At 45.4% G+C, this 574556-nt stretch overlaps 8 protein-coding genes, 3 long non-coding RNA genes, 1 other non-coding gene and 2 pseudogenes across 59 annotated transcripts; 7 read left to right on the top strand and 7 right to left on the bottom strand.

The window, feature by feature from the left end:
• Window positions 1-27639: 27639 nt before the first annotated feature.
• LOC121832721 (uncharacterized) lies at window positions 27640-35718 on the bottom strand. The gene is made up of 4 exons (XR_006076412.2): window positions 32974-35718; window positions 31548-32043; window positions 30979-31086; window positions 27640-28489 (listed from the first exon to the last, which is right to left on the bottom strand). It is a non-coding gene; the product is annotated as an uncharacterized LOC121832721 (long non-coding RNA).
• Window positions 35719-48973: 13255 nt separating this feature from the next.
• Ywhah (tyrosine 3-monooxygenase/tryptophan 5-monooxygenase activation protein eta) lies at window positions 48974-57737 on the bottom strand. The gene is made up of 2 exons (XM_006972900.4): window positions 57450-57737; window positions 48974-50399 (listed from the first exon to the last, which is right to left on the bottom strand). Exons 1-2 carry the CDS (start codon window positions 57534-57536, stop codon window positions 49746-49748), a joined length of 741 nt encoding a protein of 246 aa, XP_006972962.3. The 5' UTR covers window positions 57537-57737; the 3' UTR covers window positions 48974-49745.
• A 2898-nt stretch (window positions 57738-60635) lies between these two features.
• Window positions 60636-68574, bottom strand: LOC143267547 (uncharacterized). Its single transcript, XR_013042729.1, has 3 exons — window positions 68326-68574; window positions 63234-64790; window positions 60636-60887 (listed from the first exon to the last, which is right to left on the bottom strand). It is a non-coding gene; the product is annotated as an uncharacterized LOC143267547 (long non-coding RNA).
• Window positions 68575-74530: 5956 nt separating this feature from the next.
• LOC107400705 (uncharacterized) lies at window positions 74531-79784 on the top strand. The gene is made up of 5 exons (XR_006076411.2): window positions 74531-75687; window positions 77132-77248; window positions 77672-77749; window positions 78229-78386; window positions 79376-79784. It is a non-coding gene; the product is annotated as an uncharacterized LOC107400705 (long non-coding RNA).
• Window positions 79785-88295: 8511 nt separating this feature from the next.
• Window positions 88296-225825, bottom strand: Depdc5 (DEP domain containing 5, GATOR1 subcomplex subunit). Of its 29 annotated transcripts, none has more exons than XM_076545768.1 (43): window positions 225722-225825; window positions 224787-224903; window positions 223643-223730; window positions 222447-222493; window positions 216964-217049; window positions 215447-215530; window positions 213821-213870; window positions 212996-213065; window positions 206249-206327; window positions 204296-204357; window positions 199841-199910; window positions 198891-198963; window positions 197404-197507; window positions 196869-196943; window positions 195037-195171; window positions 194602-194663; window positions 194405-194478; window positions 187647-187716; window positions 187151-187187; window positions 186342-186462; window positions 181803-182023; window positions 174933-175136; window positions 171988-172123; window positions 170971-171065; window positions 158549-158614; window positions 155139-155295; window positions 154376-154536; window positions 137101-137218; window positions 136524-136691; window positions 135235-135454; window positions 133509-133642; window positions 126033-126138; window positions 122627-122692; window positions 115805-115956; window positions 112345-112422; window positions 110620-110752; window positions 107362-107470; window positions 104904-105131; window positions 101441-101610; window positions 95962-96133; window positions 92879-92939; window positions 89277-89359; window positions 88296-89019 (listed from the first exon to the last, which is right to left on the bottom strand). In XM_076545768.1, exons 2-43 carry the CDS (start codon window positions 224842-224844, stop codon window positions 88727-88729), a joined length of 4776 nt encoding a protein of 1591 aa, XP_076401883.1. In that variant the 5' UTR covers window positions 224845-224903; window positions 225722-225825; the 3' UTR covers window positions 88296-88726. The 29 variants fall into 29 exon arrangements, with proteins under 29 accessions (XP_076401883.1, XP_076401880.1, XP_076401882.1 ...); XM_076545765.1 differs by having other exon boundaries at window positions 155139-155322; XM_076545767.1 differs by having other exon boundaries at window positions 174933-175139.
• LOC121821020 (U6 spliceosomal RNA) lies at window positions 186074-186170 on the bottom strand (annotated as a pseudogene).
• Window positions 225826-234601: 8776 nt separating the features above from the next.
• On the top strand, window positions 234602-310938 carry Prr14l (proline rich 14 like). Of its 3 annotated transcripts, XM_076545785.1 has the most exons (10): window positions 234602-234883; window positions 246813-247338; window positions 255382-255454; window positions 262850-262903; window positions 263151-267930; window positions 271111-271182; window positions 272255-272426; window positions 273093-273199; window positions 308498-308569; window positions 310526-310938. In XM_076545785.1, exons 2-10 carry the CDS (start codon window positions 246862-246864, stop codon window positions 310800-310802), a joined length of 6084 nt encoding a protein of 2027 aa, XP_076401900.1. In that variant the 5' UTR covers window positions 234602-234883; window positions 246813-246861; the 3' UTR covers window positions 310803-310938. The 3 variants fall into 3 exon arrangements, with proteins under 3 accessions (XP_076401900.1, XP_076401901.1, XP_042141696.1); XM_076545786.1 differs by lacking the exons at window positions 308498-308569; window positions 310526-310938 and adding an exon at window positions 283470-283632; XM_042285762.2 differs by lacking the exons at window positions 234602-234883; window positions 246813-247338 and adding an exon at window positions 253257-253329.
• Window positions 310939-328405: 17467 nt separating this feature from the next.
• On the top strand, window positions 328406-376589 carry Pisd (phosphatidylserine decarboxylase). Of its 6 annotated transcripts, none has more exons than XM_042285747.2 (9): window positions 328406-328528; window positions 340952-341031; window positions 351387-351562; window positions 371626-371791; window positions 373346-373582; window positions 373830-373968; window positions 374200-374346; window positions 374608-374768; window positions 375353-376589. In XM_042285747.2, exons 2-9 carry the CDS (start codon window positions 340963-340965, stop codon window positions 375575-375577), a joined length of 1320 nt encoding a protein of 439 aa, XP_042141681.1. In that variant the 5' UTR covers window positions 328406-328528; window positions 340952-340962; the 3' UTR covers window positions 375578-376589. The 6 variants fall into 6 exon arrangements, with proteins under 6 accessions (XP_042141681.1, XP_006972969.2, XP_042141682.1 ...); XM_076547020.1 differs by lacking the exon at window positions 328406-328528 and adding an exon at window positions 328683-328703; XM_006972907.4 differs by lacking the exon at window positions 371626-371791.
• Window positions 376526-436895, bottom strand: Sfi1 (SFI1 centrin binding protein). 9 transcript variants are annotated; one of them, XM_015991571.3, is made up of 33 exons: window positions 436635-436895; window positions 432966-433086; window positions 431123-431296; window positions 428373-428444; window positions 422907-423017; window positions 421031-421125; window positions 415867-415984; window positions 413715-413817; window positions 407419-407575; window positions 402963-403124; window positions 400965-401035; window positions 399833-399925; window positions 397514-397611; window positions 395518-395584; window positions 390212-390342; window positions 389372-389453; window positions 388934-389112; window positions 388346-388421; window positions 387797-387892; window positions 387350-387426; window positions 385876-385978; window positions 384172-384268; window positions 382054-382214; window positions 381550-381624; window positions 380885-380959; window positions 380598-380774; window positions 380273-380532; window positions 379354-379455; window positions 379035-379221; window positions 377656-377794; window positions 377469-377547; window positions 376830-376941; window positions 376526-376734 (listed from the first exon to the last, which is right to left on the bottom strand). In XM_015991571.3, the coding sequence occupies exons 2-33, from the start codon at window positions 432986-432988 to the stop codon at window positions 376630-376632; spliced, it is 3657 nt and encodes a 1218-aa protein (XP_015847057.1). In that variant the 5' UTR covers window positions 432989-433086; window positions 436635-436895; the 3' UTR covers window positions 376526-376629. The 9 variants fall into 9 exon arrangements, with proteins under 9 accessions (XP_015847057.1, XP_076403130.1, XP_006972968.1 ...); XM_076547015.1 differs by having other exon boundaries at window positions 379053-379221; window positions 379354-379458; window positions 436635-436774; XM_006972906.4 differs by having other exon boundaries at window positions 379354-379458; window positions 436635-436774.
• A 5453-nt stretch (window positions 436896-442348) lies between these two features.
• Window positions 442349-442649, top strand: LOC121832569 (translation machinery-associated protein 7 pseudogene; annotated as a pseudogene).
• Window positions 442650-444835: 2186 nt separating this feature from the next.
• On the top strand, window positions 444836-486670 carry Eif4enif1 (eukaryotic translation initiation factor 4E nuclear import factor 1). Of its 2 annotated transcripts, none has more exons than XM_006972909.3 (19): window positions 444836-445062; window positions 445697-445820; window positions 457587-457660; window positions 460668-460795; window positions 463891-464171; window positions 464495-464696; window positions 467474-467649; window positions 471151-471286; window positions 471490-471669; window positions 473167-473399; window positions 476708-476779; window positions 477148-477331; window positions 478395-478474; window positions 479031-479170; window positions 481043-481127; window positions 482425-482557; window positions 484394-484738; window positions 485204-485368; window positions 485914-486670. In XM_006972909.3, exons 2-19 carry the CDS (start codon window positions 445725-445727, stop codon window positions 486150-486152), a joined length of 2949 nt encoding a protein of 982 aa, XP_006972971.1. In that variant the 5' UTR covers window positions 444836-445062; window positions 445697-445724; the 3' UTR covers window positions 486153-486670. The 2 variants fall into 2 exon arrangements, with proteins under 2 accessions (XP_006972971.1, XP_042141680.1); XM_042285746.2 differs by having other exon boundaries at window positions 444972-445460.
• Window positions 486671-492810: 6140 nt separating this feature from the next.
• On the bottom strand, window positions 492811-516585 carry Drg1 (developmentally regulated GTP binding protein 1). The gene is made up of 9 exons (XM_006972910.4): window positions 516428-516585; window positions 514992-515115; window positions 511239-511414; window positions 503757-503826; window positions 501192-501361; window positions 497089-497219; window positions 495018-495185; window positions 494716-494838; window positions 492811-493255 (listed from the first exon to the last, which is right to left on the bottom strand). The coding sequence occupies exons 1-9, from the start codon at window positions 516467-516469 to the stop codon at window positions 493156-493158; spliced, it is 1104 nt and encodes a 367-aa protein (XP_006972972.1). The 5' UTR covers window positions 516470-516585; the 3' UTR covers window positions 492811-493155.
• Window positions 516586-535447: 18862 nt separating this feature from the next.
• Window positions 535448-554871, top strand: Patz1 (POZ/BTB and AT hook containing zinc finger 1). Of its 4 annotated transcripts, none has more exons than XM_015991638.3 (5): window positions 535666-537661; window positions 539074-539137; window positions 544808-544979; window positions 551977-552049; window positions 553426-554871. In XM_015991638.3, the coding sequence occupies exons 1-5, from the start codon at window positions 536391-536393 to the stop codon at window positions 553457-553459; spliced, it is 1614 nt and encodes a 537-aa protein (XP_015847124.1). In that variant the 5' UTR covers window positions 535666-536390; the 3' UTR covers window positions 553460-554871. The 4 variants fall into 4 exon arrangements, with proteins under 4 accessions (XP_006972973.1, XP_015847124.1, XP_006972975.1 ...); XM_006972913.4 differs by having other exon boundaries at window positions 536048-537661; window positions 551912-552049; XM_006972911.4 differs by lacking the exon at window positions 551977-552049 and having other exon boundaries at window positions 535448-537661.
• On the top strand, window positions 547606-547681 carry Trnav-aac (transfer RNA valine (anticodon AAC)). The gene has a single exon. It is a non-coding gene; the product is annotated as a tRNA-Val (tRNA).
• Window positions 554872-574556: the final 19685 nt, after the last annotated feature.

The raw sequence follows: 574556 nt of genomic DNA on the forward strand, positions 1-574556 counted from the left end.
AAAATTATCTCATACAGTCCCCACAGCACCCCTGAGTCAGAGGGGTAAGCCTTATTACATAATGACTTTGAACAAAGGCCCAGAAAGCACGTGCTCACCCATCGGAAGGCTCATAATTTAGGAGATAACCTAAGTCACTCCATGATACTCCAGTTCTTAGATAAGGAAACCAAGTATTGGCCCAGGTCAGGCAGCTAACATTGAACCATTGCTCTTAACAGCATATTGGAAATGCTACAGGGCAAAGAAGGAGAGCAGAAACTGTCCCCTGGGAAGAAATTCCAAACCTTAGTTTCCAATCCCAGCTCTACCGTGACTTAGTGTCACCTGAGAAGTCCTCACCCCTCTCTGCTCTTCTTGAACCACGTGCTTCTCAGGACTCCTCTCTACCATTATCATCCTTATCCCTTGGCCCGTGAGCCCCTTTCATCCCCCAGGGTCCTGTACCAGATTTAAGAGTTGCCTGGAGCCCGAAGTCTTGATGGTTGCAGGTAGAGTGGCCAATGGAAGATTCTAGAGAACTCTGCTCAGGCCTCTTGGCCCATAGTATGAGCCTTACTACATAACTGCCAGGAGCCATCCCCAGCAGTGGATGGATCCTGCAGAGGATGTAAGGAATTGGAGGGGGAAGGAAGTGAGCCAGGCCATGGTGGTCAGGAGAATCTTGCAGCCTGACTGACTAGCAGCCAGAGTGTTTCTTTATTAATGCAGAATTTATTAAGTAGGGATACATCCATGATGTTCCAAAACATAGATCAAACAAAACATAGATTTTGCTTTTGGACATATGTTTCACTTCCTTTTGCTCATCTTTTTGTCATCATTAATAAACTATGACAGAAGAGAGTTATCATTTCCAGTCATTTTCCCTCAAGTTTTGACATCATTAATAAACAGAGTTAGCATTGTTACTCATTAACCCCAAAACCCAATTTTTAAGAATCTAGAGGTATATGACAGCCTGTTCTCAGGCTGGTAGCTTTGGTTGCTTCAAGGATGTTAGACCAAAACAAAATCTTCAAGGCACCCCGGGCCTTGTTTTTTGCCATGTCCCAAGCAGTGTATTATTAACTCTTAATGGTTGGAGTGCCCAGGAAAAATCCTTAGGCCAAAGCTGCTGCAGTTATTATTCAAATTCTGGCATAATACAATGTTCATATTTATATTTTTATAGAATTTGTCTATATGTCTAATCCTGGCATTCTGTTGTTCCTTGGGCATCATAGTGGCTCTGCATGAGCTAACATTTTTAAGAGAGGAAGATCCTGACATCTCATTCTTTTATCATCTTTCCACTCCATACTTTGCTCATCAATATGTCTCTGTAGAGCAGAGTTGGATGCCACATAAGTGTCTGAGTGTACTGTGGGAAGAGGCTTGTAATCTGAACTGTGGCAACTCCTCTAGCCCACCAAATCTTGTTGAATTATTTGAATTTACGTTGTTTTGAATATCTTGTTCCTGTGTAAGTACAGGGACAGATGTTTCAAGAATGTCTCATAGCCTCATGAGGAGACCTCTGGCTTCTTTATGTGTCACAACCTCCAAGGTGTAAGGAAGACCTTCAAGTAGATAAGGATATCCCCCTAAAAGCAGGGAGAATAGGATGTTCAGGACTGTCCTAGGGAAGCTTAGAAGCAACATTCCTGGGGGAAGGCGTAAATGATTCATAAGGAATTTTCCATCAAGCCAACATCCTCAAATTGTACAAATATTAAAAGTGCCCCAAGTATGTAACAGGTGGAGATGAAAACCAAAGGTGACATGGCAGCCATCATGTGGCTCAGCTTTGCTGGATCTTTGTCAAGCAGCTGTGCTGGCTTTATGACTTCTGCCATTCCATTCAGATATGGCTGTGCCACATGACTACTTTGGTACTATCAGAGGCCAAGAAACCACGCACTCACTCCTCTGAAGGCTCATAATTTAGGAGATAGCCCGAGTCACTCCAGGACACTTCCACTAGGGAAAAAAACTGTTTAAGGAAGCAGAGTGTATGACCTGTTATCTGAGTCCCAGATCATCGTGATACAGTAATCACAGCTCCCTGGCTACTTCAGTGGATCCCAGAGCTGAGGCCCTGCCCAGTTCAGCTTCTACCCAGAGGAAACAACTGGTCTCTCTTTCCGGGTCTGCTCAACTAGAAATTTAAGAGTTGCTTGAGATACAGGCCCGGCAGTAGCCCACAAAGACATACAGGTCCGGCAGTGGCGGCTGACAGGGACATACAGGCCAGGCGGTGGCCCGCAGAGGTAGACAGGCACAGCAGTGGAGACAAGCGGACACAGGTAGGCCCACGGCAGCGGCTGGCAGAGGTAGATTGACCCGGCAGAAGCAGGCAGGCCGGTAGTGGAGGCAGGCACAGCAGGCAGCGGCCGAAACACAGTCACAATAAAGACCAGAAACAGAGCTATTCACCCTCTGAAGAGCTAGTGAAAACAAACTCTTAATCAAAAGCTTGGAACAGGGACGCCTCTAACTCCAACACCCGGAGAAGAAGCTATCTCCGTGGGACGGAACCAGAATGAATCTGGACACTCTGTCAGAGGCCAACCAGGGCCCAGCGGCTGATCCTGCAAAACCCAACAACTTGGAAGTGTTGGTGAGACTACCCCACTCAGCTGAAATCCATCCGGGAGAGGATTCAGAACCCTATAGTTTGAAGTCTGAAGAAACAAGATCAGCTGAGGAGTTGACGAATGAACAAAACGTGACCTGGGAACACAGAAGAAGGCGCTGCCCAGCCACCAAAACAGATCACCAGAATCATAAGCATATACTTCACCGACTGAGATCAGCTGCCCCTGAAGAAACAGCCCAATAGCACCAATTTAACCAAGAACTCCTACTAAACCAAGACTAAAAATTAGAACAAGAGAGGCACTCTCAGACACAGACACCACCTGCACCAAGCAGAGGAAGAGATGAGTAGACGCCAGTGCAAAACTACAGGCAACAACATAAAGGACTATATGGCAACATCACAACCTAGTGATTCTACACCTGCAAGACCTGAACATACCAAGACAGAAGAAATCAACCCTAAAAATGACTTTAAGAAGATGATAGAGGCCCTTAAAGAAGAAATAAAACATTCCCTTAAAGAGGAAATAAAAACTTTCCTTAAAGAGGAAATGAAAAACTCCATTAAAGAGGAAATAAAAACTTCCCTTAAAGAGGAAATGAAAAACTCCATTAAAGAGGAAATAAAAACTTCCCTTAAAGAGGAAATGAAAAACTCCATTAAAGAGGAAATAAAAACTTCCCTTAAAGAGGAAATGAAAAACTCCATTAAAGAAGAAATAAAAACTTCCCTTAAAGAGGAAATGAAAAACTCCCTTAAAGAGGAAATAAAAACTTCCCTTAAAGAGAAAATGAAAAACTCCATTAAAGAGGAAATAAAAAACTCCCTTAAAGAAATGGAAGAAAAAACGAACAAAAAATGGGAAGGAATCAAAGAAAGCCAAGAAAAAGCAATTAAACAGATGAAAGAAACATTCCTAGATCTGAAAAATGAATTTGAGACAAAGAAAACACATGCTGAGGGAATGCTGGAAATAGAAATCCTGACTAAACAAACAGGAACTACAGAAACAAGCATAACCAACCGATTGCAAGAGATGGAACAGAGAATCTCTGACACTGAAGACACAATAGAGAAAATAGATTCATCAGTCAAAGAAAACACTAAAGACAAAAAAGTCGTAACACAAAACGTCCAGGAAATTTGGAACATCATGAAAAGACCAAACCTAAGAATAATAGGGATAGAAGAAGGAGAAGAATATCAACTCAAAGGCACAGAAAATATATTCAACAAAATCATAGAAGAAAACTTTCCTAACCTAAAGAAAGAAATACCTATGAAGATACAAGAAGTTTACAGAACACCAAATAGGCTGGATCCAAAAAAAAAGTCCCCTCGCCACATAATAATCAAAACACTAAACACACAGAACAAAGAAAAAATATTAAGAGCCGCAAAGGAAAAAGACCAAGTAACATATAAAGGCAAACCCATCAGAATAACACCAGACTTCTCAATAGAGACTATGAAAGTTTGAAGATCATGGACAAATCTTATGCAGACACTAAGAGACCACGGATGCCAACCCAGACTATTATACCCAGCAAAACTCTCAATCACCATAGGCAGAGTAAACAAAATATTCCAGGATAAAACCAGATTTAATCAATACCTGTCCACAAACCCAGCCCTACAGAAAGCACTAGAAGGGAAAATCCAACCCAAAGAAGCTAAACACATCCATGAAAAATCAAGCAATAGATAATCCCACACCAACATACACCACAGAAGGACAACACAACACAACCACAAAAATAACAAGAATTAACAATCACTGGTCATTAATATCCATCAATATCAATGGTCTCAACTCACCTATAAAAAGACACAGGCTAACAGAATGGATAAGAAAACAGGACCCATCCATCTGCTGCATACAAGAAACACACCTTAACTTCAAAGACAGACACTACCTCCGAGTAAAGGGCTGGGAAAAGGCTTTCCAAGCAAATGGACCTAAGAAACAAGCTGGTGTAGCTATCCTAATATCTAATAAAATAGACTTCAAACTAAAATCAATCAAAAGAGATCAGGATGGGCATTACATATTTATCACGGGAAAAATCCACCAAGATGAAGTCTCGATTCTAAACATTTATGCTCCAAATACAAAAGCACCCACATTCATAAAAGAAACACTACTAAAATTTAAAACGCACATCAAACCCCACACATTAGTAGTGGGAGATTTTAACACACCACTCTCACCAAAAGACAGATCTACCAGACTGAAACTTAACAAAGAAATAAAGGACCTAACAGATGTTATGACTCAAATGGACTTAATAGATATCTACAGAACATCCCATCCTAACACAAAAGAATATACCTTCTTCTCAGCACCCCATGGAACCTTCTCAAAAATTGACCCCATGCTTGGCCACAAAACAAATCTCAACAGATACAAAAAAAAATTGGAATAACCTCCTGTATCTTATCAGACCACCATGCCTTAAAGTTAGACCTCAACAAAAACAAAAATTATAGAAAACCCACAAACTCATAGAAACTGAATAATGCCCATCTGAAACATCAATGGGTCAAGGAAGAAATAAAGAAAGAAATTAAAGATTTCCTAGAATTCAATGAAAATGAAAGTACAACATACCCAAACTTATGGGACACTATGAAAGCAGTGCTAAGAGGAAAATTCATAGCTCTAAATGCACACATAAAGAAGATGGAGCAATCCCATACCAATGAATTAACAGCACACCTGAAAGCTCTAGAACAAAAAGAAACAAACTCACCCAGGAGAAATAGACGCCAGAAAATAATCAAATTGAGGGCTGAAATCAAAGAAATAGAAAACAAGAGAACAATACAAAAAATCAATGAAACAAAGAGTTGGTTCTTTGAAAAAAATCAACAAGATAGACAAACCCCTAGCCAAATTAACCAAAAGGCAAAGAGAGAGCACCCAAATTAACAAAATCAGAAATGAAAAGGGAGACATAACAACAGACAACAAGGAAATTTAGAGAATCATCAGATCATACTTCAAAAACCTGTACTCCACAAAAATGGAAAACCAGGAAGAAATGGACAATTTTCTGGATAAATACCACATACCAAAATTAAATCAAGACCAGATAAACCATTTAAATAGACCAATAACCCCTAAAGAAATAGAAACAGTCATTAAAAGTCTCCCAACCAAAAAAAGCCCAGGACCAGATGGTTTCAGTGCAGAATTCTACCAAACTTTCAAAGAAGAATGAATACCAATACTCTTCAAAGTGTTCCACACAATAGAAACAGAAGGAACACTACCAAACTCTTTTTATGAGGCTACAATTACCCTGATACCCAAACCACACAAAGATGCAACAAAGAAAGAGAACTACAGACCAATTTCCCTCATGAACATTGATGCAAAAATACTCAACAAAATATTGGCAAACTGAATCCAAGAATACATCAAAACTATCCATCACGACCAAGTAGGATTCATCCCAGGGATGCAAGGATGGTTCAACATACGAAAATCAGTCAATGTAATACACCATATAAACAAACTGAAAGAAAAAAACCACATGATCATCTCATTAGATGCTGAAAAAGCCTTTGACAAAATCCAACACCCCTTCATGATAAAGGTCTTAGAAAGATCAGGAATACAAGGAACATTTCTAAACATAATAAAAGCAATTTATAGCAAGCTAACAGCAAACATCAAATTAAACGGAGAGAAACTCAAAGCGATACCACTAAATTCAGGAACAAGACAAGGCTGTCCACTCTCCCCATATTTATTCAATATAGTACTAGAAGTTCTAGCTAGAGCAATAAGACAACAAAAGGAGATCAAAGGGATACAAATTGGCAAGGAAGAAGTCAAACTTTCACTATTTGCAGATGATATGATAGTATACATAAGTGACCCCAAAAACTCTACCAGGGAACTCCTACAGCTGATAAACTCCTTCAATAAAGTGGCAGGATACAAGATCAACTCAAAAAAATCAGTAGCCCTCCTATACATAAATGATAAAAGGGCTGAGAAAGAAGTCAGAGAAACATCACCCTTTACAATAGCCACAAATAATATAAAATACCTTGGGATAACACTAACTAAACAAGTGAAGAACCTTTTTGATAAGAACTTTAAATCTCTAAAGAAAGAAATTGAAGAAGATATCAGAAAATGGAAGGATCTCCCATGCTCATGGATAGGTAGGATTAACATAGTAAAAATGGCAATCTTACCAAAAGCAATCTACAGATTCAATGCAATCCCCATCAAAATCCCAACACAATTCTTCACAGACTTGGAAAGAAAAATACTCAACTTCATATGGAAAAACAAAAGACCCAGGATAGCTAAAAGAATCCTATACGATAAAGCAACCTTTGGAGGCATCACCATCCCTGACCTCAAGCTCTACTATAGCGCTATAGTAATAAAAACAGCTTGGTACTGGTATAAAAACGACATACGGACCAATGGAATCGAATTGAAGAACCTGACATTAATCCATGCACATATGAACACCTGGTTTTTGACAAAGGAGCCAAAACTATACAATGGAACAAAGAAAGTATCTTCAACAAATGGTGCTGGCATAACTGGATCTCAATATGTAAAAGACTACAAATAGATCCATATCTGTCACCATGCACAAAACTCAAGTCCAAGTGGATCAAAGACCTGAACATAAATCCAGTTACACTAAACTTAATAGAAAAGAAAGTAGGAAGCACTCTTGAACGAATTGGCACCGGAGACCTTTTCCTAAATAAAACACCAACAGTACAGACCCTGAGCACAACAATTAATAAATGGGACCTCTCGAAATTGAGAAGCTTTTGCAGGGCAAAAGACACAGTCAATAAGACAAAAAGACAGCCAACAGAATGGGAAAAGATTTTCACCAACCCCACATCTGACAGAGGATTGATCTCCACAGTATATAAAGAACTCAAGAAACTAGACATCAAAATACTGAACAGTCCAATTAAAAAATGGGCTAAAGAGCTAAACAGAGAATTCACAAAACAAGAATCACAAATGGCTGAAAGACATTTAAAGAAATGCTCAACATCCTTAATCATCAGAGAAATGCAAATCAAAACGACTCTGAGATACACCTTACACCTGTCAGAATGGCTACGATCAAAAACACCAATGACAACCAATGTTGGAGAGGATGTGGAGCAAAGGGAACACTCCTCCACTGTTGGTGGGAATGTAAACTTGTACAACTACTGTGGAAATCAGTATGGCGGTTTCTCAGAAAATTAGGAATCGAACTACCTCAAGACCCAGCCATCCCACTCTTGGGCATACACCCAAGGAATGTTGATTCCTTCATAAAGATACATGCTCAGCTATGTTCATAGCAGCACTATTTGTAATAGCCAGAACCTGGAAACAACCTAGATGCCCGTCAATGGAGGAATGGATGAAAAAAATGTGGTACATATACACAATGGAGTACTACTCAGCAGAGAAAAACAATGAAAGCATGAAATTGGCAGGCAAATGGATGGAACTAGAAAAAATCATCCTGAGTGAGGTAACCCAAACACAGAAAGACAGTCATGGTATGTACTCACTCATAAGTGGATTCTAGATATAAAATAAAGAACAATCAGACCACAACCCATAGAACCATGAAGGCTATATATATAGCATGGAGGTCCCTAGGACGACTGTGGCTTATAATAAATTTCGGTTTTACTCAATTATTGAAAAAAAATAGCCAAATGAATGGAAACACATGAACTATGAACCAAAGGCTGAGGGGCCCCCAGCTGTATCAGGCCCTCTGAATAGGTGAGACAGTTGATTGGCTTGATCAGTTTGGGAGGCAACTAGGCAGTGGGACCGAGTCCTGTGCTCATTGCATGAGTTGGCTGTTTGAAACCTGGAGCTTATGCAGGGACATTTGGCTCAGTCTGGGAGGAAGGGACTGGACCTGCCTGGACAGAGTCTACCAGGTTGATCGCAGTCCTCGGGGGAGGCTTTGCCCTGGAGGAGGTGGGAATGGGGAGTGGGCTGGGGGTAAGGGAAGGGAGTGGGAGGGGGGAGAACAGGGGAACCCGTGGCTGATATGTAGAACTAAATGGTATTGTAAAATAAAATAAAAGGAAAAAAAAAGAGTTGTTTGAGTGAACCCTGAAAAGGCCACTAGAGACAGCACAACTCACTCCCTACATTTTGTAAACGAAATGCTGAGGCCAAGTAGGGCCATGTAACTCATCTGGAGCCAGAACTTGAGGCTCTGACCTTAATCCACGTCTCGATACTTGCTCCTGCCTCACCCGGTGAATTTTCTTTTGAAAGGCCTCTTCTAGGTCTCCCTCGTTGCACCTCCCACCTTAGATGCTCCATACCCTGCACCAGCCACCACATCTCTCCCTGAACTATTGCAACAGGCCTGTGGCCCTCCTCTTCTTCGTCTTTCCTTTCTCAACTCCATCTTGCATACTGCGCCATATCGCTCTCTGACCCAAATCTGCCAGGTGCTCTCCATATACCAGAGAAAGCGCAAAGACTCCAACCAAATCTCCCCGTCACCTGCTAACCCGTTCCTGGCCTGGCATTGCCCTCTGCCTGTGGTTTTATTGTCGGCACAGCAGTTGCTCCTGAATCGACTGCTGTTTCAGCTACGGACGCAACTCCGCCATCACTGCCCTGCTACTCAGGCCCAGGCGTGGACGTCAGCATCCCACCGGAACTGCTTCTGCCTCTCAGCCAAACGTAGTTTTTAACCACGTCTCTATCGTTCTATTGTACGACACGGGAGTCAATACCGGGGTGAAAACCTGCTAGCTCAGAGAGGCCGAGGAGCAAGCAGGTGACCTTCCTCCTTAGCTGGCAATCCAGCAAGAGAGAATCTCTTTCAAGATCCCAAACCAAAAAAGATGACCAAACTCCAAGTCCCTCCCCACTCCTTCCTGTGTGTGTCTCTGTTTGCTGGACTCCCTCTAACTCTCTATGGCTACTTTTGTCAACTAGTTGCTGGCTCCACCTCTTGACCCAAGGTTTTATTTAATTAATGCAAACTCGGGGTTCACAGTGTAATCAAATATCTCACAACATCTGCCTCCTCCACATCCTCATGTACTTTTAAGTCTAGGCCAACAGGCCTGGCATCTCCCTTTGCTTATGCAGCTGCTGAGAGCTATTTCCTTAGTTCCTTTAGAGGTCCCACTCTGCCTACTGCTGCACCTGCCAGTTCTACCCGCCTGAATTCTACTATCCTCTCTTCACCTGGGAAACTTCCTTATGCCCCATTCACAACCCTGGAACCTCCCCTTCCCACCATTTCCCTGTGAGCCCACCATGGGCAGACCTACGTTGAGCCTAGGTATCTTTCTTTCTGCTTTCTTTGCTGTGGAATATACACCTTCTCAAAACATACATGATAGACTGGTGTTTATTTCCTGCATGTCTTTCTCACTGATGCTTTCATTCATTAGTGAGTTACTGAACATAGCTTCAGAGTCCAACAGACCTAAGTCTGTATCTGAGCTGTCTCACTTGCCTTAAGCAAATCATTAATCATTCTAAGATTTAGTTTTTCTCCTCTGCAAAATAGGAATCACAATGCCTATCTTACCACCACACCACTGTGGCTAAAGATACCGTGGTGCACATAGAGCACAATGCCTGATGTTTGGGGAATGCAATTAGGAGGGCAATGTTAATAAACAAAACTCATACTACATGCCTGGACCTGTGAAGAATATTTGGGATATAAAAAATAAATAAAAATTGGCTCATGCCTCTAAGGACTCGGAGATCAGCAGGAGACAGTCAGAAGGGAAGCAGTTGAAAAGGCATCCACCCAGCATCCTGGAGCCCTCACACCTTGCATCAGATGGAGGCTCTGTGGGAGAACAGAGAAGGTGCTCTGTATGTATGATGTGAGCAGCATTTGAAAAGACCAGTGATAATGACCTAAGAGAAAGAAAAAATGGGAAAGACAGACAGACAGAAGGCACAACACTAGATGGCCAGAGAAGCAGGTTGGAACACCATTACACCCCACAAACAGTGGGTGCTCAGTAAGCATTCTTCAGGAGAGAGGCAGCCAGGGTGGGTGGAGAGCAGAGCCATGGCTGTGAACTGGAATAGATCTAAGCCCCGTCCAGGCTACGTCATCACATAATCCATGAGCTGGGTTCCAGGTCTAGGACTCTGAGACATGGACAACAATACCGAGCCTTTGGATTGTTCTTCATTCCTCCAGTTCAGTCAAACAGACATGTTTGGGCCTGCTCAATTCAGGAGTTTGGCCTCACCCTCTTCAGGTCACACCTGCCTGTGAGGCAAGAAACACTAATTGACATTACCAGCACTGTCACACCCTCTCCCTGGGAACTTAAGACGTGGTTCCGTTTTCATAACTTTGTGTGGGATTGGTCCAGAGGATTCCGATAACTACCTGGCCTTGAATTCTACCCACAGAGCACCTTGCTTAGAACAGAGAAAACCACTGAACTCAAACAAGACATAAGCCATGTCAATGAATGCACTTTTTTCCCTCAGTGAGTGTAAACTTAAATTGTTTGATAAGAAGCAAATTACACCTGGAAAGAATCATTTGGGGGCAGAGACTGGGGGCTGGAAAGATACAGCTCAATCAGTGAAGTGTTTTGCCACACAAGCATGAGGAACTGGGTTCTGCACCCAGGAAAAACCCAAATAAAAACCTGGTGATACTTGTAATCCCAGCACTGGGGAGGTGGAGACAAGCTGGCCCCAAGGCCTTGCTGACCAGCCAGTTTAGCCTAATCACAATAGCACTGTCCCCAAAAAGTCTCCTCTGTTGTGCTTATTCAGCTTGTCACCTCCAACCCTTGGCAGTCACTGACCTTTTCACTGTCAATGACGACAGCAGAGTGTTTTCTCTTTTTTAAAAAACTGGAATCAGAGTAGGTAGCTTTTAGACATATTTTTTCCACATAATATGTGTTTAGCCTTCCACTATGACATTTTGTAAAGGTCTTAAGAGATTTGTTTATTTGTTGTGTAATCAAAAATGCACACACATGTCACAACTCACGTGTGGAAGTCAAAGAACAGGTTTCAGGAGTTGGCTCTTTCCTTCTGCCGTGTGGGGCCTGGGGATTGAACTCAGGTCATCAGGCTTGCCAGCAGGCACCTTACCCCACTGAGCCTCCTCTGTGAAGTCCCTTGAATAACATATTAAGATTATAACAACATTATGGGGCTGGAGAGATGGCTCAGAGGTTAAGAGCAGTAGCCGCTCTTCCAGAGGTCCTGAGTTCAATTCCCAGCAACCACATGGTGGCTCACAACCATCTGTAATGAGATCTGGTGCCCTCTTCTGGCCTGCAGGCATACATGCAGACAAAACACTATACATAATAAATAAATAAATCTTTAAAAAAAAAAGATTATAACAACATTATAACTGTAACATTATAATAACTTAATAAGATACTTAATAAAGTATCTTAATAACTATGTCCTTGCTGCTTCATAAAAGAGAAACTCCGAGGGGTTGGGAATTTAGCTCAGTGGTAGAGCACTTGCCTAGCAAGCACAAGGCCCTGGGTTCAATCCTCAGCTTAAAAAAAAAAGAGAGAGAAACTCTGAAGTTCAGCATGAAATCAAGGTGAAGCACCACAATCAAGGGATTTAGAGTCTCCCATGCAGAGAAAGAGAGCTGGATAGAGATGAATAGATTGATAACTGTATGGAGGGATAATGATGGATGGATAGATAATAGGTAGGTAGGTAGGTAGGTAGGTAGGTAGGTAGGTAGGTAGGTAGATAAATAGACAGACAGACAGATAGACAGACCTAGGGTAGAGGATAGGATCTTCCAAAGAAGGAGAACTAGAGCATAGTGTTATAAACAGATAAAAGAGAAACTGGACTAGGAATATTAAGTGAGGAGGTGAAGGGGGGGCAGCATAAAGGAGGAAGTATGGGGAAAGGCAGCTAACACTAAAAGCCTTTGTAGAGAAACCTACGACTATAGAAGTGTCCTAAAATACATGCATATATGAAAGGAATTTAAATGGAGTCACCATGTACTGGGGAAGACAATGCCCCAACTAGACATCTTATGACATCAAGTAAAACCTTCAGAGCCAGAAATGGGTTACAACTTGTTGAGCTGTTGCCAAAAGAGTCCCACAGACCACCTCTCCCAGACATCACAGGCTATTGGCAAAGCTATTGGTTATTCTCCACAGCCTGGTAGTAAGGCTCCATTGCTGAAAATACCACTTTGCTTTTGCCATCAAACATGGGGAAATTGATCTGGTACCCATCTAGAAGCTTCACCCCTATTGACCAAGCATCATGGTGTTGGAAGGTTCTCTGCATCATACTGGAGGAGAAAGATAATAATCAGTGTCATCCTGTAACCTGCAACAGCTACCTGCCTTCAAGATATACCGTCACAATAGTGGCACAAGTGTTATGGAGTAACCAACCACTTTTTTAAAAATTGGATTTAAGGCCCAGTCCATGAGATTGAACACATACCTGGCACTGATAAAGTGGCCAAGAACCTGAGAATCAACAGGCCATGAGTCCTAGGAGAAAACTTAATGCTATTATTCTGCTAAAATAAAATGGCAAAATAGCAATAAAATGACTCCTAGTAATATATTGTTGTATCCATAGACCCTCACCAGAGAAGCTGATTCTTGTAGTATATGGGAATTAACACAGAGACCCACAACTGGACAGCGTGCAGAGAATGAGAGACTTTGGAGCTCTTGACCTTAAATGGACTGCCTCTATCAAGCCCCTCCCCTCAAGGCTCAGGGGTCTATGCAGAAAATATGACAGAAAGACTGTAAGAGCCAGAGGAGGCGAACAGAGTCATCCAGACACAACAAGGGTGATACATATATGAACTCACAGAGACTGCAAAGCACACACAGGTTCTGCACAGGTTCAAACCAGACCAAGTCTCAGTACTGAGAAGGGGAGGTGGACACAATGTCCCACCCCTCACCAAAAGCTGTTACCAACTGACGCCTGCTGGGAAAGGAAAGAATCAGCTTTCTCTCATGGAGTATCACTGGCCCCAGGTCCAGGAGGAATCAGACAACACAACACAGATTCCGTGTACGGGGAATCTTTGGTTCATTCAGTTCTGTTTGGGCATCTCGTGAGCATAGTTGATGCATGAAAGGTAAAATTCTTGGTTTGGTTGTAATTTCTGTTCTTCCAAATTTAGGTCATCAGAGGATGATCAATGGATTTTTTTTTTCACTTTTGGTTCTGTTTTTGTGTATGTGTGGTTGTTAAGGTTTTGGGAGGTTTGGTTTTGTTTGGGGTTTTTTTTGGCTGTGTGTGTGTGTGTGTGTGTGTGTGTGTGTGTGTGTGTGTGTGTGTGTTCAAGGTGAAAACAAGTGCCCAAGAGTGCAGAGGTCAGTATAGATAGATAGGTGCTCCAGGAGGCACGTGTTTGCAGCTGCGTGAATGTTTGCACGTGCATCTGTGTATATATAAAATGCTTTTCCTCAGAACACTGTTGTCAATGAATGACTCAAAGGTCATTCCTTATTATTTATCACAGTATCAAACAAGTTAATAAGTGGTTAGCTAATTGAGTGTTCAAAGAGAAAAAAAATTGCTTTAGTTGAAGTCTCTTATCTGACACAAAGGTTGTAGATACTGAAATGCAATGTGATGACTGGCCAGAAATGCACAGTTTATGGGTTTGGTGAGGATCAACAGACTGTAACCATCAAAAGGTCTCCCAACGCTCACAGTCTTCCCAGCAGAGGGGAAACACTCATCTCTAGGTGACCTTTGTCGCCAGACAGGCTTCCTACTGCCCTTCCAGAGAGAACCTGTACAGCTTCTGAGGAGAATAACCTGGGCTCTGAGAGGTGGGACCCCAGAGTTAGAACCAATATCCGCAGCTAGTTCCCCTCATCACACTAGGATTTATTCCGGGCATGGCCCAGGATGCAGTGTGGTGAGTTAAGAGTTACTGTGAAAATAACTTAGAGACTTACACTGACTGAAAGCCAGCTGTAGTGATATTTGCCTATAATGCTACTGAGGCAACAGGATCACAAGTTTGAGGCGATCCTGAGAGATCATTAAACGGCCTCAAAAGAAAACATGGAGGGCTGGAGATGTGGCTCACTTGGCAGAGTGACTGATTGCTTGGCATGCACAACGCCCTGGGTTCAGGCCCTGCACTGTGCAAACCAGGTGTGGTCTTGCACACCTCTAGTCCTGTCATTTTGATGTGGGAGGGTAAAAACAGGAGGCCCCAAAGCTCAAGGGTATCCTTGACTACACAAGAAGTTCGAGGCCAGCATACATAAGACCCTGCCCCCACCAAAAAAAAATGCACATTGGTTTTATATAGCCTGCCAGGACAGTACATGCCTGTAATCTCAGCAATCAGAAGGAGGCAGAGGCAGATTTGAGAGCCAGGCCGGCCAGGGGTATATAATGAGACTCTGACAGAAAGAGGAAATGGAGGGAGGGAGGAAGGGAAGAAGGAAGACTCTGCATATTTCTTGGCATAAAATCATATTTAATAAATAATAATAGCTAATATTTATTGAATACTTGCCTATGCCTGCCTGTACAGGTATCATCTCATTTAAACATTCACAACATAGACTTGGAGACACAATTATTAGTCGCTATACAGATAAGAAACTTACCCAAGGTTGCACAGTAAGGAAGAAGGGAATTTGTGCCCAGGCATTTCCTCGGTCACTGTTAATACTTTTATTATCAACAAAAGTCATCACAAAGAAAGGATTCTAGAGCCTCAACTGTGGAGGGAGTTTTTCTGCCTCTGAGTCCCCTCCGATCACTGAAATAAATGTGACCGTGTCTCCTCTCCCCCAGCCTTGCTGCTGGGTTTCAGCCACCTCTTGCTTATTTATTTGATGTGCACTGAACATCCCCATGTGCCAAGCACTGTCGCTGGCCTGGATTATACAGCCCTGAACAAAACAGCCAAGGTCTCCGTCTTCACATTGCTGAGATATGAGAAGGGGAGGAACCAGGCACACAGAAACCACAGGGAAAAGGACAAAAGTGGCCCTGCAGGGGGAGTGAACTTGGCTGACACAGTCTGAGAAGGGGCAGAGAGTGGCTGGAACAAAGAACAGGAAAACAGATGGCATGACACGGCCCCCTGGAACTCAAACCTGCACCTCACATGCTACACACACACACACACCTCCCTGCATGGCATGCAGATGCTGTGAAGGCATTATATCCCCCCCCAAAAAAACAAGCCCCCTCTTCTTCCACTGCACAACCAAACACCCAGTTGCCCAAACTAAAGGCTTAAAAACATCTTTTCTTTACTTTCGTGAGTTTGAACCCAATGCCTCATCTACGCTGAGAAAGCACAGAACTACACATGCCCACCCACCTACCCTAGTTTAGAAGCAGGGTCATGCTAAATGCCCAATTGACTTCAAAACCACTACATAGTCTAAGATAATCTTGAACTTGAGATCCTCTGCCTCCCAGGGAGTTGGGATTGTAACCTGACCACATCAGCGAGGCATCTTCTTGACTTTATGTTCTGGGAAGCCGTGGTGCTGGCCTCTGCTTGAAACCTATAGCCAGCCATCAGTCGGTGTCCTAACTGTTCTCCCTGCCTCCAGCTGCTTCACCTGCTGCCCAGGAGATTCGCTCACAGCCACATGTACACACTACAACGTTGGTGCACACCTCTAATCCCAGAACTCAGGAAGCCAAGACAGGAAGATCAAAAGCTCAAAGTCTACAGCTGTAGCACCCTGAATTCTTCAGATTTCACCATAATTCCACCTTGTCTCAAAAGAGAAAAAGAAAAAAGAAAAGAACACCTCCAAAGTAAAAACCCTCATAGCTTCTTGTCAATCTCTGAATAAGGCCCCGCATGTGGCATCCTTCGTCATGCGGTGAGCAGCCATTTTTCAACCTCTCTCTAATAGTCAAACGTGACTCAGAGCACCAGCCATGCCTAATTATTCCTTCATCCCCATCAGAAAGAGCACGAGATCTTCCCACTGAGAAGTCATCTAAAGCCTTGTAGAGGCTTCTGCCTGCCTGGTTATCACAGTCCCCGACGTCTGCAAGTCAGTGTTCACTGACAAACTTCAGCACGGTAAGTTTTTAAATAGTTCTTTTGAGTGGGTAAGGATTTATGAATGGGGCAACGTCAGATCCAGGAATTCCACTGACAGGACAGGTGAGCAAAGCTTTTCAGGGCACCATTGGAAGCAGGACAGGCAGTGTGCTGACTGGGGTTCAAATCTCTACTCAGACGTTAAGTGCTATTATTTATGTCTTTCTTTTGAGATACAATTTCACGTATCTCAAGCTGGCTTCAAACTTGCTATGCAGCCAAGCATTAGTTTAAACTTCTGATCCCTCTCCTCCACCTCCCCAGTGCTGTGTCAGACTGGGGCGGGGGCGGGCGGGGGAGCACTTCTACATGCTGAATGACTCTCACCAACTGGCTGCCTCTCCAGCCCTCTCATAGTGTTTTCTATTCTCACACTGAGGGTTAGTCTGCTCTGTTGTCGTTGTTCGTCAATGTGATACGAGCTTGCATTATCTGAGAAGGGGGAGCTACATTGAGAAATGCCTCCCTAAGATGGGCCTGGGGCTGGAGAGATGGCTCAGTGGTTAACAGCACTGGTGCCTCTTGCCAAAGACCTGAGTCCATTTCTCAGAGCCTATGTGGTGGTTCACACCCATGTCTAACTCCAGTTTCCGGGGGCCACCACCCTTTTCTGAATCCCATGGGCATGTGGCACACACACACTCACACACACACACACACACACACACACACACACAATTATAAAAATAAAAAAGAAAGAAATCTTTAAAAAGAAAAAAAGATTGGCCTGTAAGTAAGCCTGTGGGGCATTTTGTTAATTAACGATTGATGCATGTGGGCCTCTCTCTTGGAGGATGATACCATGCTTGGGCAGGTGGCCCTGGGTTGTATAAGAAAGCTGAGCCGGGCGGTGATAGTGCACACCTTTAGTCCCAGCACTCAGGAGGCAGAGGCAAGTAGATCTCTGTGAGTTTGAGGCCAGTCTGGTCTAAAGAATGAGTTCCAGGACTGCCAGGGCTACACAGAGAAACCTTGTCTTGAAAAAGCAAAAAGAGAAAAGAAAGGAAGGGAGGAAGGAAGGAAGGAAGGAAGGAAGGAAGGAAGGAAGGAAGGAAGGAAGGAAGGAAGGAAGGAAGGAAGGAAGGAAGGAAAAGAAAAGAAAGAAAAAGAAGAGAAAGCAGGCTGAGGAGCAAGCCAGTAAGCAGCATTCTTCCACGGCCTCTGCTTCAGTCCCTTGCCCCCATGTTCCTGCCTTAGTTCCTGCCCTGACTTCCCTCAGAGATGGATGGAATGTGACCTCTGATTTATCAGCTGAAATAAACCCTTTCCTCCCTAAGTTGCTTTTGGTCATGGCGTTTTGTCACAGCTGTAAAATCCCAGCTAAGGCAAGTGTCCACTGCTGACATGGGAACCTGAAATGTTAACGTTGTTTCTGCCTTATGGTCAGCCAGTTAAAAATATTTAAGCCATAGATGTAGATTCTTTAAATGTCTTTCTGCTTATTTGGTTATATGTCTGACTCCCTGCAAGACCAGGCTCTGAATAGCCAAGCTCTGTCCTGTTGAGAGCAATACTTATTACACAAGAGATGTTCAGTGTCTAGTGAGTGGACTGGTGGATGGATGGATACATGCATGCATGGAGGGATGCAAGAATGGGTGGATGGATGGAAAGTTAGTAAAGAAAACTCAAGAGAGAAATCAATGAACTCGACAAGGACCAAATTCCTAGCCTTAGTCTCCTTAACGTACATTTAGAGTTCACAAAACAACATGGAGGCCAAGAACTAACCAAAAACTTGTCTAACTTACCATCTAGGCATGACAGAATGTCAGCGTTCAACAAAGTCCAGGGAGATATTAAGACCTCAAGACAAGTGTTCTTATGCAAGCACCTCCCCCCCCCCCCGTGCCCCCCTCCCCCCCCCCCGCATTCTGTCTCTTAGTCCTGGAAACTCATCCAGACCAGCAGCCACCCAAAGTTCAAAGATAAGGGCAGTAAGGCCATGGCCCATGAGACGGTATTCTGCTGTACGGCTTTTTCTGGGAAATATGAACAAAGCATATTCACTCCAGATAGGTCCTAAGGACATACCAAAGAAATTGCTCCACCCAAGCCTATCTTAGTAAACTAGAGAGTTTATCAAGGCTACTCACAGGACCAGGGTGGAAGGTACTTACAGGAGCATGGATGACTCAAAGCCACCTGAGTCACCCAGCAGCCCCCCTCAGCATGAGTGACAGCTCACAAAAGCTGCGTCCCCCAAGTTCCCAGCCCACCTTGCAGACAGGTTGTTGAAGTGTTTTTACTGGTAGTATCATCTTGGGGAGGGGCCTGTGGATCTCATTCATTTCAGGAGCTTCCTGAGCCTTGTAAATTTTGCTTACATCCTAGACCTTGTATGGTTCCATTTCTTCCTGAATTTTATGTGAGCTTCCCTTCTCCTCCTCCTCCTCCTCCTCCTCCTCCTCCTCCTCCTCCTCCTCCTCCTCCTCCTCCTTCCAGGAGAGAATAATTCAACTAAGAGGAAATAGCTGGGGAACTAGAGAGATGGCTCAGTGGTTAAAAGCACTTACTGTTTTTACAGAAGACCTCTAACTCCAGTTCTGCGGGATCTTATGCCTGCTTCTGACATCTTCTGGTAGTTCATGCATGTGGTGCACACGCATGCACTCAGACACACACATACACATAATATTAAATAAAAAGAGTTGGTTTTTTTTTTTTAGACAGGGTTTCTCTATGTAGCCCTGTCTGTCCTGGAATTCACTCTGTATTCCAGACTGGCCTCAAACTCACAGAGATGCACCTACCTCTGCCTCCCAAGTACTGGAATTAAAGGCATGCACAACCACTGTCCAGCAAACAAATATTTTCTTTTAAAAAAATAAAAATAGTCAAATGGAAAGTCAAAGTCTATTATAAGTTGGATTGTGCTCTCCACACCAAAAAAAAAGTATATATTAAAACACTAAACCCCTCAGTTACTTAGAATGTAACATTTGGGGATAGAATCTTCACAGGCATGAACAAGTTTTTAAAAGGTTATAATAATAGGAGCTAATCCAAGATGAACAGTGTCCTTATCAAAGCAGGAAATCTGGACAAACACCAAGAGAAGAACATATGAACATGAAGACATACATCAATAAGCCAAGGATAAAGGCCTGGAGAACAGACCCTTCCCTCCAAGTCCTCCAGCACACCTTGACTTCAGACTTCGTGTTTCCAGAACTGTGGGATAGCTCCTTTCTATTTATTGCTCCTCCCACTGGGTATTAGCTTTTCATGGCAGCCCCACCAAACTAACTCCAGCTCATCTGGAGAAGTCATTCTCAAGTAGTCACAGGACCAGCAGTGGCAGCATCGCCTGGGATTTAGTCTACGGACAAGACACACAGGTGAGAAAGTCGAGGGATGGGGCCCAGCAGCCTGCATTCCGACAAGCCGTGCGGATGGTTCAGATGCATAGTAAGAGGCAAGAGTCTCTGTGGTAAAGCTGCTTGGGCCTGGGTTAATGACTGTCCTTCCCAAAGCCCGTGTCTACCCAGAACCACAGAATGCAACTTTATTTGGAGTTTTCAGGTGTAATTAGAAACAAGATCATTCAGGATTGCAGCTACTCAGTATAAGCAGAGAAATCAGACACAGAATGCCATGGGATGGCAATGGCAAAAGTCAGCACGCTTAAACACGGGCCAAAAGTGCTAAGGATCTCCAAGAGCCACCAGAACCAGGAAAGAGTCTACACAAGAAGGAATAGGAGTCTGCACAAGATCCCCAGACACAGAATGGCCAATTCATCCTCCATTGAGACTTGTAGCTCCCGAACCATGAGTGAATGAATTTCTGTTGTTTGAGAACTGGCCGCATAGCTCATTGGAAAAAAGAACAATATTTCTATAGTTTTAAACCACTCCATTTTTGGCAATCTGTTACAGCAGCCCTCAGAAAATGATCTATCCAATATTAAGAGTCACAGACACATTAATTGTTGAATCATTGATTGTTGAATTAATTAAAATGAAATAAAATTGAAAATTCACTTCCTCGCTCAAGCCAGCCACATTTCTAGTGCTCAGGGGTCAGCGTGGATGTTGGTGACTGTGTTAATGACCCAAACACAGGACATCTCCATGAGAGCACAAAGCTCTACAGGACACACTGTTCCAGAACACCATGTTCACCCCAGCATAGCATCATCGTCCTCTTTTGGACCACAAACTAAGATGTTTTAAGTATGAATGGTTGAAAACTTAAAAGAGCCACCAGACACGAAAGCAGAAGGGTTTGTCTGTCGTTTGTTTGTTTTGCTTTGATTTTTAGACAAAGCTTTTTCTGTTGCCCAGGTTGGCCTCAAACTTCTGGGTTCAGATAACCTTTCTGCTGTAGCCTCCCAAGGGTTAGGGTTCCAAGCATGGACCCAGCAAGAGTGGAGGATTTTAACCTTAAATGGGTGTCCTGGTTTTTTAGTGTAAAGAGTTGATTCAATTAAAATCTAAAGCTGTGGGCTGGAGAGTTGGCTCAGGGCTTAAGAGCACTGGCTGCTCTTCTAGAGGTCCTGAGTTCAATTCCCAGCACCCACATGATGGCTCACAACCATCAATAATGAGATCTGGTGCCTTCTTCTGGTGTACAGGCATACTATATACATGGTAAATAGATAAATCTTTAAAAAAAAATCTAAAGCTGTGATTCTGTTTAGGATAAAATGCTAGGGTAACAGAAAAAAAAGCTAATTTTAGTAATATTCAAGTTATGCTTTTAAGAAGGAAAATACTTTGTTTCTCATTTGCTTTCAATGGAAGATAGATATTCTATATCTGTTTGGAAAAGAAAGAAAAAAAACCTACAGTATTTCACCACACAACTCAAAATGGCTGGAAGTGATTATGCATGCCTTTAACACTCAGGAGGCAGAGGCAGGCAGATCTCTGAGTTTGAGGTCAGTCTGGTCTACAGAGCAAGTTCTAGGACAGTTAAGGCTACACAAAGAAACCCTGTCTCAAAAAACTGAAAAAAAAAATTTCTAGAAGAGAGAATTTTTCATCACAAAAAAATAATAAATACTTGAGATGACGGATGGTCTAAATATCCAGAGTTGATTATTAAATAGCACACTCTTTCCCATAAAGATGTATAATTATTGTTAATTAAAAAGCTAAATTTTGCTAGGTGGCTGTGGCACACTCCTTTAATCCTAGCATTCAAGAGGCAGAGCCAGGAGGATCTCTGTGAGTTCGAAGCCAGCCTGGTCTACAGAGCAAGATCCAGGACAGGCACCAAAACTACACAGAGAAACCTTGTCTTGAAAAACAAAAACAAACAAACAAACAAAAACTAAAACAAAACAAAAAAAAATTAACTTTTCTTGAGCACCTGACAGTATCCAGGAGGCAGAGACCGGTGAATCTCTGTAAGTTTGAGGCCATCTTCATCTATGTAGTGAATTCCAGGCCAGCCAAGGCTACAAAATGATACCCAGTCTCAAAAAAAAAAGAAAAATGTAAGGCAGTTACGAGGTGGCCCGAGGGCGTTGCTCTTGTAGAGGACCTGAGTTCAGGCCCCAGCATTCACTTCACACAACTCATAACTACCTGGAATTCCAGATCTACGGAATCCAACACCTTCTTCCAGACTCCAAGGTCACTACACTCATGTGGTGTACATAGACACATATACATAATTTAAAATGAGATTAAAAATGAAAATCTTAATATAATAATGAATAATGTGAAAGTCACATAAAAATTAATTACAGTATATGTAAGGAAATCTTGCCAGGACATGCCCAGCCCCATTTATTTACACGCTACCTATGCATTCTGCTAAACAGCAGGCTTGAGTCTATGATAGAGAGCATTGGAAACAGAATACATACTAACTGGCCTACTACAGGAAAAAAAAGTCAATGGTTGCCCTCAGTGGTAATGAAAATGACATGGAGAAGACATTAAACTCACCAAGGGGAACCACATGCTATCCAGTGGATCCAATGTATTTCCAACACCACAGTGAAATCAAAGAGATTACATTTTGTTTGTTTGTTTGTTTTTCAAGACAGGGTTTCTCTGTGTAGCTTTGTGCCTTTCCTGGATCTCGCTCTGTAGACCAGGCTGGCCTCGAACTCACAGAGATCTGCCTGCCTCTGCCTCTCGAGTGCTGGGATTAAAGGCGTGGGCCGCCACCGCCGCCGCCGCCGCCGCCGCCGCCGCCGCCGCCGCCGCCGCCGCCGCCGCCGCCGCCACCACCACCACCACCACCACCACCGCAGGGCTAAGATTACATTTTTATGTGTATGCCTACATATGTAGGGGAGCGAAAGAGCTCTAATGCCTCCCTTTCATTCTGAAGGGGGCTCTTTAGATGGACCTGGGAACCCAATTAACCCAAGGCGCATTAACCCATAGAAGTTTTATCAGTTTGTTCTTTTTAATTTTTTTAAGTGTGTGGGTGTTTTGCCTGCATATATGTCTGTGCACCGCTTGTGTGAATGGTCCCCCCATACGCCAGAAGAAGGTATCGGGTCTCTTGGAATTGGAGTTACAAATGGTTGTGAGCCACCATGAAGGTGCTAGGAATCAAATCCAGGACCTCTGGAAGAGCAGCCAGTGCTCTTAACCACTGAGCCATCTCTCCAGCGACAAGTTTTGTTCATTTTTTGTGTATACAAGGCTCTCCACAAGACAGTCTAGCTAAGTATGATGGCACAGACTTTGTAATCCCAGGATTCAGGACACAGAGGCAGGAGAATTGTATTTGAGGCCCGGCTGAGATACATAAGAAGTCCCTGCTCACTGCCGCCCCCACATAGCCAGCACAGTGGTGCAGGCTTTTAATCCCAGTACTCAGGAAGCAGAGACAGCAGATCTCTGTGAGTTCTAGACCTGCATGCCAAGTTCCCTTCTCCAGAGCAGATGTTCTCAAAAGAAACAAACAAATAAACAAACAAAAAATACAGCGGAGGAGGGCTGAGGTGTAGCTCGGTTGGCAGAGTGCTTGCTAACCACCACAAAGGCCTGCATTCAGTCCCCAGCAGCACATAACACCAGGGCATAGTGGCAGATGCTTGCAATCCCAGCTCTCAGGTGGGGGTGGAGGATCAGGAGTTCACTCATCTCCTGCTACATGGTAGCTGGAGGGCTGCGGTGGAGTCCAGAAACAGCAGAGTCCGTAGAAATGGCCAAGAAAGATACTTTGAGAGTTTCTAGATGAATAATGACCCTTTTTAAAGATTTACTTATTTATTACGTATACAGTGTTTTGCCTGCATGCATGCCTGCACGCCAGAAGAGGACACCAGATCTCATTGTAGATGGTTGTGAGCCACCGTGTGGTTGCTGGGAATTGAACTCAGGACCTCTGGAAAAACAACCAGTGCTCCCAACCTCTGAGTCATACTCCAGCCTGATACATTTTTTTTTTTTTTTAAAGAAATGACAGGCTGGAGAGATGGCTCAGCAGTTAAGCACTAGCTATTCTTCCGGAGGGCCTCGGTTCAGCTCCCAGCATCCACACGGCAGCTCACAACTGTCTGTAATTCCAGTTCCAGAGTATCACCAATGCAAATAAATAAAAATTTTAAAAAGAGAGAAAGAAATGACAACAGGGCTGGAGAGGCTGCTCAGCAGTCAAGAACACATATTGGTCTTTTCTTAATAATTTCTTTAATTTATTTTTTGTGTGTGTATATGGGTGTTTTGCCTGTGTGTGTGTCTGTGTTCCGTGTGCTGCCTTGTTGCCCACAGAGGCCAGGAAAGGGCACACTGGAGTTTCAGATGGTTGTGAGCCCCCATGTGGGTGCTGGGAATACAGTCCTTGTCTTCTGAAAGCAGCAAATGTTCTTAACTGCTGGGCTACCTCACCCACACATACTGCTGTTGCAGAAGACCCAAGTTAGATTTCCAGCACCCATACAACAATTCCAAGTTGCCATCACTCCAGACCCATGGATCCAATGCCCTCTTCTGGCCTCCGTGGGCACCTGCACACAGGTACAGACACACAGACACGCACACAGAGACACACACACAAATACACACGTACATAATTTTAAAAGAATTTATCTTCAGCTGATTCAGTTTCTTTCAGAGCAGAACAAAAATTAGGGGAAAAAAAATCAAAGCCAAAGCCTACAGCTGTGGGCTCAAAGTCCTTCTGGTGCAATAGCAACTTTCAACCAGCCTGGCAGAAGCTGCAAGGACTTCTGGTCATTGTTAAAGTCCCCGGGCCCAGAAACTGCTGGTCTTGGTTACTCACAGGGAACTCTGCTGGCTCTACACCCAGAAACAATCAACCAGTTATGCAGCTGCGTAGACAAGGCTGGACAGTTCCGCAGCTGCATAGACAAGGTTGCACTTCGACTTTCAACCTTGCCCAACACTGGATAAAAGCCTCTGAGGACAAGTTCACATCTCACTCGGGTGACAGTCTAGGAAAGCACCTAGAACTCACCCCAGAGACCTGAGTTCTGGTCCCTGTTTTGCCCATTAACTCCCTGTGAAACCTCAGCCCCTCATTTTCTCTTTCCTGTCCTCATTTTGCCTCTAGAAAAGATTCAAGGCTTTGACAGTGTGACCTCCAAGGTCCCCTCTCCGCTCGGCTCTGGGTTGCTCCAGATCCTCGCTTGCGTTAGGTATGCCTGGGACAGGGTCCAAGCAATTCCTAAAGGGGTCAAACAGATTAACCATTGGCCTGGGTCAGTTCCAGTTAATTCAAAAATTAACCTAGTTCCATGTTTTCTCTTTTAATCTTTACCAGGCATAACTCCGGTGGAGAGGTCCTGCCTGCATGGCTCAGGTGCCATTCTCTGTCCCTCCGAGTCATAGTACTCCATCCCCTGCAACTTTTATTATCCCCATTAAATCTACCAGTCCTTACTTCCTCCATCAACCCTCTTCTGACTCCTCCATGCCCTATGACATAGCCCCTCCAGCCACCTCGCCACACTCCACTGTATATCAGTGCAGAGCTGACTGTCTGGGGTCATGGTGACAATGCCCTATGGCTTTCTTCTTGCTTGGCTACTGTCCTTGGAAGTAGAAACCATACTGTGTTTGATCCTTTATCCTATGAACCTGTGCCTGACACAAACTCATTGTTGAGATGCCCAAACATTTAAGATTTGTTTTGTTTGTTTCTAAAAATTTTTCAACCCCTAGCCACTAGGAAATATGTTCTTAACCACTTCAGAGCAGCTACAGCTCTCTTAGATCCTTGGATCTTCCTAGAAACCCCATGAGACAAGCTGATCATGACAAATAAATCCCAGGTCACATGAAAGTGGAGCCAGAGAGCAGGTTGGTGGTAGAACCCAAAGGAGATACCAGGGTTCTTGACTCCAGCCACGGCTTTGGAGAATGTAGCTATTGCCTGGTGAGGAAACGTAGCTTGGAGACTAGGAGATAGTTCAGCTGGCAGAGTGCTAGTCTTCGTGGCATAGATAAAGGCCCAGTGTTCAGTCCTCAGCACCACATGAACTGAGCGTGGTGGTGCACACCTGAATCCCAACACTTGGAAAGTGGAGGCAGGAGATAGGAGGTTCCGTCATCTTTGGATACAAAGCAGGTTAAAGCCAGTGCCTGGGCTCCATGAAACAAGGAGGAGGGGGGAGGGGAGAAGAGGAGGAGAAGACCAGAGGAGGAGGAAGGAGGAAGGACGTGGGGAGGAAGGAGAAGAGGAGGAGGGAGGGGGAAAGAAGGAAAAGGAGTGAGGAAGGAATGAAGGGGAGGAAGGAGGAGGAGGAAGAGGAGGAGGATGGAAGAGGGAAGAAGGGAATGAAGGAGGAGGGAAGGAGGGGAGGAAGGAGGAGGAGGAAGAGGAGGAAGAAGGAGGAGCAAAGAAACCATAGCCTGAAGCTGCCCCCGTCCAACATGTAAAGACACGCTCAGAAATATCTTCACGCTGCAGCCTGCTGGAGGCTTCATCCTGTAGACTCTAAGACTGTCTCCTCTTGCTGTTACGTCATCATCATCATCATCATCATCATCATCATCATCATCATCATCATTGTTCTTGAAAGAAATAATAATCCAGGGCAGTTCCTGGGCAACCCACAATGCATTTCCTCCAAGGGCCCAGGAGACTCTGAACTGGAGACCCTACTTAAACGGCATAGGTAGTGTTTGTGATGAGAGAACATGGCTCCATGCATGATGGACAGATTGACAGCTTCTAGAAAGACCACCACCGTCTTTACGGTTTTTGAGACAGGGTTTCTCTTTGTAGCTCTGGCTATCCTGGAACTCCCTCTGTAGACCAGGCTGGCCTCCAACTCACAGAGCATGGTCTTCTTAACAAGACACTGAATTTAAACTGGTGGTGGTGGTGGTGGTGGTGGTGCACACCTTTAATCCCAGCACTTAGGAGGCAGAGGCGGGCAGATCTCTGTGAGTTCGAGGCCAGCCTGGGCTACAGAGCAAGTTCCAGGACAGCCAGGGCTACCCAGAGAAACCCTGTCTTGTAAAACAAAAACAAACAAAATGCTACAGGTGAGATGGTTTAGACAACACATACATTTTTCTCTCACAGTTCTAGAGGCTGGAAGCCAGAGATGAAGGCTTCTTCAGGTTCAGTTTCCCCCTCAGCCTCCTTCTTGGCCTTGCAGTGACCAGCTTTTCACTCACCCTCATATCTGCCCACACAAAATCTAGCTGCCTTTGTGTGTGCCAAGTTTCCACTGTTTTATAAGGACCTCTTCGAGGGACTGGAGAGATGGCTCAATAGTTAAGAGCACTGGCTGCTCTTCCAAAGGATCTGGGTTCAATTCCCAGCACCCATATGGCAGCTCACAACCACCCATAACTCCAGTTCCAGGGGATCTGATGTTCTCTTCTGACCTCCTCTGGCAACAGGCAAGCACATGGTAAGTAACATGCATGCAGGCAGAACCCTCATACATGTAAAATACAATAAGTCTAACAAAAAAGAACATCGTGAATGAAACACAATCAGTCCATAACTGAAAATGTATACAGCACCCCAGGATACAAATGAAAGGTGGTCTCTCTGGGAAGCTGTCAGCCTGTCCATCATGCATGGAACCACATTCACTCATCACAGTCACATTCATGTGCTTACTCATATGCACATGACTATGAGGTGCAAGTATAGACAGACAGATGTGTGTGTGTGTGTGTGTGTGTGTGCTGTTGTGTTTTATCTGCATGTGAGTGTGGTATAGAAATGATACACAGAGTCATGTGTGTCTGCAGGTACCCCCACCCTGAAAATGTGCATGTGTGAAGATCACTATTCCAGTGGGCATAAATGTTTCTTATTCAGTATTCATTCAGTTCAACAAAGATGTGCTCCTATTGTAGGCACTGTACAAGGCTCTAAGAACAAAAAGAGACACAACAGATCGATGGACATACACCAGGGTACTTGGAAGGCAGGCATGGTTTTCAACACAATGCAGGTATCTAGAAGCTCTAAAAATTAGATGCACATTAGAGCCCACAGCAAGCTCACATACATCAGAAAGTATCTCTTTCAACACAAAAAGCATTGCTCTGGACTCTTCAAACCCTCCACATCAGATAACAGTGGCATCCTCGGGCAGCTCTTCGGGTGGCCGTCTAGAGGCTGAAGTGCTGGGTGGCCTGTCGTCACAGCCGCTCCACCCATGGGGAGGCGAGGACATTTTTCCGATAACAGGGCACAGAGAGTCCAGACCACTGGAAGCCATCTGAGCTTCACGTGCTTTTATGATTTCACTGTTAATGTTTGGCCTTGGGTTATTTCTGCTGTGGGAGGTAAGCCAGGAAGGGCAGGAAGGAGCCGAGGGTAGGGGAGATAAGGTGCCAGGTCACCTGCAGGAGGCACCTGCCCTGGCACCACCGTACTTGCAGAGTTCCAGGTCCTGCCAAAGGAAGGAAATTCCCAGTCAGGAAGAGAGCAATGACCTCTCTGGGAACATAAGAGAAAAAGACAGACTTTCATTAATGATCCCCAGTAACTCAGCTGCCCCTCTGCAAACTCTTAGAGTCCCAAGAAACAGCTACACCCATATTTGTCAGCATGCGCTTAGTTTCCTCCCAGAATACAAGCAGCTCTCTACCACCAAAATGCCTTCTTAATAGTGTCTCCTTTAGGCCAGGCGTGGTGGCCCACATCTTTAATCCCAGCACTCAGGAGGCAGAGGCAGGAGGACCTCTGAGTTCCAGGTCAGTCTAGCCTACATAGTGGGTTCCAGACCAGCCAAGGTTTCACAGAAAAACTCTGTCTCCAAATAATTAATTTTTTTAAAGATTTATTTATTATGTATACAGCATGTATGACCAGAAGAGGGCACCAGATCTCATTACAGATGGTTGTGAGCCACCATGTGGTTACTGGGAATTGAACTCAGGACCTCTGGAAGAGCAGTCGGTGCTCTTAACCTCTAAGCCATTTCTCCAGCCCCTAATTAATTTTTTTTTTTTTTTTTTTTTTTTTTTTTTTTTGGTTTTTTCGAGACAGGGTTTCTCTGTGTAGCTTTGCGCCTTTCCTGGGACTCACTTGGTAGCCCAGGCTGGCCTCGAACTCACAGAGATCCACCTGGCTCTGCCTCCCGAGTGCTGGGATTAAAGGCGTGCGCCACCACCGCCCGGCCAGCGCCACCACCGCCCGGCCTAATTAATTTTTAAAAAGGAGGGGGTTGTCTCTTTTCCCTGGATGCAGTGGTGTGCACTTGTACTCCCATCAGCTGGAAGGCTGAGGCAGGAACATCACTTAGGTTCAGACTGGACAACACAGAGTCTTAGAAGAAAAAATTAAAAAATTTCTCCATCACCCTACATCCTTCCCTTTACTGGTTCTATTCCCCTAAGAAAATTATTTTTAATAATAAATAAATAAATGAAGCACCCTGGAGGCAGAGGCAGGAGGATCTCTGTGAGTTTGAGGCCAGCCTGGTCTACAAAAAGAGTTTCAGAACAGCCAAGGCTACACAGAGAAACCCTATCGAAGAAGAAGAAGAAGAAGAAGGAGAAGGAGAAGGAGAAGGAGAAGAAAAGGAAGGAAGGAAGGAAGGAAGGAAGGAAGGAAGGAAGGAAGGAAGGAAGGAAGGAAGGAGGAAGGAAGGAAGGAGGACTGTCTGTTAATTCATTCACCAACTTGCTGATTAGATGATTTGGGGGGTCCTTTTATAGTTTGTACATATTCTAGGTATTAATCCTGTCATAATAATTACTGTAGCTTCTCTTGCTATTGATTTCTTATTTTATTCCACTCTGATCTATCATTAGAAATTCTTTTTACTTTCTTACATTCGTTAAAACTTGCTTTATGTAAATCTATCTTCACAAGCCCTGCTCTGAAGTCTTTCTTACAACATGCATATTGTAAGCCTAAATGATTGCAGAAGCCAAGCATGGTAGTGCACACCTGTAACGTCTGAGTTCAGGAGACTGAGGCAGTAGGATCTCGAGTTCATGGCCAACCTGGGCTGCATAGTGAGTTCAGGGTCAGCTTGGGCTACCGTAGCAAGACCTGGCTCACAACGAAATTCTGAGTGGTTTATTGTCAGTAATTGACGTGTTCGTTTCCAATAACACACAACAGGGGCAATTCCTCACGTCTACTAGCTGTAAGTGGAGCAGGTGGGACACAGAGAAGTCGAATTACACGGGAGACCAGAAAGAGGCTGGGGCCTGGACCAGTGCCCTGAAAAAATAAGGTCCTTGAACTTGGAGGCACTCTCAGCCTAGCTGGGGGCAGGGAGACAAACAGGAGGAAATGTAATGGGCTTCTGAGCTCCCCCAGACCACTCTCTTTGGAGACTTAGCTGTTTTTATGTATATGGGTGTTTTCTCTGAATGTGTGTCCGTGCATCGTGTGCACACAGTGCTCACAGAGGCCAGAAGAAGATGTCAGATCCCCTGGGTATGGAGTCATAGAGTGGTAAGCTGTCACGTGGGTACCAAGAATTGAACCTGAGTCCTCTCGAAGAGCAATCAATGCTCTAAACTGCTGAGCCATCTCTCCAGCCCCTAAAAACTATGCTTGACTTGAGTGAAGAAGCCATGTCCTTCACCATTCACACAGGGGATCTGCTCAGATGTCTCCCAGTCCCTGCCGTTCAAGTTCTCAGTCTTTCTCTCCAGGAAAAAAATTGTTTCCCCTTCACCTGGCTTCCCATTCCCCTTCACTGAGCCTTGACGAAGGCACCCAGGCCAACACATAGCATTTGCACGTTTGTCTAGCTCCCTGTGCCGTGCTGGCCACCGGTGCAGGGCTTTCTGGTCTTGGGCGGAGATGAGCGCCTTGCAGAGTCATACTCTTATCCATACGCTGTGAGGGGCTAGGTGAGTGAGGAAGAGGCTGGAGGAAAGAGGACCCCCACGCACAAACCAGAGCAAAGGTTGGTACCTCATAAGTAATGTGCGGGCTGTTATCACTGTTACAACCCTCCACACAGGCTGGCAGAGCAAACCTCTTCTCCGGTTGCAGGGTCCTCTGGAGACTTTCCCACCATTCCTGGTGAGAATCGAAATAGAAGTCATCTGCCACCCTACCATCCACAGCCAAGCAGAAACCAGACAACATGTCTCCTGCCCATCTCTCCAGTGGTGCCAGTCAGGGGACACACGTGCTGGAGAGTCCGCTAGCCCCATCAACAAGGGACCACGAGGGAGTTTAGAAACCTTGAAAGCCAAGGAAACTAAAATAATTGGAACTGAGTAGGGGGCAGAGAGAATCCAGTGTTGCCGGTGTAGACAGGGCCTGCAAAGGCTAAGCTCTAGAGAAGCAGACAGGAGAGACTGTTCCAGAGAAGCCTGGTCTTCATGGGGAGCACTCCCACTTGCTGCCCCTTGGGAACAGTGTGTCTAGTAGGGCATCCCACCACCCGCTCCACTCAGAATGAAGCCAAGTAGAAAGGGGTCCCTGGGACACAGGCATATAGGACACTTAGACTGCATATTTAACTCAAAGTCTACCTGCTCCCCGGAGTCTCTGGAGAAGTCCCTCAGAAAGCAAGGTTGTCATACAGAAGCTGTGGGCGTAGATCCAAAGACCCAGCCTGCTGATATAGTGAGTTCCAGGCCAGCCGGAGATACACAGTGAGGCCCTGTCGGAAGGAGAAGAAGGGCCCAGAGTGTCTCTTGCTCTCCAGCCGTCTTAGGGGCCATTCATGGTTGAAGACCATCCTTTATCTCAGGCAGGAACATGATGACCATAAAGGAAAGAGCAAGTCACTGTAGCTAATCAGCCCCAGGCTCCAACTTGTGGAGCCTACACGCTGAAGCACAAGCAGGTTCCACAATCAGACGAGGCAAGGTGAAGTCAGCCATCCTCGCTGTCACTGTCCAGCTCTGAAGTCTGAAACAGCTGGATGTGGTGGCGTGCATCTGGAACTCCAGAACTTCGGGATTTGAGGAAAGTACGATACTTGACTTGTGTTTGAAGACAGCTTGGGCTACACAGTGAGACTCTCTAAAAAGGGTGGAGGGATCGAGAAAAAGGAACATTTTTTTTTCTCTTTTTTTCTTTGCTACAGCTGCAGGTGAGAGCAGAACAAAGAGAAAAAGGAACATTTTTAACAGATTATTCCCTCAGGTGGGCTGAAACTAATGTCCAGCTCCACAGTGACTGCACTGGCTGGTTTTATGTCAGCTTGACACAAGCTAAGGTCATTTTGGAAGCGAGAACCTCAATTGAGAAAATGCCCCCACCAGATCGACCTGTGGGCAAGGCTGTGGGGCATTTTCTTGGTCCATGATTGATGTGAGAGGACCCAGTTCACTGTGAGCGGCACCGCCGCTGGGCTGGTGTAGAATAAGAAGTAAGCTGACCAAATCTGTAAGTAGTGCTAACCCCCATTGCCTCTGCATCAGCTCCTGTCTCCAGGCTACTGCCCTGTCTGAGTTCCTGTCCTGACTTCCCTCAGCAAGGGACTGTGACCTGAGAACTGTAAGGGAAAATGAATCCCTTCTTCCCCAAGTTACTCGGGGCCTTGGTGTTTTATCCCAGCAGTCCAATCCAACTAAGGCCGTGGCTGTAAGATTCAATTAGACACAAGGCGAAGGAAGCACATGCCGGGCTCACTGGTGTAGATGATTTGGATATCCCAGAAGCATGGCGTGAAAAATAAACCGTAAGAGGGCTGGAGCCATGGCTCCGCAGTTAAGAGCACTTTTACTCCAGTTCCAGGGACCCGACGTCTTCTTCTGACTTCCTCAAGTACTTCAGTACACATGGCATCCATAAACCCATGCAGACACACACAGACACATGAAAATGATACATAGATAGATAGATAGATAGATAGATAGATAGATAGATAGATAGATAGATAGATTTAAAGAAATTTGTTTATTTAAAGAAATAGATAAATAGTCTAAAATCATACTGCCCTGAACATACCCAATCTCTTCTCATCTCAGAAGCTAAGCAGGGCCGGGACTGGTTAGTATTTGAATGGGAGACCGCCTAGGATTACCAGGTGCTGTAGGCTTTAAAAGAAGGGAAAAAAGAAACAGGTAAGTAAACCACACAGAATTCTTCTTCAAATAAAACTTGCCAGAGTTTGATTTAAAACCCATTTTTAAAGGGCCAGCTTCAGCAGCTCAAGGGCACTTGCCATGGAGCCTAGTGATGAGCTGAATCCCCAAAATCCACACCGTGAAGAGAAAGAACCAACGCCTGAAAGTTGTCCTCTGACCCCACACATGCTCTGTGGTACAGGCTCACCCACATAAACAAAAGAAATAAATGTAAAAAAATGTTTTCAAAAGGAGAGCACTGCCGGGCGGTAGTGGCACATGCCTTTAATGCCAGCACTCGGGAGGCAGAGGCAGGTGGATCTCTGAGTTCGAAGTCAGCCTAGTGTACAAGAGTGAGTTCCAGGACAGCCAAGGATACAGAAAAACCCTGTCTCGAAAACAAACAAACAAAAAGGAGAAACCTAAAGATGTGGTTCAGTGGTAGAGCACTTGTCTAGGATAGGGAAGGGAAGGCCTTAGATTCTCTTTCTTTCTTTCTTTCTTTCTTTCTTTCTTTCTTTCTTTCTTTCTTTCTTTCTTTCTTTCTTTCTTTCTTTCTTTCTTTCTTGGAGCTGAGGATCGAACCCAGGACCTTGTGCTTGCTGGGCAAGCGCTCTACCACTGAGCTAAATCCCCAACCCTGATTCAGTTTCTAGTATGAGAAAAACGTCCCATGTCAGGCCAGAGGGAGGACTGAACATCAAGAGCACTGCCACTCTTACAGACGACTTGGGTTAGATTCCCAGCACCCACGTGGTGGCTCACAACCATCTGTGACTCCATAGTACTGCAAACACATGGTACACACACATACAGGTACTCACACATACACACAAAATAAAAATGAATGCATAAAAATTTCTAGCCCTACACGCAAACATAGCTTGATTCTGCTCCAGGAAGTGAAAAACTAATCAGAAGGAATATATGAAAAGAAACTGAAGGCCAGGTGAGGCAGGGCTCATCCACAGTCCCAGCTGCAGGAATTGAGGTGGGGAAGAGAAGAAGCTCGGGCGGGTGGAGGGAGGAGGGAATCTGTGGTCAGCATGTAAAATGAATAGAAAATACCTTAATAATAAAAAAAAAAAGAAAGAAAAAGAAGTTCAACATCCTTTAGTCACCAGGAAGAAAAAAACAGATAGCACTTCCAATGACTGTAATCAAAAAAGAAAAATATGCACTGGTAAGAAAAATAGGGAATATTAGAACCTTCGCAAATTGTTGGTGAGAACAGTACATGTTGGCCCTCAAAAGGTTAACGAGCATTACAAGATAGATGTTGAAACAAAATGTTGCAGCACTGTGCACAATCGCCAACAAACCACCTGAATACACAGTAACTGAGGAACAGACAGACAAGTGGACTGCTCCAGCTGATAGCTGAATGAAGAGCTGACCACCATGAATGAACTTGGAAAGCTGACAAGTAAAGGGACCACCACACATGGTCAGGGATTGTGTGATCTCATTGTAGGAAATGTCCAGAAAAAGGAAACCCGTTCCGACAGAGCCAATTGCTGGTTACTGCTGGTTAGCAGATCCAGGAAGCAATCTGGGAGCGGGGTGTGACTGTTTACTAAGCATGGGGCTTCTGGGGGAGTGGTCCAAGTGTTTTGGAATAAGATGGGTGTGATGGTCACACAATGGGACAAATACAGTAAATTCTACAGAATTCTGTGCTTCAAAATGGTTAACTTTGTGTTGTGTGAATCTTACCTCAATTTTTAAAAAGAAAGAAAGCATAAAATAAGGCCATGGCTACCAGGGCCATGTAAGTCATGCTACACAGCCATTGCCTTCTCCACGAACCTCAAGTCCTTTCCTAACAAAGTCAAAGTCACAGCCACTGAGTAGATGCAGGCCTTCACCACAGCCCTCTGCTCCACCTCTCTCTGTCTCTGTCTCTCTCTGCCTCTGACTCTCTCTGTATCTGTCTCTCTGTATCTCTGTCTTTCTCTCTCTCTCTCTCTCTCTCTCTCTCTCTCTCTCTCTCTCTCTCTCTCTCTCTCTCTCTGTCTGTCTCTCTGTCTCTCTCTCTCTCTAGGGAATCCACAAGCTTCAGAGGTGTCAGAGCAGGAAATGGGCCCCGAGCAGTAGCACCTTAGCCCTGACCTCCCCCTGACCTCACTAAATGGTTCCTTTGTGAGTTTGTGAAGTCAATTATTCACCAGCTGACCAAGGCATTGGTGCAGCAGAAAAGGCCTCTGACTGATGTCCCCTAAACACTGCTGGTCTACTGTGAGCCAGCACAGCACACGGTACTTAGTATGACCAGCTACACATCTGTCACACACATGCAGAGGGCCTAGGTCGGTCCATGCAGGCTCCCCAGCTGTTGGTCCAGAGTCCATGAGCTACCACAAGCCCAGGTCAACTATCTCTATGGGTTCCCCATCATGACCTTGACCCCCCTGACTCATACAATCCCTCCTCCCTCTCTTCAACAGGACTCCCGGAGCTCGGCCTAGTGCTTGGCTGTGGATCTCTGCATCTGCTTCCAACAGTTACTGGATGAAGGCTCTGTGATGACAGTTAGGGTGGTCACCAATCTCCTCATCTCCTCCCAGATCCCCCCCTACCTTCCTACCCATCCAACACCATGCCTTCCCTCTCTCTAACTTTAGAAAACAAATAGGCACCGGGCGGCGGCGGCGGCGGCGGCGGCGGCGGCGGCGGCGGCGGCGGCGGTGGTGGTGGTGGTGGCACACACCTTTAATCCCAGCACTTGGGAGGCAGAGGTAGGTGTTGGGTGTTGCTGGAGGGCTTCTCTCCAGGCTCCACCAAGCCCCGCAGTCCCACAATCCATGTATAAAATAATCACTCAGACACTTACATCACTTATAAACTGTACGGCCGTGGCAGGCTTCTTGCTAACTGTTTTTTTATCTTAAATTAACTCATTTTTATAAATCTATACCTTGCCACGTGGCTGGTGGCTTACCGGCATCTTACATGCTGCTTGTCCTGGCGGTGGCTGCAGTGTCTCTCCCCCTTCTTCCTGTTTCCCCAATTCTCCTCTCTCCTTGTCCCGCCTATACTTCCTGCCTGGTCACTGGCCATCAGTGTTCCATTTATATAGAGTGATATCCACAGCACTTCCCCCTTTCTTCTCTTTCCAAAAAGGAAGGTTTTAACTTTAACATAGTAAAATTACATATAACAAAACAATTATCAAGCAAGAATTACAGTTACAATATTAAAGAAGATGTGATATCCACAGCAGGTAAGCGGATCTCTGTGGCTCCAAAGCTACACAAAGAAACTCTGTCTCAAAAAAAAAGGAAACAAACAAACAAATAGGGGAATTAAAAATACAACAACAAATAAACCAGGATAGAACAAGAACAAAAGGAAAAAACAGTATGAAAAGCACATGCACAGGCATGTAAGTGCGCAGAGAGAGAAGCCATAAATCACAAAATCAGACACCATAATATATAAGCAAAAGAACCATAAGGTAAACGCCCAGACAGAGCATTATTAGACAAAAACCCTACCAAAACACCATTGAGTTCATTAGAGTTGGCCATCTACTGCTGGGCATGGGGGTCTGCCTTTAAACGTGGTTTGTATACCCAGTGAGACTCCAACTTTTCCTTTGTGAGCGGTTGCCAATTGGAGATAGCTTCTGAGTTAGAGGTGGGGGCTGATGTCCACTTCCCTCTCATGGGACCCCACGTGGCTTAGACCTGTGCGGGCCCTGCGCATGCTGCCACGGTCTCTGTGAGTTCATGTCCGCATCAGTCCTGTTGTGTCCGGAAGACACTGTTTCCTTGGAGTCCTCCGTCCCTGCTGATCCTCTTACAAAAGTTCCCGGGGCCCCAGAGGAGGGGTTTGACGGAGACATCCCATTTAGGATCGAGTGTTCCACGGTCTCTCACTCCCTGCACACTGTCTGATTGTGGGTCCCTGTGTTTGTTCTCATCTGCTACAGGAAGCTTCTCTGATGACTGATCAGAGAATAGCAGACTGTGAGAATAGCAGAATCGAGTCAGGAGTCATCATATGGCTAAACATCTTTGTCGCTAATAGATTTTAAACAAGGATTCCGAGACAACTCAACAGTATTGGGCAGCCAGATAGCCCCACACAAAAGAATGCAGCTAGACCACTACCTGATATCTTTTGCAAAAATTAACTAAAAGTAGATCAAAGATCTAAATGTAAGAGGTAAAACTAGCTCAGACATGGTAGTACACACCTTTAATCCCAGGACTAGCAAGGAAGAAGCAGGTAGATCTCTGGAAGTCTGAGGCTGATCTGGTCTACATAGAGAGTTCCAAGCCAGGACAGTGAGATCCTGTCTCAGAGAGAGAGAGGTGGAGGGCGGGGCGCTAAAACTACCGCTTTTAGAAGAAAACATAGATGTAAATCTTGTTACCAAACTGTTTCTTAGATATAGCATCTGGCTCACAAGAAACCAGTGATAGTTGGAATGAGAAATGTCCCCATAGCATTTGAATACTTGATTCCTGATTAATGTTGCTGTTTGGGAGGCTTTATAATATGTGGAGGAAATGTGTCACTGAGGTGGCCTTTGAGAGGTGTTTTTGTTTTTTGTTTTGTTTTTTAGCTAAACTTTTATGGGATGGGGTATAGCACTTGTCTGGAATGCACAAAGCCCTGGGCTCAATCTCCAGCACCACAAAAATAAATAATTTAGTTGATTAAACAAACAATAAAGCTTCCCACTTCAAAAGACACAATCATTGAAAGTGAAAAGCAATGTTGTGGCACAGTTCCACGGTAGATTGTGTGTTTGCTGTATTCAGCCTCTCTGCTTTGACGTCACCTGTGTCTAAAGTTTAAGTCACACATACCCACACATGCTCACCTGGGCTCTCATACCCAATGAATAGCTTCTTACATAAAAGTCTTTGATATCTTCATATTACTTGAAGATAGCACCACAAGCCACCCAACAGAACGAGCAGGACTCTCTCTCTCTCTCTCTCTCTCTCTCTCTCTCTCTCTCTCCCCCCCCCCCCCGTTTTTTTGTTTGTTTGGTTGTTTGGTTGGTTTTTGGTTTTTCAAGAAAGGGTTTCTCTGTGTAGCCCTGGCTGTCCTGAAACTCATTCTGTAGACCAGGCTGACCTAGAACTCACAAAGATCTGCCTGCCTCTGCCTCCCAGGTGCTGGAATTAAAAGTGTGTGCCGCCGGGCGGTGGTGGCGCACGCCTTTAATCCCAGCACTCGGGAGGCAGAGCCAGGTGGATCTCTGTGAGTTCGAGGCCAGCCTGGGCTACCAAGTGAGTTCCAGGAAAAGGCGCAAAGCTACACAGAGAAACCCTGTCTCGAAAAAACCAAAAAAAAAAAAAAAAAAAAAAAAAAAAAAAAAAAAAAAGTGTGTGCCACCATGCCAAGGTTAGGCTGAATTCACTTTATCATCAGTGCCCCATTGAGAACCCTGTTCTCTGGGCGTTGGGGGCACACGTCTTTAATCCCAGACTCGGGAGGCAGAGGCAGGCAGATGTTTGTGAGTTTGAGGCCAGCCTGGTCTCCAAAGAGAGTTCTGGGACAGCTAAGGCTACACAGAGAAACCGGGTCTCAATATATATACTAAATTTAGTCATACCCCAAGTCATCACGCTGCTCTTTCTCCCTAATGACAGCTTTCCAGGCAGCTAGAAACATAGGAACACTTCAGGGCATTTTGAACAAGGTGTTTAGAATGTTAATGGGTGAAAATGGGGTACAGCCGCATTTATTTCACATAAATTAATCTTGATGAGCTTTATTGCCTTGGTTCCCTTGGCTACCACCTGTTGTTTGGTACCTGCTCAGCCCAGGGGGTGGAATTGTTCCCCTGGCAGGAGGAGGTCAGCCCGAGTGATAAGAAAGAGAGTGAGAAGGTTCAGCAGCTCAACACCCAGCCGCTTCCTGGGTCACTCCACGCTATCAGCTCATTGGAACCTTTCCTACGTTCTCAGTTTCACCCGTGTCAGCCAAAAGTTGGAGAATCCAGACAGTGTGTCACACAGCGCTCTGACAAGGTCAGGGGAGGGGTGGACGGGGAGCCAGGAAGAGCCTGGCCAGTAACACTCTACCCTGGCGTCCTCCTCTGAGATGGTCTTCAGTTTCCTGATCACTGCTGCCCTCTGGTGCTCTGACGCTTACACTGCACCATCCCGACGGCCAACATGGCAGAAATCTAAAGGCAGCCACAGTCGTCATTTTTAATTCTCTAATAATCACATTTTCTTTGTGGCGCTGCAAATAGAACCCAGTACACTGTGTGTGCTAGGAGCCCCAGTATCTCATTCAAAACAGTCCCTCTGTTATGAATCCATGGGCATTTTTGATAAATAACTTTGTTCTTAATTTCTAGAGGATTCACCAGTCTCTGAAATAGTCTGATTCTACTAGAATATAGACCCCTGGAGAGGAAGGGTTTCCCTGGAACTGCTGCTCTCTGGGTTCTAGAAGCTAAAACTTTATCTAGCAGGCTCATAGTAACATGAATGAATGAATGAATGAATGAATGAATCTGGAAACGTTCCTTCTATCCCAGGACTGGCTCCATCTCCTGGAGCTCTTAGGTTGTGTTACCTTCTGGATGAACCTTCCCAGTCCTGCTTTATTCTCGGCCATCTCCGCAACCTCTCTGCTACCCTCACAGCACACACCACAGTCCCGGGTCAAACTTCTAGACGCTGCACTCCACACACTCACACACACACACACACACACACACACACACACACACACTCACACACTCACACACACACACTCACACACACACAAGTCACTACTGTAGACTCTGCGCTACACACACACACACACACACACACACACACACACACGTCATTACTGTAGACTCTGCACTCCACACACTCACACACTCACACACACACACACTCACTCACACACAGGTCACTACTGTAGACTCTGCACTCCACACACTCACACACTCACACACAGGTCACTACTGTACACTCTGCACTCCACACACTCACACACACACACTCACACACACACAGGTCACTACTGTAAACTCTGCACTCCACACACACACAGGTCACTACTGTAGACTCTGCACTCCACACACTCACACACTCACACACACACACTCACACACAGGTCACTACTGTAGACTGCACTACACACACAGGGTCATCAACAACTATACACCGCAAAACCTGGCGTTGGAAGCCAGTCAATAAAGACTTGTGAATGAGTACCTAACTATTCCCAGTACTTCCTAGCCCTACCCAAGGAACGTGATCCATCCCTGCCCTAGTCGCCTCTGATTTCCAACAGCTTTATCCTCACTAGACCACTGAGATGGCCTATGCATAGTGTGAGTTGGGTGCCTGGCTTTAAAAGGAAAAAAAGAAGAGGCAGGACTAGGGTAGGAAGGGGAAGTGTCCCAGCATATACCTGAACTTGTCCATTCCCCTACCTCTTTCCTTGGGCCATCAGGACCCTCTTCCCCACAAAAAGTACCAAGAGCGGACCAGGCTAAGGCTAAGCCGATGGAGGGTCCCCAGACCCTAGGATACATTGACGCACCTTCCTGGTGCCCAGTCCAGCCCCACGAGGCTGTGCATACACAGCTAGGCTCTCCAAGCCTCCCACTCACCAGCCCACAGTTAGGTTTCTCAGCTAAGCAGGGCACATACCGGCTCACAGAGACTGAAGCAGCAAGCACGGGGCCGGCGTGGGTCTGCACCAGGTCCTCTGGTGTTTTGAGATGCTTGGTGTTTCTGTGGGACTCCTAACCGCGGGAGCGGGTCTGTCTCTGACTCTTTTGCCCGCTCTTGGGACTCTTCTCCTCCTTGTTGGGTTTCCTTGTTCAGCTTCCGTGTGAGGGTTTTTGCCTGGTCCTACCGTATTTTGTTTTGTCGTGTTTGATTGCTGTCTCTTGAAGGTTTGCTCTTTTTGATGGGAGACAGAGAGAGGAGAGGGGAGGTGGTGGGGGAGCTGGGAGGAATGGAGGGAGGGGAAACTGTGATCAGAATGTATTGTATGACACAAACATATTGTGTTGGTGTTTTGATCTTGGAGTTACAGTGTTAGCTGCCATGTGGGTGCTGGGAATTGAACCCGGGTCCTCTGGAAGAGCAGTCAATGCTCCTAACCACTGCGCCATCTCCCAAATATAAGGGTTTTTAATAACCAGTTTAGGAGGTTCTCAAGAGTAAATTTTGTGGATAACAAGTGGTGTCGAGGGTCAAAAGGTTGGACACGCCTTAAACGAGCCTCCTGGGCACCAAGGACCCTTTGGGCTCCAAGGAATGTCAAAACTTCGCTACCTTCGAGGTTCTCAGAAATCTTCTAGGTCCTCGCTCCCAGGATTCTACAAAAATCTGGAGTCCGGGTAGACCCATTGCTCTCCTGCAAACTCGGGAATCTGCCTTCTAGGGGGATCGTGGTGAAAACCAGTGAGCCCGCTAGGTGGCAGCAAATGCCTGGGAAAGTGGCACCAGGTGGGAGCAGCTACTTCCTAAAGCCAGGAGGGCCAGACAGAGGAATCAACGCTCAGGGAGCTCAAGGAGAAGGAGATCCGGAGTGGCAGAATGTCCTCACATCAGAAGAGGGGACAACGCAGAGACCGGAGAAGCTGACTGGGAGGGGCCGTAGAATGAGAATGTTCGCAGCCCGGTACCCGCCCCCGCCCCCGCCCCCGCCCCGACCACGTGACCTCCTGAGGCTGCCTCTTAACTGCAAAGGTAGAGACAAGAAGGCAATCTACTGCAGAGAACGTTTTGAGTGTTACCGGGGATTGTGCGTGGAACTCTCTGAGCATGTAGTAAGGAATCAGTAGTCACATTATAAATCCCACAAGTCGCCAAGACCATGCCTGGCTTAGCCCAAATTATTCTTCGAAGGTATTTTGTAGACGCAGATAGTGTCCATCATCAGTTGATGATAAGGGAGGCTATCTACATAATCAGAATGGGCTTGAAGTAATTAGTTGATTTTTTTTTTTTTTTTTTTTTGGTTTTTCAAGACAGGGTTTCTCTGTGTAGCTTTGCGCCTTTCCTGGAACTCACTTGGTAGCCCAGGCTGGCCTCGAACTCACAGAGATCTGCCTGCCTCTGCCTCCCGAGTGCTAGGATTAAAGGCGTGTGCCACCACCGCCCGGCTGAAGTAATTAGTTGAAAGGCCTTAAAATCATAACTGAGTATTCCCTTTAGAAGAAAAAAAATCTGCCTGTGGATAACATCTTCAGTTCTTCGAGAGTTCCATCCTCCACTTAATGATTTCCGACTCTTCCAGCCAGCCCCACAAGCATTTCCTTAGGTATTCCATGCTGACACCGTTTTCTCTGGTTGAACCCTGACTCCTCGAGGTGGTGAGGTCACAGAGTCTAATAGTCATGTTTATTCACTCCTTTGAAGTCCCTGGCGGTTAGCAGCTTTTAAGGTGCCATCATTGAAGACTACAGTAAACCACCGTTGTTTATTGGTATAGCTAGGCACAGGACCACGAGTAGGCAGAGGAACCATGCTCCCCGCTCCCAAGAGAGGCCAGGCTAAGTCCTCTTTCTCCAGTAACCAGTGTAGAAATGAGAATGAAGGTTCCAAATCACGCTGCCTCCCTGGGAGCCAGCTGGTGAGGAGGAGTCCTCTCTCTCGGCAACGAGCTGGGCCACATGTCCTGGTACCACGCCTCTCCCACCTCCATCCCACAAGCCTGTTGTGCACAATCCACACCTCCTGCCCTCCAGCCCTAATTCTGCTAATCACGCATACATCTCGGTTTCTGTTCTACAGTTTGGAAGGCCAGGCCAAGTCCTTAACTCATCACATCGCCTCACCACCAACTGTGGGGCGGGTGCCATTGTGCCGTTCACAGACAAGGAAGCCAAGATAGCAGGCAGGCTCTTCGCCTTCCGCACCTGCTCCTCCTCCTGGGGAAAGTTGCTCCTTCAAGGCAGGCTAAGAACACCTGCCATGGAGACAGATTGGCTCTGATGGTGACATGCCCAGCTGAGAGAATCCCTCCACTTCTCAGCCCCTCTGCTTGCTCTTCAACCCACATAATTATAGAGAATAATGGTGGCTAGTCCAAGAACCCCTGGGGCTTAGCGGGCCTTGGCTTTCCTTCCTTTTCTACCGGGGAACTAAGGACTCTGGGAAAATACCATCTAGAGCAATGGTTCTCAACTTGTGGGTCCTGACCCCCGAGGGGGGTCAAATGACCTTTTCTCAGGGGTCTCCTATCAGATATCTCACATATCCGATATTTACATTACAATTCATAAAGGTAGCAAAATTAGTTTTGAAGTAGCTACTGAAATAATCTTATGGTTGGGGGTCACCACAACATGAACTGTATTAAAGGGTGGCAGCATTAGGAAGGTTGAGAACCACTGCTCTAGAGAGAAAATGGTGAGCTCAGTACCAGTAAAACCAAGGATAAGGACTAGCGTTGCACCCGGCAAGACTCAGCAAGTTCTAGAACCTCTGTGCTTGGTTCTGCCACCTATGACATGGGTCAGTAAAGAGCTCACAACCAAACAAAAAAAGCTCAGCTCACAGGGCTGTGAGGGCGCTCAGTAGTTGACGGGAATCAGCACATGCTGCTGTCTCCTCCTTTCTGAGAGCATTGGTTAAAGTGGAGGTTCCGCTACAAACACCAGAGATCAGAGATCGCTGTTCCTGCTGAAGGAACATCTGTCACCACCTCCAACCCCAAAACAAACAAACAAAAGCACTCCAAGGGCACGGCATCTTGGGAGCCACTCCTTCTCAAGGCTGCTCTTGAGGGTGTAAATCTCCTTAAACGCTGCCTCCAGGCACCCCTCTTGCTTCCGCTTTACCCGAGCCCTGCCCACATACCTTCCTCATCTGAAAAGCTGGCCATCACGGCCCACATCTTTACTAACACCGGAAACTGAAGTCTCAGCCCGAGTCCTTCCTTGCCTTCACCCTTACCCAGCCCTTCAGGAAGTCCTGTCCTAACTGTCTATGGTGTTTCTCCATTGCAGTCCCATCACCCAAGTTCACAATCTTTCCAGGGGCTTCGCAGTGCTAGAGAAATTGAGGAAACCTGTAGCCCAGACTGGCCTCAGACTCACGGCTCCGAGTACCGGAATTACATGAGCTGCCCGGATGCATTCCTCCTGATTCTGTGTGCTCCCTTTGTCCCTGCTAATTCCTCTGCCAGTCTTCCTCTCTCACACACACCCTCTTCCCCAAGCTGCTCCCAATACCTGTCGATAGGCTTTCCCAAAGCTGGCTATCTTCCCTTTCTGGCACTGACCTCAATGCATACCATAGCATGTTTTGGAGTAACTGTGGGACTTCCCTTTCTTCATCACATGACTGTGAGCCCCATCATAAGAGATCTGGGCTGCTTTTGTTTACTGCAGTATTCCAAATCACGACACACAGAAATAGCTGAGTCAGTGCTTGTTAGATTAAACCATAGGTGAGGACGATGCCCAGACACCTGCCTAATTATGGGCAGGGGATCATATACTCTGATTATTTGGGGAAACCAGGCGTTCATCTGTCACTCCTGCATAGTAATAACGGTGTCCCTGGTCACTCTCAAACATCCCAGCTTAGTCACATGTCATATGATCAGCTCAGCTGTTAGGAAGGAGAAAGGGTTGACCCCAAAGATTCCACTTTTCCCATTCATTCCCATTTTTCTCCAACGCAGCCAAAGCATTCTCTTGCTTCTGAAACCTTTCTTCTTCTTACATATTCTCCCTGCATCCCCCCTCCCACCAATACATGACCATTCTGCTTTCCCACTTCACTGCAGAAGTATACTCCTAGAGGGTTGCCATGGCGAGCTAATGATTCACTACCCTAGAAACAGTTGCCTAGGAAATGAGTGATGTCACTTCCAGGAGCTGGTTTCCATAGTAACCATCTTGGTGGAATTCAGGGGGTGGCCATGGAAGTGAAGTGGGAGGAAGGCAGTTGCAGAAAAGACAAATGTAAGGAACAGAAGGAAATGGGGAGGGGGAAGCATGGGAGGAAAAGGCCAGGAAGAAGATGGGGACCATCCCAGAGCAGCTGACAATAATAAGATGTCAGGAATGGAAAAGCCTCCAGAGACCACCAAAGGCAACAAGCTACGAGGCTAGACTTAGAACCACACCACTGGTTTAGAAGAGATGCCAACTCTGAGACTTCCATATGGTAGATGGGTGGCAAACAGAATTCTCTTCAGTCACTTTTAAAAGTATTTATCTATTTGAGGGAGACTCGTGCCACGGTCCACATGTGGTCAGAGGACAACCTGTAGGAGTCAGTTCTCTTTCCTATCATGTGGGTTCCGGGAATCAGGTCGTCAGTGCCTTTACCTGCTGAGCCATTTCAATGGTCCAGCGCCACCTTCCTAAAATCCCAACCTCATGCATAAATACAATAAATTGTGAATTGTGTTACAGCAGGCGGAGGAACCGAAAGACATTTTCATCTTCTTTTTATTGTATCTACATATACACACGATTGCGCATTAGCCCTGTAAGAACAAGGCTCATGTCTGTCAATTGACAGAGGCATCTCAAGGCACCCACCCAATGTTTACCACGTAGTAGCAATTCAATGGGATCACTGAGTAGAGAAGGACTGATAAATGTCATTGTGTGCTACAGAGCCATAGCCCTAGACCCCCCAAGATGGGTTCACAGCAGCTGTCAGGGAGAAGGGAGGAGATCATAGATAGAATTTGGATAGTCATTCCAGGAGCAGTAAAGACGTGTAGAAGTAAGGGAGCAGGGTTAGGGAGGTGACTCAGTCATCAAAGTGACTGTCCCACAAGCACTAGGGCCTGTTTGGTCCCTCAAAACCCATGTAAGAAAGCCAGGAGTGACAGCCCATGCCTTTAATCCCAGAGCTGGGGGAGGCAGAGACAAAAAGAACCCGAGGTATACTAGTCAGTGACTCTAGCTGAATCAACAGACTCCGGTAAGATACTATCCAAAAAATATGGTGGAGGGTGATAGAGGAAAGCACCTGATATCAACATGCACACACATGCACACCCCATACATGAACATGAACATGTTAGACACACACACACACACACACAAAAAAAAAAAAAAAAAAAAAAAACAACTAAGCGAGCGGGTTGAACAAGGTTGGTGTAGCTGGGCTTCATCTGATGCTGCTGTTCCCACCTGTCACAGTGTTGCCTACAGCATAACCTTTCTCAGTGGAAATCAGCAAAGCTTGAAAGAAAAAGCACAAAGGTCCTGATGTCAGGACATGCCCAGGATGTTGGCAGGACTCTAAGAAGCCAACAGGTTGAAAGGGCAAATGTAACTGAGAGGGACAGAAGACTGGCAAGCAAAGGGGTCTTATCAAAGATGCCTCCTCTTCAACAACTCTGGGTCCTTTGGAATTTTAAAATTGTTTCCATGCACACATAAAGGCAACATAATGTTATGAGAAAGCAAGGGCCTTGAAGTCTTGCAAAGCAGCATGCTAGGCTGCCTCTGGCTGTTTATTTAACCTTAGGAAAGTCACTTTTCTTGAGTCTCAGACTTCTAGCCACTTTTCTTTTCTGCAGTTCTAGGGATAGAACCCGGAACCTTGTTAATGTTAGGCCACTAAGTTACATTCTCAGCCCTCAAACTCTTTGTTGTTTTGGGTTTTTGTTTTCCGAGCACGGTTTCTCTGTGTAGCCCTGGCTGTCCTGCAACTTGCTCTGTAGACCAGGCTGGCCTGAAACTCAGGAGATCTGCCTGCCTCTGCTTCCTGAGTGCTGGAGTTGAAAGCAACTGTGAAGAGCCCAACATGGGTCCTGGGAATCAAACTATTAATTATCTCAGAAGCTGTACCTACTTATAACCAAACCCTCTCGCCAGCCTGAACTAAAGCCTCACTTACCAAGGTGGCTAGCTCACAGAAGGTAGTCAGCAAGTGTGATTTCCCCTTTCGGTCCTGACAGCTTCGGTCCTCCACAATAGCACTTCCAGCTTGGGAGATGAACTTGACACGACTTCATCTTCAGCTCACTCAACCTTGTGGACCTCCTGCTGTTCTAGACACCATCAAGGTCTAGTCCAGTGGGAGTGGAGAAACGACTCAGGACCACTAAGACTAACCCAAAGTTACCTAGCAGTTCAAAGCCAAGGGCATGCTTCCAGCCAGGTCAGAGGATTCCAGAGTATTTTGTGAGACCTTGAGGGAAAATATTCATGTGTGCATAGGATGTCAGCTTGGAGGAGGGAAGCAGCAGAGGCTGACCACCAGTGTCATCTTTCTGGGGTCTACTCTCACATAAGGGATCAAAATTGCCATGGCTTAGGAGCCATGATGTAAGGCAGCTCCATATTTAAAATGTCAGCCCCTGACACCTGAACTTGAGTGACCTTTCTGTGGTTCCCCAACTAGCTGGACTGTAGGCACGTTGCCATAGCCATCTTTTTTTTTTTTTTTTTTTTTTTTGGTTTTTTCGAGACAGGGTTTCTCTGTGTAGCTTTGCGCCTTTCCTGGAGCTCACTTGGTAGCCCAGGCTGGCCTCGAACTCACAAAGATCCGCCTGGCTCTGCCTCCCGAGTGCTGGGATTAAAGGCGTGCGCCACCACGCCCGGCGTCGCCATAGCCATCTTAACAGCCCACCTTGGGCTTTTTGTTTTGAGGAAGCTCTCGTGTATTCCAGACTGGCCTGGAGCTCTGTAGCCGAGAATGACCTTGAATTTCCAATCCTCCACCTCAGTCCTAGGAATAACAGGTATTTATGCGGTGTTGGGGATCCTACCTGAGGTTCACTCAGATGAATCAAGCGCTCTACCACCGAGCTGCATCCTTGCCCCAAGTCTGTTTTGACCTCAGCTTTACCTCTTTGAAGACAGGGGCTGTTTCTCATGTCAAAAATATTAACATGCCTATCTTTCAGGATCACTGCAGATTGGGTGACTATACACATAAACTCCCAGAACATACAGGTTTTTAGAAATGGTTTTTACCAAACAGCCCAATGCCTGAAATCTATTTAAAAAATAGTAAAAATCACTTAAGTTCCTCTTGTGTAAAAGAAATAGTAGACCTTCAACAGGCAGTGAAGCAGTCTACCAGACAGGCAGTGAAGCAGGCTGCAGCAGCTTAGAGCCCCTTAGCTCCTCAAAAAGCCTCATTTAAGCAGGTGGATCTTCTGAGTTTGAGGCCAGCCCCAGTCTACATAGTGAGCTCAAGAGCTATACAACAGAGACCCTGTCTCAAAAAGATAAATAATAAAAGTTTTGAGTAAAACAAATCAAGGAAAGTTTTAAGTATTTTTTAAAATAAAATTGCTTGTGAGATATCTGCCAGGCTTCGTGCTCCCGAATTCAGTTCCTGGAACCCACAGGGAAGAAAAGAATCAACTCCCACAAGCTGTCGCTTCTATCACTGCACATTAATCCACATACAAATCCCTATTTAATTCTTTTTTAAGGGTCTCATTCTGTAGTTCTGTCTGGCCTGGCAGTGCTGTATGGACCAGGCTGGCCTAAAACTGAGGGAGATCTGACTGCTTCTGCCTCTCAAGTGCTGGGATTAAAGGTGTGCACATAACACTTGGCAAAAACTTTTTCATCACTAAAACCTACTTCAAGGGTACAACTAATTAGCATTCTATATTTAATTTGGAAAATGAGCCACATACAAGCTCAGGGTTTCCTGTCACTACTAAACACTGGTCAATCCTCAAGAGGACCAACCACAACCCTCCCAACACAGACTAAGCCCTACAGAGGTACCTGCCATACAAGGCAGCACTTTGCTTGGCTCGTTTATAAGCATCAGTTAGCAAGGAGTGGATAGTGTTACTTCACAGAACACTATTGTGTGCTACAAAATATTTAATGGAATCAAAGGACAGGAAAGTCTGAATACATACTACCAATGCTACAATTTTTGAGAAACTCAAACCAGCTTTGTAGGAAGTAGAAAGGCAGAGGGGAGAAAAAAATCAAGGCCAGGCACAGATAATATCCCCAAAGCAGCATTTATTTACTCTTTTAAGTCCAAAACATTTATTTTAGCAGTCTGGCATTTCATAACCACCCATCATGATTGACACAGGTTGACACACATGATGCTGTCAGGATACACAAGAACAATAGCCAAAGAGTTACAAAAAATAAATCCATGATTCTTAATCACAACCAAAAAAAAAAAAGTTACACATATCCAAACTTCTGATGCACTGCATTGAAAAGAAAGTGTGCGCACGTCATCATTTCAGAGGCACAGCAAGGGCTGCTGAAAGCTCACGTTAAACAGTCTATAAAGCTGATGATGAGGGAACAAGGTGTCGCTGTGTCAGTTTCCATTAGCGGAAGGAAGGGGTGAGAGGGTCGAATTCATTTTTGCATGCACAAGATGTACTGCTTAACAGAACACTATCAGCTTGTTTTAAATAGCAGCCATAGCCTGTGTTGGCTAATTCTCCTTTCTACACTCAATTACCATCACCTAGATTTGCCAGAGATCAACAGACATAATAAAATGCTTCATTCAGAACACACTTCTCTGCACAATTCAAAAGGGAATGCCCTGTGGCTCAAAGCAACCATCAGTCCAGCAAATGCCCATGAAGGTTTATCTGAAACTGCTTCCCAAGGGACAGGAGGGCAGATCTGAATAGCTGTGCTGCCAATACAGATAGGTTTAGCACTAGATATAGTGATTGTGGCAAGGAAGAATCAGTAATGATGGGGGGAGTGGGTGAAGGAAGGGCCAGGGACCTGAAGGGTCTTCAGTTGCCTTCTCCTGCTTCTTCATCCTGCTGGTCGCTCGTCCAGAGGGTGAGGTTGTCTCGCAGCAACTGCATGATGAGAGTGGAGTCCTTATAGGAATCCTCATTTAATGTGTCCAGCTCAGCAATGGCATCATCGAAGGCTTGTTTGGCTAAGAGGCAGGCCTGCTCTGGTGCATTCTGGATCTCATAGTAGAACACAGAAAAATTGAGGGCCAGGCCAAGCCGGATGGGGTGTGTTGGCTGCATGTGCTCTTTGCTGATTTCGAAGGCTTCTTTGTATGCGGCCTCAGAAGCTTCAACCACACTGTTTTTCTTCTCCCCAGAAGCCACCTCTGCCAAGTAGCGGTAGTAATCGCCCTTCATTTTCAGGTAGAACACCTTGCTCTCATACTGGAAATCATTGCAGTTCTTGATGAGGAACTTGTCAAGCAGAGCCAAGACATCATTGCAAACTGTCTCCAGCTCCTTCTCAATCTTCTCCCGGTAAGCTTTAACTTTCTCCAACTTCTTTTCATTTCCATCTGCCATGGTTTTTTGCTCAATGCTACTAATGACCCTCCAAGAAGATCGCCTGGCACCAACTACATTCTTGTAGGCCACAGAGAGAAGATTTCGATCTTCATTAGATAGAGGTTCATTCAGCTCTGTCACCTGCAAAACACCAGAGGTAAACTTAAGAGGGCAAAGCCTGAGTATCTTGAAAATCATCCCTTCCTTCAATGTAATTCCTTCAATGTAATGAGCAATCCTTTTCATAAAGGAGCCAGGTATAATGCCATATGCCTATGATCTCAGCACTTCGTCATTAACAATCCTGTTCATAATGGAGACAGGCACAGTGGCCTATGCCTGTGACCTCAGTACTCAGGACATGATAGGGCCTAGGGTAATTCATAATTCAAGTCTGAGATGGCTCCGTGGTTGAGAGAGCTTGTTGCTCTTGCAGAGGACCAGTGTTTAGTTGCCAGTACTCACACCAGATGGTTCACAATTGCCTATAACTCCAGTGCCAGGAAGATCTGACTCCCCCTTTCCCCCACATACATAAATACTACTTCTTTTTTTTTTTTTTTTTTTTTTTTTTAAAGACAGGGTTTCTCTGTATAGCCCTGGCTGTCCTGGAGCTCACTCTGTAGAACAGGCTGGCCTCAAACTCAAGAGATCCACCTGCCTCTGCCTCCCAGGGGCTGGGATTAAATACATGTATCACTACCACTCAGCAAGAGAAAAAAATTTTTAAATGATGTTCTCATTTTGGTAGAGGAATGACTGGGTATCATGTAAAGCATTATTACAGTGGTATACAATGTTTTATAAAGACTTTGCTCTGTGGTACTCTCCACAGATACTTCCAGGCTTCACAAACCAAAATGAAAAGTACACTAGCAAACGCCCACTTCTGCTGAAAGAAAGCAATGCTACTTACAGCCATCTTTTTTTTCCAAATACATGACTAGAATCCAGGTGGCCATAAAACTTGGAAACACTAATTACTTTAATGGAAAAGTTCAATTTCGCCAGCTACAACTTTTCTTGATTTTCTATTTTATTTTTTGAGACAGGGTTTCTCTGTGTAGCCCTGGTTGTTCTGGAACTCACTTTGTAGACGACCAGGCTGGCCTCGAATTCACTGAGATCCACCTGCCTCTGCCTCTGCCTCCCAAGTACTGGGATTAAAGGTGTGTGCCACCACTGCCTGGCTGCTTTTCTTGGTTTTCTATGATGCCAACTCCAAGTGAACCAGCTATACTGTTAGCAGAAAGAGCATCAGATTTTGTTATGGGCTGAACTGTGTCCCCTGAAAACTTAATCTCTAGTACTTGCTAATGTGACCTTATATGGAAGAAAAAAAATTTTTTTTTTCTCCTCGACTGGATTTCCCTATGTAGCCCTGGCTGTCCTAGAATTTGCTCTATAGAGCAGGCTGGCCTTGAACTACAGTGATCCATCTGCCTCTGCTTCCTGAGGGCTGGGATTAAAGGCATCTCTTCATTTCTTAAAAACAAGATAAATCCACAAACAGTCTCAATGTCAGCAATTTAAGTGTCGTCTTTACCACACAGCCTTTGGCTGTACCGACTCAGCCCAATGGCACTCTTCCACCCATTCTCTGCTCTAAGATTACACACAGCATTATTAAAAGTCACAAATAACACAGTTTGCTGCTAATTCATTTATCTTCCTATGACACCATTTGCTTACTCAGAAATCTCGAGGGGCCTCCTCCCACTACTCATAAGGCAATAAACTGTGGGTAAAAATAGACCTAATGCCAAAAACAGAACAATGACTAAAATACTTAGAAGTTCATCTGGGAGATACCCATTATCAACGACAATACTGAGCCAACAAAACTGACAAAGGAGCCAAGCATGGTAATACAGGCCCATAATCATAGCTACTCAGGAAGCTGAGGCAGGAGGATTGGTGAGCTCACCTGCTTCGGCTATGTCACAGGCTCAAGACCAGCAGAGATAACTAACATTATTCTAAGCTTAATGTTGGCCAAATGAAAAGAGTGACTCTCATATCATTAGAGACTGACTTGTCTTTGCCTTGGTTTCTTTTTTTTTTTTGGAGACAGGGTTTCTCTGTGTAGTTTTGGTGCCTGTCCTGGAACTCACTCTGTAGACCAGGCTGGCCTCGAACTCACAGAGATCTACCTGTCTCTGCATCTGGAGTACTGGAGGCTCTTTGCCTTGCTTTTGACATACAACTCAAATGACTGGCATTACTGCACACTACTGTCTCTAAAGGCACAGAGACTGGCGGCTTCAGAAATCCTGCCTATTTCTGATCATCAAAGTGTCAACATCCACAGCAGAACAGAACATCAGTGAAAGGAAGCATGAAGAACACTAAAATGCTAGCATCAGGCTGCCTCCACAGGGACACCAGGGGAATCAGTTGACTAGTGTGCATGTGCGTAGAGGCCAGAGGACAACTTCAGGAGCCATTCCTCAGGCATCACCATCTTTGAGACCCTTTGAGGCAAGGTCTCTCTCAACGGTTTAGAACTAACATGTAGTCTAGGTTAGATGACCAGTGAGCCTATCTCAGCCTCCCCAGCTCTGGGATTACAAGCCATTTGTCCACCATCTGTTTTGTGCTGTTTTTAATTTGTGGGTTCTGGGATCCATCTCAGGCCCTCGTGTTTGTAAAACAGCACTTTACTAACTAAACCTTCCCCCCAGCCCTGACAAGTAAAATGTAACACTCAACTAACAGCTGTAACTGAAATTCAACCAATCCTTAATTATTATACTGAAAAACACTCCTGGCTTTCAGGACAGGTAGAGTTCAGCTAAGCCACAAGTGGTAGATTTTATTTTTAATCAAATTTGCAGATACACCCAGTAAGTGTAACTGCTTAGTAAGTCCACTTGCATAAAGTAATTGGAACAATGGTTACTATAGCAGAACATCTATCAGAAACTATCCTGTAACTTCATGGGACATTGTGGGGTTTGATTCCTAGCACCAAGCAATTAGTATAAATAAAAACAATAGGTACATGGACTAACAGCTACTATCTATGAGTACCTACTAAGTAAAACAATAAATTCCTCAAACTCAATGAATATGAAATGAAAAACAGAGGTAACACTCTAAAACTTTCTTTTTTTAAGACAGGGTCTTACTGTGTAGCTAAGGTTGGTCTTGAACTCACAATTATCGTCCAACCTCAACTTCTCAAGTGCTGGGATTACAGATATAAGCTATCAAACTTAGCCCACACCACATTTCTAAAGGAAAAGTGTAACCTTTACACTTAACCTCTAATATATAAAAACCAAAGAGCACATTTTCCCCCCAATGGCTCCTACGAAAGCTTTTCAGGAGATAATTCCAGACCCACTGCAGACAGAACTCCTGCTTTCAGGGCAGGAGGGTTATGTATCTGATTGGCACCTGAAATCTCTCTTTCCGGTACAGGGACTAAACCAGAGTCCTGAGTGTGCTAAGCGCTCTCCCACCCAACCCCAGCCCTGGAGCAGCCTTTACCTGCAGCTATTACGTGAATAACTAAATGTCTTCTTCCTTCCTCGGTTTAGAGATTGTTAAGAAATTACATTTCAATGGCCAGTTGGTGGAAAACGGGGCTCTCCTAGTTTTCATTTATTTCATTATTTCAAACAGCACTAAAGTGGCTTTCACAGGAGACCCACATTCATGGTGGCTCAATCCCAGCACTCAGGAGGCAGAGGCCAGCGTGGTTCACTTAGGGAGTTCCAAGCCAGATGGAGGGGTGTGTGCACAGGGTTATGGGGAGGGACTATGGGAGGCAAAGGGGGATGACAGAGTGAGAACTTGTCTTGAAAATTTTCCGTATTGATGCATCCTGAAAGTCCACAAGACCATGTCTCCCCCAGTCATTCAGTGGGACTCTCCTTTTACACACTACCTGCTTCTTTCCCCCTTCTCACCATCTCAGCCATTAGGAGCGCAGGCCTTTGGCCTCTTCCTGTCCAACTCATGTTTCCTAAAATGCGGTTTGTCTCCTGTACTTGACAGTCATTAAATCCAACATTTCGCTATCTTCTGCCAACACTGTCCAAGACTGTAGCAGCTGGGTGTGGTGGCCCAAGCCTGTAATGCAAGCATTCAGGAGGCACAAGCAAGAGGATCCTGGGTTTGAAGTCAGTGAGACCCTAGCAAGATTGGACAGCACTGTATGTTTGCATTTTATAATTTCACAGTTACCATCTCTATCGTGATATAAATGACTCGGGGAATAAAACGAAGTGACAGAATTATGTCTACCTCTCTACCTATCAATACAGAAGTCTATAGTTTCTTTTTCCTGATATCTCAGTCCTTCTACAGTAACATTTTAACCGCACTTAATAAGCTTACTTCCGAGTCCACACTCCATGGAAGTGACTAGGTGAGATCAGGAAGGGCTTGAAGATCCATTTTTTATTAAGCTTCTGTTCAGAAACATGTGCTGACTCTTCATGAGTTGAGGCAGGAGTTATGATCTTCAACTGATTTGAAGCAACATGACTATTCCTAACCTATGGGGTGGGGGAGGGGGGTGCTGGGGCATCAAAATTGGGGCCCTCAGCATGCTAGCCTACGGCTGTATCACCCGGGCTCCACCTTCAGCCTAAATTCTTAAAGTTTACCACTACTGTCCTCCAGGTGACGCTGCTGGATTAAGAAACATTGTTATAGGCAATATGACTAAACCATTTAAATTAAAAAATAAAAACAACCTTGAAGATTAAAGACAAAAACTGACTTGTTACTAACACCAATATTTCCAATTTTATACTTGAGTTCCTGCAGCCAGAAGATTTAAGTTTCAAGGTCAGAGTAAAGGCACCTGCTCACTCCATCAGCCAATGCCCTGGTCCACGCAGAACAGAACACTTACCTGCCTTTAAATTGCCTGAAAGAAAGCCTACATAAAGCCAGAGGGAAGCCAGGCAGGGTGGTGCACACCAGTGATCCCAGCATTTGACAGGTAAAAGCAGGATCATCTGGAGTTCAAGGCCAGCCTCAGCTACTTAATGTGTTTGAGGACAGCCTGAGATACATGAAAACCTATCTAAGAGAAGGAAAAAAACCAACATAAGTATCCTAGTATTCACTCTTCCCAAAAGCTTCAAAGTTTATAAATAGATGGCCTATTAACATTAAGAATTTCATCTACAAACTACACCAACAGGCAAAATAAGATTGTTCTCCACCTACCTAAAAATACATCCCACTAATACAGGTGACAAACATTTTCCTACATTATTCTGGTAGGAAACAACTCCCCTTATTTTTTAATAGTTAATTTGAGGGAATGTTTTATCACAAATTTGATGGTGCAAATATTAAATTATCAGTTCTTAGTGTCTTTTCCAACCCACGAATCATTTCAGACATGGATTATAAATTTCTAACACACTCAAAGGTCCATTAGCTTGTAAAATGTTACCTTAATGCCCCAGAGAACATCTGTGTAGGAATAACAAGTAGGAAATTGCTAGACATTTTTCAAGCCAACTCAGAAAGAGCAGAGGACCTTACCCGCCCCCTACTGAAACCATATATTTTGTTCTGGTAACATCTCTCTAGTTTTTCCTTATTTCCCACGTCAGGCTAGTCGATAGCTTCAGATACATGATAGCCACTTTCCCTCAGCTTTAATTCCTCTTCATTTAAGCCCCATCCTTGTCTCTTCAACACCTTTATCTCCCAAAACTGCAACCTTCAAATCCCACTCACAGTGAGCAAAGGCCTCACTCAGGTGTCCAGGGAGAGGCCTCAACTTGCACAACCCCAGAACCATTTGGTGACTTGGTGTGTGGCTAGGGGTGGCTTTCAAGATGTACAATAGTGATTACAGTCTTGTTTCAAAAAATTTGCAAAATTGCATTTTAAATTAGTTTTCTTAAAGGAAGAATCTGCAATTTCTAGTAAGTCCAGACCCCAAACCTAGAACATCCCCTGGGATACATGAAGAGCTTCTATCTCCTCAGAAGAGCACAGCCTAATGCTGAAGTCAGTATCACCAATGAATCAACAAATGGGCTGTGATGTGGCTGGCTTCCAGAGACATTGTGCTGAAATGTGTAACAGGACACTAGAGGAAAGATAACTTGATTATCGTTCTTACCTGGGAAATCCTAAACGTTGTCCTCAATTTCATATTTCATGTATCAAAATAAAATTTCCAAATTATATTTGTAGGGAGTATCTCCGCTTCTATTTTTTTTTTTATTTAAAAATCCTTTCAAAGGCCAGCTATAGGACATATGAGCTACAATCTAGGGCAGTTAATACTCACTTAAGTCAGCTAAAAACTGCCCCAAGGTCTGCTTAAAAGGCCGATTTCTGAGTCTCACTCCCAAAATGCTTGTGTATTTAGAATGTGGAGTCCAAGGGAATTCTCCCCAGGCTTAGGAGGTTTGCCCAAGACCAACAGAACATAGTAGCCACGCTTGTATTTCTCCCACTGCGTGACCTTGACAAGAAATACTCATCTAGACAAAACCCAGGACAATGTGCGGAGTCGTCTACGGTGAGGTGGTAACCAGAATTCGAACACTGGGTTAGGCAGGTAGGCTCTGATCTACTGTACTTGCTAGGGTGTGGCTGGGCATGTCTCCTTTACCGGAAATCAAGCTCCAGAATCCATCTATGAGGGTCTCAGGAATGCAAGGGCCCAGGTCCGCTTCATTTTCATTTGTCTCCAGGCAGACACGCTGCTTTGAACGTTGGGATAGTATGCAGGAACCCACGCCCTCCCTCACGCCCATGACTCCTGGAAAGGGGTCTTGGCACAACAAAGCCAGCCCCGAGGTGTGGAAAACGGGAAAGAACCAACTTCAGGCAAGCAAAGCAAACAGGTCGTGGCAGAGAAGACCAGGAGACGGGTCTCCACTCGCTGATGATTCTTTATTACAAGTGGGTGCATGGTGGACGGGAAGCACGTTTCGCCTCAGGTCGGGGCAGAAGGGTCTAGAAGCAGGAATGCGATCTTCCTCGTGTGCCCCCTCCCCCACCGGGGCTCCGAGCTCGGATACCGCGACCCCCGCCCGCCAGCCTCCCAGGGGGAGACCCCGCCCCGGCCGGGCCTCAGGAAATGGAGAGCCCGGCGGCCGCCGCGCCCAAAAGGTGGCCGTGCGCGCGGGGAGAGGGAGCCGCCGCCCAGGCCCGGGCCCGCCCCGCAGCCCCCCGCCGCCCGCCGCCCGGTGCGCTCACCGCCTTCATGGCGGAGGCCATGTCGTCGTAGCGCTCCGCCTGCTCCGCCAGTCGCGCCCGCTGCAGCAGCTGCTCTCGGTCCCCCATGTCGCTCGCGACTCGGCCTCGCCTCGCGCGCCCGCACCGCCTGCTTGCTTGCTCGCTCGCTCGGCCCGCTCGCCCGTCCGCTCGCTTCCCGGTCGCCGCCGAGGCCGCCGCCGCGCACGCGCACTGGCTCGCCGGCTGGCGGGAGGCTGCAGGCTGCGCCGCCGCTCGCGCCCTCTCGCTGGCTGGCTGCACGCGCAGTGGCGAGGGCCGCCGAGCTGCCGAGAGAGGACAGGGGGTGCCGCGGGCGGGCGGGGAGAACGCCACCACGCCTGCGCACTCCGGAGCGGCCCGCCGGGAGCCGCGGGAGGGGAGGGGGGAGGAGGCGGGGCGGCCCAGCCCTAACGGTCTTTTTTAAGGTGACGTCATCTGCTATAAATAGCCGCGGCTAGGGCCGCGCTGGAGAGCCGCGCAGGCGCCCTAGCAGTGCTGCATTTTACCGCCGCAGTGGCGGAGGGTGGGGAGCGGCAGGGGCGCGGCGGTGGGGGGTTCCTCGGGCGGGCGTTGTCGCAGCCCAGGCCGGCGCAGCGCCGCCACAGAACCCATGTTGGAGCTCAGGCTGGAGGAGGGTCCGACCAGCCAACAACCGTGTGTGCAGAAGCCGCGGCCCCCGCTGGGGGACGGCTCTGCCCGGCGGCGCCACACCCAGCGCCTGGGTCAGCCCGCGTGGATGCAGCCCTTGGGGACAGCCCCTCGGAGACCGACTAGAACCCACCATTCCGCACCCTGAGAAGGGGCTTTCCTAGGCCTGGGCAGCCTGGCCGAGTTTAACGTTCACGGCGGACCTAGGAGGAGCTGGTCCAGGGCTGAGCCTTAGCTGGCGCTAAGCTATTCCATACCACTCACTCCAGGAAGGGCACAGCAGGCCCCCCGTTTTTCAGGGCGGAAGTGCAAGCCACGACCCTGGACTTACCCTGTTTCAAATCTTTGAAAGGGAGTTGGGGGTTCTAACACAGAGGTACCGTGTCTGCCTGGCGTGAGTGAGGGTCTGTGATGGACCCTGCAGTGGAAGAAGGAGCAAAAATGCAAAGCAAGGGCACACATCCTGTGTGGGAGGGACCAAAATCTGACTTCAGGATCTTCTTGGACTTCTGTGGCCATGGACCGACTGGTCACTAAGCCCCTCCCAGCCCTGTTCTAAGGGATCCTGGGTTGGGCCTTAAGACAACCTAGAAAAAAAACAAAAACAAGCACGCTAGCCAGGGCGTGGTAGCCCCCGCCTTTAATCCTGGCAGTCAGGAAACAGAGGCAGGCGGCTCTCTGTAAGTTCGAGGCCAGCCTGGTCTACAGAGCGAGCTCCAGGAGAGCCAGGACGACACAGAGAAACCCTGTCTCGAAAAAGCAAAAACCAAACCAAACATCCCCGGGTACCACAGGAGAAGGGCCTTCGGTTCCCTGGGGACTGTGTGCACTGCTCTTCAGAAGCCATCGTTCTTATTTTTAAATATAGAGAGAGAACGGTTTAAACATTCCGTTTATTTGTGTGGGAGGCAGGTGGAGTGAGGGATGCATGTGTGGAGGTCAGAGGACAACTTGTAAGAGTCAGCTGTCTCTACCCTGTGGGTTCTTGGGAGGAATTCAGGTCATCTGGCTTAACTGCCAGTGCCTCCACTATAGAGGCTGAGCCCTCTCTCTCACTGGCCACTCATTTTTGTGGGTTTTTCTTTTGTTTTATACAGGTCTCTCTTTCGGCCTGGAACTCACTAGTTGGGCTATGCCGCCTGGCCTTAGAGCCCCAGCTTCCACCAGCCTTCACCTCCTCTGCACTGGCTGGGCTTCAAGGCCCTTTTCCTACCCGGAGCTCTGTCTCCAGTTCACCAAGATTTTCACTGAGCACTGGCTGCATGCTCAGTACTGCAGTAGCCCCGGACAAGATGCAGCTCTGGCTCTGAGAAGATGAGATGGGAACACAAAAGAGCAAGTTAGCTGGGCCTTGAAGAAGAATAGAAAAATAGCAGGCTATATGGTAGAGTGTGCACAGGCTTAGTAAGAATAAAAGGAAAATCAGGGTGAGACGATAGATCCAGAAGTGGGAAGTGAGGCTAGTTGAAAGGGGATTGTGGAGTGTCTCAAAAGCTAGGCTTTGAAACGACTGTTTTATTTTAATTTTGAGACAGGGTTTCCTCTATGTAGCCCTGGCTGTCCTGGAACTCACTCTGTAGACCAGGCTGGCCTCCTGCTCACAGTGGTCTGCCTGCCTCTGTTCAAAAAGCTAAGGCAAAAGGTTAAAGGTGTGCGCTACCACGCCTGAGCTGTCACACTCATTTAAGACACTCGGGGTGGGGGAGGCTGGAAAGATGGCTCAGTGGTTAAGAGCATTGGCTGTTCTTCCAGAGGACCTGGGTTCAATTCCCAGCACCCACATGGCAACTCACAACACCCTCACACAGACATATATGCAGGCGAAACACCAGTACCATAAAGGAAGAAGAAAAAACCCACAATTTTTTTAAAAAAAGATTCTTATTAGAGGAAATATTGCCTGGTTTATTAGCCTCAATTTTTATCAGCAAAGGTGACTCTTCAAATATGGTGGAACTTCACAGACAAATATGGTGGAACTTCATCTTCCAGGTGCTCACTCAAATCCCCCCTCATGGCTGCCAGGTCCTCATTTCATTGAAAGTTTGCTTTTGTTGTTGTTGTGTTATGTGGATCCAGGGTCTCACATGTAGCCCAGGCTGGCCTCAAACTTGTGATTCTCCTGCCATACCCCCACCTTGAGTGCTGGGGTCTGGGCATATGCCAGCAGGGCCAGCAAGCCTGGTTGTTGAGCCTGGCAAGAGCCTTTTCTGGAGCTACTGCAGTACCGAGCATGTATGTAGCAGGTGCTCTGAAAATTTCGGTGAACTGGAGACAGAGCTCCTATAGGGAAAGGGCGTCGGCACAAGCCTGAGTCTGACTCCATCACCCAGTGGGGAGAAGCCAGGCGTGGTGGAACATGCTTGCATCCCAGAGCTGGGAGGTAGAGGCAAATGGATTCCTGGAGCTTTGTGGCCAGCTAATGTAGTGTAATTGGTGGCCAGTGAGCCTTCCGTGAAGGTGGATGCAGCACTGCCCTGTGGGTGGCTTCTTCCTGTCAGAGCCTACAGCTCCCCCCCCCCCCCCCCCCCCCCCGCCCCCAGCGTTTCTGACCTTCTCAGCTTCAGATTGACAGTGGAAATGAAGCCGAGTCCTGTGTTCCGGATAATTGAAGTTGACAGCACTACGGTTTGAAGAAATTCTCCTGAAGGGCCTGTGTCCACAGTGCTTCGGAGGAAGAGCCTGATGGGCAGTGTTGAGGTCATGAGGGCTCCTCCTCCATAAATGGATTAGCATCAGCTCGAAAAGGACTGGAGAGAAGGATTCCCAGCCCTTAAAAAAAAAAAAGTGTTCTTCCATCTTCTGCCAAGGGGTGACACAGCAAAAAGGCACTCACCAGAGACCAAGGAGAGACCTGCTGGTGTCCTAAAGTTTCTGAGCCCCCCAAACCTGGGACAGTGTGGGTGGGCAAACTGAAAATTTTCTAAGTTGCCCAGGCTATGACTTTCTGCTATACAGTACACAATGGTAAGGAAAGGCCAGAGGCGACACCTTGATTCTCCCTCAGAGCTCTTCTTGCCTTCTCTGTCTGCCTCACTTCATCTAGACTCCTCGTGGCCACCAGAGGGGCCTCAGTCTTCCTCCTCGGCCCTCAGGTGCCCTGGGCTCAGCTGCTGCTTGTCCCTCCGTGAGGGTTCTCCTCTTACCTTCTTTGGCCCTGCACTCTCTGGGCGCCCGTCTGTCTGCAGTGCGGGCTCCTCCTCTCGCCTGCCCTGAAGTATTGGTGCTCCCCAGGACCACCCCAGCCCCTCTTCTCACTTAGCCCTCTCCATGCTCACCTTGAGGGAAAACGACTCAATAGCATGTTCCCAGCACTGGGTGATGTGCTTTATAACTTTTTGTGTATTTATTTTGCGATACTCCTGAAAGGTCTGTACAGTTCCAATTTCCGTGTTATAGTGGAAGAGACTGGCCCAGAAGTGTTTGTGGCCTGAAGAAAGTCACACAGCTAGAAGCTACTGAAGCCAATGCTCGAACTCGGTTCCGCCAGATGGAAGCACACTGCCCCGTGACATAGACTAAGAGAGGGTGAAGGAATGACTCTGGTCAAACCGTAAGAAGTCCACACAAGTCCCCCGACTGCACGCTGTAAACTCCTACCAGGACCTTTTCTCTCTACCCCTAAGGACAGCTACCGACTCTTCGGCAACCCCAGGACACATAACCTACTTCACAGATGTAAGCCTTATCCATAGGTAGGTTGGCTCCAGAACCACTCCAGAGAGATCCTCTGAGCAAGATGAAGAGAGCCATGATTGGTGATTAACACTTGGTGTTGCTAGGGCTCACAACTGCCCCCAGCACAGGAGCCAAATCTGCTTTTTACCTGGTCCAAGGTCTCACTCGGGAAACAGCAAAGGCTCCACCTGACTTCTGCAGAATTTGCATGGTGCAGTGTGGGGGCCGAACATGATTCTAGACTTGGGTTCAAATCCTGATCTACCCGTTTATCGCTGAGTTCTCTTGAGTAAGCCACATGAAAAATGGGCCAAATAACCTTTTTTTGTTTTGTCTTTTGAAACAGTGTTTCTCTGTGTAACAGTCCTGGCCATCCTGGAACTTGCTCTATAGACCAAATTGGCCTCAAATTTACAGAGATCCATCTGCCTCTGCCTCCAAAGTGCTGGGATTAAAGGCATGTGACGCTGACGCCACCACCCGGCTTTCCCATTTTCTTTAAAGGTGGTCTTACCCTGTAGCCCTGGCTGGCCTGGAACTTGCTATGTAGACCAGGCTGGCCTTGAACTCAGAGGTCCTTCACTTCTGCCCCTCAGTGCTGGGTTTAAAGGTAAGCACCACCACACTCCAGCTTAAAAAAAAAAAAAAAAAAAAAAACCACCGAAACAGGTGGTGGTGATGCATGCCTTTAGTTCCAGCACTTCAGAGGCAGAGGCAGGCGGATCTCTGTGAGTTTGAGCCTAGCCTGGTCTACACAGCAAGTTCCAGGACAGCCAGGGCTACCCAGAGAAACCCTATCTCTAAAAACAAAATAAAAATAAAAATAAGCTAAGCAATTCTCAAGCTCTTGACAATCATCATGTCTCACCCTCCCAAGTCCTGGGATTATAGGCATACGCCACCGTATAAGGCTCCACAGTGTTTTTAGGGCCATCCCAGAGATCACCAGGCACTTGTGTAGTATCTCTATGGCAACGCCATAGAATAAGCACCAGCCATCTGAGCTCTGTGGTTGGTTCCCTGCTGTGCTCCATTCTGAGCACAGTGCTAGTGACTGCTCCTCAGCATGGCTGGATTCCCAAAGCATCACCAGAACCTTCCACCCTGAATCCCGTGAAGAGTGACCAGAAGGTAGGGCCTGGTTTGTTCGGTCCTCTCCTCCCCATATCAGATACTCTGGTACACACTGAACTGCTTGAGATATCTGAACACCAAGGGACATACTACAGAAAAGGCCTGCTATTGTTCCAGAGAGGTGGCAGCCACACTGTTGGTGTGGTTACCATCTTGAGCTGAGTGTCACCAAGATAGGACTCCCTGCCACACCCTGATGCAGTCAGCTCGATGCCAAAGTGACTTTGCCATTCCTCAGCCAATGATGTGATTACCACTGTCTGTAGCAGCCGCAACGGCAGCTCCTCATGCTTATCAATCCCTTACCCTCTTCTGGGCTTCAGAGGAGTGACGTCATCCCAGATATTGTCCCACAGTCTCTGCGTAGAGAAACCTTGTCACCCTCAGAAGGAAGCTGAGATGTAGAAGGGTCAGATATCTGTCATCTAAGCCTCCCCCACCAGCTTTCTGCCACCAACCTGGGGTTGAGCTACAGGTTTCACAGCCTTTCAGAGCCTGCCCCTTTCAGAGCCTGCCCCTTTCAGAGCCTGCCCCTTTCAGAGCCTGCCCCTTTCAGAAGCCTGACCCTTTCCACTGACTTGGAAGCAGTGCAGCACCCACGGGAGCTTTTGGCATTTAGAAGTGCTGAAATGTCCTGGGAGCCACAGCTCCGAACTGCTGGCATTCAGACACAGTTCCCTGCCTCCATCTCCCTCAGGCTCATACTGGGAGCTGGGCTCTGGTCATGGAAGGAGGGGAAAGGCCTTTTGCTTCAGTTCTTCGTGAGTTCAGGAGACTTGTCTTCTGTTTTGAGATAGGGTCTTGCTATGCAGCAACCTAGCCTAGCCTCAAACTCACTATGTAGCCTAGGCTGGCCTCAAATTCCTGATTCTCCTAGCTCAGCCTCCCATATGCTGGCTGAGATTACAGATAGGTGCAATCTTATCCACCTTGAATTTGTGTTGATTTTATTTTAATCTTTTAAAACAGGTTCCTGACAGCTTTAAACATCTGATCCTCCTGTCTCCACCCAAGTATTAGAATTATAGGCAGGTGTTACTACAACCATCAAACTTTGGTTTCTTGGTCAGAATTTTCTAGATCTTTTCATTTGAAACTCCTGTATAATTGCGTCCAGCTTCTGTATGGTTCCTATGGGTTTGGCCCAGGTAGGAGAGGCTGTCTCGGGCTAGGAAAAGAGCTAGGGACAGCCGGGCCTGGGGAGGCTGTTGCTTTGCCTTTTACCCTAGGATTTCTTGGCTGTGACACCAAGACCTTGCTAGTGGATGACATTTTTCTTTGGTTTCCTAGCTCTGAAGGTCCAGGGCATTGGAAAATGAAACAGCATGATAATTCAACTGGGCTGCTCCTAAAGACAGGCGTGGGGCTGACACCTGCCAAGCATGTACAAGACTCTCCCAACACTCCAAATAAGTAAATAATAATTAAAGCTGGGACATGGTGGCGTACACTTTGAATCCCAGAGCTCTTGAGGAAGAGGCAGGTGGATCTCTTTCCAGTACAGCCTGGTCTACATATTGAGTTCCAGGACAGACAGGGCTATAAATAATAAGGGAGAGCCTATCTCAAACAAACAAACAAATGGTTGAGACCATATCGATGAGACAAGGAAACAAATCCCTTAGCAGGCCATGGGGCATCAGCTTGCCAGTACCCTCCTGTTTAGTTTAGCTAAGGTGAGGTAAGTATTCTTCCCATTCTAACCTATGGGAAAGGAGGCCAAGCAAGCAAGACGTCGGCTTGCCAGCGTCAGCACAGTGCAGGAGCCTGGCTCAGGACTTCACCGCTGCTGCCCCTGACCGGCGACAGTCTTCAGAGCATCGAGCTGATCTTGTAACCGTCGAGTGCTCCTTAAATGGCTCCCTGGGGAGTAAAGGAGAGGGTCACTGAGTTTTTGCCAAGGTTCCCTGCCAGGCAACTGTGCTAAAAAAGCATGTCTTCCTTCCCAGGATGTTAGTAGGAGGCAAACAGATTGTTATAGCCTTCTGGCTTCTTCCAGACCGGGGCAGTGGACTGGCCCTGACTCAGGAAACAAAGCAATCTGGGAGGGCCAAGGCCACGGGAGAAGGCTGAGTCCTGGGTGGGGGTGGGAGGTTGCTCTGCAGTGCAGGGCTTATGGGAAGGCTGCTTCCCTACGAAGACACCAGTGTTTCCACCTAGCTCTTTACAACATGAGCCCGGAGCCGCTTTTAAAACTCATTACTCACTCCCTGGACATCTTGGGCACACCATGTTCCCAGACTCTGCCCACAAATTTCTACCCACTAAAATGTCCTTATCTATCCCTCCAAGCTTTTCTGTTTCTTTAGCACCTCTCTCCCCCACCCCCTTTTAGACAAGTTCTCTGTACACAGCCCAGGCTGACCTCAAACTTTCAAACTTGTGATCTGCCTGCCTTTGCCTCCCTGATATAAGGGTTTTTTTTTTTTTTAATGATTTATTTTCATTTTGTGTACGTTGGTGTTTTGCTCCCATATGTCTGTGTGAGGGTGTCAGACACCCTGGAACTGGAGCTGTGTACAGCTGTGAGCTGCTATGTGGTTGCTGGGAATTGAACTCAGAACCTCTGGAAGAGCTGCTGCCAATGCTCTTAACTTCTGAGCCATCCTTCCTGCCCTCCAGATGTAAGGTTTAAAGGCATGCCCTGTGAGGCAAATCCTACCTCCTTCAAAAACCTGCCCTGTTTCTCCAACAAGAGATAATCTGCAGAAAGCCGGAGAGATCGCTCAGTGGTTGAGAGCACTTGGAGAGGACCTGACATCGGGTAGCTCCTAATCCTCTGTAACTCCAGGTCCAGGGCATCTGATGCCTTCCCTTCTCGGGCATCTGAACTCAAGTGCACATATCCACATTCAGACATAAACACCCACACATAATTTAAAATAATCAAAATAATTTTAAAACCCTCTCATAACAGGCATGGTGTGATTACATAGACCATAATCTGCTGTAACCACAGCACTTGAGATAGATTTGAGGCCAACCTGTGCTACATTGTGAGACCTGACCCCGCCCCCTTTTAACTTCTCCTCTGCCTCTTTTCTTTCAATTACATGTGTGTGTATGTGGAAGTTACAGAACAACTTTCATAAATAAATTCTCTGTTTTTACTGTCCCAGGATCAAACTCAGGTCATCACGCTTGTGTGGCAGGTACTTTTACAAAAGTAATTCTTTCAATTTCCGCCCATTTCCAGCCTGACTCTAGTATCCGCTCTTTGCATAAAGCAGATCATAAGGTTGATATTTACTGGCCAATTAGCAGGCACCAGGCATTGTGTTACAGTGCTTAATGTAGCATGTGATCTATTCCTTATCACATCTATTTCTCTTATACCCATTGGCCAGATAGAGAAACAGGAGCGTTACCGGACCTGGCTTCCAATCCCAGCTCTTCCCCAGCAGCTGTGGAAACCGAGACAAGTTCCTACGCTTCTCTCTGCTTCGGTCTCCTCTCATGGGAAACGGGCATGTTGTGGGGTGGATGGTACTGCCCTTGATTGACCTTGGGCTGTTGTGGGAGGAAGGGACTCTGACTGAGGGGAGGAGTGGGTGACTCCTCCAGGACACTGTGACGGTGCTATCAGTACCTGACATGCTATGAAATGACTGGGCAGAAAAGTTAGGGGAGCAGGGAATTCACAACATCATGGCCACGGAAAAAGATACTGAAGACACTTGCTGTCTTACTCCAAGATATGGAGGAATGACGGCCACTTCTGCAGTCGGTCTTGCCGCTGTACCCTGACACCACCACCACCCACTCCCGGTGACTTTATAGCATTGTAGCATTATTCCTATCCCATTTTGTCCCTTTCAAACTTGTTCCTCATCTCTCTCTCTTATTTTCGGTATTTGTTGTGGGATTATTATTATTATTATTATTTTGTTTTTTGGTCTCATTGTGTTGTCTAATATGCTCCCTAGCTGGCTTAGGACTTGCTATATAAACCAGGTGGGCATCAAACTCATAGAGATCCACATGCCTCTACCTCCCAAGTGCTGAGGTTAAAAGTGTATGCCACCATACCCAACTCAGATGCAAAAATAAGAGATGAGCTTTACTTTTAATACACACTCAGGAGTATGGGTGCCCCAAGAGGCCAGAGGCGTTCGATCTCCTGGAGCTGGAGGTGCAGGGAGTCTTGAGCTTCCCAATGTGGGTGCAGGAACAGCAGCCCTCTTAGCCACTGAGCCATCTCCAGCCTCAACGTTAAGATGTTCTAAAGAGAGACACTGGTCGCTTCTCCCTCGGACCATCAGACTACTGAAAACATGGTCTCCGAGAAATGAGATGTTCCCCAGGGTTCTCGGGAAAAGGAAAATGTGGAAGCCTGGTACGACTGCCTGGTGCCAGCAAGAGGAAGAGTTTGTCTCCAAGAAGCAAATCTCACAGCATTCTCAACTCCTCAGACCCCCATCCAGAAGAGACTGGAGCGCAGACAAGAATGGCAGGACCACACCCTGCCCAGGACTGCTTAGTTACGTGTACCTTTGGCATCTATTTAAACCTAAACCTCAATCAGGGCCCAAGGACTTGACTGGGGGTGGGGGGTGGGGGGGTTGCTAGATCTCATTATGTGTTCTTCTGTGGCCACACTGAATAACTAACTCTGTTTTCTCTGCCTTTCACTGTTACTAGCTGTTGGGGCTGTAGGTCTGGCACTAATAACTCTTTCTCAGGATTGCCTGTGATGAACTGTGGGTAAAAAGATACAACCCGAAATGGTGTCCAGTGAATCCCCAGCCTGGCTCGGTCCGTCAGGGCTCCTCTTTGAACCTGTTTGTCTGCTCAGAAAAGAATTCCTGGGAAGGTGAGGAGATTAGACCAAGGCCGGGAGCTGTTTTCTTTTAGGTGTGGGGGCTGTTATTTTGAGATAGGATCTCACTATGTAGCAGAAGTTGATCCTCCTGCCTCAGCCTCTGGAGTGCTAGTGTGACAGATGTGCCTAAGCAGGTCAGGCCTGGGAGCTATCTCCAGCAGTGCCCTCTGCTCTCGCGTTGTCTGGCCTTTCGTGCCTGTGGCCTGTGTTATCACTAGCAGGGCTTCTATTATCCTTCACAGCAATCCTGAGGTGAAATCCAATTTACAGATAAATGGCTAGAAAGGCTTGGAGCCGGGCTCTGTACTCCAGTCAGGTTCCCTCTGCCTTACCCCTCCTCTTTTCCTACCTAGCTGGGATCCTTTCCTTCATCCGGTTTCAGCACAAACTAGCTCTCTGGAAGGATCCTTTGGGGTCGGGCCAGGGTGGGTATCTGTCCTGTCCTGCAGCGGGGCTTTCTCTCTCTTCTCTGCCACAAGGGTAGCCCCCTGATGCAAAGCCACTGCCACGCTACAGATGCATCCCTGGAGCATAGTGCCCTGTTGGGTGGAGAGCAGGTGCTCAGCAGATATTTGCCAGATGATGGAATCCATCATGCCGGGAGCAGAATGCTATGGGAGGAGCAGCGGAGACAGCTTTGGACTCCTGCCACGCCTTACATTAGCAGTATCTTCTCCAAGTCCCGACAGCCGGGCCCCTGGGACACCACTGAAGCTATCTGAATTCCGGTCACTGCTTCACCTTGGGAAGGCAACCGCAGCCCTCACCAAGCAGTAATTGACGTCACGGTGGTGCCAGGAGCGGCCCCGTTAATATTTAATGTGGCCTCACTGCCGCAGGGCTGCAGGCGAGAAGGGCTGGGAGGGGCCGTGTCTGGGCTCTGTGGAGCCACGGGGAGGGCGCAGATGGGAAAGAAAGGGCTTCCTGAGCCGTCGAGCCTGGCAGATGAGCACTGAGCCAGCTTAACTCTGAAAGAGCCAGGGCAGCATGTGGGCCGGCAGTGGGACAACAAGACTGCTGACTGAGCCCAAGTCCTAAATAATGGGGGATTAGGGCTTCCTGGGGGAAGCTTCCTGGAGACAGTGGGGGGTGGGGGGAGTGCCGGCACCAGCCAGCCCCTGCACAGCTGTGTGACCAAGAGCCTCGGTTTGCTTTCTGAGGAATGGAGCAAACCCATTCAGGGCTGCTGCGCTAGGTGAGGCAAGGAATGCCGAGGATTTGCTAGCACGTAGCAGGCCCTCCACAAATGTGCAGCCTCTTTTTCCAAGTAAGATGGGAAGGGTCAGTCATGGATCCGGTGGCCAGGGAAAGAGCAGCATGAGACAGGAGGAAAAGGAGCGGGGAGCCAAATGTCTTCATCATCATGTCCCACACCAGGAGAGGTACAGGAGATGGAAGAGCCCATAATGGACGTACCCCCATCTTCTCTTTAACAGATGAGGATGCTGAGGGACAAGGGAGCCGCGTGGTCCAGATGTTCACATGCAGATCTGGGGCTGACCAGATCAGCAGTCCCCTAGGACTTGGCCAGCTGAGAGGTTTATTCAGGGCCACCTGCCTGGTGGGAAAGGCAGATGACTTCAGAGGCACAACGACATTCCTTTTGGGGTCCAGGACAATCGCAGAAGCCTCACCTGCCCCCCCCCACCTCTTCCTGGTCTCCTTCGGGTGCATTTCCCCGCAGATCTAGGCAGCTTCCCTAGCTAAAGTCTGACCACATCATCTCGATACCTAAAGCCATTCTGTGACCCTACACAGGGACAGAGGGACAGCAAAGAGAATGCGGGAGGTGCAGGTCAGCTGATTTCAGATAGAGGGGCCTTCAGTAAGGGGTGACCCAAATATGTGTGTACACACCTACTAAACACACATTGCTATTCGTCTGAAAATTGAACAATATAGCCTCAGTTTGCTAAACCCGGCAGCCCTGTGTCTAGTGCGTCAGAGAAAGACTGGCGTCTCGAGCTGGCGCCAAGCTGATCCCACCCATTACTTGAACTCTCTGCTTTAGACAGCTTGAAAACCCCCAACTTTTCTTCCCCTCTGGCCTCTTGAAGACATTGTCCCTTCCATAGTGACCCCCTTGCTATTTCCGACTTCTCCCTCTGCCTCTGGGCCTTCACCTGACTCATCCTTTAGGCCTCTGAAGCATCATCCTTGTTTCCTCCTGGAAGCTTCTCCAGCCCTGGCACCTCCTTTGGGTCCCCTGGTGCCCTAAGAGGTTTCCCATGTCCGTCTTGTTTACTCCGATAAAAAGTAGGAAGTCGACAAACAGCTCCTGGCATTTTGCCTGCCAACAGCTTCCCTTGCTTGAGCTAAATCTGTGTGTCTACAAAGCCCCTCCCTGGCCCACTTGGAATCTCAACTCCTTCAGGCCTTCCCTGGGCCCCAGAATTTTCCCAGCTTTTTTCTCCTCAGCCACCGTCCAGAGCAGCAAGCCATGGTTTCATGTCCTAAGCTTAGTAAGGCTTTCCTCCCCCAGACTCTCCTGTGACCCCAGGCACTGAGCATTGCTGCCCTGTCCCCTGGTGGTCCCCAACAAACACCAGTAAGTGTGGAGGACGCCCACCAAGAGCCAGCAACCAGCAACCAAAATCCTGAGCCTTCCCAAGGCATTCTATATATAGGCCAGAAAGGAGTCAGGGAGCCCCTCCCCTTTTAAAACCCTGTGTGCTTTGGGGGCCCCTTGCCCTCTGTATACCTACAAGGGAAGCGGGGAGGCATCTGTTGTTCCCACTCCACAAACTAGGAAACTGGGAAAGTGGAGAAAGGTGTTACTCAAGGCTCAGATCAGCAGATTCCGTCCTACTTCAGAGTCTTTGCACTTGGGATATCTCTGATTGGAATATTTCCAATGGAGTTTCATGTGGGGTGCGGACCCTTACCCAGCACCAAGAACAGGCATCTCAGGGCTGGAGATTCTCAGCGGTTAAGAGTGTTTTTGCAGAAGACTGGAGTTCAGTTCCCAGCACTCATGTCTGGCCATCTTGTACCACCCCAATCCTCCCTCCAACCCATCTACCACTACTCTGTGACTGTCCCATCACCCTGTTCCATCCAATTCAAGTCTTCCATTACCATCTGAGAGCCTGATGGAGTCACTTTGGGACAGTCCCTCAAGAGAAGACTGCTAGGCTGCAGTTTTCATAAAAGCAGAGCCACTCCAGGCTGTTCCCCACATTCCCCCAGTGCCTTGGTGCTTGGGGCAGGAGAGATGCCTCTCACTGTTGTTGCAGAGAAACTGTGTCTGCTCCTTGCTGGTGTGGCATTTAGGAGAGTGGAGCGGCAGGTGTGGACTTTTTACAAGGTCATCTTCAAAAGCAGTGCTCCGGGAAGGGCAGGAGGGTGGGCCTGGTGACGGGGCTGTTTCCAAGGCAAGAACTTCAGGAAGCCCAAGCTGAACAGGAAAGAAAGAGAACTTCCAGACTATTTTTAGCTTAGATTTGAACTACTAAAGCCACTGGGGGTTTCTTTCCTCTCTTTCTACTGCCCATACCCTCCAGCTAGGCATGCTGAGTCACTCTTTGGGGAACAACTATTTCAGATTCCTTCACACAAATACAGTCCTCAGAGTCTACCAAGAAATTGATCCACGACTGCAGCTTCAGTTAAAGGAAAAGTATACACCCAAGAACAGGAGAGTCAGCTCCCAGAGCAGGCATAGGCCACCATCTGCTCCCTGTGGGAGCAGGAAGAGCGCCCCACGGCCCAAGTCTAGTGGCCTTGTTTTTGGAATCCTGATTTAAGACTGTGAGAGGACTGGACTCAGCAGTTAAGAGCACTTATGGCTCTTGCAGAAGACCCGGGGCTCAGTTCCCAGCACACACATGGCGGCTCGGAGCCGAAAATAATTCCTTTTCCTGGAGCACTCGAGTGGAGAAGGCAATGATTTGGCTATGTGGCCTTGACAAGGGCTCAGAAGGGTGGGCATTCCAACTCTGGGACACAAAACAAATTACGGGACTTCTCTGAGCTCTGGTGACTTTATGTGTAGGTGAGCCATTCAATCCTGACCTAAACAACTCCTCGGTCTGTTGAGATGATTGGATATTTTAGATGGAAGAGTATTTTGAAAAGCATTTGGTGTTTGACAAATAAAAAGAGGGTTAGTCATTTGCTTTTTTTTTTTTTTTAAATGAAAAGACCCCTGGATTCTCTCACAATAGCCCTTTGAAGCCTTTAAGTCAGGCGATACAACATAAACTCAAATCCTGGCTTGCCATTGATATGAATTTGGGCAAACGAGTTAACTTCTGGTGCTGCCAGAGGTTTGTTTTCCTTCTGGGGGACATAGAAGTCTCAGAGAAAAGAGGGGACTAAGAGGATGCTTCGAGATAAAAAAAAAAAATAGACATGAGCAGAAGCCACGCCCCCTCCTCCAGCCCCACAAAACTCCGAGTGACCAGTGTGGGAAGTCCAACGCTTGCCTATAAACCGGCTCAGGAGTTACCTGTCTCTCCTCCCACCCCGTACAAGCAGCCCCATGGATCGTAGCCCACCCCAGGTAGATGGTGACTCAATTTCCGGCAGTGACTGGTCCCCCTGTCTCTGTTGCCATGGCGCTGCAGCACAAGCTGGCCAATCAGGAAAGAGACCCGTATCTGAGCCTCTGTTAAAACCAGAGCAGGACGTCTTAGCCAATGGGAAGGGCGGCAGAGTGGAGCCACCATGGAAACCTCAGCAGCGGGTTCAAACCATGTTTTCATATCTCGTTTGCAGGGGCGGGGAAGGCGCACAGGCTGGGTTTTCAGCATCCACTTTCCCCCCAAAGTTCACCTTGTATTTCCAGGAAGACATTCAGGAGCATTGCAGGGGTACACGATATCTTCCAAGAGTTAGAAAAAGACCCCGGCTTAGCAGGACAATGCTGTAGATACCCCCTTGTCGCTTCCCCTCACCCCAGATGCTCAGCGCCACCTGTGTCTATGACCTTAGCCTGTCCCCACAGTTCTGCCCAGCTCCATCTGTCCTAGGAAGAGGCTGTGTAGGCTGCAGAAAGATGTCCAGCCCCAAGTAAGAAAAGGAACATTGGACTCCCTCCAAAAGGGTGCTCTTCTGTCCTCCAGCCTTGAGGCTTTGAACAAACTGCTTAGCCCCTCCTCCTACGGGCAGGGGGTGCAGGAGGGCAGAGACAAGGGTCGGATCCAGATATCATCTCACTCTGTGAAATTAGCAGAGAGAGCAAATGGGCTCCTGGGGTCACATTCTTAGACTTAAGGCTTTTTCACCTTTATGTGCTAGTCGAACGGAATCTATAGGAAACAGCTTCCCAAGGAACAGTCCCATAAATAGTGACCTTGAACACAAACAAAGCTGGAGAGGCTATGCCTGTTAAGTTTCTAGGCTAAGTGGGCCACTCGTTCTAGAGCTCATGCCCAGAGTGGTGAAGCTGCCTCTTAAGGTCACACAGCTGACCTGAATGACCTAAGTCATGACCTAAGCCTTAGGCCTGTTTACCTGCATCACGCAATCTTCGTAAGGTGTCCTTTCTCCCTCGGCAAGCAACCAGGGAGCCACACATCCTAACACCTTTCATTTTGCAAACATGGACTTGATCACAACTGCAGGGGAAATCATGTCCCAGGCTTTCCCCCACTCCCTTCTGGCTTTCACTCTGTTGCCTGGCAACAGTTCTATCCGGAAATCTGGGTATCATCCTCGGCAACCGTCTCACCCTCATCCTTCCTGGAATACTTTGCTCAGTCACGACCACTTCGTCTCCTAAGTGGTCCTTAAGACCTGCACTCATCTTCTCCCCCACTGCCTCCCTCGCCCAGGGTTCCATTATGTATTTCCTGAACCGCTACACATTGACTTCCCTCAGGCTTCGGCCTTTTATGCTCGCCCATCCCACCTCCAACTACCACCACCCATCACCATAGAAAAATCTTAAAACTGCAGATCTGATCATGCCGTCTGCTGCTTACTGCTGAGGACAAAAGTGAAAATCCTCAGCATCTCTGGGATACATTTCTCCTCTAGTCCCCCCAACTTCATCCTGCCCTTGTGTGTCTTTCTTCTCTGCCTAGAATGTTCTCCACCACATCTCCTGTTACCCCAGCTAGCCCTCCTTAGCCTTCAGCCATCGCTGCAATGGTTAGTCACTTCCTTAAGGAGTTTTCCTGCCCTCCACGACCACATTAATTTTCCCTAGGATAGGTTCACCTAGTACCACATCTCCCTTTCATCTCCTTTTTTTTTTTTTTTAAGATTTATTTATTTATTATGCATACAGTATTCTGCCTGCACACATCCCCGCAGGTCAGAAATGGACACCAGATCTCATTACAGATGGTAGTGAGCCACCATGTGGTTGCTGAGAATTGAACTCAGGACCTTTGGAAGAACAACCAGTGCTCTTAACCTCTGAGCCATCTCTCCAGCCCCTCGTCTCCTTTTTAAAAATAAGGTTGTTTTTTTGTTTGTTTTTTTTCTAATGTGCGTGGGTATTTTGTCTGCATGTATATCTGTGCACAGTGTGAATGCCTGGTTCCTGAGGAGCCCAGAAAAGGGCTTCAGATCCCTGGGACTGGAGTAACAAGACAGTTGTGAGGTGCATGTGGGGGCTGGGAATCAACCCAGGTCCTCTGGAAGAGCAGCCACTGCTCTTAATTTCTGAGCCATTTCTCTAGTCTCTACCTCCCATTTTATTATTATTGTTGTTGTTGTTGTTTGAGACATGGTTTCTCTGTGTAGCCTTGGTGGTCCTGGAACTAGCTCTATAGACCAGGCTGTCCTTGAACTCATAAGAGGTCCGCCTGCCTCTCCCTCCAGAGTGCTGGAATTAAAGGTGTGTGCCACCACTGCCTGGCTTTTCTACTTTCCATTTTAAGGAGCAGGAAATTTATTTGCTCTAGATCACACATGTAATAAGTGGTGAAACTGGTGTTAAAATATAGATCTGTTTGACTCCATGACCAAGATCCTTCATCAGTCCCCACACGTTTGAGTAGTGTCTAGGCACTGGTAGCCCAGGGATAGCCCGGGACAGCCCATTCACCCGTCAAAAACTTACTATAAATCAGTTGATTTGTTTTTTGTAAGTTTTGTTTCGGTTTGCTTTTGTTTGTCTGTTTTGAGACAAAGTCTCGCTCTGTAGACCAGGCTGGCCTGGAACTCAGAGATCCACCTACTTCAGCCTCACCAGGGCAGGGATTGGAACCACCGTTTGATTGATATCCGCTGAACTGTTCCTGTCTGAGACTGCCTCGCTGGTTATAACAAGAGCGTGGCTCTCTTCTTCACGGTAGTCCGTCAACAGTTTACAGCAGTTCTCGAATCTCCCTCGTGTAGGATTCTCTCCCGGGACCTGTAGAGCACAGGGAGTTAGGTATCTGGCAAACTAGCAAACATGTATTCTCATCCCAGCTCGGCCACTCTCCACAGCCAGCAAATTTCAAAAGAGAATTAAGTAGGTGATTTTGACAAGCAAGGACACAACATCGTCAATTCCTGTCACCCTGGTTTCATAAAAGAAAGGGCAGGCTGACACAGAAAAATGTAGGACAGACAATCTCAGAATTAATTTAGCTTTGTGAAAAGTCCCCATGCTGTCCCCGTTGTTCTCATTTCTCCGTGTCCCAGTGTGGACTCTGTCGGAGACTGGCCCAGGTCTGAAGAACCTCTGCTCTAACCCAGTAAAGGATGTGTCATCAGCCAGAAAAACCAGAGCACAGAGCTCCAGTGTCGGGTGGGTTCCTCCTCACCCTGATTCAAGAAGGAAGGCACAGCAAATGTGTCTGGCCCACAGACAGGAGGCCAGACAGACTTCATCACACTGCAGCTTCGTGTCCATCTCTGAGCTCTGCTCAATGGGTCAAAGCCTTTCTGTCCTTTTTTAAGGCCATGGATGCCCTGTGAGCACCCAATTTCAGCACGTGGAGCCTACTGGAGGTCAGCTGGCTCTTCCAGCCTCATGACCTGATGTCAATGAGAAAGGTGAGTTACTTTTGCAAGGACAACAAATTATTCCCTGCAAGGATTTTTGTCTTTGAGTTTCCTCACCATTCTACTCATTCACGAATTCATTCATTATTTACCATCTAGCATAGTGCAAAATACCATGTCAGCATAGGGAAAGAAGGATTTGGCCTCTGTTCTCATGGAGTTAGGTCCATCACAGAGGCAGTCAATTCAAACGGAGGGAAGCATATAATCTGGGTAAGTGCTACAGCAGAGCACAGAGCACATCTAGTGTGATGGTTAATATGGACTGCCAGGCTACAGAATTCAGAATCATTTCAAGAGAGGCCTCTGGGCATATGGATGAGGGATCATCTAATTTAGGTTAATTGAGGTAGGAAGACCTACGCTATATATGGGCAGCCTCATTTCATGGGCTGGGATCTCAGTCTAGATAGACAAGAGAAAACTAGCCGAGCACCAGCCTTCTCTGCTCTCTGCTTCCTGACTGTGGCTGCAATGTGACCAGCTGCCCCAAGTCTCTGCTGCCAGGACTTCCCTGCCACAAGAGACTACACCCTCAGACCAGGAGACTTCCCTCCATAAGCTGCTTCTGTCGGGTATTCTGTTACAGCGACAAGAGTAGAAATGTATACTCTCGGAGTATAAAATGAGGGGACGTCCCTAGTCACCGGATTGGAAGGTTGAGACGATAATGATCAAGTTGAGATGGAAGGAAGAATGGGCGTTAGGTAGATAGAGAAGGAAAAGCACCTTCCAGGCGGGCAAGTGTTTAGGGAGACACAGCCCGAATCACACAGAGCCTCGATGAGCAATGTGACTGCAGAGGGATGAGCCCCAGGGAACGACACTTACTCTGAGGCTAAGGAGGAGACCCAAAGTTTACTTGCTAGTTAAAGAGTTTGGTCCTCTTGTTAAGTGGATTAGGGTCTGGACCACGAAAAATGGTAAAATGTACATGCTATTATTACACAAAGACAGAGAAAAAATAGTTGCCTCTTTAAGAAAAACCGAGTGCTGGAGAGATGGCTCAGTGATTAAGAGCACTTGCTGCCACACTTGTAGAGGACCTGGATTTGATGCCCAGCACCCATCTGGTGGCTCACAACCATCTGTAACTCTAGTACCAGAGGATCTGATGCCCTCTTCCCACCTCCAGTGTACAGACATACCTGCAGGCAAAACATTCATATGCATAAATAAGTCTAAAAAAAGTTTGAAAAGAAAGCTAAAACAGATGGTGATGGTCATGATAATAACAATTTAAAGATGATAATAGAGTTGGGTGTGATGGCTCATGCCTGTGGTCCCCCCAAAAAGCCAGCCCGGGCTACACAGCAGGATGCTGCCTCACAACAACAGACAATAATAATCACAATAGAGTTAACCCTACACACACCCCAGTGTACTGTGGTAAGCAGTCTCCTCATTTTCTCTTTGATCTCCATGTCTCCTCCAGGAGGTGGGCGCTGCTATTTTCCCCACGTTGTAGCCAACAAACCCGAAGCACCAAGAAGTTAAACTTGCCCAAACGGAAGACGAAGGACATGTGTTCTTAGAAGAGTCCTACTCTCCGGTTTGTTTGTTTGTTTGTTCTTGGCTCTGGTGTGAGAGATCGAGTGAGCGCAGGTCCTCACACAAGCGAGGCCAGTGCTCTCTACTGCCAAGCTGCAGTCCCAGTCCAAGAGAGTGCCCCCATAAGGAATTTACAGGACAGGACAAGTCTGTCTTTTCAGAGACACTGGCCTAGGGTGGACTTAACTTGTAATTGAGGCTCTCCTCAAAAATATTTCTTTGTTGTTGTCTGTGTGTGAGAGAAAGTCAGTCCTGGCATGCATGTGGAGGTCTGAGGACCACTATTAGGAATTGGCGTTCGCCTTCTGCCTTGTTGAGGGAAGATCTCTTGTAGTTTCTGCTGCACTGTGTAATTAATCTAGATCAACAGCCGACAAGCTTCCAGGTAGTTCTCCAGCCTTCATCTCCTCTCATCTCGCTGTAGGAATGCTGGGATTCCAGGTGCATGCCTTTGCATCCAGCAATGTGGAAGGACCAGTTTGGTTGGGTTGGGTGGATGAAGGTAAGGATGCTGAAGAAAGGTCGATTACAATATGTTTTTGCTGATGGATCAGATGAGGGGGTTGAGGGGAAGGGAAATGTAGGATAATTCCAAGGCTTTCTGCCTGAATAACTGGGTAGATGATGGTACGGATACTAAATCAGGGAAGACCGTGGGAGGAGCAGGCTTCAGGGGAGCTGGGGGCGGGGTGCACAGCTAAATCAAGAGTTGTGCTGTAACACATACCGAGCTTGCCATTCCTCCAAGATCTCCCTATAGTGAAGAGCCAGGGAAGCAACAGAGCCCAGGAGGTAGGTGGGAAAGGCATCCATGGTTCCCAGGGGATGGAAGTTTGGGCCCTGCAGTGTGCTGACTGTGCAGATGTGGAGCAGAGTCAGGGCGTGAGAAAGGAGGAGGAAGACCTGGCTCAGCTCCACTGACCAACCCCAACCCCAGACAAGCTGGCTACCCACTCAGGACCCCAAGTTTCCCCTCTACAGACAAAGCAACGGCCAGCGAGGTCATTCTGCGATGTTTCTAAGGACTGACAGCCAACCCCACAGCCACTTGCCAGAGGAAGAGACCAAACGTCAGGGCCACTGCCAACGAGTGAAACCCCAAATACAACAGAACACAGCCCCAGAGCCCTCCTTCCAAGGTAAAGGGCTGTGTGGGCAAGGTCATGGGGACCTGGACTAGAATCCAAACCCTTAACCCTTGCTGGTAAGGTGCCCATAATTCTTGGTTACTTACCTGTAGAGGGCAGCTGGTAATACCCACTGTGACCCAGGCATGGTGTTGCACACCTGTAATCCAGCAATGGGAGGCTGAGCCAGGAGGATTGTAAGGTAGAGGTTATTCTTAGCTAGAGAACGATGTTGTCTCAAAGCATGACAAAACAATTAAACAACCAAACACCACCACTACTACTACACACACACACACACACACACACACACACACACACACACACACGCACGCACGCACATGCACACGTGCACGCGCACACGCATAGATCCACACACACTGTGAGGGATTGCTAACAGAGTTAAATACGCCAGCAAGCAGTGTCCTGCAGAGCCCCTCTCCAGGAGTGTCTGTGATCCAGGCATGTGAGCTCTTTGCTTTATGGGGATAACTTCCCTGAGTCAGGAGAGGAAGGCCAAGGTGGCTCTACCCTTACAGAGAAACATGGTCTTGCTGCTGGTCAGACCTCAGGGCCCCGGGACTGTGCCATCTGCACAGCACATGGCTGCCCCTGAGTGAGGAGTCAGCGCAGACTGACTAGGTCATGAATTAAAGCCTGGGGCACGGTAAAGGAAGCGGTGTCCCGAGAGAAGGGAAGGGTCCACCTGTTACCTTCTAAGGTGGACCATGGCTATAGTCTCGAGCCCTTTTCCAGGCTGCACTGACTTGGCTGGGGCAGCGATAGGACAGCAGAGATATGCTTCCGCACAGCAAGCTGGACCAAAGTGTCCAAACCCATGGTAGCCCTTGTCTCTGTGTCTTCTAGAATCTACCTCGGGAGAAAGGCAGGACATCAGCCAGTGCCCCCGCCCACCATCAAACTAAAGGTTCTGCCGTTAGGTCCCTTTTAACACGGCAGTCCCAGGCTAGGTACTCCCCCTCTGTCTTTACCCACCACAGGTTCTCAGTAGCCCAGCAAGGAGGGGGGACACATTCCTACTGAAAAGAGGACAAAACAGAGGCCAGAGGCGCCTTGCTGGAGTCCACCCGGCTTCCTTCTCTTGAAGATGGACAGCTGTGTGTCCCTGATGATCCTGGGTGATGGAAGCCCTCACCCCTTCCTCTCATTTGGACCCACGAAGCCTCTTTCCACCCCAGGGTCTCAAGAGTCTTCACAACCAGAACATCTCTGCCCTCACCCTCTCTGCCTCTGGCCAGCTCTGCCAGCCACCAGGTTCCCAGGGAAATGCCCAGAAGGCACCCCTCAGCCCCAGCATAGCTTGAGGTTCCCATCCAACCTCACAGTCTCTCTGGCCTTTGGGACACTTTCCCCAACTGTACTTGACAACTACAACAATAGTTACTGTGTATTTCGTTGTGTCTCGTGTTCTTCTTGCTCCTGTATCTACATAACGCTGTGCACAGGTGCGTTTTGTGTACATATACACATATACACACATTAGAAAATGGTGGTTATGCCAGGCGGTGGTGGTGCACGCCTTTAATCCCAGCACTCAGGAGGCAGCGGCAGGTGGATCTCTGTGAGTTCGAGGCCAGCCTGGTCTACAGAGAAAGTTCTAGGACAGCCAGGACTGTTTCACGAGAAACCCTGTCTGGAAAAAACAAAACAAAAAGATGAAAAAAGAAAGAAAATGGTGGCTCTTGTTTTGTTTTGTTTTAACCAATCTTCCCATTTTGCCTGTGTGTGCAGAAGAACACCTTAAGATCGCCAATGGTCGCTCCTATCCATGCAGTGGCCTTTCTGAGGGAGCCATAGTTCAGCAGCTGGGTGAATGTCCCAGACTTCAGCAGGGAACTCCTGGGTCAGCACAGAGAAGGCCTGCTCACCTGCAGACCCTCAGCTGCTCAGAGTGAGCAGCAATGAACTAGGGAGCCAGAGAGTCCTATCGAGTAGTGGTCCTGTAGAGGCCCTGAAATCCTTTCTTTCTCACACCCTTTTCAGTACTGGGCTGTTCTTCCCTTCCATTCCCTTCGGCTCCTCTGTAAACTAGAGGTCAGGCATCACCTCCCTGAGATGCTTTACAAATGGTGCTTTTCTGGGAGCCACTGATGAGCTCTGTGTCTCCTTGCTGTTGTAGAGAGCAATGGGAGGCAGGGTGACATTAGATACCCTCAAGGAGGCTAGTGGTCAGCCCTAGGATCAGTCACCACTGGGAGACAGGGCTCCCAGGAAGCTGCCCGGATCTGGTTGGTGAAGGTCTCAGGAGAGAAACAGCCTATAGGAGAGGCTCCCACAGCAGGGGGACACTTGTGCAGAGTCACAGCAGGATTCCTGCAGGACAGAACACATACCCACAGGGGTCTCGGTGGCATCAGTGGCCCAAGCTGCCTGCAGAATCTTGTCCCAGGTCCTCTTCTGACTCACAGTGCTCTCTCACCACCTTATCCTTCCATCTGAAAGCTAAGGGTGGGGCCCCCTGGAAGCGGCTGCGAGGAATATGAAGCTGCCTTCCTCTTTCAATTGAAGATGTCAGTGACTAGACACTGTGGCAGCTCCTCTGTCAGTCACGCTAGCGATCAAGACCTATGGCACATGGATCCCTCTGTGTGTGTGTCACAGAAGGCTGTTGGGATGCATGTATTCATGAGAGGATGGCCATCAAATGTGCGGACAGTGAGTGAGCCAAGAAACCATGTACAGCTCTCTGCAGAGAGAGGTTGGCTTTGAATCCGTTAGGAAGACAGGGGCTTGTAGTAAGAGCCATTTCTCTCAGAGTCTAAATCATAAAAACTGATTTAAAAAGTCAGTTATTGGGGTGCTTCAAAAGGATGCAGACTCAGAGAGATCCCAAGATATGTCTGGAGGAGGCACATACCCAGCCTCCAGCAGCCACGGTCCCCCAAACCAGGCTGGCTCCTTGTCTCGGCAGGCTGGCTCCCGGGGTGGCAACCACCCTCCTGGTTCCTGCAGAAGGCAGAGATGGAGGAGGTGAACAGACTTGCCTCTTGTCTCCTAAGAATGGTTCCCTCTTTCACTTCTGCTTTGAGGAGAGACACATCCTGCATGCCAAGCCACGCAGGGGTCCCCGGTCCTCTCAGCGCCAACCACCCACAACAGTCTGTGTGGTACCCCAGAATAGGAAGGACTGGAGACGTGGCTCTGACCACAGGGCCAAAGGCCCAGGCCCCAGCTCTGTCCTTCCCTCCTCCCCAGGAGGCTGCTGGCCATGGCCGCTCCCCCAGGGCTGCTGTTTCTCGAAGCCTGGCTCTCCCCCTTCCTAGTGAGGGGAACCCTGGGGCTGAAGACTGCTTTTTTCTGCCATGCGTGTGCTCAGTTGCCCCAGAAAATTCCTCTCATTGCTGGAGACTCAGTTTCCCCTGAGGGGTGAGGCTCCTCTCACCCTGCCGCCTCGTCCCACAGTGCTGTCCTCTGGCTCTAGCAGGACTCAGACCTCCACTTCTCTAGCGTTCAACACCCAGGCAGCTCTCTCTCTTCTTTTCCTTCTGTCCTTTCCCAAGCTTCAGGCTGGTTGGTGGCATTTGAGGTTCTTTGTCACCTTGCCAGGCACATTAAAAATGGAACATTTGGCTTCCACGCAGGGCATATGCACAGCACCTCCTTAAATATTAAATTTCTGGACTTAGGTCAGGGGTGCAACTCAGGGGTAGGGTATTTGCTTAACATGTGTGAGGCCCCGGGTTCGAATATCACCCCTATAAAAAATAATATTCCCTGAGCACTCTGCACCACCCAGACAACCATACAAGGCTAACTTCAAGGATCCTCACTATGGCCTCCACGGCCTCTTTGAAGGAGGCCTGAGACACAGGATCCCATTCCAGATTTGACCCATCCCCCCATGAACAGACTGCCCAGGATGGCACAGGTTGCTGGCAGAAAAATTAGGGAGAACAGCATTGATGTGAGCAGGGTGTGGTGCCACACATCTGGAATGTCAGCACTCTAGAGACAGAGGCAAGAGGACTATGGAGTTGAGGCAATCCTAGGCTATAGAAGGACCCTGAATCAATAAACAAACCACAACAAAAACAGCCTGTGCAGTGGTTTAGTTCTCATGGCTCTTGTCTCCTAGGTTCTCCCACCAGTTATCCCTGAGTGATACCGTGAAGATTTGATTATTCCCATTTTGTCACCATGGAAACAGATGCAGCAGATCAGATGGATGGAGTGGGGGAGGGGGACCGACACAGGATCACACTGTGAGGAAGCAGAACACTGAACCTGGGAGCAGGGATTCTGGCTGCCTGAGAAGAAACGGGGAAGGCTCAGGAAGGAAGGCGATTCCCCTGACGGTCCAAGGCTGACATCGTCCAATCGGGATGGGATCCCATCTGAGGCTAGGAACAGCAAAGCCTGAGAGAGGAGGCATGACGAAGCCCCACCTGCTGTAACCCCAGAGACAGGTTGGCTCAGGGTTCCCAGACAATGGGCCACTTGTCATTCCAGGTTGTAGCCTGGCACTTGAAAACTACTGCCCCCCCCCCGCCCCCCCCACACACACAAAATCAATCATTGAAAGTACAGGCTGGGTAGGGCAGCCTAGGAACCCCCACATACCTTTTCTGATTTCAGGTTTTTAGTTCACTAATCTGGTACCAGAACATTCTATCCCGCTTCCCTTTGCCTTCCCGTTTTCCTACTAAAAGAGGTCCTTTTTGAAAACTCTTGTATCGCCCAAATGCCTGTTTCTCCTTTCCTCTCGTGTTCCTGTGGCACTTTACCCAGTGCAGACAGACTCTTCCACGGTGGCCGCTGTGTCTCTGTACTCCTTCCCAGTGTGAGTCCGGCCAACCGTGAAAGCTCCTAATTCATGAAGTCCTTCCAGTGGAGGACACAAGGATGAACAAGGTGTGCTCTTTGCCTTCCAGTAGCTCCGGAGAGACCAGGAATATGCAAGAAAAACACAAAGAACTTGCAAGAAAAGCATGTGAGCAACGAACACCAGCAGGAATCTACACTGGCCCTGCCTGCAACTTGCTTTGTGGCTTGGATGGGCTCAGTCACTCTGGCCTTGCAAGCTGGCAGAGAGTGTCACTACAGGAGGTGGGGGTTAGGATTGCCATCACGGGAGCACTCAGGTCTTCACCTCCAGAGGCCAGTAGCGGGTTTCCCTTCTTCTCCGGGGGAAGGCCCACTTGTGTGGACCTTTTCTTTTTTCAAATCAGATCAAGATGCTTGATTCTTCCTCCTCCTCCTCCTCTATCCCCCAAACCCACTCTCCTCTCTGACAAGACCCCCGGGATGTAGCCCAGGCTGGCCTTGAATTTTGGGCTCAAAGTCACCCTCCTGCTTTAACCTCCTAAGTAGCTGGGATTGTAGCCTCACTCCACTGTGCCCAGCTTGCTCATGTCTATCTGGACCTTTGCCACTTTGTTACTCTGTCCAGATTGGGACAGGACATTTTGTCTTGAAAAAAGACTGTTTTTCAAGACAGCACCCGCCCCACCATCCAATTCTAGACTGCAGGGAGGGAAAGGGTGTAGACCAAGAACCAGTAGGGTTGGACACGCATCAAAAGGTGTTAGGAAATTTCTCTCTCAGGATGCCATGGATTTAAAAATAAATTGTTTTGTCTCACTGAAGACATTTGAGGAATATTGGACAGGAGGAACTGAGTTTGGGTCAGCAATTTGGTATTGTTCAGGAAGCACAGTGCTGAGTCTAGGTTCCAGTGGCAACCGCTTCAGGTTCCTGGGGAGCCAAAGGGGTTAACTCTACAGACAGCCTAGTCAGAAGGGAGAGGTCTGCAGTCTCATGGTCCTGAGATTTCTCCAATTCACAGCCAGGTGAGGTCCCAGGAGAATTCTAGAGCTCAGAGGAAAAAGAGTTTGCAGGGAATCACACAGACCCTCCCCATGGCCTGCTCTCACGGGTTGAGATTTTCTTCTTGGAAGAAATGTGAGCTGATTCACCGGTAACAGATGATTAGCCGCCACCAGATTAGTAGATGGAGAGCAAATCTGAAGGCTGTAGTACCTGGCTCTTGGCACATGCTCTTCAACAAGCAAAAGCCACACTTGGAGAGCACTCCTGGGCGAAGAGCTGCCTGAAGCACATGCAGAGTCCTGGGGGACAGGGCAGTCACTGTCCACTCCCTGTCAGATCCTGCGTGGGAAGCTAGGCCCTGCAACAAGATGCCTGTGTGTCTGCAGGGCTGCCCTGCAGACATGAAATACAGTCACCTGTGGAGGGACTGACTCCAGCCTGATCCCAGGACACAGCAGCAGGTGGCATGTTGCATGTACTGCCCCTGCAGTACAAGGTGAAAGGGACAGCACAGTGCAGGATCAGTCACACTATCCCCAAAGCAGCCCACCCTGGATTCCTTTCAGCTGTGTGGCCTGGGCTCCACGTCCAGAGGCCTTTCACCTCTCCTCAGGCACGTGGCAAGCACTCAGGAAGTGCGTGAGTTGGGAACTGAAGAGAGCTGTAAACTAGTTTGTATTCCGCTTCTCTTGCTACTTTCTATCCACTTTAGCAAACCCTCACAGATTTCAATATATTTTATTTCAAAATTTTTTAATATAGAATACTTCATGAATTTGCACATCATCCTTGCACAGGGGTTATTTTAAAAATTTTAATTAAATTTATTTGCGCATGTATGTATATATGTGGATACATAAGTACTGCAACGTGTGTGTGGAGGTCAGGGAACTTTCTGGGGCTGGTTCTTTCCTTCAACCATATGGGTCTGGGGAACTGAACTTAAATTGTCATATTTAAAGGCAAGCAACTTTAGCTACTGAGCTGTCTTGCTGGCCCCTTATTCCTTTTAATGCCGAGTTTATTTTCAAATGTATCAGAGCTGGGGATGGAATCCAGGAATGTACACACATTTGGTATGTGCTCTTCTACTGTCCTGGAACTCACTCTGTAGACCAGGCAGGCCTTGAACTCACAGAGATCCACCTGTCTCTATGCTGGGATTAAAAGTCATGTGCCAGCTGGGCACGGTGGCACATGCCTTTGACCCCAGCACTCAGGAGGCAGAGCCAGGTGGATCTCTGTGAGTTCGAGGCCAGCCTGATCTACAAAGTGAATTCCAGGACAGCCAGAGCTGTAACGCAGAGAAACTCTGTCCGGAAAAACAAAAACACAACAACAAAAAGTCATGTGCCACCACACCTGACTCGGGGTTAAGTTTCAAATACATGAAATTTTAGTGGGGACACATTCCAGACTGTCACTCCTGAGGCAAAGCTCTGCAGTTGGGCACCAGCGATGGAGGGAGATGGCCAGATCTCAGGGAGACTGGCTGGCTCACTAGATGCTGATAGAGGAGAACACTGCAGTAGAATCTGGGAAGCTGGAGGCTGCAGGGGCTGAGGTTCAAAGGCAGGGGTGTCTCAGGACCAGCTGACAGGCAAGTGACCCGGTGTCCTAACTCATCAGTTGCCCTTCTGCCACTTCGTTCTCGGGGCCTTCCGAGTCATCTTTGGAATATTACAAAAACTGAATGTGTGTGAGGGGAAAGTGGTGATTTCACATGACGGCTAACAGGACCACACAAGATCACGCAGTCTGACCAGGTCGACAGCTGCCGTGACCAGCACTGACACTGAGGAGGCTGGCATGGAACTCAGTAAAGATGCTCACCTAGGAAACGTGAGAACCCGAGAGATGTGCTATCTTTTCAGTAAGTTCTCCCACATAAAGCCGCCTTTTTTGCTCGTGTGTTTGCGTGCATGTGTGTGTGCACGTGTGTGTGTGTGTGTGTGTGTGTGTGTGTGTGTGTGTGCGTGTGTGTGTGCGTGACTGTTTTACTATGTATCCTGGAGTGGCCTCAAACTCCTAACCATCTTCCTACCTCTCCCTCCGTCTATCAAGTGCTGGGATTACAGGTACACTCCACGAAGTCCAGCTACACCTGCCACACTCCTCCAACTACTCTAGGACAGCTCCCACAGACAGGAAGACTGAAAAAGTGGCGGGGGTGGGGGGGTGGGGGGTGGGGGTGGGGTGGGGGGGTGGGGTACTTTTTTTAGGCTTGCTCCATGACAGGGATGAATCACTACACTTTCACATAATAGCCTACTCTTTCAAAAGCTTCACATGCAGTGGCTGGAGAAGTGGCTCAGCCATTAAGAGCACTTGCTGCTCTTCCAGAGGACCCAGGTTCAGTGCCCAGCACCCACACGACAGCTCACAACCATCTGAACTCTAGTTCCAGGGAATCTGATGCTCTCTTTTGACTGGGGCACCAAGCATACATTATGCAAACGCACGCGCACATGCACACTCATACACACACACACACACACACACACAGGCAAAACACTCATACACAAAAAATAAATCTTAAAAAACAGAAGCTGTACATGTAGGATTAATAGCTGTGATTAGAGGTTCCAGATGAGGCAGTTTGGAAGAGCGTTGTGCAGAAGACTTGAGTTGGTTAAGAGCCTGGTTCTAGGGACTGTACCACTACCAAGGTAGCTGTGTAAACAACCCACCGGGCTATGAACCTAGAGCCTGGTGCCTACTACGTTAGCTCTCTGAGCTACATCTCCAACACCACACCTAAGGTTTCTGGAGTCCAGGACATAAAGAGAATTCTAAGTGGCAAGTACAATTGGAGTGGAGTTTCCTGTTTGTTTTTAAGACTTATTTATTTTTATTCTATGTGTATGAGTGTTTGCTTGTATGTACATACATGTGTAAATGTTATGGCTGAGGGGAAAGGTATCCTGGCAGTTAGGAGCCAAGGAATTCTACAAAGTCACACAGCACAACAAACCTCACAGGAGATTTATTGGGAGGACAGACCCCAGGAGGGTGGCTACCTTCGGGTGAGAAGCAGCAGAGAACTGAGCAGAAGGCAGGGTTTATATAGTGTTTCTTTGGGGGTCGGGGTGGGGAGCTTTCCGGGGTGGAGATTTTCAGGGTGGGGATTGGTGGGATTTCAAGTCCTGGGCTTTTTACTCCGCAGGGTGGGGGCTGGGTCCAGCCGTTAGGGCAGTTAGTGTTCTGTGGGTGGAACCTGGCAGCTGGAGGTCCTGAGGGGCAGGGCCTGGTCACTTGAGTGCCTCCAGGTGCCTGTGTGTACCAATGTGTACCTGGTGCCAAAAGAGGTCAGAAGAGGATGTGGCATCCCCTGGAACTCAAACTATAGATGGTTATGAGTGGCCACATGGCTGCCGGGCACAGAACTCAGGTCCTTTGTAAGATCAGTTAAGTGCTCTTAACTGCACCATCTTTTCAGCCCCATTTGACTTTTGAGACAGTCTCACCACACAGCTCAGCTTTGCTCAGTACACACTGCAGAGGCCAACTTGGCCCGGAACTCCATGATCCTTCTGCCTCGGTCTCTGAAATATCTGCTTGGAGTAGTTTTAAAAAACAAATAACAAAACCCCACCCAGCTTCTCGGTAGAGAACAGTAGGATGGACCAAGACAAGTTAGGTTTCCTAGGGATGTAAGTAAGAAAGACGAGGAGGGCTGGACCCGGAGCTGGAGCACAGGGCCCAGGAGAGGTGAAGGGTTCGAAAGCTGATAAGAAGGGAAGTCAACAGGGTGTGTGATTAACGTGGAAGAAGTAGCAGTCATGGCTACCAGATCCTCCCCTTGCTCTGCAGTCTTTGCCCTCCCCGAGGCTAAGCTCTCCTCTGCATGTCAGAGACGCCATGATGGCTGCCAGCGCAACCACTCACAAGGCATGTTTCTGACAGCACCAGCCCAGAGCTTTAGTATACTTACCGCCTGCTCACCAGTCCTGTCCGGAAGGATACTCACTCCTGCCCATGGGATTTTGGAAAGAAACCTATCAAGTCGACTCATAGCCAGACTCGAGACCAGTGTGTTCTGAAGCCCTCTTCCACCTGAGGTGACCTCACTGGCCTGGCTGTCCAGCCAGGGTGAGGGTGAGACTGCTAGAAACAAGGCTGGGAACGGGGGACACTGTATGGGGGGCTTTATTTACTTCTGTTATGTACACATATGTACACCTGGTGCGAGCCAATGGTACACTATGTCACAGAATTATGCTATACACGCACGTTCCTGGGCAGGAATCGGGAGGTTCTGTTCTGAATATCCCACTGCTGGTGAAAGAAGAGGACCCTAATGGAAGCTGCCTACCCTATTCCCAGACACTGACTCCCTCCCACGGACAATCTGTGCCTCCCCCTGCCATGGGCACATGATGGCAAGCTCTGGGTGGTGGTAGTGGCAGCAGCAGCTTCCAGTCTTTCTCCTCGCTCAAACTTGTACAAAGGCCAAGAGCGGCAGTGGCCCTGCTCACTGACAGTGGCAGCCTGACGCCCAGAGCCTAACAGGAAGGCCAGCCCCAGAATGCCCACAACCTCTTAGGTCGAGCGGCCTGGCTTCATGGGGCGCTGGCATGCATCTTCTCCAGGCAGTTTGTCCAGAACACGACCAGTCGGTTGTCACGGTTGATGCAGAAGTCTGTGAAGTCCTTCAGCAGCCGGTCAGCAAACTTCTCGTCCCCTGTAGCACTGGAGCGCCATGTCTTGGTCAGCATGGTGTTGTAGGCCCAGTTGTAGCCAACTCGCTCCTCACAGAACATGTTCTGGTTGGTGGAGCTGGTGGAGTTCCGCCGCCGGCGCTGCTGCCCAGAAAACTTGCGTTTGGAGTAAGGCAGCTGAAGAAACACTGTTCCTGGAGGGAGAGGGCGGCCCCGAGTGAACACCACCGGGGAGCACCCGCAGGCTCGGCTCCGGTGGTCCTGCCACAGCAGGCTCGGGCAGGGCTCGGGCAGGGCTCGGGCAGGCTCGGGCAGGGCTCGGGCAGGCTCGGGCAGGGCTCGGGCAGGGCTCGGGCAGGGCTCGGGCAGGCTCGGGCAGGGCTCGGGCAGGATCCGTGTGCCTGTGGCAGGTGCTCGGGGAACCACCCAATTTTTGCCCGCAATTCCTCACCTGTAACATGGATATACTGTGGCTTGTTCTCAGCAGGGAAGTTAAAAGCAGAGGCAGAATACTTATCTTGTACAAATCCAAACCTATAGTAACGACAGAAACACACGCACGTGGTCTCATTAGCCAGAGCAACGGGGCAGTGTGTGGCTAAGATTCTGACAGCCCAAGAGGCTGGGATATGGAAAGGCCCCCTGTGTGGAACATGCGGGCCCCTTATTTTTTTCCTCGGCCCTTCTCAACACCTGCCTCCCAACTCTGAGGCTCCGAGGCTCTCCTGCTCACATCCACTATGCTACTGCAGCACTCTACCCAGGCTCCACCCCGCTGAGCACCTTCCTTCTCCACATCCCCTCCCTGCATGCGCCCCCACTCCACACCTTCACTTTCCGGTCCTGCCATCTGCCCCTTTGTCCTGCTTCCTTAGCCACATCTGTCTCCACTGCTGTCATGCTAAGCATTAAGAAGGTTCTCAATAAAGGCCTTCACTGAAATGGAATGAAGCACCTTAATTAAAACTCTTTCCTTAGAGGTGAGGGTCAGCAATCCAAGGCTCTCTGCCTTGCTGTGCTCTAGAAATGGGAAATGAGCAGACGCCATTTCTCATCTGTGACTTGTCCTGTTCCACTTCTTATCTATAGCTTGTTCTATTCCTGGTTTTTCTATTTCCATAAAGCACATTTATTCTAGCCCCACCTGCTAAGAGCTGTAAAGGACGTGCTAACAGATGTGCCCAGATTCTGCCCTCTGTGTCTGAGGGGTTTATGTAATGAAGGCAGTGATGTAGGAGGTAAAATGTGTCTTCTTTCCTGGACCGAGCTCTCTGGGGAAGTGCTGTGCTGGATCCTCCAAGCTGCCAGCTCTGTGCTAGCATCCCCTACACACACACCACGTATGCAAACTCAAGGGACGGTGTCTACAGGACACTTCTGGGTTCCCTCCTGACTCTCCAACCAAGCCAACTGCTTTCCTTAGCACGATCATCTGGACCAGAGGCTTCTTGCCTCATTTCTTCCTTAGGACACCAGTCAAGACCCTTTTTATTCTATAGTATTTACTTTTGGGACAAGGTCTCCGGTATCTCAGGCTGGCCTCAAAATCATAATTTAGCTGAGGATAACTTTCCACCACTGATCTTCCTGTCGCTACCTCTTGAGTGCTAGAGTACAGTTGTGCACCACTGTGCCTAGTTTCACGTGGTGACTGGTGTGCACTAGGTAAGCGTTCTACCAACCGATCCACAGGCTCAGCCCAAAACAGTTTTTTTAATTTAAAAATTGTTATTATCTGTGTGTGTGTGGTTGCTTGTCTGTATGTGCACATGAGTACAAGTGCCTTTGGAGGCCAGAAGAGGGTGTTGGGTCCTCTGGAGCGGGAGTGATAGGCAGCTGTGAGCGGCCCAATGTGGGTGCTGGAAACCAAATCTGAGTCCTCTACAAGGAGAGCAATCGCTCTCCGCTGCTGAGCCATTTCTCCATCTTCAAGATATTTGATTTTAATACACAATTTAGCCAGGCATGGTGGGTCATGCCTTTACCCCCAGCACTTAGAAGACAGGCAGGCAGATCTCAAGGCCAGTGCGGTTTACAAAATGAGTTCCAGGCCAGCCAGGACTACACAGTGAGATCCTGTCCCCTCAAAACCTAAAACAAACAATAAAAAACTCAATCAAACAAACCCGAACCCCTTAAAAATCCTCAGAAAACCTGTAATTCAGACCAACGATTTTCCACTTGGGGCAAGCTGAGAGTGCAGTGAAGGCACTGGGCATCCACCCCCAAGATGCTGTGCTATCTCACCCCCACTATCCAGAATACGTAGAAGGAAGAACTAGGAGTCCCCACAAAGGAAAATGGGGGGGGGGGATGAGGGCATTTCCAGCTGTTTTAAAGACAGACCTTTGGGGGGACTATCATTTCAGAGCCACATTTCCACCTGGAATTCCACTCCATGCACAAGCACAGTAGGACCAGGGATGCGGCTTAGTGGATGACTGCTGGCCTCGCACCCACAAGGCTCTGGGCTCAGTCCACACTGCACCAGAAGCCATGGGCAGCACAACTACTCAGGGAAAGGCACTCTGCTGGCACTCTGATGGGAACAAGGATGGGAAAATTACACTCTGCCCTCCAAGGGCCTACAAGCAGTCTAGTCTATAGTTTTACAAAGAAGGAGAGAGGAATTTAAACCTGTTGTACTGGTATAGCCTGTAATCTCAACACTCCAGGGGTAGAGACAGGAGATTGTGAGTTCAAGGCCAGCCTAGGATATACAATAAAGCCCTACTAAAGAAAAAAAGTGAGAAAGAGAGAGAGGAATTCAAAATAGAGGGACCTGAGAGTCCCTGGTGGAGAGAGACACTGAGAGGCAGAGGAGGCGGGGCTTAGGCAAAGGGTCACCCACTGGACAGCTTTGAAGACATGTAAGGAAGTCAGAGGTTAGAAAAGAGGCTGAAGAGGACAGGGCAGCAGGTTAGAGAAAATACAACCAGGTCCTGGGTTGAAGAGGATTAGGAGAACAGGATACTGTGAAGACAAAGTAGATTTGGCAACTAAAGGTCATATCCAGGAGACACCTAGTCAAGAAGTGTAGTGACTAGGCAAGGAGCTGCTCACCAGCTGTGGTTAGCTGGGGCATCCTAAAACTACTGTCTCTTGCAGATTTACCAGCTGAACCCAGAAACCCCTAGAGGGGTGAGAAAAGCAAGACTAAGCTCTAAGACTTGCCATGGGACGTCTACAGTTCCACCGCTGTGAGTAGAGGTGGGGGTGGACCAGACCTGTCTACTTCCTACAGTGAGGCCTTTTCCAGGGACTACTGGGCTCCCTCCTTCCCTTCTCTCTGCTCAAATCTACACCATTTTCGGAGTAGGAGGAAGTGAGTCACCACCTCATTCATACTGTACCCTTTACTGAGCACATACATAGGGTCCAGATCTTAGGGTAGGGTCTAAGGTGGGAGAGGTCAGAGATGTTGTGAATAAATGGTGGGTGTTGGGGGTATATTCGGGTGCAGGTGGTAGCAGTTAAAATGTATGAGCAACAGCAAAGAAGGCCATCAAGCAGAGGGTCACTGAAACAACAACAGGGCCTTTTTTCACGTGAGGAACATGAAGTAGCAAGTGGACAGCAGCTGAGAGATGCTTGGAAACAATGTGGTTTGTTGCGCTGGTAGAGGAGACAGCTAATCAGACAACCCGGGAAAGACTTCTGGTGTCCAGATCCAATGCCAAGTAATATCTACTCATTCATTGCTTTTAAACAATCCACTGTCTTTCTAACATAGGGGGAAGGTTTACTGCAAATTTTACAATGTTTCGCTTCACCTGTCTCCTCCAGAGCATAACTGGGCTCTTGTAGGCTACTTACAAAGCTCTGCACTCTCCCTTCACAGAGTAACAAAGCAATGAGGTCTGAAAGGCAACAGCCACAGGACTGGCAGGGCAGCATTTATCTCTGAGTCTGAGTGGAGGTAGGCAGGGAGTCTGTCACTAGAAAGACAGATCCTTTTCCTCAGGAACAGAATGAACTGGGTTTCATTTTGGTAACTGCTATTGGAAAAAAGATAGTGATTTGGTCACTGTTCCTTCTTGCTAATGGACAAACCTGTGTGCAATGGCTTCCTGGAAAAGGTGCATTCGGTCCCAGTATGTTTCTGGTTCAAAGCCTGAAAGGAATAAGGAATAAATACTGAGCTGTGATCACAAGGTCTGTAATAAACTCACACCGTTCTCTTCATTGCTCTTGACAATTCTTGTCTCTTGTATCTGAACTTTTAATTCCCACCCAAAGTTAGAAGGAAGGACAGCTGTGTATCCCATAATCCCTCCCCAAGTTCCACCACAGTCAAGAAAGGTGTAGTCCTCAGGAGCTAGTGTGAGCATCAGAACGAGGCTTATATAATGTCTTATTCTAAAGCTGAAAAGAAGCTGGGCAGTGGTGGCACAGGTCTTTAATCCCAGCACTTGGGAGCACAGGCAGGCGGATCTCTGTGAGTTTAAGTCCAGCCTGGTCTACAAAGTGAGTTCTAGGACTGCTAGAGCTGTAACACAAAAAAAATCCTTGTCTCAAAAAACAAACAAACCTAAAACTGAAAAGAGTCCATTAATTTTTATTTGTTTCTGAGACAGAGTCTCACATAGCCCAGGCTGGTCTCAAACTCTAGGTAGCCAGATGACTCTGAACTCTAGATCCTCCTACCTCCACTTACACATAGACCTGGTTTTGAAAGTATATTAAAACATAAACCTGAAGTGTACATTAGCTACTTCTGAAAACAACACCCACCCACCTTTCTATTATCACTAATCTTCCATTTCCCTGTACAGAAAGACAATATTACAAGCTCCATTTTAGGGGTAAGGAAATTGAAGCAAGGAAATAAAAAAGGAATTCTTGAGAAGTCATTAGCTGCAGAGGGAGGAGAACAGAGCAGAATTTGCTCCTCCATCACTGACTGAATGGCTCCAGCCTCCCTCTTCCACAAGGCAGCTGCTGAGGACCAACAGCAGAAAGGAGGTGGGAAGGTCAAGCACGCTGTCACATGGCAATAAGAAGCAGAGCTGGAATGCTCTCTGGATGGAGGTTTTGAGGGTCCCAACAACAGGATAGACAACCCAAAGACTAGGGATGCAGTGGCTTTGTTACTCTGTCCATAATTAGAACTTTCTTTAAAATAAATTGGAGACATATAGACACACACAACTACAGACGCACACAGGCATACACACCCACCCACATACAGACACACACACCCAGATACACCCACACCTACACACACAAACACAGAAACATATCCATATACACAATCAGACACACACACACACACACACACACACACACACACACACACACCACATCTGTGCCAGTTTTAAGATTCAGATTCACTGTTAGAAGAAGTGGAGGTAAGAAGAAAAGAGACACAGAATCTAGAAAATTGAATTTTAGATTTGTGTCCTTATTCCTTTAAACTAGGACTTTTCTCTGTAACCATGGCGACCAACTGAAGATGGTTTAGAAGAGCAGGTCAGAACTGGCAGGGAAACCATCAGCTCTATGCCAGCCCTGCAAGCAATCCTCTCACCATGAGTAGAGCATCTCTAGACCTTTTAAGGTAGCTGTACCCCTAAAGATACTGACAATACTACAGTGAGCTGCTGGCTTAAAACTCGCGAAGGAGCATAATCATTCACATTTTGGGACTACATAAATGGTCCTCCCTTGGCCATGTTGTGAGGTAAACAGGAATGTGTATGTGTGCAAAGGGACTTTGTAAGCTCTGTGCAGCTCAGAATCTCCGGCCGCTGATGCAGAAGGACTCTGACTCTGCAGGGCTCAGGTACAAAAATGCCTTCTCCGTTGAAAGCAGAGAGTACAGACTATTGGAACTAGCAGGGCAGCCTGTCGTAAAACCACAGGATCACTACGTTTAGCCTGCCCTACCTGACAAGCCCTCCTCAGCCTCTGCCGTTTGGCGTAACAAAAACTTACAAGGGAGTGGGAAGAACATTTCTCTTCCACCAAAGCTGTGTCTTTCGCATTTATAATCTTTCTATCAAATAGCTCCTGACACATTAGCATCAACTCCAGCCTTTGGCTTTTGAAAATGTCATCTTGAACTCACTCACTGAAAGCTCTTTGGGAGCTATTTATCCATTCATCTGCAGTGAGTGCTCTGTGACAGCAATGGGAGGTGTGGATAGGGATAGAGCTCAACATCCCAGTGGGTCAAGGGCATGTCAGGGTGGTCCCCTGTGCTCCCTTTCTGACAGAAGGAAGGGTCTTCAAGACGCAGCACTGGAGAACACTCAGGAAGCCGGTCCCAGCTTTGCACAGCAGGACAATACTTCCTGTTTTGCTTTTGATGGCCTCTGTGGGGCCTTTTTGCATGGACTAGCATTCAAAAGGCTCTCCTCAAATTCAGACAATCATCGCAGGTGATCGGGTGGCTGAGAGCACACAGCACATGGCAGAACACGGTGCAGACATGGGCCGTGCACGGAGCCCTCTCCCACTGCTTGCTTCACTCTGGCCTTCCAGAGCTGGCAAATCGGCTCTAGCCATCCCACACAAGGAGGACTCAAAGCTCAGGAGCACTAAGTGATGTGTCCCAGATGACCCGGTCACTGATCAAATATCCTGCACAGAGGCTGGAGAGACAGCTCAGTGGTTAAGAGTCTTGGCTGCTCTTGCACAAGACTTAAGTTTGGTTCCCAGAACCCTCGGGGTGGCTCACAACTATCCAGAACTCCAGTTCTAGGAGATTCGACTCCCTCTTCTGGCCTCTGTGGGCACGTGCGGGGCACAGACATAAATACAGGCAAAACATTCACACACATGAAATAAAATAAAATTGAAAAATTAAAAAAAAAAAAAACCCAGGGCAAAACCCAGATTATTTTGTCCTGGTAGACTGGCTCTCTTGACTAGCCTGCAGCTGTAGTGGCTTGTTTCTTTAGGCCTATGTTCACTGGACATCTCACACAAGTGTCCTCATTCCCCTCCATCCCACTTCCCACTTGCCCCCTTTCTCTCTCTGAATGGTCAGGCTCCTCCTGCTGTCGGTTTCACTGATGGCTTCATCTTCCACCCAGAGTCTACTTATGAGAGAGCACGGGCTGGTCTAGGAAGGGCGTCTGACTGGGTGAGACGGACGGACAGACCGACCCTTAGGAGGGAGCAGCTCTTACTGTCGAACAGGTGCTCGCTGCCGTCCTTGAGCAGGCAGCTGAGGTTGAGTGGGATGAAGAGCTGGGCCCGCAGAGGGTCGCCATACAGGTAACTGGGCAGTGCAAAAGGACCCTCCAAAACCGGGACGAGTAAGAAGCCACAGGAGGTAGCTTTTCGATGCCAACCTTGGACCTGGAAGAAAGCACAGAAACCGCATCATCTCCAGGTCTTTTAGATCAGAGAAAATAGCTCTGCCTCCAAAAAGCAGACCTGCCAGAGTGGCGGCACACACATCGAAAGGCAAGTTCAATTATCCATGTTCTCTGGCTCTAATCAGTCCTGTTCAGGAACAAGAGCAATTTTGCTTCCTGACGAATGCTAGAAAAACTGTGATTTGAGCATACAGCTCCTCTTTATAGCCCGAGCTTCTGACCTTCCGTTTCTTTTGCAAGGAACTAACTTGTCCGAGCTGAGCCCCTTGTTATTCTGTGGAATGTCAGAAGCAAGGTCACAGGACAAAGGCTGAACCTTTCTAGTTTTGTTGTGTAGCAAGTCCAGTGTATCAAATAAGAAAACCACCCACTGTTACTTGATGTAGGGTGGGAGATGACTGCAGCGGCTTCTTGCCAAAGTGACCAGCTCTTGCACACAAGACAGTACACTCTGGGGAAACTCCAAAACTACCTTCCTGAAAGCCAGAGTTCCTATTAAGTAACTCCAACAACCGATGCTCCCTCAGGGGACTATGTAAGATTTTTTTGAAATACACTTTTAAAAACATGAAATGGATATTCAAAACAAACAAAAAACCAAACTGGTGGGCTGGTTGAGATGGCTCAGTGTTTGGTAAAGGCACTTGCCATCAGTGCTGGTGACCTAAGTTTTATTTCCCTGGGACCCACACAGTGGAAGGTGAGAACCAACTCCCTTGACTTATCCCCTGACTTCCACATCCAGACCTTGGTCCACACACATACAGGTAAAGTAAAAACAAACAAACAAAACAGGCCGGGCCGTGGTGGTGCACGCCTTTAATCTCAGCATTCTCTCGAAGATTAGCCTGGTCTACAAAGTGAGTTCCAAAAGCTACAGAGAAACCCTGTCTCAAAAAAACAAACAAACAAACCAAAACCAAAACCAAACCCAAACAACTCTCCCTACCCCAAGTCTGAAGACAGAAACCCCAGGCTAAAGTTCTATGCTAGTGATGGATAGCTTGTCCAGGGGGAAGTCCTGATTTCCATTCAGAGAACACTCACCCCACCCTATAAACAAAAGAAATAAGAAGCTCATGGATGGGGCTTTGTCATAGAGGTGAGATCTGATGAGAATCACATCCATTTTTTCTTTTTTTTCCAGATAGGGTGTCAGAATGTTGCCCAGGCTTGTCTGAACTCTGGGCTCCTCTGCTTCAGTCAAGCATTAAAAGATACAGGCTGAGGATGGTGGCACATATTCATAGTCCCAATTACTTGACTTGGGTGACTAAGGCAGGATGACCACTTGTGCCAGGGTTTCTAAACTGGGTGGGGTAGTGTATCAAGACTCCCATCTTTTAAAAACTTGAAGGTGCTGTGTTGATGGCTCAGTAGGTAAAGTATTTGATATAGAAGCATGAGGATCTGATTTCAAATACCCTGAGCACACATCAAAGATTATTTCTTTTTATTTTTATGTGTATGTGTGGAACTGGAGTTACAGGCAGTTCTGATCTGCCACGTGGGTGCTAGGAATGAAGCCCAGATCTTCTTGAAGAGCAGCCAGTGCTAACCTCTGAGCCATCTCTCCAGGCCCTGGAACCCACTTTTACAAAGGCTGGCATGGAAGCATGGGTCTGTAAGCCTGTGCTCCTGCATGAGGTTGTTGCACAGGCATGCGTGCACCTGAAAACACCCAGACATACACCGTACACAAATGTTACATACATACAAAAACAAAAACAGAGGACAACTACTCTTAGTTCCTTCAGAGACACAAATACAGACACAAGAGTGGGAGCTGGAGAGATGGCTCAGCGGCTAAAAGCACTAGCTGCTCCTGCAGAGGACCTGCACTCCATTTCAGGGAATCCAACATCCTCTTCTGGCCTCTGGGAGCACTACATGGTGCAGAGACAGACATGCAGGCAAAACACTCACACACACAAAATAACAAAGTAAAATTTAAAAAATTAAAGGCAAAACAAAACACAAACGAAAAGCCAGAATCTCTAGTTTGACTTATGTAATTTCTAGAGCTTTGTTAATAATTTTTTTATTTGAGGTAATATTTATCCTCAAATAAAATCTGATTTGTAAGCCAGGAGGTGGCAGTACACTCCTTTAATCTTGACCCTCAGGACACAGAGGCAGGTGGATCTCTGTGAGTTTGAGGCTAACCTGGTCTACAGGGTGAGTTCCAAGACAGCAAGGGCTACACAAAGAGACCCTGTCTCGGGGTGGGATGAGGGATAGGGGGAGGGGGAGATCTGCTTTGTAGCAAACATGGGCACTGCCTTAAAAGAAGTCATCTACATTACAGCTCAATAAACATAAAACTTGCTGGGCAGTGGTGTGGTGCACACCTTTGATCCTAGTACTAGGGAGGCAGAGGCAGGTGGATCTCTGAGTTCCAAGCTAGCCTGGTCTACAGACAGCCAGAAGTTCAAAGACAGCCAGGGCTACAGAGTACAGAGAGAAACCCTGTCTTGAAGAACCAAAAACAAACCAACACACACACACACACACACACACACACACTATGATAAATGTATTAGCTGATTTCAGAGGGGCCTAAATGAATAGGTGTGAAAACTGAACTTTTTAAAGAGAGTTGCTAAATTCTTTGTCAGAAATATTACTTCTTTTCTTGCTTGCCTGTAACTCCATAGGTGTATGTGAGTGTTACGGACATGCTGCATGTTGTTTTGAGACACAGTCATCCCACAGTCAGTCTGTTGGAGAAGAGTTGATATCCTCCACAAGGTGAACCGAGCTGGCTGAGCACCTGAAACAGTCTTTCTTTCCTGCTTGTGTTTTGTTTTGTGTTTTTGAGCCACAGTCTTGCTTTGTAGCCCACGCTGGTCTAGAATTTGGAACCTTTTACTTTCGCCTCACATCTGGGATTACAGATGCATGCCTCCATGTCTGGTGGCTGGTATCCTTTTTGACTTGGATCTTTGGTGTGTGCATGTGAGACAAGGCAAGGCTGGGTGTTTTCCTCTACCACTCTCCACCTTATTTTGTGTGTACATGATACAAGTGTGTTTGCATGTGTGCACACACACCACAATGCATGTGTGGAGGTCAGGGCACAACACTGGATGTTGCTCTTCACCTTCCACCCTGCTTGAGACAGGGTCTCTTTTCACAGCTCTGTGTGCCAGGCTACCTTCTAGGGATTCTGTCCCTACACTGGGATACAGACAGGTGCTTCCATCCTGACTTTACATGGGTTCAGGGGATCCAACTCAGGTCCTTATGGTTGTGCCTTATCCACTGAGCCATCTTCCCAGTTCCTCCACTTTATTTACTTGTGAAAGAAAGAGAGGTAGAGTGTGCGTAGGATTAAGAGAGTCAGTGGATTCTCTCTTCACCATGGAGGGCCCAGGTTGCCAAGCTTGGCAGCAAGCCAATATTCTGAGATAGGGTCTCTCGCTGAATTTGAAGTCTGTCATTTTGGCTAAGCTGGCTTGGCCACTGAGCCCGAGTTCTACCTGTCTGTGCTGTTCCCGCGCCCCCCCCCCCAGCCCTAGTGTTAGAGACACTTACTGTTGTATTTGGCTTTTATGGGAGTGCTGAGATCTGAACATAGGTCCTCAATCTTGCACAATTAAGGACTTTACCCAGTGAGCCATCTCCCTGGATACCGCCTTCCCTTAACTCAGATCTTACAGATGCTCCTTGGATAAGTACCTTCCCAGGGGAGGAGTCCTTGAAGATACCAATGCCAAACAGAAACAGACCTAGAGAAATAGCCCCAATGTTCCATGTTTTGGAAGACCGAATCAGGCTTACCAATCTTGAAAATTACCTTGCTATCCTGTACTGCACTTATTTCTCTCAAGACATCTCCCACCATTCACTAAATAATTGTTTTCACTTTCCAGCTGTTCTCAGCTACGTGATGCAGTTTGGACTGGCGTTAGAGGGGAGTGGGGCTCAAGTGATACATGAAAACATTTTGGGGGGCTGAACTTGTGAGCATAAAAGAAGAAGCAGAGGCTGGAGAGATGACTCAGGTTAAGAGCACTGGCTGTTCTTCCAGAGGTCCTGAGTTCAATTCCCAGCAACTACATGGTGGCTCACAACCATCTGTAATGAGATCTGGTGCCCTCTTCTGGCCTGCAAGCATGCATGTAGACAGAATGCTGTACACATAATAAATAAATCTTAAAAAAAAAAAAAAAAAAAAAAAAAAAAGAGAGAAGCAGACTGTAAGGAGTGCTTTAGTGCCTTGGCTGGGGATGGGCAGTGGTCTGGGGGTTGGCTTCACAGCACAGGACACACAGGGAGGCCAGATAGACTAGCAGAAAGAAAGTCAGGCAAGGCCAGCTAACACGTGTGAAACTGAGGGCCAGTTACTTCTTTGAGGGACCTGATCATTAACACTGAGAACTCTGGTTGCTGTCCGTTGAACGCTAATAATACATCCAACCCTCCTCCTGTTTGGGGTGACAAAGATACCTGTAGATACTGCCAAAAGTATACTGCCCCCCGAAGACAAACTCACTCTTGTTTGAGGAGCCACAAGTTAAAAGCAGTGACATTCACCAACTGGGAATTGGTGAGGTAAACTATGGAATAAATAAATACTAGAATATTCTGTAGCCATTGGAAACAATGAGGGAAAAAAAAAAAAGAAAGCCAACAAGTAAAAAACAAAGCAGACTTATTCATGTTGGTATAGAAGATACACAGGAAACAGAAAAACACAATGTAAATAATATGTATCCAGCATGTGTGCTTAAGCGCATTCTCACTCTGAATTCTAGGCTGACCTGGAATGTGTGTATGTAGCTAAGTGGCCTTGAACTTGTGGTAATTTTCACCCAGCATTCCCCGTGCTGAGACTTTTGTTTTTAGGTGTGAGCCACCATGGCCGGCCCACAAGCCCTGTTTTGTACATACACAGAAGCCTGTGTTCCACACATGGTGATAGTGATGGCTGCTTTTAGACGGAAGTCCCGGGACACAAGGGAGAGGTGGACATTTGCTTTTCACTCTGGACCAGTGGCTCCAAGTTTTGGGAGACGTTTGGTTAGCACAGCTAGTGTGTGCTGCCGGTATTCAATAGGCAGAGGCCAGAATGTTGTTCAACAACCTACAAACGGGCACGACAGTCACTCACAACGGATAATCGTCTGGCCCCAATCAGTAATGCCGAGGCGGAGAAGCACGGACACTCTGAACTCCCTCTGTGTCTAATGTGCTGAGGCTATCCTAACAGGTCAAAGGTTATGTGGAAGTGACAGGAACCACAAAGCACCCCCCTTGCCATAAAGTGAGGTGATGGTCTCACCATCTCAAAGAGTACTGTGGCAGTCACCGCCATCCAGTGTAGCTTGATCTCAAAGGCTGCATTGAGAGAGAAGTTTCCATGGTAGTAACAGCTGCACCACTCCAGCCGGTCCGTTCGGTTGTTCACATCAACATCCAGGGTCACAGTCCTCTGCTCTGGGACAGTGGCAGCTGTGTCAGCACACAGCGGGGGTGAGGACAGAGAGAGAGAGGCACAGGAGTGGGATAATGTAGAAGAACGAACAGCTAAGCACCATAAATGTGAAATTGCAGAAGTGCCCACAGAGGTTCCTATCTCTGAAAATCACCAGTCAACAGCTCAGGGGTCTACAAAACACTTGTTCTGCTTGCCACTAGGTAATAAATATTGTATGCTTTATGAGCTGTCTGTGAGCAGCTGTGCTACTGTAGGGCAAAAGCTGCACAGACATTACATCAAAGAATGGGTTCAGCTATGTTTCAATAAAACTTTATAAAAACAGATGAAATTTTTGGGTAATAAGCTCCTCTGTATGTTACACCACTGTAAATTTATTCAAGCCCACAGAATGTTCAAAACCAAGAGGAAAGCCCTAATATAAATTGTGGATTTTGGGTGATGATAGTGCATTCATGTGGGTTTGTGATCAGAACAAATGTCATTCTGGTGAGGGGTGACAGTGAAGGAGGCTGGGTGTGAGAGGAGCAGGGGATCTATGAGAAGTCTTTGCTCAACTGGGTTGAAAAGTTAAAATTCCTTTTAAGAAAATTAGTGATTATAGCCACACATGGTAGCTTAAACCTATAATATTAGCATTCAGAAGGCTGAGGCAGGAGATATATAAGTTAGAGGACATCTTTGCTATATAGTCAGACCCTGTCTCAAAAAACAAAATCTGGGGGCTGGAGAAATGGCTTATCACTTAAGAGTAATTGTTGCACAATCAATGGAGTCCAGAGTTCTGACCCCAGTACCTACATAACCAGCCAGGTATCCCTACACACTTGCAACCAGCTCCAAAGGAGACAGAGACAGGAGGATGACTGGGGCTTGCTAGCTTCCAGCTGAGCAGAGAAAACACAAAGCCCCAGGGAAAGATCCTGCCTCACAGACTGAAGAGTCAAAGAGTGATACAGATACAATATTTTCCCAGGAAATGAAAGTTCTAATGAACCCTATCCTATCACAGGGCTGTGACCTCCACGGACACTAACCACACTCAGCACACCTAGGTTTTCCATAAATCAGGATCTGCTCTCATATCCCTCTCCTCACAGTTTTTCTTTCTCTGAAAGAGTCAGTGAGGTTCTGGGCTCTGCACATAGAAGCTGTGAGTGGCTCCTAAGTCAACAAATTTAATGAGCTTCTGTTGGAAGGCAGGAGAGCATTAGCTCAGACCCTGAATGACTCTCTCCCAGTACTAGAACATATAGAATGGGCAAAGTTCTTGATCTGAAGCTGAAGAGCCAAGCTCCTGAGATTGCCGCCACACACATGGCTCTGAAAATCTTGCTTCCTTGTCTGCAAACTGATAGGGCAGCCCAGCCAAGAAACACATGGTGAGAAAGGTTTATAGACTCCCTCACTTGCCTTCTCCTCTGGCGGCTACTTTGTGTCTCCTCTCTTCTCTGTTCCCATTAAGCCTTCCTTCCAGTTTATGGCATGAGACTCACTAATGCTCAAAGCTTGATGAACACTCGAGGCACATTTGGTACCCTTACTTGGTCACTCTGATACTAAAATGTTCACTGAAGCTAGATTCTGCCTGGGCTTCATGTTCCTGATTTATGACACTCTCAGGAGCCCTTTACTCAACAGTCCACATCAAAGAAGGCTGTGTTCTCTGGGTTTGCACTCCAGGTAAAAGAGCCTCAGTCATAAAACCAAAGGCAAGTGATAACCATCAGCAGTGACTTTGAACATCTCTCTTCTATTATCAGGTCTGTTAAGTGTAGAATAGGTGAGTCTAGAGGGCACCCAAGCGGTAATTACCAAATCACTGGATTTGTGCTTCCAGGGAAGATTTGACAAATCAGATGCTTCTAGCAGGCTTTCAGTATGGACAAAGGTATAGCCCGCTACATGGGAAGTCTAATCAATGTGCACAAGCCCGGAAGAGAAACAAAGTCAACACTTTAGGGGGCAGATCAGAATCACAAGAGGAGAAAGAACACTGAAGTCCAGCTCTCACAACTAGACCTGCCTCACAATGGAGCAAGTCTCAACAGTGAGTGCCACACTGAAGTTTTCAAAAGGAAGCTAGCTCCATATTCATCAGGGATGCTTTGGAAAAAGTTTAGGGGTCAGTTTGGATAGAAGAATGCAACAGTCTCTCCTGATTCCAAGATCTAACAACTGTCAGGGCAAGCCTGAGAAGGATGTGCACGAGCAAGAGTGGAAGGCATGTGGTACTGTTTCTGCCAGACTCTAAGATGCCTCTGTAGCATTCCAGCTCAGTGACACAGGCTAAGGATGGGGAAGTGGGAGCCACCACAGGCCCAGTCAAAGGTCCATACATCAACACTAGGCATTTCAAAACAGCTTTCTGCCGCTACTTCCAAATGAGACTCATATGTTTTAAAAAAGGAAAAAGCAAACAAAAAGCCACCCCCAAGCAACAGTAAAACAAACAAACAAACAAAAACCCAACTGAATCACAGGCAGTAGTGAAATTCAGGTCTTTCTCTTCTGTAAGTCATCTTAGGTCTTTTTTCCTGTTTATTTATTTAGCAAATAAATAAATTGGTTAGTTTTTTGAGACAGGGCCTTACAATGCAGCCTGGATTGGCCTCAAACTCACAATCCCTGCTCTGCTTCTGCCTCTCAAGTGCTAGAATTACTGATCTGTACCACCAACCACATCTGGCCAGAAAGAGATTATCTTTTTTTCTCTTTTTGGTATTTTGAGATAGGGTCTCTCTATGTAATCCTGGCTATCCTTGAACTCACAGAGATCCTCCTACCTCTGCTTCCCAAGTCCTAGGATTAAAATGGAGCCCACCACACCCAGTCATAAGGTATCTTAATTTACTCGTTTTTACTTAGAAACATACTTTTTTTCTCGCTAGGCATGGTGGTACATGGCTTTAAACCAGTGATCCTCCACCTTCCTAATGCCGTGAGCCTTTAACATAGTCTTTCATGTTGTGGTGACCTCCCCCATAAATTATTTTTGTTGCTACTTCATAACCGTGATGCTGTTGCTGTTATGAATCGTAATGTAAACATCTGCATTTTCCGGTGGTCTTAGGCGACCCCTGTGAAAGGGGTCAAGGCCCACAGGTTAAGAGCCTCTGCTTTAAATCAGGCAGAGGCAAGTGGACTTTGCTCACTGCAGGCCAGCCAGGACCACACAGTAAGACCCTCTCTCAAACAAACAATTTTCTTGTGGTTCTAAGTAGGGCCTTATACATGCTAGAAGGCTAGTGACCTCCCTTCCCCAGCCACCTGCTGTTCCCAGACTCCAACTAGGTCAAGAACTTACCTAACAGTGCAGCTGCCTGGCTCCGTCCTCCAAAACTTCGGCTGAAGGAGCTGTGCCTGCTTGCGTAAGAGGCTGGCCGGCTGGGTAGCCAGGGCAGGAGGAAGGCCGGAATCTCAGAGTGCACAAGCTCTTCTGCCACAAAGGCCACCTCAAACCACTTGCGCTGGAAGCTGGCAAAGTCATCCACTCCTGCTGTGTGCCAGGGGGCACTGGGCTGCTGCATAGGCACTGGTAAAAAGCAGGGGGAAGTAAAGGATCCCTTGTCACAAAGCTGCTTTCTGACTGAGAATGGTACAGACAGACCATAACACTATGCTAAGTGAAAGGAACCCCGTGTAAAGCCTATGGACTACACATCTCCACACACAGGACGGTTTTAGAAACACAAAGCCTACAACCGCCTGCACAGGGAGTGTTTGGAAAGGGAGGAGCTGGGCACTAACAGCTAACAAGAAAGAAAGAGGTGGTGGTTGCACAATTCTGTGAATGGCTTTTGTTTTTTTTTTTTTTTTGTTTTTTTGTTTTTTTGTTTTTTTGAGACAGGGTTTCTCTGTGTAGCTTTGCGCCTTTCCTGGAACTCACTTGGTAGCCCAGGCTGGCCTCGAACTCACAAAGATCCGCCTGCCTCTGCCTCCCGAGTGCTGGGATTAAAGGCGTGCGCCACCACCGCCCGGCTGTGAATGGCTTTTGTTATGTAGGCTAATTTTATGTTATTTAAGATTTAATTCAATTTTAAAAACTTTATCAGTTTTATAATAATTACAGGACATAAAATGTTACGGGTTTTTCTTTTTTTCTATTAGAAGGTAAAGTAGATACCATATTAACAAGAGCACACAGTGAATGGCACCGATTACACCATATCACCTATGGACCCAGAGGTGAAGAAGTGATTTACACAATGTGGGAGTCACTTCCAACCAGTCCCCAGGCATCTGAAATTCATACACTATGGAAGCTGGTCTGACTACCTGGTGCCTCCAGAGCTACGCAAGCCAGAAATTATGTTAGAAATTGTTTCCCAGTGAATTCCCTTTGTTCATTAAAAAGGGGTGGGGTTAAAGTGTTGCTAAGTAGCAGAATGTTTGTCTAATGTGCACAGGCTTTGGGTTGTTCCATCCCAGAACCACAATAAAGAGGCAAACACAGGCAGTTAGCTCCCTGGACTCATGAGCTATATATACACCTACAGATTTGATCACCGAAAATATTTGGGTGGGTGGGGGGGAGAAGAGTATTTATACTGAATATGACCAAAATTTTTCTTGTTTCTTAAACAATATAATATAATACAGCAGTACTTTATTATCAGTTATTATAAATAATTTAGGGATGGTTTAAAGAATGTAAGGGAAGGAGTTAGAGAGATGGCTTAGTGGTTAAGAGCACTGGCTGTTCTTGCTGAGGACCTGGGTTCAGTTCCTAGCATCTACATGGTGGCTCACAACTGTTTTTAACTCTAGCTCCAGGAGATCCAACACCATCTTTTGGTCTCTGTTGGCACCTACAGACACATGGAGTACACACATAAACACACACACACACACACACACACACACACACACACACACACAGAAAAATAAATCATTAAAAATAATACAAGAGAGTGTAAACAGGTTATATGTGAAACCATGCTATTTTATGTATAGGCCTTAAATATTGTAGGTTTTGTTTGTTTGTTTGTTTGTTTGTTTTTGTATCTCAGAGGAGATGGGTTCCTTGAGCTAATCCTCCTCTGATACCAAAGAGTGACTTTATTTAAAACATGTCTTGGAAAACTTGGTAGTCTTCTTGAAGGAGTATGTGGGACCTGGAAGCCCAGTAAGTATAAAGTACTATTGGAGCCCATCACATTATCATCAGAACCAACTAAGCAGGATGGAGACAGACTGCGAGGTAAGGCACCAAAATACGACCCATAGAAAATTCTGAACCAGGTACCTTGGCCTCTTTTTGGTTTGTCTTCCACCAACACTGTCCTCAATAAAAACACTGTAGCTGAAAAATACTTTGTCTGGACTAGAGAGGTGGTTGTGTGGTTAAGAGTGCATGCTATGCTGCTCTTGCAGAAGACTCCAGCTGCGTTTCCAGCACCCAAATCGGGTGCCTTATCACTGTCTATAAGTCCAGCTCCAGGAAGATCCACACAAGATCCACACACACACATACTCACTCTCTCTCTCTCTCTCTCTCTCTCTCTCTCTCTCTCTCTCTCTCTCTCTCTCTCCCTCTCTCTCCCTCTCTCTCTCTCTCTTAAAAAAAGCTAAATAAATCTTTAAAAAAAAAACAACACTGTCATTCAGTTATGCTTAAAAATGTACAAATGCAAAAAAAAAAAAAGTTAACAGAGTGTCAACTTAGAAAACAAAGCCACACATGGAGTTCAAGATGCACTGTGATGTGAAAGATTAGGAAAAGTACTCGCCCCTGTGGTGACCGCATGTGCTTTGGCTCTGACCTCGATCGGGCTCTTTGTCCATTACTATCTTGTAGAAATAGAAGCCATAGATGAAGGTCCGCCAGGCTTCACCAGATGCATGCGTTATGAGCTGCTCTTCCAGCATTTTCTAGGAAACAACGAAAACCTGAAATTACTGCAGGTGACATCTCAAAGAGGCATCTCTTGCTTGTGCATAGCAGTCAAGGTAGTTAGTGATCTCAGTAAGAACTGAGATCATGCCGGGCGGTGGAGGCGCACGCCTTTAATCCCAGCACTCGGGAGGCAGAGCCAGGAGGATCTCTGTGAGTTCGAGGCCAGCCTGGGCTATCAAGTGAGTTCCAGGAAAGGCACAAAGCTACACAGAGAAACCCTGTCTCGAAAAACCAAAAAAAAAAAAAAAAAGAACTGAGATCATGAGATCATACCTTTGGCCCCCATTAGAATGTGCTATGTGAAAATGAACCTGTTCTAAGTTATAAAGTATATGTATTTCACCAAACATTTCAAACATACAGAAAGTAGAGAAAAACTCCCAAGCAGAAAACCATCTAACTTCAATAAATGTAACAATCGGTTAGGCAGTATAATTCTCTTCATCTGAGGGAATGTCTCCCATAATCCCATAAGGAAAACTAGTTGTGGCACACATCCCTGTAATCCCACTGGGAAGGTGGAGGCAGGAGGATGAGGGCTTCAAGGTCATCTTGGTTCACTGATGATCTACCAGACCTTTGAAGAATTAATACCAATGCTGCTGCTGCTTCTCACCCCCAACCAGTGTGTCTTAAACTACTCCATGAAACAGAAAAGGAAAGGTGTCACCAAATTCTTTTTATGGATTTTAATCCTATGCTCATGGATTATAAGAATTAATATGGCCAGGCAGTGGTGGCTCATGCCTTTAATCCCAGAATTCGGGAGGCAGAGGCAGGTGGATCTTTGTGAGTTCGAAGCCAGTCTGGGCTACAAAGCAAGTTCCAGGAAAGGCACAAAGCTACACAGAGAAACCCTGTCTTGAAAAACCAAAAAAAAAAAAAAAAAAAAAAAAAAGAATTAATATGAAAAGTGCCTATCTTACCAAAAGCAATCTATGGATTCAATGCAATCTCCACTAAATTCCAATGCCATTCTTCACATAAATAGGAAAAAAAATCTTAAAGTTTATATGGAAGCATAGACAGCCAATGTAATCATGAACAAAAAGAATAATGCTGGAGAGATCACCATACCTTCAAGTTATACTACAATACCTCATACCTGACTTCAAGTTATACTACAATACCTCATACCTGACTTCAAGTTATACTACAATACCTCGCTGGCACAAAAATAAAAAACAAAAACAAAAATACATAACCCCAAACATATCAGTAGAATATAATAAAGGGGCCAATATAAACCTAAGCAGTTATAGCCCCCTGATTTTTGTAAAGATGGAAAAACAAAAACAAAAACCCTCACTGAAGACAGTCTTCAACAATAGTGCTAGGAAAATTCTATCTCCTCATGTAGAAGAATGAAACTAGATTCCTATCTCACACTGCACAAAACTCAACTCCTAATGGATCAAGAACTTTAATGTAAGACTTGGAATTCTGAACCTCTTAGAGGGAAGGGCAGGGAAAATATCTAAGATCTAGGCATAGGTGAGCACTTCCTGAGACTACAAAGTAAACAAGAAAGCCTCTGCACAGCTGAGGGGCAGTTAGTGAAGAGACAGCCTGCACAGATGGAAGAAACCTTTGCTAGCTACACATCTGACTGAGAATTAATGTCTACACTTTGAAAAGAACAAAAGACAAAAAATAAAAATAGACCACAACAAATAAAACAACCCCGTCAATGAATGGACTAATAAACAGAGAATTCTAAAAAAATGAAATACAAAATGGGCAATAAATGTCAAAAAATGTTTAGAGAAATATGAATTAAATCTACAAAGGGAGGGGCTGAAGAGACAGATGGCTCAGTGATTAAGATGGTTAAGTGAGCCGGGCAGTGGTAGCACATGCCTTTAATCCCAGCACTCAGGAGGCAGAGGCAGGCAGATCTCTGTGAGTTCGAGGCCAGCCTGGTCCAGTTGCAGGAGATCTGACTTCCTCTTCTGGTCTGCAGACACTAGGTGCACATGTAGTGCACAAACATACACATAAAATGTTTTATATTAAAAAAACAAACAACAAAAACTATATATAGAGTCTACCTTGCCCCATTCAGAAACAGTCTTTATGACAAGGTGTGGTGCACACCCCTGCAATCCAGTGTTTGGGGAGGTGGAGGCAGGAGGCAATGGGCTGAAGAGAAGGCTCAGTGCTTAAAAGCCCTCGCAGAGACCCACATTCAGCCTCAGCACCCATGTCAGGTTGCTAACAACTTGTGTGTAACTCTAGCTCCAGGTGATCTGACACCTTCTTCAGGCCTCTGTGAGTACCTGCATACATCTGCCTACAGACAGAAAGACAGACAGACAGACACACACACAGAAATACAAAATAAATCTTTAGAAAAAAAAAAACAAGTATAAGGAAAAACAGGTAATGGTTCTGGAGAGATGTCTCAGCGGTAAAGGCTGCTCTTGCAGAAGACCTGGGTTTGAATTCCAGAACCCACATGGCAGTTCACAACCACCTGCAATCCTAATTCCAGGTGATGTGATGCCCTCTCCTGGCATCTGCACACATGTGACACACACACATATATTCACACACATATATTCACACACATGCACGCACGCACGCACGCACGCACGCGCCCTCTTTATGCATTTCTTTTCTTTTCTTTTTTTTTTTGTCTCTACACAGAGACAGGGTTTCTCTGTGTAGCTTTGCGCCTTTCCTGGAACTCACTTGGTAGCCCAGGCTGGCCTCGAACTCACAGAGATTTGCCTGCCTCTGCCTCCTGAGTGCTGGGATTAAAGGTGTGCGCCACCACCGCCCGGCCTTTATGCATTTCTAAGACAAGGTCTCTCTATGTAGAATAGGATGGCTTCTAACTTATGATCCTCCTGCCGCCACTTCCTCAGTGCTGTTGGGGGCTTGTGCGAGCACTTCTAACCCTAAGGTCTTTAAAGTATCTTCCAAAGGAAGACCTGTCCTTTCATCAGTTCCCGATAGACCTCCCATCAGTTAAAAACAGGTCCTCACCCCAACCTGCAAATCTCTTGACTGTCACGGTGACTACTTCTGTGACAGCCCCTGCTCACAGTGATCTGAGCAGACACTAGGTGCACACGTAGTGCACAGACACACACATGAACAGCCCTCCTTGCTGTCTCACCTGCATGATGTCGATGGCCATTGCCTGCGTCTGGACCCCCTCCACATTGTTCATCAGCCAGTGCACCACCTCAGCACTGATGAAGCAGCATGGCGACAGGCCCTTCTGTTCAGAGAGCAGCTGGACTCCTGTCCTGAATTCCAATGAGCGAGCAGGAAACGTGTGTCCAGTGGCAATAAGGAAAGAGAAAAGATGAGAAGTGAGGGTTCTCCACAAGGGCATGCACTGTCTGAAGGGGGGGTTCTCCACAAGGGCATGTACTGTCTGAAGGGGGGCTCTCCACAAGGGCATGTACTGTCTGAAGGGGGGGTTCTCCACAAGGGCATGTACTGTCTGAAGGGGGGGCTCTCCACAAGGGCATGTACTGTCTGAAGGGGGGGGTTCTCCACAAGGGCATGTACTGTCTGAAGGGGGGGTTCTCCACAAGGGCATGTACTGTCTGAAGGGGGGGTTCTCCACAAGGGCATGCACTGTCTGAAGGGGGGGTTCTCCACAAGGGCATGCACTGTCTGAAGGGAGGGTTCTCCACAAGGGCATGCACTGTCTGAAGGGAGGGTTCTCCACAAGGGCATGTACTGTCTGAAGGGGGGGTTCTCCACAAGGGCATGTACTGTCTGAAGGGGGGGTTCTCCACAAGGGCATGTACTGTCTGAAGGGGGGGCTCTCCACAAGGGCATGCACTGTCTGAAGGGAGGGTTCTCCACATAACTCCTGGGCTGAGGGAACCCCGATGACAGGAAAAAAGAACTGAGAGAAGAAGGGACATTTAGAAAATACATTGTGGTGGTGTTGTGTTCCCCCAAAATATTGTGCACACTAATAAACTTATCTGGGGTCAGAGACAGAACAGCCACAATATTAAACATAGAGGATAGGCAGTGGTAGCACACGCCTTTAATCCTAGCATTCCAGAGGCAGAAATCCATGTGTTCAAGGATACAGCCAAGCATGGTGACTCATGCCTTTAAGCCCAGAAAGTGAGCCTTTAATCCCAGGGAGTGGTGGTAGAAAGCAGAAAGGTATATAAGGCATGAGGACCAGAAACTAGAAACATTTGGCTGGTTAAGCTTTCAGGCTTTTGAGCATCAGTTCAGCTGAGATTCATTCTGGAAGAGGACTCAGAGGCTTCCAGTCTGAGGAAACAGGACCAGCTGAGGAACTGGCGAGGTGAGGTAGCTGTGGCTTGTTCTGCTTCTTTGATCTTCCAGCATTCACCCCAATAACTGGCTTCAGGTTTGGTCTTATTAATAAGACCTTCTAAGATTCCTGCTACAAGGCATTATACTAAATACTTCACAAAATAATTTAATCATTTCATTACCATGTGTGTAGAAACACATGGTAAGGACTGCCAAGATGCTCAGTACATAAAGGTGCCTGCCACCAAACCTGACAACTTAAATTCAACTTCTAGAGAATTAAATTCATTTGGAAGGAGAGGATCAACTCTCGCAAGCTGCCCTCTGACTTCCATCTATAACTGTGTACAAGAACCCAGACACGTGCATGCCCTCTAGCTCCCCACAAGTAAGTACATAAAATATGATTTAAAAAACTCATTGTATAAATGAGGTGGCAGAGGCTCAGGGAGGTCAGGTAACTTACCCACATCTCACAGCTAGTAAGTGGCAGAGTATGGTATAAATCTACCCACCCACACCACCATGGCAAGCCTTCCCTCAGGGATCGTCTGCTTTTGCTTCATAAATGTGCCTAGTCACTTACGAGGGATGCTTCATGGCTTCCAGAATCTCCACCAGGGTAGAGGATGATGTCAGAGAGCTTGCTACATGCTGCTGAGAGCTGTAACACAAAGTATAACACAGCCAAGAGTGGGTTTTTGTTTCAGTGCTGTGGGCTGAACCCAAGACCTCATGCATGGTGAACAAGTGTTCCTCCTCTAAGTGACACCAGCCCACATAATCTCTGCTTCTTCTGGAGCCAGACACCAGTAGAATATTGAAACTTAAGACAGTCAGGAAAATTCTGGACAGTTACATCCTGAGGCTAGTTCACAATGTATTCCTATTTCCAAATTATGTATACACATTTTTAAAAGGCAAAGTGGTTTTGTATCTAAACACAGCATCCTTAAAAAGCATCTCCTTCTCAATCACATTTCTCTTTCATTTTTATTCTTTTATTTATATTCTTCCTGTGAAAGTCAGAGGAAGGCTTTGGATTCCCTGAAACTGGCAGTTATGAGCCACCTAATGTGGGTGCTGGGACTCAGCTAACGTTCTCTGAAGAGCATGACAGCTCTGAAGCAGAGACACATCTCTAGCATCATTAATAATTATGTTTCCTAGAAGACGTGGCTGCTCTGATTTTGCCTGATGGCCTCTCACATGTTACTTAACCTTGGCCAATCCAAGAGTGCTGTGTGATAATTTAAGTGAGAGCTTACAGGAAAGAACCCTGGAATTATCACTAGCCAGCTGTAGGACCCCTAGATTTTCTTGGTCTTTATTTCTTTATCTGAAAACAGGAACAGTGTTGTTCATGTCTTTCAGGATAGTTGGGGGTTAACCAAGGCATGAGACTGATAAACAGCTACAATGGTAGCCGACACTAAAGCAAGTCAGACTAGCTAAATGAACTGGTGCAAGAGCTGGGAAGCATCGGAATCCAGATTTCAATCAAGCGAGTCACATTCCAAAGTCCCGCTCTTCCTACCATCTGCTGCCCAAGTTCTGCCTTGAAGGTGTGACGGTGCTTAAAACACGCTTAACTCAGCTGTGGTGGCACTTGGCTATAATCCCAGCACTCCAGGGGCTGAGTTGGGAGGATCATGAGTTTGAGACCAACTAAGGCTACATGGAAAGACCTATTTCATAGATGGGGATGGGGAGATCTAGAAGAAAAAAAAGAGTCTGCTCAGCAGCTGAGGGCCCCCCTTCCCCCACACCAAACTACTTAGTTCTGGGTCTCAATCAGAAACTCCCCAAACTTTTCCCTTTCTTCTATTCCACAGTCTTCTGAGTGCCTATTTTGGGAGGGGTTTCAGGACTCAATGCAGCATTTCAGAATCTCAAGTCCTGTGTTAATCCCCAGCACAATAAAAACCTAAAATCAGAATCTCAGGGTTAGAAAGAGCTTTCAAAACCTTTGAAGAGAATTTCCTTCTAATCCTGAATCTGAGCTCAAGTGTGTAGTCAAGAGAAGGCCTAAGCTAACACCTTCAAAGGCAGAGGACTCAGCTTTTCCCAATGCAACTGTACCCACTGCTACTAAGTTCCCTATCGTGAAATGGGATGCACATTGCGTCACTGTCAGTCAGGCGTCCTGCTTTGGCTTACTACAGCATTTTTGGTCTCCTCACCTCTAGCTTACATTCCAGTTCCTCTTTCTTCCAAAAACAGAAAAAAAAAAACCCTCCCTCTCTACCCTCCTGAGCAATGAGGAAGCACATGGATGTACTTTCCTCTTGCACACTGAGCAGCTCCCCAATCTCCTCCACGGCTAGAACCAAAAGCCAGCCAGGTATGGTGAGGACTTGGGCCTGAGAGAAGGCAGAGCAGAAAAGTTAGCACCGAACAAGCATGGCCTCTACTAGTCCAAATGAACACTCAGTGGTGGATGCAGTGGAGGCAAAATCAGTACAGAGCTTATGGCATAAGGAACGTCAGTGACTGCCGACAGGGACCAGCTAGTGAGGAGCCAAGAGCACCAGCTGCTCCCAGGGAAAGGGGTGTACATGTCATGTTTCTCAGAGCACACAGCTAAGTCTGCTCAGTCAATACAGTGAGGCAGGAAGAACAGGTTAAGTAGAACTGCCATCCATAGCCAAGAAAGTAAGTTTCTCAAAACTGACAATGGCATCAAAACCTAGGGCACATACCCCATAAACACGTACAATTATGGGGGTCGTTTTTTTCTCTTGAGACAAGTTTCATACATCCCATGCTGACCTCAAATGCACTATGTAGCCAAGAATGATCTTGAACCTCTGCTCCTCCTGCTTTTATCTGACAAGTGCAGGGGTTACGGCTACGTGTATAAGAAAGCATAAAGGCTGGAACTCAGAGCTTCCTGTGTGCTGGGCAAGCACTCTACCAAATGAGGTACATCCCCAGACCCTGACTGAAGAAAAAATTTGGAGGGTGGGAGAGCGTTTCGAGATAGTTTCTCTGTGTAGCCCAGGCTGTCCTGAAACTCACTCTGTAGACTAGGTGGCCTTTGAACTCAGAGATCCACATGCCTCTGCCTTCTAAGTGCTGAGACTAAAGGTGTGCACACCATGCCTGGATCCTGATTAAAAAATACTTTTACCTTTAAAAACTATCAGTGTGTGCATATGTAGGTCAGAGGGGCAATTTTGTGGAGTTGGTACTTTTCTTCTCCACTGGCATGGGTTCCAGGATCAAGTTTAAGTCATCAGGCTTGCATGGCAAGTCTCTTTATACACTGGCCGTCTCATCAACTCTACTTTATGCTTTTAAAAAGCTGGGACACAAAGTTGTGTGGTCATGTCGCACGCCTTTAATCCCAGCACTTGGGAGGCAGAGCCAGGCAGATCTCTGTGAGTTCGAGGCCAGCCTGGTCTATAGAATGAGATCCAGGATGGGCACCAAAACTACACAGAGAAACCCTGTCTGGGGGCGGGGCGGGGTGGGGGGTGGGGGGTGGAGGGTGAGGGGTGGGGAGGCTGGGACACAGCTAGGCACTGTGGCATATGCCTTTAGTTCCAGCATCACTTTGGAGACAGAGGCAGGTAGATCTTTCTGAGTTTGAGGCCAGCCTAGTCTACAGAGTGAGAGAACTGTTTTAAGTCATAATAAAGAGACCCTGACTTAAAACAAACAAAAAAGCTGGGACACTTACTAAGCAACTGAGGCATAGGCAGTACCCTTCTCCTTTGGATTCTTAGGAAAGGTCTCATTTACCCGCAATGTGTGACTCATCCACTGTTTCTGCATTTCCTTACTGACTGCATATCACCTTTGCAAAGCATGATGCCATGGGCACCACCATGACCAGGACCGACATCATGTGTGATGCATCTCTGAGAGAACACAGATCCTCCACCTTGTCACTTGGCTATGAGGACTGACTCCCTCAGGGTCCCACGTGTGATGTGCAGCAGTCAGAAGGTGACCCAAAGCTTTGGCCTCCCAACTACTATGCCCTTGGCTGGACTTTCCCCGCCCAACAGGAGCATCAGCTTAGGCACTCTGAAGCTCACCTGCAGTCAGAGTTTGCAGTGGGAAAGGCCTGTTCTCCTACGTTCTGGGAGTTCCCAAAGGTCTGGTTGCTACCTCTATCCATGGACTGGCATGTGCTCATCCCCAAACTGGCACCATCCAACACCAGAGCAGCTGTTTGGTCCATAGATGCCTGCAAAGGGGTAAAAAAATTAGTACATGGATCCAAAAATGAACCAAAAGGAAACAGTAAATAACTATCCTGGCTTATTAAGTCAACAGGCATTATATAGATATTCATGCATACACATTAAAGCTACTTACACATATGGTTTGTTCCATCCCTCCCATTCTTAGTCCCCATTGGTCCCTGCTGGAAGAGCCAAAGGAGTCTAGAAACCACACCCAGTCCTGGGTGCACTACCTTGTCATAGAAATTAAGGACTTATATCCTCTAAACCAAGGCAGACAGAGAGACCAGGCAATCACAATAATCCTAAAACCAAAGCAACCACTTCAGTACTAGACTCAAACCACAAGGCTGGCATCAAAGGAAATTCCCATAAAAAGAGCACAGAAGGCTGGGCAAAGTAGTGTACCCCTTTAATCCCAGCATTTGGAGGCAGGTGGATCTCTGTGAGTTTGAGGCCTGCCTGGTCTACATAGAAAGTTCCTGGTCAGCCAGAACTATACAGTGATATCCTGTCTCAAAAAAAAAAAAAAAAAAAAAAGAAAAGAAAAGCCAAACACAGAAGTCAAAATCATCCCCAAGGAGACTGAGAGAAGGAAGAAAGACATTTGGGAAAGACAAATGGGTTGGCATCCCAGGAGGGACGTCCCATCAACCACGATTCAGCCTTCCCACCCCAGTCCTCTGTTCCTATATCTGTCAGTGGCACATTCAGCTTTCTGACAGCCCAGGTTCAAACCTCAGAGGCACCTGCAAGTTCTCGCCTCTAGGTTCATCCTGAGAGGCCTAGTCCTCTGGCCTCCCCTCAGGAAATTCACGTGTACTAGGTCATGTCCCCCTCCATCTGAGAAGGCTGGACAGGGTTCAGCTCCAACCTTGCTACCCTGTTGCTCTGTGTGCCACTACACTGTGAACGCTACAGAACATATGTCTGACTTGTGATTTCAACACAACACCAACCATTCACCAAGTCTACCCTTCCAATCAAACAATCTCATTTGTATAGTACTGAGTTCTGTTGTCCAGTGGTTCCTTATCTCACTGGCTAAAATCCACCACCTCAATGGGTACTTCACCTTGAAATGCTGATCCCTCACTGTTTCCTGATTAGCCCCACACCAGCCCCCAAGTGGCAGACTTCACTGAGCCTGCTAAGGAAACTGCTCACAAAAGTAGTCTACCTGTCTCATTTCCTCTAAGGGTCCTCAAGTGCAGGACTATGTCCGCGCACCTAAAATCCCTGCAGCAGCCAGTAAAGGTTACATCCCAGACCAAATGTTTACAAAGAATGACTGCGCCTTTCAGAGTACTTCTAAAAAAGAATAAAAGTCTTAACTTACAGTTCTTGAATGCCTCCTTCAGACAGAGGCTTCTCTTATCAGATATTGTTAGATGATGTAAATATTGCTATTTCTAAAACAGGGCTTGTCATCTCAGCACTACTGTCACTTGGGATCAAATGAGTCTTTGTCATAGGGTGGCCTGTGCACTGTAGGATGGTGAGCAGCGGCCCCACTCCCACATTAGATGTCAGTAATACTAGCCACAGATGTGTCAGAATGTTTCTAGATATTACCAGCTGTCCCAGGAGATTAAAAAAAAAAATGCCCTGGCTCTAGAAGCACCATTGTGCTTCCCACCACAAGGCTCAGTGATTTAAAAAGCAAGGCAAAACAAAAACAACACAAGAAAAGGCCAACCACATAGGGGCACCATAAACACCCAGAGGAAGTACAGCAAGAGGTAGCCTGCAATAATCTGTGCACAAGCACTAAGGCTTAGGAACAGGTACCATGCTCTGACATTAAATCAGAGCAAGTTAATCAAGGGAGACTGGGCTCAGCACTTAACACCCAAGAGCAGCTCACAGGGCCTGCTTTCTAGGTCCCTTTAGTAGGGTTGTTTCTCACCTAAGTACCCTGGAAATCACTCCCCAGCCTGAGGGATGCTGCTACAAATTTGTATGATTTGGGGAGCAGGGGTGTGGCTAAGGAGTCATCCCTAAGTCAGGAGTTCGCAAACATCTTCCAGATATTAAGCATATTGGGTTTTGTGAGCTACATCTCTGTTGCAACTATTCAACCCTTCACAAGAATACTGACGCAGCCATATGTGAACAAAAAACTAAAACAAACCAACCAACCTTAGAAAACAAAGAAACAAAAAGAGCTGGGTGTAGTGGTGAACACATATAATCCCATCACTCAGGAGGCAGAGACAGTGGGTCAATACCACCATCAGCTACATGGTAAGTTCCAGGCCAGACTAGGTAGGCTATACCAGACCATGTCTTAAAAAATAAAAAATAAGAGAAAATTTAAAAAAAGAAAAGAAAAAGGAAGAGGGCAGGGTAGGAGGAGGCATGGCTCTTTCCCAATAAAATTTTATTTACAAAAGCAAAATGGTGGGCCAGGTTTTCCACATGGTTGCCTGACTCCTGTTCTGTATTACACACATAGTCTATCCTTCATTGATACACATTTTGCTCAGATTGTAATACCAGAAAAAGCATGTTTTCTTGAAAACTTTATCTGCCATTTTTGTCCAACCATTCTGAGTCTTAGAAAGATGTTTCCCATACTTCTTTGGCTACCGGAAGCTTAAAGCTGAATTTAGTAAAAAGTTTTAGCTGCTTTACAAGGTCTTACCCTATGTTGCCTTTTCTTTTCTTGAATTTCCCTTATCTAGGCACATTTTATGTGGGCAGGGAGGAAGCACTAATTGGACTTGGTGAGTTATTTAAAAAAAAAAAAAAAAAGACTTTGACATGAAGTTGTAAGGGAGATTTAGGAGGAAGGGGAGGGCAAATAGCTATGATCTAAATATACTATATTCACATATGAAATTACCAAAGAGTATTGAACAAATATGCACTAAATTGATATAATTCAGCTTCAATACTAACAGTTACCCCTTGGTGTCACGATACCATTACCCCCAGAAAATAAAATCTCATGGATAGCTGGGCAGTGGTGGCGCATACCTTTAATCCCAATACTTGGAAGGCAGAGACATGAGGATCTCTGAGTTTGAAACCAGCCCGGTCTACAGAGTGAGTTCGAAGTCAGCCAGGGCTACACAGAGAAACCTTGTCTTGAAAAACCAAAACCAAAACTAAATCAAACAAATCCCATGGATGATCAAGTCTTTTAAATGGCACAGTATTTGCATATAGCCTATGCAAATCACCCTCCATAGTTCACATTCTGAACTTTCTGACATTCAACACAACACTGTCATCCTCAAAGTCACACTCTTGAATCACATAGTCACTTTATAAAGCAAAGCACAGAATTAAAATAAAATTAAAAATCTCCTAATGTTTCAGATTTATGATTTTGTATTGTATTTGTATTTGTATTCACAGCTGTCCTGCAGCACATGCAGCCCATAGGCTGCATGCTGGACACAAGTGCATGAGTTTAAATAATCTCTAAATGACTTATAGTACCTAAAACACAGAACAGCTATGAGAGCAACTGTTACACTACACTGTAAAGAATAAGCTAAAGGAAAAAGGTCTGTATATGTTCAGGATAGACATAATTTTTTATCCCCAATATTTTTGATCCATAGTTGATTGATTGTGGATGGATATAGAAGGTCAATTATACTAATTCTAATAATGGCTGATGCTGACCATATACTGATCACTTACCCAGCATCATGCTGTTCATTTACATATGCAAGATTAGAAGTGTGTTAATTTCTAAACATATAGGTAATTTCTATTGTTTTTAATGACTGACAAAAGACCTGCTTGCACTATAATCAGAAATGTGTTCATTATTTCTTTCCCTTATAATTTGTTGAGAACATTTATTATTTAAATAATATATTCAAAATAACACCATTTTAAATAACTATTAAATTAAATCACTATTTCCTCATATAACAAAGAACTAGGTTCTAAAACATAGTCAGTACTAAGGCTCCTCCTTGGTATAGCACTGAAGCCAAGATCTGAAAGTCGGCCTCTCTCCACTGTACGTTAGAAAATTAGTGTAAAATGTGTTTGTATTTTATAATAATTTTTATAATAATAAAAATAAAAATAACAAAGGTATGCAATTTAATTGTGTGTATATACAGAAAGATCCCTTAGTGCCTCCAGTAAGAGTTAAATTTTTTAAAAATACATAATTTATTTTTATTTTATATTCATTGGTGTATGTGTGAGGGTGCTGGATCTTCTGAAACTAGAGTTACAGACAGGTGTGAGTTGCCATGTGGGTGCTGGGAATTGAACCTGGGTCTTCTGGAAGAGCAGTTAGTGCTCTTAACCACTGAGCCATCTTTCCAGTCCAAGAGTTGAAATTTGAATTTATGTCTTTTTTGTTGTTGCTTGTTTTTTGAGACAGGGTCTCACTCTATAACTCTGGCTACTCTAGAATTTGCTCTATAGACCAGGCTGCCTCAAACTCACAGGAGATCCATCTGCCTCTGCTTCACATGTAAGATGCCATACCTGGCTTAATACAAAAATTTTACACCACCAGGAAAGTCAAACATTCACTCATATGCAACTCTCGATGGAACTGCCCTCTGTTTACTGTTTCCAGTTGTAGGAACTTGTCCATCTTTGTTTTATAGGTAAATTCCACCACACAAAATAGACCATTGATCTCTATTTCAACTCTGCTGACTTTTCTTATATTAAATTATAAGTCTAAAACATCAATAAAGAGTCTCTTATTCCCCAGGTAAAAGACTTTGGGACTGGAGAGATGGCTCAGTGGTTAAGAGCACCTGCTGTCCCTCCTAAGGATCTGGGTTCTATTCCCATCTCCTACATGTAGTTCGCAACTGCCTGTAACTCTAGTTCTAGGGGAGGGATTCTGGCCTCCAAGACCACCAGGCACACATGTAGTAGTACACAGACATACACACAGGCAAAACACCCATAGACATAAAAAAAAAATTAAAAGTTAAAAAAAAAAAAACATGGGCTGGAGATTTGGCTCAGTGGTTCAAGTTCAAATCCCAGCATTCACATAGTGGCTTACAACCATCTACAACTCCAGTTCCAGGGGACCCAATGTCCTCCCCTTCCAGGCATGTTTGTGGTGAACAGACATATACTCAGTCAAAACACTCATACACATAAAATAAAAAATACATAAATCTAAAAAAAATATTTAAAAGAAAAAAGAAAGTAAAAGACTAAAGAAATTAGCCTGAGTCTGCTTTAATTCAAAATATAGTATGCCTCCTCCACTCAAATGAGAGATGCCTGGTCAAGAACTCAGGTCCCAAAAGGGATTGCACATGGCTATTTGATTCACAGGTAAGGTGTGCAGACAGTGGTAGCAATGACCATTCTTAGAAAACCAAGGCTCCAATGTTAACTAAACCTTAAGTCTCCCAGTACTGTTCAGAAGACATTACAGGGGGTCAGCCACTCATTAGTATAGTATCCTTTTGCCACCAATGTGTCTTTAAGTCTCATTTTTCTCATCTGGAAGATGGGTATAATACTTTGTAGGTTGTTATAAAGATGATGTTTATGGAACACTGGCAAAGTGGGAACTCGATGAGCTGCTTTTCTGACTTCCACTAAGTAAGGACTCTGAACTCCTCCCACCTCACAAGTCCCATCTTAGCTAGATCTACTCTGTATAACCCTTGTTCACTCAGATTTCTGTAACTAGTTCTCTACAGTCAATTTCATATAATACTTAGAAACCTCCATAAACACCAGGGAGCCCTATTTGCCTTCAAAGACCAGTCAAAACAGTAATTACTAATGCTAATTACAGAGTGAGTTTTGAGTCAAGCCTTGTGGGTCATGAATGTAAATCCCGTTCTACTCTGTGCTATAGAAAGCAACTTCTTTGTCCTTTATTTCTCCACTTACAAAGCTGGAATAAAACTTTTACTTAACTGAGCCGGGCGTGGTGGCGCACGCCTTTAATCCCAGCACTCGGGAGGCAGAGGCAGGCGGATCTTTGTGAGTTCGAGGCCAGCCTGGGCTACCAAGTGAGCTCCAGGAAAGGCGCAAAGCTACACAGAGAAACCCTGTCTCGAAAAAACCAAAAAAAAAAAAAAAAAAAAACTTTTACTTAACTGATAGGTTACGCTGTAAGGTGAAATGAGATAATACATGATGTGCCAGGCATGTGGTAAGTAAAGAATTTTAAGGCCTGGAAGGCCCTCAATGACTTCATCCAAACCTTTCATTTGACAAATAAGTGAAGTCCAGAAAGCAAGTGAGCTGCCCAGGCCACACACCATTAGCCTACGACATAACTTAGACCTATTTATAAATGCTGGATTTTTTTTCCCCACCACTTCCTGCCATACTGTTATAAATTTATCTTGGCAGTACCAGGAGGAGAAAAATAAGTGTTCAGTCCTTAAATATACACATTTCATGACGCTTATAAAATTTAAAAGGGCAAATGCTGGTGACAATGAGATTCACAGCAATCAGGTGAACCACACAAGTAGCAATGGAAAGCATCTGGCTCAGCACTGGTGTGGTAGGCTGTGTTCTTACACGAATCTCCCCCATTCTCCTCTGCTGCTCTGAATACCAAGACATCTCAGAGCCAAATTCAATTTCAGCTGTCCCTCAAACTCAGATTCAGTCCAATTTCGTCTTCTCAGAGGTAAAGGGAAGGCCAGCTTGTGTCAATGGGATGGGCATGCACAGGCTGGGGTTTGGACTAACCTGAGGGTAGAAGGCAGATGATGCTGTGCGTGGGCTGCGGACAAAATCCATAAAGAAGGCCCCGTCCTGAAGTCAGAGGAGGAGGAAGCAACAGCAGCAGCAGCAGCAGCAGCAGCAGCAGGTGTAAGGTAGCCAAGAAATGGATTGTGTATGAGAAAATGAGGAGAGGGAGATGAAAAAGAAGTAAATAAATAAATGAAAACAAGGAGGCAAGGAGAAAATCAGGATATGGGGGAATGGGGTGGGGGTGGAACAGGGATCCCAGAAAGACAATATCCAAATGCAAAGCATGAGCAAGAAATCACACTTCAATTAGCAGAATACCGTCTATGTGGGCGAAAGGTACCACCAAGCTCCTTGTGTGTACCTATGGCTTGGATGCTTTTAACTTCCTTCAGACCTATGGCAAGGAAGAGGGAACAGTCCCAGAGCAGTGCTGGGAACAGCAGGGTAAAGGCAGCAGTGACATCTTGTCCTTCAGTTTGGCTGGATAAGCAACAGCTCTCTGGGAGAGAGACACTGAAGCCTAAGGTTTCTTCTGTCTGTTAGTTACTAAATGTGGCAGCAAAGAATCAATGAAGCGAAAGTCTTGCTTAATCTCATGTGCATACAGGGGGTGCAGAGGCAGCAGTACTTGCTCCTCTACTGCTTGGGATCACAATCAAGACACTAAGACACACATAAAGTCAGGTACGTAAGTACGAATGCAGTGGGCTTCCTGAAGCCATCACCCTGCTCTACTTATGGCTGGGTATAAATGCCCATGTATTTGAAGCAAAAATGACAAATAGGACATTTCAAAGAGCATCTGATCCTTCAGAGTCTTTTTACTGTGCATGAATGATTATTGCTGCAATGCAGGAGTGACAACAGATCAAGGTCTCTGCTCTCCTTCAGTTCCACAAGTAAAACAGGGGAAATATTTGGGTGTTCACTGTATTACCATTGCCAGTACCTCCCAGCAGCCACTGTAAACTCAAGGAGCACATCCTGGAGAGGCATGACTGAAGGTGCAGATGCATCACACACTCCTTAAGAGGCACCGCCTCCAGATGTGCCAGCAGGACAGCTCATGGCTTTTCGCTTCCAACTCCCTAAACCTGGAGTACACACCCAGCACCACGGCTTACAGAAGTCAGAGGAGTACAGTGAGCATCCCCAACAGCAATCTAGTTTGTGGCCTCTAGTGCATTTCAACCTTCCTACAATTCTCTACTTGTCCATCTTGTCGTTGGCACCATCTCTAATCCTGAGAAATGACAATGTATAAAGGTCAGAAAAGGCTGGTAGGCATTAGTCCATCCCAGAATATGACTGCTGAGGCACTGATGTACTGAGAGATCTATGTCACAGAAACAAGATCAACCTTGCCAAAATAACTTTTTTTTTTTTTATGTATAGCCTTTGTACACAGACTCTCCTTGGGACCTAAAGCTATTTCTTTCAGCAGGGGTCAGCAAACTACAGCTTGTAGAGTAAATCTGGCCACTCGCCTGATCCTCACAGGCTATGAGCAAACAATAGCTTTATAATTTTAAATGGTTATAGAAGTACTTATGCAGGACCTTTATTTTGTTCATGAAGCCTGAAATCTACACACAGGGTTGCTGATCTCTGGTCCACAGTCTCCAACCTGCCTACAGCTTTGGTTGGTACCTTTCTATGTTTTAATCCCTAGCATGTAATTCTAGTAATTTATACCAAGGTAATTAATCAGACCTGTAGTCAAATAACTGCTATAAGGAAACTCATTAGCATCATTTATAATTTTACATATTATAGATTAAATTCTATATAATTGGCAAAATTTTTCCTCCCAATACAGCTGTCTCTATGTAGCCCTGGCTGTCCTGGAACTCACTCTGTTCCAGGCTGGTCTCTAACTCACAGAGATCTGCTTGCCTGTTTCCTGAGTGCTGGGATTAAAGGTGTGCCCTATAACACTCAGCTAAAATTTATCTTAAAAATGAGAAACCATTTACATTTTAAGCAAGTTTTCTGTGTCAATGTAGTATTGGGAATCAAACCCAAGACCTTGAGTATGTAAACTGAACACTCCACTTCTGAGCCAGGACCCCAGCCCATAACTACTTTATTTATTTTCCTTACATTTATTTATTTATTTTTTATTTTTTGGTTTTTCGAGACAGGGTTTCTCTGTGTAGCTTTGCGCCTTTCCTGGAACTCACTTGGTAGCCCAGGCTGGCCTCGAACTCACAGAGATCCTCCTGGCTCTGCCTCCCGAGTGCTGGGATTAAAGGCGTGCGCCACCACCGCCCGGCTTATTCTTTTTTTTTTAATTAAGAGATTTTCTATTCATTTTACAGATCAACCACGGATTCCCCTGTCCTCTCTCCTCCCACCCCCCATTATATTTATTCTTATTTTATGTGCATTGGTGTTTTGCCTGCATGTATGTCTATGCGAGGGTGTCAGATCTTGGAGTTACAGACAGCTGTGAGCTGCCATGTGGGGGCTGGGAATTGAACCCAGGCCTCTGGAAGAGCAGTCAGTGCTCCTAACCACTAAGCCATCTCTCCAGCCCCCCCACAGCTACATTAAACATCGTGTTTTAGGGATTGAGAGTTTAGTTCAGTTGTAGAGTACTTGCTTAGCATGCAAAAGGCCTTGGTTGAATCCCTAAAACTTAAAATGGAAAAAAAACAAAACAAAACAAAACAAAACAAAACCAAACTCCCACAAATTTTTAAAACATGACATGGAAAACTTTATGAGTAAAATTAATAAATACTAAGTTAGATACAAAATATGCCAAAACTATGAAAAGTAAGTGCTCCGACTCTTTCGTCTCCCTATAGTAAAAACTAGGTAAGAGAACAGTCAGCTTACCCTGCCACACAAAATGATGAGTCTGAACTTCCCAGGAGACACAAAAGCCTAACCTGGGTTTTTTTGTTTGTTTGTTTGTTTTTTTCCATTCTGTCGAATTTGTTATGCTATAGAGAGGCCTAAAGTCTCAAAGTTTTGTTTGCATTTTTCTTTCCCAACTATTTCTCAGGAGTCTTAAAAACAAAACAAAACAAAACCCAAATAGGAGGCTTGTGTGGGTGGTGCTTCAGGAACTCCAATTCCCCTCTGGCAGAGTAGTGGTGACCCAAAAGGGCTAGATGGCAAATGCCACAGCTCAGCTCAGATCTCAGCCTGGACCAAGAGAGCTGTGTGTGGGTGACTGACATGCTGCACCTGAGGAGAAATCCACCCACTAACATCGAGGGGAAGGCTCCTTCATGGGGGTAGAGGGAGCTGAGAAAACTTTACGAGGGTTTGTAACAGAATTTATCTGCAGCTTCGGCACAATTGACTCTATTCATGGCTATATGTCATGCCTTCATCTGGGCTCCTGAGAGCACATAGCAACAGTCCCCTAGTGGTGAGCCGCCTTTACCTTTCGTGGGCTGTCCACATAGGTGGGCGTCATAGCGACACTGCTGTTCTCAGCTGCCTGAGAGGAACTTTTTCCATGCACAGCTGCCTGCTGCTCTCCTAGGCACCTGAAGGAAGGAAAATGCATGACTGCAGCTTGCTGGAAGATGTCTAGAGAAGAGCCACGTTAGTCTACATGAAGACAGCACAGCTGTTTCCACCTTCAAAACATATGCTTCTGCCTTGCTTTTCCTTCAGGCCCTACATGGCCCCCTTAACACCATTAAATCATCCTAAACAGCCATTTGTCTCCCACAGTATATCAGAAAACAGCCCAATCAAAGAACATCGTAGGGCTGGTGAGATGGCCCATTGGGTCAAGGTGCTTGCCACCACACCTACAACCACTGAATGCACACAGTGGAAGAAAAGAACCAACTTGTGTAAGTTGATCTCTGACTTCCCCACACACTGTACCGTGTGTGCATCCCCTCTACAAAATAAGTGTGATAGAAAATAAAAAGCATTCCAAGAAGCAGGGTGTAGTGTCACACACCTTTAATCCCAGGAGGATCTCTGTGAGTTTGAGGACAGCCTGGTCTACACAGAGAGTTCCAGGGCAGCCAGAGCTGCATATTAGACATCTGCCTCAAAAAGACCAAAAAATAAAAAAACAAGCATTCAAGAAAAACAAAATCCCATGTTTCCACGCATATGTAGAATCCAGACTTAAATATATACATGTACATGGCATAGAAGCAAAAAGACCACAATTAGGGAGGAAGAGGACCAGAGAGGGGGAGGAGGGAGGAGCGCAGGGCAGGGAGTGGGAATATGATGATACATGTATGAATATTTCATAACAAAACCCATGACTTTTTTAACCATTTTTTTTTTAATACTAAAATCTTAGTTTAAGCGGCTGGAGAGGTGACTCAGTGATTAAGAGCACTGACTGCTCTTCCAGAGGATGTGGGTTTGATTCCTAGCACTCACATGGTGACTTAACTTCAGTTCCAGGGGATCCAGAGCCCTCTTCTGGCCTCCTTGAGCACCAGGCATGCATGAGGTACACAGACATACATGCAGGCAAAACACCCATACACATTCAAAAAAAATTATTGTGGGCTGGCATGTGCCTGCAGGCCTAGCTCTTTGAAAGACTGACCAAGACGATCATTTGAGCCAAGGAGTTTCAGAACAGTCTAGGTAACAGGGTGAGACCTCACAAAAACACATTCTGAAAATCAGCACTGCAGTAACATGCAGTATCAACTAAAGGGATATGTTCTACATACTTTAAAGGGATTTAAGTTAGTTTTTCTAACATAATTATATTTCTTCCTTTCCCAAGTCATAAAGTAAGACAAGTAAGATTTTCTTATGTCATCTTATCTCAGTTCTGATGTATTTTAATGCATAGCTTTTTGTGTTCATTTTCTAATTTTTCCCCAACTAAAATTAACTGAATGCAGTGTATCATAAGTAATATAAAGATGGTTTAAAGTATATGGAAGATAAAAAAATTGGGTCATGGTAGCACACACCTATAATTCCAGATATGAGAAGGCTAAGCCAGGAGGACCATGAGTTCAAGTCCAGCCTAAGATATATATCCAAAGCAAAAAGCAAGGGCTAGAAATAAGTTCAGTAGTAACATTCCTGCTGAGCACGTGCGAGGCCATGTGGTCAGTCTCCAATACCTCTTTCCCCTAAAACTAAACTGTAAACTCTTGTACACTGCTTTCAGATCTCATTGTATTACTTGGTAAGTTTCAAAAGACCCATACAGTCTTAAGTGTTTCATCACTGCTGTAACAAACCATCTTTCTATTGTAACAGAAATACAATTCTACAGAGCACTGTTTGCGGCGGTGTGAGAAAAAGTCTATATATTTAGTACAGACTTTATTTAAAAGAAAAATTTTTACATTTATTTATTGGGGTTGGGTGTGGCTCATGCCATAACACCCACGGGAATCAAAGTTAGAGGACAACTTACAAGAGTGGGTTCTCTCCTTCCACCACGTTGATTCTGGAAAATGCAGGTCATCAGGCTTGGCAGCAAGAGTCTTTACCCACTGAGCCGTCTTGCCAGCCTTAGATTCAATTTTAGATCAGTGGGTGGTGAAGCCACAAATACATCACCCACAGACAAGGAGGACCAATTATATTGCTGCTGCTGCTGCTGCTGCTGCTGCTGCTGCTGCTGCTGCTGGATACCTCAAAGCTAGATCCTTAGCTCTGGCCCATTTTCTTCAGCAGCTGGGAGCACTATTTGGGGGAGAACAGCTCCAACTGCAGAGCAGGTTGGACTAAGCTGAACAGCCACAGTCAGTGAATGGCGTGTGTGCTGTCAAAACTCAGATTACCTTTGAAAACTGTCCCATCTAGCTCCGGTGCTCATGTGGGGCCCCTGAGGCTGTCACTGGGTAGGTGACAGTACTCCCACAGATGTTGAGCCTTAAACTCTCCTTAAACAGTTTATATATGAAATTCTATCTTGTTCTGTTTCCCTGGTAACCTCATCTGTAACATTTCTCATATGCTGACTCTGTGTGTCTGTGTGTGTGTGTGTGTGTGTGTGTGTTGCAGAGATCAAACCCATGCTCTCATGTCCACTATAGCAAGTGCTCTACCACTTTTGTCACCCGACTGTGAGATAATCAAATATAAACAAAAGATAAACAAAAACAAAGGGATAATTTATATTAACATGTAGAGACCCCTGCATATTCAGCCACTAAAATTACAAACTCAGGTCGGGCAGTGGTGGTGCACGCCTTTAATCCCAGCACTCAGGAGGCAGAGGCAGGCAGAGTTCAAGGCCAGCCTGGTCTACAAAGTGGGTTCCAGGACAGCAAGGACTAAACAGAGAAACCCTGTCATGAAAAACAAAACAAAAAGACATACTCAGAGACAATTTTGTTTCCTCTAGTTCTCTGTCCACACACACACCAATTACTTTGAAACAAAACTCACATATCATTTTATCTGTAACAGTATCTCTAAAAGAAAATATCTTTTTTTTTTCTTCCCCGAGACAGTTTTTCTGTATAGCCCTGGCTGTCCTGGAACTCGCTCTGCAGACCAGGCTGGCCTCGAACTCAGAAATCCACCTGCCTCTGTCTCCCAAGTGCAGGATTAAAGGCGTGTGCCACTACTGCCTGGCTGAAAATAACTTTTAAAGAAACATAAGCACAACCAAATATTTCCACAACTGTTTAAAAAATATTAGTGTATTCAAAACAAGATTCTATGAAGGCCTCTGTTTTGCACTAAGTAGTCCCTCTTAAGGTCTAAACTCCTCTTCTCTCTCCCTATCCTTGTAGCTCATCTGTCCCGCAAATGTATATAATCTAGATGTGCTGAGTCCATTCCTTTATTAGTCCATGTTTTCTTCTCCGTGTTCTGTACTTCCTAAGAACTGTAAGCTATACCACTTAAAAGCTTAGTTGGATTTAAGTTCAACTGCAGGCAAGGGTTCTTCTTCTGTGGTGCTGTGTACTGTCATCTGGGGGGTCCATGACAGGCTGTCTATGCTAATATTAGCTGCAGCTGATAACGCCTAGCTCCTTTGATTCTTTAGTGACTACACAGAGTGATATACTATCACTCCTTCTGTTATTTATTAGCAAGAATATTTGAGAAAGAAAAAAATCTCCAACTACTTGATTATTCTAAGGTATAATTTATAGAGGAAAAGCTTTTCTTCTTTGTCCACCAACATCAAACTGTCTTTCTCTTACCACACTACAATACATTCTACATTCAGTTCTCTTCTGAGTTACAGCCACAGACACACAATAGGACTTTCTTTGGCATGTATGTCTTGTGTGTGTGTGTGTGTGTGTGTGTGTGTGTGTGTGTGTGTGTGTGTGTGTGTGTTGCAGAGATCAAACCCATGCTCTCATGTCCACTATAGCAGGGCCCTGGCAGTGGGTGAAAGAAAGCGTCCGTTACCTCATATGCACATACCCGTCCACAGTTACCGAACTGCCTTCTAGGTGGACACTAGATCCCACATCAAGGACAGGTATTCGCATCTGGGTGAGACTTCTCCTGTCTAATAGCTCAGAACCTTCTACAACAAACACATGCAGATGTGAGAACATATTCAGGGTCACTGTATTCTGAGGAAGGAGGGAAGCAGCCAATCCTACACAAAAGCTGCGCCATATGTGATTGGTGGGCCTTAAAGGGAGGGCAGGAGGAAGTCAGCTTACATTAACAGCAAGACACAAGCAGACAAACATCTTTTCACACATTTGTAGGACGGGGCACTACCACACTGTTAGCCTGCTTTTAGCATGGAGCCATCCTGCAAAGGACATGAGAACATCTGTCTGTCTGCTTTTACTCCAATTTGGATACATTGGGCTATCCTAATCTAATAAAAGCAGAAAAGCCTGCAGATCACCATCTGCTGCCCAGGCTAATCCACTGTTGTGAGTCAGCACAAGAGCCTGATCAAGGGTATGTGCCTATAGATAAAGACTAGCAGGGAACTGGAGGAAACAGATACAGGAAGATGGCAAGACAAAAACCTAAAGCCCTTTCTCTCTTGTTGTAACATTGGTTTTCACAACAAATACAATCTGCTTAGCACAGTAGAAAGAGAAAATACAGCAAACAAGCTGGACAGTCGTGGTGCACGCCTATGGTGATATTTGTGCTGAAGTGTGGTGATATTTTATTTGTGCTTTAATAAATGAAGTTTGCCTGGAGAGCAGAAGAAATAGCAAGAAGCCATTTTAAGTAAACAAAGAAGTCAGGCAGCGGTAGTACACACTACACTCTTAATCCTATAACTTAGCAGGCAGGATCTCTGTGAGTTCAAGGCCACACTAGGGAACAGAGCCAAGCATGGTGACACACGCCTTTAATCCCAGTACCAACCATAGAGGTCTGGAGTACCTATACAGACATGAAATGACAGAGCTGGCCAGGAAGAGGAAGTGATGTAGCTAGACAGAGAGCAAATCAGATGGCAGAACAGCAAGGCAATCAGACGTGGGTATATAGGAAGTTGCTCTCTTTGGAAGCTGCAGAGTTGGTAAGGTAAGGTTGGCTGGTGGCTTTCCCTATTTCCCTGATCTCTCTAAGGCTTTCACTCCTATATTTGGCACTGTGTTTTTTATTTACTAAGGCCATTTAGATATTCATCTACAATTGAAATTCGTCTACACACACACCTATAATCCCAGCACTTGGGAGGCAGGTGGATCTCTGTGAGTTTGAGGCCAGCCTAGTTTACAGAGCTAATTCCAGGACAGCTAAGACTATAAGAAACCCTGTCTCGAAAAACAAACAAACAAAAAAATGAAAGCAAACGAAAAGTGCTGTGTAATATTTATATACATTATATGAAAGTCTAGCTCCTGTAACCTCTTACAACCTACCTTCTGCCTCCCAAAAACCTAGCACATTAGCCAGGAGCAGTCATCTGGGGCAAAGACAGGCCTTGGGTCCCTGACCTGGCTCTTGTCACAGGGTTAGCTGAAGTCTCATCGTTCATACTTGGGGGTTACAAGCACAAGAGGGCTTGCTTTTCCCAGTCTGAGCAGAAAGAGGCTCATTGGTGCATACTAAACAGTGACTCACTGACAAATTAAAATAAGATCTTTTTACCCCCATCTTCACACCACTCCCAGAAACATATGTTCCTCGTTCTTTTCTGCAGTCAGGGAGAACCTGCTGGCAGAATCCCGAGGACTTCTCTACAAGAACCCAGCCCTCTCAGGAAAGCCCAACTTGCCCCCTTTCCTCTTCCCGGTTGCAGACCCGCAGGTACCTGCTGTTTCTGTGCAACTCTGTCTATAGTCCTTCCTTTCCACCCAAACTCTACTCCTGGCACCCACCCACCAAGCCATTCTAGGCATGGGACGCATCTCTGAAAATACACTGTGCTGGATAGTTTTATGCCAACTTGATACACACTGGAGTCATCTGAGAGGAAGGAACCTCAAATGAGAAAATGTCTCCATAAGATAGGGCTGTAAGCAAGTCTGTAGGGCATTTTCTTAATTAGTGACTGATGGAGGAGGGCCTAACCATTATGAGTAGTACCATCCCTGGGCTGGTGGTCTTGAGTTCTGTAAGAAAGCAGGCTGAGCAAGCCTTGATGAGCAAGCCAGTAAGCAGCACCCCTCCACGGCCTCTGCATCAGCTCCTGCACTGCTTGAGTTTCTGTCCTGACCTCTTTTAACGATGAACAGTGATGTGGAAGAATAAGACAAATAAATCTCCCCAAGTTGCTTTCTATCCTGGTGTTTTGTCACAGCAATAATAACCCTGAGATACACATTTTCACCAAAGACACTAAAAATATATTTCATGATATTAAGGAATTGTAATTTTTATGGTAAACTACAGTATTATGATTACATTTTTTTAATTACACTTTTTATCGGGGAGCACACATGCCATAGTGCAAGTGTAGAAGTCAGAGGACAACTTGCATGGGTCAATTCTCTTCTGCCACAATGTGGATCCCAGGGACCAAACTCAGGTTGTCAGTCTTGGTGGCAAATACTTTTACACACGGGGCCACTTTGCCAGCCTGGTTTGGTATGTATTTTTTAAAAAGAAGACTACATTTTCAGAGACACATTATGAAGTATTACAGATAAAAAGAGTATAATGTCTGGGTTTTGAGAAATAAAAGATAAATACCCATGGAATATAAATCAAACATGAGTGGCCAAGCACAGGGGATCACTGAAAACTAGATGACTGCATGCAGTCTAGTCAGTTTGTCTTCTGTTTGAAACTTTTCATTATAACAAAACCAAACCAAATGACTACCAGGCGATTCCTCTCCTATGAGACCACGTAAGGGTGGCCTGGCCTCCAGCTCTCCACACTGTCTCCAAGTGTATTTACCCCAGGGACCTCATGCTTTCTTGCCCACTCAACTTTACTTTTTTTCTTTTTTGAGACAGGATTTTTCTGTGTGTCCCTGGCTGTCCCAGAACTAGCTCTGCAGACCAGGCTGGCCTCGAATTCAATCTGCCTGCCTCTGTCTCCTTATTGCTGGGATTAAAGGCCCAGCCAGACTGCAAATTTCTAATTGCAGGACTATTTTGTTATGTGACAGTCACCAGGTGTTAGCTTCGAATTCCTGCCATGTAAACGTCTTCTTAAAAAAAAAAAAGGTTTAGTTTTATTTAATGTGTATGCCTGTTTGCCTGCATGTAAGTCTGTACACCATGTGTGTGCAGTGTCCACAGAGGTAACAAGAAGCAGCTGGAACCCTTGGAACTGGAATTACAGACAGCTGGGTGCCACCATGAGCGCTGCTCTTAACTACTGAGCTATCTCTCCAGCCCTGTAATAGCTTCTTAATTACATTCAGAAATGATATCTCACCTTGCTCAGGTGAATGAGGCACTCAAACTTACATTCAGAAATGATATCTCACCTTGCTCAGGTGAATGAGGCACTGATCTCCTCAAAGCCTACTGGGTGGGACAGGTCTTTGCAGCCAGGCACTTACTTCTGACTAGCCTCCATCTCCAGCAGTGCAGACAGAGCTGAGGTTCCTTTCTTCCCAACTGGGGGGCCTGTTGACTCGAGGGAGTGTGCAGCGATGGGCCCAGTCATCTGCAAGCCTTTCATGGCAGTCCCTTTCTAAAGCATGGAGAGGAGACAGTTCGGTCGTTAGTCCAGGTAGGCTCTGAGATGTCACTCACATCTCAGCTCACACTGAGATCACACACATCTTTGGGCCCTGGGAACCCAATCAACCCAGAAGAGGAACACAGGTTCTCTGTGTTTAGCAAACGATAGAAGAAACTAAGACTCAGAGAGGTTGGTTAACCAAGGAACTCCAAATCCCCTGAAGCTGGAATTCAAACTAACATTGGCTCTTTTCAAAGCTTAAAGCTCTTTTCACACAAGCATTCTAAATGTTCTAGTCACAAGTGATCTTGAACATAGAAGGCAGCTGGTGTGAGAAAAGGAACCTAAGGTTAACAACAGGGCTGATGAAGGAACACTATCAGGAGATTAAAAATAATGAACTACTAATACAAAAGCTTGAATGAGTCCTAATCATAATGCTATGTGGAAGAAGCAAGCCTCAAGTGGTTTTCTATCATATGATAGAATTTTAAAACACCCGGGTGCTGGAGAGATGGCTCAGAGGTTAAGAGCACCGACTGCTCTTCCAGAGGTCCTGAGTTCAATTTCCAGCAACCACATGGTGGCTCACAACCATCTGTAATGAGATCTGGTGCCCTCTTCTGTGTACATAATAAATAAATAAATCTTTAAAAAAAATAAAACACCTGGAAAAGACTAGTGGCTGCTAGAATATAGAGAAGGGAAGAATGTGACTGCCAAGGGGAGCATGATGCTTTTGTGTTTTTCCTTTTAGTTCTGGGGATCAAACTCAAAGTCTCTCGCATGCTATGAAGGTGATCTACCACTGAGGAACCATTTGATGGTGGTGGCTGGTAACAAATCCCTGTATTCTGTATATACCTGTATACAAGCACACAGAGATTTAGAGAGTCAATTACACTTTACGTTAATTTAAGCAAAACAATGCTGAATCACACATCTGCCCCTTATTGCCTGGGTAGCTTCAGATATATCCTATGACCTTCTATGTAAGCCTCAGTCTCTTCACTGAGTGGCAGTGTACGACCAAAATTAAAGTGGTGAAAACTCTAAAAGGAAGGCCTGCTGCTGTCAACCTCTTAAGAGCTTTTACTTAAAATTCGGTGCCACAAAACACAGCAGCTGTGCCCGATACCGGGTCCCACTTGGAGAGTACACAATCGGTGCTATGTCCTCAGCTAGAAGGAGCAGCTCAAGCCATAGGCAAAGTGCAGTCACTGCTGGCACCAATCCCCTCTCCTTCATCCTACAACAGGCAAGAACATCCTGACTAGAATTTCAGACACGTGTTGAGTAGTCATCGGATAAAGCATCTGGCTGATGAGAAGCCTGAGAGAGCAGGAGGTGGAGCCTGCCTCCCAGGCTAGGTACAGTCCCCAGGAGTTCTCAGAGCCCTTACCCTACTGGTTTTCCACCCTCCTAATGCTGCAACACTTTAATACAGTTTCTCAGGTTGGGGTGACCCCAACCATAAAATTATCTTTGTTGCTACTTCATAACTGTAATTTTATAGAGGAGCAGTGTCTCAGTTCCTAAGACCATTGGAAAAAACATGTTTCCCATGGTCCCGACCCACAGCTTGAGAATTGATGCCTTACCCGAATCATGCGGTCTGAGCGATGGCGCCTGCGGATGCGGTTTAAGCCCTCTACAAAGCGAATAAAGCCATCTAAGAGCTGCCACTCATCTTCATCTGCTCGGGGTCTGTCCCCATAGATGTCACAGTGCACCTCCCCTTCTGTGATGCGCTTGGTGGCAGTGACACAGGCTGGCAGTAGTAGGAACCGGGTTCTCCAGAACTTCAGAGACTCAATTAAACTATAGAGAGCCAAGGAAATCAGAGTGGCGGTGAGAAAAAGTAGACAATAAAAGCCTTCCTGGAGAGCTCTCTCTTAAGCAGACATGAGACGTCCTGTTCTGCTGCCCCAAATGGCTTTGCTTAAGACAGGACACAAAACTGAAAGACCACAGGTGGCTTCTGCTTTAATCCCAGCACCATGACAATACCTCTGTGAACCCAGACCCAGTAAAGCAGCTGTCCACCATCAATTACAAAGCAGACAGAAAGGCTAAAACATAAATGAGACACCACGACCACAAGGCTGCTAAACAGCAAGAATAGAATGCTGGAAGCACATGTTAACACGAGTCCTTTATTTGTTAAAACATATTGACCTGTATACAATCACACATTTCGTGAACACACACACACACACACACACACACACACACACACACACACACTCACACACAGAAAGGGAATTCTACTACTTATTACTTTAAATAAAACAATACTGAATCACAGATGTGCTCCATATTAGCTGGTAGTCTCAGGCACAACATGAACTCTATGCAACCTCTACGATCCTAAGTTCTTCCACTGAGTTCATGCTCAGTGCTGACACTTGCACCAAAAGGCACACTGTGCCTGAGCTCTGCTTTGTTTTTCCAACTGCCATAGAATACACAATCACTCCCACCCATTTTAAGTGCGTGTGTCAACGGTACCGAGTACACTCACTGTTACATAACCATCACCTCTAGGCAGAGGGGTTTTTTTTGTTTTTTTTTGTTTTTTTTTTTTTTTTTTTTTGGTTTTTTGAGACAGGGTTTCTCTGTGTAGCTTTGTGCCTTTCCTGAATCTCGCTCTGTAGACCAGGCTGGTCTTGAACTCACAGAGACCCACCTGTCTCTGCCTCCCGAGTGCTGGGATTAAAGGCATGCATCACCACCGCCTGGCTAGCCAGAGTTTTAAGTTGTACAGGCGTGCTCTGTTCTTCCAATTTTAGGGAAAACAAAACAGACACCAGACAAGAGGACAGATGTGTTAAAAGATGATGCATACATCCAAGGTAGCACAGATGGGAAGTTAAAGCCTCTCTCTCACCTGAAATCTTCAGAGCCAGCAGAACAAATATACTGATCTAGGTAATTCCACTTGTACTCCTCTAGCCGTTCATGGCAGAATTCCACCCAACAGGAGACAAACTCTGAGTCCGAGTGGGAAGGGCAGAGGCTGTAGGTATAACGGATCTGGGCAGATTCATAAGGGTACCTAAAAAACAAAGGACATGCCTGGATATTTAAAAGCAATCTGTACCCACCACCACCCTTTTTCTGCTTCAGAATATTTGGCACTATCCTGGGCTCAGTCCCTAGCTATAGTAATTAGCTCATCCTAGGAGACTATATATAATGGAAATTTCTCAGATCTTCTTAAACTTTTCATTCTTTTCGACATTTATCCTTTGATTTTTAATATGCTTGATGTGAATCATGCTAAGCTTTATAAACTGAATCAATTCCCTTTGGGAAGTAGTAAGCTATAAACCTAAAGTTACTTTAAAGCAAAGTCTAAAGGGAATCATTCAACTTCTTATATACACATTGTATTATACAGATAATTTAGTGTATAGACAAAATTCAAGATGGCCACCAAAGACTATAAACATCCAAGGACTCACTTGGGAAGGTATCGTGTTACTGTGATCATCTTGTCCTTGAGTGTCACCTTATGGAAGGTTCTGCCCATACTCAGCCAATACTGGCCTTCCTCCTCAGGGCGGTTTCTGGACACAAGGCCTAGTAGGAAAAAAAAAGTGATTTCATTTATCTCGTAAAGGCTCATTTTCACCACAGTCTTGCTTTTTATCCACAAAGATACAGATAAAGAGGGAAAGAAAGAAGAAGAAACAATGTTTTGAGAGGCTGCTCACAGAAGCATTATTCTTGGTTAAAAAATAAAATCCCAGAAACTGTCATAATTTTCTCTTATTAAACCAACTAGAAGCAAATGAGAGCAGGTGTTGGCAGCACCTGGATGCTACACTCCGACCCTGAGGCCCAGGCCTATGGAGTAGATGTTAACACGTCTGGGATATGTGTGGGATTAAAATGAAACTCCACTCGACCCACGCCCATCTCAGTCCTCGCCCCGGGCTGGCGGCCAACACCGCCTCCTGGCTTGTGCTCCAACTCCTCCCCAAAGCTCCTCCGAGCTTTAGTCTGAAAGGACCACTGGTCTGTTTTATGTGCTTTTTGCCCTACACACCTGCTTGTAACACTGCTTCTGCCTTCTCTTCCTGAGCCACTAATTGAAATCTTACAGATTAAAAAATGAAATGTCTACATTTATTTACTTGTGTGTGTGTGTGTGTGTGTGTGTGTGTGTGTGTGTGCACAAGCACAAGTACACATGCATATTACGGCACACATGTGTGGAGGTTGGAGGGCAATTTGCAGGATCAGGTCGTCTTCTATATGTGGATTCTAGGGGTCAAATTCAGGTCACCAGCCATGGCAGTAAGTGAACTTACCAGGTGAGCAACCTCTCCAGCCCATTTATAGATTACTTAATATCACCACCAAAGGAAACTTCCTCAGGAAAGCTGTCAGACACCATTAGTCACATGAACATCTTATATGTAGCTCCTTAGGTATGTGTCTCTCCAAATATAAACTCTTATAAAAAAGTTTCAAGGATTCAGGCACAGCCGTGCATATCTATGGCTCCAGCCACACAAGTACTAAGACAGGCAGATTGACTGAGTCTTTAAGTCTGATGCCAGAGTGGGAAACATAGTGAATCCTTGACTCAAGACCAAATTAAATTAAAATTTAAAATAAAATTCCAAGAGGCCAGAACTAAATATTGTTTATATTTTCAATTAGCTCCTGATAAAAGTGTCATGCCCAGAGTAGGTGTTCAAAAACTTAATTTAACTAAATTAAACACAGCAAAAGTGAAAATAACGAGAATCAGGAAGATTCTCTAAAGAGTAAAAAATGTGCCATAAAAAATAACAAAGACTAGGCAAGATCCTCATGAGTGGCAAACCAAGTGTTCAGGTCAGAGACAGTCACACGGTGGCAGGTGGCCTGGAGTGCTCAGAAGAGAGGACAGTGGAGTCTGAGAGAATCTTCAGTGTGAATGTGACAATCTGCCAAGGCAGGCCACAGCATATATAAGAGCCTTCAGCTTGGGACCCTGCATTCAGCCTCAACCTCTTTAACTGCCAGGGCATGCTCTCTAGTAGCAAGTCTCTCCAGGTCTTGCTTTCTGCAAATAAGCAGGGGCATGCCCCATGAGGCGCTCCTTCATTTTGCTATAAGCACCCTGCCTGCTGTCAGGAAGAGGGTCGGGGGACAGGAACAACTCAGTTCCCCAGCATATCATTCTAAACCAGTTGTACCCCAGGGATCAAACATGTATCTGTGGTTAAGTTTATGTGTGCCTCTCCCAGTGGACAGTAAACTCCAAGAGTTTGTTGGAACAAGTCCTACCTTACCTTTGCAATCAATAAACTTGAAACAAGGGAGAAGCATAAGCTTGGCTATGAAAGCAACTTTCCCAATAACGACAGTAAAAGTTTTTATTTCCAGGGACATAAGAGTGTCCCTCTGACAGCTAGCCATAAAGAATAAGGCTCATGAATCAGTCAGGACCAGCACTCGACACTAGAATTACAGACTCACAAGGGCCATTCACCCCATTCAAGAGCAGAGACTAGGCAGGCGAGATGTGGCCAAGTGCCATCTAAAAGCAAATTCATTACTGCTCCTTGGATTAAAGAACTAAATTCTTCCTGCAGCCTTGTGAGACCTAACGTCTCTGGCCACACCCCCAGCTCATTCTGTGCTCCATACCACTAGCTTTCTTTTGGGGTGCAAAAGTTATCACAGTGTCTCCTGCTAAAGGCTTTTGCTCACACCAATCCCTCTGCCTGCATGCTCTTCCCTTTAACTTGCCCCCTCCTTTTCCTAATGACTTCTACTTATTTCAGGTCTAAGGTCAAACATCACCGCCTCAGGAAGCCACACCTGATCCCCCAAACGAGATCAAGCTCCAAATTAAAGAGGTGTCATGGGCCTTTAACTAACTTTTCCCTCCCAGTCTTTATCTCAGCAGATCCATTTTTCATAGTCTGACAAATGCTATTTTCTCTTTATTGAGCTATAAATTCCTTCTTTAGACCAGAAGTGTCAAAAATGTTGAATGAATGAGTGAAAGAGCACATATATTTATTTAATATCTGTTATATTCCCAGGCACTATAGTTTCCACTGTGGAGGTGAAAAAGATGAATCCGAAATGGTCCTGGTTAAAGTGAATTGGTAGTACAGTGGTGACCACAGCAATCTTCCAAAAGGGTCTTGGCACCCTAAAAGGCTAATACAGACTAAGGAAGGTGTGACAGTACAGATCTGGAACCCCAGGGGGTTAGGTAGGAGGTGAAGCAGGAAGATCAAGAAGTTCAAGGCCAACCTGACGTTCGAGACCTTGTCTCAAAAAAAAAAAAAAGAAAGAATGTAAAATATGAGCAAAAGGCAACAAACGTCACAAGGAGCTTCCTAAGAAACACACAAGAGAGCCACAGCTTCATGTACGAGGTCTGGACAGGCTGACAGCTAAGCCACACAACAGATCCACACTTCTCTAAATTCTCTGGCCAGAGGAGTGTGGTGATATTTTATTTGTACTGAAATGTTATTTTAATTTTATGTTAATAAATAAAGTTGCCCTGGGGTCAGAGCTATTAGAGCCATAGTAAGAGCGTGGTGGTTAGAAGAGCTAGGTAGATTTCTGTGTGTTCAGGGATACAGCCAGTATTGGAGACATACGCCTTTAAGACCTGGAGGGCGGTACTTACAGGCAGTGATGAGGCAGTCATGTGGTTGGGTTTACAACCAATGAGAAGGCAGAACAGAAAGATTATTTAAACAGGGACACAGGAAGTACCTCCCTCTCTCGGGGAAGCTAGGAGCACTGCAGGAGGTAAGATTTTATCTCTGAGCTCTGACCTCTCGGCTTTTCTCTTTTACCTTGGCTCTGTGTTTCTTATTTTAATAAGACGATTGGTTACATCTACATCTGGCGCCCAACGTGACAAGAATCCATTAAAAACTGCTTGGGGCCGGCTCCCTAGCCGGAGCAGCCGGCTCCCTAGCCCCGGCCCAGGTCTGCTCGGGCTCAGGCTGGACTGTGAGCTGCTTGCTTAAAGCCAGTGCTACAAACAGCTCAGGCCTGCCCTGCTAAACAGGGCCCCTGCCTGTAAAGCCAAGCCTTGACTCGGCTCAAGAGGGAACAAGTGGCTGGCTTTAAGCTTTAGCTGGCTACCCCTTCGCTTTCACTTTCCCTTTCAGTTTCACTTTCGCTTTCGCTTTTGCTTTCTCTCTTGCTTTCTCTCTGTCTCTCTGTCTCTCTCTCTCTCTCTCTCTCTCTCTCTCTCTCTCTCTCTCTCTCTGGATTTACACCTAGGACTCTAGGTGGCTCTTTTGAAATTCGCTCGGATTTCTACTGTTCTACGCAGATTTGGTAAGTCATAAAGGAAACTATTTAAACGACAAATTTTTTCCACATTTAAAAAAAAATGGGTTTTCTGTGTACATTGGAAGAAAATTGGGTTTTTGAAATTTTAGGCAGTCTGACAATGGAACAACTATATGAAAAGATTAGTATTATGGGAATTATGCAGTTTATCACCATGCTTATTCTCATTTTACTATTTAAAAAGATAGTCGATTTAAGTGCCAGGATAACAGCTTTAGAAAAACCTGTTAATTTTAACAGTGAAGTTGGTTCAAGTTTGGATCATAAGGTTACAGAAAGAAAGCCTGTTTTCACACAGTCACCCTTAATTTATCCTGTAACCATACAGCAGATGCCTGATCAAATGGCTACACAAAATATCTGGGCTCCAATTGAACTGATGGATTTTAAAAGGTTTAAGGAGGCAATAGTATCTTATGGCATGCATTCCCCATATGTAAAGCAAATGTTAAACTCTTGGTCAACATATAATAGGATTATACCACAGGACTGGCGGGACCTTGCACAAGCTGTTCTGGAACCCAGCCAGAGAATTCAATTTCTAACGTGGTTTAAGGATGAAGCTAGAAACGTAGAAACACAATGGAGGGATAAAGGAATACAAGTTTGTCAGGATCAGCTTATTGGAGAAGGACAATATGCTTCAATACAAACACAATGTTTATATGATGTTCAAACCGTAATTTTATGTCGAATGGCAGCCTTGAATGCATGGGACAGAGTTGAGGAACCAGGAAAAAAACCTGAGTCATTCACAAAGGTTATGCAAGGCCCAAAAGAATCTTTCACAGATTTTTTAGAAAGACTGGCTTCAGCAGTAAACAGAATGGTCTCAGGATCAGAAGCTAGTAAGGCAATAATTGAAGCTTTGGCATTTGAGAATGCGAATGCAGCATGCAAAAGAATAATCAGGCCGTTAAGGGCAAGATCTGCACCTTTGGAAGATTGGATTAGAGAAACAATTAATGTTGAGGTTGATGAGCATGATACGTGGGTAGGAGAAGTAATTTCAAAAGGTTTGAGGAGTGTTAGATGTTTTGAGTGTGGAAAGCAAGGACATTTTAAAAGGGACTGTAAACAGGTCATTCCTAGAAGCAATGTTTCTTCAAGGAACAATGGCAACAGAAGGCCCCTTCCTTCTGGGGTATGCAGAAGGTGTGGTAAGGGAAAACACAGGACCAACGAATGTAGATCAACAAAGGACAGACAGGGTAATCCTTTGCCTCAGTTTTCGGGAAACTCCCGGAGGGGCCTCATGCAGGCCCCCATAGCAAAACCAGTTCAAACCTTTCCTGCAGCTGTAGAGGAAATCCCTGCTCTGAGCGATTAAATAACCAAATGACTATTGGAATAAATCATGCTGGTCAGGATGATGAAAAAGAGAGAATAGAAAATTCAGGAGAAAACATAAAGAAAATTTTTTGGCAAACTTCTATTAATGAACAGAGACCAAAATTAACGATAAAAATAAATGGTGTTTTGTTGTCTGGTCTGGTAGACACAGGTGCGGACATTACCATAATTGCACCAGAATTTTGGCATCCAGCTTGGCCTCTTCAGGAGGTAAACGTTCAACTGTTAGGAATTGGGACATTATCTGGAGTGAAACAGAGTGCAAGATGGCTGGAATGTATAGGTCCAGAAGGACAGAGAGGAAAATTAAAACCATATGTCGCTAACATAGCTATGAACCTGTGGGGTCGAGACTTGTTGCAACAATGGAATACTCAGATTAAAATCCCTCCAATCTCAGAAACAAATCATAAACTAGCACATGTTTCTGAGAGAAATATTAGAAGGCATTATTTTGAGTGGTCACCAGCCATCCATATTATACAAGAACAGGGCACAACAACTGATAATCTTCCAAAAATACCAACAGCTCTACCTTTAAAATGGTTAACAGACAAGCCTGTATGGGTTCAGCAATGGCCTTTAACAACAGAGAAACTCCAGGCTTTAGAAGAGCTGGTAGAAGAACAGTTAAATGCTCAGCATATTGAACAGTCAACCAGCCCTTGGAATTCTCCTGTATTTGTTATTAAAAAGAAATCTGGTAAATGGAGAATGGTAACAGACCTTAGAGCAATTAACAAAGTAATTCAGCCAATGGGCTCTCTACAATCTGGAATTCCTTTGCCTACTCTGTTACCAAAAGGATGGCCTCTCATAGTTATTGATTTAAAAGACTGTTTCTTTTCAATACCCTTACAAGAAAAAGACAGAGAAAGATTTGCTTTCACAGTGCCTACTTATAATAATTCTCAACCGGTTAAAAGATTTCAATGGAGGGTCCTCCCACAGGGAATGTTAAATAGCCCAACTCTGTGCCAATATTTTGTACAACAGCCATTGGAAGTGATACGTAAAAAATTTCCTAAATCTATAATTTATCATTATATGGATGATATTTTACTAGCTGACGCAAATGCAGATACTTTAGAAAGAATGTTTGAAGAAGTAAAGAAAATTTTGCCTTGCTGGGGATTACAAATTGCTCCTGAAAAAATACAAAGAGGAGATTCTATTAATTATTTAGGATATAAAATAGAGCTACAAAAAATTAGACCCCAAAAGGTGCAAATTAGGAGAGATAGACTACAGACTCTTAATGACTTTCAAAGATTATTTGGAGATATTTCTCATCTACGAACTATTGTTGGGGTAAAAAATGATGAACTGACTAATTTGTTCAAAACCTTAGAAGGTGACAAGGACTTAAATAGTCCAAGAGAATTATCACCTGAAGCTGAGAAAGAATTGGCCTTGGTAGAAAAGAAAGTACATGAAGGGCACGTGGATCGTATTGATCCAAAGCTGGATTGCATTTTGGTTATTTTACCTTCTAGGCATTCCCCTACTGGAATATTAATGCAGAGGGAAGATATTATATTGGAATGGATATTTTTACCAAATAAACCAAATAAAAAATTAAAAACTTATGGGGAAAAAATCTCTGACTTGATTTGGAAAGGAAAATTGAGACTTCGTCAGTTAGCAGGAATAGACCCAGCAGAAATTGTCGTACCTTTAACTAAGGAGGACATTGAAAAATTATGGACAGAAAGTGAACCTTGGCAAAGAGCTTGCAGTAATTTTTTGGGAGAAATTAACAGCAAATATCCCAAAAGCAACAGAATTGATTTTATAAAGAGAGCTGATTGGATCTTGCCTCGAATTGTACGGCAAAAACCCATATCTGGAGTTCGTACATTTTATACAGATGCCAACAAACAAGGAAAGGCAGGTTACAAATCAGAAAATTTAAGTAAAGTGGTACAAAGTCCTTATAATTCAGTGCAAAAATCAGAATTGTATGCTATTCTGTTGGTATTAATGGATTTTTCAGAACCTCTCAACATAGTAACTGACTCTCAGTATGCTGAAAGAGTGGTATTACATATTGAGACTGCAGAATTTATCCCTGATGCTTCAGAATTAACTTCACTATTTATTCAATTACAAGATACAATCAGGAAAAGGAGTCATCCTTTATATATAACTCACATCCGATCTCATACTGGTTTGCCAGGCCCTTTAGCACAAGGCAATGATGAGATTGATAAATTATTGGTAGGAAATGTGCTGGAGGCCTCAGAATTTCATAAAAAACATCATGTCAATAGTAAAGGTTTAAAAAAGGATTTTTCCATAACCTGGCAACAAGCCAAAGAAATAGTAAAGAAATGTCCTACTTGTTCCTTCTATAATCAAACGCCATTACCAGCAGGATGTAACCCAAAGGGTACTCAGAGAAATGAAATTTGGCAGATGGATGTGTTTCACTTTGCAGAATTTGGAAAATTGAAATATGTACACCACACCATTGATACTTATTCAGGATTTCAATGGGCAACTGCTTTGAGTTCTGAAAAAGCTGATTCTTTTTTTTTTTTTTTTTTTTAGATTTATTTATTTATTATGTATACAGTTTTCTGTTTGCATGTGTCCCTGCAGGCCAGAAGAGGGCACCAGATCTCATTATAGATGGTTGTGAGCCACCATGTGGTTGCTGGGAATTGAACTCAGGACCTTTGGAATAGCAGCCAGTGTTCTTAACCTCTGAGCCATCTCTCCAGCCCCCTGAAAAAGCTGATTCTGTAATCACTCATTTGCTAGAAGTTATGGCCATCATGGGTATACCTGCACAAATTAAAACTGACAATGCTCCATCATATGTCTCTGTTAAAATGAAACAGTTTTTTGCTTATTACAATATAAAGCATATTACAGGTATACCACATAATCCTACAGGTCAAGCAGTTATAGAAAGGTCAAACAGAACTCTAAAGGATATGCTAAATAAACAGAAAGGAGTAACAAAAACCCCCAGAAATAGACTTCATAATGCTCTATTAACTTTGAATTTTCTGAATGCCAATGAGAAAGGAACAACAGCTGCAGAGAGACATTGGGTAATAGAAAAAACTACAGAATTAAATCAACCTATATACTTTAAGGATGTGCTGACCTCAGAATGGAAGCCAGGGTATGTATTACGTTGGGGACGAGGTTTTGCTTTTGTTTCTACAGGAGAAGATAAGCTGTGGGTACCATCAAAATTGATAAAGGTTCGATTTGAACAAGAGAAACCTCTTAATTAGAGGAGGTGATAGTTCATCAATCAGCATGAACATCCAATTTAAACTAACTTGTACCTGTAACACATGTCTTTTCATTTAATCAGATAATAACTTGCCAAAAAGGAACATCCCCAAAATTAGTCTTGGGGGAAGGTTTTTGTTTTTGTCTTTTAGGAGAATGATGGTTAAGGAATCTGAAGAACACAAGACAAATGAGACAACTGAAGAAAAGGGACAAATCATCTATCCCAGGAAACAAAGTGAAACGGCGTATGGGTATATATAATCTAAAAAAAAAAAAAAAATTTATGTCTTCTTAAATGTTTGTTTCTGCTTTTCTCTAAAGATTTAACACTATTGGTTTTCTAATAGTCCCAGTTCAATTAAAATTTAAAGCTGACTTTGGAGTTGGAGAATGGCTCTCTCCTTCTTCAAACTCAAGCATGTTGTTAAAAGGAAAATGCAAACTCCCTGTATCATGCCAGAAAGAGCCATTTTCTGCTATGGGACAGGACAAAAGCCAAATTAATTAAGGGACTATTCTATTACTAATCTCAACTCTTTGATTCTATTCTGATTCTTTAAACTTTTCTTAAAGTATAAATTTTATATCAAAATTTACAAGATTAATATATATATATACATTTTAAACTTGGTTAAGATATGAATGGTCATATAGAGTACTAACTAATTCTAGAAAAAAGGCTTCAATTAGCTGCATATATATGTCTTTGTGTTCGAGTCTCTTATCAGTTTTCTGCAGGAAATCACGGCCAGGCCTAACATCAACTGAAGTCTCCAGAAAGAAGATGGGGCCCCACAACAACCACAACAACAACAACCACAACAACAATCCCACGTGGACAATAATCATATCACTAAACTGACAACCATCATCTACAGATCAGCTTTGAACTACAAGGTGATCAGAGCAATTTTGAGATGACTAGCTGAGATGATCCAGTCTCAAAGACTACTTAAATAAGGACTTGAGATAAACCCTGAACTTTGGCAATACACATGGACTGGATAATAATGAAGGATATAGTTACCTTTCCTAGAATTTGACAATTAACCTAAATTTTTCTTTCAGGATAAAGATAACTTCGCCCATACCCAGCAGGAAGCAATTTTAAGAATATGACACCCACATTGCCAAAGAAGTGGTGTGGGGCAGGTGGTTTTTTGGTTCTTTTAATGGGTTTTGGGTCTGGGATAATTTTCATTGTTTAGGGGGGTTGGTTACAAGTTGTTGTCAAGGGTTAGGAAAAAGGCTAAGCAAAGGAGATTAGATTTAAGGTTCTTGTTTTAAAAAAAAAAAAAAGAAAGAAAGAAAGAAAAGAAAAGAAAAAGACAGTTACTAATTTTAAATACTTTACATTATTACCAACTATTAGGATATAAGGAAATGAAAGTTAGTAGTTAGACATTACAATAGAAATTGTAGTCATATTAGATATGTTTTAAAAATTGAGCAGATGTATTTTAGACAGGTCATCTTCAAACCCTTCAGAGATCTACAGAATATGGCATTTAAAATGTTTTAATAACTTAGAAATTTTTCTTTTTTGAGACATGTCGGCTCCTGGCAGTACCAATCTACTTCAGAGAAAATATGGGCATTGAAGAAACTGCATATGGAGTTAATTTTCATTGTGGCAAAAGTTAGCCACTGGACAACAAAGTATCCTCAAATCAACAGGACAAAATGGACAGACAGAACACGAAACAAAGGACTACTGATTCCTGCCAAAACAAGTGTGGTTATGGCTTTATCAAAAGGCATCTTCTGAGGCCAGGACAATATGGCACCATCCCTGAAGTCGCCTTCACAATCTGGAAAAGGTACAGTACCCTTTTCTTTGAAGGCAGCTGAACAGGCAGTGGGCCGATGGCTTCTGTTGTGCAATGGAACAGCAACTGAAAGCTCACGCCTCTCAATAGTAGACTGGCATTTAATAGAGGGATGTGGAGAAGGGCATGCTTAGATGAAGCCATATATACACAGCCAAGAAGAATGGACAGCTGAATTCAAAAACCATCAACAATTTCCAGAATTTAAAATCCTGAATCATGACATGACACTAGTGGAATTCAGGTGTTTCTGGTACATGGACTGCTCTCACCCAGTGTGAGGTTGAACTGTTGACCTTGTGTACAACCTACTTCACAAATGAGTCTGTCAGATACTATAAGCCTATAGGCTGAAGATGATGCCCCAACACTGTGGAGAAACCTCAGGTGACTGTCCAGGCAGCTGGCTGTTTCTGTCAACTCACAAAAGTTTTGGAAGTTGCTTTTGTGCACTTCCTGTTTTTATTTTTGTTAGCTAATATTATTTCCTTCTTGGGTCTCTGAGGGAGTTGAAGATTAGTTAGTTATAGTTGAAGATTAATTAGGATAGAAAGTGAATTAGATACATTTTGGACTTACTAAAATAGGATAGATAAAGGAATTATTTTCTCTGATTTGTCAAATACAAATGGACTAGACATCGTTTAGGTATTTGTTACTTGTATATATTGTATATAGTTATTGTACTTTTGTATATAGTTTTTCTTTTGTTAGTTATAACCTTTTGCCTTTTTTCTTTTTATAAAAATAGAAAAGGGGAAATGTGGTGATATTTTATTTGTACTGAAATGTTATTTTAATTTTATGTTAATAAATAAAGTTGCCCTGGGGTCAGAGCTATTAGAGCCATAGTAAGAGCGTGGTGGTTAGAAGAGCTAGGTAGATTTCTGTGTGTTCAGGGATACAGCCAGTATTGGAGACATACGCCTTTAAGACCTGGAGGGCGGTACTTACAGGCAGTGATGAGGCAGTCATGTGGTTGGGTTTACAACCAATGAGAAGGCAGAACAGAAAGATTATTTAAACAGGGACACAGGAAGTACCTCCCTCTCTCGGGGAAGCTAGGAGCACTGCAGGAGGTAAGATTTTATCTCTGAGCTCTGACCTCTCGGCTTTTCTCTTTTACCTTGGCTCTGTGTTTCTTATTTTAATAAGACGATTGGTTACATCTACAGAGGAGCTTTCCCAGAACCAACAGTGACCTCAAGTTTTACAGCAGCCGAAGCAGGAAGTGGAGGCTTCATTAGCAACAGTGAAGAAGCAAAGAGCCCAAGACCGCTCAGGGGTTATTTCAGGGAACGATGACTGCTTTCCAATTCCAGGCACCCACACTTAATTCCCTCTGTCACACTTATTTTAGAAGAGTTCTCTACAACTTGGCTCTTCCTCAATTAGTGTCACCTATTAGTCTCTGCCACTATTGGGTGACTCATCCTTGAATTAGGTCACTAAACTTCAGTGATTAAGGAGAAAGATGAACACAGACTAAGGGAAAAAGAACAAAGTACAAATGTATGAACTGAGGTGTAGCTCAGTAGTAAAGCGCTTGTCTACCAGGAATGTGGTCCTGGGTTTGATTCCCAGTGCCAAAAAAGACAAAAAGACACACATAAAAAAAAATGTAAACTTGGCTGGGTTGTGGTGGCACAGGCCTTTAATCCCAGCACTCGAGAGGCAGAGGCAGGTGGATCTCTGAGTTTGAGGCTAGCCTGGTCTACAGAGTTCCAGGATGGCCAGGGCTACACAGAGAAACGCAGTCTCAAAAACAAATAAACAAACAACCACATATTGCTCTTCTAGAAGACCCAGATTTGGTTCCCAGCACTCATGCTGGGCTTTTCACAACTGCTTCTAACTCTGGCTCTGGGGGATGTTTTACACCCCTCTCTGGCAGTTGTGGACTCTGTCACTCCCCATACACATTCAAAAACAAACTGTAAACTTAGATGCACCACCTGAGAACCTGCTGTATAACAGGGAGGTATAACACTAGAAACAACTAAATATCCACTTCCAGGTTTAGAGCATTCACTATACACTTGACAACTCAGTATTGGCTGCCTGCTACTCCTAGCTGTCTAAACCAAACGACATCATCCCTAAAATTAATCACACTCTCTTCCTTTTTTTGAGACAGTTTCTCTGTGTATTCCTGGCTGTCCTCTCAAACTCACAGAGATCCGCCTGTCTCTGCCTCCCAAGTACTGGGATCAAAAGTGTGCGTCACCACTGCCCAGGTAGCACTCTTGTACAAGCAGGCATTCGGGTGCATACCTTAAACCCCAGCACTTCAGAAGGAGAGGCAAGTGGATCTTTGAGTCTGAGGTGAGCATGGTCTGTACAGTGAATTACAGGCCAGCCAGAGGTACACAGTAAGACCCTGTCTTAAAAAGGACAGAGGGGGTGGGGGAGGTTGACTGGTTAAGAAGAGTAACATTTTGGCTGGGCAGTGGTGGCTTACCACTTTAATCCCAGCACTCAGGAGGAAGAGAAAGGCAGAGCCCTGTGACTTCAACAACAAAAAACAACAAAAAGAAGAGTAAGGTTTTAAAAATTATTTTATTTTTATTGCATGAGTGTTTGCTTGAATGTATTGATGGACCAGCCTGACTCCATCTTAAGGATGGAAGCTATTTTGTTATAAGGTCAGAACAAGTACATTTCTGTTGGCTGCAAAATTCCAGTTGACTGAAATGCTTTAACCTGTTTCTGGAATGTGACACGCTCCTACCCTATGGAGTTGACTCACACCTTGAATATACCCCATAAGATGTTCTGCCAAATCATTTTGAAATGTGCAGCCAAGTTCCTACGTAACCAAAATTCCTCTGGCAATCCCCCAACCCTGGAACCCCCACGAGTCTTGCGGGTTTTTTAGACTATATAAACCCTACCTCCTCCTGTGATGCTATTTTTGCAAACTCTGATTTAGGGAGACAGCCCTGTCTGACAGAAAAGAATGCTTGCTTAATTTGACCAAAGAATTTGGGTAATAGTTACTCTTATCCTCTGCAAGACCAGCCAGTGCCCTTAACCAGTGTCCTTAACCAGTGCCCTTGGCAGAGAGGAAGAACCTCAAGTGAGAAAATGCCTCCATAAGACCTGGCTGTAAGCAAGCCTATTAAGCATTTTCTTTTTCTTTTTCTTTTCTTTCTTTTTTTTTTTTTTTTTTTTTTTTTTGGTCATGGGTGTTAGGTCCCCTGGAACTAGAGTTACAGACAGTTGTGAGCTGCCATGTGGGTACTGGGAATTGAACCCAGGTCCTCTACAAGAGCAGTCAGTGCTCTTAACTGCTGAGCCTCTCTCCAGCCCCAAGCATTTTCTTAATTAGTGATTAATATGGGAGGGCCCAGCACAATGTGAGTGTGCTACCTTTGGGCTGGTGGTCCTGGGTTCTCTTCTGCTATGGGACAGGAGAAAAGCCAAATTAATTAAGGGACTATTCTATTACTAATCTCAACTCTTTGATTCTATTCTGATTCTTTAAACTTTTCTTAAAGTATGAATTTTATATCAAAATTTACAAGATTAATATATAGAGAGATAGATATACATTTTAAACTTTGTTAAGATATGAATGGTCATATAGAGTACTAACTAATTCTAGAAAGAAAAAAGGCATCAATTAGCTGCATATATATGTCTTTGTGTTCGAGTCTCTTATCAGTTTTCTGCAGGAAATCACGGCCAGGCCTAACATCAACTGAAGTCTCCAGGAAGAAGATGGGGCCCCCCGCAACAACAACAATTCCACGTGGACATTAATAACATCACTAAGCTGACAAACATCATCTACAGATCAGCTTTGAACTACAAAGTGCTCAGAGCAATTTTGAGAGGGCTAGCTGAAATGATCCAGTCTCAAAGACTACTTGAATTAAGGATTTGATATTAACCCTGAACTTTGGCATTATACAGACTGGATAACGAAGGATATAGTTACCTTTCCTAGAATTTGACAATTAACCTAAAATTTTTCTTTTCAGGATAAAGATACCTTTGCCCATACCCAGCAGGAAGCAATTTTAAGAATATGATGCCCACATTCCCAAAGGGGTGGTGTGGGGCGGGTGGTTTTTTTGGTCTTTTAATAGGTTTTGGGTCTGGGATAATTTTCATTGATTGGGGGGTTGGTTACTAGTTGTTGTCACAGGTTAGGAAAAGGGCTAAGCAAAGGAGATTAGATTTAAGGTTCTTGTTTAAAAAAGAAAAGAAAAGAAAAGAAAAAGACAATGACTAGCTTTAAATACTTTACATTGGATTGGATTGTTTTATATTGTATACAAAATATATATATTGAAATTTATATTGTTAGAAAATGCTATATGTATATGTATATAAATATACATATAATGCTATATGTATATTTCTAACTGTACCATTCATTTAACAATGTAATACAATTTTCTGATCCTTGAATGTTATTATTACCAACTATTAGGATATAAAGAAATGAAAGTTAGTAGTTAGACATTATAATAGAACTTGTAGTCATATTAGGTATGTTTTCAAGATTGAGCAGATATATTTTAGATAGACAGGTCATCTTCAAACCCTTCAGAGATCTACAGAATATGGTACTTAAAATGTTTTAATAACTTAGATTAGAAAATTTTTCTTTTTTGTTATGACTAAGAGACATGTCAGCTCCTGGCAGTACCAATCTACTTCAGAGAAAATATGGGCATTGAAAAAACTGCAATTGAAGTTAACTTTCATTGTGGCAAAAGTTAGCCACTGGACAACAAAGTATCCTTGAATCAACTGCTGACAAACAGGACAGACACGAAACAAAGGACTACTGATTCTTGCCAAAACAAGTGTGGTTATGGCTTTATCAAAAGGCATCCTCTGAGGCCAGGACAATATGGCACCATCCCTGAAGTGGCCTTCACAATCTGGAAAAGGTACAGTGCCCTTTTCTTGGAAGGCAGCTGAACGGGCAGTGGGCCGATGGCTTCTGATGTGCAATGGAACAGCATCTGAAACAGTTATTCTTGAAGAGTAACTAAGCTCACACCTCTCAATAGTAGAATGGCATTTAATAGAGGGATGTGGAAAAGAACGGGATGCTGAGATGAAGCCACATATACACAGCCAAGAAGAATGGACAGCTAAATTAAAAAAACATCAACAATTTCCAGAATTTAAAATCCTGAATCATGACATGACACTAGTGGAATTCAGGTGTTTCTGGTACATGGACTGCTCTCACCCAATGTGAGGGTGAACTGTTGACCTTGTGTACACCCTATTTCACAGATGAGTCTGTCAGATACGCTAAGCCTATAGGCTGAAGATGATGGCCCAACACTGAGGAGAAACCTCAGATGACTGTCAAGCAGCTGGCTGTTTCTGTCAACTCACAATTTTTTTTGGAAGTTGCTTGCATGTACTTCCTGTTTTTATTTTTGTTAGCTAATATTATTTCCTTCTTGGGTCTCTGAGGGAGTTGAAGATTAGTTAGTTATAGTTGAAGATTAATTAGGATAGAAAGTGAATTAGATACATTTTGGACTTACCAAAATAGGATAGATAATGGAATTACTTTCTATGAATTTGTCAAATACAAATGGACTAGACATTGTTTAGGTATTTATTACTTGTATATATTATATATAGTTATTGTACTTTTGTATATTGTTTTTCTTATGTTAGTTATAAGCTTTTTCCTTTTTATTAATATAGAAAAGGGGAAATATGGTGATATTTTATTTGTACTAAAATGTTATTTGCATGTTAATAAATAAAGTTCCCCGGGGGTCAGAGCTATTAGCAAGCCATAGGAAAGCTGGGCGGTGGTGGTGGTGGTGCACACCTTTAATCCCAGCACTTGATAGGCAGAGCTAGGTAAGTCTCTGTGTGTTCAGGGATACAGCCAGCATTGGATACACACGCCTTTTTTTAAGATTTATTTATTTATTATGTATACAGAAGAGGGTGCCAGATCTCATTACAGATGGTTGTCAGCCACCATGTGGGTGCTGGGAATTGAACTCAGGACCTCTAGAAGAGCAGCCGGTGCTCTTAACCTCTGAGCCATCTCTCCAGCCCCAGGATACACACGCCTTTAATCTCAATACCAACCATAGAAGACCTGGAGGTCTGTACAGTGACGAGGTGGTCATGTGGTTGGGTTTACAACCAATGAGAAGGCAGAACAGAAAGTCTATATAAAGACTTTAACATAGGAAGTAGCTCTCTTTCGGAGAGGTAGGACCACCACAGAGGAAGGGTAAGGTTTTAGCTCTTAGCTCTGACCTCTTGGCTTTCTTCTTTGCATTGGTTCTGTGTTTCTTTTTTTTTTTTTTTTTTTTTTTTTTTTTTGGATTTTCCGAGACAGGGTTTCTCTGTGTAGCTTTGCGCCTTTCCTGGAACTCACTTGGTAGACCAGGCTGGCCTCGAACTCACAGAGATCCGCCTGGCTCTGCCTCCCGAGTGCTGGGATTAAAGGCGTGCGCCACCACCGCCCGGCTGGTTCTGTGTTTCTTATTTAATAAGACAGTTGGTTACATCTACAGGGTTCTAAAGAAAGCAGGCTGAACAAGCCATGAAAAGCAAGCAAGCCAGTAAGCAGCACTCTTCCATGGCTTATGCATCAGCTCCTGTCTCCAGGATCCTGTCTTCTGTTAATTCCTGTCCTGACTTCCTTCAGTTATGAACAATGATGTGGAAGTGTTAGCCAAATAAACCCTCCCCCCCCCCCCCCGAGTTGCTTTGTTATAGTGTTTCATTATAGCAATAGTTAACTCGAACTAAACAACAACATATCAGAAGAAAATCTACTCTCACAGATTTATTAGAAAAGGAGAAACATAGGCTGGGCCTTTAATCCCCCCACTTGGAAGGCAGAGGCAGTCGGATCTCTAGGAAGCCAGCCTGGTCTACAAAACAAGTTCCAGGACAGCCGGGGCTGTTACACAGAGAAACCCTGTCTCAAAGAAGAAACATAATTTTAAGAAGAATCACTTACCTCTGCTATAGAGTGGACTGCTGCTCAGCGGGGGTGGAACTGTGGTGTTGGGTTTCTGGGCCTTTGGCTGTACTATGATCTGGTAGCCCTGCATGAGACGCTGGCAAATGAACTCCTCAAAAACTTGCTGGGCTGTCATTTGAACCCCCTCCTCATCCCTCCTGGAAGAAAAATGACTGAGTATGTGGATATGCTTGACCTTGGGCAGTGACACTTAACAGTCATTGTGTCTCTTCTCCTTTGGTTCATCCCAGATTATCATTCTACAGCAGCTCATAAAATCCATAATCTGTACGCCAGCTTTAGAAGAAATCAGTTTAACAAGGCAGAAAAAAAAATAATAACCTTAGGAAATACTTGCATTAGCAAATATGTTATCAATGGAGACGAACGTTAATGTCAACAAAACTTGAAAGTAACATTTCTTTTAAAAAAAAAAGATTTATTTATTTATTATGTATAAAGTGTTCTGACTGCATGTGTCCCTGCAGGACAGAAGAGGGCACCAGATCTCATTATAGGTGGTTGTGAGCCACCATGTGGTTGCTGGGAATTGAACTCAGGATCTCTAGAAGAGCAGTCAGTGCTCTTAACTGCTGAGCTATCTCTCTAACACAAGTAACAGTTCTTGGGTCATCAAATTTCCCAAATACTTAAGGAGGACATGAAAGGTTTAAAAAGTTCAATGTTCTTCTACACATGTGTTCCAATATACCCATAACCCTCACAAACAAAACTGACTGCTTTTCTCTCAGGCACTGACCTGTCCATGTCTGCTTCTGGGAGGAGATCATAGCAGCCCTCTGTGTAGTCATTCTGCAGGCCCTGACGGTCCGGGAAGTAGTCAGTGGTGAGAGGAAGGCATGCAGGAGTAGTAAGAGACTTCCAGTCCACTCCAACTGTGCAACAGAAGCCTGGCACTACAGGGGGAGCAGACAGTGTCAGAACTGCCTCGCATAACGGGGAAAAGGTATATGTGGTCACCATGGCGGGTTTGGGATATGGAGTGGGGAGGAGTTCATGGTAAAAGGTGATAGAAATTGCCAGGATAGAGGAGCAGAGGGAAGGGGGTGGGGGAGGGAGAAAGAGAGAGAAACAGAGTTTGTTAGATAATGCAACACATGCTTATCCAATCCCATCATGCAAATGGGATTCACAGCTGCTATTTTTCATTTTCTGCTGATCATGAGCTACAGCTGAAATGCCAGTGAGGTTACTGCAGGGCAGGCAGGGTTACATATCAAAGCAAATTAATATTCTGAGGGCAAAAGAGAGGCTCAGGCCAGAGCTTCTCCTTTCAAGTGCTCTTTCCTACGCAGAGTGTCTGGGTAGGAAAGGAAGAAAGCTCAGCCTAATTGGGAGCAAAATAGCATACAGCGGCAGAAACAGGAACACTTCAGAATCACAAGTAATAGATTCAAAAGCATAGGAGGAAAAACCAAAGGAGGATGTCTGGGACAGTTACAAGGCTGGGAGTTTGGAGACATGAGTTTGACGTCTGCTCCTTGGGTAAAGCAGACTTTCAATACTGGTCACTAACTCCTGACATTTTGGATTAGGCAAGACATTATAGAGGGCTGTGCTGGGCACAGCGAGATGCTGAGGAGCAACACTGGACTCTACTCACAAGATGCCAATGGTGCACTCTTCTGTGAAAACAGACACTGCAGTGTCCACTGGGGTGCGTGTCCCTTCCCACTAACCTAAAAGTGCTAAGGCAGCACTATGGTCTGTCTGGATGCTGTTTGTTTCACTAGACTCATTCCCCAGTGTGCAAATATGAGAAATATGGAGCCTAGAGGGAGGTCCCTGGAGGTGTGTCCTCAGGAAGGTCAGGGTTGTTCTGGAACTCGAGGCAGTTCTTGGTAGTTCTTCCCCAGCCTGCGCCCTAGCTTCCATTTTTCTGCATGTGATCTCTCTGATTGACTCTAATCACGATGCCACTCACCACCATGTGGTGCAGTTGGTGAGCTCTTGGCAAAGCCAGCGCCACAATAATGTTTCTCTGTGTCTCTGTCTCTGTCTCTCTCTGTGTCTCTCTCCTCTTCTCCCTCCTTCTCCTTCTCCCTCCTCTTCTCTCTTAGTCTTGCTATGAATCCCAGGTTAGCCTTGAGTTTGTACCCCTTCTCCCTTAGCTTCCAGAAGGCTAGGATTACAATGTGCACCATACACTGAGCTTTAAACTAATTTTCTTTATAACCTACCCCCTCAGGTATTCCATGTAAACAGATAGCTAGCTCTCTTAGTAAAACTTACTCTAATCTATAAGATCTTTGAAGTGAAGACTATCTTTTTTAAATCTCTGTAAGAGAAAACACAACAAAAACCACTCCATACCTTGGCCTTTGAGTACTGAGTGGGATACTTACACACTATATATTGTAAATGCATGTGTGTAAGCAGTAACAAGGTTACAACCCAATGTATCCCCTGTGGCTTTGTCAGCCTTACATCACCCTCACGTGGGTGAAAAAGTCTTATGTGCTAAATACGGGGACAGAGTACTTCCCGCAGCACCACTGACTTGGAGAAAACCGTAACTGGACAGAGGCCTAACGCCATCTCTATGCAGGTCTTACACAGTTATCAATACCTCAGGAATTCAAAATATATCCCCAAACAGCTGAAGTTGCACCCCAACTTCCCATATGGGAGATAAGAAGCTGTGCTTGCCCCTACTTCCTGGATAAAACCAGAAGTAGAAGAGACTTCATCAAAGCCACTATGAGGAAGTCAGAAATGGAAGCCAGCCACCTCTTTATATTGTCTTAGATCATGCCAGACCTCACTACCTTTCTGACTCTTACATCAGTGATTTCTGCTGCACATAATAGCATATGTCTGTAGTCCCAACACTGGGAAAGCAGAGACAGGAGGATTGCTACAAGTTCACAACTAGCCGGGCTACATAGAAAAACCCTGTCTTAAAAACAAACAAACAAACAAAAAAACAAAAAAACCCTCTTCCCCCCCACCCTCCACCCCGAAAAATCTGGAAACTATCCAAATGGTCACTTGTAAAAATGATTACTAAAACCCCAGATAAAGTCATATGTTTGATGATATGATTAAAAATAACTTCAGACATTTTCTATTTTGTTTGTTTGTTTGTTTTGAGACAGTGTCTCACTATGTAGCTCTGGCTGGCCTGTAACTTCTACTTATACCAGGCTTCCCAAGTGTTGGGATTAAAGCTGTGTGCTACCATACTCAGCTTAATAAAACTTAAAAAAAGAGAGAAAAGAAAAGAAAAACAAACTTTTTGGGCTGGCATGGTGGCTCAACAGGAAAAGGCACTTGCCACCAAGCCTGATAACTTGCATTTAAGTCCCGGATCCACCCAGTAGGAGGACAGAGTCAGCCCCTACGGGTTGTCCTTTGGCATCCACGCACATGTGCTACGGCATATGTGTGCCACCACACAAACACGCCTTTTTTTTTTTTTTTTTTAACTTTTAATAATAGAGGGCCTGGCGAGATGGCTCAGCAGTTAAGAGCACTGGCTGCTCTTCCAGAGGACCAGGGTTCAATTCCCGGTACCCACACAACAGCTCACAACTGTAACTCCAGTTCCAGGGGATCTGATATGCTCACACCAATGCACATAAAATTAAAATAAATTATTTAAAAAAAAACTCAAAAAAAAAAAAAAGAGTAACAGGGACATGAAAAACAGTAAGGGGATTAAGTTACTCCAGCATTGCACATCCAGAGCCACACAAAGTGTGCAGTGACAGGATTGTCCCCGCTACTGTGCTGATACAGGTGCTCTTCCACTGTTCAGCTATTTAAACAGACAAAGGTGATGAAAGCAAACCTTAACTAGCAAATATTTTCACTATGGCTTCTAGTAACAGCCCGTTATTTCTTTCTGCTTTTTTTCCAGAGCCAGTATGAGGCCTAAGAGCTAAGACTGGCCTCTGCCTGGCACAAGGGTTTTTGGGAGAAGTCTACCCTTTCCCATATGTCCTGAACCACACATTACGGAGCAGGTCATCCAACCATACTTGTCTCAACTGGCATCAGACAGACTCAAGAGTCCCTCACATCACCTTTCTGCACCAGAACGCACGTGGATGTCTGGACTATTCTCTTCTAACAGGGCTTCCTCGTGCTCCCTCTATGCCATAATCCCTATAGCCTGCTTCCTGCTATTCAACTGTGCCCTCTTACTTGGGTCTGGAGAGGTAGAAACACCATCCTCTGGAGAATCCTTATTCTGGGTCCTAGGATTCATACCTAGAGAAAGAAAAAGCAGATTGTCTGAATCAAAAGTTACGCTACAAAAATGTTTTGACAGTTATGGTTGAAAAAGCTCAAAAATAAAGCTAAAAAGAAAACACACACACACACACACACACACACACACACACACACACACACACACACACCCCAAGGGCCAATTCTGAACTGGGTATTTCAAACAGCACAAAAGAAAAAAAAACCAAAGAAAAATATGAACAACCTAAAATTTGGGAAAGAACCAGAACGTTAATGTTATCAATATCATCCTTTTTGTCTGCTGGTTTTTTTTTCAAACAAAACTGCTACTTATTTTAAGAAAACTGACACATTTTAAAATCATTTCAACTAATTAATTTTTAGCAAACATAAAATAACCTAATTACATTTTGTACAGTTCTTGTTTAACCTTACCTTGTAGAATTCTTTGCCAAATCATAGTTTTTAGGAATTTAACATAAAGGGCTGGAGAGATGGCTCAGTGGCTAAGAGTACCCAGGTTCAATTCCCAGCACCTACATGGCAGCTCACAACTGCCTGGAATTCCATGATCTGACACCCTCACACAGACATACATACAGGCAAAACAACAATGCACATAAACTTTGTTAAAAATTAAAAAAAAAAAAGAAAAAAACAAGAATATAAAGTCGGGGTGGTGAGGGTGGGGGTGCACGCCTTTGATCTCACACTTGGGAGGGAGGCAGCAGCCAGCTTGGTCTACAAAGTGAGTTCCCAGACAGCCAGAGCTGTTACACAGAGGAAACCTGTCTTGGGTTAAAAAAAAAAAAAAGGAATATAACATAAAACATCAAAATTTCCTATGTTTAACAGAATAACAAAGAATCTACTTTAGATATAATCAGTCTGAAAAAGATTTAAAATGAAACTTTAATATGAAATGACAGAGCTAACTGAAAAACACACATAACTAATTAAACATCACTTAGAAAACATACCTATTTATTAGAAAATCATATTATAAAAAAGGATTGAAAAGAGTCTCAAAACCAACCAACATTAACTCTCTTTAAAGCTAAGGGAGGAGATAGGTGAAGAACAGAATTCTGTTGTCTTTTTGTTTTGTTTTGTTTTTTGAGACGGTTTTTATGTGTAGCTTTGTGCCTTTCCTGGAACTCACTCTGTAGTCCAGGCTGGCCTTGAGCTCACAGAGATCCGCCTGGCTCTGCCTCCTGAGTGCTGGGATTAAAGGTGTGCGCCACCACCGCCAGGCCGGCGTTGTCTTTTTTAAAGCTTTCTTTATTTTATGTGTATGAGTGCCTACTCATACATATGTGTATCTTGGTTGTGCCTGCCGCACATGGAGGACAGAAGAGGACATTAGATCCTCACAGACATCTGTGAGCTGCCATGTGGATCCAGGGAATGGAACCCAGGTCCTCCGCAAGAGTAGCACACGCTCCTAACTGCTGAGGTATCTCTCTAGCCCCAGAAATTGTACCTTTTATTCCACATATATTCCGTGTCACTTGAATCTCTTTTAAGGATAACAAATATTTATAAATTCCTTGTGAAATCTTTGAGAAAAAAAAGCAATGACCGACTAAACACTTGAAAATCAGATACTCTGGAATATGGAGAGTTCTCTCAAAAATCAAGAGGAAGAAAATTAACAACCCAATAAATAAGTGAACAAAATTATGTGAATGGACACTTTAAACAGCATATACAGAAGGCAAGTGAGGACATAAAAATAGATTCCACACCAGTTCTCATTCAGGAAACAGTGAATTAAAGAGTGAAATGCCTCTCCACTGGTTTTTGTTTGTTTACTATTTCAAGACACGGTCTCTCGGATCCCATGCTGGTCTCAGACTTGCTCTCCAGGGGAGGATGATCTTGGACTTCTGTTCCTCCTCCTTCTACCCCAGTGCCGAAATTAAAGGCCTGTACCACCAAAGCCAACTTGTTTGTTTGCTTGTTTACTTACTCAATTTTATAAATGTTTTGCCTGGTGCCCACAGAAGTCAGAAGAAGGCATAAGATCCCCTGCAACTTGAGTTACAGATGGTCACGAGCCACCATGTGAGTGCCCCAGTCCTCCAGAAAAGCAACAAGTGCTCCTAACTGCTAAGCCAAGTCTAGTCACCAAGCCCAGGTTTTCTTCTTTTTTTCCTCCTGTTTGGATTTTTTTTTTCCTTTTATTGAAAATAAAAGCCAGGCATGGTGGTACATGTTTTCAATCTTAACACTTGGGTAACAGAGGCAGGTGGATCTCTAAGTTCAAGGCTAACCTGGTCTACAAAGACAAAAAGAGAAACTCTTTCCCCCCCACCCCAAGGGGGAAAAAAAACAGATTTTTTTTTTTCCTCCCTCACATACTATACCTTGATTATGGTTTCCCCTCCCTCTAGTCCTCCCAGTTCCTTCCCACCTCCCTACCATCTGGATCCATCCCTTTTTGTCTCTCATTAGAAAGCAAACATGCTTCTAAGGAATAATATTAAAATATAATATAATAAGATAAAATAAAAACTAACACATCAGAACAGGATAAAACAAACAGAAAAAAAGAGCCCAAGAAAAGGCATAGAAAACAGATATAGATGCAGAGACCCATTCATTCACCATCAGGAATCTCAATGAAAACACTAAACTGGAAGTAACAATATATATTAAAAGGACCTATGGGATAAAAAGAGGGATATACATACATACATATATATATATATTTATATAGGATTATTCATGTAGAAATAAATATATATTTATTATATATAATAAAATAATATAAAAATATATTATATAATACAATAATATAAAAATAAGATAATTTTTTTAAAAAGCCCTGACATGACATTTTAGGATACAGAGCCTCCCAAGACGCCACTGAGCTAGTTTTCTATCTGACTGTTGGCTATCTACTGTGGTGGTATTGTGTTCCCCAAAATATTGTGTACTCTAATAAATTTATCTGGGGCCAGAGAACAGACAGCCACTAGATACAAAGGCTAGAAAATGGTGGCACTCACACCTTTAATCCTAGCATTCCAGAGATAGAAATCCCTCTGGATCTCTGTGAGTTCAAGGCCACATTAGAAATAGCCAAGCATGGTGACACACACCTTTAATCCCAGAAAGCCAGCCTTTAATCCCAGGGAGTGGTGGTAGAAAGCAGAAAGATATATAAGGCGGGAGGACCAGAAACTAGAGGCATTTGGCTGGTTAAGATTTTGGCTGGTTAAGCATTCAGGCTTTTGAGCAATAATTCAGCTGAGACCCATTCCAAATGAGGACTCAGAGGCTTCCAGTCTGAGGAGATAAGACCAGCTGAGGATCCGGCGAGGTGAGATAGCTGTGGCTTGTTCTGTCTCTCTGACCTTCCAGTACTCACCCCAATAAACGGCCTCGGGTTTGATTAATCAATAAGTACTTTTAAGATTCCTGCTACAATCTACTACTGCTAAGCCCCGTTTTTCAAGCAGTGCTAGGGATGGGACCCAGGACCCAGCACTCGTACCAACTGAGCTACATTGCAATCCCATTTGCTGTTTAAATAGGTTATCGATACATAATTCAGGTAGATATGTGCTTAGCAGACACAAAGTTCTAGCTTCAGTCTCCAGTACAAAAAGTAAAAAGGCAGAAGGATGAAAAGGTGATCTGTCAAGATTCCCTAACTGCCGTGACACTGCTAGACAGCACAGAGAAGTGATTGATACAGCGACAAGGTCTCACAACTGTGCTTAAAACAAAATCCTGCAGAGCCAGAGGAAAGCCCACAGAGACATTATTCCTGAGAAGCATGACTCATGTGTGAATCAGGCCCAATCACAGGAAGTCTGAGTCACACTTGAGTACCTGCAGACGGCAGAAACTCCAAGCCAAAGGAGGTAGAGGAAGGGCCACAGACGTGGTTTTCTTGCATTTTCTGTTGTTTTTTAGTAAGTGAAATGTTTCTTAGCTATGTATTTCAACTCTATCTTGTACCAAAACAAAGACAATTTTTGGGTTTTTGTTTTGTTTTGTTTTGTTTTGTTTTTTTTTTTTTGAGACAGGGCTTCTCTGTGTAACACTCTTGGCTGTCCTAGAACTTGATTTGTAGACCAGGCTGGCCTCAAACTCAGAGATCTGCCTGCCTCTGCCTGATTGCTGGGACTAAAGGTGTGCAAAATGATGCCTAGCTCCAAAACAAGGATTCTAAGTTTTATTCTTAACAAGCCTAAGCTACTGTTGACCCTGATGCTGTGGGGACACTAAGCCAGGTTGGTAGGTTTTGTTTTGTTTCATGTCATATTTTAACAGGAAATAAAATGTCACATTACATCAAATTGATGAAGTGCCTGTGATCATATAATTTCTTTAGAAGCTCCATATATTCTTGCTGTTTCCAAAAGTCTATTTTAATTTAGCCTGTTAGTAGAACCTAAGGCAGAAGTTCTGCAAAACTCAGATACAAACTCTGATGCAGCATCTCCTAGTTTTCTGGTAATACTTGGCAACTCCTGAGGTATGACTATCTTGCTAGATTTCTGCCAGGCAGGAAGAAATGTTATGAAATGTTCAATGATTATGGCAATGCAGAGAGAGAGCTGTGGCACATGGCACTGGCTAAGGCATCTTCTTTCTCCCTATGCTAATGGTGTTCTTGACTGGCATGATCTTTGACAACCACTGCAGTAGTGGTGGCTGTGGGCGCCCCCAGGAGGTAAGGAACTGCAGGAGGTAGAGAGCCACACCTGGCCTTAGCTGGTGGTACATCTTCATGTCATGGCCCACATCTGATACTCTTCTCCTTTATATTCTCCTTGGCATCTGCTGACTCAGATGTGCCTTCCCCAGGCCTGGTTTGCTTTCTTAATTCATGAAGCTGTTATCCCTTTCACAAGTGTTCACTGAACTATGCAACCACAGACCCAGGTTGCTTTATTTTTAAGGGTTGTTTGTTCTTGTTTTTGTCTATTTTAAGGTTTTGGGTTGTTTTTTATTTTGTTTTGTTTTTGCACTATTAGGGATCAACACCGAGACTTTGTGCATGCTATGCAAGTGGTCTATTGTTGAGGTACACCCATATCCCTGATGCAGGTTGTTTTTTATCACAACACATTCCTTTATATAACATGTCCTAATTTAGTAAAGATGTGAAAACCACACTGCATTCGAATGATTCACAGTCCAACTCCTGGTGAGAGGGCTTTCTCTCATCCTTGTTATCACATATAGGAACTGCTTCAAACAGAATCCCAAAGGAATAAGTCAGAGGCCACTGAGGTTATGAAAGTTGGTGTCTTCATAATTTTTGTTTCTTGTCAATATTGTTCCAAGTTCAATGAACACTTCTGAAAGGGGTAACAGCTTCATGAATTAAGAAGGCAAACCAGGCCTAGGGGGAAGGTACAAAAGCTAAGAGCACTTGGTGTGCAAGCATGCGGACTGAGCTCAAATCCCTAGAACCCGCACTTGGTTTTGTTTTGTTTTTAAAGCCAAGTGTGGTCAAGAACATATCATGTTCTAGATTAACCAGGAATACAAAGTAAGAGCCTGCCAAAGAAAGGAAGGAAGGAAGGAAGGAAGGAAGGAAGGAAGGAAGGAAGGAAGGAAGGAAGGAAGGAAGGAAGGAAAGAAGGAAGGAAGGAAGGAAGGAAGGAAGGAAGGAAGGGAAAAGAGAGAGAATAAAGCATATTCCATAAAGATTATGGGTGGGTGCTATGGATATTGATCGATGCTGTGAATGTGTTGCTGATTTGGTTGATAAATAAAATGCTGATTGGCCAGTAGCCAGGCAGGAAGTATAGTATAGGCGGGATAAGCAGAGAGGAGAATACCGGGAGTGGAAGGCTGAGTCAGGAGATGCTGCCAGCCGCTGCCATGAGAAGTAAGATGTAAAGTACCGGTAAGCCACAAGCCACATGGCAACTTATAGATTAATAGAAATGGGTTAATTTAAGATATAAGAACAGATAGCAAGAAGCCTGCCATGGCCATACAGTTTATAAGTAATATAAATCTCTGTGTGTTTACTTGGGTCTGAGTGGCTGCAGGCTCCAGTGGGACTGGAGAAATCTCCAGCTACTGGTGGCTTGAAAGAAATCCACTTTAAAACAAAGCAAAGGGCTATGAAGATGGCATCTGGGGGGCTCAGCTCACAAGGGTGGGGGAGCAGACACGGAAGGACTGGGAAGTGAGTGTGATCAGGGTACATGGTGTGAAATTCCCAAAGAATCAATAAATTATATTGTGGGGGGAAGAAATTGTTACAACACTGGCTTAGCATGTAACATACACAAAGCTCTGGCTCTGATCCTCAGCACTGCAGATGAAAACAAAATATACCCATCTAACATATATTTTTCAAGTACATACTCTGTGCCAGAACTACCTTAAGCTCTGGAGATATAGCGTGAGTAAAACAAAAATGTTTGTTCTAACAGAGCTTATAACAAACATAAGAAGTAAAAAAGACTTAGATGTCAGGTGGTGCTATAGAGAATTATCAGGTAGGAAGTGTGTGCAGAGTCAGGGTAGAGCACAACTCAGTGAGGGCCTGAAAGACACCTGGGTACAGCTTAGTGGCAGAGTACCTACCTGGCTAGAAAATGCAAAGTCCTGAATAATGACAAACCAACCATGAAAGAAGTGAGGGAGCAAGCTGTGGGTAGGGTAGAAGGGTGATCACAAAACTGATCATCCAATTCAGGACACTTTTGAGAGTGAAAGAGGACAGCACATTAATTACACAGGTTAACAAGTTCAAACAAGACTTTCTGGCAAATTTAGACATATAGATTTTAGCCCTAAGGCTCACTGGGGCAAGAACACAGCAGAGGGGAGAGCAAGAGAAAGGACTGAGATTCTGAAAGTGCCTGAGCTATCAGGGGAACCACATGAGGGTAAAGAGATGAGATTTGAAGCTAACCAGGGAAACATGACCCTAGGGGCTCTGTTAGCGACTGCAATGCCAAAGCTACTAAATGTTAGTTGAGAAGCCCTTAGAGGGCTTTGTATAACTAAGTTTTATGATCTGACTTCTACTTTAGAATATTTACCCTGAATCAATCTGTTATTGTTATATAAACGATAGAATGGGCTGGAGAGATGGCTCAGCCCTTAAGAACACTGTTCTGCAATCATGAGTGCTAGAGTTCAGATTCCAGCATCCAAATCAAGACAAGCACTCCTCCCTGCAAATGCCTGTAACCCCAGCTCCAAGAGGGGTGAGGAAAAAGGACCTCTGGCTTCTAAACTAGCTGAGAAGGTATGAGTCCTAGGTGCAAGGACAAATCCATGCTGTGGGATGGTCTTCTGTACACTGTAAATGTGTGTTACTCTCATTGGTTAATAAATAAAGCTGTTTGGGCCAATAACCAGGAAATTAAAATAAGGCTGGGTGGGAAAGCCAAACGGAGATATAGGGAGAAGGGCAGAGTTGGGCAGATGCCAGCCAGATGCTAAGGAAGCAAGACATGTAAAAACTGAGGTAACAAGCCACCAACCATGTGGCTAAACATAGATAAGAACTATGGGTTAATTTAAGTTTAAGAGCTAGTTAGTAATAAGCCTGAGCTACTAGCCAAACATTTATAAGTAATATTAAGTCTCAGAGTCAAGTATTTGGGAAACAGCTGCTGGGTATTTGGGAGTTGTTGGTGGGACAGAAACTTCTGTTTATAGATCCAGCCACAAATATATGGATGAAGAGTAATAGAAGAGGACACCTGATGCCCTTACCTGCCTCTGCATGTACACAATTGTGTACATCTCCCCCAATATATGCTTAAATACTGCACATACACATATACACACAAACACAAATAAATAAACACATCTTTAAGAAAGAAAATAAACAGAAGGAAAGAGCCAAAAAGAAAGCTAGCAGACTACTACACCCAAGTAAAAGACAACACCTTAGGCTAGGATAGAACCACAAAGAAAAGTTTCTACATATACCCTAAGAGAGCCTGGATACTAACTGTTATTATTGTATCATGGGAATAAAAATTATGAAGATTTAATCTAATTTCCTTTTGTGCTCATTAATATGATTTATCAGGTAGCCTTGGTTCAAAAATAAAACTCAATTCCCATGTGGTTACTGTTGAAGAATATTAGCTGAGCCGGGTGGTGGTGGTGCACGCCTTTAATTCCAGCACTCAGGAGGCAGAGGCAGGCAGATGTCTGTGAGTTCGAGGCCATCTTGGTCTACAAAGTGAGTTCCAGAACAGGCTCCAAAACTACACAGAGAAACCCTATCTTGAAAAACCTTAATATATATTAAGCATGAGATGGAAAGGAAACCTCAAGGAAAATATATATATAGTAGCTGAAGATGTTACATTTGTTTATGCTGTGGAATATTTGTTTAATGATGCAAAGATGTGTTGCATTCTTTTATGTTGCATTTGTTTAACTCTGTGAAGCTGTGTTACTTTGCCTGTCTAAAACACCTGATTAGTTTAATAAAGAGCTGAATGGCCAATAGCAAGGCAGGAGAAAGGACAGGCAGGGCTGTAGGCAGAGAGAATAAATAGGAGAAGGAATCTGGGAGCGGGGATCTAGGAGTGGAAAAAAAGGAGCAGGAGGAGGACATCAGGGGCCAGCCACCCAGCTATAAAACAAGCTACAGAGTAAGAACTAAAAAAGGTATACAGAATAGAGAAAGGTAAAAGCCCAGAAGCAAAAGATAGACAGGATAATTTAAGAAAACCTGGCTAGAAACAAGCCAAGCTAAGGCTGGGATTTCATAAGTAAGAATAAGCCTCTATGTATTTATTTGGGAACTGGGTGGCAGGACACCAAAAGAGCCCAAAGAATAAAAAAACCCAACTATAGGTTATGGACTACTTCCTGATGACCTCTGGCCCTTTTCAAAACTTATGTTATAAGTCATAAGGGGATAGGCAAGAAAAGGGTAACCTCTTATAACTGTATCACCCTGACCAGGAAAAACAACCCAAGGAGCCCATAGTTTCTAAGAAGCTAAACACTGTAGAATACACACAAGTACACACATACACACATACACAAATACTCAAGTACAAATTAAACAATAATTTTGTAAGTCATTCTAAAACTTCTTACATGACAGTGTAGTCTTTGAAATAAAACTTCATTTGTAAATAAACATGCCAAACACTATGAAGAGACAAATAAGAGTAAACACCTTAAGTCTGTGGAGAGAGAGATATGAAAGCAGTGGGGTCACCATGTACCAAGTCGTGCAATTGGGATCAGGTCAGGAGCTGTGTGGAAGCATGTCTAACATCTCTCAGGAAAGCATGAGATGGAAAGGAAACCTCAAGGAAAAGCTTCAAACAAGGAGGCACATTTGGAGCTGAACCATCATGGAAAGTGGATGTTTTCAGGCAGAATAGGGCTTGCAGACAGGAAAGGAGCTTATTCTACATTGTGATGATGAGATGACACACAGAAATATGAAGACCATAGCTGGGATATAAGAAAAACCCATGTATTATTAACAACACCCCCTATCTGTTGACCACTCATGTCTGCTAGGCACTGTTCTAAGCATTCATATGGTTGTCACATTTATTTTTAGTTTTTGTTAACATTTTCATAAAATTCCCTTCACAATGAAGAAACTGAGGTGTAAGAAGTTAGAAACTGGCCCAAAGCACTCACTACTCATTAGAGGTGGAACAAGCCTCATGTCCTAAGATTCTAGAACTTGTACTCTTTCCATACTCAACACCTTGTTAAAGTGGAGTCAAGTGAAGACACGAAGGGACACAGGAGAGAGGTGATGACTGGTGTCAAGAGCCATAAAGAGCCACTGAAGGCTGTGCATGTGAGAAGAAAAAGCTGGTCAGATCTGCAATTTGAAACACCTCATTGGTGACAGCATGGTAGTTCCCTGAATGAGAAAGGAACAGGACAGGAAGAGCTACTGTGATGATCCTGAACAGAGACAACAAAGGCCTGCACAAAAGCCACAAGTAGCGAGCTGAGGAGCCAGCCTCAGGACAAAGGAGCAGAAGAGAAGGAAGGGTGGGCAGACGATACCACATCCATGATGGGGCATCTGCCACCCAAGCAGAGTAGTCCATCCGCTAGGCAGACTGACAACTTAGGAGCCCAAGAGGAAAAGGTGAGCCAGAGAGCCAGGCTGCAAGCAAATGCTGTCCCAGTGCCTGCCTGTCTGTGTGCACATGTGTGCCAGGAAACTCTCAGCTAAGAGGATCCGGGTTCAATTAAATCTTCCTGCTTCTGGTCACTGGTCAAGCTAGCTCAAGGAACAGTCCATGGAACACCAGAACAGCCTTCCTCAGTAACCTTCTACACCCCAAAGCCAGGAAAACTCAAATTTTGGTTCCTAAAAACAAGCTTCCTAGTTTAGCAAAGTAATAGAAATATTGCCTTTGTAACATTCTGCAGGCACTTTAGGAAATCTTGCAGCCCTGTAATATTTAAGCACCCTGAATATATGACATAAAAATATGGGGCTGGAGAGATGGCTCAGTGGTTAAGAACACTGGCTGTTCTTCCAGAGGTTCTGAGTTCAATTCCCAGCACCCACATGGTGGCTCACAACCCTCTGTAGTGAGATCTGGCGCCCTCTTCTGGTATGTAGGCATAACACTGTATGCATAATAAATAAAATCTTTAAAAAAAAATAGCTCCAGAGCCCCAAACTTTTACTTGTTTCTCATTTAAAATGAATGAATCGAATGAGATTGAAATGATTTGGGGATTCTATTGCCAACTCACTCCTCAAGTTTAATCACTTTTCCATGGGCTCTAGGAATTTAGTCAGATCACTCTACCAGTGACCAAGGAACAGTATCATTAACCACCCCACTTTTTTTCTTTTGTTCTGTGCATCAATGTTTTGTCAAGGGTTTTGGGTCCCCTGAAAATGGAGTTACAGACAGTTGTGAGGCAACATGTGGGTGCTAGAAATTGAACCTAGGTCCTCTGGAAGGGCAGTCAGTACTCTTAACTGCTGAACCATCCTCCAGCCCTTATTAAACCCCTTTACACAGCTTTACTTTCAAAAATCTTAAGATGAGTTCTAGAAATGCAAGTCAATTTATAGGACATAGACATGTTGAAGTAGTACTATTTTGTTGTTTCAATTTTTCCACACTCATCTTGTAAAATACTTGCTTTGCAGAAAAGGTACCTATCTAAACGCATGTTCCTTTAACATCCTTAAAAGGCATTCTGAGTAGAGTGCTCAAATGAGGATGTCTGCACTGCTGTGAGAAACTGTTATCTGTATCTCTAAGCTTCCAATTGACCATATAATCTGTGTCTAGTAATATATGCCTTCCTGGGATTACTAAATTATACAGGTGTTTCTAGAAGAGTACAAACCAAGATGGTACTCCACCCATCACCTGCACTTGGAATCTGTAGCTTCTAACTTTCCATCCAACAAATTTCTATCCCTTTAAGCCTGAGATACTCTTCAGCATAACTACTAACCTCTCTCTACCCTCTCTCTTTTTTGGACAGTATCTTATTATATAGCTTTGGCTGGTCTAGAACTCACAATGTAGACCAGGCTGGCCTCAAACTCAGAGGGCTCTGCGTGGCTCTGCCTCTAGAGTGCTGGGGTTAAAGGTATGTGCCACTCATCTTACAGGCCACAGGAAGTCGACCAGCAGTCATACTGAAGGGAAGCTTGAGCAAAGACCTCAAAGCCCGCCCCCACAGTGACACACTTCCTCCAACAAGACCACACCTCCTAAAAGTGCCACTCCATTGGGGGCCGTTTCCTTCCACACCACTACAGTTACTATTTTAACCACTGTAAGTGCACCGAGTACACTCACACTCTGTACAACCACCAGAATTATCTATAGAAACCTGTGCGTGGGGGTGGGGTGCAGGAGGAGGCAGGGGAGGGAACAGGAGGAGAGAGGGAGAAACTGCAGTTGGGATGTAAAAGAAGTGAAAAATTTTTAATTAATAAATAAAAAAAGAGAAGAAAAAAAAAAGGTATGTGCCACTACCCACAGGCATCGTTCTCTTTTATGATGCTATGACAGAAATCACAATATTTCCCTAAGGATCGTTTCTATATGAAGGTGCATTTGTTCCCCAGGCCTAGCAGTCCAAAGTGCCTGTAAAACAGACTACTCCTACTTTGGTCTGTGGTGCTGCCCTCAACACCTCACAGCCCTCAGTCAGGACTCCCTGACGAAATGATGATAAATATGTCTTGACCAACATGTTCTCAGCTAAAAATGTAATGTGCAGCCCATTTATAATTCCATGCATTATACAGTATTGCTTCTAAATAGGTCACCCCAGATTGTGGCTGAAATGATCCCAAAAATAGACCTGGTCTGCTTTTCTGGCCTTTATGTCACTTCTAGATGTGAGCCTGCTCTGAGCATCCCAACTCTATTATTTCTTGGATGAGTTACCTGCACCACTGTTGCTAAGCAGGCTGACAGAAAGCTCTTCCGTTCCACTGAAGTTCAAGGACATGCTGTCACCAGGCTGGCGGGAAGTGCTGTGCCTGCAGAGAACAAAGCCAGGCCGCCTGGCTTAATTAATGTAGATCATCACTTTTTTTCCCTGCACACCCTGTACCCTAGTGCGTAGGGGAGAGGGTAAGTGGAGAGAGGAGGGCCCATGAAAAACAGGCCTGAACATTCAGTCGCACAGGCTGGCAACCCTTAGGATCCATACCTCAAACCATCATGCGGTAGTTTTATTTGTGTGCCAGCCCTGCAACCCTGGCTGCTCACCTACCCCCATGCTATACCACTTCCCCTTTCTGCACTATGCCTCCCCCTTAATAACAAAGGAAGGATACAAAATGATGAAATGGATGCACCAGAGTTAATCTAGTAAAGGGCAACGCACAGTCCAGACCTCCACATGAACATCCCCCAGCAAAGAGGATGTCCAGTGTCCAAAGAAGGGGCCAAGGCTGCTTTTTATCAAGTGCTTCCTAAAGCAATTTAGGACCATAAGTCCAGGTTTAAACCAGGGTCCTGCTCATCAAGGCTTAAATGACTTTCTTCCTATACTGACTCTTCAGATACTCTGTAAGACATTCAGAGCTTTTGTTCAAAAACCAATATGCCAAGTCACAGGGAAGCTGTCTAAGAGAACAGCATGTAACAACTGCCCCAGCATGCCATAGGCAAACCCTAAGATAAAAGAGATATCTCATTTTCATCCTTGACCAAGGTTTGGAAGAAAATTAAGTTCACAGAAATGTAAGCTCAAAACCAACCTAAAGCAGGGCCTTGGTAATATTACAGGGAAAATATCAGGCTGTTTGCTTTTACCCTTTGCCCAGGGATGGTAATGATGCTGGGTGACAAAGGAGGACCTGACCAACGTGTTCTAAGTCACAAATGTGTCATTTTATCAGCAGTCTGTTCAGCACTGTCCTGGGCTACCTTCCAGAGTACTGTGCAAATCCTCACCTTCCGGCAGCTTCATGATATGCCAACTCCAACAGCTCTGCAGAGGAGTGGGTGGGGTCCCTCTGCCTGTTGCCCTGCAGCTCTGCCATGTTCTGCCGGGTTTGATGATGGATCTGGATGGCCTCTCCGGATGGTCCTACCCAGACAGAGAACCACTGAATGTCATTCCGACCTGACCGCTCATGCTGCACACGAAGACATCACTCTTCCTTCTCTCCAGCTGCTAGGTCACTGGAGAGATCTGACAAAGAGCACAGCGAGGGATTGCAGGCTCCCACAGAAGACTCTTCTGCCCACGCTATATATATCTGGGACTATATGCTGGGACTCTCAGTTTCATGAATACTATTGAGATGCCACACAGAAATAGACAAGTACAAAAGGATAAAAAGATGAAAAGGGAAGGAAAATAACAATGAAATAACAAGCCAGGTGGCGGTGGCGCATGCCTTTAATCCCAGCATTCAGGAGGCAGAGACAAGTGGATGTCTGTGGGTTCGAGGCCAGCCTGGTCTACAGAGCTAGTTCTAGGACAGCCAAGGTTACACACACACACACACACACACACACACACACACACAAAAAAAAAAAAAAAAAAAAAAAAAAAAAAAAGAATAACAAGATAGACATGGTGGTACACACCTTCACTTGAGAGGCAGAGGCAGGCAGATCTCTGAGCTAAAGGCTACAGAATGAGCTCCAGGACAGTCAGGACTACCCAGAGAAACCCTGTCTCCAAAAAAAAAAAAAAAAAAATCAGAAAATAACAGTAGGAATCTAGGATGCTTAAGCACTAAAAAGACAGAATAGGAGAGGTTGGAGTTAGTCATGTCTACTAAAAGGCAGTTCCTGGAAACACACAAAAAGGCTACCAAGGATTAAAGGAAAATGTATCTGGGGAGAACAAATACCTATGAATCCCAAATGTGAAAGAGGTAAAAGTGTGTGGAGCTCAAGAGACTGGGTAAGACGGGAAAGAGCCTCTGAGGGTGGGAATGAGGAGCTAGAAGACCGGGCTGCCGGGTGAAGAAGGGTCAGGTGTTCAAGAGAATAAGCAAAGTAAACAGTGTCTGGAGACTAGTTGTTGTTTTTAGTGATGTGGGCATGAAGGGTGGAGTAGGAAGATCACAAAGAGCTGAAGGTCGTAGCAGAAAGTTCTTTTAAGAGTTTTTAGCTGGGGCTGAAGAGATGGCTCAGTGGTTAAGAGCATATATATTGTTCTTTCAGAGGACCCGAGTTCAATTCCCAGTACCCACATCAGGCAGCTTACAACTGCTTGTAACTCCAGCTCCAGGGGATGGCCCTAACCTCAGATACATGCACATATACAGACATACACATAAATAAATAATAATAATAAAATTAAAAAAAAAAAAAGCGTTTTTAGCCTAGGGGCTGGGGAGATGGCTCAATCAGTAACATGCTTGCCAAGCAAGCATGAGGACCTGAGTTCAGATCCCCAGCATCCATGAAGTAGGCATGATATTATGTACCTATAACCCCAGTGCTGAGGAGACAGAGCAGAATTCTTGGCGCTTGTTGGGAAGCAGTCTAGCCTATCAGTGAGCTCTAGGTTCAGTAAGAGAGCCTGTCTCCAAAACTAGGAGGAACAGAAGACACTCTGGCCTCCACATGCAAGAGCATGAGTGTGTGAAAGCATGTGTACATGCACACACACACACACACACACACACACACACACACACACACACACACACACACACCTATGCAAAGAGAGAGATTTCAGCCTGGGCCTGGAGATGTAACTCAAACTGAGACAGTTCTTGCCTAGTATGTACGGAAAGCAGGAAGCTCTGGGTTTGATCCCCACCACTGCATGAACAGGCCATGGTTGTGGTGATCATAAGTTCAAGGTCATCCTCCTTACATGGCTGGTTCAATGCTAGTCTGAGCTATATGAGATCCTGTTTCAAAAATAAATAAAAAGCAAGAGCAAACACAAAAGTGAGAAACAAAGATACCTCAAAATAAATCTTGTAGGAATAACAAAAAGGGGGGGGGGGACCAGAAAGAAACAGCTTGTGTGATTCTAGCAGACAAGGGCCAAAAGAGGTTTGGAATGGCCTCCAACTGCAGCCAAATAAATAAACTGGCTTTACTCCACATTTTGTATTTACCTGTAAACAGTAAAATCAAATGTCAAAGAAAATAACCAGATATTTCTAATCATTCAGGAGGACCATTCCTATTTAAAAACAAAACAAAACAAGAAAAACAAACAAACAAACAAAACACACATAATGGAGCCTAATACATCTATTCCTTCCTGGCCCAGCAAGAACCCATTAAGTTGAAGTTTAATTTAAAGTACAGCTTTATAAATTCTTTTTTTTTTTTTTTAATTTTTTTGTTTTGTTTTTCAAGACAGGGTTTCTCTGTGTAGCTTTGCGCCTTTCCTGGAACTCACTCTGTAGCCCAGGCTGGCCTCGAACTCACAGAGATCTGCCTGCCTCTGCCTCCTGAGTGCTGGGATTAAAGGCGTGCTCCACCACCGCCCGGCCGTAGCTTTATAAACTCTTACTGTCATCTTCTTAAGGCCAAAACAGAGTAAAAAGATGGGCTAGAATAAAAGTGAAGTAAAAAGAATTGTTTCTTCTTCACCCCTCAGAGATCCCTGAGAAATGACAAAGTAGCATAAATGCAGCTTAGAGGAGCAGTGTGTGAAAACGAGGGACGGAAAGCTGGTGTGAAGCACAGTCCCTTTCAAGCAAACACTCAAAGCCCTTAGGTTAACACAGCTGGGCAGTTACAGAGCTTGTTCTCAAGTGTGTCTTCAAGATCCTCCTGAGGACCCTGTGAAAAGCCCAGGAGGCATGTCCACCTCACTGGTGGAACCAAGAGGTTCACAGATGTCGAGGCACTTGACACATGGACCAGAGCTAGGAACTCACAGTCCAAGGCTCTTTCCTGAGCAGCCAACTTACCTACAGGAAAAGTGTGCATCCAGCGCCTTCTGTTGGATGTGAGCTTCATGGGCATTCTTGAGGGGGCAAAGGGGTTAATCAGTGCTCTCTGAGGTGTGTATCCACCGGGCCGAACATGGAGCATGGACTCTGCACTGCCCACATGGAACCTCCCTGGCGCACTAGAGTCCCGCTGTGGTGGTTCTATCATGTTCTCCAGGACATCTGCTGTCAATAATAGGATAGAACACAAAGACAAAACACAAATCCACAATGAAATCAGAATTAAGTCAATCGATGAGTCAAGACCAGCAAAAATCTAGGACATCATAAATACCAGGAAGTAAGAGAAATAAGTAAAATTGTGAAACTATAAAGAAATAAAACATGCTTAGATTTATTTTTCAAATATTTTGAAGACCTGACCCAGTGAAGACACACAAATCTAATGGATTCCTATATTTTGTGGGGGTGACTGGGAACACTAAGCTGGATGCAATGAGTAATGACAGAACTTGAGTTATCTCCCTTGGGAATGGGGTCATCATATTCTCTATGTGGACAAGACAATAAAAAAATTGATGTTGAGCCAGCTGTGACAGTACACACCTTTAGTCACAGAACTTGGGAGGCAGAGACAGGAAGATCTGAGTCCAAGGCCAGCCTGACCTACATAGTAAGTTAGAGGCTGGCCAAGACTGCATAGTAAGACACTGCCTCAACAAGTTGTAAACAAACAAACAAACAAATAAATGAAAGCTGTTTGGTGAACAGACTAGCTCACTAAACCCATTTGATTTTGAGAATACAAGGCTAGAATCCCTCTCCATTTGCACTGAAACCAAATGACATAAGTTCCAGCCAAAGAACACGTCTAGTCCATTCATGGACAAGACAACAGCTATGTATAAGCATCATCTCCATATCTTTTCCTCTTCCATGGCAACTTTGGAAATCAATGACGATGATGGCATCATAGGATAAAAGGAATCTTGAGTTCCTCAATGATTAAGAGGAGCCCCACACTGAACCTGTGTAATGAGAGAGGTGTAAAGCAATCACATGTCATTGTGTTAAATTAAAGAAATGTTCTTAAGGAAAAAGGATAAAGAATGTGTTCATGCTTGGCCAGGCAAGGAAATGTTATATTTAGATTCAACCTATCCTGTGCAATGGCCTATAACAGAGATGGAGACAGCAAGCTATATAACCTGATGTAAAGATCTAAGAAGGGAAACCCAGGGGAACCAAGTCCCTTTTTGTGCATCCCATGTCCAGGAAACAACTAGGCTGATTAAAGAGTGTCATCAAGTGGGGCTGGAGAGATGGCTTGGCAATTAAGAACCCTGTCTATTCTTCCATGGGACCAGAGTTCAATTCCCAGTACCCAAATGGCAGCTCACAACTGTCTGTAACTCCAGTTCCAGGGGATCTGACACACTCACAGAGACATGCATGCAGGAAAAACACCAATGTGCACATGATAAATAAACATTTTTTTAAAAAGTGGCATCAAGGAATATTTTAACCAGACATGGTGGCTTCCATCTGCAATCTCAGCACTTGGTAGGCTGAGGCAGAAGGATCATTATGAGTTTGAGGCCAGCCTAGGCTACAGTGTGACCCTGTCTTTAGAAGGATGAGAACAACAACAAAAGATACCTAGGAAGGCGGCTCAGTGCTTGCCCTATAAGTATCAGATCTGAGTTTGGATCTCTATGACCAACAGCTTCAATGGTACATGCCTGTAATCTGAGCAAAGGAGAAATGGGAAGTGGAGACAGATACCTGGAGCTACTGGCCAACTAGCCTAGCTTATTTGGTAAAATTCAGGCTAATCAAAAGCCATGCTGTTTATTTGTTTGTTTTTAAAGATGTATTTATTTATTATGCATACAGTATTCTACTTGCATGTGTGCCTGCAGGCCAGAAGAGGGCATCAGATCTCATTACAGATGACTGTGAGCCACCATGTGGTTGCTGGGAATTGAACTCAGGACCTCTGGAAGAACAGCCAGTGCTCTTAACCTCTGAGCCATCTCTCCAGCCCCAGCCATGCTGTTTTTACATTTTATTTATTATTACAGTGTGTGGGGACATGAGTGTCAAAGGACACATGTGGAGACCCAAAGACAAATTCTGTGGAGTTGGTTCTCTCCTTTCATCTTTGAGTTCTAGAAACAGAACCCAGGACATCAGGTTTATACAGAAAATTCCTTTACTAGCTGAGCCATCTTGCCAGCCCCCAAAACACAAGTTTCAAACAAAAAGTGGAAGGTACCTGAAGAGCAAAATCCAAGGTTGTCTTTTGACCTCCACATGTGAACTCGCATGTACCCACAAAGCTGTCCACTAAACATATATACTCATTCACATATAATTTTTAATAAATGTTTCAATCATCATTATCTAATATCTAGCATGAAATCTCCTATATCATTGTAATATTTCACCTTTGAATCTGATTTGTATTTTGCATACAATTATAGAGTAGTCAAATCACCACAAAAATCCTGTCACTAGACATAGCGATGTATGCCTGTAATTCCAATATCAGAAGGTGTAGTAGGCAGGAAAACAGCCAAAGACCAGTCTGGGCCAGGCAGTGACGGCACATGCCTTTAATCCCAGCACTCGGGCGGCAGAGGCAGGCGGATCTCTTCTGAGTTTGAGGCCAGCCTGGTATATAGAGTGAGTTCCAGGACAGCCAGGGCTACACAGAGAACCCTGTCTCAAAAAAAAAATTCTGTGGTGGGAACATGAAACCAAGGGCTCATCTATGGACAGAACTGGACCCTCCAACTGACTGCCTCAATTTCCCCAGTGGATTTTTTTTTTTTAATTAAGAAATTTTCTATTCACTTTACCCCAGTGGATTTCTGCTAGATGTGTGTAAACCTTTGATGATGGTACCTTTGTTTGCTCTCTTAATCAGATTACTCCAGGGGGCTGGAGAGATGGCTCAGCAGTTGAAAGCACTGGCTACTGCTCCAGAGGTCCTAAGTTCAATTCCCAGTACCCACGTGGTGGCTCACAGCCATCTCTAATGGGATACAGTGCCCTCTTCTGGCCAGCAGAGGAACATGCAGACAAAGCACTCATATACATAAATAAATTAAAAAAAAAATCAGGTTACTCCAGTGTTTGCTGACTGCTGTAAACTGGTTTGAAAATGTTTCCTGTCGTCTGGTGCTTCTATACACACGTTCTTTACTCCTTGACTTTTGTTGCTCATCTAATAAACTCACTCATTCGAAACTGAAAGTACAGTTGTTACAGATCATTCTCTGAACCACAGAGAATACACTGTAAACTAATGAACTGGTGCTTTGATTTATCAAGTAAGAAAGAATATGGCCTGATTAATTACTATGGAAATCAAAGAAGAAACTCAGCTAGGTAAGATGGTGCACATCTATAACCCCAGCACTGAGGCGGTTAAGGCAGGAGGAGATTGCTGTTAAGTTCAAGGCCAACCCAGGGAATAGTGAAATGAGACTGTCTCAAAAAGGGGCCGCCAAAGTGGGACCGAGTCCTGTGCTCATTGCATGAGTTTGCTGTTTGAAAGCTGGAGTTTATGCAGGGACACTTGGCTCAGTCTGGGAGGAGGGGACTGGACCTGCCTGGACTGAGTCTACCAGGTTGGTCGCAGTCCTTGGGGGAGGCTTTGCCATGGAGGAGGTGGGAATAGGGGGTGGGCTAGGGGGAAGGAAAGGGGGTGGAAGGGGGGAGAACAGGGGAACCCATGGCTGATATGTAGAACTGAATGGTATTGTAAAATAAAATAAAAGGACCTCTTCTTCCCTTTAAAAAAAAAAAAGGGGGGGGGCCGCCAAGATGGCTCAGCAGGTGAAGGTACTTGCCACTAAGTCTAAGTCTGATCTCGAAGGCACATACGGTAGAAGGACTACAAGTGAATTTGAAGCCAGCCTGGGCTATATGAGACCTTGTCTCAAAAAAGCAAGAAAGACCATTTTAAAAGAGCATTCTTTGTAAAGAAAATGTAACTTTTCTTTAAGTTAATGTAGGTGGCATAGGTTATACTCTCTAATCACATAAATAAATACCTGCTTCTTTTTCCTTGGAAATTTCAAGCATTCAGCCAGTTTAAAAAAAAAGAAAAAGAAAAAGAAAAAGAAATCTAACCATCAACAATATTCATAGGCCCTAAGCATAGCATCATAGTTCCTCATTGATGAATTTGTCCTGTTGCCAAGTGCTTGGGTCCCAGGAACTGAAAGTTTCCTGTTAACATACTGGGTCCTGGAAAAACTGCCCTTCCTATAAGGGCTCCTTCTAGGCCAAGAGGGGACAACTGTGTACATCCACATTCCTAAGGCTATAAACACAAATCAGGTTGGGTATGCTTCCCATCTACATATTCTTTTTTTTTTTTAAGATTTATTTATTATGTATACAGTGTTTTGCCTGCATGTATGCTTGCAAGATCTCATTACAGATGGTTGTGTACCACCATGTGGTTGAACTGAACTCAGGTCCTCTAGAAGAGCAGCCCGTGCTCTTAATCACTGAGCCATTGCTCCTGCCCCCATTTACATATTCTTAAGTAATGAAATTATGGAGGACAATGGTTAGTGGAGGAGATAGCTGTTGTGGGATGGTCTGTATGTCAAATTGCTCTGATTGGTCAATAAATAAAACACTGATTGGCCAGTGGCTAGGCAGGAAGTATAGGTGAGACTAACAGAGAGGAGAATTGAGAGAATAGGAAGATGGGAGGAGTCACTGCCAGCCGCCACCATGACAAGCAGCATGTGAAGATGCCGGTAAGCCACGAGCCAGGTGGCAAGGTATAGATTTATAGAAATGGATTACTTTAAGCTATAAGAACAGTTAGCAAGAAGCCTGCCACGGCCATACAGTTTGTAAGCAATATAAGTCTCTGTATTTACTTGGTTGGGTCTGAGCGGCTGTGGGACTGGCGGGTGACAGAGATTTGTCCTGACTGTGAGCTAGGCAGGAAAACTCTAGCTACAGACAGTTTTAAAGGGTGGGACGAGGGAAGCTCTTTGTATTCTGTTGCTGTACTGGGGATAGAACTCAGATCTCTGCATGCTGGGCAAATGCTCTATTACTAAATGGCATTCCTAAACACAAACTTTTTGGTTTTTACTTTTAATTTTGAGAGAGTGCTACATCATTACTCAGGCTGACCTTGAACCACCATGTAGCCAGGCAGGCACTGAACTTGTGACCCTCCTGCCTTAGCCTCCCCAGTAGCTGGGATTATGGACCTGTGTCACCAGGCCTGGCTACAGAATCATCCTGTGTCTTTTTTATTTTGTTTTTTCTAGACAGGGTTTCTCTGTGTGGCCCTGGCTGTCCTGGAACTCGGTCTGTAGATCAGGCTGGCCTCGAACTTAGAGACCCACCTGTCTCTGCCTTGCCTCTGCCTCCTGAGTGCTGGGTGGAGTACACCACCACCACCACCACCACCACCACCACCATGGCAACCACTGCCTGGCTAAACTGTGAATTTAAAGTGAACCCAGTCTAGAGTCCAGCCAGAGCCTGCTGTTTCTTCTCTGTTGTACTCTGAAGTCCCTATGACCCTGAAATAAGCCAGCCTTTTTTTTTTTTAATTAAATAGGTTCTCACAGTGTATCACTGTATAGCTTCAAGTGACCTGGCACTCACTAAGTAGACCATGCTGGCCTTGAACTCGCAGAAATCCACAACCCCAGTGATGGGACTAAAGGTGTGCACTATTATTCCTAGCTAAACCAATTCATTTAAAAGGCTAAAAAAATAGAATAAAAATTAAGCATAATAAAATCAGAGAGGGAGAGAGAATATATGTCATGTTTGGGTGTTTGTGAGAGACTGATTCTAAAAGTCTTTCCATCTGTCCCACTGTGGATATTAAATCCCTTATAGAGAAGGATAGTATTTGCATATAACCTACATATATACTTCAAATAATTCTTGAATACTTATAACAACTAAAACAATGTAAATACCGTGTAAGTACTTGCTATTCTATATTATTTAAGAAATAGTAAGAATAAAAAGTATGATTATGTTCAGTATAAACTTTTTGTATGTGTATAGGTATTTTGCCTGCATGTATGTCTAGGTACCACATACATGTTGAGTACCTTCAGAGATCAGAAGAGGGCAAGGAATCCCCCGGAACTGGGGTTATAGATGAAGTTGTAAGCTATCATGTGGGTGCTGGGTATCAAATCTAGGTCCTTTCCAAGAGCAGCAAATGCTCTTAACTGATGAGCCAAGTCTCCAGCCCCCAGTACAAATATTTTTTAAAAATAGGTATTTCTTTTAATCCACTGTTCATTTAATGTATGGATACACAAATCTATGGATTTAATATGAACTGGACCTGGTGACAAGGTCTATAAATGTAACTAATTCTGAAGGCTGAGGCAGGAGGATGGCAGGATCAAGGCCTATCAAGGCTATAGGGAGAGTTCAAGTCCAGCCTGGGCAACTTAGTGAGACCCTGTCTCAAAATTTAAAAAAATGCAAAAAGACCTGGGATATAACTCAGTGGTATGGCACTTGCCTTGAGTTTAACCTCCATTACTGCAAAGAAAAAGGCATAAATATGCAAAGCCAACTACAGAGGACACAGTTATTTTAAATATGGCACAAACTGAGATGTGAAAAGAACAAACCCCTTTAACCTTAGGCCTAAAAAGACCCTGTAGATGATGTACAAAAGGTTAGAGACAAAAATAGTCTAATACACATGCAACACCTAATATGAACGTACCCACTCACTGGCACGGAAATAACTAAAATATGAGACTTCTACCCCACTCCAATCAATCGCTGTCACTCCCAGGCCCCACACTGCAAAGAACCTGTCCCCAGCCCTTCCCTGCTCTGTCTGCGCTTCAGGGCTCTGACCTCGGGTGCTGGTGTAGCCCAGCGAGCTGCTGACTTCATACTGGTGCAGGTGGGGGTGAGGGATCATCAGGATGTTGGTGCTCTTGCCCAGGGAGCTATCATCAGAAGCTTGGCTCCTCACTTCCTCAGTGGGCAGTGCGCGGCTTGGTAGGGAAGGGCTGGACGAGACATCACAGGAGCTGGCACTTTTGCGATTATGATTCTCCTGTTCTCTCACAGACCTGACATACAAGAGACAAATTACCACCATGAAAAGAACATTTCAACTTTGAGTTAAAATATCAATGATAATCATTAGCTATATATAGCCAGGAAACCAATGTTAAAATTTTCAATGTGGGAAATAATGCTAGCCTGAACAACAAAGTAAGATTTCATCTCAAGACGAAAAAAAAAGGCATGGTGGTTTATATCTAATCCTGGCAACTGAAAGGCTGAGGCAGGAGGATCACCATGAGTTCAACAGGGTATGTGCATGTGACTGTAGGTGCCCGGATCAGATCCCCCTAGAGCTGGAGTTACAGGAAATTGTGAGAGGGCCAATGTTGCGGCTGGGAACTGAACTCAGGTCCTCTGCGAGAACAGTATGTGCTCTCAACTGATGAACCATCTCTTAAGGCTCTACAAAAAATTATTTGTTAAAAATGTATACTCAAGTTGGGCTGAAGAGATGGACCAATGGTTAAGAACACTTGCTTCTCTTGCACAGGACCAAAGTTCTGTTCCTATCAGCCACATTAGCTGGCTTACAACTGTCTGTAACTAAAGTCCCAGGAGATCCAATCACCTCTTCTGACCTCATCAGATACTGCATGTGCAGACACAGATGAAGGCAAAACACCCATACATAAAATTAAAATAAACTGATTCTTTAAATGTATTCTGAAATATGTACAGATGAAAAGAAAAGGATACCTAACTTTTGCTTTGAAACATCCCAGCCAATATTTAAAACATATTTAAAAGTGAGAAAATAACTAGTATATTTGTCTCGCTGATCAAGTTCTACTATTTCCTTAAGAGAATTTTTTGTAATAATACACTCATTAAAACATGAAACGAGCCGGGCGGTGGTGGCGCACGCCTTTAATCCCAGCACTCGGGAGGCAGAGGCAGGCGGATCTCTGTGAGTTCGAGGCCAGCCTGGGCTACCAAGTGAGTTCCAGGAAAGGCTACACAGAGAAACCCTGTCTCGAAAAACCAAAAAAAAAAAAAAACATGAAACGAGCTGGAGAGATGACTCAGAGGTTAAGAGTCTGGCTATTTTTCCAGAGGTCCTGAGTTCAATTCCACAGTGGCTCACAACCATCTATAATGAGATCTGATGCCCTCTTTTGGCATGCAGGTATGCATGCAGACAGAACACTGTAAACAAAATAAATAAATAAACTAAACAAAAAACAAACAAACAAAAAAACTAAAACTAAAAACATGAAATTTTGGACTAAAAAGATGTTTCAATGGTTAGGGCTGCTCTTCAAGGAACCCGAGTTGAATTTTCAGCATCTTCATGATGGCTCAAAACTAATTTCAGTCACAGAGGATCCAACACTCTCTTCTGGTATTCAAAAGCACTTCATGCAGATAGCATACAGACACATACTTGAACATCCACACACAAAAATAAAGTTAAAACAAAACATGAAACTCTCTAAGGGGAAAATCTCAAGGAGCACTAGGAAGAAAGATCAAAAGGAGAAGTGCAGTGAAGAGACAACCTCAGAATAGAAGAATTAGCCCAACAACAGGGTGCCCTTCTAGCATCAGGGCTGTTTCCAACCTCCTAAAAGACTTTCGTGTTAAGTCAGGTGCTTCAAGGTAGCCTGAAAATAGATCTCAAGGCCTGACCACATATCCACCACTACTTCAACAGTAACTATTTGAGCATCAGAGTACGCTTAGTCATGTACAAGGGCAGGAGGACCTATTAAAATGCATACAGTCTGTGTAGCCAGGCATAGTAGGGAGCATTTGCAGACCCACAATTTAGGCGTCTAAGGAAGGTGGACCACCTGAGTCCAGTAATTTGAGATCAGCCTTGAGTAATTCAGCAAAATTCAATCTCAAAAATAAAATAAAAACTCCGAAGAAAAGTCAGAGATGGCTCAGGAGTTAAGAGCACTTGCTATTCTTCCAGAGGACCTGGATTTGTTCAGCATCCATCAGGCTGCTTACAACCACCTAATGTAACTCTAGATCCTGGAGATCCAATCCAGTCTTCTGGCCACTGGGGGTACCTGCTCACACTGTGGCAAACAAATATACATATTGACACAATATACATAAATAAGAAATTAAATCTGAAAAAAGAAATGGAAACAAATAAAAAGCTGTAAGAAAAGCCCCTGCATAGCTACGACTGAGTCCCCTAAGTAGTACCAGGTGTCAGTCTAGGGCAGTGTGAGCTGTGGAGCAAGAGTGTGTCTCAGAAATACAAAGTAAGTCAAGCTTGCTGGTACAGGCTTATAATCCCACCTACTCCAAAGGCTGAGGTTCGAAAATTGCAAGTTCAAGGCTAAACTGAGCTATATTAAGTTCAAAGTAAGCCTGGGCAACTAACTCATTGAGACTCCATCTCAAAACAAAAGGGATCTAATACATTTGCTTAGCATGCTTGAAGCCCTAAGTTCAATTCCTAATATGGGAAAAACAATCCAAGACAATTAATAAAATAAAATATAGAGGTTGGAAAAATGGTTCAGTGGTTAAGACCACCAGGTGTTTTTCTAGAGGACCTGGGTTCAATCCCAGCACCCATATGGTGGCTCATAATTAATTGTCTATAATGCCATCCTAGGGGATCTGATGTTGCCTGGGTTCCTGAGTACCAGGCACACAACTGGTACACAGGCCTGCATGCAAGCAAAACATTCATACACATAAAAATAAATGTTTTAAGATCATATAACTTAGAGTAGCTCATTTTTAAAAAAGATTCATTTTTTTAATTTTTTGAAACAGGCTCACTCTAATTAATATGTAGCCTTGGCTGTCCTGGAACTCACTATGTAGACCAGGCTCGCCTCAAGCTCAAGAGATCTGCCTCCCAAGTGCTGAGGTTAAAGGCATGTGCCACCACATTGGCTATTTTAATTTTAATTATGAGTACGTGTGTGTGTTTCTCTGTGTGTGTGTGTGTGTATGTGTGTGTGTGTTTGTGTGTGTGCACTCCAAGTGCCTTTGCAGGGAGTGGTTGTGAGTCTCCTGGCACGGGTGCTGGAAACTGAACCTGGGTACCCTGAAAGCACTCTTAATTGCACAGCCATTGCTCCAGCTCCAAGTACATTTCAAGAAAACCACACAAGACCCAAAAATGAACAGGTTGTTAAATCTATCACAATTAGAAACTATTATTTTGTCAAAACAACACAGAGAAAATTTACAGAGTGGTAGTTAAAGAAAGTTTTCAGCCGGGCAATGGTGGCACACACCTTTAATCCCGGCACTTGGGAGGCACAGCCAGGCAGAGTTTGAGGCCAGCCTGGTCTACAGAGTGAGATCCAGGATAGGCACCAAAACTACATGGAGAAACCCTGTCTCGGAAAAAAAAAAAAAAAGAAAGAAAGAAAGAAAGAAAGAAAGAAGAAAAAAAAACCTCTGTCCTTGGAATAATAGTCTGTGCTTTGTGAAGTGCATTTCTTGGCTAAAATACATCTGAGAATCTTCTAGTGTTGTGGAGACAATACTTCACTACAAACAAAATAGGTAGAGCCTGCAAATGGAATCCCCAATGATCTCTACAACATAACATTCATGAGGCTAATTTTAATTTAAAACTGCCTTAAATTTTTTTATAAGATTTTTTTTAGTATGTAGATATTATACCTGCATGTGTGTAGGTGCACAGGTTTGCCTTGTGCCCATGGAGGTCCAAAGAAAGCTTTGGAGCTCCTAGAACCTGGAGTTCTAGATGGTTGTTTACCACTGTGTAAATGCTAGAAAATAAACCTGGGTCCTCTGAAAGAGGAACAATAGCTCTTAACCACTGAGCCATCTCTCCAACCCTAATTTAAACTTTTTTTTTTTTTTTGGTTTTTTGAGACAGGGTTTCTCTGTGTAGCTTTGCGCTTTTCCTGGAACTCTGTAGCCCAGGCTGGCCTCGAACTCACAGAGATCCGCCTGCCTCTGCCTCCCAAGTGCTGGGATTAAAGGCGTGTGCCACCACCGCCTGGCCAATTTAAACATTTTTAAGGTTGCTCTCATAAAGGTCCCTCGGGTTTTCTTTTTGCTTTATAATAGTCTGTTTTAATACAAACAATGTTGGAATTAAAAACAATATGGAACACTTCACGAATTTGTGTGCTATCTTTGCACAGAGGCCATGCTAATCTCTGTATACGTGCTGATGAAGCAAGCACCTCTCAGGGTTTCTTAACCTATCTTTTTTTCCTGATATATAATTTCTCTATGTAATTGAGGCTGACTTTGAATCTGAAATCCCTCCACCTTTGCCTCCTGAGTACTAAGTTACAGACCTGTGCCACATATCTAGCCCCTAAATAATTTCATATGCACCCCCAGGGCAATCTGACAGAAAACCTGCAGGTGGCGAGGCGCTGAGCCCGGGATGGACCAGGCAGCCTGAACACTTGAGCATCGTAGGCATCATAATCTACTTGGATGGGAAGGGTGTTCTCAGATTCCTTTGGAGTCCCAAGAGCTGTAAAACACAAATAATACAATTAAAACATATTTCTAACAGATGCCTATAGAAATACCTATTAAGTATCCAATAGATATCTATACAGATGACTTATAGAGAGTCATCAAAATCTGCAAGGCACAGGTGATCATCTACCAAGACAAAGATAGAATAATAACCCGACCATCAGGTTAAGACTGAATGACATGTATGTCAAAGTGACATTAAAATAGTATAGTAGTAGCTGGGCATGGTGGCACATGTCTTTAATCCCAGCACTCAGGAAGTAGAGACAGGCAAATCTCTGAGTTCAAGGTAGCCTGGACTACAAAATGAATTCTAGGACAGCCAGAGTTCTTATACAGAGAAACCCTGTTTCAAAAAAACCAACCAACCAAAAACAAACAAACGAACAAAAAGACAAACAAGTATAGTCGTTAAGAAAGGCAGTGCTCAGCACTTTAGTCTCACGCAGTCCTGCTTGAAATACTCTCTGAGCATCCTCAGTGCTTTACTACTTTCCACCTGACCCATTCGCTGCAGCCGACAAGGTACAACTACCAGGTGGCTAAGGACCCTTCCAAAGGACACAGGAGTGCGGGTGTATTGACCTTTATATGGACCTTGTTATGATACTTCCCATTATTTTCTTGCCATGAATTAGCTGTTTCTAAAAGTGATGAAAAAGCATCTCAAAAATACTCACATGTATCACGGCCATTTTTTGTTTTCTCAGAAGCAGGCTGAAAAATTAAATAGATATTTTATCATTCCTCTGACAGAACCAAACTTAACACAACACAGTATGTTATGTACTACCCCCCAGGGCAAAGACCATGTCCTAGTTATCTAGTAACTTATGAAAAATGGTGCTAACACTCACACCTGCCTACCACAGTGTCAAGTCCTGCTAAGTCTTTCATTTCCACCTTGTATCTTATTCTCACAACCTTATCCAGGTGGGGCATGGACACCACTTCCTTCCTGTTGGGGACTGAATGGGGGACCTTGTGCATGCTTAGGAAAGTGTCCTACACTAGGCGACAGCCCCAGCTTCTCTATAAAGTCTCAACACAGAAATGTTTAAACTCTATTTACGACCTCAGACAAGGGAAAAGGAAGATGACAGTACTTCAAGATCAGAATAAATACACAGCTGTGTGTAGTAGCCCCTGAAAGTTGTTCAAACTGGGGAAACATACCTTCTTTCCTGCCAGCTTTATCCGTGGAGTGAAACTGTTACAAAAGAGCTGGCTTTTGGACGTGTAGAAACTGTAAAAAAAAAAAAAAAAAAAAAAAAAGTCATCAATCTATAATTTATTTTTATGTGCATTTGGGCCTATATGTATATCTGTGAGAGAGTGTTGGATCCACTGAAACTGGAGTTATATACAGTTGTTGAGTTGCTGTGTGGGTGCTGAGAACTGAACCCAGGTCCTCCAGAAGAGCAACCAATATTCTTAAATGCTGAGGCATCTCTATAGTAACACATTTGGGGGGGGGGGGTTCAAAACACAGTTTCTCTGTATCCCTGGCTGTCCTCAAACTCAGATCTGCCTACCTCTGCCTCCTAAGTGCAGGAATTAAAGGTGTGCTCGACTACGCCTGGCTTCTTTAATCTAAACCTTAAGACAAATTGCAATCCCAAGTAAGATCAGCTCGCCTATGCCTGGCTTTATTTTAGGTTCACAAGTCTTCCCAATTCTGGCCAGTGAGATGGCTCAGCAGGTAAAAGCACTGAGCAAACCTGACAGTGTGATCTCTGGCAACCTATGGCGGAAGGAGAGAATCAGTTTCCAAAAGCTTCTCTCTGACACACAGACACACACCATATACGCACATACATACAAGTAATAATAAAGCCAAGAACTGTCATAAATGCTTTTAATCATAGCACTCTGGAGGCAGAGGCAGATGGATCTCTACGAATTAAGAGGCCAGCCTATCTACATAGCAAGTTCTCAGCCAGCCAAGCTACATAGTCAGACATTTTCTCAAACAATAATAATAATAATAGTAGAAAGTTTAAGTTCCAACTTCAACATCAGCAATGATTTCAACTGTTGCTCTGGCCTTTTCTCCTCATACACCACATGCTCCCTGTCTAGTGTGCACTGTCCTGACTGCTAACCAGATCAGAATCTTCTATTTCAGGAACAAAATTCCTTTATATCAGAATATTTTCATCCTGATGTTTGGTATAATGTTAGGTCCACAGGAAGTTCTTAATATTTACTCACTGGTTGGCACTTAACAAAACAAAATAAAACAAACAAACAAAAACAGGGCAAAAGTTAGTGCTCAAGAAAAGATGGCAAAAACCATTAAATCCCAATCCCTCTAAAAATAATCTTAATACAACCATGTCAGAAACCTATGTTAACTGGAGACCAGCCTCACCCAAGTGCTGAATGAACACACAGAAGCTATTCTGCCTTTCCATTCTTCAGGGACCATAAGCCTTCTTGAGAAAACTCAGTCATAATCTTGCAAATAATGTTTGGGACATTGCCCTAATTCTATCTTCTAGAAAATCTCTGACTATAAACAAATAAAATTAAAAACAAAGTCAGGTGTGGTGGCACACGCTTTTTTTTAACACTTGGGAAGCAGAGGAAGGTGGATCTCTGTGAGTTCAAGGCCAGTCTGGTCTATGTGGCCAGCCACAGTTACAAGTGAGAACCTGCCTCAAAAAAACAAAACAACAGGGGCTGGAGAGATGGCTCAGTGGTTAAGAGCACTGGCTGCTCTTCCAGAGGTCCTGAGTTCAATTCCCAGCAACCACATGATGGCTCACAACCATCTATCGTGGGATCTCATGCCCTGTTCTGGCGTGCATAAATAAATAAATAAAAACAGAACAAAAGCAGCAGCATCTGCAGATAAGGGACAGGCCATGGGAACAATCCTATGGAACACTAAGTACATAAGAACCCAAGAGTGTCACCTGTACCTACCACTGGACCTGGAGTCCAGCCAACCCCTGGGATTTTGTTTCTCCCAGTGGAGAAAGGAGAGAACTAAGAAGAAGCTGCTCTTTTCTTCCCAGACATGGAGAGTAAAGGATATGAGTGAAAACCCGGCATGGTGACAGATTCAAGCACTCAGAAGGCTGAGGCAGGAGTGTGCTGTGAGTTTTAGGTCGGCCTAGCAAGACCTGTCCCAAGACAAAAGAAATGGCTAAGGAGACACCTTTGTCATGCAAGCATGAGGGCCTGGGTTCAATGTCCAGAACCCAAGTGAAAAAGCCAGGCTCAGTGATGTGCACTTGGAATCCCAGCACAGGGAGAAGGGAGACAGATCCCTGTGGCTCACTGGCTGGCCAGCCTAGCCAATGGGAATGGCTCCTGAAAAAAGACACACCAGGTTGACATCTGCCCTCCAAAGTGTGTACAAGAACCTCCTAGCCACGGTCAATAATGCACCTTAAAGACACGGAAGACTGACTCGAAGGGCCGGGTGGTGGTGGTGCACGCCTTTAATCCCAGCACTCAAGACGAAGAGCCAGGAGGATCTCTGTGAGTTCAAGGCCAGCCTGGTCTACAGAGCAAGATCCAGGACAGGCACCAAAACTACACAGAGAAACCCTGTCTCAAAAAATGAAAAATATAAAAATATTAAAAAAAAGACTGACTCTAAGACAACAATGTTATCAAAGGGTATGGTGGCATATGCATTTAATCTCAGCACCAGGGAAGCAGAGGAAGCTCTAGACCAGCCAGGGCTCTGTAGAGAGACCCTGCTGAGATATACACACACACACACACACACACACACACACACACACACACACACACACACAGAGAGAGAGAGAGAGAGAGAGAGAGAGAGAGAGAATATGCACAATGTATCAAATAAACTTACTTGCCTTGTATTTCCCATGTAATCAAACTTTACAAGCTACACTATAAATTATGTGCTATTCCTTGCCCCTGACCCATAAATAATGCATGCGTATATGTGTAGTATGGTAATAAATGCTGCAAACAGCATAAATAGGTTGAAAGCAACCTTACAAAACATGAATATCCACCATAAGTGTTGAAGACAACATACAGATATTGCTTAATAGCTTTTGTTTGCTTGTTATCTGTGTCAGTGACATAATCCCTTATAAAATTCTAGTAAGATTTCTATAAAGTATCTCTCATTCCTTCTCCATGTGATGTGTTCTGTGCTGTTTAATAAAAGGGAAAGAAAGGGTCTTTGTTAAGGACACAAAGAAACACACACAATGAGATTCACAAGACAGCATTCAAGCAGGCACAGATTCAGGCTCATACAACAGACCAAGAGAAAAATACAAAAGACACAGGGAGAGAAGTAGAGAATTCAAATCTGGGCTCAATCTTGGTCAAATTATACCAAGTGAAAGTGCTTTTTAATTTCTTTTTCTTAATGCAAGAGTGACACATTTTGGGTATTCTGAGGCTATTATTAATAATGTGTTCAAACTGACACATGTGCACTAATACAAACACACACATGCAAACACACCACAGAGATGAGTTATAAAGTAATGTGAGACAGAAAAATGGATTTCTATGAAGTTGAATCATGAAATTGCTATTTTCATGAATCTTACATCACAATCTTCATTGGGGTTTCAGGTTTTTATTAGCAAGGCTCACAATGAAATGTGAAAAACAGGTCTCAGTCCCTCCAAATTCTCAGATTTAAAAGTCCTTCACATATGGTTCCATCTTGCATCATAATGGCACCAGAAAACCAATGTAGGATGAAAAAATAAAGTAGTAATTTTTTTTTTTTTTTTTTTTCGAGACAGGGTTTTTCTGTGTAGCTTTGCGCCTTTCCTGGGACTTACTTGGTAGACCAGGCTGGCCTCGAACTCACAGAGATCCGCCTGCCTCTGCCTCCCGAGTGCTGGGATTAAAGGCGTGCGGACCACTGTCCGGCATAAAGTAGTAATTTGGGAATCTTCTAAGTTACTATAAAGTAAAATTTGAGAAAAATGCAGAACTTTAATTGGAATTCATGTATTTCTATATATTCTATAGTTACTTTTTACATTTCCTGAACTAAACTCAAAACCATGAGCTATGGTAAATTAATGGTGATTTTTAACTGGGGAGTGTATTTAAATGTGTATTGAAGAGTTACAAACACAGGGTCAGCGAGACGGCTCAGCAGCTGAAGGTTGTAACTTGCTGTCGTAACTGGGCTGGCAGAAATGAAGATATTCTAAAGAGACACTTGCGTCTCTCAGTCTACGAGATGGAAACAATGGACTTAAAAAAAATGAGAATTCTCCAAAAATTTCATGATGGAGAAGGAAAGGCTGCCAACCAGTGTGGGACTGGTCCCCTGGAAAGAAATTTCAAACAGTTGTGACAATCTGTCAAACCAGCTTCCAGGATGAGCTGAAAGCCCAGATGATGGCAGGTCAGTGGTGGGCAGAACCACACCTTGACTAGCACTGCTTAGGTGTGCATATCCTTGGTCCTCTATTTAAATTCTGATCTCACTTCAAGACCTTGAAAACACAGTTCAGGGGTCTGCTGAATCTCTTTGTCCATTTTCCCAATGCTACTACATTGAATCAGCCTTTTTCTGCTTTCTGTTTTTCTTTTTCCCCTCCGAGCCAAAGACCAAAACAGGGGCTGGGCAGATGGCTCAGGGAGTAACAGTCTTGGCTACTTTCCCAAAGAACCCAGGTTGGATTCCCAGTTCCCACATGATAGCTCACACCCTGTAACTCCAGTTTCAGGGGACCCAATGCCCTTTTCTGACTTCTGGGGACACAAGGCAAGCATGTGGAGCACACACGCACAGGCAAAAGACCCAGATAAAGTTTTTTGTTTTGTTTAGTTTTTAAGTATGATATCTGTGCTGGACGTGATGGCTCAGAGCTTTAATACTAACATTGCTGAGGCAGAACTACCAACAGTTTGAGGCTAGCGTGGCTACACAGCAAGACCCTGTCTCAAAAAAAAAAAAAAAAAAAAAAAAAAAAGCACAATTTTTCTTGCTTTTTTTTTTTTGAGACAGGGTTTCTCTGTTTAACAGTCCTGGAACTCAATCTGTAGACCAGGCTGGCCTCGAACTCACAGGTATCTGCCTAGCTCTGCCTCCTGTACTAGGATTAAAGGCGTGCGCCACCACTGCCCAGCTTACAATTTTCATAAAAACCACGGGTTCTGAGAGAAGTAAGGGACATTCATTGAACAGGATAATTGCAATGGACCCACATTATCTTTACAGAGATGGCTAAACAAGCAATCCTTGCTGATTTCTGGTTCTTCACTTATGAATATAGGTGACCAGCAACAATCCCTGTACCAATAGGAACACAGCTTGTGACAAAGATAAGACACATACACAAGGCTAACATCTGTATTTGTAATGAGTTTCCAAGCTGAGCTCTGGTGTATATTTGCAGCTTGAATACTGTAGAAGCCAGGACCAGCAAGATTCCTCAGTGTCAGGTAAAGGTGCTTGGCAACAAGCCTGATGACCTGAGTTGGATCCCCAGGAACTACATGGTGGGAGGAAGGAGAGAACCAAACCTTACAAATTGTCCTCTGACCTCCACAAGTGTGCCACGGAATGAGCAGACTTACACACATGCACACAGAAAAATAAATAAATCAGTATAATAATAAATTTTTAAAAAAATATGCTATAGAAGGTTCTATTGAGCTACAGCCATAAGCCAAGCAGTCTGCCCCTCACGGAGCCCAGCCCATGACAAACAACACAAAGAATAGAAAGCACCAAAGAAAAAGTATCTACTGGCCTTTGAGAAGGAGTAGAGGAGAGGGATTGGAGCTGGGCCTTGAAGGAAAAGCAGACAGGGAGAGAGGCCCTCTATCTTAAAAAAAAAAAAAAGAAAAGGCCCAGACCTGAGGTAAGTTGAGTGTCTGCCACCCACAGCGAGAAAGGGAACCAGCGGCAAGAGAGGAGGCTGCAGAGGAGAGGAGGCTGCAGAGGAGAGGAGGCTGCAGAGGAGAGGAGGCTGCAGAGGAGAGGAGGCTGCAGAGGAGAGGAGGCTGCAGAGGAGAGGAGGCTGCAGAGGAGAGGAGGCTGCAGGGGAGAGGAGGCTGCAGGGGAGAGGAGGCTGCAGGGGAGAGGAGGCTGCAGGGGAGAGGAGGCTGCAGGGGAGAGGAGGCTGCAGAGGAGAGGAGGCTGCAGGGGAGAGGAGGCTGCAGAGGAGAGGAGGCTGCAGGGGAGAGGAGGCTGCAGGGACAACGACACTAGCCTTGTCGAGCTCATCAAACACATACAGAGCAGTGGGTTAAAGACCATGTCTCCATATCCCAAGAACTCGGGCATATCACGCCTTCCCTGGGATGGCAGAGAGGAACACTAATACCTTCTCTACTTCTGAGACTCAAACTAAGAATTTAAAAACTATCTTGTTACTCAGAAATAAAATGAAAACTAAAAAGAAAGAAGAAAATAATGGTTTAAAGAAGTGATTCTCAGGCCTAGGACAGAGATATGCAGAGCAATTGCCTACTATACACAAAGCCCTAGGTGCGGGCTGGAGAGAGAGCTCAATGGTTAAGAGGACTTGAGTTTGGTCCCTAGCACCCACACCAGGCAGGTCTCAACTACCTGTAATTCTAGCTCCAGATGATCCAACACTTTTGTCTGGTCTTTGTGTGTGCCCATATACAAATGGCATATTGCATACATAGAAATAAAAGTAAGTATTAAAGCAACAACAACAACAATAAAAAACAAAACAAAACAAGCCCTTGGTACACAACTCCCAGTACAAGCAACTAGCCAAGAAATAAATAAATAAGTAAATAAGGCAGGTTTGGTTGGCTCACAATATGATCCTAGCATTCAGGAGACTGAGGCAGGTCTGCCATGAGTTTGAGGCTAGGCCACACAGAGAGACTATCTCAAAACAAACAAAACAACCAATGTAAAGAGCCAATACCAAGGAAACCATTCAAAACATTCATCTTCCACTTTCGATGACACTCACCTGTGGTTTATCCAGTGAGGAATATTATAATCATCGCCCAGCCGAGAATCCCTCGGAACACTCCGGTTGTGCAGCTGCAAAGAAAAAAGCCAGAGCACAAATAAGCTAGGAAACAAACTGGCTATGAACTGCTCCAATTTCTCTATTTTTAATTATTCTTCACCTGGTCTTTCAGAAGGAAATCTAAATTCTATTACCTTGAATAATGGCACAGCATGTAAAGGCTGCTCTCCCATGCACACTAAGTCCACACCAATTCCTAAAAATGGAAAGACAGAGAAAGGCAGGTCAGGAGGACAACAGCAGAGGTTAAGTATTCCAGTCTGGTAATAATACTGAGCGTGGGATGAGGCAAAGCTGACTTGCTGTGCTGCAGTTTATAAACTCATCACTGCTACCTAAACAGGAAAGAAATACATGCATTTTCTGTTTCCTCTAATGTGCTTTAGGTTGGACACTGATTACCCAGAAGATCTATAAAAACAGAAGCAAGGCCTCCACTACTCCATTCTAGTGACATCCCTGATCACCTTGCAAAGCCCATTATAACCTAAGATGACAATGAAAACTCCACAGTTCTAGGACAAAGGAGGGTAGTAGCACAGGGGACAATGGAAACCAAGGACTGTTACCGTTATCAATCATACGCTGCTTGGTCAAGATCATGAGTAGACGATCCACTTCAAAGACACCCACCCCAGGCGTGATCACCACAGACATCTGCCCAGTTCGGTCAAAGTTTCGGTTGATGTAGTGCTTGTCAAACACTTTAAAGAAAACAAAAATCCCCCCTGTGATGATGTCACAGCTTTTCAGAAACCAGCCACAGGCAAGCATCTCTGCTTTCAGAGCACTCCGAACACATTCCAATCATACCAACTGGCTCATTCTGACCGAATTTTACCAAGTCATACATGCTTGCCTTTCCTTTCTGCTTTAGCAATGTCTTGAAATAAGACACTCACCTCACTCTTTATAAATCACCCTCACTGGTACCCAATAGCTGCCCATACAGCCTTAAGTGCTCAATTTTTATGTCAAAAACTTACATCATCCATCTATACTGAAAGCTCCAAGAATCAAGTACGGTACTTCATATTTATTATTGTGTGTACACTCAAGTGCCACAGTGCGCATTAGAAGTCAGAGGGCCACTTGTGGGAGTTTGCTCTCTTTCCACCATGTGGAGTCCAAGGGACTGAACTGAGGTCATCAGGGCGAGAGACAAGCACCTTTGTCCACTGAGTCATCTTACCAGCCCTCAAATATCAATATTCAAAAAACATTTACGAAAATAGATCAAGAGCCTTTCAAGACTTATAAGTTTAAGTAACTGTTATGCCTGAACTAATCATTGCTATGAAAAATCCTTGAAATTCAAATATGATAAAAAGAGCAGTTATTCTGTATTCTAGAATTCCCTAGAACCTGGATACAGACTGATGGGACAGCGACAGGGTGAAGTGAAAACACCAGCACTTCCGCTGCCAGTCAATGGCTCCCTGGAGCTGGGCCTATCGTAGTTCTCCCACTGCAAAGCAGAATTCCACAGAGCAGAGACAGGGTCACTGGGGATGGAATATGGCTCCAGGAATCCCTCCCGCTGCGTTTCTCAGAGCCACCAAGGTCTCCACCTTCCTGAAAAGGGCTGCCTGAATCTTTCCGTCCAATTTCTACAAGCCTTAGGAAGAAATCCCACCACAGTAACTGGCTCTTCTTACAAGAGGTCTGATGGTAGGTACCCTGTGTTTACTTAGCATACCTTCTCCACTTGAATTCTAAGAATACAGTACTTTTTGTGGTTTTGTTTTTAATTTTTTATTACATTGTGTGTGTGTGTGTGTGTGTGTGTGTGTGTGTGTGTGTGTGTATGTAGGTGCGTGAGTGCCACTGTCTGCCTGTAGGGATCAGAGGACAATTTGCAGGGTTGTTTGTCTTGTTCTAAGATCTCAGGGACCAAACCAGGTCCTCAACTTGGTGTCAGGCACCTTTACCCACTAAACCATTTCGTTGACCCTGTTTTTTGTTTTTGATGGACAGGGTCTCTCTAATAGCTCACTTTCTCTATATCCCTCGTGCTTATGACTCTACCTCAGGCACCACACTCAAGAATATATGTGTTTTCTTTTAAAAAGCAGAACCTAAAATAAAAAAATGTACCTAAAATCAGCTGAGGGGCAATGTGAGAAATAAAAACATAGTTTGTAGTAAAACAAGCAGCCAGGCAGGAGTCCTGCCAGCTCCTTACCACAAGAGGTCAACAGGAAAACTAAGCTGATTCCCCAACAGAAGGCCCACGAGCCAAAGAGCAGTCAATACGACAATCCAATTAGAATGCACTGCTTTGAGTTAATTTGAAGTTAGATGGGAAGAAGACTTCCAGCTCTGGGGCTTTGGACATCAGCAATGAACTGCCTATGGCCACATGGGAAGCAAGAGGTTGGCTTACCGTGTTCTCACTCACCATTGAAAGACAAGTTGATGGCCTCTAGGTAGTTTCCTTGTGCTGAGGTAGAATTGTCTCCTTGAGGAAAGCCCCCTGAAGCAAAAGATACAAGGCAAGGAAAAACATTTCATGAAAGATGAACTCTTCAAAACTAACAGGAAGGTGCCAGGTTGGGGAGTGGGTGTGGAGCATGCCTTTAATCCCAAGACTCAGGAGGCAGAGGTGAGTGGATATCTGAGTTCCAGGCCTCCTGGTCTACAGAGCAAATTCTAGGACAGCCAGGGCTACACAGAGAAACCATGTCTATAGACCCCCACCCTCCAAAAAACACAAAAAAGAAAAAGAAAAACCAGGAAGACATCTGGCTCCGTTCTATCCCCTCACACTGTGTTAGGGACATTGCAGGAACTGGCAGCATATGCAGGAACAACCGGATCCAACAGAAAATAAAGACCTGACCGGAAGCAGGAACAATCTACAGCAATACAAAGGAATGGAGCCTCCATCCCACACGTCACTTCCCCACTGCACCTCTGACACACGGATGCAGTACCTGCCTGTTCCAGTCGCACCAACACTGGATACTGAATGAAGAGTTTTTTAATGGTCACAAGGAGCGATGTCCACTCTTCCCTTCTCTCGTTCTGAGCCACCACTCTGAAAGAAATATTTTCATAAAAGTGAAATCAAGTACCTACTACATACATGTTATCAGGTTCATTACAAAGTTTCAAGGAAGGAGGAAAATGTGGTTAATAAGAAGTAATAGGCAGGGGATAAAGGGACGAACATGTCTACAATTCAAGGACTGAGGACTAAGGAAGACCCATAAGTTCAAGGCTAGGCTGGTGAACATAGTGAGTTTCAGACAAGCCAGGGTTATTTGATCAAAAATAAAACAATAAGCTAGGTGTGGTGTCACAAGCTTTTGATCTTAGCACTCTGGAGGCAGAGGCAGAAGAAACTCTGTGAATTCTGGGCTAGACTGGTCTATATAGAGAATTCCAGGCCAGCCAGGGCTACAGAGAAAGACCCTGTCTCAAAATAAAAAATAAACAAAGATTGCTCATCAGGTTAAAGGCACATGCCACAGATCCTGATATGAGAGTTCATCTCAGGGAACCACAAGGTAGAAAGAGAGAACAGACACTCACAAGCTGTCCTCTGACAAGCAGTGTTCCCTTGAGTACATGCATACACACCATAAATAAATCAGTAAATTAGGGCTGGAGAGATGGCTCAGTGGTTAAGAGCACTGGCCAATCTTCCAGAGGACCCAGGTTCAATTCCCAGCACCCATATAGCAGCTCACAATTGTCTGCAACTCCAGTTCCAGGGGATCTGACACTCTCACACAGACAGACATGCAAGCAAAACATCAATGCACATAAAATAAGTATTTATAATCTTAAAAATAAAAATAAAGCCAGCCATGATTGGCACATGCCTTTAATCCTAGCACTTAAGAGGTATAGGCAGGTGGATCTCTGTGAGTTCTAATCCAACCTGATCTACAGTGTGAGTTCCAGGACAGTCAGAGATACACAGAGAAACCCTGTCTCAAAAAAACAAACAACAGCAACAAACTATGTATGTGGGAGTTTATATATGTATCTGTGTGAGTATGTGTTCATGTGCATGTGGAGTCTAGAAGTTGACATGGTGTCTTCCTTGGTTTCTTTCCACCTTATTCTTTGAGACAGGGTCTTTCATTGAACTTGGAGCTTGCCGAATGGGCTAGACTGGCTGGCCAATGAGCTCAAGAATTCACCTGTCTGTTGTTCCTCAACACTGGGGTTACATTAGACCCAGCCATTGTCTTGCTTTTCCATCAGTGAGTTCCAACTAACCAAAGCTGAATAGTGAGACTGTTCAAAACAGCAAAAACAAATAAAAATTCTGAACACAATGTAGTACCCTATATCCGATAATTTTAAAAGTACAAGAATGGAAAATTGGTGAAATCAAAAAAAAGTTTTTTAAGTTAGAAAGAAACAACCAATAAATAAGTTAAAGACACAGCAAAGCACCAAAACATACTTGTAAAAGTCCTCATAGAATCTCCCTTTGTGATCCTGTTGAATTGAAGCTCGGTTTATTTCAGGAAATTCATCTGAAATACAGAAAATTCAGTATACAGATTATATTGGAAAGAGATTTTTACAGTGTTGTTGAATTTCTCTTTTGAGTTGAAGATCACACAAAAAGAAGCCAGGCGTGGTGGCACACGCCTTTAATCTCAGCACTTGGGAGACAGAGGCAGGCAGATCTGAGTTCGAGGACAGCCTGATCTAAACAGTGAGTTCCAGAACAGCCAGAGCTACATAATGAGACTTTGTCTCAAAAAAACCAGAAAGTAAATAAATAAATAAATAATAGGTAAAGCTAATTGGGTATCAGTTACGTGGGTTCTAGGTGGTGTCCCGGCGCAGCCATCTTACACACATTAAGATGTAGTAGTTTCCATTTTACTTGGGCCCCTAGCAAAGATGGGAAAGACAAACGGTGCAAAAGCAAAGAGGAAAATGAATTGCTGGAGATGAAGGTAAGGGACCCAACAGAGAAAACCAAAAGAACCTGGGTAGAGTGTTGTGTGCTGGCACTCCGGCTACTTAGGAGCCTCAGGCAAGAGTTTGCTTGAAGCCAGGAGTTCAGGGCCAGCCTGAAAAACTATAAAAAAAAAAGACCCTGTCTATCAAAAGTTAAAAAAATTTAGCTGGGCTTAACAGTGCACACCTCCCAGCACTTGGGAGGCAGATGCAGGAAGATCTCTGTGAGCTCGAGGCTAGCTAGCCTGGTTACACAGTGAGTCCCAGGACAGTTGGAATATAGCAAGACCCTGTCTTAAAGGGAACAACAAAACAAAAACTAACTAAATAAATAATTACAAATAAAAATTTTAAAGTGTAATCAGAATATACTGTATGAAAAAATATCAAAATTTTTTAAATTCTAAAAAAAATATATATATATGAAAAAAATTTACTCACCAATAGATTTTGCATCATAAAAAGTTCTGGAAAATAGGACCACAGTCACTTCATGACTACAGTTCTTCTCCTAGGCATGAACACAGAAAAAGTAGGTACAAGTTTATTTCATTTACTTCACTATGAAGCAACCCATGGATATATGCACTCCTAAGAGGCTCAGTGGCTGTGCACAGTGTTAGAGGGCTTCATGTGACTGCAGGTGTTAATACTGTGATCCACCCACCCCTTGGCGCCACCCCAGAGTCCTGATGTAAAAACCTCATTCTAAGGAAAAACTCCTCCCCTTCCTCTCTCTTCTGCTTTTCCTCCCACAAGGTGCGCACCCTTGACCTCTCTCTCTTTCCTGTCTTTCTCTTCATCCCTCTATTATAATAAACACTCCAAGCTGGGCAGTGGTGGCGCACACCTTTAATCACAGCACTCAGTAGGCAGAGCCAGGCGGATGTCTGTGAGTTCAAGGCCAGCCTGGTCTACAGAGTGAGTTCCAGGACAGGCAACAAAACTGCACAGAGAAACTGTCTCGAAAAACCAAAAACAAACAAACAAACACACGGATGCAGTGTCTGGGTTGTGAATTACTGGCCGCCTCTGCCATGCCCGCATGGCGTGCATCTGCCCAGCATGTTTCCCTGCATGTGCAGTATACCTTTGGGTCCCCCGACACACACACATACACACAGTAATTCATAACGTTGGTGCCCAATATCGCCAGGCAACCCCTCTGCTTTCTCCTGCCCGCTGGCAGTCTGAGGAGCTCTGGGATCCTGTACCACCCGCCATTTTTCAGGCTGAAGCACTGCTGGAGACTCTTCATCCTACAGGATTGGTAAGATTCCTCCCTTCCCTTCTGGCCATTTTCCCACAAGTGAGGATTTGTCTTGTTTCGCTCACTAGTACCGTGTGTCTTTTGGGCTCTAAGGCTCTCAGCCCCAAGCCTATATGACAGCATATGGAGATGGCTTGTGCTCATTCAATTCCACGGCCCATGGCCATTGTTACAACAGTCCATTGGCTATCTTGCACTGTTCATTAGTCCTTGCTGACTCTCTGGGACGCTGGAGGTCACATTCATCTCATTTCACTTGCTAGTACCACATGTCTTTTGGGCTTATAGCCCTTCAGCACCCGTTCCTATGCGATGGCATATGGAGATGGCCTGTGCCCTCTCAATTCCACGGCCAATAGCCTTGTGATGACCTTGAGCTATTATCATTGACCCTCGCTGACCCTCTGGGACTCCAGAGGCCAGCCCGCTAGTCCTTATACCTCATTATGGAAAAATGTGCCTATGGTCCCCCGCCCCATACTGCAAAGTCAAGATTCTTTGTTCCCGCCTGACCTCCAAAGAAATAGCAGATGCCATGACTTCTATACTCCTGATTTGGCATTCCGTTTCCCCCCAAGCTCCTGGAACATCATCACTGTTGCAATCTGCCTCCTCAGCTCCCTCAAGGAACGTTAGTGAGATCTTCCGCCATGCAAGACTCCCGGTTCCCCTCTCCCCACTTCGCCCCTTGTCAGCCTGAAATAGCCTTGAGAATTCAGCACGCTTGTTCCCCCACTTGCTCCCATAACTCACCTCTTTTTATAATAATCAAAATGGAGGAATGTTAATATTCTGATCTGCCCCTTGAAATCCCACCCCTTGGTACCACCCTGTGTCCTGAGGTAAAAGCCTCATTCTAAGAAAAAATTCCTCCCCTTCCTCTCTCTCTCTCTTTTCTGATTTTTTTTCCTCCCATAAAGTGTGCACCCTTGACCTCTCTCTCTCTTCTCTCTGTCTCTCTCTTTCCTATCTTTCTCTTCATCTCTCTGTTATAATAAACTCTCCACATGGAAGCAGTGTCTGGGTTGTGAATCACTGGTCACTGCCACCACCTTGCCAGCATGCATCTGCCCAGCATGTTTCCCTGCATGCGGGGATACCCTCAGGGGTCCCCCACAGTAAGTCATAACAGTAGGGAGCACTGTGAAGAGGACAGAACACTTCCTGTCAAAAGATTTGTTCTCAGTTCTGGCTCTTAAGCTTATCACTGTGTGATTTCTTAGGTAGGTTACTTAAAGTTCCAAGGATGTGCAAAAATCCTTGGAAAGCTACAACTAAGAAAGGGTCCCTGTCACCCAATTCTTGATTTGACATAAACATTACCAACTGAGTGTTAGAACTTGATTATATCTCTATCCATTTTTAATTTATCAGAACTGCAGTTTAAGGAAAAAGAACAGTGCCCCCAGTGGTGTTTTTAAGAATTTAAAGATATTCTTATATATCACAAGGTGAGGCCCAGAAGCTTTTGGGAGAGGAAGGGATATAAGCCAAAATCATGAATTACCTCTTAAATGCAGATGGGAGCTAATAAGAATAAACATTTCCATGAAGTCTTGAGATCAAAATTCTGGGAACACGCTGGGCGGTGATGGCGCACGCCTTTAATCTCAGCACTCGGGAGGCAGAGGCAGGAGGATCTCTGTGAGTTCGAGGCCAGCCTGGTCTACAGAGTGAGTTCCAGGAAAGGCGCAAAGCTACACAGAGAAACCCTGTCTCAAAAAAAAAAAAAAAATTCTGGGAACAGGGTGCTCACTGGTGGACGTGAAATGTAGCTTGTTTACTGAGCCAACAAGCTTGTTTGAGTTCCTGCCAGACTCAACCTCATCTCTCTCCTAACCATACCAACACAATTCAGCATTTGACAGAAAAGAATACAACTTACATTCTTCCACAGTTATATCGCAAGTGGATAAGAATTTCTGAGTACATGGCTGGAGAGATGGTTAAGTGGTAAAGAGCACTGGCTGCTCTTCCAGAGGTTCTGAGTTCAATTCCCAGCAACCACATGGTGGCTCACAGCCATCTGTAATGTGATCATATTCCTTTTTTGGTATATATGTAAAATACATGAATAAATAAATCTTTAAAAAAAAAAGAGCGAGTGGTGGTGGTGGTGGTGGTGGTGGTGGTGGTGGTGGTAGCACACGCCTTTAATCGCAGCACTTGGAAAGCAGGGACAGGTGCATCTCAGTGAGTTCAAGGCCAGCCTGATCTACAATGTGAGTTCCAGGATAGCCAGGACTGTTACACAGAGAAACCCTGTCTCGGCAAAAAAAAAAAAAAGAAGGAGGAGGAGGAGGAGGAGAAGGAGAAGAAGGAGGAGAAGAAGAAGAAGAAGAAGAAGAAGAAGAAGAAGAAGAAGAAGAAGAAGAAGAAGAAGAAGAAGAAGAAGAAGAAGAAGAAGAAGAAAGAAAAAGAAAGAAAGAAAGAAAGAAAGAAAGAAAGAAAGAAAGAAAGAAAGAAAGAAAGGAAGAAAGGAAGAAAGGAAGAAAGGAAGAAAGGAAGAAAGGAAGAAAGGAAGAAAGGAAGAAAGGAAGAAAGGAAGAAAGGAAGAAAGAAAGAAAGAAATTTCTGAGTACAAGTCAAAATACAGAAAGAACACTGGTGGAGAAAAGCAGTCTACAGACTAGTTACTGGATTTCACATGTCCCCAACCCAGCTTCCCCGGGACTGAAATTACAGACAGTTGTAAGCCCCCGTAGGTGCTGCGACCCAAATCCAAGGCTTCTGGAAGAGCAGTCAGTACTTTTAACCACTAAGCCATGTCTCTAGCCTTCTACAATTTTCTTTTTTCTTAATTTTTTTTTACTTTTATTTATGTGTGGGTGTCTACAGCGGCAAAGGAAGCATTCCTAGTGCTGATCTTAGGAGAGTTTTCAGTCTTTCCCCACTGAGTATGATCTGTGAAGCTAGCCCTGTGTTTTCATGAATGCTGTTCATCATGTTGAGGTGATTAACATAATTTAAATCTCAAGTCCACATTTCAGCTAAAGTAGCTCAAGAGAAGGCAAATTAATAGAAAAACCACATTTAGAAATCCACATTCAGGGGCTAGGAGGAAACTCAATTTGTAAAGTGCTTGCCACATAAGCATGAGGACCTGAATTCAATCTACATTAAAAGGTCACAGTGGCACACGAATTTAATCCCAGCACTCAGTAGGTAGAAGGCAGATCTCTGTGATTCAAAACCAGCCTGGTCTACATAGTGGATTTCAGGCTAGCCAGAGCTACATAATAAGGCCCTTTCTAAGGAAAAAACAAACAAACAAACAAACAAACAACAACAACAACAAAACAACAGGTATAACAGCACATGTTTGTAACCCCAATGCTGGGGCAGCTGAGACAGGAGCTCCCTGGTCAGCCAACCTAGCATTCTTAAGAAGATCCCAAAATGCTGGGCAGTGGTGGCACACGCCTTTAATCCTAGCACTCAGGAGGCAGAGGCAGGTGGATCTCTGTGAGTTTGAGGCCAGCCTCATCTACAAAGTGAGTTCCAGAACAGCCAGGGTGACACAGAGAAATCCTGTCTGGAGAAATAAAATAAAACAAAACACCCTGAAAAATTAAAAAAATCTACTGAGTGATATTTACTTAGAAGATTAGAATATAGAGACATACCTTCCACTTAGTAAACAGATCAGCAAGGAAACCATTCACAGCTTTCTCAAAGTACAGATCCCCTGAAAAGAAACGGTGAGAAGAGAGTAAGAACCACCTTCTTTCTTTTCTTTTTTTGCTCGAAATGTCTCTTCTAAATACATTCAAGGAACTGGACCAAATAGAAAACAATGGCATCTGCTATAATTTTTGTAAGAGACAGTGAACATAGAGTACAAAGTCACTAGAGGTGGTGGCGCACACCTTTAGTTTTAGCACTAGAGGCAGAGGCAGGTGGATCTCTATGAGTTCAAATCCAATCTGGTCTACAAAGCAAATTTCAGCCCCAGGACTACATATTGAGACCCTGTCTTGAAAGAAAGAAAAGAAAAGAAAGAGAGAGAGAGGGAGGGAAGGAAGGGAGAGAGGAAAAGGAAGGAAGGAAGAAAAGAAAGTACAAAGTGAAAAAAAAATGAGAGGCTACTTGCATACCCTAGACAAACTAGATAAAACTCCACCACGGGGCTACATCCTCAACTGTATCAAGTCAAATTTAATTATGGAGGTTCAGTGCTTCCTTAGCACAGAAAGTACAGTCCAATCTCATAATTACAAAGTCTCAGCTTTAAGGTAAAACCCAAATTTTTAAAAAGGTAGATGACTGGTTAATGTGGTATCTATTCAACATGAGAGAAGAACCTAAACTCCAAATATGATTATTTTTATAGTCATGCTTAAAGTGTATTAGGAGACAATGGGGGAGGGGATGGCTCAGTGGGTAAGGGTGCTTGCTGACAAGCCTAGTGACCTGTGTTTGATTCCCCGAAACCACCACAGGAGGAGAAAACTGACGCCTGAGTTGTACGAACGCACATGCATACACTCACTCTCTCTCTCACTAAGCAATGGAAGTTCAAAAAACTGATTTAGTAGGCCCTCTGCTCATTATATCATAATAAAATACAATAAAGTTGAAGCAAACTTGTGTTTTCTGTGACTGACAGGAAACTAAATGAAAGACATCAAGTTGAGGGTAACAGTACATGCCTGCACACAGGAGGCTGGGGCAGGAAGATTATGAATTTGAGAATAATCTGGGTTATAGAGCAAGAGCCTGTGAAAGGACAGAAAGTAGAGAATTTAAGATCTGAGAATTCAGGTTTTTCATTAATAATCTACTGCATTCCCTGGAATTCATGTTCTGCTTCTGCATCTGTCTCTCCATGTATCTATGCAATCTATATAAATAGAACAGAGGAACTAGCAAGGTGGCTCATGGGTAAAAGCATTTGCTGTTCAAGCCTGACAGCAGAGTTTGAACCCTGGAATCCATAAAAATAAGAAAAAAACAGACTCTCTGTAAAGTTGTCCTCTGACCTTCATATGGGCATGTGGGCATGCATGAACACACAAAATACTAATAAACGAAAAATGTCTAAAAATACTGGGGAGGTAGAGGCAGGAGAATCAGTTCAAGATCACCCTTGGCTATACACAGAGTCTCACTATGTATCTCTGAGAGGAATATGCTCTGTAGACCAGGCTGGCCTTGAACTCACAGAAATCAACATGCCTCCTGAGTGCTGGGATAAAAGGTGTGCACCACCCCTGACCTGTATCTCTGTTTGGTACAGTGCTTGCTTAGCATGAACAGAGCCCAGGGTTCAATCTCTAGCACAGTGTAAACTGGGCATAGAGATGAATGCCTTTAATCACAGCACTTGGGAGACAGAAGTAGGAGAATGGGAAGTTCAAGACCACCCTCACCTGTATGAAAATCTTATCTCAAAAACAAACAGTCACAAAAAGGAGAATGAAAAAATAATAGTAAAAGAGAGAGAACTGAAGAGGCTTGGCAAGAAAGCAGGACACATCTTTAGAGTCTCAAGCGCTTACTATAAAATGATACAAACTTGGGGAAAACCACAAAATTCTCTCCAGTGGCAGTTACAATCAGTACTTAGGGGACAGTACCATAAATATCAAAATCCCACATTTCACAGCTCATCTGAATAAATATGTAAACCATAGCCGACGTAGAACGGAACACCACCTGTAACAAATAAAAACATAGTTGCATTAAAAAGCCAATGATTTGTATACAATTTCAGTTCTACAGGATGAATAGGGTCTCAAAGTCTGTCACAATAGTAATACAGGTAACATATTTATCTACATTTATTCATTCAGAGAGAGAGCATGTGTATGTATGTATGTGTGCATATGTGCAAACACACGTGGAGGTCAGAGAACAATTTGCAGAGTCAGTTCTCTCCTTCCACTGTGTGCGTCCCAGGGACTCAAACTCAGGTTCTCAGGCTTGGGGATAAGCACCTTACTTACTAAGCCATCTCACCAGCCCAACATACTTAATTATACACTGAAGATAATGCAAATGCCAGGAGGTGGTAGTGCACACACCTTTAATCCCAGCACTCGGGAGGCAGAGGTAGGTGGATCTCTGAGTTCGAGATCAGCCTGGCCTACAGAGTGAGTTCCAGGACAGTCAGAGCTGTTACAAAGAGAAACCTCGTCTTGAAAAACAAACAAACAAACAAACAAAAATGCATACATATTGAAAGCTTAAAAGCTAACATCCACAAGCCCTGTAACCTGTAACAGCAACCTGCATACAAAATACACTAGTGCAATAGTGGCACAATGTTGCAGGAATAACCAACTACTGTTGGGGAGGGGGGCCTTTTTGTTTTGTTTTTTTATTTAAGGCCCACTCCATGAGATAGAACCCATACCTGACACTGTTAAAGTGGCCAAGAACCTGCGACTAGATGTGTCATGGGCCTATGGAAAAACCTATTATTATTCTACTAAAGGAACATGGGAATAAAATGACTCTTGATGACACACTGCTATATCCATAGTTAACAGCCTTACCAACCCTCATCAGAGATGCTTCTTCTTACAGTAGATAGGAATTACCAGAGACCTACAACTAAACAATGTGCAGAGTGAGAGACTTTGGAGCAGTCTTAAATGGAATGTATTCATCAGCCCCTCCCCTTAGAGCTCAGGATCTATTTGGAGGAAGTGGAAAGATTGTAAGAGCCAGAGGTACTGGATGACTCCAAGGAAATAGTGTCTTTAAGATATAACATGGGGTTGGGGATTTAGCTCAATGGTAGGGCGCTTGCCTAGCAAGCACAAGGCCCTAGGTTCGGTCCTTAGCTGGGGGGGGGGGGGATATAATGTGACCAATGCACATATGAACTCACAGAGATTGTGGCAGGACACATATGACCTGTAAAAGGTCTACACAGGCTCAAGCAAGACAAGATCCCAGCACTGAAAGGTGAAAGTGGACACAGGGTCCTGCCCCTAACCAACAAGCTCCTTGAAACTGATAGCTGCTAGCAAAGGGAAAAATCAATTTTCTCCACTGGAATATCACTGGGTAGATCAACCACACAGGACAGGCCCTATGCCCTGTAGTAGCTGACCAACACAAAACAAATTCCATGTTTTTTGTGGATGCTTTTTGTTTAGTTTTATTTTAGCATTTTTTGTCTTATTGATTTTTTCACTGATCAAATATATTATATAACTCGGCAGTGGTGGCGCACACCTTTAATCCTAGCACTTAGGAGGCAGAGGCAGGCGGATCTCTGTGAGTTGGAGGCCAGCCTGGTCTACAGAGTGAGTTCCAGGACAGCCAGGGCTACACAGAAAAACACAACAAAATACATTATATAAAATTTTAACAAAAATAATAATAGAGCAGACTGATGTGGTGGTTCATGCCTTAATTCTGTAACTCAGGAAAGTGAGGCAGGAATACAGTTAGTTCAAAGCCAACATGGGCTAAAGAGCAAAATCCTGTGTCAAAAATCAAATAAAACATTTACTCAGAGTAAATTTTGTAATTTTAACTAAAAGAATTTTTTAAATGATGAAAGAAATCTCTTAACTATGAAGTGGTACTTCTAAAAGCAAGCTTCACCCATGTGTTCTTTCACTTACTTGATAGAATGCCCAGTTGGTAAAATGTCTGGCTAACATCATGAAGTTCCACTATCCAATACTAGGTAAGACTGAGTGTGGTGGCATGTGCTTACAATCCCAACACTTGGAATGTGGAGACAGGAGGGTTGGGAATCAAAGGTTATCCCTGGGTATGTGGCCAGCATGAGCTACATGAAACTCTACTTCAAATAACCAAAAGCAGGGGCTGGAGAAATGGCTCAGTAGTTAAGATGCTCATGCAGATGACCCAGATCAAGTTCTCAGCACCCACATCAAGGCTCATAACTATCTTTAACTCCGGTTCTAGGGGATGCAATGACCTCTTCTGGACTCCATGGGTACCGGGCATATACCTGGTACACACATATCTATGTGGCAAGCAAAACACTCACACACAACAAATAAAAAATAATCTATAAAAACAAAGAAGTTTCTGAAATCTTACTCTGAGCTTTGTATCGTAGGTAGCAAGATCTGGTTCCCGACCTCTTGGAGTTTTATAGCACTTGGAAAAAGACCTGCAAGGTACTGTAATACCTACAAATGTTTCATGAAGATTCACACAACAATAATAGTAGAAAGGGCAGCTTCTGTACCCATGAAAGTCACAGAAACCTGACAGAACTTTAACCAAGACTTGCCAACTTTTTTTTCCTTTTCTTTTTTCTTTTTCTTTCTTTCTTTTTTCTTTTTCTTTTTTCTTTCTTTTTTTTTGGTTTTTCAAGACAGGGTTTCTCTGTGTAGTCCTGGCTGTCTTGGAACTCACTCTGTAGATCAGGTTGGCCTTGAACTCTGAGATCTACCTGCCTCTGCCTCCCCGAGTGCTGGGATTAAAGGTATGCACCACCAATGCCCAGCAGAGCTTAATAAATTATAACTGGTATCATATATCTCATTTGCCAGATTGCCCTAAGCAAAAGTGGTTATTTTGGCTATATGTACTTTATTAACAATGCTACTCAGTCATTCTCTTCTACTGCTAAAGAAGTTTGGTGAAAAAGCAGAATGCAAATCTCTTATTGTTTTTAGTATTCATATTTTTTAGTTCATCAGACTTACTCCTTAAAGACTATTCACTCTGGAGGCTTCCTATAGCTGTTGAGACATAGCAAGTACTGATAAATTCATTCTCCTTTCTCCCCACCCCCCCCCACCCCACCCCACCCCGAGACAGGGTTTCTCTGTATAGTCTTGGCTGTCCTGGAACTCACTCTGTAAATTAGGCTGGCCTCAAACTCACAGAGATTTGCCTGCCTCTGCCTCCCAAGTGCTGGTATTAAAGGCATGCGCCACAACTGCCCAGCCATTCTCCTTTTCTAATATACAGAAATATAAAATCTAGAAAAAATATGCTTTTGAAAGTGTTAGCTTTGCTCATCTGGTGATTTCTAGGTACCAGAATGAAGGGTTTTATACATGGTAAGTCTGGTGTGTGTGTGACTGTAAGAATGAGTGTGAGTGTTAAGTGTGAGTGTGTGTGTGTGTGTGTGTGTGTGTGTTTTAAGTGTACAGAGAGGCCAAAGGAGGAAGTCAGTGTCCTGCTCTGCCACTGTCTACTTCAGTCCCTTAAGACAGGGTCTATCATTAACGTGGAGCCTAGCTGTCGGCCAGCAAGCTCCACTACATCTTAGCTCTCCCCTCCCAATACTGCTCCAGTTAAAAGCAAGTGTGATCATGCACAGCTTTAAAAAAAAAATAACCAAAAAAACGTAGATGCTAGGGATTTGAACTCAGATTCTCAGGTTAGCACAGGAAGTGCTGTTACCCATTGGGTCAGTGCCACAGCCCTGTTTGTTCTGCTTTGTTAATGAGATAGGGTCTCAGCTAATCTGAGCTAATCTAATAGGCCCAGACTAATTTGGATACTGCTATCTTCCTTTCTCAGTCTCCTGAGTGCTCAACTTGCAGGTACCATCAAGTCCAGCTCCTTTTTAGAAGCACTGGGAATCTAACCTAGGACTTCAGGTATGCCAAACAAGTGTGAGACCTCTGAGCTACACAGCCAGACCTGGTAACTTTTCTGCAGATACGAACTCACTATGTAGCCTCGGTAATTCAAGTCCAGCCTTAAATCTGTAATCCTGCTCAATTCTTCGCCAGTGCTCAGATTACAGGTGTGTGCCATTATACCTGGCTTCCATTTTTAAAATCATGGCATATTTTATGGAAAGGAAGAAAAACCATTCATAGTTTTTATACGGAAACATTTAAAAAAGATACCTTTTGAGGTTAGAGATATAGTTCAGAGGTGAACATTTTTTTTTTCTTTTTTGGTTTTTTTCGAGACCGAGTTTCTCTGTGTAGTTTTGGTGCCTGTCCTGGATCTTGCTCCTGTAGACCAGGCTGGCCTCGAACTCAGAGTGGTGAACATTTTCTTAGCATGTGCAAGTCCCTAAGCTTTCCCCAGCATAGCAAATAAACAAAAGATAAAAATAAAAGATTCCTTGTAAAGATAGAAGTAAGCCGGGCGGTGGTGGCGCACACCTTTAATCCCAGCACTTGGGAGGCAGAGGCAGGTGGATCTCTGTGAGTTCGAGGCCAGCCTGGGCTACCAAGTGAGTTCCAGGAAAGGCGCAAAGCTATACAGAGAAACCCTGTCTCGAAAAACAACAACAACAAAAAAAAAAAAAAAAAAAAAAAAAGATAGAAGTAGGTCAGTTCTTCAACTACTGATTCTTCTGCCTTCATCTCCCAAATTTTCAGACTAAAACTGTGCACTAGCCAGGTGCTCACCTTGAATCCCAACACTCAGGAAGCAGAGGCAGGCATGTCTCTGTGAGCTCAAGGCCAACCTGGCCTATCTAGTAAGTCACAGGCCAGCCAGAGCTAGGTAGGGGGACCCTGTCTCAAAATACAACAACAAAAGTGCAGCACTATGTCAGGTTTCCCTTTAAAACTTTACCACTTATGTGCCATGCATGGTGGCACACGCCTTTAATCCCAGCACTTGGGAGGTACAGGCAGGCAGATCTCAGGGTTTGAAGCCAGCCTAGTCTACATAGCAAGTTCCAGGACAGCCAGGACTACACAGAGAAACCCTGTCTTGAAAAACAAAAAATAAAACACAACAAAAAACATTTTTAATTCAATTAAAAAACAAACTTACCACTTACAACATTTTATGAGATGGAAAAACAGGCAAATGATCTAGTTATGAAGTTACCTAAAGTAAGAGGACTGGCTGGTGGTGTGACTAATAAGCTACCATGGGTTTGATTCCAGCACTAAAAGAATGAAATGAACATAATACATACATATATCAAGTATGCAAGGTAAGAAAGCCTTAAACTTAAATTGTGTGTGTGTATGTATGTGTGTGTGTGTGTGTGAGAGAGAGAGAGAGAGAGAGAGGGAGAGAGAGAGAGAGAGAGAGACAAAGACAGAGAGAAAGACAAGAGAGAGAGAGAGAGAGAGAGAGAGAGAGAGAGAGAGAGAGAGAGAGAGAGACACAGAGGTGGGTAAGGAGGAGAGTACGAGTTTAAATAGGTGCAGGCACACACACTGGCACTCAGGAGGAGGTCAGAGGCCAATCTTTGAATACAGTCCTCATCATTCCATGCTGAGGTGGGGTCTCTTCAGTGATGCATAAGCCAGGTGAACTGGCCCGGGAGCTTCTGAGGATTCTCCTCTCACCTCCCACCTCCCCTGTAGGAGCATACAAGGATACTGATGCTGGCACTCCAGCATATGGCTTTCACATGGGTTTTCAGGACCTGAACTCCTATCATCAGGCACACACAGCAAATGCTTCTACCCAATGAGCCAATTCCCCAGATAGTAGATTTCATAATTCTAATTTCTTTTCTTTCCCTTTTGGTACTAGGGATTGAATCCAGGGTCTTGTCACACTAGGCAACACTCTACCACTAAGGTTCATCCCCAACTCAATAGTGCTAATTTCTTTTCATACACAGGTATCTTGTTCTCCAAGCTAGGATGGTAGTAACAACTATGATTTCAACACTCCCAAGGTGGATACAGGATTGAGAGTTCAAGACAAGTCTGGACTACAAATCAATAGCCCCTGACTTAAAAAAAATTACGTTGTTGTTCTTATAATCAGATTATCCTATTTTTGACCAAGGTGTCCTCTCTCTCCTCAGCTTCCTCTTCTTCACTTTGGTTTTTCAAGATTAGAGCCTTCCTGTGTAGCTCTGGCTGTCCTAGAACTAGCTCTCTAGATCAGGCTGGACTGACTGGACTCAGAGATCTGTCTGTCTGTGTGGAATTAAAGGCATGTGCCACCATGTCCAGCTTCTCCTCAATTTAAGTAGTTTGGAACACAGGAACATACCTATTGTACCAGATTATAATTTCTTACAACTGGAAATTTTTCACTGAATTTGAATGGACAAACACTTGAGTAGGAACAGTGCCAGAGAACTTCAGGATGTCTTATTATGTAGCCCAGACTGGAACGGATTATATAGCCCATAATGGCTTGTAACTCACAGTCATCCTCCTGCCTCAGCCTTCTCAGTGCTGGGATTATAAGCAAGAGCCACCACAACCAGTCCTGTATTTAATATATTAAATAGACTCATTTGGAAGAAGAAAATGAAGATCAATTCCAACCTGCCAAGACCCAACTATAAAATACAGGAACAATAGAGGACCAGTTCTAGCTGGGCAGATGGTACCAATCATAAGATTTTTCTTATTTCTTTGCTTTGAATTCAGTACTCAGACATACATACAGTATAAGGAAACAAAACCAAAAAGTCACTTTGTAAATCTTACCCTGGTCTCTTCACTGATATAACCACACATGACCTTCTCATTCTTGACCCACAGCTCACCAGCTTGCGCCCTGAAAGGAGATACACATACAAATTATTATTATACCTCTCTTCAGGTGGCTCGCTCACCTGCTGTCTTTTGAACTGGTCTTGTTATGGGGTCCAAGCTAGCCTCCTGTGTCTGTCTTCTGAACTAGTCTTGTTATGGGGTCCAAGCTAGCCTTCTGTGTCTGTCTTCTAGTTCACTTGTACTCAAATGACCTGATCAGTTATACCTCTCCAAAGAGAGCTCCATGAGCAGGTTATCTACTATAAACAGCTTCCGGTGTCCTGAATACGCACATCAGAAGTCCATAGAAAACATACAGGTCTAGAAAACTGGGGCCTTTAGAGAACAGAGACCCTCAGAATGTGTGATAACATGTTCATAGAAAATAGTTCCATTTCTAATATATGTAACTCAAACCTCTTGCTCCAGTAGCTTCTGCCACCTCTTACGGTAATTCTGAAAACAGCCAGGTATGGGGGCATGCACCTGTCATCTAGCATTGGAAAAGTCAGGGCAACACAGTAAAACTGGGGCCAGCCTGGCTACATGAGACTAGATCCCAAAATTACAAAAAGCAAACTCATAAAACAATCCTAAAACTGCCGTCAGGTACTTTGGTACCTTTTCACTCATATCACAGCAGTCTAGCACTTCAAACTCCTGCGCACTTTACTGTATGAAGATCCACATGCCTCAAGTATCTTATTCAGCTGACTTCCTGTATTAAATTCTACTTCCATTTCCCATCCAATAAGTCCAGAATGCCACGATACCTACCTGATGCCAGCAAATTCCACTTTCTGAGTGATATAGGCACAAGTGCTTACCTAAGGGAAGGAGAAAACAAAAGGACTCAACCCATCAGGCCCTGGACAGTCACACACAAGAGCTCCTGGCTTTAAAATCTCCTCCCCCAACAACAACAACGAAAGGCTGGACATGGTGCTCACACCTTTAATCCTAGCACTTGGGAGGCAGAGGCAGGTGGATCTCTGTGAGTTCCAGGCCAGCCTGGTCAATCTCCTCCAACAGCGAAGTCCAGAGCTGTACAGTTGGAGCTTAAGAATTTAGCAAGTACAAACAGTGAAGACAGGCAGACAGTAAGTGCAGCCCGAGGAATACATTGATCTTCACAAATGTTTACACAGGTCTCTACATTCATATACTAAATGTAGTACAAATTATCTTTCCACTTCGAAATTCTTTTTTTCAGTGCCAGAGGTCAAACCTAGGGCTTCAAGGTGAGTACTCTACCACTGAGAGAGCTCAAAGAAACAGAAACCTCTTTCACCCAATTAATAAAAAAAAAAAAACAAAACCCTTAATTTCCATTCATTTATTTATTTTTATTTTGCTGCTGGGAATTGAACCTAGTACCTCACATATACTGGGCAAAGGCTCTACCACTGAACTATGTTCCTAGCCCATTAAGGTTTTGGTTATTTGATATTTTTTCCCCAGAAAATATATTTTGTGTAGAAATTCTTCATATAACTTGTTCCTTCATAATATGCAAAACCAAAGAGTTTTCAGTACAGGGTCACAATTCTGATGAAGTGGGCATTTTACATGGAAAAGATTCATTAAAAATAAATAAATAGGCGGGTCTGATGGTACATGCCTTTAATCCCAACACTCAGGGGGCAGAGGCAGATGTGTATCTCTGGGAGTTCAGGCCAGCCTGGTTGATACAGCATGCTCCAGGCCAGCCAAGTCCACATACTGAGACCCTGTAAAAATGGGATGAGGAGGGCTGGAGAGATGGCTCAGAGGTTAAGAGCACTGGCTGCTCTTCCAGAGGTCCTGAGTTCAATTCCCAGCAACCACATGGTGGCTCACGACTGTCTGTAATGAGATCTGGCTCCCTCTTCTGGCCTAAAGGGATACATGCAGGCAGAACATTGTACACATAATAAATAAATAAATCTTTTTTAAAAAAAAAAATGGGATGAGGAGTGGGGATGGGGTTGCCAGATGGCTCAGCACTTGTTGCTCTTACAGAAGACCCAGGTTTGGTTCCCAGCACTCACATGGCATCTCAGTCTGTAACTGCTATTCTAGAGGATCCAATATCCTCTTCTGGATGGTGACAGTACTAAGCATGCACATAGTATAAATGTAAACATGCCATAGTCATACACATAAAAATAAATAAAATAGGGGTTGGGCATTTAGCTCAGTGGTAAAGCGCTTGCCACTGAGGGCCCTGGGTTCTGTCCTTAGCTCTGGAAATAAATAAATAAAATAAACAAAAAATAGAAAAGGATATAGCCAAATATTTACAGTACCTACTTGTGGATGCTAGAATCAGAAGTTATTTGGATGGCTCTGAATTTATATGATGAACAAGGACAATTCGTGTCACAGACAATATACTGTGTCATTAAAATAATCATATCTTACCAAACTTTTCTTTAGTCGCCACATATCCCCACGGCCAATGTACTGATCCTTAAAAGTCAATTCCACAAGGTCAAGAGTCACATCCTGAAAGAGGAGAATCACACTTCTGTATTGTTTTACCACTCTTTATAGTCAAGATATGATGTCCACACACCGTGAAAATGAATGAAAAAAGAAAACCTTTGGAAGACCACTCAAGAGCAGAACCTGACAGAATTCTCCACAGCAAAGGCAACTCTATGGTGCCCTGGGCAATTCTACAGCACATGCTACGGCAGCTATCCCCTGACAAAGGAGCCAGAGGGGCTGTGCTTCAGTCCTTCGGATGTCTGACAAAGGATATTACTGCTTTGTTGTCCAGGCTGCCCTCACATTCGGAGCTCCAGCAATCCTCTCTGCCCTGGCATAGGTAGCTGGAACTACAGATACACACAACCATGCCCTTCTGTTTTAGTCTTGAAAGATACCATTGAGCTGTCTGCTTTATATCACAATAGAATGCACATAATGCCCTCTGGACAATTATTTTTGCCTATTAAGCATCAACTAATAAAGAAAAAAATCTAATCTGGATGTGGTGTCGCACGCCTTTAGTCCCAGCACTGTGGAGGCAGAGGCAGACAGATCTCTGTGAGTTCAAGGCCAGTCTGGTCTACATTGTGAATTCCAGGACAGCCAGGGCTACACTGTGAGATCCAGTCTCAAAAAGAGAGAAACAAATGCAAAGCCAGGTATAGTGATGTATCTTCTACTCCCAGGAAGCTGAGGGAGGACTGCTGCCAGTTCCAGGCTAGCCTGGGCTATATAAGTTCCATGCCAGCTGAGCTAAACAGCAGACTCTGCCTAAAAAATAATAAATCATTTAAAGAAAATAGATATGAGGGGCTGGAGAGATGGCTCAGTGGTAAGAACACTGACTGCTTTTCCAAAAGACCCGGGTTCAACTCCCAGCACCCACACGGTGGCTCACATCTGTAACTCCATTTTCAGGAGAATCCAACATCCTCTTCTGGCCTCTCTAGGCATCAGGCACACATGTGAAACACAGACATATATGCAGGCAACCATTCAAATAGATAGATAAAGACAAAAAATATTTTTTAAAATAATAAAACAATTTTTAAAAATGGACAGAATATATAAAAATATTAGTAATTAAATACCAAATTATAAATACATCCTTTTATATTAACTAAGCCAAGCTTATATTTATATTTAAATGACCTAGATATGACCACGTAACAATATAGCACTACACTTAAGAACCTCATTTCCAAGCCGAGCAGTGGTGGTGCACGCCTTTAATCTCAGCACTCGGGAGGCAGAGCCAGGCAGATCTCTGTGAGTTCAAGGCCAGCCTGGGCTACCAAGTGAGTTCCAGGAAAGGCAAAAAGCTACACAGAGAAACCCTGTCTTGAAAAACAAAAACAAAAACAAAAATAAAAAAGTATTAAGAACCTCATTTCCATAGTGACCTAACCTTTGAGGATAGGTGCTAACCCACAACAAAGACTTGCCTTGGGGTCTACAACATTCACATAGACATCTTGATAAGGTCTTAGCCGGAATACTTGAGTCACAGTCTGGTCCACACTGATAGTTTCTGAATTAAAAAAAAAAAAAATCAGTTCAGTTAATATATTTTGATCATTTGCTATGGCCTCTGCCTTCCAGATTACATCTTAAATAGTTCTCTACTTTACAAGTCAAATAATCGGAAGAACTAACACTTACAGGATGAACAGCACCTGGTGTCATGGCTTCCCCCCCTACAATTCTAGCATTTGGAGACTGACGAAGGAGGACTGAAAAGCCTGCCTTAGGCTGCTTAACCAGCCCTTGCCTCAAAAGAGAGAGCTGGAGCTGGAGAGATGGCTCTGCGGTTAAGAGAAGCTGTTACTCTTGCAGTGGACCTGGGTTGGGTTCCCAGCATGCTATGGTAGCTCACAACCATTGGTAGCCCCAGTTTCAGGCACCCAACAGGCACACATGGTACACATACATGCATACAGGCAGAACATCCATACACAAAGTAAAATAAATCAATCTCAAAGTTAAAAGAGAAAGATGAGTGGCTGCAAACATGCTCAGCACATATGAGTCCCTGAGGTCGCTAGTGGAGGGAAGAAGGAAGAAAATGAGAGAGAGCAGAGCGTCGAAATGAGAAGAGATAAGGGAGAAAGAGGCAAACATCTAAGACCCTGCGCTTGGGGACTAGAGAGGTGATTGTCAGTAATGTGCTTGCTCCAAGAGCATCAGAACCCGAATCTTGATCTCCAGCACCAGTGTAAAATCCAAGTATGGCAGCACACACCTGCACGTTAGCAATGGAGTTCAGAAACAAGTGATCCTTGGACTTGTGGCCAATTAGCCTAGTCAAAACAGAGAGCTCTGGGCTCATCAAAAGACTCTGTCTTGCCAGGCATGATGGTGTATGCCTGCAATCCCAGAACTCAGGAGGCAGAGGCAAGTGGATCTCTGTGTTCAAGGCTAGCCTGTTTTACATAGTGAGTTCCAGAATAGCAAATGTCACACAGTGAGACCCTGTCTCAAAAACAAACCAAACAAAAAACACTGTCAAAAAAATTAAAATTAAGGTGGAGAGAAGATACCTAACATCAACTTCTAGCCTGTGCAGGCATGGGTACACACACCACCAACACATTAACACACACAGAGAGAGAGAGAGAGAGAGAGAGAGAGAGAGAGAGAGAGAGAGAGAGAGATTGATTGATTTAGTGCTTGGGACACTGAGACATGAGGATTGTCCCGAGTTGAAAACCAGCCTGGATTACACAGTGAGTTTGAGGCCAGGCGGTGGTACAGGAGGAAAAATGAGGAATAGTAAGTGCCTTTGATTCCAGCACTCTGGAGGGGGAAGATAGGGGACTAGAAATTCAAACCCATCCTAACTACACAGCAAGTTCAGCCTGGATCATGAGGCCTTATCACTAAAAACAAACAAACAAAAAAAATTTAAAAATGAAAAGCATTAAAAAAAAAAATCTGAGCCAGGTGTGGTGGTACATGCCTTTAATCCCAGCACCTGGGGAGGCAGACAGGTAGATCTCAGCCTAGTCTACATAGCAAACTCAAGAACAGCCAGGGCTACTTAGAGAGACCCTACCTCAAAAAAGGAAAAGAAAGAGAAAAAAAAGTAGTAGTATCTAGAGGCTGGGAATGTAACTCAGTGCACAGAACTTGTTTAGAGCCCTGGGTGGTCGTGGGAGGAGCAACGTAAGAAAAGTTCAAATCCCAGTGGCAGAAACGAGCTGCCTCCCTATAAACTGTTGGTCATGGAAGACTCTACAGAGTCTCAATACAACACAAACAATTGTCACTGCTGTTGGTTGTTCCCCAAAACTAGATGATAATAAGACCTTACTTTTGAAGGTACCTCTGGCCTTGGTCAAGGAACAGAGAAATCCAGCTAGAACTGAGCTGGAAGCTTTCTCCTTGCTAACTAGCCCTCAAGGTGGTGGAAGGTATCGTCAACTGTCACACTCAGCTATGGATCCTATATGCAACAACAGGAACCAGCCAGGTAGGATGAGTCCAATGGTGCAACAGTAGAAGTCAGTTAGGGAGCCAATCTGACAATACAATAGGAGGGAATTCATTTCTGCTACTGTAAACCTGGGCAAAAGCCTGTGGTTAAGGAGCTCATAGGCAGCAGTGTGGAGACTATTGCTGTAGTTTTACTAAATGAATACAATGTGTCTTTCAAACTGACTTCTTTCAGCCAAGTACTAACTGGGGCCTAATTCTGCTTAGCTGCTAAGATCTGATGAGAGAGTACATTTGTCGTAAGGCCACAGACTCAAACTGCTTTCTAAATTACTATGTTTTTATTTTATATTTTATTTATTACTATTTTGATTTTGAGGGCAGAGTCTCACGATGTAGTCCTAAACTGCCTTAGAACTTCACTCTGTAGCACGGGCTGGTCTTAACTCACAAGGCTCTACCTGCCTCTGTTGGAATTAAAGGCACACAGCATTGAAAGTGGCTGAATAACCATGTGTATGTCCATAGATTAGTGTTGCTTTAGCTTTGACCAGAGAAGCTTCTTTCTGCACTGGTCAACAATGACAGCAGAGATTCATAGCTGGTCAAAGTACTGAGAATAAATGATTGCTGCATGCCCAGCCACAAGGCTAGGGGAACATGCCACACAGAAGAAGGAGCAGGAAGAATTTAAGAGCCAGAGAAGTGGGAAGAACAGTGTGGGATGCTAACTTCTGGATATGATATGCCATGACAATTTCACCATATAACTCACAGTAGCTATGATTACCTACACAAGATCAGGCCTGTCAACACCCTGTCAGGAAAGGAGGAGCTCATGAGGCCCCAGCCATCTCTGCAGATTTACACACAGTTAATGGTTGATGAAGGAAGAAAACACATTTTTCCTAGGGGTGTAGCCACGGTAAGGTGCCTATGCTCTTGTACACAAATCCTCCCCATGCTTCTGTAAACAAATCCCAATAAAACTCATTGGGTCACACACAAAACCCTGAAAGCAGGGGAGCTACTCTGGAAGAGGACCAGATTATCAGATGCGAGAGACAAGAGAGGGTAATAAGGAATATATCTGATAGAGATACATTGTGTGTGTGTGTGTGTGTGTGTGTGTGTGTGTGTGTGTGTGTGTGTGTTTGTGAGATAAGACCCATTATCTGGGCTGGCAAAGTGGTTTGCCACCAAACCTGACAACCTGATTTCAATCCTTGGGACCCATATGGTGGAATGAGAAATTGTCTTCTGACTTCTACACATTCATCCTGCCCGCTATGTGTGTCCACACACATACTTACATAAGTAAATGTAGGAAGAAACTTTTTCTTTAAGACAGGGTCTTACTATGTCTTCAGATAAAGAGACCATTACAGAAACCCACAATTGATCAAAATGCAGAGAACAAGAGGCTGTGTGGTGTCCAGTCCCAACTTACACATCTACATCACAATTCCTGCACCTAAGTCTCTAGGATCATTGTGGAGAAGTGATCGGAAAGATTATAAGAGCCAGGAGAACAGCAAGTTAGCTATCAGATTGTGTGTCCTAGAAATGTCAGAAAGGCTCCCCCATGAAGTTTCATCAACATGGATGCCTAAACAAGACCTGAACAATGACACACCAATGAACATGCTAATATGGAAGGGGGAAAGTTTGCGGGATCTCAACCATAGACAAAAAACAACAGGCAACTGTGGAATGCTAAGAGCAGGAGAAATGGTCGTCCACAGGGTCCCATTTGCTTATCCAATACCAAGTGTTCATCCCTGAGATCATGTACATACAGGTAACATTATAAAGACAGAGCAGGTTGTATTTAAGTATTTAGGAATGTGTACGTATATGTATAACAACAATAAAGACTCAGGAAGAAAAAACTGCATGTTCTCTCTCAAGCAAAACCTAGCCAATAGTATGTGTATATATGTAAACAAATATACATCTGGCTACAATAAACCAGGAAGAAAGTAAGAAAGGCTGAATACCAGGGCCTGAGGAAGGACTGGATGCAGGTAGTAGACATGGTTATGAAAGAGGATAGGAAGCTACTTGTTTTTCTAGGTTTAGTTTGGCCAAGTTTTGTTTTGGTGATGGCTAAGTACATAAATTATATTTGGTAATAAACATGCAAAATTTAATGCGACATTTCCAAGCTAACCTTCTAAAGGCCTATTCTAACCATATAGTAGTTCATTGAGTTATACAGATTTTGGATCTGGTTAATTTTAGTGTATGATATTTTTATTTATTTGCAAATATTTTTTGTGTTTTTTTTTTTTTGGTTTGGTGTGTTTATTTGTTTGTTTTGTTTGTTTGTTTGTTTTTGAGACAGGGTTTCTCTGTGTAACAACCCTAGCTGTCCTGGAAACCATTTTGTAGACCAGGCTGGTCTTGAATTCACAGAGATCGACCTGCCTCTCTGCCTCTAGAGTGTTGGAATTAAAGGCCTTTGACTCTACACATGGCTTTTTTTATTTTTATTTTTCTTTTGAGATAGAGATTCAAGGCTTGCACCATCGCACCTGTTTTATACAGTCCCAGAGAATGGATGGAACCCAGGGCTCAGTGTATAGTGGGCACGCTGACAGATGGGCTGCATCCCTCATTCCCTCCCCTTTTTTGAGGCAGGGTCTGGTACCCTAAAGTGCAGGCACAGTGGGCAAACTGTTCTATGAGTAAACTTTTAGGGAAAATACCCTATTTATCACCCTATGCCTATGTACGAGCAGGCACACATGATTAAAGTCAGATGCATCATACAAAAAACAGGAGCAGTTACATAACCCAAGCTTAACACTCAAGACAGAAAACTACCCAGACTCTTCTAGATTCACAAAAGCAAGCCCTGGGAAGTAACCAGGTTCTTGGGAGTCCCATGCTTGCTCAGGCTTTTGCAACTTTATCCACTCTCTACCTTCACTTTCTCTTTGAATAAAAGCCCTTGCTCCTTTTTAATTTGCATGTAACCCTTTGATTCTTTGAAATAAGACAGGAAGAATCTAGAAACACCTAGTCCAAACAGAGATCACTAGCAACACAATCATCACTTAAATATTTTCTGAAACACTTAAATATTTTCTGAAAAACTTAAGAAAATTCAGTAATTTTGGGGGGAGTTAAATACAAAACTTCCCATGTTCAAATTACCTTTTCCTCTGTCTCTAAATTTAGTTTCTTCGATGCCTGCAACATGCTAACAAACGAGATTCTTTGGCAATTTTCATAACTGACTTGGCGTCTGGGGGAGGTTACAGCTTAATTAGCTATAAAGGTAAATGAAGACAGTAAACATACCAACTATTGCTCCTGGGGCAAGGTCTGCAAATGTAGTCACTGACCCCCAAAAGCTTTATCTGTCTTCTTTTTTGCTAGAGGAAACTCAATCTGCTAGGTACTTATTTCCTGAGATTCCCAAGAGAGGTTTCTTTGGTTTCTCAGACAGTAACTATAAAAATCCAAAGAGAGAGGTAATATTTACCTTTCTGTAAATCTTCCTTAAGAGACTTGACTTGCAAAAGCAGAGGACTGGAAAAGAAAGCAACAAAGATGAGCAAGACTGCAGGAGGTAAGCTTTCTCCACCTCCCATCAAAACGCAAATAAATAATGTAGTACACATTGTAACTTCTGCCACAACCAGAGAAAACTTTCTTAGAAACAAAGACATTACACTTGGCCTGAGAGGAAATGAACAAAAGCAACAAAAATTTCCAGTTGTAGGGTTGGGGATTTAGCTCAGTAAGCAAGCGCAAGGCCCTGGGCTCGGTCTTCAGCTCCAGTAAAAAAAAAAAAAATCCAGTTGTTACCTCAACTTTAAAAACAAAAATGGGCCACTTGAAAAACCTGTTGGTGAGGTTGAAGACATGGCTCTGCAGTTGAGAGCACTAGCTGCTCTTCCAGAGGATCCAAGTTTGATTTCCAGCTTCCACTTCAAGTGGCTCACAACTGTCTATAACCCCAGATCCAGGGAATCTCCCTCTGAGGGCACTAGCACTCATACTCACAGACATATACATATTTTTTTTAAAAAAAATGTTTTTTTAATTTTTTCAAGACAGGGTTTGTCTGTATAGCCCTGGCTGTCCTGGAACTCACTCTGTAGACCAGGCTGACCATGAACTCAAGAGATCCACCTGCCTCTACTTCCTGAGTGCTGGAATTAAAGGAATGTACCACCACACCTGAACATAATTTGTTAAAAACCTTTTAAAAAAAAAATGTATGTATATGAGTGTTTTACCCTGCATGTATGTCTGTGCACCACATGCATGCCTGGTGCTTTAGGAGGCCAGAAAGGTTATCAGATGCCCTGGGCCTGGAATTACAGATGGGTGTGACATGCCATATACAGGAATCAAACTCAGGTCCTCTAGAAAAGCAGCCAGTGTTCTTAACTGCTGAGCCATTTCTTCAGCCCTAGACATGAGCATTTTGGTTTGGTTTTTTCATGACAGGGTTTTTCTGGGTTAACAGCCCTTCCTGTCCTTGAACTCACAGAGATCTGCCTGCCTCTGCCTCCGAATGCTGGGATTAAAAGTGTATGCCACCACCATCAAACAACAAGAGCATTTTTTATTTTGTTTTGAGATAGGATCTTACAATTTAGCCCCGACTAGCCTGAAATAGTATTTGAATACACCTGGGTGTCTAGTTCCCTTAATCCTTGAATTGCTCACCTGTATTCATCATTGGGGTGAGCAATCTCCACAATGTCTCCAAGTTTGATGTGAGGAAACACTTTAGGGTTCACGACTAGCTCATCATCTGAAAGACAATTCAGCGACTTTAAAAAGCAAATGGGCTTAGTAGTTGACCATAGGCTTAGCGTGTCTTATGGTGCTGGGCTGAATCTCTAGCACATACCCTCTAAAAAATAAAAGCACCAGAGAGAAAACACAGGGCACCCCCATCATGTTGGTATTACTACTGGATCTCGAAGAACAACTCTGGCACTATTTTTACTTTTTGACTGATGTGTCTCAGGATGGCATCAGACGCATTACATAAGGTGGTTTTGAACTCTCTCACCTTCTGTCTCTGTCTCCAGACTGCTGGGGCCATGCTCAACATTTACTTTTGTTGTTATATTGAGGCTCCATTTGGGTTTTTGCTTTCTGGGGTTTTTTGGTGTTTTTTTTTAAAATGTGTGTGCATGTAGGTCAGAGGACAACCTGCAGATGTTGGTTCTCTCCCTTTACCATATGGGGCCCAGGGATTGAACTCAGGTCAATGGATTTGGCAGCAAGTGTCCTTACGCACTGAGCCACCTCACCAGCCCCCATTTGTTTTCCTATTTTATAAAGGTGCTAAGGATGTTAATTAACCTAAGGCTAACGAGTAGGTAAGCAAGTGTTCTGCCTTTTCCCTGAGCGTCCATTTTGAATCTAATTTTATTTTTTTTTTAAGATTTATTTATTTATTATGTATACAGAATCGAGTGCCAGATCTCATTACAGAAGGGTAGGTGGGGGGTGGGGAGGACGGGACGACAGAAGGGAAATCAAGTCAGATGTGGTAGAGCATTTCCAGATACACAGACTGGAGGACAATGGGTTCAAGGCCAGCTTGTGCTACAAGGTGAGTTTCAGATGAGCCTGGAATATTCTGTAAGACCCAGATTCAAAATACAACCAACAAAACTGAATGTGAATGCTTTTCAAAGAGATCTTGTGCACTCAGATCCAACCATTCTGCTGATCTGTTATGACTTCACTCATTTATCTGTCTAGCCTCGATAGTGATATTCCTAATTGTAAGGCATTGTATTGGGCACATCACATCAGCCAATTTACACACCCCCAAAGACCAATCAATACTGACCACTGCCCCCAAAGCCCTTCTTGTGGATGACAAGTTTGTAGACCTTTGTAGTTCTCATTTTGTCTTGTGGTTTCTTCAGCTGTTCCAATCTTGGAGCAGGGAAGTCATCTTGCCTTCCTGCCATTGAAACACAAAACAACCAGAATGTCAGGCTTCCTAAAATCGGTCTTTAATTTTAGGCCTTGAAGATACCGGTTGTTGTTCAGCTGAGTGGCGTGCCAACCCTTGCACTGAATCACTCCTCCAATTACCAAGGGAGGAAAACAAACAGAAGTCTGCTGTAGGAATTAATGGGAATTGGGTCTGAGATCTAGTCAACCCTCTGAAAAGACAGCCTCTCTATCGCAAACCTAAGAGACGTGTAGCGAGAGGGCCATTGCCTTGTTTCTGTCTGCATTGGTAACATCAAAATAGCACAGGGCTATTTGCTTAGTCCATCACATCTGTAGAGAAACGTCAAAACAAGGGACTCGCCCAAGGTCACTCAGACTCTTAGGTGCTCCCACGATTCACGTTTCCCTAAGAAGGTGCTGAGGAAGAGAGCAGAGAGGAAGGCTGGCTTTTTTGTTTTTTTGCCGAACCTCTATGTGTACCAACTCTCAGCGGACCGTCCTGCTTCCATTTCATCGTTGTGGTAGCAGAAGCTCGGGGAGAGAAAGACTTATCCAAGGTCACACGAAGGCTGAGGGAAGAGTCGGTCCTCGAACCCGGCTCAGAGCCCCCTCCTTCAAACCCCTCAAGTCTCAGCCCGAGGCGGGCGCTCGACTCGCCCCCAGCTCCAGAGCCCCTCCCCTCCTCAGGCCGGGCCCGAGGCCAGATCCTGGCTAGATACCCCGGACCTCCTCAGGATCTCCCACCCGAGCCCCCGCAGCTCGCGCCGCTTCCGCACCAGAGCTCTAGGCGCCAGCCAGCCAGCACCGCCGAGGAGCGCTCACCTGAGCCCGCGCCGCTCCGGAGGCTCCGCCCCGAGTCCCCGCCCCTTGCCGGTCCCTGCTCAGCCGGCCCTGGCCGCTCTAGCCTAGCCTCCGCCTTCGTCTCGGTGGCCTCCCCACTTCCTCCTCCGGGGCTTTGCAGGGAGAGGGGGGCGTGGCGTCGAGTCTGACTTCACCTCCTGGGTTCCTGCTGGAGTTTCCCGCCTCCACCTACAGTGCTGCTTGCTTTGCAAAGGAAATTTGAAAACAGAGCCGGGACCTTCGTTTCAGACAGTGCTCTCATAATAGGGGAAACTCAGGAGAGTCGACTCCTATCTCGCTGAGCTGTCTTTTTTTCTTGTGTTTGACAATGTTGATAACTCAACCTGGGTCCAGAGGGCTATTGAAAGCACAAAAGTCTCAGGGAGAAGCTGAATGTGGTTGTGCACCTGCTAAGTCAGGTCCTCTGGAGACAGAGAGCTGCCAGTTCCCTGTAGTTCAAGGCCAGATTGGGCTATGTAGCAAGAAAACGGGCTGTGTATAACTTATGAGTTAACTGATTTATTGTAAACTGTTAAGTATAATTAAGAAAGACAAGTTAACAGTCAGTCATGCTAACTACAAGTGTCACATTTGCAGAGACAAGCTTGGAGAGACCAATACCAATGTGTATTTCCCATTATGTAGTCTTCTGTTGTCAAAATTAAGCCAAACGTGAGTAACTCAAAACAAGTTTAAAGTAAACTTAGTTTATTTAATATAAAATAATGTTCAATATCAGATGTGTAAAAAACTAGTTATGAATTATTGAATGCTTGAGTAAAATGAGTTAAATTTACAATAGGCTTGGATGGTAGGAAGTCTTCATGTCCAAGTAGTTCCCTTGGCTGGGGCACAGGTCATCCAACCAGAACAGGCTGCATGCTAACCTCATTATGGGACGAGGATGCCTGGGAAATAAGACCTGCCAGAAGTCTGCTGCTTCTGCCTCTGGCTATGTAGGCCTGACCAGCTCTGGCCATACAGGCCAAACCAGGAAAAAACAAACAAACAAAAAACTCCCTCCTTGCCGGGATGTGGTGGGGCATGCCTTTAATCCCAGCACTCAGGAGGCAGAGCCAGGCGGATCTCTGTGAGTTCGAGGCCAGCCTGGACCACCAAGTGAGTTCCAGGAAAGGCACAAAGCTACGCAGAGAAACCCTGTCTCGAAAAACAAAAACAAAAACAAAACAAAACAAAAAACAAAAACAAAAAAACTCCCTCCTTATCTAAAGATGAATTACTCCTTATGTCACCCGTGACAAGGGAATGGATTCTCTCACCCATTGGAGTACCTCAGAGTCTGCACCCACATCCTAAATGTCTCAAACAACAGAGAGGCAAATAGCAATTACACTCTGCCCTCAATGTCTCCGCACTGACATATGAGGGTGCTGTAAACAGGGGGACCTTGTACCTAAGCCTACCACCTGACTTATGTGAGGCCTGCATAGTAGTTTAATTGGCCATGACTTCTACCCTGGCATTCAGTTCTTCCTCTTAGCAAAAGCTAATTCCAGGGTCCTCACCCTAACCACCCTTGTTCTCTCATTAAAAAAAGATGCCAGATATTCTGTCATCAAACTCACAGCTTGAGAAAGTTATTCAGAATATCCAAGCCATGTCTTTGACAGTTGGTTTTATATCTGTAGAGTCAACAAATGATTCTATTAAGTGATGTCCCACAGCTTCAGATTCTTCAGGAAGAGATGACTTAGACGAAGGAGAGTCTCTCCAACCTGTGGTGCTTTGAGACTATAACCTAGTCTCTATCGAAACAGAGAGGTCCAGGGCCAGTGCCTACAAGGAGACAGGCTTTGGAAGTAGTACTTGTGGATGTTTTCCAATAAATTCCAAAAACCAAATGCTCATTTAATTTGCTTATCTGGCTTTACAAATTATGCCTCTAAACCATTCTGTTTTTTTTTTTTTTTAGATGTCACTGTACCCACAGCTGTGTGTTTTTGGTTTTGTTGTTGTTTTGTTTTTTTAAGATTTATTTAGCCAGGCGGTGGTGACACATGCCTTTAATCCCAGCACTCAGGAGGCAGAGCCAGGCAGATCTCTATGAGTTTGAGGCCAGCCTAGTCTACAGATCGAGATCCAGGACAGGCACCAAAACTATACAGAGAAACCCTGTCTCGGAAAAAAAAATTAAAAACTAAAAAAAGATTTATTTATTACTTATATAGTGTTCTGTCTGCATATATTCCTGCAGGCCAGAAGAGGGCACCAGATCTCATTACAGATGGTTGTGAGCCACCATATAGTTGCTGGGAATTGAACTCAAGACCTCTGGAAGAGTAGCTAGTGTTCTTAACCCATGAGTCATCTCTCTAGTCCACCAATCTATTTTTAAATAAAATGATGTTAAGAAATATGCTTCTACTAGGCAGTGATGGCACATGTCTTTAATCCCAGCATTCAGGAGGCAGAGGCAGACAGATCTCTGAGTTCGAGGGGCCAGCCTGGTCTACAAAGTAAGATCCAGGACAGTCAGGGCTACACAACACAGTGAAACCCTGTTTCAAAAATCAAACGAATGAAAGGAAGGAAGGAAGGGAAGGAGGGAGGGAGGGAGGGAGTAAGGGAGATGCTTCTGCTTAGAACAAGACACAGGGACCAGACAAAAAAAATTTTTGGTTCCTTGCCACTCTGGTTCCTCCCAATAATAACTTCTATCATCCTTTATTATATACTATAACATATATATATATATTAATATACTCATACTTAATGTATACCCTGTCTTTTACATGTTTTACTGAATTTCACCCTATACCCAAACAGAATGTTCCATGTAAGTTCTCCCAGCGACTTTCACCCTACAACACCTCCATTTGTTCCTAACAAATCTAAAAAAAGACCTTTTTTTTTTTTTAGATGAAGTGAATAAACTGGCTGAAAGGGAATTTCATCCCTTTCATCTGGGTCCAAATATTATTCTTTACATTTGTCCTCTACTCTCTCCTGTTCCCTTCCTTTGATGCTCTGTAGTTCCCTGCTACTTCTGCTAGCTTGTTTTGCACAGGAGTCCTGGCAATAGGACTAGTCACTGTCACCCTGAATCAACTCCGTGCCCACTTAGTCTCACTGGGTTACACTTGTCTCCCCTGCCTTGTCTCCTTCCCCTCCCTCAATGTTCCAGGGAAATCTCTCAGTTTTACTCTATAACAAAATCAACTGCTTACAGCCCTTTAACAATTCTTTTTCAAAAGTCTCTTTAGGAATACAGGACGACAATCGCTTAATCCATTCACAGCTGATCAAGTTAAACTCTCCTGCTAAGTGACCAGAGGACCTGCCTCTTCAATGGACCACCCGCCTCCAACAACTTGATTTATCACAGCCGATCAAGTTAAAACTCTCCTCTTGCTAAGTGACCAGAAGACACCCCCCACACACACTTCAATGGGCCCATAACTACCCCCTCTGACAAAGATCCTCCTCAGCAGGAAAACAGCGCTCCTTTTCTCTGTATCCTAGAGTTTGGAACGATAGTTTCCTGCTGAAAGACTACATCTCCCAGGTTCCCTTGCGGCCAGACGAGGGCACTCCGGAACTGAGAAACTACCGGAGGGAACGTATAACAGGTGAGGTAGTCATTTATACCCCTATAAAGGTCGTAGCCTCCTTCTTCATGGAGTATCCTCTCCTCTGTCTGCATGGACTGAGTCATTTTCTTATCTTATTCTCTTATGGTATGAGGCGTTCTCTCACCACCACCACCCCTCATAGCGTGGGACGTATGGCTCATCCCTCCACGTGAGTGAGATTGTGTCCCCTTGCAGTTTGTCCGCCAATAAACATGGTTCTGCCCACAGTTAGACTTGCCTCTCTCTTTCTGCCTTTTGGTCTCTTTTAAGCCACCCTCTGAAATCTACCAGTGTGTGTGTGTGTGTGTGTGTGTGTGTGTGTGTGTGTTTGTGTGTGTGTTTAGGGGATGGTGTTATAAATTTAAGACAATGGAATAGTTCTGCTTGGAAGTGTCCACTGTGCAAGTCCTCTACAAACCCAAACCCTAAGACATTCCTAGGCTTCTGTGATCCCTTGGTTGTTGATTAGTTCTGAGGATTGAACCCAGGGCCTTGGGCATGTAAGGCCAGCGCTTGTCCCACAGAACTGGGGATTGAAAACTAAATCAGTGAATGCTAATCAAATATCATTGAAACAATCCCAACTCTTTAACTTCCTCCAATAATTAGTGACAATAGCTATGGTTTTTATGATAACTTAAAATTTTAATTTAAGCCGGGCAGTGGTGGCGCATACCTTTAATCCCAGCACTCGGGAGGCAGAGCCAGGCGGATCTCTCTAAGTTTGAGGCCAGCCTGGACTACAGAGGGAGTTCCAGGAAAGGCGCAAAGCTGCACAGAGAAACCCTGTCTCAAAAAACAAAAACAAAACAAAACAAAACAAAAAAGCTAGCCACTAGGGGAGATAGTTACGTGGGTTGCCAAACAGCCTGACTTCCATCACAGACAGCAGCATGCATCTATAACACATCCCTACTACTAATTGAGAACCACACCCACCCACCCACCCCTGGCCAAAAAAAGAAAGAAAGAAAGGAAGGAAGGAAGGAAGGAAGGAAGGAAGGAAGGAAGGAAGGAAGGAAGGAAGGAAGGAAGGAAGAAAAGCTTAAGGGCTAGCTAGCCTGGAGAACTTCATGCAGCAGAAACTAGAAGGGAGACCTTGCCTCAAAATGAAGTGCACTGTGGGATTGGGCACAGTATGACTGATAACATTGTTCACATACTAAGCACATACACCTAAATAAATCGCTGCTGTGACTTCACAGACATCTTCCTAAACTTTCTATTGTATCTATTCCTGACTAGACGGTAGACACTAGGGTACTTCACAGGCACACAGTGACAAGCTGAGGAGAAGCTCAGAAGGGCCGATCCCAATCTCATGCAGGCCAGTCTGATATGTAAAACCCAGGGCTGGCCCAAGCCTCTATTTACTGGGACATCTCTCTCTTTAAGGAAAAAGAGTTAGGTGACTTATGATTCTCCTCTGTAGCTAGACTGGCGTTGAACTCATGACAATCCTCCTGCTTCAGCCTTCCACCAAATTCTGTCCATGCCCGGTGAATTTGCCTCTTGCTTCCTCGCTTTCTTTTTTCTTTCTTTCTCTTACTGCCTCCCACACACCAGGCACAGCTGTCTATCTGCATGCAACCTCAGCCTTGTGTCTGACCTGTGCCACTCTACCAGCCTCCTGCTTCATTCTGGATACTGTTTTATAACCAGAACTAATGTCTTCGGTCATAACACTGCCACGTGTCTTCTGACCATGCTGACTACTAATCTAAATGACATCTTTGCCTCCAGTTAATTACAGCACTTTTTAAATTTTTTTTCCAGCTTTAACACAAGCTGTAGGTTTCCAGTGTATTTCTCAGAATATATATATATTCTATATATATATATATATAGAGAGAGAGAGAATTAAAAATAAAAAATTAGTAAGATGAATAATATTTTCATGTGATTTAAGAGAGTGAATGAGCCAAACATGTTTGTACATGCCTATTATCCTACTTCCCCAAAGGCTGAGGCAGGAAGAGTTTGAGGCCAGCCTGGTCCACAGAGCAAGTTTCAGACTTGCCTGAGCTAGAAAGTGAGATCCTGTCTCAAAACTATTAAAGTAAAACTAACCAAATAAGTAAGATAAAAACACAGCTGGGCATGGTGGCACGTGACGTTAATGGGGGCTTGCGTACAGTTTCAGAGGGTGAGTCCATGAATGTCAAGGCAGGGAGAATAGCAGCAGGTAGACAAGCATGGTGCTGGAGAAGTAGCTGAGAGATTGACAAGCATGAGGGAGGGAGGGGGAGAGGGAGAGGGAGAGTGTAAGGATTCTGCCACTCCTCCAGCTGCCTGACCACACATGCACAATTCAGTAGTCCAGGGGACTTACATCTTACATCATCAGTGTGCACAGTGTGGTCACGCAATCTCTGCATGTATGACTAGCTCTGTAAGCCTACCTGTGCATGTGCAGGGAAATCCTTAAAAAGCCGATCACAGACTCCTCCCATCTCTCTTCTGCTCCCCCCACCCCTGCACGTGTCTTTCTCTGGCCTGGTCCACTCTCTTCTGCCCCCCCCCCCAATAAAGCTCTGATACTGGGTTTTGTCATGCCTCGTAGTGACCTTTCCTCACAGAGTAAAAGTGTGCATTTAAAACCAAAACCATGAGAGAGAGAGAGAGAGAGAGAGAGAGAGAGAGAGAGAGAGAGAGAGAGAGAGGCACTAGCACAAGCTAATTGGGAATGGTTTGGGCTTTTGAAACCTCAACACCAACCCCCAAGGGTACACCTTTTCCAGTAAGATCACATCTCCTAATCCTTCCCTAACTGTTTCGCTAACTTCAGAACAAGCATTCAAATATATGAACCTATGGAGTCATTCTCATTCAAACACCTCAGCCGGTCTCTACTACATAGAGTCCTTTTCAAAAACAAAATAAACAAACAATAATTAATACAAAGACTTCATGATGAGAAAATAATAAAAATGAATGTAAAGTAAATAATGGGATTGGTTATGCAAAGCCATACTGGATCTTAAGACAAAAGGAAAAGCCAGTAATGGTGAATTTTTCAGATTCTATTGTAAAGTTGTACAATTGCCTGTGAACATACTTAATATGGATTAATATGCAGGGAGGTGATGGAGCACACCTTTAATCCCAGCACTGGGGAGGCAGAGGTGGGTGGATCTCTGTGAGTTAGAGGTCAGCCTGGTTTATAGAGTGAGTTCCAGGACAGCTAGGACTACCCAGAGAGACCCTGTGAAACACTCCCCCCCAAATTTAATTTACTTTAAGAAATTTTTCATTTTGTTATATTTATATGTATATGTGTTTTTATCTTTGTATCTGCTGGTGGGCGATGCCCACGGAGTCTAGAAAAGGGTATCAGGTCCTCCGTGTCCGGAATTAGAAGTGGTTGTGAGTTGCCGCCTCATTTAGGTTCTGCAAACCCAACTCTGTCCTCTGCAGGAGCACCAGTCTCAACTGCTGAGTGTTCTCTCCAGCTCCTTCAAAATGTTTCCAAGTGAATTTTTAGTTAATTGTTTTGTTTTTTTTTTGGTTTTTCGAGACAGGGTTTCTCTGTGTAGCTTTGCGCCTTTCCTGGAACTCACTTGGTAGCCCAGGCTGGCCTCAAACTCACAGAGATCCGCCTGGCTCTGCCTCCCGAGTGCTTGGATTAAAGGCGTGCGCCACCACTGCCCGGCTCTAATTGTTTTTTTGTTTGTTTGTTTGGTTTTTTGTTTTGTTTTTGAGACAGGGTTTCTCTGTTTAACATTCCTGGCTGTCCTGAAACTCCATTTGTAGACCAGGCTGACCTGGAACTCACAGAAGTCAGCCTGCCTCTGCTCTAACTCCTGGAGTGCTGGGAGTAAAGGTGTGCCATACTATCTTGCTAGTTAATTAATCAGTAACTTATATGGAAACTATACTCATATATGCTGCATATGATTTCTTTCAGCCCCAAGAATAAATACTAGGGTTGGTATATGAATTTGTGTATTTTCAGTCCTACCGCTGAGAAAAACCACTATCTCAGGCAAAATGCACGCTCACTGGCTCAAAGCTATGTTTAAAAAATTATTTTTTAATTATGTGTTTGTGTGTGTGGGATGTTTGAGTGTGGGTGTGGAGGCCGGAAGCAGGGGCTCTGGCTGGAGCTGGAGTTATAAGCTGCTGTGAGCCTCCCAGCAAGGTTGCTAGGAACTGACCTCAAATCCACTAGGAAGGCAGGACATATCCTGTTTTAACACTGAGCTGCCTCTCACAGATCTTTTTTGTTTGTTTGTTTTTTGAGTCAGGGTCGCACTGTCCTGGAACTCAACTGTGTAGACCAGACTGGCCTGGAACTCACAGAGATCCCCCTGCCTCTGCTGGGGTTAAGGAGTGCACCACCAAGCCTCAGCTCTCTCCACAGATCCTAATCAGAGAAAAGGTAATTACAGTTTTCCCCAAAGCCTTCATCACCTGCCCGGCTCATTAGCTTTAGGAAACTATAGGTGTCTATTGTCTATTTGTAAATCATGTCTATGATTTGGGGAAGTTGACTTTTCTATGGATATATTTAATCCCTCCCAACGCTTTTTCCATTCTAATCTCTGCCAGACACTTTTTTTTTTTCTTCCATGACAGGGTTTCTCTGTGTAACAGTCCTGGCTGTTCTGGAACTAACGCTGTAGACCAGGCTGGCCTCGAACTCACAGAGACCCACCTGCCTCTGCCTCCCAAGTGCTAGGACTACAGGCCTGCGCCACCACGGCCCGTCCTGCCAGACACTTCTTTTTTTTTTTTTTTTTTTGGATTTTCGAGACAGGGTTTCTCTGTGTAGCTTTGCGCCTTTCCTGGAACTCACTTGGTAGCCCAGGCTGGCCTCGAACTCACAGAGATCCGCCTGCCTCTGCCTCCCGAGTGCTGGGATTAAAGGCGTGCGCCACCACCGCCCGGCTGACACTTCTTTAGGTGTTGTGATATAGTGCTGAAGAAAACAGGCGAGGATGGGAAGGGGCAGGCAACGGTAAGAGATGAAATGCGGTACTTTCAAAGCTGAAGTGGCAGAGAAATAATAACGAAGAGTAAGCAACTACTTTCCGGGTGTATCGTTTAGGTTTAGTAGCCAGTGTGATTAGAAGCATCAGGAGAACGGTGTGATTGTAGTTGTTAAAAGGTATCACGATCTGCCAGGATGGTGGCAGCTGTGCACGTCACAGAAATGGATCGGACCATGGCCCTGGTAACAGTTGGAGACAGGAACTGGGCCAAACGGTGTGTTTCTCTTTAAGAGCCGGTAGGATGGGGGCGGGGCTGAGTGTGTTTGGGGCCAGCCGAGGGCGGAGGTACCGGCTGGGAAGAGCCGCCCTCCCGAGTGCGCGCGCGCTGTGCGGGGGCGGGATCAAGACCCGTCCGCATGGCTGGCTTTGGCCCCGGATGAGGAAGTGCGGTGGGGTTGGGGGGGGGGAGGCGGACTGTAGAAGCGGCGGAGGCCGGAGCGCCCTCGGGCCTCGGCTCCAGAAGATCTGGTAGAGTTGGCGGCGGCGGGGACAGTGGGGATCCAGGCAGCCGAGGCCAAGCTGGCGGGATGAGCACGAGCCGCGGAGCAGGCCACAGGGTAAGAGGCCCGGGCGGCCCCACAGCGCCCCGGGGGTTCTCTGCGGGATGGTGCTGACTAAAGGGGGTCCGGGCCCCCAGCCTTTCGGGGGCGCTGAAGGGCACCAAAGCTGCGTCGTTAGTGACAGAAACACCCACAGACATGGAGGAGATCAGGCCCCACGTCGCTGGGAGAAAACAGCTTCTCAGAGTCCTGGCTCCAGGGAAAAGAGGCTCCCTTTCAACCTCCATCTGCAAGGGACCCCCCCCCCCCCCCCACACACACACACAACTTCTCTCCTTGGAGAGGACGACGCCCCTTGTCAGCATATGCCTTTCTTCAGCTCTGGTCCATTTGTCAGTAAAGGGAGACCCGTTTATGGTGCCAAAGGGGAATTCTTTATCCTAAGGATCTAAGGGGTAATCTCCAAACAACCCCCACTTTGGTCAACGTCTTCCAAGTGAAGGAGATTCTCAACTTCCTAAAAAGTAACAGAGGTATCTTTCTTTTCTGCAAAAAAACGAAAAGCAAAAAATACCAAAAACCAAAAACAGATTGTCTTCCCTTCATTTTTCACCTGCACCTCAAGATAAAGAGAGGAAGGCCCAGAATTTATGTTATTCCAAGTCAGCCCTTTCCCCCTCCCCCCAATCATGTCCAGCAGGGGAGCTTTGCTTTTTGTGTTTTTATTAGGCCTTTTAGTGTTCAGTGAGCTGCTCTTCCTCTTTTGGAGTGTGATATTTGCAAGTTTGTATCTCCCACTTCACATCTTTGTGACCTTGACTCATCCCCTGTCAGCTGCAGCCCATCTCTAACTGGTGCTTTCTCTCTGAATTGTCATGAGGGCTGAGGGAAGTTTTGTGAAAATGCTTAGTGAACAGTGAACTTTTGGTCAGTTGTTAGTATTGATTTGTTAAGAAAGAAAAGTCATGTCCTGCTCAAAGAAGCAGATGTTCTTGTGAATGTATCCTCCATCACAAATGTTTAACCCATTCTTTCCACCAGAAAGGCTTTTCCCACACCCCTATGATAAAGGACATCTCTGTTTTGGGATCCTACTGTACTGTACTCCCCAAGTTAAGAAAGAGAGCCTTAGTGAATAATCACAAGAAAGAAAGATTAATTTTTTTTTTTTTAAAGACAGAGTTTCTCTGTGTAATAGCCCTGGCTGTCCTGGATCTCGCTCTGTAGATCAGGCTGGCCTCGAGCTCACAGAGATCCACCTGCCTCCCTAATGCTGGATTAAAGGCCTGAGCCACCACCTGCTTTTTTTTTTTTTTTTTCCCCCTGTGGATACAGGGTTTCTCTGTGTAGCCCTGGCTGTCCTGGAACTTGCTCTGTAAGACCAGGCTGGCCTTGATCCTTTGCCTCTGCCTCCTGAGTTCTAGGATTAAATGTGTAATTAGTATTTGGAAATGAGTTAATTTTTTTTTCTCTTAATAAGGTCTCAATACAGCCCATGCTTAACTCAAACCCAGTGTGTACCGTAGTCTGACCTCCAATCCCTGACCCCTACCCCTGCTAATCCTCCTGTCTTACCCTATAGAATGCTGCTATTTCAGACAAGTACCATCATGTGCCTCGTTTTGTTTTGAGAAAAGGTCTCATGTCACCCAGGCTGGCCTCAAATTTGCTATATAGCCAAGCCTCTGATCCTCCTGCCTCCATCTCCCCAGTAAGATTTTTCTTTTTCTTTTTTTTTGAGACAGGGTTTCTCTATGTAGCCCTGGCTGTCCTGGATCTCGCTCTGTAGACCAGGCTGGCCTCTGCCTCCCAAGTGCTGGGATAAAAGGCGTGTACCACCACCTCCAGGCACCCTAGTAAGATTCTTAAGAGGGAGGAAACTTGATGCCAGAAGCCAGACTTTTTGTCCACCAAATCTATCTAGGTCTGCTTTTCCACTCCCTTCACTTGCTTTTGTGACAATTAAAAAAAAAAAACCAAAAAACAAACTTCATCTTAATACATACCGTCAGTCTCCAACCTCCAGCTGACATAAGAAAAGTAAGACTATCCTTTCCAGTCTGTAAAGTGGTGAGATGGTTTCTTTCCCTTTTCCCTTGATGGATGTATGAAAATCTTTCATTCATGGTCTCTTGTCAGTAGACATCAAGAGCATTTTCAGTTTCATCTGCTCTGTTGAAAGATGGCTCTTTTTCCCGAATGTTAATAATAAAAAAGGAAAGGGAAACAGTGCCTGATGCCTTGGAGACCCCCTGCACAGTTCATGTTTAAGAACTGGGGGTCCTGTGTCGTGTGTGCTCTTCTGGTCTTGCTTTCTGCTTGCATTGAGACCCTGTTTAGCGGTTTGTTGTTTGTCTTTAGAGACAGGGTCTTGCTGTGCAGCTCTAGCTGGCCCGATACTCACCGTTTATCCAGGTCTGTCCTCAGACTCTCAGTAGTCACTGTGCGTCAGCCAGAGGGGTCACACGTGTGAGCCAGTGCTCCTGATTTAGGGAGAGCTCATTAAAGATTCTTCTTTTTCTGTCCCTCAAGAAGAGGCCTCTTCTCCAGATTCCCTCAAGGAAGAATTGGCTACAGTGTCTGAATGATCCTGGTGGAGGGACTGGCTGCAGAATCTGAATCTTTGGGAAAGAAAGCCCTTTTCTCAAGGTGAAAGGGGTGCTGGGAACTTCTGAGGGCCTGATCGTTCTGAGTATTGTTCCTTGACACAGCATGGTGGTGCCCAATGTTCTCTTCTTTTTTGTTTCTTCCTTTTTTTTTCTTTCCTTGTTTTTTTTCTGTATAGTCCTGGAACGCCTTCTGTAGACCAGGCTGGCCTCAAACTCAGAGGTCCACCTGCCTCTGCCTCCCAAATGCTGGGATTAAAGGTGTGTGCCCCAATGAACTAAAGAGAAGGGATTACTGTGGTACATTTTCTATTCTCTTTTCTTTGTTTTTATAGTTCTCTATTCTGCTTTTTTTGTTTAAAATTTGTGTGTGTGTGTGTGTGTGTGTGTGTGTGTGTGTGTGTGTGTGTGTGTTGGGGGGAGTTGATTGATTAGGAATGTTGCCACTGTAGATTGTTTGGCATTGTAAAATATTCTAATGACACAGAGTTTTGATAATTAATTCTTTTTTTTTTTTTTTTTTTTTTTTTTTTTTTTTTGGTTTTTTCGAGACAGGGTTTCTCTGTGTAGCTTTGCGCCTTTCCTGGGACTCACTTGGTAGCCCAGGCTGGCCTCGAACTCACAGAGATCCACCTGGCTCTGCCTCCCGAGTGCTGGGATTAAAGGCGTGCGCCACCACCGCCCGGCTGATAATTAATTCTTTCCTAGTAGGTGTCTGTCATTTTTTATTTTTGGTAGGGTAGGGGCTCACACTTCCAGATTACCTGAAGGCACACTGAAGAAAAGCTTTCTGGTTTTTTGTTGTTTTTTTTTTTTTGTATGTAAAGTGTTCTTAAATTGCCTCAAATGTCCATGAGTACCTCCTGAAGGCATTAGTTTGAGCCCTGTACTCCTGTTGATATCTGAAACAAAAGAGAAGTTATCCTTTTCATAGTGGGATTTTCTTGTGATTATTTTGACTTGGTCACTTTGCATGGGGAAAACAAGCCCAGGAAAGTTCATTTAAACCGAAGACATTTCAGGCTGTGCAGCTGTGAGTGGAGTCAGAATAGGGACACTGGCCCTAGTCCAGAGATTGAACTGTTCCCTATAGAGCTTTGCATTGGAAACAGATGAGAGGTCACTTGTTATACTATCTCTTCCCCCTTTCTTTTCTTTCTTTTTTTTTTGTTTGTTTTTCCAGACAGGGTTTTTCTGTGTATCTCTGGCTGTCCTGGAACTTACTCTGTAGACCAGGCTGGCCTTGAATTCAAGAGATTCACCTGCCTCTACCTCCCAAATGCTGGGATTAAAGGTGTGTGCTACTACCACCCAGCCTTAAATTTTATTTTATGTATATATGAGTGTTTTGCTTGCACACCTGGTACCTGTAGAGGCCAGAGGCATCACATTCCCAGAGCCAGAATTACAGACCATTGTGAGCTGCCATGTGGGTGCTGGAATCAAACCCAGATCCTCTGGAAGATTGCTCCTAACCGCTGAACCATCTCTCCAACCTGCTAAGCAGTCATTCTTAAGTGAATGGGTTAATTTTTGCTCAAACCTTAAACTAGATAATGACCTGGTATTCTTCCCTAGTAGCTTGGTTATAAGTCATTGAGAAGGCTTGTAAATAAATCGCTGTCTGTATTTTATAAACATGTTACTTGTTCTTTCTTTCTTTTTCTTTTCTTTTTTTTTTTTTTTTTTTTTGAAAGAGAGAGTTTCTTTGTAGCTCTGGCTGTCCTGGAACTGGCTCTGTAGACTAAACTAGCTTGTTCTTTGCTTTTTGCTACACATTTATTAAGGAATTTTTTTTAATGGTTTTTCAAATTTATTAGGGATTTAATCTAAGAACTTTGATAGTTGAGACAGAGGGCTGACAGTGAGAAATAATGATAAAATAAAAGGCTAATCCTTGCTAGTTATGTATTTAGCAGCTTTTTTGTATTTAGATCTGGGAGACTGATAAAAGCCATGTAATGTAACTCATACTATTTGTTTTTTGTTTGTTTGTTGGCTCATTTTTTGTGTTGCTGGTGCTCAGACCCAGGGTCTTATACCTTCCAAACAAATGCTTTCCATCGAAATACAGTTAAGATACAGTAATCACTAATGTACAACAGACAAATGGGTTATTGTTGAGCACATCTCCCAGGCAACACTGTTAATCTGTGGTTCATCAGTGGGGCTGTAAGGCGGGTCCTCATGTAACCCAGGCTGACCTGGAACTTGTATGTAATGGAGTGTCTGTCATCCTAACCTCCTGAGCAGCCTGCCTTTCCTTGCCTTTCCCCCTTTGGTTTGTCAGAGTTTTTCTGTGTAACAGCCCTGCTGTTCTGAACTTGCTTTAGATCAGGCTGGCCTAAGACTGCCTCTTCATCTCGAGTGCTACCACTCCTGGCCTTGTACAGATACATAAACGTGTGCAGAATGCTCATACACACAAAATAAAAATAAAATACATAGAACAGCTGAGCTGTTAAATACTCCACCTCAAATATCAGTTAAGATGTAATTCATCAAGATACAATTCATCTGGACTAGAGATGGTCCTCAATGGTAGAGCAACCTAGCCTAGCATTTCTGAAGCCCTGGGCTTGATCTTAAGCACCACAGAAACAAAAAACAAGTAAAAAGCCATGTAAACACATGTAGAAACTAACATAGCTTGCTTGTTTAAACTCTACAAGTCTATGCACTTTATAGTACAGCCATTACTGTGATCAATTTTAGAACTTTATTTTTGGTGGCTTTTATTTTGTTTTGCTTTGAGACTGGGTCTGTCAAAATATTCCTGGCTGTGCTGGAACTCCCTATGTAGACCAGACTATCCTGGAACTCAGGGAGATCCGCCTGCCTCTGCCTCCTGAGTGCTAGGACTAAAGATGTACTCTACCACATTTGGTTCAGAACTTTTAAAAAAAGATTTTGTGTGCTTGAGTGTTTTGCCTGCAGTGTCCACAGGCACCAGAAGACAACATTGGATCCTGGGTCCCCGGAACTAGATTTAACGGAAATCAGCCACTATGTAGATGGATGGCTGAGAACCAAACCTGGGTCCTTTGCAAGAGCAGCTGAAACACTGAGCCATCTCTCCAGCCCTAATTTTAGAACTTTTTCTTTTATTTGCTTACTTGTTGATTTATAATGGAGACCAACCAAGTCTCACTGTGTACCCCTGCATAGGTTGGAACTCTCTGTGTAGACCACACTGGCCTCAAAATCTTCCATTTGTCTCTGTATGTGTGTGGTTCCCTTTGAAGGTTGTTGGGTCCTTTGGAGGTGGTTGTGATCTACCATATGGGTGCTGGGAACTGAACTCGGGTTCTTTATAAGATTAGTAAGTGCTCTTAACCACTGAGCCATCTGTCCAGTCCCCAAACAATTTCATTATTCCAGAATGAAACTAAGTATTCCCTGTCACTTTGTGATGGCCCAATTCTTTTTTTTTAATAAAATTTATTTATTTATTATGTATACAATGTTCTGTCTGCACATATCCCTGCAGGCCAGAAGAGGGCACCAGATCTCATTACAGATGGTTGTAAGCCACCATGTGGTTGCTGGGAATTGAACTCAGGACCTTTGGAAGAGCAAGCAGTGCTCTTAACCTCTGAGCCATCTCTCCAGCCCCAATGGCCCATTCTTATCCCTAAGTAACTACTAATATCCACTTTATAGATTTGCCTGTGCTTGAAATGTCATAGAAATAAGGCCTTAAAATTCGTGGTTTCTCTAACAGGATTCTTACACTTAGCATAGTAATTTCAAAGTCTGTCTATTTTGTGATCTCTTGGTACTTTGTTCCTTTTTATGGCTTAATATTTCTTTGAATAACTAGACAAATATTTTGTTCATCCACTTATCACTGATCATTTGTATTTGTTTATATTTTTTGTCCACTGTGAATAGTTCTGCTAAGAATGTTTGTCCTGTGTTTTGTAGACATGTTTTTCTATGCGTATACCCAAGAGTGGACTTTTTGAATCATAATGGTAACAGTGATCAAAGGAACAGTTTGTTGGTTGTTTTTGTTTTTTGTGTTGTTGTGTTTTTAATCTTCTGTGCTAAGGATGGGGGGACCCCCCCATTTTTTTTATTTGTGTGTATGTGTGTGTCTGTGCACATGCATGTGGTAGCCTCAGAGGCCAGAAGAGGAATTGGATCCCCTGGAGCTGGAGTTACAAGAGGTTATGGTGTGCTCGATGTGGTTGCTGGGAACCTGACAATGGCCCTGTGCAGGAGCAGTGCTCACTCTGAACTCTGGAGCCATGTTTTCATCCTCTGACCCAGGCCAGCACTTTCACTGAGCTACAGTCCCAGTCCAAGGAGACAGAATTGAGTTTTCCTCAGCAGAGAAACTTCAAGGAAGGGTGACATCATCAAGGAAATGACACCTAGGAAGAGAGTTGTGGGTTAGCTTTTGAGAACACCCACATCTCCCTGGTGGGCAGGGCAGAAAGAGGTCTTGAACACAAGGTAGCAGCGACCCAAGAAGCCTGTGTGCACCCGTAAGTTTGTTTTCTTTGGTGGAGAGTGGCTGTGTATCCCGGGTTCGTGAACTCACGGCCCTGCTTGCTCAGGTGCTGCAGTTGCAGGTGTGTTCTTCCCACAGGGAGATGCACTTACTCTTCACATGTCTTGATTTACGCTATTGTGTATGGATGGTGTATGTGACTGTGGGCCTGTGTTCACCACAGTGGTATGTAGAGGCCAGAGGACAACTTGGGGGGTGGGTCTCCTTTACCTTGTGAGTTTCAGGGATTGTGTTCAGGTCAGCGGGCTTGAAAGGCAAGCAGTTTAACTGCTGAGCCATCTTGGTGACCCATTCTTACACTGTTCTTTCCTGTACTTACTCCACTAGTGTGCATTGTGATAACTAGGAAGAGGAATCCAAACCAAGGTAAAATTGAATATTTCCTACTTCCCTTTGGCATCAGCTAGCAATTCCAGTTTATTTCTGCTAACTCCCATATACATAGACAAATGACCTAAAATCTGAAGTGCCTTCAGAAATATCCAGTAGCTAGAGAAAGGAAGATTCTAACTCTGAAAGGGATAAATTAGCCCCCACACTGTTTTTTAAAGATATTTATTGATTTTTAGTTGTTTGTATTTCTATTTTATGTGTGTATGTATATGCTGAGTGTATGTACGTGTACCGTCTGTATGCAGGTGACTGTAGAGGCTGGAAGACAGTGGCAGGCTCCTGGAACTAGAGTTAGATGTGGCTGTGAGCCACCACATGGGTCCTCTGCAAGAGCGGCCATTGCTCCAGCCCCATAGCATTGTTTCTAGATGGAGAATCTATGGGTTTTGCCATGTTTCTTCTGTATATAGTAGTGTAATAGTGGATCTCTCCTGGGTAATTTAGGGATTTTCTCTTTCTTTCTCTCTTTTTTCTATGTTTTTTGAAACCAGGTCTCCCTGAGTGACCCAGGCTGGTCTTGAATCCTAGGTTCTCCTAGCTTCAGCCTCCTAAATGCTAGGATTACTACTGTGAGATTAATGACTTGAACAATATTTATTTATTTATTTATTTATTTTATTTATTTATATATTGGTTTTTCGAGACAGGGTTTCTCTGTGTAGTTTTGGTGCCTGTCCTGGATCTCATTCTGTAGACCAGGCTGGCCTCAAACTCACAGAGATGCACCTGCCTCCCTAATGCTGGATTAAAGGCCTGAGCCAACACCTGCTTTTTTTTTTTTTTCCTGTGGATACAGGGTTTCTCTGTGTAGCCCTGGCTGTCCTGAAACTTGCTTTGTAGACCAGGCTGGCCTTGATCCTTTGCCTCTGCCTCCTGAGTTCTATTATTAAATGTGTAATTAGTATTTGGAAACGAGTTAATTTTTTTTTCTCTTAATAAGGTCTCAATACAGCCCATGCTTAACTCAAACCCAGTGTGTACCGTAGTCTGACCTCCAATCCCTGACTCCTACCCCTGCTAATCCTCCTGTCTTACCCTATAGAATGCTGCTATTTCAGACAAGTACCATCATGTGCCTCGTTTTGTTTTGAGAAAAGGTCTCATGTCACCCAGGCTGGCCTCAAATTTGCTATATAGCCAAGCCTCTGATCCTCCTGCCTCCATCTCCCCAGTAAGATTTTTCTTTTTCTTTTTTTTTGAGGCAGAGTTTCTCTATGTAGCCCTGGCTGTCCTGGAGCTCACTCTGTAGACTAGGCTGGCCTCGAACTCACAGAGATCCACCTGGTTCTGCCTCCCAAGTGCTGTGATCAAAGGCGTGCGCCACCATTATCCAGCTACTTTTATTTATTTTTATTTTGTGTGTATTGCTGTTTTGCCTGCATGTATGTCTGTGTGAGGGTGTTGGATTCTGGAGTTAAAGATACTTTTGAGCTGACATGTGGGTGCTGAGAATTGAACCTGGGTCCTCTGGAAGAGTAGTCAGTGTTCTTAACAGTTGAGAGCCATCTCTCTAGCCCTGATTTAGGCAGCATTTATTTGTTTGTTTGTTTGTTATTTTTTATTTATTTGTTTTTCAAGACAGGGTTTCTCTGTTTAGTCCTTGATGTCCTGGAACTTACTTTGTAGACCAGGCTGGCCTTGAACTCAGAGATCTACCTACCTCCAGCTCCCGAGTGCCGGGATTAAAGACGTGCGCCACCACTGCCCTGCTTTGTTTTTTGTTTTTTGTTGTTGTTGCTTTTTTTTTTTTTTAACTTGTGAGTACTCTTGTCTGTCTAGAGGGCATCAGATCTCATTATAGATGATTGTGAGCCACCATATGGTATCTGGGAATTGAACTCAGGACCTCTGGAAGAGCAGCCAGTGATCTTAACCTCTGAGCCATTTCTCCAGCCTCTTATTCATTTTTTTAAAGTTAATATATATGTATGTGTCCTTGCATTAGTTTATGTGCACCACAAGCATTCAGGTGCCCTCAGAGGCCAGAGGGTGTCAGATCCCCTGGAGCTGCAGTTACAGCTGGTTGTGAGCTAACTGATGTAGGTGCTGGAATCTAGATCCTCTGTAAGAACAGTAAGCGCTCATAACCAGAGTCTTATCTCTCCAGCCTTCAAATTAGGTAATTTTGGTTTTGAGACAAGGTTTCAATATGCAGCTCTGACTGGCCTAGAACATGCTATATAGACCTGGCTGATCTCAAACTCAACATACAGAGTTCTGCCTTCCTCTGCTTCCCAAGTGTTGATACCAAAGATGTGTGCCACCTCCCATCTAAAAGCAAATATTTCCTAAATCTTGTTTACTTCAGTGTTTAATTTTTATGTGTATAAGTGTTTGGCCTGTTCTGTCTTGTACCACATATGTGCAGTGTCCATGGAATCCAGAAGAGAGTGTTGTGTCTCCTGGGAGTGGTGTTCTGGATGATAGTAAGCCACCTTGTGAGTGGTGGGAACTGAATCCAGATCCTCTGGAAGAGGCAGCTAGTGCTCTTAACCACTGAGCCATGGCTCCAGTCCCTGGCCCAAGAATTTTAGAAAACCCTTTTTTGTTTTTGTTTTGTTTTGTTTTTAGGAATTAGCATGTATCCAGTACACCTTTTAATCCGAGCATTTGGGAGGCAGAGGTAGGTGGATCTCTGAGTTTGAGGCCAGCCTGGTCTACAGAGCTAGTTCCAGGACAGCCAGGAATATACAGAGAAACTCTATCAAAAAACAAAACAACAAACAAACAAACAAAAACTAACAAATAAAAAAAGAACTAGCATGTGGCATCGTGTGCGTTCTCTGTGCTCTCACTCTCTGCCCCAGCTCCTCCCCCACAAATGTCCTAAGGCTTCATGCATGCTAGGCAAGCACTCTACTACTGAGCTATATTTTCATCCCTGTACTACTGCAAAATACTTAGGTGACTATTTCAGCAAATAGCCTGTTTCTAGCAGTCAGTACAAGACATTTAACCACCAGCACAGTGGCAGTCCTCCTCTGAGAGTCCTCCTTTCCTTAGTATATCATATTAGGCTTGTCATTTTCTACCTCCTCGGCTGTGGTGTTAAGATCTATAACGGGAAGGTGATACTGGCACTGCTTAGCTCACGGGACTCTTCTGTGAATTAAATAGGTGGTTGCTATAAAAACTCTTGGAGAATCTCAACAAGTTGAATAAAAGTCAAAAAGGATTCTGCTAAAGGAGTTGGGTTAGTTAGGAACTTGTCTTGTCTGGATGGATCTCAAGTATGTAACGGAATGAAATTGCATTTTCCAGTATCTTCCTTCAAAGAAGAAAGGTAAATTTATTAAAATTTCCAATATCCTTCATATATTGGAACATATATTCATTCACCAAAATTTTATTGATAGCTAGGACCTGAGTTTGATCCCTGGAACCCATATAAAAATGCCAGGTGTTAGCTGGGTGGTGGTGCCCCATGCCTTTAATTCCAGCAATCCGAAGCAGAGATGTAAGGAGTCTGTCTCTGTCCTGCCAGCCAGCTCCCAAATAATGACATGGAGACTTATTAATTATGAAAGCTTGGCCTTGGCTAAGGATTGTTTTTAACTAGCTCTTATGACTGAAATTAGCCCATTCCTATTAATCTATGTTCTGTCATGCACTGCCCATCCTGCTTCCTCCAAGTCTCTTGCCTTTTCTCTCACAAGCCTAGATTCCTCCTCTTCCTTTCTTTCTCTGCCCAGAAGTCCTGCCAATACCTCCAGCCTATCTATTGGCCAATAGTTAACCTTTTATTATACCAATCACAGTAATACACCTTCATACAGACTATGACTCATGTCATCTGCAACTTTTAACCACTTAGCCGTTTTGCTAGCACCTCCCCCTCCCCCCATATTCTTGAGATAGGAACTCAATCTTAGCCCAGGATAGCCTCGAACTCAGTCTGTAGTTGAGGCTGTTCTTGAACTTGAGTTAATCCTTCTGTCTCAACCTTCTGAATAATAGAATCACAGGTATGAGCCCCAACACTCGGTGGTAACAGTTAATTTTGGTGGTGTTAGGGCTTGAACTCGGGTTTTCTATACCCTGAGTAAATAAGTGCTCTACCACTAAGCTCTGTTATGTGCTTCACATTTAAACAATATTCACAAGGCAGTATTTTAATTAAGGTCAATGACATACCTATTGAAGATTCGTCTTTTTCCACCATTTCAATAGACATTTTGGTATTTGAGAATGCTGACATTTGAAGTTGAATCTGTTTTCCATTTTTGTTTGTTTGTTTGTTTTATTTTTTGAGACAGAGTTTCTCTGTGTAACAGCTCTGGCTGTCCTGAAACTCATTTTGTAGACCAGGTCCATCCGCCTGCCTCTGCCTCCCGAATGCTGGGATTAAATGCCTGCACCACCACCACCACCACCCGGCTGTTTTCTATATTTTACCCCAAGTGAACTGAAACAGTTCTTTTCCCTGTCAAGGTTTTAAACGTGTATCCCTTCCTTTGATTTGTGTCAGGGTAAACCATTGATGTAAGAGACTTGACTCCTAATCTCCGTCTGCCCTAATGCTGTTGTCATCTGGAGTAGAGACTCAGCCAGTTCCACCTGATTCCTCCATGACTGCTGTGGTACAGGAGTTATACTCTGAACTCTCAGTCAGTGTCTCCAAAGAGCTCAATGCTGAGAAGGAGCCAAGTATGATTCCAGATAGAAAACCTGGAGCCTCAAGCTCTTCTAGAAGTCAGAGTAGGGCATCACCCCTGGAGCTGCAGAGGACCCATGCAGAAGGCTGTTGTGAAGAAACCTTTGAGACCTTGGATTATGGGGGCAAGACTGGGTGGTGTGGACTAGTGGACCCCACAGCAAGAGGGCCTGTGGCTTTTGAGCTCTTGGATAGGGAAGAGAGAACCAAGAGCATGGAGCCAAAGGTCTTCAGAGATCAAGAAGACCAGGCCGAAGTTTTCCGAGACCCCTGTGAGGGAGCAAAGGAAGACCCATGCCAACATTCCACAGCTACTAAAGAAAAGATCTGCCCCAGTCAGGTAAGAAATGAGTCTTGATGCAGATCCGTTCAATGTGAGTGACGACACTGCAGATGATAAATCGCAGATTCTGACAGGTAGCCTGTGACTTAGTTTGAAACATTTTAAAAATAATTGTTTTTTATGTGTATAAGTGTTTTGTCTGTTCTGTCTTGGATCACATATGTGCATTGTCCATGGAATCCAGAAGAGGGTGTTGTGTCTCCTGGGAGTGGTGTTCTGGATGATAGTAAGCCACCTTGTGAGTGGTGGGAACTGAATCTAGGACCTCTGGAAGAGGCAGCTAGTGCTCTTAACCACTGAGCCATGGCTCCAGTCCCTGGCCCAAGAAAGCACTACTGTGCTTTCACTATTGCATGGATTATTGAGTCTCTAAAAATAATGTATTTCTTTTTTAAGTTTATTTTTATTTTATGTGTATTGGTGTTTTGCCTGCATGTATGTCTGTGTGAGGGTGTCAGATCTTGGAGTTACAGACAGTTATTAACCACCATGTGGGTGCTGGAAATTGAATCCGGCTCCTCAGGAAAAGCAGTCAGTGCTCTTAACTGCTGAGCCATCTCTCCAGCCCCTCAAAATAATGTATTTCTACATATGATGTTAGATAATTATGTGCCAGGGCTGGGGAGATGGTTTAATTGGTAAAGTTCAGATCCTCTGCACCCCCCATAAAAAAAAGCCAGGCACATCAGCATCTCAGTAGCAGAGAGAGCAGATCCTTGGAATTTGTTGGCTAGCCATCTGAGCCAAATCTATGAGCTCCGGGTTCAGTGGAGACCCTGCTCAAAAAGCAAGGTTGCAATAGGTAGTGATGGTGGGTGGCACATGCCTTTAATCTCAGTACTCGGTGGAGGCGGGCAGAGGAAAGTGGAACTCTGTGAGTTTGAGGTGGTCTACAGAGTGAGTTCCAGGACAGCCAATGCTACACAGAGAAACCCAATCTTTTTTTTTTTTTTTTTTTTTTTTGGTTTTTTTCGAGACAGGGTTTCTCTGTGTAGCTTTGCGCCTTTCCTGGAACTCACTTGGTAGCCCAGGCTGGCCTCGAACTCACAGAGATCCGCCTGGCTCTGCCTCCCGAGTGCTGGGATTAAAGGCGTGCACCACCACCGCCCGGCTGAGAAACCCAATCTTTAAAAAAAAAAAAAAAAAGCAAAAATCTTGGCCTGGCTGTGGTGGTGCATGACTGTAATCGCAGCACTCAGGAGGCAGAGGCAGGTAGATCTCTTGAGTCAAAGCTAGTCTGTTCTACATAGTGAGTTCCATGATACCAAATGTCACACAGTGATACCCTGTGTCAAAAACAAACCAAACAAAAAGACCATTGGGGAAAAAAAAAAAATGAAGGTGGAGATAGAAGACACCTGATAGCAACCTCTAGCCTCTGTATATGCAGGCATGGGTAAACACTCATACATGTACACACAACACCAACACATATAACACACATACACACAGAAAGATTTAGTGCTTGGGACACTTGAGACATGAGGATTGTTTGAAAACAATTGAAACATGAGAATTGAGACATGAGGATTGAGTTGAAAACCAGCCTGGATTACACAGTGAGTTTGAGGCCAGCCTGGAGTACAGGAGGAAAAATGAGAAGTAGTAAGTGCCTATGATTCCAGCACTCTGGAGGGTAGTAGTGGTTCCCAGTTATTCTCAGGTCACAAATCCTGTGCCAGTCTGAACACTGCAGCCCTCTCAGACAAAGAGACATGCCATTTACACAGCATTCAGGTTTCCAGAACGAGATGTCCACAAAATACTAACCCTTACTGGACTGGCAGGCTACCACATAGACAGCTGTAGCTAGGCTTGGTGGTAGTCCTGTTGTTTGGGAGGGTGAGGAAGGAAGATTGCCATTTGTTCAAAACCACCCTGGACTACATAATGGATATCAGGTCAGACAGCTATAAAGCAAGATCCTAACTTGAAGAAAGAAAAAAAACAAAAATCAAACAAACCAGACAAAATAAGAGAACAAATTTTCAACATATAATTTATAAATACCTTGTCTTATACAAAGAGAATCTTTGTTTTTGTTATGTTTTGTTTTTTTGAGACAGGGTCTCTATGTAGTCCTGGATGTTCTGGAACTTGCTATGTAGGCCAGGCTGGCCTCAAACTCACAGAGATCGGTCTGCCTCTGCCTCCCAAGTGCTAGGGTTAAAGGTGCGCCACCACACATAGAGAATTTTTGAATTGAGGAATTAAGAAACAAAACTCAACTGAGAGTCATAGTGCATACCTTTAATCCTAGCACTCATTTAAGAAGTTAACAATTTAGGGCTGGAGAGATGGCTCAGAGGTTAAGAGCACCGACTGCTCTTCCAGAGGTCTTGAGTTCAATTCCCAGCATCCACATGGTGGCTCACAACCATCTGTAATGAGATCTGGCACCTTCTTCTGTATAAATAATAAATAAATCTTTTTTTTTTTTTAAAGAGGTTAACAATTTAAATACTTTAATCATGAGAAATCTTTCAATCACGTAGAAGGTACATTCATCATCATGGGTTTAGTTTACTAGGCGTGATGATACAGGCCTGTAATCTGAGCATCATAGAGGTAAGGGAATAATGATCCAGGAGTTCAAGATGAGCTTCAGGTATAGAGCAAAGCCAGGCTAGCCTGGGCTAGGTGGCAGCCTATCTTAGAAGCAACCTGAGAACATAAATTAGAAATACTTAAATGTAAACTAACAAATAATTCTTTCTTGCTTTAGAGTTGTGTCAAGAAGTGTAAAATCTTGAACTAGTAATTTTGGTTCTTTGTTGAGGAATACTTTATTTTGGAAAAGAAAGAACTTTTTTTTACTGACTTTTATTTTTTTAATTACACATCATATTCATTAATTACACTCATGATATTAATTACATTTGTGGTATTCACTGATTACATTCACAGTATTCATTCAGTAACTATATTTATGATATTTATTATCTTAATTATATTGATTTATTACGTTCATGATATTATGTCCTGATACTATCTATTGTCTGTTTGTGGGGCTTTTCTATCACATAAAACAGAGATTCTGTACTTAGGAAATCACTGCTCTATTTTCCTGTTTTCTCCATCTTGAGAGAAGGTCTAATTTTTCTGTCTCTATATATTTGTATATTCTTTATATTTCATGTAATACAATTCTATAGTATTTATCCTTTTTTTCAAATGTAAAAACATTTTATGTACAAATGTACAACTTCAGGAGAACTAATACACAGGTAGCCTGAACAAAAAAACAGATTATAATTCAAAAGTCCAGGGTTATTTGAAACTGGAAAATACTTTCTCTTTAGAAAATAGTAAAAATGATAACACTTTCCAGTTAGCTCTTTTAAGCCAAATAATAGCTGAATTATACATATAAATATTGATTAGATTCTGGGATACAGAACAAACCTATCTTCTTCTGTTCAGAGAGCTATGTTTTACTTAAGTTGTGTAAGTGAGATTCTATTCATCTTCCCCTTCACTGTTTGATTTACAGCAGACATTTTTTTATAGGCTAATCCATAATCTAAAAAGATTTTAGCCTCCTCTCCTGAAAGTATGGCCAGCATTTTCTTTCATCAACCTGAAATAGTAAAACTTCTTATCCTAATAGTGAAATGTTTTACTAAAGCTTACCCAGTGATTGGGTAAAACCAAAACTTATTATAAGCCACAGTTATCCTAGGGTCCCCCCTGCTAAGTAGCCTCCCTGGTTCTGTGGGTTGTAGTCTGATTGTCCTTTGCTTTATATCTAGGATCCACTTAAGAGTGAGTACATGCCATGTGTGTCCTATGACTAACAAATAATTCTTTCTTGCTTTAGAGTTGTGTCAAAATGTGTAAAATTTTGAACTAGTAATTTTGGTTTTTTGTTGAGGAATGCTTTATTTTGGAAAAGAAAGAACTTTAAATTTTTTATTTTGTTTTGTTTTGTCTTTTGAGACCGGGTTTCTCTGTGTTACAGCCCTGGCTGTCCTGGAACTCAATCTGTATGTAGTCCAGGCTGGCTTCGAGCTCACAGATCTGCTTGCTTCTGCCCCCCAAGTGCTGTGATTAAAGGTGTGCACCACCACCACCACCATCACCACCTGCTTTAAATTATTTTTTTGAGATTATAATTTGCCGGGTGGCATTGGCGAATACCTTTAATTCCAGCACTCAGGAGGCAGAGCCAGGTGGATCTCTGTAAGTTCGAGGCCAGCCTGGTCTGCAGAGTGAGATCCAGGACAGGCCCCAAAACGACACAGAGAAACCCTGTCTCAAAAAAACAAAAACAAACAAACAAAAAAAGAGATTATAATCTAACTCCATTTCTCCCTCCTTTTTCCTCCCTCTAAACTCTCCCATATACTTCTCTCCCTTGTCCTCCAAATTCATGGTGTTAATTGTTACTGCGTGCATATATGTATATACATTTATGTTTTTTTTAAAGATTTATTTATTTATTATGTATATAGAAGAGGGTACCAGATCTCATTACAGATGGTTGTGAGCCACCATGTGGGTGCTGGGAATTGAACTCAGGACCTCTGAAAGAGCAGTTGGTACTCTTAACCTCTAAGCCATCTCTCCAGCCCCTACATTTATGTTTTGAAATATAACCTTCTAAGTCTGTATGATGTTACTTGTTATGTGTGTTTTCAGGGTTGTTCATCTGACAGGACAACCAGTGGTGTGTCTTCCGTGAGGAAGACCACCTTTCATGCTCCCAGTTTTCCTCAGTTGCCTTGTATTTTTGGGTAGTGGATAAGGAAAAGTCCCTAAGGCCTAAACTCTACACACAATTTTTTTTAAGATTTATTTTTTAATTTATGTGTATGAATATTTTACTTAGGTGTATGTATGTGCACCATGTGTGTGCCTGGTACCAGTGGAGGGCAGAAGATGCCTTCAGATCTTGGAACTGGAGTTACTGATAGTTGTGAGCCACCATTTGGGTGCTGGAAGCCAAACCCAGGTTCTCTGCAAGAGCAACAAGTGCTCTTGACCACTATTTATATCCAATATATAGTTATCTGTCCAGCACCATGAGATTTCTTTTTCTTCTTTTCGCTTTTTTTAATTTTTCAATTTATTATTTATTTATTTATTTATTTATTTATTTATTTATGGCTTTTTGAGACAAGGTTTCTCTGTGTAACCCTGGCTGTCCTGGAACTCACTCTGTAGACCAGGCTGGCTCAATCAAACTCAGAGATCCTCCTGCCTCTGCCTCCTGAGTACTGTGATTAAAGGCATTTGCCACTACCACCCAGGCTATAAAAGGATTTCTTGTTGGAAAATAAATCAAACTTCAGTGACTTAAACGTGAAAACTCTTGGCAGCTGAAGAGATGTTTCTGTCAGTAAATGCTTGCTCGCTATGCAGGCCTGAGGAACTGAGTTGACCCCAGCACCCAAGTAAGAAGCCAGAAGTGCTGGCACATTTGTGATCAGAGGGTCTCTGGGACTCTCGCTGACCAGCCTAACCTATCCTTACCACCGAGAGACTCCTTCTCAAGAAACAAGGTGAGGGCTGGTCGAGCCGACCCTGAAGGTGCAAGTGTGTATGTAATGTGCAAGCCAGAAGGCCTGAGTTTGATCCCTAGAGCCCATGGAAAGATAGGAGAGAACCAGCTCCACAAAATTGACCTCCACATGTGCACAGAGGCACATTCTCTCCCCCATCATACACACAATCATAATAAAGGAGAGAATGTTGAGGGGCAGCACCAAAGGTCAACATCTGGCCTCCACCTCCCCACGCACGCCCACAGGTGCATATACACACAGTGGAAAACAAATGTTGATAGGCTGTTCTTGGGTCTGCAGGGCACTACTGCCCCCTAGTTTGCTGTGGCTCTGATTTCATGCAACAGAGAAGTATTTCAAGCATGTTGCTGAGGCGTCAAGTTTTCTGTGACTTCACAATTGGTGCCCCACTTAAAGCTGCAGTTTTTCTGATTAAGATCCAGAAGAAAGTCCCTGTAAAAGTTCATCTCTACATATAAAGGTATAAGGAATTGGAGGACCCATCTGGTGCTAAAAATGTTTCTTTCATTAGAGTGTTGGCAGTTGAATCCAGGGCTTTGTGCCTGCTAGTTAGGCACTATACCAACCGAGCTGCATCACTATTTGTCTTTTTCAGAAAAACATCTCAACTCAGTAGCTCAGAGACTGGCCTCTTAACATCTGTGCTTCTTCCACATTAGCCTCTGTAGAGCTGGGATTACAAATATGGGCCACCAGAGCCACATCCAGGAGTATGCTTTTTTTTTTTTTTTTTTTTTTTTTTAAATTTTGTTTTTTCAAGACAGGCTTTCTCCATGTAGATCAGGCCAGCCTTGAACTCACAGAGATTCACCAGCCTCTGCATCCTGAATGCTGGGATTAAAGCTGTGTGTCACAGCGAGTATGCTTTCTTAATCTTGGATCTGGGTTTGATTTGCAGCACCCATGTGGTCACAACAGTAACTGCAGTTCCAAGGACTCTGACATCCTCTTCTGACCTCTGCAGGTACCAGGCACACAAATGTTGTACATTTGTACAGGCAAAACATTCATACACATCATAAAATAAATTAATTAAAAACACGAACTAAAACTGGGGCCTGGAGAGATGGCTCAGTGGTTAAGAGCACTGGCTGCTCTTCCAGAGGTCCTGAGTTCAAGTCTCAGCACCCACCCACAGCTTGTTACTGATTATAACTTCAGTCCTGGGAGATGTGATGCCATCTTCTGGCCTCCCATAGCACTGCATTTAGGCAAACAGGGAAAGCACTCATGTAAAAAACAATACTTTTTTGTTGTTGTTGTTTTGGTTTTTTGAGACAGGGTTTCTCTGTGTAGCTTTGTGCCTTTCCTGGAACTCACTCTGTAGCCCAGGCTAGCCTTGAACTCACAGAGATCCGCCTGGCTCTGCCTCCTGAGTGCTGGGATTAAAGGTATACGTGCCCTGCCACCCCCTCTCCCCCCACATTTTTTTTTTAAAGATTTATTACATATATAGTGTTCTGTCTGCATCTATCCCTGCAGACCAGAAGAGGGCACAAGATCTTATTACAGATGGTTGTGAGCCACCATGTGGTTGCATGGGATTTGAACTCAGGACCTCTGGAAGAACAGTCAGTGCTTCTAACCTCTGAGCCATCTCTCCAGCCCTACATTTTTTAAAATTAAAAAAAAATATTTTAAAACTTTTATTTTGAAGTAGTTTGTCATTTACATAAAAATGGAAAGGTAGAACAAAAGTTTAAAAGTGAAATCTGGCCTCAATTTATTAGACTGAGGAACTTTTTTTTTTTTTTTTTTTTTTTTTAAAAACAAGGTTTGACTATATCATCTTGCTGGCCTGGAACTTGCTGTGTAGACCTAACTGACTTTGAACTTACAGAGGTTTCTTTGCCTCTTTATAACTGGCATTAAAAGTCACAATTCAGCCATTTACCTCCCAATTTTCCCACTGATTTGCAAGTGTCTAAGAGTTCTGCCGTAGCTGCTGTTCCAGAGATCCAGCTGGCTCCTTCTCTTCATGTTCTTATTCTTTTCAACCCCGTCAGTAAAGTGAACTCTCCATAGCTGCTGTGTGAGCTGCATGCCTGTGCGAGGGAGCTCAGAGAAATCTTGGAAGGAAGAAAGGGGCACTGGCCTCTCCTCTGCCACCGTGGCTTCTACCCTGTACCTGCTTAAGCTGGCACTGCACTAAGTTTATTTCTTATTTTCAGATGCACGCCTGCGGTCCCACCTCTCAAGAGGCTGAGGCAGGAGGATTATAGCTGTTTGAGTCCCACCTGTGTTACATGGTAACCCCTACTTCCAAAATTAACAACAACAACAACAAAAAAAAAAGCAAGCATTACCAGGGCTTGTTTGCATCTGCTTCAAGCTCAAATTCTAGAGAAGGAAGACTTTTTATTAACCTAAACTTGAGTTTTCCTTCAGATCTCAGTTCCTGTGACTGTTGGCAGATTTCTTGGAGTTACACTGAGCTCTGAAGTAACAACTGATGTCTGTGAGCTCAGGCCCCTCTGCATCATCCATTGACATTTGGGCTTTCTTGTTGCAGGGTCCCCTCCTGATTCAATCCAGCAAGGATCCTGTATGTGTAAACCTGCCTGGAGACCTGCTCAAGAACAAAGGTATGATACTTCTTGTTGTTGTTTCGTTTTTTGAGACATGGTCTTCCTGTATAGTCCAGGCTGGCCTGGAACTCATAGATATCCACCTGCCTCTGCTTCCTGAGTGCTTGGATGAAAACATGTGCCATCACACCTGGGAAGATTTTTTTTTTTTAAGATTCACTCATTATTTATGTGTATGTGTCAGCTTGCTTAAGTAAGTGTATACCATGTGTGCAGAAGCCAGTGGAGGCCAGAAGAAGGTGTCAGATCTACTGGAGATAGAGTTAAAGGCAGTTGGGAGCCACCATGTGGGTGCTAGGGGACTGTAAGCACTCTTAATTGCTGAGCCATGTTTCCAGCCTCCAAATTGGGGATTGTTAAGAAAAGGTTTAGTTGTGTTCTTTTGGGTGGCAACCAGTGTACACTCTTAGTGGGAATAATGTATTCTTTTTTTGTTACCATTTTTACCAGGTTGGGTTTTCTTTTGTTTTTTCTTGTAGTTCAGGTGGGGAGGGGTGAATGAAATGGAAGAGTAAGGGTAGAAACTGGTCTGGAAGCTTATCTGAGGAGATGTGAGGGCATGGGAGTGGTGGGGTTAGGTTTGGCTCTGTGCCCACCAGGCCTGCTGAGGCTGTGGTGGAGGCTTGAACCATGTGTTACAGAGTTGGTGGTTTTCTTCCACTCTAGTCTCCCGGTACTGAGATCAGATCATGACCTAACATTTGACAAGCAGAGTATGTAGGTGATCTCTAGGGACCAAGCTAGCTCAAGCTAAGCCTCTGGGCCTGTAACTTTCCAGTCTTCTCACAGTATGAACTCGGACTCAGTTGGTATGCAGGTACAGATTTTTTTTTTTTCCAGGACAGGATTTCTGTGTAGCCCTGGCTGTCCTAGAACTTGCTCTATAGACTAGGCTGGCCTCAAACTCACAGAGATCTGCTAGGAATGTCTTTTGGGGACTTTGTTCACATCTCCTCCCACCCCCAGCCCTGCCCATCTTTTGTCAGGGTCTCACTATGTAGTCTTGGCTGTCCTGGAACTCTCCACGTAGACCTCTTCCAGACCCAAGTAAGCCTGCTGTCCCAAACTTCCTACAGCCTCTTAGAGCCCTGCTCTTGGCTGAACTGAGTGTTCCAATATAGAAACCTGCTGGGGACATTTCAGACAAAACCCCTAACAGTGGGGGGGGCTCCTAGGAAAGAGAAGTAATTGAGGGGTTATGTCACAGGGAGTCTGTCCTGTCCGACACGTTCAGACTGGTCCCTCCCTGTCTGCTCATATCAGGGGTGTTTATTTTTTGAAACAGGTTCTGTGTAGTTTAGCTGGCTTTGAATTTGTCTGTGTAGAGCAAGCTGACCTCAAACTCAGAGATCCTCCTGCCTCTTCTTCCTGAGTACTGGAATTAAAGGCGTGAGAAAACTGGCCCAGCTCTTTGCTTGCTTGGTTTTGTTTGAGGCAGTTTTCATGTATTCCAGGGCATCCTTGATCCTGCTATGTAGTCAGGGGTGACCTTGAACTCCTAATTTCTTACCTCTTTTCAAGTGCTAGAATTATAGGTATGCGCTGTCCCACCCAGTTTAACTTCTTAAGTGTTGTATTTTAAAAGCTGTACAAAGGAACCACACCATACAACAGAACCCATGGAGGAGGTTTATTGAGGGAAGGGGAGAGAGAAGGGGTCAGGGACTGGTCTCTGGGGATGAGAGTGAAGGGAGAGAGGGAGAAAGAGAGAGATGTGTGTACTAGTGACTGCTGACAGCACACGTGCAGTGATAGGACTCCAGAAGTGGCTAGAAGTAAAATTAAGCTCATCGATATTTGTTGTTGTTCTTGTTTTTTTTTTTTTTTTTTTGGTCTGTTTTTCTAGACAGGGTTTCTCTGTGTTGTTTTGGAGCCTGTCCTGTAACTTGCTCTGTAGACCAGGCTAGCCTTGAACTAACAGAGATCTGCCTGCCTCTGCCTCCCAAATGCTGAGATTAAGGGCTTGTGTCACCACCACCCAGTGGGGAAATGGTTTCTTAATTCTAGCATGAAGTAACATCCCAGTGTAGCTCCCCATCCCCTATTATTTTTTGAACCCACTTTCGCTTTATAGACTAATCCTAGTAATACATAAGCAGGTTCCAGGCCAGCCAGGGCTATGCAGTGAGATCCTGCCTCAATTTTTTTTTTTTTTTTTAAGATTTATTTATTATGTATACAGTGTTGTGTCTGCACATATCCCTGCAGGCCAGAAGAGGGCATCAGATCTCATTACAGATGGTTGTGAGCCACCATGTGGTTGCTGGGAATTGAACTCAGGACCTCTGGAAGAACAGCCAGTGCTCTTAACCTCTGAGCCATCTCTATCTCTCCAGCCCTCAAACCATTTTTTTTTTTTTTTTTTTTTTTTGGTTTTTCGAGACAGGGTTTCTCTGTGTAGCTTTGCGCCTTTCCTGGAGCTCACTTGGTAGCCCAGGCTGGCCTCGAACTCACAGAGATCCGCCTGCCTCCGCCTCCCGAGTGCTGGGATTAAAGGCGTGCGCCACCAACGCCCGGCTCTCAAACCATTTTTTAAATTCTGTTTATTTCTTATGTGTGGGTGTTCTGCATCATGAAGTGGAAGCTAGAGGACAGCCTACAGTCATTTCTCCCTCCATCATTTCTCCCTCCACCATGTGGATCCCAGGGATGGAACTCTGGTCCTCAGGCTTGGTGGCAAGTGCCTTAACCTGCTAAGCCATCTCATTGGCTCCTGGAACACTTTATGTAGATCAGACTGGCTTTCAATTTATAATGCATCTCCTGCCTCACCTCCTGAGTACTGGAATTAAAGGCACATGCCACCATTCCTTGTCTGTTGTAATTTTTGTATTCTCCAATGACCGATGATGGTATTGTGGGGTTTTGTTTGTTTGGTTTTTGGTTTTGTTTTTTAAATTGTGGATGAGTGTTTTGTATACATTTATGCCTGGTGCCAGAGAGTCTAGGGGACAGTTTCAGATCCCCTGGAACTAGAGTTACAGTGAGTTGTGAGCTGCCCTGTTGGTGTTGGGAACTGAACCTGGGTCCTCTGCAGGAGCAGCCAGTGAGTGCTATTAACTACTGAGCCATCTCTGGTATTTTTATGTATTTAGTTTTCAATTACATATCTTTGGTAGTATTCTTTTTGGGGAGCAGGGTGATGATTCAAGACAGGGTCTCTCTGTGTAGCTCTGGCTGTCCTGGAACTTGCTCTGTAGACCAGGCTGGCTTCAAACTCAGAGATCTACCTGCCTCGGCCTCCCGAGAGCTGGGATTAAAGACATGCACTACCACCGCCTGGTAAATACTTATTTTTTGAATTGGTGCTTAATAATTTTAGATTCACAGAGAAGTTGAGCCTGTTCTAGAGTATGTCCATATCCCCATACATGTGTACATGGATAGTGTGGTAGTGTGGTGGTTTGAATGAGAGTGGCCCTATAGGCTCCTATATTTGAATACTTGAAGGTTCCTAGTTGGTGGAACTGTTTGAGAAAGAGTAGGAGATGTGTGACTTTGGAAGAGGTATGTCACTGAAGATGTGCTTTGAGATTTTAAAATCCCAGGCCATTCTCAGTTAGCTTAGTCTCTCTCTGCCTCCTACTAGTAGATAAGGATGTAAGGCATCAGCTACTGCTCCAGTGCCCTGCCTGCTTGCCTGCTGCTGTGCTCCCAAGCCATGATGGTTATGGACTCACCCTCTGAAATTGTAAGCCCCAATAAACTTTTTTCCATATAAGTTGCCTTGATTGTGGGATCTGATCACAACAATGGAAAAGTAACTAAGACAGATAATTTTGATAGTTAATTTTATGGGATTTAGAATCACCATGGAAACATATGGGTATATCCATGAAGAATTATCTAAATTATGTCAACTGAGGCAGGAAGACCCACTCTACTTGTGCTCACTACCATTCTTGGGTGGAGGCCAGGACTGAATGAAAAGGAGAATGTAGAGCTGAGTACAAGCATTTACCACTCAGTGCTTCTTGACTGGGTTCAATCTGAGCAGCCACCTCTACTGTTTCCCACCACACATTGCCTTTCCAGCATGATGGACTGTGAGCCAACCTTTCTTCCTTCCTTCAGTTGTCTGCCTCAGGCATTTTGTCACAGCAGCAAGATGAGTAAGAGGTAGGTCCCCTGCTATTAGTTAACATCTTACCTTAATACACTACATTTTTAGTCCTTAAAAGCCAGTATTGATGAATCATTAATCCAAGTTCATGCTTTATTCAGATTACTGTACTGAGAAACTTTTGCTGTTTGAGGATCCCATTTATCCTCATGTCATTTCAGGATTCTCTAATTTGTGATAGTGGTAGTTCCTGTGTTTTGGTGTTTGGGGGTGATTTAAGAGTGCAGGTGAAGCCGGGTGGTGGTGGTGCACACCTTTAATCCCAGCACTCAGGAGGCAGAGCCAGGTGGATCTCTGTGAGTTTGAACAGAGCAAGATGCAGGACAGGCACCAAAACTACACGAGAAACCCTGTCTCCAAAAAAAAAAAAAATAGAGTGCAGGTGTATTGTAGACTAGGTTTAGAGGTGAAAGTTACTTTCAGGGGATGCACTGTATTATTATAGTCTCAGCTCTGGAGAGTGAGGCAGGAGGATTATGAGCTCAATTTTAGCCTAGGTGAGAACATACCTTTTAGGAAGTGTAATTTTTATTGCATTACATTAAGGAAGGACACATGCTATCAACATGCATTAGTGTTTGTTGGTTTTACCCCATTGTAAAGTTACTCTTCTTCCTTTTCATACTTTAAACTCTTTAAAAAATAAAGTTGAGAACTTTATTAAAAAATAAAGATGGCTCAGTGGTTAGAAGCATTGGCTACTCTTACAGAGGACCCAGGTTTAGTTCCCAGTCCTACACAGTGGCTAATAAGCATCTGTAACTCCAGTTCTAGAGGATTTCATGCTTTCTTCTGGCTTTCTCAGACACCAAGGTGTACATACATATATTCAGGCAAAACACTCATATACACAAAATATACAAATAAACAAATGCTAAATAATAAAATACAAAATGTAAAAATAAAGTTGCCTTAAATTCTGCTTCAAAGTCTTGTACAATTTCAAAATGTATGTGTATAAAATCACCTTAACGGGTGATTCCAGCTGTCCACAAAGCTCTTTCTCCACCTACCTTCTGCTATAACTACTTGAAAGTAGCTGCTCCCTCACCTGCTCCCTAAGATTCTTGATTAAGTAGAGAACAGATGTGCTTTAGCAAATCTGAACTTCACTGCCTTGCACAGAGGAAAACCATAGTCCTCAGTTTGGGGCGTGGATGAAGAATTTCTCATTATTCTGGACAGATGTATTGCGGGTACAGTTACCTCGATGCTGAACACATGACTTAATGAATTACATAGCATCCTATGGAAAGATGAAATGAAATTATGAGGAGTGCTTAGGCTGAGAAGTTCATGGGTAGATTGTTATTTGGGATCATAGGAAATTAGATTATTTCACAATGCTTAGTACTGTGTGCAGAATTGGAGGTGGCCTTTTGTTAGTAATTAATACTTATGCTAACTGTTGACATCCAGTGCACATTTATCCATCCAGGACTGCCTCTGCCTGTCCTAGAGGTCTGGGAGTGTAGTTCAGTGGCAGAGCTAATTGTGTGTGGTTCTGGACTGGATGGATTGTTAGCACCCAGATAGCAAACTCATTACTCCCCCGACCTCTCTGTGAAGGGATGCTAGCCTTGTACCTGCCAGGCAAACCTTGTATCACTTAAGTTTTACCTGCAGCCCATACTCCAAATACTTTTAAATGGTGTTCTACACCTAGATACCATTGTAATTGTTCTCGTGTCCAGTTAAATAAGAAAGAGAAAAGGCAGGCAGCTCTCTGAAGACTGCCAGCACTACACCAGGCAGTGGTTTTTTGTTTTGTGTTTTGTTTTGTTGTTGTTTGTGTTTGGGGGGGGGTTGTTGTTGGTTTTGTTTGTTTGTTTGTTTTTTGTTTTTGAGATGGGGTTTCTCTGTTTAGCTTTGGAGCCTTTCCTGAAACTCACTCTGTAGCCCAGGCTGGCCTTGAACTCACAGATCCTCCTGGCTCTGCCTCCCTGAGTGCTGGGATTAAAGGCGAGCACCACCACCACCACCACCACCACCACCACCACCACCACCACCTCCAGCCCAGGCAGTATTTACATGTGATAGTTAATCCTCCATGCAGCACTGAGGTAAGTGTACTTACTGTGCTTTCTACAAAAGAAGAACCTGAGGCTCAGAGGAGGAAGTACGGTAGAGTTGAGGAGCTTCAGAATTCTGGCTGGCTTGATTTGTGGGGGGCCTCCTGTCTCCCTCCTGCTGGCCTCAGAGGTGTGTCTGTAGTTGTGTTTCCATCCATACAGAAGGTGGGTTTGTGTTGTTTGCTTGCTTGCTGTACTAGTTTCTAATGGCAGTCTTTATACTAACTCAGAACTGAAAGGAATCAACTAAACTGCCATGTTCCTCTTACTCAGCTTCAGTATTAATCAGCCCAGTCTTACAAAAAGGCAACTGGATTTTTTGTTGTGTTTTGTTTTTGTTTTTCCAGGCAGGATTTCTCTGTGTAGCTCTGGCTGTCCTGGAACTCAAGAGACCCACCTGCCTCTGCCTCACGGATGCTGGGGTTAAAGGTGTGCCCCACTACTGCCTGGCTCCGAAAGGCAGTTATTACAAGTCATTGGAGTTAGACCATTCAGCTTGCAAGTTAATCTTACATAAAGTTCTACATATACCTGTTCTTTTTCTTTTTCCTTACTTGTTTTTGGCAGTGCTGGGGATTGAAACTGTGATTTCACTAATACTAGGAATGGGCTCTACCACTGAGCTGCAGTTCCAGCTCTGACTGTTCCTTTTCAAAGAGCTATTTTATCCATACTGTATCTGATTTCAGATAATAAAATAGACATTGAATAAAAAGAATGTTGTAATGACAGTTTACTAGTGATAGCTAGCTAGATGATTGATTAATTTTACAATACCTAACATTGATTCCAGGACCTTGTTCATACTAGGCAAGTGCTTTACCATTGAGCTTTAGTTCTAGCCCTTTTTTCAGCTTTTTTTTCCCCCAGTTTTTTGAGACAGGGTTTCTTTGTATATCCTTGGCTGTCCTGGAACTCACTCTGTAGACCAGGCTGGCCATGAACTCACAGAGACCTGCCTGAAAATGGCAACTTCTTAAGCCTGAATCAGGCTCACATTTTCTGTGTTCCTCAGTTATCTAGTATCATCTGTGAATGCCAAGTAACATAGTTTGCAAAGAAACAAAGCCTTGTGTGGCTTACATCTTGTTGAGTTGAGTCATCATTGGATGCATGATGAAATTCACTTAGGGAGAGCAGCTTTTTTATTTTTTAAATTACATATACTTATTTGAGTTTCTTTCTCTTCTGTAAAAGGAAATGTACACAAGACAACTGGAACTCTGCCAGAACCCATTGAAGACAGGCAAGGTATGAAAACCAGTGGGGTTAAAGGGTAATAATGAAGGACACAGGGTGGCGCTGTGCATCAACGTCTGTCAGCTGGGTGTAGTGAGCACCAGGAGCAGACAGAGTCATGACCCGCAGAGAGCTTTTGGAAACCAGAGCTTTAGGTACCCTAGAACCTTCAGTCTTGGGGACCCTGAATTAATAAAGCAGTTCTTAAAGAAAACCATGTGGAGAATTACTGATTGTCCCTTTTGGTTGTCATTCCCAGGGGACTGTGCAGTTTCCAGAATGAACAGAGGGAAGGAGAAGTTGTGTGACTTCAACCTTGTTTGTGAAGCAGGTGACAGTCCCCACCAGATGCCCAACCACTGTAAGGAAGTACACAGTTCTGCACACGATAGTTCCACCACTGCAGGAAGCAAAGGTTCTGGAAAACCCTCAGAAGAAAGCTCTAGAATTTTATATCTCACATCATATTTATCTAGCCCCAAATCCTTAGAAAAACTTGGTTTTGAAAGCAATGGTTTGATAAAGGAATCTGCTGAAAAAATGCACAAGGTTGATCAAAGCAAGAACTTCACTTGTGGAGAAGAAAATAAAGAACAGTATTGGAGGCCGAGGAGTGAAAGAGGGAGTCTCTTTCTTTTCAATGGCAGGCAACAAGAACAGGATGGTTCTGGTGAGAAACAGACTGTGGAATCCAGTAACTGTTGCACTCAGGCTAGTTCCTGTACAGAGAACTATAGTTCTATGCCTGATTCTTTTACTGAAGCCACAGAAATAATGTTTAAAAAAAAAAATCTGAAAATCACTTTAAACATTCAAGGTAATTTGGTAAACTCTGAGGACCATACAAAAACTGTCACTGATGTGAACCATCCTGAGAGACACTCTCAGGAAAGCAGTTTCTCCTTGTTGCATAGTGAAGAGCCAGCACAAACGACAGGAAAGTCTAGTGCATTACATGAAGAGATTTCCAGTAAAGACTCTAAGTCTGAGGTTAGCATCCAGAGGAATCTAGGGGACTCTCTGCCAAATAAAGCATCATGCAATGATTTTCTGTCTGGAAGTAAAGCCCTTCAGAGTTTGATACCAGCAGATCCAGTGAGTCCTGAACATAATGAAATATCAAAAACCAAGAAAGGTACTGCAAAATTACCACCATGTCCAGAGCTTGATTGCAGACCTGCTTTAGAAAAGCATGGACAGGCCTCACATGACAACGTTGCACATTTAGATGAACCCATCATTGCCTGTGAGTTGAGTGAACGTTCTTGTAACAGTGAACTAGCTGTGCACAAAATAGAACATGAATGTGTTTTAAATCAACAAGTGTCCCTTAATTCTCAAGAGCATGTGACATTACCAACTTACTCTCTACTAAATCGGAACAGAGAGATGCCTTCAGCAACATGCACAGATGCTCACCAGAGCCATCGTTCTCTAAAGAATGGAGCAAGTGTTACCACCAATACTCAAACCATTCCTGCTGAGACAGAATTGGAAGCCATGTCTCCACAAGGTGACAAAACCTGTGATGCCTCTTCATCCATCCACCCCTTAAATAGCAAAATAACAAACCCCGAAGGACAAAAGGAAATGGCTGATTCAGGTATCAGAGATCTACATTCCATGTTTCTCTCAAGAGCGAAGGAAGCAGCTGGCTTTTCCTTTGTCACAGAATGTCAAAATGTTCAGTCTCAGGATAGCTCCAGCTGTCAGTCCACGACAAGAAATGCATCTGAAAAGAAGATGCGCTCTGATTGTGCTGCTCTTGGACCCACAAAAGACAGCCCGGAAGTCAGCAACTGTAAAAGAAACTCTGCAGATGCATGCCAGTCTAGCTGTCAGTGCTTCCGAAGACCAGAAGACGTTGTGGAAAATAGCTCCTTCTTGGTGCAGGAACCTGCCGGCAGGGAGACTCCAAGCAGCCTTCGAGGAGGCAAGGTTAGAAACGAAATGACAGCGGGTGTGGCCGAGAGTGGAGCTTGGAACACCACCACTCACGCTCCCAGTCAGGCGGGAGCCAGTGAGGCAGGACTGGGGGGAGAGAAGCAGGGTAAACACCAAGACACTGCAGCTGATGAGCACGGCACCTCTGCTCGTGCCACCCAAGAACCGAACCAATCTACAAACATTCCAAGTCCTGACACGCCAGCAGACCCGTCTCTGGCTGCTACTTCATCTCATTTTCAAACCAGGTACCAAGCAGCTGAAAGCCTTGAGCAGAAGGCAGGTGACGTCTCTGACTGTCAGAGGAACCAGCATGGTTCAGACAAATGTAGAAGGGAAGGGAAGCCAGCTCGGGAAGGACTAAATGGTGACCACCAAGACGCTATCCCTGAGGTAAACCACAAGGGAAAGGATTTGACGGTCAGTTCAGGCAGTGAAAACCCTGTGTTTTGTGATAGTTTGGAGAAAAAAGATCCCAAAGGAGCCTTTGAAAATGTCCCTGGCTCTGCAGCGTTGAAACACAGTGTGCTAGATGTGGTATGTCCATACTGCACGGATGAGCCTGCAGAGAGCGTGCTGGACGTGGAAGCACCTAGTCGAGCTGGTCGATCGACAAGGCGAAATAGACTGGCATACCACGAGACCTTAAGGAGCACCTCATCTCTTGGAGGAGAACTGAACGTTGTATTTATAGGTACAACTCTCCAGGACTTGGAACTCCCAAATGTTGCTGCTTCTACAGGAGACTCTCCTGAAATACTAAAATCACATGGAGAAAAAGTGTGCAGATCTCTAAAAGACAGTGGAATGGAAGAGTATCCAGACTCTGCCATTGATCGTGAAGCAAAATCTGCTGCTGCTGCTGCTGCTGAGCCAGCTAGGAGAGCACAGGATGGAGGCGGTGTATCTTTAAATCACGTTCATTGTGAGCATCAGGATAAAGGAGCATCCATGACGGAGGGACTGAGACGGGAAGCCAATTCTGACTTTGATGGGAAGGAAACCTTTGGATTATTCTCAAAAGACTTGATGTCTTCTAGGTGCCATGGCTCTGTGGAGATGGTGCATTCCCATCTTTCTGCTCAAGAACATTCACCAGCTGGTGTTTGCAGTGAAATGCCTAAATTGAAACATCTCTTGAAACCCAAAGATGGTAAACTGCTTCATGAAAACGTCAAGGATTGCCCAGTCCAGTCTGACATGAAGGAAGGAATACCAGCGGATATAAGTAACCCTAGTGAAGGAGGTGGTGCATACATCAGTGTGGACAAAACTGTTCGCAAAGCTTGTCGTTCTCATGAGATTTCCAATAAGCATTTGCCTTTGATAATGGAAACAGCAATTAAAATGAATAAAGAAGAAACTGAAGAACATCAGAGAGGACCACTGGATCACTTACCTGTTGGAGAAAAGTCTGAGGAGACCATTACCAGAGAAGGTCATGAAGATAATTTTTCTAAGAGGTCTCAGACCCACTTGAAATGCCACAGAGTGCAGGATGTTGCTGGAAACCCACAAAGCCAGAGAGTTGCGGACTGCGTCTTGCCAAAGGAAGAACATATATATCAAAAGGGTACACATGCACTGCTGGAACAACACATGTCATTGAACGTGTCAGATGAGGTGCAGAATAAGAAGCAGCCTGTGGCTAACCAAGATAAGTCCATCATAATGGAAGAAGTCACCCTAAGAAAGCCAACCACGAAAAAAATGGCTAGACAGCTTCAGAGGTTGGCAGATCCAAAAGAAGAAAGCTTATGCCATCTGTTAATGAAAGACGTTGAGTTAGGTCCTCAGCTTCCTGGTACCTCCTGGACAGAACGTGATTCCAGCTCTGCTGGAGGTGGTCAAATACATGGTGCCTTTGTGACTTTGTCATATCAGCCAAGATTGCTTCCCGTAAAGAGGCAGCCTCATCGAACGTGTAAGAGAATTTCCTGCCTGGAGCCAGTCACTGTGCGGAGAAAAATAAGTAAAGTGAGAAATTCTGATTGGGGAAAGTGTTCCTCTAATCCCATCCCCACGAAAGCACACAGACTTCTCAGTCCATGTGCCGTGCCTGCCACGCCATTGGAACCTGAAGCAGTACCTAGCAGGAGCTTGTGTAGCCACATACCAAAGCCAAAGGCTACTCTGTGCCATCCCTTGAGGAGCCTGAGTTGTAGGAAGCCTACCAAAGAATCAGCCTTACTAAACAAGTTGTCTATCCTTGCCTCCAAACTGGTTCTGGCCACAAAGCCCCAGAAACTCAGATATCGGCGATATTCCTCTTCCCTTGTTCCATTGGCTAAAAGCTACAAGCGCCTCAGATATAAAAAGCTCCTAGATGGATTTTCATATAATGCAATGCAGCTGGACCCATATTTGGCAGCTACTGGATGGGATAGGAGGTCTAACAGTAAGCCCTTGGCACTTTATTCTCTTGAAGCTGTCAAAATGAGCTTCATAGATTTGAGCAACAAGATGCCATCACTGCTGTTTGGTACCGAAATCTTCCCATTTTCCTTTCATGTGAAATCAGCATCCAGTTGCACGGTCGAGTCCCCCAGGACTTTTCCTGAGCACTGTGCTCCATCGAGGCTTGCCTTAGCAGAGACCTCCCAGTGCTCATCTCCACCTCCCAAGTGGACCTTTTCTTTTTTCATGTCCCATGGTTGCCCTGGGATGGCCACATTCAGGGAAGACACTGGCCTCTGTAGTCAGACACGCACTCAGGCTCCTCCACAGACTACAGCTCCTCTCCAAGACTATGGAGGCACTGCCATAGTCCAGACCAGAGCAGACTGCTCTGGCCTTGGCCTTCACACACTTCTAGCACTTTGTTCACCAGGATGTTACCGAATCTGGACAAAAAAACGGAGCTTCTCCAGTCACATGCCTGCCATGCAGAGGCTCTTCTTGACCCAGTTTACACAGGGCTTAAAAGGGTTAAGGTCTCCAGCCTCTCTAGCGGACAAGGTCTTCTGCTCTCTGCCCTACTCAGTGGGCCGAGTGTTGTCCATTTGGAGCCAGCATGGGCCCTCCTGTACCTTTGAATTGCCAGCTCTTCATTCCACTCACAGCAAACAGCAGGGGAGCCTGAGCGCCCTGAGCAGGTAAGAGCTTGTTGTTTCTTCTCTCAGTGTATTCCATGTTTGTCTCCTGCCATGGGGGAAGGAGAGGGGCCGCTGCTAGAACTGCAGACTGTCCGCTGGAGGCTTCCTGTGTCTACACTGGCTTCCCTTGTAAAGTCTCTGTTGAGAGTGCAGCAGGAATTCTTAGCTATTGAGGCCCCTAATTTGCCCCCAGCATCTTCTCTTATATCTTGCACCATTCTTTCCGTTTACTCTTCATGCCGTAATCTTTTTCCCCCCTTGAGACAGTGTCTCTACATAGCTCTGCTGTTGTGGAACTCACTAGACAGACCAGTCTGGCCTACCCAGCTTCCTAAATGTTGAGATTAAATTTATGTACCACAATGCCCAGTGTGTGCCACCATCTTCCATTGTTGTTCTTTTGTGACACTGTGTCTCAGGCTAGCCTGGAACTCAAGAACATCTCTCGGGGTTGGGGATTTAGCTCAGTGGTAGAGCGCTTGCCTAGCAAGCACAAGGCCCTGGGTTCAGTCCTCAACTCTGGAAAATTTAAAAAAAAAAAAAAAAAAAAAAAAAAAGAACATCTTGCTTCAGCCTTGAGTGCTGGGATTCCAAGTATGAGTCATTATGCCCCAGCTGTCTCTACATTTCTTTCGTAGTATATGCTTCAGAGGTTCACATTAGCATACCCTGGTTTGGTGACTTCGTAGAATTTGTAGTGAACTGGACAGAAGTTCTATGGTTTCACTGTTGGGGATAGGGGAGAATAATTTGATCACTGTTATTGTGCCTTCTAAATGGAAATAAAGAGTACTGGACTGGGGCGTAGCTCAGTGGTGGAATGTTTGATTGGTTAGTGTAAGACCCTAGGTTCAGTACAGCTCAGAGAGAAAAGGAGGGGAGAACTTAGTTTTAAATTTCCTGTTCTATTAGAGTTCCTAGGAGGTGACAGTATAGCTTGTGTAGGGTGCATGCTCAGCATGAGTTAAGATGCTGGCCTCAACCCCTACATGAAAACAATCTTCAAAGAACTGCCTGTGTTAGAGAAATCTTTCTAGTAAAAATCTTTAGATGAATGGAAACTGTCATTTTTAATTTGCTCTTACTGTTCCTATACCTGAATCTTATTTTTATTTATTTACTTACTTACTTTTGTTTTTTTCTAGACAGGGTTTCTCTGTGTAGCCTTGGCTATCCTGGAACTCGCTTTGTAGGCCAGGCTGGACTTGAACTCAGAGATCCGCCTGCCTCTGCCTCTGCCTCTGCCTCTTAAGTGCTGGGATTAAAGGTGTGCACCACCACCGCCCAGCTACAGTTGAAATTTTAGCAGTAATATTTCAAATAATATCAAACCCACCTAAAACGTAATATTTCAAAGCTAAGCTGCTGAGGCAAGATTACAAAACCAGTTCAAGACCAGTTTGGGCTAAGGAGAGCTGTTATCTCAAATACACGTTAAAGGGGCTGGGAAAATGGCTCAGCAATTACAAGGGGTTTGGTTTCTCTCAACTCCAGTCCTGTAACTCTAGTTCCCAAGGATGCGACACCTTCTTATGACTTCTGTGGGCACTGCATGCATTTGATACCCATACATACATATAGGCAAATACCCACATATGTAAATTTTTTATCATTTATTTATTTATTTTAGTTTTTCAAGACAGGTTTCTCTGTAGCACTGGCTGTTCTGAACTCACTCTGTAGACCAGGCTGGCCTCTAACTCACAGAGAGATCCGCCTGTCTCTGCCTCCCAGGTGCTCGGACTAAAGATGTGTGCCACCATGCCCAACTATGTAAAATTATTAAGTGGATGGATGGATGGATGGATGGGTGGATGGATGGATGGATGGACGGACGGACGGACGGACGGATGGATGGGATGCCTCCTGGCAAGATGGTTATTTCAGTGAGTAAGCCACCAAGCTTGACAGCCTGATTTGGATTTCTGGCACCCACATAGTGGAGGGAGAAAAATGACTAGCTTCCCTTTGACATTCACATACTTGCCATGGTATAGACATAGTAAGCTCACAAGTATAAGAAACTACATTTGAAAATTTACAATAATGCTGGCCATTGGTGGCGCACACCTTTAATCCCAGCAGTCGGGAGGCAGAGGCAGGCGGATCTTTTGAGTTCAAGGCCAGCCTAGTCTACAGAGTGAGTTCCAGGACAGCTAGAGCTACACAGAGAAACCTTGTCTCAAAAACAAAAAAACAAAAAAACAAAAGAGAGACAGTGATAGATGGATCCCTTTCCCTTCCTGAAAAAGCAAAACAACAAAACACTGCAAGCAAAATAATTGAGTAGCCCTGAAAACAGTACTTAAATCAACCCGTGTGTGTGTGTGTGTGTGTGTGTGTGTGTGTGTGTGTGTGTGTGTGTGTGTGTATCAGAGAACAGTTTTAGAGTTGGTCTCTTTCCACCTTAGTGTGGGCTCCAGGAATCAAGCTTAGCTGTCACCTTGCGTGGTCAGGCAGTAAGCGCTTTTACCTGCTCAGCCATCTTGCCTGCCCCATTTTTCTGTTTTGTTGAGACAGGGTGTCATGTTGTTCAGACTGGCTTCAAACTCACTTAGTATCTCAGCATGACCTTGAACTCACCATCTGTATATCCTCCCTAGTGCTGCGGTTGCTTATATAGGTACTTTGTTGTGTTTGGTTCTTTTACACGTGCAGGATACTTTTGTGTCTGAGTTTTAGAAACATTTGCTGTCTGTGTGCATGCATGTGAGTGAGTGCACATGTGCCATGATGTGCATTTGGAGATCCGCAAAGTTTTTGGGAGTCCATTCTTTTCTTACCCCCTGTGAGTTCCAGAGTTTGAACTCGGGTGGTCAGGCTTGGCAGCAAGCCCTTCCACATACGGAACCAACTTACTGTTCCTTAGGTTTAAAATTTTAAAGGAAACTTAACATCTGTGCTTACCAACGTACTTAAAAAGTGACGTCCCAGACTCAGTCTTGTCCCTGTCCTTTTCTTTACTGTCCTCTACTTTCCTGACATTTTTTCCAGTTAAATTAGGAAGCAGTCTTCCTGTTAGCCTACTTCCCCCAGGGATGAGCACACTTTTGCGCATAGCTCCATGGTTGGGAGGGTCTGGCTTCTTGGCCTCCGTCATGTGCCCGTCCCTCTGGTGCCATGAGCATCTTTGCTGTCGGCCGCTCATAACCTGCTGCCTGTGCTTGTGCTTTACCTCAGCCGCGCCACCACACCACATGTGCCTCTTCCAGGCATGGAAGCTCTTCTTAACACCGACAGCAGTCACATGAGGTAAGCCTCGGCCCACGGGTTTCAAGTGTGGATGGGTGTGTGAGGAAGGGCAGGGGAGAATACACTTAGTCTAGTGTTCTTAGATAGCATGGGTCAGCCATGGCACAACCCTAAACTCTTGTCTCATTAGTCTTCCTAAGATAGGTCTCAGATAAGCATCTCTGAGACTCAGTTGTGCTTTTTGTTTTTTTCAGGCAGGGTTTCTCCGTGTAGTTTTGGTACCTGTCCTGGATCTCTGTAGACCAGGTTGGCCTCGAACTCAAGCTGGGATTAAAGCTGTGCGCCACCCCCACCCGCCTCAGTTGTGCTTTATATCAAATAATGAGGAGTAGGGTTGTATAATTAGCACCATTTACTTAATACAAAAGTCGTTAGCCAGCGTATTAGTCTCTCCAGCTGTCCTAAGTCCTGCTGCTTCACCAGCCTCGGAACTGCTTCCTGAATAGGTTGGTCTCCTCTGAGCAGTGCTCATTTGTCCATTCACTAAATTTCTTCTCACTAGTCTCTACTCATTCACAGAGTTCTTTATAAAACTGCTCTAACCACCAGAAAGCACTGGCCACATTCCTGTAACTTTTCGTATGTGTATCCCAGGTTGTGTCTAGAAGTAACTAGAAAACTGGTTGACTGAAGATGTCATTCCTGGAAAGAAAAAGTGTCATCACTCTAATCAGTATGCTCAGAAATAACACAGACTGGGTGATAGACAGCTCAGTTGGTAACTGCCTGCCTTGCAAGCCCGAGGACCTGAGTTTCATCCCGCAGAGCACACATCAAAAGCCTGCATGGTGGCACACACCTGTAATTCTAGTGCACAGAGACAGTCAGGCCCTGAGACTCATTGGCCAGCCAGCCTAGGCTACTTGGTGAGCTTTAGGCCAATGAGAAACTCCATCTCATACACAAGATGGATGGGACAGCTGAAGAAGGACATTGTCTTAAGGTTGTCTTCTGGCCTCCACACACAGGGACACGCACATGTACAGAAAAACTAAATAAAAATGTATGTTTGCTGGAAGTAGAAAGCAAACCTTACTCAGGTTTTCTCTTCATTCTGTCTCCATGGTGCTAGGCTAGAGCCTGTGTCCCCTGCCTTGGTGCCAAAGTCTTGCTTGGTAACAGAACCTGCTGTCAGCACGCTCCTGCTTTCAGCCTCTGAGTTCCAGGTCCCTGGGTTTGATGAGCTGGGTGATGTATCCGCGGCTTGCCCCCGAGCACAGAGCAGCCTTGCAGAAGAGAAAGAGGTAAGTGCAAAATGCCAGGGTGTTGAGTGAGGTGGCATTGGGGTTCCATTGTTGACCCCTGAGCATGGCAGGTGCAGACTTGACTTCAGCCTTGGCTCAGTCGCTGGGAGCACTAAGGTAAGGATTTTCCTGCTTGGCCTGGGCCTTAGCCAGGAGAGGAAACGATGGGTTTTTGTGGGGTTTCCCTTCATTTCAGTTGGTTTTCAGAGATGGGGTCTTACTGTTTTCTCCTGACTGGCTTTCAACTCTGGGTTCTAGTTGTCATCCTGCTGGGCCAGGCAGGGCTTCATTATCCCAATCCACACTGTTTTCCAGACCCAGTTTTTTCAGCAGCAGCATTAAAGAATGTTTATAGAGCGCCTTGGCCCTACGAGCTGCTTTGTGCACTGAAAGATAGTAGTAATTAATAGTGTCCTTTAGTGTCACAGCATCACCTGTTTCCACTGATAGAAGGCTTGGAGTTGACTGTCTCGGTTGGAACTGGTCAGCTCTGGTTTAATATATGAAGGGGCAGTAACTGAAAACACAGTCGGGGAGGAAGGGGAAATTTGTCATTAGCTACTTCTCCGGTTTATCTGTAAATGAGGGAGCAATGTTTTGAGTGTAAGGGCTTTATTTAAAATGTCTTATTTTTTGCCTATCTTTATTTTTAACCCTTAAAAACAGGCTGAGCCAGAGAAGAGACCAAAGAAAGTCTCACAGATCCGCATCCGGAAAACCATTCCTAAACCAGATCCCAACCTTACCCCAATGGGCCTGCCTCGGCCCAAAAGGTGAGCTTCTCTAATGGAAAGTGTGTTCATTTTTTTTGGAAAATTGCTAGACAAAGCATAATTGTCCATAAAGTGGTCATATAATCTGAGCTGTGTTTTTACTTCTAGGAATTTATGCCAAAGAATTCATTGGTTGTACAGTTAAGTGTTTATGTGCAAGGTATTTTAATACATTAATCATTTGTATTGTTCTTCTTATTCTAGATAGTGTATGTACATATAATCCTAGCTTAAACTCCAGTAGAATCTGGCCCTTGAGAGGCCAGGGCAGGAGTAGCTGCTCAACTAAGACCTTGGGTGCAAAGCCAGTCTGTGCTCCAGTATGAGGTCCTCTCTCAAAAGAGAAAGAAAGAAAGGTGCTGGAGTGCCATGATGAGACCCTGTGTCAAAATAAAACAACAACAAACCCACACACAAACCAGAAAAATTAATCTACTTAAAAAAAATTTTAGGTTTACTGATATTTATTTGTATGTGTGTTTCCCTGCATGTATGTGAACCACGTGTGTGCCTGGAGCCCTGGGAGGTCAGAAGATGGCATTGATCTCCTGGGACTGGAGTCATATATAGTTTATGAGCTATATATAGTTCCCATATGGCTTCTGGGAACCAACCCAGGTCCCATGTTAGAGCAACAAATGTTTTTAACTAGAGCCACATCTCTAGTTCCCCAATATACTTTTTTTTGTTTTGTTTTGTCTTTTGAAACAGGGTTCTCTGTGTAGCACCTTGGCTGTCCTGGAACCCACTTTGTAGACCAGGTTTCAAACTCAGGGATCCACCTGCCTCTGCCTCCTGAGCGCTGCGATTAAAGGTGCGCACCACCACGCCCAGCCCCATAATGTACTTTTTAAGTTGGGCTTTGCAGTGAGTGCCCTCCTGTGATCCCAACAACTGGGAGGTGGAAAAGGAGGAAAAAAAATTCACAGTCATCCTCAGAGTTCTCCAAACCTCTGTTCTCATGTACTAAATTCCAGTATATTTTGCATTGGTTTCCTTAAGTAAATTAAATTAATTAACCGTCTGAGCTTCTAAGAGTCTTCTCTGTGGGCCAAGGACATGCTCCAGTGGGAATAGTGCTTCCCAAAGCTTCACAACCTGCCTGACTAGTTTCCCTGTATAGCCCGGGTTGGCCCCCAACCCCATTCCTCCTGTCTTCGCCTCCAAGTGCTGAGATTACAAACATCTGTAATAGCTTACAATTCTTTCTCCCTACCTGCTCTTATTTACTGCAGGGGTATCAGAAGGCTTTGTGAATAGAAGCCTGTGAGCTACCTTTGAGCTGTATTTAGTTAGCGTGTCTTTTATTAACTACCCTCTCGTGCCACCTTGAGAAACACTTTGTGTATCTCAGGTGCCTCACTCACGTGGTGTTCATTATGAGAATGAGAAGCAGGTTCCAGTGTGGCTTACCTTCTTTCACTGGGCATCTAATCTAAAAGCCTTGTTGACAGAGATAAGTAGGTGGGGACAGACAGACTTTTTGTTTTGTGGGTTTCGTTTTGGTTTTGTTCTGTTTTTGAGACAGGGTTTCTCTGTATAGTTTTGGTGCCTGTCTTGGATCTCGCTCTGTAGACCAGGCTGGCCTCGAACTCACAGAGACCCACCTGCCTCTGCCTCCCGAGTGCTGGGATTAAAGGCGTGCGCCACCACCACCCAGCATACTATTTTACTTTTCCTTCCTTCCTTCCTTCCTTCCTTCCTTCCTTCCTTCCTTCCTTCCTTCCTTCCTTCCTTCCTTCCTTCCTTCCTTCCTTCCTTTCTTTTTTTTTAAATGACACAAAGTCCTGTCTTTTGTTGTTAATTTTGGATTTGTGTACAGAGGATTCGTCTTATCACGGCATCTTTATCTGTTTGTTTCTTCGTACTTTATTCTCATTGGTTATCCTTCCTGTACTCCCTCCGGCACCAGCTGGTTCCCTCCCTCCCCCAGGAAGCCCTCCTCCGTTTTCATAGTTGATTACCCACAGTTGCCCATGTTCTCACAATCCCATCCTCCCTAAACAATCTCCTTTCTAGTTTTATGACACACATTTATAATTTTAAGTGTGTTCTGCATACGAGGGACAGCCTGGTATTTGTTTTTGATGTTCTGGCTTATTTTGCATAATGAATCTCAGTTACATATATTTTTTTCCTGTAGCTGAATTTTTCTTTGGGCCACCAACTCACAAAATACAACATGGAGACTTAATATTAATTAATATTAATTATAAAAGCTCGGCTTATACCTTAAGCTTGTTCCTAACTAGTTCTTTCTTTCTTTTTTTTAATTAAGAAATTTTTTTATTCATTTTTTATACCAATCACAGATCCCCCTCTCCACTCCTCCCAACTAAGTAGTTCTTAAAACTTAAATTGACCTATATTTTTAAATCTCCATTCTTCTACGTGACTTGGTTACCTTTACTCTGTACTGCCCATCCTGCTGCCTCTGAGTCTGGCTGGTGACACCACCTTCTTCATCTTTGAGCTCTCTGTTCCCAGAAGTCCCACCTAACCTCTTCCTGCCTAGCTAATGGCCGTTCAGCTCTTTATTAAACTAATCACAGTGACACATCTTCATTCAGTGTAAAGGAATATTCCTCAACATTTTCCTATAAATGTCTTTTTTCTTTACAAACAAATAAAGTGCCATATTGTGTGTGTATATATAGCATGTTTTCTTTATTATGTTAATGGACATATAGGCTGGTTCTTTATGTTATTAGCTATTCTGAATAGTGCAGCAGTGAACATGGATGCACAGGTATCTGGTATGTTCACTTAGACACGTGCAGCTATACATCTGAAAATCCTATAGTAAGACCTACGGCATCTTGTATAATATTAGCTGGACCAGCCTTAATATTATACATCCCAGGGGCTCAGGAGAGAGAACTACTAACGGAAAGGACTATTTTTGGGAAATAGAATCTTAGCACACCGAGCTCTATAGTCCACTTGCTTTAATTCCTCTGGCATAACATCCTTTATACACAGCTTCAGTTCTGTTCTCGTGCCTAGCTCCTTTCTTGTCGGATTTCTCTCTATATTTATCTGCTGCTCCCTCTAAGTTCTATCTTAATTCTCTCGTCTCAATTCTGCCTCATCTAGGTCCTTTTCATCTTGTTCTTACCCAGCTAGTACTTCCCCATCTGACTCTTCCTCATCTTCCATCTTGTCCACATGTTCTCTCTGGTCAAAATCCTCCTTATCCTTCTCTGTTCTCTGTCTCTCTGTCCTTCCCAAGTCTCTCTGGAGTCCAGTTACAAACCCAAGCAGTAGCTATCCCCTGGTCGATCAAGGTCACCAGGCTTCAATTCTACAGGGTCATAAAGGTAGATAAGAATTTTCCTCAGACAGTGACCACCATACTTCCAGGGTGAATGGAGGAGTGATAAGAATCACATAGAGGGGCAATAATTGTTAATTATCATTTGCAACCCCAAAGGGAAGTGACTAATGGGGAAATGAATTAACTAAAGGCTAAATTCAGGTAATATCTAAGAAGAGGGAGCTTAGTGCTCCACTATAGTCTTAAACGTGACTGGTAGAAAATGTTAAGAATCTATAAGTTGCTAGGTCAATGGGAGAAAATAAAACTGTCTTCTTTTTTCCTGTGGCTCCTATCTGTCCAAGCTATCTGCCGTTTTTCGGCAGGGTGGGGGAAAGAGTGATCGGTCAGTCGCTAGGCAACCTGTGTACAGGTAGATGCCTCTGGTGATAGTTAAAGGGAGATCTGGAACTAGAGGTAAGATTTGGGAAAGGAGGAAGTTAATCTTAATTGGCTCATCCACCAGGCCTTCTCAAACAGGTAGCCTGGATGGTTAAGTCTGTTCTTAGAGAGTACAGAGGTATCTCTGATAAGGTACTTTCCTCCAACTGTGGATGGACCTGGCCGGATGCTGCCAATGACGATAATTACAGGGAGGCTTGAACTGGGGTTCTGGCTGAGCATAGCTGTCAGCGCCCAAGGTTATCTAAATATTCCTTTTGTAGAAGGGAAATGGTGCCCAATAAATGATGGAAAAGCTACAATAGCACATAAGAAACTCATAGCAGGAAATGGCTGATAATAAAAAGCCAAATATCACCAAGGCTCCTTGAGCCTTAGCTTGACCTCTGGAAGGCCCTTGGCTTCTTCCAGGTATTAGCTTTGTCATAAGTAGCTGAAATCCTACTTTGTATAATTTTGCAGCAACAGCACTTCTTTTTTTTTTTTATTCTTTTTTAAGATTTATTTATTTTTTATGTACATTGGTGTTTTGCCTGTATGTATATTTGTGTGAGAGTGCCAGATCCCCTAGAAATGGAGTTACAGACAGTTTTGCGCTTTCATATGGGTACTGGGAATTAAACCCGGGTCCTGTGGAAGAGCAGCCAGTGCTCTTCGCTGCTGAGCCATCCCTCCAGCCCTGCCATATGGCATTTCTATTTCAGTGTTTTGGAAAACCTCCACACAGATTTTCATGCTGGCTACAGAAATTGGCACGTTGACCAGCAGTGCATAAAGGTTTTTAAAGATCTATTATTTTTAAGTGTGTGTGTGTGTGTGTGTGTGTGTGTGTGTGTGTGTGTGTGTGTGTGTGTGTACATAAGGGTACAAGTACCTACAAAAGCAAGAGGTTTCTGATCCCACCGGAGCTGTAGTACAGACACAGGTCCTGGGAACTGACCTTTGTCCTCTGGAAGAGCAGCAAGTGCTTCTGATGAGCCATCTCTAGCCTTTACTGTGTTTAATTTCGTCCCTCACTTTCTGCACTGTCCACCTGCCTCCCCATGTCTGTCTCCTGTGGGTGATTTTTTTTTCCCAGTTGGTTTTTTCTGTAGTGGGCAGTGAAACCAGGCTCTGTCACCTGCATGCATGGCAGCATATTTTGTATTGGCATAGAGTGTTTTCTCATGTAGATGCTCCAGGAGATGTGATCTTAGTGTTCTCTTCTGCTTGGCTGCCACTCACACTTTTTACGGTAATAAATAATACCGTTCCCTCACGTCCTATCTCCCATCATCACATTTCTTATCTGGGTCTTTGAGAAAGCCTTTCCTCCCATGCCCTTTCCTTGACGAGTCTTCTGATTTCTGAGTTCTTTTATAGTTTGAATTTTGCAGTTGCAGCTGGCTAGCTAGTGGCCCCAGCCAAGTTGAACAAGGACACTGGAAACCACTAACACCATTCAGGAGAGGTATAGGCAAATTATCTGGGTACCCAAATCTATTAGGCATATCCTGCCAACCATCTTTGCTGTTCTGGGACCAAGTGGCTCAGGTTGGTTCTGTGGATATTTAGGACAGTTATTGATCTCATATGGTGGTGATCCCTTTTCTACAAATCTCCTATCCTTGGCAGTCTGGAAGGAATAGATATTTGGCTGCTATGAGCCAGGTAAAATCCCAGTAGGTCTTGAATGTCGTCATGGTGTCAAAAATGGCTATGAGTTCTTTGCTTATAGGACTTTGGACCAGCAGACGGTCCAAATGTCTCAATTGTCTTCCTCGTCTCCTCCTGTGCATTTCCACCTTTTTAATTTTTCAAGACAGGGTTTCTCTGTGTGGCTCTGGCTGTCCTTCAGTTCACTCTGTAGACCAGGCAGGCCTTGAACACACAGAGGTCCACCTGCCTCTGCCTCCTAAGTTCTGGGATTAAAGGCACGTGCCACCTTTGTTTTATTGGTATGAATGTTTTGTCTTCATGTGTGTGCGTACTATGTGTGTGCCTGTTGCCCATTGAGGCCAGAAGAGGATGTAGGATCTCCTGAGACTAGAGTTACAGATGCTTGTGAGACACCATATTGATGCTGGGAATCAAACCTTGGTCCTGTGCATGAGCAGCCAGTGCTTTTAACCACTGAGCAATCTCTCCTGCCCCGTGGCTTTATATTTTTGACACCTTGACTATGATGTATTAATAATGTATTGCTGAGAGGTTCTTCTCTGGTTGTGTTTACTTGGGGTTCTAAATGCATCTTGCATTTGAATGTCTCTCTAAATGTGGAAAAATTACACTGTTTTCTTGAATAAGCCTCTGTGTACCTGTCATTAACAGCAAGTTCACAAATCCTCTGGTTCTCAAAGTATTTCTGCCCCCTCTTTCACAATGCTCCCTGAGGCTTAGGTGCAGGAGTTGTGTTGTAGATGTATGCATTGGGGTTTGGCACTCCAGCATCAGTTTTATGCATTTTTTTTTTTGTTTGTTTGTTTTTGTTTTTCAAGACAGGGTTTCTTTGTGTAGCTTTTCGCCTTTTCTGGAACTCACTTTGGAGACCAGGCTGGCCTCGAACTCACAGAGATCCACCTGGTTCTGCCTCCCGAGTGCTGGGATTAAAGGCGTGCGCCACCACCGCCCGGCCAGTTTTATGCATTTTAACTGGCTATGTTTTTCTGTAATGGTCTGTCTGTTGCAAAGAGAAGTTTCTTTGATGAGTAAGTTTGAGGAGTAAGAGCTACACTTACCTGTGGATATAAGGGTAGTATTTAGAGTTATTTAAGAGTTATGCTGGGTTAGTAACGTGGCAGAGGATTCTCCTCTAAGATTCATAACCTTACTAGCCTGGGAAGTTAGGTAGGTTTTGAGTACCAAGTAGGATTTCCCTCTTCTTGAGCAGACTTTAAGTTCAATTAGAGAGCTGTTGGTTACCACCAAGATACGAGTGCCACTACTGCACCTTCGGGCTATCTTGCCAGACTGGAAGTTGGTGTAGACCATAGGCAGTTGGCTAGGACTCGTGGTTGCTTCCTTCCCTTGGAAGCTTGCATAGCACCTTGTGGTACTATGAAAGCTAGTCCTCAGGGACCTTTCAGGTCACATCCAACTTGGATCCTCTGAGTTATATGTCTGAACTGCATGGTGTCTTCACTAATAGAGCCTTAAGTTCAACCTCTGGGAAGCAAACAAGGGCAGTGGCAGTACCTATATTGTTTTGGGAGTTTCTTGACCTCTCCTGCTCAGCAGCTTGTAAGGGGATTTCTCACACCTATCTCTATCTAGTCTTTTTGTTTTGTTTTGTTTTTGAGTTCTCATTTGTTTAGGCAGGATCTCACTTAGTGCCTTTAACTCCTGTAGCCCGAACAGGCCTTAACCTTAGGATTCTCCTGCCTCAGTCTTCTAGAATAACTGGGATTCCAGACCTATGCTATCAGGACCAGCTGAAAAGTACAGGTTTGTTTGTTTGTTTGTTTGTTTGTTTTTCCTTCCTTCTTTTCTTCCTTCCGTCTTCCCTCTCTTTCTCCTCCCTCCCTCCCTCCCTCCCTCCCTCCCTCCCTCCCTCCCTCCCTCCCTCCCTCCCTCCCTTCCTTCCTTCTTTCTTTCCTTTCTATTATCAGCTTGATACAGTACAAATTCTTATCCTAATAGTGAAATGTTTCATTGAGTAAAACCAAAACTTATAAGCCACAGTCTTTTAAAGACAGGGTCTGACTGTGTAGCTCTGGTTGTCCCTTAACTCAGTCTGTAGATCAGTCTGGCCTTGAACTCACAGAGATCACCTGCCTTTGCCTCACAAGTGCTGAGATTAAAGTCAAACACCACCACTTCGCAGCTGAAAAAGACAGTTTTTAATAAATTTGTGTCTTAAGATTCTTTGGGTGGTGCTAGAGAGATGGCGTGGCCGAGAGCACTTGCTGCTCTTGCAGATGGCCTGGTTTTGTTTCCCAGCTCCCACATGGTGGTTACAGAGGTCCCTGATGCCATGGTTTAACGTCTGGGAGCACCAAACAGGCAATGTGCACATACAAACATTCGGGCAAAACACTCATACAAAAAATAAAATGAATAAATCAAATGTTTGAGAAAAAAAGATTCTTTTGGGTTTTGAGATGGAATCTCTATTTTAAGACTTATTTATTTTATGTATATGAGTGCTCTGTCTGCATGTACAACTTTATGCCAGAAGAGGGCACCAGATCTTACTATAGATGGTTGTGAACCACCTTGTGGTTGCTGGGAATTAGCTCAGGACCTATGAAAGCAGCCAGTGCTTTTAACCACTGAGCCAGCACTTCGTCCCTGAGATAGGATCTCTTTCTTATAGAGCACCTTGTCCTCAAAGTAGCCTTATACATTTAAAACTGTGGTCCATATTGCCAAAGGGCTTTTCCTAACCTAGAAAATAGATAGACTTCTAATTTGAGTCAGTTTGGTCATGACCAAAGTAGTATAGATGGGCTCACATGCATATCAAGCTATGTAGTATCTTGCATTTATTTATTTGGTTTTTTTGAGACAGTCTAACTATGTAGACCAGGCTGGCCTCAAACTTAGAGATCCGTCTACCTCTGCCTTCCGAGTGCTGGGATTAAAAGTGTGCCACCACTACCTGGATTGTCTTAAGTATTTTAAAACAATTTTTCTAGATTTTTTTTTTTCGAGACAGGGTTTCTCTGTGTAACTTTGTGCCTTTCCTGGAACTCACTTGGTAGTCCAGGTTGGCCTCGAACTCACAGAGATGTGCCTGGCTTTGCCTCCCGAGTGCTGGGATTAAAGACGTGCGCTGCCACCACCACCCGGCTAGATTTTTTTTTTTTTAATGTAATGAATAATTGAATTAATCTACTTGTTTGCACCACATGCATGCCTGGAGTCCATGGAGGTTAGAAGAGGGCATCATATCCTTGGAATTTATTAAAAACTGTCTTTTTCAGCTGGGAGGTGGTGGTGTTTGACTTTAATCTGAGCATTTGTGAGGCAAAGGCAGGTGATCTCTGTGAGTTCAAGGCCAGACTGATCTACAGACTGAGTTAAGGGACAACCAGAGCTACACAGTCAGACCCTGTCTTTAAAAGACTGTTCTTCAGATTGTCTCTTTGTTCTGTTGCTTCTTTGTTGCACGGAGCAGTTGAGTTTTGTGCGATCACATTGTTCATTTGTACTTCCGTTACCTGCATGTCTGGGATCATAAAAAAAAAAATCCTTGGCTGGTTCATTGTCATGAGACATTTCCCTAAGACTCTCTTCTTTTTTCCTTTTTTCTTTTTTGGTTTTTCAAGAGAGGGTTTCTCTGTGTAACCCTGGCTGTCCTGGATCTCTCTCTGTAGACCAGGCTGGCCTCAAACTCACAGAGATCTACCTGGCTCTGCCTCCCAAGTGCTGGGATTAAAGTAAAGGCATGGGCCGCTGCCGCCACCCAGCAATATTTTCTTACAGTTTCCTAGTTACAGTTTTCTTTCTTTCTTTCTTTTTTCTTTTCTTTCTTTTTTTTTCTGTGCTGTTTTGTTTTACCTTCTCTGTTGTGGTTCCCTGAATGGAACCCAGAGCCTTGTACATGCCAGGAAAAGTGTTCTAGAACTGACCTATATGCCTGTTTAGAGTCTCAATCGATTTTGAGTTGAGTGTTACATATAATGAAAGACTTGTTTTCCTTTTTTACACATGGAGTCAGTTTTCCCGGTACTACTTAAAAATACTTTCCTTTCTACACTATGTGCCCCTGTCAACTGCTGAAAATCATTTGACTCTAATAGGGTGTGCATTTATTTCTGTTTTGTTTTTATACCAGTACCATGCTGTTTTGTTACTCCAGACTTGTTCTGTTTCTTAGGTTTGTTGGTTGGTTGTTTCTGAGACAGTGTCTTGCCATGTAGTTCCAGTCGGCCTAAAACTCATATTCCAACCTGGCCTCGAATGCGGGGCAATCCTGCTTCAGCTGTGATTAGAAGCATGCACTAGCATGCCTGGACTTAGCATTGTGTCTTAAAGTTGAGTATTGTAAAACCAGGCATGTTGGGTCGCATACACTTAATCCTAGCAGAGGCAGAGATAGGTGGATGTCTGAGTTTGAGGCCAACATGGCCTACATAGTGAGTTCAAGACCAGTCAGAACTACAAAGTGACACCTTGTCCTGAGAAACCAAAAGAAAAAGGAAAGAAATGAATAAATAAATAGAATTTAAAAGTTAGATATTGTAATGCCTTCAGCTTTGTTTTTGTTTTGTTTCTTTCTTTTGCCTTGCTGGGGATGGAGGCCAGGGACTTACATATGCTAGGCAAGTATTATACCACAAAGCAAAAGCTCCAGCTTTGTTTGTGTTCGTTTTATCTGTCTACCTAGTTGTGTGTGTCTTACCTATCTATATCTGTCTGTCTGTCTGTCAGTCAGTCAACCCATCTGTGTGTGTCTTGTCTATCTGTGTGTGTGTGTGTGTGTGTGTGTGTGTGTGTGTGTGTGTGTGTGTATGTGTGTGTGTGTGTCTGTGTAGGTGTATGGACACCTGAGAGGTGAGGATATGTGCATGGAGACCAGATGAAGGCATGGGGTGTCCTGTCATTCTCTGCTTTTCTCATTTGGGACAGGGTCTCTTCTTCAACCTGGGACTCATGAAGCCAGCCCCAGCCCCACCTGTCTTCAGGGGCAGCACTTAGTCCCTTACATGGCTGCTAGGATCCCCACTCCGCTCCTCAAGATTGAGGGGCAGGCGCCCTGTAAACCGATGAACCATCTCACCAGCCCCTCCAGTTCTGTTCTTTTTTCCTCAAGATTGATTGGTAACATCATCATTCTTTGTTCTTGGACCTGTGTGTAAAATGAAGAAAGACAAATCAATGGCATGTTTAAAATGGCTTCATTAATTAGAAAGAAGGCTTAGCAAAATCAGTGATTTAATTAATACATTGAAGTAGGATTTGAAAGACTTTGTGGACATTTCTCATATGTGTGTCAGTTGTATAAATTAAAGATTGAGACATTGATTGCTCCAAAGCCTTCGTCTATTATGTATGTGGAAAGTCCTGGGCAAAGGTGCAAAGATCACTCCACTCTATAGGTTAGGCAGCAGCTGGATTTAGCTCCTCAGGTTTTTACCTTTGTATCGTGTATTGGTTTGGGTTCAGTCAGAGTATAGAAACCACACGGTATCTTCACTTAATATAAAATTTCAAACTATAATAGGCTCGTAAGCGTAATGAGAGTTCTAAAGGGTCTACTCATACTGAGGAAGAGGAACAAAGGCAGGACATACTTGGAAGGATCGCTAGTTCCCCACGGTTGATGTTGAGACTGTGTTGAAGAAGCTGTGGCTATAGCCCATTGGGTGACTGGATCACAGAGGCCACAGCAGGCAAATAGGAAAGTACCATATTTTGGACCACATGTAATAATACATGGCTGACAGCCAACCCACAGAGGGAGTTAGGCTGTAGCTGTGATATAAGATCTGGTGTCTGAAAACTCTAGACTGGGTGCCTCTGAGATCTGGAGGACCTTCTCTGCAGGCTAGGGTTAGTATGTCACTAAAGGACTATGCTCTGGCCACATGGAGAACTAAGGTCTAGCAATGACTTCCAAACATCCCCATATTTATGTGTCACTAATGGACTCATGGCAGAACAGATGAGAAGCACCTTCTGACTGAGCTGAGCTTGTGTTGGTGTACAGAAGAAATGCTTAAACAGCCCAGGAGTCCAGTACCACAAAGCAAATCCTGACATTCAAATTTTAAACTAAGGCAAAATATTTTGGTAAGGAGCACACACTTCAGGTTACAGTAAAGCATTGACACATTTTCTTCCCAAGAGGTATTTGTTTTTAATGGGGGCGGGGTTGCAATGCCTCAGAGGTTAGTTATGTTACTGATCTTGCAGAGTTTGGTTGTCAGTACCCATGTGAAGTGAGTCACAACCACCTGTGGCTCCAACTCCAGGAGACCTGACACCCTCTTCTGGTTTCTGTGGATATGTACACTCATAAACAAACATATATACACACATACAATTAAAGTCTTTTGAAAGTATAATAAAATAAATAAATAAAAAAGATTTGAAGAGGGCTGGAGCGATGACCCAGCAGTTAAGAGCACAGGCTGTTCTTTCAGAGGCCCCAAGTTCAAGTCCTATCACCAAAATGGTAGCTCACAAATTTTAACTCCTCTTCCAGGGGACCTGACACTTTCTTCTGTCTGCCCTAGGCACTAGGCACCATGTGTTGTATATATATGCAGATACATGCATGCAGGCAAAATACACACATAAAATAAAATAAATAATCTTCGAAACAAAATTATTAAAAAGATTTGAATAAATGAGAATGTATGTGTTCTGATGCAGTGCTTGAATAAAAGATGAAATAGTAATAACAAAGAAAAAAGTTTGTTTTGTTTTTTGAGACAAGGTTTCTCTTTGTAGCCCTGGCTGTCCTGGAACTCCCTGTGTAGACCACGCTGGCCTTGAACTCACAGAAATCCACCTGCCTCTGCCTCCCAAGTGCTGGGATTAAAGGCATAAAAGGAATAAAATAAGAATACTAGTCTCAGATTTAAAATATGATGTCTCTGGTCTACCAAGTGAGTTCCAGGAAAGGCGCAAAGCTACACAGAGAAACCCTGTCTCGAAAAACCAAAAAATAAAAAATAAATAAAAATAAAAATAAAAAATAAAATAAAATATTATGTCTCAAAAATTAGCCAGAACATAAATCATAAATTGCTAAAACAACAGAAAATCTGAAAATGAGTACCATTACATAAGGAGATTTAGTATTCAGTGAAGATGTCTTTTCAGATTGGTGGTGGAGAGCAGGGCTCTTAAGTTCATTGCTATTGGGATGGTAGCCATTTTAAGAATAATCAAGTTGTATCTGTATGTCTTTATCCCAAACATATTCTCTACTAATCAGGTTTTAGTGTGAGCAAAGAAATCTAAGAACAGTTAAAGAAACCATAGGAAATTTCAGGTTGGAATGGGCTAACTATATAGAAATTTGTAAATAAAATAAATTCATAAAATAAAAGGCTGAAAAGTATACTGCATAAAAATAAAGAAGCTCTAGAGCCAAGTTTGGTGACACACACCTGTAACCCTGGCACTTAGGAGGTAGAGGCAGGAGGATCAGAAAAAGTCAACCTATGCTACATAGGAAATTTGAATCAGCCTGGGTTACATGAGGCCCTATCTCAATAAAACAAAAGAAAGTATTAAAGCAGGTAGTGGTGGTACAGGTTTGTGATCCCAGCACTCAGGAAGCTGTGGCAGGATAGTGAATTGTAGGCAAGCTTGGGTTACACAGTTGAGACCCTTCTCAAAAAGCAGAAGAAGCCAGATAGCCCACCCATGGGGAAAAGGCTTGTTTTACAAGTTTACAGTTTCTATTCAATCCCTAGAACCTGTGTGTGTGTGTGTGTGTGTGTGTGTGTGTGTGTGTGTGTGTGTGTGTGTGTGTGTGTGTGTGTGTGTGTTAGAGAGAACCTGGCTCAGGTCTGTAAGTTTAGCACTCCTACTGTAAGATGGGAGCAGAGATGGGATAATCTGCCACCTTGCTGATTGAGCATAGAAAAGGTAAGGGAGCCCCTGCATCACAAAAGAGATGGAAGAGCTGAGTTTAGTGATGCATGCCTTTAATCCCAGAACTCAGGAGGCAGGGGCAGTTGGGTCTCTTATGAGTTCTAGGCCTGTCTGGTCTACATTTTGAGTTCCAAGAAAGGCACCAAAACTACACTGAGAAACTCTGTCTTGAAAAACAGGGGGTGGGGGGAGGGAGGGAGAGAGGAGAACCAGCTTCCCAGCCTCTTTCCTGGGGCTGGAGAGATGGCTCTGGTTAAAAGCAGTTGTTGCTCTTGCAGGGGACCCAGGTTTGTTTCCCAGCACCCACATTGTAGCTTACAACTTGTCTGTGACTCCAGTTCCAGGAGATCTAGTGCTTTTTCTGGCCTTTTTGAGCCCTTTCTCACACACATCAAATAAAAATAAATAAGGCTAGGAGGTTGATAGCAAATGCCTTTAGTCTCTGCACTTGGGAGGCAGATGCAGGTCTGGTCTACAGAGCTAGTTCCAGGACAGCCAGGGTTACACAGAGAAACCCTGTCCTGAAAAACCAAATAAGTAAGTCTTTAAAAGAGAGAACCAACTCTCCATGGTCTCTGTCCTCCACAATAGCATCGTGACATATATATATATATATATTTCAGGGGTTGCATGCCTCTTCTGACCTCCTCAGGCTTCTGCATGCATGTTGTCCACATACATTTACACAGACATGCACACACAAGTTACCACTTTAGTGAAACCAAGTGTTGGCTAAGTACAGTGACACATGGTTCTAGTCTTTCCTACTCTGGAAGCTAAGACAGGTGGGTTGTTTCAGTTCAGGAGTTGAAGGCCAGCTTGGGCAAAGTAGTGGGAGCCTAGCTCAAATAAGAGAGGAAGTAATGTGCGCCATTCTCAATAACAGTGGAAGAACTGATAGATTAGATGTATCACTTGAGGTCCCTGTACCACAAAGCTTACATGGAGAGAGCTAATTATTGCTAAGCCAGCAGAAGAGGTTGTGTGAAATAAATGAAAACCAAGCTGCATAAAAAAAATTAAACATAAAATAAATACATGCATGGTAGCACATGCTTTAATCCCAGCAGTGTTGGTTCGATCTCTGAGTGAAGGCCAGCCTGGTCTACATAGTGAGTTCTAGGACTAAATAGTGAGACCCTCTCTCAAAAAAGAAAAAAAAAGTAGATGTGAACCAGATGAACACATATGTTTCTCCTTCCCCAGTAACCAGGACAACAGTAAAGGACATTACCCTCTCCAAACCCTGGCAGTGAGTGAAAGGGGAAGAACTTTGAGGAGTCAACCATTTTTATGGATTGGCAGCCTGGATCCATGCTACCAGGAAGGGCTGGCAACCCTGAGCTGAGGTTCTAGTTTACAGCAGTCCCAGGTTGTTTGGTTAGTGCCTTTTCCTTGAGTCCTGACAGAACGGTGCACAGCCACCTCCTCACCTGGCACCTGCCGAGTGATGAGGAGCTCCTTGGAGCACCCAAGCTGCAGCCCAGCACATCTAGACCTGGGCAGCTGGGACCACACACTGGCAACCATGGAATCTGCATCTGAGTCACCAAGGGTGACCGCAAGGTCTGCAAGTCTGTCCTTTCCTGCAGCTCTGAATGGAAGGAGTCTGACCCCTGTGGTGATTACTAGGTCTGCTGGCTCTTGGTTTACCACTTGGCGTTTGGCAGAGCAGTATGACTGCATGATCATTTTTTTTTAAAGATTTATTTATATGTATGAATGTTTTGCCTACATATATCTGTGTATATATGCATGCCTGGTATCCGAAGAGGTCATACGGAAGTGTTGGGTGCCCTAGAACTGGATTTATGTTTGGTTGTACATTATCATGTAGGTTCTGGGAACAAACCTGGGTCCTCTGCTCCAGCAAATCAGTGCTCTAAACTGCTGATGGTCATGAAAATGAGGTCCAGTGGCTTGGACCGTACTGGCAACTCTGGGCTACCCACAGCTAAGCACATTTGAATCTGGAAATTAATGAAGAGGATGTGTATGAAATGTGTCAGTGTCCTCAGCCCCATCCACAGGATAGTCAGAAACCCAAGTGAGGAGGTTCAATCTCTGCCAGCTTTGATAACACAGTAAAGCTCTACCAGGAAAAGGACAACTGGGTCTCTTTGAAGACCGTGGATCCACTGTATGGACCTCGACCTGTGACTCCACTGGCCAGCACCTGGCATCCTACATTAATAGCTATATAATGTGTTTACGGCCAATATATCCTAGGCAACAAACAAGGGTGTCATGCAGTGGCTCTGGCTCCAGCTGGAAATGTATCTGCATGTTGTGGGGGTTCTGCTCCAGCACCATTAATGACATTATTTGGTGTCACCTAACCGGATCCCCAACAACGGATTGTGGGGATGATACCATCATCTGAGTGTTGGAGGTGGATTCCAGCTCAGATATGTACCATCTCTGATAGTCCACCTGTATCAGCCTGTTTCCCAGAATGTCCACTGTGTAGCCTAGAACCCATGGGAGCTAGCCTTCTGCAGTGATGTTGGGATGTAGCCTCAGGAAATACCAGTGGCCAGAATTCTGACCTCTTGGCTTCCAAAAAATGAGCAAGTTGTGATTCCACAAAAAAAGTCCCAAGACTTTGCCAGCTCCTGAGAGGACCTGAAAAAGCACCCTTGACCTTCATTTAACTTAACTAATTTCTATTGAGACTTGAGAAGAAGCGTGGAACCACAGGGCCATTTACTGTTTTCTGTCCTTGACACAGGACCTCAGTAAAACAGCAGAACACAAGGATACAGTAATGCCACAGATTTGCTACAACAGGGAATGGTGGTGTGTTGGGCGGGGAGGTGAATGTAGTTTTTATTGATTTATTTTTGGTTTTTTGGAGGCAGGGTTTCTCTGGGTAACAGATCTAGCTGTCCTGGAACTCATTCTGTAGACCAGGCTGGCCTTGAACTCAGAGATCCACGTGCCTCTGCCTCCTGAGTGCTGGGATTAAAGGCGTGCGCCACCACAGCCAAGCTGAATGTCGTATTTCTTTTTTTTTTTTTTTTTTTTTTTTCCTGGCTTATTTATTTATTTTTATTTTTTTTTATTTTATTTTTTTTTCATTTTTTTTTGTGATATATATTTTTTATTTTACAATACCATTCAGTTCTACATATCAGCCATGGGTTCCCCTATTCTCCCCCCTCCCACGCCCTCCCCTTACCCCCAGCCCACCCTCCATTCCCACCTCCTCCAGGACAAGTCCTCCCCCGAGGACTGTGATCAACTTGGTAGACTCAGTCCAGGGAGGTCCAGTCCCTTCCTCCCAGACTAAGCCAAGTGTCCCTGCATAAGTTCCTGGTTTCAAACAGCCAACTCATGGAATGAGCACAGGACTTGGTCCCACTGCCTAGATGCCTCCCAAACTGATCAAGCCAATCAACTGTCTCACCTATTCAGAGGGCCTGATCCAGCTGGGAGCCCCTCAGCCTTTGGTTCATAGTTCATGTGTTTCCATTCATTTGGCTATTTTTTTCAATAATTGAGTAAAACTGAAATTGATTATATGCCACAGTCATCCTAGGGACCTCCATGCTATATATATAGCTCTATGGTTCTATGGGTTGTGGTCTGATTGTTCATTTTATATCTAGAATCCACCAATGAGTGAGTACATACCATAACTGTCTTTCTGGGTTTGGGTTACCTCACTCAGGATGATTTTTTCTAGTTCCATCCATTTGCCTGCAAATTTCATGCTTTCATTGTTTTTCTCTGCTGAGTAGTACTCCATTGTGTATATGTACCACATTTTTTTCATCCATTCTTCTGTTGATGGGCATCTAGGTTGTTTCCAGGTTCTGGCTATTACAAATAGTGCTGCTATGAACATAGCTGAGCATGTATCTTTATGGTATGTATCAGCATTCTTTGGGTATATGCCCAAGAGTGGGATGGCTGGGTGTGAGGTAGTTCGATTCCTAATTTTCTGAAAAACCGCCATACTGATTTCCACAGTGGTTGTACAAGTTTACATTCCCACCAACAGTGGAGGAGTGTTCCCTTTGCTCCACATCCTCTCCAACATTGGTTGTCATTGGTGTTTTTGATCTTAGCCATTCTAACAGGTGTAAGGTGGTATCTCAGAGTCGTTTTGATTTGCATTTCTCTGATGATTAAGGATGTTGAGCATTTCTTTAAATGTCTTTCAGCCATTTGTAGTTCTTGTTTTGTGAATTCTCTGTTTAGCTCTTTAGCCCATTTTTTAATTGGACTGTTCAGTGCTTTGATGTCTAGTTTCTTGAGTTCTTTATATATTGTGGAGATCAATCCTCTGTCAGATGTGGGGTTGGTGAAGATCTTTTCCCAATCTGTTGGCTGTCTTTTTGTCTTATTGACTGTGTCTTTTGCCCTGCAAAAGCTTCTCAGTTTTGAGAGGTCCCATTTATTAATAGTTGTGCTCAGGGTTTGTGCTGTCGGTGTTTTATTTAGGAAATGGTCTCCAGTGCCAATGCGTTCAAGAGTGCTTCCTATCTTCTTTTCTATTAAGTTTAGTGTAACTGGATTTATGTTTAGGTCTTTGATCCACTTGGACTTGAGTTTTGTGCATGGTGACAGATATGGATCTATTTGTAATCTTTTACATATTGACATCCAGTTATGCCAGCACCATTTGTTGAAGATACTTTCTTTGTTCCATTGTATAGTTTTGGCTCCTTTGTCAAAAACCAGGTGTTCATATGTGCATGGATTAATGTCAGGGTCTTCAATTCGATTCCATTGGTCCGTATGTCGGTTTTTATACCAGTACCAAGCTGTTTTTATTACTATAGCTCTATAGTAGAGTTTGAGGTCCGGGATGGTGATGCCTCCAAGGGTTGCTTTATCGTATAGGATTCTTTTAGCTATCCTGGGTCTTTTGTTTTTCCATATAAAGTTGAGTATTTTTCTTTCCAAGTCTGTGAAGAATTGTGTTGGGATTTTGATGGGGATTGCATTGAATCTGTAGATTGCTTTTGGTAAGATTGCCATTTTTACTATGTTAATCCTGCCTATCCATGAGCATGGGAGATCCTTCCATTTTCTGATATCTTCTTCAATTTCTTTCTTTAGAGATTTAAAGTTCTTATCAAAAAGGTCTTTCACTTGTTTAGTTAGTGTTATCCCAAGGTATTTTATATTATTTGTGGCTATTGTAAAGGGTGATGTTTCTCTGACTTCTTTCTCAGCCCTTTTATCATTTGTGTATAGGAGGGCTACTGATTTTTTTGAGTTGATCTTGTATCCTGCCACTTTACTGAAGGAGTTTATCAGCTATAGAAGTTCCCTGGTAGAGTTTTTGGGGTCACTTATGTATACTATCATATCATCTGCAAATAGTGAAAGTTTGACTTCTTCCTTGCCAATTTGTATCCCTTTGATCTCCTTTTGTTGTCTTATTGCTCTAGCTAGAACTTCTAGTACTATATTGAATAAATATGGGGAGAGTGGACAGCCTTGTCTTGTTCCTGAATTTAGTGGTATCGCTTTGAGATTCTCTCCATTTAATTTGATGTTTGCTGTTGGCTTGCTATAAATTGCTTTTATTATGTTTAGAAATGTTCCTTGTATTCCTATTCTTTCTAAGACCTTTATCATGAAGGGGTGTTGGATTTTGTCAAAGGCTTTTTCAGCATCTAGGGAGATGATCATGTGGTTTTTTTCTTTCAGTTTGTTTATATGGTGTATTACATTGACTGATTTCCGTATGTTGAACCATCCTTGCATCCCTGGGATGAATCCTACTTGGTCGTGATGGATGATTGTTTTGATGTATTCTTGGATTCGGTTTGCCAATATTTTGTTGAGTATTTTTGCATCAATGTTCATGAGGGAGATTGGTCTGTAGTTCTCTTTCTTTGTTGCATCTTTGTGTGGTTTGGGTATCAGGGTAATTGTAGCCTCATAAAAAGAGTTTGGTAGTGTTCCTTCTGTTTCTATTGTGTGGAACACTTTGAAGAGGATTGGTATTAGTTCTTCTTTGAAAGTCTGGTAGAATTCTGCACTAAAACCATCTGGTCCTGGGCTTTTTTTAGTTGGGAGACTTTTGATGACTGTTTCTATTTCTTTAGGGGTTATTGGTCTATTTAAATGGTTTATCTGGTCTTGATTTAATTTTGGTATTTGGTATTTATCCAGAAAATTGTCCATTTCTTCCTGGTTTTCCATTTTTGTGGAGTACAGGTTTTTGAAGTATGATCTGATGATTCTCTGGATTTCCTCATTGTCTGTTGTTATGTCTCCCTTTTCATTTCTGATTTTGTGAATTTGGGTGTTCTCTCTTTGCTTTTTGATTAATTTGGCTAGTGGTTTGTCTATCTTGTTGATTTTTTCAAAGAACCAACTCTTTGTTTCATTGATTTTTTGTATTGTTCTCTTGTTTTCTATTTCGTTGATTTCAGCCCTCAATTTGATTATTTCCTGGCGTCTATTTCTCCTGGGTGAGTTTGTTTCTTTTTGTTCTAGAGCTTTCAGTTGTGCTGTTAATTCATTGGTATGGGATTGCTCCATCTTCTTTATGTGTGCATTTAGAGCTATGAATTTTCCTCTTAGCACTGCTTTCATAGTGTCCCATAAGTTTGGGTATGTTGTACTTTCATTTTCATTGAATTCTAGGAACTCTTTAATTTCTGTCTTTATTTCTTCCTTGACCCATTGATGTTTCAGGTGGGTATTATTCAGTTTCCATGAGTTTGTGGGTTTTCTATAATTTTTGTTGTTATTGAGTTCTAACTTTAAGGCATGGTGGTCTGATAAGATACAGGAGGTTATTCCAATTTTTTTGTATCTGTTGAGATTTGTTTTGTGTCCAAGCATGTGGTCAATTTTTGAGAAGGTTCCATGGGGTGCTGAGAAGAAGGTATATTCTTTTGTGTTAGGATGGAATATTCTGTAGATATCTGTTAGGTCCATTTGAGTCATAACATCTGTTAGGTCCTTTATTTCTTTGTTAAGTTTCAGTCTGGTAGATCTATCTTTTGGTGAGAGTGGTGTGTTAAAGTCTCCCACTACTAATGTGTGGGGTTTGATGTGCGTTTTAAACTTTAGTAGTGTTTCTTTTATGAATGTGGGTGCTTTTGTATTTGGAGCATAAATGTTTAGAATCGAGACTTCATCTTGGTGGATTTTTCCTGTGATGAATATGTAATGTCCATCCTGGTCTCTTTTGATTGATTTTAGTTTGAAGTCTATTTTATTAGATATTAGGATAGCTACACCAGCTTGTTTCTTAGGTCCATTTGCTTGGAAAACCTTTTCCCAGCCCTTTACTCGGAGGTAGTGTCTGTCTTTGGAGTTAAGGTGTGTTTCTTGTATGCAGCATATGGATGGGTCCTGTTTTCTAATCCATTCTGTTAGCCTGTGTCTTTTTATAGGTGATTTGAGACCATTGATATTGATGGATATTAATGACCAGTGATTGTTAATTCCTGTTATTTTTTTGGTTGTGTTGTGTTGTCCTTCTGTGGTGTATGTTGGTGTAGGATTATCTATTGCTTGATTTTTCATGGATGTGTTTAGCTTCTTTGGGTTGAATTTTCCCTTCTAGTGCTTTCTGTAGGGCTGGGTTTGTGGACAGGTATTGATTAAATCTGGTTTTATCCTGGAATATTTTGTTTACTCCGCCTATGGTGATTAAGAGTTTTGCTGGGTATAATAGTCTGGGTTGGCATCCATGGTCTCTTAGTGTCTGCATGAGGTTTGTCCATGATCTTCTATCTTTCATAGTCTCTATTGAGTAGTCTGGTGTTATTCTGATGGGTTTGCCTTTATATGTTACTTGGTCCTTTTCCTTTGCAGCTCTTAATATTTTTTCTTTATTCTGTGTGTTTAGTGTTTTGATTATTATGTGGCGAGGGGACTTTTTTTTTGGATCCAGCCTATTCGGTGTTCTGTAAGCTTCTTGTATCTTCATAGGTATTTCTTTCTTTAGGTTAGGAAAGTTTTCTTCTATGATTTTGTTGAATATATTTTCTGTGCCTTTGAGTTGGTATTCTTCTCCTTCTTCTATCCCTATTATTCTTAGGTTTGGTCTTTTCATGGTGTCCCAAATTTCCTGGACGTTTTGTGTTAGGACTTTTTTGTCTTTATTGTTTTCTTTGACTGACGAATCTATTTTCTCTATCGTGTCTTCAGTGTCAGAGATTCTCTGTTCCATCTCTTGCAATCGGTTGGTTATGCTTGTTTCTGTAGTTCCTGTTCGTTTTGTCAGGATTTCTATTTCCAGCATTCCCTCAGCATGTGTTTTCTTTATTGTCTCAAATTCATTTTTCAGATCTTGGAATGTTTCTTTCATCTGTTTAATTGCTTTTTCTTGGCTTTCTTTGATTTCTTCCCATTTTTTGTTCGTTTTTTCTTCCATTTCTTTAAGGGAGTTTTTTATTTCCTCTTTAATGGAGTTTTTCATTTCCTCTTTAAGGGAAGTTTTTATTTCCTCTTTAAGGGAGTTTTTTATTTCCTCTTTAAGGAAAGTTTTTATTTCCTCTTTAAGGTAGTTTTTCAATTCCTCTTTAAGGAAAGTTTTTATTTCCTCATTGAGGGAATGTTTTATTTCTTCTTTAAGGGCCTCTATCATCTTCTTAATGTCATTTTTAGGGTTGATTTCTTCTGCTTCTTCTGTCATGGTATGTTTAGGTCTTGCAGGTGTAGAATCACTAGGTTCTGATGTTGCCATATAGGTCTTTATGTTGTTGCCTGTATTTTTGCACTGGCGTCTGCTCATCTCTTCCTCTGTGAGGTGCAGGTGGTGTCTGTGTCTGAGAGTGCCTCTCTTGTTCTAATTTTTAGTCTTGGTTAGTAGTGGTTCTTGGTTAAATTGGTGCTATTGGGCTATTTCTTCAGGGGCAGCTGATTTCGATCGGTGAATTATATACTTATGATTCTGGTGATCTGGTTTGGTGTCTGGGTAGCGCCTTCTTCTGTGTTCTCAGGTCACTTTTTGTTCATTTGTCAACTCCTCAGCTGATCTTGTTTCTTCAGACTTTAAACTGTAGGCATCTGAATCCTCTCCCAGATGGGTTTCAGCTGAGCAGGGTAGTCTCACCAACACCTCCAAGTTGTTGGGTTTCACAGGATCAGCAGCTGGGCCCTGGGTTGTCCTCAGATGGAGTGTTCAGATTCGTTCTGGTTCTGACCCACGGAGATAGCTTCTTCCCCAGTTGTTGGGGTTAGGGGCGTCCCTGTTCCAAGCTGCGTCTGCTTGTCTCCGTCCCTGGGCCTGTTTACCTCTGCGGTCCTCCGCCGGGCCTGTGGTCCCTGTCAGCTGCCGCTGGTTCTGTCTGCCTCTGGGGGCCGCCACCGGGCCTGAATGTCTCTGTCGGCCGCTGCCGCCGGGCACGTCTACCTCAGCGGGCTGCCGCTGGGTCCGTCTACCTCCACAGGCCGCCGCCACAGGCCTACCTGCGTCTGCTTGTCTCCGCCGCCGGGCCTGTCTACCTCTGTGGACCGCCGCTGGGCCTGAATGTCTCTGCCGGCTGCCGCCGGGTCTGAATATCCCTGTCGGCTGCCGCCGCTGGGCACGTCTACCTCAGCGGGCTGTTGCTGGGCCCGTCTACCTCCGTGGGCCGCCGCCGCAGGCCTACCTGCGTCTGCTGGTCTCTGCCGCCGGGCCTGTCTACCTCTGTGGGCCGCTGCTGGGCCTGAATGTCTCTGCCGGCTGCCGCCGGGCCTGAATGTCCCTGTTGGCCGCTGCCGCCGGGCCCGTTTACCTCAGCGGGCCGCTGCTGGGCCCGTCTACCTCTGTGGGCCGCCGCTGGGCCTGAGTGTCTCTGCCAGCTGCCGCCAGGTCTGAATATCCCTGTCGGCTGTCGCCGCTGGGCCCGTCCACCTCCACGGGCCCCCGCCACAGGCCTACCTGCGTCTGCTTGTCTCTGCCGCCGGGCCTGTCAACCTCTGTGGGCCGCCGCTGGGCCTGAATGTCTGTGTCGGCTGCCTCCGGGCCTGAATATCCCTGTCGGCTGCCGCCGCTGGGCCCGTCTACCTCCGCGGGCCGCTGCCGCAGGCCTACCTGCGTCTGCTTGTCTCTGCCGCCAGGCCTGTCTACCTGAATGTCGTATTTCTAATTGGTATCTATGTGTGGGAGAAGGTCTATGTCCCAAGTCTTAGTTCATAAGCACATTCAGTTTTGTTTTGTTTTTATAATTCCATTGTAAATTGTCTATAGGTCCTGCTTTCCCAAATTGTAGCTAATTCTTGCATGTAAGATATTTCAAAGTTGAATGGATTTTTTCCCCATAACGTAGGTTTATTTAGAATAAAGGGAAAGGGATACAAAGATATAAATGGATTGGATGTAGTGGTGTATACTTATAATCCTACCACTTCAGGTGTAGAAGAGGGGGTGGGGAGGGAATCAGGAATTTGAGACCAGCCTAGGTAATGTACCAAGTCCAAGGTCAGATTGGGCTATATGAATTACTGTCTCAAAAAATAAATAGGGGGCTGGAAAAGTAGCTTAGAGCAGTGGCTGCTGTTCCAGAGCGCCCAGGTTGCATTCTCAGCACCCACATGGTTCTCACACCCACCTGTAACTCCAGTTCCATATATCTAGTGCCCTCTTCTGGGCTCCATGGGCTTCTACATGTATCAGGTGTATACACATACAAAATTAAATAAATAAGCGAATATTAAAAAATAAAAACAAAGGAGAGCCGGGCAGTGGTGGCGCATGCCTTTAATCCCAGCACTCAGGAGGCTGAGGCAGGCGGATCTCTGTAAGTTCGAGGCCAGCCTAGGCTACAGAGTGAGTTCCAGGAAAGGCGCAAAGCTACACAAAGAAACCCTGTCTCGAAAAACAAAAACAAAAAAAAGAGAGAAAAGAAATGAACTCCTTAGTGAGTGAAATGGCCCCGTGGGTAAATAAAGTGTTTGACACGAAGCCTGACAATTTGATTTTTACTCCCGGAATCCATGTTAAGATGAAGGAGAAAACTGACTACATAAAGTTCTCTGACCTCCGGGTGCATGACATGAGCCACACATGCTCTCTCACACACATTATACACACACAGTAATTATAAGTAATTAAGAGACAATTCTAATTCTCCTCTAAATGGAGAATTGTCACTGGCCGTGGGCCATACATATTTAGGAAGGATGCAGACCTTCAGTGAGGGCCAACAGACAATAGCGTGGGGCTCTCCAGATGACTACAATACAACCATGCACTACAGACTTGTGGTGGTGTTACATTTTCACAGGTAGACATCATGACAGACAGCCGAGCTGGTTCTTAGCCTTTCTCATGCTCTGACCCCAACCATAAAATTATTTGTTGCTACTTCATAATTGTAAGTTTGCTACTGTTATGAATCCTAATGTAAGTATCTGATATGTAGGATATCTGATATGTGAAGCTGTGAAAGGATCATTGACACCACCCCCCCAAAGGGCTTGCATCCCACAGGTTGAGAACCACTGATCTAGCACATTTCCCCAAATTGTTTGCAGATCTGGAAGTCTATGGCCCTTGCAGCGGCATAATGATGCTACAATAACTAGAAGTCAGTCTTTCCCACTTTATGCCCACAGAAGAAATCTTGCCAACTTCACTTAGAAACGTTCTGTTTTAGCAACAATTAAAAAAAAAAATTAAGTTCAAAGAAAATGGGCAGGGTAGCTTGTACCTGTAATTATGCTCTTGGGAGGACTGAGGGCAGGGTGTGTGTGAATTTTGAGGGTAGCATGTGCTAAATAGCATCACCCTGTCTCAAATCAAAACCAAAAAAAAAAGTTTAAGGGATGTAAACTTTCGTTAACAACTTACAGTAAAGTCAATAAAAGAAAGGGAAACACAGTTCCACCATGGAAGTCACAGACTGCAGTCATGTCTGAAAAGACCTCAGGTAGTATGCAGTAAACACTCAAGGCAATACGACTAGACCAAAACACTTGAAAGTAACCAGGAAGATTTCAGGTGGAGCTAGCCCTATTGATGGTTTCCTTGTGTGCTGGATGGAATGGAGGCCAGACTGTCATGCATGCTAGGCAAGTGTTCTCCCACAGCAACACGCTTTTTTTTTTTAATTTTTTTATTTTTATTTTTTAAATTACACTCATGATATTCATTACTTACACTCGTGATATTAATCACATTTGTGGTATTCATAGATTACATTCGCAGTATTCATTCAATTATATATATATATATATATATATTTTATTTTAAATGTCGAATGTCATTTCTTAAAGGGGGTAGGAGGTTAAATACAGGCTTACAGCACAATGGGAGGACCCCGGAGGGCAGAAGTTCACTACTGATGTTTTACAATCTTGCATCTAAGCTGTAAACACCCATTATTCAGGATACACAGACAAGGAACTTCCCTTAAGCATTCAGGAGGGTGGAACCTGGCAGGGAATTAGCATTGGGAGGATATCAAGGTCAAGGTCTGCAAGCAAGGCAACAGTTACCCAAAACGGGGCTAGGACCCTGCAGGTCCCCCTTATATTAAAAAATGAGCTTTTGACTTGGGTTGCGTGGGACGTCAGCAGGTCACCTTACCCGTCATGGAGATGCCTGCCCAGGCCACACAGGTGCTCTGTCTTAGGTTGGTGAGTGCCCCCCAGGCATTACCCGTCTCTGAATACTCATTATCATACCGGCTCAATCTTGTGTGAGCTGCATGGTTAATTGCTGCCAAAGATCTCAGAGTGGCACTGGGCTTGCAATCTGTGTGTTTGATACAGAAATGACCAACAGAGGTCCTATCTTACCCACAGCCAGTAGGCTAAAGGCAACTGAGCCATTCCCTTCCTTAACGAGCCATACTGTACGTTGGAGTCCTTGTAAGATAGTATCCCAAAAGCAACTGGAACTTGAGCAACACACTTTTCTAACCACTGTGTTCAGTGTTCTCTTCATGCTCTAGGAGGGATTTGTTCGCTGCAGTGTTGACAAAGCAGGACCTTGTGTGACTCTACGACGGTCTGCTGCTAAGCTACAGCCTGCACCTCTTAGTTTCGTCTCTGTTTTATTCTGGAAGCTTCATCCAGTGTTTTCTGCTCGTCACCCATTCTGTTTTCTGTTTAATGTGTCATTTATCTTTGGAGGTTTTGTTTCTTTTTCCTTTTTTTTTCTTTTTGGTTTTTTGAGACAGGGTTTTTGTGTATAGCCCTGGCTATCCTGGAACTTACTCTGTTGACCAGGCTGGCCTCTAACTCACAGAGATCCACCTGTCTCTGACTCCTAAGTGCTGGGATTAAAGGTGTGCAACACCATGCCTGCCTAGGGGTTTTGTTTCTTATTGCTATCTAGTTTTAGAAAGTTCACACAATTCAAGGGCTGGGGATGTAACTCGGGGAACAGACTGGCATGTACAAGGCCCTAGGGTTGATTTCTAGTGTGTTACAGCTCATAAGGGAAAGGTATCCTTGCGGTCAGGAGCCAGGAATACCATAAAGTCACACTGCCCAACAAACCTCACACAAGAGATTTATTAGGAAAGACACAAGAAGGTGCGTGCCTCTGCCCCGGAGAGAAGTGAGCAGGAGGCAGGCTTTCTATAGGATTTGGGTTGGGGACAGGGAGAGCTTTTGAGGGTGGCCTGGTATTGGTGGCATTTTGTAGCCTGATCTTGGGGCAAGCTCAGGGAATGGTGGGATTTTCTGGCCTGATCTTGGTCTTTGTTCTCTGTAGGACAGAACTTAGCCATCTGTATGTCAAGGGGCCCAAAATGGCCTTTATGGCTGTTGGAGCAGGCCTGTCCACTCACACATAGAGGGGATTACATTTCCCCCTCTTTTTTTGTTTACTATTGATAATATTCATGGGTTGGGGAATAGGGGAGACATTATCATTAGTGTCTAAGTCCTTGGGGCCAGCTTGACCTTCACCATTGGGGTATAATTGCAGTTAACAGGCCTCTGGCTCCATCGCTACAGACCAGTAATCCTGTAATAGCAACTGGTTAAAAGTATGGTTAGAAAGTTTTTGGATCTGTTGTTGAAGAAGTCTAGACAAGAAGTGTTTTTTTTTTTTTTTTTTTTTTTGGTAGCACTGGCCAGAGGTATCAAGCTGTTTCTTGCATTTTTTGGAGATCCATCTGAAGTCGTCCAGTCTTGTCTTTCACTATACCTGACTGCTTGACATAGAAGCAGCATTCCTCTCTGAGGAAGTAACAAAGACCACCTCTCTATGTCGTTAGTAAATCTTATTCTCGCCGATTTTGTAGCACTCTGGAAGCCAGTGAGTGTTTTTGACCCTGGAGGAGAAGGGTTGGAGTTCCTGGGTGAACTGAGAGGAAAACTGATGGTCAGTAACTACGGAAGTAGTCAGTCCTGCCACCCCAGCAGTTATACTCAGGGCTGCAAGAAAGGGTAGGACCTGAATCGCTCATTTGTCATGCCATACTGCTGTAACCATTGTGATGGGAACTGGTAAGCATTCTTCACCGGGTACCACCCCTAGTTTTGGAAAAAAGGACACCAGAGCACCAAGTCCCAGATCACTCAGCGGGTAGGCAGTGGTAAACTTGAGTGTTGTAGAGAATCAAGATGTGAATGTTTGGACATAGTGGGTGGGGGTTAGCGTATTATTGCAGTCTGAGGAATCCAGTGTGCCTATAAAGTGTGTTCCTGAGGAGCTAAAGCAGTCTGCAGTACAAAAGAGAAGGATGTGGGAGAGGTAAGGGGTGATAATGATATTTAATAGACCAGTGGGCAAGGCCACAATTGGCGATGTGAGTTTGACCTGGGAGTGAAAACCAACCAACATTCTTGCAAGCAGCCAGCAGGCACTGTTATTCAGTAGTTGCTATGTGGAGGTAAGGTCTGAAACGAGATGGGTGACAGATGTGGAGACATTAGGGAGGATAGAACTTTGGATGGGTGTCAAACCACACCTAATGAGTGTTTATACAATAGTCTTAAAGGGGGCTAGTGGGATGGCTTAGAGGTTAAGAGCGCTGGCTGCTCTTCCAGAGGTTCTGTTCTGAGTTCAATTCCCACCAACCACATGGTGGCTCACAACCATCTGTAATGAAATCTGGTGCCCTCTTCTGGCCTGCAGGATACATGCAGGTAGAAAACTTGTATATATAATAAACAAATCCTTCTTTAAAATTTTTTCATTTTACATACCAACCACAGTTCCCCCCTCCCACCCTTCCTCCCACAACCCACCCCCCCACCCACTCCTCCAAAAGGGGAAGGCCTCCCATGGGGAGTCAACAAAGTGGTACATTAAGTTGAGCAGCCCCTCCCCACTGCATCAAGGCTGAACAAGGCATCCCACCATAGGGAATGGGCTCCACAAAGCTAGTTCATGCACCGGGATGGATCCTGATCCCACTGCCAGGGGCTCTTCTTATAGACCAAGCTATACAACTGTCTCCCACATGCAGAGAGCCTAGTTTGGTACCATGCAGGCTCCACAGCTGTCGGTCTAGAGTTCGAAAGTTTCCATGAGCTTGGTTCAGTTGTCTCTGTAGGTTTCCCCATCATGACCTTGACTCCTCCCTTGCTCATAGAATCCTTCTTCCCTCTCTCTGACTAGACTCCCAAAGCTTGGCCCAGTGCTTGGCTGTGGATCTCTGCATCTGCTTCCATTAGTTAGGATGAAGACTCTATGATGACAGGGTATCCTCCAATCTGATTACAGGAGAAGGCCAGTTTAGGTATCCTCTCCACTATTGCTAGGAGTCTTAGCTGGGGCCATCCTTGTGGATTCCTGGGAATTTCCCTTGCGTTAGGTGACTCCCTCTATCATGGTATTTCTTGCATTGTTCTCCCACTTCATCCCTCCCCCAGCTTGACCATCCTGTTCCCTCATGTTCTCATCCTCCATCCCCTCCCCTCTACCGCCCTCCCCCCACCCCCTGGCCCCCAGTTTACGCAGGAGATCTCATCTATTTCCCCTTCCCAGGGTGATCCATTTGTCCATCTTAGGGTCCTCCTTGCTACCTAGCTTCTCTGGAGCTATATGGACTGTAGTCTGGTTATAGCAGGTTTTTTTTTTTTTTTTTTTTTGCTTACACCTAGTATCCACTTATGAATGAGTACATACTGTGTTGTGAGTCTGGGTTACCTCACTCAGAATAATTTTCTTCTCGTTCCATCCATTTGACTGCAAATTTCATGATGTCATTTTTTGCAGCTGAGTTAATACTCCATTGTATAAATGTACCACATTTTCTTTTTATTAAAAAATTTTTTAAAGATTTCTTAATACAGCACAGAGTTATTATAAAGATAGAAGATTTTTGGCGGCTGGAGAGATGGCTCAGTGGTTAAGAGCATTGACTGTACTTCCAGAGTTCCTGAGTTCAATACCCAACAACCACATGGTGGCTCACAACCATTTGTAATAGGGTCAGATTCCTTATTTTGCTGTATATATAAAATACATGAATGAATAAATCTTTGCCGGGTAATGGTGGCGCACCCCTTTAATCCCAGCACTCGGGAAGTAGAGCCAAGCTCTGTGAATTCGAGGCCAGCCTGGTTTAAAGAGCGATATCCAAGATAGGCACCAAAACTACACAGAGAAATCCTGTCTCGAAAAAGTCAAAAATGAGGGGGCGCAGGAGTATTGTGCTTAACTAATATATGCTAATAAAAAAAAATCTCTAAAACAGAAAAACAAATTGGCAAAAGAACAGGTGGACAGGTGAACCAAGAGAATAGAGCAGTGTGTCTGAAAGCCTGCTGCGAAGGTATGAGCACCTGGTTTGCGAAAGGGGCCCTGCAAAGCTGTAGAAAGTACTCTAAGTGTTACAGTTACTTTGGAGGATTTTTGTTTTCTTGTAAATTAAACTGGAGACTGGCGAGGTGACTCAGCAGGTAAGGATTTGTACTATTTGATCCCAGCACCCACATCATGTTACCCACAACCACCTCTAACTCCAGCTCCCAGGGATCTTCTGAAATCCTCAGACCTACGCTCACACATGCACACCCCAACAGATATACATATAGTTAAAAATAAAATAGACTGGAGAAATGCTGCTATTATGGAAGACCTGGACTTGGTTCTTAGCACCCACATAGCAGCCCACACCATTTTCCCTAACTCTCTTTCCAGGGAATCTGCCCTCTTTTGGTCTCTTTGGGCACTATATGCACATGGTTTACATATGTACATTTGGGCAAAACATATAAAAACCCTTGTATGTCTTATCTGACTGCAGAGGAAGTGTCCTACTGCTCATCATTGGATGTTCCTCTACCGCATTATGGCCTGAATGTTTGAAACCTCCATATTTCATGTGTTGAAACTCTTAATTTATTTTTATTGAAATCAAGAGACAAAGAATGATCAGTTTTCTTGGTAGCTATACTCCTGAGTTCCATTTCGGGGAAAAATGTTCTCAAGTGTACACTATGCTAATTTCCTGATATATTCAAGACAATATTTCAGGGCATTTCTAAACAGACACACTACAAAAGGAGTTAGGATTGACCTGGTTATGAAGGTAGGGGATTGGGCTGGAGAGATGGCTCAGGGGTTAAGAGCACTGGCTGTTCTTCCAGAGGTCCTGAGTTCAATTCCCAGCAACCACCATGGTGGCTCACAACCATCTATAATGAGATCTGGTGCCCTCTTCTGGCCTGCAGACATACATGCAGGCAGAACACTGTATACATAGCAAATAAATCCTTCTTTAAAAAAAAGATTTATCTGGGGGGCGGGAGGAAGGAGAAGGATCTGTGGTTGGTATGTAAAATGAATAGAAAATTTATTAATAAAAATTTTAAAAAATGAAGGTGGGGGATTGCCTGTCATACACAAAGCTCTGGGTTTAGTCCTCAGTGCTACGTTTTGTACCCATCTCATCCCAGCACCAGGGAGATGGAGACAGGAGGATCAAAAGTTGGGTCTTAGCCGGGTAGTGATGGTGCATGCCTTTAATCCCAGCACTCAGGAAGCAGAGCCAGGTGGATCTCTGTGAGTTCAAGGCTGACCTGGTCTGTAGAGCAAGTTCCAGGACAGGCTCCAAAGCTATAGAGAGAAACCTGTCTCGAAAAACTGAAAGGAAAAAAAAAAAAAAGAATAGTTAAAGCACTCTTGAAGAAGGATCAGAATAGATGCTTCACACTGGTTTAGTTTAAACTTACTACATATGGAGTTTATTTGGGTTGGGAAAGTGACTTAGTGGCTAACACCACTTGCTGTTCAAGCGTGAGGACCTGAGTTCAGTAACAAGCACCCACCTATAAAATTGAACTTGGCCACACATGCTTGTGACCCCACTGTTGAGGGTGGAGATTCACTGGATAGCTGTATACCCTACCCCAGGTGGTAAGCTTCCAGCTCAGTAAGAGATCTTTAAGGTTTTTCAAAATGTGTATGAATGTTTATCCTCCATGTGTGTATGTGCACCATATGCATGCATTGTCTGCAGAGAACAGAAGAGGGCATCAGATCCCCAGGAACTGGAGTTAGAGACAGTTGTGAGCCACCATGTGGGTGCTGGAAATGGAACCTGAGTCCTGGAAGAGCAGCAAGTGCTCTTTTTTTTTTTTTTTTTTTTTTTTTTTTGGTTTTTCGAGACAGGGTTTCTCTGTGTAGCTTTGCGCCTTTCCTGGAACTCGCTTTGGAGACCAGGCTGGCCTCGAACTCACAGAGATCCGCCTGCCTCTGCCTCCCAAGTGCTGGGATTAAAGGCGTGCGCCACCACCGCCCGGCTAGCAAGTGCTCTTAATAGCTGGCCATCTGTCTCTCCTGAGAAACCTTGTCTAAAAGGAATAAGGTGAACAGAAATAAAGGGAGACACCCAACTGGCCTCCTCTAGCTTCTGCATACACAGGTATGGATATATATCCACACAGTCCATGTGTGTGTACCATATACACACCCCAAAAATAAATAGTTAAATTTAAATAGTTGAAATGGCCAAGCATGGTACTGGCACATACCTATAATGCCAGCTCTCTAGACATCGAAGCAGAGTTTAAGGGCAGCTTGGGCAGTTGTCATGCTCTTGAGATTTTGCTATAAAAATACACAGAATTAGATGAAGCTACAGTAATCAAGACAGTGTGGTAGTACCCTAAGGGTAGATTTCTGAAGTGGTGAGACAGTGAGAATCCAGAAGTACACATCTAAAATTAGTGGATTTCAATAGAAGCATCATGGCCATTCAGTGGGGAGGTGAATCTTTCTAACAAGTGGTGCTAGGTTGCTATGTGTAAAATTGGATTTCCATGTACAAAAGTTAACTCAAACCAAAGTTCTAATTGTAGGTACTACAATAAAAACAAGCAGACATAGGTAGCAATCTCCATGAATCTGAGTAGGCTGTGGCCTTTTGCTTATGACACTACATTTCTGAACAATAATATCATTGAATTTTAAGAAAATTAGCCTTTGTTTGTCCCCCATCATATACCACTATCAGAAAAGTGAATACAAGATGGCTGGCGTGGTAGCACATGCCAGTAATCCAGCCTTTACAAGACTTGCAGGAGGATCTTAAGTTTGAGGCTAGCCTTAGCTTTATAGCCAGACCTAGTTGATTGATTGATTGATTGATTGATTGATTGGTAGGTAAGTAGATGATAAATGATAGATGGATGGATTGATGGGTGGGTGGGTGGGTGGATGGATAGAGAGAGAGATTGATTGGTAAGTAGATTGGTATATAGTTGATAGAAAATTAGAAGCTACAAGCTGAGAGGGGAAAAAAGATGCAAAGTATGCATCCAGTTTAAGGAATCCAAGTAAGGACTATCATCCAAAATATACAACGCTCTCTCTCTCTCTCTCTCTTTGTCCAGTGGCGCTTTGGGATCAAACCCAAGCCCTTATTGCATGACCAGGCAAGATCCATTCCTCTGTGTTTTATCCTCAGGCCACAAAGAACTCTTAAAACTCAGTAAGAAAATGAGCAGCCCTGTTCAAAAATAGGCAAAGTTCCTGAACTGACATCTTGTCAAACAGGAAATACACACCTGAAAGGCACTAGGTGGTGTGTGTGTGTGTGTGTGTGTGTGTGTGTGTGTGTGTGTGTGTGTGTGTGTGACCTTAAAGTAAGGACAAGGTGCAGCACAAGTGCTAGCTGGGCCTTGGAGCAGCAAGAACTTGACTTCGTTGCTGGGGAGCATGCAGTTTCTTACAGAACTAAATATACTCTAACCACACACATCTACATCAGTTGTATTTCCCAACCTAGATGTGAGCAGCATTTACTTTAGTAGGGACTGGTTAAGCTGGTACATACAGACAATAGAGTATTTAAGATATTGCTAAAAAAGACATTACTCACCAAAGGTAGTGGTAAATGCCTTTAATCCCAGCACTTGGGGGGCAGAAGTAGGCGAATCTCTGAGTTGGAGGCCAGCCTGGTCTAAAGAGTGAATTCCAGGACAGCCAGGACTATTACACAGAGAAACTCTGCTTATACCTATAATTTCAGCACTAGGTTGATGTAATCAAAATCTTGAAGCTGGTCTTAGGGAACAGAGTCAGTCAGTAATTGTTTGCTTGCAATCACAAGTACATAAGTTCAAGCCCTAGAACCCAGATAAAAATATGCCAGGTCTGGTGATAATACTTAGAATTCCTAAGGTGAACAAGTTGGAAACAAGGATCTCTGAGGCTCACAGGCCAGACAGTCTAGCCTAATCAGTGAGCTGCGACCATTTCTGAAAATAGGTGGACAGGCTTCCTGAGGATAACACCCATGGTGGTCCTGCAGCACATGCAGGCATCAGAAGTAATAAACAAGTTTAGTAGGGCCAGCAAGATGGTAAATGAATCTGATGGACTGCATTCAGTTCCTAGGACCCACATAGAAAGAGAAAACCGACACAAGTTATCCCCTGACTTCCTTCCACACACGTGCTGTGGCACACACAGGCAAGTATGCAAACACACATGTACACATAAATACATCAGTGTAAAGTCTGAGATCAGTCTGGATCACATAGTGAAACACGTTCCATCGAGCATTTGTCTAGTGTGTGTAAGGCCTGGTGGACCCTCATCACCATACAAATAGAAATGAAAACCAGATGGTGGAGTGACTGATGCCTATAGTTCATCCCTTCAGAGGTGAAGGCTTGGAGGTGCTTGAGGCCACCCTGGCCTTGTTTCCAAGGAAAATATAACTGAAAAATTATTCTACATTTATTTATTTTGTGTGTGAGCATACACATGCTGTGGTGTGCATCTTGAAATCAGAAGACACTCTGAGCCGTCTCACTTGTTCAAAAATAAAATGTGTTAAAAGACTTAGGGCCAGATTTGGTGGCTAATGCCTTTAATCCCAGCATTCAGGAAGCAGAGGCAGGTGGATCTCTGTGAGTTTGAGGCCAGCCTGGTCTACAGAATAAGGTTCAGGACAGCCAGAGCTACACAGAGAAACCCTGTCTCAAAAAAAAAAACAAAAATTTTTTTTTTCTCTTGAAGGGCTGGAGAGATGACTCAGTTGTTAAAAGCACTGACTGTGCTTACAAATGCCTCGGCTTCAATTCTCGGCACCCACGCAGTGCCTCCCAACTGTAGTTCCAGTTCTGGGGAATTCATACCCTCTTTTGACTTCTCAGGCACCAGACAGGCACATAGTGCATAGTTGTACATCAGGCAAAAACACACATGCATAAAATACTTTTTTAAATAATAGAATAAAAACAAACCCAGCAAAAGTTTATTGTGTTCATTAAATTCTTGCCAGCCACTGAAAATTATAATTTCCAAGCCATGAATCAGAATACTTAAAAAAAAAAAAAAAAAAAAAAAAAAAAAAGGCTGGCTGGGTCAGTGGTAGAGCACTTGGCAGCATTCATGAAGCCCAGCACTCCTGATGGAGAGAAAGCAGCTAGGCACCACAGGCTCCTGTTTATAGCCCCTGCACTTCCAGAGGAGGCAGGAGTGTCTGACAGGTCTACCTAATGAGGCCTTGTCTCAGAACCCAAAATGAACAAGAGAAAACCATCAATTAGGCAGACAGCTGGTGTGGAACTGTAGTAGGGTACTTACCTGGTGGGCTAGGGGCCTGAGTTCCATCCACAGCTCTGACGACCAGGAATGGGATGAATAGGGTTTTGACTTTTTAACTTAAAGGAATGTGTGAGTGAAAGCAGGCATGAAGAATTCTTTTTTCTCTTCTCAGGTTAAAGAAGAAAGAGTTTAGTTTAGAAGAAATATATACAAACAAGAATTACAAGTCTCCTCCTGCAAACAGGTAACTCCTGGGGCTGGGCTAAGGGGTGGTGTTAGAATGGTTGATGCCTCTAACCTTTCTCACTTGGACGTTTCTATTCAGCTCTACCTGCTATTGGGTGGGATTTTGTTGTTCAGGTTTTTTTGTGAGGCAATCTCATTATGCAGGCTTGGCTAGCCTAAAATTCACAGATCTACCTGCCTCTTCCTCTGGACAGCTCTGGGATTAAAGGTGCCCCCATGTCCGGCCCAGTATTGGGCTTTAGAAATAGCTAGAATTGGAGTTTGGGTTCCAATTCCTTGAATCAGGGCCAGGGATTTGATAGAAAAGAAGTGTTTGTGGGATTTGGTAGTCATAGATGTCTGTTTACCTAGCACCTGTGTTGTGCTGAATACACTGGCTAGCTTTGTCTGGGCTGTTAATTACTGTTCCGACCATGATTTCAAACCCAAATACTTGGGCTTGTCACTTGGCCACCTTTGTGTCTAAATTCAATTCGAAGCAGTGACCGTTATTGACTGTATTGTCGGGGATAAAGGAAGAGAGTCCTGGTATTTTATCCCAGAATTTTGTGCTTGGGCTCTACCTAGAAGGCATTTTTATAGGAGATATTCATTGCAGCATTGCTAAGTAATAGGAAGGAATTGGAAACAACTGCAAGTGTCCTTTACTAGGGTTTTCATTTAACTTTGGTCCATTTTTATAATGAAATATAATGTATAGCTGTTGAAAATGAATCAGACAGTATTGTATTAAATGAAAACAAGCTTCGGGGTCTTTTATAGGTAACAGGAGCCCCACATGCAGGACAGTGTGTGTTGTTTGCTGCTATTGGAGATATGTACCATCGGTTAGCAAATTCTAGGCCTGCTCAAGGCTTGTCTGCAAACCCAGCAACCCTACTACAGCCTCCCTGGGAGTTGGGATTATAGACTTGCATCACCATACCTGACTTTCCTTTTGTTGTTGTTTGGTTGGTTTTGAGACAAGGTTGATCTATGTAGTCCCAGCCATCCTATAACTTGCTCTGTAGACCAGACTGGCCTCCAGCTCAGAGATTCGCCTGTCTCTGTCCCTCCTGAGTGCTCAGATTAAAGGTGTGTGCCTCCACAGCCCAGCCTAACTTTCCTTTTATTTTTTTAAAGACCATGCTGAAAGCTGGGTAGAGATGACACACACCTTTAATCTGAGGAGGCAGAGGCAGGTGCATCTTTGAGTTTGAGGCCAAACTGGTCTACAGAGTGAGTTCCAAGACAGCCAGGGCTACACAGAGAAACCCTATCCTTAAACTAAAAAGCAAAAACAAGACAAAAAGAACATGTTGGTATTGTAGCCCAGGCCCTCATGTGTGCTAGACAGTGCTCTATATCCTCAGGCACCAGTTTTCATTTGTTTTGTTTTATTTTTTTATTATTTTTATGGCTTGTGCACTAACAGCTTTGTTCACAAAAGGAAAACTCAAAACAAATGTGTGGTAGAGATCATATGGCTCACAGTTTAAAAGGTTTACTGTCTGGAGCATGGTATGGTAGATTAGTATGCCTATAATCAATACACTTGGGAGGCAGAAGTAAGGGGGTCAGCAGCTTAGGGTCATCTTTAGCTACATAGGGAGTTTGAGGCCAGCCTGGGCTGTGACAAAAGGTTTGCTGTTTGCCCAGTATGGACTACTGTGTTACTTAAATGTGTCTACATATTAACTTTGGAGAACATACACAAAACTAGCAGTTACCAGTATTATACATTTTGGAGTGAGAAACTACTCTTAATTTTGATGTATACCCTTCAGTTTGAACTTTTTTCACTTTGTGCACATATTTATAAAACGTGTGCTTTTTCCAGTGCATAGAAATAGCTGCTGGTCATAGGAAACAGTTGAGTTGGGAGTCAGTGCAGGCAGTTTTTGGCTGGTGTGGTGACCCAGACAGGCTCTATGATTCCACCTGTTAGTGATTCTGAGTTGTGCTCTGTCCTCAGGTGTTTAGAAACCATCTTTGAGGAACCCAAAGAACGAAATGGTACACTGATCTCTGTCAGCCAGCAGAAAAGGAAGCGTGTTCTGGAATTCCAGGATTTTACCGTCCCCCGAAAGAGACGAACTCGAGGTAAAGTGAAGCTGGGGGGCAGCTTCACGAGGGCCCAGAAGGCGGCTCTGCAGACTCAAGAACTGGATGCGCTTTTGATTCAGAAGCTGCTGGAACTGGAGACTTTCTTTGCCAAGGAGGAGGAGCAGGAGCAGTCTGTAAGCTGCTGAGAACACTTCAGGGTCTCCATTTTGAATCTTTTCAGACCTCCCTGGAAGAGGTTCCCTGATTTTACCCTGTGCCCAAACCACTCACAATGCCCAGTCCGTGAATTTTTACTTATTTCAAGGTGCAGCCTTTTTAGAAGCTGGTGAAGAAGGGTCCTCTAATTCTACTGCTGAGTATAGAGCCTCAGGAATGCTCCCTTCCTCCTGGGAATGGTCCTGAATGACATCAGGCCACTTCCTTCCCGTCTCTCCCATCACAGGTGGAAGTAGCCACACATCTTAAGCAACACTAGGAATCTAAGGACTCGGTGTTTGTGCATCCACATGAAAGTTCCTCTCTGTTTATGGTGCTGCTTGACCAAGACTTAGAAACGTGGCCTGGGGGGACACCTGGTCACCTGGCCTGTGTGTTCTCACCAGCCCTTTTCAGTGATCGAGAAGGATGAACTGGTGTGTTTCCTGATCTCTGATTCTGTCTGCCCAGGACCTCTAGTCTGAGAGAATGTGTGTGTGTGTGTTTGTGTGTGTTTGTGGCTTTTCCACATCTTTTCTCCCATCTGTGACTGAGGGTCACTAGTGCCAGAGGAGCCCGTCCAGGCCCCAACGTGAGTTGCACTTTTTTAATGTTGTGGTGTTATTTTCATTTTTTTCTTTTTTGTTTTTGTATTATTGCTGCATGTTTGGGGTCTTTAAATGTGATTTTCAAACACTTTGTAAGACATTAAGGAGAAAGACAATACATGTCTTAAGAGAATATGTGACAGGCATTTGATCCGCACATGGATGGGGAGGGGAGTGTTCCCATTCATGTGTTTCAGGCAGTCCCTCCCCGCCTCCAGCTTCTCATGTAGCTTATTAGAGGAAGCACTTTTTCATCCTCCTCCTCAGTCCTGCCCACTTCGTACACATGTCTGTTTAGATCTCTCTCATAACCGTTTTAAAAAAGATTAAGGTTGAGTGTGGTTTTCTCTGGAATGTTGATACATGACAAAGTTGGGAACAGTGTGATAGAGGCTGGCCCCGGGCATTTGCAGCTGCTTGAGTGCCTGCTTCAGGAGTGGGAGAGAGTTGATTGGTAGATGAGACCTAGTCATCCATTCCTCCATCAAGATCCCCAACCCCAGAGCAGCGCTCTCTGAGAGTGCCCCTGTGCTCTGGTCCTTTGTCAGACCTATTGCAATGGGGACATGCTAGAAGGAGCGCGGTTTCTAGGTTTGTGCCGAGGAGTCTGCAGGCAGTGGGCTGCCTTGTCTGTCTGAGCAGCAGCCCCACAGAGCTCATCTTCCCACTGTGCCTCCCCGTGCTCCATCCTCTCCTTGTCACATTTTCCACTCTCTCCCACCCTCTGCACCTCCCCCACAGTTCGCATCAGATAGTTAGCATTCCTTGGCGGACGAGTAAGAAAGATGCGCAGCCCAGCCCCTGGACACTGGTCGCCTCTTCAGCCTCCTGGTTGGTCCGGGGACGTTTCCCTGTCTGTCTGTAGAGAGGAGTGAGTGGTGCTGTGCTGGAAGGTTAGTCAGCCAACACGCCTCGGATTCTTTCACTCCCTGTTTGTCAGTGGCTAGGGAGGCGGGCTGCAGCTTTGAGGTCTTCATGTGCCTTTTCTTTGTAGGATGATACTGTGGCCCAGTAAAAGTCTGGGCCACACTGGAAGAGAAAAATAAATATGAGCAGAGGGAAAACATCCCATGACCTTCACCGCCTCAGCTGTTAAATAAGTTAACACACACCTGCTTGTCTGGAGGTTTTGAAGGTCATGACCCCGTAGGCTTAGAGAGTGCAGGCTAGCTTGCACACTGGTCCTCAGTGATGTGTGCAGACCCTCCTGTTTTGCCCATGTTGCCCAGACCATACAGATGGGACCTGTGTTGCCCTCAATACCTCTCCCTCCCTGAGGCAGGATTCTTAGATGCTCTGTGCTTCTCCACCTGTCGTGTTACTACTGCAGGGAATGGAATGAGTTACCCAGTGCCACAGGTACATCTAAGACTGTGCAGTAGACGCTTGTAGGCTAGGAGGCAGTGCACGAGCCATTCACCAGTTTCACCACCAGGGTCACTGGGGTGTCCGGATCACCCAGGAGACAGAAGGTGAGGTGTGCACAGCTGTGGCACCGGCAGCATGACAGACCTTCAGAATTTGCCCATGGCAAGTGTGTCATTGAAAGGCTGGGAGCACTGGCCGGGACAGTAGGCAGGACTGGAGACCCAGCTCCATCCTGTCCAGGAATGTAGGAGGGAAACTGCAGTTCTTGGCCTTTCCTTGACAAAGGCTCTTCCGCTTGAGAGACGTTGACTCACTGGGGCAGTCCATACTCAGCCGCATCTGTCTTCCCATCCATTCATATCAGTCAGCCAGCCTCAGGGGCACATCAGTGTCCTCAGAACCCGTGGCCTCTGGCTGTGATGGGAGATATTGGTGGTTGGCCTGTCGCCTGCCAGGACTACAACTCTGTTATGTCATGGAGTGGGTAAAGTTTCTGAGGATGGGAGTTCCCAGCTCGAGTGATGGAAGTCGCCGTTAAGCACAACTTGCTAGAGCTCACCTCCAGAAGTTAGGGTTGTGGGGAAAGAGGAGAGACCTCAGGCGCAGCCAGATTACCGCCCATTTCCTTTGCCATCTGTCAGTTTCCAGCTACAGCAGCCCCCTTCCCTCCCCTTAGTGCCTCTCTTCTCTTCCTCTCCCTGCTGTCCGGTCCAGCCTCTGCTGTCCGGTCCAGCCTTTTCTCTCATTCATCTAGATGTACCTCATCACCTGTTAAAGCAGATTGTGTCTGTCTTCCCGCTGCCCTCACCGGAAGAGCTGACTGAGAGGGGGTGCAGTGGAAGATCGGTAGCTTTTGCCTTACTTGAGCCTGAAGAGCTCAGAAACTCATGCTGTGAATCCTAAACTTTGTGCTCCTCCAAGAGCTGTGAAAATCATGACTTTTTTTTTCCATAATTTTGCCTGAAAGGGTCTTTTGTGAGGGCTCCAGAGCCAACCTGAGGTCAATTCTAGATCCCACTCTGTGGGCATCCTTCCCCTGGGGCATATCCCCTGCCCTCCAGACTAAGAACAGCAGCAAGTCTGCAGGACTGTGGCAGCAGGTCCAGGGCTGCGGTGCAGCCTAGTGGACACAGCCCTTGACCCCCAGGCTGCGGCTCCACCTCCTCTGTACCGTGTGCATTGAGATCTGTGCAAGACCAGCTTTTAGGTTGTGATACTTCCCTCCTGGACCCAAGAGGAGGGGGGTATGCAGTTGGTGCTGTCTTTAATCCCCTTGTTTTATTTCTATAACTTTTCCCCGGTATCATGAAAAGGGCCTTTTTAATGACCACATTATGGGCGGCTGTATCCAAAGCATAAGTAATTGGCCAGAGATGTGGAATGTCCTCACCTGGATTCCATCAGGAGAGGGCTGCTTTCCTGAACTGAGCTTCTGTATAGAACTGGCTAGGAAGGGAGCCTTAGTGTTGTTCAAATCTCAGTTAATATTCCCTTTTAGCGCACAGTGAGCAGCAAAAGCTACCTTGCTTGTAAAGCTGGGGTCCTCATAGCCACCGTCCAGCACAGTTGTGCTGAGATTTGAGGCCTGTTCTGTCTTTACAAGACCGTCTGTTGAATTGGATTTGAATTCCTAACAAGAGGCCCCCTTGAGCTGGGATCTGGGCCAGTAAGTTGCTGTCCCAAGTGTTCCTGTGTTATCATGGCTAATAGTTCAGTGAAATGTGTCCATCTTTGGTAATGTTGGTATACGTGATGCCCCTACAGTTCCTTTTCTGTTTGATAGTTTGTGACTCTAAATGCCCACTGTTACATGAATTAATTTATGAAAAATAAATTTTTCTTGAAAACCTTTCAGATAATTGTCAAGGCTATTTTGTTCTTAGGGCTTGGTAGTAGAGTCAAATTCTGTCAGTAATGACCCAAGGGTTAGGGTTGTTTTTTTTTTTTTTTTTAAGTTGACATTCCAGAGCCTTGTATCAAGCATTGTCCATCCCAGAATGGCCATCCTTTCTTAAAACCTGCCCCCGTTGGGCACATCTTTGGAGCTCCGCCTTTGGGTAGCCTCCAGAAGCAGTCAGTGGTGAGTCCTTTCCCAGAGAAACCGGTGTCTAGAAACAGTTTTTTGGAGCAGAGTCATATCCAGTTAAATTGAATCACTGATGAAGTATTTTGTTGTGATTTTTGTTTTTTGGCCTAGGAATATGTTATTTGAAACAGGATCTTACTGTGTAGCCTCACATAACCATAAGACTGAAAAAAATCTAAGGTCCATTTAGAGTTCTGTCCATCTTCTCATAGCCTAGGCTGGCCCTGCACTCATGATCTTCCTGCATCAGTCTATTGGGATTATGGGCAAACCGCAGGGCGCTAGGCGTGGTGATTCATGCCTGTAATCACAGAACTGGGGAGATTAAGGCAAGAGGATGGCCACAAGTTCAAGGCCAGCCTGGGCAATAGAGTGAGGCTCTATCTCAGAAAATAAAACTAAACTAGTTAGTAGTGCCTCTCACTTTCTCACATGACAGAGGAACCAGTGCACTTATAAACTCTCTGGTGAAAATGTTTCCTATGTTAGGACTGTATCTGAAGCAAGAGTATAAATCCAGTAGGCTCTGTTTAGTTTTGAGACCGTCTCATCTTCTACCCTGTCTTCCTATTAAATGGCTTGATCAGTTCCTGACAGTGTGGAGAAGGTATTAGCTTCCTGAGGGTGCGTCTCTTCTCCAGTGCCTTGCTTTCCTTTCCGGCTCTGGGCTAAGCAGCAAGGACCTCATCCATGCAGTGTTTTCTGCTGGGGAAGTGTCCTGTCCGATGGCTGTCTACCACATGTCAAAGAGCCCTCACCCACACAGCTAATTTTCAAGTAAGGCGTTGTTACTAGACACCTCACATCACAGGTTCTTGGCATTGGTGAGGCCGCCTGAGTGAGAGAGCTAATCCTGATGCAAGATCCCTCCAGATGAGTTCAGATGATGGACGACCCTCCTGAAGGGTAGAAAACTCGTTTTTACAGTTCTTGTGGAACTTCTTCCAAGAAGTGTTCTAGAAAAGTCCTAATTCTCCTCCAAGTTCTGGGGCTGGAGGTAAATTATTGTAGCATCTTTCTCGAGCCTCTGTGCCCCTCTGTCCTCAGCAACAGCTCCTCCTTTCTTCACCCCTCCTTAAAGTGATGGAGGCCATGTGAGCAGGCTCCAGCCTGGGCCCTGGGATTCCGGAGTGGACTAGACAGGCTCCCACCTTATCGCCATGCTGACTGCTCCTGTGTACCTCCCATTCCTGCATGCTTCCCTCCATCACTTCCTTCAGATCTTTGCATTCCCATATCATTGGTCTTGAAAGTGGTCCCCTCCCATTCGTAGGGGTACCCCTGCCCCTCAAGACTTTTTGTTGTGGCACCACCACCTTCCTGTCCGTGTTAATAACTGTAATATAAGCTCTTCAAGATCAGGGTCTTTTATTTTGTTAGCTCTAGTCCCTCCTGGCCTCTGGTACAGTGTTTGATATTTACGGCTGTTTACCGCCTAAACATCATTTTGGTCAATAAACTGCATATTACCATAAGATGGTAATGGAGCTGAAAAATTCCTGCGGCCTAGCAAGGTCACAGCTGTGATGGTGTAATGCAGTATATTACTCAGGTCTTGGTGTTGGTGCAGACAAGCCAGTGTATTGCCAGTCATGTAAAAATGTAGCACAATTATGTACAGTATATACTTGATAGTGCTAATAAATGGCTTACTGATCTGTGCAAGTTCTTATTGTATTTTAGAGTATACACTTGTTTTTATTTATCTATTTATTTATTGAGAGACAGTCTCACTATGTAGCCCTGGCTGGCCTGGAACTCTCTCTCACTATGTAGACCAGATTGGCCTTGAACTCAGATGTGTGAGTAAAAAAGCTTCCTGGACAACGGGCGGCAACCTCAGCATTCCACATTTGGTGTGTTGGGAGGCCACAGGCGGTCAGGAATATGGTTCAGTGGTAAGGCAGTTGCCTTGCATGTGTAGGGTAGTGTCTCAGGCTCCATCTCCAGTCCCACCTCCCTCCTGAAAGCAGCCACATTGAATGACAGACCTCTACCATCTAGGTTTGTGTAAATGTTCTGTTGGCATTCACAATGTGACATTCATTTGCACCAAGAATCCCCTAAACAACATCTAAGGACACATTTTCAGAATGTGTCCTTGTGTGACTGGGTGATGGCACCTCAGAAAAACTTCATGAATAGAAAGTGACTTTCCCATATATAGCTGCTGTGCAGACCAACCAAGTCCATTTCAATGGCTCTTTTCAATATTTAAAGACTACTTAATCTCTCCTCTCTCGTTCCTTGTCATGCCTCGAATGGCCTGTGCCGTAGCTGCTCAGGTTCTGATAACACACAGTATGTGGCTCTATGCAGTTCCAGGAGCAGACATGCACTGCTGGCCTGCGCCATCTGATTGGCTCTTTGGAGTGGCATCAAATTGGAGTCCCTACTTGGGTATCCTGTCAGTATGGTAAAGCTGGATACTTAACTTGTGTAGGAATCCTTATAAAGGTCTCTCTCTTCATCTCCACCGTGCCCCCCTCCCCTCAAGACAACACACACACTCATTTTTTTTTCCTGAGACATGGTCTCACTATATAGCCGAAGCTGGACTTGTACTCCCCATTCTCTTGCCTCAGCCACCTGAGTACTGAGATTTGCAAGTACATGTCACCATGCCCACCTTAAAAAAAAAATATTGCTTCCCCTTTTTAAAAAAAATTGAATGTTTTAAACTGTGTGTATGTATGTAGGGGAGTGGAAGGTGTATGCACACGAATGTAGGACCTGCAGACGCCAGAAGTACTGGACGGGAAGCTGGAGTTAGAGGTGAGCCACCTGACACAGGTGCTGGGAACTGAGCTCAGGTCCTCCAGAACCACTGAGCCATCTCTTTAGCCCCATCCCCAACCCGCACCTTTTTAAAAATGTGTTTATTTTTATTTTATGTATACGAGTGTTTTGCATGCATGTATGTAAGGGCACTGTGTGTGTGCCTGGTGCCTATGGAGGCCAGAAGAGGGTTCTAGGTCTCCTGGAACTGGAGTTACAGAAGGTTGTAGGCTGATGACTGGGTACAGGGACCTAAATCTGGATCCTCTGGAAGGAGCCACGAATACTCTGAACCACTGAGTCGTCTCTCCTCTCCAGCCTCTTTGAAACAGGGTCTCATAGCGGCAAGGACTTGGTGTGCTTGTGTGGAGGTCAGAGGACAACTTGGAGATGATGCTCTCCTTTCCCCATGTGCGTTCTGGAGATTGACCTTGAGTCTCTGAGTCTGACAGCAAGTACCTTCCTGCAGAGCCACTTTGCAGGCCCCACTTTTCTATTTCCTTAAAATGGGTTGGGGATGTAGTTCAGTTGGTAGAGTGCTTACCTAACAATCAAGAAGTCCTAGGTTTGAGCCCCACACAGGTGTACATACCTTTGGTCCCAGCACTGAAGAGGTGGAGGCAGGAGGATCAGGAGTTATACTCAGCTACATTGGGATTCAAGACTTGGCGTGGACTACATGAAGCTCTGCCTTTAAAAAAAAAAAAAAAAAATCAGAAGTTCAAGAAAAGCAGAGAGCAAATAACAAGCACCCACACTTCCACCATTTATAATTAATAAGAATTGAGGGGTGAGGATGTAGCTCAGTGGCAGAGTGTTTTTCTGGAATGCACCAGCCCTTGGGTTCAGTTCCCAGCAATACAAAAAACAAAAACAAGCCAGGCCGTGGTGGCGCATGCCTTTAGTCCCAGGACTCCGGAGGCAGAGCCAGGCAGATCTGTGTGAGTTCAAGGCCAGCCTGGGCTACAGAGCAAGATCCAGGACAGGCACCAAAACAACACAGAGAAACCCTGTCTCGAAAAAAACAAAAGAAAAAAAAACCCAAGCAAACAAAAACAAAACACTAAGGATTGGCATTGTCATACGATTCCATGACCAAACTCCTACTAGGCTGTCAGGCTTCAGCGTGTCTTTTTTTTCTTGGTTTTTTGAGACAGGGTTTCTCTGTGTAGTTTTGGTGCCTGTCCTGGAACTCACTCTGTAGACCAGGCTGGCCTCGAACTCACAGAGATCCGCCTGGCTCTTCCTCCCGAGTGCTGGGATTAAAGGTGTGTGCACCGCTGCCTGGCTCGGCAAGTCGTCTTTCCATACATTTGTTGTCCTTCAGTGCCCTCTCTGCGCTCTTCCTTTTCCTTTCTCCCTCCATCGCCCCATAAATAACCTACAATCCAAATACTGTGCTTGATATTTAACCTCTAGATCATTACTCTTTGTATCTTCATTGTTCTCTAAGGCAGGAAAAGCTCAGTGTCAGCCTATGGCCCAGGGGAAGTTGGCCAGACAGTTAAGAGGTGGAGCATAGAGGAAGAAGTCGGGTCGTGGTCACTGCTGCCATGCCCTTGAAAGGGGTATTAAGACAGGTCTTCCTGTGTCTCTTAGACTTCTCAGTCACCGTGAGTTCTACAGGCCTCTTCTGTCACATGTTGTCACCATGGTGTACTGCGCATGCCACCACAGGTTCAAAGCAATGGCCACCTTGAAACCTCCTCACGCCAAAGGAAGCCTTTCCGCTCACTGTCTTAGATGTTTTGTCTTGATGATGGGAAGGTGACAAACACAGCATTTTACTTTTGAGGTTTTTGTGGGTTAGAACACATCTGTCTGGTTTCTTTCACTGCTTTAGAGTAAGCCGTCCTAGAAATGTGATTGGAGGACCGGGGAGATGGCTCAGCAGGTAAAGTACTTGCAGGCAAGCATGAGTTCCTGAGTTCGGATCCCCAGCACTGAGCCAGGGGCTGCAGCATGAATCTGTCCCTTACCACTAGAGAAGTTGAGACAGGCTGATATTGGAGGTTCACTAGCTAGCCAGTCTAGACAAAATGGTGAGCTCCAGGTTCAATGAGAGACTCTGATTGAAAGAATATGATAGAGAGTGGCAGATGAAAGATACTGGACATTGACCTCTGGCCTGCACACACACACACACACACACACACACACACACACACACACACACACACACACACAATTTGAAATTTGACTGGAGACTTTCTTCTCTGATAGGAATTCAGAGTCAGTTCTTAATGTACAGAAAGATCCAGAGTTTTCTGAAGGTGAAATTCAAATTGGGTTCCTTTGGGAAATGAGTCGTCAAGGAGTATGAACATAAGCACATTGTTTAATGATTGATGTGGGAGGGCCCCAAAACACTGTGGGGAGTGCCACCCTGTTAACAGCTGGTCCTTGAGTATATAAGAAAACAAGCTGGGCGAGCCATGGGAAGAAAGCCAGTAAGCAGTGTTCCCTCATGGTTTCTGCTTCAGTTCTTGCCTCTAGGTTTCTGCCTTGGCTTTCCCCGATGATGGATTGTAACCTGTAAGCCAAATAAATGCTCTTCACCCCAGGCTGGTTGCTTTTGGTCACAGTCTTTTATCACAACAATATAAAGCTGTAGCTGTGTGGTCGCTACACAAGTGTGTGAGTTCATACGGGTCCGTGGAATGAAGACACAGAGGCATCTTAAGAATGAATTTAGCCTATCCTGGCTGCAGGGGGGTCCAACCTGGAAGGACTAAAGCACTAACCCTTCGCCTAGGGCAGTTTTATTTCTCTCCAATACAGTTTAGCCAGTTAATTTCCCTATCTTCAAAGCAACCCAAAAGGAGCTCCCAGAGACCAATGCCAGGTGCAAATTACTTGAATATCAGGAACCTTGGTTTTCCTGGTTTCCTGGACCAAATTTTGCATAGGCCTTTGATCCTTAGGGGACTCTGATCCTTGACTCAAACAAGATTCACATAGGGTGATAAGAGAAACAAAAGGTAAGAGAAACCAAAGGTGTGGTTTAAACAAAGGAAGGATTAGGGCCAGATGCTGCTCTCTGGAACCAAGCCAGGAGCTCAGTAGGATGCCGCCACATAAAGCAAACTAAGACCCCTTACAAATCTTTAAAAAGTCACGTATACATGTGTTTATCTCCAGAGCCGCGCTTCTCAGCCTGTGGGTCATGACTGCTTCAGGTGTTACATATCAGATATCCTGCATTTCATATATTACGATTCATAACAGTAGCAAAATTATGGTTATTAAGTAGCAATGAGGCAATTTTATGGTTGGGGGTCAGCAAAACATGAGGAGCTGAATTAAAGGGTCTCAGCATTAAGAAGATTGAGAATCGGGCTGGAGAGATGGCTCAGCGGTTAAGAACACTGGCTGTTCTTCCAGAGGTCCTGAGTTCAATTCCCAGCAACCACATGGTGGCTCACAACCATCTGTAAGGAGATCTGGTGCCCTTCTCTGGCCTGCAAGGATACATACATGCAGATATTACACTGTATAATAAATAAATAAATAAATAAATCTTTAAAAAAAAAAAGAAGAAGATTGAGAACCACTGCTCTAGAGTAAACATTATAAAATGGACACAGAAATAATGCTGGTGTGTTGGTTTGAAAGAAAATGGTCCCCAAAGGGAGTTAGTTGTACTATTAGATATCCCTTTGTTGGAGTGGGTGTGGTCTTGTTGTAGGAAGTGTATCTCTGCAGAGCTGGGCTTTGAGGTCTCATATGCTCAAGATGCTGCTCAGTGTTAGAGACCACTTCCTCTTGTCTGCATATCAAGATCAAAGACACTCAGCTCTTTCTCCAGCACCATGTCTGCCTGCATGCCACGAAGTTGCACCATGATGATGATGGACTAAACCTCTGAAAATAAAAGCCACTCCAGTTGAATGTGTCTCCTTTATAAGAGTTGCTGTGGTCATGGTGTCTCTTCCCACAGTAGAAACCCTGACTAAGACAGCCAGGTCTAGCTGCACATACCCATAATCACAGTACTTGGGAGGTGGATACGGGAGGGTAAGGAGTGCAGGATCATCCTTGGGTATATAGGGAGTTTGAGGCCAGCCCAGGCTATATAAAACTCTGTGCTGGCTAGTTTTATGTCAGTTTGACACAAGCTAGAATTCCCTGAAAGGAGAGAACCTCAATGGAGAAAATGCCTCCATAAGATCTGGCTCTAAGGTATTTTCTTAAATAGTGATTGATGGGGAAGGGCCCAGCCCATTGTGGATGGAGCCATCCCTGGGCTGGTGGTCCTGATTTTTATAAGAATGCAGGCTTAGTAGCCAGGCAGTGGTGGCACATGCCTTTGATCCCAGCACTCAGGAGACAGAGGTAGGCAGATCTCTGAGTTTGAGGCCAGCCTGGTCTACAGAGCAAGTTTTAGGACAGCCAGGGCTACACAGAGAAGCCCTGTCTTAGAAAAACAGGATGGGCACAAAGGTAAGCAGTACCTATCCATGGCTTCTCATCAGCGCCGGCCTCCAGGTTCCTGCCCTGTCTGAGTTTCTGTCCTGACTTCCTTCAGTGAACCCTGATGAACAGTGAAATAAAAGTGTAAAGCAAATAAACCTCTTGCTCTCCAGCCTACTTTGGTCATGGTGTTTCATCACAGCAATAGAAACTTTAAGACAGACATACTCTGTTTCAAAAAGTCAAAACTAAAGCCCACAAAGCTAAGCAAGACAAACAGGAAAAAGTTATTACTAATCAGATGGGAAAATGGGATAATTAAAATGGAAACCTGATGTCTCAAAAAGTGAGACAGGAGAGAAAGGGAAATGGAGAATAATTTTATGAAATGGAAGACTCAGGCCATCTATTGTAGTCTTAACTATTGGCAATTTAATTAATGGTGGACTAGATATAAATATTGTCAGATTAAATTACAAAATAAGATCCAACAGTATCTTCTTGCAAGATACATAGCTTAAGGGCCAGGATGTAGCTAAGTGGTAGAGCACTTGTCTAGAATGCACAGCGTGCTGGGTTGTATCTCCAGAGGGCCTCAAATGTGCTAAGCAAACAGTCTACAACTGAGCTACATGCCCTGCCTGAAAGAGATACTCTTTTTTTTTAAACATAATTTTTATTGAATCTTTGCAAATTTCACACCATGCACTCCAATCCCATTTTTCTCCCAGTCCTTCCACACCCTCCTCTACCCTTGTAACCTCCTAGACCCAAAAGAAAATAAAAACATAATAAAAATAGCCCTATGTTTATCACAGCCTTCTGTGCATGTACCATTCTGCTCCTCCATCTTTCCTACCTCTCCATAACATATTTGTTCATCTTAGTGGCATTGGAAGTTGTGGTGTGTCACATAGTATACACTTTTATCCCATTTTCCCATGGTAAACAGCTTTACTTGCAAATATTCATTGCAAGAAGTCATTAGTCTAGTTCAAGGCCTCTGGCTTCTGCTACATCATCAATACTGCACCCTCATAGAAACTCTCAGATACCCTGCTGATGCTCTGAGTCATGGGGATCCTGTGGCTATGGACCTGCAGGACCAGCCCCTTTGGGCCATCCAGCAACTCACAGATGGGGAGGGCCAACTCAAAGCCCTGGATCTGGGAGGGGAGGTAGCTGAGTTGTTGGCCCACCAGCTTTGCCAAACCCATGCCATTGTGCCCACGCCCTCCTGTGCTTGGTAGCTGGCAATGGCCAGGGCCATCAGGGAGCCAGAAGAGATACTCTTAATTGTGTGTGCACGTGTGTGTGTGTGTGTGTGTGTGTGTGTGTGTGTGTGTGTGTGTGTGTGTATGGAGCGTACAATAGAGGCCAGAGAACAACCTTGGGTGCTGTTCCTCAGGAGCTATTTGCTTTTTTTTAGATATAGTGTCTCCCTGGCTTGCTCACCATGTAGGCTCCCTCTCTCCTTCCTCCCTTCTTCTCTTCCTCCCTTTCTCCCTCCCTCTCTCTCCCCCAAAATATATGTGAAGAAAATTGGCAGAACGGAAAGGGAGGTTCTAGTTAGGTGGGGGGCCTGCACAGTGTGCACGAAGCCTTGGGCTCGACCCCCATCACGCCATAAACTGGACATGATGGGAAGCGGGGCATGGTGGCGCACACCTTTAATCCCAGCACCCAGGAGGCAGAGGCAGGCGGATCTCTGAGTTTGAGAACAAACTGGTCTATAGAGAGAGTTCCAGGGCATCTAGAGCTCCACAGGGAAATTCTGTCTCAAAAAAAAAAAAAAAAAAATCAACTCCTGAAACAATTAAATGTGCAATATACTCCTCAATCTGTACCTTAAAACTTGTATGTGCATGGCCAGTGGTGGCACACACCCTTAATTCCCAGCACTCAGGAGGCAGAGGCAGGTGGAACTCTGTGAGTTCAAGGCCAGCCTGATACACAGGGTGAGTTCTAGGACAGCCAAGGCTACATAAAGAAACCCAGACTCAAAAAACAAAAGAACCCAAAAAACCAAAAACTTTTATATGAATTCTGACAGCAGCTGTATTTATAATGGAAAACACACTGTCTTAGTTAGGATTTATAATGCTTTGATGAAGCACCATGACCAAAAACTTGAGGAGGAAAGGACTTATTTGGCTTACATATCCTGAGTCACAGTCAATGAAGGGAAGTAAACTGAAACAGGGCTGGAACCTGAAAGAGGAGGTGATGCAGAGACCGTGGGGGGGTGCTGCTAACTGGCTTGCTTAGCCTGTCTTATAGAACCCAGGACCACCAGCCTAGGGGTGGCACCACCCACAATGAGCTGAGCCTTCCCCCATCAATCACTAAGAAAATGCCCTAATGCCTGCCTACACCCAGATCTTACAGAGGTTCCCTCTTCTCAGATGACTCTAGCTTGTGTCAAGTTGACATGAAACTAGCCAGCAATACACTAATCCAAATACACAAGTTACAAGAGTACACACACTATGGTATTACATTTATATAAAAATTTAGAATAGGAAAATCATTGGAACAGAAAGTAGGTGGGTGGCTGCCTAGGACTTGAGTGAGGGCAACAATAGTGCCTAGAAATTATCACTGACAGAATGGGTTTTATCTGATAGATGATAAAATATTCTAAAAATAAATGACATTGCTTGCACATCTGTATATATGAAGCCATTGAATTCACACTTAAAACATGAACTGAATGTTGTGTGAATTTTTTCTCAATAAAGACCCTGTAAAAGAAAATAAAATACTCATGGTAGGTCACACTTGTAATCCTGGTACTCAGGAGGCTGAGACATGAGGATCATGACTTCAAGACCAGTACATAATGAGTCTCAGGCCAGCCTGGGCTACATATCATGACCCTGACTCAAAAATAAAACATTGAGAGCTGGAGAGATGGCTGGATCAGCAGTTAAGAGTGTGTACTGTTCTTCCAGAAGACCTGAGGTTGATTCCTAGCACCCATGTCAGGCAACTCACATATAACTCGTTCTGGGGGAGGGGGGTGCAACTTCTCTGGCCTCTCTGGGCATCTGCATGCATATAACATACACAGATGCATAATTTAAAATAATAAAAATAAATCTCTAAAAAATAATTAGGGGCTGGAGAGATGGTTGAGTGTTTGAGAATACTTGATGCTCTTACAGAAGGCCCAGGTCCAGTTTCTAGCACCCACAGGATGGTTGACAACCATCCATAACTCTGCCCCCAGAGAATCTGACATCTTACCTCTATGGGCACCATACATGCATGTGATGCATATACATCCATGTAGGCAAAAAACATAGACACATAAAATAAAATTTAATTTGCCATACTAATACAATTGAGAAAAATAACATGCTTAATAGATGCAGAGAGGTAACTTTTTAATTTTGAAGTTGTTATCTTTTTGTTGTTCCCTGTGCTTTTGGTGTTATACTCAAGAAGTCACTGTTAAATCCAACATATAAAATTTCTTAGAGGGCAGCCTAGTGATGGGTGGTGCACACCTTTAACCCCAGCACTCAGGAGGCAGAGGCAGGTGGATATCTATGAGTTTGAGGCCAGCCTGGTCTACAGAGCAAGTTCCAGAACAGCTAGGACTACACAGAGAAATCCTGTCTTGAAAAAGAAAAAAAAATTTCTTATGGGTTAGAGAGATGGTTCAGTAGTTAAGAGCACCAGCTGCTCTTCAGGAGGACTTGAGTTTGATTCCCAGCACCCACACTGAGCAGCTCACACTTCCTGTAACTCCAATTACAAGGACTCCAAGGCCCTCTTCTGGCCTCCACCAGCACCAGCACACATGTCATGTATGTACATAGACTCAGGCACACACATGGTCCTAGTTGCTCTCTGTTGCCGTGATTAAATCATGACCACAGGCCAGCCTGGTATACAGAGTGGGTTCCAGGACAGCTAGAGCTGTTGTTACACAGGGAAACCTTGTCTGGAAAAAAAAAAAAAAAAAAACAACCAAACAAAAAACCATGACCTTAAACAACTTGGGGAAAGGGGTTAATTACATTTTACAGATTAGAGTCTATAATCAGGAGACATCAAGATGAGATATCTACAGCAGAAAACACAGAGGAATACTTACTGGACTGCTCGCTCTAGCTTGCTCAACTACCTTTCTCATACAAGATAGGCCCACCTGCCCAGGGACAGTACCACTGCCATGGGCTGGGCCCTCCTACATCAACCAACCATCAAGGAAATATCCCCGCAAACATGCCCCCAGGCCATCTGATAGAGGCCAGTTCTTCAAGTGGAGTTCCCTCTTCTGGAGGGTCTCTAGTTTGCCCTAAGCTGACAAAAACTAATCAGCATGTATATTCACATAAAATACAAAATCTTAAAGTTTCCCCTTATGTGTTTTTAAGTTTTGCTTTCAAAAAGCATTTAAGTGTGTGTGTGTGTGTGTGTGTGTGTGTGTGTGTGTACATTCGCACACAAGTTCACATGGGACAACTAACTTTCCAGTGTTAATGCTTCCACTATGTGGGTCCACAGGGACACACCTTAGGTGGGCAGGCCTGGTAACCAGTGCCTTTATCCACTACACCATCTCACCAGCACTCTAGTTTTAAGTGCAGATTTTAGATCTCATTTTAGTAGAGAGTATAAGTCAAATTCATTTTTTCAGATATATACTTTTTTATTTTAATTGTTTATGTGTATGGGTGTTTTACCTGTATGTATGTCTGCTCACAACTTGCATGCCTGGTGCCCTCTGAGGCCAGAGAGGGGATGGGATTTCTGGAACTGGAGTCAGAGACAGTTGTGATCTGCCATGTGGGTGCTGGGAATCGAACTGGGTCCTCTGGAAGAGCAATTAGTGCTCTTAACCACCAAGCCATCTCTCCAGCCTTCATTTTTTCTTTTATTATAATAGTGTTTTTAGTTTTGTTCCTTTTAAAAAAGGTATAGACAGTATATTTATTGCATGTTTTCAAAAGAATTGAAAAAATGTCAAATTGTGTATAGTCATTGTACAGTATTACCACTGTGTTACATAAGGTTTAAAAAACAAACAAACAAAAAACCCACAATATCTATGTAGCCTAGGCTGGCCTGGGATTCAGGACACTCCAAAGTGCTGGGAATCCAGCGTTATTTTGAACCTCATCCCTTTGAATTACAATCCTCAATTCCATACAAATAGTATGCTGAGTGTGTGTTTCTTTTTCAGACTTTTGAAAAACCACATCAAAGGGAGGTATCTCTTCTAATACCAAATCTGTGACTTGCAGGTTGTTTTGTTTTGTTTGAGACAGGATTTCTCTATGTAGTTTTGGAACCTGTCCTGGAACTCGCGCTGTAGACAAGGCTGGCCTCGAACTCATAGAGGTTCTGGGAACAAAGGCTTGCGCCACCACTGCCTGGCTTGCAGGTTCTTTTTAGTGGCTGGTTTTGCTGTAACTGAATTTAAATAACTACACCGAAATAATCTCACGCACTGATTAGCATATCCTTCTCCTATGTCAAATATCTGGTGAAGAAGACTATGCTTACATAAGAAAAATTGGGACTTCTTTCAGGTTTTGCACCCATGTTCAGCCATTTTTCTAGGGCTTTAAAAAGGAAAAAAAATGTTAAGAAAAAAATGGTTTTCGACATCGTTGATGTAGAAATACAGGGTTTTCTATCATACAACTTATGAGCCCTTTGCCTATTAATGTGCCCTTGAGCAATTGCTTAACCTCGCTGACCTCTTTAAAAATGGGAATAATGTCCCAGGGCTGGCTGGGGGTCTCCAAGTCAACACTTAGAAAAGTGTCAGGTACCACTGAAAAATCGTTTCCCCCTCACAACTGAAAAGAACAGAAGCATGCACCATCACTCACAGCAGGAGCCTAGTTTGACAGCTTTCTGCATTTTTTCTTTCTTTCTTTTTTTTCAAGACAGGGTTTCTCTATGTAGCTTTGCGCCTGTCCTGGATCTCGCTCTGTAGACCAGGCTGGCCTCGAACTCACAGAGATCCACCTGCCTCTGCCTCTGCTGGGATTAAAGGCGTGCGCACCACTGCCTGGCAGCTTTCTGCCTTTCTACAAGCCCCTCGCACTCTAGAGCCCCAGGCAGCAAGCACAGCAGTGAGGTGAGAACGGAAGGACGCCCGGCTCCAGGGGATTCAACGCCTTCTTCTGGCCTCCGCGGGCGCCCGCATACAGGTGGCACGCACACACGGAGCACAGGTGGCTCAGATTTTTTGGGTGCAGGAGCGACATACCACGGCTTCATGCGCATGCCAACACATACGCCAGGGGCGCAGTCACCAGGCGCAGTACGCAGAGACTTCCGGGGCTAGCCCTTCGCTTTCCTGATTGGTCCGACGACCACACAGGCGTGCGTACGAGGGCGGAAGGGGGCGTGTCTGCCTCGGAGGAGGCGAGATGGCGGCGTCAAGGGGTCGCCTGCGTGTGCGCTCGCTACCTGGAGTCATGCCGTGGCGGAGCAGGTACGGCCTGGCGGGAGGCTGCTGTGGCGGGGGCCAGCCTGGACCAAGCCAGACTCTGGGGAGAGGAGCCATTTATCGTCGCGGGCTCGCCGCGAGTAGGTCTGACAGGAATGACACGGAGCCACCTTTACCTTGGCTCAAGCGCTGGCGCTACAGCCACCGCGTGGACTGTGAAGTGAGTTTGGGTGTGGCCTGAAGGCTCTCGCTCGTCCTTTCCAGCTAGGTGGAAGTGCCCTGGGACATCAAAACGGATGGTCCCTAGAGTGGAAGCAGAGCTGAATGCCCTCTCTTGAGTGTTTGCATCCCTGGCAGGATGGTGTGATCTGGAAGAGCGCAGCGCTGCCAAGCGACTTTCACTTGGGTTCTAAAGCTTTGAGGCGAAAGGATTAGATGTGGTTATCTGAAAAGTCTGTTGTGGAATTGTGGTCCTTATCCTGCTGACCCCACACGTCTATGTCCCGTAAGTTCCTAGGCTGCTACAGATGGAAGAGACCTGAGGGATCTTATAAATGCTATTTATTTTTTTCGTCTCTTTGAGACAAAGTTTCGTTATAGAAGCCAGGCTGGCCTCGAAATCACAGCAATCTTCCTGTTTCAGCCCTCATGTGCTTCCCAAATGCCAGGATTACAGGCATGAGCCCGCTATTTATGCGTTTTAGGGGGTGGGAGAAGAAAAGAGGAGTGAGTTCTTAACTCAGGGAGAAGAAAGATAGTTCTCTACTTGGCTGAGTCTCACTTTATAGCCAGCCCAGATTGCCATATCTGTGATTACAGGTGTCTTGTAGGGCCCTCGAGAATGTCCTGGAATTACGTGGGGGTATAGGTTGTGAGCCACCTTGTGCTGGGAACCGAACTCTGGTCCTCTTATCTGCTGAGCCATCTCCACAGCCCCAACATTGCTCAATTAAAAAAAAGATGTATGTGTATGCATGTTCACCAGCATGTATGCCTGTGTACCCATGTGTGTGCCTGGTACTCATGGAGGCCAGAAGACGACATTAAATCCACAGGAACTATAGTTACAGGTCGCTGTGAGCTGCCACTGGGTGCTGGGAATTGATTCCAGGTCCTCTGGAAGAGTAACTAGTGTTCTTAATCGCTGAACCATTCCAGCAGCCCCTGAAGAATTTTAAATGGTGGTAAAAAGGACATGCCTCACTCACCATTACAAAATGGAAAGAAAAAAAGACATACTTTAGTGCCAGTGTTACATAGGCAAGACTGGAATTTGGTGCAAGGATAGAGAGGGATGGGGATATGTTCAGAATAAGAGTAATAGTTTCAAACTTGTTATATATTAAGATAGAAGCTATGCACACAAAAGATAACATTTTTCTAAGTTTTAAGTAAAGTACTATCTAGTTGTAAGAAGTAGATGAAAGCTCCACATCATAGGGAAGTTTTTCTTTTAAAAAAAAATTATTTTTATGTGTTGAGGTGTTTTGCCTGCAAGTATGTCTGTGTACCACGTCCATACATGGTGATCACAGAAGCCACTGGAGTTACTCAGGATGGTGAGCCATCATGTGGGTGCTGGTAATCAAACCCAGGTCCTCTGGAAAAGCAGCCAGTAGTTCTAACCGCTGAGCTATCTCTCCAGCCCCAAAGTTTTTCAGTGAGTGAGTCATGTGTGGTAGTAGGAGAGCAACATGGGTTATGATTTAGTGTCATATGTGTTTTCTAACGTGTTTGATGAGAGTCTTAGGGAGATGACTCATCCGGTAAAAGCACTAGCTGACTCACGGTTGGTCCTTAGAAGCCTTGTGGGAAGCTGAATCAAGTGCCCCCCTCTGTATCCCAGCACGAGGTGGAGGCAGGAGAACTCCAGGCGCTCAGGAGCTATTGCAACAGAACTCTGCCTCAACAGGATGCAATCAAGAGCCAGCTTCCAGAAGTTGTCCTTTGAGCCCTACATATGTCCATGGTGTGAACTTGTTTTTCTCTCTCTCTCTCTCTCTCTCTCTCTCTCTCTCTCTCTCTCTCTCTCTCTCTCTCTCTCTCGCGCGCGCGCGCGCGCACACACACACACACACACACACACACGAGGCTGGTGCTGGCTTGATGACTAACACTCATAATCCAAATACTTGAGAAGTAGAGGCAGGAAGATCAGAAATTCAAGGCTATCCTTGGCTACATTGGGAGTTACAGGCTAGCCTGAGTTTTATGAGACTGTCTCAAACATTACTACCCCAACCTGCCAAACAGTTGGTTTGGCTGGAATGTTTAGTAAAGACAGAGATGAGCAGGTACATACCAATCTTCTGCAGTTTCAGATTGAGAAGGAGGTATTGCTTGGAGCTCTGACAGCTGTAGTTTTTATAAGCCCTCCAGGTTATAAGTTCAGGTAAGTCTAGACAGTTTGGTGGAAAGGAGGAATGAGTACTTACTAAATATTCTAATGCCAGGTAGAAGAATATGGGTAAAGCTTTCAAGAGACCTACCACTTGAGCTTTAGAACTCTCCTAGCTTTTGAAAGTAGGAGAGAGAAGTGAGGACTATAGTTAAAAGTTTAGCACCCATGGTAATACTAAAAACATGTTATGGGGTTGGAGAGGTTGTTCAGTGGTTAAGAGCGCCTGCTGCTCTTCCAGAGGACTGATGTTACATTCATAGCACTTACATAGTGACTCACAACCATCTATAACTCCAGTTCCAGGGCATCAGAAACCCTCTTCTGGCCTCCATGGGTACTGCATGCACATAGTGTACAGATATACACACAGGCAAAACACACACACACACACACACACACACACACACACACACACACACACATACACACACACAGGATCTTGGCAGTCTTCTGTAAAAATTAAAGATGTACAAACACCTGTCTCGAAGCAAATTGTGTTGCCCACCCAGGCTGTCTTTAAACTTTTGTGGAAATAAAACTAAAGAAAAAAAAACTTTAAAAAGCTTTCTTTGGGGCTGGAGAGATGGCTCAGAGGTTAAGAGCACTGACTGTTCTTTCAGAGGTCCTGAGTTCAGTTCCCAGCAACCACATGGTGGCTCACCATCCTGAGTAACTCCAGTGGCCACCTGTAATGAGACCTGGTGCCCTCTTCTGGCGTGCAGTCACATATGCTGTATACATAATAAATAAATAAATCTTTTTTTTTAAAAAAAAAAAAAAAAAAAAAAAAAGCTTTCTTTATGGGCTGGAGAGATGGCTCGGCTCTTAAGAGCACTTACTGCTCTCATAGAGGACCTGGATTGGGTTCCCAGCACCTGCATGGTAACTCCAGTTCTAAAGGATCTAATGCTCCCTTCTCTCCTTTGTGGGCACTGTACACATGTGGCATACAGGCAAAAAAAACAATATAAAAAATTTACAACTGGAAGTTTTATGCCCATGTCTCGAGACCCCCAAGCAAGACCACCACAGAGCCAATATCCCATGCAAGTACAAAGGTGATTATTAAAGCAAGCCAGGCTTGGTCCTTGTCCAGTACACTGGCTGGTCAGGTGATGGAGGATGGCCCTGAGCTCTCAGAGTGAAGGGTTTTTAAAGGGAAAAACCGCAAGCTAGGGGGTACAAACAAGCCTTTGCATTTCAGGGTCATACTTCAGTTAACAGGAACGGTTAGCCAGAAGAACTACAGAAGACAAAATACATTTGGAGACTCTCCCAGTACTACTGGAGTCTTCCATGGATTAAACCTTTGTTTCAGCTATTTCTTGGCCAGCAGCCTACCCGCCCAGGGGAGCTGGGTCACCTTGACCGGAGTCTTAACTGGGTATTTCTGGAACTTGGTTCAGCTTTTATTTTGTATTGCTAGAAATGAAGTTTTCTTTAAAATGGAGTTTGTCTTGCTCTCTCAGAAGTAGACTAACCAGGGTGGACACTGGTAACTGGAAGTTGATTTAGTCAGTAATAATTGAATATCTTTTTTTGTAATAATTGAATTTTTTTTCTTAAGATGTCTTAGGCTAGAGAATTGCCTCATTGTTTAAGAACACTGGCTGGGCAATGGTGGCACACACCTTTAATCCCAGCACTTGGGCGGCAGAAGCAGGTGACTCTCTGAATTCAAGACCAGCCTGGTCTACAGAGCAAGTTAAGGATGGCCAGGACTACACAGAGGAACCCTGTCTCCCGGTGGGGTGGTGGTGGTTGGGGGGGAGAAGACGGGGGACACGACACAAAACAAAACCAAAAACACTGGCCGCTCTTACAGAGGACCCAGGTTCAATTCCCAGATGGCAGCTCACCATCTGTAATTCCAGTTCCAAAGAATCCAGTGCCTACTTTTGAGCTATTCAGGAACCATCCATGCAAGTGGTACATGCACATACATTCAGGCAAAACACTCATATACATAAATAATAAATAAATCTTAAAAGGTGTTTTTGATGTCATACATGGTGGGCTTAGTGCTAATGAGATGGGCTCTGGTTTTACAGGTGAGGGAATTGATTACACAGGATTTGACCCCAAGCCAAGTGCTTAATCTCATTTGGTTTTGATTTTGTGAAAGGATCTCATTCTGTTCCCCAAGCTGGTCCTCCAGCCTCAGCTTTCAAGTGCTGGGATTGCACACCAGTGCGCGGGCTCATGTGTGTGTGTGTGTGTGTGTGTGTGTGTGTGTGTGTGTGTGTGTGTGACCACAACTGGCTTTAATAGCCTGCTTGAAGATTCATACCCTTGGTTCTTTCTGTAGAAGAGACACCTGGTTGAACTTATCTGTTCTATCTGGGCCTTAATCTTTTTTTTCCCCTTTTCAAAACATTTATTTAATGTTTATGGTGCTTTTTCGGGCATTTATGTCTGTCCCACGTGCCTGGTATTCATGGAAGCCAGAGAAGGGCATTGGATCCCTTGGAGCTACAGCGAGACAGGTGGTTTTGAACTACCATGTGGCCATTGGGAATCAAACCCAGGTCCTTTCTTTCGAACCATCTATATTCAGTCCTTTGACGAGGTACAAAACCTCTTACCTTCAAAACACTTCCTAGCCCGACCATTTCTCATAGTCTGTCACTATCCAAGCCACCCCATCTCCCACAAGAATGCCTTCAATACCAGTCTTAATGTTTGACTCTTGGCCCTCTATTTGCCATTTGCCACAGAAAGACACAATGGTCTTTTCAAAACAGAAACAAGACCAGCCCCTCTGTCTTGCTCCCGTCTCAAGCCTGTTTCCCCTCCTCACTCATTTTCTTGTTCTTCTGTTTGCACTATCTCTGGTTTCTGGCATTTGCTGTCTGTTCTGCTGCCATGTGGATTATAATCACTAATTAAGAAAATGCCTTACAAGCTTGGCTGCAGTCTGATCCTTTGTTTTTTTTTCAAGACAGAATTTCTTTGTGTAGCCTTGGCCTTCCTAGAACTAAACTAACTCTGTAGACCCAGGCTGGCCTCGATCTCACCGAGATCTGCCTGCCTCTGCCTCAAAAGTGCTGGGATTAAAGGCGTGCGCCACCACTGCCCAGCTAAAAGTTTAGTCTCAACTGTGGGCTTGCATAAAATAAAAAAATAAGTTAAATACTTTCTTACTTCAAGAGGGAAGAACCAGGGCACAGTCACAATCTGAATAAAGTAAAATTCAATTCCAACAGTGTAAATAACTCAATGGCCAATGTCTGGGATTCACTCACGATCTTGTGGGCTCTTCCAAGGGGCCTGGGTTACATCTCCAGCCCCGCCCTCTGCAGCACACACAGCTTGCCTTCTAGTCTCCGGATGGCTTTACTCCACTGCTGCTGCTGTTCTTGGTGGTCATCCCATGGCATTGGCATCTCACCAAGAGCCTCTCCTGGGCTCCCTTCAGGGACCCCAGCCCTGATACACAGTGCCAAGCCTCAGCTTCTCTCCATGACCCCTTCATGCCTTCAATACCAGTACCACCTGGGTGACTCTTACACTACCAAGTTCAGCTGCCCACAGGAGGTGCAACCGTGGCTACTTCTGGAACACAGCTTCTAAGTACTGGTCCTGAGGAAATCCTTTCCAGAAGACTTCACCTCAATGATGCTAGTCTCTTCCAATCACCGTGAATTTCTTAGCTCTAGATAACCAGCATCAACTGTCCCAGTAATGCAAAGGTTTCACTTCAGTGGTGCTAGCCTCTTGTTAATCAAGGCTGACCAGAATGTCAGTCTCTTAATTCAAAATAGCAAATGGCCTTGATAGAGTCTTTAAACTTCCCCCTGAAACCCACAAGCCAAGCCTCAAGATTCTATCTCCAAAGCTCCTACAGAACAGCTCACTGAGCTCTCAACACTTAATGGCTTTTTTCTCTCCCTTTTTTAAAGCCCAAAGTTCCAAAGTCCTTCTATAATTGTCCCCAAAAGATGGCCAGATCTGTCAACAATAATATCCCACTCTGCTGGTACCAACTTATCTTAGGGTTTCTAACACCATGACCAAAGCAACTTGGGGAGGAAAGGGTTTATTCAGCTTTTGCTTCCATATAACAATTCATCCTCAAAAGCAGTGAGGGCAGGAACTCACACAGGGCAGGAACCCAGAGGCAGGAGCTGATGCAGAGTCCATGGAGGAGTGCGGCTTACTGGCTTGCTCCTTATGGCTTGCTCAGCTTACATTCTTATAGAGCCCAGGACCATCAGCCCAGGGGTGGCCCCACCCACAAAGGACTGGGCCCTCCCCCATCGATCATTAAGAAATTGCCCTAGATGCTGGAGAGATGGCTTGATGGTGAAGAGCACAACAGCTCACAATCATCTGTAACTAGTTCCGGGGAATCCAATATCCTCTTCTAGACTTGGAGAGTACCAGGCACAAACATGCAGGCAAAACCCATGCATATAACATAAAAATCTTTAAAAAAAAAAAAAAAAATTAATCCCAGAACTTGGGAGGTTGAAGCAGGCAGATCTTAGTGAGTTTGAAGACAGCCTGATCTACATAGCAAGTTCTAGGACAGCCAGGGCTACATAAGAGATCCTGTTTTTAAGGCATTGTGGGGGATGAGGTGATGGCTCAGTGAGTAAGACAAGTGCTTACTTACTGCCTGTCCCAGTCACTGTTCTGTTGTGAAGAGACACTGTGACCAATGCAACATTTAGAAAAGGGATCATTCACTTGGGGACTTGCTTACAGTTTCAATTAGTCTGTTACCATCATGACCAGAAAGAGAAAGACATGGTGCTGGAGCAGCAGCCAAGAGCTTTACATCCTAATCCACAGGCAGCTAGCTGGCAGAGAGAGAGAGAGACTGGGCCTGGCATGGGCTTTTGAAATCTCAAAACCCATCCTCAGTATACCTCCTCCAATAGAGACACACCTACTCCAGCAAGGCCACACCTCCTGACCTTCCCTAATGGCTCAGCTGGGGACTAAGCATGCAAAGCCATGAGCCTGGGGGGCCATTCTCACTCAACCACCACATTGCTCAAGCGTGAGGATATGGGTTTAGATTCCTAATGCTCCAAAAGATGGACATGACTGTGCCCAGGCCTGGGACCCCAGTGCTGAGGGGAGAGCAGAGACAGAAGTATCGGGGCTTGCTGGCTGCCAGCCTCACTTCAAGTTTAGTGAGAAATCCTGTCTCAAAGGAATAAGGCAGAGTGATAGAGCAGGGCACCAACATCCTCCTCTTCTGCAACCTCCCCTCTCACCTCCCCCTCACCCCCAGTTTTTGGTTTTTACCTCTACAAGTTAGGTGGAGAAGAGTACCCTTTCCTTCTTTTTTTTTTTTTTTAAAGATTTATTTATTTATCATGTATACAGAAGAGGGCGCCAGATCTCATTACAGATGGTTGTGAGCCACCATGTGGGTGCTGGGAATTGAACTCAGGACCTCTGGAAGAGCAGTCGGCGCTCTTAACCTCTGAGCCATCTCTCCAGCCCCAACCCTTTCCTTCTTGATGGGCAAACCCAGGAACATTTTCTGATTTTTCTTGTAAAGCCCTTTGAGTACTTCTCGTTGCTCAGACAGAAATATTCAGAAAGCCTAGAGGTGCAACCAGCCCAGTTGTATGTGGTAATGTTTACCCTAGAGAGGTGGGGGCAGGTGCATCACTTGTACCTGCTACCCCTCACACATTGCTACAAAGGAGGCTGGGAAAGGTAGGCGAGCAGGTGTCTGTAGAAAACTCTAGGGAGGAGCCAGTTGAAAGGGCGGTGCTACTCCAGGTCAGGAAATCTGTTTAGAACAAGTTCAGTTTAGATGAGACCAGAGTGTAGGGGTGGTGGGGAGCTGGTTGTGAATCTAGACCTCAAGGTTTCTGGAGGCACAGTTGAACACTAAGAAGTAGTGAGTGACTGTTTAAAGCCATGTGCCTGGAAGCAGTTCCAGACAGAGAATAGGTAGGGGAAAAGGTCTGTACCCGGGCATGGCCTCATATCCAAGTTAGAAAGCAAAAGAGAATCTGCAAAGAAGACTGACAAGGGACTGGAGAGATGGTGCAGAGGTTAAGAGCACTGCCTGCTCTTCCAGAAGACTCGGGTTCAATTCCCAGCACTCTTATGGCAGCACACAACTGTCTGTAACTCCAATTCCAGGGAATCTGACACATTCACACCAATGTACAGAAAATAAAGTTAAATAAATTATTATTTTTTTTTTAAAAGAAGAAGAAGACGACTGACAAAGTCCCAGGAAGTTAGGAGGAGCACTCAAGACCCCAGAAGTCAGGAGTGAGATTCAGGGAGACAAAAACAAAAAAAACAAAAAACATTTTTTGCTGCTGCCAGGCCAAGAAAGAGACCTGGTGTGTATTCAGTGACATTGGGGGCATGGAGGGCACTGACTGAGGGCGATGTGATAGGAACAAAAATGTGAGGACATGATTGACAGTGAAGGACAGGCACCAAAGCTACACAGAGAAACCCTGTCTCAAAAAACAAACTAAAAATGTGTGATGAAAGAGAAGAAAAGTGAGGTGGGAACTGGAGAGAGACGTGGGGCACAGTTTCTGTGTGAACTGCAGGAATTACGGTATTTATGTCATGAGAGACAAGCTGACAATAAGGAGACATTCTGGGGGGAAGGTGGGTGCATAAACAGACCGTCTCAACACTGTGTATCCAGAGATTGTGGGCAAACAGTTGTGGATGACTGTGTCATCCCCACCCTCCCCAAAGCGTTGGGTTAGGGGAAACAGTAGAGTGATGTCTAGACCTTCCCTTCTTGTTTTATTTTGTTTTTGTGTTTTGGTTTTTCGAGACAGGGTTTCTCTGTGTAGCTTTGCGCCTTTCCTGGAACTCTCTCTATAGACCAGGCTGGCCTCAAACTCACAGAGATCCACCTGCCTCTTCCTCCCAAGTACTGGGATTAAAGGTGTGTGCCACCACCGGCCAACCTGTTTTTGTGTTTTGAGACATTCTCTTGTTATGTACCAGATTAGTCCTGAACTTTCTCAATCCTCCTGCATCAGTCTCCCAATATACTTTGCACTTTAGTCAGTTGTAACAGTGGTTGTTCTAATTCCCCTTGAAAAGCAGGGCTCCAGGCTTACTGTTGTATAGTGAGAGCAGCTGTTCTCAGATGGGGTAGTGCTCAGTTTTGTTAACAGCTGTCCACAGGCTGAGACTCCCACCCTCATATAGAGGAGAAGCCAGGTCCATCGGTTAGCCACATCAGCACCACGTGGGGAAGGTGTTTTCAAGTCAAGTTTTTTGAGAAGAAAATCAAAGTACTGAAACCTGATTATGTTTATAGCATTTAATATCCATAAGGTAAATAATATGTATAAAAGTTATAAATGCATTTCTTTTTTTCACAAAAAAAAAATCAATCTAGATATTTATAGTAGTGAAAGTTACCACTTTAATATTATAACGTTCTCCAAAGAAGAAAGAAACTTTTACTGTCAAGGATGTAATTCCTTTATCTAGATTTCAGATCAATATTTTGGAAAATGAATTGGGTATGATGGTACATGCCTTTAATCCCACGACCCAGGAGGCAGAGGCCGGAGAATCTGTGCAAGTTCAAGACAAGCCTAGTCTAAAGAGTAAGTTCTAGGCTAGTCAGGACTACATCCTGAGACCCTGCCTCAAAAAAAAAGTGTATGTGAGTGATTGCATGTTGTCATGTGTATCACATAAGTAAGTACCTGGTGCCCAAGGAGGCCCAAAACAAACATTTCAGAAACCAGGGGGTCATCTGAATTGAAACAGAGAATTGAAAGTTTGATCTTTGATGAGGGAAGTCTAGTTGCTAATTAGAAGTCAGTGCTCTGCTTAAAGTCAGTGTGATCACTTGTCACCGCTGGGACATGTTTGATTTCCCCCAGGGAAGTGGCACTTCTTAGATCACGCCACTCAGAAAGAGTAGGTAAATGTTTCTCGGACCTTTGCATCTGCTCACTCTGTCACCACAGCTTTTCAGGCACAGAACCACAAAAGACAATGAAAACATTGTGCACCAGAGCCACCATGGTAGTGCACAAACATAATCCCAGCATGGTGAGCAGAGACAGGCCAGCCTGAGCTACATGGTGAGACCTTGTCTCAAAACAGTCCAAAGCCTGGTGGTGGTGGTGATGCACACCTTTGGTCCCGAGCACTCAGGAGGTAGAGGTAGGTACCAGAGTGAGTTCCAGGCCAGCCTGATCTACAAAGCTAGTTCCAAGACATCAAGGGCTATACAGAGAAACCCTGTCTGGAAAAAACTAAAAACAAACAAACAAACCATACCAATTCAGTGGGGGGGGGGGGGGAGGAAGGGAAGGAGGGAGAGAAAGAAAGAAAACATTCTAAACTGGTAGAGCTAGTGAGACTAGCTTAGTGTGGTGTGTCATTGGCCACTCCTCCCCATTCCTCTGTGTGTGTGTGTGTGTGTGTGTGTGTGTGTTTTGAGACAGGGTTTCTCTGTGTAGCATTTGGAGCCTGTCCTGGAACTCACTCTGTAGACCAGGCTGGCCTTGAACTCAGAGATCTGCCTGCCTCTGCCTCCTGAGTGCTGGGATTAAAAGTGTGCACCACCACCGCTCAGCATCAGTATAAATATTTAAAGCATTAAATTTTCAGCCCCTGACAGGTAGGTAGGTAGTTTCAAGGAGCAGGGCTCAGTATATGCAGATCTATGTGCAGCTCTTCCTTCATGTGCAGAAACACCTGCAGAAAAACTAGACTTTAAGACCTTGTTTGCCTGCTTGTTATGATCTCACAATTAATGATGAAAAAACCTTTAATTGTATATAGTAGTTTCAAACTTAGAAAAGTTATTAAGAAATAGTGACTAGAAATCCAAGATACCCTTACTCAGATTCTGCAAACTCCATGTTGTTGGTATTCTCTTCTACTGTATGGATCCTGGTGTCTGCAGTATAGAGCCTGGCCAACTCCATAATGTAACTGTTTCAGCTTCTCCTATGAGGACGTTTCTTTCATTAATTGTGGTTAAAGCCATGAAGCTCACATTGATACAACATTGTAGGATTTCTAAATTGTGCTTGGTGACCCACACCTGTGATCCCAGCACTCAGGAAATAGATGCAGAGGGACAAGGAGTTCAGGGTTATCCTCAGTTACATAGGAAGCTTAAGGCCAAAGCCTTGGCTGCAGGATGAATTGCCAGTCAGTAGGGCTGGGAGAGATGGCTCAGTTGTTTAGTTAAGAGTGTGTACATGCTGCTCTTAGAGATGACCCAAGTTCAGTTCCCAGCACCCCTGTTGGGCCACTCCCAGCCATGTAACTCCATCTCCAGTTGGATCTGACACCTCCCCTGGCCTCCACAGGCACCTGTACTCATGTGCACATACTCACATAGACACACACACACACAGAGTTAAAAAGTAATTTGAGAAAAAATTTACATTGTCAACCAATTCATCAATTTTTTTTTTTTTTTTTTTTTTTTTTTTTTTTTTTTGGTTTTTCGAGACAGGGTTTCTCTGTGTAGCTTTGCGCCTTTCCTGGAACTCGCTTTGGAGACCAGGCTGGCCTCAAACTCACAGAGATCCGCCTGGCTCTGCCTCCCGAGTGCTGGGATTAAAGGTGTGCTCCACCACCGCCCGGCTCAATTCATCAATTTTTATTTATTTGTTTGTTTGTTTATTTTGTAATGTGTCTTAGAGGCTTTCCGTTTGTGAGCTTTTGATGGGCACATACTGTTTATTGGGTTGTCTACAGTGCATTTCTTTTTTCTTTTTTTTTTTTTTAATAATTTATTAACTTTATTTTATGTGCATTGGTATAACAGTGTCAGATCTCCAGGAACTGGAGTTTCAGACAGTTGTGAGCTGTCATGTGGATGCTGGGAATTGAACCCGGGTCCTTTGGAAGAGTAGTCAGTGCTCTTAACCACTGAGCCATCTCTCCAGCCCCGTCTACAGTGCATTTCTACATCAGGGGGACAGTGTGCCTTTTGTGTGGAGTCACTCTAAGTATCAGATATCAGAACATTCAACATTTTCTTCAAGGAAAAATAAGTAGGTCAAATAAACCAATTCTGTTTCTAAATAGAATCCAAAATTTTCTTAGTAATGATTTGTTTTTCTTGGTTGTAGCCCCGGCCACTATGAATATACTGCCATGCCCCATTTTCTGGGGTCCTTACAGAAGCTGCCTCTTGAAACCTTCAGCACGGGTAAGGAGCAATTGAACATCTGTTTACTCACCTGGAAGTTAACTAAAGTTGGAAAAACATAGGGTTGCTAGAAAGAAATACCTTTGAAGCACTCCTGTAAGTCATGGGGACTGGCGTGTCGTCCTCACTGGAGCCTCAACAACTATTCATTGTCTGAGTAGTAGCCTGCTGTATGACTGCCATTCATTGTTGGGTATTTGTTTCTAGCTTTTTCTCCACAGACAGTCCTACAGTAAATGTTTGCCATTTTCAGGGTAACTGTGTAGAGGCAGAATTCCTGGGCCAGGCCAGGTGGTGGTGGCGCATGCCTTTAATCCCAGCACTCGGGAGGCAGAGCCAGGCGGATCTCTGTGAGTTCGAGGCCACCCTGGGCTACCAAGTGAGTCCCAGGAAAGGCGCAAAGCTACACAGAGAAACCCTGTCTCAAAAAACAAAAAAAAAAAAAAAAAAAAAAAAAAAGAATTCCTGGGCCAGAAGGTATCTGTAAGCTAGGCATGTTGGTGCATATCTATTATAATGCCACCTTCAGTAGCTTGAGACAGGACGATAATAGGTTTGAAAGCTTGAGCTATATATTGAGACTCTATAAAACGTTTATGTATTTTGCACTCTAGTATTTAGGCCAAATTGCTCTTCAGAGAGTCTGTTCCAGTTGAGACTCAATGAGTAGAAAGTACTGTGGAGTGGCACCTCCCCTCCCCCAGCACTGTGGAGTGAGAACTTGGTGGTCTGGTTGGGTTGTCTTTATTACCCACATATCCTTTTGTTTACCTGCTGAATGCTGTTTCTAATGGACCAGTACCGATCCTGGGAGTAAAGTGAGCTGGTTGATGAGACCAACAGAAAGCCTGCCACAAACATGCTACTTAATGGGAGCACTTGGGGCTGTTACTAATTAGTAACTGCATGCTGGACTACGCAGGGAGAGCTCAGCAATGAACATATAGTCTTATTTCATTCAGTTCCCAGTGCCCATGACTGTCTACAGGTCTGGCTCAGGTTGATTTTCTCTGCCAGTTAAAGAATTGAAAGGAAGAATTTCAAGCTAAACAGGTAGCAGCAAAGAATTCCCAAGCACCATAGACAGAATCAGCAGCAGGTGGAGAAATGGGTTCACTGGGGGTGAGGAGACACAGGCATGCAGCAGGCACCCAGAAAAAGACCCTCCTCAAAGCAGAGGGGGAACTGGGGAAGCCGAAAAGCTGAGTCTCTTCTCAAGGGCGAAGCTTTTTAAGTCTCTTAACTGCTTCAAGCCAACAAAGAGTCTCGGAGGAGGATCGACCTGAGGACCATTGCATAACCAATGGCAAAGATCCAGAGCACAAGACAGCAGTTTGGTGATGATGTGTATCTATAGTGGAGCGTGTCATATGCGTGAGGTAGCATCTGGACATAAAAAGAGACACTTTCGGTAGTGCTCTAATTCCTACTGAGAGCATAGTTAGAAGAACAGCTGGGGCGGTTTGCCCTTAGGAAGAGAACAGGCAAGAAAGCCACCCTAAGAACCCTCGGCAGGCTTGATCTCTGCCACCATCGTCACCAGAAGCTACACTGTGGAGAAAGCCATTGGTCTCCTTAAAGAGTTCAAGGAGCCTTTCAGCCAACTTAAGTTTGGAAGTCAACTGTTGAGTTTCTTCTACTCTAACCTCATGTGAAACATTAAAAGACAAGGTTAGAGAGGAAAGCTCCTTGACATCATAATTAACATAAGTCTTGTTTAATGAGGTGAGGCGTAATTGTGTAGCTGGCACTATGCACCAGAACCTTCTTACCAGAATCCTGTAGAAGACCTACTGGCAGTGCCTTACCAGCAAGCAAGGCTTCTGCCTGTGTGCCAGCTGTAATGTCCTGTGGGGGGCAATATGGGCCAAACCTGAGTAAAAGCTGGGTTCCATTTGTTGAAATTACACCAGGACAGCGGCATCTAATTGACATTTTTAAAGAGAAATATTTTTTTTAATAGGGTTATCCATCAATGTTCCGGGGTCACGGTTTTGATATCTTTTGTTTTGTTTTGTTTTTTATTTTTGTTTTGTTGTTGTTTTGAGACAGGGTTTCTCTGTAGAGCTGGCTGACCTGGAACTCATTCTGTAGACCAGGCTGGCCTTGAACTGAAGGGTCTTTGCCTCCTGAGTGCTGGGATTAAAGGCTTGTACCCACCCATTTTGACATCTTGACTAATTCCAAAAACCTGTGAGTTTGCCAACGGGGTATCTGGCAGGTGACATGATTGGTACACACCTGCAGTCCCAGCACCTGGGAGGTGGAGGTGGGGGATCAGGGAGTTCAAGGCCAGTCTAGATTACACTGAGACCCTATCTTTTGTTTTTTGTTTTGAAGACATTGTTTCTTTGTGTAACAGCTCTGACTGTCCTAGAACTCGATTTGTGGACCAGGCTGGCCTTGAACTCACAGAGATCTACCTGCTTCTGCCTCCTGAGTGCCACTTGGCTGAGAGGGAATATGATTGGTTAGGACAAATATCATATTATAGCTGTGAGAAGTGCTCCTCTAGAAACAGTGTTATCAGGAAGAGAATCACTAATGAGAAATGGATGTTCAAATTAACATCTCATATGGTTAAGCATAGCATCTGAGAACTGTTAAACATATTGATTATTTTATACCTGTCTATACTTTTCTGCTGGGTGTTGAAGACCATGTAGGTGGCCAAAACTAATTATCTGTCTGTCTGTCTATCTATCTATCTTCATTTTTTGGTCAAGGCCAGTTGAAGATTGGTCCTTGAGAGTTACTTGGGCTTGGGAGGGGCCTTTGCTTCCTCTAGTCTTTCTTTTGTGGGTTAATCCCTCTATGTGAGGATAAGTCAAAGGACTGGCTTAACCATTGTTTCATTTGGGAATGTGGAGGAATTTTTTCCTCTTTGTTGACCCTCCTCTTTGCAGGCTTGACACTGGTCAGAGCCCACTCTTCCCTCAACAAGAGGAGGAGTGATTTTCCACAGTTCCAGGACAGGATATTTTGAGAGATGTGCCACTGTTTCCTGGGACTTTGGTGACCTTGGAGGACAAGGGGGAAAATATTCTCCCTTTTAGTTCCTCTGACCACATCAGTGTATCCTTCCAAATGTGGTTATTGAATACCCAGAGATTTGTTTTGTTTTGTTTTGTTTTGTTTTGTTTTGTTTTGGGGGACAGGGTTTTTCTGTGTAGCCCTGGCTGACCTGGAACTCACTCTGTAGACCTGGCTGGCCTCAAACTCAGAGATCTGTCTGCCTCTGCCTCCCAAGTGCTAGAATTAAAGGCATGTGCCACCACTGCCTAGCTCAGTTCAGTATTTTTAACTAATGTGTAATATTTAGGTAAAGCCTGAGCGAAAACTAAGCAGTTTAAAATAAACCTTGAGTAGACATACCTAAGTTTACTACAGCTGGAATCTGTGGGTCCGTGCTGTAATATTTAGCAAGATCTAGGTGATCCTATAAGTAAAAGAAAATTTGGACATAGAAAATTTGAGGAGAATTTTCTTCTTGATAACAGAATAGCTCTAATTGGAGGATGGCATTATAATTAAGAATTGCCCCTGGGAGTCACTTTTTATTTTTCCTAGAGGGTATTTAGGCCATGCATTGGTTGAGAAAAGACGAAAGCTTTCTTCTAAGCGTCTGCGAGTCTAACTTGTTCCATTTGTCCAGGAGGCAAGTGGGGAACTTGAAGGAGTCTTGGAGAGTTTCATTCCCATCTGTAAAGTGAAAACAAGATTGAAAGAAGCAGATGGAAGTTCACGTAATCTCTCAGACCAGCATCCAGAGACAGCCATACCTTGCCAATTGAAGGGTGGTCAATGCGACCTAAACTCCTCAAGACTGGTTCCCAGTGTGGGACTGAGTTGCACTTATCCATGCCTGAAGTTCCAGCCCTGCCACTTTTCACATGTACCCTAAGTATCATTATTGGTTGTATTTTATTTTCCTTATAGGATAGTCAAGGTTAAGATGACATGCATTTTGTAAGACAGAGCTTTTGGGTTTTTTATTTGTTTTCCTGGGATCTAAATAATAACCTGTTTTTGTGATGTAAGCTTAGTAACCTCTAGCTAGCTCCTGCAAAGGGGAGTAGGACCCCAGTGAATCTGAAATAGTAGCCTAAACAATAACAAAGGGGATCACTTGTTCTGTCTTGGGGTCTCCCTAATCTCATGTCCATTTTTCCTTTTGAGCTGTAAATCATTATTATTATTATTATTATTATTGTTGTTGTTGTTGTTGTTTTAAATCCAGATAGGAAGCAAGCATGATAAACACCCATGATTGATTGATTGATTGATCAACTATATCTATCTATCTATAAGTGGATACAGCAAAACCACAAACAAGACCACTCCATGGGTCGAAAGAAGTTTATTAGGGAACAGACTGCCCAGTGTCTCACAGGGTGGAGAACAGCTGCCCAGCCTGGGAGAGCAAGAGCTTTCACAGGGTTCCTGAAGGCTTATGGGTAGATCCTTCCCTCTTGAGAGATTTTTTTTTTCCTTGCCTTGGGTAGAACAGGGTACCCCAGCTGAGCCCACCAGAAGGGGCCTGTGCCTGATGCAGTCAGGTCAGCTTATGTGTAGCCGACATCCCTTGAGGTAGATAGCTGGTTAGGGAGGAGTGAGGAAGCCATGCTGAGGGTTAAGTTTCTGTCTTCTCATGGCCATCTGCCCCAGCTAAGCGTGGGTAGCTGTCGCAGGGTGTCGGCAGCTGTGCCACTACCTTAGGGCCCCACTCTGTGGCCTAACACTAAATTAGGTGTAAACGGAGGCTTTTCTGTCCCACCCCAGTCCTGCAGCCGCTTCCCAAATAATTGACTCAGAGGCTTCATATTAATTACAAACTGTTTGGCCTATGGCTCAGGCTTATTACTAGCTGGCTCCTAACATCTTTTTTTTTTTTTTTTAATTTTATTTATTTTATTTTGCAGTACCATTCAGTTCTACATATCAGCCACGGGTTCCCCTATTCTCCCCACTCCCACCTCCTCCCCTTACCCCCAGCCCACCTCCCATTCCCACCTCCTCCAGGGCAAATCCTCCCCCGAGGACTGCGATCAACCTGGTAGACTCAGTCCAGGCAGGTCCAGTCCCTTCCTCCCAGACTGAGCCAAGTGTCCCTGCATAAGCTCCAGGTTTCAAACAGCCAACTCATGCAATGAGCACAGGACTTGGTCCCACTGCCTAGTTGCCTCCCAAACTGATCAAGCCAATCAACTGTCTCACCTATTCAGAGGGCCTGATCCAGCTGGGGGCCCCTCAGCCTTTGGTTCGTGGTTCATGTGTTTCCTCCATTCATTTGGCTATTCTTGTTTTTTCAATAATTGAGTAAAACTGAAATTTATTATAAGCCACAGTCGTCCTAGGGACCTCCATGCTATATATATAGCCTCCATGGTTCTATGGGTTGTGGTCTGATTGTTCTTTATTTTATATCTAGAATCCACTTTGGCTCTTACATCTTAAATTAACCCGTTTCTATTAATCTATGTATTGCCACATGGCCTTGGCGTTACTGGTCTGCTGGCATGTTGCTCCTTGGGCGGCTAGCTGGCATCTCTCTGACTCTACTCTGCCCTTTCCCTGTATCTCTGCTTAGATTTCCCACCTGCCTCTCTCCTGCCTTGTCATAGGTCAAAGCAGCTTTATTGACTAACCAATGGGAGCAACACATATTCACAGCATACAGAAAGACATCCCACATCAATTAGGAGGGACTTCTTACAATTCATTCTATGTAAATTGGGTTTTAAGTCCCTGTAATTTAAAGGATAGTAAACAAAGCAGAACAACAACAACAACAAAATTGTAAAAGAATTCAGAATGTGATCATATTAGATTGTTTCTTTTTTAAACCTGTTATTGCAATTGAAAGCCTCAATTTTAAAACAAAGCAGAACATTGAGAAAAAAAACATCTTGGAGGCCTAGTGTTGCCTCTTAAGTCTAATTAAAAAAAAGAACTACAGTAATAACCAGAGGGCTTAGTCGGAAAGGAAACTTTATGGGTGCCACCATATTTGGTTTATGCCATGTGGTTACATTAACCAAGATGGCAGTGAAATCACATGCCATTGGCCTTCTTTATAACATTAGCAAAGATGGCCGCCCACCACATGGTTGCTCTGTCTTGATGAGGTCAAAGCCAAGATGATGGCAAGCCACGTGGTTGCTTTTTGTTCCAGGATAGCCTGGCTCCCTGATGAGGTGCGTCCCTCTCCCGTCTCACAGATTAAATGCGGACCTTTTTACCCTTTTCCGTAAACAGACACTGTGGTTAGTTAGCCTGGGTATAGGAGGAAGCAGAACCATGGCCTCAGTGGGTAAAACAAGGAGACAGGAAGGAATTCCATAGTCTAAGCTCAGAGGAGCAGAGTAGCTCTGATCAGGTGGAGGCCTCTCAGATAGCTTCCTTTTTTCTAGAGAGAGGGAGAGAAGAATTTAACCACCACCGAATTTAAATTCAAAGCAGCAATTTGCCTGTCTCAGTCCCAAGCGGGCAGAAGAGGCAGGAGGTTCAGGTGCTTTGGAAATCCAAAGATCTGTCTGTCTCCACAGAGAACTATTTCCCTATAAATGTCCTTCCTTCATGCACCGGGGTCAGTGAGCAGACGGTGCAACATTGCTGTGGAGCCAGACCCTAGGTTAGTTTTAGTACCTTTTCACAGGTTTCTAGTCACCGAACAGTTTCACTGGTTTCCTAGGGTACACACTCTCTTTCTTGTAAAGAAAGAAGAAAATAAAATTACCAATCCTATTCTAGGACATGGACCAGTACCAGCAGCAGCCTAACAGACACATCTTCCTATCCTTTCAGGGTTTAGTCTGATTTCTAACCTTGATGAGTCAGTGTTCCTCAGAAGAAATCCTGGACGAGCCTCCAAAATGCTACAGTCTAGGAGTCTCAATCAAGTGCATTTCTCCTGCCGGTTAAAGGAAAAATCTCAAGCACAATGAGCAGACACTGCAGACAGAATCAGGAGCTGAAGAAAGGAGTTTACTGGGAGTGAGGAGACAGACATGCAGTGGACACACAGAGAAAAGAATGCTCTGAAAGCAGAGGGAGAACTCAGGAAGCCAAAAAATCCTGTCTCTTCTCAAGGGATGGGTTTTTTAAGTCTCTGAAGAGTTTTTCTCCCCTAATTTCTGCTTGGTCAGTTTGAAGATAGATGGTTGGTTGGCCCAGAACTGTTGTACATCATGAGCCAGGCTTGAACTTGATGAGCTAGTCTGTCAGCAGGGGGCCTTGTGGAGGGAGACAAAATGCCTACAAGGCTTTGTTTTAAGCTGCCAGGCTTTTGTCTCAAAGTCAGGAGGGTGAGGAAGAAGCTGGCCATATTGGAAATTTGCCACCTTTATTACCAAGCCATGACCCTTCTCCTTGTCTGCTTACCTAAGACCTATCTAACTCCTAGTCACTCACAACCAATTGTAACTTCAGCACTGGGGCATCTGACATCTTCTTCTGGACTTGGCTATCACCTGCACTCACGTGAACACAAACACACACATAATTACAAAAAAAAAAAGAAGAAGAAGAAGAAGAAGAAAGAAAGAAAAGTCCAGAGAAAAACCTATAAATGAAGCTGACTGTGCTAATCCCAGCACTGGGGAGACTGAAGCAGGAGGACTACCTTGAGCTTGAGGCCAGCCTGGGATGTGGAGTGAGACTTTGCCTCAAAAAGAAGGGGAGTGGGGACTGGAGAGATGGCTGAGAGGTTAAGAGCACTAACTGTTCTTCTAGAGGTCCTGCGTTCAATTCCCAGCAACCACATGGTAGCTAATAACCACCTGTAATGAGATCTGGCACCCTCTTTTGGCCTGTAGGCATACATGCAGGCAGAACACTGTATATGTAATAAATAAATAAATCTTTAGAGAAAAAAGGTATCAGGAAACATTGAGCAGTGTGCTCTGTGGGTGTCAGCTGCAGTTCAGAAAGAGCAAAGCAAATGGTAAGTCTTGCTCTTGTTGTGGGGAGTCCACCAGAGATGACCACTCAGACACAGTTTATAGCCTATTGAGTCTTTTTTCCATTTGGCACTCAGATATTTGGGACCCAAGTATACCCCAAGTATTTAGAGTAAGGGATTTTTTTAAGACCAAAAACCATATCCTGGTATCTTGCTCAGCAGCTGAAGGGGGATGTTTTGGGCAAGCAAGCAGTTTAACAGAAACAAAGATAAATAGCTAGGACATCTTGACCTTAGGTTCTTAGAACAGAATTGGGTAGTTTTCCATGGAATTCTCTATCAAGGAGATTTAAAAAAAATTTTTTTTTTTTTGTTTTCTTTCTAGACAGGGTTTTTCTAGTTTTGGTGCCTTCCTGGATCTTGCTCTGTAGACCAGGCTGGCCTCGAACTCACAGAGATCCACCTGTCTCTGCCCTCCCACCCCCCAGTGCTGGGATTAAAGGCATGTGCCACTACCGCCTGGCCTGAGATCAAATTCTTATTAAGCCTGAAATGGCCTCAGCAAGAATACAAAATGGAGGAACTTTTGGACCATCTTGCCCTGTCACACTCTGAAAAGTCTTTCTTGATCTGATCTCTCTTTTCAGTTTTTAAATTAGTAGTGTCAGATTTCTGAGGCAGCCTAAAGAAACAGGAGGCGGGAAGAGACGGGAGTCTGACCTTTCAGCAGATGGGATGTGTTCATTGATGTGAACATTGAGGGATAGCGTCACTCCTGAGTGACTGGCTGAGGAGACTGCCAGAGAGAAGATGGCTGCGGCCCTTTATAGGGTGGAAATGACTGCAGCATGTAGCTCATGTTTCCCTCCTGTAGACCATACCTCCCAAAGTTGCTTGTTCTGTAGGTGGAGTTTTCCTGTTGTGGCATCAGTGTCCCAAATAACCAACACTGAGACTTAATATTACTTATAAATGCTTGGCCAATTGCTCAGGCTTGTTACTAGCTAACTCTTACATTTAAATTAACTCATATGTCTTATCTGCACTCTACCATGAAGCTTGGTATCTTTTCCCAGTATGGCATGCTCATCTCGTTCTCCCTGGGTCTTCTGTCGACTCCTCTGACTCCACGCCCTTCATCCCAGCATTCTTGCCATCTCAGGCTGTCTCACCCAATTTCTTCCTGTCCAGCTATCAGCCAATCAGCTTTTTATTAACAACCAGAGCAATACATATTTACAGTGTACAGAAGGATTATCCACAGCATTGTCCAAGACAAGGCAGGCTGTCCCCACAGATAACTTATCAAGTAGCAGATTCATTAGGAATGATTAGACAACGGACAAGATTTATGACATCCTTTGCTTATTTAAAAAAGAACCAGCACCAGGTGGTGGTGGCGGCAGCGCACATCTTTAATCTCAGCACTTGGGAGGCAGAGGCAGGTAGATCTCTGTGAGTTTGAGGCCAGCCTGGTCTACAGAGTGAGTTCCAGGACAGGCTCCAAAGCTACACAGAGAAACCCTGTCTCAATAAAAAAAAACCTGAAAAATAAAAATGAAAATAAAAAAGAACCAGCAAGCCTGTGAAATGGCTCAGTAGTTTAAGGAACTTGCCATCAAATCTGATAACCCATTTGATTCTGAGCATTCACATGGTACCTGTACAACACATTTGTGTGTGCACACACATACACAGATTAAATAAATACATTTTTTAAAACGAACCAGTGCTAAGAATGTAGCTCAGTGGTGCAGCTCTTGCCAAGCATGTTCAAGACTCTAGATTCAGTCCCCAGTACTACAGAAAAAAACCAAAAGAATTAGCTGGTTGTGGTGACCAACACAAACAATCCCAGTGCTAGAAAGTCAGAGGCAGGAGCATCAGTCAGTCTTAGATACACAGTGAGTTTAAGGCTGGGCAGGCTCCATGAAACCCTGTCTCAAAACAACCGAAACCAAATAACTAAAGCCAGCCACTAAAATGAGGTGCTGTGGGGCTACCTCCCTCCATCCAGTCAGCGGCACATATCTGCTCTTTGCTGTTGGAATTTCTAGTTTGTTTGTTTGTTTGTTTAGTGTATATATTTAAGGTATACAGCATTTTTTTTTTTTGAGGTAGAGTCTTGCTGTGGAGTCCAGGCTTGAACCCCTTTCTCCACCCTCCTGGGTGCTGGGATTATAGGCATGTACCACCAGGTTGCCCAGCAAGGTAGAGCGTTGATGCACTTATCTTGAGATACATAGTAAAGTGATGTAATTCAGCAAATTACTGAAATTATCATCTCATGTAACTTCCTTTCTTATTGTTGTTATTGGTAAAAGTACTCCAAATGTACTCTCTTTTGTCAAGTTCATATTAATATGCAGTATTGTTAACAATAACCTCCTCATTTTTACTTCTGTCTCCCAGGCTCAGAATCTCTGCTTGTTTTTTGTTGTTGTTGTTACAGGTGCCAGAAAAATCCATACTGCTCCAGCCCGGTCCTTGTTCCTGCTGCGCCCTGTGCCCATCCTGTTGGCAACAGGTGGTGGTTATGCGGGGTACCGGCAGTATGAGAAGTACAGGGATCAGAAGCTTGAGAAGCTGGGATTGGAGATTCCACCCAAGCTTGCTAGTCACTGGGAGGTAGGACTGAGTGGGCGCGACCTGCTTGCATCTCAAACATCTGTCACCATCTAAATTGCCCCCATTGAAATCGTTTGAACAAATCACATCTGCTTTCCTGGGGCTCAGGTCTCTGGTAGATTTTGAACTATTGTGGGAGTCACACCTTTGATGTGCTGTCAAGCTTGTCTTCCCAAGCACCTGAGCAGAAAGTGCTTGCTGTTAGGATCACTTATTGCACAAGTATTGCCACCAGCCATCTTGGCTCTTGTTCTGGGGCTGAGGAGGGTGACCTGTTGGCTTTTGTGATATGGATTCATTCTCACCAGGAACCAGACTGTTGGAATCAAATTTCTTTATTATCGTTTGTACTCAGAATGCCCCACACCAGTTTGTTACATGGTAGGGATAGGGCAGCCACACTATTCCTGAACCATGCATCTTGCATAATGAGGCACCTTTTCCACCAATGCTTCCTCTGGCCCAGGTGGCCCCTGATTCAGTAGACATTCAGTCACTATTGAAATATGATGTAAAGGTGTAATTTTAGGGCCAGGGAAATGGCTCATCAAGTAAGAGCATCTGATGTGCAAGCATGAGGATCTGAGTTCAGGTCTCCAGCCCACAACTACGAAGCTAGATGTGGTCATGTGACTTGTAACTTTTTCTGCCGTGGGAGGGGCAGACACAGGAGGGTTGCTGGGGCTGCCTTTAACTTAGGTCAGGGTTCAGTGAGATACTCTGCTTCAAGGGGACAGGGTGGCGGGCGGTGGAGCAGAACGTCTGACATCCACCTCGAGCCTCTGTTCCGATCGCCGCACATGCGTGTCATGTATGTACTCCTACGTGTTTTCAAAAGCCCCACAAGATTGCCTTCTCTTCATCCATAGTTTAACAAAAGAAAAACCTGACTCATCAAAGGACCAGTGGGTGGTCCCCGGAGCCTGGACAGAAGAAGCTGAGGACTGAGACTTTCTGGTATTTGGATTTTCTCAGGACTTCCTCCATATAGTTTATCTAATACAGCTGAAGCCTGTGTAAGACAGTGGCAGGGCACCAGCCTGCTGATGGCAGGGCACCACACACGAGCTGTATGAACTTGGAAATGGGCCCCAGCCTGCTGATGGCAGGGCACCACATACCAGCTGTGTGAACTTGGAAGTGGGCACCAGCCTGCTGATGGCAGGGCACCACATACCAGCTGTGTGAACTTGGAAGTGGGCACCAGCCTGCTGATGGCAGGGCACCACACACCAGCTGTGTGAACTTAGAAATGGGTACCAGCCTGCTGATGGCAGGGCACCACACACCAGCTGTGTGAACTTGGAAGTGTCGCTTTCTCTCTGGTCCTCTGCATCCTTAGGTGTGAAGTGGCAAGTTGGGTGAAAAAACGAATGATGCTCCTCCATGTTCTAAACAGTCTCTGTAGCTGATATTTGTTGTCACTGGTATGTGATGAGCTTCCTTCCAGGATAGTGTCTGGAGTGTTTGGGGTTTAGACCATTTTCCTCCAGTAAAATCCCATGGTAAAGATTTCTCTCCGTCCCCTCCCTCATTCCATCCCTTCCTCCTCCTCCCTTCCTCCTCTCCTGCCCTCTTCCCTTCCCTTCCTCGCCTCCCTCTGCCCCTCCATTTCTCTGTGGCACAGAGGACTGAACCCAGGGTGCCGTGCATGCTGTGAGTGCTTTGCCACTGAGCTGTATTCTAGTCCTTTTGAATCTTACTTGAGCCAGGGTCTTACTAAGTTGCTTAGGTTGGCCTCAGACTTGTCATTTTCCTACTTCATTCCCTGCAATAGCTGGTCTGAAATGGTGTGCACCGTGGCTTACAGGATGGTTGTAAAAGGATGGGGTCAGGTAACTTGAAGAGGCCATGCCTAGACTGACAAGACACTGTTGTGTGTGCCTGTGCGGTATGAGGTCTCAAGCACCTGCATTTAAACTGTGGGAGTTCGGTAGTCACCCTTCCTTGAGTAACATGGCTACAGGAGTCCTGGGTTTTCACGTGAGATGCCGGCAGTTCATTTCACAGAAAGTAGTGTGCACGGTTGACACTATCCTGAGTGGCAGCAGGACGAGGAGAGACGTGAATTAGCAGCACTCCTTATCCCCGTTCCCTGCCTAACTGTAATTGCAAATAAAAGAGATTTTCCCAGTTGTTCCTATTAGTTATTGTGGAACTTTTTAAATAATGAATTGAGGGAGCTGGGGAATAGTGTTCACTAGGCAAGTTGGAAGACCTGAGTGAGTACAAATTGCTAGCACCCACTTAAAAAGCTGCTGGTTGCTGTTATATTGAGCCCGTAAGTCACCAGCACAGCTGAGGGGATAGGATGATATTGTTTTACCAAAAATAGCACTTTTTGGATTTCCAGAAGATGGACATGAGGGAGTGGTCAGTAGCCTTCTCCCACGTAAATCACTTCTATTAGCTAATACCTATTAGTGTGCCAGCAGCCAGGCTTTGTTTTTTTTACAATTCTAAAATTTCTCTCCGTAAAAACATTTTCTCATCTTTCATATCAGACATATGTTTGTTTGCCTGTGACAGGGTCTCACTAAGTGGCCCAGGCTGACCTAGAGCCTCTTTTTTTTGTTTGTTTGTTTGTTTTGTTTTGTTTTTTTGACCTAGAGCCTCTTAAGTGGTGGCTTACAGGCGTGAGCTACTGTGCCTGTTCTTGAGTCAGACATCTGAAGACCATGGCTATAATACCTGTGGTGGTTTGAATAAGAATGGCCCCCATATATTTGAATGCTTGGTCATCAGGGAGTGGCACTACCTGAGAAGGATCAGGAGGTGTGGCGTTTGTTGGACTAAGTGTGATTTTGTTGGAGGAAGTGTACCACTGTCGGTGGGCTTTGAGGTTTTAAAAGCCTAAGCCAGGCCCAGTGTCTCTCTCTCCCTGATGCCTGTGGATCTGGGTGTAGAACTCTGAGTTGCTCCTCCAGCACCATGTCTGCCTGCATGCCACCACGCTCCCTGCCGTGATGATAATGGACTAAACCTCTGAACTGTAAGCTAGCCCCAATTAAATGTTTTCTTTATAAGAGTTGCCATGATTTTGGTGTCTCTTCACAGCACTAGAACACTGACTAAGAACCTTAGGTTCCTTCAGTACTTTGTGTAATTCTGTTCAGGTTTTACAACAGAAGGAGGAAGGTCGAGCATTTTAACAATTTTATGAAGAATTGCACGGGTCGAATATAGTAGCATGTAATGCTTGTGTTTCCAGCGCGCAGGAGGCAGAGGCAGGAAGACTGCTGCAGATTTAAGGCTAGCATAGCTAGTTTTAAGCCAGTCAGGGCTATACAGCCAGACCCTGTTTAAAACAAACAAACAAACAAACAAAAACCAAAGGGATTTTGAGCAGAGAGAACTCATTTCCAGAACTGATCTGGACAAATAGGCTGTTCTTCCCTGAGGTGGAGCACCAGGAGATGAAAAGATGAAGAAAATAGAAAAGCTGGGGTCAAGACATCTTGCACAAGTTGTGTCTTATGACAAGCAAGTTTATTAAGAAACTGCATCTTAGCTGGGCAGTGGTGCTGCAGAGGTAGGCAGGCTTTTGTAAGTTCAAGGCCAGCCTGATCTACAGTTCGAGTTCCAGGACAGCAAGGCTGCTACAACAGAGAAACCCTGTCTTGAAAAACGAGAGAGAGAGAGAGACAGAGAGACAGAGAGACAGAGAGACAGACACAGAGAGAGAGACAGGAGAGAGAGAGAGAGAGAGAGAGAGAGAGAGAGAGAGAGAGAGAGAGAGAGAGACAGACAACATACAGTTTGTCTTCTAGGCTCAGGCTATCTCAACCTTGTGACTATTCTGTTTCTTTTGTTGTTGTTATTGTTGTTTTTGAGACAGGGTTTCTCTGTGTAGCCTGGCTGTCCTGGATCTCACGCTGTAGACCAGGCTGGCCTTGAACTCACAGAGATCTGCCTGCCTCTGCCTCCTGAGTGCTGGGATCAAGGTGTGCACCACCACGGCTGGCGGCTACTCTATTCTTGATGGCTCTCCTTTGTAGTAACAACTCTAAAATGCTGAGGTCTTTACTGCAATTGGACTGCTCTTTCACCCATAGACTCTCTTGGGCTCTCTTCAGGGACTCCAGCCTACCACACAGTGCCAAGACATGACTGCTCTCCATGACTTCTTCATGCCTTCATAACCAGTACCACCTGAGTGACTCTTACACTACCAAGATCAGCTGTTTGCATGAGGTGCAACCTTGGCCACTTCTGGAATACAGCTTGTCTGTGCTGACCCCGAGGAAACACTTCCCAGAAGGTTTCAATGATGCTGGTCTCATCTGTCACAGCTGATTCTTCAGCCCCAGCTGACCAGCACTGGTGCCTGTAAAGTGGTGCTGTTCTCTTGTTAATCACTGCTGATTCCTCAGCCCCAGCTGACCAGAACCACAGAATCTTAAATCAAAATCAGTGGTCCTTTGCTTCTTTCAAATGTTACAGACTTTGAGACCACTAAGGAAAGACCACAGACTCAATACAGATAATAATCAGCCAAATGTATTGTAGCAGCAGGACCACAGTCTCCAAAACCAAATCAGACATGCGCACTGAAGCCGGTGGACAAAGGTGAACATCACAATTACTCCACTTCTGCAGAATGTACAGCTCTGTGAGGAACTGCCTCATTCTCCTGCCCACAGCAGTAAGAGCTTACAGACGCCAGGGCAAAGTGGTTAATTATTTCACAATAGTTGCACAGTTCTGGGGAGGGGGTAAGGGATTTTCAGGAATTTAGGTCAGAGGCCAATGACTAATAAAGTGAATGGGTGGTTCAAAATGGTGTTTCCTTAGCTGTCACATTCCCCACTGGCTTAGATCATAAGAATCAAATCATTGATTCCAGCAGAGGTACAGGTTGATATTGAGCCTGTGGGGCCAATATTTTAACAGAGTTGATTATTCATTTAATGTATGTTAGGAACCAATTTAAAATGGCAGGGGTTGGGACTGAAGAGATGGCTCAGAGATTAAGAGCACTGACTGCTCTTCCAGAGGACCTGGGTTCAATTCCCAGAATCCACATGGCATCTCACAACTGTCTGTAACTCCAGTTTCAAGGGACCCAACACCTATGGCAAAACACTAATGCACATAAAATAAGATAAAAATAAATAAGCTGGGTGGTGGTTCGTACCTTTGATCCCAGCACTCAGGTGGCAGAGCCAGGCAGATCTCTGTGAGTTCGAGGCCAGCCTAGGCTATGGAGTGAGTTCCAGGAAAGGCGCCAAAGCTACACAGAGAAACCCTGTCTCGAAAAACAAAACAAAACAAAAATGAATCTCAGTACCTCGTCCAGGGTTCACTTCTCGGGTGGTGTCCCAAGTTTAGGTTCTGGTTCTGTGGCCCCTTGGTGGTTCTTTTCTTAGTGAGGGGACTCGGGTTGGGGCAGTACTGAATGGGCTGCACCTGTATCCACTAGGAACCAGAGAATGCTCCCCCTATTTTTCCTGTGACTGGGGGCTCCTGGGAGCTCACTGGTATGGAGCCCTAGCCCTGTCAGTCTGACCTTGTGAGGCTGAGGGTCTGTCTTCCTTTTTCCTGCCTGTGTTGTGGGCACCCATTCTTCCAGTGTCCGCTGGCCCTTCTCCAACCCGGCCCAAGGCTGATTTGGTCCCCTGGGGTACTCTTGGTTTCTGTCAGGATCTCTAATGTAAAAAGTCTTCAGGGCTGTTGCCAATAACTGTGACCTATCCAATCCCTCAAACCCTTCTAATTCCTGTAACTTCCTGTGACTATCTGGGGCTGACAGTGTGACAGAAGCCATCTTAATAGATGCTGGTTTTCTGGGGTAAACTCCCCGTAAGCCTCCCAGAGGTGCTCCAGGAGTCCAGCAGGAGATTCTGGATGTCTCTGAATTACCTCAGATACCGTTGGGAGATTAGTTGGCTGTCTAGCTGCTGCTTTCAGTCAGGAGGGCCTGGCGTTGGTGTCTAGTGCCCACTTACCTTGGTCAATGTTGATGAGGGCGATGTTTGATGAGCTCTTCTTTCTGCATCCAGCTTGGTTGCCCTTCTTGGCTTCAGTCATGATTCGATTCCTCTCCTCAGCAGTGACATGGTCCTAGAAGCTGCTTACTGTACCAGGCATTTTCTTTTGGGCCACCAATCACTTTCCAAATCATGATCCGGAGACTTACTAGTTTTGAATGCTCAGCCTTAGCTTAGGCACGTTTCTGGCTAGCTCTTTTAACTTGATCTGTTTCTCTTTATCTACCTTTTCCTCGAGGCTTTTTGCTTTGCTCTCTTTCTGTCTATCTTACTTTCACTGCTTCTCTGTGTCCTGCTGGCTGGTGTCTGCCTGGCTTCTGGCCCCAGGCATATCTCCCTTGTTCTCTCCTCCTCCTTCTTTTCTCTTTTTTCTTCTCTCGAAGATTTCTCCTTCTATTTATTCTCTCCCTCCAGCCCTGCCTATTCTTTCTCCTGCCTAGAGAAATTAGAATTAGACATTCAGGGTTTTTTAAAAGATTTATTTATCTATTATGTATACAGTATTCTGTCTGCATATATTTCTGCATACCAGAAGAGGGCACCAGATCTTATTACAGATGGTTGTGAGCCACCATGTGGGTGCTGGGAATTGAACTCAGGACCTGTGGAAGAGCTGCCAGTGCTCTTAACCTCTGAGCCATCTCTCCAGCCCTTGGATGTTCAGCTTTTTAATAGAACAATCAGGTGCCTTAGGCAGGCAAGGTGAAACAAATGCAACACCTCTTTACATAACTAAACAACTACAGCATATATAGTGGTACGTCTTTACATAGCTCAAATGATATTCTACAGTAGCTTACACTTAGCCTAGGTTGGTGGATGTAAAGACATCAGTTTCCAACAGGCTGATGGGCCTGAAGTTTCTCTGAGAAGGGAGGGTTCTGGGTTTTCCAGTTATAGACCATTGGTTGAGAAAGAGCAGGAGGGGAGGGGAGAGAGAAAGAATTTGTCTTAACACCACATATATTGGTAGTTCATTTTTTTCTCCTGCTATCCTAAGTGTTCCTCCTCTTAGGATGGACTTGTTTCCTGATAAACCTATCATAGATTAAAAATGTTTTCAGGGCCAGGCGGTGGTGGTGCATGCCTTTAATCCCAGCACTCGGGAGGCAGAGGCAGGTGGATCTCTGTGAGTTCGAGGCCAGCCTGGGCTAAAGAATGAGCTCCAGAAAAAAGGCGCAAAACTATACAGAGAAACCCTGTCTCGAAAAAAGCAAAACAAAACAAAAAAATGTTTTCAGTAAGAACTGTATTTAACATTTCAAGCCTGCTGGATATCATGGCTCAGCCGCACAGTACATTATACAATATTGGCTGTTTGCCTTTGTGTTTTCTGGCTGACTGGGTGAGGTAGTTCCATGCCACTGCACAGCATCTCTAGGTATTATTGTAATGCATGCCATTAGCCCAAGAGAAGATCACAGTATCAAGTGTGAAGTCTGGCTTGTACTGACTGCATGACTTTTGCACCATGGTAAAGTTAACTCAGAACTGGGGCATGTATGATGTTGCAGGGTGTGCTACACAGTACTCTCGGTCCTTCATCACAGTGGACCGTAGGTTGTTTGCAGCTTTTCTTCTGTGTATATAATACAATCAATGTGAACATCACATACAAACATTTGAAAATCTCTTTGCATTTCTCTTTTTTTAATCTTTATTTTTTTAGATTTACTTATTTTATGTGTATGAGTGTTTTGCTTGCATGTGTGTGTACACACCACATGTGTTCCTTGCCCCTTGAAAGTCATGGGATTTCAGGTCCATAGGATGTCAGGTCCTCTGGAACTGGAATTACAGATGGCTGTGAGTCACCATGTGGGTGCTGCGAATTGCAGTCATTACTCCAGCTCCTCCATTTCTCTTATGTTACTTAAAAATAAAATCATTTGGTCATTTACTAAGTATATATTTAACCTTATAAGAAACTGTCACTTTTTTTTTTTTTTTTTTTTTTGGTTTTTCGAGACAGGGTTTCTCTGTGTAGCTTTGCGCCTTTCCTGGATCTCGCTGGGTAGCCCAGGCTGGCCTCGAACTCACAGAGATCCGCCTGGCTCTGCCTCCTGAGTGCTGGGATTAAAGGCGTGTGCCACCACTGCCCGGCCTAAATTGTCACTTTTTTTTTTATTTATTTGTTTTCTTTGTTTTTTGGGACAGGGTTTCTCTTTGTAGCCTTGGCTGTCCTGGAACTTGCTCTGTAGACCAGGCTGGCCTTGAACTCACCAAGACCCGCTTGCGTTTGCCTCCTAAGTGCTGGATTTAAAGGCATGCGCCACCACCACAATTGACAACCAGCTAAGAAATTTCCCTTGGTTTGACCAGAGCTGAGAGCCTTTTTATAGGAGAATATGGATACTGAATAAAATAAATAAATAAATACATATGTACATACATACATATGAAAGGAAAGAACATGGCTGCTAGGTATGGTGGAGAAAAAAGTTTATTGTAGATATGTGGGAGAGCCTAGTCAGAGGAAGAGACATGTGGGAGAGTCCAGAGTGGACATGAGCAGACTGAGCGGCCATGTGGGAGGGGGAGAGAATGAAGAGCGGAGGGAGGGAAACAAAGTGCAGCAGCCAGGAGGCCCAAAGGTAAAAAGAGAACAGGCAACCAAAATGGCTGGATTATACAGGGAAGAGTAGCCCAGCCCCGTGAGCTGGAGAGTTCAGGGTAGGATGCAGAATATGCCAGCCAGGAGGGCCCTGGCACATGGTGATGGCTCACAACCATAATTCCAGTTCCAGAGGATCTGATACCCTCTTCTGAATTTAGTGGGCAAAGACATGCATATGATATACATGCATACATGCATGCCAAACACATAAAAAATAAAATTTTTGTTCAAGACAGGGTTTCTCTGTGTAGTGCCACTGCCCTGGAACTTACTCTGTAGACCAAGCTGGCTTCAAACTCAGAGATCTGTCTACCTCTGCATCCTGAATGCTGTGACTAAAAGTGTGCACCACTCAGTGCGTAGGAAGAGCACGCCTTTAGTACCAGTCCCAGGCAGAGGCAGTCGGATCTCTGTGAGTTCAAGGCTAGCCTGGTCTATAGAGAGAGTTCCAGGACAGCCAGGGCTACACAGAGAAACCCTGTCTTGAAAAACAATGAGCAAACAAAGAAACAAAAATTTGTGTGTCACCACACTCAGCTAAATTATTTTTTGTTTTAAGATGGATGGCTTCTGGGACACAACATTCATACAAAATAAAAAAGGAGGGGGAGGTGTCTTAATTACTGTGCTATTTGTAGGGGTTTGGGGAGGTCCCTCTGAGTCTGTCCAGGATACACTCAGACACCAAATTCTCAGTACAAAGCAGATGTGTTACTCTGGTGTGTGTGGGGTGGGGGCATGGATGGACTCTGGATCTGACAGAGGCAGAAGCAGGCTTCAAGTGTTTTCTGCAGGAGCGAACTTTTCAGGAGAAAAGGGGAAGTCTGTGCCGTGGTAAGCAGGATGAGTTGGTAAGGCCACGCTGGACAGTTAATTGTTGGTGTTTAGTCTCAGATATGAGTCAGTGGCCAAATAAGGGAATAGACCTTGGGCACTAGCTTTAGGAATGTAATCTGTTTAGAAAGGGGGTGGGGCAAGATCTGTTGGTGCCATGTTTGCCCTGCTTGGGCCTCTATTTGCTATGCTTGGGATTGCTAGAAAGAGCCCTTCACTATTGCTGTGAAGAGACAACATGACCAAGGCAACTCTTACAAACGGAAGCATTTAACTGGGGGCTTGTTTATAGTTTCATAGGTTAGTCCATGCTCATCATCACGGGAAGCAGACAGGCATGGCACTGGAGCAGCAGCTGCGAGCTTTATATCCTGATCTACAAGCCACCCCTCCAACATAGCCACACCTACTGATCCTTCCAAACACCAGTTGGGGATGGGGACAAAGCATGCCTATGAAGGGCATTCTCATTCAGAGCACCACAGGACGGTAGACAGGGAAACTTTCAAAGTGCTATAATTTTGTTGTTGGTTCTTTTTGTTTTGTTTTTTTAGAGTCTCACTGTGTAGCCCAGGCTGGCTTCAAATTCATGATCCACCTGCCTCAACTTTCCACGTGTTTGATAACATGTTGATTTCCTGTGAACCAACACTCTCTCTCTCTCTCTCTCTCTCTCTCTCTCTCTCTCTCTCTCTCTCTTTCTCTGACACAGGGTCTTCCTATGTATCCCTGTCTGTCCTGGAACTCACTCTGTAGACCAGGCTGGCCTCAGAGTCAGAGATCTGCCTGCCTCTGCCTCCTGAGTGTTGGGACTAAAGGTGTGCGCCACCACCATCCGGCAGAACTCTGTTTTTAATGTGTGTGTATATTCGTGTACATATTTTGGGGTAGGGACAGGTGCATGTCCAGGCACAGATAAAGGACGTGTGGAGATCAAAAGACAACCTCAAGTGTCAGCCCTTGGGCTCCTTCCACTGTTAGAGACACAGTCTCTCTGTCCTGGAATCCCCACGTAGTGAGCTTCCAGAGACCCCCTTTCATTTCACCATCACTGGGTCTGTAGGTGCATGCCAGCATGCTTGGTTTTGGTTTTTCCCCACACCAGGTTTTGTTCATGAGTATTCTGGGGGTCTAAGCTCAGGACCCCATGCTTGTGAGGCAAGCACTTTACCAACAGAGCCAGCTCTCCAACCCTGTGAACACGTGTACACATTTCTACAGGGAATGCCTCTGTCCAGTAGTTATTCATCTTTATAGTTGCTTTATCTCCATGAGTTGTATTTTATTTTTCTTTAAATCCTTTTAAAGTACATTGCAGTGTGAGTTCTTGTCTTAAAATACTGTTTTATACACCTGAGAAAAATAAGCAAGGATGCTTATTATGTAAACATGGTCTGAGGAGCTGTGGAGAGCTGTGCAGAGGCCAGCCCTCAGCCGGGGAAGCTGGCCTGGTTAAGGACACCCACTAGCACTGCTTCCTGACTTTTAGCCTCATCTTAGAATTGTTTAAAATGTGTGATACAAGATCACAATGTAAGGAAAGGAGGAAAAGACAGATTAGTCTGTACATTCTCCCACTCTCCAGCTCAAGCAAGGAGCAAGACCCTGTGAAGTGCCAGGCACTCCCTCGGGCCTCACACGTGGGAGTGAGGCCAGCCTGACACAGAATACCCCTGCACCTCCATGTACTCAACTGTGGGCAGTAGTGGGCGTGCCCTGACAGTTTCTAAGTGGACGTTAAATTCTCTGCCATATTACTGTTTGGAAGCAGGGCTGCTATTCGGGCAGTTGTTAAGTGAGGCTGTGTATGTGCAGGCAAGGAGTGCCTCGTAAGTGTTGAGAACACAGCTGTGCGTGTTTAAATGGGCAGGTAGTCAGCTGGCTGTGGAGAGTCTGCTGACCTGCTCAGCTTCCATGGCAGTGCCAGTGTTTGGAGCAGTTTTCTCCCACTGCTCGAATGGCTAACAGAGGCCAGCTCGGTCCTCAGAGAACTCTGGAGGAGGAAGGCCTCTCAGAGGCTGTCCAGGCACTACCTTGGCTGCTTCTGTGAGGGACCATAGCTCTGAGACAGCAGCCACTCCTCTAGGTGGTTCAGGCTATGCTGCCATGTGGCCAGCCCTCCAGCCCCTGCCTCAGCTCCTTCTGCCTGCCTTAACCTTGGCACAACTCTGTGTCTGTACCACTGGGCGACTGCCACCCTGGCATTGAGTTCCCAATGTGTGGAGAAGCTGAGATTAAAGAAGTGCAATTTAAAAACAAAGCCAGCCGGGCAGTGGTGGGGTGGGGGGCGCCTTTAATCCCAGAACTCAGGAGGCAGAGGCAGGCAGATCTCTGAGTTCGAGGCCAGTGAGTTCCGTGACAACCAGGGATATACAGAGAAACCCTGTCTCACAAAACCAAACAAAGAACAAGACCAGCCTAAACTCCAGTATCTCAGGAAGAGAGGAGTGTGTTGCCACAATTTCAGTGGCGCCTGGGCCTACTGGTGAGGTCCAGGCTAAGCTGGCTACGAGTGAGCCTCTAGCTGTCCTGCAAAAGCAGAGTAGGATGGGGTAGTATAAAATGAAATTGAAAAGAAAACCAAGGCCGTCTCGTAGGCTGGTAGATGATGACTTGGAGGCCCGGGATGTTTTCTGCTGGGCTCTTCCACCCTAAAGCAGGCTCTCTCTCAGTGTTGGTGTAGGGCCCTCAAGTTATGGGCGAATGGTTCTGCATGGGCCAGGGGGCTTTCTAGAAATGTTGTAAGGGGTGAGCTTCCTAAAAACATTTTTTAACAAAAAAGAGGAATTGGGCAGGGCTGGGAGAATCTTGTGGGGAGAGTGCTTCATGCTTGTCCCAGGCTTCCTAGCTGTCTGTATAGAAAATGAACCTGTCTGTGGCTTCTTGTGCTACTCAGAGATACTAGCTGTATTCACTGTTTCTCTGGACCTGGGGAATAAGAGGTGACAGTGACCACCTGCCATCCCTGTCCCTCGGGTACCTTTCACTCCTGACACAGGACATTATACAGTGTACAGGCAGGGAATGCATGAAATTCATCCACCTGGGGTCTAGCCTGTGCTCTAAGGGAGCTCCAGATCTCTTGCCTTTGGGTGCTGGCAGCTAAGTGGTCTAGCCTGCAGAGTCTCCCAGTGTCACTAGGTGGCAGTCTGAGCCAGAAGCCCAGAAGAGTAGAGGGAGTGGGTGAGCCCACAGGGACATGTGTGTGGTGAACTAAGCTTATGTTGGGGTAGGGTACCCCAGGAAGAAATCCATCTGCTAACTATGGCTTGAAATCCTAAGGTGTTTCCTTCTGAAAAGGCATGTGGTGTCCAGCCCCCCAGGGGTCAAACTCAGGTTTCGTTCTTGTGAAGCAAGTACTTTACCAACTGAGCCAGTGACTCCCCCAGACTCCAGACAGTCTTCCCCAGGAAGAGTCGAAAGTCTCCTGGGAGCTCAGCAAGGTCAGAGACTAGTCTGTATTGTCTACTACAGGCCAGCTGAGTAGAGGCAGCCGGTGGGCACCGTGTCCCCACTCTCGTGGTGTGGTGTGGTATGGGTATGGAATATCATGGACCTCTCAGAGGACAGCCCTCGGGTGTCTGCTTGCCCCTGCTGCAGCAGTCCTGGAGCTTGTCACGTGGCACTTTCTGGGCTTGATCCAGGGGAGGGGGACAGGTGTGTGGGGCTGTGTCTGAACAATGTCGTGTTTTTTCAGTGTTTGTGACCCACCTGTCTCTTTGGAAGCCCTGTCACAGGGTATCATCTTGTTCCAAACAATAGTTGTTTGGGGAATGAAATTCCCCAAATGAAATTCTGTGTGGCCGGAAGGGGCTGGAGGTGTACCGTTGACAGGAGCCTAGCATGAAAAGACTAAAGAAACCATCCCAGGGCTCTCAGCTGCTCCTGAGGTGGCTCCTGACATGAACGAGGCTCATTGGATAGAAAGAATGTTGATCCTGCTGTAATCTTCCACGTTCCCTGGAAAATGTTGGGCCCATTCATTTCCATTTATGTTAGTTGAGTGCCAGCTGGGCAGGCCTGGCACCCTGTAGGTGGTATAGGGTGGTCTGCTGAATGCAGTCTGGGACCTTCTTCAGTGGGCTAGAAAGACATGCCCCACAGGATATTTCCAGCTCGGAAAGCACTGCATGGTTTCCGTCTGGGTGAGTGGCCCTGTTCACAGCTCCTCTTCTTCACCCATCCACATTGTTCTTCTAGTCTGGGCTTTGTCAAAGGTTTGCTGGACTGTGGGGGGCGGGGGGGGGGCAGGGATAACAAATGAAGTTTGCAGGGGTAACCTCGTGTCTTCATGATCCAGTGTAGGAGAAATTTTAAGGATTTCCATGTCTTTAGAACTTCTGGAGTTAAAAAGGGATGCCGGAAGTGACTTTGGTCAGCCCAGTGAAGAAGACAAGTCTTCCTGAAGCCTCTGTCTTTCAGGGTTGGTGGAGGACCATAGCCCAGAAGCCAGCCGGAGGCTGAGGATTCAGGGAGCCTGAAGTCCCAGGAGGCATCCTCTGGGAAGTGCTGGGCCCATGTTGCTCTACTGGGTGTTGAATGTCGGAAGCGGTCCGTCTTTTCTGGTGTTGCTAAGGGGTCATAATCTTTGGTCTGCCGTTAGGAACTATGCCTGGGTGGGGCCAGGGCCCCTGCCGGCCTCTTCCTCTTTTCTCCGGGTTGTAGCCCCTCCTCTTAAAGGGCCCTCAGGGCTTCTTGTGCTTGGCTGGCGCTCCGAGGGTGTGGTGACTTTAACAGCGTCTGGTGGTGCTCCTCCTGCCCTCGCCCTCAGCAGGAACCAGAGCCCCGGCCTGCTCTGAGACTCGAAGGCTTCCGAACCTAGCCAGAGCTGGAGGAGTTGAAGACCAGAGCCCAGAGACTGGCTTAGGACTGTCCTTGGGAGTGAGTGAGTGAGTTGACAGAGGCCTCAAAGGGACCTGCAGCAGCAGCAGCAGGAGCAGGCAAGCTTTCAGGGCGCTCTCCCGTCCCGTCCCGTCCCTGAGGTGGGAGGGCGGGGTGGGAGCGCCTCCTAGCACTTGGCTGCTGCTTCTAGTTGGCTCTTTCACAGCTGGGGACTGAGGACTCTCTTCGGACTGTCGACTGTCGCGCTCATCTGCCCCCCAGGCGGTCGGCTGCCGGAGCTCACTTCCTCCATATCCTGTAGCTTCTCTAGTCCCCAAAAGACTGGGCAGGAAGTGAGCAAGATGCTGGGGGATGCGGGAAGTACAGGCACTGCGGGCGGCCCTGGGCTCCCAGCGTGCATTTCTCTTGGGCTGCCTGGGGCCCTGGAGCCTAAGCACCACAGGAAGGGGCAGCATCCCTGTAGACTTAACCACTTCAGAGGGCTGGAGTCAGTGCACACTGTCTGCCCGGGGCCCAGGTACCATGCATAGATGGTCTGCGAGAAGATTCCCTGAGGAAAACTTGTCCTTCTCTTCCTCCCACCCCACCCCTCAGCCACTTGATTAGACCATCCAGCCCTTCTCTTTGTCCCCTCTTCCTTGCTAGTGACTTCCCAGAATTATTGCTGGGTTTGCCCAGGGAGGATCCATTTTCCTGTCCTCTACTTCTGAAATTCTGTCTACTTCCAGCCTAGAAATAAGGAGCAGGAGCTAGCTCCCTCCTTGGACACACCTGCCTCAGGGAGCTGGGGACAACTGGCCTGTGCTCTCCAGGGTAAGGATGTGAGTGGAAAGTGAGCAGTAGGTGCGGGAGCTGGGGCTTTGAGTTTTCTTGTTCAGGAAGAGCTGGTTCGAGTCGGCCTGCTTTTCATCTCCTGCCCAAAGCAGAACCTCCCAAGTCAGGAATAGGAAGTGCGCACAAACCCCGGAGCATACCTGTGCCACCCACCCCACAGCACATCGACCCTCTTTACACTCCCCCCCACACACACCTGTCGCTGCTAACCGGCCTGGTCCATTGTTGACTTCAGTTGGAATGTTCCATTCCACTGGGGACCCGGTGTCCTCGTCTCCGTCTCAAGCGGTGGTGGATGGAGGAGGACATGGGTATGAGCCCCGGAACAGCATGTCCTTGCAGAACTAACCCTGTCCCCACGTGCTTGCGCCAGCCGAAACTTACTACTCCCTGGGCGGAGCTGATAGTGTGGGCTCCCCCTTCAGATGGCCCCCCTCTGCCTTCTCATAGTGTGCTTCCCTTGCTGGAAAGGGAAGTGAGAGCTGGAGAGCCACCAGCTTGAGGTAGGAGTTGAGGTTATAAGGTTATCCTGGCCTTGGTTGTGACCCTGCTCTGAGTCTCAAGGGAAGTGGGCAGAGGAGCGTCTCCTTCCGTTTCCACATGAAGAAACAGGCCGGGAGAACGCAGTGCTTTATGAGGGAGGGCCTTGACCGGCTCCCAGGACTGTAGTGGTCAGATGAATGCCCACTGTGGCTCCCTCTGAGTTCTCGTGGAGCAGGTGAGTGACCCTCAGGCAAGTAGTAGCTTTACAGTCTGCCTCCCAGATTGTGTCAGCACTCACCTGCCTCAGGGCTCCTTGCCCAGGACTCCCCCAAAGCCTTGAGCACTCAGAGGCCAGGAGGTCAGACCACTGGCTTCAGGTCCAAGGGCTTTTGCAGGGGAGGGTGGTGGAGGTCTGTGAAGTGGGGAGGGTGGGGGCATTGCTAGTGAAGTAGCTCAGCGTTGGAGGGGAGAAGGAACCCTGGCGGGCCTGTCTCCGTCCTTGTTGCTTTTGACTGGACAGATAGGACTCAGCCTCTTTCTTGGGGAAGAGCTAAGTTCATTCTGTTCCCTGGGACTATGTGGGATCCCTGTGTGATGTTTTTAGGAAATGTTGACACCTAGGTGTTCCAGTGTAGAAGAGAAGACTGTGATAAAGGCAAGAACACACTGCTCAGCCAGGCGGTGGTGGCACATGCCTTTAATCCCAGAACTTGAGAGGCAGAGCCAGGCGGATCTCTGTGAGTTCGAGGCCAGCCTGGTCTACAGAGTGAGTTCCAGGACAGCCAGAACTGTTTCACAGAGAAACCTTGTCTGAAAAAAACCAAACCAAACAAACAAACAATCACATTGCTCATCCATCCCCTCACAGTGGACCACCCAGCTTGTCCAGGACCCAGCCTGGACAAGATGCCTACGTTCCTGTAGGAGTTTTGGTTGAGAACCGGTATGTTTTAGCAGAGCTGGATTTGCAGGCTCACGTGTTCAGAGCATCCTACTTGATGGGACAATAAGGAAAGGTTAACAGGAAACCAAGGCTCTGGGTTCCCCCATCCCACAGGTCATACTTGTTTCCCCATTAATCCTGGGTGTGAACTCGGCATGTTTCACAGCTTGGACTCAGAGGAAAGACCTCTGAGAGCCTGACCCCAACTCACATGATGGCACATCACCCCAGAGCCCATTGCCTGGCCAGTATGAAGCCTGTTCAGCCAGGCAGCGGGTGCGTGCACTCAGTGTAGAAATGACTAGTCGGTCAGAGCACACTGACGGAATGGATGGGAAGTTGGCAGGCGGCTCAGAGAGCTTAATGCAGAAGCGTGGCTGAACCGAAAGCCTGGCCCTGGCCCTTGGATGGAGCAGGGCTCCCACCTGTACTGATCTGGTGCTGGCATCTTTTGAGAGAAGAGGTTTGAGGATGTTTGCTGGAGTAGGTGCCAGGGCTGGGATTTTTGCCTCTGGCTGAAATGACTTTACCAATGTCGCACACATGCCTTGTGTAGGTAGTGATGGGAGATGTCACTGTGTGTTGCCTAGCTGGTCCTTGCCTGAGTCTGTTCTCTGTCTCAGGCATTGACTCTTTCGTTTGTTTGTTTGTGTTTGTTTTTCGAGACAGGGTTTCTTTTTGTAGCTTTAGATGCCCTGGAACTCACTCTGTAAACCTGGCTGGTCTTGAACTCAGAGATCCGCCTGCCTCTGCCTCTCTAGTGCTGGCATTAAAGGCGTGTGCCACCACTGTCAGGTTACAGGTAGTAACTCTTGAGGCCAGCATTTCTTCATCTGCAAGCGGTGACAGGTGCCTACCTCCTTCCATGGCTGTGATTAAGGCTGGGGAGCAGGCGGATGGGCTTCCAGTTAGTCCCCAGGACCTTGAGGCCCTAATTGCTTTGGGCTGAGATAGCCACATTTGTGGAATGCTTGCTCTTTTCTCCCTATTATCTGTCCAGTGGGGAGGCTGTGAGCAGGGGGTTGGCCCTGAAGATTGCCAGGGAATGGCCTAGCCAAAGTGCTTTTTGGAAGAAAGATTGAAAGGCGGGATAGGAAGATTTGGGCTTCAGTGCTGGCTGCTGCCCAACCCCATGCTGGTTTTCTCTGAGATAGCCCAGGTGTTAGAGTTTGTGAAGACAGCTGGACCACACAGAGCCAGGTACTGAGGCTTCGAGGCCGAGAGGGATTACACACCATGATGCCTCGCCTCGATGTCCTGGCTGGCTGCCCCTCAGTCATTCCTCAGATGCTGCTTTGTAACCTGGATGGAAAATGGGTCAGGTCCTCTGAGGGAGGGGCCTGCAGCCTGGAGCACAGGGCTCAGATTCCCACCTCGTGCTTTTGGAAGCCAGTGGCGCCGCCGAGAAGTCGGGGCAGTGTCTGGTCACCGCTCTACCCGGGCCGGCTGGAGCAGACAGCCCCAGAGCTTTGCCCATCTGCTGCCCCCAGCAGGGCCCGCAGAATTGCACTGGACAGCTGGCGGGGACGGGACAGGTGACCAAACCTGGGTGACAGCGCCGGGGCAGTACAGGGACCTGTGCCCTGGCGGCCAAGCCTGAGCAGGTGACCGGACCACAGGTCCAAGCACCTGTGTGACAGGTGCCTGTCTGTTTGCAGTGGCCGTGGCCCTCTAACCCGTGCCTGTGAGCCAAGAGGGAACAGACTAGAAGCATTGCCACCAGCGACGGGAGCAGTGACCACACTGGATGCCTCTGGCGAGGGGGAAGGGGAGGAAGGAGAAAAACAAAGGCGAGTGAGTGAGCGAGCCAGCGAGCGAGCGCACTCTTGTGGAGGCTCGCGACAGCCTCCCTGTGCCTACCACAATGTGTCAGTCAGAGAAGCCGCAAGGACCAGAGCTCCAAGCAGCAGCGAAATGGTGAGATGCTGCCCATCGAGACCTAACCCTACTGTACCCCGGCACTGTCTCAGGAAGGTCAGAGGTCAAGGCTAGTGGCTCTCATGTGGAGGTGGCAGTAGGAGGTCTGGGATGACCCCCTCGGCTGGAGGGGCCTGGAGAGGGGGTCCTGAGTGCCCCGAGTAGGAGAGCCCCCTTCAGGTACCTGTGGTTCTGGCTGGGAGGAGGGCCCAGTGGGGGGAGACAGGAATGGGCTTCTGCCCTATGTCTTGGTCCTTAGCAAGGGCACCCAGGCCCCTCCTACCACCCGACCCCTGCTTCCTGCACTTGGGAGAGGACCAGCCTCCCCTGCCCAGCATTTCGGGATTGGTCTCCTCTCTTCTGCAGTGACTTGGGTGGGGCAGCCCGCAGGAGAACAGATTTGTCTTTGCTTGGTCCCTGCCGCCTCCTTCTGTTTTAAAAACATAGTGGGGTGGAGTGGAAGAGATGAAATGCATGCAGGACAGTTGCGGCGCTGTGGCTTTAGGCACTGGGAGCTTAGGCTCAGCCATCCTCTGCCATCACTGATGGACTGCCAGGCTCACCCCGTTATCTGCTGAAATCTCCTTTTGTTCCTTGGTTTGCTCAGTTTCTGGGAGACAGAGGACTCGGCTTCTCTCGAGAGCAAGCACAGTTGCAGATGGCAGCCTTAGCTTGTTTAATCAAATGTGATTTTTCAAACAAGAATCTGAATGCCTGGGGACATTCTCAGAGTGGGTGGCAGTATGGTCTCATGATGGCTACATTGAGGCCTCAGGAGTAGTTTCTAGGACCTGAGTGTGACAGAACTTAGTTGCATTCAGGAAGCCGAGGTTACAGGGCAAGGGCCTCTGTGCCTTTGCAAAGCTGGCTGTATAGAAAACAATGAACTTGTCAAACGGGTGGACCCCATGGGCATACATGTGACTCTCGCAGCGGAGGAGGAGGCTTTGGGACTAGGTGGTGGTCCTTCTCCTAACTCTGTGGGTGAGGTTTAGAGAGCCTGACCCAGAGACACAGGCAGACGGAGCCACAGCTATGTCCTATCATTTAGCAAAAGAGGAAGCCAAAGATCTGAAGCTTGTCCAGGCGCCACAGTTGTGTGGTCCAGCTGGCTAGGCTCATGGCACTTCAGTCTTGTGCCCTGCTTCGGTTAGACTCAGTCTTTCTGGCACCTTGTCAGGACAGAACTATCCTTGGGTCCCAACCCTCCTTAGCATGGGAGGCTGCAGGTATAAGGCAGATTCTCCGGGCCCCCAAGGCCTCTGCTGGGGCTGCTGCAGTACTTGGAGGGGGCTCTACCTTAGAGTATCCAGGAGTTGGGCCTGGACTGCCTCTGTCCTGTTGCCACCTGGTCAGCTGGCAGGTGGGAGACACTGGGAAATGAGCCCACAAGTCAGGCAGCCAGGTCCCGGACTCAGAACCAGGGCTTGGTTGGAATGCCTGCTGGAACCGTTTGGCTCCATTGGAGAGGCAGCTTGCTGGGGGCGGGGCGGGGTGTGGGGTGAGGGAGCAGGAATGGCATTGGCTGAGGGAGGGGCTTGCTCCTCAGTTTCTCTTGGACTCAGGCATTTACCCAGGCCATGTGTGAACATGTGTCCTGCAGGTTGTACTTCCCCCAGCTGGCCCTACGTCGAAGGCTAGGCCAGCTTAGCTGCATGTCCAGACCTGCTCTGAAACTGCGCTCCTGGCCCCTGACCATCCTCTACTACCTCCTGCCCTTCGGTGCCCTCAGGCCCCTGAGCCGGGTGGGATGGAGGCCCGTGAGCAGGGTAAGTGTGAACAGGCCTCTTGGCCATGGCCCTCCCTAGACAGGCCTACAGGGAAGACGGAGGAAGAAACACGTGTTCCGAAGTAGAAGCAGTGGCTGCACTCTCGGGTAGATCTGTGTGAGAAGGGTGTTTGATGGTGACCATGCGACTGTCTACAGCTTCACTGGTGTCATTGGGAGCACTGGCTTTGGGAGGAACTTACACATTGGTCAGTCAGAAAATGATGTCACTCTTACAGGCGGAAGCAAGCAGAGAGGTGATTGTAAGAAAAATCCAAGTAAAATCTGGACACCAGCAGGCAGTTTAGGAAGGCTGCACTAGACTGGGCCTGTGAATTTGAATACATGCTTGAGAAGCTCAGGACTGCACAGGTAGCTGCCCTGGGCAGGACCTGGCCAGCATACGCCTGGAGGGCTGTCTTGCTCTTAATTTCTTGACAGGCTGACCCCACGAAGGAGGCCCTGCTTCTTGATCACTGGTAGTCTAGGTAGACATTGCAAAAACCCAAGAGAGTAGACTAGACACTAGTGTAGCCTGGAGCCACATGACGGTGTTGCTCTGTCCAAGTGGCTGAGCATCAGCCAGGAGATAACTAGTATGGGGAAGGACTGTTCAAAGTTGAAAATGACTTCACTTTTAAGGGCGTTGGTGCTGTGTTCAGACACACAGCAGTGGTGGCGGCGGCAGCAGCTCAAGAGTTCTGCAGGACCATCTGGCCCAACAGTGGGCCCGCCACTTGTCTCTTGGTGCTCCATACTAGAGTGATAGCAGCAAGTTTTCAAAGAGAAGTCTCCTGCCTTTTGAGAGCCCATGGGCTTGCTCAGGTGCAGATGTGGCAAGGTGATGTTGCAGATGTGCGAGTGAGAACACCGTCCTTGCTTCCTATGACGAGGACTATACGCCTGCCCCTTGCTCTTGGGAACCTCCAGGTGCCTTCTTGAGTAGTATGGAATGTGGACAGTGAGCAAGGACGAGGGTAGCAGGCCTCCCGATAGTCTTTTAGGCTTGTATCAGGTCCATTTCTGTCCACTACCTCCCATCTTCAAGAACCAAGACGGGGCTGAAAGGATGGCTCAGCAGGTTCCCCGAGGACTCCGGTTCAAATCCCAGCCCCCACATGGCAGCTCACAACTGTCTGTAACTCCAAGATTTGGCACTCTCACGCATAAACATAAAATAAAAATAAATAAATTTGAGAAAAGAAGACAGTTTGGTCCAGTCTCCTCCTCTGGGACTAAAGCAGCTGCTCTTTGACCTTTGCATGAAATAGCAAAAAAATGGTTCAGGATGTATGCATATCCAGCCCTTGTTTGAGTATTGGTGAGCACAGTCTGGTTCCTTCTGAGAAACAGCCACATCACAAACCAGCCTGAACACTTGGGCTTTTGTGGTGGCTTCTCTAGGTGTGTTCTCTCTCTCTATGTGTATACACACACACACACACACACACACACACACACACACACACACACACACACACACACACGAGGGTGTGGGAGTGTGTGACAGCTCTCAGTTTGTGACCAACTCAGCCTCCTGCACTGTGGCCTGCAGGTGGCCCTGTACAAGTCGGTGCCAACGCGTTTGCTGTCTCGTGCCTGGGGTCGCCTGAACCAGGTGGAACTTCCTTCCTGGCTGCGGAGGCCGGTCTACAGCCTGTACATCTGGACCTTTGGGGTAAACATGACAGAGGCTGCTGTGGAGGACCTGCAGCACTACCGGAACCTCAGCGAGTTCTTCCGCCGTAAGCTGAAGCCTCAGGCACGGCCTGTCTGTGGCTTGCACAGTGTGGTAAGGCCTGGCTGGCCCTTGTCTCTCATTAGGAAATGGACTCCTTGTCTGCTTTTAAGCCATGCTCAGCAGCCCCGCATTGGCTGAGGCCCTCTGGGATGCTCCCCCATGTGCTGTAGTCCCCCCAGTGTCAGCATGTCCTAAACTGGGGATCCCTAGGTGCTTGGCAGGTGGTGGAGTTCAGGGAGCCACTGAAGGTGAGGACTGACTCCTTCCCCTTAGTATCAAGCCTCTCTGTCCCCTCCAGATCAGCCCATCAGATGGCAAGATCCTCACCTTTGGGCAGGTGAAGAACTGTGAGGTGGAGCAGGTAAAGGGCGTAACCTACTCCCTGGAGTCATTCCTGGGCCCTCGCGCCTGTACAGAGGACCTGCCCTTCCCTCCAGGTGGGTCACTGCTTAGTTGGGGTTGGAGCTGGGTTGGACATCAGAGGCTAACAAAGGGCGTAAGGGGCCAAGGGAACACGAAGGCTGGGAGGCTTTGGGGCAGCAGGCTAGTATGCAGACACTGGAGCTCCAGCTAGGCTACCTGCAGGCCACGGCCAGGTGCGCACTGTGGGGTAAACGGTACCTGGAGCTTGTCAAAGAGCCAGGCCTTCCCTCTGCCCCACCCCACAGCCTCCTCCCATGACTCCTTCAGGAACCAGCTGGTCACCCGCGAAGGCAATGAGCTCTACCACTGTGTCATCTACCTGGCCCCCGGAGACTACCACTGTTTCCACTCCCCCACTGACTGGACCGTCTCACATCGGCGCCACTTCCCAGGTAGGCCCAGGGCTGGCTGAGGGTGAGAGCTGCCTCCGTGGGCATTCGAGGCCCCTGACCTCTTGACTTGAGAGGATTGGACTCTAGGCTGGTGTTGTCAAGGCCAGATGACCACTTGAGGCTGGCTGGCTATAGGCAAGGGTGTCTGGGTCCTGCTTGGAATTTAAACAACACTTAGCCTGAGTCCCTGTGGCTTTTAGGCCACTCTGGCATGCACACAGCAGGCTCTGAGCAGGAAGTAGCTTGTTTTCCTCTCCTTAGGTTCCTTGATGTCAGTGAACCCTGGCATGGCCCGATGGATCAAAGAGCTCTTCTGTCACAATGAGCGTGTGGTCCTGACTGGGGACTGGAAACATGGGTTCTTCTCGTTGACAGCAGTGGGCGCCACCAACGTGGGCTCGATCCGAATCTACTTTGACAGAGTGAGCAGAGCCCACAGGCCAACCTCTTGGGTCCAGCCATTCCATTTGCTGTGCAGCCAGATTTGCGGCTTATCAATTTTGTGGTGGGGAGGGGTGTTCCAGCTCTGGCCAGGCCTGGCTCTGCTGAGCAGCGGCTCTGTTTAAGCATCCGTGCCAGCTCAGCCTCTTAGCCTCCCTCTCTCTGTTGCCATTCACCTGCCTGGAATGGCTGGAGAGGTGAGAGACCCAACCAACCTCACTCCACTCCACTGCGCTGCCTCTGCCAGGCCCCGAAGCAAAGGTGGACCATGCAGCCAGGTAGAACTGGCTTAGATGGGAAACCCTGGCGCCCTCCCCACGCTGCCTTTCTAGGTGTTATGACTGCTGCTGCCGCTAGCCTGGCACCATTTATGCTTGGACAGGAGTTGGGTCTGTCCACATACCCCCCCCCCCAGCCTTGTCTAGGTCTCAGCAGATGTTGGGACTGTTGATTGGTGACAGCCTTTTGCCCTGAGATGCTGCTGCTGTCCTTGTTACCTTTCCTGAGCTGGGCAGGGTGGAGGATAGGCAACACGGCTAATTAACCCTCTCCTTCTTGCCCCCAGGACCTGCAAACGAACAGCCCCAGATACAGCAAGGGTTCCTACAATGACTTGAGCTTTGTAACACATGCCAACAAGGAGGGTGTGCCCATGCGCAAAGGCGAGCACCTGGGCGAGTTTAACTTGGGCTCCACTATCGTGCTCATCTTTGAGGCACCCAAGGACTTCAACTTCAGGCTGAAGGCAGGGCAGAAGATCCGCTTTGGGGAAGCGCTGGGCTCCCTCTAGTCTTCCTGGTTGCGCTGCCAAGGGATCTTTCCACACAGGAGCATGAGGTCTTCAGAGGCACCCCAGGCTGTCTGGGCGAGAGGCACTGTGGGGCTGACCTGGTAGGACCTGAGTGATCTGTTCTTGCCTGTCCAGAGGTGCAGAGGAAAGGTTTGGAATCTGTCAGGGCCTAGACCCCTTTACAGAGCATGGGTATGATTTGACCTCAGAATCACTTGGAGAGGTTTTTTAAAATTTTGTGTAAGTTGGAGACCCTCCATCTCCTGAGTACTGTGAGAACGGTTATGTGCTACCACACCCTCAAGCTGCACCCCACACCTGTCTCAGGGCCGCCGCCTTCTGTCAGCCCTCAGTTCTTCTGCCTTAGCTTCTCTGCCTCCCTGCCTGAGCACAGGGTGAGGTGCATCCTTGGCACAGACTGTGGATCTACCCTCTTCTTAGAGCAGGCCACATGGCCTTCACAACTGCTTTCTCTTCCCAAATCCACCCCTCTGCTTGCTGGAAAAGTCAAATCATCTATGTGTTGCTGAATGCGTCGACCTAGACTCTGCCATTGTCTTCTGAGGGCATTAACTAATGATGTAGACCTTTGTAGGCCCCAAGGTCTGACTTTCTAAAGCTGCCTGAGCCCCTTGGCCAGTAGGCAAAACCAATTACTGACTTGCCTGGCAGTGTCCAGACGGAAGGGGAGGTGGAGGCCCAGCCTGTGGGAAATAGGAGACATGCTGCTATTGGTCTAGGGGCTGCTGGAGGCAGAGGGTACGGTGGTCAGTGCCTAGAAATCCTGTTCCAGGTGGCTGCCAGGATGCAGACCATGGGGAACCCAGTGGGAAGGACAAGGCCAGATTTCATGTTGATCTTGGAGATGCCATGAATTTCTCCTGTAGGAGAAATCATTGAACTTTTTTAACTGTATCAGTAATACAGTATTTTGTATGAAAAGTAGGAGACTTCTGAACAGTAATTCATTTAATTGCCAGACATTTTGAAATAAAAACCCCAAACCATCGTAGCTTTGTATTCTGTTACTGGAGGAGGGCGGGGCAGGCCCACTAGCACAGAGCCTGTCTCAGGGCCCGAACACGGGCAATGCAGGTACGGATGGGCTGACGCTGGGCCTGGAGCTCCTCTGCCAGCTGCTGGATCTGGAGTTCCACCTGGGGGCAGGGGACAAGGCAAGCTGAGAGGTCGCACAGCCCCGGGGCTAACCTGGGCTGGCCCGGGGCTGACCCGGGGCTGAGCCGGGTCTTACCTGCTCTAGCTCTCTTGTCACCTGCTGTTCGACGTCCCGGTCCTCGGGCCTGGGCTCCTCCTGGCTTAGCTCCAGCCACCTACGCAGGCTGCTGGCTTGTCGCTGGCATGACCTGGGGACGGGAACACCTGCTGCCTATCAGGCTGACTTGTTGGCATGGCCTCCGGGGAGCCCTTTCTGGACTGAAGGGGCACATTGGCTAACACTGAAGGGCTGGGATAGACTGTGGAAGGGCCCTGCTCAGGCTGCCAGCAGTGGCCGAGGAGAGCAATGCTCTTCTGTCTGTCCCTAGGGGAGCAGACTTTTCCTCTCCTTTCTCTGAAAGCTGTGTGTTATCAGTCCCCAGGGCACTGGGTGTAGCCAGGACCCAGGCTTGTGCTGTCTACCCTGTCAGTACACAGTCATGGTTGCTGGGTGGGCGACAGAATAAGCAAGTCTTGCTTGGCTTCACACAGCCTCCAAATGGAAGGCAGAGCTTCCAACCCTGCGTGAGGCCAGCACTGGAGGGGATAAAGGTGAGCCAGGACACTCACGCCAACCCCCTGGAGGGAGTCACCACACGGCACCTGCTGGGCGAAGTGGAAGCCCTGCCTTCCCAGGCCACAGCTATTTACATGGGCAGGCCCCAGGGCAGCTCACCGAAGGTTCTGCTTGGTGCTCTGGTAGTGCTGTAACTGCTGCTGGATCTCCTCCAGCTCAGCCTCGAGCTCTGTGTGGCCTGCAGCAGTGGGAAGATACGTGGGACTTTGCCCACCGCCCTCTAGAACCACCAAAGACACCGGCAGGCTTTGGTGGAAGGGTGGCCCCGGTGCCTTGACCTAGTCACCTGTAGCCTCGGAGCCATAGCCAGGCCCAATCCTGGTGCTTGTGAAATCCTCAGGGAGGAAAAGATGGGGCTGGGGGCCCCTGCTCGGGGCTGGGCACGGCGGAGGTTGGGGTCCAGGGATGGCGGGCTTTGCCGACGCCTGTAGAAGGAAGGGCGGGTGCTGAGCAGTGAAGCTAGTGGGGAGCCTGGCAAGTGAGTCCTGTGCCCAGGTCAGTGCCCGCAGTGCCCTGCGGTGACAGGGTGGCACCCGGGGAAGTCCCACAGGCAGTCTCCACTGCTGAGTGCCACCCGGGTGTCAGGGGACTTTTAGTGCTGCCCCAGGGACACAGTTTCTGCCCTTCCCCAGCCTTTCACCCCACTACGCTCACAGCAAGCTAAGCTCGGCCTCAGTGGGGAAGGGGAGTCCACGGCAGCTCTCCCAACCCAACACTCCTGCGCCCCAAGTCTCGTGTGGAGAGTAGGCATGCCACCATCTATCAGGTTTTGTTGACTTTTTTCCTGACACGGATGAGTCTTGCTCTGTAGCCTAGGCTGACTCTGAGCTCTGCCCTGCCTCTACCTCCTAAGTGCTGGCATTAGGTGTGTGGCTTCCGTTTCCAGCCACTCATCACCAGAAACTGCCTCCTTCCTGGCTCCACCCTCCCTCCCCGGCAGCACCAACTTCTTAGGAGCTGACTCAGTGCCGCCACCTGTTTCAGGAGCACATCCTGGTGCTCTCACAGCCTGGCTACCTGTGCCCAGGACCTTCTGTCCCCTGTGCTCTTCAGGTGACACCTTTGCCCTGCACTGGAGACACTCATAGCCTTGGAGACCAGCTGAGTGCTGCTCTCTCTCTCTCTCTCTCTCTCCTGATAAAGAGGGACCAACCGCCTCACCAGACACTGCGCCCCACCCGTTTGCTTTTAGTCAAAGAATTCTTCCCTAAGTGTTCCTGGATTCCTTTTCTTCCCTCCCCACAGCAACCACAGCAAGTCCGGCCTCACTGTCCCCAACAGACTGTCACCCCCATGGTGAGGAGCTCATCAGAGCACTAGCATGTCTTCCTGGCTGCCCCTCTACTTGGTGCTGAGTTCATGCTCCAGGCCAGATGTGGTGCCCTGGAACAGCCCCTCAATTTCTTCCTCTTCCTACATAAGCTTCCACAGACCCCCTGTCCCCCAAGACCAGAGGCCTTGCTGGGAGTCTGCCTGTAAGGTTCTCTGGTTGTCCCACCACGGGACATTTCTCAAGGGCTGGGTGTTAAGAGACTGGCCACTGCTGGGTTTCAGGCCTGGTGTGCAGGACACCCAAGCTGGTCAAGTGACCAAGAAAGAATCCTAACAAGAATGGGAGGAAGGATTTGGGAGGAGAGCCAATGACGGGTCCAGTGGAGGACTCACCCCGGCAGTGTCTCCTACCCCACGAGGCATGAAGGAAGAAGGAGGCAACAGATCCAGGCCTGGACTTGCTGGAGGGGGCAGCTTCGAACCAGGGGCATTCGGCAGAACCACGGATAGGAAGGGCCTCATCAGGGAAAGGCCTCCTGGTGGAGCCATGCTTTGACCCTTTTCTAGAGGCTTCTCCAACCTGGGTGGAAGGAAGGCAGGAGCTGGTCACACTGTGGAACCTTTCTCTGGATTAAAGAGGCCACACATCCAACAAATCTAGGACCCAGACAAATTTCCAGTGCCTTGGGGGACTCACAACCACTTAACTTACTGCTGCTCCCCGAGGGTGCACCAGCCTGGGGACCTCTGGCTCCGCAAATGCTCCAGCAGGAAGGATGGACGTCGTGGCTGTTTCCGTGATGAGCGGGCCTCACTGCTGGAGGGAGATAGTCTGTTCCTTGGACTGACAAGATCTGCAGGGCGATGGACCTGAGATCTCTCTAAGGTTCGATCCTTGCCCTTTTAGAGGCAGACTGAAGGCCAGGCAAAGCAAGGCTCTGGCTGAGGGCCACTGTGCAGGGGGTAGGCCTGAGCCTAGACAACCTGACGTAACCCTTACAGTCAACCTGATCCACGGTGCTAGAGCTGCACCTCGTTCTTTTGACCTGCACAGCAGGCTGACAATATGATGCCCTGTCCATATCAGAAAGGAGCAGCCCCTGAGGCCTTCAGGGTTCTGCCAAGGTTAGGAATGAAGGGACAGAGCAGGGACAGTGGCCCGGTACACGCTACCCACCATGAGTTCTGAGACTCAGTACCGGTTACTCTGGGAACGGCAGCTGCCTCGGCAAGGGTGGTGTGCATAGGGCTGCGAGAAGCCATCCAAGGGGGTGGGGAAAAGAACAGGAACCCACAAAAATTGGGGCTTCTGACAGGGAAGGAGGGAGACTGCAGGCCAAGGCAAGGCGTGAGGGCGTGACGGTCTGTGGAGTGTCACAAAGCAGGGAGAAGCAGGTGTCACAGGGGAAGGGACAACAGTCTCATTTCTGATGAGTCAAAAAGGTGGTAAATTCCACTGCCTCCCCACTGCCCTGGGAAGGATGGCCTGACGGGGTGAGGCCTCTGAGCAGCTCTGATGTGACGAGGCTGTGGCAATCTCATCTTGCCCTTCCCAGGGCTGTTTGTCTCTCATGCACACTCCCCGTTTTGGCTCTAGGACTAGAGGCAGAGGTGAGGCACAGGCCACTCACAGCTCTAGGAGGCAGGGCTCCCCCGCAGCCACTGCCAAGCTGCCCAGGATGCCCTGAGATGGAGGAGCTCGCAACTTCTTGGTCTCCAGGGTGGCCTCCTCAGCCTCAGCAGCAACTCCGGAGAGAAAGGAATCCTTAAATGTCACTCTCCTGCCGAATGTGCCGGGGGCCGGTGGCCGAGCCGCCCTGCCTGGACCGAGCGCCTTCCTTTTCCAGAGCTCAGCACAGCGGCGGACTGCACAGTGGAGGCTGTGGGCTGCCTGCAACACAACTTCTCATCAGGTCCTGCCCTGCCCTGCCAACCTCGCCAGCAGCCCTGGCTTACCTGGACCTGCTGCTGGGCCTGGACCTGCTGCCGGGAGGCCTTCACAGCGGCGGCAAAGCGCAGAAGCCGCGTGGCCCCCTCCTGCAGCAGCTGCTGGTGGTAGACCTGCACAGCTTGCTCCAGCCGGGCCTTCTTCCTCCTCCTCTCAAGGACGAAGCCCAGCCACGCAGTCCACACCTTGTAGAAGCCACAGCAAGCGATGAGGCTCAGCCTTCCATTTGGCTCCCATGCCCCAGCCCACAGAGCTGCCCTGAAGGCGGAGTAACCAGGGAGCTGTAGAGCATTACCTTTGCCTGTAGCGAGAAGGCCCAGAACCACAGGGCCCGGGCTGTACTCCACTGCTCTTGCTTCCTGGCTGCCAGCTGTCGGCCAGACGACGGTTGGTTATTCAGAGGAATGCACAGGCAACATGGCCATGGTCGCTCCCCGCTCATCAGTCTCTAGCTAAAGCATCCACCCTCCTCCTACTGGGAGGGGTTCAGGCCCTGGCCTCACCTGACCTTGAGATGTCAGTACGTTCGGGGTCTATGGACTGGAAAAGCGACAGTAGGAAAGGGGGGCTGTAAAGAGCAATCAGAAGGGGTGGATGGAAGGAGCCAATAGGGTTCACAGAGGACAGCTACGGGGCCGCAGCAGAGCTGGGAGGCTCTCCAGCCTAGGGCAAGAGTGTTGCTGAGCAGAAGGTGTGTGACTGTCTGGGTTGTTTTTATCAAGACCTTAACAAAGACTTAAAATTCATTTCAAATTAATTTTGGGGTATGATGACAGTGTGTTTTAGATGACACTGTAAGAAAAACTGTCTTCAACAGATGGTGTGTGGGTGAAGCTGAAGGGGGGGGGCACAAAGGTGGAGCCTCGGAAAAAGACAGCATTCAAGACTGAACTAGACGTGGGGCTGAGATGGCTAAGGTCTCTGAGCCCGTAGGAAAGAAGTGTTGCCGGTTCCTCCTACCTGCTCCCTCCACTGGCAGAAGCAGGCCCGACTGAGTCTCTGTGCCAGGAGTTGGGCACCTTGCCTCTGCAGAAGCTGGGAGAGAGCAAATGCACAGGGGTCAGACTCTAGCCCCAGCCATGGGGCAGCCGCGTGGGGAGGCTCCACCCAAGCAGACAGCCTCCTGTCAAGAGCTGTTCCGGATGCCAAAGGCTCGGAGACAGGGGCCGGATCGGAAGGGCTCCATAGTTTCCCCAGATCTGAAAAGCCAGGGGTCAGGGAAACCAGATTTCTCTTCTAAGCCGCCACCTCCTGGCATAGACTTGATTCTCAGGATGGCCATTCCGACCTTCAGGAATTGCCCAGAATGGCTCCTGCAGCCTTGTTCCCACAGAATCCTAAAGCACCAGCATGCATTCTAGCCGAATCGAGTTTTGTCTGGAGACCCCTCCCCAGGACACGGGCCCCTGGTCCAGCCACGCCTGACTCACACAGAGCTCGGAAAGCTGCTAGCAGCCATCTCACCTTCTTCCTGAGACACTCCACATGGTATGCCTTCCACCCAGCCATCCCTTCCAGCAGCAGCTGCTGGCGGTGATGCTGAGCTGCCCGCTGCAGCTGGACTCTCTGCTGGGCCGCCCTCTGGGTGCAGAACCGCCAGTGCCGAAAGCAGTTACGGAGACGACCTGAAGCAGACGGAAACCGCTGATAACGGTACAGGATTTTCATTCCTAGGTGACTTTGGAGCAGGGAAGGGTTGGACGGTTGGAGATATTATGTGAGGTGACATCCACAGGATCCATGGGTAAAGCCAGGTCAGGTCATCTCTGCACTCTGGGAACTGGACCAAAACTTCCTGCTGCTGCATCCCCAAGCGCTGTCCCCGAAGTTGCACACCTGTGCAGTCACTGAAGGTGTGCCAGGCCCCACGGAGCCACACCAAGGGCTGGCAGCTATGCGGAAGGAGACCCACAGTCCCAAAAGGGAGCTTCCTACTGGAGCCCAAGCTCAGAGAGGGAAATAAAGCTCAGAGAGTGAAGTCAAGTGAGCCTGAGATATGACCAGGACCGTGATAAAACCATCTTCTGGCTGTGTTGACTCTCTGGGCCCACTGTGTAGACCTCGTCCTGGGGCCTGGGGATGCCTGATACAGGAGGTACTTCTGGACCCATTCAGTCAGAGAAGGCAGCAGTCATGAGCTGGAGACCAGCCACTTTACCATGTCTTGGATACTGTTTTCAGTGTACCTATCTCTCCTGCTACAACTATACCATCCCTAAGTGTAACAACTTAACAGGAAAGCACTACAGCCTCATTTCATAGACGAAAAAACCTACTGAAGTAGAGGGCACCCTCTGAAGTCAGACTCCAGGTGATGTGACTTTTGGCCTGGTGTTTTTGTTTTGTTTTGTTTTTGCCTTAAAAAGTAAAGGGTCCAGGCGGTGGTGGCACACGCCTTTAATTCCAGCACTCAGGAGGCAGAGAGGCAGGTGGATCTTTGTGAGTTCGAGGCCAGCCTGGTCTCCAAATCGAGTTCCAGGAAAGGCACAAAGCTACACAGAGAAACCCTGTCTCGAAAAACCAAAAAAAAAAAAAAAAAAGTAAAGGAACTCACCCCTCATCAAGGAAACTTCTTGCGATAGATGGAAATCATTACAGAAAACATAAACATAACCAAGGAAAATGCAGAGTATGGAGCCCAGTCCCAACTGATACATCTACAAAACACTCCCATACCTAAGACTCTGGAATGTGGTGAAATTTTGTGTATGCTCTAACAAATAAAGCTTGCCTGAAGATCAGAGGGCGGAGCTAAGCCACTAGTTAGCCATAGAGGCCAGGCAGTGGTGGCCCACACCTTTATTCCAGCGCTTGGGATTTTGTGCCTTTGCTCCCCGTGCTTGGGAGGCACACGCCTTTAATGCCAGCACTAGGGAGGCGGAGAGATGAAGTGATATGGCTGGGCAGAGAGAGGAATATAAGGCGGGAGGAGACAGGAGCTCAGTCTTCTTAGCTGAGGAGTTGGTGAAGTGAGAGGTGGCTGTAGCTTGTTCCTTTGTCTCTCTGATCTTTTAGCATTTACCCTGATATCTGGCTCTGAGGGTTTTTGTTTGGTTTTTGTTGTTTTGTTTTTTTTCGAGACAGGGTTTCTCTGTATAGATTTGCGACTTTCCTGGAACTCACTTTGTAGACCAGGCTGGCCTCGAACTCACAGAGATCCGCCTGCCTCTGCCTCCCAAGTGCTGGGATTAAAGGTGTGCACCACCACCACCACCACCACCACCACCACCACCACCACCACCACCACCACCACCACCACCACCGCCCGGCCAGGGCTCTGAGTTTTTAATGAGACCAATTAGGATTTGTGCTACACTGGAACCTTCTGGAAGAGGAGGAGAAAAGATTCTAAGAACCAGATGATCAGGGAGTTTGCTGTCTCCTAGTAATATCAGAAGCTACCAACAACGTGAGTGGCCAAATATGAGCTAAACAAGAAGGACACAGAGGGACACGCCTCCTAGTCAGGGAAGCAGCATACACAGACGGAGCCCCTGGAGCCCCTGGAGCCCCTGGAACCTGGAGAAGGCCCGTGTTCAAACTCCTCCTCCTGGACTGTTTGTTCCCACAGGCCTCTCTTACCCCTGCTCAGTGCTTCCCGGGCCTCCCTGAGGGCAGCTGCCTCCTTTTCTCGGTAATACATCCGCACTGACGTAACCTCCCGCCACTGCACCAGGACCTGTGGACAGGCAGGGAAAGAGAGGTGATCATTTCATGTTCTGAGGTCAAGGACACACTGTGACCATTGGGTTCTTGTGAGGTAAGACTGAAGAGTTAACATTTGGCTCTCACAGCCAGCCAACCACACAGGCCTGGGTCAGGGCTTCAGGTTCCTCTCAGGAAGCCTGACACCTCAGACACTCGGACTTTCCTATCAGGAGGATTTAAACTTTGCACTGTGCCACAAGTGAAGTTGTTACATACATTACAATCCTGTTATCATTTGTCATACATTATTTTAATTCTTTCTTACACTGGAAGCCAGTAACTAAACCCTTTGTGGGTGGGGGCATGCTAGTGTACACCTCTTTAACCCCAGAACTTGGGAAGCAAAGACAAGTGGATATCTGTGAGTTTGAGGCCTGCTTGGTCTACACAGTGAGTTCTAGGCCAGCCAGGATGACATAGTGAGACCCTATCTCAAAACAAAACCCAAAACCCTGTGTGTGTGTAGGGGTGTTGTACATATGTATGTTTATGTACGTGTGTGGGTGCAGAGGGCCCACAAATCCAGTGTCTTCCTCCACATACTTTGTCTCATTCCCCTAAGACAGGGTCTCTGGGCTGAAGCTCCCTATTTTGGCTAGACTGTCCAGACTTAAGTTCTCAGGATCCTCTGATTTTTACTCCAACTCCAGGACAGGGGCTACAGACACACACAGTCATACTCAACTTTTATTGGGGAGCTTGGGATTTGAACTCAGGTCCTCATGTTTGAACAGCATGTACTTTTAAGCAGTACCACTCAACACTTTAAAGAAGTCAGGGAGCCAGATGAAGCATGGTGCCTCCTTTGTAATCATGATTCCCCATTCCCAGTTGAGTGCCCTCTCTCTCTCTGGAGCACTAAACCCAACCAGATCAGATCATCTCCTCCCAAGGCAGGGGCCACCCAGGCAGGCTTGAGCAGTTCTGAGAAGAGGTCAGCCTTCACCAAATGCAGCTACATTTGGTGAATGCAGGGAACTACATGGTCACCAGCAGGTAGACCCATGCCACTCAAGAGCTCCCAGGAGCCCGCTTTCTTCAGAACAGCCATGACCCAGGGCCTGCCTGTGCTCCTGTTTCTGTGTGGACCACTCCCTTGTATTATGTCCCCCACCATGCTCTCCATAGCACGGAACCTGAGGCTATTTCCATACATCCACCCCAGCCAAGGAAACGAGGGTGTTTGGGGTCATTTCAAATGATGGATGACCAAGCACTCCTTGAGATGCTCCATGTTTTCTAGCAAGCCTCCAGAGCCACGCAACCTATGAGCAATCAGTGAGTAAGATCTGGCACTCTTCCAACAAGGACGTTGACTCTCAGTGGTTTCCAGGCTTTATCCAAGTTTAGTGTTGCACATGGGTGGGAAATGCTGGTTCTGGCAAGAACTAGTTTGCTTTCTCTATGACCCCATTTTCATTTAAGAACAGTGATTCCTAATCCAGTACAACCAAAATGCCTACAGACTGCACGTGGGCAAGATGGTTACCCACTCTGGGAGTTCCTTATTAAGTGCCAATACCACACGCTGGCTGGAATGTGATCCCCAAGCTTCCTGGTGACCAGACTGTATCTCACCTTGGAGCACAGAGTCCTGTTGTAGTGGGCTCTTGCTTGGGAGGCTTTTTTGGCCATATCCAAACGGGCCATGGTGTTTTTCCTCCAAAGATGTAATGCCCACCTGTAAAGACATGGGCCAGGTGAGGGCAGTGACCCCAGTCTGGAGGTCTGGGAGGCTTCTGTGAGTAAGGACTGAGTCCTGAGTAAGGACTCTGCCTCAAAGCACCTGTTCCACTGTCCCTCAGGCTCATGCTCTTGTCTACACCCAGCAACAGATGCTCAGTGTCTGCTCTGTGCCAGGTACTAGGTGGGACCAGGCAGCCAGCAGTACACCAGGCTATCACTGAGTCTTCAGGAATTACGTGATAAAGAGAACACAGCTATAACCAGATGGTAACAATTCGGGTGATTCACAAGGAGATAAGAGGCACATAAACTCCAGTGCCTACTTGCCAGCGGCCTGCTTCTCATTCTGGTCTATCTGAGGGACTGGATGATGCACTGTGGAACTTCAGAGGAGACAGTGTTTAAAGTCCACAAGGTCCATGGCCTACACTCAGCCAGAACAGCATGTGCTGAACAAATACAGAGGGAAAGGGAACAGGGTCGTCTAACCGAAAAAAGTAAGTTCAGAACTTGGATTAGGAGGAATGGAAATGGGCCTTGAGTACCCTTCAGTGGTAAGAGGTACAGAGGGTCCTCTTGTGGGAGCGGGCCCCAAACAGCTTGACTACACAGCTGCCATGACAGGCTTAGAGGCCCAGACACAGCTGCTGTGACAGGCTTACTAGCAGGCAATACCCGGATCCAGGAAAAGCCATAAGCTAACACCCAGGGATGGAAGTACCCGACATCCCCAACGTTCCCACTGTTAAATAAGACTACGTAAGACTGCCAGATGTCCCGAGCCTAGCACACACCTACTTCCTTTCACCAAGACACCCTGAGACAAATGTCAGCCAATAAGGGTCCTGAACCCTGGAAATCCCCTCACCCCAACCTCTGCTATGATAAAAACCCTACCCCGCCTGGGCTTGATATAAAGGCTCTTTGCTTTTACATATGGGATTAGGTCTTCATGGTGGTCTTTGGGGGTCCCCGAGATCTGGGAATCACACCTCCGTGGGGGATGACTCTAGAGGGGCAACTGGAATGGACTGTCTGAGAGGTGACCCACAGACTGCAGACTCCAGACAGGAGGAGATGAAATAATGCCTCAAGAGGCACAAAATGTTAGGTGTGAAGCAGGGAGGAACAGGACAGGCCTGTGGGCCTCTGGTGAGGTGTCTCAGTGAGAGCTGCCTTCCAAGGTTCCCCTGCACATGGTAGGGGATCAGGACAGGCTGAGGTAAGCCAGAACGCCACACCTGAGCCCTACTAGGCACTGAGGCCGGTTATCTGCATGACCTGAGGCAAAACTGCCCCACTCAGCCACATCTGACGCAGGAGCCTATTTCCTGAGCCCGGTACCTAAAGGCCCTCAGAGACTCACCACAGCAACTGCCTGTTGTGCCGTCCCTCTCTGGCTGCCACCTCCTGGAGAACGCTCCTCACCCTGTCCTGGTACACCTGTGCGAGATGAGAAGGGTGCGAGACCACCCGTGGGCGCCCACTTCTCTCTGTACAAGTCAGCCTGAGAGGTGCATTCACCACAGTGGCTACCACGCCCAGAGCTCAAAGAGCGGGGAGAGGCTGAAAGCCCCCCAATTCCAGGGCCAGTACCCATTCCCACGGTAATGTCGTCCCACAAGGCCCAACTCCTGGACTCTCATACAGAAACTAGCTTTCCAGGAAGGCTAGTACCCCAGGCAGCACTTTTTGGGGTACCCACTGTTTGAGCCTTGCCAGATCCCTCTGGGAGGGTACATGAACAAAGAACACCTCCAAAAACCTTCCCACCCCAAAGCAAGGAGACCTGGAAGAAAGAGCTGGCTCCTACCAGCCACATGTGCAGAGCCCTGTGAAGCAGGGTGCGCCGACTGTGAAGAGCCGCGCGCCTCAGCTTTTGCTGCTCTTCGGTCCTCTGGGCCAGGCACTGGGCACAGGAAAGAGTGGGTACTGTGGGCCCGGGGCCCGGGCGGGTCGGGGGCGGCGGAGGGAGGGGATTGGCTCATTGCTACACTGTCTCTATTTTACATTCTGTGAGCTCACATAAGGTGACTCCTCGAATTGCGCCTCAGGCTCATCTATAAGTACGGGCCTCTTGGGGGTCGGGGGGTCTCAAACCAGCAAGTACCCAACAGGAAATGCTGGGCAGGGGTTGGCGTCAACATCACACCCTCAGCAGACCAGGATCTTTACATAAGTTCAGATAAGAGCAGCCGGACACCAGGGACAAGGAACAAGCTTGAGCCGCTCGCTCCCTCCCTGCTGCCTTTGGCCAGAGGTACTGACGAGGAGCCCATCTTTCTGCTGAGTCAAACGGCCCCACCCGTCCAAACGCCACACTCAAGTTGTGCCCACGCCGCCGCCGCCGCCGCAGCCTTACCTCCCTCCACATGCTCCAGGCCCAACGCAGGAGCCGTGCTGAGTGGAAGCGTGCGGCCTGTGCCCTGCCCGTCCTCCTGTGGGGAAACAGAGGCTCAGGGATGTCTAGAGCACAAGGGAACTCGGGACTCCCTTTGCAGCCTGGTCCTCTTCCTCACTGAGCTCTGGGAGGGAAGAGCTGTCTAAAGACCTGGGCTTCTCCCAGGAAAGGCCATAGAGATTCGAACTTTTGCAACCTCAAGGCTTCAAGGCTAGACATCTCTGCCCTAGGCACATGGGCTGCAAGCACTTCCGACCGTCGCCTTGTGGTCTGGTAGAAACGGCCACAGCCTGCCCACCAGCCAGCGGTCAGTCACCTGAAAATGGGCTCATTCGTTTCTGTGCACCCCTGACCGGACGGACGGTCACTTTACACGGTCCCAGGCAGGAAGCAGGGTGTAGCTTCTGAGCGTGTGAGTGCAATGATGGATCCCAGGGTGCTGACCCTGCTTCAGGCTCAATTTCTGGGACCCAGCACTATGGGTGGGCACCTGAAGCTGCTGCCAACACTGGGGGGTGGGGCGGGGGGCTGGAGGAGAGTGCTGCTCACTCTGTCCTACATCCGTGGGCTCTTTCCCTCCAGACGCAGAAAGCCTTGCTGAGCAGCCGGTTGTGCCGGTGGGCACAGGCCATGGTGTGCCACTCCCGCTCTCGGTGACAGGCTGCTGCCTGCTGCCGCCACATGAACCAGGACCTCCGCAGAAGCTGCTGCTCTGCCTGCAGGATAGCCTGAGGCAGGGTGGGAGGAAACGGTCCAGGAGAGCAGATCAGAGGCTAAAGGAATCCATGACCAGCAAAGGAAACGCTCCCCAAGCAGCTGCCCATGAACTGAGGCAGCATCAATGTCCAGACCCTCCCCGGCTCAGCAGCCCCAGGCAGGAGCCTGGCAGGGTGGGCTGGAGTTGGGGCAACTTCCTGAAGAACAGCCCAGGACCAGTGCTTAAAACAGATCCTCCCCCTAAGAACCCACACAAGGAGAGCTACACACCATTCTCTCGGCCAAGCGGGTTTCTCGATGGTGAAACATCTTCTGCCGCCAGATAGCAAATACTTGCTTCTCTAATGTCTCCCTAAACACAAGCAAATGAGAGACACTGACTAAAAGCCAAGCATTTACAAGGAAAGACAAACAGGATTCTAAGAGAGGCTGGTTGGTGAAATAAGCAAGTTTGGCTCCCTGGGAGCTAAAGAGATACCACTCAGCTCCTTGACCTTTTAACTCTTTGCATGACTGGTTCTAAAACCGTGGTTCTCAGCCTTCCTAATGCTGCCATCCTTTAATACAGTTCCTCCTGTTGTGGGGACCCCCAATCATAAAATGATTTTTGTTGCTACTTCATAACTGTAATTTTGCTACTGTTAAGAATCATGATATAAATGTCTGTTTTCCGATGGTCTTGGGCAACCTCTACAGAAGGGCTGTTTGACCCCAAATGGGCCCCGACCCACATGTTGAGAACCACTGTTGGAAAACTTGAAAAGACTGTATCTTACACAATACGAGCGCAGTATTTTAGGGGAATCGAATGATGTGAGGCTCCATCAAGGCTCTCCGCACAACACTAACTGGAAACTCACAGTGCTTGTGTAACAAGCGCAGAGCCATAAAACAGGAGCTGTTTTGAAAGCACTTGCAATAAAGATGGCCGAAAGTCTTCCCAGGGGAAGCACTGGCTGATCTGCCCTGCTACGCGAGATCCAAAGGCCCTCATTACTGAAACCCAGAGGAACCAGGGCTGGGAGCAGGGAAGCAGTAAAGCAAAGCCAAGGCCTACAGTGGGCAGGGTCAGATCAGGGCCGTCTGTCCCAGACAGAGTGCACAACACACCTGTGAAAACGCACTGCTCTTGTGTAGAGGACTCGGCCCTGCTGGTGCCATCGCCAGAGGCTGTACCACACACGGAAGGCCGCAGGCAGCGCTCTCTGATGGAAATGACTGTCTGCTCTGGCCTGCAGGAACTACAACAAACAGCAATGGCCTTTGTGACTTACTGTTTTCAAATGGGTGTTCAGAGTCACTCTGGAGATACGATTTCTTCTCATACAAGTAAGAACTGAAGGACAATGTTTTGTTTGATCTTTGCCAATTCGCTAGGTGAAAAATGTACCATGAGCCAGGAGTGGGGGCGCATGCCTTTAATCCCAGCACTCAGGACACAGAGGCATGTGGATCTCTGTGAGTTCGAGGCCAACCTGATCTACATAGCCCCCTTCAGGACAGCCAAGACTGAACAGAGAAACCCTGTCTCAAAAACTAACAACCAAAAGCAATATGAAACATGAAAAGTATCTGTATCTTTAATTGCATGTTGTATATCTTTCCAGATACAAATCTAGGTAGTCATATATACTTAGACTAAGAAGTATACATATGTGTATGTGTGTTTATCTAAATGAAGCTGGGTATGGTGCACACACCTTTAATCCCAGAACTCTAGGGGCAGAAGTAGGTGGATCTCTGTTGAGTTTCCAGACCAGCCTAGTCTACATAGTAAATTCAGGCCAGTCTGGTCTACACAGTTGAATCCAGGCCAGCCATGGCTGGACAGTGAGACCCTGTCTCAAACAAAGGGCTGGAAAGGGCTCAGCAGTTAAAACACCCAGGTTTGGTTCCCAGCACCCACATGATGGTTCACAGTTTGTATCTAGTCCCATCAGATCCTAAGCCTTCTTCTGGCCTCTGTGGGCACCCGGCACACCTGTGGCACACAAACATGCAGATAAAACACTCATGTACATTTAATAAACGACATTTTTAAAAAAGGAGAAGAAGTCTTGAGGCTAGAGAAGAGCTCAGCAGTTAAGAGCACATGTTGCTCTTCCCGAGGCCCAGGCCCAGTTTCCAGCCTCCTGGTGAGGCAGCTCACAATCCCTGTAGTTCCAGGTCCGAGACATCTGACACCTTCTTCTGGCCTACACAGACACTACACCCATGTGCACATACACATACATGCAGAAACGAACATACACATACTTTAAAATGTTTTTTTAAAAATGAGTCTAGGGGCTGGAGGGATAGTTCAGTGGTTAACAGCATTTGTTGTTCCCACAGAGGACCCAGATTCAGTTCCCAGGACCTTTATAGTGGCTCACATCTGTCTATAACTCCAGTTCCAGAGGATCCAACACCCTCTTCTGGCCTCTATAGGCACTGCACTCATGTGCACATACATGTACACACAAACTTATAAATAAAATAAATTTTTAAAAGTCTTAAAAAAGAAGTCTAATATTCATGAACTTATCTTCCCAATACAGCAACAAAGAGATATTTTTATCATTTTGTATGTTACTTTTTTAAAAAGTTATTTATTTTTATTTCATGTGCATTCCTGTTTTACCTGCATGAAGGTGTCAGATTTCCTGGAACTAGAGTTACAGGCAGTTGTGAGCTGTCGTGTGGGTGCTGGGAAATGAACTCTGGTCCTCTGGAAGAGCAGTCAGCACTCTTAACTGCTGGGCCTCTCTCCAGCCCCCATCTGTATGTTACTTTTGCTTGCTTGCTAGTTTGTTTTTTGAGACAGGGTCTCTCTATGTAGTCCTGGCTGTCCTGGCTGGGATTAAAGGCATGTACCCTCATGCTTAGTTTTTTTTTTAAAAAAACATGGTTTTGCTAAGTATTCCAGGCTCACTATATATATAGCTCAGACTAGCAAAAACTCCTCCTCCTCCCTCAGTCTCCGGAGTGCTGGAATTACAAGCAGGCACCATAAGTGACAGTAGTAGTAGTAGTAGTGTGTAGCCCTGGCTGTCCAGGAGCTCTCCCTCTAGACCAGGCTGGCCTTGTACTCAGAGATCTACAGGTTCTGGGATTAAAGATGTGTGCCACCATGCCCAGTCATATTACCTTTTTTTGTTTTTGTTTTTGTTTTTTTGTTTTTTGAGACAGGGTTTCTCTGTGTAACAGCCCTAGCTGTCCTGGAACTCACTCTGTAGACCAGGCTGACCTCGAATTCACTGAGATCCACCTGCCTCTGCCTCCCGAGTGCTGGGATTAAAGGTGTGTGCTACGACCACCTGGCTTACATTACTTTTTAAAGGAAATTCACAATGAAAAATCTTGTGTTTCCCTAAAACAGAAAGAACTGTGCTCCTGTTATAGCTACAGTGTTTTTAGCAAAAGGCTTTTACAGAGCAGGGCCAGGGTGTGCTCTGCTGCTCTCTGACCTGCTCCTCCTCCAGAAGCATCCCACTGTACTACCCCCTGCACCTTCACCCCTGCACCTTCACTCCTGCACCATCCTGCTGCATCTTCACCCCTGCACCTTCATCCCCCTGCACCTTCCCCCTGCACCTTTCCCCTGCACCATCCTGGCCATCATGGAGACTCTTCTCTTTTTGGTTTGTTTCCTTGAGACAGGATATAGCCTAGGATGGTCTCAAACTCACTAGTGCTAGAATTACAGGCAAGTAAGCTCTCTTTTTCAAATTACATCTTTGTTTGTTTGTTGCTGTTGTTTATAGCCCAGCTGGTCAACTGAGGATGACCTTGAACTTCTGACCCTTCTGTCTCTACCACCCAAGTGCTAGGATGGCAGTATGAGCCAGCACACCAGGCTCCTTTCTTTAAGGTTGTCTCACAATGCAGCCTGAGTTGGTCTGAACCTCACTATTCAAAGGGCCTTGAACTTGTCGGCAATCCTGTACCTCTGCCTCTGGGGTGCTGGCATTACAGGTGTCACCACACCCAGCTTCCAGATGACCCCCGAAGCATTCTGATGGCAAAGACAGCTCATTCATGCACACCGGTGAGCACCATGCCGGGCTAGGACAGACAGGCCGTACCCTGAAGAAGCTACAGGCTAGCCACGTGTGACAGCACTCCTTTAACCCCACACTCAGAAGGCAGAGGCGGGAGGATCTCTGTGAGTCCAAGGCCAGCCTGGTCTTCACAGCGAGTTCCAGGACAGCCAGGGCTACACGGAGAAACCCTGTCTCAGAAAGAACAACAAAGGGAAGCAGCAGCAGCTGCAGGCTAGTGGGGAAGAAGGGCCAGCACACAGCTGTGCTAACGGTCTGATTAATTACACAGGCAGAGAGAGGGAGCACGGGTGAGGGAGCACCTCGGCTGACGGGGTGGTGTGAGGGAGCACCTCGGCTGACGGGGTGGTGTGAGGGAGCACCTTGGCTGACGGGGTGGTGTGAGGGAGCACCTCGGCTGACGGGGTGGTGTGAGGGAGCACCTTGGCTGACGGGGTGGTGTGAGGGAGCACCTCGGCTGACGGTGTGAGGGAGCACCTCGGCTGACGGGGTGGTGTGAGGGAGCACCTCAGCGGACGGGGTGGTGTGAGGGAGCACCTCAGCTGACGGGGTGGTGTGAGGGAGCACCTCGGCTGACGGGGTGAGGGAGCACCTCGGCTGACGGGGTGGTGTGAGGGAGCACCTCAGCGGACGGGGTGGTGTGAGGGAGCACCTCAGCTGACGGGGTGGTGTGAGGGAGCACCTCGGCTGACGGGGTGAGGGAGCACCTCGGCTGACGGGGTGGTGTGAGGGAGCACCTCGGCTGACGGGGTGAGGGAGCACCTCAGCGGACGGGGTGGTGTGAGGGAGCACCTCGGCTGACGGGGTGAGGGAGCACCTCGGCTGACGGGGTGGTGTGAGGGAGCACCTCGGCTGACGGGGTGAGGGAGCACCTCGGCTGACGGGGTGGTGTGAGGGAGCACCTCGGCTGACGGGGTGGTGTGAGGGAGCACCTCGGCTGACGGTGTGAGGGAGCACCTCGGCTGACGGGGTGGTGTGAGGGAGCACCTCAGCGGACGGGGTGGTGTGAGGGAGCACCTCAGCTGACGGGGTGGTGTGAGGGAGCACCTCAGCTGACGGGGTGAGGGAGCACCTCGGCTGACGGGGTGGTGTGAGGGAGCACCTCGGCTGACGGGGTGAGGGAGCACCTCAGCTGACGGGGTGGTGTGAGGGAGCACCTCAGCTGACGGGTGGAGGGCTGCAGAGGACGACAGGTAGAGCAAAGGGCAGAAGCCCACAGAACATTCAGGAACGACAGGGGCAGCTATGGAGACAGAGATGGGCTAAGAAGCGTCTGTGCACTGAGCTCCCAATTCCCATTCACCCCACAACTGAGAAAGCGGCCCAAGTGGGTCAGTCCGACTGTGGCAGCCGATGATGTGGGGGTGGGGGGATGGGACGATGACGCGGGAAAACAACTGAGGGAGTTTAGTCCGTGCCATCCTCTTCCTCACCGCCAAGGATGGCCGAGCACGGGCACTCTCCGTGACAATGTCACCAATGACCAACATCTCTATTGGAGTCAATCTGGATCAGTATCTTCCTTCCATCTAGGGGCTAAAGAGGTGACTGCTGGCAGGACCTGCCCTTTGAGGCTTGGTTCTTGGTACTCACATCAAGCAACTTAAAACCAGCCCTAAGGGATCGTCTGGCCTTGTGGTCACCTGCAAATGTCACACATGACACACACACACACACACACACACACACACACACACATACACACACACACACACACACACACGCCTTTTATTTAAAAGTCTTCATTTAGCATTCTAGACACCCCGGCTGAAGGAAGGCTGAGGGAGCAGGAATTCTATACCCTTAGAACAGGAACAGGGCCTAAGGCAAAGCTGTGTGCGGCAGGCATCTCTTTCGTGGGGGCCAGGCAGGGCGGCACACTCCATAACCCCAGCACTTTGGGGAATGAGACAGGCGGGTGCTGGACAGTTCAGAAAACAAATGGGAGCCGGGCGGTAGTGGTGCATGCCTTTAATCCCACCACTTGGGAGGCAGAGGCAGGCGGATCTCTGTGAGTTCGAGGCCAGCCTGGTCTACAGAGTGAGATCCAGGGCACGCACCAAAACTATACAGGGAAACCCTGTCTGGAAAAAAAACCAAAAAAAAGAAAAAAGAAAAAGAAAAGAAAACAAATGGCTGTGAGTGGAGACCTGAAGGGTGGGGAAGAGCCCTCCTGACAGCACCTGTGTCTTCCAGCAGTGAAGGAATGGGAGCTGGTCAACCTCCACCACCAGTGAAGGCTGGAGGAAACCCCTCCAAGCACAGCGGCCCGAGGCAGAACCAGGTCTCCTGGCACACGCCCTCCCAAGCCTCTTCCCAGAGCCAGCGAACCCACAGCAGCAGGGGAGCGGCCTGCTTCGGTGTGCTCCATACCTGCTGGCGTCTTCTCTGGTGCACATATTGTAACCACACTCTGACACACTTGCGGAGGACTGTCATCCTGGAACAGAACACACACAAAAAAACCACAGAACTGTGTGTTGGCACTGTCTGGCGTCAAGCTGTAAGATTGTACTGTTCTCAAGGCAGCTGCTTCTGGGTACGGTCACCTCCTGGGGGTTCAGAGCACCCCACCGGCTTACTGCTTTCATCCTTGGAGAGAGGAAAGTGAAGGACTTACTAACGTGCAGCTATCATCTTCTGATCCTGGGCTTTGGCTGGCTTTTAACCTTCCAGCACTTTCTTGGGGTCTGCTTGGCTGAATCTGTGCAGGGCTTCGGCCGTGCTAGGCAAGTGCCTATTGCTGAGCTACACTCCAACCCTGGCAACTCACTGGAACCTAGTTAGCGAGCCAAGCACAGGGTGTCTAGGACTTAGGAAAGGGAACCTCCGGGCACCCTAACTTCCTGGAGTCACGGCATGGAGTAATACTGAGTGTGATTATAACCTGCTTGGCTTTGTGAAGCAGGATTTAGAATAATAACACATCGCGACAACTCTGAGTCCTTTTTTTTTTTTTTGGTCTTTCTAAATTTTATGTGTGTAAGTGTTTGCCTGCATGTATGCATGTACACCATGTTATCTGGTGCCCATAGAAAGCACTGGGTCCCCTGGAACTGGAGTTACAGATGGTTGTGAGCTGCAATATATGTGCATTCTGGGAACTGAACCTGGGTCCTCTGGAAAAGCAGCCAGTGCTCTTCAATACTGAGTCATCTCTCCAGCCCCAGTTAGGATTCTTATTGACTCATTGAAACTATGCTCTGGAGCTGGGGACATAGTTTCACGCCTGCTTGCCACGTGAAAAGCACTAGGCTGGATCCCTAGGACAGTAAGTAAATAAATAATAAAAAGCCACAACTTGACCAGTAACTGCGAGTTACCTGATGACATTGGGAGGCATAGGAGGAAAAGGAGTCAAGACAGAATTTAGCAAAGTTTATTTTCTTTTTTTCACTTTCTTTCTATATATTTTTAATTTTTCTTCATAGATATTTACTTAAAAATAAATGTATTTTCCAGGCAGTGGTGGCACATTCCTTTAATCCCAGCACTCGGGAGGCAGAGGCAGGCGATCTCTGAGTTCGAGTCCAGTCTGATCTACAGAGTGAGTTCTAGGACAGCCAGGGCTACACAGAGAAACCCTGTCTTGAAAAACCAAAATAAGCAAATACAGAGATGTCTGTAACAGGATGGCTTGCTCTAAACAATCGAGAACCTTCCCCATTTCCAGGAAGACCCAGCCCCAAACAGCGTCCTAGCATGACCTTTAACAGTCAAAATTCACAGGGTCTTTTTACAAATCTTTTGCTGCAGTGCAGGGGTTCCAACTCGCCTTGTCTACACTAAGCAAGCCCTTTGCACTGAGCTATACATGGCCAGCTCAATGGACGAGCACCAAAAGGCCTGCAGAATGGGGGCGGGGCAGGGATCAGACAGGCACACGCGGTAATGGACAGGATCCAGTGTGACCTGCATCATCCCACCTCCGTGTGACCTACCCAGAGCAAACCACACTCACGAGCCTTTACTTTACAGTGGGCCCTTCACCAGGATAGGCCCCTTGGTGTTTTGCTTGCTTGTTTTCTGTGTTTTATCCAGGTGACAGTCCTGTGCGAGTGTGTCAGATAAGTGTGGTTATGGTGTGTGCACAAGAGAAAATGCAAGCAGAGAGATTCACAGGTCTCACTGTGCAGACCTGGCTACCCTAGAACTTGTTTAGACCAGGCTGGCCTTGAACTCAGAGAGATCCACTTGCCTCTGCTCCCCGAGTACTAAGATTAAGGGCATGGTCCACACCTGGCAGAAAGGCCTTTCTGAGTCTGAGAAACTGACTCAGGCCAGAGTTGTCACTTGCTCCTGGAAAACCCTACGTCAAAATCACCAGGTGTCCCTAGAATGTCCAAGGAGGAATCAGTCGAGCGCCTACCTGTAGTGGCTCCAGGCTGCATGCAGCGAGGGAGGCTGAACCCTCTCCTCCCTCTGCTCAATTCGAGACTGCCAGAGGTTCCAGAAGCGGCGAAGCAGCTGCAGAATGACAGGCAGAAAACAAGAGTCCCAGAGTGAGAAGTGGGAGGAGGCCTTAGTGAATCCCTGACCCCACAGGGCTCTGCCTCACTTGGGAGCAGCCCACTCACAGCGCGGGCCTAGGGAGCCATCCGCTGGGCCGGTAGAAAAGGCACTTCTGGTAGACAGACAGCCACATGAAAACAGAAAGTCTGGGTACCACAGAAGACATTTTTTGTTTTTGAGACAGGGTCTCACTATGCAGCCCAGGCTTAAACTCATGGTCCCCTTGCGGCCATCTCCTAAGTGCTACGACTACAGGCATTCTACTGTCCCACTCAGCAGACAATAGCACTTTTCAAAGTCATTTTAGAAATTAAAACTCTTTATATACTGGCACCTAGGAAGCTGCTGTCCAAGTGTTTAATTTCCATCTCTAAGCCTCTGGGTCTACTGTCTAGTTTATAAGAACTACACAGAATAAAGGAAAATTAAATGATATAAAAAATAACAATGAGCCAGGCATGGTGGCACACACTTTCAATTCCAGCCCTCAGGAGACAGAGGCAGGTAGATCTCTCTGAGTTCAAGGCCAGCCTGGTCTACAGAGTGAATTCCAGGATAGCCAGGGCTACACAGAGAAACCCTGTCTCAAATAAACAAACAAACAACAGGCATATTGAGAATAAGGATCATAATAAAAACAACTGGCCTGACCTCTTCAAAGACCTAAGGTCACTGTCAAGAAAGAGGGACAGATTGTGCTAAATGAAATAAGCCAGACACAAAAGAACAAATAGTTGCGATTCTCCTAGGAAGTCTCCAAAACATGGAATTGACAGAGACAGGAAGCAGCTGCCAACAGCTGGAGGGAAGAACAGTGGACCTGGTGTTTCATGGCTGCAGTGCAAATCTGGCAGTGTTTTGGGAAGAAGAGTCAGTGAAGCTCTGGCTGGCCTAGAACTTGCTATCGAGATAATAAAAGTTTGGTCCAGCAAGATGTTGAAGCGGATAAAGACACTTGTCATTCTGGGCAGTGGTGGCGCACCCCTTTAATCCCAACACTTGGGAGTCAGAGCCAGGTGGATCTCCATGAGTTCAAGTCCAGCCTGGTCTAAAAAGCAAGATCCAGGACAGGCACCAAAACTACACAGAGAAACCCTGTCTCGAAAAAAAACAAAAAATAAAAAAACTAGGGACTAGAGAGACGACTCAGCAGTTAAGTGCACTTGCTGATTTTTTTAGAAGGCCAGAGTTTGGTTCCCAGCACCGACATCAGGTGGCTCACAACAGTCTGAAACTCCGGCTCCAGAGAATCGGAGACTTGAATCAGAAAGCTCAGGTTATGGCTCGGGAGGATGTTGCTCCAGGTGAGATGCTGAGGAGACACCACCGCTGGAGCACAGCAGGGGGTTCTGGGGGGGGGAGGAAATGGAGACAGTTCTGAGCTACACAGAAAGACGGCACTCACACACAAAGGAGTAACAACAAAGTGTGCACACGAGCCCCCATCAAATCCTAATTCAAAAAGACATTTGGAGGGGCAACTGTGAAAACCTGAAAATGACCTCGATGGCGCTAGAATACTGCTGTTAATTTTGTTAGGGATCATAAAGATCTGTGGTATATAGAAAACTGCTTGTTTGGGGTTGGTGCATACTGAAGTATTTAAGTGTTTATAACTTACTTGGAAATTTTCTGGGAGAAAATTTGGAGCAAATATTAATGAATGTTGAGTCTAGGCAGTATATAGATCATTATACTAATTCTATTTTACTGTGTGCTTAATCACTAAAAAAAGAAAAAACAAAAAGAAGAAAAGAAACCTATATTCAAAAACAAACCAATGAAGAGAGCCATTGCCCTTGGTAAATAAACACAGGACTCAGCAGGATTTCTATTACCCTAGTCAGGGTGAAAAGCACATTATCATCTGAGCCAGGTACTAATTTTCTTAGCAGACTGGAGTGTGGTAGGTGAGTGGGGAGCCCTAAAAAAGGCTAAAACAAATTTTTCTATTAGCAGGTGCAGACTAACAAAGAAAATTGGCATTATTATTTTGGAGTCTAAAATCTAATGAAGTGCCATGCACAGTAGTACACACATCTAACTCTAGGACTCAGGAGGACTGTGAATTCAAGACCAGCCCAGACTATACAGTGAGTTTGAGGTCCATCTGAGCTAACCACACAGCAAAACCCTGTTTTTTTTTTTTTTGGGGGGGTGGGGGGGGAATTCTCACCGTGGTGTCACGAAGCTGGTGAGCAAGGTTCCTTCTTATTCGCCAGAGACGGGCCTGGACCACATTGTCTTTGAAGGCCCGAAAGCAAGAACGCTGCCCACAGAAACAACACAGGGTTATTAGAAGCATCGGCGTCTGTAGACGTGCGAACGAGGAAAGCAGCAGCAGAGGCCAGGTTCGCTCAGGGCCGCTCCATCTCACTGGAGCTTCTCTCCCTTGCCCCTAATAGAACCAACCTACCGAGCTCTCAGCGACACGCCCTCGACTCTGAACAGGAGACTGATTCCCCGTGACCCGTGCCTTTAGTCCCAGACTTGGGAGCCACCTAAGAGTTAATGTGTATGTTCATTTGCATAATTATGAATGCGGCTTGCCAGAATAAACTAGGATGAATCTGTGACGGTTGGTACTTATTGTCACCTTGACAGAATCTAGGACTCTCTGGGATCAGGCCCCTGGTCCTGCCTATTGGGGGGTGTTTCACTGAATTAACCTGAGTGTAAAGACCCACTTCACTTCTGGCTGGGACCCAGGATGTAGAGCAGGAGAGCTGAGTAATAGAACCAACTGTTTCGAGCTCTTGCTGCCTCGACAGACTGTACCTTCAACTATGTGTTTAAATGAATTCTGTTCATCTCTGAGTTGCTTTTACTGGATAGTTTATCACAGCAACAGAAAGACACTATGACAGAATCCTTGGGACCACATCCCCAGTTCTGTCATACATCTTATCGAAGCAAAGCACCAGCGTGAAGAGGTTGGATTGGGCTGGGGGTTTCCATACTGTGTTCTCTGGGACACCAGAGGCTCCTAAAGTCTCTGAAGGCCAGTTCTGAGGTGGGGGCAGCCCACAGGACGGGAACCAACTCTGCAGGCTTAGGATCAAGACTTCTGTCTGTGTTACATATTAGGTCTCTGCCACTCACAAGAGGCTAATTGTAAAAACCCCAGGATCAGACCCCTCTGAGGCCCCTTTACAACTCCTCATCCCTGGCTCCACCCACTACTCTCTCAGTTTCAAGATTCGAACACAGACCACAGCTAACTCAGAGCTGGCTGCACTCAGGGCTAGTATGGGGCAGGAGTCCTGAGCGAATGCCTCCATGGCTGCCCTGGACCCTGGTCTTCTTACCAGGAGGTAGCACTGGTGGTGTTCTGCTGCTGCTGCATGCTGGGCAGCCTCTTCCGCCTGCAGAAGCATGTCTGCCAAGAATTCCGTTAAGGCCGCCAGTCTAACAAGGCTTCTGGCCCAACACAATATATATACTTCCTGTGAGCCATCTAAAGGGCATGCTCTCAGCATAACAGGCCTGCTAGGCAGGCTGATGACCACCTCTTGTTTCCTGGTGATCCAGGGAAGTACAGGGGAGTTCTATCAAAGAGCCATGTTGTGCCTCTATCCTCCCGATGCCCACTTGATGAAAGGCAGTCTGAGCTAACCTGCCCCCGAGTTCAATAAGCATTTGGGATCATCACTGGCAAGCGGAACTTGATTGGCATCACAGTCCAGTCACATGACTGAGCTGGGAGCCTCAGTTCTCTTCAGACCTTTTCTCCTCTCACAATCCTCATGTACTCAGCTAACAACCCATGTGCTCTGCTCCCGAACCTTCTCTCACGGCCTGCTTCTCTTCTGTCCAATCATCTGATTTGTCCCTCACATGACTCCTCACACAGCCAGTCTCTCTGGGCAAGTCTCTCTCCTCTAATCTAGGCCCATCTTCCATTTTAAAAAATTTCAAATTACATACATCTGTGTTTGTATACATGCATGTGCCATGGTGACGGCCAGAGGACAACTTGCAGGAGTCTGATCCTTCCTTCTACCAAGGGGGTTCCAAGGCGCAAACTCAGGTCATGAGGTTTGGCAGTGGGCTATCTCACTGGCCCTAAAACCTCTTCTCTGAAGCACAAATTCAAGTGCATTGATTCTTATGAAAACTCCTGAAGTCCTCATGCCATCAAGATAAGGAGCAAATCCCTGAGTGTGGCACACAGGGTTCTATGAGAGGTCCCCAGACCACGCTGACCCTCCCATGAGCCATATTCACCATGAGACAGGGTCTTTCTGTATAACCCTGGTTGTCCTAGAACTCATTCTGTAGAACAGGTTGGCCTCCAACTCAGAGATCCGCCTGCCTCTGCCTCCAGAGTGCTGGGATTGAAGGCGTGAGACACTACCACTGGGCACCTTTTACTTTAAAAAAACAAGTAAGTCTGAGATAGTGTCTGGATTGGTAGTCAGGCTGGTCTTACATTTAAGGTCCTTCTGCCTCACGGTTTCTGAGTGCTGGGCACATGGGCATGGTTCTGGTATAAGCCTTTAGGAGCTCTATCACACCACACTGTCAAGACCAGTTTTCTTATCTGTTTTCCCACTGGACAAGGAGCCCTGTGAGTCTTTGGTTTCGCTCAGGTGCTGGTCAGTTTTTCTGTAAGTCTGACCCAGCCAGAATCATTTGGGGAAAAGGGACTCAACTGAGAAAGTGCCTCCATCAGATTGGCCTGTATCAAGTCCATGGGGCACATTCTTGACTAATGACTGATGTGGTAGGGCCCAGTCCACGTGAGTAGTGCCAACACTGAGCAGATGGTCCTAGGTAGTTTAAGAAGCAGGCTGAGGCCAGGCCGTGGTGGCACAGGCCTTTAATCCCAGCACTCAGGAGGCAGAGCCAGGTGGATCTCTGTGAGTTCGAGACCAGCCTTGTCTACAAAGCGTGATCCAGGACCAGCACCAGAATTACACAAAGAAACCCTTTCTCAGAAAAAAAAAAAGAAGAAGAAGAAGAAGAAGAAGAAGGCTGAGCAAGCCTTGGAGAGCAAACCAGTGAGCATCACTCCTCTGCTTCAGTTCCTGCCTTGAGTTCTAGCCCAACTTCTCTTCATGATGGAGTGTAAGCTGTCAGGTGAGACAAGGGCTCTCCTCTCCAGCTGCTGTTGGTCATAATGTTTATCAGAAACCTACCCAAGACCCCAGATACAAGAACTTGAGCTGGAGTCAACATGAATCAAGACTCGCATGGACAAATGTAAGGATGGGTATCTGAGGTATCCAGATGCTCACACTGTGGACATCCTGGTGGGGGCTGGCTGGGGGGGGGGGTGCTGAACAGGATAGTACAAAGGATACAGTGCTTCCAGTGTGCAAAGGCCCTCCGCAGGGCCATCTTCTTGGCCAGCTTCTCCACCAAGGCCTGGTGGGCAGACAAGCTCTGCCTCCACTCCCAGGCCCACTGCCAGTCACAGAAACGTATCTGGAGCACGGTGACACGGTGGAACTGTACAGCCATCTCTGCAACCGAGAAATAACTATCGGGTACTGCTCCCCCACAGCAGGGAGAGGACTCAGAGGCTGGACCTGCTCCCCCGCAGCAGGGAGAGGACACAGAGACTGGACCTGCTCTCCACAGCAGGAGAGGACTTGGGAGGCTGGACCTGCTCCCCCGAAGCAGGGAGAGGACTCGGAGGCTGGACCTGCTCCCCTGCAGCAGGGAGAGGACACGGAGACTGGACCTGCTCTCCACAGCAGGAGAGGACTTGGAGGATGGACCTGCTCCCCACAGCAGGGAGAGGACATGGAGGCTGGATCCAAGAGCACTTCCACGGAGAATCCTTACTAAAGATTTTAGGTGGACAGCGTAACTCAGTGAGAAAGTACGTGCTTTATCATGTGAGCACGTGAGGCTCCTTCAGTCCAATGCCAAACACCACAACACAAAAGAGTTGTCTAGACACTAGGTCACTGAACCTCTAGAATTACTTTTTTCTCCAAGAAAAAAGGTCTGTGTGTTTAGGGAAGTGTGATGGATAAATGGTTGCCAACTTCACATACCTGGGAAGAGGGAACTGGTTGACTGTCTTCATCAAATTGGACTGTGGCATGTCTGTGAGGCCACTGGTGTTTTGTTTTGTTTTAAACTAGTAACTGGTTGATATAGGAGGGCCAGTCCATTGTGAGCAGTACCATCCCTGAGCAGGTGGGCCTGGGCCTTATGAGACAGGTAACTGAGTAAGGCAGCAGGAAGGGGGTAGGCCAGTAAACAGCACTCCTCCAGTCTCTGCTTAGTTACAGCCTCCGGGTTCCTGCCTTGACTTCCCTCAATAATACAGACTGTGAACTATAAGCCAAATAAACACTTTCTTTTATCAAGTTGGTTTGGTCAGAGTTTAATCACAGCAACAGACACCAACCAATAAGAGAAGAACATGCAACAGAATATTTTTTCCCCAAGGGCTGAGGCTTCTAGTTAGCTGCTGATATGCAAGAATGATAACGGACACTTTCAAAGACACTGTTTGATTTTTGCCTCTACTTGGAGGTTCCTGGATAGAACCAGTCTCCAAGTACATACCACAGCACTCCAGTGATCATGTGATCGTGCTGGAAAAGGACCTCCTGAGCTTTCAGGCATGCTGACCCTAGCTGCCAGACAGACAGCTTTCCAACATTAATCAGCTGATGGCTGGGAAACTGAGACCTCCAAAGTAGGCTGAGGCATGTGACTAAAGATCATCGAGCTAAACAGCCTAAAAGCCTTTGCTTGCCAGCCTTGGGCAACTGTAGAGTCGGTCTACCACCACTGTACTCCAAGAGACAGGAGGGAAATGGGATTCACGTGGACAAGAGTCTGAGAGCCGAGCCTGCGGTCTGGTCAGAGTTTGATTCACTTCTCTGTAAACTCGATAAGCTTGCTTACAAAAAGCATCAGTGATCATGCTCCTAGGGTGACCCAGACCAGCAGGCTGTTCTCAGTGACAGGGTCCTAAGGAGGAGGAGCCGGGAGATGAGACGGCAAAGAAGACAGGGCCGCTGTGGTCAGGAGGTCTTGCATAAGCAGGTCTTATGCCAAGCGCCTTCCTGATTTTAGAAGGGAAAGCCTTGGGCCGATCTAGTCCTCAACACTAGGGGTTATTAACTCTAAAACTTTTTGAGAAACTAACCACAGTGATAGCATCTGTGAGAATCCCAAAGTGCCAAACTTTCCACAGAATCTGTGATATGTTCTCTTTTTTTCTTTCCTTTTCACTTAACAACATCCAAAAAGATTTCAGTATCACAAATTCTATGCATTTGCCTAAGGGAGGACAAATTCAAATAATCCAAGTATGTATTGAGGGCTGGGCTGATCCACGGTGTTTCCTGAGGCCACGATGTATGGAGAAGGAACAGAGCTCCTTGTCTAGAATCAGAAACACGGTGGCAGAGCCAGTAATGGGCTGAGGTCAGGGCCGTGTGGGAGCTGTGGCTTCAGATCCTGGGAACCCAACTCTTCCCACCATAGAGTGCTGTGGTCAGCAGTCCTAGGCCACTGTGTGTAGAATATAAGTTAAAGATGTGTTACGTTTGTTTATGCAGTAGAATATTTGTTTAATGACAGAAAGATGTGTTGCATTCTTTTATGTTGCGTTTGTTTAACTCGGTGAAGCTGTGTTATACTTTGCCTGTCTAAAATATCTGATTGGTCTAATAAAGAGCTGAACAGCCAATAGCTAGTCAGGAGAAAGGATAGACGGGGCAAGCAGGCAGAGGAAAAAAAAAAAAAACAGAGCCTGGTGTTGGTGGTGCACACCTTTAATCCCAGCACTCGGGAGGCAGAGCCAGGCGGATCTCTGTGAGTTCAAGGCCAGCCTGGCTACAGAGTGAGTTCCAGGACAGGCTCCAAAGCTACACAGAGAAACCCTGTCTCAAAAAATCAGGGGGAAAAAAAACAGGTGGAGAAATCTGGGAAGAAAAGATTGAGGAGCAAGAAAGAGGAAGTGAGGAAGAGACTTCAAGGGCCAGCCACCCAGCTTCACAGCAAGCCATAGACAAAGAAGGTATACGGAAATAGAGAAAGATAAAAGTCCAGAGGCAAAAGATAGGACAATTTAAGGAAAGCTGGTTAGAAACAAGCCAAGCTAAAGCCGGGCATTTATAAGAAAGAATAAGCCTCTGTGTATGTATTTGGGAGCTGGGTGGTGGGCCCCACAAAACAGCCAAAGAGTAGAAACACAACCAGCTACAACTGTATGCTTTGTCTGTGATGCTCTTGAGATGCCCTGGGCTTCCCGTGTGCAACACTGCTTGATTAGCTTCCCACTTAGTCCCATCATACGACAGATTCTGCTGACTTTGTCTCATTTCTCCCATGGAAATAGTCTATCAGATGCTATACTTCTTATTAAGATTGCTTGGCTAAAATATAACTTGTGCAAGACCTCCTGACTGCCCCTGTTTTATCTTCTCATCTCCTGGCCACCTCTCACTTAGGACGCTGTCACTGAAGAAAGGCCTGCTGGTCCAGGACGAGTACCTATCAACAGGAAATGGCTAAGCAAAGGTACCATGTGACAGTCGGGCATGGTGGTGCACACCTGCAATCCCAGCACACGGGAAGCAGAGGCAGACGAGTCTCTGTGGGCTCAAGGCCAGTGAGGACTATACAGTAAGTCCCGTCAGGACTACACGGCAATATCCTGTCTCAAAACAAGCAAACCAAATACACCCCATCTGTGGCATCTTCGCTTTGAGAGCTCTTCCGCCTCAGTGCCTCACTCCTGAATGCAGGCCTGCTCAAGGACCTCCACCCGCTCCTGAACTCACTAGGAAGGGAATCTCTAGCTCGAGTGCTCTTCAGCCGGAGACACCGGTGAACAGGAGCCTTGCTCGGCTCTGCAGTCTCCCATCTCACTCTCACTCAGCGCCATTTCTAGGGACATCAGCACAGCAGCCAGGTTTATGAGGGCTGGGCTGACACTCGGGGTGGCTGGCTCTGGGCTGAATTGGCACTATTTGGGGAGCCTCATCACTGGTTAAGCCAGGAACTCTTCTCTGAAGCACCAGTTCTCCTATATAATTCTGGGCTTTGCCTTTCAGAGGCCTGGGGGCTCTTCACCATGTGAAGTAGCTGTCTCGACACCACCTGACACAACCCATCCTCCCCTGTCTCTTCTACCTTGTATGTCCCTTTTCCTGTACCGTCCCATGACGTCAGGGAAAGTGACTGGCACAGGGTTTGACAGAGAGAAGGAAGATAAATAAATACTGTATTAATAAGACAAAAAAGACAAGTTATTCTAAAAATGCAAATAATCATTAAAACTAGCAGTCTTGATAAAGCTGAAATACAATGTAAAAACAAGCACAATAAACTGTAGATATCATCATACTTATCACAATATGAACAGGTCCATTTGAAATATATAAAGTAATCAATACATTAAGACTATTTGAATAGAAGTTAGGCATATTAGTAAAAGCCAGGAGGAAATAAATGAGAACCAAGATGATATACTTTTCTACTAAATTTCTTGTCCTCAAAACTGTGGTGTACGCCGGGCGGTGGTGGCGCACACCTTTAATCCCAGCACTGGGGTGGGGGGCAGAGGCAGGCGGATCTTTGTGAGTTCGAGGCCAGCCTGGTCTACAGAGCAAGATCCAGGAAAGGCACAAAGCTACACAGAGAAACCCGGTCTCGAAAAACAAAACAACAACAACAACAAAAAAACTGTGGTGTAACGCCTTCTGTTTCCTCTTCATGGAGGGTCTCAGGCGATGGGGAGAGGGGTCGGAGCAGCCAGGCTCGGGAGCCCAGCTTCCCACTCACCGTTCTGCCATCTCTTCGCCCTGCGGATATGGAGGTACTGAAGCCAGGCCTTCAAAGATCTCTGCTTCTGCCGGCGCTGATGGTGTCTCACAGCACGGACCACCTTCCACCTTTCCCGATGGCTATTTAGGAGCTGTTCTTGCCATCGTGACCAAGCCTGAAAAGACCAGACCAAGAATCCAATGTCCTTCTCAGCCACACAGTGAGTTTGAGGCCACCCTGGGCTACATGAGATCCTGCCTCAAACAAAATAAAACAAACTTTGGGGGGGGGGAATAAATTATAAATAAAAAAATAAAGAGAAGTTGTAAAAAGTAATTTGCAGCTGGGTGAGGGTGGTACACACCTTTAATCCCAGCACTCAGGAAGCAGAGGCAAATGGATCCATGACAGAGTGAGTTCTGTGACAGCCAGAGCTACATAGAGAAACCCTGTCTTGGTGACGGGGGTGGGGTGGGGATGGAGAAGTAATTGCAAATACATGATGGAGTTCAGCATAAAGCTTTTGAGCTCAGCTACACTGGTGGATTAACCGAGGGAAGACATGGAGTTGTTATATATACAAGGGATGAAGCGGAGACTACATGCTAGGGGAACGTCAAAGGAAGATGAGTCAGATGGGAAGAAGACTGATGTCAACAGCTGTTGTTTTACATTTCTATGACAGCTCCATGCAACCATAGATAATAAAAACTTTGTCTTAAAAAAAGAATGATGGGGGGCGGGCAGAGAGATTGCTCAAGGGTTGTTACTCTTACAGAGGACCCAGGTTCAGTTCCCAGCACCCACAAAATGGCTCAAAACCATCTGTAAGTCCAGTTCCAGGGTATCTGACACCCTCTTCTGTCCTCTGGGGTGCCAGGCACATACATGGTGCACAGACATACATGCAAACAAAATTTACACACACACACACACACACACACACACACACACACACACACACACACACGGAATAATGAAATTAAATGACACTCTGAGTATAATATAGTAAATTCTGATTTAGGATGAATGCAGGTCTGCCTTTTCTTTGGAAGCGGTGGGGGGGATACCTATCAAGACACAGTTCTCTTACATTTCAGGGGAGCGTGCTTGTAAAAGGTGAAAGTGGACAACAGGATTCCCTTAAAATTATTCACAAACCTGTATCCATGAGAAGGTTTCATGTATCTGCAGAGATAACTCATGCCTTAATTTGAATATAAAGATTTCTTGTAGCTGAAAGTTTTCCTGTGTCCCGCCTGGCTAATATTATTTTTTAACTTTGGCCATGGCAGGCTTCTTGCTATATAGCTCTTATATCTTTAATTAACCCATTTCTATAAATCTATACTTTGCCATGTGGCTCATGGCCTACCGGTACCTTTACATCTTTCTTCTCCTGGCAGCAGCTGGCAGAGTCTCCCCTGCTCTGTCTTCTTTCCTCTCTCTCTCTTTAGAATATCTTGCCTAACCTTATTCTGCCCCACCATTGGGCAAACAGCTTTATTTATCAACCAATCAGAGGAACACATTTTCACAGCATACAGAATGACATCACCCACCAATTTCTTATCTTCTTTTTCTAAATCTATAACACCTCTTTCTTCCCTCCTCTTAGGTGAATACCATTCTTTCTGGTCCCCTCCAAAAATATGGCAGGGGGCTAGAGAGATGGCTCAGTGATTAAAGTGAGTACTGTTCTTGTAGAGGACCTGAGTTTAGTTGCCAACACCCATGTTGGATGTCTCATAAACACTTGTAACTACAGCTCTAGGAGATCTAGTGTCCCCTTCTGGGTTCTGTGAGCGTGTGTGTATATGTGTGTGTGTGTGTGTGTGTGTGTGTGTGTGTGTGTGTATACAGGCACGCGCTCGCTCTAGCCAAAACTGGCCAAGCTCCAGGCAAAGGTCACCTTAACTATGGCTACATGTCATCTTTTCTTGCCTTCTCAACTGTATCACTGGAATTTGCCCCTCTCCTATACATTCACCTTTCACTTTCTACTAGGTTTGAGAAACCCGTGGACAAATGTACTATATTTCTCCCATCCTATTTTTGTTCTTTTTGTGTTTTGTTTTGTTTTAAGGCAGGGTTTCTCGGTGTAATCCTGACTGTCCTGTAAACTAGCTCTGTAGACCAGGCTGCCTTGAACTCAGAGATCCACCTGCCTCTGCCTCCTGAGTGCTGGGATTAAAGGTGTACACGCTCAACTTCCTGGATTTTTTTTTTTTTTTTTTTTTTTTTTGCGCTAAAACAATTTTTTTTTTTTTAAATGCCCTTCACAGGCTGGAGAGATGGTTCAGTGGTAAGAGCACTGGCTGCTCTTCCAGAGGTCCTGAATTCAATTCCCAGCAACCACATGGTGGCTCAGAACCATCTGTAATGGGATCTGACTTCCTTTTCTGGTGTGTATAAAGACAGTGCACATATATATAAAATAAACAATTCTTTTAAAAAATGCCCTTCAGAGCCAGGTGGTGGTGGCGCACACCTTTACCTTTAATCCCAGCACTTGGGAGGCAGAGCCAGGCGGATCTCTGTGAGTTGGAGGCCAGCCTGGTCTACAAAGTGAGTTCCAGGACAGCCAGGGTTACACAGAGAAACCCTGTCTCGAAACCCCCCCCCCCCCAAAAAAAAAAAAAGCCCTTCAGGATGTGACAATCAAAAACGTGACTTTGTATTGGGCTCTACATCACACACAAAAATAGCCATGTATGGTTTTATTTTTTTTTCCATTTCCTATTAAAAGTTCCAGGTGTGTATGCATAGGTGCCCTCAGGCCAGAAGCATTGGATCCCCTGGAGCTAAAGGTACAGGTAGCTGAATTGCCTGATGTGGATGCTGGGAATGTAACTTGGTCCTCTGGAAGAGCACACTTGCTCTTAACAGTGAGCCATCTCTCCAGCCCCGCTTTCCTTTCCTTTTCTTTCTTTTTGAAGCAGGATCTCACTATGTAGCTCTGGCTGGCGTCACCTAATGTATGGTTTTAATACGAACTGTATGTATATATTGTCATATCAATATGAAAGGCACTGGGATTAACAACATTGTGGCTATAGAAAAGAAAGCACCCCCTCCCCTTTAATCTACAATGGAAGTACATCAAAGTGTGTGGAGGGTGAACATTACATCCACAATTGTCAAGTGGCCAGTGTGGAGGCTCAAATTACTCAGGGTCAGCGAATCTGAGTTTGCTTTACCCAGCAGGGTGGCATAAGGGAATGAATTGACCACAGGCATGGTTACCAGGTGTTTAGAAGGGACTACACTTGGCTGTGCGGTGTGCTTTGATCTAGCAAGGGGGAGGTCTTTTGTCTGCCCCTTGGCATTGTTAAAAAAGCCCTTTGGAATAAACCATTGGAAAGGGCCATTGGGTTTTGGTCCAGGTCCTCCAGAAGCTACCCTGTGTTTCTGTCTTTCTTCTCATCTCCATTTTTCATTCTACCTAATATTTTCTTATTCCTCTCTCCTCCTCATAGGAACCCTTGAAAAGGTGGGAGCTGGCCTCCCACAGGCCGGAACAACTAAGCACAAGGCAGGCCCAGTACACAGGCCTGTGATCACAGTACGCAGGCGCTAGAAGCAAGAGGCCCAGGAGCTCGAGGCCAGAAGGGGACATGAGACACTGTCCAAGAACAGAAAAGATCATCAAGAGAAGAGATTATATATTTTATTCTTTTTTTTTTAAACCGGAGCTGAGGACCGAACCCAGGGCCTTGCAATTGCTAGGCAAGTGCTCTACCACTGAGCTAAATCCCCAACCCTATATTTATTCTTAAACTGGGTATGGGAGCTCCTGCTTGTAATCTCAGGATTTGAGAGGCTGAGGCAGGAGGGTCAGGAGTTTGAGGCCAGCATGGTCTTCTTAATAATACCCTGAATTTAAGTGAGACATGGCGCACACCTTTAATCCCAGCATTTAGGAGGCACAGGCAGGCAAATCTCAGTGAGTTCGAGACCAGTCTGGTCTACAAAGCAAGATCCAGGACAGCCAGTGATACACAGAGAAACCCTGTCTCAAAAACAACCAAAAATAAAATAAAATAAAGTCCCTGAATTTTTATTATTTTTAAATTTTATTGTTTTTAATTAAATATGTGGCGTGTGTGTCTGTTGTGTGGGTATATGCATGTGTGTGCAGGTGTCTGAAAGTCAGGGGAGTTGGATCCCCTGGAGTCGGAGTTTCGGATGGTTGTGAGCCACCTGATAGGGTGCTGGGAATTGAACTCTGGTCCAGGCCCCTCCCCCCTTTTCCTGAAAAGGCATAAAAATACATTTGCACAGTTGTTAAAACATGAAGAGTGGCTGGGCATGATGTTTCACACCTTTCATCCAGCACTCAGGAGGCAGAGTCGGGTGGATTTCTGTGAATCACAGGCCAGCCTGGTCTGTGTAGTGAGTTCCAGGACACCCAGGGCTACATGGTGAGACCCTGTCTCACAAAAACAAAGACAAAGCCCCATGAAGCACGGGTTAAACAGGGTAAAGTGTATGTTACCCTTTTTCTATGGTTCGGTATTTGCAGACACAACCCCCAAAGCAAAGGTTTACCCTTCAGCACATTTGCCATGCAGCTGACACCAGCCCTCTCCTTCCCAAGCTCGGGACGGCCATTCTGTGACTTCTCCCCGGAAGGCTTTCTTGAAAGCACTCCCATGTGCTCACAGAAACTGCTTATCAATCTATTATCTAACCATTTCCACGTGGCTCAGCCCAAAGGTCAAGTCTGTCCTCGCCCTGCCTGACCCGGCAGAATGGCATCTGACGTGGCAGAGGGCACCTTCTCTGCTGGGTCCCTGTCCCCAGCCTGTCCTGTCACTCCCTCACTCCACCATCCGCTCACTCCTCAGCTCAAACGCCGTCCTCCTCCACGGACTCCTAGCACTTGGTCGAGTCCTGCCTCAGCCTCCCTCAGCAGCTCAGATGCTCTGTGGACGCCGGATCAGGCTCAGCATCCCGAGTCTGGAGCACAGCTTCCCCCAGCCCTTCCCCACAGGCCGCTTCTCCTTCAGAGAGCCCATGTCAGTGAAGGGTAACTCCACTATGGCGGCTACTCAGCCAGAGGCAGAGGTCACCACAGAATTCCTCTTCTGAAGAAATATGTCGTCTCTCCATGAGCAAATTCTATTAGTCACTTTCAAACAAGCAGAACCTTGAGTCTGGAGAGATGCTCAGTGGTTAAGAGAGCTGCCTGTTCTCTTAGAGGACTCAGGTTTGAGTCCCAGGACTCCCAAGGCCACTCACAACCATCTGTGACTCTAGTTCCAGGGGATTCAACACTCTCTTCTGACCTCTATGGGCACCAGACACACACATGGTGCACATATATACACACATTCAGGAAGAAAACTTACATATGTATAATAAAATAAATAAATCATAAACACACACAAACACACACTCCAACTACCATCTTGCCGAAATCTCACTTGGAATTTTCTTTCTTTCCTTTTCATCTTCTGTTTTTTGGTTTTGTTTGTTTTATTTTTCAAGACAGGATTTCTCCGTGCAGACCCAGCTGTCCTAGAATTCAGAGATCCACCTGCCTCTGCCTCCTGAGTGCTGTGATGTATGTGTATGTGTATGTCTGTGTGCAGGTATATGCACTTGGGTACCTGAGGAGGTCAGAAGGTATCAGAGGCCCCAGAGCTAGAGTTATAGGTAGTTGCGAGCTGCTTAATGTAGGTTCTGGGAACCAAACTTAGGTCCCCTGCAACAGAGTATGTACTCTTAGCCACTAAATCATCTTTTCAGTTTTCAAACAGTTGATTCCACTTTAGTACATGGGTATGTGTCTGGATGTATGCCAAATGTGTGCAGATAGCCTACATTCACGAGGAGTGGTGAGCATGGTCCTAGCACTTGGAAGGTGGAGGCAAGATGATTAGAAGATCAAGATCATCCTCTACTCCACAGCTAGTTCAAGGCCAACCAAGACTACATGAGACCCTGATTCAAAAACCAAAAGCCAAACACCCTGTGAGGGCGAAGCAGAAGGGTTTTCTCTTCAGTCTTGGTTTCTACCTGCACTATTTTCCATTTGATGCAGAAAGGCAATAATGAGGAGATGAGAACATATTTTAACAGTTTCTAACCAATGTAGTGAACTCGGCTCTGCGCGGGTATCTTGTGGAGAACGGGTACACATTCCTAACAGCAGTGCCCATCTGCCACAGCCTCACCCCTGCACGCTCTCTCACCCCACCTCCCCAGGTGCCCAGGCTGCACTCCCAACAAGCAGCAGCAGTGAGAAGCCTTCCTGTTAATTCTAGTCCTGGGACACCAAAACCTGAGTATACGCCCGCCCGACAGACCTGCAGCTGGAGGCTCCGGGCTCTATGCTTCACAGCCGCTGTGTGGAGAGCATGGGCGGCATGGGCTTGTGCTAATCGCCTCCTCCACCTGCTCCACCAGAAACTGAAAGAGCAAATCAAAGATGGAGTCAGTTGGGGGCGGGGGACAGAAAAGAGAAGGACCATTAGGGCTGTGCTTCTGAACTTTAGCCCAGGTCTCTCTTCCTCACAGTGCCACCTAAACTGACATCTGCTCCACCCACTGCTGCAAGGAAAAGCAAAAATCAAGAGCAGTCCAAGGCTGAAGAGACTAAATGTGCTTGCCACCAAGTCTGACGACCGGAGTTCAATCCCTGACCTCCACACGCATCATCTCTTTCTCACACATTAACTAAAGCGTAACTTTAAGAAGACGAAGGGCCACAAGCTAATGTCAGATCCAGCCTGAAGCACTATAAATCACCATCCACGTATCGTTTGTCTGCAGTACTGGGGATGAACTCGGGGCCGTGTGCACGGCAGGCAAGCTCTCACCCACTGAGTACCAGCCCCAACCCTTCAGCACTCCAGACACGCTCTGGTGCTCCCAGCTACACACTTTAGTTTTCCAAACTGGGAGTTAGCTACATTAGAACCCAGACTTGATGAGAAAATCTGAAAGGAGAAAAAAGGGGCTTTCAGGTTTCCAGTCTGGCAGGGCTGTCTCCTTCCTTCCCACCTGCTGCAGCCACACCTTCATCTTAGTCTCCCTCCTATTGCCTCTGTGTCACTCTGGCTGTCCTGGAGCTCTGTAGACCAGGCGGGCCTTGAACTCAAGAGATCCGCCTGCCTCTGCCTCCTTTTCCGGGACTGAAGGTGTGCGCCACCAGCCAGGTCAGGCTGCCTGACTCATTCAAGGCTGAGGAGATGGCCCCGGTGGGAATGTGCTTGCTGCGCAATCCTGAGAACCTGAGTCTGGATCTCTAGCTGCAAGCTCCATGCTACAGGAACAGAGTCAAGAAGGTTCCCTGGAAGCTCAGTGGCTGGCCAGCAACCCGAGCTGAATTGGTGAGTTCGGTAAGGTAGAGCGGTGAGGTAGAGCCTGGCATGGTAGTGAACTTGGGAGGCAGAGCAGGAGGATTTTTATGAGTTTGAGGCCAATCAGGCCTACATATTAAAGCCCCTTATCAAAAGAAAGAAAAGGAGAGAGAGAGAAGAAAAGCAGGTGTCGTACACCTTTAATTCCAGCACTCAGGAGGCAGAGGAAGGTGGATCTCTGAGTATAAGGACAGCCCGGTCTACAGAGCTAGTTCCAGGACAGCCAGGGCTACAAAGAGAGACCCTGAATTAAAACCAAAGGATTAAATGAAATACTTTACATTATATGAAATACTCTACATTAAATGAAATACTTTCCATTAAATGAAATATTTTACACTATGACACATACACAGCCCCACCTAGTGATACAGACCTGTAACCCCAACTATCTGGCTGAGTCACAAGGGTCAAAGGCCTAGTGCTAGCTTCAGCTGCAGAGAGAGTTCAAGGCCAGACTAAATGGACATGGCTCAGTGGCGGAGTATCTGCAGCATGTGATAGACTCTAAGCTCACTCCCCTGTACCACCCCGTCCTAGACAGGATTTCCATCGCTGTGATGAACACCATGACCAGAAGCAGCATGGGGAGGAAAGGGTTTATCTGGCTTACACTTCTATATCACAGTTCATCACTGAAAGAAGTCAGGACAGGAACTCAAACAGAGCAGGACCCTGGAGGCAGGAGCTGATGCAGAGGCCATGGAGGAGTGCTGCTTACTGGCTTGCTCATCAATCACTAATTAGGGAAATCCCTGTCTGCAGCCCAATCTTATGGAGGCTCTTTCTCACTGAGGTCCCTCCTTTCAGATAACTCGACCTTTAGGTGTCAAGTTGACACAGAACTAGCCAGCTCATACCCCGTACCACCAAAAATTCTACACACAAAGTTAACATAGGCTTAGGACACTGTAAGCACTTAGTTACAACTCATTCTGATTATATGAACATTCAATATTATAGCTGGATGTTATCAAGGGGTATTTATAGGTGTCAACTGTGTTCTAAGCACTCTGGTGAGATGGGTGAATTAAAGCCTCATCCCAACGCTGAGGTAAACTGATGACTGCCGACATGTGGTGCCCCATACACTCACCATAAGAGACTCCTCCGCCTAAATTCTACAGCAGTGGACTGCATGTGATGTTTGGTCCTACGGGCAACCATGTATATCAACCAGGACTTCCAGGCTTGGCGCATCTTCTGCTTTGTATCTAGAGACATCAAAGAGATCTTTTTTAAAGGGTAGACACTGGACGGGAGAGATGGCTCGGCAGTTAAGAGCATCTACTGCTCTGGCACAGGTCCACTTCAGTTCCCAGCACCCACACTGGGCAGCTCACAGCCTCCTGGGACTCCAGCTCCAGGATGGATTGCAGGGGATCTGATGCATTTCTTCTGGCCTCTGCAGGTACCTGCACATTTCTATACACTGACATACACACATAAACATAATTAAAAATAAAACCAGGAAAAAAAGAAGGATGCTGTCTCAAAAACAAAACAAAAAATAAAAACAAAAAAATGGGTCGAGCGGGCCAGTGAGAGGACTCAGTGGTTAAGGGTGCTTGCTGCCAAGCCTGGTGGCCTGCGCATAATCCCTGGAGCTCACACAAAAGGAGAACTGGCTCCTGCCGGCTGTCTTCTGACCTCCCAGGAGCACCATGGTGTACAGGAGCCTCACACATTTAAACAAACAAATGTAAGTAAACATTTAAAGGATGGGATACATTATTTCACGTTGGGTTTCCTATACTTGTGAATGCCTGTATCTCTTCTCCAGCCTCCAAGCGCCCTCTTCTGGAAACACTGTGTAGTGTTACAAATTGAAAAAGAATCGAGACTGCACAGGTTCCAGTGGTGCCAGATGCCAGCACTTAAAGAAAACTTGATGTGGCAGGCAGGCACTCCGCCGACTGTGCTCATCTGAGCTCCTCCACCTTTTGCGTTTCTTTTTCCTTTTTCTTTTTCTGGCTTTTTGAGACAGGGGTTCTCTGTGTAAACAGTCCTAACTGTCCTGGAACTCACTCTGAGGACCAGGTTGGCCTCGAACTCACAGAGCTCTGCCTGCCTCTGCTGGGATTAAAAGTGTGTGCCACCACCGCCTAGCAACCTTTTGTTTTTTTGAGACCAGGTCTATGTTGCCTGCCTGATTTGGAACTCCCTTTGTAGACTAGGCTACCCTCAAACTCACAGAAATCCACTCGCCTCAAGTGCTGGATTAAAGATGTGCATTACCATGTCTGGTTTTATTATTTTTTTTTTCCGGCCTTATTTTTTAAGACAGAGTTTCACAGTGAACTTGGAGCTCTCCAATTAAACTAGACTAGCTGGCCAGAGAGCCACAGGAATCCTCCTGCCTCCACTTCCCAGTGCTAGTTTGAAAGCACGCCTGGCTTTTTATGTGAGTCTACACTCAGGTCCTCATGCTTGCTTTGCAAAGCACTTTGCTGAGACCCATTTTCCCAACCCTGGAAACAGGGCAGTGGCCCACGACTTCATCTCAAGCACCTAGGAGGCAGAGGCAGACAGAGCTCTGTGAGTTCCAGGCCAGCCTGGTCTACAGAGTAATTTCAGGAGAGCCAGGGCAACACAGTGAAACCTTGTTTCAAAAAACAAAAACAAAACAAACAAACAAAAAAAAAAAACCAATTTATGCCACAAAATAAAACTTAAAATATCAGAAGAACTGATATGATACTAAACAGCATCCTCTGAGTATAATGGAAAAAACTAGAACTCCTTAGCTGAAGGATACAGAAGCAAAGAGATAAGAGTTCAAGGCTCAGCAGTTAAGAGCACTGGCTGCTCCTGCAGAGGATCCTGACTCAGTTCCCACACCCACATGGCAGCTCACCAGTCTATAACTCCAGTTCTCGGGGATCCAACGCTCTCATCTGACCTCTGTATAAACCAGAGACACACGTGTTGCACAGACATATGTGAAGGAAAACACTCATACACATAAATAATTTTTTCCCTAGGACATAACTCAGGGAACAGGATTTTTTGTTTTGGTTTTGTTTTTGAGACAGGGTCTCAACTCTATCTAAAAGAAATTAAACAAAACAAAACAAAAAAAGAGTTCAAAGCCAGTCTGGGGATACACAGAAGACCTCATCTAAAAAGAAATAAAATAAAGAATTTTAAAAATAGAAGCTGATGGTGGTGGCATACGGAGGCAGAGACAAGTGGATCTCTATGAGTTCAAGGCCAGCCTGGTCTACAGAGTGAGTTCTAGCATAGCCAAGGCTACACAGAGAAACCTTGTGTGTGTGGGTGTGGGGGGGAGGCCCAAAATAGTAGAAAATGAAACATGTTTCTAAATAATCTATGAACAAAAAGGAAACCAGAAAACATTTTTTAACTGAACACAACACATTAAACACCTGGCACCGTGTAACAGTGCTTAAGGGAACTGTTGACAGGAGTGAACGCTTGTCAGAAACAGTCTCTCATCGATGACTTCAGTTTGCAGGAGTGAACACTTGTCAGAAACAGTCTCTCATCGATGACTTCAGTTTGCAGTTTAAGGAACAAACCGGCAGTGGTGCAGCTTAATCCCAGCACTGGGGGGGGGGGGGGGGGGGGAGCAGACAGAGGCAGGCGGATCTCCGTGACACACGTACAGGGCCAAACAGTCAAACAAATGAAATACAAAAACCTAAAAAACCCTTTAAAAAGAACGAAACAGACACAAATATGATGGCTAATCTAGGTTGTCAACTTAACTTACATCTGGGATTACCTAAAACCCAAACAGCTGGGCACACCTGTGAAGAACTTTTCCCGACTGGACCATGTGAGGTGGGAAGACCCACACTAAATGTGGGCCTTGCCTCTGTGGCAGCCCACAGAAAAGGACATGGAAGGAGGAAGCCTTTGCTGTCTTCCTGCTTGCCCTCACGTTCCATGGCAAGTTCATCAACCCTGTTCCTGAGATACTCCTTTGCTGGGGTTAGAACCTATGTTTTCAGGATTCCAACACAGACTGAAGATCAGCAGCTCTCCATGACTTCCCTGGGACTCTAGCACCAGATTGAACAGTGGAGACATCCAGTCTTGGAAACTGAACAACTACCAGATCCTTGGCCTTTCCATCAGGAGACAGCCATTGTTGGCCTATGGGTACCACAGCCTGTAAGCCACTCTCACAAATCCCCTTTTAATGTATATAATAATATGTATTATTTAAAAAATCGATTATATATTATAATATAATATACATATGTATATATACACATATTAGTTCATTCTATCAGTCCTGTTCCTTTAGAGAATCCTAACTAATACAATTACACACACACACACACACACACACACACACACACACACACGGATGTGTACATTAATAGTAAGAACAAGAAAAGGTATCATTAATTATTAGAGAAATGCAAAGTAAAACAAGAATGAAATATCTGAACTATCTATATAGATAACTCAGATAACTATTTGTAGAGTTAAATTTGTTTTGTTTTGTTTTTTCCAAGACAGGGTTTCTCTGTGTAGTTCTGGTGCCTGTCCTGGAACTTACTCTGTAGACCAGGCTGGCCTTAACTCACAGAGATCCACCTGGCTCTGCCTCCCGAGTGCTGGGATTAAAGGTGTGAGCTACCACCGCCCGGCAAATTATTATTATTATTATTATTTTTTGAGGCAGGGTCTCACTATGTAGCCCTGGCTATCCTGAACTATGTAGATCGGGCTTCTCTTTGAACTCAGAGAGATCCACCTGCTTCTTGAGTGCTGATATTAAAGGTCTGTGTGCTCAACTTGTTTTGTTCTTTGAGACAAGAGTTTCCTGTGCACCGAGGCTAGCCATCTGCTTGCTCCCTCGCCTCTCCAGTGCTGTATTGCAGGCATGCACCAGCACAGCTGCCCCATTCCTAAAAGAACACTTGATATTTTTGCATACAAAATGACTCTGCATTTGCCAAAACCACAGAACAGTACATCAAAAAGAATAACTCTCACTGTATAAGAATTAGAAATAACAACAATAGCCAGGCAGCTGGGGCGCCTGCCTTTAATCCCAGCACTCGGGAGACAGAGCCAGGTGGATCTCTGTGAATTCGAGGCCAGCCTGGTCTACAGAGTGAGTTCCAGGACAGGCACCAAAACTACACAGAGAAACCCTGTCTTGGAAAAAAAAAAAAAAAGAAGAAGGAGAAGAAACAACAACAACAAACCATGAGCTACTTCCGGGTTAAATCCCGAAACAGTCTGTCTCATACTTAACTAAGAATCCACCATCCTGGGGAGCGGAGAGAAAGCTAGACAGGGAAGGGAACATTCACCACTTATTTAGGTTTTTTTTTTTGAGACAATTTTGCTACCTAGTTGAGGCTAGACTTGAACTTTCTGTGTAGTCAGCTCATCTGTTTCCTATTTCCTTCCTCCACCTCTTGAGTGCTGAGATTAGAGGCCTGTCTCAACACACCTGGCTAAGGAAGGCAACCTTCAAATGCACCTGAATCAAAGCTGGAGAGATGGCTCCACAGGTAAGAGCACTCGTTACTCTTCCAGAGGACCCAGGTTCAGTTCCCAGCTCATAACTAAATTCCAGTTCCAAGAGATTTCATGTTCTTTTCTGGTCTCTGCATGTGCACAGCCCACAGACACATAAAAAAAATAAATTAATCAATAAATGAAAATGGGCCTGAATCTTTTGGATCTCGAAGAAAGGGAAGAAGTGCATATTCAGTGTGGTCAGAGGGTGGGGGGGAGAGAACAGGTGAAACCTCGAAAATCACACCAGGGCATCGAGTCCACTGAGAGGCCACTGAGCTTGCAGAGTGGCGTGGTCTAACCTCTGTCCAACCACTCTTACAGCTGTGTGTACACAGAAAACAGGAGTAAATGCAAAGAGGCGATGAAGAATCGCCAACCTCCTTGGAAGGTGAGAATTACTGTCAGGAAGCAGCAATGGGTACTTCTTCAGAGAGCTCTCCTAAAACCAGATGCATGCTGCTGGAGCTTAGGGAACGAACCGACCTAAGCAAGGCTGAGGGAGCACAGGTCCACACTGGGGGAGCAGCTGTGCTGTGCTCCGTTTAAGCACACCAGCAGGCCAGGTACAGTCTGCTCACACATCTGCCCAATGAGCTTCAAGTGCCCAGACTACACCACATGGAGACACAGGATCTGACCAGGCAGGGGGTTCAACTAGATCAGATCACACTTGGCAAACAAGAAAGGAAGTCAAGCACATCATCCCTCTCCCAGACGATTCCCTCTCCCAGAACCCTCCCCTCTCTCACCGTGATGCTCGGCTCTGCAGAGCCCCTTCCTCATCTCCCGTCGCTGGTGCACAAAGGCCTTCCAGTTCTGGAACATCAGGTTGTACAAATAGTATCTGAGGAGCCGAAATGCAAACAGAAATGCAAACAGTGCTTACCGTAAGACAACAAAGTAACTCCACCCAGCACAGCCAGTGACCTCTACACTCAGGAGCATTCTAGAAGGGGAAACCTGTAGTTGATGGAGAATTGATCAGCAGACATTAGGGTTGTTTGGAAAGAGGTTGCTACCTAGGATTGGCACAGGCAAATCCTATGGGAAGTAATGGGCTGTTCTGACCCTTGATAGTAGAACCACCCAAAAATAATGGCTAGAGAGAGCACTCCAAGTTTAAGAACACTGGTTGCTTTCTAGAGGACCTTTGTTTGGTTCCCAGCACCAACATGGCAGGCAGCTCCCAAACATCTGTCACTCCAGTTCCAGGGGCCAACACCCTCTTCTGGCTTCTGCAGGCATTTCATACACACGGTGTGCAGACATACACGCAGGTGAAGCCCCCACACACATAAAATAACAAAATGCCACCCTCCTTCCTCTCCATAGCACAACGTGTCCTTTTCCACTGTGTTCCAGAGGGTAAGTTTTGAGATCTTATCTCAAAAACAAAACAAACCGACAAAGAATTTTACTATTGGATTTACTGTATGGAGGGGGTATGGGTCACAGCGAAAGTGTGGCAGTCAGAGGACAATGGGCAGGAAGGAGCTGGCTCTCTCTCGTGGGTTCTGAGGAGCCAACTCGGGTTACCAGATGACAGCAAGTGCCTTTATCTGCTAAGTTATAGCACCTGCCCTAAAGATGGGCATTTGGCTGGGCAGTGGTGGCGCACGCCTTTAATCCTAGCACTCGGGAGGCCGAGCCAGGCGGATCTCTGTGAGTTCGAGGCCAGCCTGGGCTAACAAGCGAGTTCCAGGAAAGGCGCAAAGCTACACAGAGAAACCCTGTCTCGGAAAACCAAAAAAAAAAAAAAAAGATGGGCATTTGGTGTAATTTTTAACTTTTCCCTCCATTACTCATTGCAATGTGAATGGCAAAGATTGAAAGATTCTTCTTTCTTCCCTTTTTGGTTTTTTTTTTTTTTTTGTAAAGATTTATTTTTTTATTATGTATACAGCGTGTATGACAGCAGTCCAGAAGAGGGCACCAGATCTCATTACAGATGGTTGTGAGCCACCATGTGGTTGCTGGGAATTGAACTCAGGACCTCTGGAAGAGCAGTCAGTGCTTTTAACCTCTGAGCCATCTCTCCAGCCCCCCTTTTTGGTTTTTTAATTGTGTTTGGTGCTAGGGATTAATCCACTCAGCTACCTGACCCAGCCTCTCTATTTTCCGAATTTTCTTTTCGGTAAGACACACCCTTTCTTGATCATAATTAGTATGCTGGGACTAATTTTTTTTTTTCCAAGACAAGGTTTCTTTGTGTATCCTTAGCTGTCCTAGAACTAGCTCTGTAGACCAGGCTGGCCTTGAACTCACAAAGATCCTCCTGCCTCTGCCTTCAGAGTGTTGAGATTAAAGGTGTCTGCCACCATCACCTGGTTTAGGACTAATTATTTAAAAAAACAAACCTCTCAGATTTAGAAATACATGGAAGTGAGTGAACTTCACAAGTCTCCAGCATGGCCAACTTAACCACTGACTCAAAAGAACACACACATGTGTGAATGGACATGGACATAACCGCACATGAGTATGGATTTACTTATTCCCAAAAAGATTTCTAAAATCTAGAAAGCAATCCAAAACATTGCTCCTTTGGAACAGAAACAAGACATTGAGTAATTGTTTGATCGAGTGTAAAATCTCTATTTCAACAAGCGTAAAGTAATGAGACACCTGTAGTGACAGTCAGCTCGAACACAGAGTTTCCACTCTCTCTGGGAGACCCACCATTCTTCCTTCCATTCTCCAAAGACCTTCTGGAGTATTCTCTGCTCATGGAAAAACCTGGGGAGAAGGGAGAACATCGGAAAGCTGGATGTGAGGAGTCTGGCAGTCAGCTTCACAGTGCCATTACCGTCTCAGTTAAAACACCTTATAATCTTATAATGGGCACACTGACTGTCTGATTACAAGTTCAGTGCTACATGCACTAGGAACACGACAATCAGTTTCGCCAGGGATTTCGACAGTTACAGAGACAAGAGAAAGTGGAAATCCTCACATGCTATGAGGGAATCAAAAACGATAGTTTTTGGCGGTGAGATGACACACTAGATAAAGCCGCAGGCTGCCTGAGGACTTGTGCTTGATCTCAGGACCATGAAAAGGTTGAAAGAGAAGCAGCTCTGTAAAGTGGTCCTCAGACCTCCATACACACGTCACGGCATGTGCACACCCCACACATCACACACAAACCTAAGAGGAAGAATTGAAAACTATTAACAACTGTCAGCATTTTTCAATTCTTTTTAGATTAAATAAGAAACTTTTTATTCCCTCTTAGCTGTGTGTAAGGAAAGGTGTGCAGTGCAGGTTCCCGAGACTGAGCAAGTCCTGAGGCTTGACAGCAAGCACTGTTTTTGGTTTTGGTTTTTGAGACAGCGTCTCTACATAGCCCTGGCTGTCCTGGGTCTCACTATGTAGACCAGGCTGGCCTCAAACTCACAGATTGAAGCACCTTTGTGGTGATATATTGTGTACCCTAATACGTAGTCAGAAGACTGGACATAGCCAGGGCTATCTGAAAGAGAAGGGAGACTAGCTGGGGCTAGAGAGTAAGAAAGCAGAGTGGGAAGGAACAGCAAGGGTTACAGGGAGGATGAACAGCTGGGGGGGGGGGGCTGGGAGACTGTGGGTGGGAAGGGCTAGGAGACTGTGGGGAAGGGTTAGGAGACTGGGGGAGGGCTAGGAGACTGGGGAGGGGGTGGGAAGGGCTAGGAGACTGGGGAGGGGGTGGGAAGGGCTAGGAGACTGGGGAGGGGGTGGGAAGGGTTAGGAGACTGGGGGAGGGCTAGGAGACTGGGGGAGGGCTAGGAGACTGGGGGAGGGCTAGGAGACTGTGGGGAGGGCTAGGAGACTGGGGGAGGGCTAGGAGACTGGGGGAGGGCTAGGAGACTGGGGGAGGGCTAGGAGACTGGGGGAGGGCTAGGAGACTGTGGGGAGGGCTAGGAGACTGGGGGAGGGCTAGGAGACTGGGGGAGGGCTAGGAGACTGGGGGAGGGCTAGGAGACTGGGGGAGGGCTAGGAGACTGGGGGAGGGCTAGGAGACTGGGGGAGGGCTAGGAGACTGGGGGGGGGCTAGAAGACTGGGGGAGGGCTAGGAGACTGTGGGGAGGGCTAGGAGACTGGGGGGAAGGGCTAGGAGACTGGAGGGGAGGGCTAGGAGACTGGGGGGAAGGGCTAGGAGACTGGAGGGGAGGGCTAGGAGACTGGGAGAGGGCTGAGACGGGGGGGGGGGGCTAGGAGACTGGGGGAGGGCTAGGAGACTGGGGGAGGGCTAGGAGACTGGGGGGGGAAGGGCTAGGAGACTGGGGGAGGGCTAGGAGACTGTGGGGAGGGCTAGGAGACTGGGGGGGGAAGGGCTAGGAGACTGGGGGAGGGCTAGGAGACTGGGGGAGGGCTAGAAGACTGGGGGGGAAGGGCTAGGAGACTGGGGGAGGGCTAGGAGACTGTGGGGAGGGCTAGGAGACTGGAGGGGAGGGCTAGGAGACTGGAGGGGAGGGCTAGGAGACTGGGGGGGGAAGGGCTAGGAGACTGGGGGAGGGCTAGGAGACTGTGGGGAGGGCTAGGAGACTGGGGGAGGGCTAGAAGACCGTGGGGGGGAAGGGCTAGGAGACTGGGGGGAGGGCTAGGAGACTGTGGGAGGGCTAGGAGACTGTGGGAGGGCTAGGAGACTGGGGAGGGGGCGTTGAGATATATAACAAGTACTTATGAGAAGGGACTGAGGGAGTCTGCAGGTTAGCATGGACCTTAATACGCTGATAGGTGCCACAGGTAAATGTTAATTAGAGGTCCCTTTTGGCAGGCTGAATGGCTTCACGAGTTCCTGAGGAATGCTGGTTTTTATCTAACCACCAGAAATCCTCCTATAGTCCAGGTTGAGCTCACTTTTGGATATCTGGACTGCCTACTGCAGTTTCCTTTGGACATGAGAAGGCCAACCTAGGAACTTAAAACAGGAAGATGGAGGCAGACATGGAAGGAGAGGCCAAGGAGGAATACTGCTTACGAGCTTGCTTCTTCTGGCTTGCTCAGTTACCTTTCCTATAGAGCCCAGGCCTACCTGCCTAGGCATGGCAACAGCCGGTGTGCTTGGCCCTCCTCTATTAGTTAGCAATTAGGAAAATGTCCCACAGAGATGCTCACAAGTCAATCCGATGGAGGCAATTCTTCAAGTAAGTTTCCTATTCCTAGGTGGCTCTAGTTTCATCAGGATGATAATCAAAAACTAACCAGGGGCTGGAGAGTTGGTTCAGCAGTTAAAAGCATGTGGTAGTTTGAATGTGACTGGCCCCCACAATCTCACAGGGAGTGGCACTACTAGGAGGTGTGGCTTTGTTGGAGTGGGCATGGCCTTGTTAGAGGAACTGCATCTCTGTGGGGTGGGCTTTGAGATTTCCTATGCTCCAGTGTCTCAGTCGACTGCCTGTTGCCTGCAAGATGTAGGACTCTGAGCTACTCCTCCAGCACCACATCTGCCTGCATGTCATGATGCTCCCTGGCATGATGATAACAGACTGAACCTCTGAAACTGTAAGTGAGCCACCCCAGTTAAATATTTTCTTTATAAGAATTGCCATGGTTGGCTGGGCGGTGGTGGTGCACGCCTTTAATCCCAGCACTCGGGAGGTAGAGGCAGGCGGATCTCTGTGAGTTCGAGGCCAGCCTGGGCTACCAAGTGAGTTCCAGGAAAGGCGCAAAGCTACACAGAGAAACCCTGTCTCGAGAAACCAAAACAAAACAAAACAAAACAAAAAAGAATTGCCATGGTCATGCTGTCTCTTCACAGCACTTGCTGCTGTTGCAGAGAACCCAGGTTTGATTCCCAGAACCCACATGGTGGCTTATAACCATCCACAATTCTAGTTCCAGGAGATGTGATGTCCTCTTCTAAACTTCAAGGATACCAGGCATCCACTTGGTGCACATACATGCAGACAAAACACTCATACACATTAAAGCAGTATTAGAAAAATCTAAAAAAAAAAAACTAGCCAGCACAGAAGCTGACTGGAGACTTCTCACCAAGGTCCCCGGTCTTTCCCCCAGAAGCCTCTGACTTCGAATCCGCTGCCGCCTGCCCTCCACCCACCCAAACTAAAAACTTCTGAATGCAGTTTTGTTTTGCTTTTTGACAAAAGGTTTCTCTGTGCAGCCCTGGCTGTCCTGGAACTCTCTCTGTAGGCTGAGCTGGCCTCGAACTCACAAAGATCTGCCTGCTTCCCCCACCCCCAACACCACCACCACCACCACCACACCCCCAGTGCTGAGATTAAAGTCCTGTGCCATCACACCTGGCTTTGTTTTGTGTTCTAAGAACATTCACAAAAATAAGGAGGACCTCATGAGAATTAAAATATATGACCTCTTTCTAGAAATGAAAAATAAATCAGTAAGATACAAGAACGAAGGGTCAGCTGGCCTGAAGGACCACAGTAGATGCTCCTGCCGCTGTTTTCCTTTGAACAGAGATTCAAAGTATGTCTTCCTGACTGGCCTGGGAATCAGATCTTCTGTTGTGGAATATTAGTTGAAGATACGTTACATTTGTTTATGCTGTGGAATATTTGTTTAATGATGCAAAAATGTGTTGCATTCTTTTATGCTGCATTTGTTTAACTCTGTGAAGCTGTGTTATACTTTGCCTGTCTAAAACACCTGATTGGGCTAATAAAGAGCTGAACGGCCAATAGCGAGGCAGGAGAAAAATAGGTGAGGCTGCCAGGGAGAAAGAATAAATAGAAGGAAAAGAGAATAAAGAGCAAGGAACAAGAAAAGGAAAAGGAAAGAGAACACCAGGGGCCAGCCACCTAGCAACACAGCCAGCCACGGAGTAAGAAGGAAAGAAAGGTATACAGAATAAAGAAAGGTTGGGGCTGGAGAGATGGCTCAGAGGTTAAGAGCACTGGCTGCTCTTCCTGAGGACTGAGTTCAATTCCCAGCAACCATATGGTGGCTTACAACCATCTGTAATGAGATATGGTGCCCTCTTCTGGCGAGGGTATAAATAAATTAATTAATTAAAAAAGAAAAAAAAGTAAAAGCCCAGAGGCAAAAGGTAGACGGGATAATTTAGTTAAGAAAAGCTGGATAGAAACAAGTCAAGCTTAGGCTAGGCATTCATAAGGATAAGTCTCCGTGTATTTATTTGGCAGCTGAGTGGTGGGCCTCCAAAGAGCAAAGAGTGAAAAAACAAAACAAAAAAAAAAAAAAACAGCTACAATCTACCTGTCTCAGCCTCTTGAGGTGCTGGAATAAAGGCCTGTGCACCACACCGGGGGATTCTGGCTTTGCTTTTTACTGAAAGCAAATGACAATTGACCCAGAATGACATGATGTGATTTCTTCAAGCATCTACTGAGCAGAGACTGACAAAAGACTGGAAAAGAGTGAGGTAAGTTCCTGGGTGAGGCAGGAAGAGGACATCTCCACACCAAGTGCTACCAAGAAGTGGACTCTCAATACATTTTGACGGTTAGACCAGCATGATCTGGGGTGTCTGATATTTTACACTGGAGCAGAAAAGAACAAGATGAATCAAGGATGACGCCTAGCTTTTTAACCTGAGCACCCAGAAGGATGAATTGGTTCATGCTACCTGGGGGTAGGAGGGGGGCTACTTAGCAGGGAGGCTTGTTGGAGGTACCAAGAGTTCATTTTGAAGCCAAGCCTGGTGTCACAGCACTCAGGAGGCAGAGGCAGAGGCAGCTGGCCAGCCTGTTCTACAGAGCTAGTTCCATGACAGTTCCATGACCCTGTTTTGAAAAATCAAACCAAACCAAAACAAGAATAATAACAAAATGCTGGGCATAATGGTATACACCTTTATTCCCAGCACTCTGAGCTGGGGGCCAGCCTAGTCTACATAGTGAGTCCCACGACAGCTAGAAATACGAAGTGGGACCCTATCTTTAAAAAGAACATATATACATATATATGTGTGTATATATACATATACATATAGACAGATGATGATAATGTGTGAACATATATATACACACACACACATGCACAATGATAATGTTGATGAGGAAAGGGGAGAAGAGACATAATTGTATTTTAATTGAAATTTTTTAAATAAAATAAGTAACAGAAACAGAAGAAGCCCAACAACATCTCAGTGCTCTAAGCTAACAATACCTGGCTCTGGAGGGAGTTACTCTTCCAAAAGTCATTCGAATCCACAAGTACAAAAACTTTCTGGCCACACATCTGAAAGAAAAGGACACACACATTTGAAAATTCTACCTGGCTAACAGGAGTTTTCTGGAAAAGAGAGGGAACCTTTGAGGTGTCAAGTGGAGGGACCAGAGTCTGAATCAAAAGATGATGTCATAGCTAATGTTTCATCAAACAGAAATGGAGAAGACGGGTTTAGAAAACTAAAATCAACCTGGGCAGTGGTGGCTCACGCCTTTAATCCCAGCACTAGGAGGCAGAGGCAGGCAGATCTCTGTGAGCTCGAGGCCAGCCTGGTCTACACAGCGAGTTCCAGGACAGCCAGGGCTACACAGAGAAACCCTGTCTTGAAAAACACCACCAAAAAAAAAAAAAAAAACCAACAACAACAAACAAACAAACCCAAACCTACTATCAAGCAAATTGTTTTTAAACACTTTCTTTTTTACTTCAGGGTTTTTGTTTGTTTGTTTTTTATATGTAGCTCAGGCTGGCCTGGAACTCACAGAAATCCACCAATCTCTGCTTATCTGAGTGCTAGGATTAAAAGCATGTGTCACCATACCACTCAAGGTCTTCTTCTTTTTTTTTAATTTTACAAGTCCAGTAAACAAAATATATGAATAAGGAAAGTTTGGCCTCTATCAATTTCTAAAGTCATCTGCCCCTACCACCCATTGTGCGTGCGTGCGTGCGTGCGTGCGTGCGTGCGTGTGTGTGTGTGTGTGTGTGTGTGTGTGTGTAGGAACCCAAGGCCTCTTTCGGGTTAAGCGGGTACTCTACCATTAACTTGCAAACCCAGCCACTTTATAATTATCTTTTTAAAGACAGGCATTGCTATAATAAAATTCAGAGACTGTAAGTCTCAAAGCTTGCAAAAAGTTGAGTCCTACACAGTTTAACATGCACCAGGATTACCTGAAGGACTTTTTCTGTGCCCGACTGTGGTAGCTTAGAGCTAGCAATAGTAGAACTCAACACAAGGGCATATAAACATTATCTTTTTAAAATCTCATCAAAACTCTTCAACTGTGGACTAATAGCTATGGAGCCTCCATGGGACAGGACTAGGCCCTCTGCATAGGTGAGACAGTTGTGTAGCTTGACCTGCTTAAGGGGCCCCCTGGCAGTGGGATCAGGATCCATCCCTGGGGCATAGGCAGGCTTTTTGGAGCCCACTACCTATGGGGGACACCTTACACAGCCTTGGTGCAGGGGGAGGGGCGTGGACCTACCTCAACTGAATGTACCAGGCTCTGCTGGCTCCCCATGGCAGGCCTTGCCTTGGAGGAGGTGGGAATGGGGGATGGGTTGGGGAGGAAGGCTGAGGGGTGGGAGGACAGGGGAATCTGTGGTTGGTATATAAAATGAATAGAAAATTTCTTAATAATAAAATCCCATCAAATTGTTTTCTTTTTATTCTGTGGACAAAGAGAAGACTCACATTGGAGCACACACTCTGTTTTCCTTTGTCATCATTTTAGGAAACTTAGAAGGATAATTTTTGTTTGTTTGTTCGTTTTTTTCAAGACAGGGTTTCTCTATGTAACAACCCCGGCTATCCTGTAAATCACTCTGCAGACCAGGCTGGCCTCAAACTCAGAGACCCACCTGCCTCTGCCTCCCGAGTGCTGGGATTAAAGGCGTGTGCCACCACTGTCCCGAGAAGTATAATTTTTTTGACAGATGCCACTTGTAGCCCAGACTGGCTTTGAACCACCATGTTCTTGCTTTCTCCTGCCTGTGTCACCATCCAGACTCACCGTAAACAAGATAACACAGAACACCTTTCAGTATGAAGTATTTTGTCAGTGACAAGACAAGGACATCGGGTTTGAGGGGAACCATCCTCTCCTCATTTTTCTTCCTGTTTAAAATCCCCGGCAAAAATCCAGGTGTCTGACCTTTCCTGAACACTGAGCAAGGAGGGGTGGGGCACTCAGTGCCCTCTACTCCAACCCCTGTGCAGTGCTGTGCCACTGTAAGACATCAGCGCACAGGATGTCTGCCATTCCCTGTGGCTGTGCTGAAAGCAGGAACCTAGCACAGTGCCTGATACACATACACATGCGCTCATTCTTCTTGTCAGTCTCTGGGCTCAGCCTGAAACCCTCTTCTTCCTACCTTTTGTCTAGCTTAGTCTTACATGATCCTTCAGGACTCAGCTAATTGTATACGTCACAACTGGAAACCATAAATGAACAGTGGATGATGCAGACTATCTACAGTTTCCTAAATAGTCTTCTTTTTCTTTTTCTTTTTTCTTTTTTTTTTTTTTTTGGTTTTTCGAGACAGGGTTTCTCTGTGTAGCTTTATGCCTTTCCTGGAACTCACTTTGTAGCCCAGGCTGGCCTCGAACTCACAGAGATCAGCCTCCCTCTGCCTCCCGAATGCTGGGATTAAAGGCATGCGCCACCACTGCCCAGCCAATAGTCTTCTTTTTTTTTTTTCCCCCAAGACAAAGTCTCATGCTATGTAACCCTGGTTGGCCTGGAGCTCTCTAAGTAGAATGGGTTACTCTCAAAACTCACAGAAACCTGTCTGCCTCTGCTTCCTGAGGGCTCGGATTAAAGACAAGCACCATCAGCCCTGGCCCTAAATATTCTTTTGATGTGAATATTCCATTCAGAAGAGTTCTCCAACTTAACTGACATAGGAAAAATAAGAATCATTCCTTCAGTTTGGGCAGAAAAACAAATGAAAAGTCTCACCTGCTTCGCAGTTCTCTTAGTCGGTGTCGAGCCCAATTTTGTGAGGTATGATGATAGTATAAAGAATGACAGCTTCTAGGTAACTCCCTCTGGGTCCCAGAGAAGGCAGAAGACTTTTTGAAGGGCAGTGCTTTTGGAGAACAAGGTTTCTTAGCCACACCATCCTTAAAAGACCTTAAATTTGGGCAGAAAGGAAAGAAAGAACTCTTCATACACTATAAATATATTTTAACACTCAACAAAGCTATTGTTACAGTCATGGAGACTGGGGCTGACTATGCCCGAAGAGAAAGCAGCCTGACCTAACAGAAATCCAGCAACCAGCACTGCTGGGCCAGCACTAGGTGAAAACGCAGAGCAACAGTGAGGTCATTAGGCCTAGCATGTTCTTTAGTTTTTATTGTTTTAAAGGAAATCATTCACAAACTAGAAACAAGTTCCTAAGTATAAACTACAATTGAGGGGCTGGGATTTTGGCTCAGAGATAAACTTCACAAAGTCTCAGGTTCTGTCTCTAGTACTTCAAAAGAAACTAAGATAATAATTAAATCTTAAGGAAGAGGCTAGAGAGATGGCTTGGGGGTTCAGGGCACTGCTGTTCTTTCAGAGGACCTGGGTTAGGCTCCCAGCATCCACACGGTGGCTCAAAACCATTTGTAACTCCAGTTCCAGGGGACTTGACATCTCTGCCCTCCAACAGCACCAGGCATGTACTGGTGCAGAGACATACATGCAGACAAAACACTCAGCCACATAAAAATAAACTTTTTAGCAAAGCAGTGGTGGTGCACGCTTTTAATCCCAGTACTCACTAGACAAAGGCAGTAGACAGGTGAATCTATGGGTTCAAGGCCAGCCTGGTCTACACAGTGAGTTCCAGGACAGCCAGGGCTACACGGAGACATGGTGTCTAAATAAATAAATAGATAAATGCATAAATGCATAAATAAATGAATGAATGAATGAATGAATGTTTGTAATACAGTTTTTTTAATTTTTAGGGAACTGGATTGATAGGTCAATGGTTAAACGAGCTTGCTGCTCTCATGAGGACCAGACTTCAGGTCCCAGCACCCAAATCCAGTGGCTCACACACCCCTGCAATTCTAATTCCAAGGGATCCAACGCCCTTGGAACTCTGCAGGCACTGCACCTCTGCTACTTAAACAAGAAAATAAGCAAATCTTTTCGTAGTTTTTTTGAGACAGGGTCTCATATGGCCCAGACTGGCCTTGAACTCCTGATGCTCCTGCTTCCACTTCCTAAGTGCTGGGATGACTGGCATGCACCACACACCTGGCTCCAAGTCTTTCAAAACAGCAATTAAAAATTGTTTTCAGGGGCTGGAGAGATGGCTCAGAGGTTAAGAGCACCGACTGCTCTTCCAGAGGTCCTGAGTTCAATTCCCAGCAACCACATGGTGGCTCACTACCATCTGTAATGAGATCTGGCGCCCTCCTCTGTATACATAATAAATAAATAAATCTTAAAAAAAAAAAATTGTTTTCAGATAACGTAACTCTGATACCAATATGAAACCTGACACTTTTACTTTTTATTTATCTATTTAGTTATTGTTTTTTCTAAACAGGTTTCTCTGTGCAGCCCTGGCTGCCCTGGAACTCACTCTAGACCAGGCTGGCCTCAAACTCAAGAGATCCACCTGCCTCTGCCTCCCAAGCACTGGGATTAAAGGCGTGTGCCACCACTGCCCCGCTGAAACAACATACTTTTAAACCAAACATTGTATTTCAGCATTAGCCAGGTGTGGTGGCACATGCACATGATCCAAGCAGTTGAACCGTAACTTCAGCTGTCAATTTTGCCCGATTCCATCACGTACCTGGAGTCAATCTTCTTCTCCATTCTCTGCTGAACAATTGGATGGAAATTCAACGAGTGGTTATATGTATTTCTGTGCCTGGATTACTGATGAACCACAGCCCTTCATCTTCCTCTTATAACTGCAGAAAAGGGACAGAAGAGAATAAATTGCTTGTACACTCCCAGGGGTCCCACTTCTAAACAGCTGCCTGCCTGCTCTGAGGTCCCTGGCCCTCTGCTTCTTAATTCAATGCTAACTAAGCATGAACAACCTCTTACTGTCCTGGTCAGGGTTTCTAGTGCTGTGATGAAACACCATGGCCAAAGCAACTTGAGGAGGAAAGGAAAGGGTTTCTTTGGCTTACACTTCCACATCACTGCTCATCATCAAAGGAAGTCAGGACAGAAACTCAAACAGGGCAGGAACCTGGAGGCAGGAGCTGATGCAGAGACCATGGAGGAATGCTGCTTACTGGCTTGCTCATCACGGCTTTCTTATAGAACCCAGGACCACCAGCCCAGGGATGACTCCACCCACAATAGATTAGGATTCCCTGATCAGTATCTAATTGCCCTACAGTTGGGCAGTGGTGGCACAAGCCTTTAATCCCAGCACTCAGGAGGCAGAGGCAGGTGGACCTGTTGTGAGCTGAAGATCGACCTAGTTTACAATGTGAGTTCCAGGACAGCCAGGGATGTTACACAGAGAAACCCTGTCTCAAAATAAATAAATAAATAAATAAATAAATAAGAAATGCCCTATAAATGGACCTTATGGTGGCATTTTCTCAACTGAAGTTCCTTCCTTTCAGATAGCTCTAGCTTGTGTCAAGTTGACACAGAAGTAGCCAAAGCACTTACCTTATTCTAATTTGTATTTTTTTAAAGATTTATTTATTGTGTATTATGTATACAGTGTTCTGCCCACATGCCAGATCTTATTACAGATGGTTGTGAGCCACCATGTGGTTGCTGGGAGTTGAACTCAGGACCTCTGGAAGAGCAGCCAGTGATCTTAACTGCTGAGCCATCTCTCCAGCCCATCTAATTTGTATTATTAAAAAGTTACTTCTGGGGGCTGGAAAGATGGCTCAGCAGTTAAGAGCACTGGCTGCTCTTCCAGAGGTCCTGAGTTAGATCACAGCAACACAAGGTGGATCACAACCATCTACATTGGGATCTGGTGCCCTCTTCTGGCATAAAGGCATACAGGCACATAAGAGCACTCATATACATAAAATAAATAAATGAAACAAATTATAGTCTATTTTTCTCTATTATGTGTTGGGTTTTTTTTAGACTTATTATGTATACAGTATTCTGCCTGCATGTGTCCATGCAAGCCAGAAGAGGGCACCAGATCTCATTACAGATGGTTGTGAGCCACCATGTGGTTGCTGGGAATTGAACTCAGGACTCCTGGAAGAGTAGTCAGTGCTCTTAACTGCTGAGCCATCTCTCCAGTCCCAATAAATAAAATCTTAAAAAAAAAGAAAAAAGAAAGAAAGAAAAAGAAAAGTTACTCCTGAGCCAGGCTGTGGTGGCACATGCCTTTTAATCCTAGCACTCGGGAGGCAGAGGCAGGTGGATCTCTGCAAGTTTGAGGCTAGCCTGGTCTACAGAGCAAGTTCCAGGACAGCAGGGCCACACAGAGAAACCCTGTCTCAAAAAAACAAAACAAAAAAGTAAAAATACTGCAACTTGATCTTGAACTTCAACTAAGGAATTTCAGGCCTTGTCTGTTGGCCTGTGGTAGTGTGACTGCTCCCACAGTGAGACTACATGTGTGTCAGAAGCAAGGCCACCACAAACAAGGTCATGTGATGCAAGCAATACAGACGAGGATTGCCCCAAACACCTGAGATACATGACATTTTATTTTTTAGTTCATTTTGGTCACATGTTTAGAAGCCTTTACTGTTGTAAGGAGTCATGACCCACAGTCTAAAAAGCTGAGATCAGGGCTGGAGAGAGAGCTCAGCAGTTAAGAACACATGATACTCCTGCTGAGGACTTGGGTTGATTCCTAGCACCCACAGTGGATGGCTTACAACTACTTGTAACTCCAGTTCCCAGGGATCCAACGCCCCTGGCCTCAAGGGCCCCTGTACAAACATGCACATGTACCTCCACAGACACATAACTAAAAAGATAGTGAATCTTTGCGGTGGGAGGCTAGGGAGGAGCTTAGGGGCTGGACTGATGGCTCAGCTGTTGAGAGCACTGACTGCTTTTCTGGAGTACCCAGATTAAATTCCCAACACTCAATGGTGACTCACAACCACCTGTACCTCCAGTTCTGGGGGATCTGACAATCTCTTCTGACCTCCCCATTTTGGCTTCTGAGGGTAACAGGCATGTACAAGGTACAGGCACTCATGTAGGCAAAAGTCACACACATAAATCTTATTTTATTATTTTTAATAGTCATGAATCGGAGGTCAGCCTGGGTTATCAGGCTAGTGTGAACAACTTTGTGTTACAGACATACTAGAAATGGAGTCCAAAGCCTCCAGGACACCGGACAAGCAATCTACCTCTAAGATGGAAGTACAGGTGTCTTGTGAGCCACCAGATGGGAATCAACTGGGGTCACCTGGACGAGCAGTAAGAGTTCTTGTTGTTTTTGTTTTTGTTTTTGTTTTTTTGTTTTTTGAGACAGGGTCTCTTCATAGCTTTGGAGCCTGTCCTGGATCTCGCTTTGTAGACCAGGCTGGCCTCGAACTCACAGAGATCCACCTGCCTCTGCCTCCTGAGTGCTGGGATCAAAGGTGTGTGCCACCACCTGGCTGCAGTAAGAGTTCTTAATAAGTGTTGAACCATTTCTCTGGCACCTTTAATGTATAACCTTTCATTTTAAAGAATATAATTTAAAAACCATGATAATGTGAAATACACAAATGTAGCTACAGTATTGTACAACTTTTAAAAAATAAAAGATTCTATATTAAAGAAAAAGAAGACATTTATATATCAAGCCCCTGAGTAAGTTTCAACTACTGCTTCCAGGAAGCCTTCCCATCAAGTCTTTTCTCAACACTTGGTAATTACCACACAATCTAAGGCACACGGACTACAATGAAGATGACATTTACAGCGCAGGTTCCATGCTTTCCCCAAAGCACTTTCCATGAACGACCCACTTTAACACAGCCACCTCAGCAGGCACTTATAATCACTTTCAGGTGGTGCTCAAGGTCATCGGCTAACAGGGGACAGAAGTGGCACTGGCGTCCAAGCCTCAGCACACCTCCAGAAGAGGATCCGTGGTAAAAATGCAATGTGGATTCAGCTCTCGGCTAGGTCACTCGAGAGCGGCGTACACAATGAGCTCCTCGCCCAGGCACACCCCTGAATCGAATCTCGATCGGAGCAGGCTAATAAGCTTCGCGCGGGCAGGAGCATCACCTTAAAGAGCTCTCCATCAGCGGGAGGAGGACGCAGAGGCCCTGCAAAGACAGCGCGAGAGGAGCCCGGGCAAGGAGGGCGGGCTCCGAACGACCTCACGCACGCTCTGCTCGCATTTCCACGCATGGACCAAAGCCTTGTGGGTAGGCAGCATCTCCTGCACTTGAACAGGAGGAAGAGCAGTCTCAGGGCCCAGCTTCTAGGCACCCGCCCTCTGCCCGCTTTGAAGCAGGGGGATTGAGCCATTCAAAGGCTGGGGTCGCTAGGCCTGGCCTCGTACCTGAGGGTGACGACTCCTCAGTGAACGCAGGGAAGAGGTTGCAGGAAAGACCAGCGGCCCCGGATTTCGCGCCCTGCGCCGGCGGCCCCGCCCCCGTGTCCAAGGCAACGCGGCCCGCGCCGGAAGCTGCTCTGTTGTGTTTAGTGCGCGCGCTCTCCCAGGGAATAGAGGCCTTTGGCTTGTCTCTGAGCTCAGCTTCCGACGGTTCTCTTGGCCGGAAGTTTGGGCGCTTCTTGGATGCGGGTCTCTAAGTAACGCCTCCTGCACGAAATGGCGTGTGACAGACAGGTGTCGGACATGGGCATGCTAGCACACGTAGGTAATCTCCGCATTAGATCGGCCAATTAGTGCTCTATCTTTGAAGACAAAGCTTTGAGAAAAGACTAAGAGATTTCATAATAAAAACAAGGAAGACTAACTATTGGTGGGTGGGTGAAGATTAGAACCAAGAGGCAGGAGACGTGACTCAGCGGTTAAGAGCACTTTTTGCCCATCCAGATTCCCAGCACCTATATGGTGGCTTTTAAAAGGCTGTGACTACAAATCGCACTCTTTTGACCTAGATGCAGGCAAAACACTCATACACAAAATAAGTATATTTTTTTTTAAATTAAACTCAATACTTTCTTGGTCCTTTTTACAAATGGTGATTTTGTAATTCAAAGTGTTTAAAACCATTTATTGGTGGCAACCATCTGTAAGAGGTTGAGGCAGGAGGATCACTGCAGTTTCAAAACAACCAGGCCTATTTAGTAAGATGCAGTACATACAGCCTTGGCTAGAGTGAGACTATATGAGTAGCAAGCAAATAAATAGTGTTGAAATACAGTGGGCTGAGCTGACAAGATAGCTCAGCAGGTAAACCACCTGTTACTAAGCCATAGAACCTGGGCCCAATCCCCAGGACCTCTACGGCAGAAGAGAACTCGCTGACAAGTCATCCTTTGACCTCCAGCCACAAGCTATGCCCGTGCACACACACAAGTCAATAAATAAAAGGTAACAGGAAAATAAATAAATCTGGCCTGGTGGTGCATGCCTGTACTCTTTAGCTACTCGGGAGGCTGAGGCAGGAAAAATTACCAATTTTAAAACCACTGTTGAAATTTGCAAAGACTTGCTCTCAAAAACAAAACAGCTGGGCCGGGTATGGCGGCACACACCTTTAATTCCAACACTGGAGAGGCAGCAGGTGAACATGAGTTCCAGGCTAGACTGGTCTACATAGAAAGTTCAAGGCAAGCTAAGACTACAAACCAAGACCTTGTTTCAAAAGTGCCCACAAAAGGGCTAGAGAGATGGCTCAGTAGTTAAGAGCACTGACTGCTCTTCCAAAGGATCCAGATCAATTCCCATCACTCATAATATGGCAGCTTTAACTTCCAGGGGTCCAGACACCACTGCACATTAAAAAAGAAAAAGAAAAAAACTCAACAAAATGAAGTTATGTTTTAGAGAAAACTAACCTTTTGGTGATAACTCACCTGAAGTTATAGCTTCAAGTATTGATAAGGTAATTTGATTAATTTTGTAGTCAAAATACTGGAACCATTTTTTAGTTTACTATAAATTAGTCTTACAAGTATTGTCACATAAATTATATAAATTTGATATATCCAGGATTAGAAATAGAAATGGGTACTTTTTTTTTTTTTTTTTTTTTTTTTTTGGTTTTTTGAGACAAGGTTTCTCTGTGTAGCTTTGTGCCTTTCCTGGAACTCTCTTTGGAGACCAGGCTGGCCTCGAACTCACAGAGATCCGCCTGCCTCTGCCTCCTGAGTGCTGGGATTAAAGGCGTGTGCCACCACCACCCGGCAGAAATGGGTACATTTTTTTAATACCTGGTTTTAATTATATGTATGTGTGCATGTGTCTGGTAAGGGAATGTTCATGTGAGTGCAGATGCCCTGGAAATCCAAGGCATTGGATACCCTGGAGCTGGAGTTATAGGTGGTTATGAGCTGCTCAAAGTGGGTGCAGGGAATCAAACCCGAGTCATCTGCAAGAGCAGTAAGTACTGAGCAATTTCTCCAGCCACTAAGTGTACTCTGGATTCGAGTTGATTTGCTGATGCTTTTTCCCATTGTGTGCATTCATCACCCTCAGCTTTGACAATTTGAGGAAAAGATAAGCAGTATTTCCATGTGAGTTACAGGAAAACCATCAGTCCTACCAGGAAGATGTAGCATATGTTACTTTCAATTGCTGTGATTAACACTGTGGGGAGACCAGACCTACCCAAGACTTTCTTAGAGGCCCTCATGAAAGGATAAAGAGAATTTAGTTTTGTGTCCTTGTCCAGGAACAGACTTGCAAGACCTGTCCGATGCCTCTTAGGAGTCAAGATTGTGGTTTCTGGGGACTCTTCTCCCCGTGGATTGTGGTTATCAGTCCTTAGACAGTTGTCAGAGGTATCCCATGTTCGCTTTGCCAACATGTGTTACTTAGCTCACTGCTGACCTTGGCCGTTCCTCCCCAACCACCACAAATATGGCACCACTGCCCAGCTGGTGCCAGTCTTTTGAAACCTCAAACCTAGCCCCAGTGACAGACCTCCTTCAACAAGGCCACACCTCCTAATCCTTCCCAACCAGTTCCACCAACAGGGGATGAGCCTGTGGTGGCCATTCTCATTGAAACCACCACATATAATAATAACTAGTATAGGCTTCTTGGTGTCTAGCACTTCATGAAGCATTTCTCTTCTATAAAACCAAAAGTGTAACTAGGCCGAGGGGTGAATATCTTTAATCTCAGGACTCAGGAGGCAGAGACAGGTGAATCTTTGTGAGTTCAAGGCCAGCCAGGACAACCAGGGTTACATAATAGAAAAACCCTGTCTCAGAAAGTCAAAAAATAAAAAGCAACAAAGAAAAAAGGCTTAGCTAGTGCCTTGCTTTTTCATAGAAGAGAGTTTATAGGTGCCCTTCCTTAGTAAAGTTTTACCTTTAACCCTAAATTGTAATTGTCTTCTTTCTCACAAACTAAAACAAAGCTTTTAAGAATGAAGAGAGGCAGGCGGTGGTGGCACAGCACACACCTTTAATCCCAGCACTTGGGAGGCAGAGGCAGGCGGATCTTTGTGAGGCCAGCTTGGTCTATAGATCTAGTTCAAAGACAGCCAGAGTTACAAAGAAAAGCCCTGTCTTGAAAAACCAAAAACCAAAACAAAACAAAAAACAAACAAAAAACCCAACAATAACAACAACAACAACAAAATGAAGAGAGGTGAGGCCACAGTTCTATAATCTATTAAATAAGACTTAGTAAAGAGTAGTCCCAAACTAGGATAGACAAGAGATTTTAGGAAATTAGTTCCAGGCACGAATCATGTTAGCAACAATTCCTTAAGCACTGACATACATGGCTTCTGGCACTTTTTAACACCAACAAGTTGACATTTCTCCCATATAAACAAGTCAATTCTTGTCCTCTTGAACACAGTACCATTTTTGTGATTCCTTTATAAGAAACAGAATGTGGGATATAGCAAAAGTAACAATGCCTTCAGGACCAGGTTAGAAAAAGAACGGAGGGCTGGCATGTGTGGCTCCTGATAGAGCCCCTTCCTAGTGTATGCAAGCTCCTGGGTTCACGTCTCAGCATGGAAAAAAACAAAACAAAAACCACACTGCAAATATCTAGACATGTATCCTTGAAATCTGAAGCTCAGGCCATATTAAGAGGCTATGTATAGGGAGGTAGAGAGATGGCTCAGCAGTTAAGAACACTTGTTCTTCCAGAGGAGCCAAGTTCAGTTCCTAGTACCCACATGGTTGCTCAAAACCATCTGCAACTCCTGTTCCAGGGGATCTGATACCTTCCTCTGACCTCTGAGGGTACCACACATACATAATAAAGAGGTCGTGTAGGGGTGGGAGAGATGGCTTGGCAGTTCTTGCAGAGGACTGGGATGCAGCTCCCAGCACCCACGCTGACTCCATCTCTAACCTCCAGTTCCAGATGAGTCACCTTCTAAGCTTTGAGGGCACCAGGCATGTACATACATATACAAAAGACACTCAAATATACATATAAAATAAAAATCTTTTAAAAAATAAAAAGGGTGGGGCTGGAGATGGCTCAGAGGTTAAGAGCACCAGCTGCTCTTCCAGAGGACCTGAGTTCAATTCCCAGCAACCATGTGGTAGTTCAAAACCATCTATAATGAGATCTGGTGCCCTCTTCTGGCCTGCAAGCATGCATGCAGGACACTGTATACATAATAAATAAATAAATCTAATAAATAATAACAAAATATATATAAAAAGGACATGTGTGTTTCAAAGCTCCAGTAGCCCCAGCTGACAGCACTTTCAATTCCCAAGCACGTGAATAAAGGATCCTTTAAGGGGTCTGAGCTCCTGGCCTTTAAGCCACCATCAGGTGATGTTGAATGAGTCAGAACAGCTGGTGGTACCCCTCCAGTTTATAAAGTTGGGAGCCAAATACTGGCTTAATCCTCTGGTTTTGAGTATGGTTTTTTTTGTTATTGTTTTGGTTTTTAGGTGGTTGCTAGGGAATCAAACTGAGGGCCTTGGATATATTAAGTTTGTACTCTGCCACTGAGCTACATCCTCAGTCCCTAATTTTTCTTTGATTATTTTCATGTTTTTTTAAAGGTTTATTTAATGTGTATTAGTGGCTTACCTGTATGTATGAAGTGCACTACATGCATGCCTAGTGTCTTCAGAGGCCAGAAGGTGTCTGTCCTCGAACTGGAGTTACAAGTAGAGTGAAATAATCCAAGTGCTTGGAATCAAACTTGGATCCTCAGCAAGAGCAGCCTATGCTCTAAACTGCTGGGCCATTTCTCCAGGCTCTGCCTTTTATTATTTATTTATTTATTTTTTAAAGATTTATTTATTTCGTATACAGTGTTCTGTCTGCACATATCCCTGCAGGCCAGAAGAGGGCACCAGATCTCATTACAGATGGTTGAGAGCCACCATGTGGTTGCTGGGAATTGAACTCAGGACCTTTAGAACAAGCAGTGCTCTTAACCTCTGAGCCATTTCTCCAGCCCCTGCCTTTTATTTTTTAGACAGGGTCTCACTCTGTAGCCCTGGCTGGCCTAGAACTCACTATGTAGAGACCATGCTATCCTGGAGGTCACAGGTAGACATCTCCTGAATGTTGCAATTACAGGCTTGTGCCACCATGTGGCACCCAGCTCATTTTAATGTTATGTCTAATTACTTCTACAAGACAGAGAAGTACAAACTTTGATTCTTTTCTGACAGATGAGACTGATGTTCAGGGTGGTGAAATTCACTCAGATTTCACTAAGTGACACTTGGTAGCTTTGAGAAAATAATTTATTGGGCTAGGAATGTTGCTCAGTTTTCAAGAGTACCTTCCTAGCACCGATTAAGACCTGAGCTTGACTCCAAATACTGAACAACTCAGGTAGAGTCCTGGTACCTAGCATGCCTGAGCTCTGGGTCTTTAACTCAGCACCTGGGTGTAGGTGCCTTCTGTACTCCATAATGAGTTATTCCTATTTTCTCTCAGCTTTAAGAATCCAGACCCCGCTGGGCGGTGGTGACACATACCTTTAATCCCAGCACTTGGGAGGCAGAGCCAGGCAGATCTCTGTGAGTTCAAGGCCAGCCTGTTCTACAGAGCGATATCCAGGACAATACTACACAGAAAAACCCTGAACTCTGTCTTGAAAAAAAAAAAAAAAGAATCTAGATCCCGCTGGTGAAAGGGGTCTCTGTAGGTACCATGTTGGGCTGTGAAGGTGGCAAAAAGAAGCCCCCGAAACAGCACAAAGAGATGGACGAGGAAGATAAGGCTTTCAAGCAGAAACAAAAAGAGAAGAAACTCAAGAAGCTAAAAGCCAAGGCCGTGGGGAAGGGATCCCTGGCCACAGGTGGAATTAAGAAATCTGGCAAAAAGTAAGCTGTTCCTCATATCTGAGATGATGGTGACCCTCTTCCATTCCTATTTAAACATCTGGATTCTCTGCCATAACATCTTTGCCACCTACAGCTAGAATGAAGTGTTATCCTGGAGCCTGTTAAACATTTGGATTCCTTACTATAATAACATCTTTGCCACCTATAGTTAGAATGAAGTGTTATCCTGGAGACTATTGTACATTTTAATAAACTGTTGCTAAAAGAGGGGGAAAAAACTAGCTGGGTGGTGGTGGCATAAGCCTTTAATCCCAGCACTCAGGATGCAGAGACAGGTGGATCTCTGTGATTGTGAGGCCAGCCTAGTCTACAGAGCGAGATCCAGGACAGGCACCAAAATAACACAGAGAAACCCTGTCTCAAAAAAAAAAAAAAAAAAATATCTAGATCCCAGCCAGGCGGTGGTGACACATACCTTTGATTCCAGCACTCCGGAGGTAGAGGCAGGGGATCAATGTGTGTTCTGTGAGGATTGCCAGGGCTCCACTAAGAAACCCTGTCTCGGGGAAAAAAAAAATAAAGAAAAGCAACCACTTTTCTTTTCTCACACTGTGTCTTTGCATAGACTTTATTAAATTTTTTTCAGCCGGGCACAGTGGCACACAGCTTTAATTCCCGAACTTGGAAGAGGCAGACAGATCTTTATTAAGTTATAGGCCAGCCTGGTCTACAGAGTTACAGGACAGTCAGGGCTGTTACAAAGAGAAACCCTAATCTCAAAAAAAAAAAAAAAAAAAAAAGTTTTTCAAAGAGTCTTTATGCAGATGATCTAAGGCTTTCCCCTCTGGTTGCCAAATTTAATCTTTATTACTTTTACCGTCTGGCAATCCAAGCTAAAGATAAATACATTCCTAACTCTATACAGCCTACATTGCAGTGGAGATTCAGGCCTAAGTCCTCTCTCTTGTCTGCAGTTCTGGAGGTAAACACCTGTAATCCTAGCCCTTGGGAGGCCAGTAAGGGTTACATAGTGAAACCCTGTCACAAAAGATAGTTTGTGAGAAAGACTTTATTTAATAATTTCAAAGGGGGGAAATTACTTTTGTTGCCATGGCTCACAGAAAGAAAGCGAAGTAGTTTCCCAAGTAAAATAAATGATGTTCAAATGCTATGTTGCCCACCCTGGCTTTGAACTCCCGGTCCCAAGCTCCACAAAATTAAGATTACATGCACTGGCCACCATGCTCAGCCTCCATGTTCTTTAAAGAGAAAAAACTAAGTCTCCCTCCACGCCCAAGAAACATCTACTGTAGGCAGTCCCATCGTGCAGAAACAGCTCGGCATTCTCAAACAGACCAGGGTCACTCCCAGAGCCGCAGTTCTTGGATTATTTACTTATATGCGTATCTGTATCCTTGTCAGCTTGAGTTTCGGCACTCGGGCAAAGGCTAAGCGCCCGATACCGGCCATCTATTTTCATACTTAACTCTTCCCTTCCCACGCAGGGTAAAGCAAGATTCAGGTTGTTCACTGGAGATACAATTAATTTGTCAATTTTCTTCACGTAGTATCAAAAATAATTGCGGCAAACTTGCTTATTAACGCACCAGCCCTTATGGCTAATCCTCTTCTAGTAACTTTAGGAACAAGGGTTTTTTTTTGGGGGGGGGGTGGAGGGGAATCAGGGCGCTCAGAGCTTTACCCTAAATCACGCCAATGGTAAACACAAACACAACACCGCTAAGGTCTTCTAACTGGCTCCTGCTGCCCACGCTCCAGGTGTGACCCTGCCTGGTGACAGCCAGCGACCGGACGAAGCCCACCCACCCAGGCCACCCGGCTCGCGCCGGCGTGGCGCGGGTCCGGGACAGCGCGCTCCTGGCTCCGCCCTTCCCGACGCGTGGGAACGGGGCGCCCTTCCTTGAGCTGCCCACAGCGGCCGCCTGAGCGTTCGGGCGCAGGCTCCCGCAGCTCCCGTCGCGACCACTTCCCCTCGACCATCGTGCCTGGCTGGCTACAGCGCTCTCGCCGCCCGGCCCACGCGGAGCTCCAACCCGGCGCGCGCCGCCCAGTGCGGCTTTTCCGACAGGCACCGCCGCGGACACCCCAGGTCCTGCGCGCTGCGAGGGCGGTGCCTGGGCCCCGCGGTGCGCGACGGGGGTTATTAGGGGGAGGGGGCGGAGAGCTCCGCCGGAGGGCCGGGCCGCGGTTACGGCGGCTGAGGAGAGCCAGCCCGAGCGGATTGGGGGGGGGGAGGCGCAAGCACAGGCCGCGGGCAGCGGCGCCGGGCCTGGAGCGAGCGCGGGGCGGGGGAGGGACGCGGCGGCCAAAGCGCGGGGCCGCCCGGCGGCGGGCGCTCCGAACAAGGGGTACGGCAAGAGCAGGGCCCCGGCCTGCGGGCGAGGACGGCGCGCTGCCCCGGGAGCGCGGGCGGCGGGGCGCGCGCAGGGGGCGGCAGAGGCGCGAGGCGCGCGGGCGGCCGGCGGGCAGCAGGCGGGCCTGCGCCGGCTGGAGGCGGCCGGCCTGTGGACTGGGTCCCTGCTCCCTCCGGCCCGCCTCTCTCCGTGAGTATCGCCCCCGCCCTTCTTCCCCGAGGAGGCCTCCGGCCCGGGGCCTGCGCGAGGGGCCGGGGGTTGGTTTAAGGAGCGGAGTTTCCCCGAGGAGGAGGCCCGCACCGGACCTTCCCTCGCCGCGGACGCCCCTCACATGGCCACAGGTGTGGCCGGCCGAGAGCGGTGCGCCCGGGCCGGTGCCCCAGCCCCGTCCATTGGGGTAATAAGGGGCAGCTGGTGCCGTCCATTGACAAGTGACAGGCACTTTCCAGCAGTCTGACTTCCCGGATCGGCAGCCTAACCAGTCCTGCCCCTACTCGACTCCGGGAAACTTCACCAGCACCGCCTGGTCGCTTCTCGTGGGTGGCAGCGACTCTTTTGGTTTCTCTTTGTATTAAAGATAATTAAAGGTTGTACCCTGAGTTGGGCCCCTTCCACTTCTGCTTTCCTTGTGCTGTGGATACTCAGTACTTAAGGTGGTTCTTTTTCCAGTTTAGTTCTAGTTCATACCATAATTTTGGGGTGGATTTCTTTACACAACTATTTAGATTTTTTTCCCCCTCAAAGTTTCGTTTCATAAGCAGCTAAGGGTTCTGAATATTTATTGTTCCCCTTGACAATTTTGTGCTGAAATTTATCTTACCAGGTGCAAAAAAATTGTACACCAAGAAGCCATGGAGAAGAGAAGTGTGGATGAAACAGAAAATGGAGATGCTTTCTTTGACCTAAAGAAACTGCCCACCTCCAAATCCCCCCATCGCTATACAAAAGTAAGTTCTGTTACTGATGTAGTAGTAATGTGTAGCTATTTCATTGGAGTTGTTTAAAGTGGTAGTCTTGCCGTGACTCACTGGAGACTAAATAGTAAAGCATCAGTTTGGTCATTTTCTTGGAAGTGTGACTACTGGGTTTAAAATGTAGGTCTTAGGTGAAAGGCTGTTTTCTCAGACCCTGTATGAAATTTGTAGATAAGGATGTGTTTGCACTCAGATGTTCTGTAACAGTTGTGTGATTGGGTGGAATGGGATCAGGTGAGGATTTCAGCTCTGGGATGCTTCACAGGATCAGTGTCTTTTGTATTGATGTTTCCTTGAAAGTCCAATTTCTATTGGAGTGGCCTGGTCAGGAGTAGTTGTGGACTTTTTAGTCTGTTTTTTTTTTTCTTTATCTTTTGTTATAAATCAGATATGAACTCACAAAAGCAAGCCTTCATTCATTATATATTGTATATTATCTTCCGTTGTTTAAGAATACAGAGTGACTTTAAGCTTCCTGTTTTTGTTGTTGGAGACATTGTTTACCTGTGGTACTCTCTCACTTCAGCCTCTTGAGTGTGAAGCTAGAGGTGTGCCCTGCTACAGCTGCTTTTTAACTGGTTGTCTTGTGGTCCTCCCTACCTCGGGCACATCAAGATTTTACACTTGGTAAAGATAATAGCATCTGTGTCATATTGGCTGCTGAGTGTTTCTGAACAGATGAACAAGTTGCAGTAAACTATAAGTTCATTTCTGGCTTTCTGAAAAGCCCTGGGCTAGAGTATATGAAACGTTCCTAAAGTGGAAAGTCTAGGGATTATGTTGTAGCTGAGCCCATGTCTGTATTTCCTTAGTGTGAACACTTTCATGAACTCCAGCATGGCTTATTGTCCCTAGCCTCCTTTACTTAGTAAAGCTGGGCCTTATTTGTATACTGCCTTTACTCTTCCCTAATTGATAAAGCATCAGATAGTAATTTTCAGCGTTAGAGGAGAGAGAATGAATGGATGAATGAATGATGAAGTATGCATGGGAGGGAATTTTTAAGCGTAACATGAGTTCTTGATTGAGTGCTTTCCTATCAGCCAGTTGTAGGCCAAACCAGGCGCCTCCACCTCCCTAGCGCTGGGATTAACCAATTTGTCAGAGAGCTTTTGGTTGTTGAGCCTAGCCTTGAACGGCTGAACCATCTCTCCAGCCCATCAGAGAGCTTTTGAACTGTATTCAGATTTTGTCTTCCAAATGTAAGTGCTCTCATGCTTGAAAAGTGCTCCACAACTTAAACTCATTGCCTAAAACGTTGGCAGGTGAATTCTGAATGTGTCAGATGGAGGGAAATGGCTTTGAACTACTTACAAGGGTCTGCGATTCCAAATTTCCTAGTGCTTGTTTGGTTTTTTGAAGTAGTCTCTTCTGTGGAAAACTGACAAATGATGTTTGTCAGGTAGCTGAGATAGAGAGCCGCTCTCTGAGGTTGAGCGTGGCCTCTGCTATGCTTTCAAGTATAGGAAGTCAAGTTAAAGTTACATGGTGTCTTCACACCAACATTTAAGCCTTTGTGACAGTTAACTGGGATATTATAAATGGGTTGATTGTGTGCTTCTGTCATCCTGGAGGGTCTTAAGTCATTGATACTTAATTTCTGATTTGTTTTGCTAAGCTGTGTTCCCAAGAACGAAAGCTACATTTTACAGTCAATACAATGGTGCACACCTTTAATAACAGCTCTCAGGCGAGGCAGGTGGGTGTCTGTGAGTTCAAGGCCAACCTGATCTTCATAGTGATTTCCAGGACAAGCCATGGCTGCATAGTGAGACCCTGTCTTGGGGTGGGGGTCGGGGATCGGGAGTGGGGGGGGGGAGGAAAGTAAGCCTCAGAGAAGAGTAAGATTTAAGATCCGTTTCTTAGCTGGGCGGTAGCGGCGCTCACCTTTAATCCCAGCACTGGGGAGGCAGAGGCAGGCGGAACTCTGAGTTTGAGGCCAGCTTGGGCTACCAAGTGAGTTCCAGGAAAGGCGCAAAGCTACACAGAGAAACCATGTCTCGAAAAACCAAAAAAAAAAAAAAAAAAAAATCCATTTCTTATACAAAAATCATCTTTGATAATTTTATATATATATATTCCATAAGCAGTTGAGTGGTAACCTCTGACAGGTGGCTTTTGAGTGCTGTATTTAAGCTAGCATAAAAATAAGGATGCCTATTTTGAGGAAAGCAGAATTAGGGTGTGAAAAATCATTATCCGATCTTAATATGTCAGCTGTCCAGAATATATAGCTAATTGGAAGTTCTTAGCTGGTTGGCAAGGCCATAGGTACTGGGTTCTGACTGTTGTTTCCTGCCTTTTCCATTTTAGCTCATCTTGAAAAGTTGGGACTCAGGTTCTTTGACCCTATGAGTGTTCCCCAACTTGCTCAGCATGATAGGAACTTTAGCTATATAAGAAGCCAGTCATTGCACATAGAAATTTGTAGAGGGAACCTTTAATTCAAGAAAGGGTGCTGTAATAGGATATTGGGCTTAAGGGCAACCTACCCAAGAAGGTGGGAGTTTGGCTGAGAGTTCCCAGTAGTCCAGCTAGACAGGAGCAAGTCTGGTAATCAGTGGTACAGCTTCGGAAAGGGATGATGCACCTTCTTGTCCACGAAACTTTTGGAGAAGGAAAGAGAGGCCAAGGATTGTTGCGTGTCACTCATGGACTGGATTACTACTTTACCTTTAACCCATGTGACCTTCAATATGACACTTGGCTTCTCTTTTTTTGTTTGTTTTTTTGAGACAGGGTTTCTCTGTGTAGCCCTCTGTCCTGGAACTCCCTCCATAGACCAGGCTGGCTTCAAACGCAGAGTTCCACCTGCCTTTGCTTCCCAAATATCGGGACTAAGAGTGTACGTAACTAGACCTGGCCACTTAGCTCATCTTAATCTCATTCATTCTTTTCCTCCAAAGTGAAGATAGAATACAGATGATCTTGCAGGATCTTTTATGGTGAATAAATGGGAAAGTGCAGGGTCCAGTGCCTGCTACACAGCAAATCTAAAAACTGGATGATGTATATGTATTAAACAGGCCTACTCAAAGATGAGCGTCCTTTTAACACCAGTTTTAGATTCACGGCAACAGCTTTCCAAATGGCAGTGAGTAACCACCTTCTTTTGCTGTTATTTTGGCTGAGCATGGAGCCCTCGCAGCCTAATGCCCTCTTCCCCTAAGCTGTACTGCCCACCTTCAGCTCCATTAGCAGATAGCCCTAAAAATAACTTTAATGTTTTAGGTTTCTTTCTAGTAGTTATCAACCTGTTTACTGTTTTGCAGTTTTACCTTGTTTTTATCAGTTGTATTGACTAGTTAAAGGCAAGGCTTACTTTTATTGCATTGGCCAGGTACACAGGTGGAAGAATTTTGAAAAACAGGCTTTCTCATTTTTTCTAGTAGTGTTTTCATAGTTTCCTATACATTCTTCACTAGAAGTGTCTCTGTCAGATCAGCCACTGTTGGTTAGAGTAGATTTGGCTCAGTGTGGTGCTAACCTGTCTGTAAGAACTATTCTCGGGGTCCCCTTTAGTAGTTAGCTTCATGAATGACATTGACCTGATAGCCATCTACAGATGCTTTTACCCCATTGCTATTTGTGTGTGTGTGTGTGTGTGTGTGTGTGTGTGTGTGTGTGTGTGTGTGTGTGTGAGACTATGTAGGTAGTGACACCCATGTTTGCATATGCAGAGGTCAGATCAGGTTATGAGTATCTTCTCTATTGCTATCTCCTTTATTGTCCTGAGACACAGTCCCTCACTGAATCAGAAGCTCACTTTTTGGCAAACCTGGCTGACCAGCAAACTTGTGGGATTCACCTTTCTCCATCTCCCATACTGGGGTATAGCCATACTCTGCTTTTTAGATGGGTGCTGGAGATTGAAATTCAGGTTCTTGGGTTTATAGAGCAAGTACTTCTATCAAGCCATCTCTCCAGCTCCCATTATTTTTTGGGTTTGTTTGGTTTGGGTTTTTTTTTTTTTGTTTTTTCTTTTTTTGAGACAGTTTCTCTATGTGTAGCCCTAGTTGTTCTGAAACTTACTCTGTAGACCAGGCTGGCCTCCACATCAGCCCCAGCCTCCCAAGTGTTGGGATTAAAGGAGTGTGCCACCACTGCTCAGCTGACAAGTTTTTTTAAGGGAGGCTGACACACCTTCCTTGGGAGTGTAGTTCTTAGGCAGTTAGTAGCTTATTTCTTCTGCCTAGTCAAGTTTTAGTAACCTGTGCGAAAAGTAAAAAGCCAAGTTTTAAACTCTTTAGTATCCATGAAGTAACTTCAGAGTTAGGCCTACAGTCTGTAAAGTCTATCAAAGAGTGCTCACATTCTGGTGAAATACTTGGGAGGCCTTTCCAAGGATTTTATCTTCAGCTAAAATAGAAAGTTTTCTTTGAAAATATCTTTAAAGGAGTTCCTTTTTAAGGAGTAATTGACATTAAGGGCTCCTGATGAGATGGTAAGCTTAAGAACACCTTTCTTGAGTAACTGAAAAAATTACAAAGATAAGTGTTCTGGGGGCTGGAGAGATAGCTCAGAGGTTAAGAGCACGGACTGCTCTTCCAGAGGTCCTGAGTTCAATTCCCAGCAACCACATGGTGGCTCACAACCATCTATAATGATATAATGAGATCTGGTGCCCTCTTCTGGCCTGTAGTCATACATGCTGTATACATAATAAATAAAAAATCTTTTTAAAAAAAAAAGTGTTCTGTATATAGTTAAAGACCAAGCTGCCAGCTGCACAGTTTTATTCCCAACGTCTAGGAGGCTGAAGCAGGTGGATCTCTTAGTTCAAGCCCAACCAGATCTACATAATGAAACCCTGCCTCAGAAAAAGGAAAGAAAAGCAGGGTGGTAGTGGCTGCACATGCCTTTACTCCCAGCACTTGGGAGACAGAGATAGACGGATCTTAGAGTTCATGGCTAACCTGGTCTACAGAGCAAGTTCTAGGACAGCCAGGGATACAGGGGGTGGTGGTGGCGGCGGCGGCGGCGGCGGCGGCGGCGGTGGCGGTGGTGGCGGCGGCGGCGGCGGCGGCAGCGTTGTTGGCGTTCGAGACAGGGTTTCTCTGTAGCTTTGGAGCCTGTTCTGGACTAGCTCTGTAGACCAGGCTGGCCTTGAACTTACAGAGATCCACCTGCCTCTGCCTCCCAAGTGCTGGGATTACAGGCGTGCACCACCATCGCCCGGCCAGGTGTTAATTCTTAATCTCTGAGGTCCATTAGAGTTGTTTTGAAAGTATGAACACTTACTATAGGAATAATCCAAGTAAATATTCGGGGATTTGGACAAGAGTATCTTGTACTCCTTGAGGCCACAAAAATGACTTAAGAAGCCTTGTTCTTAAGATGAGAAGTTCAGTTTCATGTAGATGTTTATGGTTATAACCCAGGGATTGTTTTGTTTTCATGTGCATGTCTGTATGTGTCATTCTTCAGGAAGGATCTACCTTATTTTGTCTGTCTTGTACCTCACGAAGTATAGCAGGCTAGCAGACTGGCCAGTGAGCCCCAGGAATCTGGCTGTCTCTGCCTTAACCAGGCCTGGCACTTTTTCTTTTTAGCATGTAGATTCTGGGCTTCATGCTTAGAGGGCAAATACTTTACCAACTGAGTGGTTTTGCTAGCCCCTACTTTGCTGTTTTAAATAAACCTTAAAAATTGGTGTAATTCATTGTTTTTTAAAGTGTGAAATCTATTCAGCTGTTTGTAGTGAAATCATTTATCCAGCTATGGTGACTGTCCACTTGCAGGTCACTTCCATCCCCAGACTAACTCTGCTCATTGTTTGCAGTCACTAGCCTCTCTCCCGAGTCCCTGTCTGTGTGAATTTACCTGTCAGAACATTTCATATATATGGAATTGTAGAGTTTGTCTTCTTTCAGTTAGTGTAATACTCTCCAGGCTCCTTCTGAACTCTTTTTTCCCCCCTGCTACTTAATATTCCATTATATTTCATTCTATATATTGTAATTTTGCCCTCTTTATTGTTAAATAGTGTTTCACTGTGTGACTATACTGCATTTTGTGTACTGTAACTAGTTTTTCTCTATTCTGCCTGCCAGCTCCTAAATAACCATACGGAAACTTCTTACTAATTAGGAAAGCTTGGCTGATCACTTAGGCTTGTTCTTAAGTATAGCTCTTAAAACTTAGATTAGCCCATATTTTTATTAATCTATGTTTCACCAAGTGGCTTTTTTTGTTGTTGTTGTTGTTGTTTGAGGCAGGGTTTCTCTGTGTAGTTTTGGTGCCTGTCTTGGCTCTCACTCTGTAGACCAGGCTGGCCTCGAACTTGCAGAGATCCGCCTGACTCTGCCTCCCCAGTGCTGGGATTAAAGGCATGCGCCACCACAATCTGGCTTTTACCTCTATCTCATTTTGTGTGTCTGACTCATTCCATGTCTGTCTGGCTTCTCCTGAATCTTTGCCCTTCTTTCCAGCATCATCTTTGCCCAGAAAATCCTGCCTAGCTATTGGCCATTCAGCTTTTTATTAAACCAACCCAAGTGACAAATCTTCACAGTATACAAAAAGATTATTTCACAGCAGTATACTCATTAATAGACATGAGTTTTTATTCTTTGGCTATTATGAGCTACCACTGTGAACATCTGTATACACAATACATTTTGGGATGGATTGTTTTATTTATTTTTTTGTATTTACTGAGGAGTAGGATTGCTTGATGTTAGTTTTAACTTTTTGGAGGAACTGTGAATGTATTCCACAGCAGCCACAACATTTCTATCTAGTTTTTCCACATGCTGGCCAAGCAAAAACACTGAGTTACAATCCCTGTCCTTTGATACATTTTTAGTTAATTTTTGTATATATAGAGTCTTCTTTTTTTTTGGTTTTTCAAGACTGGGTTTCTCTGTGTAGCTTTGGAGCCTGTCCTGGAACTCACTCTGTAGCCCAGGCTGCAGGCTGGCCTCGAACTCACAGAGATCTGCCTGCCTCTGCCTCCCCAGTGCTGGGATTAATGGCCTGCGCCACCATTGCCCAGCCGATATAGATTCTTCTTATATGCCTCTCACTTCATTTTCTCTGTTGGCTACGTAGTGTACTAGTAGATAGTACATTTGTTATAATTAATGAGCCAATGTTAGTATACTGTTAGTAGCTGATCTGTATTATACTTGTTTTTTTTTTTTTTTTTTTTTTTTTTTTTAACTAATACCCTACTTGAGAATTGCTTCTAGGACACCATATTAAATTCAGTTGTAATCACTTCTTTGGCTCCTTGTTTCTCTCTTTATGCATGCTTGCATAGATATGGAAGCCAAAGAGCAAGATATAGGAGTTGGTTTTTTTTCCTTTTACCATGTATGTGCCTGGGATTGAGATTAGCCTTTACCTGATGAACCATCTCACCAGCCTCTCATTTTACTTTTTGTAAAACCATTTGTTACTCATGTTAATTTTGAGTTTTATTGTTGCTTTTGCGGGGAGGGGGCACTTTTTCAGGAGGCAGAGACAGATCTCTGAGTTCAAGGCCAGCCTGGTCTACAAAGTGAGTTCCAGAACAACCAGGGCTACAGAGAAACCCTGTCTTGGAAGAAAAAAGTTTCTGTATTACAATGTCTGCTGTTGCCAGGCTGTTCACCCTATTTCCCTGGACTCCAGTCTCTACAAGTGACTTGACGTAGCATGCTTGTCAGTGCTTTGAGGCTTTGTTCAGAAATTTGAACAGTCTCCAAATACTATCTTAAATTTGAAGTTTCATTTATATTAATTCTCTAAACGTTTCTTTTTTTTTTTTTCTTTTTGGTTTTTCGAGACAGGGTTTCTCTGCGTAGCTTTGCGCCTTTTCTGGAGCTCACTTGGTAGTCTCTAAACATTTCTAGGTATTTCTAGTTAATAAAACCAATAATTCACCAGGTGTGGTGACTCACACCTTGAATCCCAGGACTCAAGAAGCAGAGGCAGGTGGATCTTTGAGTTGGAGGCCAGTCTAGTCTACAGAGTGAGTTTCAGGATAGCCAGAGCTACATATTGAGGCCCTGTCTCACAAACCCAAAACAATTTATAAGTAAATCCTAAATACATTCAACTGCCTCTATGATATAGGTATGATGATGCCATGAGTGGTTGGTTATCATTTGGTTCGTTGGTTTCAGTCTCAGTTTTTGTTCTTTTTTAAAAACATCTTTAATGATTTATTATTATTTTACGTGCATTGGTATTTTGCTTGAATGTATATCTGTATGAAGGTGTCAGATCCCCTGGAACTGGAGAGACAGACAGTTGTAAACTGCCATGTGGGTGCTAGGAATTTAATCCAGGTCTTCTGAAAGAGCAGCCAGTGCTCTTAACGCCTGAGCCATCTTGCCAGTCCCCTGATCTCAGTTTTTGAGACAGGTCTCACTGTATAGCCTAGGCTGATCTTAGTGTTTTTCCTGCCTCTGCCTCCTGAGTGCTAGGATTACAGGTATGCAATGTTAGGCCTCACTAGATAGCCTGATTTTTAAGACTACAATGGCTTCAAGACTACAAAGACTACATAGAGCAGTGTGCTGTCCTGAAAATATTTAGAGACGTCACACATCTTGTAAGACACTTTGTGAATTCATGGTATGCTTGTGTGCAGTGATTACTGTGGGCAGGGAGAGCAAATCTGCCCTCCATTTTTAGCCCAAGATTTAAGAAACAGCATGCATTGTCTTTTATTGCTGAATGGGTGCCTTGCAGAGGTCACTGCATAGTGGGACTTGCCGTGGTCTGCAAAGCAGTTGTAGCATTGTATTGATATAAAACTTTGTTGCCGGGCGGTGGTGGCGCACGCCTTTAATCCCAGCACTTAGGAGGCAGAGCCAGGCTGATCTGAGTTTGAGGCCAGCCTGGTCTCCAAATGGAGTTCTAGGAAAGGCACAAAGCTACACAGAGAAACCCTGTCTCAAAAAAACAAAAAAACAAAAACAAAAAAAAATGTTGGTGAATTACAGTATTTGTTTTCTTCTATAAATGGTTAGGTGTGTTCTAATAAGAGGTAATCGAGGTTTTGGCATTTTGTTTACATAAGCAGGTATATGTGTTAGACATTTTTTTAAAAAGATTTATTTATTTATTTATTATGTACACAGTGTTCTGCCTGCATGTATGCCTGCAGGCCAGAAGAGGGCACCAGATCTCATTACAGATGGTTGTGAGCCACCATGTGGTTGCTGGGAATTGAACTCAGAACCTCTGGAAGAGCAGTCAGTGTTCTTAACCTCTGAGCCATCTCTCTAGCCCGTGTTAGACATTTATATCTACACATACAGAAGCACTTACTTGGTGATTTTGGTGAAAGGACTTAAATACGGGTACACTCAGCTCCCAGGCCTTGGCTTCCAGTACCTTCCACACTTCAGAGAGCATAGGAATGGCTGACTCCAGGGTGAGACAGGATGGACTCAAGATAAACCAGAAAGGCAGTGTTGCTCATTTATTCATTTATTACTTTTGGACATATGGTCCCCTTATGTAACCCAGGCTGACCTGAAACTCTTAATCTTCTTGTCGCAGCCTCATGAGTGCTGGGGTTCCAGCTGTGTACCACCATAAACTACAGAAGCAGTGATTGTTTCACTAAAGGTTTGGGCACATACCCTGCTTGAAGAAGGTCCCTCTGTCAAAATCTGGGACTGTTTGGGCATCAAAATAAAGATATTCATAAATTAAGGACTGTTGAGCTGGGTGTAATGGCACACACCTTTAATCCCAGCTCTTAGGAGGCAAAAGCAGGTGGATCTCTGAGTTTGAGGCCAGTGTGATCTACATAGTGAGTTCTATGACAGCTAGGGCTACATAGAGTCTGTGTCTCAAAAAGGGGAGAGAGGGCGGAATGTTGGGGAAACTAGGAATCTGAGAGTCCACATCAGTATATAGAATTTTTTTTAAAAAAAGATTTATTATGTATACAGTGTTCTGTCTGCATGTATGCCTGCAGACCAGAAGAGGGCACTAGATCTCATTACAGATGGCTGTGAGCCACCATGTGGTTGCTGGGAATTGAACTCAGGACCTCTGTAAGAACAGCCAGTGTTCTTAACCTCTGAGCCATCTCTCCAGCCCCCAGTATATAGAATTAATGGGAGAAGAGGAACATGGACTACAGTGTAATGCCAATTGCTGGCAGGGAGATAAGGGGAAATGGCTGTAATTTAGAAATGAAGAGTGAGCAAGAATCACTAGACATGGAGTTTGGGGGGAATTATGAAATGAAACCCCAGATATTTGGATGATTTTAAGTTGTCTCCCACAGATCACGGTCTTAGTTCAAAACGGGAAAGTAGTAACTAAACAAAAAAACCTTTGACCTTGTGATCACCAATTAGGGGCAGCTGTACATACAGCGCCCAGAGATGACTCTGAGAAGGATGTATCTCTTATGTTTGTTTTTTTGAGACAGGGTTTCTCTGTGTAGTCCTGGCTGTCCTGGAACTCAGTCTGTAGACCAGGTTGGCCTCGAACTCAGATCTGCCTGCCTCTGCCTCCTGAGTGCTGGAATTAAAGTATGTGCCACCATTGCCCAGCTAGAAGGATATATCTCTTATGCTTACCTTTGGTTATAAGGGAACATTAGATAAAGAACACTAAAAAGATTCAAAGCCACGGTGGTAGTGGTGGCCCTGGCTGTCCTGGAATTCACCCTGTAGACCAGGCTGGCCAACTCAGTTTTCTTTTTTTAAATTGTAGCATAAAGTGAAAATTGGGAAGGCACTCTAGTCCAATATCTGGTCTCCATGTGTACCCGTAAATACATGTACACTAATATACAAATGAACACACATGAATATACACTACACATGTAATAAATGCATAGTGGATTGAGGGATGGTTAGCAGTTGAGAGCATTTGCTATGCAATCATGAGAACCAGAGTTTCCCAGCACCCAAATAACAATCTTGGATATCCCTATAAACATCTGTAACTCCAACACTGAGGGATCTAAAGTTTTCTGGCTTCTGAGGATGCATGGGTACACGTTCCTGTACAGCACATACATGTACACACGCACGCATGCACGCACGCATGAATAAATGAAAGTTTTTTTTAAGTATGTGGGGTTTTTTGTTTTCTGTTCTTTTTCATTCTTGCAACTTTATTACAATTGGGGGCGGTAATCTATGCTGGGACTGGAGAAGACGGCTCAGTGGTTAAGGGCACTGGCTGTTCTTCTAGAGGACCCAGGTTCAATTCCCAGCATCTACAAGGCAGTTGATAACTGTCTGTGACTCTAGTTTCAAGGGATCTGACACCCTCTTCTCGTCTCTGCAGGCACCAGGCACACGTGGTGCACAAACATATATGCAGGCAAACACCCACATAAAATAATTTTTAAAAAGTGACTTAACTGTTTTTCCTTTAAGACTGCATTTTCATGCCTTTCTGATCATTTTGTGTTGCGAATTTTTGCTTTGTTGTTGGACAGGAGGTTATGGGAAAACATTTTATTAAGAAACCAATTTGTAGCAATCTTTACTGTTTGATAGATAATCTTGTTTGAGGATCCTGGTTCAATTCTAGCCTTTTTGGAATTTTAAGTCCAAAATTGTAAGAATCATGTGAAAACCACGCCTGTGATCCCAGCACTCTTGAAGGAGAGGTTGGAGAATTAGTTCAAGGCTAGTCTTCAGCTTGTCTCAACCCCCTCCCCCCAAAAAAAATTTGTGTGAAATGCTTATAGTAGACACACAGAAGGGAAATAAATTGGAAGGTTGTTGCCTGAAATGTGATTCAAAGACTTGATATTTCTCTTTTTAGGAGGAGCTCTTGGATATAAAAGAACGTCCCTACTCCAAACAGAGGCCATCATGCCTTTCTGAAAAATATGACAGGTATAACTGTTACTCTTAAGAATTGCATTGTTGGGGCTAGAGTGATGGCTCAGCAGTTAAGCATCTGTACTTTGAATGGACCTGAATTCTTTGCACCCACATCAAGATCCTAACCACCTTTAAACTCCAGCTTCAGGGGTATCTGACACCCCTGGCCAATGTGGACACTTGCACTCATGTGCATATGTATACACAAATGCACATACATAGACATTAAAATAATAAAATTAATTTAAAAATTAAATAAATAAAAATTTATTTAAATGAAAAAAATTAACGTGGTTGGAAAGTTGTAATCAGATGGTTCACTCCCACCTGCCAGTTCCCAAATAACCACTCAGAGGCTTAATATGAATTGTAAATGCTCTGCTGATACCTCAGGCTTGTTACTAGCCAACTCTTATGCTTAAATTAACTCATAATTATTATCTATGTTTAGCCACAAGGTTTGGTACCTTTTCTTAGCACAGCATTCTCATCTTGCTTCTCTTTGTTTTGCCAGCAACTTTCTCATCCCTAGTCTGGATCTTCCTGCTCAGTCTCTTCCTGCTCAACTATTGGCCAATCAGCTCTATTATTAACATTGAGCATAATCCACAGCAGAAAGTTGTTGTGTTGGAAGGGTTATAACTGAGAGATGGCATGGCCATCAACTAACCGCTACTGAAACTAAAGTGCAGAATGACTCAGTTACAGTCACAAGGCAGATTGAAACCTAGGAGTCTCGTTCCCAGATCCTGTGGTTCATGGTTTGATTTCAGGGCACTTTTGGGGATGCTGAAGGATCTAAGATCTTTATTAAAGAGCCATTCAGATGAGCCTTTTTTGTCCTTAAGAAAGCGTAAAAGACTTTGGTTTGAGGAAGCTATATAAAAATGGTCTGAGGCTGGGTGGTGGTGGCGCATGCCTTTAATTCTGGCTCTCCCTTCCAAGGGATCACAGGTGGATCTCTGTGTGTTCGAGGCCAGCCTGGTCTACAGAGTGAGATGCAGGACAGGCACCAAAACTACACAGAAAAACCCTGTCTCAAAAAAAAAAAAAAAAAAAAAAAAAAAAAAAACCAAAAAATTTTCTGAACATGTACAATGACCCTGTATTTTGTAAACATACATATACATACACATATTGGTTTTTCAAGACAGGGTTTCTTTGTGTAGCCTTGTCTGTCCTGGAATATATTTAAGGTTACTTTAGTTATTTGTTGTTGGTTTTTTGTTTGTTTGTTTGTTTTTGAGACAAGCTCTTTCTGCATAGCTCTGGCTGTTCTGGAACTCACTTTGTAGACCAGGCTGGCCTCAAACTCACAGAGATTCACCTGCCTCTGCCTTCCAAGTGCTGGGATCAAAGGTATGCACCACCATGCCCGGCAGTCTTAGTAATTTCTTAAACATCGTGTGGTCCTGTATTTCTTTTCCTAACATATTTTTATTGATTATTTGGGAATTTAACATCATACACCCAATCATACTCCACTTCCTAGGTCTGCCCCCACCCACCCTTGTGAGTGACACCCCCCACCCTCCCACCCCCCACCCCCACAAAAAAAAAAAAAAGAAAGAAAAAAAGTCCAGTTTGTGTTGCCCATATACTCACTGGTATGGTCAAACTCCCAGTGACCAGCCCCTAAAGAAAACTGAGTCCCTTCCCAACCGTACCTCAAGCTAGAAGCCGTCAGTTATGGAGAGCTCTGCTTCATGCACTTCAGCATCCTCATCATGATTTTTAAGAGTTCTCTCTGATGGCTTTCTGTTTACACTGTTACTTTTTAGGGGGGAGTAGGGATGTGAGGTTACCCCTCTTTCTCAGATGTGAGTCTGCAGTCATCAAGGCCTGTATTTTTACTTATCAAGTGTCATGTTTAATTTTCTTGATTCAGTGTGCCACATACCCTGCCTCCCTTGTAGGTAGTTCTAGGGACGGAACCCAAGGCCTTACCCATGTTAGGTGAGTGTTTTCATCATTACGCTACATCCTCAGTCTAGGTAGACTTTTAAAGCCTATATATGGACTGTTGAAAGGCCTGTTGAATCTAGATGAATGTGTCACCATAGTCTCCTGATGGTATGATACCAGAATAATGGCCACTTTGATTGGCTACGATTTTTTTGTGGGCTTGTTTTTCATTAAAATTGTAAAGCCTTTGTATACTTCAAATTTTATTATTAAAACTCTTTTCTTCTCATGAAATAGTTATCTTGAGCAAATATATTAGCTTTCATGCTAAATTAGGTATTATGCCTAGTGACAATACTAAAGATAAGAGGGATGAAGAGCTTCTTCTGTTACCTCCCTTATTTGAGAGTATTTGTTGGATTCTTCACAGAGACCTTAGAAGGTAGGTAATATCTCCCTGTTGGGAAGGGTGAAGAGATGTTGACTCACTTTTTCCAGCAATGTTCTTGGTTAAGGGTGTAAAGCAGGTAGAGCACAGTGGGTCTAATCAAAAAAATAAATAAATAAAAAAGGGAAAAGAAATTTAAGAACTGTCCTACTTGAAAAAAACTGAGACTACACATAGAGAATCTAGCCCAGTGTGGTGGTGTGTACCTTTAATTCCAGCACTCCACATTGGGGGCAGGAGGATCTGTATAAATCGAAAGCCAGTCTGGTCTATATAGCAAGTTGCAGTCCCACCAGGGCTGTATAGTGAGACTGTCTCAAAACAACAACAAACCCAAGCAAACAAAACTCTAGGATACTTTCTGGAGGTCCTCTGGTAAAGAGTTGGAGCTGTCTGGAGCAGTGAGGAGATCAGTTACTGTAGTTCACAGGGCCCAGGGTTTATGGACTGCGGTTTCATTTGTGTACAGATTCCTGTTGTTCAAGTACCTGTTGGTGTTATGTAATCAGCAATATACTATTACGGAGTAATAACTGTTTCTGTCTTCATTTGAATAGGGTAATCATTCAGAAGGAATGAAGGTTTCCTTGTAACCTGAAGTTTAGAAATTAGGATCTATTAGAATTAACCTGCATACACTAACTAATGCTATCCTTTAACCTGTAGTGATGGTGTCTGGGACCCTGAGAAGTGGCATGCCTCTCTCTACCCTGCTTCAGGGCGGAGCTCACCAGTGGAAAGTCTGAAGAAAGAGCCAGAATCAGACCGACCTTCCCTGGTGCGCAGAATAGCAGGCAAGTGCGCAGACATTTATAAGTGGTAGTGTGATCTTGGGAACATGCTTCTGGCTGCTGGTTTCATTGCTATCGAGACAGGGTCTCTATGTGGAGCCCTGGCTGTTCTGAAACTTCCACTGTAGACTTGGCTGGCCTCAAACTCACAGAGATCCACCTGCCTCTACCACCCAAATGCTGGGATTAAAGGTGTGCGCCACCACTGCCTGGCTGTGTTTCATGTCTTTAATCCCAGCATTCAAGAGGTAGAAGCAAGCAGATCTTTGTGACTTCAGCATAGTGAGATATTGTCTGAAAAATAATTAAAATAAGACAAAAAACTGTTCCTGGTTAAAAATAAAGACTAAGACAGGTTTTTCTTACTTGGACTCAACTTCAGTTTCTACTTTTTCTGTTTGTGACATGCTTTTCTTACCTTTATTGAAATAGAATTTACATATAAAACCCTTACATAAAATATACCTTTGTTCTAATGTGTATATCTGTATGAAACCATTGCCACAACCAATAATAAGCGTCCTTGTCACCTCCTATAAGTGTTCTAGTGGCCCATTGTCTCTCTTTTTTTTTTTTTACCCCTTCTTACTCCCACCAAGAAATGAACTGCCCTTTTGACAGTAGATGACTTTACACTCCTAAAATTGTGACTAGAATCGGCACATGTTCTCATGTGAAGGTTCTTTCTGGAAAAAAGGTTACTCTGTAGCCTAGGCTGGACTCAAGCTTGATTTATCCCTCTGCTTCAGTCTCTTATAAAGCATACCTGATTTTATCCATGTTGTTGAATATATAGTTCATTTCTTTTTATTGCTTTTAGAATTTTATTATATGAAATTGTCATTGTATCCATTTATCTGTTAATAGTAATTTGAGTTGTTTCTAAACAAAGCTGCTGTGATCATTTATGTGTAAGTATCAGTATGGACATAAGAATTTTTATCTCATGGGTGAATACCTAGAAGTATTATGGCTGTTACATGTATTTAATATTTTCAGGAACTACCAAACTTTAAAAAAAAATTTATTAGATTTATTATTTTTATGTGTATTTTGTCTGTACATATATATGTGCACCATGAACATGCTTAGTGTCTAAGCTGGTCAGAAGAAGACTTTCTATTTTTAAATTTCTTTTTAGATTTACTTTATTTTATATATATGAGTGTTTTACATGCATGTGTATATGTGCCCAAGAAAACCAGAAGAAGGCATAGGATCCCTTGGAACTGGAGTTACAGATGGTCATGAACTAGCATGTGGGTGCTGGGAATTGACTCTGGATCCTTCCTCTTCAAGAACAAGAAGTGCTCCTAACCACTGACTCATCTCCTAGCTCCTTTCAAACTCCTTTTTTACCAAGTGGTTAGACATTGTATATTCCTGTTGGCAGTGTGTTCAGGTTCTTCTTGCTTCACATCTTGGCAGCACTTGGGATGGTTAGCCTTCTTAATTATAGCCATCTAGTGGTACACAGTGCTGTTCCATTACATTTGTTTTACCTGGTGATTGATGAACACACTATGCTTATGTCCTTATAGATTGTGCCATCCGCATATCTTTGCTGAAGTGTCCTTTTTTGTTTGTTTTTTCAAGATTTATTTATTATGTATACAGTGTTCTGCCTGCATGCCAGAAGAGGGCACTGGATCTCATTATAGATGGTTGTGAGCCATCATGTGGTTGCTGGGAATTGAACTCAGGACCTCTGGAAGAGCAGCCAGTGCTCTTAACCATTGAGCCATCTCTCCAGCCCCTGGTTTAGTTTTTTGAGATAGGGCCTCACTATGTAGCCCAGACTGACCTGAGTCAAACTCAGTCCCTGCCTTAGCCTACCAAGTGCCAGCATTATAGGCATTCTGCACTATGCCCAGCTCACTGGTCCATTACTTATTTTTAAGATTTATTTAAGGATTTTATGTATGTGGTGTTTGTCTGTATATTCATCTGCATACCAGAGGAAGGCATCTTGGATCCCATGACCTGCATTTATAGATGGTTGTGAATTGCTGTAGGAGTGCTGGGAATTGAACTCAAGACCTCTGGAGAGCAGCCTTAACTAGCCACTGAGCAACCTCTCTAGCTCATTGGTCCATTTTTTAGTTAGTTGGGTTTTTTGTTTGTTTATTACTGAGTTTTTAATGCTGTGGATTCAGGTCTTCTCTGAAAAATGTGCTTTGAAATGTTTTCTCCCAGTCTTGGATTTCTAAACAGCATCTTCAAAGAACAGTATTAAACTCAGAGCAAACCTTGCTTAACAGACTATCTTAATGGATGACACTCTTGCTGCTGTGCCTTAAAAAACACTTCAAGTAACCAGCAGCAATGATGTTCTCTTACAGTTTAGGTTTTTGCATCTAGATTCATTTAAATTAAATGTTGACTATGGAACCAAGTTTAAAGTTAATGTTTTGAAACAGGGTCTTACTCTAACTCGCGCTGAGTTTGAACTCATATTAATCATAGAAATTGACTATAAAGTGTTGGGGGTTTAGTTTTGTTTGTTTTTTTGAGACACAATTTTTCTGTGTAGCCTTGACTGTCCTAGAACTTGCTCTGTAGACCAGGCTGGCTTTGAACTCACAGAGATGTGCCTGCCTCTGCCTCCCAAATTCTGGGATTAAAGGCGCGCGCTGCCGCCACCTGGCTGTTTATTGCTTTTTAAGCTTTTTTTTCCAAATACTGACTTGTCATTTTCTTAGTGGACAAAAGATTAGCTAAAAATTGTATACATACAAATCTTAGTCATAGTAAAGGTAGATTAATCATAGAAAGTCATTTATTATGAAATACATTTTTTTCCTCTGAAGAGAAAAAGGGAATAAATATATAAAAATATTTTAAAATTTGAAAGTAATTATAGAGGGCCAGTGAGCTGGCTTAGTAGGCACTTGCTGCCAAGTCTAACAACCTGAATTCAGCCCTTAAAGACTAAATTTTTTAAAACCCAGTAAAAATAGACTTGTTACCTTCAATCTGTTGATAAGCCCAGTTTTAGAGATGCCTCCTTTCTGGCATTTTCTGTCCTCCTCCCGGCCATGGACACAGTTTCTAGAGATGTTGGTTTGCTTACCTTTCTCTCTCTGGCATCTTTTCAGATCCACGGGAGCGTGTGAAGGAAGATGACTTAGATGTTGTTCTCAGCCCACAGAGACGAAGCTTTGGAGGTGGCTGCCACGTGACAGCTGCTGTTAGCTCCCGCCGCTCTGGAAGTCCTTTGGAGAAAGACAGTGATGGGCTTCGCCTGCTTGGTGGACGAAGGATCGGCAGTGGGAGGATAATCTCTGCCCGGGCTTTTGAAAAGGATCACCGTCTCAGCGATAAGGACCTGCGGGACTTGAGAGACCGAGACAGGGACTACAAGGACAAGCGTTTCAGGGTTTGTCCTCTGGCCCCTTTGGTTCTCAAGTGCTTGGAAGTTTGATGCCCACCTCCTGTGTACTGCATTATTCTTGTTGTTTTCATGATGCTGCACAGTCAAACCCAGGGCCACACGGCAGGTGCCCCAGCTCAGAGTTGCATCCTCCTAGCCCAGCCAGTTACTTGGAGAAGCTGGGGATTGCAGTGCAGGAGTGGCGATGCACTTCAGTTCCACATCACAGCATCTGCATTTCAGTTGCTAGTATTAGTTCTTTCAGACTGACTACAATGCTTCCATTAGAATTTTATAACTGACAGTCTTTCTTTCCTGTGCTTTTTCAGAGGGAGTTTGGGGATAGTAAACGTGTCTTTGGTGAGCGTAGAAGAAATGATTCATACACTGAGGAAGAACCAGAATGGTTTTCAGCTGGACCCACAAGTCAGTCTGAAACCATCGAACTGACGGGCTTCGATGATAAGATACTGGAGGAAGATCACAAAGGGAGAAAACGAACAAGGCGACGCACAGCCTCTGTGAAGGAAGGTCAGCAGGAACTTCGAACTTGTTTTCAAGTAATATGTGATTACTGCTTTAATTGCAGTTAGCAATGGGTGCCAGTTAGTAAATGGCAAGTTTTTTGTTTTGTATTTTATTTTTCGAGACAGGGTTTCTCTGTGTAACAATCCTGACCATCCTGAAAATTGCTTTGTAGATCAGGCTGGCTTCGAACTCAGAGATCCACCTGCCTCTGACTCCCAAGTGCTGGAATTAAAGGCATGCGCCACCAGCGCCCAGCAAATGACAAGTTTTTTTTTTTGTTTTTTTGTTTTTTTTTTCAAATGGCAAATTTTTACTGTTCCAGATTCATATCATCTTATTTTTGAGACAGGGTCTGTTTGTAAAGATAATGCCTGCCAGATCTTTAAGGCATACCTTTATCATGACTATGAAATGTATGCATAAGAACTCAGACTCTGCTGAGCACTTACTTGATAAATTCTTGTTCTTTTCAGGGATAGTTGAAAATGTACATATTTTTGGCAAATATTAGGTAACAGGAGGTTCTTAATGATAATTAGTGCTAACTTCCACAGAAATTAAAACAAACTTAAATAGAGATAAGCTAATGAAATATATTTAAAAGTGAGAATAAAAGAGACATTACAGTTCTTTTCTTCCGTTTCTTTTTTTGTTTATGTACACCTTAAACGTAGTAGGCATTTTCTTTATCTTTATGTGGGCACATATTTCTCTGATGCAGGGAGTTCATGGGTAGCCTGAAAATTGTTTTAATTGCCTTAGAGGTACACCTTTGTGCCACTCTCCACCAGGATAAAGCAGTATCAGTCAGTGTGGCCTTTTAACTGATGGTATAGAGATCAAGCTTCTATAAGAAAAGAATGTTTTGCCTGGCAATGGTAGTGCACACCGTTAATCCCAGCACTTGGGAGGCAGAGGCAGGCAAATCTCTGAGTGTGAGGCCAGCCTGGTCTACAGAGTGAGTTCTAGGGTAGCCAGGGCTGTTACACAGAGAAACCCTGTCTCAAAAAAAAAACAGGAAAGAAAGAAAATAATGTTTCTGTGGCTGAGAAGAAACCCAAATTTCAGCTGCCATTGTAGTTTTTTATTTTGGGACAATGTCTCATGCAACCCAGGCTGGCACCAAACTCAATATGTAGCTGAGGATGTCCTTAAACTATACTGCACTATAGTCTTTAGTTTTTAGTGGTGTGATTATATGCATGTGTCACCACATCCATTTTGTTATTGTTTAGTGTGTGTGTGTGTGTGTGTGTGTGTGTGTGTGTGTGTTGCTAGAGGGATTCAATCCAGTCTCCATGTGTGCTGTGTAAGCACTCTAGTCTGAGCTATATCCCTACCCAGCAGTGTTTTCTTCAGGTTTTTGTTTGTTATTTTTATACTAGAGATTGAACCCAGGTCCTTGAAGTTGTAAAGCAAATACTCTACCACTGAGATGTAGGCCTAGTCTTTGTTGGTTTTCTATTGGTTTTGGGTTTGCTAGTTTTGTTGGTTTGTTTGTTTTTGACATAAGATCTGACTTTGACATGTAGTCAAGGGTGACTTTGATCTCCTGGTTTTCCTACCTCCAGCGCCTGAGTTCTGAGATTACAGGCATGTGCCACCAGGCTCAGTTTTATGCAAAGTAGGGGAATTGAACCCAAAGTACATGCCTCTTTTGTGCTTGGTTAGGATTTTTCAACTTTTTTCTTTTTCTTTTATTTGTATGTGTACACTTATGTGTTGGTACCCAATAGGCCAGAAGTGCCCTTTCAATAGGCAGTTATGATGCCTATAAGATATGGGTGCTGGAATCTGAACTTCAGATCCTCTGGATGAGCAGCAGTATGTGCTCTTAGCCACTGAGCCATTTCTTCAAGCCATGTTTATTTGGGGAGGTGGGAGGGGCGTGTTTTATTCACTTGTAAATAAGTGGTCTTTGTTTTGTTTTGTTTCTGTTTAGCTCATACTTTGTGTAAAATTAAAATGTTAGCAACAGGTATTTTGCTTAGCCTGTCTTCCCACCTTAAAAGAAGTGGACATTAAGGATATACCTAGCCTTATAGAATAAGACAGAGCTGATTAAAGCAGGTTATCTGTCTGTAGAGGTCTGTGTCACTAGAGAAGTGCTGTAATACCAAAATTATATGAAGGGCAGCAATTAATGTGTATTGGGTAGATAGATCAGTGTACTTTGAATTTGTTTTAAAAGGCAGGGTAGGCTTCCTGGAAGGGGTTACAATTAAGCTTTACATTGATCATGGGCTACAGCTAGCCTTGTAGACAATTCCTTTGTCTTCAGAGGCCCAAGTTCAGTTCCTAGTATCCACCACATCAAGCTGTTCAAAAACACACATATGTGTAACTTTCCAACAGGGAGCCAACACCCTCCTCTGGTCTCCTGAGGAGATACCTGCACACATGTGTCATATATTAACACACACACACACACACACACACACACACACACACACACACACACACACACGAATTGAATGAATGAATGGTTGGTTTTTTGTTTTTTAAAGAAAGCATAACATACCATAGGAAATTGACATATTTAGGAATGGGGCCAGAGTCCTGTCTCTACTCTGTTCTGGGTACTTAGCAATGACTTTTCTCTATTCCAGTTCCCAGAGAAGTAGTGCTAAATGTTTCATTATAGGAAGTGCCGTACCTGCACAAGAAGTCTGTTGACAGTCATGCGCGGTTCTTCTGCATGTGTATTGACAGCTAAAGGCACACAGTGAGGCTGGAGCATGTACTTCAGCAGGTGGTTTCTGTCCTGGTTTTGTTTTCAGGCATAGTGGAATGTAATGGAGGGGTGGCCGAAGAGGACGAGGTGGAAGTCATCCTGGCCCAGGAGCCCTCTGCTGATCAGGAAGTCCCAAGGGATGTCGTCCTACCTGAGCAGTGCCCAGGAGAATTTGACTTTAATGAGTTCTTTAACCTTGACAAGGTGCCATGCTTGGCTTCGGTGAGTGTAACAGCACATTTGCAAATATAAATGGAGGGGTTAGAGAGATGGCTTAGTGGATAAAACCCTTGCTGTGAAAGGGTGAGGACTTAATGAAATTTAGTTTTCTAGAACCCAAGTTTATGTTGGGGCAGTATGGTGGTCCTCCTGTAATCCTAGCACACAGGAAGTGGAGATAGGATTGTTGGAGCAAGCTGGCTAGCAGAACTAGCTGTGTTTGTGAGTTCAAATGAGAGGCCTTGGCTCAATTTATAAAATAGAGAGTAAAGAAGATACCTGACATCAACCTCTGACCTCTGCTTGCAAACATGCATATGTACCCAAACACGTGTGTACCTACACACAGGAACATCCATATATACATACCACACACACATGCAAAATAAAAATAAAACGTGTGGAATCTGGGTACATACCTGTAATCCTAGCACTTGGGATGCTGAGACAAGAAGAGTTTGAGTCTGAGGTTAGCTGGAGCTACATAGTCATTTCAAGGCTGGCCTGACTGCTTAGTAAAACCTGCCTCAACTTTTTTGTTGTTAAAAAAGAATACATAAGGATGGAGCACCTAATTATGGTTAAATTTGACTTAGTGGTTTTTTTTTCCCTTTCTCTTTTTCAGGGAGGGGTATTTTTTTTTTTCCTTTTCTTTTGAGATAGGGTCTCACTCTGTAGCCTTAGCTGGCCCAGAACTCAGAGATTCACCTGCTTTTGCTTCACAAGTGTCAAGATTAAAGGCATGTACCACACTCACCATATATATATTTTTTAAAGAGTCAGTTAAAAAACCTCTACTAAGGCCAGGCGACGGTGGCACACACCTTTAATTCCAGCACTAGGGAGGCAGAACCAGGAAGATTTCTGAGAGTTTGAGGCCAGCCTGGTCCGGGATCGGTACCAAAACTACATGGAGAAACCCTGTCTTGAAACAACAAAATAAAAAACTCTGCTAAGGACAGCTAAAATATCCCAGCTCCTTCATCAGCTGATAGTTAAAGGATATAGCAAAAGGATATCCTCATTCAGAAATCATCGGTGTTCATTTCTTGTGCAGGATGAGGTTCTGCTATCAGAGTCCCTGCTTCGTCATGTGTTAAAAATGGCCAAACTTTTAGGATTCCTTTTGGACTTAAGCACCTTGTTTTTTGAGATGAATATCTCCACAAATGTGTCTAAGAACAAGTTTGTTTCCACTCTTGAACATAAAATTTTACAAAACACACAGTTGGGGGCTGGAGAAATGACTCCGTGGTCAAGAGGACTATCTGCTCCTGTAGAGGACCTGGGCTTGAGTCCCAGTATTCACATGGCAGCCACAACTGTCTCTTCACTCCAGGTCCAGGATATTTATGCACTCTTCGGGCTTCTGATGGCACTGCACATACATGGTGCAAAGACATACAGGCAAAACATCCATAATGTATTAAATAATAAAACAAAATTTAAAAAAGAGCCGGGCGGTGGTGGCACACGTCTTTAATCCAACACTTAGGAGGCAGAGGTAGGCAGATCTCTGATTTCTAGGCCAGCCTAGTCTACAGAGCAAGTTGCAGGACAGCCAGGGCTACACAGAGAAACCCTGTCTTAAAAAAACCAAAAGAAAAGGAAAAAATTATTTTCTCAGTACTTATTTAATTTCTTCTGAAAATGTCCAAGTACTTTATTTATGTCCTTTATTTTTGTCTTTGACTTTTTGTACTTAGTAAGATTATGTTAGATTGAAATGCAAAGATATTGTTTATTTGTTTTGTTTTTTTGCTTTTGGAGACAGGATTTCTCTGTGTAGTTTTGGTGCCTATCCTGGATCTCAAACTCACAGAGATCCGCCTGCCTCTGCCTCCTGAGTGCTGGGATTAAAGGCATGCACCACCACCACCACCACCACCACCACCACCACCACCACCACCACCACCACCCGGCATTTTACAGGTGGATTTTTTTTTTAATTAGAACTTTTTAATTGATTAAGAATTTTACCTTTCGCCGGGCGGTGGTGGCTCACGCCTTTAATCCCAGCACTTGGGAGGCAGAGCCAGGTGGATCTCTGTGAGTTCGAGGCCAGCCTGGGCTACCAAGTGAGCTCCAGGAAAGGCGCAAAGCTACGCAGAGAAACCCTGTCTCGAAAAACCAAAAAAAAAAAAAAAAAAAGAAAGAATTTTACCTTTCAAATGTCTTAGTTTGGGTGATGCACACTTGGTGCTACAGAGCTACAGTACATCCGTGGAGGTCAGAGACCAGCTTTGTGGAGTTGGTTCTCCCCTCCTGCCTTCTGTGGGTTCAGGTCATCAGGCTTGTACCATTGGTGCCTTGACCTGCTGAGCCATGTCACTGGCCCTAAAGCTTCACAGTTTTCAACATTGAAACAGTAACTATAACTTTTAGTGTCTTTTGTTTATTTTGGGTTTTGGTGGTTTGTTTTTTGTTTCATTTAATAAAATTTCTATTTGCACTAAATTAGTTGTATTTTGCCTATACTCATTTGTTCCACTGAGGTGTATCATTTTATGATGCTTTTATATCCACTTTCTGTACTTTGACTAGAGTTAATTATCCTCCTGTGTGCCTTTCATTTTGATGCTTATTTTTTGAGACAAGATCTCAGTGTGTGTCCCAGGCTGACTTCAACCTCTCCAGTGCTGGAATTACATATTTCACACCACCCTTGGCTGAAATAGTGATCATTTTTCTCTTTTTGTTTTGTGTTGTTTTTCAAGATGGGGTTTCACTGGCCATCCTCGAACTCACTTTGTAGACTAGGCTGACCTCAGACTCAGAGATCCACCTGCCTCTGCCTCCCAAGTGCTGGGACAGAGGTGTGTGTGTGCCAACACTGCCTGGCTATAATGGTCATTTCTTAGTTTTACATTTATGTATTTTGGCTTTTTTTTTTTTTTTTTTTTAAATGTTTTGAGACAGGGTTTCTCTGTGTAGCTTTGGAGCCTGTCCTGGAACTCACTCTGTAGACCAGGCTGGCCTAGAACTCAGAGATCCACCTGCCTCTGCCTCCCGAGTGCTGGGATTAAAGGCATGAGCTACCACCGCCCGTCTGTATTTTGGCTTCTTAAGGTTATCAGAGTTGAATTTCATAATATTCCTTTCAGTCCTGAGACCACCAAGTTGGAACCATGGTTTTTCTTTAATCATTCCTTCATAAACAGTCTCTAACTGAAGCCATCATAATGGTCAGAGTGCTACAATCTGGTACAATTGTGGTTATGAAAATCCCCTGAGAAGTTAGCTTCTCTAATGGGGCAAGTGGTAGAGAACTGAAATACTCTAAGTAACAGAGGCTTTGCTGTATGTGCATAGGAGGTCTGGGCTTTTTTATGCCCAAATTTGAGTTGCTCAGAAAGGGGAAGAAAAAGGCTCAACTCCTAAGTTCTGGAAGTGATTTTGGGTCAGCAGTATCAAAGGAAGTTTCAGAGTCAGTGGCTTAACATTTAACCTTCATGTCCTTTTCACTTAGAGACTGTTGCCTTAACCCTCTGTCTCTCTTATCAGATGATAGAAGATGTTCTGGGAGAAGGGTCAGTCTCTGCCAGCCGCTTCAGTAGGTGGTTCTCTAACCCAAGCCGGTCAGGGAGCAGATCCAGCAGCCTTGGATCCACCCCACATGAAGAACTTGAGAGACTCGCAGGTAAGATAGCTTCACATTCTAGACATGTGTGTGAATTGAGCCTCCCCTGCCAAGGTTCATTTTGTCTTCATTAGTCAGTGGTCCACTAGGGCTAAATGGGTTTTGGAAACTGAAAAGCCTTCAGTGTCTCTTCTTTTTGTGCTGTTGAAGGGAAGTATCTATGTTCAATGGGACCAACTGTAAATGTTTATTTACAAAATCAGGTCTGGAACAAGCCGTCCTCTCTCCTGGGCAGAATTCGGGGAATTATTTTGCTCCTATACCATCGGAAGACCATGCTGAAAATAAAGTGGACATTTTAGAAATGCTACAGAAAGCCAAAGTGGATTTAAAACCTCTTCTTTCTAGCCTTTCTGCAAATAAAGAAAAACTTAAGGAGAGCTGTAAGTGTTTGTTGTTTAGCTATTTAACATTCACATGTCCTTAAGGAATGGTTGTGATGTACTGCTTCTCATCAAATCAGATGAGATGCATGGCAGGATTTGGGTAATGTTTTTCAAAAAGATCCTGGCATGTTGCCACACAGCCTTGTATCTTTTATGCTTTGGCTGACCTAGAACTTGCTATGTAGGCCACGTTGGCCTGTAACTCACAAAGAACCTCTGGCCTCTGTCTCCAGAGTGCTAGTATTAAAGGTGCACTATACCAGACCTCCCTCCAGTTTTTACTTAGGACCCATTGTAACAGCCCAGGACTGTTCCTGTCCTCTCAAGCCTAACTTTCCTGTTCCTCACAACTGTGCCTTCATTTACCATGTTCTTACTTAGGCAACAAGTGCTTAGCATCAGTCAGTGCAGTGAGACCACAGTGTAGTCTTGTTGTCATTTGGCTGAGTTCTTGTTCCTGGGAGCAAAGTCTGGAGAGATTTGTTATAAGATATCATTCTGCCTGACACATAGGATCTTGTCAAGTTTTAAGGTTTTTTGGTTTTGGGGGAAGAGTCCCTCTATGTAGTTTTGGCTGTCCGAGAACTCACTATGTCAGGATATTTGAAAAGTCATACCCCATAGTTCTGCCCTCTCAGTTTCTAGCATCTAAATTTTTTTTTTTTTCCTCGAGACAGGGTTTCTTTGTGTAGCTCTGGAGCCTGTCCTGGATCTCACTTTGTAGACCAGGCTGGCCTCGAACTCACAAAGATTCGCCTGCCTCTGTCTCCTGAGTGCTGGGATTAAAGGCGTGCGCCACCACCGCCCAGCTAGCATCTAAATATTTTTGGTGTAGTTTATTCCATTCATTCCTTTCTCTTTCTCTCTCTCTCTCTCTCTCTCTCTCTCTCTCTCTCTCTCTCTCACTCTCTCTCACTCTCTCTCACTCTCTCTCACTCTCTCTCACTCTCTCTCTCTCTCTCTCTCTCTCTCTCTCTTACTCTCTCTCACTCTCTCTCACTCTCTCACTCTCTCACTCTCACATTTACTGCCTGGAACTGGAGTTCCAGGCAGTTTAGTTGTGAGCTGCCTGGTGTGGATGCTGGGAATTGAACTCAGGTCCTGTAAGAACAATATGTGCTCTTAACCACTTAGCCATTTCTCCAGGTGTGTACCTCGCTCTCTTTCGTTTTTGAGACAGGGTCTGTAGTTTTTACTGTCCTGGAGCCTCCCTATGTACAGCTAGGCTCACATTCACTTACCTCTGCCTGCCTCTGCCTCCTGAGTGCTTGGATTAAATGTGGGGACCACCTTGCCCAGCCATGTCTTTTATGTACATAATTATAGCCGTAGTCCTACTGAGAAACTGATTATAAGTGTTCAGTTGGTCTATTTTCAGTGTCAGCCTTTTTGACAGCCTCACTTCAGTTACGAAATAATTGTCATGAAAGCCAGTGAGAATTCCTATCAAATACCCCTTTGCTTGGTATAACCAGAACTTTCTCAACTTCTCAGCACATTCAGGGGTTGTACTTTCAGTGGAAGAGGTAGAAGCAGGGCTCAAGGGCTTGAAAGTGGACCAGCAAATGAAGAATTCAACTCCCTTCATGGCAGAACATTTAGAGGAGACCCTTAGTGCTGTAACTAGCAATCGACAGCTCAAGAAAGATGGAGATATGACTGCATTCAACAAACTAGTGAGCACCATGAAGGCAAGTGGGACTTTGCCTACTCAACCCAAAGTCAGTGTAAGTATTCAGCACCACCTCACCCAGCCTCTTCTTTCCAACTCTGTATCACCTCCCACTGCAATTATAAATGGGTTTTATGAAGGTGTTCTGAGTAGATTGGAAATTTCATTAGAAGTTGCTTGGTTGTTGATGTTTGTTTCTTGATTATGGATATGCTATTTGTTAGTAGAAAAAAGCGTATCTGTGAATAATGTGTATGTGTGGGACAGTAGGATGATTGAATAAGAAAGGAAAGTAATTGAATTGTGGATATAGCCCAGTAAAATAAACACATACCTAGTATGTAGGGTCACCATTACAGAACAGAAACTTATCCCTTGAGCTCAACTGAATATAGCAATGCATGCCTGTAATACTAGTATCTGAGAGGATCAGGAGCTCAGGACCAGCCAGGGCCACCTGAGACCCAGTCTTTAAAAACACTGGTATCAGGCCAAGAGGCAGAGGCATCTCTGTGAGTTTGAGGCCAGCCTGGTCTACAGAGTGAGTTCCAGGATTGCCAAGGCTACACAGAGAAACCCTGTCTTGAAGCCACCCCCCCAAAAAAAAAAAAAATTGTGTGCATGTATATGTTTTTGTGGGCATATGTGTGTCCCAACATGTGTGGGGATTAGAGAGCAACCTCAGGGAGTCAGTTTTCCTTTTCTACATTGTGAGTCATGAAATTGAATTGAGTTGTCATGCAACAGGTGCTTTTGCTGCTGATCCATCTCTCTAGCCCTGGTTGTTTTTATACCCAGTGAAGCAAGTGATTTTCAGCTTTCCTTAGCTGATCAACAGTTAAGGTCAAACAGAGGGCCTTTTCCTCTTGCCCCCTTGAAGCACATTCAGGCTATAACATTCAACTCAAAGGGGAAAGATCCTATAAACTGCTTCTGAGATACTTCCACACAATAGGATAAATGCTATCTGTTGCTGGAGGGCTTCTCTCCAGCTTCCACCAAGCCCCGCAGTCCCACAATCCACATATAAAATAATCACTCAGACGCTTATAATACTTATAAACTGTATGGCCGTGGCAGGCTTCTTGCTAACTGTTCTTTTATCTTAAATTAACCCATTTTTATAAATCTATACCTTGCCATGTGGCTGGTGGCTTACCGGCGTCTTTACATGCTGTCTGTCCTGGCGGTGGCTGCAGTGTCTCTCCCTCCTTCTTCCTGTTTCCCCAATTCTCCTCTCTCTTTGTCCCGCCTATACTTCCTGCTTGGTCACTGGCCAATCAGTGTTTTATTTATTGACCAATCAGAGCAATTTGACATACAGACCATCCCACAACAGCTATCCAATGAGGAACACATGTGTTTCTAACCATGGCACACATCCTAGTATTTGGGGGAGTGAGACAGGAGGATTATAAATTGAAGGCCAACCTGAGCTACCTAGGAAGTTTTTGCTTGCAAGAGCAACACAGCAAGACCTGGCTTAAAAAACCAAGGGCTGTGGATGTAACTAAACTCTCCTCTCCCTTCCAAAGAAGTGGAGGCAAAGTATCTGGGAGCAGTTGGGAAGAGGAAGCAGGAGGAGAGTGGCAGGTTTGAGACCAGCTTAGGCTACATAAACAGACTCTGTCTTGAAAGAAAAAGAAGAGAACTCAGTATTTCATATCTCAGCCTTTGATTTTATTCACAATATTAACCCTGAGCCGTGAGTTTGATACTGGAGTTTCTGTGCTCTTACTTATATCTAGTTTTAGCTGAGGTGAGGGAATGAGCCTCAGACACCTGCTAATAAGACTGATGGTATAAACTGGGTAGGTCACTATTTACACAAACTTAGAATATATCCATGTTGCTTGGTTTGTATGTGAGGTTGGTCTACTGCTACAGTCAGTGTCTTCAGTCATAACTGTTGGATAATAGTTCTCCTCTGCTGCTGTCCTTCTGAGGAATGAAGTTCATTCCCAAACTGTATTACATGGAATTGCAGACTCTACTGCAAATATACTAAGCCATGTAGTAAGTTGCCTACTTCTTAAAATCATCTACATTTAGTCCTAATTCCACAACCAACAATTAAAGGCTTTGAATCTGCTATGGACTTAGACAGTTCCCTCTAAGGGAAGGGGAATTGCATCAGAAAGTACTGCTGGCTGAGTTCAGGGGCCAAACAATACTCAGACATGCAGTAGGGTGCAGGTTAGTTACACAAAGCAAGACCATTGCCAGATTAAGAGCAGAACAGATTGAACTTTGTCCTGCGTGTGAGACACATTTTAAGGAGCTTAACTTAAAATGGTAACATAGTAATAGTTTCTGGGTTTTGGGGTATTGCTTTGAGACAGTCTCTCTCTAGGTCACTCTGGCTGTCCTGGAACTCACTGTGTATACCAGGATAGCCAGGAACTCAGATCCACCTGCTTCTGTCTCTCAGGTGCTTGGATCTAAGGACATGTGCTACCACATCTGGCTGAAACTCTGAAACGTTAACAGTTCTGGCCAAATTTGCATTGTTTTTCATTATATTTGTTTCAATTTTGTGACACTTAGGATCAATTCTGGGACCCTCATACATTCTAGGCAAGTGCTGTGCCTCTTGCCTACCTTCCTAGCCATCTTTTGTACAGCTCAAGCTTGCCTCAAACTCCTGATCCTTCTTCCTCAACCACCAGGGTGCTAGAAAGAGTAGCATGCACCACCGTCATGCCTAGCCTTTTATGCCTAGCCTGTTGTGTTTCTTTTTCGTTAGTTGTAGTCTGTTTTGTTTTTAAAGATTTACTTTTAAGTGTATGAGTGTTTGCTTGCATGATGTATATATGTGTGTGTCTTATGCCTATGGAGGCCAGAATATGTCTGATTCCCTGGAACTAGAGTAATAGGTGGTTGTGAGCCATCATATGAGAGCTGGCATAGAGCCCAGGTCAGACCTCTGAAAGAGCAGCCAGTGCTCTTAACCACTGAGCCATCTCCAGCCCCCTTGTTTTTAATATTTTATTTGGTCAGTAAATCTTGTCAGTGATAATGATCAGTAACGTTCCTTCAAAATGAAAATCAACTGTGTGATACCTGATTGAATGCTCCTCAGTCTCACCCTTTTTCTGGGGGGCGGGGGTCATAGAGTTAGATAGGAATGGATTAATGCTGGCTTTGTATTTCCTAATGACTCTTCATGTACATGGGAAGGATCTTTTGAGTCACATGGATGAGAAAGAGGAGTGAGTTGGTTGGAGTCAGTGTTCTGTGACTTGAGCATCATTCTGTTGTTAACTGTCAATTCCCTTGGGAATATTTGTTATATTTTTGTGGTCCCCAATATAAATCATGTTGAAGTTAAAGCTGGTTTTCTTCCTTCCTTTCTTTTATTAGCGAAACCTTGAAAGTCACTTGTTGGCCCCAGCTGAGATTCCAGGCCAGCCTGTCCCTAAAAACATCCTACAGGTATGTTACAGCCTTACACTGATCCCTCAGAGTGACCTTTCTGTGGCAGACAGAGATGTACTGTTGCTGCCTAAGGTCGTTTGCTATGCTGCTTATCCCAGTGGGTGGCGTAGGATGACTTTAAATGTTTCTGGTTTGCCGGTTTACAGTTTCTGTGGAACTTGAGTGCCTAATCTGTGTTTTTAGCACTATCTTAAATGTTAGTAGTTAAACATTTGGGGAAACGTCTTACATGTACAGATGCCAGATCCTCAGTAGTGCATGAGAGTCATTGGCTAGCTTCCAAAAAAGTGAATTCCTATTTCAAAGCTTTTGACTGGAAGGAAGAAGTAGGTTTGTTCACAGGGATCTGGCATTTCTGCCTATAGGAACTTCTGGGTCAACCGGTTCAGAGACCTGCTTCTTCCAATCTTCTCAGTGGCCTTATGGGGAGCTTGGAGCCTACAGCATCTTTACTGAGCCAAAGAGCGCCCTCTCCTCCTATGTCACAGGTGTTTCAAAATCGAGCAGCCTCAGCAGACTACCTTCATCCAAGGATACCATCACCACTTGGTAACTAGTGCTTTAGCAGTGATGGGGTTGAACCTAGAGCCTCATGCCTACCAGTTAAGCACTCCACTGTTGACTTAGGTTCCCACTTCAGTAACTGCTGTTAAGCCTGTCAATCTTCCCTTATGTCCAAGTAGGATAGACTTGTTCCCTAGACTCAGCAGTCTACGCTTAAAGAATTTTAAAGGGAATGTATAAATGAGTCATACTGATTGATGTAGAGAGTGTAACGTCCAGGTGGAAGATAGTTTATCATCCAGCTACCCTCCTAAGTCAGTATGTTCATAGTAAACTTCTTTGTGTAGCTCTTTAGTTTTCTTGTTTAGAGAATTTAGCTGAAAAGTTTAATTTGGATTTTTAGGTCTATCCTTGATAAAAAGCAAGAACTTGAGGAAAGCCAGGAGGTGATAGTACACTCCTTTAATCTTGGCACTTGGGATGATGAGGCAGGAGGATCTCATGTTTTAAGGCCACCCTGAGCTACATAATGAGTTAGAGGCTACATGGGGCGCTGGTCGCAGTAATGACTTTCTGGTGAGCAGTTGAAGTTGGTAAACAGTGAGCTGTGAAGTGCTGGGTTGGTTCAGAATGTGCCTGGAAGAAGCACTTCAGAGAGCTGTCTTAGTGTTTATGCCGTCAAACCACCGGAGGGTGCCAGGCTTCTTGCCTTGGCCAATCCAGTCCCTTAGTATTTGTCCACAGTCCTACAGACTTGTGTGGAAACTCTGACCCTCGGAGCTCTGGACTCTGCTTGAATGCCAGCTGGCCTGTCAAGCATGGCCATTCTGCTGAATGGAAATAGTCTTAGCCAGAGAGCTCTCGGCTCTGAAAAGGACAAAGGTGACAGCTTAGTGGAAAGAAGGTTACAGCAGCAATTGAGGCCATTAAGAACTTTGCTTGAGGTCCACATACACACGCTGGGGGAGGAGAGGGGGAAGGGGACGTCTTATCAGGCCGCAGAAGCAACACTTCCCTATTGAGCAAGCACCAACATGCTGGTGGGAATGCTTATGCTGTCCCAGGCACTAATGCTTGACATTCATTGATTCTGGAACTTTCCTGGCAGGTTTCCCATCAGGACCCCAGCAGCTACTTGGAGATCCATTCCAAGGCATGCGCAAGCCCATGAGCCCTGTCACAGCCCAGGTCAGGCTGAGCTCTTCCTCAGACCGGTCCAGTCTCCTTGCCTTTTCACCCTTGCTGTTGCTTGTGGGGTAGAGAATTGAACTGCACCAGTGAAATACATGGTTTGCTCTGCAATGATACTTTAGTTGAAGTGCATTCCGAGGAGAAAATTGCTGAGTGATGAATTCTATTTAAATTAAAAAATGTTTAGATTTATGGGTATGAATGTTTTGCTTCCATTTATGTTTGTGCGCTATATGTGTGCTCATTGCCCAAGGAGTTTTCAAAAAGTCATCAGATCCCCTGGAACTGGAGTTAAGACATTTGTCAGCTGCCATGTAGGTGCTGGGAATTGAACCTGGATACTCTGTAATAACAATAAATGCTCTTAAACACTGAGCCATTTCTCATCCCACTATTTAAATTTTAAAAATATCGTTCGGTGGACAGCAGCATAACAGCTTAGTTTTTGTAATATCATTTTTCTTAGCTGCCTTTTAAGTCACGAGACAGACCTTTGTGGAAAATTGAACTTCCTCGTATTTCACTGATTGTCCCTTGCTATTCTGTTGAGCAGATGAGCCAGCTAGAATTGCAGCAGGCTGCTTTGGAGGGGCTGGCCCTCCCACATGACCTTGCAGTTCAGACAGCATCCTTCTATCAGCCTGGTTTTAACAAACCACAAGTGGATAGAACCAGAGATGGACTCAGAAACAGGTAAGCCACTAATCCTACTTATGCAGATTTGGGTACTGATTGGTAAATAGTCTTCTGAGATTGGTAAATCATACACACACACACACACACACACACACACACACACACACGTATATATCTCATAAGTATAACTTGCATATGGTATGGTGATCCACTGTAAGATGGGAATTCCATCCCGCTGCAGATGCTGTCAGAGGAATACAGTTGAATTCTACAGGATCCCGCTGTGTGCCCTGTGCTTTCATTTTTTTTTATTCTATATAGTTTTGCATTCTTAATTTGTAAATGACTTTTGAGTTAGTTAGCTAAATCATAATAGTGTCATAATTGGACCTTACAATTTGTTGCAAGTGAATAATTTTTTAAATTTATAGTGTTTCTACCAGTTAATTTCTTTTTCTTTTTACTGTGCCGGGTATTGAACTCGGGGCCTTGGACATGCTAGACAAGCACTCTGTTGTTACACACCCACACCACTTAGCCCTTGTTTCTGCTGTTTTGTTGTTGTTTGGTTTTTTTAAGGCAGAGGCAGGGTCTGAACTCTAACTTTGGCTGAACTGGAATTCCCAGCAATCCTCTTGTGTCTGGGATTGTGATGGGGCCTGCAGCCGCCACCACTCCACACCCCACCCCTGGCTATTCCCCTCCTTTGCCCTGCACCATAAGAGATCATTTCCTCGAGAAGGGAGTTTATTCCCTGTTGTGTCTCAAGCACTGATGGTGTTGTCTAACACATTGATGCTCTGTTTATAAAAAGGAGCCAGGGGTGGTGATGCACACCTTTATCCCAGCGCTTAGGAGGCAGAGGCAGGCAGATCTACAGAGTGAGTTCCAGGACAGCCAGGACTGTTAGACAGAGAAATCCTTCTTGAACGCCCCCCACCCAATAAATAAGTATAAATGATAAATTTTGTGAACCCCCAGGTTTGGGGTTCTTTCCCATGTACACTTAGAATACATTGCTCATGTTCTCAAACTTCATCTAAGAGTAGCGTAGTTTGTGAATACTGATTGGAAAGCTTACAGATTTAGGATCCCATCATTGCCTACGAGTCAGAAGATTTCAGTCATTAACGATAGGTATACATTGTGTAAGTGCATATAAATAAGCTTTTTCTCAACTTGTTTCTATGTCAACCCTGTTTCCCATTTTCTTCTAGGCTAAGGGAGAATAAATAGAATGGCTGGGGATAGTGCCTTCCAGCAGAGACAGGAGAATGTTTGCATTGAAGGCCAGCCTGTTCTACATAGTGAGTTTCAGAGTAGCCAGAACTATGTACCTTTCAAAAGTATTTTTTCTTTGACAGGTCTGATCATAGGCATAGGTCAGAAGTGGTAGGGCATGATGAATGGACACTCCCAGTTCTCAGTTTGATTTGAGATAGGGCACCAGTTGCGTTGCAGACGATGCTAATTGGTGCTGCCCCTACCTTCTGGAGTATACCAGCCTCCAGAATGAAGGCCTTTAACCCCACTGGTGTAGTTTACAACTAAACTATATATATCAGCCCAGATAACACCACATGCCTAAAGTCCCTGCGCCTTCTCTCTGAACCTTTGTTCCTTCGTAGCTTCTTTCTGGTCTCACCTAGCTTAATGCAGCTTCTTCCTCCAATCCTTTCTTTATTTTCCCTCTATACCTTGTTTGGTATCTTCCATCTTGGTTTGCTTTGGGTTATTGACTGCTTCTACCACACAGAGCTTTTGTCTTCCCTCAGAATTTAACATTGCTCTTTCATATTTTGAGTGTTTAAGAAATTAAATTGGATAAGTGAAAGGTGTGTTAAGTTCCTAGACTGGTCTTGAGTTACATGGTTTTTGACTTGGCATTAAGTAGTCTGGAGCTGACACTGTTAATTGATCTGTTCACAGGCAACAGCGCGTATCAAAGTCACCAGCACCCATGCACCGAGGAAATTCCTCTTCCCCAGCTCCCGCTGCCTCCATCACAAGCATGGTCAGTGACCTTTAGTAACTGAATGGCTTTAAGATTTCTGCATCTGGTTATCTGTGTTATACCAGTGTGTTCCCTGTGTCTCTGAATGCCTTCCACAGGAATACTACCTTTTATGCCTATTTATTTTTTAGGTCTCCCCCTAACTCACTTTCTAGTAAAGTCCCTACATTGAGGAAAGTATGCTCTAGGAGATAGATGAACTTGTGCCAGGACACAAGAAGATATCAGTGCTTAAAAATACAACTGGGCTAGGCCTAGTGACATACACCTAATGCCAGCACTTGGGAGGCAGAGGCAAACGGATCTCCGAGTTTAAGGCCAACCTGGTCCTAGCGAGACCCTGTCTAAAAAACAAACCAGAATAGCTGGTGTGGGGAAGTAGAAGGAGGTGAGAGGAGTGACTGGTCACTTCTCAGGGAGTCCAGCGAACATGCTGGCAAGTCCGCAAATATAGTTCTCTTCTGTTACAGGTGTGCTTATTCATGTGGTAAGGGTAGCGTTAGCACTGGCTTTTTTTTTTTTTTTTTTTTTCCACTCCTACAGACCTTTATTATCCAATCAAAGCTGATAGACAAATGGGAAAAAAACAATTGTTCTATGCTTCAGGACTCCATATGGGTCTCTGCACTAAACAACTCAAAAGCTCTTGCGTTAGAGAAATTCTGGAAGGAGTTTTGTTTATGAGTTACATCTTGTCTCCTACCTTAAAATTTTTGGGCATATGCATAATAAAATCATTAAAAATAAAACAGAAACAGGAACAAAGGACCCTCATTGGTAAGTTCCTAGTAAGTAAAGATAGTTGAATTTTCTTGTATGCAATTGTTTTGTTTTTTGTTTTTTGTTATTTTTTTTTTTAAAAACCTTAGGAACAAGGGGTATCATAAGTTCTGAGGTTGTCTTTGAAACATCCCTTTCGTGTTTACCAAGGTACAGTTCCAGGCATACCCTCCTCTCTTCCCCTCCCCATCCCAGGCTAGATAAACATGAGAAGAGAGACAGACCCATTTTTACAGGTGAACAAGTGCTGAAACTCTTAGGACAATGACTATTTGCCTCTTTGTGTTTTCTGCCAGTGGCTATAGACCAGAACATTAGAGTTGCCTCTACCCATGTAGGCAAAATGGGGGCTCTTCACTCTGTTGAATGACTTCACCGATGAAGCCAGGCCCAAGGGCAGGTGCTGCATAGCACAGTAGTCAAGTGCTTCCAAACATGTGCAAGACCCTAGGTTTAAATCCCTGTGTCTAAAAGCAAAAAAGCTTCAGTGTGCTAATTGTGCCCCTCTTCTTTGCAGCTCTCTCCTTCCTTCACCCCTACCTCAGTGATCCGGAAGATGTATGAAAGCAGAGAGAAAAGCAAGGAGGACATAGCACCTGGAACAGTGGTGCCTGGTGATGCTAAAGAGGATACTCAGAAGGCCAGCGAAGGTACCGCTCACCTTGTGTGTGTCAGAACATAGGCGTGCATGACTGCATTGTCAGGGAGGTGGGTTGGGTGAGCTCAGTCAGACTTGCTGGCTTGACATTCTGTCCAGCTGGAATAACAGTGCTAGCTTAGGATTCCTACTAGTCTGCGAAGTTGAATGACAGATGCAATTGGCATATTAATACAGTTCAGTTCTTTCTAAAATTTTAAGTGTATTGCCTACAGGGATGTCTCTACAAGAGGGCATCAGAACTTCTGGACCTGGAGTTCCAGGTGGTTGTGAGCAGCCATGTGGGTTCAGTTCTTCAAGATCATCCAATGCTTTTTAACTGCTGACCTTGTGTCTCTAGCCCCAGCTGTTCCATGTGAACTGAAGATACTGTTTGCTCTACCATTTGTGTAGAGCAAGACACTTCACTAAGTTGGACCGCGTTTGTGGCCTAGTTTTACCAGTAGCTGTCCTTTGCCTGAAAGGTGTATAGAATATACAGGCTTTCTTTTCTGGTATAGGTTGTTGGTTGGTTGGTTGGTAGTTTTGTTTTGAGACAGGATCTCACTGTGTAAACTCACAAAGACCTACTGGTCTCTGACTCTCAAGTCCTGGGATATAAGGGACTTCCTCCTAAGCCTGATAATTTATGATTTTTGTTTTTAAATGTTATGTCATGAATCTTTGAGTTTTTTGGGTTGTATCAGAAACCCTTTATGCATTGGGAATGTAGATTCGTGTTAGAATACTTGCTTAGTATGTAGAAGGCCATGGGTTCATGTCTAACACTCCTCAAGGAAGGAAAACAACAACAACAAACCCATTATTCCAGCAAGAAATTGGAAGGCCTCAAAACTTGGCATCTACAGGCCGGAGATATGGCTCCAAGCACTGGTTGCTCTTCCTGGGACCTGGGTTCATTTCCTAGCACTCTCATGGCTGCTACAACCATCTGACTTCAGCCTGGGGTATCCAGTACCCTCTTCTGGTCTCTGAGCACTGAATTCACATGATGCACACACAGACATAGGTGCAGGCAGAACACCTATCTATATACATAAAATTAAAAAAATTGAGGATGCTTTTGTACAAAAATCAGAGCTTTAAAAACAAGGATTTGGTGAGATTGTAAAATGGTGTGCCACTTTGACAAAACAGTTTGGTGGTTGGTCAAAATGCAAAACATTGTTACTCTGTTACTCAACAATTCTACCCTTAGGAATATATCCTCAAACCACTGAAAATGTGCACCTATGAAACATGTACATGAAGGTTTACAGCAGTGTGTTGCTAATAGTAAAAAAGTTAAAACAACTCAAATAGCTATCAAATATTAGAGAGAAATAAAATGTGGCTTATTCATACAATAGAATATTATTAAGACATAAAAATGAATGAGAAACTGACAGATTAAATGACTTTGGCGAACCTTCATAATTTCATTTGTAGATCTTTCCATTTCTAATTTATAAATGCATTTGGGGTTATAAATTATAAATGTACTGTCTCCTGTCAACATTGTATACTTCTATTTGATGATTTCTGTAACAAACATTATATGGAAATGTTTCCAAGTTAAAAAAAAAAAAAAAATTGAGGATAAAACGAAACACAATTTTGGCATCTAGTCGTAGCTCGAGACCTTAACTCAACTCTCCTGTGCTTTTGGAGAGTTGCAAGTATGCATGTCTACTTTTAAGGCAAATCACATTCCATGAAATCCTCTAACTGGTTAAGAGGAATCAAGGAAGAATTGTCAGCTTTTTAAAAAGATTTGCTGGGCTGTTGGGAATCAAAATAAATTGGGAAATGGTTTCAATACCAAAATATTCTGACTGAATCCTTACAGAGAACCTGCTGTCATCTAATCCCATACCCAGTACTGATCACGACTCTTCTCCTACGACAAATCCTAAACTTTCGACATTACAGCGTTCTTCGTGCTCCACCCCACTGTCCCAGAACAACCGTTATACCAAAGAACAAGACTATCGACCTAAAGCACCTGGGAGAAAAACACCCACCCTCGCACCCCCAGTTCCAGGAACACCTTTTCTTCGCCCTACCCACCAAGTTCCCCTGGTCCCTCATGTTCCTATTGTTCGGCCTGCTCACCAGCTTCACCCAGGGTTGGTCCAAAGGTTGATAGCCCAAGGAGTACATCCACAGCATCTTCCAAGTTTGCTCCAAGCTGGTGAGTCTCTTGGGTGTGGGTGGTCAGTGGACATTGCATAAAAATTGCTGCCACTAATGAAATGTTTTGCATTATGGGAGGTATACCTAAGTAGTGGGTTCAATCCCCTTAGCCCATTAAGAGATTAGGAAACCTGGCTTTGGCATTCATTTAAAATTGTGTCTCAGTGTGTGCTTGTGTGTCCTGACACATGTATGGAGGCAGAGGCAGGTGGGTCTCTGAGTTCTAGGCTGGCCTGGTCTATAGACCTGATTTCAGGACCACCAAGGCTACACAGAAACCCTGTCTTGAAAAATAAAATGAAGTAGCCTTTCAAAGATTTTTAGTATCTTCAAAAAAAAAGTATGTGCCACCACACTCAGCTACCCAGCTCTTTATTCTTACAAGTTTCCAGATCAGCAGAAACTTGAGGTCAAATTTGAACTTTGTATGCCACCTCAGAAGTTTCTTCTTTCTCCCTGTCAGGTGTGCTTCCCCCTGGGATAGACATGGCTCCTCTACAGGGACTATCTGGCCCTCTCCTAGGTCAACCTTTGTACCCTTTCTCTGCTGCTAGTCACCCTCTCCTAAACCCTCGTCCTGGGACCCCTCTGCACTTGGCAATGATGCAGCAGCAGCTGCAGCGCTCAGGTAAGGTTCAAGAATGGACCAGGCTAGCTGACCACACCAGAAGTGTGAGGAACTCAGTAGCAGGGAGGGATCACTGACTCTTAGTTCCTTAGCTTGTCTTAGTAAGAACAGGTGTCACTAGAGAAACGGGTGACGGGAACTGACCCGGGCAGCCTTTGAGGTTGTTATCACTGCAAGGACAGTGGGAGGCAGGCATGCTCTGGCTTTGTTTTTCACCCCTTTGAAGGCTGAGGATCTTTCCTGAGGTGTGGTCATGTCACCCTTGGTGGGTTTACAGGAGTACCTTAGCTTCCCTATGTTAAGTCATCTAGCATTCTGTACTTTAGGAAGCCCTGGAGTAAATCCTTTCTTTGGTAAGACACTCCACCCCTGAAAGTAACAAACTATCCCAGCATAGTGGGTCAGAAAATATCATCAACAGTGACAGCAGAACGTGGGAGTGAGAATAGCCAAGGGCCCTCTTACTAGATCTGTGATGATTTTTTATGGGTGGGGAGTGTGAACAGGGCTACTTGACTGCACTAGTGACACTGTTTTCTCCATAGTTCTGCATCCTCCAGGCTCTGGGTCCCAGGCAACAGCTATCAACGTTCAGACTCCTCAGAATGTGCCCAGCAGGTCAGGCCTGTCCCACATGCACTCCCCGCTGGAGCATCGTACCAGCCAAAGGAGCAGCTCCCCTGTGGGCCTGGCCAAATGGTTTGGCTCAGATGTGCTACAGCAGCCTCTGCCCTCTATGCCCACCAAAGTCATCAGTGTAGATGAACTGGAATACAGACAGTGAGCGGGGCAGGCGGGCTCACCCATCTGGACCTATGGTGGCACCCTGGTCATGATGCTCATTCCCCATCTTTCTTTATGGGCTTTTACGTTGGAGCACAATGTGTGAAGGGGACCCACCTACCTACGGGATCTACATGACAGAAGCTGTTAACCAATCGATTGGCACCTACATGGTCCAAGTACAAGGGACACAATATTATTAATCCTCGATGTCTTTCTTTTATAAAATATGTGAATGAAGTGTTGGTGTCTTCTAGAGGTGACGCCTAAGGGTTCTGAGGAAATAAAATGTACAGACCCTTATGTACAGATCTGTGTATAAACTTTTGTACATACGTATAGGGTAGCTTTTTTTGAACTTATACAGCTGTACATAAAGTAGCTATTAGTTAGGCCTGTGTCAACTGTTTGGATTTTTTTTCACTTGTATATTTGGGACTTTTTTTTTTTTTTTTTTTTTTTTTTGGTTTATTAAAAGTTGCATATGCCACGCGTGTGAATAAAGTGACTGGTTCTGTATTCATTTCCTCCATGAGTCTCTCATTTCTAATACTGAACCAAGATATTCAGTAGACTTCTCTTTCACATTTAGAAGTTCTGAACTTTTTAATGCATGTAAAGTTCCCATAGCATTAGTTTAAGCTGGGCTAAACCTGAAGGGTATCAATACTGTACCCTTTTTAAAATCATATTGACAGATGAAATTCTGTTGGGGGAACCATCTTTATGGTAGGTTCTCTGAAATGTACTGTCCTGTCCTGTTAATCCAGTTTAACTCCAACTCAGCCTGTTAATATCTTAAGTCTTTTCCTTGCCTCTACTGCATTAGTTCCTCCTGTACTGTATCTTCTATGCTTTCTACTCACAATCTAAAGTATTAATAATTGTAGGGAAAGCATTCTAAAGAACTGTTATCCTGATTAAAGGTTTTTCAGTCCTTTTATTAAACTTATTTTCAATTAGCCCAATTGCTAGATAATTACAAATTTAAGGCTATAAATCCCATTTTAACTCCACTGTAAAGATTAAAAGTATGCCATTCTCCATTTCACATTACTCTATGGGATTTTGACTGCAAGGAGGAATAATAGCCTGTGGCTCCCAAGTCTTGGCTGTCAGTGATACTGGTTATCATCCTTCAGCTACCAACTCTGCTCTGCACTCAGGGCACACGAAAGGGGCTGCCTTTCAATAAAACCTGGCTGTGAAATAACCAGGAGGGCAATCTGGTACTTGCAAATTTATTAGAGGCCCGCACACTCTGAGTGACGTCACAGCCTGAGAAACATGCTGTGTAGACTGACACATGCTTTCACAAGAGGAACCTGGAAAAGGCAGTTCCCAGCTGTCAATGGAGGAACACCAGTGTACTTCCTTGTGGGTCCTGCCTGAGCCAGTGGTGGTGGGGTAAAGTAAGGAAGAGCTGCCAATAGGAAATTGCTCTGCAGGCTGAAGCTGGTGGAACAGATAAGACAAATGAAGGCAAAGACTAACTGGCACAATAAAGCACAAAGGGGACAAGGGAAGGGAAAGGTATACAGAAGCTAGATACACAGCCTTGAACACTGTATTAACTGGGGAAAGGTGGAGGAATCTGAGTTCAAAATCAGCCCTACAGAGTGAGGTTCAAGGCAGCTTGGTCTCAAAGACTTTGGTCTCAAAGTCTTCTATGAGATAGGAGCCTTAGAGAAAAGTGGGAAGACATGCACAGAGTAAAAGATCAGATATGTCTTAGCCAGGCATGTGCCTCATACCTGCAATCCCATTACTCCATTAGGTTAACACCTGCAGCTCTAGGCCAGCCAGCCAGAGATTCACACTCAAATAGAGGGGGAAGGGGTTTTTGGAGCAAGACTGTAGTCATGTAGTATGCATGAAATGATTTTGAAGCATTTGGGACTAGAAAGAGGTGAAAAACAAAGGTTTAAGAGAAGCCAATAATGTGAGAGCAGCACACAAATCTACCTTCAGGCCAGGAGAGATGGCTCAACAGTTAAGGAGCACTATCTGCTCTTCCAGAGGACCCAGGTTACATTTCAAGCACCCACATGAGTGGCTGACATCGTCATTAACTCCAGTTGCAGGGCAGGCACACTTGTGCATAGACATACACAAAGGCAAAACACCCATATACATATTAAAAGATAAAAAACATTGAGAGAGGGCAAGCGAGGTGAGGAAAAGAACAGTTGTTTCCCAAAAGGAACTGAGGAGCAAGGAGTCCTTGGGGAAGCAGTAGGAATCAGACGTGGGACTGGGCCCTGCTGCTCTCGTAAGTCAGGCTAGTCAAAGATGGACACCAGCCCTTCTGAATGACACAATGAAACAGAACGATAACTTACAGGAATAAACAGTTCTCAGTTCTAATCCCTTCATCAGTGGTTTAATGAAACAAACTGATTTGATAGTCTTAGCTACAGTCTCTCTCAAACAGAACCACTGTATTCTCTGGATGACATTCAGCACAAGGCTCTAGCAGACACTTTCATTTTGGGCAGCCAGCTGTCCAAAAGAGCCAACAAGCTGTAGTGAATAGAGGAGGTGAGAGACCTAGTGAAACCCAATGACTTTTGTGGAAATGCCACCTCAATGATTAAACTAACTCTTCAGTCTCAAATGGAGCATTACCATCCTAACTAAGAATGGTCCAGAATAGTCTGCTTAGCTATACTAAAACCAGGAAAAGAAACTGGGAAATTTAAGCCATGTCACAAGATTCAGAGCACCACTCTTCCTGAGAGCTCAGGAGAAAGGTCTTCAGTTTAAGAATGTACCTCACTGGGCATGGTGGATTATATAATGCCTTTAATCTCTACACTTGGGAGGCGGAGGCAGGAGGATCTCTAAATTCAAGGCCAGCCAGTTACAGAAACCTTGTCTTTTTTCTTCAAGACAGGGTTTCTCTGTGTAGCCCTGGCTGCCCTCAAACTCATTCTGTAGACCAGGTTAGCTTTGAACTCAGAAACCCGCCTCTGCCTCCCAAGAGCTGGGACGAAAGGTGTTTGCCCACTGCTGGCTGAGACTTGTCTCAAAACCAGAAGATAATAAAGAATGCACCTCACGCCGGGCGGTGGTGGCACACGCCTTTAATCCCAGCACTTGGGAGGCAGAGGCAGGCGGATCTCTGTGAGTTCGAGGCCAGCCTGGGCTACCAAGTGAGTTTCAGGAAAGGCACAAAGCTACACACAGAAACCCTGTCTTGAAAAACCAAAAAAAAAAAAAAGAATGCACCTCTCCAGGAGACTGAGGCAGTAAAGCTTAAGAGAGTTTAACCTGAGACCGTATTTGGTTTGGGTCATGCATATTTTGTGACAATGTACTTGGCAGCCTAGTTTCTGTGCCACATACACTATGTACATACACTTCTCCAAACAATACACCTAGCTACCCCAGAACCCCTTTCAAACCCTCACCTGCATCAGGACACACATATTCCCATAGTAACAATCAAATTTAGAAAGTTCCTATTAACTGGTTCCCACTGTTTATGAACAGAAGGGCTGGGCTGGCCTGATCTGGTTCTAGGTGCATACGTGGTAGTGGAAACTGTCTTCTAAATAACTACTAGGGAAAATCTAATATAGCCATCTTATGCCTATTCGTGATTGGGGATGCAGATGACTGAAATGAGATCTAGTTTGGGAAGTGGCATATGCAATAGGAAAAATGAATACAAAACCTATATAGCCGGGTGGCGGTGATGGTGGTGGTGGTGGTGACGACGGTACAGGCCTTTAATTCCAGCACTTGGGAGGCAGAGGCTGGTGGATTTCTGTGAGTTTGAGGCCAGCCTGGTCTACAGAGTGAGTTCCAGAACAGGCTCTTAAGCTACACAGAGAAACCCTGTCTTTAAAAAAAAAAAGGGGGGTGGGTGGGAAGGGGGGGCCCTGGAGAGATGGCTCAGAGGTTAAGAGCACTGACTGTTCTTCCAGAGGTCCTGAGTTCAATTCTCAGCAACCACATGGTGGCTCACAACCATCTGTAATGAGATCTGGTACCCTCTTCTGGCCCGTAGAGATACATGCAGGCAGAACATTGTGTACATAATAAATAAATCTTTAAAAAAAAAAAAAAAAAAAAAAAAACACCTATAAATAAAATGGAGAACATCAAACCCAGGTATGGTGGCACTTGCCTTGTGAGGTAGAAGCAGGAGGGATCACCTCTGTGAGTTCAAGACCAGCCTGGTCTACAAAGCTGGTTCCAGAACAGCCAAGGACTAAAGACCCTGTGTCAAACAAAGTAAATAGAACCCCCAAACTCCACTCATTGGCAACCAACCCTCCTGTTTTGTTGAGACACCTTGAGACCCTGGGCTCGAGCCTTGGGTCCTCAAGTACTCCCACTCACTCAGCCTGCTGTCAATCCTGGACAGTGTCTCCCTCCATAGTCTACACTATTGCTTTGCTCCAAATGAAGTTCCCTTGCTTCTGGTGCAAATGCCGGGAAGGCCTCAGTTTCAATTCTTTAGGTAAGAGGCCAAAGAGGCTGGCAACACCTGGCCCAGATCCCAACCACTGGCCACACATTCCCAGCCGGTGTTCCTGACACCAACTGCGTCTTCTCTTCAGAACCATCAAGTCCAAGTCCCACAGAAGGGAAAAGGGAAACTGATGTGTTTGTTTGGTTTTGGGGGGTGAGACAGCATTTCATGAAGTCAAAGCCAGCCTTAACCATGCATGTCATGAAAAATGACCGTGACCTGCTAGCCCTCCGGCCTCTATCCAAATGCTAGAATTTTAGGCATTTGCTACACCAGGCTAAAAGGAAAACTTCTCAAGGGCTGTGTGGCTGGCCACTGGGAGGGGTCACTGAATGATGGACTCAAGGCCTCTTCGAAAACACTGAGGCCTTGCACAGGATTTGGGCTGCTCTCAAGTGCTCACTGTTTAAGCAAAGTCAATCTTGCTTGGCCAGGATTCCCAAGTCTCACTAGGGCTCTCACTGAAGAACAAATCTATCTAGAAGTTCCACAACGCTGAAACCCAATTCTTTCTTGTAGTGTTGGGACAGGCTTTCAGTTAGACCTATCAGTGAATGTCCCAGTGACAGACACTAGTCTGTATTCTGAAAGCATCAGCCTGAGACAAGTGAGACCTACCTCAATCTGAGGACGGTGCTGAACCCAAAGAAAGGGAGAGCTCTAGGGCAGCAGGGGGGCAAGCCTGAGCAAAGGGGAGTTCATGGGCAAGGTCACGTCTTCCCTCACAGATTGGCCTTTGAAGACAGACCTGTTCTTGTTTTTCTCAAGGCCTCCTCTACCTGCAGACCACATTCAACTATCTTCAGACAAGCGAGTCAGCAAGTTTAGACTTCTCTGTACCAATGGGCCCACATTCTCACTAACCCATGATGTGATTACTGCCAACCATCTTCAGATGATCACAACAATCAGCTTCAAACCCATCTCCCCAGACCTCCACGTGTTCTCCCTAGTTGTCTTAATGAACCTTCCCGCCCACTTCCAGGGCGTGTATCCACACCCCTATTCTGGTCCCGCCCACTTCCAGGGCATGTATCCACACACCTATTCTGGTCCCGCCCACTTCCAGGGCGTGTATCCACACCCCTATTCTGGTCCCGCCCACTTCCAGGGCATGTATCCACACCCCTATTCTGGTCCCGCCCACTTCCAGGGCGTGTATCCACACCCCTATTCTGGTCCCGCCCACTTCCAGGGCGTGTATCCACACCCCTATTCTGGTCCCGACAGCTGCCTCACTTCTAATGGCCCCCTGCCTTCACTCGTTACATGGTTGACAAGAGGCTGCCAAAGGACAAAGTCAAGTTTTAGTGTGGAGGTCTGGTGACATGAAGACCGGGGTTATACCCAACTGTGCTGTTTATGCCTGGCAGTGAGTGGTTTAAAAACGGGCCGAGTAACAGCAGGCGCCAACACACACTGAGTACAGAATATGACTGACCCTGTGCTCAGAAGCCACTTCCAAAGCCACCTCTACCACGAGCAGTCACAGCCTCACAGTTAATGCATTGTTCCTGTAGCACATGATGAAACTGAGGCCTACAAAGCTGAGCAATCTTTCTGGGTTCATAGCTAACAGAAAACCTCCAACTCCAACCCCACTCTGCTTTGTAGTGGGTAGCCATTCCAGCTTTGGTCTGGAAGTTTCAACCCGCACTGAGGCTTCGATAACGATCACGCCTACAAGGCGGAGCCAAGGGAGGGCACTGAAGACCCAAGATCCGGATGCACCGCCTTCTCTTGGTTCCGGGACCCTGGACCGAGAGGTAGACCGAACAGAGTTCTCCAGAGAACACAGCCGGACTGCGCTATGTCTTCCCCAGACCCTGTAGTCTATCCCTTCATTTGTGAGTTACCCCACAAAATAAACCTTTTTAACTACATGGAGTGGCCTGAATAATTTCACCAGTACTGCTTTCTCCCAGCAGTCCACTCAACTGCTATCCTCCAAAACAGACCAGCACTGGAGGAAATGAGCAGATAACTTTATCATCTCCTTCCTCTCTCCAATGTCCTGAGAAAAGGCCACCTGAAAGGAAGAAAGCCAACCCAGCCTCTCCTCCCCAAGGGGGTGACATGGCACATTAGCTAGTTCACATTCTGCAGCTGCCTCCCTGCACACACAGGCCTTTCCTCATTCGGTTCACCCCACAGCAATCTGACAAAGACACAAAGCCAATGAGCCACCAGGGATTTTATACAGTTCAGAGTGACACCAGGCAAGAAAGGTAATGTTGCTGAGGTGCAGGTCCACACTGGGAAGCCCAGCACTTGGAAGATGGAGGCTGACAAATAAAGAATTCTAGGAGAGCCTTGGCTATAGAGTTCAAGGTCAGCCTGAAATAAATGGAACCCCACCTCAAAAAAAAAAAAAAAAAAGACAAGTGATGTTCCAGTTCGGAGTCTCCGTATCATCCCTGTGTCCCAACCAATCCAGTGGCTGCCAAAGACAGAAGAAGGGTTGAGGTGGGAACTGGTCGTAGACCACTGCTGCAGCTGGCCAGCGGACGGGGACTCGGTTTCACTTCTTCACGATCTGAATGACGTCTTCATCTTCCAGTGTATGGTCTTTCCCCACTTTCTGAGGATTGTGTTTCACAGAGAGGCCCCAGACCAAAGCGCTACATGGAAAGAACAACGACAGTCAGCGGCAGAACAGCTGGCTCAGCCCTGGGTGCCCAGGGCCACCTTAGCAGAGTTAGCATCCTGGCTCCTAGAAGACACACACCTACAGTGGACAAAAGCCCTCTTCCCAACTGGGACAAACACTCACAGCCACCTGCACAGCAGTGTGGCATGCTGGAACTTCACACGATGACCAATGCCTTCAGAAATCACGGGACTGCTCTCATTCCATAGTCAATTTAAGAAAAGCAAAGAAACGGGGCTGAGCCAAGAGTGGTGACGCACACCTTTAGTCCCAGCACTCGGGAGGCAGAGACAGAGGCAGATCTCTGAGTTCGAGGCCAGCCTGGGCTACAGAGTGAATTCCAGGACAGGAAGGATTGTTACACAGAGAATCCCTGTCTCAAAAAACCAAAAAAACCACCAAGCAACCAACCAAACAAACCAACAAGAACAAAAAAAGGACCAGGGGCTGGAGAGAGAGCCGAGCAGCTAAGTCCACTCACACTTCTCCAGAAGACCCAAGGAAAGCTGCAGCAGCCCGTCTCCTAACACATAATGCTGGGCTTACAAGGCATTGGGGCCCTGCCCAACTTTGATGTGAGAGCAGGGGATTTGAACTCAGGTCTATTACCCACTAAGCCATTTCCATCTCCTAAAATTAGTATCTGCCAAAAGGAAGGTGAATTAGTGAGGGCATGGCAGGGACCTATGTCCCAGCAAACACTCCTGAGCTGAAGAGGCTTTGGGAACTCCTCTTGCTCCAATTAGGTAGGCATGGCTTTAAGAAGAGACTCAGAGGGAGCTGAAGAGACGGCTCAGTGGCTGAAAGCATAGGCTGCTCTTGCAGAGGACCCGGGTTTGATTCCCAGCACCCACACTGGGTGACTCACAAATATCTCTAATTCCAAGTGATCTGATGATGCCTTCTTCTGGGCTCTGCACACATGTGGTACACATGCACACTAAGGGATATACACATACACATAAAATAAAAATAAACATTAAGAGGGAAGCAGTCATGTTGGCACATGCCTAGAATCCCAACTGTCAGGAGGCTGAGGCCAGCCAGAACTACATAGTGAGACCTTGTCACATTAAAGTGAGAGAGATGGGGGCTGGAGAGATGGTTCAGAGGTTAAGAGCACTGACTGCTCCTCCAGAGGTCCTGAGTTCAAGTCCCAGCAACCACATGGTGGCTCACAACCATCTGTAATGAGATCTGGCGCCCTCTTGTGTATACATAATAAAGTGAGTGAGTGAGTGAGTGAGTGAGTGAGAGAGAGAGAGAGAGAGAGAGAGAGAGAGAGAGAGAGAGAGAGAGAGAACAAACACTCAAGAAATCCTTCCAGAAGCCTCGGTTACCTGGTCCTTTACTCCTCCTCTCAGAATGACAACCATTAGTGAAATCAGTAACTCAAAAGAAAAGGAAGTACCACATGACCATGATACTTACTATTTAAATTCTTTGATAAGATTTTTGTGAATCTTCATGCAGAAATCTTCCACTGTGGTCCTGGAGTAAGGCAGTACCACTGGCGATGTGTAATCTGGTAACTGGCCTTTGGGTTTGGTGTAACTAGACAGAGAAAAGACCCACTGTCACATGCTGCACATAAAGAACCCCTCTATCACCTCCGACATCAGGCCAGGGCGGTCTCCAATCTGAGAAGGGAGCCCTGAACAGGAAGCATTTACTATTATCCTAAATACAGACTACTTCGTTCAGAAGCCCCAGAAGCTGTCGTGAAGACTCACATTCTCACGAGTTTCAGATAGTCCCAGATCTTCTCCAACAGGTCATCAAAATTCCAGCGGTGATGGGCAGAAATAGGTACACAGTGAGGTACCTTATAGATAATATCCAGTTCCTCAATGGAGATCTGATCAATCTTATTCAATACATAGATACAGGGGATATAAACTCTACAGAAAGAGAAAGGAAGTTTTCACTTGGAGTTGCTGACAAAACAGGCTGACTACTCAGCACTCCCTCCCCGACCTGAGGCCCATGCCAGAGGTTCTGAAAAGTCATCAGCATCGTCAGTTCACAGAAGCAACCCTCCACCCAAAAGACACGCCTAGGATCTCTCTCTCTCTCTCTTTTTTTTTTTTCCCAGAGAGATCTTTTATTAAGTGGGGGAGAAAAGTTAAAATGGCTGCTTTCTGACTCAGGCAGAAAATAGCAGCAAATGACCTTGTGGATGTAATTTTTAAGAGAAGGAAAAGGGGGGCTGGAGAGATGGCTCAGAGGTTAAGAGCACTGGCTGCTCCTCCAGAGGTCCTGAGTTCAATTCCCAGCAACCACATGGTGGCTCACAATCATCTGTAATGAGATCTGGCGCCCTCTTCTGGTGTGGAGGCATGCATGCAGAGAGAGCACTGTATACATAATAAATAAATTTTTAAAAATAAAAATAAAAAATAAATAAAAAGAGAAGGAAAATGGGAAGTCTGTGTTAGAATGGGACTAGGATGTGGTGGTAAAGGAGACAGGAGGTGAGGGGGACGGGGACAAGGGAAAGGGTCGAGGGGTATTTGTCCCCAAGGGACAAAGGACTGTCTCTGGATAGAGGGGAGACAGAACCACACCTATGATTTCTTTCTCTTTTTCTTTTTTTTTTTTGAGACAGAGTTTCTCTGTGTAACCACCCTGGCTGTCCTGGAACTCACTCTGTAGACCAGGCTGGTCTCAAACTCAGAGATCCACCTGTTTCTACTGGTACTAAAGGCATGTGGCACCACGGCTTGGCATATATACCTATAATTTCTAACAACATCCTTTTTTTTCTTTTAAGCTAGTGCTGAGGATCAATGCTAGACTAAATCATGAGTTAAAACCACAGCTCATGATAGTTTTTAAAGACTAAAACTCTTTATTTATTTATTTAATTAATTTTCTGTCTTTTTTTGTTTTTGTTTTTTGTTTTGTTTTGAGACAGGGTTTCTCTGTGTAGCCCTGGCTGGCCTTGCACTCAGAAATCTGTCTGCCTCTTGGATTACAGGTATGTGCCTTTAAAGCTTTTTTTAAAGTATAGCATTTAGCAATGTTATACTCCTAGTGTCCAATCAAATGACGGTTAAGATTACTAGTAATTAGCAAGTTGCAACTTTTCCGACTTCAGTTGCTTCACTTGTAAATTGTTTAACTTAACGCAGTTGTTTTCAGTCAGAGTCAAATTCTCCAAATAAACAAACAACTAAGAAGATTCGGTGTAAATGTTAGGAATAACTCGGACCAAGTGGTTCAATTACTCAAGTGCTAACAGCAGCAGTGCTTCACAGAACAAGGTTTCAGCCCTGTCCAGTTAGGATGCATGGACTTCTGCAAGATGGCCCATGTGATTGCTCAAATAGTAACTGAGAGAGCAGGCTGATCCTCTCTTCAACTACCACTTGACAAAAGAATTTAAGAGGCAGCATACCGCCGGCCGGGCGGTGGTGGCGCACGCCCTTAATCCCAGTACTCGGACAGCAGAGGCAGGCGGATCTCTGTGAGTTCCAGGCCAGCCTGGGCTACAGAGTGAGATCCAGAACAGGCTCCAAAACAGCTACACAGAGAAACCCTGTCTCGAAAAACAAAAAACAAAAACAAAACAGAAAGAGGCAGCATTGGTCACAGCATGTAACTCCAACAGGGAACACCGCCATCATTAACCAACCTGCAGAGCAAGGGGAGGATAGAAAGGAAGGCCACAGGGTCGCACTGTAGGCAGCGGCGGCACAACAGTACAACCGGGGTTGGGGGGCACCCCTCTTCTGGATCCCCAATACATTGTCATTAGTTTCCCTCACCAGCTTCACACTCGGTCTTGGGGACACACTATACCTGTTCCCTTCGACCACGTCGATGAGGTCATCGGCGGTGGCGTCACTCCGCAGAGTCACGTCAGCATTGTGAATTTTGTACTCAGCCAGAATGCTCTTCACTGTCTCAGCATCTAGTTCACTCTGCGGGCACTGAAGGGAGAGAGGACAAAAGACCAATCAGGGAAGACGGAGGGACCGTGTGTACTTTTCTTTTCCGGGAGACTATGTAGCTCTGGCTGGCCTGGAACTCAGAGATCAACCTGCCTGCCTCTACCTGGGTGCTGGGATTAAAGGCCATATTCAGCTTCTGTGTACTTTTTTTTTAGACTTGCTTTCAAACTTGCTAAGTAGCCAGGAATGACTTTGATCCTCTTAACTGTAACTCTCAAGTGCTTGGATCATAGATTTGCTCTGTTAATGTGGTACTGTGAATTAAACCCAAGGCTTTGTGCATGCTAGGCAAGCATCCTACCTACTGAGCCACATCCCTAGCACTAGACCTGAAAAATTCTAGCCAAAATTTGAACTCATTACATTGGTCTGATTAGAATAACTAATTTACAGTAGACTATAACTAAAAAAAGTTCTAAACTACTAGGTAGATATGTAATGTGCTAAACTGTGTCCTATATCATACACTAAAGTCCTATATTCAGTATCTCAGAATGTAACAATAATTGATGACATCATCTTTAAGGAGATAATTAGAACAGGTCATTAGGGTAGAGACCTAATTCAGTATCAGCCGAACAACCACCCTCGTAAACCTGTTGTTAAAGTCACCTAACAGGGCCATTAACAACAGCTATAGCACACTAATTCAAAGAACTCTTAAGTTCAAATATTATGACAAAATAAATGGGAAGATCTTTTGGGAAAGATAGCTTAAACCTATGTTAATCTGAACTCTGAGAAACTCTCAGGCCTTAATTCACTGACCAAAACTGTAGCAACTAATGAAGCTGCTCACCCCCCTTCTCCCTGAAACTCTGTCTTTATATGGTCCTGCTCACCCCCCTTCTATCTGAAACACTGTCTTTATACGGTCCCCACCAGTCTAATTTTCTCCAGTTGTCCTTCTCCCACTTTGTCTTAAAACGTTTTCTTTTCTTTCCTTTTTTTTGAGTTTTTCGAGACAGGGTTTCTCTGTGTAGCTTTGGTGCCTTTCCTGGAACTCATTTTGTAGCCCAGGCTGGCCTCGAACTCACAGAGATCTGCCTGTCTCTGCGTCCCAAGTGCTGAGATTAAAGGCATGCACCACCCCTGCCCAGCTTCTTTTCTTTCTTACCAGGCTGGCCTAGAACTCAGAGACCCCCTTGTCTCTGCACCCCGAGTGCTGGGATTAAAGGTGTGCACTGTGTGCCACCACTGCCCAGCATACACATAATTTTATAAAATAAAATCAACTGAAGTTTTCAGGGCCAGGTCAGGAGATGCTCTAGCTTTTAAAGGGGCCTGCTGCCAGGCCTGACAGCCTGAGCTCAAGTGAGATGCTGGGAAGAGAACTCACTCCTATAGATTCCCCTCAGATCTCCACAAAAACGCACTAGTGTGTGTGTGTGTCCCCCACTCCCCCTCCTCCACCCACCCACCCACCCACTTTTCTTTAAATCAGTCTCCACTTAGCTTGGTGATGGACACCTTTAATAACAGAATCAGCAGGCAGAGGAAGACAGAACTCTGAGTTGGAGGTCAATACGATCTTCACAGAGACTTTCAGGCCAGCTATAGCTTCACAGTGTGACTCTGTCTAAAGAACCCTCTTCTGGCCTCCAAGCACCAGGTACACAGTGCTACAATAATGTATCACACAGTCAAAACAGCCATATGCATAAAATCGTAAAAGAAAAACTTTTTTGTTGTTTTTCAGACTTGATTTCTCTGTAAAGCCCTGGCTGTCCTAGAACCTAGAGATCCACCTTCCTCTGCCTCCTGAGTGCTGGGATTAAAGGCGTGCGCCACTAGGCCTAGCCAAAACCTTGTTTTTGAGCCAGGGTTTTGGTACAAAGCCCAATCTGATCTCAAACTCACAGCTGTTGTGCCTGCCTCAACTTCCAAACTGGCAAACTACGGGATGTGCCACTGCATGCCAACACCAGTTCTTCCCAGAGCACTGTAAGCATCTCTTAGATGGTTTCTTCACTGTAGTGCTTCAACCAATTCAACACAAAAGCTCGCCAGGATCCCATCATTAGAACAGAAGTCAGGTGTGGTATCATATGCCTTGACTCTGAACACTTACGAAGTGGGAGAAGGAGGATCAGGAGTTCAAGGCCAGCCTGGTACATAAAAGACCTTGTCTGAAAACACTAAAAACACTAAAAACTAAGGAAGTTAACTTGGGGCTGGAGAGTTGGCTCAGTAGTTAAGAGCACTGGCTGCTCTTGCAGAAAACCTGCTTTCAGCTCCCAGCTTCCCATGCAGCTGAGAGCTGTCTTTACCTCCAGGGTAGTGGATGCCCTCTCTTAGTCTCCCCAGTGCTATAGAATATCACTTTAAGATGTGTTACATTCATTTATGCTGTGGAGCACTTGTTTAATAATGCCAAGATGTGCTGCATTCTTTATGCTGCATTTGTTTAACTCTGTGAAGCTGCGTTACTGTGCCTGTCTAGAATACCTGATGGTCTAACAAAGAGCTGAAGGAACAGCCAACAGTGAGGCAGGAAAAGGGATAGGGAGGGCTGGCAGGCAGAGAACATAGAAGGCGAAATCTGGAAAGAAAGATGAAGAGGAGCAAGAGAAGGGGAGGACATCAGGGCCAGCCACCCCGCCAGACACGGAACAACAAGAAAAGATAGACAAAAACACAGAAAGGAAAAAGCCCAGAGGCAAAAGGTAGATGTGATAATTTACATTAAGAAAAGCTGGCAAGAAACAAGCCAAGCGAAGGCTGGCTTGTAAGGACAAGTCTCTATGTGTGATTATTTGGGAGTTGGGTGGCGGGCCTCCCAAGAGAGTAAAGAGTAAAAACAACCTCAGGTACCAGACATATGTGATATACACATATGCGGGCAAAGCCCACACCCTTGAAGTAAAAGTGAAAAAAATCTTTAAAAGGTTATTCCATGGGTCAGAACACACTAAATGGCCCTGGGCTGTGTTCATCTCTAGTTTCTTCACTCTGCTGCGTCCATGGTTCCATCTCAGGAACTTGCATGGGCTCTTCCCCATCAACAAACCCCTTCCCCAAGATATTCACCTGACTGACCGTCTCCTGTCACCTCAGTGACGATTTCTCTGAACCACTCAGAGGAAGGTAGCCCTGTGCGTCATGGTGGCGCACACCTTTAATCCCAGCACTTGGGAGGCAGAGGCAGCTGGATCTCTGAGTTCAAGGCCAGCCAGGGGTATACAGAGAACCCTGTGGTGGTGGTGGTGTTGGTGGGGAGGGGTTGGTAGCCCTAGAGACTGGGGCTGTCCTGAAGTTGGCTCACCTAGAATGTACAAAGCCAAGGATTCCATGCCCAGAAAGCCCAGAAACCAGGCATGTGGGGAAACATCTGTCATCCCAGCTCTCAGAAAGCAGAAGCAGGAGCATAGGAAGTTCACTATTATTCTCATCTACTGAGATTACATTCTCAGTAAGTTTGAGGCCAACCTGAGATACATGCGTCTGGGGAGGTAGGGGACAAACAACCTCCTCACTTTCCCTACTACACTTTATTAATCTAATACACTGTACTTTCCTCACTGAGTGTTCAGTTACCCAGCAATGAGGGTCTTGACTACTCTGTGCCTTCTACGTGCTCCCTCCCTTCGTCACTTCCAGAGCTTAAACTAATCTTTGGTCTCCATAAATCTATGTTATATAAATGCTTTATAAATCGATGTTAAATAAATGAAAGCACAGGATACTGGCAACTACTTCCTGGTAATACTGTTCCAAATGCCTGTAACACCCTAGGTAGAGACCTAAGAAGCGGAAATCGAGTTGAAAAACCACACAGTGAGAGTGCTTCCTGCCATGACCTTGTCTTTCTTGTCAGTCATTACAAGATGACTCAATTATCTCAATGAGAGTCAGAAACGGGCAGAACGTGACCAATTTCTGCACCTTTGAATCCGCTGGCACACCACCCCTCCAGTCAGTAGTCTAGCCCACGTCACCGTCCCCACTTACAGTGGCTGTGAGGTTAATGCCTCCCTTGTCTTTCTTCTTAAAGCCAATGTTGGGAGGTTTGCTGTTCAAGCGAATCCCAAAGCCTTCCAACTCATTTTCAATTATCTTCTTATGGCCCAAGGGTTTCAGGACATCCAGAACAATCAAGATCAAATTACATGTTCGGGCCACTGGGGGTAAAAATGATACCCTAAGTTGAATGCATACAGCCTTTACTAACCCAAAAACTCAAACAGAGATGTTTTCTATCTAGCCCCTAGACTGAGGTTTTTATGGTTGTTATATACACATAAAATGCTTAAGGTTAATAACGATTTATAATAGCTATCAATTTGCGGTACATGCCTTAAAGTTATCAAACAATCACCCAGGAAACTGGCCAATCCTTTATATATGAGTAAGACAATTAAACTAAAAATATAAACTGAGTAATAAACTACAGATAAGTTTAGAAAGATTTTTAAAAAAATAAACTCTAAAATAATATTTTAATATATAAATTCTAAAATAAAAACCAGATTACATTATCTGTATTACACGATTACGGTCATGTATCTGGTTTGATTTTTTTTAATGTTCGTATGAATGTTAGCCTGAATATCCCACAAAGGCCAGAAGATGCCCTGGAACTGGAGACACAGCGGTGTAAGCTCCCACGTGGGAGCTGAGAATCATATCTAGACGCTCTGCAAGGCCAGCAGTGCTCTAACCACTCAATCATCGCCCCAGCCCCAATTAACATCCTTCATCAGGTTAGCAAACTACACTTTACAAAAACAAACTAGAGCTGTTCAGCAGATGACTTAATGATCTAATCACCACACATCAAGACAGAGTCAAGATGGGCGTGGTAGTAGACACTTGCAATCCCAGCACGAACATCAGGACATCCTCAGCTACCAAAACAAAGTAAGGCCAACTATGCTATGGAAGACGGTCAAAAATACGTCCGTCAAAATATACAGAACATTCAAATCCCCTCCAAAAGTTGGACCCATTTTAGACCATTTCTCTTATTCCTTGTCAAGCACTTTCTATTACCATAGGTAGTTTTACTTTTTAAAATACCACATAAATGGAACAAAATGTATTCTTCTCTGCTCAAATCTTTTATTCTAGCACTTTTTAATATTCAACCATTGTGTATGTTATCAGTAACTTGTCTCTTTTATAACTGAGGAGTAAACTATTACCTGCTACTCACCTATGGAGGAACGTAGGTATTATTTTCTATTTGGAAGTATAATTTGAGTCTGCTATAAACAGTCATGTATCTGGGAGGCAAAGGCAGAGGCAGGCGGATCTCTGTGAGTTCAAGGCCAGCCTGATCTACAAATCGAGTTCCAGAACAGCCAGAGAGAGCTGTTACACTGAGAAACTGTGTGTGTGGTGGTGGTAGTGGTGGTGGGGGACACGGGACAGTCATGTACAAGTAAGTCTTTCTGTTGGTATGTCTTCACTTTTCCTAGATAAGCACCAGTGAAACTGTTGCATATCAAATAAAAGTGACCAGAAATTGTTAAAACAGTTGTCCCAATGTTTACATTCCCATTAGCAGTGAGTAAAAACTCCCAAGTATTTCACAGCCTTACCAACTGTCAGTGGTATTACTAACCAGTATTTAATGACTTCTCCCAGTGGTGGTAATGACTAACAACGTTGAACCTTTTTGTGTATTTATTGGTCATTTACACCATCCCCTCCTTCATCCTCTCTCGTTCCCTCACCCTTTCTTCTGAAAGATCTAAGAGGTTCTGTTAGGTCCTCCCTGACATATTGGACTGACATCTCTGAAACAATAAACCAAAGTCAATCTTTCCTCCTTTGAATGTTTTATGTGACATATCCTGTCACAGCAACCAAAAGCGTCATAAATATTAAGAATATTAAGTCCGGGGCTAGAGAGATGACTTCATGGTTGAGAGTACATGTTGCTCTAGCAAAGGACTTAGATTTGGTTCCTACCACTCAGAACCATTCATAATTCCAGTCCCAAGGAATCCAATGTACTCTTCAGACCTCCACAGTCATTGAGCCATACATACACACAGACAAAGCACACACAAAAATAAAAATAAATAATAACAACAAAACCTAAGGAAAGATAAGAATTTATAAAACACCTTCAAGGCCGGGGAGATAGTTCAGTAGGTAAAATGTCTGCATCATGACCCGAGTTTGGTCCCCAGAATTCATGCAAAAAAGAAATAAAGAAAGAAAAAGTGTACACATGGTGGCAGGCACGTTTTAACCTCCAGTTCAAGGGGATACAACCACCTCACTAGCCTCCCCAGGCACTACACAGACATGTGGGGCACATACATACAATGCAGGGTAAGCACTAATTATAAACAATACATATCAAACAAATCTAAACAAATTTTAAAGGCAAATTAGAATCTATCAAAATTAAGGATTTCTGCTGAACAAAGATCACTGGAAAAAAAAAATCAATGAAGATGTTATCTGAAACATCTAAAACTTAGAGGGAGTGAGTAACTAGAACCGTGTTAGCCTACAGAAGCTATCTATGGGATGCCCAGACGGCAGCCCCAGACCACTCACCTGCAATGACTTGACGACCTCTGCCTTTCCCATCCTTGGCACCTTCAATAATACCCGGGAGATCCAGGAGCTACAAGATTAAGAACAGGGGAAAGAAGGAACAACCAGTTATAAATCTGAAAAGACAATCACACTAACAAGTATCCTCCTTTGGATACCAGTATTTCTCTAGTATCCAACATTTATGAGACCCAAATCCAACCTTTCTTTGTGTTGGGAACAAAAAGGTCTTTGCACTTACAGATGGCACTAAGGATACAGGAATGTTAAACATGCAGGGCTGTCTGTTTTCTGCCCAGTAGGCTGGGAACAGAGGTGGCTAATAGCCTAGGCGGTCCTTGCACTATCTGTAGGGCCAGGCCACACCAAGCTCCTACAAGTAGGACCAGAGGTGCTAATAGCCCAGATGACCTCAGTATGACTGAGACCACACCAGATCCTTCCCTCCCCCCTTAAGGCAACACATGCAGCCTATCTCCAGAATCCATCTTTATGGAAGAAGTGACGTGTACTTTGAGAAAAGCTTTGATGTAATTATACCTCCTTGTGCACAGGGGACTGTGTTAAACCAGAAAACGTTTTTCCAAATTGTACCATACTTAAACATGCCTAAAATAAATTACCCAGTGTTAGACTCTACAAGTTTGAACCAGGGACTCAGCAGTTATAAGCACTAGCTGCTTTTCCAGGTTGTGAGTTCAATTCCCATCACCCACATGGTGGCAGCTCACAACCATCTGTATCTGTAGTCTCATGGGATCCTATGCCCTCTTCTGATGTGCAAATGTACATGTAGACAAAGCATCCATAGACATAAAATACAAAATAAATCTTTAAATTAAAAAAGTTCAAAGCAACCAGCTTCCTAGGTGTTGTTTCTTATGTATAAAACATAGGAAACAAAAAACTGGAGTTTCTGTTTCTTCTTTTTTTTCTTTCTTTAAGATAGGGTTTCTCAATGTAGCTCTGGCTACACACTTTATAGACCAGGCTGGACTCAAACTCAAGAGATCCACTGCCTCTGCCTCCCAAGCAATGGGATAAAAAGTGTGTACCACCACTACCCAGCCCAGATTTCCTTGCTTCATTCAGATTATTACTCTCCCAGGCTTGGTGGTCACCGAGACCCCCACATTTTTTTGGTGGTACCACACGTTTTTTTTTATATATATATAAAATCTTTATTGACAAATAATTCACATAGTATACAATTTGCCTGCTTGCACAATTTGATAGACTTTAGTCCAGCATCCTCATAGGCCCATGACACCATCACCACTTTCTATTTTAGAACATCGCTGTCTTCAATTTCATAACACATATATGGTGATTACACTCCATCTTATTTTTTTAATGAACATAGTATTTGCAATTATAATCATTCTTAAGTTCACAATTCAGTGGCATGAATTACATTCAAGATATTAATTACACTCATAATATTCATTAATTACGCTCATGATATTAATTACATCTGAGACCCCCACATTTTGAGATCCCAGAGTATCATGGAATCCAAGATGTTCCTGAAATCAGTATGTACCTGAGGATGACCTTGAATTTCTGGACCTTCTACCTCCACCTACTTCTAAGTGTTAGAATTATGAGTGTCTCACCACACCTATTTTATCAAATCCAATCTTCCTCACAAGTTGACTATGTGAATGTTAATTTCCTTAGCATATACTAAATGTCAGCTACAGGTTATTCATATACTTCAGGTCACTGAAAATGCCTAACAAGGTGCTGCAGAGAAAACTCAGTAGGTAAAAGCATTTGCAACAAAATTATGAGGACTGGAATCAGATCCCTAAAACCCACTCATATACCAGTAGAGTGTGGCAGCCTATATATAACCCAGAATTGGGGGTAGACAGGGAATTCCAATTGCAAGCTGACTATCTAGACTATCCGAATGGGCAAGCTCTGAGTTCAAGTAAGAGACCCTGCCTCAATATGTAAGTTGGAGAATGAATGAGGAAGACACCTGCCATCAAACTCTGGCCTCCATACACACATGCCCACACCCCTCACACACATATGCCCACAAATATGCAGATACACACATACTACACTATATATACACATGCAAAATACATAAAACAACTGGACAGAACTGCATGATTAGGTAAAATAAGACATTTAGCAACCACTCACTTACATAATCTTGAATTTATAATGGCTTGCATCATTTCTGCTGATTTTCAATTTGTTCAATAAATCACAGTATTGCTGAGGATGATAATATACACCTACAATCCCAACACACAGGAGGCAATGCAGGAGGTCACTGAGCTTGAGGACAGCTTTGCCTACTTAATAAAACCATATCCCAAAAGAAAAAGGAAACAAGGCAGGGCTTATGTAAAAAACATAGGAGACAATAAAAGGAACTTTATAATGGTCAAAGCTAGTAAAATGTGAGTAAAAATAGTACTGAATTATTGAGGGGGGGTGGTGAGACAGGGTTTTTCTGTGTAGCCCTAGCTATCCTGTAACTCTGTAGACCAGGCTGGCCTTAAACTCAGAGATTCGCCTGCCTCTGCCTCCCAAGTGCCAGGATTAAAAGTGTGCAACACCACTGGCCAGCTAATAGTACTGAATTATAACACATAAAATATCCAGGACTCCACATTGATAGAAATTATTGAATAAATGAATGAAGAACAGCTCTTCCATATTGAATTCAATTAACAAATGCAACAGAAAAAAGAACTGAAAGTCACCATTAGACAGGGCGACACAGCAGCCAAGACTGCTGTAAAGCAGACCCCACGAGGAGACAAAGGTTGAAGAGGTGTGCATGCTGGGTTCCCCAGCACATTCAAAACTGGAACATGGGGCTGGAGAGATGGCTCAGAGGTTAAGAGCACCGACTGCTCTTCCAGAGGTCCTGAGTTCAATTCCCAGCAACCACATGGTGGCTCACAACCATCTGTAATGAGATCTAGTGTCCTCTTCTGGCTGGCAGGCATACATGTATGCAGAACATTGTATACATAATAAATAAATAAATCTTAAAAAGAAAAAAAACAAAAAACTGGAACAGTACAGAAAGGTTAAACAGCTAAGAATCCAACACCTTCTTGTGACTCTGCAGGCAATACACATACAAGTGGTACACAGGCACACAAGCATAAAAACACTTACATAAAATAAATAAAATAAAATAATTTTAGCCAGGTGGTGATGGTGCACGCCTTTAATTCCAGCACTCGGGAGGCAGAGGCAGGTGGACCTCTGTGAGTTCCAGGAAAGGCGCAAAGCTACACAGAAACCCTGTCTCAAAAAACCAAAAATGAATAAATAAAATAATTTTAATAATAAAATGGGAGCGTAAGAATTAGAATGTGGATTTTTCTCAGAGTATCTCCCCTGAAATATTAACTATCTTTGAAAAGAAAATATCACAACTCAGAAGTTCTGAAAATACCATCTCTTCCTCTCCTCCCTCTCTCTCTCCCTCCCCCCCTCGGTTTTTTGATACAGGGTCCCTGGCTGTCCTGGAACTCACTCTGTAGACCAGGCTAGCCTCGAACTCACAGAGATCAGCCTGCCTCTACCACCCAAGTGCTGGGATTAAAGGCGTGCGCCACCACCGCCCGGCTGTAAACACCATCTTAATGAACTCACAGAGATTAATATCAAACCAATTACAGCTCCCACAAACAGATGCAGAGGCAGAATCTTAAGGTCAAAACCAGATCTACAAAGAATATGTCTTAAAAACAAAACAGTTAATAGTGATGGGAGTTGACTTGGCAGGTTAGAGTGCTTGCTGTTTTGTTTTGTTTTTTTAAAAGCAGGAGGCCCTGAGTTCAGATGCCCAGACTCCACATGAAAGCAAGTCACAGAAAACCTCAGGTGAGAGGCGGGGGGAAGAATTCCCAGGGTTCAATGGACAACAGCTAGTCTAGAAAAAACAGTGATTTCCAGGTTCAGTGAGAAACCCTGTCTCAAAAAATTAAAGTGGAAAGCAATAGAGGAACACATTATCATCTCAATCTCTGGTCTCTACATGCACACACAAGTAAGTGCACATATATACACACATACAGGAACACATAGCATACATACATACACACAAAGTCAACATCACTAAATCACACTGGCATCATGAGGATGAAGACACAACATAATTTCTGTAGTATTCTTTCCAAAACTAACAAGACCCTTTCTCAAAAGACTCACTTACAGGTGGGCAGTGGTGGTGCATGCCTGTAATCCAGCATTCAAGAGGCAGAGGCAGGCAGATCTCTGTGAGTTCAAGGCCAGCCTAGTCTACAGAGCAAGTTCCAGGACAGCCAGGGATATACAAAGAAACCCTGTCTCAAAAAACAAACAAAAAAGCTGGGCAGTGGTGGCGCACGCCTTTAATCCCAGCACTTGGGAGGCAGAGGTAGGTGGATCTCTGTGAGTTCAAGGCCAGCCTGGTCTACAGAGTGAGTTCCAGGAAAGGCACAAAGCTACACAGAAAAACCCTGTCTCGAAAAAACAAACAAACAAACAAAAAAACAAAGACTCACTTCCAAAGTGACTGGTGCAAAGATATTGGTGTAAACAAGGGAGAAATTCTATTACTGTCTATTGTTTAATGAACATTCCTGCTCCAGTACTGACCTATCTCTGATGTTTTGTGGTTATTTAAGATGCTAACTAACACTGGCAGGAGTGGTGGTGCACACCTTTAATCCCAGCACTCAGGAAGCAGAGGCAGGCAGATCTCTGAGTTACAGAACAGCCAGAGTTACAGAGGAACCCTGTCAAGAAAAAAATAAAAAATATGTTAACAGTAAGGGAAGCAAGTGAGCAATATAAGAGAATTGTCTGTACTATTTTTTCAACTTTAAAAATACTTTAAAATAAAAAAGTTAATAAAAATAGGAGAGCAAGACACGTTATAAGGGTCAGAGGACAACCTGCAGTCAATTCTCTCTTTCCACCATGTGGGTTCTAGAAATCAAACTTGAGGTATCAGCCTTCGTGGCAAGCACCTTAACCATCTCAGTAGCCCTTACAGATTCTCACTTACATAAAATTCTTACCATGTAAACTAATCTGAAGTGACAAGAAACTGATGAGCAATTACTCACTAATGGAGGAGGGAAGTAAAGAAGGGGCATAAGAAAACTTTGAAAAGTCACATCACATATACACCCATACACCTGTGGATACAAAATCTGTACATAAAAAACTCTATATGAAGTTTATATAAACTCTTTATGCTCAAACTCTTTATATAAAAAAATATGACTGGTCTGGAGAGATAGCTCAGTGGTTAAGAGCACTAGCTACTCTTTCAGAGGTCCTGAGTTCAAGTCCCAGCACTCAGATAGCTGCTCACAGCCATCTATAACTTTAGTCCCATGGGAGCCAATGCCCTCTTCTGGTATGCAGACAAAACACATAAATAAATAAATCTTTGTCAAGATAGTGGTGGCACACACCTTTGATCCCAGAATTTGGGAAGCAAAGGCAGGCAGATCTCTGAGTGCAAGCCGCCGCCTGCCGCCCCGCCGCCCCCCCCCCCCCCCCCCCCCCCCCCCCCCCCCCCCCCGTACACAGTGTGTTCCAGGACAGTCAGGGCTATACAGAGGAAACACAGTCTGGGGGGGGAGGGGGGAGCTACAGATATATGCACCATATATTTCATGGAAGATGTCTAAGACCAAGTATAATGACGCAAGCCTATGATCACAGCACCTCAGAGGCCGAGACAGGAGGGTCAGGAGTTCCAAGGTCATCCCTCATTAGCAACAAACTGAATGTGAGGCCAGTATGGCTACATGAGACTTTTCTCGGAAAAGAAAAAAAAGGGGGGGGGGATCAAGACATTGAAACTCAGGTGCCTTTAGAGAGTAAAATACATCTCAAATATGGCTACATGAGACTTTTCTCGGAAAAGAAAAAAAAGGGGGGGGGATCAAGACATTGAAACTCAGGTGCCTTTAGAGAGTAAAATACATCTCAAATGTCAAATGTCTTATACAGATAAAGCTCAGCTTCCTAAGCCATATACAAAGGCCCTTTATAAATTCAGTCTCAACCTACCTTTACAGAAACCATACTCATTATTCCTACCTGGTATCAAATCACTATCAGACGTACCAGTACAGTTGTTTTTTTGCTTGTTTTTAATTCTTTTTTTTTTTTCTTCGTTTCAAGAAAGGATATCTCTACCTAATCCTGGCTATCCTGGAAAACTCACTATGTAGACCAGGCTGGCCTCAAACTCAGAGATCTGTCCGCCTCTGCTTCCAGAGTGCTGGGATTAAAGGTGTGTGATAGCTGTCTGAAGTACACTTTTACTTTTCTGGCTGGCCAAATTCTATGCTATGCTGGCTAGTCTTATTTCAACATGACACAAGCTAGAGTTATTTAAAAGGAAATTTTTGAGAAAATGCCTCCATCAGAACAGGCTATTAGCAAGACTGTCGAGCATTCTCTTCATTGGTAATTAATGGGGGAGAACCCAGCCCATGGTGGGTGGTTCCATCCCTGGGCTGGTGGTCCTAGGTTCCCTAAGAAAGTAGGTTGAGCATACCACATGGAGCAAGCCAGTAAGCAGCATTTCTCCATGGCCTCTCCATCAGCTCCTGCCTCCATGTTCCTCCTGCCCTGTTTGAGGTCCTGTCCTGACTTCCTTTGATGATTAACAATGATATGGAAGTGTAAGCCAAAGAAACCCTTTCCACCCCAACTTGCTTTTTGGTCATGGTGTTTCACTGCAGCAATAGAAAGACATATGCTAACTTCAAGACACCCTGCCAACCAGATGTGGTATCACACACCTGTAATTCTAGCACTTTACAGGCTGAGGCAAGGGCAAACCTGGAGTTCAAGCCAGCACTGACTATATAAAACCTTTTCTCAAAAGAGTCACTTCCAAGGGCTGCAGAAATAGTTCAGTGGTTAAGAACACTGGGTGCATGACAGGCGTGGAAGTGCATGCCTTTAATCCCAGCACTCAGGCTGATCTGCAGAGTGAGTTCCTGGATAGGCTCCAAAACTACACAGAGAAACCCTGTCTCAGGAAAAAAAAAAAAAAGAGAGAGAGAGAGAGAGAGAGAACACTGGGTGCTCCTCTAGAGGACCCAGGTTCAATTCCTAGCATCAAGAATGCCTGTTCCAGGAGATGCATGTACCAGTCATACACATGGCGCACATACATATGCAATACACATAAAATAAAATCAATCTTAAAAAGACTCAACGTCCGAAAGTCACTTTGTACATAAAGCCCTGCCTCAGATGTTCTTCCCTCATTATCAGATAAAAACAATAGTCCTCTTTTCATGGATTTTCATAGGCCCTACTTCATTATATTACTTTATTGTTAAACTAACGTAGCAACTGTGAAAAGATGAGGGGCCAGGTAATAAAAGCATAGACCTGACACACTGTGGACTACTAAGGAAGTGCTTCTGAAATAAATGGAAACCATGCATCTCTTTCCTTTCGTGGTCTGCAAATCCTACTCACCTGGATCTTGGCTCCTTTATATCTGATGACACCAGGCACGGTGGTCAAAGTAGTGAACTCATATGCTGCCACTTCAGAATACACTCCGGCTAGGTTACTGAGCAGAGTTGACTTCCCCACCGATGGGAAACCCACAAACCCAATTCGAGCATCACCTGTCTTAGCCACATCAAAACCTAAAACAATAAACACCAAAAAACAGGAGTTATCCTTGGGTACATTACAACTGACCTAATTCCATTCATATTTTTGTTAGTGTTTCTCTAACTTTCTGTGGCTTACTTCAGAAATAGAACTCAAGCATAAAATTCACAATTCAATTTAATGCAGTACTTGATTAAAACAATGTAATCCTTTATTACTTAAATTATAACAGTTTTTAGTATAATATTTAAGGCCCAAAGATTACAAAAGCATTCATCTAAAAAATACTGAACCTGCCGGGCGGTGGTGGCGCACGCCTTTAATCCCAGCACTCGGGAGGCAGAGGCAGGCGAATCTCTGTGAGTTCGAGGCCAGCCTGGGCTACCAAGTGAGTCCCAGGAAAGGCGCAAAACTACACAGAGAAACCCTGTCTCAAAAAACCAAAAAAATAAAAAAATAAAAAAATAAAAAATAAATAAAAAAATAAAAAATACTGAACCTTAGCCAGGTATGGTGATGTTATGTCTGTACTCCCACTACTTGGGAGGTAAAAAGCAGGAGGATCAGAAGTTTGGAGGCCAGCTTGGAATATCTGAGGTCCTCTCTCAAAAATGTAACACTCTGGGGCTGGAGCACTGACTGCTCTTGCAGAGGACCAGACTCAATCCCCAGCACTCACAAGAAAGCTCACAATAATCTTTAACTCCAGTCCCAGAGGATCCAACTGATCTGATACGCTCTTTACAGGGTGCACAGATATATACATGCAGGCAAAAGACCCACCCTAAAAAATAACGTAAGGGTTGGAGATAGTTCTTCACTGCTCTTGCAAAGGACACAGGCTTGGTTCCTAGCACCCACATCAGGCTCTGCAGCTCTAAGTGCAGTTCCAAGGGGTTTGATTACTTCTTATAGCCTATGAAGGCACCAGTGCACATACAAACAAGAAACACACACACACACCCACACACATTCATTTTATTTTATTTTGTTTTGTTTTGTTTTGTTTTGTTTTGAGACAGGGTCTTACTATGTAGCTCTGGCTGTTCTGGAACTCACAGACATCTACCTGCCTCTGCTTCCTAGTACTGGGATCAAAGGTATGTACCACCATGCCTAGCACATACAAAAATTTAAAATATTAAATTGAAAGTGTCATCTGGGCAATGGTAGTGTACACCTTTAATCTCCAATCTCAGGAAGCAGAGGCAGGAGGATCCCTGTGAGTTTGAGGCCAACCTGGTATACAAAGTGAGTTCCAGGACAGCCAAGGCTATACAGAGAAACCCTGTCTAGAAAAAACAAAAACAAACAAAACTTTAAAATATCAAAACAAATAAAGCCAGGCATAGTGATATATATCTTTAATCCTAGAACTCCAGAGGCAGAGGCAGGTGGCACTCTGTGAGGTCAAGGCCAGCCTGGTCTACATAGAGAGACTCTGAAACAAAAAAAAAAAAAAACCAAAAAGGCAGGGTGTGGATTTGGGGCACCATGTTTAACTCTGGTTTGGATTTCCTCTTACCCTTGGGAATAATGTGATCAGGCTTTCTGAAATAGGATATACTTAAGTGTTAAGTAGTCCAGGTTACACTGGAACTTCCAATCCTCCTGCCTTCAGTCCCAAGTGTGTGTGTGTGTGTGTGTGTGTGTGTGTGTGTGTGTGTGTGTGTGTGCGCGCGCGCGCGTGCGTGCGCGCGCACGTTACTGAGCCCATGCATGTATAAGCCAGAGGTGGACATGAGATCCTTTCCTGGATCAATTCTGCATTCCTTTTTGAGGCCCGGAACGCCCCTGCAGCTACACTCCTGGCCAGAAAGCCCCAGCAACCCTGCTACCTCCAGCTTTCTGGCCCTGGGAACAGAAGAGCCTGTGGCCGCAGCCTTTCCCATGGCTGGGGTCGGGCTCAGGTCCTCGCGCCTGCACAGCCAGCACTAAACCAGCTAAGGCCCTGCTCGCTGTTCAGTGACGGCTGTGACTGAACTCAGAGCTGTTGTGGGCATTCTCTAGCAAGTGTGCCAGATGTGCAGCATTCCTAAGTCTAGTTCTCTTAGCTTCAATCTCCTATTTCCACTTTCATTCTCCAGCATCAGCTTCTTCACTTCAACCTCACTAAAGCTATAGGTGTACATACCTCAATAAATCTATTTTTTTCCTGGGCATGATATATAAATAAAACTACTGTTCACTTGGATAACATTTAGTTGTCTCTGAAACCAGAAAACTAAAATAAAATAAATATAACTCAGGATTTCAGGGTTAAGGACTTGATATGTAGCTCAGTGGTACAAGACCTGCCTAACATGCACAAGGCCCCTACATCAAGCCTCAGTACCACAACAATATATAAGTAAAAAAATTTCAGGCTTAGGGGCTGGGACCATAATAAAACATCTGCCTAGCATGTATGAGGTCCTGGGTTTGATCCCCAGTACCACAAAAATATGTCAGGCTTAAAAAATACAAATATGCTGGGCAGGGGTGGTGCACACCTTTAATCCCAGCATTCTGGAGGCAGAGCCAGGCGGATCCAGAGCTACAGAGCGAGATCCAGGACAGGCTCCAAAACTACACAGAGAAACCCTGTCTTTGAAAAAAAAAAAACAAATGAACTTTGATAAATTTTTTTTTATTATTATTATTTTTCCCCCGAGACAGGGTTTCTCTGTGTAACATTCCTGGCTATCCTGGAACTTGCTATGTAGACCAGGCTAGTTTTGAACTCAGAGATCCACATGCCTCTGCCTCTGTAGACCTCTCTGTAGACCAGGCTGGCCTCCAACTCAGATCTGCCTGCATTTGCCTCCTGAGTGCTGGGATTAAACGCCTGTACCACCAACTGCCCTGCTAAAACACACACAAAATAAATTTTAAATATTTAAAAACAATGGGGCTAGGGAGATGATTTAGTAATCAGTGTGCCTGTCACACACGCACACATGAGGACCTGAGTGTGGATTCTCAGCACCCACATAAGAGCCTAGCAACAGCTACACACACACACACACACACACACACACACACACACACACACACACACACCTATAGCCCCATTGCTGGGTTACAAGCACGTCTCCAGAGCTCGATGAAGCTAGTCCAGCTGAACTGCGAATTCCAACATCAGCAAGACCAACCTCAACTTAACAAAAGGTAAATAAGTAAAAATAAAGTAGCCAGACATAGTGGTAGCCTTTAATACCAGCACCAGAGAGGCAGAGGCAAGCAGGTCTCTGTGAGTGCTAGACCAACCTGGTCTACAGAGTGGAGTTTCAGGACAGCCAGAGCTGTTACATAGAAAAACCCTGTCACAAAAACAAAAAACATTCACAGAATCTAGGCATAGTGGTTCATGTTTTTAATCCTAGCACTTGGAAGGCAGAGGCAGGTGGATCTCTGTGAGTTTGAAGCCAGCCTGGTGTATATAAGTAAGTTCCAGGGCAGGGAGACTGTCTCAAAAGAAAAATAAATAATTCAGAAAAATAAATAATTCATCATGTGAATACACACATACACACCCACACACGCATATTAGTTTAACCGAAACTACACACACACACACACACACACACACACACACACACACACACACAATTATATGGAACCACAAACCTTCTCCTGGCCCACCACCACCGCCACCTTTCGGAGTGATGAGTTCTCTTCGAAGCTTAGCAAGGCGAGCCTTAAGCAGCCCAAGGTGATGTGCTGTAGCCTTGTTCTTTTGAGTCCGAGCCATCTAATAAGGGAAGAATCACAGCCATAAATCTGAAGCATTTCAGAAAAGACAAAGTATCCCAAACGTTCCCAAAAGCTAAGAGCACGATGTTTTGTCCTTCTATGTCCTACCAATGTCAGTGAACCCATTGCATTTTAGTCATTTTATTTATTTGTTTGTTTGTTTGTGGCTTTTTGGGGGGCGGGGGAGACAGGGTCTCCTTATGTAGTCCTGACTGTCCTGGAACTCCTTATGTAAATCAGGTTGGCATCAAACTCACAGAGTTTCACCTGCCTCTACCTCTGCCTGTGACACCACCGCCTGGCTTACCTAAATACTTTTTTACAAAAAGAAAAATCCAAGCCTGGCTAATCCCAGCACTCTGGAGGCAGAGGACGATCTCTCTTGAGTTCAAGGCCAGCCTGGTCTACATAGTTCCAGGATATCTAGGGCTATGTAGAGACCTCGTCTCAAAAAAAAAAAAAAATAGAGTGAGGGGAGGGGAAAACCCAGAGCCAACTAGATAAGCTCAAAGAGTCAGTGGACTTGCTGCCAAGCCTTAAGACCTAAACTCAATCCCAGAACCCACAGAACAGAAAGCCAGAATGACTCCCATAAGTTAAGCTCTGACCTCCCACACACATAATATATTTATTTTCCACCCAAACAAACAAATGAGCTCTAAATTCACTCTCCCCACCATCCAGCTCATTTTCCTCACTACAGAAGGAAAAAATGACCCAAAGTGTTAACACCAAGGTCATTCCAATCCCTATCCACAGATGGAACTAAAACCCATCTTCTGTATTCGTTTCTACTGGACCTGGTCTAAAACAGGATCACCACTTTACTAAATTTAAAAAGCCCTGAACTTCTCGGGCGTCATACACTATCCGGTAGAATCAATTTACTTCCAGATTTTTTTTTTCACCGACACAATCACTGCCGTGCAAAAGGGGATCATCAAGGTTCGAGTGGCGAGTAGGCAAGGAATCACAAGGCAAGACTTTAAAATTCGTGATCACCTCGCGGGGTCTGGAACAGAAGTCGGTGTGACTCAGAGAACAGCAGGAAAAACAGAAATATCGAGACATACGCTGAACACTGGAGCGGGTCCCGGCCAAGGACTGGGTGTGGATGTGGGAGAAGCAGAGTGCGAGGGGCCCAGACCCAGAGGGGGAGGTCAGGGAGGCGGGCTGCACGGGTAGGGGCCGAGGCATTGCAAGCTGGTTGCTGGTGCGGGAAGGGAAGCCAGGGCCCTGACAACGCAGCAGCGGCACCGCCTGGGAAGTGATGCTCGGGCCGGGAGGGGAGCGCCGACTGCGCCCCTTACCTCGGCTTCGATCTCTGCGATCTTCGCTAAAGTCCCGCTCATGGTGGCGAGGGCTCGAGGCGGCGCCGGCCGTCACACCACCTGGCTCCCTTCGCGCTCCGACCGCGCCACGGACCACCGCGGCAAGGCGCAAGCGCGGGACTTGCTAACTCTCGCGACACTGTTTCGCGAGAGGTCTGCGCCGCGGCGCACGGGGCCCCGGCGCTCTCCGCCTTCTCCGCCGACTCCTCCCCGTTCCTCCAGCCAGTGCGGAGTCATAGAGCCCGCGGCCGCGCTGACCAGAGCGGTCGCTCGGGCTGGCCTCCTGGAGCGCGCCGGGGGTCGCGCGCAGCTCGGCCCCACCCCGCCGGGTCGGCTCCGTGCGGAGCGTGCGGGCCGCCCAAGCCCGAGACCCGGCGCCCGGCAAAGTGCGTGCAGATACTTGAAGTCCCCTTTTCTCATCGGGGGAGACGCCCCAGGGACCTCGGCTTCCCAGGTTGTTAAGAGCCCGATCTTCAGCCTCTCAGGAAAAAAATGTTTTAAATATTTAAAAAATAAAAGTAAAAAGATTTTTGAGGGATCCTTTGTTTGCTAGGAATCCCGAGGAGAGAGGGTGGCGTTCGATGAGCCACAATTAATGCGTGGATTGAATGAGGAACTCCAGAGACAACCGTTACTTACAACAGCTGTAATATTGGAAAATTGGAAATTACGTTAACACTCATTAGAAGGGAATAAATAAAAAAGGACACCCCTATCCTGTAAAATAGAATTATAGCCACTGAAATGTGCACATGTAGTCTGGCTGGAAGGATGTCCCGGGCTTGTTAGGATGGACAGACAGAACTGCACCTTGTAGTAGTGATGCCATCCATGCTGCTTGTTTGAAGTCCATTTAGACAGGCATAGTTAACAAAAGTACACCAACATCCTGTCTCAGGTGCTGATGGTGGAAGTCTTGTGTGTTCAAGGTAAGCACTCGACTACCACTCACCAGGCCAAAAAGTACATTCTTAGAAAAGTAAGAAAGAGAATGAATCCTAAAGCAAGGTTCTTGTTTCCTGTAATGCCAGCAACTCCTGAAACTTAAACCAGGAAGGTCCCTTGGACCCAGAAGTTGAACCTGGAGAGGAAAGTGCTTAGCCTACGATCAGTGGGAAGAGATGAAGGACTTAAAGGGAGCCTTCACCTTGTTATTTTTTAATTGGGTTGGTTGGGGGGGCGGGGAGGACACACCACACAGACACTCTTTTTCTTTTCTTGAGACAGTGTCTCACTGTGTAGTTTTGGATGACCTGAAACTCACCCATATCCTGCTTCTAGAGTGCTGGGATTAAAGGAATATCCCACCATTCCGGGCCCACCTTCCACTTTTTTTTAAAGCTAATTTTACTTTGTTCTGTTTGTCTCTAAATATTTTGAAAATTATATACTTTACTTAGTAGAGTATGTTATGGCTCTGGAGGGTTTTTTTTTTATATACAATAATATATACATTCTATACAAATATGAGCACTGTTGTGAGGGTGTCAGATCCCCTGGGACTGGAGTTGCAGACAGTTGTGAGCTTCCATGTGGGTGCTGGGAATTGAACCTGGGTCCTACTGGAAGAACATCCCATGCTCTTATAGCATGGGTACCAGGGATCAACTTGGATCCTCAGGCTTGGCAGGAGGTACTTTTTCCCACTGAGCCAACTCACTGATCCTCTACATATTTCTGTGTTTCCATTTTATCAAAATTGATTCACCCACAGATTACTGTGTAATAATAAAATTTAAATTTTAAAAATACTTCCCTCCCTCAAGTGTTTTATGGCAAGGTAGCCAGCTTGCCCAGGATCACTGTGCTGTTCTGAAAGCAGCTTGCTCTGTGTAAGTGAGTTCTTGGTGATAGATTAATCCACTGGGAATGGACAGACCAGACTTAGCCCATACAGATGGCCTCCACCCAGCCAGAGAAAGGTTTATTTATATAAGTTTGTAAATAAAAAACTATTTTAGCTTGCCAGGGATAACGATGAGAAATTGTAAATAAAAACTATTCCAGCTTGCCAGGTATAACGATGAGAAATTGTATCTGGCTGAAGGGAGAGGAAAAGGAAAGAAAAGCTTTTACAGAAAGTTCCCGAAGGGCCCAAGGCTTTGCTTCTTTTCTTTAACCTCCGCCTTTTCATAAATAAATTAAGGAATAATGAGGTAACTTGATCCAGCACCATTAGTAATGGAGAGGGGAAGACAGGGAAAGGAAGTCCAGCTGGAATGGGGAATGATCAAAGATGAATCTTAAAAGACAGATAAAATCAAATCAGCAGCCAGCCCTTCGTAACCTGGAGTGCTCACTCGTGGAATTAATTGGATGACAGTTTCAAGGCATCACTACTCTGGGAGGAGGAGGGTTCTCCTTAACAAAGCTGTCACATAAGGCCTACAGCTAAGTTAACCATTTTGTTGTTCAAAGATGAGCAGGAAAACACTGTCCACAGTATACCAAAGGGTAATATTTGTCTTCAGAGTGTTGGGTGGCCATTGTATTCGTCGATAATCATTTACTGAGCTCTGATGGTACCTGGCACTGTGGCAGAGTGAATCAGATACTGTCCTTAATGTTATTATGTATGTATAACAAGAGCAAGTCTAGGCCCTTTAATTCAGCTCTTTACAGCCATAGCCCAGTCCACTCAATAACAGCTGCTTGTTCCAGGGAGGTCCTGGTTTGCCATAGAACAAGAATAAACCTGTGAGCTGGGCGGTGGTGGCACACCTTTAATCCCAGCACTCAGGAGGGCAGAGGCAGGTGGATCTCCATGCATTCAAGGCTAGCCTGATCTATATAGTCAGTTCCAGAACAGCCAGAAATATGTAGAGAGACCCTGTCCCGCCCCCGCCCCCAGAAAAAAACTAAACCAACCAAACAAAATTAAAGGGTGGAGAAAATGGTTCAGCACACAAAGGCTCCTGCTGCCTGACGATGTGAGTTGGATCCCCAGCAACCATGTAAATGTAGAAGGAGAGAACTGACCCCACCAAGTCGTCTCCTAACCTCCACACTCATGCTTCAACATGTACAACATGCTACAACATGTACAACTCCTCATTTACAATAATAATTATTTTTTTAATGTTGAGGAGAGAAGAGAGAGACAGCTTGGCAGGTAAGAGCACTGGCTGCTTTTCCAGAAGACCTGAGTTCAATTCCCAGTGTGCACATGGCAGCTTACAACCCTCTGTAACTCTAGTTCCAGGGCATGTGGTGCCCTCTCCTAACCTCTGCGGGTGCTTCATGCTCATGGCGCACAGACATCTATGCAAGCAAAGTAACCACACATCTAAAATAGGATTTTTACAGGCCTTTGAGCATGGTCTGGAGAGATGCTTCAGCAGCTCATATTGCTCTTGCAGAGGACCCAACTCAGTTCCCAGTACTCATGTCAGTCAGCTTACAACCAACTAACTCCAGCTCCAGATGATCCGACACCTCTGGCCTCAAGTGCACATCCACCTGGCAGTTTACAACCCTCCATAACTCCATTTCCAGGGATCTAATGCCCGCTTTGGACCTCCCAGGACACCAAACACTCACATGGTTCATATACATACATGCAGACAAAACACACACACACACACACACACACACACACAGAGTCTTAAATTTTCTTTAGTGTTAAACTGAACAGGCTATTCTTTTATGTTTCTTTTTAGGAGGAGTCTCCCCTTATCACCCTGGCTGCTCTAGAACTCCAGGCTGGCTCTGAACTTATGCCTCTGACTCCTGAGTGCTAGAATAACAGGCATGAACCACCAGGCCTGGCAAAGTATATATTTGTTTCTAAGTGAGTATTTTGCAGACAGCTTCTTAACTTAGAGCAAATTGAGTTTCACTGATCCAGCAAGAAATAGCAAGATAACAATGTAACAGCTTTCTTTTGGGCCACCAACCAGCTCCCAAATCATGACACCTAGACTTATTAGTTATGAATGCTCAGCCTTATCTTATGCTTATCCCTCTAGCTCTTATAACTTATTTTAACCTGTTTCTCTTCATCTACATTTTGCCTGGACTTTTTACCTTTCTTTCATTCTGTATATTTCCCTGTTTACTCCATGCCTGTGTCTGGCTCTCTCTCTCTCTCTCTCTCTCTCTCTCTCTCTCTCTCTCTCTCTCTCTCTCTCTCTCTCTCTCTCTCTCCTTTGTTCCCTTCTCTCTTCTCTCTCCCCTAATCTAGATACCTCCTCCTATTTATTCTCTCTGCCCTCCAGCCCCGCCTATCCCTCTACTATCTCGCTATTGGTCATTCAACTTTTTATTAGACCAATAAGGTGCCTTTGGCAACATATCTTTGCATAATTAAACAAATACAACATAAACAAATGTAACACATCTTTGCATAAACAAATGTAATACCTTTACATAATTAAAGTAATATTCTGCAACATAAACAAATGTAATACATCTTTACATTTAAAGCAGTATTCCACAACATAACAATAACTGGGAAGATTTATCAGCCATGTGTTTGCATGGGTGTTGCTATGTGTTGCTGGATGTTGCTGCAGATGGAACACAGTGCCTCGCACATACTAGACAAGCACTGATACTGAGTTTACCCCTATCTGTTGTTACCGCTTCTAAACAGATCAAAGTTTCCAGGCTAGCATAGTGGAAGAGAGTGGGAAGTCCTCAGTGATGGACAGTTACTATTTACTGAATAACCGATGTTTTGCTTTTATAAAGCAGATGTTTAGGTGGTCTACATATTGAGTTCCAGGCTAGCCAAGTCTATATCATGAGACCCTGCCTCATACAAACAACAACAGAAGAGAGACTCCTCTGGAAGAGAAGAGTAATGAAAGCTTGGGAACACCCAAGTCTTGGTAATACAAGGCCCAGTAACACAAATGTCAGAAGAAACAGCAAGGTCCTTATGGGTATCAAAGGAAAAGTCCTTACATCTGGTTTGGGTGAGAAAGGGGACAGGAAGAGATGGACTGGGGAATTTGAAGATGGAAATAGAGAAAGAAAACCTTCCAGACTGATGATCAAAGGCAGGGCAGGAGAGGCAGGGATGTGTTTGCAAGAGTTCCGCAAGTGTCACCGGGCTGGGAAGGACGTCCATGGGGATGAAATCCTGAAACCAGTCAGCCACTCAGTCTCCCATATCCCCACCCATCTCTCTCCCTCTGAGGTTATCTTGCTATAGCACAGACTGACCTTAACCTGCCAATCCACCTGCCTCAACCTTCTCTCTGGTGCATGCACATGCTCATCTCAAATTGTGAATATACTTGATATGAATAATTATTTATGGGGTAAAAAGCAAAATAATATAATAAAATAATATTTTTCAAAAATACATAATTTATTTAAAATTTTTTATTTATGTGTGTGTGTGTGTGTGTGTGTGTGTGTGTGTGTGTGTGTGTGTGTAAGATGGGGGCCACATGCATGGCACATGTGTGGATATCCGGGAACAAGGATGAGAAGTTACTTTTCTCCTTGCACTTTTCTGTGGATTCCTCGGTGGCAAGATTTTTTTGCTTATTTTTCGCTTATTTTTTTCTTTAAACCACCCCCCCCTTTTTTTTTTAATTTAGGGAATAGTTCAGGGGACTTGCTTTACAGGAAACCCTGGTTCGATTCCCCACACCCCTGACGGCTCAGAACCACCTGTAACTCCAGTTCCAGGGGACCCGACAAACATGCTCTCTGTCCTCAGAGAGAGCACCAGGTACACACAAGGTACAGACACACAGGGTGTCTCTTCACGGCAGCAGAGGGATGCTGAGACAGACTCCTTGGCTCTGAGCCAGGCAAGCCTCCTGCTGCCTCAATAAGCACTCTTCTGCCTTGTTCTCTGGCAGTGAAACGCCCCCCTTGATGGAGTCCAAGTGCTTCTTTCACTGTGTTGTCTACCCATCATGTCCCAGGTTGTTGGCCCTGCCATGTGGGTTCAGTTCTCATGTTGAGCATCACTACTGAATCTTTTTCCAGATCAGCATAACAAAGAAATGATGTGGAATTAAACTAACAAAAACTATGAGGGGAAAAAAAAGATATTACAAAAGCTGCATTCTCTAAACATAATCCAATTAAATTAAATAACAACAAAGATAGAAAAGAGGGTAGGAATGGGGTGATAGTGGCACATACCTTTGCTCCCTGCACTCAGGAAGCAGAGGCAGGTGGATCTCTGTGAGTTCCCTTCCCAGTAACCGCCTGGGCCTCTAGTTGTAGGGAATCTGATGCCCTCTTCTGGCCTCTGTTGGCACTGCATGCACACTGTGCACAGACATACACTCAAGCACATGCACATTAAATCTTTAAAGTGGTGGAGTCAGGGGGCTGGAGAGATGGCTCATCACTTAAGAGCACTGGTTGCTCCAGAGGACCTGAGTTCAATTCCCAGCACCCATCTGGCAGCTCACAACCGTCTGTAACTCCAGTTCCAGGGATCCAACACCGTCTTGTGGTCTCTGTGGGCACCAGGCACACATGCAGGTGAGACACCCACACACAATATACTACAAAATAATTTTAATATGGTGACAGAAACAGTTTCAGGGAGACATAGGAACATGGAGCTGAGCTGGAGAGTGGGGAGCTGTCCTCTGCTCCCCCAGATCAGAGAAGAGGGAAGCCAGTCAGTTGGCAGCTGAAGTGAAACATGTCCTTGACAAATGGTGACTAAGTGCCCTTAGCTCCTTGTGGCTTTCAAATAAGATCCTTTCTTCTCTATTTTTAAAAAAGATGTTTAGCCGGGCGGTGGTGGCACACGCCTTTAATCCCAGCACTCGGGAGGCAGAGGCAGGCGGATCTCTGTGAGTTCGAGGCCAGCCTGGGCTACCAAGTGAGTCCCAGGAAAGGCGCAAAACTACACAGAGAAACCCTGTCTTGAAAAATCAAAAAAAAAAAAAGATGTTTATGTATTTCATAGGTGTGGGTGTTTTGTCTGAGTGTCCATCTGCACATCAGAAGAGGGCACTGGATCCCAAAGACTATGGTTATAGACAGTTGTGGGCCACCATGTGGGTGCTGAGAATTGAACTCAGGACTGTTGGAAGAACAACCTTAACCACTGAGCCACCTCTCCAGCCTCAGTCCTTTCTTACTTACGGAGATCAGGTGACTTTTGCAGCGGTTGGAGACCTCCAGAGGCAGAGGCAGTAGAGAAAGACCAATAGACAACTGTGAGGGGACTGACCATAGAAGCTGGCTCACATGATCTTAGAGCCTTCAAAGGCCCACAACAAGCCATTTGAAAGCTGACAAGCTGGCATCATGGCTAGGAGTGAGTCTGAAGGACTCCAACAGAGAATAATGGCACACCTCTCTCCGCCAAGCCGAAGGTGTCTGAGAACCTCAGAGGTGTTGCTGTTGTAAATCCTGATGTCCAAGGTCAGAGATGAAGACTGTGTCTGGGCTCCAAGAAAGAAGACACCATCTTTTTTCTGTCTTCTTTTATCTATGCAGGCCCCAAGCCTCAGGAATGGTACCCTCCCTTATTAGGGCCTATCTCCCCACTCCAACGTGTCAATCTCCTCTGGGACACCCTCAGAGTCCTCTCCAGCCCCAAGATAATGCTTTACCAGCACACTAGCCATTCCTCAAAAACAAACAAACAAGCACACAAGACCCATCCCAACTTTATCTGTGACAAAAGAGCTCTGATTCTCAGGTGCCCTTGCTCATTTTCTGATGAGCTCTAAGAGCCACAGACTTGATGTTTATAAAAAACAGATCTCTAGGGGCTAGGAGTCTAAGATGGCGAGGGCCTCTCTGCTGCGGCATCACGAGGTGGAAGGGTGGCTGAGCCTGCATGAGTCAGAGAGACAGCAAGAGTGAGCAAGAGGGCACCCCCAGAGAGCTCACTTCCACAGTGACACCAGTACCCATCCATTCAAGAGGCCTTGGCCTTCTTGAACCAGTGTCTTCTAACCAGCCCGTACTGCGCCTACCTCATGAAGCAACATAGGCAGTTATATTTGGAAGGAGTTGGAGAGGGACATTTACCCACGACACTGGGGAGCCTGAGTCCTTCCAGGTTTCCTAGGCCTCCGGAGGACCTGTCATGTTTAGGTTCTGTAATGTGTCCATGCCACTCTGGTACAAGAGGTTTGATCACAGCAACACGTGAAGCCACAAGTGTGCTGCATGTATGTGGGAGGGACATTAGACAAAGCTCCTCCACCCTTTCTGGAGGTGTCACTGTGGATCCAGGCAGTGTGGCACATACTTATACAAGCATTAGAGGTTGAGGCGGGAAGATCTTGAGTTTGAGGCCACTCAAGTAGTGTGTAGTGAGACCCTATCTTTTTTTTTTTTTTTTTAGTGTTTTCCAAAATTAATTTTGAAAAAAATTAGGCTGGTAATGGCACACACCTTTAATCCCAGCACTCCGGAGGCACAGGCGGGTGGATCTCCGAGTTCTAGGCCAGCCTGGTCTACAGCCAGTGCTCCACAGAGGAACCCTGTCTCGATAGATAGATAGATAGATAGATAGATAGATAGATAGATAGATAGATAGATAGATAGATACTTCTTCTGGAGTACAGAAGAAGGCATTGGATGCTCTGGATCTGGAGTTATGGTAGGTTGTGAGCCACCATATATGGGTTCCAGGACCTGGGTCCTCTGCAAGAGCAGCAGGTGCTCTTTTTTTTTTTTTTTTTCTGTTAATATTGGTGGCAGGGCTGTGGTAGAAACCCTCTTCCTGCTTTTTCTTTTTCTTTTTTTTTTTTTTATGCCAAATGCCATTTATTGAAGGAGGGAAGAGGTCTTAAATACAGGCTTACAACACAATGGGAAAAACCTGGAGGGCAGAAGTTCGCTATAGATGTTTTACAATCTTGCATCTAAGCTGTTAATGCCCATTATGCAGGATACATAGACAAGGAACTTCCCTTAAGCATTCAGGAGGGTGAAACCCAGGAGGGAATTAGCATAGGGAGGATATCAAGGTCAAGGTCAGCAAGCAAGGCAGCAGTTATCCAAAACGGGGGCCAGGGCCCTACAGGTCCCCCTTTTACTAAAACATGAGCTTCTGACTTAGGTTGCATGGGATGTCAGCAGATCACCTTACCCGTCATGGAGACACCTGCCCAGGCCACATAGGCACTCTGTCTTAGGTTGGTGAACACCCCCCAGGCATTACCCGCCTCCTCATTATCATACAGGCTCAATCTTGTGTGAGCTGCAAAGTTAATTGCTGCCAAAAATCTCAAAGTGGCACTGGGCTTGCAATCTGTGTGTTCGACACAGAAAAGACCAACAAAAGTCCTAACCCACCCATAGCCAGTAGGTTAAAGGCAACTGAGCCATTCCCTTCCTTAACAAGCCTTACTGCAAATTGGAGTCCTTGTAAGATGGTATCCCAAAGGCAAATGGAACTTGAGTTTATAAATTTATAATTTTCAAAGCCAATTGAGATGTATATAACTATTGAATTAAATTTATCATGCCCAATAGAATGAAAAATTAACTAACTGTGGTAGCTACTTTTGCTGCCAGGGTCTCCACTGTGCTAGCTGTAGTAACCAATTATGAAATGGCAATCCCAGAAACAGTAGCAGTGGTGGCCACCTCTGCTATAACAGCAACAGCAGCAGCAGCAGCAATGTCAAATTCTCTTCTGGAGTGTGTGGATATCCACTGACACGGATACAACTCCAGGAACATGAACTGCCAAGGCCCATTTTTCTTGATCCCAGCATGACTTAATCAGGTAGCTCTGCAAATGAACAACTAAGAACCATAAAGAAAAAACAGGCAGCTCACAAGGAGCAGACTAATGAGACTCTATCTTAAAAATAAAAAAATGAGCCAGCCGTGGTGGCACACACCTTTAATCCCAGCACTCGGGAGGCAGAGGCAGGAGGATCTCTGTGAGTTCAAGGCCAGCCTGGTCTACAGAGCAAGTTCCAGGACAGCCAGGGCTGTTATACAGAGAAACCCTGTCTCAAACAAACAAAAAACCCACAAAAAAAAAATATGTGTCCACTGCAGGTGGGAGTGGGAAAGTACTTCTGAAGGCTGACCTCTGACCTCCACATGCACACTGTGCCATGCTTGTGCTGCACTCAATATCATACACTAATAAACATTATTGTTTTTGGTATGAGTGCTCTATCTGCATGTATGCCTACATGCCAGAAGGGGGCATCAGGTCCCATGTGGCTGCTGGGAATTGAACTCAGGACCTCTAAAAGAACAGCCAGTGTTCATAACCACTGAGCCATCTCTCCAGTTCCCTAATAAACTTTTTGTTTTGTTTAAAAAAATTTTTTTTTGCCGGGCAGTGGTGGCGCATGCCTTTAATCCCAGCACTCGGGAGGCAGAGGCAGGAGGATCTCTGTGAGTTCGAGGCCAGCCTGGGCTACCAAGCGAGTTCCAGAAAAGGCGCAAAGCTACACAGAGAAACCCTGTCTCGAAAAAAAAACAATATATATATATTTGGTTTTTGTTTTTCACCCAGAATGGTCGGATAGCAGAGGAGAGTAAGAGATTCACAGTATTGACCTGTTCTGTTTGTGTGCATGTGTGTGTGTGTGTGTGTGTGTGTGTGTGATTGTGTATGTGTGTACTTGTGTGTGCACGTGCATGTGGAGGCCAGTGTTGGGTGTCTGCCTTGTCCACTCCCCACTGTTTTTATTTTTTTGTTTTGTTTTGTTTGAGACGAGATCTCTCTATACAGCTCAGGCTGTCCTGGAATACACTGAGTAGACTAGGCTGGGCTTAAACTCACTCCCTTTGCATCAAGAGTGCTGGGATTAAAGGTGTGTGCCGTGACCCCTGTGTGGATTTCGCTTTTTTTTTTTTTTTTTTTTTTTTTTTTTAATTTTTAAAGATTTATTTATTTACTATGGATACAGTGTTCTGCCTGCATGTATTCCTACAGGCCAGAAGAGGGTGCCAGATCTCATTACAGATGGTTGTGAGCTACCACATGGTTGCTGGGAATTGAACTCAGGACCTTTGGAAGAGGAGCCAGTGCTCTTAACCTCTGAGCCATGAGATTGGGCCTCTCACTGAACCTGGAGCTCACTGATTGTTCAGACTAGCTGGTTGGCAAGTACCAGGATCCTCCTGTTTCCCCTAGTGCTGGGACTACAGACACGTGTCTCTATGCCCAGGTTTTCTGTGGTTGCTGGGGATTGAACTCAGGTCCTCACGCTTGTGTGGCAGGCACTTTACTTACTGAGCCATCTTTCCAGCCCCAAAACTGTTCTCTGTTGATTGCAAAATAAAATTTACGGGCATAAAGACTTATATTGTAAAACTGGCCATACTAGTGACTAGCAATCTCAGGACTCAGGAGGTGGAGGCAGGAGAATCACAGACTTCAAGGCTAGCCCTGGAAACAGAGAGAGACCTGTCTCAAACAAACAAACAAATAGATAGAATTAACACTGTGAGACTGGGGTGTGGCTTAGTGATAGAGCATTTGTCTAACATTTGTGGAGCTCTGTGATTAATCCTCAGTATAGGAAGAAAGAAGGAAGGAAGGAAAGAAGGAGGGAGGAAGGGAAGGATGGAAGGGCAGAGAAATGGCTTAGCAGTCAGGAGTTCTTTTTTTTTGTTTGTTTTGTTTTGTTTTTCGAGACAGGGTTTCTCTGTGTAGTTTTGCGCCTTTCCTGGAACTCACTTGGTAGCCCAGGCTGGCCTCGAACTCACAGAGATCTGCCTGCCTCTGCCTCCCGAGTGCTGGGATTAAAGGCGTGCGCCACCATCGCCTGGCACATAAGTACATCTTAAAGAAACAAAAAACAGGTCAGGTGTACAGGTCCTCAGCTATTCCCAGCTGAGGGCAGGAGGATCGAAAGTTCAAGGTGAGTGGGCAAGATGACCGAGCAGTTGAAGGCATGTGTTGCCTAGCCTAAAGACCTCAGTCCCACATATGGAAGGAGAGAACTGACTTCTGCAAGTAGTCTCCTAACCCCCAAGGGAGCAAGCCCCAAGCCCAGCTCCCAACAAGCCTTCTTTTGTTTTGTTTATCTCATCCTGGAAACTGGACCCGGGGTTCTGCCCTTAGTTAGGCAAATGCTTTGTTATCCCACCCAAGCTACAGCCTCAGTGCCCTGAAAACATCCCTGAGCCCGTCTGTCTCCTAGAACACAGCTGCACTGACCATACCTGATACCAACAAAGGAAAATTACTGGCTCCGAAGCGAAACGCCTTTCCAAGGCTTTAAAATAGCCTGCAAAACCTCTCTGCAGAGCGGCACCAGTTCGCTCTCTCCAAGCGGCGGTATCTGTGAACATGCGGTCCTGTTTATGTCAGCTACGATGGTGATAAGCAAAATATTTGGTAGTTTGAAAGCTGAAAATGATTCTGGTTTTTTCCGCTACCAGGACTAAACCTAGTGCTCTGCATGTGCAAGGGGAACACTCAACTGCTGTGCCGCACCCTTCTCCCTCAAATGACTGTTTTCATTTATTCAACAAATGTTTATGAGTGTCTTCTATGTGTGGGGCCAGGCAATGGAGATAATAAGAGCTGTGTTTAATAAGAAAGAAAATTATGCCAGGTGGTAGTATCACAAGCCTTTAATCCCAGTACTCGGCAGGCAGAGACAGGCAGATCTCTATGAGTTCAAGGCCGACATGGTGTACAAAACCAGTTCCAGGACAGCCAAGGCTACACAGAGAAACCCTGCCTCGAAAAACAAAAACAAAAAGACAAGAAACTATGGTGATATTTTATTTGTATTAAAATGTTATTTGTATGTTAATAAATAAAGTTGCCCTGGGGTTAGAGCTATTAGCAAGCCATAGGAAAGCAGGGCAGTGGTGGCATACATTTGTAATCCCAGCACTTGGTAGGCAGAGCTAGGTAAGTCTCTGTGTGTTCAGGGATACAGCCAGTATTGGATACACACGCCTTTAATCTCAATACCAACCATAGAAAACCTGGAGGTCTATACAGACAGGCCGTGATAAGGCAGTCATGTGGTTGGGTTTACAACCAAAGAGAAGGCAGAACAGAAAGACTATATAAAGACTTTAACATAGGAAGTAGCTCTCTTTCGGAGAGGTAGGACCACTGCAGGAGGAAGGGTAAGGTTTTAGCTCTTAGCTCTGACCTCTTGGCTTTCATCTTTGCATTGGTTCTGTGTTTCTTATTTAATAAGACGGTTGGTTACATCTACAAGAAACAAAAAGCAAAACAAAATGAAAAACAAACAAACAAACAAACAAAAAACAAGAAAGAAAGAAAAATACAAGCTGGATATAATGACAGAGGCTTGTAAATCCCAGTATGTGGCAGACTATAAGGAGGAAGGGTCATGAGTTCAAGGCCTGTCTCAAAAAAGAAAAAAAAGTCTGGGGGACTGCCAAGACCAGAGTTTGGATCCCCCAAAACCCATTTAAGTGGCTTACCTGTAAATTCCAGCCTTGAAAAGTGGAGTCAGGGTCTTTAGCGTAAGCTCACTTGGTCATGTCTCTGTGAGTGTTGTGTTTGAGGACAGACCCTGCCTCATGAATACTGAGGTGGTAGAACGATCAGTAATAACTCCCAACATCACCTTAGGCTGCCACATGCACATGCACATATGTGCATTCAAACCCAGACACCTAGGCACCCTCACACATGGAAAAACATGCATTCACAGGTACTACATACAAAAACAAGCAAAAGCCACAAAACAAAATAAAAACCCCAGGCCTGGGGAGAAAACTGCAGTGAGGGCACTGAGAGTGCCAGTAAGCCACGAGCCATGTGGCAAGGTATAGATTTATGGAAATGGATTAATTTAAGCTATAAGAACAGTTAGCAAGAAGCCTGCCACGGCCATACAGTTAGTAAGCAATATAACTCTCTGTGTTTACTTGGTTGGGTCTGAGCTGCTGTGGGACTGGTGGGTGACAAAGATTTGTCCTGACTGTGGGCAAGGCAGGAAAACTCTGGCTACAGTCATCAGTGCCCAGGCCTTGCCCCTGTGGAACTTTGGAAGGTGCTGGGAACACATACTTTTTTGTTCGTTTGGCATTTTTAATATGTTTTGTTTTAGACAGGGTCTCACTACACAGCCCTGGTTGGTCTGGTACTCACTATGTAGAGCAGGCTGGCCTTGAACTTTTGGGCGGTCCTCCTGCCTCTGCTTCCTAAGTGCTAAGATTACAGATATGTGCCACTACACCATGCAGAAAATACATTTCAAAAGTTTAAATAATTTATCTACTTGTGTGTGAGGAGGTTAAAAAGGTCAGAAGAAACCTTTGAGAGCTGGCTCTACGTCTCCACCATGTTGGTCCTAGGGATTCAACCCAGGTCATCAGGCTTGGCAGCAACACGTTTTTCTGCTGAGCCATTTTACCAGTTCTGAAAATACATTTTGAAACAAGATTATAAAATAATATATATATATATATACATACATATATATATATATGTATATATATATATAAATTAATATGAAAAAATGTTGGGAAAACCCCTGGGATTAGTAGCCCATACCTGTTTTCCTAGCTATTTAGGAGGCAGAGACACAAGATTGTGAGTTAAAGGCCAGCCTGGGCAACATATCGAGTTCCTGATTTTTGCTTGTTTGTTTTAAAGTGGGAGGAGTGCTATGAAATGGACATGACAAGGCCATTGCTCTCAGGAATGTAGCAGCTGGGTCATCTGCACAGCAAGATCCAGCCACTCACCAGTCCAGCAGGGGAGGAAGGGGCTTGGAAGGCCTCACCACTAGCTGAGGAGCTTTGGACCATGCGTGGCTGCCGGGGGAGACAGCGTCCTTTTCCTCGGAGGGTGTGGCCACTGGTATTGTGTCCACGCTCAGGGGGATAGCCCCGCACCCACGGTCCACGGGCAGAAACACAGCACCAACTGGACTCAGTGAGTTATTTAAAAAATAGTCGGGCGGTGGTGGCACACGCCTTAAATCCCAGCACTCAGGAAGCAGTGGCAGGTGGATCTTTTAGTTCGAGGCCAACCTGGACTACAGAGAGAATTCCAGGCAGCTCCAAAGCTATACAGAGAAAGCCTGTCTCAGGAAAAACAACAACAACAACAACAAAAACAAACAAACAAAAAAAAAACAAGGATAAAGTAGGAGGAAGGAGTTCTTGGGGGTGTAAAAGGGAACATTTTGATTAGATGTGATCAAGGTTCACTATAGGAATAAATTAAAAGTATTCTAAAAAAATAAGCAAAAAATAAAAGGGAGTGGTGGTATATGCCTTTAATCCCAGCTCTTGGGAGGCAGAGGCAAGTGGATCTTTGAATTCAAGGCCAGCCTGGTCTACAGAGTGAGTTCCAGGACAGCCAGGGCTATAGAGAAACCCTGTCTTTGAAAACCCGGAGAGAGAAAGAGAGAAAACAATAACAAAGACAAAAGAAAACTATTATATTAAGTCTTTAATTATTATTATTATTATTATTTTTTTTGAGACAGGGTTCCTCTATTTAGTCCTGGCTGTCCTGGAATTTACTTTGTAGACCAGGTTGGCCTTCAACACAGAGGTCCACTTGCCTGTTTTCTGAGTGCTGGGATTAAAGGCGTGCACCACCCTAGACCAGCCTGTAACTCTTTTTTTTTTTTTTTTTGGGTTTTTTGAGACAGGTTTTCTCTGTGTAGCTTTGAGCCTTTCCTGGATCTTGCTCTGTAGACCAGGCTGGCCTCAAACTCACAGAGATCCACCTGGCTCTGCCTCCCAAGTGCTGGGAATAAAGGTGTGAGCACCACCGCCCGGCCAGCCTGTAACTCTTAACTCCCGGTGGTAACATCACAGGTTCTTATTTCATTTTTCCTGTTGCTTTCTTATATTTTCTGAAATCCCTATAGTTTTCACAACCAGGAAAAAAAAAATCAACAGGAAGAATGCGCTGTAAAGGCTGAAAAGAGCTTTACTTGTCTGGGCTTCTGCAGAGGGTGGTCCAGGAGAAGGGGCTGCAAGCCAAGAGAGAGCTTGGACTGGGGAGAGAAGCCAAGAGAAGACTTCTCTGTGTCCTTGTTTCTTGTCTGTCTGCTTCTCCGGGCTTTGGAACTCTTGGTGGCAAGGTCTTAAGTCTAGTTTGTTTACTCCTCTATTCTCCAGCATCTAAAAACCCCACAAAACCAAACAAAGGAAGTCTGGCGCTTAGTAGGTGCTCAATCAATACCAATCTAACGAATAAATGAATGACCTCAACAGCTCTGCTTAGCCTGAGAGACAATGATGCTCTTCAGTTTGCTATCCAGCTGGTGAGGAGCCAAAACTGAGGTACACAGTTTCCATGGCAACTGAAGAAGGTCCAACAGGCCAGCAGCAGGAGGCAGACTCAGGGACTGTGAGCTCTGCTTCTCTTCAAGGTGTAGCCTAGAAACTGGGAACAAGGCAATAGGCTCTGACAACAGATGTGGAGGGGGAAAGATCACCATAGTTATCTCAGTTGTTCACTGGGCAGGCTGGTTAAGCCAATCAATGAATGCTCAGGTAGGTCAGCTTTAAAGGAGGGGAGGCTCTAGTCTGGACCCGGACGTGTCATCTTGGACAAGTTATTTAACCCCTCTGAGCCTCAGCTTGCTCACTCAGAAGAGGGGAGGTTTGACAAGCTTTAAAATTATTGATGCAAAGGTATGTGTGGTGGAGATGTGCAAGTGCAGTCACTGTGGAAAGGCTAAGTACAGGAACTGGGCATGGTGGTGTATGCTGTAACTGCAGCACACAGGAAGCCAAGGCAGGGAGGTGGCAAGCTCTAGGCCAATCTAAGCTGTGTATTGAGATCCTATAAACACATCTGGAAGCCTAAAGTTACAGAACAGATGCCTGTGGGCCCAAGAGATGGGCAAGATGGAGAACAGGGTTATGGAAAAACTCTGGCTCCTGCATAAGCACCGCCATGGTGACATGCATGAAAAAGCTCTGGGGTCAACACTGTACCTTCATCTGCCTCTAGCTACTTCTCCAAGGTGGGGTCCTGAGTCACTAGGCTTACTCCAGCATCAGTATTTGCAAAACGGGGCTGTGTGTCCCTTGTTTTCCTTAGAGCACTGTGGGCGAGGAGCCCTGTGAACTCCACTTTGCAAGGTGAACCCTCTGGAATGCAGCTAGTTATGGCATCCAGTTTTCTTTTCTTTTTTTTCCCCCCAGGACAGGGTTTCTGTGTAGCCCAGGCTATTTAAAGCCGAGCCCGTTCATTTGCATGCTAATACCCAGCCTTGGCCCACCTGGAACTCGCTCTGTAGACCAGGCTGGCCTCGAATTCAGAGATCCACCTGCCTCTGCCTCCCAAGTGCTGGGATTAAAGGGGTGCGCCACCACCGCCTGGCAGCATTCAGTTTTCTAAGCATAGCCTACTGAGATTCAGCGTCTGTCTCATAAGAGCCACTAACGGGATTCAGACCCCTGGCGAGGACGACCCACAGTTGGATTGACTCTTGACAGGGTGGCCTTGGGCAAGTCACTCACTTTTCCACTTTATCTGGTATAAATGGAAACATGCACATCTAACCTGGGGAGATGTAAGTACAGTGGACACTGAGTAATAAGACCCTCTTCTTTCTGCTCCCCAGCCCCCGAGCCTGGGAAAGATCAGGGCCCTAGAACACACTAGATGAATGCTGTCTTGGAACCTTCACCAGCAAGCACAGCTGAACACAAAAACTTCTAGTTCCCAGAATCTGCTTCCAAAATGCTGGGGACCTAGGGATTAAGGCAATAACTAGCTTGCTGTTAAGACAGGATTTGGGTTTAAGAGGGCAGATCTTCCTTTAGGGCCAGGGAGTTTTCCTCAAGCCTTATCCATTATTTTCTCCAGCTAAGTCTGGAATGTACTGTCTGAGGGTGAATTCTCAATTCTTAAGAGAAATGTCGCTTTGTCCAGTGTACAGGTTACGAAACTGGCTCACAGAAGCCAAGTAACTGGCACCAAGACACAACCAGAGAGTTCAGGTCTAGGATTTGAACTAGGGTCCTCTTAAAGTGCCATGCAGAGAAGCCACAGTGAGCGCATGGCTAGGCGCAAGCTAGGCACACGATGGTGGGAACCTCGAGCCAAGCCGAGTTTAAAGCCGAGCCCGTTCATTTGCATGCTAATACCCAGAATGCTTTTCCACACACACCGCTTCATTTAATGGAAGCGCTCAGTTTGGAACCGTGTAAAGTTTGGAATGCGTACTTCGCTCCTCTTGCAACTGTGGGAACTTCGCGCCCGTACACGTGCCTTGCCTACAGTCTCAGGCTCTGAGCCCAATGGTTCCGCGGCGGCCCCAGCAGACGAACCTCCGTGTCCAACCCTCGTCTGGTAGCATCCTCAGGCGGGCTACGGACAAAGCGCTCAGGCCTGGCCGCCGGGTCCGTGGTCAGAGTGCCCGGCATTTTATAGGGCGGGAGGCGCTAAGCATGCTTCTGGCTTGGGGAAAATCGTGGGCACTTCTCCATCCTCGGGTTCCCTACTTTCCCTCAAAACTACTGGAACGTACAGGGGCCGCTGATTTTGTCCATCTTGTCCATCGCCATCATTAGGTCGCTTCTCTGAGCAGGCGACTTCACGCTCCCTGGGGCACAAAGCACAGGGAGCGGTGTGTGGGGAAAACAACCCATTTCCCTAGTTATCCAGACGTGCAGGCCATTTGCCTCGGTCAGTATGAGGCGGGCAGAAGGTTCCGCCTGCGTCGGGCCGGGACCCCGCGTCCTCCTTAGGGCTGCAGAGCGGGAGGAGGTCGCAGCCGACTTCCAGGGAAATCGGCCATCAAAGGAGAGCCAGGCAGGGTGCTGATGCCCGCCCGACCTGCGGGTGCGCAAGGCAGGCTGGGGGGGCTCAGATCCGCACGCTCTGACTGCCCCTCCCGCACGCTCGCCTACACTCTGGGCGGGCAGCGGAGGGGCTGCTGTAGCTGGTTTGCTGGCTCGGCACTCGGATCGTATTGGTCGGGGTCGGGGTGGGGGGGCTGACTCTGCAGCCCCCGGCCCCGCGGGCGGGGTGGGGAGGCGGGGGCTCAGGCTGCGCTAGCATTGGCGGAGCTGGGGAGTGGGGGGGCAGGAAGCGGGGGGGAGCGGAGCTGCAGGGGGGGGTGTATAAATAGGGAATGGGGGGACGTGCATCCTCCGCTGGGTGAGGGGGGGTGCTCGGCACAAAGAAAGTGGAAAGTTTGCGGCGCTAGGCGGCCCAGGCTAGGGAGCCCGGTGCGCACGTGCTGCTGGGCCAGGGCCACCGAGACCCCCCACGCCGAGCCTGCTGCTTTTTTTCTTTCTGCAAGCTGGGGGGGGGTGTTGTTGGTATCGCCCCCTCCTTCTCCTCCCCCCAGGGGTGAAAGTGCAAGAGGAAGTGCAGCCGCTGCCATCTTTCCTCCGTTCCGAACGCACGGAGCCTGGGGCCGCAGCGCCGCCGCTCCGCCGCCACCCGTGCCTGGCCTGGGGAAGGGCCCACCCTGCCGCTGCCACCCACTCGCTTCGGCCGCCGCCTTCGCCGGGCTCCAAGACCCGGCCTACGCCACCGCCCCCGTGCGCGCCGACCGCCGCTTTCGCCTTCGCCTTTTGTTTCCTTTGCTCCGGAGCCCCCGCCCCGGCTCGCGCTTTGCAGGGGACGCAGCGCGCGCCCCCAGCGGGCCCGGGAAAAGCCTCGGAGCGCGCGCTTGCGCTTGCGCGGCGGACCCCCTCCTCCTCCCTGCGCGCGCGCGCGCCTTTTGGCTGCGCGCCGGCGCCGCCTGGCGGGCGGGAGGGGAGGTGGCGGCCGCGTTTGCAGGAGGGGCGCACCTCTTCGCTGGTTTGCCCCCTGGAAGGTAGACCGAGAAAGGGAGGCGGGCAGGCGGGAGAGTGAGTGCCGCGCCGGGTCCGGCAGGGGGTGGGGTGGCTATGTGGGGGGCAGTGCACCGCTGGGTCTAGACGTTCTGATTCGGGCAGGGGGCGTGTGCGCTGGGCGCACCTGCGAGGACTACCGAGCCCCGGGCCGCACGTGCGGGGAGTGTGACTTGTCCGCTGAGCCAGGCGTCGCTGCCTAGGGGAAGGGACTGGGGACCGGCGGGTGCCCGGCCCGGCTAGCGGGGAGGGGGCAGCGGCCATGGAGCGGGTCAACGACGCTTCCTGTGGCCCGTCGGGCTGCTACACCTACCAGGTGAGCAGACACAGTACGGAGATGCTGCACAACCTGAACCAGCAACGCAAAAACGGCGGGCGCTTTTGCGACGTGCTCCTACGGGTGGGCGACGAGAGCTTCCCGGCGCACCGCGCCGTACTGGCTGCCTGCAGCGAATACTTTGAGTCTGTGTTCAGCGCCCAGTTGGGCGACGGCGGAGCTGCAGACGGGGGTCCTGCTGATGTAGGAGGCGCGGCGGCGGCTCCGGGCGGCGGAACTGGAGGCAGCCGCGAGCTGGAGATGCACACCATCAGTTCCAAAGTGTTCGGAGACATCCTGGACTTCGCGTACACGTCCCGAATTGTAGTGCGCCTCGAGAGCTTCCCTGAGCTCATGACGGCCGCCAAGTTCCTGCTGATGAGGTCGGTCATCGAGATCTGCCAGGAAGTCATCAAACAATCCAACGTGCAGATCCTGGTGCCCCCTGCCCGGGCTGATATCATGCTCTTTCGCCCTCCTGGGACCTCTGACTTGGGCTTCCCTTTGGACATGACCAACGGGGCAGCCTTGGCAGCCAACAGTAACGGTATTGCTGGCAGCATGCAGCCTGAGGAAGAGGCTGCCAGGGCCACAGGTGCAGCTATTTCAGGCCAAGCTTCCCTGCCTGTGTTACCTGGGGTGGACCGCTTGCCCATGGTGGCTGGACCCCTGTCCCCCCAACTACTGACTTCTCCATTCCCCAATGTGGCATCCAGTGCTCCTCCACTGAGTGGCAAGCGAGGCCGGGGACGCCCCAGGAAGGCCAATCTGCTGGACTCCATGTTTGGGTCTCCAGGGGGCTTGAGGGAAGCAGGCATCCTTCCATGTGGCCTGTGCGGGAAGGTGTTCACTGATGCCAACCGACTCCGGCAACATGAGGCCCAGCACGGCGTCACCAGCCTCCAGTTGGGCTATATCGACCTTCCTCCTCCAAGGCTGGGTGAGAATGGGTTACCCATCTCCGAGGACCCCGACGGCCCCAGAAAGAGGAGCCGGACCAGGAAGCAGGTGGCTTGTGAGATCTGTGGCAAGATCTTCCGCGATGTGTACCATCTCAACCGGCATAAGCTGTCCCACTCTGGGGAGAAGCCGTACTCCTGCCCGGTGTGTGGTCTGCGGTTCAAGAGAAAAGACCGCATGTCCTACCATGTGAGGTCCCATGATGGGTCAGTGGGCAAGCCGTACATCTGCCAGAGCTGTGGGAAAGGCTTCTCCAGGTGAGAATGGCCCCCTCCCCCACCCTCTGCCGTGTACTATCTTAGTTATGCCTCTTGAGACAGTTCCTTGCCAGGATATGGGGATGTGTGGATCTTGTGGGGGTGGAGGGTCACTGGACCTTAACAGAGCATGCCATGTTTAAATGAAATGTTTTAAGACCCCTGGTTTTGATTTGGGGTGGCCAAGCTGCATCCGTCCCTTCAGGCAAGTTCTCCGGCACCAGGGCACCACTGTCCTCCTCCTCCGGGGGCCTATGGGAAGGGGCCGGATTCCTCAGGCCAGAGCCATTGGGCCTCCCCATTCTTCTCCCCCGGCTCCCTTTGTGTTTCCGGCACCAGGCGTGGGGCCCCCTCTGGGGGCGGGAGGCTGGGCTCCTCCCTCGACTTTCCCCGCCTGAATGGCTGCGGAGGGAGGGACTGAACAAGTGCGTCTAGGACTCCTTACCCTCCCGAGGCCCAGAGCCTCCGCCACAGTTGGAGTAGGCCGGCCCGCAGCGGCAGTCTCTTGCTTTGCCCCTCATGTGACCCCGGGATTGGGAGGCATAAAGCCGGCTACTCGGGGTTGTTTTGCAATAGCAATGCTGGAATGCTCATGCGCTCTGACCTGGTGGCCACAGAATCCAGTGAACCCACAGCTCCTCGTCTGTTTTCAGGACAGAATGAAAGGCAGAGGCCCTCTTTTTAACTTTTAGTGAGCCTTCCTGGGAACTGAGGACTTCCTGGGAGCAGAGGGTTGTGCTGTTTTTTGTTTTTTTTTTTTTCTTCTTCCAGTTTGAGAGTATTGAATAAAAGGCTGGTTTTAACTGGAATCCTGAGGACCTTGTGTGTGTGAGCTTAGGGACAGGGAATTCCCTCAGAGGGGCCCCAACTTCCAACCAGTCTTACCGGTCAGACAGCCCCTGCCCACCTGCTCTGGCGGGCATCTGGCTTGCCAGCCCAGCTGGGGACTTAAGGCTCCATCCCTGGCCTCTGGGGACTGAATTCCATCCGGGTGGCATTCATTGGCTGCTGTGGCGGGAGAGGCTGGGGGGAGGGGAACGCAGAGCTTCTAAGGGGCTTTAGTCTGGACAATGAGTCCCACACCCCCCCTCCCAGAAAGGCTGGGCAAGGCATCCCCGTGTCGTTCTAAAGCTGCTGCCCCAGGTCCTAGGAATCATTGAATTTCTGTTGGGGGTGGGGTGGGTGGGGTGGGGTTAGCTAGATCAGAGGGAAACATTTGCTTCCCCTCCCCCCAGGGGGGGAAGTGACTGAGATGCTTGGGCCCTCGGAGCCAAAGCTTGGTGGTGACTTTGTCTTTGTCTTGCTGGGGTGGAGTCCTCCCTAGGAGTGGGGGGGGGGGAGGGGGAGACTGGCCAAGTTTGACCCATCTCTTTTGATGTCTTGTTTTTAAAGTCTGTTGATCTCTTTTTCAGGCCTGATCACTTGAACGGACACATCAAGCAGGTGCATACTTCTGAGCGACCTCACAAGTGTCAGGTAGGGATCGGGCCAGGGTGTAGTTGGGTGGAAGAACGTTGCTGTTCTCCCAGCCTTGGCCACGAGCAAGCTGCAGTATTGGGCCAGCTGACTGACCACCGCTTTCCACACACCTCCCCCTCTGTCTCTCCATGTCCTCCCTCTGTCTTTTGTTCTACACCCCAGCCCCCTCAGCTTCCCCCAGGGCTGAGATCCTCTTTCTTGGTTACTTGGTTCTGGTTTCCAGTCTTGGCCTCCATTCTGTTGCTTGGCTTTCCTGTCCTGGCCTTGGCCAGCTCCTTGGCTGGTGGGCCACCCTGCACAAGTATTGTCTTGGTGGGTCTGACACCTTGCTGGGCCTGGCTGCTGGTTCCCAGCACTGTTCCAACTGTAGGGATTTCAAAAGGGCTTCTGGTGGCCCGCCAACAACCCTTCCCCTGGTTTGAGCTGAGTGGGAACTTGGGTTCCATCAGTGGAGAAAGCATGGCATTAGGCGAGGCTGGAGGTAGGTAGTGGGTGGTCCCATCTCCAACGCCAACATCAAGAGCAAGGCAAGGCATTCTCTTCCAGTGTGGAATCATGTAGGGAAGTCTGGACTGGATTTTCTCCTGTCTGCTTGAATTCTATCTGGGGGCTCTGCTGGCACCTAGAAGATGAGTTCTCTTTCCTGGCCTCTGAGCATTTCTCTGTGATGAAAAATAACACCACTATCGTCTTGGTTATCTCCCTCTGCTATGGCAAGTGCCTTCAACTGATTTCAAGACCTGTTGACAAGGGCAGATTCCAGGAGATCAGAGGAAGGAGTGGATGTGCACAGTAGGACAGAGCTCCAGGGATAGGAATGAGCACTGCTCACAGATGCATGGCTAGGTAGCCTCTCCCAAGGACGCTGGTTCAAGGCAGGCCTGCTGGGACCTGTCTTTGCCCTGCTGCTTCCTGCCTCTCCATCTCTGGCTCTGTTGTCACAGAGAACAGTCTGACTCCCAGGTGGTGTGCTGAGCAGCCCCAGGCAGGATAGGAGGAGCCCAGAGGGCAGTGGGGGTGTGCCCGGTGGCCTGGGGGGGTAACCTGCACTCTCTGCCCTTTTTCCAGGTGTGGGTTGGGAGCAGCAGCGGCCTGCCGCCCCTGGAACCTCTTCCTAGTGACCTGCCATCATGGGACTTTGCCCAGCCTGCTTTGTGGAGGTCGTCCCATTCAGTTCCTGATACCGCCTTTTCCCTCTCTCTAAAAAAGTCCTTCCCAGCCATTGAAAACCTGAGCCCAGCACACTCCAGCAATGCTCTCTTCTGCTCAGCCCCACCAGGATACCTGAGGCAGGGTTGGACAACTCCAGAGGGCAGCCGGGCCTTTACTCAGTGGCCTGTAGGCTAGCCTGGGTCCTTCTGGAGAGGTGGAGGAGAGTGGTGGCTGGCTGGAGACCCTTGCTTTGGGGAGAGGCCAGCAAGATGGTTCCTGCCCACCATTCCAGATCTTGCCAAGATGTCCTAAAGTATTCCCCAGCTTGAAGCTCTCCAATAGTGATAGCAAGGAGCACCTTTCTAAAGTGCCCCCACAGCCTCTGAGTTTCTTTCTCAACACTCGTCTCCGCCCCTGCCTCGACAGGTGATGCCCGGGCACTCGACATTGTCTGGCCCCAGCCTGTGTGCTTCCCTTCCCCTGGCCTCACTTTCTTCTGACTGGGGTTTCTGGCCACCCTCCTCCCCCTGGGAGCCACTCCCCCTCCAGAGAAGCCTCTGGCCCGGCTTCAGTGGGGTCATTGTGCTGCGCTCTTCCTCCTCGCAAGGTCCTGCTTTCATTTCCGCCCAGTGACTTGCGCTCATGTCTGAGGTTTTTTAGCTGGTCTGCTCAGAACTCAACTAACCAGTAGCTTTGTATTGTGATACATGACTTTAGGGGCTGACAGAGCAGACAGACACTCCCTCCCCCAGGTCCCTCTGGTGTGTCCCTTAGCCCTGCAGACTCTGCCGGGAGATCAGGAGTGATGATAAAAGTTTTCATTCTAACATTTGAGGCTTTGTGTGTTTTGTCCTTGGTCTGTCATAACAACTGGCATCATTGTCCCTTGGTGTACGAGCCAGCTCCTGCCATGCCTCTGCCCTTAGGCACACACTCACAGACCTGACCCTGTAGCCAGAACCTTCTAACGAGGACCCAGCAAGGTATGATGTGCTAGCTGTCACACTCTAGGGTTGGTTAAACTTCAGGGACTGCCTCAGCCACAGAGGATAAAAGGGGCCGTTTACTCAGACTGATAGAAAAGCCTTTTGAAGGTAAGGGGCAGGGAGCCTCAGGCTTGAGTCTCCTTAACTGGTTCACATGCCCCAGCCATTGTCCTGGCCTGGAATTCAGCCAGAGCTGAGAGGCTGGAGTGTCTTAGCCCTCTCCCATTGCTTCTGGTGACCCCATATCTGAGGCTGGTCAGATAACGCTGAGTGGGGGTGAAGGGGTACACTCAAAACAAAGCAGCTAAGGCCAGTGGAACTGGACTTTCATGTGTTACTCTTAGATTTTTTCCTGGCTTCTCAAGATGCCCCCTCTGGCTTCCAGACTGCTAAGGCCTCCTAGGGTTAGGGGTGTACATTAGTGTTCTTGGGGTCCTATCCTCCAGCTGCCCCACTCAGGACTGAAAGTTTTAGAAAGCATGGTGGGGTAAGCATTAAGCATGATAGGTTCCGTGGCTAGTGGTGATAGTGTGCCTCCTAACAGTAGCAGACTGTGAGCCTTGGCTGTGAGCACAGTGGGCACTTCAAGCCAGTAGGCAGTCATACTGTGCTGCTGGCTGGCTGGCTCCCTTTCAGGGCCTTCTGCTGTCTGCAGGATGGGGAGTCTCAGGTTCTGGGTGTCCCCTTTAAGGTCAGTCTCCCTCAGCCCATTCTCTGCTCTCCCAAGTCACATGACCAGCCTCTTTTGTGTTCTGTGCTGTCTGAAGTTCTGGTTGGCCCAGACTGGGACTCACACACAGTAAAGCCTGGGGACTCCAGCCACAGAGGGTCAACTGAACAGGGAAGCCAACAGCTACTTTAGTTTGGCTTTATAACAAGGTGGTAGCTTCGGCTGTGTCTTTATCCCAGCTGGAGATTGGCATTCCTGATGTTTGCTTGGGGTGAAGTTAGCCTTATTGAGAAAGAATCAGGGAAGGATGGGGGCGAGAAGCCAGCTGCATCTGCGATTTTAATTTTGCTTAGTTAATCCCCAAATATTTAATCCACTTGGGGATAATCTAGGGTTGGCTGTCCATTATCTTGGGTACCAAAGTATGACAGAGCAAAGCCTTTAAAGGAGAGATTACACATGGTTGTCAAGAGAGACAAGGTATCTTTCCTGCCTCAGGCTTCCTCTCCCTAGAAAAAGGAAGACAATCCTGAATACTTTCATCTGGTTCATGGTAGCTCCTTTGAATTCTGAGGCTTAAAACTTTCTCGGTATTTGAGGTGGCACACACCTTTAATCCCAGTGCTTGGGAGGGAGACAGGTGGATCTCTGTGTTCGAGGCCAGCCTGGTCTACAGAGTTATAGGACAGCCAGGGCTACATGGTGAGGCCTTGTTTGAAAAAACAAAACCAAGCACCCCACTCTCACAGCTGCAGGGGATCTTTAGCAGAGCTAGCTCTTGTCCCTGGGTGGTGACTGTGTTTACCCCTCTCCCCCAGAGGTGTGGTTTACAGGTCGCTAGGCTGGGTGGAAGTCTCAGCTCCCCCTCACTGTGGCCTGTCACTGGGTCATGATGATAACCCTAGGTTGGGTCCTCCTGTGACTGAGACTGAATATCCAAGATGCTTTCTGGGTTGCCCAGGTGCTGGAGTTTGCCTGCATATCCTTGTCCCGGGACAGAACTGGACAGGGTCAGTGTCAACACCTTTCTTTCATAGGATGCACAGGTATTGGCTTCAGAAGTGGTAAGACTTGAGGCCAGTTCTCAACCTGGCTGTCCTGCATCCTCACAGGGCATCTGTCTGCCCAGCTAGGAATTGGTGGAGATAAAAAGACGTCTGGCTGGAAGATGGCTTGAAGACTGGTCTGGTCAGGATGTATAGATTGCTCCTTTCTCTACTCCTTGAGTCTTGGGCAAGGTCACTATGATTGTTAGCTTCCTCATTTGTCAAAGAATTAAACAGAAACACACAAAAGCAGATGTCATAGGGTGACCTGTTTAGGTTAGTACTGTTTACTTGTGATGACAGAGGAACAGGAGGCCTGTGCTGGTGCAGGTGTCTGGGGTTGAGGAGGGAAATGGTGGCGACTTCTACCTCCACGGCATTGCTATCGGCTTCATGCTTTGAGCATACAGTAAGGAGATACACGTGTCTATGTGGTGACAGTGTTCAGACACTTACCTTGAGATTTCAGGTTCACTTCTAAACAGGAAATAGAGGGAGCTCCATTCTGGCAAGTTAATGGGGTGGCACCTCGCCAGTGGATTAATAACAGAACCCTCAAGTGGGAAGCTGCTTTCTCTTACAGTCCTAAAGCAGAGAACACACACAGGGAAAAGAAATTTAAGTTCAATTTGACTTTAGCTCCTGAGGCATCTCCTTGGAACCAAAATAGCTTGAAAGCCACTGGTTCCACCTCTTTTCAAGACTTTGTGACATTCTGTGTTCCCCAAGGCACCTCAGCCTTTGCATGCCCCAACAGAGGAAGGGATGTTGGGGAGAGATAATTACTAGGGAGCTAGACCCTCATTGGCAGGGTGTGGGTTCTGACCGTTACTTCATAGCTACAGGGCCTGGCTGTGAGGCCTGCTGGGTTGTGCCTTTCAGTGGGTACACACTCCTAGAGTGTGCAGGGGTAACCCTGCCTTGGGGGGGCTGCTGTATGATGAACTGCATAAGACAAACTATCAATGTGAGCTCAGGGCCTGCTCAGGCAATGCTGCAGGCTGCTGTCACTGTTCCTGCCGTCACTTCCCCAACATAACATTGCACAAATACTCCTAATGTCTGCAGCCCACATTCTCCATTCTCCATTGGCAGAACTGACTCTTGTTTATTTTATAAGCTGCTTTTTTAATTCACATTACAAGAATATTACAAAACGTTATCTTGGTACTTTGTCCTGCCATTCCATTTCCCTGTGGCCAAGACAATTGTCATGTTTGAATGAAACAAATACATTGGATTCTTTGTATAAAGCAATACGGGGAAACCCAGGGATGGGGAACAGGAAGACGGGTTTATGTGCTGTAACTCACTTATTATAACCAGTGCTCCTTAAGTCAGTGCTTTGTGGTTAAGAATGAACAGAATGAACAGATGTGGAGGTGTATACCTGTGAGCCCAGCACTTTGCAGAAGGATGAGCAGTTCAAGGTCAAGTTCAGCTTCATAGAGTTTGAGGTTAGCCTGAGTTGCATGAGACCCTGTCTCCAAAAACCAAGGGGGTGGGGAGAAAAAAAAAATGAACAAATACTTAACTCTTCACTCAGAAGAGGAGCACGGGACTTAGCTGGTCATGTTTTGATCTTGTCTGTGGTAAAGAACTAATAATTCCAACTCATATATCCCATGAAACAGCATTGTGGGAAGGAAGGGCAGCCACTTGGCATTGTGAGTAGAGCCTTAGCTGAACCATCCAGCTTTCTAAAAGGGACTGATTTCACAAGATTACCAGAAACAGGGCTTTGCTTCCTGGTGTACTCGGTCAAGTGTGAGATGTTGGTTGTTTCTCATCCTGCTCTCCTTTCTCTACGCAGACCTGCAATGCCTCTTTTGCTACTCGAGACCGCCTGCGCTCCCACCTGGCCTGTCACGAAGACAAGGTACCCTGCCAGGTGTGTGGGAAGTACCTGCGAGCAGCATACATGGCAGACCACCTAAAGAAGCACAGTGAGGGGCCCAGCAACTTCTGCAGCATCTGTAACCGAGGTAATCCCCACTGTTTCCTCACTTCAGAGTATGGGCCTGATCTTCTGGGGAGGCCACCCTCCCCACTGAATGAGAAATGCCCTCACCTGGGCTTTGAGCACATCCCTCAGCTAGTCATTTGAAATCTCTTCCTTTCCAAGAGGCCTGGGTGCTTAAAGGTCCCAAGAGACTTAGTGATGGGAACAGAAGGAAATAGGTGATCCCCAAGCTCGGGGTCAAATACACCTGCCCAAGTGGCAGGAGATGATGAATTCACAAATATACTACTCAGAGGTTGGCGAGGCGTCACTAGCCTGAATGGGCTGTAAAAGAAAGGGTCCTGCTAGCTCACTCACTGTCATATGAGAGTCATCGGCCAGGGAAGAAGGCTGGACCTAGAGATAAGTGAGAGACAAAGCTTTCTAGCATAAATGTCTAAAAGCGATTCCAAACCAATGGTGGCCGTGAAGGACAAAGGTGGAAGGGCTCTGAGCAGGGCAGTGCGCTTGAGGTTGGCTGAGGTTGGCCTGTGCAGTGTCTAGCCGGCAGCAGTGTTGGTTTGGAGGAAGTCTGGTATGGCCGAGGCTCTGCTGGGTAGAGGTGGCTGTTGAAGTGCTGGAGTTTGTTGCAGACAGTGTCTGTGCTGAAGGAGTGAGGGCGAGCGAGGCTGCTTCTTTGGTCTCCTTCTGTGCTTGCTTTGACCCGATGGGCATGTTGCTCATTGCTTCCCGGAGCACTCTTGTGTCACTGTTTTTATAAGTCTAGTATCTGACTTGACGGGTTGGACATCGAACGAACCAGGAATCAGGATACACAGAGCTTAGTTCCGGCCCCTTGCCATGTAGCTTTGGGCTCCCCTTGCCTTGCTTCTTCTCTTAAAAATGATTAAGAACCTTCTTCCCCTTTCCATCTCATGAAGTTGCTGTGAGGACCCCGAGGGAAGGTAACTGAGAGCTCTCTGAATGCACAAGGAGTTGCACCTTTGGGACGCTCCTCCTTACACTGTAAAATGGTAAAATGGCGTGATGCTGCTTCCTGATAGTCTGGTTTGGACAAGGCACAAGGCTGCAGGGTGCTGTCTCTGAGTGTTCCAAAGTTCTTGGTGGAGACATTCCGCTGGGTAGAAGTTTTCTTGGAGTCGTGGAGCCAGGTGCCTTCCAGAGACTACACACACCCTCACATTTGCCTTGCTGACCACCTAGTGTTGATGCCTGTTCCATTGGGAAACCTGCTGTGAATGCTTCAGCTGCTTCTTGATTCCCTCTCGGAGCAAACAGTGGGGAGGTGAGGGCAGGTGTCTTAGAAAGACTCCAGTCTTAGAAAGCTGGTTTTTTGCCTTGTTTCATCCTAACCTGGCTTTCATAGAGGACCTCCAAATAACTCCAAACTTGCCAAAATGCACCATCAGCAGGAGTTTGTCAGGTTTCCTGTGAAGTAGCCAATCCTGGAACTGGCTCAGTCGGCAGAGCTGAGAACTGCTGAAAGTGGTGGAGGATATTAATAATAAAACTGCAAGTCCAGCCCAGATGACAGAAGAGGGCAAGAACGGGACAGCGACTCGGCTTGAGCAGCCCGGGGGAAGGCAGCAGCGAAGTTAACCCATCAGGGTACAGTTTTCCTCAAGAGCGGCAAGAGGACTTCAGCGCCACCTGCAAGCCATGTGACTAGGGTGTGGAATTCAAGAGAGCAAACCCAGAGCCCACCAAGACGGTGGCCACCGGCTGGAGAGCAGTCTACACGTTCCTCCAGGTCTAGCCCATGCTGGGTACCCAGAAGAGGAAACAGCTGCAGCCATTCTGAGGAGAGGAAAAGCTGGATGCTGCCTCTGGACGGCCAAACAGGGACAGCAGCACACAGATGTCAACAAACAAGAGGGTGGAAAGAGGATGAGGGGACTCTGTCATCCTTTGCCCTGTGCCACCAAGGCTATCAATTAAATAAGTGAATGTTGGTAGAGCTGGGGTTGTGATTTGGTGGGAGAGCACCTGCCTGCATGTCGAGGCTTTGTGTTCAGTCCCAGGCACTGCAGAATAGTCTCAGGTAAGGTTGAATCAGGTGAACTTACAGGTGTCTTCTGAAATCTTTCAGTCCAATAATACTTTGATACTTTTTTTGGAATATTTTAAATTGTGTGTGTGTGTGTGTGTGTGTGTGTGTGTGTGTGTGTGTGTGTGTGTGTGACCATGTAAATGCAGCACCCCATGGAGTGCACTGGATCCCCTAGAACTGGAGTTATGGGTAGTCGTGAGCCATGACGTTGGTTCTAGGAACTAAAACTGGGTGCTGTTACAGAGGAGCGCTTTTAACCACTGAGCCGTCTTTCAGCCTCGCCCTGAAGCCCAGGCTGGCCTCAAACTTGCACTATTGCTTGTAATTTTTTGCATTTGAGAGACTGAGGCAAGAGGACAGCTCGAATTCCAAGTCAGCCAATGCTACACAGAGACATCTTGTCACAAAGGAGAAGAGCCTTTGTCACAGACAAAGGAGATGGTCTAGTAGCCTACTCCTGTGGCACTTACAAGGCTAAGGCAGGAGTATTCTCATGAACTCAAGGCTAGCCTGGGCTAAATAGCAATTACTAGGCCAGCCAAGACCTTCTATCATAAAACAGAACAAACAACAACCAAAAAATAAACACACAAGGGAGGTTGGGGATTTAGCTCAGTGGTAGAGCACTTGCCTAACAAGCACAAGGCCCTGGGTTCAATCCTCAGCTCCAAACACACACACACACACACACACACACACACACACACACACACACACACTCTCTCGGGAGGCTGGAGAGATGGCTCAGCAGTTAAGAGCATGAGCTGATCTTCCAGAGGACCCAGGTTCAATTCCCAGCACCCACATGGCAGCTCACAGCTGTCTGTAACTCCTGTTCAGGGGATCCGATGCACTCATACAGACATACCTGCAGGCAAAACACCAATAAGAATAAGTAAATAAATTTTAAAAAGACACATACAATGGAGGCAAGGTGTGGTGGCACACACCTTTGATCCCAGCACTCAGGAGGCAGAGGCAGGCAGATCTCTTGAGTTCAAGGCCAGCCCGTTCTATAAAGTGAGTTCCAAGACAGCCAGGGCTGCACAGAGAAACCCTGTCTTGAAAAACAAACAAAACCAAGCAAGCACACACAAGGGAAACTTCTTCCTGTCAGATGAACACGTGGGTAACAAGGTAGCCCTAAGCCATTCTCCTGCACTAGCAATCTTAATGCACCGTTAGATTTGGCCCCTCCACGGTTTGGACACAGAAAAAGCAGTCCCCAGTCTCTGCACGGACATGAACATGCCTGTGAATTATAGGGACACAAGCAAGAAAATACAACTGAAGACGGGCGGCCTTTTGCCATTGACAAACTCCTGGTTTCTGGAGAGGGAGAGACTTGCCGGCAGCAGTCACGAGTGCACAGTGCTTCCATCCTGGAGGCCCTACATCAAGCGGCCTCTTTGGCTCTTGGTTCATCAGTGAGTAGGTGGGTGAGCTTAGAACTTCAGCTGAATACATCTGGCCTCAAAGACGCATTCTGCTCAGCAACTCCGCTTTTTCATCCCAGCACCTGACTTGCTGAGTTGCTGTGTTTCAGTTCTGGGTTTTAAGTGGCAGCTGTGGATCTGTTCTTGCCACTTTCCAAGTAAGTCTGCTGTAGACAGTACCGTCTGCAACCAGGGGAAGTCGAGAGGATCCAGCCACATAGTCCTCAGAATGGTTTTGGGGAACATGCAGGATGTTTTTATTGAGTATCTGCTGTATTTTCTATTAGATAGCTCTCCCTACACGGAGTGACTATAATAATTCCTGGTGCTTTTTTTCCCATTCACTCTCATTGTAGTGGCATGTTCTGGCATGCCATGAAGAGGTTTCATTCTACTTCAGAGGCCCCAAAGGAATGAAAAACCAAAGGAAAATTCTCTTGTGAAAATGGCAGCATCATATCATCAGAAAGTTCTGATGTCTTGCGCTGGTTTGTGGGGCCACTGTATCCTGTTTGGCATGTGTTTAGAGGGCTTTACAATGCCAACTGGAGGGGCAGGGCTAAAAGCCTTACCCTCTTCCCTTTAGCCTTGCCCACCCGTTCCTGACTGTAGCCTGCTTCTTAGGAATGTCTGTCCTCCAGTGTCTGGCCCCAGGCCAAGCACTTAAGTACAGCCCAAGACCTCTCCCCAGGCAGGCTAGACAACTAGGCCTTAAGTACAGGCCAGTCTTTGAAGTAACTATGTTAGGAAAGTCAATCTTCTTCTGATAACACATTTCCCTGGGGATCACCACCCGCTGTCCTCAGGAGGTTTTGCTAAAGAAGGTTCCCACAGGCCAGGCCTCTGTCTCCTGGCAGCCCATTCTAACACATTATTACACAGTTGTGATAATGAACCCTATTTCACAAGTCCAGAGGACTTTTTTGTTGTTTTGAAGCTGAAGGGCAATTTTATTCGAGTTTGAAAGAAAAATATCAGGGTATATTAGAGTTCTCTAGAGGAACAGAACTGATAAAATGGAATATATATATGAAAAGGTGATTTATTAGAGTGGCTTGTAGGCTATGGTCCAGCTATTCCAACAGTGGCTGTCTACCAATGGAAGGTCTGAGAATCCATTGGTTTGTCAGTCCATGAGGCTGGATTTCTCAGCTGGTCAATGTAGGAGGGAATCCCAAAGAAGTAGGCTCTAATACCAGTGAAGGAATGGACTTGCCATCGAGACTGCAAGCAAGCAGGCAAAGAGAGCAAGCTTCCTCCTTCCATGTCCTTTATGTAGACTGCCAGCAGAAGGTGTGGCCAAGATTAAAGGTGGATCTTGCCCATCTCAGAAGATCCAGACTAAAAGTGGGTTCACTTCAACTTATTTAATTAAAAAAATCCCTCACAGGTGTACCCAGCTGCTTGCATTTTAGTTAATTCCAGATGTAGTCAAGCTGACAACCAAGAATAGCCATCCCACAGGGAGACAAGTGGTACATCTCAGCAGTTGCTGGGATAAGGAAGATGGACAAGAGGAGAAAAAGCCTTTTAAATTAAGAATGTGGCATGCATGAAAATTACTTTATCACACTAAGCCTCTAATTCATCAGTAAAATGGGTATTATAATAATTTTAAATGGGTAGAGTATTGGGGAATTCTGTTTACAACTTCATACAAAATGTTGGGCCCTGCCACACTGTCAGCATTTAAAAGTAAATCTTTGGCAGGGAGGTGGTGGCACACGCCTTTGATCCCAGCCCTTGGGAGGCAGAGGCAGGTAGATCTTTTGAGTTTGAGGCCAGCCTGGTCTACAGAGCAAGTTCTGTGACAACTGGGGCCATACAGAGAAACCCTGTCTCAAAAAAACAAAACAAAACAAAACAAAAACAAACAAACAAAAAAGTGAACCTTTGTTACAGTTCAGGCAGTGTTCAAAATGTGGCTAGCTGGACATGGTTGCTCTTCCTCTAATCTCAGCATTTGGGAAGCTGATGCAGGAGGATGCCACATATTTCAGAAAAGTCTAGGCCACAGAGTTAGACTATATAATAAAAAAAACAAAAACAAGCGAATGGATGAATGAATGCATGCTGTAGCAATTCACACTTTTTAAAATCAAGTTCTGTGCAGAAATCACACAGTACATTTCCCGTCTTTGACCCTTTGGCAGGGAATCTCACTGTGATCCTGTGACTAGTTTTAAAAGGGAACAAGGGGCGGGCAAGATAACTCAGCAGGTAAAGGTACTTGTCACCAATTCTGAAGACCTGAGTTCAATGCCTGAGAGATGGTAGGAGAGAACCAACTTCTACAAGTTGTCTTCTGACCTTTACCCCTATCCCCAAGTAAATAAATAAATGTAGCCAGTGGTGGTGGCACATACCTTTAATCCCAGCACTCGGGAGGCAGAGGCAGGTAGATCTCTGAGTTTGAGGCCAGCCTGGTCTACAAATCAAGTTCCAGGACAGCCAGAGATACACAGAGAAACCATGTCTTGAAAAACCAAGAAACATAAATAAATAAATGTAATAAAACAAACTTAAATGGAAGCAGAAGTACCTGGGGAATGTGCTGGCCAGATCTGGAGCAGATTAAAGGAACGAAATCAGGACACTCACCCTTGAGTGAGCATTATACTAGAAGCCTTTAGGTTCCTACTAAAGGTCTTTTCTGATACTTGACTATGGTGGGATTTGATGGCATACTTCTTTCCTGTGAAACTCACGTCAGTCATTTTATTGGCCTGCCTGAATCTGTGGCGTCATTCTTGCAAGGCCTTGTGACATTTGTGGAAACTGGCCCGAGATCCCTTCTCCAGCTTGAGATGCTCATGCCTTAAACTGACTGAAGCGTGAGGAGTGAAGTGAAGCTGCTCTAAGACAGCCAGAGCGCATCCCGAGAGAGGCTGGTGGATGCTCCACAACCAAACCCAGAAGACCGGGATAAAGGACGACCAGGATACCACTTGGTGCAACTCCCTGTCTCTGTTCTTCAAAAGGTGGAACCAGTTCTTAAGTCCTTGTTCTGAAGGTGGAAAAGTTAAAATAGAGCATGCACCAACAGGTAGAAGAAAGGGGACCCCTGGAAGCTTCCTTGGGGGTTACCCTGTAAGAGATAAGCAGGCTTCTGCTGGCTGGAGCCCCAGATGCTTGTCTAACCACATATCTAGCCATGGTCTCTGCAGCTGACATGGGCCTGTGTGACATCACTCAAACCGCCTGGTACTGAGGCGCCAAGCAAGCCAAGGTGGCTGGCCTGGGCCCTTCAATGTAGCCTTTACAGAGAAGCTGACTCATGGACAGTGGCACTCTCCATCCTGACCCCATGGCCTGATGTGATTGCAGATGCTTTTGAGCCAAGGAGAGAACCCCTTCCAGGTGCAGCTGACCAGGGAATGCTAGCCAGAGCTGCCAAAGAAAAGGCATGGGGAGCAGAGAGATATCTCTTGCTGGCTGTGGGATCTCATCTCCTTTTGTCTTGTTTAGGTTTCTCCTCTGCCTCCTACTTAAAGGTCCATGTTAAAACCCACCACGGTGTTCCCCTTCCCCAGGTCTCCAGGCACCGGGAACCCATCCTGAATGGGGGAGCAGCGTTCCACTGCGCCAGGACCTATGGCAACAAAGGCAAGCGACCCCTTGCTCTGCACTTTGCTTCTCTGCGCAGACTGTGTTGTGAGGGCGCTGGGCCGGGTGGTGGGGAGGCAAGAATCGCAGTGCTCTCCAGGACAAAGTTAATCATGGGTGTCTCACTTCCCAACAGTGAGTGAGGCTTTAGGGTACTGCTGATCCAGCCTGCCTCTTCTTCCCCAGCCTTCCTTCCTTCCTCTTGGCTAGCCCCCATTGTCTGGAGCCCTGCAGGGTTGCCCTAGGGCCTGAAGAGGAACTGCATGAAGAGTTGTTACTCTGGGCCTCTCCACCGCCTGCTGCCCTCTAGGATGGTGTGGATCCGTGGCTGAGTGCTTTCTCCTTGGTTGATACTGTGGGTGGGTGGGAGCCAATGGCTGGCTTCTTCCATGGTATTGGTGGTTGGTTGCCACAAGTGGTCCTTTCCAAAGAGCCTCTGGCTGCATTTGTGAGGTGCATGGCAGTAAATGAGCTACCTGACTGCTTCTGATTTGGAGTTGGTTTGTTTGACAAGAGATTCCAGGCTCACCATTACCTTGTTGGTTCATGTTGTTTGGGGGTGTGTCACGTTGTTGCTGTTGTTGTCTTTTCGCCAGGGGCATAGCAGATGGTAGAGATGGCATGCTCCATGCTCCCATCACAGACCTCCCATCCTGGCATGGCTTTCTGGACCCAGGCAGGAAGCTGCTAGTTGGCAGTAGACCCCAGTGTGGGCAAAGCAGGGCAGTAAGGGCCATTTCTTGGTGTAGACGGGGCTACCCAGCTGACAAGCTGTTGAGAGTTGCTGTTCTTCTGTGTACTTTGGCTGTATGGCCCTGGAAGGGTCTTTGCAGAAATGGAAAGGTTGTATAAGCCTTGTATAAGGGTTGGTTGCTATCTGAGCCATCAGTAAGATCTAGTGGAGTAGAGGATCTCATTCATGGTTCTAGTTTTGCCTGCTTTGTGAAGGGAGCCACTGGTCTAGTGCAGGGGACAAGCCACTGTCACATCTGCTCATCATAATCAGAACAGACTTACTCCAGAGGCACCTCTGGAAGCACCTAGGAATTGGGGGGCTCTGGGCTGTTCTGAGCAGAAGTAGGAGGGATCCCCTTTAGCCTTCCTTCCTTGAAGCAGGCTGAGATGATGAACTCCAAACTCACATCTGCATGAAGAGTTGACAGTGAGGGAGGCTGGTGGCCCCAGGACACTGTCCTCTTGCCCCCATAGGCAGTCTAGGCTCCTAACAGACCAGCCAAACCTCCCTGGGTTCTGCCAGGTTAGTTAATTGCCCAAACTGGTCTTCCAGAGCCTGTGAGCTGGCCTCTCATGACCCCTCCAGGAGGGGACAGCTCCCGTGCCTGGCCTCATCTCTTCCCTGTTTTGTTTTTTCATAGAAGGCCAGAAATGCTCACATCAGGATCTGATTGAGAGCTCTGATTCCTATGGTGACCTCTCAGACGCCAGTGACCTGAAGACACCAGAGAAACAGAGTGCCAACGGCTCTTTCTCCTGCGACATGGCAGTCCCTAAAAACAAGATGGAGTCTGACGGGGAGAAGAAGTACCCATGCCCTGAATGTGGGAGCTTTTTCCGTTCTAAGTCCTACTTGAACAAACACATCCAGAAGGTGCATGTCCGGGCCCTGGGGGGTCCCTTGGGGGACCTAGGCCCTGCCCTGGGTTCACCTTTCTCTCCCCAGCAGAACATGTCTCTTCTCGAGTCCTTTGGATTTCAGATTGTTCAGTCAGCGTTTGCGTCATCTTTAGTGGATCCTGAGGTGGACCAGCAGCCCATGGGGCCTGAAGGGAAGTGAGACATGCCGTGTCCCCACAGAACAGCCACTGGGGACCGCTGAGAATGCTGTGAATGCAGAGGGAAGTGATGTCTTTGGGTTCTGTAGCTGAGAGATTTTTATTCATTTTTAACTCCCATCCCTGCCCCTACCCTGCTCCCCTCCCTGTCCATCACCTATTCCTCCCAATGGTCTTAGAACTAGACTCTCATCTGATACTCTGCAGAAATATTTGAGAGACCTGGTATGAGACAAGGGCAGAAACACTACATAGGCCTCTCTGGCAGCACCAGTCCTGGTTCCTCTAGTTCTGAGCCAGAACTTCTGGTGCTCAGCTCTTGGTGATCCCAAACCCAACTCCAAGGCCTTCTTGGACCTTGGTAGTTTTGGTCCCTCCCACTTCTTTCATTCCTCATCCCCTCCTAGATCCTCAAAGAAATTACAGTTGGGTCTCTACCCCCTTATGGCCAACTATTTTTAAGGACGCAGAAACCTAGAGCATCCCATGGACCATAGGATGCGTGTCCTCCGAGAGCCCTGTGAGGTTGGCCCTGGTCTTCCTGAGCTGCTGGAAGCTAACATTTTTCTGCCAGGACAAGCTCATCTACTGAGGACACCTCTACCCCAAATTCCAGTTTCTTACTTGATTTTAACCATTCAACTTGCTGTTGGGCTTTGATTCTCTAATTCTTATTGTTATTTTTAGGACCAGTTGTAGTGAATTGCTACTGAAAGCCACCCCAGGTGACACAGCTCTTTGTAAACCGCAGTCACAAGTTAGGGTTAGTATTAAACTTTGTTTAGATGTACCATAATTAACTTGGCTAGTTGTTTGAAGTCTATGGAAGAAATAGTTTTATGCAAAATTTAAAAAAAAAAATTCCAGTCTGATCAGGAAGAGGTTTCAGTGGTGTTGGGGGCCAGGAAGGTGGGGGAGCCTCAGGTAGAGACATTGTGTACCTTGGTTGTGTTACACTTGAGCAAGCCCAGGTTGACCTTGTGATGTGAATTGATCTGATCAGACTATATTAAAAACATTAGTATGATACCCTGCCTGCTCCCCTGAGTCCAGTTTTTCAACTGTCTTTGGGACCTGGACATCAGCAGTCTGGACACCCTGCCGGGGAGGGGCAGTAAGTGGTCCCCAAGAGATCCCATTCTTCTCCATTTCACTGATGCCACTGTGCCTGATGGGTAGATGTTCCCACCAAAAGACAAGTTTCCAGGACTCGTTCACTCAACAGATCCTCAGTCCTTATTTTCACTGTTGTGCACCAGGCATGTTTACAAGCTCTATAACGAACAAAACGCCCTTGGACTTCCTGGGAGAGATGGTTAGCACGCAAGCAGGTTTAAGTATGGCTCTCAGACCGTTAGAACTGCAAGAGGAAGACAGCAGAAGGGGACGGGTTAGTAACAGCTAGCAGATAGGGTAGCCCAGGAAGGTGTGAGGCCAGGGTTAGGACTTGGGAGGGGACTCCAGGCAATGACCTGCTAGAACTGTGGAGGGACACGTCAGGGAGAAAATCATTATGACCAGAGGGCTCCAAATAGCGCCCCCACACATTATCTAGCTTGTTTTGTTGTTCATTCATTACGAATGTATGAAGAGAAGACATTCTTAGTTCTGTGTATGTATATGCTTGTGTATGTGCTGATGTGTACATGTGGAGGCCAGAGGACAGCCTCCAGTGTTGTTCCTGAGGGGCCACCCACCTTGGTTTTTGAGGTGCTCTCTCACTGACCTGGAGTCCGCCAAGTAGGCTAGCTTGGCTGTCTGAAGGAAGGCCCCTTGTAACTCCAGTTGTGGGATTATGAGTGCAGCACACTACTGTGCCTGGCATTTTTTTTTACACGGGTTCTGAGGCTCAAACTCAGGTCCTCATGTTTTCAAGGCAAGCACTTTACTGATTGAGCTATCTCCCAGCCCCACAAAGGAGACTTAATTAATGGGAACAAACACCAATCGCAAGAGGGACTGGCAGGCTCACACCTCAAGGATCTTGAGAAATCTCAAAATGAATAGAATAGTCTGATCTCCAAACAGCAAGAAGAGAAACAATCGATGGTAAAGGAGAAAAGATAAACATGGCAGGAGGGACAGGGCACAAAGTTACTGAATCCCACGTCAACAGTAATCACATTGCTGTTCTGATTTAAAGGCAAAACCTTCTGGCTAGATTTTTAAAATAAGTCATCCATTTATATGAACTCTTGGGTAACTTGCTAAGCTTTGTGGACTGGAGAATAGAGTTGGCCAGGCTGACCTAGCATGCTGGAATTTTGCAGACCTGTGGCTATGTGACCATAATAGATTTCCAGCCTGATTATTCTTGTGTTAAAAGTACAGACCTGGCCTCGAGGCGAGGACTTGACGTGTTTGCCCTGAGTCCTTCTGAAGTCATTCTTAGTTCTGTGCCCTGGCCACCCGGCCACCCTGCCACCCCGGGCAAGTGGGAACTCTAGTTATAAAGGAGGAGGTCCTGTCAGTGTCCCAGGGCAGGAAGTCAACAGCCGGACAAGCAGGTGCTCCTGCCTGCCCCAGACTCCCTGTACCCTCCATGCCACAGACAGGACAGCTGTGTAGGACATAAAGGGTGGTGGTCTTCATGCCCGCCTAGGGTACAGAACTTGTGCTTTTGCTCCTGAGCAAATTTCCAAGCTTCAAATCCTCATCAGCAGACCACCATCACAAGCTAAGGCTCTACCTAGTCTTCAGCACAACTGTGAAACTGGTTCTGTTACTATTCACCTGCTTCTTGCAAGTGAGAAACAGGCTCTTCATACTTAGAATGACCCCCAACACCTCTCCCCGAAACAATTGGGACCATACCCCAGACTTCCCTGGGCTTTACTGAAGTAAAGGTAGATTTGTCCGCAGGCACATCACAGTGCTAGCCTAGCTACTGCTGGAAGGCCTGGGCCGTGAACAAGCCAAGACTGAGGCCCTCTACTAGCTCCTATGGCAGATTACCCTGTGAGGGTCAGGGAGATCCCATGCCCCAAGGGACCCTAGTGAGCATAGCTGTGGAGAAATGTGATCACCAGCAAAGTAGAACCTGGGTCCCTAGCAAGGTGGGCTGTGGCCGTTCCAGAATATAGCTGTGAGATGCTTTTTACAACTCTGGCAGTTCTCCAAGCCTTAGCCTCCTCTTGACTCAAAGTGTGCATGACAGGAATGACTGGGAGGGTTGTGGCAAAGCTTAATGTTGTCAGGAGTTGGGCACAAAAGAAGACTCCCTGTGAGAATGAGTAAGTGACTTCTACTTAGGCCTCCTGTTCCTTCTCTTAGCAGCCTTGACTGCCCCTCCCCCAAACAACTGCATGTAACTTACCTTTGGATTTCCCAGGTCGGCCCCTAGCGTCCTACTTGGTATTCCCCAAGCACAAATAACCACTTGTGGGTCTCTCTCTCTCTCTCTCTCTCTCTCTCTCTCTCTCTCTCTCTCTCTCTCTCTCTCTCTTTCTCTCTCTCTCTCTTTCTTCCCCTAATGTGTCAGTCAGGCCTTTATGGCATTTTCCAGTCATACTTTGTTCCAAATAAACACAGTAACCATTAATAATAATGACACATTAAGGGTGCCAGGCACCTGCCTGAACCCTCACATGTATTGATTCATACCCACTCAGGCACTATTTTAATAATTAAGCAGCTTGCTCCAGAGTAGTAGGCAATCCAGTGAGACTGGAACCCAGCAGTGCCCCTGAATTTCTTCTGCGCCATCCTCCCATAGGGACTGGTGTGGCTTTCCCCCAGCTGTCTGTCCAGCTGGAGCTTCCACATACATCTCCCACGCTTAGAGCCGAGTTACTGCTGGCCCTGTACGCTGAGCTCTGCCCCACAACATGTCTTTCACTTGAAGTCTCCTACACCACCCTCATCTGTGTGGCCGCATCTCCACTTTCACAGCCTCCGTTAACTGCTGCTGCTCTCCTAAGCACTGTCCCTTCTCTGGGTGACCGCCACTCTGCCCTGGCTCTTGGTTATCCCAGGAGACAGCCAACTTAGTTCAGACCCTACACTACTACTTTTTGAGTGACCTGGGTCTACTTTCTAGTTCCTCATGTTAAAAAAAAGAAGAAGAAGAAGAAACAGGTCTTCCAGGCTGCTGGGAGAACAAAGGTTCAGATACCTGGTAAAGCACTTGAGGAGACACAAAAACTTCCTTTCAGTTTACCTCAGCCATCTTTGATCAAACACCTTTATTGTAATGGAGAGAGTGAACAAGATCAGGCCTATTTCTGTGCAGTGCCAACAGGTAAGCATTTTTGTCCTTAGGGAAGAGAGCGTTTGTTTTGGTGTAGTCCATATTGAAGAAAAATCAGTGGCAGGAGTGTGAGGCAGTTTATCACATTGCACTGTCTGGATCAATGAATTGACAGTAGACCGTGAAATCAAGCTCTGGGTTTCAGATAAGTAACTCATGAACTTTGAGCCTGCCAGCAGGAGGCCAAGCCCTGGTCCTGAGTAGAACCAGAGATCCTAAACAGGATCCCTAGCAGAGCAGGAGCTGAAGTCGAAGTAAAATGGCAGCTGGGGCCCACATCCAGGCCAACCTCAGAATGACTTGTTTAGTTTTATTTAACACACGAGTGCTTTATTTTAAAGTTGTTTTGTGACCACAGCCCAGCTGGCCTGACCTCCCTGTGTGGCTGAGGCTGGCCTTCAACTCCTAATCGTCCTGTCTACTCGCAGGTGCTGGGACTGTAAGCATGTGCCACCGCACCAACCTGCACTGACCCAGACAGTGCACCGCCCTACCTCCTGGCAAGGCTGCTCTATGGTTACACACAAGCGAGTCCAATGTGCTCGTTACCAGGGCTGCCCACCCAGTTCACTTTCTACCTTGGTTTCTGTTGGCTTGAGAAAGGGTCTCTGTGTAGCTCTGCCTGTCCTGTAACTCACTTCGTAGACTAGACTGGCCTTGAACTTACAGAGAAGCTTGCTGCCTCTTGAATGTGGAGACTAAAAGAAATAAAGGTGGCAACACCATGCCCATCCCAGAGGATAACCCTTGAGAGTCTGATCTTCCACTGTGGATCCAGATTAACTCAGGTTTGTGCAGGAAGCACCTAAGGCATCTCACTGGACTTTCACTTTTTTTTTTTTTTTTTTTTTTGGTTTTTCGAGACAGGGTTTCTCTGTGTAGCTTTGCGCCTTTCCTGGAGCTCACTTGGTAGCCCAGGCTGGCCTCGAACTCACAGAGATCCGCCTGGCTCTGCCTCCCAAGTGCTGGGATTAAAGGCGTGTGCCACCGCCACCCGGCTGGACTTTCACTTTTTTTTTTTTTAAAGATTTATTTATTTATTATGTATACAGAGGAGGGTGCCAGATCTCATTACAGATGGTAGTGAGCCACCATGTGGTTGCTGGGAATTGAACTCAGGACCTCTGGAAGAGCAGTCGGTACTCTTAACCTCTGAGCCATCTCTCCAGCCCCATGGACTTTCACTTTTTATTTGGGACAGAGTCTCACCAAATAGCTCCTACTGGCCGGAACTCCCTATGTACTGGAGTACTGGGATTAAAGTCCTGGTGGCCCCTTAACTTCACAGCTTTGCATAGGATGGTGGTAAACTGTTTCCTTTGCCTGTAAAGTTCTTTGTTGTTGTTGCTATCGTTTTTTGTTGTTTTTTTTTTTTTCCCCCTTGAGACAGGGTTTCTCTGTGTAACCCTGGCTGTCCTGGAACTCACTCTGTAGACCGGGCTAGCCTCGAACTCAGAGACCCTCTTGAGTGCTGGGATTAAAGACATGCACCACCACCACCACCACCACCACCACCACCACCACCACCACCCAGTGTCTGTAATGTTCTTATCTCTTTATCTGCCTGAGGAACTCCAGAGGCCCAAATCTGACTGCTGTCTACAGTTTTGTTTTGTTTTGTTTTTGGCCTCCACCTTATCATAAGACAGCTGGCATGCCTACCTACTGTGTGTGTAGCACTATGCCCATGGGGGAAGTATTTTATCCTAAGGTCCAGAGAAGTCGAGTAAGTGCTCATGTCCATGACCGTAGCTGTGAAGGGCGGGGTAAGGGCTCTGACCTCAACCCTGACTCTTGGAGCCCAGGATGTCACTTTCCTGTCCTGCACCATTTCTACTCTTGCCCTGCCCTTTATCCGCTTGTGCTGCTCAGGCTCAAACTGACGTGATACGCTAGACACACACTCCACTACCGAGGTACATCCCCAGTTCCTACATCTTTTTGTTTGTTTGTTTTGTTTTTTTTGTTTTTGAGACAGGGTTTCTCTGTGTAGTCTAGGCTGTTCTGGAACTCACTCTGTAGACCAGGCTGACCTTGAACTCAGAGATCCACCTGCCGCTGCCTCCCAAGTGCTGGGATTAAAGGCATGTGCCACCACTGCCTGACTTCTACATCATTTTTTATGACTCTATTTCCCCATATAAGACCGAATTTCTTTGAAAATGGGATATACAGATAACTCATCTTGAGGGCTGGGGAGATGGCTCAGTGGTTAAGAGCACTGAATGCTCTTCCAAAGGACCTGTCTTTGATTCCCAGAACCACATGTGGTTCATCACCATCTGTGTGTAACTCCAGGGCCTGGGGATGCAATGTCCTCTTCTGGTCTCAGGCACACATGTGGTGCACAAATACAAGCAGGCAGAAGACCCATACATTAAAAGTTTTAAATTAAAAATATAACTCATCTTTGTTTTCCCATTATCTGGAATAGTACCTGACCCTTCACAGCCACTAATCCATTCAATAGCTGTTTTTTTTTTTTTTTTTTAATTACTACTATGTGCTAAGAAAGACTTAATTCTTGCCCTAGGAGGGAAGGGGAATGGGAGAGCGAGAAGAGGGGAAGAGAGAGAGAGAGACAGAGAGAATGAGTATTTCAGTATAGTTATATGGGTCTGAGACAAGTGCATAAATGAGTGTCTATGAGAGAACATGATGGGGACAAGGGAAAAAGGCGCTCTAATGTTCTAACGAAAGGCAGGTCTGAGAAAGTGGCGGCATTAGATAAGGTCCCTAGAGTATGCTTAAGGCTTGACGTGTAGGGATGGACAAGATTGCCCTGAAGTACAAATACCAATGGACATCAAAGTGATAAATCCCTTCATGCCACCATGGGAAAAAGCCTTGTCGGATTACATAGGAGATTCTGGAAAAAGGTGGCCAGTGACCAGCCAAAGAAGGGAAGGAACATTTGTGGGGCCAGGATGAACACAGTGTAACCTGGCCCCTCAACTCCAACTGCATTTCACTCACAGTCCTCACCTCAGAGCCGCCCTGCAGGCTGGAGCCAGAGAAGAAACCAAGCTGGGACACAGGGGAGAGAAGAAGCCCAGGATGGGTAGACAGCCCCACTACTTGGGACCCCTTCCCAGGATGCATCCCACCCTAGGCCTTGAGAACATCTTCAATATTTTAAGCTATAAAAGGCACCTGGGACTCCAAATAGGTCATCCTGGTCCCTGTGTATTGTCATTGGCCTGGACTCTGCTACACACACACACACACACACACACACACACACACACACACACACACACACACACAGAGAGAGAGATCATTTTTCTCACTAATAGCTGAAACCAGAATGCACTGGTCCAACCCACAGGATTAACTCCAACACTGACAGAGTCTTGGGGACTCCTTTATTTTCTCCCCCCCCCCTTTTTTTTTTTTTTTTTTTTTTGGTTTTTCGAGACAGGGTTTCTCTGTGTAGCTTTGCGCCTTTCCTGGGACTCACTTGGTAGCCCAGGCTGGCCTCGAACTCACAGAGATCCGCGTGGCTCTGTCTCCCAAGTGCTGGGATTAAAGGCGTGCGCCACCGCCGCCCGGCCGATTTTCTCCCTGTAATGGAATTCCTTCTCCTTAAAGATGAGCCCTTACTTCCCCAGCATCAGCTCAGACCTAGAAACCTAGAAGCCAAACCCTTTCCCTTACTCTCGTCTAACTCAGTGTGTGCTCAGATGTGGACACCACTCAAGGACAACAGGAGGTGTGCGTCCTAGTCAGCAGAGATAGACCCGCTGCTTTGGGCCTTCCATGATTCCTGCCCCCCGCCCCCCCCCAGAACACTGCTGGCTGGGCTACTCCCCGGGGCCCCCAGCGCCCCCTGGTGGCTGCTTATTCTTGCTCTCCCTGCTGCTTTCTCTCTCTAGCTCCCCTGCTTTCTGCCTTCATCCTGGCCTACCCTTACCCTCAGTGACTCAGTTCTTCCCACTGTTTTGTAGAAGACCTCCCTCTTTAAAAAGAAGAACGCGCTAGGGATAGCTGAGCTGGCAGAGTGCTTACCTAATATGCATGAAGCCCTGCGTTCAATACAGCTGGGTGTGGTGCACACACCTGTAATAGCAGTATTTGAATGTAGAGGCAGGGGACTCACAAGTTCAAGGTCATCCTTGACTATATAGCAAGTCTGAGACCAGCCTGGGCTACATAAGACACTGTCTCAAAAACAACAAAAACCACACACTTGTTAAGAACTTTTAAACTATTGTGGGAGCCCGTTCTGGGGTTCCTCGTGGCTTTACCCAGCAGGTCCAAATAGAGGATGATCAGGACCACGGGCCTGAGTGCAGGTGTCTGAGATGGTCTGCACTTGGCTGTGCTGGGGGAGGAGGTCTTTTGCTCCACCCCTTGGCGTCTCTATAAAAACCCTGGACCAGAGACAGTCCGGGCCCGTTGGAATAGGTTCCAGGCCCTCTCGAGGCTATCCTTTATTTTCTATCTGTTTATCTCCGCAACATTCTCCACTATAAATCCTTCTATCTAATATTTCCTGCTGCTCGCACTCAAGAAAACTCTGGGAAGCTGTGGGGGTGGTGGGTAAACGCCCCACAGAATGGCGCCTGAACAGGGACCAAAGAAAAAAAGGGACTAAAGAAAGGGGAAAAAAGGGACTAAAGAAAGGGGAAAGAAGGGACTAAAGAAAAAAGGGACAAAAAAAAGGGGGGACTAAAGACAAATGAACAGGGACTTAAGACAAAGTAATAGGGACTAAAGATAAAGGAAAATAATAGTTTTATTACAGAGTTTTTGGTGAAAGTGCTGAGTTAGCCCTGCCAGTGGAAAGGCATGCCAGTGTTATGGAATATATATATTTTTATATATATATTTTGGGAAGGCAGGCGTTTTATCCTCGAGAGAAAAGGAAAGCGGACTGGAAGGATGTCCGATGCTGCAGCGAAATTCTCTTCTGTCAAAATTTTCTATCTTCTATCCCTTTCTCAATTTCTATCTGTGATAAGTATAAGATATAGGGTAGTAATATAGTTTAGGAAAAACTTAGAAGTATAAGATTGTGTAGGAAAAAATAAGTAAGGCAACTAGACAGAAAAACTCAATTTTCTAACTTTGGGGGCTTTGAAAGCAAACTGGGGAAAAAATCTTTCTTTGGGCTTTTCGGGTAGTAAAAAAGCTCTTCTTTGAGCTTATGGGGAAGAAAAAGTTTCCTATGGAAGCTTTTGACATGGGGACAGCTGAAATGCCAAGTCCAAGCGGCAGGAGAAAGTAATTTCTTCCTGAGGCAAAAATGGGGGTGTAAGAAGTCAAAGTTTAAAGTTGGGAAGTTTTGGGAAAAGTTGGTCTCTATCCTGGAAAAAAAAAACCTTTCTCTTAAATTCTAAAGCTTTTCTTGGAAAATTTGGGGGGAAAATCTCTCTAAAAAGCCTTAATCTTTCTCTCAAGAAACTTAAAAACTAAAGCCTCTAACCTCTCTTAGAAAGAGGAGAGTAGAATCACCTGAAGATATTAGTATGGGGACCACCTGTGAATTAGCTCTAAGGGAAAACAACAAACTCAAGACAGCAAAACCTCTCTAAGTTCTTTCAAGCTTTAACAATCCTCCTCGCAATGCAGGAGGCAGAGACAAGTTCCTAAAAACCTCTTCTAAGCTCTGTCTCTTCAAGCTAGTAAAAGACAGTGGGTCAGAATACCCTTAGGGAAACGCTTGGGAGAGTGCGGGTGAAGAGCTATAGAGAGCCCAAAAGGGCAGGAAACTTTGCCTGAGAAAAGCAAAAAAGCCAAGCTTTTCAGTTACAGCGGAGCTGAGGCAGCAAAGGTTCTGAGTCAGCGTTTCAGAATGAAAAGGTGCTCCTAATCGTCCAATGCAAAGATTCCCTGAAACTGTTAGTATTGTATCCTCCCTTGTGACCGAAAACCCAGAGGCGACTGGCCAGCGTCTCTGAGTTGGAGTGCATTTCGGGGATACTAGGGTTCCTGCAGTTGCAAACTTCCTGGAGCACAGAGCTGAGGCAGGAAGGTGCAGGACCCAGGGGAAGATTGCTAATGAACAAACAAAACTAAAGCCGGTGGGAACGGCACAGTTGTCTGCTTTCCTACAGGTCCCGGGTTGATAGGTCCACAGCTGCAAAAAGAAATCTGAGAAAAGCTTTCCTATCAGAGTAAGGACCTTTCTGGGAAAACAGTAAAGCTGAACTGTCTGAAGCAGTCGTGCTGCCGAGTCAGAACGCTGTCTGGGGAAAGAGCCCAGCCAGGGCAGAACAGAACTAACCCAGGAATAAAGCTTTCTTTTCTGTCAGAGAAAGCACCTCTTTGAGAAAAGCTTTGTTTCAACTGACTCCCGATGAGATGAGATGAGGGAGTGTTGCCCTGAGGGGTGATTGCCTCTGGCATAAGCTCTGTCCTTGAGCACCCAGACAAGCAAACCCGACCCACTGGGGGACTGGGCCAGGTGAAGGCCTGATGAGGCAAAACACCTGTCCTAATGGGAGTTTAGAAATGACAAAAACCTCCCTTGTTAGATTTTCAGTCTGTACGCAAACCACACAGACCCCGAAAACAGAAACGGACAAAAAACCCCTACCTTCAGTAGCAGGGAAAGCAACCACTGTAGTGTCGGAAACTGTTTCTGGGGTAGAGGGGATGAACTGAGACCAAACTGGGAACTGTCTGGGAGAAAGACTCAGAAGAAACAGAGGGGACAGATTCCTCCCCAGAAAATGCATGACCTGACAAAGCTGCTAGAGTTTGAGGCAGATTCGGGGGGAGAAAAAGAAGCCCCTACCTCCAAAGGCAGCTAGCAGAGGAACAGAGCCGCAGATAGCTGAAGCTCTGCATCTGGGGGAGAAGGAACAAGCAAAATGAGAATAAGATCAGTGGGAGAAAGTCTCTCTGAAGGAGCTATGGAAAAGCTGTTGTACATGATCTTGTTTTTCACTGACTGGCTAAAACAAACACAAGCCCCGAGGAAAGTTGCTATCAGAAATGCCAGCCTCAATGCCGGCTAACGAGGCAGGTGCGGTTCTGATTAGGGGGCCAGTGTCAAATGAAGGAGAGACACCTGTTGAAGCCAGTTGAGAGACCAGAAACCTCCCAATGTCCCATAGCTGAGAATGTAAAATGCTTGTTCAAATCTCCCGTTGCAAAAGCAAAAAACTTTGTTCAAACCTCCTGGGCAAGAATTTGTAAGCAAGTCTGGTAAAAGAGAACCAGTTGACTCTCAAACTCGATAAGAAATATGGGAAATGATATAAGGGACTGATATTATTATGGACTGATATAAGGGAAATGCATTCTGGGAAATGTAGTTTTTCCACTAAAGATGGCAACATTGCCCTGAAACAATTTTGTCAGCTCTAAAATTAAAATACAGCTTTAAAAAGAGTAAGGAGGAAAATCATCTAAGAGTTTAAGTGTCGGTTCCAATGAAAAATTGAAAGGATATGGAACTAGGTGCTTCGCGGTTTGGGGCTCCGTTGGTAAAATGCCTTATTTACCCTAATAGCTGTGCAAAATTTTTACGGCAGTTGGATGACAAAAAGCTACCTAAAAGAGCAAACAAGTCACTTTAAAATCCTTAAAATACCACCTAATAGCTGTGCAGTATTGGCGAAGAGCTTTACAGCAGCTAAATAAAATAATTTCACCCTTAGCGTAAAGTTTTTCAGTAGAACAAACCAAAAGTACTGCTGTGATAGAAACGTTTGTTTGAATTGAAGTTCTTAGGGGAGCCATAATGAATTTGGGTGAAGGGACAGCCTCTAGTTAAAAACTGTCTACCGCTGACAGTGCGTCTCTGCCGGTCCGGAACCGCTGAGAGAACTGGCAACTTTGGGGTGTGGCTTCGTCCCGAGAATGTTACAATCCCCTAGCAACAAGTTATCACAACTCTATAATGACAACACTCACTAAATCCCAGTGCTTTATAACTAAGCTAACTATAAACTGTAAACTTTAGAAATGATGTACGTACTTCCTGTCTAGTTAAGAGAATCTTTCTGATAGAGATGGTGATAATAATTAAGAGTAAGAAGTAGAAAGACAAAAATAAGATATGTGAGTTTGTAAAAATGCTGTCTTGTTAGATCTGTGTTAAGAAATCTTGAGGTGTTTGCTAAGTTAGATATATGCTAATGGTAGCCTATATAAGTTTGTAAAATAGATCTATAGAGTTCCTTTAAGAATATAAGCTTGTAAGAAGTATCTAAGGTAGTCTTAAGACATGTAGTAATAAGCTTGTAAGATGCTAGTTGTAAATGTAAGTTTAAATAAGAAATAAAATGGAATGAATATAAGTATATAAGAATAAATAAGAAATATATTTGCTAAAGTAGTTCTATAGTTTCCTTAAGAATATAAGCTTGTAAGAAGTATCTAAGGTAGTCTTAAGACAAGTAGTAATAAGCTTGTAAGATGCTAGTTGTAAATGTAAGTTTAAATAAGAAATAAGATGGAATGAATATAAGTATATAAGAATTAATAAGAAATATATTTGCTAAAGTAGTTCTATAGTTTCCTTAAAGTATAAATAAGTAGATGTTAATGTTGTATGTGAGTTTGTAAAAACGTGTAAATGTTGAATATGAGTCTAAATGCTTTGCAAGGCAAAAAATGTTATATGTGAGTTTGTGAAAAAGTGTAAATGTTAAGTGTGAGTCTATTAATGTATATGGTGAAAACACCTGAGACACAGGAGATAGTGTCCTAGTAGACTGCAAAGTAGGCAGTCTGAATGGTTTCAAAAGCTCCAGAAGCCGCTAAGAAGCTAAGAATGGCGGACGCCAGAACCAGCACAACAAGGCATCCGCAGCTGAGATCCGTGGAATATCAACACAGCACAGAAAAACCTGAGCTAACAGCAAAAACGGTGCGGTTTAAAATATTACTATACTAAAAAGGTCTGTCTTTGAGAACAAAAGTTGCAGAGACGCTTGTTTGAACAAAAATTATTAACTGCAAAAAGTTTTGGTTGAAAAACGTCTCTTCATATTTGGAAGTGAAAGCCTGATACCAGAATTTATTTCTTGTTTGAACTTTTTGAACTTAAAATGAGATAAAATTACAAAAACATTTTGGTTATGGATTTCTTCAAATTTGGAAGGCTAGTACCAATATTTATCATTTGAATTTTGGTACTTAAATGAAATGAACAATAGAGATTTCATTGCAATGGGACAATTTTGAGCTTACTTATAGTAATGACCTAGGAACAGTTTTCTGGAATTGGGTTAAAAATGGAACTGTTTAAATGAAGAAATGTATTTCTACTTAGAATCAAGATGCAATTTTGTGTATGCATATATGCTTTATTAATTGGAGATTTATGAATTGTTTTGTGGGACTGTTTATTTAAAAATGGGATTACTTATGGAACTGGTTTTGTGTTACAAATGGAACTGTTTAAACAGAAAAGTTTGGGTTTTCTAACTAGGCTTGAGATTTTGCTTAAAAATTATAAAGAAAAGGAGGAGCTATGAGATTGAATTATGTTCTCAGAAACCTACTGATATTAATGCACCCTGGCTTTGTGGAATTGAGGAAATGTTTAAGTTTGAGAATACATCGAAGTTTTTCCTATGTTCTGTTAACAAGAAAATTCAAATGACTGAGTTAAAGTTGTAAGACGGAGAAAATTGTTAACTATATTTAGCACCATATATGCTAATTCTAATGGTTCTGTTAAGAGTTTGCTTTGAGTTGTAAGATTGAGAGAATTGTGACTATGTATAGCAATATTTATGTTAACCTGTTAATGGTAATGATGAAGCTAAGGGATTCTTTAAGTTTGTAGTCCCCTTAAGAGTTTTGGTTTAGAAAGGGCTTGAGGCAGCTAAGACTGCTGTGGTCACCTTGGACCTAATTCAAAAGAGAAATGCCATCTATATCATCCTCTACTCCCATACTGGGAGGTGTAACAGCTATGGAGATTGCTGTAAGCCATTAATAGTTATTTTTTTATATATTAAGAAGGGGGGACCTGTGGGAGCCCGTTCTGGGGTTCCTCGTGGCTTTACCCAGCAGGTCCAAATAGAGGATGATCAGGACCACGGGCCTGAGTGCAGGTGTCTGAGATGGTCTGCACTTGGCTGTGCTGGGGGAGGAGGTCTTTTGCTCCACCCCTTGGCGTCTCTATAAAAACCCTGGACCAGAGACAGTCCGGGCCCGTTGGAATAGGTTCCAGGCCCTCTCGAGGCTATCCTTTATTTTCTATCTGTTTATCTCCGCAACATTCTCCACTATAAATCCTTCTATCTAATATTTCCTGCTGCTCGCACTCAAGAAAACTCTGGGAAGCTGTGGGGGTGGTGGGTAAACGCCCCACAAACTATTCACCTCCTTCAATTAAGAATCTCGGGGTAGGGGATTTAGCTCAGTGGTAGAGCGCTTGCCTAGCAAGCACAAGGCCCTGGGTTCGGTCGTCAGCTCTGACACACACACACACACACACACACACACACACACACACACACACACACACACAAGAATCTCACTGTTGTAAGCTTTACAACAAAATAACTTTAAAGATCTTATTGTATAAAACTCATACAAAATGTCATTCATTCGGTTGGCCCATATATACTCATTTAAAGATGGTTGCAAAAATGTTTAATGAGAGAAAAATGTTTATATTGAAAGTGGTTATGAGACATAGCTCAGTGGTTAAGAACACTTGTTGCTCTTGCAGAAAACCTGAGTTGGTCCCACGTACCCTCAGGGATGGCTCACAGCCATCCATAACTATAGTTCCAGGGGATTTGACACCCTCTTCCAACTTCTGCAGGCATGCATGTGGTGCACATGCATATATGCAGACAAAACACTCATACACATAAATAAAATATAAACCTAAAAATGATGGAGGAACTGGAGAGAACTCAGTGGTTAAATGTACATATTGCTCTTCCTACAGAGGACCTGAGTTTGATTGCTAGCACTAACATCAGGCAGCTCAAACTACCTATAACTCTAGCTCCAAGGGATGAGACACCTCTGGCTTACTAGGGTACCTGCATTAATGTGCAAACACACACACACAATTTTTTTTTTGACACAGGGTTCCTCTGTTGTAGCCCTGGGTGTCCTGGAACTTGCTCTGGAGACCAGGCTGGCCTTGAACTCACAAAGATCCGCCTAACTCTGCCTCCTGAGTGCTGGGATTAAAGACGTGCACTGGCTAATAACAAATCTTTAAAAAAAATTTAAGGTTATAAAAAAAAATCATCTATAAGAAAACAACATTGTGCAGGCGGTGGTGACTCACACCTTTAATCCCAGTACTCGGGAGGCAGAAGCAGCCAGATCTCTGTGAGTTCGAGGCCAGCCTGGTCTATAAAGTGAATTCTAGGAGAGCTAGCGCTGTAACACAGAGAAACCCTGTCTTGACAAACAAACAAACAAGGAAAACAACACTGCTTATGTCACAAGGTCTAAACAATGTTAAAAAGATGCATAGAAAAGACTGGAAGGAAATATAATTGCATTTGACCTACTTGCATGCCTCACCCTGTATCAAAACAAAGCATTTTTCATCTGTGACGTCAAGTCAAACCCTTCTTCCCCTTTGGGTGGTTTGATGTATACCAAACAGGAGCTTGAGATGCTGGCTCATTGGTAAGAGCACTTGGTATAAGGTCAGGAATAAAGCCTGGGTGTGACTCTGGTACCACAAACAACACAGAATGTAAAACCTGTTAGAACTAAGTGTGTTATACTCGACTCATTTAAAATGCTTACAGATATAAAATGATTCACTTTAGGGTTGGTGAGGTAGCTCAATGGTTAAGAGCACTGGCTACTCTTCCAGAGGACCCAGGTTCAATTCCTAGCACCCACATGGAGGCTTACAACTGTCTCTAACTCTAGTTCCAATGTATCCAATGGCCCCTTCTGGCCTCCATGGGCACCAGGCACACATGTAGTACATAGACACACACGCAGGTAAAACACTCACACATGATTATAAAAATCAATCCTTAAAAAAATAATGAAAATATTTATTTTGTGTGTGTATGAATGCAGGGGCTTGTTAATACTGGGCAAAGGCTCTACCATCAAGCTATAATCCCAGCTCTAATATTCATGTTGAAATGTCTATTTCAAGCTCCCCTTCCCTGATGACTCATGTGGAGGATAGATGTTGCAGTCTGGATCTAGAATGTCCTTCAAAATCCTGCCTGTGTTTTAAAGGCTTGGTCCCCAGCTTGGCATCATTAGTTTTGGCAAATTTGAATAAAGCTGCCATAAGCATCCATGTGTAACTAGGTGGGCGGACATATGCTTTCAACTACTTTGTATAAATACCAAGAAACATGCTTGCTGAATCATATGGTAGGAACATGTCGAGTTTTCCTTTTCTTTTTTTCTTGTGTGTGGGTGTGTTTATGTGTGTGCACATGGACGCCAGAGGTTGATGTCAGGTCTCTTCCTCACTTTTTTTTTTTTTTTTTTTTTTTTTTTTTTTAAGACAGGGCCTCGCACTGAACCTGGAGCTCACCGATTGGGCAGTTTGGTTACACTGGCTGGCATCCTCGTCAGTGAGCTCCAGTACTGGGAATGCAGACTTGCCTGTACCATCATACTAGCTGACTTCTATGTGTTAGGGCTCCAAACTCAAGAGCCTCATACTTGAGCTGGGCATGGTGGCACATGCCTTTTAATCCCAGCACTCAGGAGGCAGAAGCAAGAAGATATCTGTGAGTTCAAGGCCAGCTTAGTCTACAAAGCAAGTACCAAGACAGCCAGGACTCTGTTAGACAGAGAAACCCTGTCTGGGGAGTGGGTGGGAAGTGTCTCCTACTTATATAATAAACACTTTGCCCACTGAGCCATCTCCACAGTCCCTCCTCCTCCTTTTTTTTTTTTTTTTTTTTTTTTTGAGACAGGGTCTCATTTAGCCCAGCCTGGCCTTCAACTCATATGCAGTTCAAGGTGGCCCCAAATTCCAGATCTTTCCTCTACTTCCCAAGTATTGAGTACAGGTAGGTGCATGGCACCACACATATCTCTGGTTGTTGTTGTTGTTGTTATTGTTGTTGTTTGCTTGTTAATTGAGCCAAGGTCTCATGTAGACAAGGATGATTTTGAATTCAGAGATTCCTCTGTCTTTACTTTCTGATTAAAGTTGAGTGCTAAGGGTGAAAACCAGGGCCCTGTGAATTTGAGGTGAGTGCTCTGACACTAAACCACAGCAGTTTGGTGTCTGTTTTTAGCTTATTTTTTGAATGGGTTATTGTTAAGAGTATATAGCTCAATGCTGTATAATACTTGCCTAAATAAAATAAGCTAGTTTTAGTGGTCCTTCCTCTAAAGCTAACTCGTAGGAGACTAAGGCAGGAGTTTTCTGAGTTCACAGCCAGTCTGAGCTGTATAGATCCTGTCTTAACAAACACAAAATTAAAAAAAAAATCAGTATCACAAATAGTTTAGGTCAGTTGTGCTGGTACACACCTGTAATCCAGCATTCAGAAGAATGAGGGAAGAGAATTCCAAGTTCCAAGACAGGGGCTGGAGAGATGGCTCAGTGGTTAACAGCATTCGTTGCTCTTACAGGGGACCCAGGTTCAGTTCCCAATACCCACAAGCTGGCTCACAACTATCAGTAACTCCAGTTCCTGGGAATCTCTGACCCCCTCTTCTGACCTCTGTGTTCACCAGGCACATGAATGGAAAACACACATACCAACTGACAAAGTACTCATACACATAAAATTAAAAAAGAAAAAACTAGGGCCAGGCATAGTGGTGCATGCCTTTAATCCTAGCCCTCAAGAGGTAGAGGCAAGTGGATCTCTGTGAGTTTGAGGTCAGCCTGGTCTATATAGTGAGTTGCAGGCAAGTCAGGCTATAATAGTGAGACTCTAACTCCAAAAATCCTAAATAAATAAATCGAAAACAAATTTTGTTTAGTTCTGTTTTGAGACAGGGTTTCTTTCTTTCTTTTTTTTTAGAGATTTATTTATTTACTATGTATACAGTGCTGTGTCTGCATGGCCAGAAGAGGGCACCAGATCTCATTACAGATGGTTGTGAGCCACCATGTGGTTGCTGGAAATTGAGCTCAGAACCTCGGGAAGAACAGCCAGTGCTCTTAACCTCTGAGCCATCTCTCCAGCCCAAGACAGGTTTTCTTTATATAGCCTTAACTGTTCTTCCTCTGCCTCCTGAGTGCCGGGATTAAAGGCGTGTGCCACTACTGCCCAGTAAAAAAAAAAAAAAAAAAAAAAAAAAAAAAAAAAAAAAATTTTAAAAGAAAAATTTCAGGACAGCCTGGGTTACATTGTGAGATGATCTTAAAAAAAAAATTTTTTTTTTCTAAGCCAGGTGGTGGTGGCCCACACCTTTAATCCCAGCACTTGTGAGGCCTGTGAATTCCAGGACGGCCAGGGCTACACAGAGAAACCCTGTCTCACCCCCCCAACACACACACACACACACAAAAGTTCTGGGTATATTCTGCCCAACAGTCCTTAGTCAGCTGTGTCTCATGCAGATGTTCTCTTCCAGTGTGCAGTGTGTTGGCCCAACCTCTCAATCTCTCAACACTCTATTTCCCAGAGCGTACATTTTTGTCACGTTCATTAAGTCCATCTTATCAATGGTTCTTTCATGCATCATGCCTTTGGCATTCTCTCCCTTCCTTTTCTGTCTCTGTCTAGTTATAAAGCCTGGGCTGGCATTGAACTTGGGAAGTGACACTTGCCTCAACTTCCTGAATGCTAGAATCGACCACCATGGCATGGTGTCTCTACAAGTAATCACTTTAACCCAAGTCATCTAGACTTAAAAAAAAAAATGTATTCGTGTGTGTGTGTGTGTGTGTGTGTGTGTGTGTGTGTGTGTGTGTGTGCATGTATCACAGTACGCATGTGGATGTTAGCAAACTATTGCTGGCATTGGTTTTCTCCCTCTACCATGTGGGACCCAGATACTGAACTCAGGTTGTCAATCTTGGCAAAAATTGTCCTTATTTGCTGAGCCATCTTACTGGCCCTTCATCTAGACATTCCCCCATCCCGACCCCATGGAGTTTCAAGTTTAATTTTACACTTTGCAGTTTATTCTATGATAATAAGTTCATTTTTGTTAAGTGTATAATGAATGTGTCTAATTTTTTTTCATGTACCTCCTCTGGCACCATTGCTTAGAAAAACTATCTTGTCTCCACTGGGAACAGTGGTGACATACCTGTAGTCCCAGCTACTTGGGAGGACCAAGGCTGACTCAGGATCGGCTGAGCTCAGGAGTTCAAGACTGATCTGGGTAACATAGTGAAGCCTACCTTAAAAGCTCAGTTTACACTATTTAGGGTCTATTTGTGGGCCCTATCCTTGCACTGATCTATTTGTCTATCACCTGAAGTATGTGTCTGTCCTCTCACCAGTGGGCAGTGGTCTCACTTGTTTGAGAAGGTTTTTGTTCTGCACTTGTTCTTATTTATGTGCACATGTGTGGCTTGAGAGTGGAAGTGAGAGGATAACTTCCAGCTGATTGTTGGTTGTCTCTTTCCAGCATGTGGGTCCTAGACATGGAACCCAGGTCATGCCATTACCTGCCAAGACATTTTACCCTTCATTTTGAGTCTGAAGATCAGAAAATGTCAGTCCTCCAAATATACTCCCTTATTTCAATGCTGGTTTGACTCTTCTGAGTCTTTTTTTCTCCCTCCATGTAAACTTTAGGGTAAGTTTGTCTATATCCACAAAATAACTTACTGACTATATAACTAGGGACTCTTCTGAATCTATAGGTCGGGTTGGGAAGGACTCACATCTTGGCAACATTGTGTCTTCCTATCCGCAAACAGACTGTCTCCCCTTTAGTTCTCTGATTTTGCTCATCAGAGTTTTGTAGGCATTTGTTAAATCTGTGCCTTACGTTTCATTTTCTACTGGTTCACTGCTGTCTAGGGAAACAACTGAGTTCTGTGTATTAACCTTATATCCTGTAGCTTTCTCTACAGTGGCTTATTGGTAACAGTTGTTCTGTCAATGCTTTGGGCTTGCTAGAGATGTGTAGATGTAGCACCTGTGAACACATGTTTCCTTCCTTCCAAGCTTTGTATCTTATTTCTTTTGCTGAACCGCATTTACTATGACTTCCCATACAGTCAAAAAGGAAAAGAAGGAGACCAAATCCTCACCTTGTTCCTTACCTTGATGGTGAGAAAACTCACAATTTAACTATAATGTTAGTTAAAGTGTTTTACAGATATTCTTTATCACATTGAAGGCGTTCCTGTCTAGTTCTAGTTTGGAATCATAAACAGGTATTAATTAAAAATCTTTATTACATTTTATTTAGTGTATGTGTACATCATGTGCATGTGTGGAGGTCACAGGACAACTTGCAGGTAGGAGTCGGCTCCTTCCTCCCACATGTGGGTCCTGGAGTTGAACTCAGGTCATCAGATCTGTCAGAAGGTGCCTTACCCACTGAGCATCCTGTCAGCTGATTCAAACATTTATTTCTTAAGTTTAAAACAACTTTAAGGGCTGGAGAGATGGCTCAG

Source organism: Peromyscus maniculatus, chromosome 10 (assembly GCF_049852395.1).
Source record: "Peromyscus maniculatus bairdii isolate BWxNUB_F1_BW_parent chromosome 10, HU_Pman_BW_mat_3.1, whole genome shotgun sequence".
NCBI classification, from domain to species: Eukaryota; Metazoa; Chordata; class Mammalia; order Rodentia; family Cricetidae; genus Peromyscus; species Peromyscus maniculatus.

What these genes read in the sequence shown, in the direction of transcription:
- Drg1 (XM_006972910.4), bottom strand. Translation starts at nt 516,469, where the DNA reads ATGAGCGGGACTTTAGCGAAGATCGCAGAGATCGAAGCCGAG. An exon ending in TCGCAGAGATCGAAGCCGAG is followed by an intron (nt 515,116 to 516,427) that starts GTAAGGGGCGCA and finishes TTCCCTTATTAG; the next exon opens with ATGGCTCGGACTCAAAAGAA. An exon ending in TGGTGGTGGGCCAGGAGAAG is followed by an intron (nt 511,415 to 514,991) that starts GTTTGTGGTTCC and finishes TTATTGTTTTAG; the next exon opens with GTTTTGATGTGGCTAAGACA.
- Sfi1 (XM_006972906.4), bottom strand. Translation starts at nt 432,988, where the DNA reads ATGGAGAAGAAGATTGACTCCAG. An exon ending in CTTTGCACACTGGAAGCACT is followed by an intron (nt 401,036 to 402,962) that starts GTATCCTTTGTA and finishes AATTCTTGGCAG; the next exon opens with ACATGCTTCTGCAGGCGGAA. An exon ending in TGGAGTGTCTCAGGAAGAAG is followed by an intron (nt 381,625 to 382,053) that starts GTGAGATGGCTG and finishes GCTCTCTCCCAG; the next exon opens with CTTCTGCAGAGGCAAGGTGC.
- Pisd (XM_042285747.2), top strand. Translation starts at nt 340,963, where the DNA reads ATGAATATACTGCCATGCCCCATTTTCTGGGGTCCTTACAGAAGCTGC. An exon ending in TCTTGAAACCTTCAGCACGG is followed by an intron (nt 341,032 to 351,386) that starts GTAAGGAGCAAT and finishes TTGTTGTTACAG; the next exon opens with GTGCCAGAAAAATCCATACT. An exon ending in GATGGAGGCCCGTGAGCAGG is followed by an intron (nt 371,792 to 373,345) that starts GTAAGTGTGAAC and finishes TGTGGCCTGCAG; the next exon opens with GTGGCCCTGTACAAGTCGGT.
- Ywhah (XM_006972900.4), bottom strand. Translation starts at nt 57,536, where the DNA reads ATGGGGGACCGAGAGCAGCTGCTGCAGCGGGCGCGACTGGCGGAGCAG. An exon ending in TGGCCTCCGCCATGAAGGCG is followed by an intron (nt 50,400 to 57,449) that starts GTGAGCGCACCG and finishes GGTGTTTTGCAG; the next exon opens with GTGACAGAGCTGAATGAACC.
- Depdc5 (XM_076545753.1), bottom strand. Translation starts at nt 225,413, where the DNA reads ATGAAATGGAAGCAGGACGGTCCGCTGAGAGTTGGTACACATAGAG. An exon ending in GAGATGGAGGCTAGTCAGAA is followed by an intron (nt 126,139 to 133,508) that starts GTAAGTGCCTGG and finishes TCCTTCCTTCAG; the next exon opens with GTGCCTAGGAGAGCAGCAGG. An exon ending in ACAGTATATCCATGTTACAG is followed by an intron (nt 89,020 to 89,276) that starts GTGAGGAATTGC and finishes CTCTCCCTCCAG; the next exon opens with GAACAGTGTTTCTTCAGCTG.
- Patz1 (XM_006972913.4), top strand. Translation starts at nt 536,391, where the DNA reads ATGGAGCGGGTCAACGACGCTTCCTGTGGCCCGTCGGGCTGCTACACC. An exon ending in AGCGACCTCACAAGTGTCAG is followed by an intron (nt 539,138 to 544,807) that starts GTAGGGATCGGG and finishes TTCTCTACGCAG; the next exon opens with ACCTGCAATGCCTCTTTTGC. An exon ending in CAGGACCTATGGCAACAAAG is followed by an intron (nt 552,050 to 553,425) that starts GCAAGCGACCCC and finishes GTTTTTTCATAG; the next exon opens with AAGGCCAGAAATGCTCACAT.
- Prr14l (XM_076545785.1), top strand. Translation starts at nt 246,862, where the DNA reads ATGCTGTTGTCATCTGGAGTAGAGACTCAGCCAGTTCCACCTGATTCC. An exon ending in AAAAGATCTGCCCCAGTCAG is followed by an intron (nt 247,339 to 255,381) that starts GTAAGAAATGAG and finishes TTCTTGTTGCAG; the next exon opens with GGTCCCCTCCTGATTCAATC. An exon ending in AGACCTGCTCAAGAACAAAG is followed by an intron (nt 255,455 to 262,849) that starts GTATGATACTTC and finishes CTTCTGTAAAAG; the next exon opens with GAAATGTACACAAGACAACT.
- Eif4enif1 (XM_006972909.3), top strand. Translation starts at nt 445,725, where the DNA reads ATGGAGAAGAGAAGTGTGGATGAAACAGAAAATGGAGATGCTTTCTTT. An exon ending in AGGTGCCATGCTTGGCTTCG is followed by an intron (nt 467,650 to 471,150) that starts GTGAGTGTAACA and finishes CTCTCTTATCAG; the next exon opens with ATGATAGAAGATGTTCTGGG. An exon ending in AGAACTTGAGAGACTCGCAG is followed by an intron (nt 471,287 to 471,489) that starts GTAAGATAGCTT and finishes TTACAAAATCAG; the next exon opens with GTCTGGAACAAGCCGTCCTC.